The sequence below is a fragment of the Frieseomelitta varia genome, unplaced genomic scaffold (genome assembly GCF_011392965.1).
Source record: "Frieseomelitta varia isolate USP_RPSP 00005682 unplaced genomic scaffold, Fvar_1.2 scaffold_912, whole genome shotgun sequence".
NCBI classification, from domain to species: Eukaryota; Metazoa; Arthropoda; class Insecta; order Hymenoptera; family Apidae; genus Frieseomelitta; species Frieseomelitta varia.
In genome coordinates, this window is record NW_025110715.1 from 1 (window position 1) to 439,944 (window position 439,944).

Below are 439,944 nucleotides of genomic sequence, written 5' to 3' on the forward strand. Positions count from 1 at the left end.
GTGTGTGTGTGTGTGTGTGTGTGTGTGTGTGTGTGTGTGTGTGTGTGTGTGTGTGTGTGTGTGTGTGTGTGTGTGTGTGTGCGTGTGCGTGTGTGTGTGTGTGTGTGTGTGTGTGTGTGTGTGTGTGTGTGTGTGTGTGTGTGTGTGTTAAAAGTGTAAAACATGCAATAAACAATTAGAAATGAAAAATTTTTTTTTAAGTTTCAAACTTTGCGAGAGTAAGATAATGTTAGACTAGCTCAGAGCTAGAAATATTTAAATTCTTCAAAATATGGCTGACTGTCAAGGTACTCGTATAAAAAGGAACAACTATTATTATTGTTAAATAACTTATTTCAACTTATTCTAGAATATTCTAGAAGCTCCGATTTTATGAGATATTGTTCATTAAACCTAATTTGTTAGTTTAAAAATATATCTGAAGACATAGAAAAATATGGAAAGTATTATAATCTGTAGTAAGTTAGTATCATTAAATTCAATTCTTAAAGAAACTTTGTAAATTCCAATAAAAAAAAAACTAGAAATAAAACCAAGATTGACAGAGCGATTGCTTTTGCTAAAGATATATATATATATTTAGTAATTATAAAAATATACAAGGTATTGTAATCCATAATGGATTATAGTACTATTATTAAGCTTTCTCGAAGAAAACTTCCCAAATTTCTTCCAGCAAAAGTATCTTAGAAATATATTTTAAATAAATAATAGAAAATTAATAAATTTAATATAGTAAATATTATTATAAAATATTGAAAAATATAATAATATTTCAATCTCTAATCGATTAATCGATTTTCGATTCTAAAAAGAGAGATTTTTACCTGAACAGGTACGGTTCGACGAACTTTACGGCAACTTCCGGTGTAATATAACCTCCTGACAAACGCCCAGAGGAACTTGATGCCACGTGTAAACAATTTGCCAAAATCAGCCAATATTATCAGAAACATTGGAATACCGAAGATAGCGTACACTATAGTAATGGCTCTTCCGGTGTTTGTACTCGGTGAAATGTGCCCGTATCCTAAAATAAGAGATGGAAAGACTTGAGCGATCGTAGTAAATTGGAATTGTACGATTCACTCATTCGGTAATGAGAATCGATATTTTCGAAAGGATCAAATCTCTCATTACACGCGTCCATATATATATATATATATATACATATATATATTTCTATGGGACAAAAATAAATCTGGGAGATACTAAATACGTGGTAGCATTCGATCTAACTTTAGCAATTTTAGTTGTACAATTTGGCGGTCGTTTGCTCGTAAACTAGTCGCATTCTTTAATAATAACTTTTCTTTTAAGTATGCATAAGCCTTTTACATAAGCAGACTATTATTTGTCGCAAAATTTTGAGACTGTTTGTTTCGACGTTTAAGAAATTAAATGTTTTGCTTATTTTGTATTCGAATATATACTCTTGACGAAAATTTTAAAGCATTATTCACTTTTTCAATGAAACGAACCCTTTCCTATGATGTTTTAGGAAATAAGAATCTTATAATTATAATTTTTTCATATTTAAATGTAATTAATTACAGTTTGTATAGCTATTGTATTTCGATTAAAAGAAAGTTCAAAGAGTAAGAAAGGGAAAACATTTTAATTTTACAAAACTAAATTATAATTGAGACGGTAAATGAATGACTTAAAGTAGACAAATGTTTAATAGGAAAAAAATACTCAATATAAATTTTATTTCATACGGATGTCAAATTTGTCGGATTTCAAAATGTCAAATTTATATTTTCGTTTATCTATCATTGTATATAAGAAAATCATAAGTATTATAAAATATTTATTTAATCAAAAAATTAGCATATCTTTTAAAATTCTAACATACTTTAAATTTTTGAGAGACAATGTACCTTTATCATAATTTAAAATGTGATTTTAAAATTGTTTTAATATTTGAGCAATTTAACATTTCACTTATTAAATTTGAATATGTCTTCAACATAATAATTATGATTTGAAATTTTGGAATTATTTGCTCCAATATAATTCTCTGCTTATTAAATTTGAATCGATATAATCGAGGTGTATAACTTGTATTTCATCCAACATATGTATAATTGTCACATGTATAATTGCAATCGCCTCATTAGCATAGATCAAAATAATTATGTTCAAAGTTACTCGGGCTTACAAAATTAAATTTTGATATAATAATCTATTTGTTTTGGATTATTAATAATGTTGATAGGTTTGTTTTTTTTTTTTTTTTTTAATACTAGAGCTAGCACAGTAATTGAAATGATTATAATTCATAATTTTTATATTTTTTCAAAACATGTGAATTGTTCTTTACTGTTCAATATATTTTATCGTATACCTTTTATCTTGATTTTTTAAATGCAAACTGTATATTATCGATATTATTAATTTAAATTAATAACATTTACTTTTGTCCCATTGATAATTCTTTTATTATTATGAAATTCGTTATTAAGTTAGACTAAAGAATACACGAATTCAAGTTTCTAAATTACATACAGTTTTTAAATTAAATTCCCCTCAATTTTCATAATTATTACCTATTATCATAAAATTACAAATTTCTAATTAGACATCCAACTTACTAGATCATGCAAATTTAAAATCTCTCGTATTTAAGAATTAAATATCTTCTAAATTTTAGTATCACTATCAATCTAAATGTGTCCTGAAATACGGGTCTTGAATTACTTTTGTTTTTTATAATTATTATCAATTTAAACATAAAATCTGAATTATAAATTTCTATTCTCAATACCAATAATATCAATATTGTAAATAGTAATAAATTGTCAATCAAATTAATACATTACTAATATTAATACTCTTAATCTTTTTACAAAGACAAAAAAAATATCCAAAATATCCTAAGACTCGTCTTTTAAATATTCACGCCGCTAGCACAAAACGCGTGCGCAATCAGATTTTGACAACCAATCATACCCATAATCAGTCAGTACAACTATATCAGCCAGTTTGGAAAATCAATACAGAACTAGTAAAACCTTTCACGACAACTATATCGCTTCACATCCTCACATATCGAGCTTCCATTTTCCCTCCACGTTTTTCCTTATTTCCAAGCTATTCCCGATTTCCTCTCACCGATAGTGGTTATAACTGTCAGACAGTAAACGACCGCATTGAGAAAGCTCCAACTTCTTTGCCCGCTGTATGTATGAACGCCTGCTTCGTGAGCGGTGTGCAACTGCTCTTCAAACTCCATCAGCTTCCGGCGAGCCATGCTCTTCCAATCATCCTCCCTCAAATTGTGACTGTAATTCCACAAACTATCGAGGAAATCTCGTTTCACGCGCTTCACGCCGCATTTGTAGAACGTCTCGAATGCGCCCTCCGTGAACCGGAAGATAAAAGCACCCAGGCCGCAGTAGATCATCACCAACATCAATTCCGTCATGCAACGATTTCTCAATTCTCTTACAATATCTGCCTCCTTAGGATTCTGCGCAACAAAAGCCTTGAACTCTTGAACCACGTCTTTCATCGCCCTTAAAAAGTCCATGAAAGTAACTTTTCCTGGTTGGTCCAATCTTACTTGCAAGAATTTAGCTGCTGCTTCAGCTTCGGTTGTTTCTTCTTGTTTCGGTGGTTCGATCTCTTCTGGTTGTTCTTGCTCGTTTTCCTTCTCTCGTTCGCCGCCTTCTTTATCTTGTTTCTTCTTACCGAAAAATGGCAGCCAAGAGAACCAGCTCTTTCTACTCTCAGACTCTTTCAATCGTTCGATAGATTTTTCGATGGATTCTTGCTCGCTTTCCGTCAGTGGCACACTGAACTTCCTTCTTCTCAGTATCGTTTCTTCTTGAGCATCCTCGAACATGTCTGGAGTATCTGGATCGAGAATGCTCTTCTCTCTTTTTAGATATTCCTCTTGAGCCCTGGCGAAGTCTTGGATGAGGCTGTCATCGCTCAGAAGAATTATCTGTTTCTTCACGTCCGACGGGGATCGTTTCATCACGATTTCTTCCGTTTGCCGAGGGAATGATTCGCTTTTTTTAACTTTGGGATCTTCGTCGGTATCGTCAGTTTGACTGTGAACCCTAGAACGTCTTCTTTCAGGTTTCACTGGATCATCCCCCTCGAGTTTCTGTTTACTAGACTTCTCCCTTGACTTCTCCACCACCTCTTTCGTCCCAACTTCGGTGTTACTACTTATTCTTTTCGAGGAACTTTTCTTCACCCTGACCTTTCCTGTCTCCGGTGATTTTGTTCTCCTCGGATGCTTCTCTATCTCCTCCATGTCGCTAGAATCCGACGACTGGCCATGCCTCTCTATTCTCTCCCTCGATTTTTTCTTCAAACGTCTCTCCACCTTTCTCGGCTCAACCGGTTGATCCGTATCACCGTCGATGTCCTTCGACCTCGGTATAGCATCCTGATACTTCGTAACAGCCTCCCCACTCTTCGTTGGACTTCCGTTATCCAATTCCTTCTTTACCAACCGTGCGATGGTCTCATCTTTCGCGTCACTTTCACGTGCTTGCGATTCCTTTTGAGGGGAACTCTTCTTCTCGTTCATCGCCTTTCTGTCCACAGCGTCGTCAACCTTAACTGGATTTCTCTTCTTTCTTTCTTCGACCTTTGGTTGCGAATCTTCTTGGTTTTTGCTTCTTCTCTCTCGTTCCTGTAACTCGGCTCGCTCAGCATCCTCCGCCATTTGCTCCATTTTGGCGCGTCTCGCCTGCTCCTCGTCATCGGAAGTCTCCACCAACTGTTGGTTCCTCGAGGAAGGGTCCGGCGTTTTTTCGCGCTTCCTGGCCGCAGCCTTGCGCCGCCTGTGCACCGTGTAGCTGTCCTCCATGTCTCAGGACACGGAGAATACAGAGAAGATACAGGTCGAACGCTCGAGCGAAACTCGAACTACGATTTCTGACGCGAAAACAGGAAAACTGCACGACTGCGTCTTGGCTGGTTCCCAGTGCAGACGGACACCGGGACAGAAATAAAACAGAGGCTGCTCCCACCACGCTGCCAGCTACCAGTGGAACCAGATGGTTTTGCCGCAGCGGGTATCGAGCGAAGGCGCCACGCGAATCGCGCGCAACCGGGAGGACAACTGCGATCGGGCGTCGCGGTGCCGGCTCCGCAGCCACTGCAGCTCGTTTAACACCAGCCGAACCTGCAATCGGTTACTACCACCACCCACCCCTTCTATTCAACTGCCATGCGGTTCTTTGTTTTAGACTGTTACGCTACGCTTTCTCTATTGTCCAACGAACACGATTTGTGTCATCGAGTATTTTTTTTAGGAGTTCGATGCAACACAATGTCGTAGTTTAAACACATTGGGAAATAAAGATAACAGACTCCAAATCGAATAATAGATTCTAAAATCTACTCCACAGTAAGAGTCAATAGTTAGAAATAATAGGAGTTGTTCAAATATGAGTCCGTATGTCCAACGAGATTGATTTGATCTTTTTAAATTTCGCGAAATATAAATATTACATTGCTTACTCTAGAGCTTCATTTTCCCAGTTTTTACCGCATTTTAATTTCCACTCGCTTTTTACGAAAAGCACTATGTGTACTATGTCATTCAAGTTACAATGAAAAAGAGAACGAAGAATTATGAAGATGAAAGTTTCAAAAGAAAAGAAAAAAAAAACGAAAAGGGAAGAGAAAGAAATAAAACGAGGCGTTAACGAAGCTGAGAGCTTTTCACGAGTAGTTAAAGTGCACGAGAAAAATTGGTTCGATAAAGAGCATTCGGTGAAGCATTAAATCGATTTCAATCCTCCCCTGTTTTAACTGGTAAATTCGCTAGCTTTTAAGGTGGTGCGATTTATATATATATATAGAATTAAGAATGACTGATAGATTAAACACCTGCTGCGCTAATTTCTGAACAACAGAACACACGTCATTCCCCTTGTTCTTTTTTCAGCCAAACAGAACTCTTATTTCATTTTCTTAATACCACAATTACCAGAGTGGTTACAATTTCCTATTACTACTTTATACATATAATAAAGATTATATTTGTAATAAAAGACAATTCTTCTATTCTTTCATGGAAATAATTATAACTAAACCTAAACTTCTACATTGTAATTAGAGATTACAAATAGTGATATAATAATATAATTCAGAATGTATTCTATATAAATATTATTTATAATAAAAAAATTGCATTTCGCTTATGGAAATATTATATGAAATTTCCTGTTGTATGAAAGCTTAGTCTTTAAACTAAAACTTTATCAGGTTTTTTGGTTTTGAAATCCATTTATGAGTAATGAAGTAAAACTTCATTACTCATAAATGGATTTCATATATTTGAAAATATTTATCCATAACAATATTCATTGTACTTTTTACGATGCTTGAATGGCTTTTCAAAGACCTGTTGTTAAAGATTAAAATGTTCATCATCTGACATTTCATACATCAGATATCACATATTGTACACTCAGAGAAAATATTCATACACTCGATGAAAAATTGTCGATATTTTAAGCTCTTATAATTCCGTGAAAAAAATTACACGACAAACTTTAAAGAATAATAATAAAATGAAAATTGTAGATGGAGATCGTAGATTGAAAAATTTTATAAGACTAACAATAGGGAAAGAAAAGGTCGTTCAAGATGAAATCGTTCCGTAAAACAGTTTAATAAGACATACCACTGGCCGCAACAATAAAGATCAATTTAAGTGGATTCTAAAGTATACAAAAATAAAGATGATATGCGCAAACAGATCTTTTTGGAAAGTTACCAACACGAACACAACGAAACGTCGCTTAGGCACACGCAGCGCTACCTAAAATAAAATGTCCGATCGATGCTGTGGCTTCTTTGTGTAAAGTTAAATAAACCATGATTAATTACCGTCCGTCTTGATAACCGATTCATCATTTCGAGAAATTTGAAGACATGGTTCGATGACATGTGACTTTATATAATTATTTGTTTCAATATTTACTAATTAGAGTATAAATACACTCATTTATATATTTTTAGTGAAATTATGTGATTTTGGATAAATAATTTTTAGTTTTGTTTTTATAGAAGTATAACGCGAATTTTATTCAAAATTGTAAATAGACAATGGAAGTATTTTTAGATCGAGAAATTCTAATCTTAAAATTCTATTTAAAACAGAATGGAAACAGTACAATGTGCCAGAAATATAATAAATTAATGGGAATACATGTTTTTACGAAAATGATTTTAAAAATGGAACAGTTAGATAATTAAAGTATATGGAATAGTTAAAGACTTGTTCTACTGACTAAATATTGCGATGAGACAACATTGTCAAGTATAAATAACACATAAAATGCATTATCATGTATTAATAAAGTTAATTGACTTAATTAAATTATATTAATAAATATATATTGATTATTTATCTGCAGTCTAATCATAGAACACATATATTTTTGATACTTTCAATTTTCAATTAATTTTTAATGAAATCATACGATATATTGAAATTATGGATATAAAAGGAAAATTTGTCATCTTTCTTCTGTTCAATAGTAATCTTTGATACTAAAATTGATATTTCTTATCAAGATTTATATTACACTTATTCATATGTACAACTTCAAAGGAATTAAAATGATGAATAAAAGTTAATTAAAAAAAAAAGCTTATATAAAGCTTAGAAAACATAAAGTGAAACATAAAGTTCAAAACGAAATATGAAACTGAGGATGATAAAACATTTTCTATTTTTTACAAGTCCTACTAATTGTAAGCTTAACTTAAGCAATACCCATATGCTAACAGAATCTCTAGATTTTGCTTTATATGCATGTTCATACAAATTTATGGAAAGCATAAAATTTTTGGGTTGGAACTCTGAGCGAAGATTAAGTAAAACTGGAGTTGTTTTCTTTTAAATGAACAATGATGTTAAAATTTAAAATAGTATATAAACGTATATACATAAAAATTGACAATCCTTTTTCTTTTAATTTTAGCGACAGAAATATTCACAATTTTTCTCGGTATTCTTTTTTGACGCCATTCGGATGTATTTATTTCTATTCTGTATAAAACGCGACATTCGAAGATCGCCGGCGTGTTATAAATCGCTTCGAACGCGTTCGAAATAGAATTGAAACGCGAAACAACGAACAACGAAGTTTCGCGGACTACTAGACAATTTAATTCACCACTGATTTTATCGTGTGATTCCTTCCGCAACGATACCTTGAATATTTTTTTACTCATTTTACTCACATTCGCTAGAATGTGAATTAAATGATACAAATTTACTGCCTTTGTGTTCAACGAATTATCACCTCGTATTTTGTAGTAATAATATAATTCGAAAATAAATATATTTTCTAACATCTTTCTAGAGTAATTTCCAATATCTTTCTAGAAATATTATTCTGATATTTTTCTACTTTTCTGATTCTAATTAAAATTTGTTTCACACTTTAATTTCGTTTTCTATAATTTTTATTTATTATACTAATTAAAGTATTGGTTTATGTACCCTTGTATATGTTTGTCTATAATTTGCTTGCTTTAGAAAATGATTTGTGCTGTTTTGATGTTTGCTTGAATAGTATTGATTCTGAAAGCTCGATATTTTCGTTATGGAGAATAGTGGATCAAAGAACGATGCTCTTAAAGACTCAGATTCCTTGTTTTATTGAACCATTAAGCTCTTTATCTAATAAATCTAAGGTTATCTAATAAACAAGTAGAAAATCAAGAATAAGCAATGAAATTCTGTACATTCCAATATTTAGAAGATCAAAGAAATTTCGAAAAATCTAAAAAAGTTAGTTTTTGTTAGAGATAAAGAAAAAGTAGGAAGAGTGGAATTTTTAGATTTTCCAAAAAGTTTTGACAAGACGACACTACCAATCAAATGACTAAAATTTCGAAGAAAGATATTTCTAAATTTCAAGTTTCAAATTCGTCACATTGTTAAAATTAATTTGCTGTTTTGTTACAGAAGAATTTAGATATTATTTACGAATCTTCTAAAATATAATTTATAGAAGAATTGCAAAAGCAATTTAATATTTATTGAAATATTGATATAACTTTAAGATAACAAAACTGAAATATAAATATATGTATAATTATAAATTATATAAAAATACATTTACATATTTTTATATAGGAAAGAAACTTAGAAGTCTTTTAGATTTTTAAAGAAACTTCTATAAAACCTCGCGTTAGATTCAAACAGATCTCAAGAACTCTACTCAAGAACTTTATAAAAACTCTCAGAAAAAAAAAATTCAGCTCAATAGATCATATCGAAATTAATTGAAACTTTCTCCTGAAAAAAAAACGATAGTAGATGAAAAAAAAGATAGTAGAATATTGAAGTTTATTAGTTTAATTCTCCGCTAAGGATTGGTTTTGTCAGATTTGTGGTTCCTCGTTGGATTTTTCAAAAGACAGTTTCTCTAGTGAGAAGTTTATACAAAAAAAAAAATCCGATCTTTCGACAAGAATTTAGAAAACGACAACAAGCGCCACATATTTTCATGTCACCCACGTCTCCTCTTCCACCCTTACATAACTTGTAAGTCGTTTTCGTCTCGAAATAGTACGCGTGGGCACATTTTGTCGACGCGAAAGAACATTTTGTTCTTATGATCGCGGTCGTCATCCTGAACTTGTCTTCTTTGTGAAGACGATGCGACTCTTCAACCCTGTTTTGCGTGGAGACAAAATGATGCACGAGCAAACAATACGCGCTTGGAAAACAAGCGTCCGCGACTAATAACTGAGGTCCGTTGGGAAAAAACGAGGTCGTGCACGGTGCATTATTAATTTCAGTACAGTACACTACTCGACGCGTACATATATTTCACAGAAGAATCGGCATGTTCAGTGCATTAGACAGGTACATATTTTGAATTTTCAATGGAGCACTTTGTTTCATGAAGAAAGTCGTATCTACTTTTCCGAGATAATACATCAAGATATAGAACCTTCTTTTGTAAACTTTTGTAAACTTTAGACAAAATATTTATTCCATTTCACGTCGACTTGTGACGAAATATTTGCAACCTACACTAAAACAATTTACAGAGACTGCATAATCGTAATACTGTTCATTTAATTTTGAACAAAATTTAACGTAGAAGTTTCTGTTTTTAGTCAGAATATTCTGCAGAATAACTTTTAAATTATGAAAGACAGTTTTCGCTGTATAAGTTGAAGAAGATAATAAAATATTTATATTAAAATATATATATATATATAAAGAAGACACATCATTAGAGCGTTTGGTAGATTTCTGTCACTTAATTTTTTTATTTTTCGAGTTTTTAAATACTTAAAAATTTATTTCTGTAACTCAAAAGCTAAGTAATAAAGGAATTATCTAATTATCTAATTGCTTTCTTAAGTTTCTAATTATAATTAGATTATGGATGTTTGTGCAAATAATTATGTATATTTTATACATCTCATATGTTTCTACATGTTATATATATGCGTATAATAATTTAATTTAAATTTTAAATTTTGCACAAAAGCATAAAAATTCATATTGATCAATTTGCTTTTTAAAAAGGTCAACTGCAATATAGATTTCTGAAAAGCTCGATGCAACGAAGGTTTTTGAAAGGTTTTGAAAAGGTTTCAATTACAAGATTGGAAAATTCAGTTACACTATAGATAGCATATTTTGCACTTTGCCAAATGCTAATAATTAGATTGCATTTTATTATTTTCATAAAAATATAAATTGGCAAAATCTGCGATTTACTAATAATTGTTTGATAATTATTATTCTTTATAACACGAACCCGAGAAACTAAATGTTACTTATAGCTAATTTAAAAAGTTATATGAATTTACAATCTAATAATTTTAAAAACTATTCATGCACGTTATTTGAAAAATTTGAAAATATTTTGAACAAAAATAGCAATAGAAATTCACAATGAAATATTTCATAATATAAAGGACTAAAATGCACGATTTATTCTGATCTTTTTGCTGTGTTTAAAGAAGAAATCTAAAGGAATTATACATTTTATGACGTAATGCATGCGATGTAATTATACGATTACATGAGAAAAAAATTAATGAATGAATAAGAATTTAAATAGTTGATAAGTTAAACAGCATATTATGGTCACTTAAAGAAGAGAAACTGAAGGATGGAAAGTATATTTATTGTTACTTAAACTAAGACAGTAAAAGAGTTCATAAAGGATAATGATTCTATTAAACTCGTAAAATGCTTTTAATTTTATATATTAAGATTGGTAAAAGAAAGAAGAAACTTTAAAATAGAACTCTGTTAACGTTCTTGATGCTGAATGAGATAAAAGTGTTAATTAAATGGACACGACCATAAATAAGAAGTGAAATATTTCAATGTAAAAAGGTTTTTACTTCAGTGGAAAAATATGCAAGCATAATGTTAAATATATTGTTATATTATACTTTTCTACATTATAAAAAGAAATTGATGCTCTAGTTAGAGGCAACTCGAAAGAATAAATCGGCTGTATATATACAGTCAGGATTATTTTGTCTCTTTAATATTCTACATAGTAACTTTTAAATTAAGAAAGACAGTTTTCACTGTATAAGTTGAAGAAGATAATATCATATTTATATTAAAATATATATATATAAAGAAGTTATACGTCATACAGTAATGGACAAAATTATAGAACAGATTTTTATATGTTGCATCTTCAGAGTGAACATGCAAAATCTTATGTTCATATGATATACAGAAAAAAAATTAAAAAAAGAAATATAAGTAAATTAGACCAAACTATAGCAATTTCAGTCAAGTCCATATGTTGTATATGCAATATATGCAATATCTAGTAGTATGTATAAATTCTTTTTCTTTTAATTACAAGAAATTTACAAATATGTAAACTGTGTTATAATCTTGTCTACTAATGTACAGATATTTATTGTATTTTAATTTAAAAGATAGTCAAACAAATATGCTCCAACTACAAGAAAATAGAAAATCACAAATCACATTGGAGATATTGATTTTAGAACGAATATTGATTAAATTTTTTACTTTTACTTGTAACTACTCAGACCTCTTAAAGTTTTAACTTGTTCTCCTTAATACCTTACCCTCAAATTCATTTCAACGTGAACAAAGATAACTTTCACTGTATAAAAAAAGAAAAAACGAATAACGACATATTCCTCCCCGAAAAAAGAATAAAAATATATGAATTCTACATATGTACAACTATAACTTCACAGTTGTAAGAATTTTCGATTAACGCTTTACGATTAACCCACAATTGATACCATCAAAAACACATACGTTATACTAAACTCGTGTCACTGTAAATAATGCTGTCTTACAGTCAGTCAATTTGAACGAAAAACTGCATTGTTCGGGTTCCACTGTTTATTCCTTCAGCGTTGTTTTATTAACATCGGCTTCCACTTGTACGTCGGCCAACGAGCCAAAGACCTCGGATCTCAGTTTACTATCTCGAAAGCTCGTGTGTATAAATCAATTTAATGGATATCGGAGACAGCAGATTCGTGGAGAATCGTGGAAGAACAGGATAAAAAAGATAATCGTCACTTTATCGAAAATGATCGGGATATGTAGGTCACGAGGGAGTATCAGAATCTGTATCAGAACATATCATCTCGCATGGAAACTGGAAAAAATCGCGGTCAAGCTCATTTCTTCGTACATATATATATGCGCTACTATTTGAAAATTTACGCATATTTGGTTATCTTCGGGAGAATTTAATTTAATTGGGAAATTGTAGATGAAAAGGTCAAGTTTTTTTATTGTATAGAATATTAGGAATTTTTATTTATATAGAATATTAGACATATTAGCAAGATCAATGAACATTGGGGATATTAGAAAAATCTGATATTTTTGTATATATTTGCGTCAAAAGTTTGTTATTGAAATTAAAATTACGGAATGATCTTCACAATCGCAAATGGCCAGGTCATTCCTATTCCGATTTATGGACAAGAGTGTGCATAGCACAAAATGGAAATTGTTTTAGATTAAATAAATTTAGACAAAAAATCGTACAGATAAATTTCCGGAAATATTTTCGAATGTTAGTTTAACAATCGTGACTCACCTATAGTGGTGTAAATGGTGCCGCAGTAAAATACAGCGTTCCAAAAGGTCCATACTTTTTGTCCACGGTCTGTCAGTCCACGCTTGTAGAACTCGTACAAATGCTCCTCGTATTCCATCAATTCTTTTCTCGCCCGTCCACTCCAAAGCTCTGAATTCGAAGCCAGTACTTTGTCGTCACACAATTGTTGGATTGCAGTCAGTGTCTTATTTCTGTGACATTTAAACATTTACAAAATTTTTCGATATTCGATTCTATTCTCTCTCGTTTCTTTGTTCCTTTTACTTGAACCAATAAAAAAAATACTATGGAAGATATTATGTAGAAAAAATTATGCACACTTAGTGAAAGTTTAAATATCAATAGATTCAGATTACAATAAATTCAAAGTTCGAAAAAAGTTTTAAAAATTCAAGAGTAGGCTGGTGACCGTCAGAGAAATTTCATTTTCTTTTTTTCGTATTTTAATTTTGGAACACAATTCAGTATTATTAAATGATGGTAGAATTTGTAATATTAGATCTTATAGATTAGATATTAATAAAATATAGCTATTATAGGAAATTATAGGAAATTATAAAATTAATTTATCAACTAATCCTGTTAATTAATTTATCTTATTTTTCAGAAACAAATAAATAATCAATAACTCTGTAATTCTTGTCCTGCATTATTTAAATGTTATTCAAATCTAAGAAGATGCAGGACAGACAATAAAATGGGGAAAAAAATATAATAAAGAAATATAGAAGAAAGAAAATATAGAAAAAAAATATAGAAGAAAAATATAGAAGAAAGAAAATATAGAAGAAAAATATAAAAGAAGACATGTTTTTCAAAAAAATAGGAAATTTTGTAAGGACTATAATATGTTTGATAATTTTATCGTGGAAATTCAAGTTTGAAAGATTTAATTATACGAGAAAAGAAATTCTCCAAATGATCAAACAAATCAATCAAAAGTGCTCTTAGTGAGACAAAAAACAAAACTTAAAATCTATCTAAAAAACTGTATCTAAAACTGTAATTTGCTAGAGTGTAATATTTTTATATCTCGAATAATTTAAAACGTTACATCTAAAAACGTGCTTTTTTTAATTATTCAAAACCATGACCTGATTATTTTAAGCAGCTTACCACACTATATTATACCGTGTGCCTTGAAACATATTTCATATTATTTACAATCCCTTTTCTCTCCAGTTTTCTTTCAATTAACACCGCGTGGCTCTAATAAAAGTTCGCATGTTCACGAAGGACCACAGATATTTGCGTACCAATAAAAAAGAAAAAGGTTACAGAGAAAGATTATGGTTACATTGAGTGAGTACTTGACTGGAGACACGTGCTTCATTTTCCTTCTTTTTATCGAATCGGTCACGCCATCGGCGATTTTTCTACAAATAAAAAAGAGGTCAAACGCGAATTCTAAGGTAAACCTGACCTTCATCTTAAGGTCGATCGATCCTCCACTGTAAAAGTATCGTCGAAAAATCAATGTACCTTCAAACCAGACGAAATTGCTACTGATAAGTGGAATAAGTCAAGAAAAGCGTCAACGTTATTATGAATTCTATGTACAGTGGCTCATAAAATTACTTGACACACGCACATTTTATCGAACACATTTTTACGTTTATATTATATATGTTTTGACATTTTATTGACATTGTAATATTAACATGTAATAAAACGCGACTGATATTGAAGATTAAAACTTATTGAAAATTAAAACGATTTTACATTGAAAACTAATGAGGCTTTAAAGTTTGAAACTGATCTGCAAATATACGTATAAGATATTATAAAATAGGTTTATTATAAACATCTGAAGCATAATCTAATTGCAACTGTTTTTCTAAATATTCTGAAATTTCTTTTTCATTCATTTCTGAAGTTTCAAAATTCATTTCATCACTGAATACAGATAAAATATAATATAAATCCACAGGTTCTACAGATAATAAATCTACCTAGTTATAAAAAATCATCGATATTATTCTACGACTAAATAATCTCCTTAAAAAATTCTAATAATAGTATATAAAAGATATACTCTGCATATATTTGAAAACAAATTAAAGTTAGAACCAATTTCGGTAACAAATATCATTACCAAGTTGAAGCTTTAAACTTCCTTCGTTTTTACCAATATATGTATAATCGAATTGCATTTCTCTCAATAAAAATAGAATTTTCATTGGACAAGATATTTGGCTGCATTCGCTATTATCTGCTTTTTCTTATAATAAATTAGCTGAAAATGTTTCAATATTGTTTGTATTATAGCCAAACTCGCAATCGTAAGAAGAAATATGATTGAAAAGATTAAAGTAGAATTTATAAGGAATAGCGGCAATTTGTAAGGAAACATGATTTATACGCGGACACCATTTGATATCGTATAGAAGAACACTTTTCTAGGACTACGAAGAGTATTGCCTTGCGATTCTAAAGAGATGAAAAATGTAAGGGATACGTACTCTGTATAAACGTTATCATGATAATTTGAAATACGCTTGCGTGACAGAAAGCTTCAGTATCATCAGCTTAGGATTCAAATATAGTTAGCGATTCAAATATACACGTCATTGCCGTAAACATCGCAATTTTCACTGCAATCGACCAAAATAAATTAATTTTAGTTGTTTTCTTTTATCTATTTTAAAAGTTTATTAAATTATTAAACAAAATAATTAATATCAAGTATTGAAACAAAATTTTGTATTATTACATTACTAATAAATCGAAAGTTTTTATTAACAAGACGGTTGTATTTTAAAGGAAAATTTGATTAATATTTTTGAAATTCTTCTTTTAAAGTTGAAAATACCTATTGTTACTCTTATAACAAACACTTATTTTTTATTAGATTTATTTATTTATTTATAAAGACTTCATTACCTAAGTAATGATAAAAAAAATATCTAAACAAAGATAAAAAATGTTTCAGAGTATACTTAATATTTGGTCCTAACTATGAGGTATGCAACAGAATGGAAATTATAATAGTTTTAATGTTAATTGTTCGATCGTCCTATATTTTCCACTGGTGTTGTAGATCTGGTGTTTCACGATTAGAAACCGATAGAATATATCATCAATGTACATGCATGTACATGGAACTTATATTAATTATAGAGATTATCGCAGTTCCTTGAATTAAAAACATAAACTAATATTCTACGTGATAAATGGAAAGTAAAATCGCTAGTGGACTATATGCAGAAAATTTTGTACTTCTTCTACATTGGAAATAATAAATCATAATCTCCATTGTATAATTAACAAGAAAAATTCGTAAAAAATTAAAAAAATTGAAATTTTGCACAAATTATTTATTTAATTCTTTTTATCTTATAATGCAATTTCATAAATATTCACAATAATATAAAAAAATTAAAATTTTTTTGAGGAGAGTGTTATCACTTCTAAGATTGTTTTTCAGCAGATCAAAAAAATGGTTCCATTATTAACAAGGCGTTTGTGCAAAATTTTCAGTTTTTTTTTTTAATTTTTCAGCTTGGAACTAGCATCTCGAATAAAAAGGAAAAAAGAAATAATAGAAGAACGAAAAACGCGTTCTATCTTAGCCTCTCATTCTGTATAAAATATTAAAGAGATGCACTTTTTAAATCCATCCACTTTTCTAAACAGAAATTCTGCTGGGATATAAACTACAGATATGAATCAAAGATCTAGGTTAGACTAAAATAATACATTTAAGTTTACTGCGAATTCAGAGTTGAATTCCATTTCTATTTCGTCCGACAATTAAAGTTTGTTCGAACGTGTTAATGAATTTCAATACATTCTTTCATCTCGAAAATTAGAAATTTAAAATTAGCGAATTTTTTAATACGTTAATTGCTTTCCTACTGTCAAATTTTTTTAGCAATATTCTAATATACTTTTATAATTATTTAAAGTTTTTCAATTTTGAAGTAAACTCAAGTATTCTGAAGCTTTTGAATTGTTCTAAGATTTTTGTACATGTATTTGCCTTAGATCTTTAGAAAATACGGATGTACTTTATTCTATGCATCATTCTCCTGATTCAAAAAATAGAAAGACGTTTGACTCAAAAAATCGAAAAATTAGAATGCAAAATTTACCTCTCTTTTCGAATGTTTCCGTGCATCATGTCCTCGTTGGTTCCCTCGATCGTGACAAATATCATCGCGCCTCCGATACTGTACAAAAGCACGATAACAAATAAGAAAATGTGCGTGAACCATCGTTTGCTCCAGGAACTGACCTGTGCAGAAATTCATAATACTCTTGTATTCATAACACAAGTATACAAGACACATATATACGCGAAGTCAATTAACACGGACCTTTTCGTAAAGCCAGAACGCGCTCTTCTCACCGACGCTCAACCCGGATTTGGTCAGATCCTTGATACCCTTGAACTGGCTGAAGACAAACTCGCTGGCCTTATTCGAATAGATCACCTGTGGTTGACCGGAAACAGGAGTCATCGGCATGGGAGTTTGACCATAGGGGGTTGAAACGTACCCCATGCCTGATTGTGGATAAAATTGGCCTGGTAACGGAAGTTGAATTTTCAATCTTGGGGGCGGCGCCTTCCGCCCATTTGGTGAACCTGACATTCTTTTAAAGTGTATTTTCTCGTTGTTGAAAAGAAAACAAATAAAAGTTCGTAATTTATAATATAATCTCGATTAAAATTTCTTTAATCTCTGCAGTATCTAATTTGATGTATTTTTAATTTGATTTTTACGATTTTGATTCCTCGCCTTTGGAATCAACTATCACAGTGCCATCACTCTTTCTTCTCTTTGTGCTTTAACACAATATAGTTTCTACTTTATCTTATGTATCACCAAAGATCGAGTGAGTTATTAGCATGTATTTGTACTTCAAACAACATTAAGACTTTCTTCTTGACGTTTCCAATGGTATTTGATACGAGAACACGCGTATAAATAAATGCTGATGTAGATCCGAGGTAAACTCGGTTGTCAGATCTTAACCAGGATTCCACGAAAAATTTACTAAGAGAATCGGATCGTCGGACAATTGGACACACTTTGCGAATTTACAACCGGATGTATACTCGGTGATAAGAAAATGTTCGAACTCTCCTCTAAAACACGTCTTCAATCATTACAGAATCACGGTATACCACACGCTTGTGCAATTGCTATGTTACTAAATCAAACTACGATTCTTCCAAATCTCGAAATATAGTCACTGTAGAAATCAATTAACATTAAAATCTTTTTTTTTTATTTTGGTATGAATCTTTCTACGTTCCTTGGAATTATCTCAGAAACAATGTAGTCAATATTCACTCGGTAATTTTCGTTCTTCACTTTAATATTTCAAGGGTCAAAGAGAAAGAAAGATTTTCAAGTTTACAAAAGAAAAACACGAAGAAAAGTTGAAGACAGAAGTCTGAGGTAATTAGAAAGAAGTCATGATTACGTATGTACTCATTGATCTTGACCGTTCTTCCCTTTCAAATTCGAACTTGGTGGCCCACTTAATTTCCAATTTCGTTGTTGCCTAAAATTATTCGAGCGACATACCGTGAGTCAATGACCCCGGATAAGATGCATCTTAGCAATAAATAGATTGACTGTTCGCGAACGTGTCGACGAATTTAGGCAACAGGTATACGAATAGTTTCTACTCCTTTTCTATTAATTGATTTATCAGATTCACGCCTTTTCTAAAAGAGAGAACGAAGAAATATGTAATAACGAAGTGTAGGCGATCGAAAAGCAGACTGTTATCTAATAATAAAGATGTTGAAAAAAGGATAGAATTTGTTGAATTCCAAAGATATGCGACGTGCTTGAAAATATTGCGGGAATACTTTCGATGATCGAGTGAAGGATCAAAACGAAAGCTTCAGTCAAGAGAATCTCTTTTCTAGTTGGAAAAATCGTCAGTTAGCTAACCGTCGGGAAAGAAATAAGCTTCTTCACTTAACGATGCAGTACGACGCTTTCTTGAGAATTTCTCTCGTTTTTTTCCTCTTCTTTTCTCTCTTTCTGCACGTGCAGCTTTTTAAGATTGATGCATTGTTCACGTAAAATTCAGCCTTTCCAAGATCTCTCGGGGATGAAATCTCAAATTTATCTCCTTTTTAATTAGTTACTCATCTAATTAAGTCGTTGAATGAATGTTACACTTGTTTAAGTGTAGAATCGCAGAATCACGCGTTTTATTGCTTTACTGAAATTTTCTGTGTTCGCTGAATTCGTTCAAAATTCGTTACAATCTACTCGCCAGAAATTTTATCAAATGGAATATTTAATATTTGTTGCTTCGTTTAATATCAGGGTGATTGCAATGTAAAATCGACTCGATTAATTTCATCGATGAAATATACGTGTCTAATAAATCCAACAGTTGTCTCTTTCCACTCATCTCCAGGAAATCTTGCGGCAGGAAGAATCCTTTCATTCACTTTCTGATCTCTCTTATTCCTTCGTTTCTCACTGATCGAAGAAATCACGAAGTTTGTTCGTCATTTCATTCTAATCGGAAACATGATCGTGTCAGTCTTTATTATCTTAATGCGCATCATTTGTATCAAGGACAGCTGATCCTTAATGAAAGACAATTGCGTTTAGCCCTCCTCCTCCTGAAGACAATTTGTACAAAGCTAGAAAGCTCGAGTCTCATCGATACTGCACTACCAACACAATTTACATTTTTACATAGCACATTTCGTTTACATAGCTCAGTTCTTGATTTCCAAAGAAAATTTGTTATTTTGAAGGGATGTTGATTATTTCAATGCTCGAAGTTGTATCCAAAGATTAACAACAAAAATTTATCTTAGAAAAGAATTTGTTATTTCCATCCTCTTGGAAGCTACATACATCCAAAGATTCACATCGATTCGGAGCATTTATTTCACAATATTATCTCACGTTACGTTGATTTCTTTTTTTCGAATATTTAACAATTTGTCAGCATTTTATTAATTTTATAAATTTGATATTTTATCAGAAAAAACTAATTGTTAAAGATTAACTGGCTACGAGAATGAAATCGCGGTGTTCACTGATCGCGTGCACTGTGTGAACTTTTCGATAATTGTCCCCGCTTGTGTTAGGAACGGAGAAAATCCGGGAATTGTATCGTACGTGACTTTCAGATACCTCTAGCGACGGCGTCGCGACGCCAACTGACTAAGTGAGACTGGTGTCGAGCGTCGAGACGTTTTGAAACGGGCGCTACAATTTACAGGGCCGTATTGACCATTTAAAAATTTATTCAGCTTGTGTGATTGCAACATGATGTCACAAGTCTCGTTTATCTTGAATGTATTAAGAATTAAACGTGTGAAAACATGAACGAGATAAATTTTTATATACTAAGAGATAAATTGTGCTTTTTGATATTTTAGATTAAACTTTTTAAAATATTTGATATGTATCAAAGAATTTTTTTATTTCAAATTGTAAATTAGTTGTAAAAAATCTATGAATAAATAGTTACTCTATCGTTATCACTAAATTTCCATGTACAATTGAATTTAGTAAAGTGAAAAAGTATAATGAAACAATATCTGTGTCAGTATTCTCGACAACGACAAAAATCATTGGAATATTTTTTAAACACAATTGCAAATATCGTAAACGCAATTTCAATTCGCATAGCGATTTGTGAAATCGTATAAAATATTTGATAATTCAACATTAGTCTTTTCATCATACAGAATCTTTTTTTATTTCAGAAAGAAGAAGTTATCTTTACTGAAAATAAAATGTTCCAACACAGAGCAATCTCAAAGTGGGTCACCTATATCGATTACGCATGTCTGAGAGAACTTTTAAAAACACATCAAACACTCGAAACGAAAATCTATACCGAAGCTGTAAACATACACTGAATCGTATCTGAATCATTTATATCCATTATTTGTTAAATGAATCCAATTCCTAATCTATATAGAGTAGTCTATTCTTAATAGAATATAAGATATATATAAAATAGTTCCTATTCTCTAAGAACTATTCCTCTGATCGATTTCTCAAAATCATCGCGCCGTCATGATGCTGTGTAAGAAAGATAATGACACGACAAATTTCAATACGATATCCTGAGAAACTGTTAACAGATGACCGAAGTATAACCTCCCACGCCTCACTGCGTATTTAGATAAGCTGAAAGGCAATGAAGAAAATGATCAGTTTGTTAAGTTGAATACAATTTCGCGGATATATGGCACAACATCGATCAAAATGATGTAAAATCAGATACAGAATATTATATGTAATTTTGAAAGCGAAACTTCGAATCTTTCAAAATTGCAGAGATCAAGACTATTAGAAATTAAATTTTAAAAGATTTTTACATAAATTGTTAGTGGAATTCCAGTTCTAATGAAATTTTAGACTTTTCAAATTACTAAAATTAAAATTATTGAAAATTAAATTTTTTAAAATCTCTATTGAACGACATTGAAGTTATGTTAATGGAGCTTTAAATCTTTTTAAAATTATGAAAATCGAAGCTATTAAAAGTAAATTCTATTCCAATCAGAATCAAAATTCCAAAAATAAGATTAAAAAATAGTTTGATATATCCATAAAATGACATCATAACTACAATGATATATTTTGTTTAACTTTTAATGTAAACTTAATCCACATATCCGTTGAGGTAAAAACGGAAAGGTTTCTTTCTGTATCGTACGATACCATTTCAAAAGAATGAACCATGGAAAAAACCAGTGACGATGCTGACTATATTTAGAGAATATAAATCGAAATGGTATTTTCACAAAACTTATAGAAGAAGAAAGATTATAATCTTTGCGTCAAGAGTAATTTTAAATTGTAATTTGATGAATGTTTCTGAATGATATTCCAAATGGAAGAATATTCCAAATTCCGTAATAAGTAAAATGATTATTATGAATATGTATTATGAATATTAGAATCACTACCATGAGACATTGAATACAGAAAATCATTTTTTGTATTCAATCATTCATTCAAGCATTTTTCAAGTATATAGAAATTATTATACAATATGAGAATTTATATAAGATTTCGGGAAAATTTCTAATTTTTGATAACTTCCATCTTTGTAACTTTGAAAAATTTGAAATGCATAATTTTAAAATTCTATAACGCTAAACTTATTGCTTACTATGCGGTTACTTATTTAGATTTTGTACTGCGGATTTACTATTCAGTATCTAGTAGAATTAGTATATTCTGCATAAACACATACCTATACATATTCATTGTCAAAAGTTTCAAAAGTTAAATATTTTTAAATATTTATGGCTAGAAAATAAAAGCGTTAAAACTTTTACATGAACTTAATTGCAGCAATAACTGAATAGACTGTCATGAAATAAGCGTGAATAACTTGATAGATAGAAAAAGAATTTAATTTTTGAAAGAGGGAAATAAAAGTTTTAAATTCTATCGAAAATTGGGGTTACACATCATCCTTGATGAGTACAAAATTCACGATGTTCCCGCGTATCTGTGTGCATAGTATACAGTTATGTACACACATGATTCTAATCCCTCGTCCTTTAGAGGGCTGACCTACTTAACTTGCCAATGTTTCTTTGATAGCCAAGTCTTTATCAACGAAAAGTTTAATCAAAGATTATTTTCTGACATTAATAGCCAATTTGTTAAATATTATTAATATAATATTCTTTCGCAATAAAATATATCTGAGGAAGAGATATTACCTTAAAAATGGACATTACAAACTTAAAAATGGATATTACATGAATTCCGAATTCATTTTGATTTTATAATAATTCAATAAAATTTAAACGCTTATCAGGCAACATTTAAGTTTTATTTTACATATGTAGGTACTATTCACTATTTATAAATAATATTGTAGAATAGTGAAATTATATGAAACATTGTTGCTATAATATAATTATATGAAACGTTGTTTGGCAAACGTTTTTTGTCATGGCATTTATATGAAACATTAACTACTTACTAAATAACTTGCAATAGTATTTTGAAATCAATTCTCTTACTACAGATTCACGACGTTTCCATGAATTACTGAAAATTGAAAGTTATTATAATAGATATCATAAAGTTTATTTCAAATTAATTGCGAATGAGCGATTATTTTTTCGATAATGTACAAAAGATTTTACACACAACAGGTAAAAATTTCAAATATTTCTGTTTCAAGAACACGTCATCTTGCGTTAAATCGCCGAATTATTCACGAATGTAAACTCTTAAGGTAGATTTCCATGTAAAATACATTCTTCATAGATACAAGAATCACTTATATTTAGATTCTTACATGTACTAAAGACAACATCATGAATGCTTAATATTTCAATATTATTTTTTACTTTTATCCATTCTAGTATACAATATTCAACTGAAAATACCATATTTGTTCTCACAAAAACACCAGCCAACTAAAGATTATTCCAAATGAGAACAAAGCATCTAGAAATATTGAAAAAGGGATACTAAAAGATTTCTCCGGAGTTCACGAAAACGCTATAATATTAATAAGAAAAGATAAATGAATTGTCTTTTATACTATTTTATAATTTCACACGTAAAAAACGTAGACCAATGTGACGAAGCAACAACAGATCATGGACCAATGAAATCGCTCAATGTACGGATATTAGCGTCTGTCAGCGTCACCGGGACCTGACCTTGGCGGCGCTTGGCTGCATTCACGGAAGGCGCCCGAAAACGCTTCGGAAAAAGGCATCGGGGGCAGCGCGCGTTCGTGTCGCCCATTGTTATCCTCGTCGCGTGTAATGGCTACCGTAGAGTTTGTTGATGGTGCTCGGTCTGCTTGTACGCGCAACGGCCTATCCTGAGCCACGGTACGCGGCAACGTGGCCCAATCTGACGGAAATAAAATCGAGACGATCTCTACCGCTGAAGTACCGCCAATTTTATGCAACCGAGAAACCCGCGCTTCGTATACCAGTCGCCGCAACCGCCACCGCGCTTGGACGACATGATCTGCGCGGGTCAACGTTGCTCATTAACAAGCGTGTAACTCAAAACTGATTTCGCGGCATCCACGGTTGGCAAATTCTCGTCGGCGTTGTGTTTGGTGTTAATTTTAACGGGATCTAACGTATCGAGAGGCTATATCAAAGCACTAAATTGATCGCCATTGATTTTTCCACCGCGACCACGGCCCTACCGACACGAGGAACTTGTTTCTCGTATGTTGTATTGGACGAAATACGTAAATCAAGTACCACGATTGTCAGAATTAGTGTGACCAGCTGCGCGGTATTCCGCGCCGCAGTCATGGCAACTAGAAGATCATCCGTTTGGCACTCAGACATGTAACCCGCGGCGCCTGTGTAGACTATCACATGTGAGTATCGTATGTCGCGGTTATACTTTGAGCCTTCGTTTCCTACCTGTCTTCTATCAACTTTTCCTTCCATACCTGTGTATGAAAGTCGCCCCTACATACATTTGATATGACTCCGTCACTTATCTAGACATGTATATTAAACAGTACCTGTTTTGTTTTCATTTAATGAATGCCTACTGATTGTGCAGGGTCAAAGGCAACACATCAATGGCCCTAGAATCAAATGGCAACAACGTGGTGTGGTTGAACACAACCCGTCCTGATCAGATACAACAGGTATGCAGCTTGTGTAGCATGATGTAAAAAAGGAACGAGTTTCTTCATTGATATCTATTAACTTCTCATTGATGCTTAATACACATAACGTATATTAGTGTATGTAGCACGTTGATTGAAACAAAGTATTTTAGAATATTGTTTTTTTTAAAGATGCAATGTGAGATTTATGATATCTAATAACAGTTACTGTTTAACAGAGCCAACCTATCGAGCAACCAGTGAAGTGTTCCATGTTTACTCAAACTGAACAAACTAACAGTTTTACTCAGACGGAGCAGAGTAATTCTAGTTACGGCGATCAGAGACAGGTTATTAATTGTAAAAATATATACAAAATAGATTTTTACATTTCATTTAAAAGGAACAATAAATAATCTTACATTTAATAATTTATAATACTTTTCTTTAAATATAAGTTTTTTTATATTTTATTGTTGTTTCTGTATAGATCTATTATATGAATTTTCAGTTAATAATATATTTTCCTGTATCTATATTCATTATATTAAATTAAATTAAATTAAATTAAATTAAAAATTGTCATTTAATATTAATTTACAGCAGCAAGCAGCTATGTTTGATCCACAACAAATACAGCAGCAGCAAGCTGCTCAAGGTCAACAATCGCAGCAACAGCAATCTCAACAAATGTATGTTACAACAGATAAAAAAGAGGATAAGTCTCAGCAGCAATCAGCAACTGCTGACTTCCCTTTCTACTACAATGTCAACATGCTTCAAAAGGTTCAAACAAACGCGGTGAGCACGATTGGTGCGATCACAACCGACGACAAGGGTTGTTATCGTTTTGATGTGCAACCTGTCGGTTATAACACATTATTGAATCAGATGAGTATTGCGGCTGCTACCAATGCGACCTTCAAATGTGACATTTGTGGGTTGGTCTTTGGGCATATGAGTTTGCTGAATCATCACAAACGGATTCATAATACAACACCTAGTAATCTTCAGCAACAACCACAGCAAGTTGTTGTGCAAACACCGACAACGGTTACTGTTGCAACTACACCAGAAAGACCATATACCTGTGATGTGTGTGGAGCTTGTTTTGCATTACCAGGAGAATTAAAAAGCCATAAAACAAATATGCACCAGAAACCAAAAGTGCAAATTTGTGAAGATTGTGGCAGTGAAGATCCTTGTGAACATCATCCTACGAAAATTAAAAAGAGTATGTTTTATCAATAAGAATAAGATAAATTAGTTATTGGTTTCAATCTTTATAGAAATTTTAAATAATATAAAATAACTTTGCTTTATAGAATATATAGTATTTGTTTAATAAATATTTTTATTAATACTCTTTGTTTAATAAATATTTTAAATATACTTCTGTTTTTACAGCTATCAAACCTGGTCATCATCCTGTGAAACGAAGGGGTGTCACTAGTGTCACTAAGTGCCACAAGTGTAATGGGACAGGAATAATTTTTATTGGTAAGTAGAAATTGTCACTGCCATGCTTTGTACAGAATTGAAGAAAAATGTTTGCTATAAAAGACAAAATTACATTTTGTGATACATCAAAATAATATATATTAACTGTCATAAAAATTATGAGAAAAAAACAACATTTTTCTTCCTAAACAATGATCATCTTTCCTGTACTACTATCATTTCATTACTATCATGATCGTACATCGGGTGGTGTATGGTAGGTAAACACGACGAAAAACTAGATTCTGGAATCAGTTCCCTCGCAAAGTGTGGCGGCTGCAAGGCAACAGGCCGCATCATCATAGGAAGTAAGTCGGAAAAATACAGCCAAAAAAATAAGAGATTTATATTTCATAGTATATTTTAGAATCGTCTATTGATGATTGGGTGACATCAATTAAGCTTTCCTAACAATTATGAAAATTTTAAAAGTCATTATATCTTCTTATACTTTATTTAAGAAAAAATTAAATGCCATATTACCGTTTCATAAAAATATTTGGGATCACTTTCGTCATTTGTTTTACCTATTCGAATATATATTTACCTATCCCGAATTTGTGGCAAAAAAATAAATGTTTTAATACTGCGAAAATTTAATATTATAAGCTTCTTTTATTCTTTATAGTATCATTATTTTATTTGCATGCATTTGTTGTAGATAGACAGAAATCTTCAGCACTTGCTGGTTTCTTATAATATTAAAAATTTTTAATTTTAATTGCATCAATTCTGTTTTCTTTATGGTAGCATTGTCAATATTTATATTTAAGAATCATTGCACGGAATAAAATCTCCCCTAAGGGACAGTTTTATAAATTTGATTCACTAATCTTTGGTATTGTTATAATGGAGAAATTATTTTAGATTTCAGTTCATATAGTTCATTCTTTCTTTATTTCAAGACATAGGTAATTAGGAGCTCATTTTAATACTTTCAATATATCTAATTATTCTATACATACATATAATAATACAAAAATCAGATTTCAAACATCTGATGCCATACCTCATTTCTTATTTTCTGCACTAACTTCCATAACCCGCATGTTCAGATTTCTACATAATATTGTTACATTTGATCAAAAGCATTAGTTTGGCATCATAAAATGATTTCTATAATGTAGAATTTCTCTTTTATACATTGAAGTCCTCTTTTAGATATATGAGGAAAAAGAGTATATTTTTCAAAAAACCATACACAATCCAGTGTCTCGAATTCTTCAAAGCATTTACTCGATCATCTCAAAGCATATCTTTTTGTAGAACTGGCCCTTTGAGGAAAACTAAGAATTTGGGTGTTTCTTTATTTACAGGCGGTAAACAGAACAGTCAAAATCAGGCAGAGAAGCCGTTTCATTGCAACGTATGTGATGGAACATTCTCCAGATATTCGTCACTTTGGTCCCATAAGAGACTTCATTCTGGAGACAAACCTTTCAAGTGTGAAGTTTGTGGCTTAGCTTTTGCAAAAGGTGAATAAAATAGAATCATGTAAATTAACCTGTTGTTAACTTGTTTCAAAAAAGTAAATCATATTGTACACTGACGATGTTTATTTTTTCACTTATAGCTGCTTATCTAAAAAATCATGGACGAGTGCATACTGGTGAAAAACCATTTAAATGTAGTGTTTGTGGTATGCAGTTCTCACAAAGTCCTCATTTAAAGAATCACGAAAGAATTCATTCTGGTGAACGTCCTTATCAGTGTGAAGTATGCGAAAAAACATTCGCTAGACATTCAACACTTTGGAATCACAGAAGAATTCATACCGGTGAAAAACCGTATAGATGTAATATATGCGGTTCGGCCTTTAACCAAGCTACACATCTGAAAAATCACGCGAAAGTTCATACCGGTGAAAAACCACATAGGTAATATACAGCATGTATTTTTATTGTTTCATTATTTCTTTCTTAATTTACGCATTTAATCAATATCGTTTGTCCCCTAGATGTGATATATGTGAGATCGGATTTTCCGATCGCTTTGCATTAAAGCGTCATCGTGCAATCCATGAAAAATACGGTCAAACTGCCCGAAATCAGAATGCAAATAATCCAAGTAACGCACAGCAAGCGAATGCGAGTAATCAGCAGCAACAACAGCAGCAACAGCAGCAACAACCTCAGCAAGCACAGCAAGGTCAACAGGTTGTTGTAGTGAATGCTACGACTCCTGTTACTGTAAGTCAAGGTCAAGGACAAGCAGTAATGCTTGAAGAAGTCTACAAGTGCCAGGTGACCTTCCCTGAGCCTAAATGATTCAGCTAGAGAATACCTTTCAGAAGCTGGTAAAGGGGTTAATTTTTTAACCTTTTTTAAACAAACAAACAAAAAATATTAATTAACACTGACAATGCGATATACGTATGTGTAAACGTATACAAAAAAAAAAAAAAATGCAAACAGATATGTGGATGACATCGATGAAGAAGCAAGTCTCCAGAGTGACTGGCAGCATGCTTTCTGTGCAGATTTTGTGAGAGGATTATTTGGTGACAGAGGGTATATCTTAAATAAATACGCATGAAAAAAAAAGGGTACCACTAAAAAAGAAAAAGAAAAAAAGAATAAGAAAGACTCAGCGATAGTTTGCGCGAGTGAGTAATTTTCATAGAACGTGATTCGGAAGAGTAACGGCTCGTATAAAATCGAAACATTCTCCCGACCATCAGTGGTGTGAAAAAAATTTTTTGTGAATGAATATGAAACGATATTAAAAGGGAAAAATTGAAGAAACGAAAGGAAAAACAGTAATAAATCTATTTTATATTTTGTCACTTGAAATAGACGTATTACTTAGAAACATTGACATTGGATCAAATAACAAACTCGTTGATAATGACATTGTTCTATTGATTTACGCATGTTGAATTACAAATTAATTTTTGTTTATTTTTCTTGTATTTTCGTGGATCCCTCGCTCTGAACAAAATTGAATGGAAAAAAAAGTTATAGTGACCGTAATTATATTTAAGTTTCATGACTCACTGAACGATTAAAAAAAAATACATGTGATAGCTTTGAGTGGATCTTGGCTAGGCGGGAAGCGGCAGTAATCTGATCGCTATAATACTAACGAATTGTGCATGTTATATATATTTGACAGTGGCGTAAGTAAACGTTTCAAAAACGGATCTAAAATTATATACAAATATTATTAAGTTTAAAAGAGAACGAAAAAAAACTATTTTAAAAGCCTGAACCTCGGCCCTTGTTTATTATAATTTAAGTGAAAGGATAATTATGATTATTGATTTATATTGATCATCTTGTTTCTTTTTAACAATTAAATTAAATTAAGCAAAAGAAGTAAAAGAGGAATTAAAATTTAAAAATGAAGAACATAAACATAAATCGTCATCGAGAACTATTGTCATCTTTGCATGCGTCTTTATGTTATGAAACGGAAGTCGTGGTACGGAACGATATCGCGATTTGAGCGAGCCTTCTTCCGTCCAGTCATTCGGGATCACAATAAAAAAAAAATTAATTATTGCGTTATTGCAATGACAACGACCACGATTTAAGAAAATAAAAGAAGGAATATCAAGATGACAAAAGTAACATACCACAAAAGAAGATTTCTATCTCACACGGAGCTGCAATAAATAGTGAATATCGACGGGCAGACTAATCTGTTTTATAATTTTAAGGCCGTGAACTATAATGGATATCAGTTATTAAAATAGTTACTAGTTTGTAACGGCAAAATAGCTGGCTAGGTTATCTATACAATATATACATAATTAATTTTTATATCCCCATTTGTTAAAAGCGATGGCCAAACACCGTCGCTGCGAACTCTTAAAATAGCAGTGAATCAGAAATCGATTTGGTTGTAATTCAGAAAAGAAGTAAAAAAGGAGCTCCGACTAATCGGTAACTTGTGATACTGGCGATGATTAGGATACCACATATGCCATTTTGAAGTAAAAAAATACACTGTTCTTCGGACATCTTCATCGATTGCATCTTTTTTTTTCACAATATAATATATGTATATATACATATGTTTGTGTATGTGTGTGTGTGTGTATATATATATATATACACACACACACACACACACACATTTCTTTTCTTAATATTCCTTAATCGGTTCGAATAAAATTTATATTATTTTCTTATCTTGCTTCTGATGAAAATAATTAATAAAATCAAAAATATTTTTTCTTTTCTTTTTGGATTCACTGAACGAATTACCAAATGAAATTTAACTTTTCGACATCTAAACTGTTTTTGTACTAAATTGAAATTAAGTGAATAAAATAAATGATTACTGTAATAAATAAACCCTAAGAGATACATATGCAGGACAAACGACGATATGGCTCAGTCATGTCCCAAGAATCGTTCTTTTTATACAATGTTATAACTGATTATTAAAATATTAACGAAGAAGAAATGCCATCGAAACAAAGTGATCGACTCTGCAATCAAATCGTTAATCAGTAATAGAAGATCTTTGCTAGGAAAATCTAGGATTGGGGATTACTTTGTTTTTATCGCTATAACTTGTAAAATAAAGATAATGCTATTACGTTTAATTTACTTTTAATGTGGTCATAATACCTGTTACAGTATTTTCGATTAGATTAGAAAAACTTTTATCTTCGATATTTTCTGAATTTTTCATTCATCTGACGCTCTTTAATTATACATACATGCACACACACACATACACACATGATTTTTTTCTTTTTTTTTAATCACATCCTTTTTAAACGCAAATTTTAACACTTTTCGTTATTACTAAGTAGTAGTAAAAAACTTTCTTCCTGAGCTTACCAATGCAATGGTAATTTCTTCTTAAATTATCGTATTCATCAAATAGTAATCGCAGATATGCTTGAATTTTTTTATCACTCCTTTATTCGAAACTTTAGTCACATTATTTTGAAGATAATAAAAACTTGTAAATGGTCACCCAAGCTAGTATGTTCGAAATATGTGCTGTTTCTCTCTATTATTTTGCTGTGTAACAGCATTCTCGAAGAAAGCAGAGTTTGTAAATATATGTATTAATAATTATAATAGATATCGCCGGGTCGAAGAGGAGGGCTCTAATATATAATCTTAGTGTTTTACTAAACGACTCATTTTCATTTGAAAGCACAAAAACAGTTGAAAGAAAAATAAAAGCGATCCTTAGACTGTTAAGTCTTAAGATGAAAATTTAAAATTGTTATTTGAGAATTGAAACACGATAAAATATATTTGATATTTAAAACAGCTGCTCAAAATAATTACAGAATTAAACTCCGGTTCAAGGAATTTTGGTAATGTATTTAATTTTTCTAAAGTTCCAATTGGAAACTTAATATTTTAAATGCTTTCTATTTGTTTTTGTTGTTGTTATTTTTTGTTATTGTTATTTCTAAATTTCGACTAATTTTTTCAGAATCAAATTCATATACAGTGATTCTTATAATTGTTTTGAACAGTTTTGGTTTGCTGATTGACCATTAGCAAAACTTGTGTCGAAAAAGATCATCGGGCCCTGTTTTTCGAGCGAACTAACGTACGTTTTATAATATTGTACCTACATTAAATAAGAGACCTATCGCTGAGAAAGGTCTATAAGGATTGTAAGTAATGAAGTCTAGGTGAATAAGTAATTTTAGGAATCGTGTCGTAGAAATTATCGAAGGAGATACGGAACTGTTTATAAAGCAACCCCATAGATCATTGTATTCAATAAATTACTAATCAGTGCCATTTGTAAATCAATAATTCTATCAATTTTTTTCTCTTTTTTCAAATTATTTATTCATTATAACAGAAGAACCGACTTGTCCTTTTCACATTCTTGTAAAATTTCATTAGACTCCTTAGATAATATTCTGCGAACAAAACGGAAATTCGGAGCTTCCATTTTAATCAAAACGTCTGGAAGCGTCTTCCTGAGCCTAGCGGGAATATATCCTAAACTACCCGATTCTTCGGTTGTACATAAGCTCGTGAAATCAAGTGGATTTAAAAGAAAGAAAGAAACGAAATTATTTTTATTTTTCTGCGTTACGATATGTATCGATCAATTTGATTAATCATCGAATCCTTTCTTGATCATTCTAGAAACTAAGGGTCGAGGTTTCAGGGTCATCGTGAAAGCCAAGAAATTCTTTTTTGTAATCGCATCAAGAAGAATCATTGAAACGCCGGATAAGAAAATGTACAAATTCTTTTCGACGATATAAAAATCATCGAAGACGATCAGTGTCCTTAAAACATTCGACCCTTTTACAATCGAGTTGATTTCGAAGGACTGACGGCTTAATGAATTTGCGCATGCCATTCACTCAATGATTAATCTTTATCTGGCTTTTAAAAGAAAAAGAAAGAAGTACGAACGGCTCTCCTTGCAACAGTATTTTATAATATAAACGGTAACGCAGTGAAGTCGATATCCAGATAAGGATTAAACAGGCGAATATACGTAAAAAAAACTTTATATAAGTATATATTGTATAAGTCTTGTAACGTGTACAGATTTTTCGTCCGTGCTCGAAGGAAAGACGAAGGGTTTTTGTACAAAACTATCTTCGTGAAAACACTGCAGATAACGTGCAAAGAGAAAACAAACTTTTTGCGATTCTCTTCTTTTTTTCCGGTTCGTATTCTTTTCATTTTTCTCTCTCCTTTTGATAACAATATTCGTCGTCTAGCCAAAAGAAAAAGAACAAGTAAGAAAAAAAACAAGAAATAGAAAAAGGGGGAAACATTACGAGTATAGAATATACGGTACTGATTATACTGCAATTATTCGTAAAAATTTAAAACGATGGAAAATGGTGGAAGAGAGAAGAAAGGAAATCATGAATAAAACTAAAATATAGCGTGAAATTTTCAGATTTCATAATTTAAAAAAAGGAAAAAGAAGAGGAAGGATAAACAGAAGGAAAAACAAGGAAATATGCAGTCCTATCGCGATGTAGATTAATTTTTACATGACACCACGTTGTATGGGCAATAATGCTGATCATACGAATTTTTGATAATAAAACACGTTCCTATTAAATTATCTGTTCATTGTCGTATTGTTAAGTCTTCTAAAGCGGGCCGAGTGGTAGAAAAAGAGAGAAAGAAGAAGAAAGGAGACGGGAGTTCTAAGGAAGATAGACTGGGTGAAAAGAAGGGAAGAGTCGAAAATGGCCTCTTTGTAAAATAATAAGGAAACATCCTACTTTTCGAAGGAAAAAAAGAACATAATAATAAATAATAATACAAGAAACAAGAAGATAGGAGAAAAAATAAAATAAAGGAATCTTGTAATTTTCTATCGTGACGACAAGAAAATTAAAAAAAGAAAGGAACATTGGTAAACACGACATGAGACTGTATATTTAACGTAATAATTTATTTTCTGGGTATCTATCGAGATATTTTTTCATTTGCCATTGTAAAAAAAATTTTTGAAAATCTACGCACTTTCTAATAAGCTAAACTATAGTAGGAGTGTAAAGTTATATATAAAATTGTAAGATGATGATAATGATACTGATGATGATGCTGATGAGAATGATAATGAGGATGGTGATAACGATATGATTACGATGATCAAGAAAGATGAATTATTTTGGTCTTTTTCACAAAGGATCTTAATGATTCGTCGGTATACTCATCGTCGAATTCGTAAGAATATCGGGAATATTTTGTTCCATGAATATTGTAAATGACGAACGATCAATCTCGGTATTTTTGCCATCCGCCACGTGAGAATGCCGGATAAAGAGAATTGTAATTAAAAAAGAAAAAAGATTTTACTTTTATCATGTAACATGTTATAGATGAAGCGAATTGTATTCCACGATGCGCTCTTTTAAAACTAAGTTTCAATCTTTCGTTTTCCTTTGGCTTCGATTTCTATACGAGTTTTTGTTTTTAAAACTGTCTGATATTGTGAGAAAAAAGAACTTAAACATTCTTTATTCTTCTTTAATTTTGAACGATATTGAAAGGAAAAAAAAAGGATCATTTATAAAATGAAACTAAACAATATACGATAAAAATATTGTGCGGTGGATAAAGCCACTATGAAAAAACTTGTGAAATGCGCGTGTACGCAATAATTACGTGTACACGCTTGAACACCGTTTTGTATGAAAAAAACAGTCATAAAGGAAAAAAAGATTGTCACTTTAGATTAGTCTGCTGTCAATATAACTAGAATTATAATTTTGAATGTAACATGTATCATATTGATTATTGCCTAGATAAGAACCGTACCGATTAAAAAGTTAGCGCACGATTATATCAGACTTTAGGTATAATAATAAATGATGTCCACGGGACATTTTCATTTTTGAAGATTTACGTCAATTTTATTCAGTAGATGGCGTGTGCAAAGTTTAATACGCCTGGATTACAATAATTTTAATAATCGATTGCTTTTATTCAACCAAGAAAATTTTTATATATTCTTGAAAATTTTATTTTTATTCATTGCAATGTTCATTTATTTTTTCAGATTATAATTTCACACACACGCACGCACGCACACACACTTTTAATGTTGAACTTCGGGAGATTTTATAATATTTTATGTTTACTAATAATTAAATTCAGTAAAATCGACAATTGAATGAAGATAAATAATTTGAAAAATGGGGAAGTTTGAAAGTTCGCGCGGATCGTAACGCTCATGCGCAAACAGTTCGATGAACGACGTGACACTAGCTATGACGGTGAGTGAATTTAGTCACGCCCGTGTCGTAGTTGAATAAACATGGCGTCGTGGAGAATATCGAGTTCTGTTTAGTGATTAAGTGTTCGAGATTTGTGCAGTGCAACCACTTTCGAATTACCATAGCATCTTGTCATCACGTTAACATATTCCCGAGGATGTTACCCGACTACGGTTAAAATTTCATTGAGAGTCTAACGCCAAAGGTAAGTTATTTCACAAGATATCTATCTTTCGAAATAACATTGCTATGATTTTCTAAACTCAATAGTAAATAATTTAGAAAAGTGACAATTAACTTTATACTGTTATAAGTAAGTAAAAATCTGATATTTTTAATTTGTTACGTGTTTTAATTATTATATTGCGATGACAAGTTGTAATTGTTTATAACACAGTATGGTAGTTACCTCGTGTGGCATATATGTACAATGTCGCGAAGGTATTTATAAAATGACTAGATCAATTATAGTGAAGCTCATGCAACATAATTATCTTTATTGCTCTTTTTATTCTATTATAAAAGTTTAATATAAAACTCAACACATACAAAGTACTGTTTACTTTAAACACACTATGATTAATAGTGGTTATTTACACTAATAACATAAAGCTAGAAATTATTGTTACCGAAGTTAGAATCACTTTCATATATAATTTCAAAATTTAATTTGAAATTAAGATATAAACGTGTATGTATATATTTACGAATTATCGTAACGTGTACGAACCAATTCATATACATATATCTCGCCAATTCACATATAAACACATAAGAAAACTGGTAAATACTTATGAAAGCATTTGTAAACACAGCTGTAAATATTTTTTTTTCAAATTCATCAAAATTTTGTAATGATTAATATGTTATATGTATTTATACATATCATTCTTCAATATGAATTTATAACATAATTATAAATGTATATGAATATACATGTTTCAGAAATTATATTAATAAATTATTTAGTTTGTTATATTAGTAACATCTTATGCATTTTATATATTTACTAGAGGAAGAGAAATTTTATATTATATTCAACCCATTTTGTCTACAAAATTAAGTTATATTAATATAATTCCTGAAAATTTTAGATAATTTGATATATAATTTGATATACAATTGAAATATAATTTGAAATCTATTAAATTATTTTAGTGTATTGGAAAATTAAGAATTATATTTATAATCTTATTTGTGTGAAACATTACTTCAGTTAGTTATTAATTCGTACTACATATGGAACAATAGAAATCTTGAATAATGATGAAACAATGCAATTGGATACGTCAGTTATGAGAATCACATTATATATTTAAATATATTCTTTGCAAGTACATTTTTAGAAATTCATCATACAAGTTATGTAATATCGTGTATTTTTCATGAATCAAACATGCATCTACACACTAATGACAATAATCTTTTTTTTTTCAAAATAAAAGAGTCGAAGTAAGTCATTGTACAAAAGGGTAAACGAGGTTAGTACTCGAATCGAATGGTTGCACGTGAAGAATATTGTCACGAGGAGCGTGCCTGCTTTTGTACACGCGACACCAAAGCCGTAATGTCACGAAATACACAATTTCCACCAAAGAGAGGAAACTAAAGCCCATGAAGAGGCCCAACAAGCCACCGGTGCTAGCTGTGCACAAATGATTGTTTAAATTAGATCCTTGAGCTTTTCAATAGTTTCTTACAATTATGAATTATATGCTTTTGTCACATTTCGCTACTTCGTAGTACTTAACAACTTCATTAGAGTTCTGAACGACTGAAGAACATTTTATGTATGCCACATCTGTTCAACCGCAACTTTTAAACATTCTGTCGAATTTAAGATTATGAAAAGCAAATTCGTTCAAATTATAATTAGTATTTTTTTTTAATATAGCTGAAAATTTAAAAAATATTAAATATTATTTTTATATTATTCCATTTTCATTGCTTTTCGTTTTCGATTTTTTAATTGATTCGTATTACTCTATGAAGCGCATGATTGACGTGGCAGTTCTATTTTAGTGTCACTATATTATTCTATTTTAATACCTTCAAACATTAATGAAGTTTTTTGCTAAAGCTTGAATATATTATAATAATCATGTTGTGTTAAATATTAAATATTGCTAAAGCGATAGAGAACAAAATGGAACAAATGCGAAGAAAATATTTGAAAGGCATCATTTTGCACGGTTATATTATTTGTTGTCTTTCATTTATAACAGTTGACAATATAAAAAACATTTATTAATTATTTTGTTTATTCTCTTTGTTAATTATATTTTTATATTGTTAAATTGCTATTATCATAACAAATTTCTAATATTACAAAGTTTATACAGTACGATCGATACTGGAACTAAACCCAAGAGATTCACGTGAACTAACGAGAGAGGATTAGATAGAAACATGCGAATAGATAACGCTGGAAAGCCCTCTAGTGTTTAGACCCAGTCAGCATTTTGATCGTCAGTTTAATTAAAAGCTTCACTATTATGAATGACATATAAGTCTATCTGACAAGAACATACTGGTATATTTGCAAGAAATACACCAATTTTTTCAGAGATATCGCCAGTACGTTCTTGTAAGACAGACTATATTACACTAAAAAAAAAAAAAAAAGATTGAAACATACTTACATAGAAATTCTGTGAAACCAAACAATTCGTTTTTCATATACTTCGTGAATTGAGAATCGACGAAAAACAGGTGAACCACCGCCATGTTTTTACTAGTGAAAAGAAAAGTCATTTCAATCATTATCATTGATTAATTAACAATATGAATTGTCTTAAATCAAAGGAACAAATAGAATTACGCGAAATAGTCTTTATTTTTCTTCACGTAGACGTCAGGAATGATGAAAGTAGGCACCAATTTGCTTTGTGAGATTTCTACGTTGTAACCGATCTCGAAGCATCCCGGATAACAATTACAACTGGGTCTGTGAAAGATAGAAGTTGATTTCGATTTTTGTTTCAATAAAATCTTCTGGTTAAAGAATCTATGTAATCACTCACGTTTCAGAGACATTTAAGTTGCCTACTACTATATTGTCATCGTAAAGTTTCATTTCCATTGCTCTGCGAGCTTTTGTTGCGCAGTTGTCATCTTTCTTCTCACAGATTTGTGTGTTGGAAGATTCTAGGAACAAACAATAAATCCATTTGATGGCTAAAATCTAGATATAGGATTAACTTTGTTTGCCTTTTTAAAGTAGTGAAAAAAATTGCTAGAATAAGATCAAGGGGATTATTAATATTCAATTTTGGTAGAGAGTAATTTAGAAGCTCATTAAAATCTGACATAGTAAAGAAACATTCTGAGAAATAATCCTTAATTATTTAGCTTCGAAGGTAGAATAATAATTAAGTAACTATAAAATTGAATAGTAAACAAATGTTTGGCGATTGATCATCATTTCAATTACTAGAAAAGATTCATAAAAAAAATTACTGGGCATGTAATACTGGACACAATGACAGTTCTTCTGTGTGAAGTTCGCTTCGCACTCGAGGACGCAGTTCCTTTGTGTATAGGTCCTGTAGTAACGTAACTTCCTCTCAGAAGTGAAGAAGCACTTCCTCTTTTTCAGAGGGATGTTAATTATTGACTTGCTGGCGGCTGATATTCTGGGCGCTACGATTACTCTAGTCTCTTCACCCGGAGTGAGAGTGAACGCAAATTCGGCGATCTTTGGTGTTTCCACCGGATTATGCAGCAACATCTGTAAAAACATTACTGAGGTGAACTTCATCGTTGCTTCCATCAATCTTACATAGCACGTATGATACATCATTCTATTCGTTTTGACGTGTTGAATGCGAATATCATATCCATTTTTGACGGAAATCACAAAAACTTGCCGAAAATGCAAAAAAGTCACCAAAACGAAAAAGACAACTGAATATACTTCAAAAAAAAAATTCCAAAAAATTTATTTTATCAACAAATATTTGTTTTCAAGATATTCTTATTTTTATCTTTATTATACATTTCACATATACATTTGTTATATATAATGTCAAAATAGTAGAAATTTTTAAACGTTACATTAGTTATGATATAGTTTTAGATCATAGTAATTGTTGAGCAACTAGTAGCAATTAGTAGCAGATAATGACAAATTGATCAACTATAACAATTGGTAAATTAGTATAATGGATAGTATTTATAAGACTAAAATATCCAGATCAATTTCATGATTTGAGATATAGTATACCTTGAAACCAACGCTAGCGGTGGACGAACAGTAGTATTCATCCATATCTACATCAAGAACCAGAGTCAGACCATAGAATTGTCCAGCACCATACGGTCTCCATGGAAGGGAATCTGGCGGTACGTCTTCGTCGTATCCGGTTTCGGGATTCCAGTCGATGCTATTATTGAATGGAAACGTCATATTGATGTCAGACCAGTCACGTCTGCAAATTCAGTTTATTGGGAATGGAGGGAACATCATCAAACACAAATATGCAATCTAAATTTATAAAAGGATCCTTAAAAAAATCGGTATAACAGAAGAGTTTTAAAAATTATAGAAGATCATAAAGGATTTGATTAAATTATTGGAATGAAATGATCAAATGCAAAGAAAAATTTTAATTTTGAATGAAAATTATTATTTCTGCAATTTACTTACGGGTTGTAAAACAAGTATTTCCTCTCAACGGAGTTGAAATTACAACACATTCCTTCGTCTGTCAGAGTGGGATTAAAAATTTTCTCGCAATCAGTAACATTCCCATTCCATTTACACAAATGTAGCATCTCTGTGCAAGATTGTGACACCTATTGTAAATATGTAATGAGGTAAATATCTTGAATAAGTGCTTAATTTATATATATATATATATGTATGTATAATTCGCAAAATGAAATCAAAACACTTCGAAATCACAAAACAAATAAATTTGAGGAATAAGATCTATCATTACTATCATGAGATTCTTATAAACCATATGTGCAATTCACTGTATGTTACATACATTGACCATGAAATGAAGGATGTTGTCCCAAGTTATCGTGTTTTCATTGACTCGATTGAGAGTCGAGCTATTCTCAATACTGCACATATCGTCCAATAATAGTTTCTTTCGTGTATCGTTCCTGTTATTAAATATTATTCATTGCAATAAATCTTCCTTCTAATTTATATCTTTCAACGATATTTCAATAGAATACAAAATCGAAAATTCATTATTTAAATCTTAATTAAAATGTACAAATTTTATTATCAAAAAATTTTAGTAAAATATGGATTTTTTTTTAAATTTATTTTTTTTATCTTTATTTTTTCTTTTATCTTTTATACATATCTTTTTTTTATATATCTTTTCTTTTATTTTTATTTTCTGTTAGAATTTTATAAAACAACGTTGCTCGAAAACAACTCACCCAGCATTTATGCGAGTTGCCTCGCTCTTTTTCACATTATTCATGTTACAAATGGTAACCGAAGGGAACGGAAACTGATCCAGGGATACTGATTCTGGACTGAGAGCGATAATAATGGGTGTCGAGACCCACCTTTGATATAGAAACCATATATAATAAGCGGCTGTTAAGACCGCTAATGTAAAGGAAATTATCCAGAAGATTCTGTAAAGAGGTATTAATTAATTTTTCAATTGTGTAATCTAATAAATATTTGAATCTTCTCAACATTCGAAAAATTGTGACATTTTAATGAATAATGGACAAAACAAGTTGGACAAAATACTTAAATAATCATATTTAAAATTAAAAATTAAATTATTGTAGAATATTTCAAAATCCAATATTTAACTAGAAAATACAAATTTTTCTTTTTATTTCGATTTTAAAAATTTGTTCGCGTATTAAATAACATGGTTAACAATTAATTCAAATGCAAAAAGTTACCTTTCGACAATAGATAAGCTCGAGTCTCCCACATAACGCAAACCATGAAGAGTACTATTCATACAGTATTGTTTCATAATATTCGTAAGCTTCGTCCATCGTTGATTTTCATTTTTACTAAATCGGAAAAATATTAAAATATTTTCATTTCTGAGATATATTATAACATCATAATGTACTATTATTACCTTATACCCTTATCATCATCATAATCGTAATGTTGCGTCAAAGGGCTTTCTTTTTTGATAAATTTGTTCTTATTGTATCTGGACCTCAACGTTGTATCCTTCGAGCGGTACATAATCTTTAATTTGCACAAAAGAGAAGATTTATAGAAAATTCTTACTTCACACAAAAGAACAACTGTTGTGCATTAAGGAAAAATATCAATTCCTCGTTAATAAAATAATCCACAAAACAATACAGAAACATATACATATAAATTTTTAACAAATTTTAAAATTTATAAATATAATTATAATATTAAAAAACAGGATTTTAACAAAATTCTAATCGATTTTATTTCTCGTAAATAATAGAAATTGATGTTCCAGATAAATAGAATCGGTCTCCCAATAAGAAGTTCAATTAACTAAAATTTTACTCTAGTGAAGTTCCACTGTGATTACATTACCTTGAACGAAGCTGGTCGAACTTTGAAAATCTCTCCAGTAGCGTATCCTTCGAATTTTAGAGGATGTTTGTACGGGTTCTGCAGATGTACAGTGTTAATTGGGTAAGGTATATTGGGATCGTGATTCTTCAAATAATTCAACGTCGCCGTGTCGATTGTCCTGTAAGCGGTTTCGATCGGTTCTACCTTGTCCTCATCCTCTGATTTCGAATATTGCCGATAGTACAGCTTTATCGGCATTGCATCGATAGTCTGGATTGTCCGATTACTATCCATATTGCTTTATGCTTCGTTATTACAAAAAATTCACATTCTCAACAATTTATCATCAATTCTCAACTTTTGAGTATAAATTCCTTCAATTTTTGGCATAATTTCTTCGTCTGATAATGTAATAAAACCGTTTCAAAAAAGATATGAAACTGGATTATCGTTACTTAATATCTGAATTTAATCAGTAGTCTTTAACATGTTCGCGATAAAGAATGTGAGGTTTTTATTAATAGAATACGTTTCTATTTAAAAAGAAATGCTAGTAATTTTAAAAATCATAAAAAATGTCAATTGAGAAAAGGGTAGAACTTTTTATGAAAATATTTTTTTTTTGTATGTTGTTTTGTATTTTGTATGTAGTATTTTTTTAAACAAAGAATTATATTAATATTATATTGATTCATAAGAAACATTTAAACAATTGCATCAGTCCCTTAAAAAAACAAAGCATAATGACTCACCCTGTTCTCACTTCATAAAAATGATATAACATACACTCTAATAAAGCATGACTAAGACATGATATTTCAAAAGATTTTTCACATTTTACTTTTCGACCAACACCTTCTAAATAAATACGAATACACAAGAGTATCAGTATTATTTACCTAAAAATACAAAAGGAGAAGTTAAACTTTATTTCCAAGAGAAAAATAAGATCTCCACTTTTTTGAATTTAGAAAAAAAGATGACAAATCTACGAAAAAGACACAAGAGCCGTTTACAAGCGCTATGAGTGTGATACTAAAAATGTAATTTTTAATTCGTGATGAAGAGCTTTTTGTCTTGTCAGACGATGTTTTCGCGCAATTAGACCGACTGACGGAAAGTGTGTCAACTTGACGATGTTGGTCCTTCCAAGTATCGATGAAAGATGTCTGTCAACCTACTGGGGGTGGACACCAACATGGACATCCTTTTAACTCGCTTGGACAGGATCTTTACGTGTCAATGGCTGTCTGTTGTCTTTAGTGAATACCAACGCGATGACACAGATAATTGTAAATGACTTTTTTATCGTGCTCTAAGAAAGATCTAAATCGTATAATTTGGTTGAAGAGTGATGGAGAATATGATTCGTGGAAATTTTTACTCGCTTTCTTTTTTAACATTATGGGTGGTTTTTCTCCTTTTTACTTGTCTTAATTTCATAGCATCGTTTATTCTTTCATTCGTGGAAATTTCCTTTTATTGATTTTCAAACTTTAACGAACTACTTCTTATATTAGGAACATGTTATATGTTAATTAAAAGTTTAAAAGAAAAAGTTATCAATTGATGGGTTAAATTCAAAATTCCTAGATAAAAGAAAGTTTGAACACTTTGAAAATTTGAATTTTTAAAAAAGCTTAGTAAAAGCAAAAGTTTTATTCACTAGTATAGACTGTACATTTAGTCTTTAGTTTTTATAATTAGTAGACTGCGGACTTCTATGCAAATTTATAAATATGATTTAAAAAATAAAGCTATTAAATGTAAAGCATTATACTTCAAATATTTTATAGAACACTACGTGCATTCGTGCACCTTGTAAATTTCCTATAAATGCATAAAAATCCGCAATGTAACAATTAGTTACATCTTTTTATTTGAAATGATGAATCAACATTATGATATACTACATATATTATAATTATGTTATAATACATATAATATTCATTTGCTTAATTTTTTTCAGTTTATTATTATTAAAAATAACAAGAATGATAAATTCTATGTCATACTGAACATGTTATTCTAAACGTTTCCTGAAAAGAGAAGTCTTACGTCTTACACAATGATGGAAACGAGACACAAGGCCATTCGAAGAACATATTTATCAATGTTATCAATTCTGCGTAGATCAAATCGCAAAGATGACCTTGATGGAGTATGATTTTTTAGCAAGATAGAAGGAAGTCACAAGCGCATCGGTGATCCTTTCACGCGAGTGAAAATTACATTTACTAGCTATTGAGAGTAAAATAATTATAAGAAGAGTATCGACTAATTAATATTAAACAACTATGCACGCGACCATTTATTGTATAAGTTATAACTTATAACTTCTAGATATAAGAATGAAAGGAGCGATAAGAAATTACTATACATATATGCGGACTTGAAAAAAGACTTTGTTAAAGATTAACGTGAATTTTAAATAGAATCCATCAGAAATATAAATTATTTTTCTTCTTTTTTTTCTTTATTTTTTACTTTCTGTTTCGTTTTCTTTTTTAAAATGACTGAATATTTATGAGTATTTATAGGAAATTTACATACGTAAAAATTTGAAAGATGCCTATAACATTTTCAAACTAAGCGTTTCATGTTTTTAGAATGTATTTTTCTAAACACATTAAAAACTATTTTTAAAAATATAACTTTGCATAAATATCTAACTAATAATAATAACAGTTTATTTGAATTTTCTGTTTATAAACATCAGGCATAATCATCATTTATAAAATATCCTGTAGATTGAAATTGAATTGTCAAATGAAATTTTCGTATATTCTATGCAATAGTTTCTGGCGTTTACGTAGTTGCAGCACAAACGAATAAAATATTTATACTTAAACAATTACCTTGCATATAATTATGATAATCGATAATCGCATCTTATAGTAATCATTCGACTGCGTACTTGAAAAATGTATACAGCAATTATCTATACGATGGAACGTTCTGTTGTTGATTGCGAAGTGCAAATGTTTGCGGAACTAGCGTACTCACGGTTAAGCAACATTTATTCGCGTTATCGTGCAAATATTACCTTCGACATTCAAGCACGAAAAACGAGCATCATGAAACTTTTATGGGGTGTATGAAAGAGACCTAATCTAAAGGATAGATAATGTAATACACAACGTTGAGAAGTGTACTTACACTTGTATGTAAAATTACATTGACATTCATTGGTCGGTAGTAGGTCATCGTTGTTTGCTTTGTGTTAAAAAACGTTGTAAGAGATGACAGTGATTGCGAAATGGTAGCAGTTTTTCAAATTGCATACGATTCTATCTAATTAATGGTGCATCTACGATAATAAGACACAAATAGTTTTGAATATGCAATATTATATAATTGTAAAATAAGAACAGCGTCATTTTACAATTAGCATAGAAATCCTGATTATATTTATTTTTCCATCTTCCTTCCTTTTTCTTTCTCTAATACATGGTCAAAACGTTTGTGAATTCTTCTTTTCTTACAAATAATGCCGTTTAAAAATATTTTAAAATTTAATTAATAAGAATGTTAAGGCCAACGATTTATAACATGGACGATTCAGAGATTTATACATCTTTCGCATCCCTTACGTATAAACAATTTAGAAAATTTACAACTGACAATGAGTTAGTTTTGAGTGCGAGGAATTTTTTTCGTATAATAGTTGCCGTGTCTTGAAAGTATTGTGCAGGCAACTGGATAGTTTCCAGAAGATAATGGGATCTACATTTTCCAATGTCAACCCATGCAAGTCAATCTTACTCTCAGTAATGAGAAATTTTAGAAACCTCTCCCGTATTTCTTGATTGGTCTTGATATGTCCATGACATAATTTTTCAGTCCTTTAGCAAATGACTCCTTAAAAGATCTTATATAAGAGGACTTTGGGCAAGTCGCAATCAATGACTTGTAATTCAGTGATCAAGTTGACTCATTCATCAGTTCAATCAGCCAATACAATTAGTAATTAGTCCAGTCAGGGATTTTAGTCAGGGATCCACAGTAAGTCATGTTAGTGATTATTCAATTAAATCAATTGGACAGTCAGTATTCAGCTAAGCGAACTCAGCCGTCGTTAGCTTACAATTAGTTATTCAGACAAAATTACCTGTCTGAATCAAGCAGAAACAGTTAAATTTCTTGAATAATAAATCCATCAACAAGTCAAGTTAGTGAGTGACTTTGGCACCAAGTGATATAAACAAAGACACGCGATCGACTCCAATAATTTGCGTATTCAACTATATTAAGAAAATAGATATTATTATATTATATTATATTATTTTTATATTATTCTTATTTTAAGAAAATATATTTATTTTGTTAAAGTAAATTTTTTGCAGAAATTTAGATATTTTTCAAGAGTTATTTAGTTATATTTGTAAAAGTTAGGTTCAAATGTCGTTTTTCTTAATTTAAGTTACAGAAATGTCGAAGAAGAATAAGAAACGGAAGTTGGAGGAAGAGGAACAGTCGATGGTTGACTGGGAACAGGAGAATATTTTTCCAGAGGAAATAAGAAACGAAATGGAATCCATGTGGGAGGTACATATTTCTATTGCTTATATTCTAATTATAAATTCTCTTTTGTAACGTTTAATCGTTTCAGATTCCGCAGATATTCCATTTCCTTCATCTAGCAAAAGAAGCTCTGAACATACCTCACTTGTCCATGTACGAGATGGAACGTATGCTTTTGATACCTAGAGCTTCCAAACAGCTAGCAAACATCATGACATCATTGTTGAGGTAAAATAATGTGTAACTAAACTCGTAGATACTTGCAAAAGATACTAAAAAAGAAAAATCGAAACGTGTTTAGTATTTCTTTTCTATATAAAATTGTATTAGATAAAATAAATAAGATATCAAATATTCCAAGTATTTTTATCAAGCTGATCACTTTCACTTTCGTGAAATTAAGAAAGTTTTTAATTAATATAACAGTTCTCCTATGACCAAAGCAAAGTTAAGGAAAATACCACCGATGCCATATGAATTCTGGACAAACATTCTTGCGTACAAGATGAAGAGCTGGTTCAAAATGTACGAAGCTAAACATCAGAATGCGGTAAAGGTAAGTGTATGTCGTCTGTGTGCTTCGTGATAATGATGTCACTTCTGTGTCATCACTTATTACAAAATAATACAAATCATCTGTATAAATATTATCATTTATTTAAATTACATACACGGATGTTTTATATTACAGCGATCAGAAATGTAATGAAAGTTTTTAGATTCTAGAAACTATCGGTGTGGAGCCGGAATTCTGGAATATCTTCCCTGACGCTCCTCTGCTAAATGGCAAGGATTTTGAGGAGTTAACTTTCAAACAGAAAGTTTGGCTTTTAAAAACCGTCTGTGATACAGTCATGGTATGCAAAAATACAGAAAAAGAAGCAGTTTTACGTATGATGAAAAAAATCAAATCCCAAAGATTAAAAATTTCAGAGTTTTGCACTATTACTTAAGATACATGAAACCGTTGCGATAAACTCGAATTTAATTTAATTAGTAAATATTTTAACAGTGAAAAATATAAAATACAATTTTTAGCACTCTAGAAAAACTGTGCAAGAAGAGGTAGCTAAACAACCAATGGAAGATCAGTTTGAAACCGTTCTAGGTACCGATCGTTATGGTGCAAGATATATTTACTTTCCACAATTTCTTAAAAGTGATCTGAGAGTTTATAGACATTGTCTCGATAATAAAATATTATCCACAGTGAAGGTAAGGTTATCCACTGAGAATTTTTACTTCAATTTTGTCTGTGTTACTTATGTTTCTTATGTATCCTTTTATACTATTTTTCTTTTAGCCAATCAAACCAAAACAAAAGACGGAATTAGAAAACAAAGTATTAGTTTCAAATGAATTAATAAAAAAGAAGACCAAACATAGAAAAAGAAAATCCCGATGGAGTAACGGATTGCCTCCGAAATCGAGGAGAAAGACAAGTAAATCTGATGAAAAACATCTGAACGACTGCAAGTGCAGTAGCGATAGTGCAATAGGCTCGTTGACAAACGAAGACACGAATTTTAGTAGTACAAGCACCTGTAGTAATAACAATAATAGCAATAGTAATAATAATAACAGTAATAACACTAATAGTAGTAGTAGTAATAATAATAATAGTAGTAGTAGTAGTAGTAGTAGTAGTAATAATAATAATAAAAATAATAATAATAATAATATTAACTTAGATCTAACTATCAACATGGAGAGATCGAGAAGTTCGTCGAAATGTTCGGAAATAAGCACTGCATCTGATAAAACATGTTGTAAAAGTACAAACTCGAATGGTTATGATACGAATAATTCTATTCGGGGTCTTCCCGGTAAGAGATCATCCCAAAAAATGTTTAAGGGATTTTCTAATAATAGTAATAACATTAAATATAATATAGACATAATCAACGGACTTTTGAACGACCTAAAATCGGGAACTAGCGAAGAGAAAAGCGCAGAAGACAACGGCATGTCTTTGACACACGTTTCGCAAGATAAATTGAAGTTAAATTCAACGAAGCAGCAATATTTAGATGCAATGGATCTACATATAAATAGGAACGATTCTGTTGAAAGAACTATTGACAACTTATCTAGTATCTCCAAAACAGATGATGAAAAGCTAAATGAAATTATCAGTGGAGAAAACTTGAAACTAAATGATAAAAGTTCAAACAACATTTGTGATGTTAGAGAGACGCGTCGAATATCTATTACGTCGAAATCCGACGATGAAAAATTAAGTGAGACGAGAACACACGTTTTTAAGCAAGAAGATGATGCTAGCCTTTCCGAAGAAAAAATGGAAACTAGAATTACTAGACGGAATGGAAGATTTATTAAAGAACAAAAATTGAGTAACGAACAGTTGGACCAGACATGTAAAGATGAAACAGTATCTAACGATAAAGATCTTTCTCTGAGCGAATTAAGAAGTATGTTACAAAAGGAAGCGATGGACGATGATTTCTCTTTTGACGAGAACAGCGAGGTTAAATACAATCTTAGGAAATCGAGGCATTCAAAATTAGAAAGATGGAAACAAAGAACAGAGAATTTCAATGCGATGCTTTCGGAACTTAGCGTTTCAAAATTTCAACTAGTAGCTGACAGTGTTAGTTCATTAAGAGACCTTATTTCTACGTTTTCAAAAAATAGCAATCCAAGTATTGATACTGACGGCGAAGTATGTAATCATTTTACTTAAAATCATTTTCTTATAATTTCTTTCTTGACTGACCTTTTATGTCTTTAGACTGAACTAATACCACCATGTGAAATAAAATTAGTCAAAAGAATGACAGAGTTATTATCTTCTTTGGAAGAAATTGAACCAGCTTTGCGAGACTCGACGAAGAGAGCTAGAGGAAAGCTTCAAAAGGAATGGACTAACTTTAAAGAAGGGTATATATGCTTTGTATTAAATTAAACAATATCATTTACATTCATTACATCTCAACAAATTTAATCTGGGAATTAACAGTAATAATTTTGAAAGATAGAAAAATATATATGTGTGCTGGATTTGCACAATCTTTCATATTCCCAGATTAAAAGGTTCATTTTGCCTGAAACCTCTTGAACTTGCTACAATCTGTATCTGATCCGTAAAGTGGAACTCATCCACATTCTTTCAGTAACGTTGCTTTTATTGTCGAGCGTATATGATAGATAAGTTGTTGTATGTTGTAGCAGTGCGGAGGATCAGGACTCATCTGGGGAGGGTCTCGGCTCTAATTGGTGGGTTGTTGGATCGCAGGGCTGTCAGTTGCCAAATTCCGGAGACGCAACGTTACAAACGTTACCGCAATCTACCATATCCTCAGCTAGCTTCCAAAACGTCCCCAACGAAGAGGAAAGCATTAGTAACGCAGAACGTAGTAAAAACGTCGATCCAGAGTGCAAAGAATCTCAATATGAAAGTTCACAAAACCAAACACAAAGAGAACAGTCTGAAAGAAACAAAAGCAACGGTCAAGAAAACGCAGGAACTGAGGAAGAGACGAAGGAAGATTCAAGCGAAGAAGGTAGAGATATAAAAGCAATTAACAAAATAATTTAGTTTTAATATGATAATTGATTAATTTTTTATTATGAAAGCAGAACAACAAACGCGAAGAGTATTGCGAGCCCGAGGCATTTCATCATACACAGAACAACTTTATTCAGATGACGACATCGAGGAGAACGAGCTGGAAGAATGGACCGACGTTGAGGCCGTGTATGCGGCTCCCAGCGCACAGACAGGTTCATCCACTTCATACCTTACTCCGAAAGTCAGACACGCTAATGATCGGGCGAACGAAGAGGAGGACTCAGACCAAGATTGGATTCTACCAAGCTCTCGCAAACGGAAAAATAAACGTCCGTGTAAGCATTCCAACATAAATAATTATTATGATTAACATTTTAATGATAGTTCAGTAAATACTTGAAAATTGAACCGATTTTGAAAAACATTATAAAACAATCATAATGAAAATTATACTATTACAGCTGCCAATCGAAGATTGAAGTCTTTTCAACACAAATTACAAAGTATCAAAATTGATGCTCTCCAAGACGCGGCAGAATCAAAATTAACTCCTCCTCACAAGATTAGTAATGAAAAGGAAAGTCCTAAAATCAAAGAAATCCAAATATGCAAACCAAAGATACCGACGAACTCAGAACCTTCTAACAGCAACAGTACGATAGAGAACCAGGAGGCTGTAGTAGTAAATAATTCTAAAGAACCAGTGCTTTTCACGGGAGTAAATTGCAAAGTAGAAAATGTCGTGAGCGTGCATTCTGAACTGGACATCAAAGACGAAGGCCCTATTTACGATTCTGCGCCGAGCTTTGATAGCAGTTACACGGTTAATTCTAACTATGTAATGCTGAAGACTGAGCCGAATCCAATGAATTATTATGTGATGCAACCAAATTCTGCAACCGTCGTTCCACAAAATGCGATCGTGCAGTCTGGTCCGATGGTCTCGAGTATCATACCTCCAATTCAGCAAGGTTATTACGTACAAGGGGCACAAAATTATATTATCCAGAATCCACAGAATAATTTCGTACCTTCTCATCCATTTCAACCCCAAGGACCGCAAATGATAGCACCGCAGCAGTTTATCAATCATTCCAGTTATGTACCTTACATGGTAACGACAACTCAACCTCAATCTCAATATATAGCTACAACAAATCAACAGATTATTTCGCAGAATGTTCCTGAGAATCCTACGTTTCCAGTTCATTCTAATTCCACTTCAGTAACTAAGTCTTCGCAAAATAGGTATCTTGCATCGAAACAGAATTATCCACATCTTAATGGAGCTGTTACGAAAAGTAATACACCTGTAAGAGGAAACGCGGCTCGACCCAGGGTCGTGAAAAACGTTCAGCGCACTCCTAACACATCTGTTAAAATGTTGAAACCGAGAAAATCAAACACACCTCCGGTAAACACCGGTCAAAAAACCACTTCTTTAATCGTTCTTAGCGACAGCGACGATGAAATTGAGATGATCATTACAGAAAAAACCAGTCCTGAGACTGAAGCGGAAAAGGCAAAGACTATACCTAAGAAAAACACCGTGCAGACTAGGCAAAAGCCAACAGTTACATCGGACGTCACAGTAATGAAAAGCAGAATTCCTCCACAAATACTTCAACGTATGAATCAAGGAGGGATCTCTATAACACCTGTCAAATCTACACCACCAGCTCAGAATACCAATACGCAGTTGGTAGTAGTCGTGAACGAAACTGGAAGCCATTATGCCTTAGCACTACCAAACGGAAGCAAATTAATTTTGACTCCTGAGCAGGTCGCACAGATTCGAGCTTCAAATGGTGGAAAGCTAATTTTATAAAATATAATTCTAACTGAATTGAAGATAATGAAGAACTTAAAACGGAACTTTAAAAACGGATAGAATTGAAATATATTGAAGTATATTGCGATCTCTGGTTCACGTACCATATGTATTTGAAGTTAATGTTCCTACAATATACAACAGAGATTTGTACGATAATTCTTGGAACATTCGGAATCGATTTGTACAATTTGTAGAACGACGTACTATTTTAAGTAACATAACAAAACTGCGTTTGAAATGTTGCGTTGAATGAATTTATTCTTGAATCATTTGATCTTGTGTTTGTTAAGATTCTCTGCATAAGTAATTTTCTGCATTTGTCTATTTAAATGAAAACGAAGAAAATTCATACATTAAATGTTTGAAGAAAAGAGAAAATTTACCCCAGTAAATTTAATGTTAATAACTCTAAACTTTTTTGATATTTTTCTTCCCACTTGCAACATTAGAGCGATACTTGGGACCTGTGATGTCTATAACAATTTTTATATATTTTTGTTAACATTAATAGTGTTTAAATTATATGAATAGATCAGATATTCTAATGAGATATTAATTTTTCTCGAGCTTAAAACAAGCTTACATATTTAACATAAGTATCATATAAGTATTATAAAATGAGTTTACTTTGTATAATTTATGATGTATCTCATTTAAATGTCTTACTTATAAATTACACTTATAAATTGTTAATTTTCGTTATATAAGTCGAATTTTAAACTGGCTATTACATTACGATGAACGTAAGATTATAATATAAAGTTATTATTTATACATTGAATCGGAGAGATATTTTGTATACTGTCCAATTTCGAAATTGATGCCGTAAATATGTATTATTACGGAGTAGCACACATCTTTCAGATCAGTAACATAATGTATAAATAACAAATAAAATTATTGTTAATGCTGTCACTTATCCGTAACTTCAGTTATAAGAAACTTTGGTTAGATATCTAATATATATATAATAAATCCTAGTGTATAAAATTTTTATATCGTGGCTCATGGATAGTCAGTAAATTCGAATATATAAAATGTGTAAAATTAAAAGTCTAGTAAATGTTGTAAAAATTATTAAAAATATAAGTCATTTGCAATAGATAAATAATTGAAATAATTACATTATTTATTTTTAAACATTTCTTAAAGTATCAATAGTATAATACTATTGTTTATTCAATGTATAAATTATTAATATTGTATAATATATAATTTATACATTTTAATACATATTTATTATGTAATAAGCAAATGAAAGATTTACTGCACGAGAATTTGTTTGTTACCATTCAAGATAAGTTTTTATAAAACACATAAAATGCAGCTTTTAACTGCATAAAACGTTATGTCTTATTTTTAATTAATTATCAAGTTAATGAAAACGATAAATCATATATTTAATATATTGTACAAATTAAATTATGTACCTCAAATCAAGTATAAAAAGGATAAAAACCTAAAGAAAAATTTAGCAATGAAATTGTTTTTTATTTTACACATAATAATACTAATTACAAAGTCGAGAATAGTATTTATTAGCATATATTTTCTCATTGTTGCACATATGATATATATATATATTACAAAAATATGTTAAAAAAGCTTTGTACACTTTACAGTGAATAGGAACGTTAAACATTTTAATTAATAATAAGCTTTCTTTAACTATCAATCATAAAGTAACTGGAATTATTTACAATCGAGATTACTAAATATTATATGAAATTTTATCACTGTGACAAAATCAACTGAAAAAGACATTTCACGAAAATTGAAAAATTATTAATAAATTTAAAAAATAGTGATTAGAATATAAAAAAAATTATTATATTATTCGAGTATTCGCCAATAATAACCCTGAAAGAATGTCAATGTATATGATCAATTTTTTTTATCAAACATCATCTTCAATCTGATTCCTTTTCTTATAGATATCTTTATCAAAAGTTAAAAATTTTGATAAACGTGAACCATTATATGGTGCTTCGCTTCCCGGTGGATGTAGTCGCATCTAGAACAAATATGCATTTATGAAACTAATATATGTATGAAAGAAATGTACTAAATTTTTAAACTAGTAATGATCTTTTAATTTAATCAAACATCATGAACGAAATATTACCTACCACAATGTATATGTTTGACGAAGTCTTCAGGTTCATTTTATGATTGATGAAGATCAAGAATGAATCAATACTTTGATAGATAACTTTAGTTAAACAACAAGTTATATTTAGTAAATAAAGATAAACACATAATTTTAAGATATAAAAAACGTAATTGAGTTATTAAAAGAGACGTTCCAAATTTTTGTCACAATTCTAATTTACATTTTGTCATAGAATATTCATCTAGTATTTTAGACGTGCACAAATGAAGTAAACAGAACAAAATAATGCAGAGTTAGTGTGCAATCGATTACCAAGTATCAGCTGTTGAAGCTATATTCGGAAAATTAATGATCAATTTGCCCAACTCCATTATTTGTTAGTTTTATTAATGTTATTGCGAAAATGAAATTTCATAATTCTGGTCACCAAGCTCGAAAATTACAAAATAGCACCAGTAGGTCAGATAATACAACAAATAGAAAAAAATGAAGAATCGAATACTTTATATCACTTACAATGAAAATTAAAAAAAGAAAAAATTATAAAAGAAAATCAATTATCTATACATATCCTAATAATGTCACATGCTATAATAAAATGCTTTTAAACGTTAACGCGTAAACTTTCTTGTCAAATTAATTGTATCTATAAATTATTTAATTGGACATTTGAATTTGGGGAATAAAAATGCTTTGAATTATAAGGCTGGAAGTTGTAAGCTTGAGCATTAGTGAAGGGACCCATTTGCAAAATTGCACGCATTGCTCGGTTGTGCAGCATCAATTTCTCATCTATTTCTCGACGTAGTCATCCACAATGTTCTCATTTCCCTCTGCTTTGGTTCTGAATCGCTTCTGCAAGAAAACAAAACCGACACCAGTCGTGTTACACGTGATGAACATGATGTTATGTTGATAATGGTCGGATGATGTGTGCATCACTAGTAAAATTTTGCTTTTAAGCTCTTTTAAGCAATTAAAGCCATTAATAAAACTTCTTTGACATATATGATATATTAAATTAAAGATTTAATGAAATTAACTTGAACACTAAAACAGATATAAATCAGACTACATTTGAAACTTTTTTGATATGCAGAAGTTTTCAGTCAAGTAAATTTTTTACTTTATTTCCAGATCAATGAATTTAAAGAATTTACAATATTATATAATTATATAACAGTGTTTGTTGAACTGTTTTCTTTTATATATATATATATTAAATATTGTTTTGGAAAAATAAAACGAAAAATCTACCTGAAAATTTTTGATGAAAACATCACTGTGAATAATTACTTTCGTTTTAGGGCATTCAATTAAACCTCAATTATAGAGAGGTTTAATCATATTAATACGGAACGCGTGTAGCCAAAGCGTATAGCTCCTTTTTAACAATTCAATCAGAAGATTGCGTTTCTATGTTATTCATCTGATCTCTCCCAGCTGATTGTAACCGAATACACCTTGTTTTTTATGTGTACGCGATCTAGAGATTCGAGATCGTACACTTTCGAGGTGAGAAATTTCGAGGCCCATGACCTCGACGATGACTCACCATAATCCTGTACTTTTCTTTGCACGCATACTCGGTCTCGTCCACGTCGTTATAACAGTCACTTTTGTAATCAGGTGGAATCGGTTTCCCCTCGAATTGGCAGAGCCTTGACAACGGTTTCGCGTTCACGATCATCTTCTCGAAGCCAGTCGGTTTCTGTTGCGGACAGTAGAATACATCCGGGGTATTTTTATCGAAAACAATGCTCTTCCGCATCATATCACCAGCCTCCACGGTTACAAAGAATACCTGTTAAAAAAACTTTATTATTCTATTTTTAATTAGAGAATCTTTACTGTCTTTTAAAGTTTTAGGTAGTTGTTTTAATTAGTGAAATCGCAATCATTCTTTGTAATTATCCAACAACAATATTGATATGTTAGATAAAGATCAAGGAAGTCAGTGAAAGTGGTATTGTTTCTAGCATTAGTAATATTAGTTTTAATAACATGAGTACTTCGTTTTGGAATTTATAGAAGCATAATCAGTGTTAGAATCATAGTAAAGTGAAATACAATAGTTCTTAAACGATTAAATTATGCTTATACATCTAAATATATTAAATCATGCTTTTCCAAATTTTAAAAATATATTTCAAAATTCGAAAACAGAAAATTACGTACACCTTCTGTAGTAACTAGTTTCTTAAGCATTTTTTACCAAATATCCATTATATTTACTTATATTACAAGCGAAAGAATAGATTTCTATCTTAAAAATTCGATACAGTCAATCGTTCTTTCATTTAACATGATTCATACATCATTAACTACACTTTCCATTTGTGAAAGGATCGATATTCTTCAACTCGGAGTTCGCGGGTTTTACGCAAGAAAGCAGTGTGTAATTTGCGTGCAATTTCTTTTAGAATTCAAATAGAAACATATAGAATTAGTGAAAAAAAAGAGTACCAAACTAATTAGAGAGAGCTTAGCTGATGGATTTGGATATGAAATTGTAATTGTAATAATCGATCTTTGCTTCCCTGATTCATTGATTCAGCGGGAACAAATTATAATGCATCTGTGATCACTTGCGGAAGTATGAAAAGCAGGAAGCTATCTAGCAGGAATACTTACGGTAAGCATAACCACCATACTGCAAGCATATGCGGTCCCTGAAAAAAAGGAAAAGGATGAGTGTATATGATTCTTAAAAAATGAAGAAAACATGCAAAATAGCAAAAACAACGAAAAGGCGAAAAATGAAAAAATAAAAATAATCATGGAACGAGAAAAGATGAACAAATATGGTGTTCTTGAAAATATAATCAATTTTGCGAAAGAATAAGGAAAGCCTAAAAAAATGATTAACACATAAAATAAATCAATAAATGATAATTAATATTAAGAAGTATAAATTAATGAAATTAATGATGAAAATAATTATATAAAGCTAACAAATATATATAATTTTCAGAAAAGAGTGAGAAGGAGAGAAAGAAAAAACATATAACTCGTAATCGAAACAAAAATCACTGAGCACTGTTCAGACAAAGCAAAAAGATTCATTCTAAATGATAAAAGCTTATACAAGTTGTCTCGTAGACATGAGCCATTATTAAATAAACGTAAAACGATAAAACTGGATCGCTAAGAGAAGAAGTCAATGCCACGTTTTTATTACAAACCGCTTTACGATTTCTCCGTTTTTAAATCGATTTTGCTTATAGTATCGCTATTCAATTTTATTGAACTTTAGACTGATCTATTGTAATTAATAGTTATAGAAAGAAACAAAGACATAAATATCTTCTGTCAATGGAAAGATCAATCGATAAAAATAATAATTTAGTATCAACAATTCTTGTTGAATTGTCATATAATAAAAAATATAAAAGAATAAATAAATTACCAATAAAAGGAAATAGTAGTACAGAAACAAACGTAAGAAGTAAAAAAAAAAAGATAACCGGTTTGTTACATAAACATCAAAAGATCAATGTGAAAAAAATTTCTCCCAATTTTTCAAAATTCCACTATTCCGAAATTCGAAACAGAAATTTCCTGCTTATTTTTTAAGAATTTGAAAAAGTAGGCAAACGAAGATACTTTTAAAGGATGAATAAAAAGATCAAACGAGAAGATCGATATCTGCATTTGCATAGGAAGCATGATAATATGAGTCATGAGAAATTATAAGCATTCCCTTAAACTGATCTTTGCTTTGACTTTATCTTTAATTGTACATGGCGAATGGGAGGATATCCATTATTTTTATCCGTCGGATCTACTATCGATCTTTGCGCTTAAGTGCGCTTCTGCAAGGACAACGAGATCAGTATGGTTTCGCGTGGTGGATTCGATTGGACTGCTCCTGTTTTAAAATACCGATCTTATTGAACTGATATCTTTCTAACATTTCGTTGACACCACGCGACACTTTTGCGCCGTTATGGATACTTACAACCAAGTTATTTCCATTTTCTTCAAATTAATCTCATAAATTATGATATATTTGTAAAAGTATTCACATCTGGATTATGTAAGTCCATAAAATTAATCTTAAGCAAGTTTCTAAGCATTATGCTACAAATAAAATACAATTACATATAGAAAAATTAATGGTATAAAAATTATTCGTTACAAAATAATATCTATAAAGTAATATTAATATAATATAGTAGGATACATTGATTATTTAATAACTGATAATGAGAAAAAGTTACTATGTAAAAATTAATATTCAATTGAAAAAAATTAGATAGATTTTTTACATATGAAGATCTAAGAATTAGAATTGAATAAGGATCACGTAGATTAACTATGAAATAGCTGATTCCTATTCTCTAATCATGATGTTATTCTTTTCTGGGTCACTGTTTAACAAGATGTAAAAGGAATTATGAAAATAACAGCTGATTCATCATTCATATCAAAAATTGAAGATGATTATTGTACTTATTTGAATAAAATGATCCAGACAATCTGGAATTTTCCAAACGTACAATAAGATGCATTTTAACATGACATTTGCTCCTCGACATTTGTCTATGACATTTAAAGTATAGTTCATTCACTAGTAAACATAAAGTTATTGCAAAATCATTCTTTACTCTTACTCTTGATTGATTTTCATTACTCCAAATATCGCTGATGATTAAAAAAAAAAATGATATTTTATTTCAGAATTAATTCTAGAAGACAATAATAATAAAAATTTTACTACAGTAATATCTTTACTATAGTAAACGTAGGATTTAAATGAATCATATTTAAAGACATATCAAAGTCTTTTAAGTAGAGAAATCCCATATCGATCAATTACCTAAGTAATTCCTTTTAAATCCAACTATACAATCATAGATATCTGCAGCTTCATTTTAATTACTACCTAAACCCATTGGAATGTTTTGTATAATTAAAAGAAACAGATACAATATTCAATTAAAAGAAACAGATACTTAATATTCAAATCCAATATGAATAATTTAATTATTATAATTATTATAAAATTTATTGTTAGTTATATTAATATGCCGAAAAAATAAAACATTATTGTTATTTCAGCAAAGAAATAGCATAAGTTCAGCGTCCAACGTATTAGTGTCTCATCCTGCATACTTGAATGAAGACGCAAGGCACTGTCACATTTTCACGCTTTGATTTATTACTTTCGCTACAGAAAAGAACTTGGATACGTTGCAGCATTTCATTATGAAACGCGACGAACAACGTGAACAGCGTTTCAAATTAATGTGAACAAAAATGAAACTTACCCATGCTGGTGAATATGTTCTGCGCGGGCAAGAGCACCTGTTGATCCACACGAGACGCCGTCTCTTCGTTGACTGAGATTGAAGCGGATTCGCGCTCCCCGCAAGGCCTGAAAATGAATACCGTAACATTATACAGGATGTATCAAAATCAGAGAACAGAATCTACGCAACTATGGAACTAATAAGTTTTTCACAGGAATGACCAAAAAAGCAAAAGAAGCAAGATATTTTGAATGAAATGTTGAAAAGAAACATATTCTGAAAAAGAAGTAGTATTTAGTTTTGACTTTTCTTTCACAGCAGAGGTTTAAAATGCAATGATCCATAATGTGTGGCAAGTATTCATTTTTAGAAATATCTTATTGATAAATTTTATAACAAATGAAATGCATAGAAATATACAATCCTGTGGTATTGTTGTATTTATGTAGGTGAGAGAATTTCGGAGAATTTGAAGAGAAATGGAGTGGGTATTAAGTAGGCAGACGGTTTAATCATTTCCATATTTAGATACTACAATGTCATCAATTTGTGGCAAGCTTCATTCCGAGGCTTCATTCTTCATTAGAAATACGCAAGAAGTTCGTTGTCATCACACAATATTTTATTTTACGATCTTTTCTAAATAATGTTTGCTATTTGTACGAATTGTATGTATACAAAATAAATCTTATATTTTTCTTTTACATGTTGCTTGAAAATACAAAATATCACATACAAAAAGTAAAATTATTATTTAAAATATAATCTTACAAAACTTTATTAGAAAGAATATTTAAAATACTGTAAACAAGTTGAAAAAATTAAAAATTATATATTAGCAATCTGAAATAAAAATGGAATATGTTAAATAGATATTCAAAAATGTATATATGTACATATAGTAACATATTTCTTGTTTTTTACCATTTCATCAAAATCAATATCTGAGGTGTCCAAAGACAGAACTTCTAATTCTTTATACGAATTACTTTCAACATCAGCTATATCTTCTATTTTATTAGATTCTTCGGTATCGATATTATTATCGAGCTGTATATTATCTTGTTCCTTAATTTCATTTCTAAATAAAATGCACATTCATATTTTTACTGTCACAAACAATTTTTTATACTTTTAATATAAAAAATTCTTACTTTTCTTTTTTTGGATCTATACTCTCTAATCGAAATAGTTTTACAATTTTTTGCAGATGGGATTTACTTCTTTCTTTTACCGATGGAACTTCCAAAATTTCTTTTAAATAATTTTCCATAGGCGGTAATGGTTTATCCGGATTAATAACACGATGCGATAATATGTGCCATTTGTGTTGTATTTCAGGATTTGGCACATATCCCGGTAAAAAATACTGACTTCCATCTATCTCACAACTATCCCTGTTTAAAAATATATAACTACATGGAAGATGCTTAACTAAGTGTACTAAAGTACTAATATTCTTACTGTGTATCAGATAACATCAGAGAATTTATTAAACTATCTACAGCTTCATTTTGTTCTTCCAATAATTGTTTCATCACTGACTTCATGGATCTTGTTTCCATAACTCTTCTGTCTTCTGCAAATACTAATTCTATTTCTACTAAGCACTGTGTGTAAATATAAATAACATATTAAACAATATATTGGAACATAATATAATTAAAAAAATATATTTTACAGTACCCATGGTTCATCAGGAATATCAATACAAGGAAACAACGCAACCATTCTAGGTGAACTATTATTTCCAAGAACTTTTCTCACAATAGCCACTGAATTTGTTTTTTGCATTGCAAGCACCAAACTATAAAATGGCTTTGTTATATTCTAAAAAAATCAGGATAAATACATATATTAATTTGAAATTTATAAATAAAATAATAAAATATACCTCTGATTCCTTGGCTGGTAAAAGAATATGAGGGGCACTTTTATACAAATATTCCAAATCAATATTGTTTCTGTTTGTAAAGCCATAAATTTTATAACTTTTCCCACCACTTTTATAACTCATACACTCCTCTAGATTCTCTAAATTTAAAATAAAATATATATATTTTTCTAAATATAAATATATTTATGGCAACAAAAACAAATTGATATATACTTTCTACTGGAATAAAAGTTTCTCCATATTTGTATCCTTTTACAATTTCATCCTTCGAATAAGAAACTCTCTGCCTATTTAAGTATTCTGTTTTTTTCTCAAACTTTTCATTGTTTCTGCTTTCTGTTTTCCAGGATGGAAATTTTTCAATGTCTATCTAATAGAAATAGAAATGTTAAACTATTATAGTTATGGATTACATAAATAATTCCTTGGTTCATAATTTCTCCTTACTTTAATATAAGAAGTAATATGTATTTTTTTATCAAGCAATTCTAAAGTATAATAATATGGACATGGTTTTTTTGATGCTGGTGTATAAAATTTTAAATCTGATAAAACCTTATCAAATGTTGTATGCTGACCATTAATCTAGGAAATAAAATAAATTTAATAATAATCTACAATAATATGTTGTAAAAGTAAATTATAGTAGATGAAACCTTCTCATAAACATCTTTAAGAAACTTTCGACTAATTGTAAGACTAGTTGAAGGCTCTGATCTAAAATGATAAAATTATAAAATTAAATTATATATAATAATTTACATAATAAAATTAAAATAAATTACATTGTGATTAATTTAATATTTCCTTTAGATAATCTATCTGCAATTGCATCTGCTTGAAATTGTGAAATGATATCTGCGTCTTCATTAAAATCAGAAATCAGAATGATTTTCCTTGTAGAAACATCAACACTAAAATAAGAAATATATCATAGTTAATATAATATAAATTTGAATGCAGTTTCACTTTTTCTACAAATACAATTATGTTTAAACATACACATTTTTTTCCATAAATTCCACTGCAGCTATAAGTGCTTCAACCCAATTTGAACAATGATTTGTCCTTTCTAAAGCCATACATTTTTTTACAAAATCCCAATTTGGTATCTGAAAATCTGTAAATTCTTCTACGTGTTGTGTATTTAAATCATTTTTTGTAACAGAGGAACCCATTAACATTATTGCAATTTCATCTTTTGGACTTAAGAAAATCTATAAAATAGCAAATATTAGTAACTCAAAGTAAATATTATTAAATTTCATTTCTATAATACCATTTTTTCTATTTTTCGCTTGGCAATTTCTTTTGCTTTTTCCAATGCGGAATGATTATTTTCTATATTTGGATTTGTTACTCCAATATTTATTAATAATATTAACGATTCCTGAAAACAATATCAACTTACGTTATATTATATATAAATGGTTCGCGCATTTAAATATAAATTAGAAGATACAAATATTGTATTAACGTTTAAATATATAATTAAAAGATACAAAAGTATAAAAGAAATTAATTAAAAAAATATAATTAGAGAATAATATAATGAGAAAATATAACCTTCATTGTTTTTGACATTTTGCACGATTTCGTTTGCGATTAATATGTATAACATCCAATATGTGTATATGTATAACTTTGCGTGACTAAGCTAGATAAATAAAAAAATGGTTGCTCATTAAAAAAGAAAGAATAACTATGATTCAAAAAAAATTTCTTAACCATCGTAGAAAGATAATATTTATGACATGATTTTCGCAATATACAATATATATAATGTATTTATATATATTATATTATAATTTAATATCTTTTCATTATCTTGACAAGAAACTTCTTTCATACGTCATATTAAAAAACCGAATTAATGACAAATGTAATCAACAAAATGTATGATGATCACGAAATATAATGCAATTATTATAAAATAAATTTTACAGAATTATAATAAAGTAAATTACGACAACACGATCATTGTAAAATAAATAAGTAGTGCATTAATCAACGATTTATATTTCAGTTTTAGTATATGCTTGTAAACTTCTGAAATCTGAATCACCGTTTGAAAGATTCTTAAATAAAGTCAGAATATTAGATTACAAGAAGAAAACTGCTTGTTATTTTGAAATCGACCGATAGGGGATGCGAACTTGTCAAACAAAAAGCGCTAGATTACCGCGGACATTTTGTATTATTCAATTTTGCGAAAAGGATAGAGATCACGTTAATAGAATCCTAAGTGCGATACACGTGGAAAAATGATTGAGAGATGAAATTTTGGGCAATCGTTGCTGTTGTACTCGTAGTATACATGTTCTACAAAGATCAACAACGAAAGAAAGTTTCAAAACCCTTAACCTAGTTTGAACTTCAACTGATATTGCTCTACGGGCTGCGCGAATATTAGATTATAAGAAAAGGCGCGCACTGCAGAATTTGTAACACTTCCAAGAATGAATTTATTCTGCATGTTTATTTGAAATTAAGTGCAATTTCATCGCGTTTTTAAAGCCTTGGCATTTCATGGTCATAAAATAATAATTCTATTTTATTCGAGTTCTCCTATTTATTACGAAAACACGGAATTAGCAGCTTTTTTTATGTTCTAATAACAAAAGTTATTCCATTTGTTTAGGTTATTCTTATTAGGTGAGAGACTGTTTATTTATCGGTTTCTCTCGTTGATTGAACCATGCAGTTCGTTTTTATGTTAATTTTCTCTCGTAGAGACTTGTGTAACGAAGTTCTTTCAACGATCGAAATAAAATGGAATTAGATACGCATACTTCATGGACACAACTAACAGAGGAAGATGATGCTCTTCTTAATGAAGCCATTTGTATGAGTTCAAATGAACTGAACAAAATTATAGACTCTAACAAAGAGGATGTACTAAAAGAAAGTAATCTAGAAACTAAATCTTGTGCAGCTAAGACGCATGTTAATAGTGAACAGGAGAAGAAGGATGATCTCAGTTCAAATGTAGAAATTGATAACATATCTAAATTGAGAGGAAATCAGACAAACAATGCAACCAGTATAAATTACGAAGATAATGTAAAGAACAAACAGCATGATGATGGTTTACGTAAACGAACTAGAGAAAATCAAATAAATAACGAGGATGCAAAAGTTTCTCGAACTAGACATAATAGTGATTCAAGCTCCACTACTAATTCTTCTGATAGTGGTAAAAGACGGGTAGAATATGAAACAGATCCTAGAGTTTTAGCTCGTAGACAAAAAGAAATAGATTATGGGAAAAATACTGTTGGATATGATAGATATATTCAAGCTGTGCCTAAGTAAGAAGAATTTTGTTCATTAAGATACAGTTCAAATTATTTTGTTGAAAACTATTATATTGGTTGTACATATTTTAGAGAGAAACGAACAAGAGAGCATCCGAGAACACCACCAAAATATATTAAATATAGTAGAAGAGGATGGGATAGCATGGTAAGATTGTGGAGGAAACAACTTCATCAATGGGATCCTCCACAAGATAGCAATAGTGATTGAAATAACTTTACGTTTTGCTCCTTTAAACTTTACCTTATTTACTAATATATCTTTATGCACATTTAGTTCCATGATTTTTATATTTGTATGAAATTTCATAAACATAACAGAATTAGACGAAATATAACATAATTCTTGATATATTCTTAAATGTGAATACTTGTATTTAAAAGGTTCAATTGCATTGCAAAAGTGAGAAATAAAGAGTAAATGATACTCAAAATAAATAAGACTTTACATTATTAAGTGAAAGTTTTAGAAGTGTAAATAGATAATTTAAGCACTTAGGAATAAAACACTAGGAAAAAGTATTATTTTCAAAATTTTTTACATACATAGAATTGCATACAGAATTAAATACATATTGTCGTTATTTACAAATATATTCTTAAATTGTTTAAATTGAAGGTCACTTGACATTACATTGATTTTCTAATTGCCTTAAAATAATATCAAGTTTTTCATTTGTTCTTTGTTCCATTTCATTAATCTTTTTCATTAATCTTCCTTCCATATCTTCGAATTTCTTATCAATATATGTCATGATATCTACATTATTTAATACAGTATTTTCAATTGTAGATTGTGCCACTTCTTCCCCATTGCTTTTCTGAACACTTTTGTTTTTTGACGTATTCAAAATATTCATGTAACATGATTGAACATCATTCGTGGTATTGTTCCCTTCGTTATTAAAACTAAATTTAGTTAGGAAATTTCTTATTATTTCAGGATTAAAGATTTCTGTGGAAAGAGTCTTAGGTTCATTAATTAATTCTGTTAGGTAGAGTTTTATACCATATATCCACATAATTGAATTTTTACTTTTTGTTTTTGTAAACTAAAATAGAAATTTCAAAATAAATAAATAAAGTAGATTTTTTGTAAATTAGATGCATATATACACACATAGATGTATTTTCTTTATACCTTAATACTAGCTTCTGTAGCATGTGGAAAAATTGCTGTCTCTGCAAAGTAGACTGAATTGTCTTCAAATTCATCTACAAATTCTGCAAACTTTGTTGTCTCATACTCTCCAAATTGTTTGAAAAATTCTAATACATAAGCCTCGGAAACTACAGCTATTTGAGAAATTTTTTGACCATTGTTTAATCTTATATCTAACATACATGGTTCATTGTTGGATTCAGTTGATTGTAAAGATATACATGTATTCAAAGAAACTATATCTTCAAAATTAGTTCTGTAAAAGAGTTATATTTATTTAAAGAAAAAGTGAATATATAATAATAATCTATAATAAGGCAAAATAACAATGAAATATAATACAATTGGACAATAAATTGAGATATTTATATTATTTTATATTTCTCAAACTTTATATTGTTTTAAACATATAAACCTAATGTATGAATAATATATACGTGTACAATGTACGTGAAAAAATAAGTACATTTATACACAGTTATTATATGAAGAATTAATATATTTTTAATATATAAATATCTGTATTACTTCTTAAATTCTAAGGACGAAACTCCCAATGTGAAAGCATCGCAAAACTGTTTGTTATTGCTAATTTTCCAGTTACACGAAATTTGTAAACAGTTTGTATCTAATAATAAGGAAGAATCAGCCTGCTGATCTGAAAGTTCCATTATATGTAATTTTTTAAATAAAATACAAATTCTTTAAACAGATGAACATGTGCTATTAACTCAGCGGTAAGAACTCGTGTTCGTTGTTTTCATAATATCATTTTAAGTTAGATCAAATTTGTATTAATACACTTCATTTTTATGAAGGTTATATTCATCTCTCACTTCATTCAAACGAAAAGCATTTCTTTTAGAAATTATGCAATCAATTATTAACGTATATAAAAATCTGTAAAGTTTCAGTCAGAAATATTTATTTATTTCATATATTTCAATTTTTATCAATTAAACACTCAAATTGATCCGAGCTTTCATATGTATTTCAGTAAATGTGACGTACAGTAAGAACTAACAATTTACAATGGCGCGAAACATTTCATTGCATGAATAAACGAGTAAGGAACAATACCAAAATACCAACATTTGTAAATGCATGTCGCTAGATTAACAATATTTTCAAATAAATAAAATTTCTCAGCTGTATAGTGAAAATAAATAGGTGTACGGACAATAAATGTACAATGTATTCGTACAAAATTTTGAACAGAATGCTCGTACTAAAAAGCATGACAGGTGGTGGGGGCTTTCAGTTGAAGCAGTTGTGCAGAGATATTGAGCAGAGATCCTTGCTTCCGAATCGTTTTTCGTCTTTACGTGCACTTAGTTCTTGTAATAAAAAAATGTCGAAATACACGATTGTTATGGTACGTCATGGAGAGAGCGAGTGGAATCAATTGAATCTGTTTTGCGGATGGTATGATGCCAATTTATCTGACAAAGGTAAGTCATTTTAAGGTTTGTTCAAGAATAAATTGTGAGAATAAATCTCAAGGACGAAAGGTCAAACAGTTTCGAATGTTATGTTAACCATGTTTCGATGGTTAGATTTTCTCATTTTAAAGATACGTACAGAAAGAAATATAAATTAATAAATGAATGTCATAGTAATATTATCATGTTGATTATAACCATTCATGATATTAATTACTTCACCAACACATATTTTATATAGTTAAAAAAACACTGTGTAATAATATAAAATTTATTTATCCAAAATTATGTTATTATTATTTAACATATATGTTTAGGTAAAACTGAAGCAACTCAAGCTGGAAAAGCAGTTAAAGACGCAGGTCTCAAGTTTGATGTTGCTCATACATCATTGTTGACAAGAGCTCAAGAAACTTTGAAAGCTATTCTTAAAGAAATCGGTCAAGAAGATATTCCCATTCAAAAAACATGGCGCTTAAATGAACGTCATTATGGTGGTTTGACTGGTATGAATAAAGCAGAAACTGCTGCTAAGTATGGTGAAGAACAAGTTCAAATATGGAGAAGATCCTTTGATGTACCGCCTCCAGCTATGGAGCCGGATCACAAATATCATGATACAATAGTAAAAGACCCAAGATATGCAGATGGACCGAAACCGGAGGAATTTCCTAAATTTGAGTCTTTAAAATTGACAATTGATAGAACATTGCCATATTGGAATGATACTATTATTCCACAATTGAAGGAAGGGAAAAAGATCATTATTGCTGCTCATGGAAACAGTTTGCGTGGCATAGTTAAACACTTAGATCGTTAGTTTCTTTCTTTTCATAGCATAATAAATTTTATTTATTACATTAACAACTGTTTTTTTTTTTTTTTTTTTAGAAATGAGCAATGATCAAATCATGGGATTAAATTTACCAACTGGTATTCCATTCATCTATGAGTTGGATGAAAACTTTAAACCTGTTGTATCAATGAAATTCTTAGGTGATGAAGAAACAGTGAAAGCTGCAATGGCTGCGGTTGCTGCCCAAGGAAAAGCTAAGTAAAATTAAAGACATTAATTACAATCTATATTATGTATGTACAAACAAAAAGTACTGATGTCTAGTTTTGTTAAAAAATGATTTAAATTATTGAAAGACACACTTAAATATATGTGTAAAAAATGTTTACAACAAAAGAAAAATAGAAAAATAACAGAAGTTATTATACATTATTTTCAGTGATGTTACAAGTTTCTATATATATGTTGTAATTTATTCAAACAAAAATATTTATTGAAAATCATAAAATATGAAACAAATATAAAATTATTAAAACATATTAAATGTAATTATTTTTCCTTGAGCTAATTAATATAAATGTATGAATGTATAAAATAAAAATTAAATTTAAAATAAGCGTATATACATATAATAAAATCATGAAGACGTAAAAGCGCCACCTGTGACATAAATGCATGGCAGTACTTAATTACGTGTTTATGTGCAAATTTATTATTTAGCTCGGATACATCGAATAAATATCATATTGAATTCTTGATAGTATTTTTCGTACCAAATGACGTAATTTTTGTCTTTCACAAATATTAGTGATCACTCCTCGATATAAGAAAACAAACGATAACCTAAATGTTACAAGAAAGGCTGATAGTTGTTTTATAATTGTTGCACTCAGAAAGCTTCATCATCTAAGGATGAATCGCGTTGATTTGAAAGTGGTTTTACTGGGTAACGCAGCTGTAGGAAAAACAAGTCTCGTAGAACGTTTCGTAAATGAAAGGTTTAATGAAAGTCTGTCTTATCAAAACGTAAGTGCATATGCAACAGAGTTTATTATTATTTATTAATTTGTTTTTATTGATATTTGCACAATGCAATAGTTCGAGATTATTTTTTTAAAATTATTTCTTTTATCATTTAATATAATATGTAAAACAAATGAAAAGTTTAATTACATATCGAATTTCTCTAAAAGTATGAAATTACAGAAACCTGTTACTTACGTTATTTTGTCAATTGTATGATTCAGATTGGGGTGATTTAGGGATAATACTGATTTAGGCTGTCATATTTCTCTTAGTCCGCGAAGTGGAAGGAATATTGTAAAATAAAGTTATTAAGATTTACACTGAGAATCATCTAAGAGATGCATCATAAAACAAATTAACCCAGTTCCACTTTCCTTAGACTATAGGCGCTGCGTTTGCAGCTAAGCAAATGCAAGTCAATGGGAAAAGGCTTATCATGGGGATATGGGACACAGCAGGCAGTGAAAAGTAAGTGATCTTAAAAAATAAAGAGTTTAAGAACATCAATAATCATAAATGTACTTTCAGATATGATGCCATGAGTAGGATATATTATCGTGGTGCAAAGGCTGCTATTATCTGTTATGATATTATAAAATCGAATACATTTCAAAGAGCAAAATTCTGGATAACAGAACTTAGAACAGTTGAAGAAGGATGTAAAATATACATTTGTGCAACAAAAAACGATATTTTAGAGCACGGTGCAGTTCCATCTCCTGATATAAATGTTGTAGAAACATATGCTGCTGGCATTCAAGCTAAATTTTTTATAACATCAAGTAAAACTGGAGAAAATGTTGGTAAGGATCAATGTTATACATTCTCATTAATATCATAACATTCAATATTTATTAAGTTAATTTTATAGCTGAGTTGTTTAATGAAATTGCACAAGATTTTATGTCTGATCCAAATAATGTACAAAAAGTCGAAGAGGTAACTGAGTTAAGTAATGAGTCCAAAGGAACATATTGTTGTCAATAAATATAACAATGTCAGTATTAAAAATTATCATATTTTTCTTGTCTGTTATATTTTATATTATTTTGTACAAGTTAATATCACAAATGTAAATTGATATGTAGCATGCTATAACTTGACATATTATCTGTAAATGCAAAGAAAATTTTCATGTTTAAAGATTATTTTTAAATATATTTCATATTTTATATTTCTTTGTGCTCGTTATTTCTTTTTTTGAAATGTGTGTACCAACATTTATTTAAATATATTATAGCATGGATTAATTTAATTATTTCAATTCAAATACAAAATTTATGAATTAGAGTCTATCTTTCTATTAATAGTAATTATAACATAAATGCAATTATTTTTTCATTTTGTACTTTTTCGCGACATAAACAAAAGTCAATGTGAAAAATCCTTATTTTCTTTAAAATCTGTAATAAAATTTTTTTTTAATTTTTTTATATTGTAGTATCAATGAAAGATTAACATGGAATAAAATTACTATCTAAATAAAATTACCTTCTGTCTCAATTTTCTTACTATTTTAACCATATGATAATATCAGTTGACGAGATATTAACCGTGACTTATATTTATAAATCTATCTTTTGTGAAATTATGGAGAAAAAACTATAGTACAAATTTCTTTAACTTTTTCATAAACACCAAAAAATACGAATCCACTAATTGTGAAACCACCGACTCTTGGTATAAATCCTGCAAAAAGTCTAAAAATATTTATTAATTATTGTTTGTAAGATAAAAAAAAAATTGATAATGAAAAAACATATTTGTTACAGTACCCTTTAAAACCATGATCGTGGTAAACTTTATTTAACATCACGGATATTTTTATTTCATCTTTCCCTGCCGTCACATTTGACAGCATTATTCTAGTTTTTGCAACGTCTAAAGGTGTTGTAAGAGCCGCAGATATAGCAACTATAATAATAAAGATATTTAAAGTATAATGTTTATGCATATTGGTAATTTAATAAACTTTTTTATTTTTTTTTTTTACCTGACGCCGATCCGCAGATAGCGCTCTCTACGGACGTGCATTCACGTTTTACGTTTTTTTTCCAATAAAGTTTAAAATACTCCCAGAGTGGCATCTGTATTAAACCGAACGGCAAATCTCTTATAACAGTACTTCCATAGCCACGATATAGAGCACTCAACGGTAATTTATGGGCATCACTTAAAAGCGCCTGTCTTCTTTGTTTCACTACTTCTACTGGGACTCGAATAAGACATGCAACCTATTAGTAACAACTCAACATTTTTAAGTAATACAAAGTAATTGTTAATACATTTAATACATTTAAAAGTAGAAAAGAGAGAAAATAATTATTTATATAGTATGGTTGCCCGATTAATCCAAAAATATATAAAAAAAAAAGAATACACATGTAATAGTATGGTTGTAAAATTATTAAATTATTGAACAAATGTATTTTGATCTAATTCTCGGATAATGCAAATGAAATTTACTTGTATCTATAACTAATTAATTGGAATCTAATTGTATGTACATACATATACACTATATATCTTATACAAAGAAGATATATATTGTATAGAGGTTTACATACATATATGTATGTATATATGAGAAAAGATACATTTAGTAAAAAATGAATGGTCATGGAAAATATCAATAAATTTTCTACTCGTCAATTAATTTCATCTTAACAAAAACATAAATGATTAAAGCAAGACTGCATACCGGAAGTCTACTGTACGATGCAAGAATAATAATAGTTTATGTTTCGAACTAATGCTAAGGTGCAAAAGTATATTGATTGTTATTAGATTATATTGTTGTCGTTCTATTTACACATATAACCATTAACAAAATATAAATTACCATTTCTCCCAATGACGCAGCAGTCATATGTATAAACGCGTGATACTGTTCAGGTATTTGAGGTTGAAACATTACTTTTATACTTTCATAACTTATAAAAAATAGGGAAGCTGCAAAAAAAAATATTTTTATCAGTGTAACGTTATTTTTACTTTTAAAATGTGTGTTTACCTGATGGTGCAGATCCTATCATTACGGGACCTAAACCTTTATATAATTGTTTAAAACCGCCAGATTTAAAAAAACCATGTTGACTTTGTAATCGTGTTTTAAGCGTATCCAAAGGGTATGATATGAAATCGCACATAGTCCCCGCAAAGGCACCTGACTATCGTGAAATAAATATTATTTTTCTTAAAAATATATGCAATAGATATTTGTTTAAAAAACTGGTTATCTTAATAAATGTATAATAAATTGTATCAAAAATAAATACAATTCTTATTTACAAAAATGCAATAATAATAATAATAATAATAATAATAATAATAATAATAATAATTTCTAAATTATAATATTTATTTCTTTGTTATAAATATTTATTTTTTAAATAATGAAAATTATATTTATATAATTATAAATTATTTTTAATATATTTATATGTTATTTTTAAATAAATAAATAACAAAAGTCAGTGAAAAAGATTGAAAGAATAATTTTAATATGTAAAATGATTATAGATAAAGTTTTATCATTTTATATCAGAATGTGACGAATTTTTACATAGAATTGATAATCGAGACATGCATGCTTGATTATTCATTGATTATATAGAAGTTTACTTACAATTAACGAAGTAATGAAAACATTTCTCGTGACTGCAGTAGTTGCTGAATTACTTTCTTGTAACATTTTAATTCTTTTTTTTTTTACAATATTAACATTGTCAAGTAGAGATGGTAAAATTTTGAAAATAATTAAGAGCTAAATGAAACATTTGATTTAACTGATAAATAAAAAATCATCGTTTCTGTGATAGTTTAATCATTGTAAAATGTTAATGTTAGAGTGAAGGAGAACGATCAGAGATAATATCTATTTTACAGTTTTATCATTTTGTGTATGTTGAAATGAAGTGATGGTATTAAATGGAAAAAATACACGGATATTATTATATAACGACATCACTTCACAAGTTAATTATCATTTACTTTCTCAACGTTTTAATTCTATCGTGGTAGTCTGCTAGATAAGACCTAACCTTATCTCACATATGCCGAGATTCTATTGTTAAAGTTAGGAAGAAGCTTTTGTTTTGGAAACAGTTTTCCACTAGGAGAGATAGACGAAGATGCTTGACACAAAATTACTAGATACAATATATATATAGAAAATTGATGTAATTACGTCATGAAATCCGTTTCATGCAGTATGAGGAAATTCTTGGCTTTTATATTTGCTATGTTCCGATTAGTCAGGATCGCGAATGAAATTACTGAAAAATGATCGACTTGATGTTTTAGGTACTGTTAAAGTGTTCACATAACCTTGAATTTCATTGATCATCTCTTTGGGCGGGAATCTCGAAACATTTATATCTTCATTTGATCTTTTATGAAAATGTCACAGAATATTTTGAAAAGCAGCTTGGAAAATGCTTCGTTCAATATTATATTTCAGGTATATACACTAACATAACAGCTACATTAAAACTTATGTATTTCATGACAAGAAATACTCTGTCTGTGAGAAAACTTACATCATATTTATAAATACCAAATGTATAGCTATTACTGATAATTGTATGTATATATTTAAGATATTGTATCTATATATATTTAAAAAACTTTGATTATTTTTATTAATATTTAATAATTTCTAACATGTAAAAAAATAATTCATCATAATCAATAATTTTTTAATTAATATATCCCAAAAATCAAGATTATTGTGTAAAAAATAATTACAATAATTACTTTTTTTTAGATATTATGCAGAGGAGTTACTTTCGTTTTAAATGCCTTTGTTGTTCGGCATGTGGGTCAAGCTGTTTTAGGAGTCATAAATGTGAGGCTACTATTATTGGAATCAATGATTTTGTTTCTATCTCGTGAGCCATTTATGAAAGCGTGTTTAACTAATACAGCAGAACACAATTGGGCTCAAGTTGTAAATTTATTATGGATGACGTTAGTTTTTGAAATTAATTAATCACAGTATAAGTGAAACTTTTATAAATATATATATAGTAGATTTTTTTTTCAGGGTTCCTATATGTTTTCTAATGTCTCTAATGTTTGGATATATTTGGCTTTCTGTTTTATCAGCATCTGAAGAATTACCATCATATTATACATTTGCAGTTTGGGCAGTTGCTTTGTCTTGTATTATTGAATTATCATCCTTAATCGTTCAACTGGTTGCTAGTGCATTTTTATTTGTTAGATTGAAAGTAAGATTTTGAATTAAAAATACTGTGAGAAATTATATATTTATGGTTAATTATTAAATTTTTTCAGATTATACTTGATACTATCATGATTGCTATTCGCACTATAACATTTGTTCCATTGATACTACATAATCCAGAGAATGCATTGTTAGCATTTGGTGTAGCTCAACTAGTTGCAGCAATATTTTATACTACTAGTCATTATTTATACTTTCATTATTACATTAAGAAACTTAATAAGTGTAAGCTCAAAAGACGAATGTCGTTGAAAGATAGTAGTGACGAATATGTTGTGAGGGAATTTCCATTCAAAACAGTAAAGGATTTTTTGCCTGGACAATTGGCAAATAAAGTATGTATTAAAACAAATCTACAGTGTATTATGTATACAGACTGTCATATTTTAGGAATCATATTTAGATAAAAAGTTGACTGTTCTTACATGGAGTTTCTTTAGACAAGGAATTCTAAAACAAGTTTTAACAGAAGGAGAAAGATTAATTATGACAGTAATGCCAGTATTAACATTTACTGAACAGGTATTTGGTCAGTGATACATATTCAATTCACTGAATTTATTTTTTTATTTGATTGTATTTTCATATGTTTAAAGGGAACATACGAAATTATAAATAATTTAGGTTCTTTAGCAGCAAGATTTATTTTCCGTCCAATAGAAGAAAGTGGGTATTTTTATTTTACCCAAATGATAAAACGAGACAAATCAATTAATGACCAGAATCCTGTAAGTATTAAATAAAAAGCTTGTAAATTCAATTATTACAATTTATTAAAACAAAATCTCTTTTAGGTGAAAATACAAGAAAGTGTAAACGTGCTTACACATTTATGTTCAGCTGTAATGTCAATTGGTTTAGTTGTTTTAGTATTTGGACAATCATATTCAAGCACACTTTTATGGTTGTATGGCGGTGCTAAATTAACTTCACATTTACCGGTACTTTTAATGCGAGCACATTGTTTAGCTATACTTCTTTTGGGAATAAATGGAGTAACAGAATGTTACACTAATGCAACGGCTGATAGTGTGACTATAAACAAGAGCAATTTGATTATGATTTACGAATCAATCGCTTTTCTATGTGCATCCTATTTATTTGCTATTTGGTTTGGACCAGTTGGTTTCATTCTTGGAAATTGTGTAAACATGAGTTTAAGAATTGTCCACTCTACTATATTTATCAATAAAAGATACAAAGATACAATGTACCGTCCATTACGTGGATTAGTGCCAAAGCCTATGTTTTCTGCTTCTCTTCTCATAGCAGCATTGACCACTAATATCTCTCATGTAATGGAGTAATATTTTTCTTTTTTCCATGTATAGATGATGCAGCATTACAGTTTGAAATTTTTATGTTTCAGGCTTACTTTTTCCCAGATGAAAAAGTATTGCATTTAATTATTGGAGTCATAATGTTTATGATAGTAATTGTATCTTGGATATATGAACATCATGATCTAATTAGACTTGGTACAAATAAATGGTATGAAAGAAGAAGTAGACAAAAAAAAAGTGACTGACCTTAGATATGTTTCTAACGATGGTTTATTAATATTCATCTGTAAATTATCTACAAAGGTGCTATAACGAACTCTTGTAAAATTTTATGATCGTGTATTTTCTATACTGTTGTGATCAAAATCAAGTACAAGTTTTCCTATCTCAACGAAGAATATAAAAAATTATTTATTTCAAGTTTACATATAATTAACAAAATTAGTTAATTAATTTACATATAACCAGTAGTATTCATTTAAATAACAAAATTATTTTACATAGAAATATCCTTATAAATGGCACCTACTACTGCACCTTGACGTTGTATGAGGCATTTCCTAAAAATAATTTATAATATTTTTAATATTAATTAAATTAGATTAACATTTAATGCAAGTTTAAAGACATGTTGAGTTTCAGAGTTGTTTAATAAATTTGCTGATTAACAATTTTGTATGTTGATCTAATTCCAACAAAAGTAACAACAAAATAAATTTTTTAAATATTACCTGCTATCATTTTGAAGAGAAATGACCGGTGGTGGTGATTTGGGCTCTAATTTTGTAACTTGATCTGCAATAGCTGCAATTATTCCTGCACTGTCGGTAGATGCATTTCCTTTAGCTGAAAATATTTTTTCTTTATTTTTATCTTTTTGGGCTGTGCAAGCATTAAACGTAAAGATAATTAGAAAAAAGTACCTCCTAAGCATAGTCCAGCATGATCAGCCAAAATACAACCAATAATACCTTCTGTGTTATTTCTATTAAAAAAAAAAATATCAAATTCTAAGTAATTTTTTTAATTCTTACATTTTACATGTATTTTGAAATGAATTTTTAAAACCTGTTACTTTGTTAATGGAAATAGAAATTAACAGAATGTCTCATATTTAGACTAAGGATTTTAATGCATTTGTAAAAAATTCGAAGTGCAAAATTGCACAAAATGCACACAGTATGGAAAAATATATAAAATAGCATAGTACTTTCTGTGATATTTGTATATAAAATGATTTTCTGAAGAATCCAGGTTCTATTTTTCATATAATTAGTCTCGAAAATGTGAATTTGCATAAAAATCCGCAGTCTATTCATATTGAACGTCTGAATTTGAATTATAAAAATTTGAGGGTTAAATTCAGTTGTACAACTATTGTATTTTTTGAACAATGGACTAAACTTGCGTAAATGTTGAATGTTAATGAAAATCTTACGTTTTGTAGAAAAATTTGCATCAACAGCACCAACCTAAATACCAACACAGACAAAATACTTTTGTCGTAAAGACATATGAAAAAGATAGTTGTAATAAACTTACATATCATCCAACGTTTTCTCTAAATTTTTTTCCATTTTGAAGCTCCAATCTGCTTTACGTACTTTGTAATGATTAATTGCATTAGTTGTCCATTCGTTAAAAAAATTCGATTTGACATTTATCGTCTCGCGGCTTTATGTACATTCGTGACTCGGGATATTTCTTACAATTAGCAACAAGTTCAGTCGAACCATTCGATATATCATAATCGCTACACATTCTCTATCGATTATCGTTTCTACATGGTGTCACAAAAAAAGTATTCTCGTTGTATTTATATATATATTTACTATTAAGTAAATATATACATAAATCAAAATGAAATTTTACGATACAACGAATTTACTAAGTGAAACAGCAACATATAAAAATTCTATTAACCTAATATCTCGTTTCGTTACAGTTACATAAAAATTGCTATTCATTGAATGTAAATCATACTCGTCTACTAATGAATAGATAATTTCAGATTTACATGAGATGACATCATACAATTTTCTGATTTTGTTAAATAAAAATGATAAATAAATTTTACCATTTCTACCATTTCTATCATTTTCTAATATTTAATTCGTTATAATCGTTATTTTATTCTTATTAACATGATATTAAATTACAAACAACTTTTTTTATAGAAGGAACGTGCATACATATTCGTCACCCTGTATAGATAACATCGCATCGTAAGCGACCTGGACGACGTGACTGGTATAGTGACAATCATGGCTGGTAAGTGTGAGGGTCTGTTTTGTCTACTCTCGTTTATTTCCAAGATAGAATTATCAAACTTGGAATAAAATAAGAAACGTGCTTGCACCATGACTTATTGTTTCAATTTCGTTTCTTTTTTATTTTACAAAAGTAGAACGTAAGGCACTTAATTTGTTGTAAAGTAAATATTTGCATAATATTATGCACCTATTAGCCTAATTTAAGAATTTATCAGAGATCATTGTTTTTAAATTTCTATTTTTTTATATCATTTTTCCGTAACAACGCACAGCAATCTCGAATCAGACGTTATTTCCATATGCAAATTAAAAAAAAATTCGATTTACGTCAGAAGTACAATGTGACACTGCTTATAATACTATTATGACACCTGTTAGATTTGACAATTACATCACATGTAATATTTCTTATGGCATTTGTTTGTTTAAAATGCCATAACAATTGAAGAAACTTGAAACAGTGCAGCACAATTTCCGTGAATAAATTAAATTAAGCGATCTAAAATAAATTAAGCCTGATTCAAACAATTGTTACGAACGAAAAATTAATTATTTGAAAAAATTTTGGTGTGTGTGTATGATATGGAACATTCTGTAGGAAATACAATTTATTTGTTCCATAATTTGCATTTCAATATTTAAAATTATTACATTATTATTATATTATATCTTATTATTTCCTATTTTAGCAAATAAACGATATTTTTATTTAATACATTTTTAATGTGAGCAATTATTTTCAGAACAAAATCCATACAACCACTTAATGAAGTCCATTAAAATAGGACTTAAAGACTATAAATATTTTGATATTACGAATATTGGAAAAAAATATGGTATGTATCAATAAATAAATGTTACATTTAATCTGAGAGAATTGCAATTTTTAACATAAATGAATATTTGTAGACAGACTACCTTTCTCAATCAGAGTGCTTTTGGAAAGTGCAGTTAGGAGTTGTGATAGTTTCCAGGTAAAAAAATCTGATGTTGAAAAGATCTCAGATTGGGAACACAGTCAGACTATTGAGGGAGGAGTGGAGGTAGCATTTAAACCAGCTAGGGTAATATTACAGGTAAGTTTTTTTGTCAAAAGAACAACTTTTGCAAGTTCACTATTTTGTTGAATGTCAGTTTTATTTTAAATAGGATTTTACTGGAGTACCAGCAGTTGTGGATTTCGCAGCTATGAGAGATGCTGTAAAAAGACTAGGATCTGATCCGGACAAAATAAATCCTATTTGTCCTTCAGATCTTGTTATTGATCACTCAATACAAGTTGACTTTATCAGAAGGTAAATTGAGTTATTTTTCTGTTTGATCAGGATATAGATGCAAATGCATCTAATTCTGTTGAAAAATAAAATAGTGGAGTACTTATCAAATTAAAAAGATAATTCTGTAGCGCGATTATATAAGACCAGCTCTAAATCTATTTTTGTTTCCTTTAGAATTAAAATGAACGATAACGAATATTTAAAACAGCGATAATAGTTCCACATTGAGTAATAGATAACTTAGCCTTGATAAGAACACGATCTTTTTCCAGCAAAGATGCTTTGAAAAAAAATGAAGAGATGGAATACGAAAGAAATAAGGAACGATTCATGTTCTTAAAATGGGGTGCCAAAGCATTTCAAAATATGTTGATTGTACCTCCAGGAAGTGGAATAATACATCAAGTAAATTTGGAATACCTAGCCAGAGTTGTATTTGACATGAACGGCTTGTTGTACCCTGATAGCGTAGTTGGAACAGATTCCCACACAACTATGATTAATGGTCTTGGTGTACTTGGTTGGGGTGTTGGAGGAATTGAAGCCGAGGCTGTTATGTTAGGTCAAGCAATGTCGATGTTAGTACCGAAAGTAGTAGGATATAGATTAGATGGAGTCTTGAGTCAATATGCAACTTCAACAGATCTTGTTCTTACAATTACTAAGGTAAAAGAAAACACCATTTAAAGGAATATTTGTAAATTCAGTTACATACTATTATATTTGTTTAATTTACTTGTAGCACCTTCGTCAAGTTGGAGTTGTTGGAAAATTCGTAGAATTCTTTGGTCCAGGAGTTTCTCAATTGAGCATTGCAGATCGCGCAACAATATCGAACATGTGTCCGGAATATGGTGCAACAGTTGGATTCTTTCCTGTTGATCAGCAGAGTTTAGCATATTTAAAGCAAACAGGTATACAAACTCTAAAAGAAAAAATCAAACTTGGCAAAATAATACTTTTATAATTCGATTTTATCTATGAAATGTTTTTGTAGGACGGTCTGACGAACATATTAATGTAATAGAGAAGTATCTTACTACTGTACGTATGTTAAGAAACTATGACGATGAAAGTCAAGATCCTGTCTTCTCAGAAGTAGTCTCTTTAGATTTAGGAACTATTGTATCTAGCGTTAGTGGTCCAAAGAGGCCTCATGATCGTGTGTCCATCATAGATATGAAAGCGGACTTCAGGAAGTGCCTTACTAATAAGGTAAGAGCTACTTCAAGTTATTATAAAATTCTTAATGTACAATGTTCTCGTGTCAATCTATTAACATTCATTGTGCAGGGCATTTGATCATGAAGTAACATGTAATAATGATGATCAGTCAGTACTCGTATGGGACAAACGTAACCCAGTGACGACCAATTATTACCGTCAAACAGGATCACGTTCATCCCATGCTGTACTTTTAATGATTAATACGCGCCGTTCTATGTGCTTCTAAGATTTCTCAGTGAAGATGAAGAAAGACGAAAGAATTTCAGATAACTACTGCTGTGATATGAATCTCTTACGGCGACACATCACAGCAAAAGTTCCTCCGGATTCTTTCATCTAGAAAAAACGATTGTCTACTATGGCACAACGCAATATTCTGAAATATTTGAAAACATGATTACCTTTTATGTTGTCACAGTGGCCAGTTACCTTTCACGAGGATATGTCTCGTATATTTTGCTTTACTGATCTAGCTTTATGGTTTTTCAATTCGTCATACAGCTAGATCACCAAAGAAAAATTAACAAGACGGTTTGAAATGTTGAAATTTGAACGGACATATTTGTTGATAATTAATCTCGATATTAGAGACGTCGATGTCGATATTAAGGATGCGAATGTCGGTATTAGGAACGAGTATTTCGATCTAGTCACGATTTCTTTACAACGTAGCACTAGATGAATACTTCGTCCCCAACAACGAGAGTGTACGTTTCAGAAATATCTCTTGGTAATCGTTGAATATCGGAGACGGACATTGGATAAATTCTACCCGGTGAGGTTCTTTTTGCAACCACACCGGACAAGATTTCATCCGAGAACAGCCTCCACTATTATTCATCAAGCATATAGAATGCTTCTTCTGTCTAATTCCTTCAGTTGGTTGTTATACGAGTAACATATGAGATGAGCATGAGTAAAATACCAGTAGAAATTAAAGATTAAAATATTAACGACAAATCACTAATAGATCCAGAACAATTTATCGCAAAAAAGAAACGATTTCAACTTTCACAGTAATATCTATTTTACGAAAATTAACTTTTTTTTTGGTATGTTGAAATTGAAATCACTGTCTAATTTGACTCACTACGATGACTGTCTACACTTGTATTGTACACTAATGACCTTTTCTGCTTGAATCGCGCTTATATATCCTCTAAAGGTATCCCCTCTCCTGTCTTCCTTGATCAAGCAACGCCGGTCATCCGCACAAACCTGGTGAACATTCCATGAACTTTTCCTATACCTCCCTTGACAAGTCAGGTAGACTTTAGATTTTAGTAGTACTCACTGTGTACACATTGCTTATCCAGGATAAAATCTCATTATTTTCAGGAATAGGCTTGAAACATCTGTTAAAACAAATTTATGACAAATCTCTGTGTACAATGCAAGGCTTCTTGAAAGGTTTCGTCTTTACTAGGATTCAATTTTGAATTATTTTGTACGTTTCCAAGAAAATTTCATTGTACAAAATAACGGACAAATGTTTATTTTTGAATAGAGCTCAGATGATATACGAGTCCTTGAAAATGAACGAATTTCTTAAATTTGTGAAATTGAACTGACTTATGAATATGAATTGTGCATTTAGAACCACGTTGAACATATTTTTTTCTTTTTTTCTATTTTCTTTTGTGAATGTGTCTATTTTGTACGTGTAAACTATTACATTTTTTTTAAGCAGGTGTAAAAATTAGAGTATAGAATAATAGTGGTCAATTTCGATTCAATTATCGACAATCCTGGAGTTTGTTGAAGAAATAAGGATATAAAATATCTATACTAAGTCTGGAATTAAATTAAGGCAATGAGCCTTCTTGGTAAACTTGTTGAACACATTAATTTAATCGTTATTACTTACAATTAGTTGCTCATTTATAGTTCTACGATTATTGTTTAGCATAAATTGAATATAAATATACTTAAACTATTATAATATTAATTGGATCATCATTGCGCAACAAGTAGAAAAATATTTAATAATAAAACGAACAATCTACTTTAATAAACTTTTTAAGATATTATTATAATATTTTTTCTAAATCGAGTAATATTTAGTAATGTGTTGCTAGTTTCAAACGACGAGTCACGTCCATCTATATTTATGAATCAATTGTATTATATATGTTTGTTAATTATTACATATATTAATGGTTGAGCAACCATCAAATTATAAATATTGGTTAAAAGTGGTAACGATATAAAGCATATAATCGTGCGAACGTGATAAAGCAACATTGGACGTGCGTGATTTTAAAAACAAGGGACCGATCGATTTCTATTGAAAGATGTTCAACATCGGGATCGCATTACTATGTATGCTACCGCAATAAGGACATTTGCTGAAAACGCATCCACGTGAATCATAGAGAGCTGACTGTTCCCCTGTGTCATGAAATTCAACCTTTTGCTGTCAGTTTTTCGGCTCAACTCACGATGAACGCGGCTCAAGAACCGTACCACTTCTTTCTCAATAGAATTCTATGAAATATGAATACCAATTGATGACTTTGATTCATTAGTATCAGTATCAAAAATGAAAAGAGAGAAGTTCTTAAAGTCTTTAGAGAAATCCAACTCACAAATGAAGTTAATAACTAATATTTACTTAAAAAGCAGAAGTCGATTTATTTGAAGACATTACATTAGAATCTCAATCGAGTAATATTATAGAATTTTCATTGAATTTAATCTTACATAAATTATTCTTAGAAGAAAAGAATCATTTATCAGATTAGAATTGTCTTTGTAATTGAAAATATTGCAAAGAACGTTTTCATATGGTTGATGATAATAATAATAACTGCACGCGCAACCAAGATTTCCAAATAAAAGAAAATATTTTATACGTACCGATGATCGATCGATCTTGAATTTCGTGGAGAGCACGAGCAACTGTTTTCGATGAGGCTATGAACGACGTGCAACCTCATTGAAATTGCTGATACAACATCCATTCATTTTGCAAAGCTCACGCATTTTGTTGCATACCATCGTCTTATGTACAGATATTCGCCGTATCTTATATTGCAAACGATTGGTCTTATTCTCTCTACTGAAATTATTTCTGTGAATTTGTCTTCTATTCACGTGCACAGAAATTGAAAGGTTTGCAGAAGAGGGCAATCCCAATATTTAAATTGTATTTGAAGAGAGAGATATATTCAAATCTCATAAATTAATTTAATATCCATCATTTTATATCCAAAAATTATTACCTAATTGCGAATTTATTGTATAGTTTAAAAAGTGATTTAATTTTTATTAACTTTGATTTGATTGGTTTTTGTTGATATAAAATGAAGTAATTTTCTTATTGTGGCAATTTCTTCAAGTCTAACAATAAATAGCTCTCAATAAATATTTTCGGTTTTGTTAAACTTTATTCTTCGGTTCTGTTAAATATTATATTTTTATACCTCTTTCTGAAATTAAGAGAGCGAGTATAGAAATTGCTTGTATAGAATTTGTAAAAATAACTTCTAAATGCAAGGAGAAGCTCAGATAATTACAGAAGTGGTCAGTCGACACTGAAGGTTCCTGGAAGGTTCCCTGAACAAATTTAGGTATCGGCTTCGCAATGCGTTTATCGTCCCAAAAGTAATTATAAAGATCTTAACAGCCTCAGTAAACGGGACATGTCATTAAGGAAATATTCAAATAGCCGTATTTTCAAAAGAAAAAGGGACATAATTTATTGACCTTCAGTTTATTATCCAGTAAACTTGTGAAATCTTATTATCCCGATAGAAATATCCCCATAATAGTATATAGAGTATTAAAAAAAAAAATGTTTATTAAAAATTTGGTTATAATTTCTTTTGGTGTTAAAAAAAAAGAAAGATTTATGTAGACATACATATATTCTAATGAGTAGTTTAGTAAGATATATGTATGTTGATGAACTTTTTACCCAATGTTTTTGAATATTAAAATCTATCTATATATTTCTATATCTTCTATAAAAAGAAAATATTATACAGAATGAAGTTCGACATTAAACAATGAATGTCGAAAGAATTGCAAAAAGATCTGCCGTTTTGCGATATAAGAGTGCTCCTTCAGCAAATCATTGGTCGGACAATGAATTCTGAATGCAATCATTCTCACGGGTCATCAAACCTTTCATGTGTCTGTATACGAAAGGCTTCAGATTTCCATTCCGTCCAAATTTAAAATTAGAATTTAATATGTAACACACAAAAATATTTTTGATATCTATTAATAAAAAATTACTTATTTATGAATGTTATAATTTTACATTTAAATAAGTTTAGTTTTTACGTTTTATTAAATAGTAGGAAAATATTATTAATAAATAATTTTTATTTTTAGATAGGTTTCAAAGGATATGGTTTAAGCCCTGAGACAGTGGATGCTGTCGGTATGTTTGAACATGAAGGAAAGGATTACAAATTAAGACATGGTTCAGTGGTCATAGCTGCAATTACTAGTTGTACTAATACTAGCAACCCTAGTGTTATGCTTGGAGCAGGTAACTTTTTTGTAAAATGTTCAAATCTCGTTTATTGTGCACTGAAATATTTTTATTTTTGATATAATTTTAAAAAAGTTATAAAAGATTTAAACATTAAATATTTTTGATATAATATTCTTTATAATGCCTTTAGGTCTTCTTGCGAAGAACGCTGTTGAAGCTGGTTTGAGTGTAGCACCTTATATTAAAACATCATTGTCTCCAGGATCTGGAGTTGTTACTTATTACCTAGAAGAAAGCGGAGTCATTCCATATTTAACAAAATTAGGATTTGATGTCGTTGGTTACGGTTGTATGACTTGTATTGGTAATAGTGGTTCTCTTCCAGATGTTATTGTTGAGACCATTGAAAAGGTAATAATATATTTAGTGTTTTCAATTTCTATATTATGATAATAATTTCTACCAGTTTTAATTGTTTGTTTCACCTAAGTAGAACAATCTTATATGTTGTGGCGTGTTGTCTGGAAATCGAAATTTCGAAGGCAGAATTCATCCACACACGCGAGCAAATTATCTAGCGTCACCGCTTTTGGTAATTGCGTACGCTATTGCTGGAACTGTAGATATAGATTTTGAAAAAGAACCACTTGGTAAATTATATCTTAGTTATATTTTATGATTTACGATTTTTGAGAACCTTCATAATATTGTTAATGATATGCAGGTCGTCGATTAGATGGCACTCCGGTATACCTTCAAGATATTTGGCCTACTAGATCAAAAATTCAAGCCGTTGAGCAAAAATATGTAATTCCGGCAATGTTTACAGAAGTTTACAGCAAAATTGAGAAAGGTAGCCCCAGTTGGATAAATTTGGCTGCTCCAAATACTACATTATATCCATGGGATGCAAATTCCACTTATATAAAGAATCCACCATTCTTTGACGATTTGCAAAGGGTAAACCATATTCTATTCGTTTAATTTATTAATTTTATTATAAATTTATTATTTTTACATTAGTAACTTAGTATTGACTGAGATTATTCTGATTGCAATTAGGAATTACCAAAATTCAAACCAATTACCAAAGCACGTATTCTTCTGAATCTTGGTGATTCTGTTACGACAGATCATATTAGTCCAGCTGGCAGTATTGCGCGTAATTCCCCGGCGGCACGATACCTCGCAAGCCGCGGGTACGTTTAAAGTATAAATAAAAAAAAAAGAAAAAGATAAACAGGATAAATAAATATTTAATTAATTATTTTATCTTGACTTCTAGATTGACACCAAAAGAATTCAATTCTTACGGTGCACGAAGAGGTAACGACGCTGTAATGGTACGAGGCACGTTCGCTAACATTCGTTTAGTAAATAAATTCCTCACAAAACCTGGACCACGTACAATTTACATTCCTACTAAGGAAGAGGTTTGTGATTAAAATAATATTTCCGTAATATTGTTTGAGACATTTTCTAATGCGTTGCAAGATGGTCGCATACTTAAATTATGTACACAGTTTCTTCTAAAATTTTCTAGATGAATGATTTTTATCAGCATGAAAAAATTTATTGTCTTATTTTTTGCTGCTCTTGCAAAAGATCTTAACGTCTACGCGAATATTGTGTCATGATGACTTATTATTCTTAATCGCTGATCTGCGGGCTTGTTTTGCTTTGTGTCCTCTAGAGACTATTGGCATCGATCGTTCAATCGATGTTCCAATTACAGCATTTTTATTTGACCTACGTCAGGATGATCAAATGAACCATACTTTAAATGATGGCTATAACTCTCTTGTATAAAACAATGCCAATGCCAATTGGCTATAACTCTCTTGTATAAAACAATGCCAATTTGTATAAAACATATGAATATTTGTAAATCATAATGTAATCATTTGTTTTTAGATGGATATTTTTGACGCAGCTGAAAAATACGCGAAGGATCAAACACCCTTAATAATTCTTGTCGGCAAAGAATACGGATCTGGATCATCAAGAGATTGGGCTGCGAAAGGGCCGTATCTTCTTGGAGTTCGAGCGGTTATAGCCGAGTCGTATGAAAGAATACACAGGTAAAGGTTAAGAAATAAACCGAAAAAAATTTATAGGAAAGTTTTAAAATATGGAATACAGAATATTTGATGAGAGTACTTTGTGTGTATTATATTTATCACTATTGTCGATATTTTCTAGGTCAAATTTGGTAGGTATGGGCATTATACCCTTAGAATATCTACCTGGGCAAACTGCAGAGTCCCTAGGACTAACCGGTCATGAAGCGTACGATATAGCAATCCCTGAAAATTGTCAACCTGGTCAAAATATTACTGTCACTACGGACGATGGTAAAAAGTTCGAAGTGATCCTACGATTTGATACTGAAGTTGATTTAACATATTATAAACATGGTGGTATCCTAAACTACATGATCAGGAAAATGCTTTGATTTAATTAAGGATCGGTGAGGTATAAATTATCATAAAAAGTTACTTAACGCAATACTTAATTTTAGGTTTGGATTTGCAGTATGTAATATCTGAATAGGTCCACATGCTTGTTTATAGCAGAAAAAGTTAATTATAAAGAATATTGTTTTTCTCTTGTGAAAACGCAATGTTAAATTAGTTCGAACAAATATATTTTTTTGCATATCACAAATTTGTCTTCAGAATTGCGAAGTTTCTTATACAATTCAAGTTACAAGCTAAAAATTCAAGTAGTGCAATATTTTATGAATTTACAAATAAATTGTACAATATTCATTGCATTAAATCAAATTTCTTACATTTTATAATAATTATTTTTTTAAAAAAGAGCCTTGCAGAAAATGGATACTTGTTGATATAAATAAAATGTTAATAATTATTGCAGTCGTGACGTATTTCTTAATCTACAATTAAATTTTCCAATATTTCAAAAGTACCTTAGTCTGTATCAGTCACATATTGTTTCTTATTTTATATACTTAATAATATTATGCGTTCATTATACATCTAATTCGGATCTATTCGCGTCAACTTATTCATACTTAAGAATTTCTTTATAATTGGATTCTTTGTACGAGTACCCTGAGAAGTTTAATTCGACTAAATGTTGATCTGTTGCGCCGTATAAATGTGTACTGTCAAAGCTTAAAGAATAAATAGGACTTGACATTCTACGAAGGTTCATGAAGTAAAACTGTAAAAACATATTATGAATATAATATAATGTTACATTCGATATATGATATACGAAGATCATTTAAAAAATACATTAGTACTAACCTGTATGTAATTTTTCTGTCTTTGATCCCAAAGGACAGCTTTGCAGTTAAATTTAGTTCCAGTAATCATAGTGTGCTGGTAGTCTGATGATAAACAATACACAGTTGCATCCGTTGGATCTGGCCACGAATATACACACGTTCCAGTTCTAGAATAATAATTTTTAATAATATTTTTAATAATTTATAACAATAATTTTTTTGATAAATATAATATTATTAATTTAATTATATTATTCTAACATGTACGTGTGAAATATTTACCTCAAGTCCCATTTACGAATACAAGTATCATATCCGCAGGTAAGTAAGATTTGTGGGCTATTCCAAACCATATCTAAAGTTCCTGCGCATCTTGTTTTATCTGGCTTTAGTATATCAGAATCCTTGTAACTAAAATTGTTACGAAACATATTAACATGCACAGTTTCCGAAATTTTAATTTTCGTTTCTCGATTTAAATAGCTTACTATTCAAGATCAAATATATGAAGGTGGGGCGTATCAATTTCGCCAGCAGAGCCTACAGCAACATTTTTACTCGTTGGATCAATTGAAAGAGAACACACCCACTCTGTAATGTTTATTGTTGCTAAAGGTACATTTAACATGCCTTGTCCAAGGGGTCCCCAAACCTAAATATTGTTATGACATTACTTGAATGTTAATTTCACGAAACTTATTATTTAAGTAACATTTAAAATTTTTACTTTTACAGTTCCATCATTGGAACCTGATACAATAGTGCTACATGTTTCATCCAGTGCATTTACGTTCCTAGAATGAGCTCCGTCTATACTGAAGTAAAAATTTATATTCTGGTTACATTCTGGTTTTGTCCAAAATTGTAGACTTCCATCTCTGTAAAATAAAAAACGATGTTCGTGTGAAATATTATAAAACTTTATAAAATATTAGCTTCATTGTTATTTTGATCAATTAGTCTATGGCCAAGTACCTGTGACCTGTAACGATACAATCATTTCTAATAACGAATTTGCAAATATCACTCCTAACATAATCATCAATAAACATTCTGTTATTTGCCTGAAATGGTTCAGTGCGTCTAAAACCATACAATTGATTTCCGCCACTCCACCATAAAACGTCTTTGGTTAGTTGAATTTTTGGTATAAGTTTGATATTTTGAGAAAAAATAATCTTTCTCTCGTATTTGCCGTATTGCCAATTGTTTGAAACGTGCCATTTTGTACGCAAACATAGTAATGAATTGCACCTGTTACATTAAAATATTGAAACTTTAGTAAAATTCTGCTAGTACATACATAAAATATTTCATCATATTCATATTCATATATATCATTAATATCTTAAATATATAGATCTTAAGATTTATAACTGATAATAATAATAATGTAATTTGTTTAATTAAAAAAACAAATAATCCTTCATTCTATCTATCATATGAATTGTCGACAATATATAATTAATTGTTAGTATCATGGAATCTGGAACCATCTGGAATTTTCTGGATCTTTGGTACATAGTTTCGTCTGTCGTGTCAACACGTACTATGAACTTTGTAACGTATAAAATTACGTAAACAAAGTCACGTTACTAAGAATAATCAAAAATAACGGTCAAAAATGACATTACACACCGAGAAATCGTTCGAACATAACCTGTTATACCTTTCGCGAAATTTTCTCGAAGTTTGATTCGTCGCGATCGGCTGTTTGCTTTTCTTGATCCAAAGTGTTTCTTCTCGTATGATATCGTAGAACCGTTTACAAACTTCGCTGAGTCGCACCAAGTCGAACGCATGGCAATAATCGAATATTAAAATCAAAACGTCAGATGGCAAAGTATCCAAACGCCATACATCTGTCATGTTTGTCAACCCAATCACGTGGTGACTGACTGAGGACGCGCAGCAACAGCTGTTGAACTTCAGCATTATGAACTGTCACGTCATTTTTTTCACTATTTGCCATCTCCCAAACGATGAACACACGAAAGGTTACACCAATAATAAGAATATATTAAACTTTATTTATAATTTGTAAACTGTAATAAAATAATCTGTTGATAAAACATTATGTTATATATCAATAACAAATTAGCAATAACAATATTCACTTGTATTAAAAGTATCTTTTGATTCATATCTTTATATCAGCTCTCTGTACATTTCCTTTGAGCTTCCTCGGGTGTTTTCCATTCTATATTATTCTTTGTATCTGTAATGGGAAATAGTTTCAATAATAAAAGGGTACAGAAAATGAAAATGTCCATGGGCATTAAATTTACTTAGTAAGACTGTCAATTTTATTACCTGGTGTCACATCTTTTAAGTATGTAAGATATAAAATGAGGTATATAAATGCTGTTGTAGCGGCAATTGATGAAAATATTCGTAACGTTATTATGCCTCCGTATAATTTGTATAGGATACCGCCTATCAAGCTACCAATTGCAAAACCTAATGTAATAAACAATACTATAAAAATATCACATAATATAAATATACATTGTAGGATTACAATGTTATTTGAGTAGCATTATTTTGATAAATATCGATTGAAATAGTACAAATGTTGGAATACATATCTAAATAATATATCATAAATTTTTATTACCAAAACCATCATCCATGCCAGCTACGATTCCTTGAACAGTGGCTGATGTACCAGGTGGTGCCACTTTACTTGCATAGGCGACTATTGTTGTGTAACAAAGTGCATAAGTAGGCCCTTGCATAAACAATTCTATTGGTATTACCCACCATGGAGTCGATGCTAAAGAAATCAGTCCAAGTCGTAAAGCATAACATATGAAACAGAATGTAAAAGTATATCCGAATCCTAGTTTCTTTAAGATTTTACCTATTGGAAAGATTTTACTTATTACTGATAAAAAGAGAGAAATAAAAAATAAATTTAAATAAATGAATAGCATACCAGACAAGGAAAAGAAAATTACTTCACCGCCCAAAGTTTCCGCGGCAACGATTAAACCTTCTATTAATTTAATTTCTCTCATACAGCCAGTTATCATAGCAAGATCTTCCAAATACCTATTTGAGATATATCATTTTCATGCGAATTTCATTTTGTTCCTATCTATATTTATCGTATTGTAATATTTTGAAAAATATTTTTGTATTATATTTAAATAAATATTTACCAAAATAAAAAGTAAATTATAAAGCTGTCAAGAATACCGGCAATTGTTGCGAAAAAGAGAAATATCATTATAGGCTTCAATTTTAAAAGTTTCACAACATCTTTCAATATATTTGTTGATTCTGTCATTTTTGGCAGCTGCAAAATGTAATAAACTACTTGCAATTAAGAATATTAAAGAAAAATTTTTTGGTATATAATGGATACTTACATCTAATTTTTTACAACAAAATAGATCAATGATTGTGAATATAAAAACAAGTAAAAATGCTGGTGTATATGTTTTAATAATTTCTCCTTTAGACCAGTAATCTACTGCATAACCAGCTAAAAAGGCAGAAATTCCAAAACCTATAGTTCCCCAAACACGTTGTCTACCATACCCCATTTGACCACCCTCACCTGAAAAGATAAATGAACTAAAAGATATAATACTTGCTTCCATTATTGATAAATTGAAATAAAAAGAAAAAAAAATTACATAATACCTAATATATCAAAACAAATTGCATCACTCATGCAATTGCTTACATTAAAACCAATATTACCAAGAGACATTAACAGAACGAAGCCCCAAAAAGTAATTGATGTATACAGACAATAGCTATCATTTGAATTATCACAAGTAACAGTGCAGTTATTATGTCTAGAGCAATATAAGGTACTATTTTTATCAATTAAGCACGTGGAATTTGAGGAAAAACTTATTTCCTCATTGATTACTTGAAATTGTATTTGTAAAGAGAAATTTTTATTTGTACAAAACCAATGGCACATAGTATTCTTTACTCCAGTACAGGGATCATGTGCCTTAGACACATCCTAAAATAGAAAACAAAAATTAATATTTTAAAAGTTTAAGAATGTTTAAATTACATAATTAGATTTCAGTAAATTTCAGTACCTCTGGTTTACAATAGGATAACAAATCACAGGATACATTATTAAAGCTATGGTCTGAAAAAATAGGACTTGAAAGTATTGGTAAGAAGTACATACAAATAAAGCAACTACTTGTTGTTGCTAATAATATAATAAAGATTATTTTTCTCCAAGCATAAAAATAATCCACAAGAAAGCCAAAACTTGGTTTAGCAACTAAGAATAAGATTGGTAAGACAGCTGTGATGCTGCCCATAATTAATGCAGAAACACCAAGTTGTTTACCATAAACTGGTAAAAATGGAAGAATTGGACCCATTGCTGCAATTATGAATAATATAAAAGAATTATATAATAAAAAGATGTATTTTAACTTCATTAATTGCACTTGCCTGCCAAAAAGAAGAAATAATGTGCCTTAATAGGCAATTGCTTGTAATTCAGCTTCATTTATTGTGATGTTGTAGTAACCAAAATATCAGAGAAACATTTTCTTAAATATATCACTCTAAGGAACAATGCTTAAATTCAGCATTGTTTTCTGAAATCAAAATTATATTTATAATATAATTATATTTATATGTATAAAAACATTTGAAATACGTACATATAATTACTAAAAGAGAGAAAATAAAAGAGAAAACGCAAGTGTGAGATAAGACAATATATTACATGTAGATATAATTTAAAAATACTATTTGTTATTGTTTAATAGACAATATGTAGTATATAATAAACATTTAAAGAATGACATTCTGAAAATTCATTGTATCGAATTAAGTGTTCAATGAATTTGTCACTACGTGATTTCTCTACATTTGTGTTTTAAATATATAATAGTAATAATGTATAAATTATTTAAATATATAAAGTAATAATGTAATAAGTCATCTGTATTTTATTTTTATCTTGAAGAATATTAATATGACTTATTTTTCTACAATAAAAAGAATTATTATTGTTAAAAGAATTACATTATATTGTATTGTATTGCATAAAATTAATAATGTAATGCACACAACAGTTACCTAAAGTTTCTCCCAACTGTTTATTTCCCTCAAATGATTTCGACATTATTAATATCACGCAGGCAAAATACATACTGATATGTATACAGCTATTATGTTAACATTTTGGCACGGCACTAAATTACATAGGTCTGATACCTCTCTCATGTACAGCGCTACTGAAAGTTGAGGTTTCCCTCAATTGAAATATGTATCTATACATATATAAAATGCGTGTTCGACTATTCGTATATGCATGTAAACGCATGTAATAGCTCGTATTTGGTTATATATTTGATTATATGATAGAATTTTTATATATATAAAGAAAAGTAAGTACATATACATGATCTATTTTAATTCATATTATAAAGTTATTTAAAAAATTTTATTGCAAAGAAATTAGTTTTAATATTGCTGGATTATTGTGTATAAATCTTTCCTTTTCCAGGAAAGAATCATATTTCAATTTTTTCAGTTAGGAAAAAATAACTTTGTAAAAAATCTTAGAAAGATATAAAAATATTACGTTGAAAAAAAAATTGCAGTATTCGCACATTAATCGGTTAATAGTAGGCAGAGCAGTTTCATCATTGCTGATTAGTTATCTTACTTGAATAACTCATCATTAAACATGCGCACATCATAATTTTTAATATAAGTAGTACATATATGTAGTGAATATTATAGTTTTAAATCAAATAAAATTTCTTTGTTCAGTTGTATTGAATATTTGATTATTTGGGTAGTTTAACAGTTATTGGGTAGTTTGTTATTCTCAAATTTGATAGTTTTTCTAACTATTAAAAAAACATGAAATGATTTTTTATAAAAATTTTGTATGATGACGATGGTGTGTCTGCCTTAAGAAAACCGATACTGCATAACGATAATAATAATTTGCTAGCAATCTTCGTTCCTGATACTTTTGGCATTAACAAAGTAATTCAGTAGCAATTGTAGCATGACTCAGATCTCTGCGTGAGGAGACATGAATAGACATGAATAGCGCAATCACAGTAAAGTTAAATATACGAATCAATTAATTAATTAATTAAATTATGATGGTAATTAATAAAAAACATAGAATATAATTTGTTTTCTATAAATAAATACTAGTTTTGTATATAGTATTTACTTGTATTTATGATATTCTTTAATCTTTTATAGTCAATAAAGTGATAACATTCTCAAAATTCCAAATAAAAAATTTGTAGAATTAATTATATGATTAATCGAATGTTTGTTTTGATTAAAATGATAAGAATGTTAAAATGTATTATATATCCCTTTCTTTCTTCAAAATATAATTGAACACAAAAGTAAACTTTAAGATTCCAAAGGAAAAGCTGCAATGATTATCAAGAAGTTGATTCGCTTATTTAATTCATAATTAAATGTTAATATTCTCATAATTTATAATCTCTGGATTTCTCATCTATATTACAATAGAAATTCATCAAGAAAATATACGGAAAATATATCTAGTAGAAGCACATAGCAGCTACTGTGTAGGAGGATATACATAAATTATCGTCAATGAGAAATATCAGTCCTGTTTCTTTTCTTTCAGAGTGTATGTCAAACACAATATTACCTTTCAATTAGAATTCATAGCTTTCATCGTTTAGATAAAATGGTAACGTGTTGCATAAAAATTCATTTGTGTAAAGTATTGCTTAAATTCGTTCGGAATTATTTACGGACGTTAACGTCATTCGCTGTACCAACATGTTATATTACGCACGGGCCCCCACCAGTCTCAATAATTCCAGTTCCCTACTGGACTTTTGGTCGGATCACCAGCCAGTTTCAATTTAATCCAGTCTGCGTGGAGTTATATGTAAACGTAGACGCATCGAACGCGAAGAAATCCTCCTCTTTGTATTTCGGGTACCATATGGTAAATTCGCCGACTATTGGTCATTTCTTACGTCTTCTCAGAGTGACTGTTCAAAGGAGTTATCCACGCTGATTTTTTTCACATAAATCATACTCATTTTTCTTGAAAGCTTGCGGTAGCATACCTGCTACTGTTTTCTGTTACAATCGCCGGGTATCCATTTTTAGCACTCTGACGAAAAAAAATAGATAGTAAGTATTTCGTTGCGTACAAAAAAGTTCGGTGCACCGGTTGAAAGTTGAAGATACATGTTGCTAAAAGATAATGCTGCTTTTCGAAATACTCAAAGATCCAACCGATGATGTTGTTTCATTTTCCATTGACAAATGATTATAAGAGTATTCTTGCGTTGGCCAGTCAAGTTGCTGTTATTGTGATTTGATTATTGTTGTTGCTTTGATTATTGTTTGTGATTGTCGAACAGATCATTACTGTGTCCTCGTTTTATGTTGATTGGTTCTCGGTGATCTCTTTCGATTTACATTTGATTTTTGATTTGCAAATGGGAAGACAAATGGAGAGTGCAATGTTACGCATCGATTTCAATGAAACTTCGAATAGAATTGTTTACGATAACAACGATGATAGTAACGATGCGTGAATGAAGAAAAGTAGATAGTATCGAGATAGTATCAGAAGATATGTAACAGGAAAACCTGATTGATCGTACTAGTAGATGAGACATGATTTTTGTTGCTAAATGTCTTCTAAATTACTTTTTTTACTTAAATTTCTTCTAAGTTAATTGTTTGTTTGCGCTTAAAGTTCCATTGAAATTGATGCGTAACTCTTTTATAGTTTCGTTTTTAATTATGATGTTTGTATATTCACTAAATTAGTGTTTACCTCAACTATACATAACGGCAGGATAAGTATAATTATCCTTAGAACAATGAAACCGTTGTATACTCTGTTCCTGCATATTGCCGTGTTTTTAGTATGAAATGTTACATAGAAAAATATCGTGTTAGTTTTTTGACAATTAATTCAAAGAATTTTGTGGAAAAAGTGAAAATCAAAGACTTACGATTGGTCCTTGAGGAAGATGCCGGTGGGAGGATCGTTGAAGATGAAACCTCGATTATTTGTTTTACTCTCCTTTTTCGCGTTTTTTCATCAAAGTATCAACGCTGAAAATTGTAAGTAACTTTGATTAATATCCGCGATATTCCTTGTTATGAATATTCTATAAAATATATAAGTTAAAAGTAAAAAAAAATTGGAAAATTCTTTTTCGAATGTATGCTTTTAATAATTCATCTGTTAAAAATAAAAAGATAGACAAAGATAAAGATGAGCAGAATGAACGTTAACACGATGCCTTCAGTTACTTTGAGTGGGGAGCAATTTGTTTGTCATTGATAACAAATTAGTCATCATTCCCCTTTGCTCGATCGTGATGAGGAAAAAAAGTTGCGAGAGAGAGAGAGAGAGAGAGAGAGAGAGAGAGAGAGAGAGAGAGAGAGAGAGAGAGAGAGAGAGAGAAGAAATATCGTCGTTTCAGTAAAACTATGCGTGGTCGAGAGTGTTCACACGACGAAAAGGATCCGTGGACTTTGCAAGCAGTTGGTAATTTCAGGGAGCCCAATAGAGTGTATCATAGGAAATGATAGGCGAGTATAACAAATAAGAATCGATAAATCTTATGCTTTTTAAGATTGACATCTTATTTCGTGTTTCGTCGTTTCGACGTATTTTAATGAGACACCGATTACACAGATTCAACTGCCTGCGGCGATTAACCATGGGCAAAGCTGACTTTACCGTACTGGAACCGGAAGATCTGGTTGCAGCATCCGCGTACAACGAATACAACATTCTAGTCACGAACGAACTAAGAGCATTTCCAGATGGTAATTACAAAGTAAATCGGACAACAATTAAAGTTACTTTATCGATTGCCAGCATGCGAGGTGATTATTTTTTCGTAGAAAAGCAACGTTATGAGATGGTAGTCATAGTCTCTAAGGAGGTAAGAAATATATGGGATGTAAAAGGTAAAAGATTCTGTCATCCTGGACTGGATACAACTGATGATTGGACCAATGCATTTTCTACGGTTTATTTTCTTATAATTACTTCTTGCTTATCGTATGTCCTGCAAAAGATTATTTTTCTCAGATAGTAGCTGATTGTATTTTCAAATATTAAAGTTCGATTTTTATCGAACTGTTTAAAGTATTGGAGTGTCAAAGAAGATAATTTAGTTTTTACTTACTTTCTCTACTTACTTTCTATGAGAACAATTTTGTTGAAAATGATCAATTAATTGGTGCAAAATACAATAAGCTTACTTTTTAATAATTGAGCGAGTAATTGTATTTTTGGATGCAAAAATTAAGATACTCAGGAGTCTTCTTTGTTCATAAAATGCTTCAAAACTTTGTTCATAAAATGTTCAAAAACTTAGATTAATTATTTTTTTACGCATTTCAAATAGAAAATTTTGAAGATCAATGTCGACAAAGTCATGTTAACAGACTAAACTCAATTCGTATCTAAAGACCTTTATATAACGCGATATCATTATTGACGATCATAATTTTTCCAAGTATTACATAAATATTGTTGCTTATTATTTTTTTTTTTTTTTTTACCTTATGAAAATCAAATTTCAAAAAAGAAATATTTTAACTACCACAGAGGTTAAACATTACTTGCAGATATTTAACTATCAATGTTTTGACATTAAGATATTTTTAGCATCCAATAATAGAATTGAGCTCAAACATAAAAAAACATTGGACATACAAAATAGCAAAAATATAAATGCATCATCAACATTAACATGCTTGTATTACGATTATAGTACTTTGAAGAATGGGTGATATTGAAAGAATGTGATCCAAATAAAACATTGTTGGAGAATCGAATGAACGGTTTGTCGAACTTCTTCGAGACAGCCTGTATAGCTGGTCCCTGGACTGCTGATACCACGTACGATAGTAAATTAAGTAGGTATTCAAATAATCGAAGCAAATCGAAAATATAATACAAAATGTAATTACTTTATTTCAATCTTCTTCCTCGTAGAATCCAAGTACAGGAATCTTTGCGCTGCATGTGACAATCCAGTTGGTTGTTATACGACTGATACATATCACGGTCGCGAAGGCGCTTTGTTGTGCCTCACTGATAATGCAGGCGATATTGCCTGGGTTAGATTAAATGATACCTTGGAACATTTTAAGGTAGAGAGATTAATTTCTGTACAGATAAATACTCAAGATAATTAATGACCGAAGAAGAATGAAAAAGTCAATATTCTATAAAACTATTCTATAAAATATAGACATATTTTAGTACGTGTGGTGTTCAATGTATAGTAATCGCTTCATCACTTGATTTTAAAGTTTAGAATAACATCTAACTGTAAAGTAGAATATTAAACATAAAAGAAACGATTAGCTGAACTTTAAATTGGAGTAAAATATTTAATTCGTTCATTTTGACGTCTTTTCACAGTAAATTAAAAAATGTTTTTATTCGCTTAACACGATTATTCGCCAATTCTTGTCTGCCATGGTGTTAATTATTTTGAGTAGCATGATGTAATATTAAAATTTGTTAAAATGATGTAGCAAAAGTTTGTTAACGAAATTATATCTGGAATAAGGATGAACGGATTAACAAGGAAGATTACAAGTACCTTTGTCCGGACGGTACGACGAGACCGGTGAAATTTGATAAACCATGCGTATGGATCACAAAACCATGGCCGGTGATCATCGCTAGATCGTTAGTAAAAGAAAAAAAAGAAACTTTAAAAATAACTCGATCGAATGATGTATACTCTAAGTGATGTTTGCGTTTTACCAGAGAGATAGCGGAAAAAGTAGAGATGATGATGCGTTCTTCGAATATGGACAAGTTTAGCCAATTACTGGAGAATTATCATCCGACGCCGGTGAGCACAGATACTCTGGAAACGCCGGAAGACTTCCTAATAAGATGTAATTAGCAAAGATTAATTAAAACAGCCCGATCTTTTCCAAAGAAAATTGTTTAAAGATTAAAAATAATTTAAAGATATATCGAAGGCTCGGATATCTTTTATATTTTATACACTGTTAAATTATAAAATTTTTCTTTTCTCTAATCATAGTTCCTCGTTTCATGAGTGCCAATAATCGCGCAACGTGTCACCCATCGAGAAGAGTAAGATGGTGCGTCGCGTCGAATTTGGAAGAAAATAAGTGTCGATGGCTCAGAGAAGCTTCGATCGTGTATGGTGTGGAGCCAGCAATTTCCTGCATCCAGGAATTGACCAGAGCAGGTTGTTTGAAAGCTGTTAAAACCGAACGAGCGGATATATTTGTTGCAAGGCCGGAAGAGCTGTTTGAAGCTAGAAAGTGAGCAAAGATCTAACCTGTATAAATTCGTGGATAGAAAAAGTAGTGGCTATAGAATGTTTCAGAATGAATCTAAAAACGATGGTGCAGGTGATACCTAAAAGAAACAACGAATTTGTTAGGATTGCGGCAGTCGTGAAAAGGGATTCATGGATCAAGAATTTAAAAGACCTGAAGGGGGCCAAAGCATGTTTCACGGGATATCGAGACGTTGGTGAGTATATTCCCATTTTTTGAATAGTTATTTTTGATAGTAATCTATAGATAAAATTGTAGAACAAAGTTTTCGTCATTTCTGTGAATCAATAAATGGAAATTTTTTCAATAAATGGTAATTGGAATTACTGTGTATTGCTATAAAATAAAGAATAAAATATAACCAACAATTATAAATATCATCTGTTCTTTGTCCCAATCTGACATTATGTCAATCAATATCTTTCTTTGAATATTTTCACTTTTTTTAAAAAATATTCCTTAATGACGGACATTTCCGCAGGATGGAATGCTTTTGTGACTACTTTGAAGAATATATCAGCTACAGATTACTGCCCAGATACAGAAGCAGTTTCTAAGTTCTTCACAGAGAGTTCTATTGTTGGTTTGAGCGACAGTGACGGCCAAATGCCGTATAATTTACATGCCTTGAATAAACAAGGTGCGTACACGTGGCGTGATAATCGAATTAAACGAAACGGCGCGATTTGTGTACTAATTAAACAAGAAAACAATGCGATTTATAGCGAACGGAATTGATAAAGACTTGATTGCTTTTGACTGTATGATGTCTAATGTCGGAGATGTGGCTTTTGTTAATTTGAAGAGTATCGAAGGAAAAATTGGTAAACTATTTTACTACACAAAAGTATATTTACTTTATTTTAAATTTATTATTTCTTAAATTTATTATTTAGGTAATTTAGTACAAAAACGTGGTAATCAGGCAAGAAATACCAAGTACCGAACTCTATGCCTCAATCAGATCGATTCGGATGAAATGTGTTTGCTTACGTGGGCTCCGTTGGGCATGGTAAGCTCCTTTGTGATAAAAACAATTCTACAGCACGAATATTAAAAGTAACGATATTGAATATTATTTTCAGGTGGTAACGCATGAAAATATAACAGACTTAAGACGAGAAGAAATTTACTCAATGCTGTTGGAAATGGACAAACTTTTCGGAAGCAGTTTCAAGGGCCCAACGCCTGCTTTTTCCATGTACGGAATATACGATTCAAATCATAGTATTATATTTCCGGTACGTAAAAATATCAAGATAGTAATATATTATAAATATAAATATTGACATTATAAAAAATAGGCATTTAACTAAACTTGTAAACTAGTATGATGCATATAAAATTATAACATTTCTCTAGTCTTCCTCGTCGGAGCTTATGCACATGCAATCTAAAGGTCGTTCGAGTATAGTTATTTTTTCTCTATACTTCTCGTTTTGAACCATCCCGTAATAAACATAACTCTTCTCGCAGAAAGCCCATGGAAATTGTGGGCATTTGAAAGAAATGTAAGGTTTACCTTTCGCGTCCAACGCAACAACGCCTATGTCACGGCTTCCAGTTTCGCTTTCGAAGTTTTGCAAAACTGTATTTACCGCAGTGCTAATTGATATATCTTCAGATAATATTTTAACTATCCTCCGTGCTGGTGCGTAACAATAGATACTTGTATCATTACCAGAAACAGAGGTGCAGCCATGTTCATCTGTATAAATGCCACAGCCGATTATCGTACCGATTGCGCTTAAAGAGCCAACCGGTTTCCCGGGGTCACCAGCTGTCGATGTTCCGCTTGCAAGTCGCTTTTTACGATCGTATGCAACTACTCCAACCGCACTAACCTGATATTCATATTCTCCAATTATATTTTATAAAACCTGAGGGCTTACAAAATTTTAAAAACTAAGATTATACATATATAATTTTCTAACCGGCCTAATATTACCTGTAAAATCATTGGATCATCCCAATCTGTTAAATCGCTTGATAATACACAGTACTCTTCTCCGTCTAAAGATCGATTTATAAAGCAATCCGAATCACATTCTTTTTTCCTATTCTCGTCATCATCATTCCATTTATTTTCTTCATTTTCTTCTTCATTCATACAGTATGTCAAAGATTCGAAGCTTGATGAATTGGCTGTGTTTAAACTTCCTGGCGGTAAAATTGGAATTCCGTTGTCCAAAGCAAACTTTTGAGCTCCATTTTCAACGATTAGAACATGTCCCGTTTTCTCTAATACTTTTCGTGCTATCGTTAGAAATTGAAATCGGAAGTTACAACGAATCGTTAAATATTGATGTTAAATGGAAATTACAACGGATCATCAAATATTGACTCGTCAGTCAAAATGTACCCAAAGAAATAGGATGTTCTATGTCACGAACAGCGCCTACACATCCAGCATCGCGTGTTGTCATTATAGCAGCATCTGTGACAATTTCATCGTTAACGTTCAAGGAACCTCCTTTCGCGCAATTAAAAAGCGGCCTGCTTTCCATATAAGCAACTGCTTTTTCTACTGCATCTGTCGCTGATTCGCCGTTAATAAGATCGCAGTATGCCTCAATGGCGGCATTTTTAACCTATTTGAACGAACAAAAATCTTCATTTATCATGATTTATTAAATGAAGTCGTTGTATAGAAATGATGATCGTTTTATCAACGCTCACGTATATTTTATAAATAATTACTTTTTCTTTTTATAAAAAAATGATATATATATATATATAAATATCATTTGGAAAGTAATATTTTTCAAACCTCGAAGAGCATGCGTTTATGTTTCGCCCGAGGAATTTTTCCAGCGCCCCCATGAACTACTATAACTGGATCAGTGTAGATACGACGTTTCTTTTTGTCTAATTTTGACTCGTATTTGATTCTCGCTAAAATCTGATTGATCCAAGAGCAATAATCGCACATTGTGAATGAATAACATAAAATTTTACGGCGGGGAATAAGTTTATTAAAACAGGTTTATGTTATTTAAAAACAAATGCAAATGCCCTTTTTTTCTTGCAGGAGGAAACGCAACATCTACAATTAGAAGTTCATCAAATTCAACAAGTACCGAGTTATTCGGATATCGTTAACGATCTTGTAAAACGAGTTCATTGCAGCGGTGCACGAAATTTGAATTTCTTTTATAGTTATATGATCTTTATATATATTTTTATCGTTGCGTTAAGTAAATTACAAATTACCTAAATATGAATGTTTTTTTTACACCACTGTATAAGTCTATGTTTAGAATAATAAAGAATTTATTGCAGAAGAAGGTTTTCATTACGAGCATATTATTTAAATACATTTTTATAATATAAAATTATGAATTGTATTCAATTCATGGACGGCATCGATTTTGTGCATTACGGTGAATAACGTGCATAATAAATAATAACAGTTTTATACAAATTGCTAGCTTTGCTTGTTAAAGTGATGTAGTTTAAAAAATTTTTACTGGACACATATATTATAATCATATAATTGTCCTTAAATACTATTTAAATATGTACCATCTACTTTGAAGATACAAACGTATATCTAAGGGATATAAAAATCGTTTCAATTTACTGGAAGTATAAAAAAAATTTCAATTCCTTTGAACAGTTTCTATCATCTTATAAAGTTGCTACGTATCCCATGAAAGTATTTAATTCTTGTAAATAATCTTCTTCTTTTGAATGATAAAAATTCGCCTTTAATTTGTGTATTTCTACATGCCCAGATTCTGTACCAAACGCCTGGAGAAAATGAGATATTGAATTTTGATATATCTCATGTATAAATCATGTATAACCAAGTATTGATACATACCAAGTATTGATGAGACATATCGCGTTTTGTTTTGCAGTATGATAATTGCATACTTTTTATATATCCACCATTTTGTACATTTATTTTATATGTAGGATATATATCACTATTATTTAAATCCCATATATGTATACTGAAATATACAAAAGTTATTTAAATTGTTTATACTGTCTAAATCGATGTTTACTTTTCGTTTACCATGATTTATCGTCTAGTACAAAAAATGTAAATGGTTTCGATCTTGACCAATGTATCGATTTAATAACATAAGTATTATCTTCATCTTTTAATTGTAAAATTGGTTTTTCAATACTTAAAGAGTGCAATCGAATTGTTCCATCATCGCAGCCAACCTATAATAAGAAAAAAAAAAGAGAAAACTGCTATAGAAACAACAAAAGAATATAAAACAGTGAATGTAGGTAAAAATATTACCAGAAAAAACGAATATTCAAATGGACAGGTATCTATACAAGTTACATTTCCATATGAATCTGAAATATAAAAAAAAAAATAAATTTACAATGAACAAATTAAAATTGATGTGTTATTAATAACTTACAAGTATCCAATTTCGTATATACAGCAGGATTAGCTTTGTTACCAATACAAGTACCATGCAAAATATTATTACTGTTAGTTATAATATAAAAATTGTTACTATCAATACAATCCACATGTATATCAACGAAGGTAGCAGTATTGGTTTTTCTAAAGAGTTAAAAGAATTTCATAAAACTGATGCTTGTTAAATAATAAATATATATTGTTAGGGAATAATTACTTTTTTTTATGATGAGATTGTAAAAAGATTTCTTGATTTTTAACAAGTTTTATACTACCCCAAAATGATAGTCCTATATCATCAACATTTTTGCCCATCTTATGTAAAACACTCCATATAACAAGCAAACCATTTTCATTCAAACTACATATCTATATATATTAATATAAGTATATATTAATATAAGTAACGTTGATAATTAATGCGAAATAATGAATACAGATAACGTCAATAAAGTTAGTAATTAAAGCATTGTACACATCACAAAATCTAATATGTACAATTTTAACAAACCTGTATTGGTACAAATTTAGTATTATGTCGTTCTATTGACTTTTCTTCAATTTTAGATAATATACGTATTGCAACAATTTCTGCTGTATAATTTATTTCTATTGGTGCGGTAGTATATGTAGGCATTCGTATTGTCCAATCTAAATTGTTGGCTTTATCTGTTACTTTCTCATGCCACATTTCATCTTCCTTTAAATCCCAAAGGCTTATCGACCTATTGTTCAAGATGTTTGTTTATTTTTAAGCAGTACAACAATCATTATAACAATATCGGTAATAATGATATACCCATCCTGAAGTCCAGCAAATACGACGTTGTAATTAGTTGAATGAAAACAGCACGATGTAATAGGACAAGTAGAATACAATAATTTAATTGGCATTGATGGTTCAGAAATGTTCCAAACGCATCCGATACAACAATCGGTTATATAATCTTGTTTGCTGGATGTCTCAATTTCCTATATAAAATATTACACATTTTATCGCTATAGATCTTGATAATGCAATAAATAATTCTTACTTCTTCAGCTGGAGAATGAATAGTGAGTAGAATTTTATTTAAGACTTCTGAATAATGAATTATCGTTACCGCTCTACCAGCCAGAAATGTTATGGAATTTATAGAAAGTTTAACAACACCGTCACTGAACGATATCTCTTCCTCGTTTTTAAATACATTACCACCAGATCGTCTTTCCTCCAGTAATGATAACATTACTTTGCCTGCGCGGTTCATAAAGTCATTTAATCGCAATACATCAAAGGATTGTGATAACAAAGAGTTCATAGTTTCTATATTATTATCACTACCAACTCCAATTTGATCCTTAAAAATGTGATATTTAAAGTTTTGATATTGATATTTAAAATAATATATTGATAAGTAAGTGATAAATTTATGTACCATACGAAATAAGTCTAAATCTTCCTTGGTTTGTAAATTTTTTTTACAAGTTATTGGAAATTGAGTCCATTTGTTTCTAAATATTATTTCCTCCGTTTGTGTTTCTATATCAATATTATCTTCACCAGTTTGCATGGATATCTAAAAATTAAACGCATTAATTTTTCAATTGATAAAAATTTAGTATCGTTGCCATATTCGCCAATAATCATACTTGTTGGGTATTTAATTTTCCATAATTTCTAATAAATTCTTCATATGGTATAGGTGAACATTCCAAAAGAGACCACTCCATAACATCTAATTTTATCATTTCTAATAACCTTTCACCTCTATTTAAGCTTTTCTTGGATTTCTGAAAGCAATAATAAATAAAATTATTAATGTAAAATTTCACTAATTCGTGTCGATTTATCACCTTTTTGTCCTTCTTTGGTTTTTGTTCTTCCTTAGCTCGACGAAAATCGATAAACGAAATTTGCGAGAGTGGTGGTGATTTTGCGAAATCACCAGAACGACTATCTTCGAATCCTTCATCAGTAGATAATGGCAATGATTTATTTTCTGATCTATCCTCGCTATATAAAAACGCGTACACACACATATATATATTAAATTTTTATTAAAATGAATATTATTTTAGCAATCATGTAATAAAAGTATAACTATTGAAAACAATACAATGCGTACAATGAACATCATTTAATCAGCTTGAAATTTGATTTTACTTAGAACAAACCTATATGATTTATTAACTGGTTGCTTTATCTCAAGAAGAGAAGATAGCTTTGGATCATTTGCAATTGATTCTATTCTTGCTGCTCTCTTCCTTGCTTCTGTAAGCTCATAATGACCAGAATCATACATATGTTCTTCCTCTTTCTGTTCACCACTATTCACAATTTTGCGCTATAGTACAGAGATAACTTAAAATGAAAATATCACTCTTATCGATACTATCCCATAATAAAATAAATATAAGTACTTGTTTTGCAGTATGCAATTCAATTGGATCCAATGGTACATTAGTATGAGTAACATTTGTTTCTTCACTAACTTCAGATGTTTCACTGTCTGTGCATTCTTGAAAATCAGATTCATAATCCTATGAAATAATTTAAATTAGGCTTAGATTACAAATTGTGTGTATATTATTTTATACATTATTTTACCTCAAAATCATCTTCGTAATTATATTTATCATCTGCCTGAACTTCTATTTTTTCTTTCTTACTTTGGTCTGTCTTCTGTATGGAATTTGATCTACTAGTAGCAGAATGTAATATTTTTACTTCATCTGGACTTAATATTCTAGACAATCTACGTTGTCTAGTCTTCAGTTTCGATTCAGTTGTTTCTGATGAATTTGAACGTGTTCTAACTTTTTCTTCTTCTTTTGATATTGAGTTAATACTTTTATTAGATGATTTGGTATTAATTTTACTTGTAAGTGACTGTGGTATGAATATTGTACTCAGTCCTCTCTTTTCTGAATAATTACTCTGTATTTTTCTAATACTACTTTTAGTATTTTTACTGCTTGATGGTTTTACAGGTTCAATTAATGATTTTGTTGTTAAAATACTTTTTGATGATATTTTAGAATTATTAACATTTGATTTGGATGTCGGGAAGAAACCTTCATTGGTTGGGACACTTTTAGAGGATTTAAGAGAATATCTTGTACTACTTTTACTTGACTGTAAATTTTGTGTCAGTCTTAGATGACTATTATTGTCTTTTCTTTTTTCAAGAGTTTGAGATGTCCTCATTAATTTCAAATCCATTTTTTCAGAGTCGTCCGAGTTTTTAAAAGATAATGAACTTTTTGATTTTGATTTAACATTTGATTGGTCTCCATTCTTGGCGGATGAATCTTTTTTAATTGCTCCCTAAAATATAATATATGCATCAAACTTCTCTCATAATTCTCTTACCTTCATTTGAAAATTGAAAAATCATATTATTTATATAATCGTCAAAATCCTACCAATAACATATACATTAATGAGATTAATACTGTTTTATGTACGTAGTGATTTTATACTGTCTAAAAGAAAAGTCGATAAACTCGAGGTTGTTAGTTAATATGTACTCTAAACTTGTCAGGATTATGAAATTATAATGACCGAATATGAGAATTGAAATAACATTCAAGTAGTGACAATGTGAGGCGTCCGGATGTGATCTACATAAAAATAAAATACTGAAGTTGATGTTTTAAAATACAATGAAATAATACCTTATGAGACATTCCTTCCGATTGATTGACGTTGACAGTTCTTACAAGATCACCATGATGTAAACTAAAACTGTCATCATCGTTGCAACAATGCTACGCATAGCTGTTTTACGAAACTATTACGAAAAGGTATTTGTACCATCTATTGGTAAAAAATGATAAACAAATTTATAGCACTACAGACGAAGTATATGAAATAATTTAATTTAATTGTTTAATTGTAATAGGAAACTTGTAAAAATTATTAAATAATGTTTACAAATGTTATAGAATAATAAAATCATTTAATTGTTTTAAATGAATTATTCAAACTATAAAATAATGCGTTTTTGTATATTATTTAACAATTTTAACTATTTACTTATAACAACTGACTCAGTGATTGAATTCTTTTATATTTTTATATTTTATATACTTCGTCTATGACCTCGTCTGTGACCAATACTGTTTTATCATTCGTTGATAAAAATTGGAAAATGAAAAGCAATTTGTTACTTGACCGCATTTGGCACGTACCACAGACAAATCAGTTCGTGTATGTATCAAATATAACGAACAAAATGGTTTTCCATTTACAAAAACGATGCTAAATTAAATAACTATGCGTTATCGACTGCATGAAAATTTTCACATTCACAAATTTTTCTTTCGTATAATTTCTTTTCTTTTGTAATGTTATAAAGTGATCAAAATGGCATTAGGACGCAAAGGTTATCAATGTGAAATAATAGGAAAAAACGAAACGAGGGGACAAGAAATTAGGTAAAGAAGATTAATATAACGATTAATTAATTTTAAATACTTTATCTTTTTAAACTCTACTCTTTTTTCTCGTAATTCTTTTTAACGATTCGTAATCATGGTATACATAGATTATTCAGAAATAGGAATAATAGAAACAGCGAGCAAAGTTTTCTACGATGCTGTGAACAGAAATCAACGGTGTCCGATTTGGTGTATAATTATTTAAGAAAGGTCGCGTATACCGATAGCGTTCGAAAACATCGCAACAATGCGTGCAATAAGTTTCGAAGAAATACGAGAAAAACGATCGTCCATCCGTCGCGCAGATATTCAAATGCAGGTATAAACGTAGAATGAGTCGCGCTTTTGATGTAATTTATTAATTTATATAAATCATATGAAATTATTTCTCTTATGCATAACATGTTTTTGGTCTTTTAGATGGTAACGGATTAAAATCTTATATAAGTAAAGCACTTTCTTTCGCGGTGCATTCAGGTTATTTAATTCCTACCGATGGAACCGGAAGGTTCCTTGCACTTTCTCCGTGTTTGATGTTACATCATACGCTGACAGATACAAATGATACACATAAATCAAGAGATAAATAATTCGTGAAAGTTAAATGATACTGACAATGAAAAAAAAAAGGCAAGACAATGATTGAACAAAAGGTATGAAGAACACCTTCGTTTATTGTACGTCTGACAAAATTTATATACTATAAAAATATGTTGTACAAAAAAATTACATGTGAAAACATTTCATTCAAAAATGATTTCTAATTATTCAGTAGATATTTTAGCTTAAATCATTATTTGTTAACAATTTAGATCAATGTCGCGTTTACCAGAGTCACAAGCTCTAAACTAAGGATTTACTTAATTATGTCTGCCTCTTCGTTTCTCTTGTCGCTTACACTCTTCCTGACAACGTTTAAGCCACGCTTTTAACTCTTTCTCGCGCTTTTTCGCTTCTGAAGGTGTCATCCTGTCTCGCAATTCATTATAAATATCGTCCATGTTTAATCTATCATTCTCCATCGTTACTCTATCGTCAGTTTCCACTGTTCTTCTCCTTTCTCGATCAGTCTCTTCTCTTCTTGACTCGACCAGGGAATCCCGTGTTATTCTTGTTTGTCTTTCTTCATTTGTCCTCCTGTCACTATTTTCTTGCAAAGTTTCTCTTTCTTCTTGCACTCTTGAATCATCTTTCGTGCTTCTCTGCACTTGATCCTCGCATACACATTCGTCTTCGTCTACGCGTTCGTTGCAAGAGCATTCTGGTATTTCTTCACGTTCTTCGTGCTGTCTTCGAGAACCTCTTTTTGTTTTATTGATCGATACTTTTCGACTTTTACTTGTAGGTTCTGGTTCTTCGTCAGTTGTAGTTTCACACTCGCAATAGTCACCTTTATCAATGCGTTTTCTGCGACGTTTCGGTGTTCTAACTGGTGAAGACATCGTGCAATCTCTTCTACCTCTCGCGCAAGTGGTCTGATTCATCGAGATCGCATTTGGTCCGATCAAGTGATACTCATTTTCTAGCAGCTTCATGACGAATCTAGGATGAAATTTTATCGATAAATTATTTCGATCTAATAAATGAAAGAGGAGAGTAATAGTCAATATAAAAGCATTAGAATAATTACTTAAAAAATTTTAAGATTTTCTTAAAATATGTGTCTATTTAAGTAATGTTGGTAATATAAATAATAATAGGATATAAAATAAATAAAAAATATGGAGAACAAAATATTTTGTTAATAATTTCAATAATAAGTATTTTTAAATAAAAAATATCATTTTATATAAAATATATCATCACAGCTATTTACAGCGTATCTTAGTGTAGTTTGTAGTTTCACATAGAAAAACATATAATTGCATTTTCTTTACAGATTCCAGTGACCAAAAGATCCTTCTTTTAAGGTTTTAACCTTTTAAATTTCATCTATAGATAAAAAAATGATGTTTCATCGAGTGAAACGAGCCGATGGAAGCGTTACAGCTGAACTGCAAACGAAACTGGTCGATAGATGCACGGTCTACGAGCGAGATAAACGGTTTTGCAGTTGCCTTGAAACGCGATCGTGTCTCACGCGAGACACAATTTTCGCCTACACCGGCTGTTTCGCTCTATTTGACGCAGAACTAACCCTTGGGAACAGACCTGTTTCAGAGCGGTTCGCACCTGAGCGTAAAGGTCACCGTCGTCGCGATAATTTGTTTGAATATAGTCAACAATATTCTCAACGGTGGAAGTTGGTAGCAATCGGTCCTCTTTGAGCTGCAATAACCTCATTGCCTCCATTACGCGCAGAGAGAACCTCGAAGAGTTCTCTGCGAAATGCATGCATTCACAGATTTTCTGCAGCCAATGAGAAAACAGTTTTATTAAGATGAACAGCATTATGATCGTTGTTATTTTTGTTGAATATTCTAATAATAAATCAGGAATGAGAAGTTGAAACTGTCAAAGAATGACTGATAAAGAATGATGAAAAATTTTATAATAACTGTATTTTGATTTATAACCTAAGTTGAATATATTGAGAGAGAATTTGTGACGATAGAATATATTATGATGAAGTTAGAAATGAAAATGATTTGAGTTAAAATTAATAAAGATTTAAAAAGATGGACTTTATTGAACTTTAAAAAAAGTAATTTTTTTGTTAATGTTCCTTTATAATATGTATCTTGGACCTTTTTGGTAGCAGGATTTTCTTTTGCACAAGCTATACACTCTGATTCATCATCTTCATTGCCATCATTGTTATCACTGTTTAAATTCTCTTTCTTATCTTCTTCAAGGATTTCATTTAACATTTTATTTGCTTCTTCGTCTGATAATATTCTTCGTTCTGAATTTTCCATATTCGATGTAAATAATTAGAAAAGAAAACATATAAAATTTAGGGAAAGAACACCACGTACTTGTATCAAGCGCGTGAATTTGAAGATTATCATTTATTGAGATGTTTATCGGAGTGGATTATCTTGAAGGGAGTTGTATAACCATAACATTATATTTAGAATAATTATTTTACACATGTTCAGATACATATTTAACATATTTAAATTCACTATAATTTTGAAATGAAGACAAAGAGGTACTTCAAAATATTTATTTGTAATATTATAGTCTTCTAAAAATAACACTGTTTTTCCAAAAAGAATTTTATTTTTATTACATTATTTATTAATTTCTTACGGGATTTATTAATGTTTAAATAATGATAGGAACTTACATATTTTACAGCGTAGAATCAAGCAGTGAAATCAAATGAAAGAACCCTACGTTCCATTTTTTAAGACAGATATCAGATCCATCTCGCCTGAAGTTACATGAGTCCATGAGTTACCTTTGTGTTTGCCACGCGTCAGTATTGATTTGCAATTGAAATAACACTACATGAACATGCTATATAGTCAGGAGGCGGTGTGTTGGTCTCAGGAGGAAAAAATAGGAGGAGTTTGATCGTTGGAGGGAGAACTGTATGAGTAAAATATTAATGAGAGGCACTTTTTGTTCGTATACGGAAATAATACGCTTTCATTTCGATAGTAACTAACTGTATTGCAAATCATCAAATTATCATCTTCATAATGTCTTGTATACAATGAAACTACATATTGCTCTCTTTTCCTTATGGAAATTTTTATTTTAAATTTTATTTTAAGAATAAGTTTATTCAATCAGATCATTGGAGAATTATTGAATAGAATGTAAGATTTAAGATTCTAAAGACTTAAGAAATAATGATTAGAAAAAGAAGAATATCGAGAATGGTGTTTAGATTACTTTAGAAGACTTAAGAAATAATGATTAGAAAAAGAAGAATATCGAGAATGGTGTTTAGATTACTTTGGAATTTTACAAAGGTGTTGATGGTTGTTTCATATCTGATAAAGACGAGCCTGCTAGCCAAGAATTACTTGGACGAATGTGGATAAGAACCGTGCCAGTGCGGTAGGCCACAATTTGCCAACAGCCTGGGAACCAAAGGGCTGTATGCTCTTTTTATAGCTTCAAATTCTGACCATCGAAGAATACTATTATATTTTCTAGTCTTTCTTAATGGAGCAGAAGGTATTTTTAAGTGAAAACACTGAAATAAGGATGAAATACTATAAAAGGAAGATACGTAATAACAATCAAACAATTATGGACTAAAGAATTATTCGATACAGGGCATAAGATTTTAAAGTTAAGTTAAATTTTAGAATTAATAGGATAGAATATGAAATTATACTTCTATTTTTTATATATTTTTGTATAATGTATGTGCTTCAGATGAATTTTATCATAAAAATTTACTTTTCAAATTATTGTGATTTTTAGGTATATATATAGTGAACACATTTTTATGTATAATCTGCTTCTGAATTCTCCAAGGATCAAATATAAATCTAGAAATCAAACGAACTCGCAAGTTGCGATGCACGTTGAAGAAAATCAGGTAATCTAAAAGGAGGAAAGCGAAATGCTGGCACGTTAATCTTTCATCGCAGGCGATACTTCCCGCACCAAGGAAGCGTAAACGAAGCAACGAAAACAGAAACTTGTTAATCAGCACACACCTGACACGGAACACGTAGAAGAAACACAGAACGTGGTCGGGAATCAGTGGTAAATAGGCGAACCGAGCAAAGTAAGAAAAGTTTAATCGCGTCTTTTGGCAAAGAGGAGGGGCGTCCTCGTGACGACTTGATGAGATAACTTTGCTCAGGTTGTGAAACAATGGGCGTCACGAATACGTGACTTCGTGCAGGGGTGAAAGAGGAATCCGTGCTTCCTACGCGAAGATGGTAAACGATGGATGAAATTAAGGGTTAAACACGCGACCCGTTTGCCATGATGTCGCTCTAGATGTACATACGTACGGAATCGTGCGTGATCTTCCTCCGTATTCATCACTTGCGAACAAGGAGAACACACATTTTGCTCGTGAAACAACGAAAAATACTTGTTGAAGCTTCTTCAAGTGAATCATTTATACGCGGTTTGAACTTTAGAGAACTTGGAAATTTAGGATCCATTTGATTTTTTTTATTACTAGTATCATTGAATTACAACAGGTGAATTAGTTAAATATTAAGATAAAAATTGATTATGTATAAATAATTACGTAAAAATATATTGTATTAGCTCTTTTTCTAAATGGATTCTAATGGATTTGAGACACTCATTTTGAAGTTTCTTAAATCTTGTGAAGTTTCATGAAGTTTTTATGGAGATATAATATAATCATCCAATACAGTCAATATAGTCAAACTTGATTCAATTATTTTAATAAAATATCAGAATATTTTAAGTACTGTATGTTCTAACAAAACTTGCTATTCCAATTAAGATTCTTATCACTAAATGAATGTTATGTTGCTATTGTTTGCTATATTTTCATTTTAAAATCATGAAATATTAATCTTTAGTAATTCTTTTTCGGATAAAATAAAAGTATGCTTAAAGAAATTAAGCAAATACATATTAGTAGATTAATTTTTAATAATTGCTTTTATGTATAAGGCAAATATACTTGAAAGAATTTAGGGGAAACTCTGGTACTTTAAAAGTAGCATAAAAAAAAAAAGGGAAAGAGAGTACGATAAGTAAAATGCGATGGCGGCAAGATACGATCCGAGTGTGTAATCCGTCGTTTCCAGGACTGCGATTACGCGGATTAGCCAGAGGTCGCGCAGTGTCATGGGAGATCTAAGGGGTGCGTCCGGGGCTCAGGAGGTCACATGACATGATGTCACGTTACTCGTTGGTCGCGGACAGGTGTTTGGGTTCGCACGAGCGGAGACCAAGCGAGCAAAAGCTGTGGGGGCGTTTGCTATCGCGAATTCAGCCGCATAATGATAACGAGCGGTCGACAGAGCGACGAGAAAGCAATTCGTAATGTCAGGACAAGTCTCATTGATTATTTTTGTTTTTCTAGAAAATAGAAATCGATTAATAGAATCGATTAACAGGCATAGCTTTTATTGGTATCTTTATATGATTACTATGAATTTCCTGTTTCTAAAAAGGAAAATATCCATTATCTATATGTTTCAGATAAATTATCTTGTTGTCAGTTATAATAATTTTATTTGTAGTATTTTTGAATTTCAAAATCACATCTAAGAAAGTCGAATGAACAAAGTCCGGAATTGTTAGAATTTATTGAAGAATGCGATGGCGTAGTTTTCGGAAACAATATACTTTTCGAATGATGATTTACACTGATGATTGTACAAAGAATATCGGAATATCTTATGCATCGCAAAACTGTTGGATCTTCTGATCTACACATAGCGTGGGAGGAGATCTAATTTATCGCATTTTCAGGTAGTTTTGTTTTTTCTTAAATTAATTGACCTTAATTAACGGAAACATTTACACATTTTCATAAAATCAGTGGCGGAACTTTTTTTAAAAAGTATTATAAAAAATAAAAAAGAATGAGATTTTTTAGCTCTCTGTATGTATTTGATCTTTCAATAAACGATTTTAAAAGATAAAGAAAATCATGCATAAATATGGATTAAATATTAGAAATAATAGTATGTTTAAAAGTGGGTCTGGAAATGAATCATTTTGTTTCTTGCAGGTACACCTGGTGAACTTAGGTATTGAAGCTAAACTGTTATTCCTAAGACACCTGTACCGTGGCCTCGTGAGATCACGACCACATGGTTCGTGGGCGCATCACCCTTCAACGCCAAATTAGATATTACGATAACAAATAGCGTTATTTAACCCGCGGTTCGCCCTCCCCCGAGTTAAATTTGGACAGGCAATATAATCCATGCTGTTCATCCCCTTTTTTCGCGTACGAAAACAACACGCTATCCCGTAAATCACCGTCGCACCTCTAACCTTCTTTCGCGCAATTACGTTTGCCGCTAGTATTCAACTTTCGTCAAAGAAAAGAACAAAGCTTAATGTTGCAAACTTACACGTAGATATGACGAACTTGTTAAAATTAGAGATTTTAAATTATTTACTTAAGAATCTCATTTGATGTGGAAATTAAGCGTTCTTTGTGAATTTCTTTCAAAAAAATTGCCAAAGATAGCTGAATAATTTTTGGAAATATTAAAAATCTTTTTTTTAAAAAAATAATTATTTCTTGAGTGGCTATACATACATATTGTGTAATAAATTGACTGTCCATATTTTAAAACTTTTAAATATTTTTGGATTAATATTTCTTGAAGTTCTTACTCATATTGTAAATGGAAAGTGTATTCAGCGCATGACCAGTTAACAATTTATATACTATTTGTTGATCGAATTATTGATGTTATACATATTTCCTGATTATTTTATGCCAATTAAGCTTCGCAGTACTCAGTGACAGACACGCGAAGGTCAAAGGACATGCTTGTTCTGTTGCAGTATAGCTACAGCTCTTGTGAAAAGCAATCGACCATTAATTGCCATCCATGTTGTACGAACGGCGGGGATTGCAACATTGATGAGGTCGAATAGAAACAATTTTGAACCCCGAGTCGGTCTCATCAATGTTGCAGCCCTCCATACTCTGTTGCTTAGCTGGTCGTGTAATTTACTTGATAATAATTACCAACGCATTAAACATTCGTAAGTAACATGAAAGTGTCAGCTGTCAATTGTCCCAGAGACATTAAAAACACGTAGCTTGCAACAATTCTTGTCTGCGTGAGCAAGATAAATATAGCAAGATAAATGCTGTGAAATAATGCCAAAAGATAAGGAAGATTTAAAATTTTCAAAAGCACGATAGTAAAACCTAAGAACTTCCAACAGTGAAGATTGGAAGAAGAAATTAAATTTACCTTACTTTACAATGATTTTCAAGATGTTTTGAAAAATGATGATTAGTAATATGAAGTCACATAGCCATGTTATACCAGATGTTATATCATTATTTGTGAAATGTAAAAAAATTGCAAACAACAAAGCAATACGCCAGAATTTTAAAGAAAATATGTGTATATGTGTATAATCTTCTATTCTGTTTTACATGCATATGGTGAGTCGTAAGTAGCAGTATAACTAAAATGGATTTTATATGAAAAAAATGAACAAAAAATTAAAATACTTGAGGATGCCATAAATTAGGTCCTCTCCTACACTGCGTGCGATTGCAACAAATAGAAAACATCCTTGCAAATGAAGCAAGGACGTTTCTTGCATTTCATATTGCTCTTACAATATCAAAAATATCTTCTTTAAGAAGACAATAATTCTTTGACATATTTATAACGTACACTGACATGAAATAATTATACATTTTTTTTTACAGGGAAAATCGTCGTGCCAACGTTAGTTTGAAGTACGCATCAGTGAACCAATGATATAACCAAAAGAAAAAGAGCATAAAAACATGTTTCATAAACAGTATCGTACGTCAGTAACAACTTTCAACGCGATGCCGATTCTAATCTCCGTCATTCAATCATGCAAAATAGAAAAAGCCCAGCGACCTATTATAACAACAGATCTAGAGATTAGGATCGTGCGTAAGGCTAGGCGATTATTGCTCGCGGGCTCATCAACCAGGGATTGGCCGGTCAGAGTTAGGCTTTTGTGTTGCTTGACCACTCAAAATATCAGCCGAGTGCTTACCCCTAACGATTCAGGGGCGGAACAATCGTTCTTTTGCGCGTTGCGCATGTTCATAGGGGCGGAACTACCCCCGATGGCAACGAATTGCGGATTCTCTGAGTAGGAAGTTATGCGGTAGCGAAGCACGTGACGAGAAACATCAACAGACTCAACGAGAAGTCGAGGTCGTGATGAGGAAGAAGTTACACCACGGAAGAAGTCGAGTCTCTTCTAAAAACTTAATGTCGTCCTTAAACGTCTGAATAACGGCTTTCGATATCTTTTAATTGTTATTAAATTTACTTTCAGTAAATATAAAAAATTAAATTATATAAAAAAATCAGATTATGTTAAAGTATTATTAAAATTTTCAAAATTCTTTTGTTAAATTTTTAGTGAATAAGTCAGGGACAATTCATTTATGAAACAAGAGGAAAAAGATTGTGATTTTTATTTTGTAATGAATGGGAGATATCAAGATCGAAGAGTTTAACTTATGGATGATAAAGTGAACTTTTGTGGATGATAAAGAAAGAAGTTCAAATAAACATGATAAATTACGAGTTTAAAATTAATTGAAGATTAAGATTAAGAATTCGTTGAAGTATTCTACGACACCTTGAAAAAAAACATTTTTAGAGTAGAGATATCGATGATTGATATGATTCATTGATGAATTTGAAAAATGATTTGATCGTACTTGTTGCTGCACGTGATTTCATCGCTGTTTATAATTTCTGAAGTATCTGTTTTAGAGGAATGAGCTCTCACGCGCATGCAAGAACGATTTGTAGCGGAAGCGCAGTGTCAGGTGCTGTTTCTGCGTTGCATTTTTTGAGAAGCTATAGTCTATTCACGCCGAATTCAGGTATTTCTCGTTGATCGTCACTTTGTTCATTTTTAGCTAGAAATCTGTATGTTTTCTTTTTTCTATCGATTTTCGCAATACGATTTCCTTTTTTAATAAAATCGCTTATTTTCTGACTATAAGTACTCATCTTCTTTATATTTTATAGATATATAACAGCATAGTAATGAAGAAATATACTTTGATATCTTTGTTGTTAATATTAAATCATTCCATAAGCAAGCACCCGGATTAGCGATTGATTGATGGTGAAATTTTTGATATTTTTTATAATTCATTGTCTTTCCTCAAATTTCCTATTCCATTTTCTAAAATGGAATTTTAACTGCTCAGAAAAATTGTATTATTATCTTATGGAATCATTCAATATATGCCTTTTTGTATATTATTATGTTCATTTATTATTTAAATTAGTATGTATAAATTTCATCATTATTTTATACATTTCTTTTTCAGTTGTGCAGTTTGATATTTTGTTTAGTTACAGAGGATGTAATGATAATCAATTCATGGATAAATGAACATGTTGATTAATAAGAAATTTGAATTTGAGTAATTCCCAAGCGATTTGTAAATCCTCCAATAGCCGTGATCGTCTAGTGGTTAGGACCCTACGTTGTGGCCGTAGTAACCCAGGTTCGAATCCTGGTCACGGCAATGTGCTTATGACACATTTGTCACGGTAGAGGTTTATATTTTTTCCAATTTTTATTTATTTTTTATATTTATTCATTTGTCTAAAATTATTCGATACTTTATTCTTATATTAATATCATTGGAATAATCAAAGAGATATTACAGAAGGTAAAATCAGATTGAACAAATATATATTTGAAAAATATAACACAGTCACTTACTTTAAAGTCGATCGTGTACGAAAATTTGTCGAATATTATTAAAATTTTATATCTAGTAACGTATTTCTTTTTCTTTTAATTCATCAGCTTGGCGTTGAACTTGTATTAATTTTTTAATCTTAAGATTAATTGCAGAGTTTTGCTTCTTTTTTAAATGCAATTATAAGGACAAAAAAGAAGTAATTGATCTATGGATTGACAAAAAATTACTTGTTATTATAATTACCCCTGGTGGGACTCGAACCCACAATCCCCGGTTTAGGAGACCGATGCCTTATCCATTAGGCCACAGGGGCTGTTAGTACTTCGTTTCTTTAAACTAAATACTCCTCAGCCATTGTATAAAAAAATTTATATATGTTAATAAATTTATTACTTCAAGAACATTGCTTTTCAAAGTAATTGAATTAAATAAATCAGAATTCATGAATATATATTGCACGGTTTGGCAACATATATTCTCAAAATAAAATTCGAAACTAGTTTGCAACATGTTCTCCTTATTAATAATGATAATCGAAATTATACCAATATAGTAAAATTATACCAATTTTATAGATCTATGCAGATACAAGCCATACAATTCTAAAGACTACAACTTTGGAAATATCGACATTTTAGAAAATTCAAATATATCAGATACAGCGATCGGTCGAACGCCATCGCCATTAACACCCCCGTCTTTGTCGGCAACATTTTCAATTCCGGGATCTTTACTTCAACCACCATTCGTAACTACTATGCCACCTTTAATGCAGTCTATAAGTGTACCTCCGGCGTTTTCAAATAGCAATGCAAGTAAGTTAATGTTTATTTCAGTTATTTAACTTATAAAAATATAAATGTTTATATAAATTATGTAGAGCTATTTATTATTATCTGAGGGTATTATTACATGCCTCGGTAGCGCAGTAGGCAGCGCGTAAGTCTCATAATCTTAAGGTCGTGAGTTCGATCCTCACCCGGGGCAATTAGTTTTTGTTTTCTTTAGTTACTTTGTTTTTTAGGTTCTTTTAGATACTTTAATTAAACACATTAAAGAGAATAATTTTATATTTGGTATTGATCGTTTGCACTTGACACATTATTTGATACTATCGATTAACAACTCTGGCAGTGTTATGAAATAAATTATAGCCTGTAGCGAAGTGCAAAGGATTAAAGTACAGTGACCAGAGTTGAGATCAGTAATCTGATTAGATTATAATTAACGAAATCAAGCATGATTACTGATTTATCTTGGCGTTGATTAATCGATCAGTAACTACTAATAAGTATGATTATATTCAGCAATTGATAATAAAAATCATTACAAAAGAAATCAATTACTGTTCAACCATCTGTCAGTAATCAATGATCAATGAAATATTTAATCTGTCGATATAAAACAGGTACAATGATAAGTCGTCACTTTTTGGGTGCGAATAATATTACAAGCATGCATAGACGACCAAGAAGCGAAAAAAAACCAATTCCTGACGATCAGAAAGATGAGAAATATTATGAAAGGCGTAAACGTAATAACCAAGCTGCGAAAAAATCTCGTGACGCTCGTAAAATACGAGAAGATAACGTGAGTACAAGTAAATTATACCTAAACTACAAAAAAAAAAGAAATAATAATAATAAAATAAAATATTTGCAATAGATTGCATTGCGAGCAACAATGTTGGAACATGAAAATGCAATTTTAAGAGCACAAGTGATAACACTTCGAGAGGAAGCACAATGTCTAAGACACATGTTAATTAAACAACAAGCACCATCATTGCATTCCATCGATCGTTCGATTTCTTCTATGACACCAGTTACATTATCGCCTCCTCATTCGACAGCAACTTTGGATTGCCAGACTTGAAGTACGTCATTAACAAAAATGAAATTTTTAACAATCAAGTGAATAATTTGGGAGAATCATACTGGAGAACACATCGTACTCGTAAAGTGATATTAAATTACTCAGTTAAGTCTGTTATATTTAGTGTAAGAATTTTTAAATTTTATTAATGTCTTTCATGTTATTTATATCTAGAGTTAAAAAACACATGAAAAAAATTTACTCCTCGTCAACTACATTAGATGTAAAACTGTTTTAGAACAGAAGCATTATTGAAAGAAATTTTGAGAATCAAACATAGACAAACCGTTAACGTTAAAATTATCTTGACGCTACTTTCAAGTTAAAAAAGATGATGTAAAATGGTTTTGTCGTTTCTTCAATTAAATAGGAATATTAATGTAAATAACAATACATGTATCATTTTATAATTGTTGAAAAATAAAATTCTATCCATTACAAACAAAATGGATTTAAAATAGCATTCTAGTTCTATCGTATAGATAAATATTTTATTAAGTAGGCAATTTATATATTACATAACTGATATAAATATAAAAATTTTAACTGTGATAGAATATTTAATTCCAATAATCGTTCAGCGCTGACGTAATAAGAAATTCAAATGAAAAATTGGTATCGCAAGTAACTGAATATTCAAGCAAAATTTGAATATATTTTTAACAAATGTAATGAAAAATTTCGGTATTACATTGATTAATTTTTTTAGAAATGATCAAGAGAATAAACTAAAGCAAAACTATTATATTGTCATGATATTATATCTATGTACATTAAAATAAAGTTTATAAAAAATTCATTAAATCCACATGTAATATAATAATAATCTTGTAACATTCGAAAACTGTTTGCGAAGTATTGTATAACAAAAACTATCTGTATATTACTAATTTAGTTTCATGGTAATAATAATTGGTAATAATAATTTTGTAATTTGGCAATGCATATACTGAAGTAAACACTGTATCAGTTTAACTGTGTTGCATGTTCACTGGGGAATTTAAGCTTGATTGTGCGTGGAATATTAAAATGTGCTGTTTCTGATAATTAATACTTAATTAATAATTAATATTTAATTAATACTATTGATTTTAATTCTTTAAATGAACAAAGCACAAAAACAGTTTTGAATGTAAACAATAGACAAATTTCAAGCGCAGCGACGAATCTGAATCTGGTCTTTGCTATTTGTTATTTATATCTTCGATTTCAAATTAACAAAATAATTAATTTAATTGGAATATTAAATTGGAAAGATCATTAACGATTAATATTAATTAATATTACTTTAATTTATAAATTAATGATTGATATTAATTGATGTCTAATTTCAAAAAAGTATTTTGTATCATCAATGTTGTTACTTACAACTCAAAAATCAATATAGAACAGCGAGCGATTAAAATGATTATCAATGATGAAAATAATAATCGACATCATCAATAAATTCGTTATCAGAATCTTTTTGTTTATTGCCTCGGCTATGCTAATGCATAATTTGTATTTATCGCGCCAAGTATTTCTTGATACTTCTTGAACTTAACACTGTGAGGTGTTACAAGGCTGCACAATAGTTCACGATTGCAGCAAATAGACGTTTGTATAAGAAAAAACGACAGATGCTTTGATCATTAATTTAATTATTGATTGTAGCTTTGTTATGTAAGTTGCATTAATTTTTTTAATGACATATATTTCACGAAATAATCATTTCTTTTATATCATATTATATACATTTATACGTTTTTGATCACCTAAAAGACACTAAACATCACTATATTAGATAATTGCAATTGCACCGCCGTTAATAACAATACGAACAATATAATTATTACTGAATTTCCTCTCATATTGATCACTTAATGACAATTTTGGCAAAAACAAAATATATATTATTTTTAACGATTACGTTTGATGCAGATGGCGAAATTTCTATTGGCTAACCTGTTTACTATATACAAACTTACTAGCAGTGTTTTGTTCTGTCTAGACACGTTCCAGACGAGGATGAGATTTTGTTGAAATAACCGATCTTTTTATTGTTTATGCCGCGGGGATTTCGCGGTTTTCTTCCTACTTTTTTTCGTGTCGTAGTTGTAGACGACGATTAGTTTTATAAGTTGAGCGAATGAGATATGTTAGTTCACTGAATCTGTTAATTGTTGTCGCTTGAACTGTCAACACCAGAAAAATGCCAAATGTAACTTTTGTGACTGTACTCATCGGGGTCACCGTAGCTACGGTTCTCTATTTTATATTTGGAACTAATAAGCAGAGAACTCAGCAACAATATTATCAGTACCCAGCAGAACGCTACTCAGAGTAAGTGTTTCAAACAAGAGTCAAATGTAAATACGTAATAAAAGTTTTGTACGAAAATATAATAAACAACTGTTCCTTTTTTCCAGTGATAATAGACCAGACAACACGTCTAAAGAATGTTCAATATGTTTAGTTCCATTGAAACGTAAAGATTTGTATATCTTACCTTGTGAACATGAGTTTCACAAAGTGTGCATCGAAGAGTGGAAAAATCAATCTCCTGGGGTAAGTGATACAAGCAAAACAGTATTACAGTGACCTCACGATTATAGATTTAATAGGTTTTTTAAATTTTATCAAAACGCAATTCAATGAATTTAAATCACACTTGATGTCGTCTTACAGCATCGAGCGTTGTGTCCACTGTGCAGATCACCATTTACATAACTTGTAATGTACTTTCAAATGAATATACAAATTTAATTTAAAACCATGCTATTTGAAACTTAAGCAATCAATAAAAAAACGAAATATTTTTAATTTAGCTTTCGATTTTAAAACTTGCGCATATGAGCATTCTGTTAAATGCATCTTCCCTTTTGTGAGTAATATAGAACAGTGTTTATAAAATCATGTCATAAATAAAAATGTAAGAAGATTTTTACAGAAAGTTTATAATATTTCTCACAAAATGCAAAATTTATGACTTTGTGAAAAGATATATTATTAGTTTTCATTATATGAGAAATTATAAATGATCAAACTTTGAAGCTTTTTTTATATGTAGTAATTAATATTTTAAATGGTGATATACTGTTTAAATTTGATATGACATCAGTATATAAAATTTTTAATAATTTAATAGTAGTTACATTTGATACTTTTAATTACAAGTGTGCAAATATCGGAAAGAGTACAAATTTAGATTGGGTCTAGAATTCTTGGTATTGGGTTGAAATTCTGAAAGCTTGTATAAATATAATTTTACACACACACAATTATATATAATTATATAAATATGTTTGAATATATATGAATACTCATATATTACAATTTGAGAATATATGAATACTCATATTACAATTTTCAGAATTTTAATCCAATTTTACTTAATCTGGTCGAATATTAGACTTGAACTAAGACTCAGGCACCATTTTTAATATTATATGTGCAGCTACTCTATTTTGTAATTTATCACTCTCTATACTACTGCAAACAATATTATACACTCTTTAATTAATTAAAATTGTTATGTTCAACGTTGCAATTGAAAGCAATTAGTGAAATGAGTTTCAGTTCCTATATTTATTTTTTGTCATAAATTATAAGTTTGAAAAATAATGATGGATTCTTTTATCATATTGTGAATTTTTTTAATAATACATAATATAAAATTATTGTTTTACTCTTATAAATTTGATATCAGAATGTATTATTTCTCATTCAACTAAAACAATAAACATTTTGAAATAAAAAGCTTTTAAATCATGATTATATTTAATGAATCAATAATTTTCATGTTGTTTAATCAACTTAATATATAGATGAAATTGTGTAACAAATTTTGTAGAATGCGATATTGTTGTTAAGTTATATATAACGAATAATTGTTTATAAAGCATGTTGCGAAAAATATGAAGTGTAAAATACCATTTCTGTGTGTGAGAAATGAATAAAGTAAATCTAATTTTTAAATAAATATTATGAAACATTGATTCTCATCTGCCTTATTATTTCATTAATATGTAAATTCATTGATAGTTTTATCATTTTTGTGTGCATAACGATCGTCCTAGATAGTGTACGTTTTATTGAAGTGAAAGCAACAGCATGATAATTTTAATGAAGTGTTATAGCAATTTTGCAACATTGTTGAAACGTTTCATTATTTCGACACTATTTCGAAAAAAAAGAAAAGTGAAATTAAAAGAATTACTGAAAATGTGAAAGAAATTAGTTACGGAAACATTCGAGATATTGTATATGCGAGCCACAACATTGGAAATATACCATTTACAAGTGTAATTCTTATGATTATATCGCACGCAGAGCGCTTTTCTTTTCACTAATCATAAATGGCTTCTGTAGTTTCCAGTTCGCTCGATTTGTATCCCTTTCGCAATTGCACACGTAATTTATGATTACTTTCTATTCTTTTTATTTTCATTTCAATAATTTTTTTATTCTTAGTAACGAATCTTTTACTAGGGAATTATATTTATGTACTCTCGCAATAAAATCTGGCGTACGACGGTTATTTAAGAATTATTTTTACAACAAAATTATGCGAGAAAAAATTTCATCAAATAGTATTTTGTAATATAACGATGTAGCGAGTTGTTTTTTATATGGTAGATAATTTTGTTCTTAAACCAATTTACACACACACACACACACACACATATAATTGAATTTCATATAATACAATGAATGAATTTCATATATTTTATATTATTGATTTTCATATATATTATTCATATATTTATATTATTATAATGTTGAATAGTTCACAAAACACTGACACTCGAACTAATCATGTACCTAATTATTAGTGATAGTGATAAACCAACGTAGTGACCAAACAAATCTAGCTGCTAAAAAAAATTCAGCTCTCCAGCTAAAAAAAAAGCAATTTCTTCGTATCCTTGCGTGTACGCACATGCGCGCGAGTTGTGTTTAAAATGAAAAGCGCGTAATTTATACTTTCAACTCGATAGAAGGGTTAACTCGTTACGTTTACAGTTTCCCTCCGCATCCTCGTAACACAGCGTGCACAATGGCTGTGAGCGAAGGTAATATTTGTCCAGTGAGCGGCACGGGGAACGAAGAGAACCGGTCAGTTACCTGAGAAACACTCTAACTGGTAGCAGGACGATCGGCGTTGTCGATCGTTAACCTCAGAAGTTCTTCAGTGACACGGTACATGTATCTGGTGGGTCCACAGCGACTGCAGCACGTGGAGATATAAAGGCGGCGGGAAACGGCGTATCGACGATGACCAACACTTAAAAAATTTCGAGTTTCGCGGCTTTTCTGGCACTCGATTATCAAAATGCGTGAACAAGTCGAACAATACGATGCAGTATCTGCTGTTGATTCTGTGTGTCATTCATATGATCGTGACTTTGGAAACCACCGACGAAGAACGAGGTAAGAAACATTACGTTCAAGCAATCGTCATTTGCAATTATTATCCATTTGTACTTGATAATTCGCGATCTATAGTCCTTTCATTCCTTTGAATTTCCCTAAAATAATATATTGAAAGATTTATAAATACATATTCATACCAATTGTCATAAATTTTCAATGGCTGACTTTTGAAAAATTTAAAGGGATGATCGATATAATTCTCTGATACTAACGAATTGAATTGTTTAAATTTATGTTTGTACACCGTAGTTCCGAGTTGGAAAAATCAAGCAACTCAAGATTAAGTATAAACGCGATGAATAAATTTTATTTTCTTGCATCTTCTTTGTGCTTTTCGTAATCGTAATTGTGTCTCGAAGTGTGGCGTGAATAAACTACAACAAGACCGTACACTATAATTTAATGGTGCATAAAGTGAACTTTATAACAATTTTCCACGTTTCGATCATTCGTGTTGTAATTTCAGTATCTAATGGCAATTATGTAATTATGGCGAACATACGTATTTGGTTATTGTACGAATGACCGTCGAAGGAACGTTTACTGTAAAGGCGACAAGTTCGTAAAAGTAGCACCAACGCGTGGTGAATCAGGACACAGTCTTCGTGGTAACCAGTCAGAGCCTTGGTTATTGGATTAACGGTGAAATTGTCTCGTTCGACGACCACACGAATTATCGCGACGTAGTTAGTACAAACGTGTTAACGCACGTCACAATGCCCGTGCTCCTTTGAGATTGACCGATTTATTTTCTGAGGGCCGAAGCTTATGACTACGAATTGCTGGCTCAGGTTGAAAATCGATCGTCCCATTTCTCTGGACCGGTTTCACGATTGTCAAGCAGGCCGAAACAAGTTTTCATTAATCTTCGATTTCGCCTGTTATTATATGCAGGCTATAATTAAACGAATTCCATTACGATACTTAGCACCTCCGTGTGTTGCTCTTCCTTTTCTAGGAAAATTCGTTTCCATGGTGAAATTCACTTTCTTCATCGCGAACGTGTTACTCCGTGTTAAGGACTCGAGAATATTTGTAATCGATGACGATCTTGCGTTACCCAAGGATCATGAACGTTGTAGGATCTAATGTAAGGAGAGATCCAATCACGAATGATTCTACTTTCTTTGTAGTACATTAGCACGGGCACAGGTATCAGGAAGAAATATAAATTATTGATATATACACGTCACGGTAAATTATCCTGGAATGTCGTAACAAGATTGTGCATGATCTTTCGTAACTAGATGAAGCCATAGTTCTAAAACACAGTAGAAGCCGAACGAAAATATTATTAGACAAAATTAAATGGCTTCGAGCAGTGCATTTACTAATATTTACTAGTAAACAACGGTAAATCTGAAATCTTTGAAATAACATTGCCTCCACTAGCAAAATAGTAATATAAATGTATACATATATGCGTGTACTACATGAAGTAATCCATTTAAAATCTATGAACCGTAAGAATCTTAGACATATGATAATAATAATAATAATAATAATAAAATAATTTTCATTTATTCCCTACAGTTCTAACGTTCTTATGGTTTGATTCGATTGTATACAGAAAAAATCCTTTATACTTATCATGGTATATCCTCTCGTTAGAGAGGACTGTCGTCCTAAATAAATAGTAATTAAATTATCTCGGACTAATCTAAGCAACGGAGGTAATTATCTCGGCAATAACGTGTGTACCTAAGTGCCGCGTTCAAGTAAAAAAAACAAGACAGATACTTATTCTCGTTCGTGGCGCCCGTTCTTTAATTGCGGAAGTATAATGAGAAACACGCCGTAAAACCAAACATGGTAATGCTATATATCGGTTCTACATGATAATTATGGGCACCGATAAATTGACACGTGGAAAGCTTTTCCTGCCAGTAACGACAAAATGAAAATCCTTTCCGAGTCCTACTCGTTACTCTTCAAGCTCGATAAATATTTCTTTTCTTCTCGGGGGAAACGAACGATTCGAAGAAAATCCGTCGTGATAGAATTTTATGTTTTCCGAAGGAGCAAAAAGGTAAGAATGGAAAGAAAAAAGAAATTGATCAAAAAATTGATTCATAAAAATTTGCGAATTATTACAACTCGTATCGTAACGAGGTTTCGAGTTCCTCGGCGAGTTATACGCCACGTTAGACGATGGTAACTGTTTGATGAAAGTTCAAGTGTGGGAGTGCATCAAAACGAAGATGCATACATTCGCAATCCTGCTCACTTGAAATGAAATGAAAGCAGAATCCCCGTAGGCTTTTCATTTTTTCTACCTAAATATATGTAGCTCACACTGAAACTATCAGCTTGAAGAAATTGACTTTCTAATAAACATATTATGTTATCATCGGTAACGTTATTAACACGAATAATTGTCATCGATGCGTGGGTACTATGTACATTCGTTTGCGTTTCTCTTCTATTAAATTGCGCGTTTAAATGGTTTCGTAGGGACAATAATTTATCTTTTACTTTCAATCTTGTTTCAAACTTATAGATACGTACACGTCGTTCGACATCATTTATTGTGCCGGGTCTATAATTTTCCGCGATAGGACAATTGTCATTACGAGTTTAGAAATAATCATTTAGTTCCATTTCCTGTAATTTTAATTAAAGTTGCAGTATTAAAGTATTGACATCAGATTGAAAAGTGTTCGATATTTTCGATATTTATATTCAAGAAAATATTCTTCATTTATGTATTTCTGAAACTTATTAATATTAATAATCTAAATATACTCGATATCAGTGAAATTATCAACAAGATTTTGCAATTAATTTTATTTAGTTTTATAAAATATATTCCTTCATCTTCATTACAATCTAACGTTATTTTTCTTTTTTTCTTTTTTCTTTTTTACTAAATTAAATTGCAGTAAAAGGATTGGTGCAAGACTGGGCGCCTTTGGTATGGCTTGCACCTGGTGAACTCTTTTTACCTCTTGGGGTACCCGAGTTCCTCGACAATATGCAATTCGACGACGACTATCTTCGCACCAAAATCGACGTAGGTAAATGACAAATGACAAAAAACCTATACGATTATGTTCCAAGAAATCCACAAGTTGCACAACCGATTTCGATGAATTTATAACAAAATTCATGGAAGCCAAGTTTATAGAACGATTTTATATTGGCAGAAGTACTGTTAAGGAATCGATCGTCGTTTCTATATGGCCGGAAACCAGCGGGGACGGTGCCGGTTTATGCTGTGATCAAGAACTGCGTTGCTCCGGACGTCTCTGCGCACATGATAAATTTGAAGACTGTCAGGGACGAAAAAAAGTCGCGAAAAAAGGCGGACGAGACATTGATAGCATCGAGGAACGTGCAAATCGACGATTTCGGGTCGTCCATGATCCTCACCAACGATCTCCCAGGACAAACTCGGAAGAGCGATATTGAACAGAGTCTAGAGGTAAACGGAACAGGAATTTTATGAAAAATATTATACAATAAGAGAAGTATAGTGGGAAGAGAAATAGAAATGTTAAAAGAAAAATATTTAAAAAAAATTTTAAATAGTAGCTATTAAAATAAAGATTAAGGAATCTTAAAATATTTTGAGAATAATGTGTACAATTCTTGGAAATTATTCTGTCGATTGATTTATTCAACGGTTATTTGTGGAATTGTTTATAGAAGCATGGCAATTTTGAGAAAAAGAAGAAAAAAGAAAACAAGTCTTGGAAGCTGCACTTTCACGTGACCTATTGGATGTTCTATCCGTTCAGCGAGGGAAAGGCAGTCTGTGTTCTAGATCTTGGATTTTTTGGTAGCTGGCCGATACCCACGGTGGGTGGGATGTGTCTCGGAATACTCAAGGAATATGGCAATCACGTGGGTGATTGGGAACACATGAGTCTTTACTTCAAGGTACACGAACTGATATTTGCTCGATAAATGACACTAATCTGTATATCCTATGCTACTGTTTCTTTTGTTAATTTATTTTCATTTGTATTAATAAAGAAATTCTGTGGAAATCTCAGTATTGGTTAGCGTATTTTATATCTTTTCATATAAAACTATTTTTCTTTTAAATTCAGGATGCAAATTACCCATCAGCCATGTACGTGTCCGCTCACGATGCCGGCGCGTTTTATCGATACGATCTGCGAAGCGGAACTTTCGTTTACGACAGTCAAGAAACGCGAAAAGGCATCTTCCAGAAACCTATATTTCCCGAAAGAGTTTTCACTGCTGGCGGCTCTCATCCGATATTATTCAGTGCGCGAGGATCTCACGGACTCTGGACAGCGCCAGGGAAGCACAAATTTGTCAGATTACCCCGTCTCTATGACGAGAGTGGCTTTGGTACTGCTTGGCCTACGTGGAAGAAGATGGAATTGCTTCTAAAGGAGGATAATAGCATTTTACCCAGTTGGATGACTTTTAGAGGCAAGTGGGGCAATCCTAGAAGTAATTGTCATCCTCTGGCCAAACTTGGTTTCAACATTTGCGAATTCGTTGATGGACCAACTGGTATTCCTATGAAACAGTCAAGCTTCCGATGCTAGCTATATTTTTGAGAATTTTTCAACATGCTATTCTGATAAATTATCAGCAAGTATTAAAAACAATAAAATATTACATGTTACGCATGTTAAGCGGATGCGAACATAAAAAGTTGAAAAGTTATTTGTAATAATTAAAAAGCAAATATTTATGATTAGTAAAATACTGGCGCATGACACGGCGTACAAAAATTATAGTTTATTCAAAATTAATTTATTACTAAAACACGAATTTGTACATGTAATACGAATTGTTGCTAAATGGTAAAATTTGCTTTTTGATTAGCAAATTAATTTTGAATAAATTATAACTTTAATCTCCGAGTAAGGGAACAAATAGCAGGGTTTAACACGAATGAATGTTAATAAAAAAAAAAAGATACTTCCATTCAAATCGTCCATTTTAATAATTCGTATCAACTTAGCAAGGAATTAGAAAACAGCATCGTCATTCATCGCGAACAGCTTTTGATTAGTGATATATCCTTATCGGTTAAAATCTATGCTCCATGTAAAACGATAATAAAATACAATTTTGTTATTACGGATAGATCGTCGATAGATATTAAAAGATGTAATAGATTTTTATATATATGTAGGCATTGTGTGATACGTATTCGTTTGAGAAGGAACAGTAGGCAAATGCGGTACTTAGCGATAACTTATAATTACACATATCTCGATGTGATCCTCTAAAGAAAGGCCGATTAAAGGAACACTTTATCTTTTTTTTTTTTTTTTGCGTCGAAATTATCGTTATAATAATCCTCGACGCAGAAAGGGAAAAAAGTCTCGCGGTTGTGATACAGATCTGTACAGTCAGACCGATTATAATAAATTCGAAGAGAAGTTCTTTCATTTTCGCTGAACATCGCATATTTCGAAAGTTTCATCGTGCAGCTTAAAATACTGTGTGGTTAAATTGATCTCGACAGACATTTTTTATGCTATGCTTGAGATTGAACACAGTGTACATGTGATTTCTTTACAATTGAAACAACGATCATTAATAACTAACCGCAACAACTAAATTCATTGCAACGCGATCCAGTGCACGATTAAAGTTCGAAATAAGGAATGTTCTCGTCATCAAATTTTATCCCCTGTTACATTACATACGTCTTCGAATAGATACATACGCTCCTTGGTGTGTCCCAATCTGAGAATATTCTTCAGAGACTCTGTTGGTTTTGCATGCTCAAAGATGCCCTCAATTTCGTACCCAGCACCTGTGAAAAAAACACTCGACTCTTAGATATTCGAGTAATAATGTTTTATTATCAACGAGATCTACTCGGAGACCTCATCTTCGTTTGATTGCTCCACGCCGATACTGCGTATCCCATTCCTCAGCAATGGTCTGCCTTTATCTTTTCCCAAGACGCGTGTATTCAACTGGATTTTCAATGGTGTTCCATTCTTGCAGCACATTATTTGCACCTCTTCCTTCAAGATTTTCTCCTTATATGCTAGCAGTTCTATTTTTAACCTGTTGTGAAAAAAAAAACAGCTTATGAAATGTAACCAAAATTAGAGAATTTACAAAAAAAAAGTGTGTGTACAAAAAATAAAATTTTAAATATGTTCATGCGAAAATTTACTTTAGGCCTTCCTTTTCATGTATCATGTCTAAAACATGGCAATTGGGATTATGAGGTCCCGTGACCACTGCTGGTGCGGAACTTCTTCGCTCTCTGTGTGTACACAAGTTCCAAGGAATTGAGAATTCCACGTGATATCTATCCACATGATAAATTTAATAAGTAAATTATTCATTAATTTAAATGCGTAAAACTAAAATCTAACCTGTGATAAAGTTGTAAAAATCCGAGATGAGCGTCTATCTGTCCATGTCGTTGCGGTTGTACCATAATATTGTTGTCTTTTCCGAGGCTACTTCCCCCACTGAAGTGCACATGATGCTCTAAAGATTCAAGAAACAAAGAAAAAATATCATATCATACACATTTATCATACATTTTATATAAATTGTAGATAAACTCCTACAAATTAGCTACCGAAACAATTCTCAGATCTCTTTGTTATCTTAATACAATTAATAAATTAATACTTATTTAATTTATAGTAAGGTAAAGTATATATAATGTAATATTAATAATAGATACTACATATTAATGTACGTAATAATTAGAAAAAAAAAGATACTTATTTATAATATTTAGCAACTCTGTTATTTTTATATCATATATTGTTAGTACATCTTCCGAGATCGCAAGATCTTGATACTTTTTTTGAACAAAATTCTATTATTTAATTCGATTATCAATATTATTAATTTTGTTATCTTTAACTTATTAACTTATTAACTTTGTTATCTTTATTGATTTTATTTTTTGTTTATTTTGTAATTTTCGACGTCTTATTTAATTTTGTCTAGTGATACTTGGATAATTAGAACAGAAATATGTATGTTATTATGAAATTAGTGTAATAATGTAATTAAGCAATTAGATAAATATCAAAGTACATAATATAAATAAAAGAAATGTGTTAGTTGAAATCGTATCTTCCCGAAGAAACTATAGTTTCAAATTTTCTTACATATTTCTTCTACAAATATATAGTTCAGTAGAGCAAACTTTAACATTTACATTTTATCAAAATTTAAACTATTAGGATAAAATTTTAACCCATGCAAATTTATCTTTAATTTTATTAATTTAATTTTCGCAATTTTATTAGTAAGCACAATCGGTAATTTTTCTATTATTAATAATAAAACATTTAATTACATTTGTTTCCCTATAATCGAATTCTGAAATAAAACAATGGAAAAATGTATCGAGATGATTTTGTATAATGATAGTTTTTAAGTGCTAATATAATGTAAATTTACGTACTATGGACTTTTATAATTTAACATTGTCCACTATTATTAATTTATAACAAAAATTTTGAAGTGTTTAAAAAAAATGAAAATAAATATTATTATTTATAAATATGAAAATAAATATTATTATTTGAAGAACAGTACACAGAAGATTGCTACGAAATGCATGTAAGAAACAATGGAAGTCTGTGTTAATAACGTATGATTTCGAAGTACATGTGGGAAAAGAAAATATAAGGTTATGAATAATCCTATTTTGGTACCTTAATTTCAAGGAATTAATGGCACTAACAGTATGTAGAAGGCAATATTACATGTAATTTTTTTAACACCAAAATTATATCTAAGATTGTATGAATGAATACATATAATTATTAATTTACGTATACATATATATTGTATATATATATAAATTTACGATATCATTTATGCTTGGATGGAGAAATGTCACGAAATGTACAAATATTTATTCTCTATTCAACACTATATTATATTCATGACTTCATAAATTGTTATATCAATTTTTCAATTTATGAAGTGTTAAAAGTTGGTAGTTCGTTAGATATCAGCTGTTGACCATGGTGTAATAGATCCATGTAGAATTATGTAATAAAAAGAATCGTTATAACCTTGACAGCTATATAAAGTAAACGCGAGTAAACTAAAAAGGAGAGACATTAAAACGCTACGAGTATATATTTATGGCATAAAGTTTTATCAATAACAAGAAGCATCGTACTTTCGAAGTGGCGCGCTTTCAAATGACCCAATTACGAACATGTCCTAACCTCATACATTAATTACTGACCGGCTTTGGACAAATTACTAAGACAAAAAATTTTCTATAAAAATGTTCACTTCGCATTAATAATTCGTTCGTTCGAAAGATTAGTTAATGACTAACATTCTATCAGGTTTCGTCAATATACGTTCCTACTGTGAAATATAAAAGGGTGAATCTTAATCGTAATAAAAATGACTGTACAAAGAAAAATATGGTCACGTATCAAAGTAGTAATTTTTTTTTTTTACCTTTATCTCCCATATTTTATAAGGCAATGTGGCAGTTGTACTTTCATACTACACACGACTAATTTAATATTCCGTAATGCAACGACTAAGCTACTCTTTGATGTATTGGTGCGTGTATGAGCACAGAGCACGTTCTAACGCATCGAATAGTTAAAAGCTTCCATACTGGTGGCAGCACAGTTTCTCTCCGTCATTTAAGCATCCCATTTTTCACGTTTTTCCACAATCTATTTTCTAAATAATTTTAAATAGCAGAAAATTCTGAAAAGATCTCTAGAGAAATAATGATTTTAACGTTGTCAGTGATTCATATTTTAATTGTGATATTAATGTAACGCTCAGACGAGAGCGGTTCTATTTATCGACAGAAAAAAAGAACCGCTCTCACAAGATATTAAAAAATTTGGAAATGAAAACAATGATAATTAAAATAATAACTTTGATCTGCGTTCATTTTAATACTTATATAAAACATAGATACGATAACCTCGGTCGTGTCATTAGATAAAATACTTTATTTATTGGAAACTTTGCTATAAAAAATTAAACCAAAAACAAATACATATTGGTTTTAAAAAAACTGGTTTAAAACTAGAAAAAATGAAATTTTTTGTTTCTGTATTAAATTTATACAAATATTCTTACAATAAATTAAAAATAACTTACAATAAATTTCATTAGCTCAATTAAAGTATATACAATTAAGTGTATACAACGCAGTTACATGTAATATATTATTATTGAATTAAAATATTTTTTTGTCATGATATTTAAATAAAATAATTAATTTTTTATATCACATAATTATTAACATTTATATTTTGATGTATTTAATGCAGAAACAGAAATAACATTTTGCTTCACAAAATAGTATTTTATGTCCCTAATTTCCTAGAATAATTATCAGTTTCTAATTTTCTAAACTAAAGTTTTGCTTTTCTTACAACATAATTATTTTTTGAATTATTAAAATAAATGTAATCTAGTTCATTCTAGTTCACTCTAAATTCACTCTAGATGACTTAGACAACTATTCAAAATAGAATTTTTTTAATGTACATTCATATAATTGCAATTTGATAATTTCATTGTATTGGTTATTGATTATTCATTATTTTTTTGATATCTATACATCTATACAACGTTAGAAACAAACGTGAAGCTAGCCAGATCATGCTACCAGAAATTTACAAATAGTAAAACTATATATGTATAAGTTTTATTATTACCGTACGTAATTGTGGTTCAATGTTGTGACGAAAATGATAAAAGTAATTATTGTCTTTTCCAATTGGAGAGAACGAATTCGTTCACGTTATATTATTACATTTATCACTTTTTCTGACAACTGACCTTCCAGGAATCATCTCGAACTTGTCTTATCGTTCCTTTGTTTACAATATGAGTGCATAAAAATAATGTATTATTATTCTAAAATAAAGAAAATTATTTTAGTCTCATAAATTTAATAAATTTAATGCTACATAACAACGAAAGCATTCAATTACATGTCAGTGTATTAACATTGATAAATCAATTTAAGATATTCTCTCTAATATTGATTAGATTAGATTCTCCCATTTTGTTTCAAATTATAAAATCATGCATATACTTATATTTTTTAGAGATTACATATATTTATATTTGCGACAGATTATGATAGATTACAAAAATTAATATAGCTCTTATATTTTTATCATTGTTCTATTTAAATATTTTTAATCGAGTTTTTGTAATTTAAATGTTGCATTACACGAGAAAAATTAATCAATGGTCATACATGATTAATTAAGGTATATTGTTCAAAGCTACCAGCAAATCCTATATAGGTGTAGCATTACAAAATCAACAGTACGACGTTCACGCTGCCTAAAGATAAAAATTTTCTGAGAGACTGATTTATGTTAATCCATAATCGTGAACATTAACTATTTTTGTTTTTTTTATTTTGAAAATAGAATATTTTTTTCGAATTGATTGATTAATGATATTATATTTTCGGCTAAATCATTTTTTTTTTGGGGTGAAAAATAAATTTTTAACGACTTATTATTCCTTAATATACATATTAAGTACTGATATTTTTAATATTTTTTGCTAATGCTGTGTAATATATACATGAGAAATATTTCTAAGAAAGTATAAACTTATAATACAATTTGAAGTTAATAGTATACTCATTAACTTGACGTTCCATCGGACTCAAATTTTAATAATATTTCAAATGGGAGTTTCTATATCGAACATTAGCATTCATAAATTTTTAAAAAACAAAGATCTACCGATTTATCTCTTTCTAAGAATGAAAACGGAACCGATAATTGCTCGATCTATAAATTATTTTATATAAATTTTCACAAGGTCAAGTGAAAAAAAAAGAACATAATTATTTAAATGAAACCCAGTTTCGTCCATGTATTTTTTGTTCTTAAATAAATAGTATAAAAATGGAATAAATTACTTAAATATACTGTATTGTTATCAAGTTAAATAATAGTTTAATAGTTTAATTGTCCAGAGACCTTCCATTTAAGAAATACAATACTGTTTATCGGCTCCCAATGGAGAGAGGAATTGTGGGATGTTTCATCGTTAATGATTGTATATATAAAACTATAAAAACTCGTGGAACATTCAATATGCATTCAGTTCTCATTGAACATTCATACAGATCTTGCTTGATCTCGACTTCTCTACAACTTCAAAAAAGAAACATGAAGACCCTCGCTGTAATCTTCATCTTCTGCCTCGTCGGTGTTTTGGTAAATTTTGAATATGGTTACAAAATAATAATAAAAGAAATCTATTTAATTAATATTTTTAATTGAATTGGACGATAATGTTGGAGCTTGTTATTGTATGATTAAAATGAAATATAAAGAAGAATTTATTGATTGTAAATAAAATTAAGGTTATTTTTAATGTTGAAAGAAATATCACAATTAAAATTTAGAACTTCTTTTTTTTGAATCTTTTGAAACAACTAGGTGTCATATTGAAAAAAAGTTATTTATACTTTTACTTTGATTATTTAAACTGTTAGTAACATTTTGCTAACTATTAACTTGTATTTTAATACTTTTTAATTTTTTAATTTAATGCCTTTAGGCATTCACGGAAGAACAAAAGGCCAAACTGTTAGCGCACAAGACAGCTTGTATCGCAGAAACTGGTATCGACCAACGTAAGTTGCAAACAATAAAATAAATTGGAAACAATCATATCTTAATCAATATTATTCGGTCTTCAGAGTTGATAGAAAATGCGAAGAAGGGCATTGTTGCTGACGACGACAAATTGTCTTGTTTCTCTTTCTGTATGCTGAAGAAGATCGGAGCTGTAAGTAACAAAATTATTTAAATCAAATCATACGAAAACTTTTTATATTAACTAATTATAAATAAGTTAATTTTGAAACTTTATAAATTTATAACACCTACCTTTAGATTGATTTCAGGAAACATCTACTTTAATTAGACATCGTTTATTTTTCTCTTAAATAATATCTGTAGAAGAGAATAAGAAACAATTATTTTTATTTCTGCGACAGATGACCGACGATGGAACCATCAACGTAGAACTTGTCAGACAAAAACTGTCACATGGTGGAATTGCTGTGGAAAAGATTGATAACATACTCAACAACTGTGTAGATATAGGTAAGTAAAAGATTGTTGCTAAAAAAAATCAACTCTATTTTAAATATAAAATGAAATTTTTAGTAAATTGTTTATCACTAAAAAAAATAAAAAAAAATAAAATTTCGGTAAAAAATAAAATTTTGTATCATTGAAACGATTTCTGACATTAATTACGTTGACGCATATTGTCACTAGAATAAAAAAATTAATTATTAATAACAAGTAAAAAGTTTGATTTTTCATTTTAAATATAGAATAAAATTTTTAGTAGATTATTTACCATTTAAGACGGATGATAATGATTCTTATTTGATGTCATTATAGTTGGTTCCACCCCATGCAAAAAGGCTGGTAACATAATAAAGTATTTGACGAACAATGGCCTCAATTTACTTAATTGAAAAAAATTGTGCAAAGGAAATGATTTGATTTGTGATTTAATGTATTTCGTATTTTTTTAAATTAATAAACTAATATTTCATCAATCTTTGTTCATATTTATTCAAAGAAGAAATTCTATTCTCATGTCTCTAGACATGTTCAGTGTAAAAAGTGAAATAATATCCTTGTAACAATTTAAAGGCGAGTGATCGATAACTTAAATATCGATCGATAACTTAAATATCGATAATTCTCTTATTTGTAGTATTAAATTGTAAAGGGCGCAGGGAACGGTTTACTTGAAGGGATTGAAAGTATCGATGATAATGCGAGGATAACGTAGGAAGTGATGATGTGGGTAAGGTGAGGAAAGGTTGTGCGTTTCGTCTGAGTCGCTGCCTAGACTCATCAGTGGGGTTGATGGCAGCGACTCCTCCTTACCCCAGACGCTTGTTGTTGTAACTACTCGCTAGGCTGGATAGTCACCCATCCTAGCGGTTCCGCATTCTGTTTGCTTCGAATATCGATTGACTTCGACGCTAGGCGCACAGCCACTTGCGGCTTGTACAAGTTGGTGTTCGAAACTCGTACTCAAGGGACTATAGGTCGCTACATACTTGTAGCGGCTATGTTGGTTAAAATGGATGGATTTAGGAAAGAGAATGAGATAGGGTTATAAGATGGAATGTGTTTCGTCTTATTGTCAGAGTCGCTGCCAGATCAGTGGAGCTGATGGCGGCGACTCCTACCTCAAACGCTCGGTTTATTAGGAATTTCTAAGGCTGGGCATGACACTCTCTTAGAACTTCGCATGCTGCGCGCTTAACTTGAAGATCGCACTCGATCTGTAGGTAAGCGGCATCCACTTGCGATTGGTAATGTTCGTATCTCTGGAACTGGTATACTAAGAAAAGACTGGATGTGATAGTTGCTACGTACTTGTCTTTTAAAATGAATATTTCCAATTTTAAAACAAACAACACAAGAACTTGATACATTTATAGAATAAAAATTCTTAAACTCCGAAAATCTAAAATCTAAAATCACATCTACTACGTTTCTGCAAATGATATCCTCAAATTTTAATCACGCTTAAGTATTTCGTTTATGGTACATAGAGTACATATACACTTGGAAATATTTTTAGTTGAAAATTCTTTGTAAATCATAATTCTAACACACAGATATTTTTAACGATACGGAAGATTTATTCGAATAACATAGAATAAAAATTTAACTTATTGTTTCCTTTTCCCTCATATTGTTATATTTGAATGAAAATTTAAATGAAAGTTTCTATAATTACATATAATTCAAATATGATTTTAGCTCTTTAATATCAAAGTATTAAGTTATACACAAAAACTTTGAGTAAAATTAGGTATTATCTTATCTTTGGATGCTTTCCAAGACAATTTAATTAATATATATTGCTATAAATTTGAACTTGGATAACATTTTCAGAAATAATACTTAAAATAATATCCAAACAAGTAGATAAGCTATACCTCATACGCAGTAACTTTTATTAAACAGGTTTTTTGTATGTTACATCGTGTTTGATAGTTGTAATACGCATTAGTTCCACGTTGGATATGAGTGCAAAGTGAGCAACATGGCTACAAAGGAAAACAATCTTCCCATATTATACGGGGAATTAAATAAATTAGGTCAAAATGGTGAATACGAGCGGGCTATAAAGGTTGCCAATAAAAGTGAGTTTCCGCAAGTTTGCGATTTTCCATTCAATTGTAAAAGTTTGCTACCAACATAACCTATACTCTACTTACACACTCAAAATAAAAAAAAATTTTTACAGTCTTAGATACCTTCCAGGATGAAGAAGCAGCTTTTCATTGTAAAGTTATTTGCTACATTCAATTATCGAAATTCAATGATGCACTCCAGTTTATTACTAGGAATCCAAAACTGGCAGTGTATGCTATTCACTTATGTTAAAGTTATATTTGTTTAATTAATACATTGCATAATTCTGATAATGTATGTTTTCCTCACAGCAATTTAGATTTTGAGAAAGCATATTGTTTATATAGATTGAATCAAGTGCTTGATGCTTTGAAAGTAGTTGAAAATGTTTCAAATCCCTCGCTGAAGCTCAAAGAACTGAAAGCTCAAATACTATACAGGCTAGAAAAATATGAAGAATGTTTCTCAGTGTACAGAGACATTATAAAGAACTCTCACGATGAATATGAAGACGAAAGAGAAGCTAATCTTGCAGCAGTGATTGTAAATTTAACAGTTGAGGATTCTGTAAGTTCTTAACAGTCACAACTTCATTCAAATATATTGCAATTTATGTTTACTTGAATTCACATTTTTTTCAAATATAGAACTTGGAAGTTCCTGCATTACGCGAAGATACATATGAATTAACGTACAATGCAGCCTGTCGTTTAATTGCACAAGGTAGCAAAGGTGACAAGACTACTTTGATTGAGGCGGAAAAGAAACTTAGAGTAGCTGAGAAAATGTGTAAAGAAGCTTTAGAAGAAGATGGGGTTGCCGAGGAAGAAATAGAAGATGAATTGGGAATTATTAGAGTTCAACTCGGATGTTGTCTTCAGCTTCAAGGTCGTGAAAAAGAAGCTCAAACGTTGTACCTCTCTGCTTTAAAAGCAAAACCCGATGACATAGCTCTAGTAGCAGTTGCAAGCAATAACCTTGTGTGCCTCAATAAAGATCAAAATGTATTTGATAGTAAAAAGAGAATGAAAAGTGCTACCCATGATAGTTTAGAGCATAAACTAACTTCTAGACAGAGAAGAAATATTGCATACAATCAGTGTTTGCTGGCTTTATACACTGATCAGGTATCTTGATTAGCAATGCAACGTTTTATTGTATATATATTATTTATGTCGTTAGTCTATGTTCCATGTTTTTACAGGCAGAACAATGTCAACAACTTTGTAATAAACTAGCTAAGGATTATCCTGCACTGACTGTAGATGCAATGTTTGTTAAGGCAGCACAGCTTGGTAAAGAAGGTAAAGCAAAGGAAGCAGCAAAATTATTAATTCAGTATGCAGTTGGCGACAAAGAATTACAAATGAAATTGGTTTGCGTGCAACTTTTATTGAGTCAGGATGAGAGGCAAGAGGCAATCGATACTCTTGAAAACTTGAATGAAAGAGACAGGTCATTACCTGGTATAGTTAGTGCACTTGTAACACTTCACATGGCTGACAATAATCGTGAAAAGGCGTCAGCTGTCCTTAAAAATGCAGTCAATTATTACAAGAAAAATAAAGTAGGCACATTTAATTTTTCTTTTCCTTTTCTTCAATTTTATTTAGTAATTTCTTTGTTTAATATTTATTTTCAGGAAGCTACTGCCAATTTAGGAGAATTATGGCGGCAGGCTGCTGACTTTTATCTACGCGGAGGAGACATTAAAATGGCTGCTGATATTTTACAAGAAATGGTAGACGCTTCCCCTTGCGATATCAAGACGCTAGCGCAATTAGTGGTGGCTTATGTGCAGTTTTGTCCAGAAAAGGCACAATTACTATCAAAACGTTTGCCGCCATTACATGATCTCTCTGAAACAACCGATGTTGATGCTTTGGAAAGCAGTAATTGGGTAATTGGTAGCAAAATGATCAAGAAAAAGATAGAACCATCTCCCGGGTGAGTATTCTTTTTTAAATATAATTTTGATAGTGAAACTAATAAATATTACTCAATAAACTATAATTCATTTCACAGTAAACCTGTTGTCGATATAACACAAAAGAAAAAGAAAAAACGTAAACGCAAAGGAAAGTTGCCCAAAAATTACGATCCAAATGTTCCACCGGATCCTGAACGATGGTTACCTAGACACGAACGTAGTGGATTTAGGAAAAAACGAGATAGAAGAAATCGAGATGCTGCAATGAAGGGTACACAAGGTGCTGCAGCTGGAGCTAGTGATATGTAGTATGTATTAAAATTACGTTTATTTTTTAATAAAAAAGAAAGATACCATTGGTAATTTTTATTACCATTTATTGTTACAGCGACATAACGAAAATGCCTACAAACGCAAAACCTTCTCCTAATCCTCGACATAGTCCAGCGGTAGAAAGTTCCGGTCCACGACAACAACAACGTAAGGTTCAGCAGAAGAAGAAAAAGAAAGGTGGAAAGTGGTAAAAAGTGGTCGTTTGTGTTTGCGTTGCATTTGTTCAAAATATGTATAACACTTCTATATTGTTAAAACGACGATTGATATGTCTCTTTAACAAGTTGAATAATTTTTTCGAGTATACACATATTTTTTTATCACTGTACATATGTACAGTAAGAATACTGCCATTTTTAAATGAATGTACTACTTTATATCAGTATCACTTGATCACTGTAAATTTTTAACTTCTGAACTCGATGCCATTAAATTAAAATGTAATTAAATTCTGTGTGAATTAAAAATGAACACGAAAAATATATGATATATAAAATATTTTTATTCCTTTTTTTTTAATCCTTTGTCAACCTTTGACAAAATTCGGCAATATAATATACAATATAGGTAACATATTTCTTGCATACATTGACTAGGATTTGGCGATACATATTTTTATTTCTCTGTTGGTAACAATTGTATATAAAAATACAATCTGTTTCGAATTCATATTTTTCTCTTAGTAAATCTGTAATTCATGTCATAGATAGATCGTGATTGTGCGTCAAATTTTTAACATTTATGTAACAGATTTATATATGTATATGTAATATAATAAGTGGCATAATTCGTAACTACATATTCGTAACTATAAGTTGCGTATAATAATAAAATGCCACACAGTGTAATGTCAGTATAATTTCATCATCGTAAAATCATAACTCTTTGAAGATACACTTTGATTATATATCATTGTAGCATATCGATGTACGCGCGCGTACTTATGTAAAAGGATATCTTCGTTTTCTACCATTCTAACTTATTGTCTCGTACCATTGCACAACACAGTATTATTTATCATGTATATATAAATTTATAACAGAGGCAACTGCTGAGGTAAGAATAACCGTATATATCGTAAAACGCTTCTACATCTGTTTTTTTTTTCCTTTTATAAAATTTCCTAATATAACAAGGCTGTAAATCACCCTTTAGACGTTTACTTAAAATACTTAATACCCTTCTGTTAGAAAATAGTACAACAGGCACGCTCATTCAACTGGTCTGAATATTGTGATATGCATAATACGTAGAAAATAAACAAGCACTGGAAAATTCACTTTACCAGTCCTAAGCAAATAGATCTGTTACTTGATAGTTTTGTCATGCCACACTCATCTATTGGCAAGCAATCATCCCATGTTCCCAAAACCAATCGCCCAATCAGTTCGACAAAAATGAGTTTGTCAAAGATGAGAATAGATGAGTAAGGCACAAATGCATGTAAATGTCGTAAAACACTTACACAACGATGTAAATAATTCTCAATGTGTGAACATTATATTTTCAACAAATAATGCTACTTCTCGGGTATAATGCCCTCCCAGGCATCTTCTCGCTGTTTGTTGGCTAATCTACGTTTTTCTAGAAACAAAAAAGGACACATCCCTTTTTCGTATTTTACGTCGTAAGAAACTTGCTGCGTAAATGACACTTACCTTTAGCCTCACGCAATATGTTCTTTTCATGTTCGCGTTCTTGTCTAGCAGTAGCTAATTTTACACCCAGAGCACCCGTAACCAATCGTCTCGCTAATGCCGCGCACGTTTCTGGACGACTTCTGTATGGCTGTAAAAATTCCGCGCTTCGTTTTGCCTTCGTTTTACTTAAGGCTGTGGCCTCACTTAGAGGTCGTGTTTTAACAAACGGATGGTCCGAAGCCAATACTTCGGCAGCTGAAACCGATTTAGCGAATGAGTGCTTGTTAGTCGTGATGTTAGTGTAAGTTTGACTCGTTTCTAATTACCAACAAGAGGACTACTGAAGACTCCGAGACAGTGAGTGTCATCTACCCACTTCAGTTCAAAGCCACCGTTCTTGAAAGGACTAAAAACAGCTGCCAAGTCACTGGTTTTAAATTCTGATGGGAAATTGTAAATTTCAACAACGTGAGCAAATTCGTCGCTAGATACTTCGATGTGTTTGGTGTATGGTTTATAATCGCTTTTCGGTTGTTCTATCATAACATCACCAACAGCCGATGTTAACTAAAATAAAAAATGACTTAATAAAACAATTTCATTCTTTTATGTTGATAAAAGATAAAATAACTTTGTGAATACTTGCCTCCTCGATAAGAGTTGGATCGAGACAATCACCATTGTCATCGAACAAACTGTCCCAGTCACATTCGTCCCTATTCATTTTTTTAACTGGCGGAGAAGGTGGCGGTGCAGGTTTACTTTTCTGCCGTATAACTTTTTTCACTTTCTTTTCTGGTGATGTTAGAGGAACTGGAATAACCTCCTTAACAGGTTCTGGTTCTTTCTGTACAGTATCTGATATAATCAGCACGTTTGACACCATATTGCGACGCATCATTTGCACGTTCTTTTGATTCGTTATTTCGTCCTTATTTGAGATCTCTGCGTGTTTTTTATTATTTGCATCTGAGTTAATCATGATAATATCGTCCTTATATTTATCAGATCTGTCTATTTCTTCATTAACATTAATCTCACTATATATACATGTTTCAACCGAGTCTAAGTTATTCTTAATTTCACTAGAATTACTAGAAATTTCTTGCTCTCCGAGAGTTTCTGTCTGAAATTCTGTATCAGTTATCTCACATTTATCTTCAGAAGCAGGAGCACTATTCGAATTATTTGGCACATCTTCATTTAAATTAAATAATTGCTCAATTGCTATTTCATTACTGGCTTCCATTGTAGGTTCTTCTGGAACAATCGAAGAAGTTGTTTCCTTTGGATCTTCTTGACAGACTTCGGTGTCACCATTGCTTTGATTATTATCGAAGTACGTATTTGATCTCGTTTTTTCACATTCCATACTTTGCTGTGCATCAGTTTCGCTGTCCATTTCTTTGACATTCGAACTTGATCTTGATTGTCCACAAAAAGCAGAGGGCAAGCTGTCCTTAACTATACGATTCACACGAGCAGATTCTGATTGAGGTTGAGGACTTCCTTCCGTTTCCAAACTTCTACGATGCCTTGGTATGTAAACTGCACGATCTGGCCTTCTTTGACGAGAAGTTCTTAATAAAAAAAAAAAAAATATATATATATATATAATTTATTCCTTGAATTATGAGAAACAGAAGAAAATATAGATTTTTGCAATTTCTTACTTTGTAGTAAATGAATCGGCAGATGTTTGTATCTGAACTTGGTCCACGCTTGTTTGAAGTTCATTTCTGACTCTCCTAGCAGCTGGTGGCCTATAGATCTCAACTGTTGGCGTTGATTTGACTAAAAATTCAAATGATAATTTCAATTAATTTTGTACAATGTTTCTTTTAATAAAAACTCATTATATTATTTCTTGATTACTTTGTCTTTGAACTCGTACGTGTTCTGGAGATGCGGAAGGCGATCGTTGTCCTTCAACACCCATCTCGAACAACGTATCAATACCTTTTGTTGTTGGTTTACACTGTTCACCATTCAATTTCGGATCCCTTAAATTGAGAAATAAGAAATTACAACGGATAATCACTTACAATTTCATTTTTAAATTGTACAATTCTCTGATACGTTTGAGTACTATGGCCACGCGACCTTGAGCCGGTCAGTTTCACTTTCGTTTATTGCTGCTACGTCGTAAGAATTTCATTCTTGTAGACGTATTTCGTAACGGTATTAGACTTGTTTGTGAATTTTGCATAAATATGATTCAATTTAGAACTCGTTCTACTTTCGAACGAACCAAGAATTAAAAATTAAATTTTAAACAGAAATGAATATTAATCATATTAGTTACGTTAAAGTGATGATAAAATAGGAATATTCTTTGACCTAAAACAATTAAATTTGATGATCTATTTCATCGATATTGTAACAATTAACAAATATTCTACATAAAAATTATTCTGTAAAGGTATAGTAACAATTTCTTCTTTAATTTGACACAAACACGTGTGTTTAGTCACAATTTTTACAGAAATCACTGAACTGTAATTGTTATCAGAGATTTTATCAATAGATTATCAATGGAAAAACGTAGTCTATTCACAGCGGAAAACAATGAAATCCTACACTTCGTGGTTTGATCATATCATATATCAGTAAAAGAATATAATAACGCTTTGCTAACTGACCACAGGACTATATTTAGTGACTTATTAGGAAATATATACTTGTTTATTTTACATGGACAGTTACAAAAGTCTATACAAATGATAAAAGCTTTTGGCGACTATGTGGTAATTTTATTACTGTCAAAAGAAAAAAATTGCAAATTCTTTTATTGATACCTATAAGATATTAATGCAATATTAAATCTATCTTTTCTTAAGAATTCCCGTGTAGTTCAGTTATTTATTATCTAAAAATGTAAGAAATTGTGATACATATGTTTAACTTCAATTATATTAATTTGTATGTGAATTGAAACCTGTATTTGAATCTGAATTTTGATCTGAGTATGGGTATGAAATTGAATGTAAATTTGAATTTAAGTTTGAACGTAAATTTGTATCTTAATTTACATAGAATCTGGATTTAAAACTGAATTTGCATGTGAATTTGAGTATAAAATTGAATATGAATCAAAACTTGAATCTGAATCTGAATTTGATTGTCACATTAAATGCTAAAAATCAGATGCTAAAAAGATTGTCGATGCTAACATTTTTGTCATGACATTTCTTTAAAGGAAGACTTGAATGAGGATTTTTGTGACAGATTGTACACACAAGAGGCTCTCTTCACGAAACCAGTTCCAAGGCGAGGATAGCAACAGCCATTTAATGAAACCATTTTATCATCATAGAACAGTTAAAACGACACAATAATAGGTCTTTTCGATACCTTATCACGTCACTCTTGTAACAGACGACGGTTCGTCTGGCAGAACTTTGGCCGATCGAGAATGTGTGCAGATCGGCAAAACGGTCCTGCACCAACTGGTGTATGATGTATCTCCGATAGTTGTTTACAGGTGGAAAGACGAGTACCCTGTAAAAGCGAAAAGAACGTGTTACGATCGTGGCTGAAAGTGAGACTGGATTGAGTATGGCCAACGGGTGAACGTAACCGCTTTGCCCCAGGCCACTTTGTTCGTATCCTGTCAAATGAACACATGCCGGCTAACTTTTACATAACGTTTCACTTTCTCCTTCGTTGGTTTCCTTAAAATCAGAGTCATCCTCGAGTCTGAATAATCGCACGTCATTCCACAGGCGTGAAATGAGACACTTGCATCAGAAACTCGTGAAATTATTTTTTTACGCATCACAGGGGATTTTAGTAAGAAATAATTTTTAAAAAATTTTTGTTCGAATTATACAAAAGTCAAATTGATTAGATTTATGTACTGTGATATTAAGATTAAGAAAATGGATGTTTAAAAAATAGAAACTGGTAATTAATTAATGCTGATTTTTGAATTAAAAAATATGCACCTGTAGTTTGTTTGGGAATACGTGGTGATGGTAACGATGAACGTGAAAAGATAATATTGAAGCGACTGCGATAGCCAAGTAGGCTAGCAGCGAGTACTGAGTTTTTTTACAATGTCAGCCTTATATACATAAGGGGAGGTAGGTCATTTTCGGTCGAAATGTGTTGTTGGTCAAAGGTCAGTTTCATAAAATAATTTTTGCAATTACCTAATAATTTCCAATTATTTGGGCCTAGCTGTAGAACCAAGGCCAGAGGAACGCGTCCTCTACAGCTTGCACAATTACCTATGTTTAAAATATCCAAATTCTTCTACCGAATACTATTTGATTTAGAATACTATTTCCTTAAAATTTTCCAAATTTGCAGTATTTCAAAGAGCAGTTATGTATATGTGGGGAATTCTAGGAAAGGGCCCGCAACTTCTTCTAGTACCCAACAATTGACGCCAAAAGTCTCCAGTGGAGTGTCAAATATTATAGCGAAAGCTAGGCCTGAGACCTGGAAATGTTTGTTTTGGCCATTCTAGAACTTAAAATATTAAGGGTATGATTGTGTTTGTGTACGTGAGTGTACGCGTGACGAATGTTTCGAGCAGAAAAGGATTTTAGTTAGAGAATAGCGAGTCGTGAGGGTGTACAGATTTAGAGTATCGAGACGTTTGAGAGTTCTAGTTTCTTTCCTGTTACTGTAATATTAAGGGCTTCTATTTCTGTCTATTCCATTTAATAAATATTCTAGTTATTCTTTTTATTATATTCTAATTATTCTTTTTATTTTACTTAAAATAAAATATTCTTTATTTCATTTCTACATATGACTCAACTGCTGACTTTCAAAGTATTTCTCAAGATCATACAAATAAAGAGCTCCTTAATAGTTATTTCTTATATATTATTTGTGAGAATAAGAATTGTGCAAGCAAAGTAAAATTTTTAAAACCGACTTTTAATCAACTTTCTGACTTGACTGTCGCACCAGTGTTACAACTTCGTTAACATTTCACATAATCAATTTCCATGAAGACCGGCTGTTACGTTCGACCGGTATAAAACAGTCGGATAAAAGAATTTATTATGTGCAACGTCGTAATCAGGTGTTTTTAGAAAGCATTGGGAACATTGAAACAGACGTAATCCAGAAAAGTAGAAAACAAAAAATGCACTCTCACGATTTAGGAGGGTGGTGATCTTGGTAGAGATAAATAAAGCAATCGAATTCAGAATGGATGCTGAGGAAAATAAGATAAAATTTTCAGCTCAACGTCGCTCCACGATAGTTATTAAATTACATGCCATCTGTTCGAGTGGAACGAACCGTGTAGCATGGTAATCGCAGTTCTCGATGTTTCTTTTTCCTTTGTAGTCAGATATGAAAGCCGAAAAGAAAAAGAAATCGACTCTAACAGGCCGAGCAAAACAATCGTTTCATCCGATCCGGTTGTTGAAATCGTTGTTTCAAGAGTAAAATCCGTTTAATTACGTTTCAAAGAACGACTAAATCGACGAGCCTTGAACTACAAAGGAGAAACAGAGTCGCGTGTGACCCGTAAGTGTTGCGTGGTTCATGTAATCACGCGTATACGTGAGCGACATAATGCTGAGCAACCGATTGCACTCTGTGGATTAACAATTATTTGTACGGAGGACATCCAAAATCGGTCAGCTGTTCCCCCTGTTCGTAGCTTCAATAATCGACGAGACTAAGTGGTAAATGATGTAAGTGTCAGTGAGGATTTTCTGGATAAACAGACATGCGGTATGGTAATTTTGGCACTGTATCGTCACTATCGAACTTCTGTTTACTATATTTATGCATTTAGGAAAACAATAGTAATAATGAAAAATATATAGACTGTTGGTACTTTCATTTTTTAAAAATTATTCTATTCTACCGAAGAAAATTATTATAGTGTTAATTACCATAAAAAACATGAAATTTACATTCTTTTTCCATTAAAAAAAACTATTTACCATTTGAATTCTGCAATTATCAAATATGACGGACAATCATTTTTTAAACAAAATAAAATCGTCATATCAGAGAATGTTTACGAAGTTTGTAAATTTTATTATTAAATTTTGATAGCTTTGGAAACATAATGTCAATGAGATATTTATGAAATATTATACGGCATCCTTATATATTTGCAGTTAATCTTGTATTTATTATTTTCATTATTTTCTTATCCTCTTCCTTATTACGTTTTATATTATTATTCGAGTTATTTTCTTCGTTATTTTCGTTGATAAAAATAATGCATTCCATTAAACTTCACGTTTCGTATAAATTTTATTTAACGAGGTACGCGCAAGTTCCGCCATCTATAAAGGGCTAGTTAACCAATATCCGCAACTTATAAACCCATTAACTTTTTATCAAAATATTGTAACTGAAATGCAAAAAACAATGGAATGTTAATTAAAAGCAAAAAAGAAAAGAAACGAAAAAAAAAAAGGGAAAAAAGAGATTGCCACTTACAAAACCCATTCTGATTTTCTTTGGGCATTAAGCCAATGAGTCACACTTTTTTTGTGTTTCTTAAAACAATGTGTAGTTTGCTAAAAATATAAATGTCTAAATAAAACACGCAAGTGTTTGAAATGTGCAGAGAAATTGTGTAGAAAGAAAAAGCGGATCAATGTAATGATTTGGAAATGCACGACCAGTTACAAGACAATTGACTGTGTTCCCATTTAATTTTTCATATTACGTAATTATACCAAGTTAATCGAATATTTGTAACTTTGTTTTTTACATTTTCATTTGTAACTTCGTAATTCGATAATTGAAGAGTCGAAATGGTAAATGATGCAAGTGTTAGACAAAGAATTTCAAATATGAACAAGAAATATTCGAAGTTACATTTATGATAGTCTTAAATGTAAACTCAAATAAATTATTCTAGGATTTACATTATTCAAATATAAAATTTTTCTATTAAAAAGATAATTTTTTTCAATATTTATATTACTCAAATTCTTCGACTAATACTGATACAGAGCGTCACTGTATACGAAACAATTAAGCATCTAACTCACAGTAGTGGCGATCGAAAAGCAGTTGCTTGAAAGATAAATGACATCAATCACCTTTAAACCGAGATATGTATAAATATTTCGTACGGAGGCCATAAAAGATACCAATAACACTTTTCAGCGGTTCTATGGTATCCTAATTTTTCAGATTCTAAGGTTAACTCTGATTATCTTTGAATTTCAATTGTATGTCAAGGATGCAAATAAATTTAACGCAATGCGTTTCTGCTATATAACGTTCGGCTAACAAATCGCTAACAAAAATTGCTATCAAGTTATCAAATCGACGTACATTATTTCATTTCCTTTACGTGATTGACAAACAGTCCAACTACATTCACGTTGCCGAGCTACATTCTTGAAAAGTTTAAAACTGATGATTTTTTGGAGAAAGCTTCATGACGCGATGTATCATAAACATTTGTAGAAATGGAAAGTGACAAATAATGTTGGAAGACACGTTGTAGAAACCGTAGTAGATCTAACCTTTAAAGGTGCGTTGTTGCACCAGGAAATGTGATCGTTTGGTTCTCCTACCTTTTCCGTTTCTTATCCCTTGAAAACAGAGTCACGTCGTGCTCCACGTCTTCGGCGAATAGGCTGTCTTGCAAGCTCATTTATCCGCGAAACTGTGTGCAGATTACGCGTACGAGGGAATTACTGACATTTGGAATCGAATTCATCGAAAATCAGTCAAATAAAATCACGTTCACCGTGCTGCCGGACAGCAGCAACGGTCTCTACCCAACGCACATTGACCATAAACTGTGAACTTCGGAACGCCTCACGCATGCGTCCGTTTGCTTCCCTCTATGTGATTACTGCGCATGCGTTCGTTTCCTTCCATCTACGCGACTATTGCGCATGCGTCCATTTGCTTCCATCTAAGCAAAATTACTAAGTTTTAAAAAATTAAAATTAAAATTAAGTTTAGCATCAAAGAATTGTTTTCGAATAAATTTTTCTTATGATTTATTATCAGCAAATGTTTTAATTCGTATTTTCTAGTTTATACTCGGACGCGCATGCGTCCGTTTATTTCCATCTATGTGACTACTATGCATGCGACTGAAAATTAATTTAAAACCAGTTTGGCACTAAAGAATTGTTTTCGAATAAATTTTTTTAATGATTTATTATCAGCAAATGTTTTAATTCGTATTCTTAGTTTATATACCTCTATTCTCAGGGTCGCGAAAATATTTGCTCAGGTAAAAGAGAAAAGTTTAAGCCCTGATCTACGCGACTACTGCGTATGCACGTTACTTCAAACCGCGTAGTTTCGTGCAAAATTTTCTCTGGAAGTATCGTCTCCTTTCCCGCGTTTCATTTGGGAAATTAACACAAGTTTTTCCATTCCAATTCATTAAGATTGTTTCGTGCACTGAATTGCAAGTGTTTATAATGAATTTTTTGACTGGGAAACATAAAACATGTGATTAATTGGAAAATCATTGGTTGTATGTAAGTCGTTATTGAGTAAGTACGTTATTCAAATTTTTTTCTTCTTTTAAAAACATTTTGCAAGATATATGTGTATATATATATATAATGTCATGGCATCAGTTTGATGATGTAGCGTCAGATCATTAGTCGCTATTTTATGTGCAATTCAATTAAAAAACGTTACGTCGACAGATTCATTAGTTAGATTAAGGTGTTTGAAAGGTACTTATACGTACATTATGGATGTTTATACACACGTTATGCAAATTTGAGGATGCAAAAATGTACAAAATACATAGATAACAGAAAAATATATAAAATATTCATAAATAAATATAAATTTGCCTGAATATCCGCAGTCTATTTATATGTTTCCTATACCTTTCAATGATATTTGAATTCTCGTTAACCGATCTAGTTGATACTGTACAAAACATATTTATTCAATAATTTATGGAAATACACACATAGTGTACAACATACAAGCTCTAGCATTCATAAAATGCTGCTACTTCGTAAAGTCGATTTCACTTCACTTATTCCTCCCCCTATATCCTCATCACTTCCTAGGGTATTTATATACAATCACACGATTTTTTCATTTTCCACTTTACAATGTTTGTCGAAAACAAGTTTATTTAACTACTAAGCGACAAGTGACCCCGGTCGTTTCGCTCAACGCATCGTTGTCCATGTCAAATTCCTCGAGAAAATATGTCGCATCTGATAAAATTCATTTGTACCCCGGCATTGAGCGAAAACCGGGGCTCGAATTAGAATGTGTACAGCGCATAAACATACAAAGTTAAAGGGGTCCAGATCTCCCATTGTCCGGACCCAGCTTCTTTTTTTCCCTATTTTCTTTTTTCCCCTTTTCCTAATACAAAGCTGCGTCTACACGCAATATTATCAGAATTCTGTCAAAAATATTCTATATACAATCAGGGTATATATAAAAAGAAATTCACGTCTTATGATTACGACAAGGGCGATCTTTTTGTCCCGTTGCTGTGCGCGAAAAAGCAACAAATTCTTATCCGTGGCGGGCACTGATTGCTCTTTTCGTATTACCGAACTAAAAGATATTATTCAAAGGGGGATCGATACGAGAACACACAAGGCGCGTCACGGTAATGTACAACTAAATATTTAGAATTACGTTCAGCGATACTGTCAGCGAACGAAAAAACTGTCTTCTCGTTGTTACAGTGTCGCTATGGTTTCTTGGTCTACTTATATTTATGCGTTACACAAGAATAGTAAATCATAACAAACGCGATAAAAAAAAAAAAAAAAAGAAAAAGAGGTGAGTTAATGTAACTCAGTTGAAAACAAATACACAAACGATCCTGAACTTTAACTAGAAAGAAATAAAATGATAATCGAATGTGCCGAATGATAATTACTATCCTTAAAATATGTTGTGCTGATTGCTATTGGAAATCTGACTAAAGCAATTCTTTCTATATGTATAAAAAGATATGGTCTAAAGCAAACTTTGCTCCGTCGCAAAAAACTATCTTTAAAATTGAATTTTTTTACCGTGTCCAAAAACACAGAGAAATAAGTACTATGACAGTCAATACAGATAGAACTAACAAACGTATAAAGTAGGTACAAGATTTTGTAAGATTTCCATCGCATATCGAACATAGAGATATTATTCTTAAATATCTATTCGTGGTCTATATTGTAGCCTTAAAGGTGGGTCCCGGAACCTCCATCTTGTTACATAAACAAATTTCAACGTGTGGTCCTTACCTAATAGTTCATCATTGCACAAAATATCAATCTGCAGAGAGAATTGTTAATTAGTAATTCTTAATAATCTAGTCTAAAATAATGTAAATTTCTTATAATATTTACTCACATCTCGATATTTCTCCATTCCATTTAACACTTTCTTGGCAATAAACTTTTTCAAGTGTGTAATAGTTGCTTGGGCAGAGCATCTGATAAATCTTCGTTTCAAAGTCTTTAAACTTGTGTTTACGCATTCCAGACATACATTAACCTGTGAAAATATCTACTTATTAGAATCGTGAGAAATTATTCCAAATACCAAGCAAATGATTTCTAGTTCTCTTTACCTGTTCATCAGTACGGTGATAGTCTGATTCCGCATGTGCATCGGCTGTTGCTTTTTCTTCTTCAATATCCCCAGCATTAGGTAAGACATCTTTTGGGCAAGGTAAACCTCTTGCTCTATAAAATTCCCTTTCCCTTTTAATTTCATCTAAAAGTTATGTCACAATTATATATCAAATATATGTCATATATATGTCAAATCACAATTATGCAATCAGTTATAGACAATTTTTTCTAGTTATTCGATCATTTTTATTAGTGGAGGAAACTAACTTTCTTGAAGATCAGGAACTAATTTATAGACAATATCTTGCATAGTTCTGTCAAAGCTTATGTATTGGAGGGGATGCGATTGATGTATGACGATTTGGCATGTTGGACAGGTATGCTTCTCTTCTAAATGCTTGACTAGACAACTTTTGCAAAATGTGTGTAAACATTCCGTAACAGTAGTGGCATCTATCAAATAACCCTTGCATATCTTGCACGTTATGTGGCTGTTCAGTGCTTTTAACTTGATTCTCCTCTCCATGGCACTGGTAATCACCATTTAATAAATATTACTACCTGCGACACCATACAAGTGCCATCAGATTGCAATGCCGTTAAATGGTTTCAAACTACTAGACTAAAATCACACATAATTCACGACATTATTATACGTCAAACACACATATGTACAATGGTATTCACAAGATAGTATAAAAATGATCAAAATTTAGTAATACATAAATTCCATAAAATTCGTTGTAGAAACACATGGCGTAACTCGTTTAAAATATGTTAGAAAATAAAATGAAGGTTAGTATGCAACAATCTGCAAGAGAATATAAATTTCGTGCTCTGCAGGGTTATAAACGTGGGTTATCTGATTCTAACCTGAATGTCGAGTGTTAGCACACAACGGCAACTTTTATTTCTGTTATTCGTTCGGAAGTTCCGTTCGTATGGTCCGTACCATCCTCGGCATCTTTCGTCGTTGAATCGAAGCTAAATCTAGGGATACAAAATTAAATATTACGACTAAAAATCTGGTGAAAACAACTTAGTGTAAATGTGGGTGATGACAACAAAACGAACCGATCTCAGCGCCATCACTTATCTCATGGTTTAACTTTTCTCTGGACACGCGGTTCTGTTTAATGGTGGGGGAAAGGTTCTGTTTCCCAATGTCCTCGATATGCTCGCGATCAATCATAAACTAATTTGTTTATTCGTTTAACCGTGTAGATGAGTACACATCTATTTTACGTGCCCGTAACTCGATCGATTTTAACCCACATTAATTAAGCTGGACGAATTATACCAGAAAATTGTAAACTTTGACGAAAGTTGAGCAGAGATCCGATTAGTTAATTTTATTAATAGAAATGATTTCGAAATTTATAAATATATAACATTTTAACACTTATGTAATTTATATAGCATGTTCTTCTATAATTTATATAATATTCAAACTTTGAACTGTGATACTTTTGCATGGGGTGAGAATCATATGGATGTAAGTCAAAATTTGAGGAACATGTTCAAGTTTTTAAAAGTATTATTGATGGTTAATTAAATAATAAGCAGTTTCATATAATAATTATTAATGCTTTTATTAATAATTTCATAATTATCATGTAATAGCAATAAGAAAAAGCATTAGGCTGACTTACAGCATTATGATTTTTAGCCCACTGATTAGAACAAAATAATTCTTGCAATTTCTTTTAAAAACAATAATTCAGCACTTTCAAATTCAACACCCTCGATTTAAAATAATAATTTTTATGTCTCGAAAATTCGTTTGATATTTCTCCATCCTTCTTAGAATCCTGATTTCATACGTTTAAAACAAATAAGATCCATGAAAATCGCACAAGTCATGCGAAAACATCTGGAAATAATAAACGTCGAATGATGTGGGTACAGTTTCCAGTAGTTTATTCGAGACGAAATTTACGTTACAATAATAATCCGATATTTACGCAGACTATACATACATAATCTACATCTACCTTAGTAAATGCTGATTCACTGGCTACCTTTAGGTGCTGGGTAACGAAACAAGAACGAAAAAGAAAATCGAGAAAACTTTTAAATAAACAGACTGATGCTATGTACAGAGAATTTTTCATCGCTTTTACATATGGTTTTTGTTGATCAACTGATAAATCCTTTTTATTTATTTTACACGTATCTCGCCTCATTTGTTCTGCAATTATACAAAAAGAAAATGTGTTAACGATATACTAGAATACAATCCTAAGTAACAATATACAGAGAAATAAATTATCTACTACTAAGCACCTTTCGCATGCACCATTTATACATCTTATGCATTTTACGTTCACGTAGACGATGCAACGAATTCTTTTTCCACCTCTTTTTTTTATATTTATCGCTAGACTGCGGATTTTTATATATTTATTAGGAGATTTTAGGATGCAAAAGTGCATAAAATGCAAAAAGTGTAACATGAAATGTATAACACAATGAAAATAGAATACTTATTACAGTATTTAGCATTGGAAATAATTTTCTGCTCAGGCTACATTTCTTTGATTATGTTCACAAAAATTGTATAAAGACCTGCAGTCTATTTATCATATATGTAGAGTTATCTTTCATCGCATTAACAAGAAAATATACATTATTCATTGAATAGTATGACTCTTTCGTATTCGTCTTTTCTCGACGACGACGCTGTGAATATATTTAACGTCAAAAATTCGTTGTTTTATTAAAAAACTGTATTCATTTATAATCTACAATCTTTTTACAAAAATTAGAAGATCCGCGCTTGTTACTTATTAACGTCCACAATTCACGTAGAAACGCTGGCATAATACATATACATATATATCATTATTCTTTAATAACTGAGCTATGTTACAGAGAAACGTACAGGTTTATTAATTGACTAGTTATAAACACTTTTCGAGATGATCCTCTGTGATTTAGGAATCTCTTCCGTGCAAACCTGATGTGCACCATATATATATTATACATATATACGTGTTTCTTTTCTTCTCTTCATATTAACGAATACAAGAAGCCCTGGTGGAACTTTTCTTCGGTCTCTTCTCTATCGTTTCTTTTTTCCAAGGCACTTATCAATGGCACGGTAATATAAGATGTACAAAATTGAACGTGAACATTTTGTAGTAAATTTCATTTTTTTTATTATATTTTATTTTTGTTGTTTTGGCTGCAAACCTGGTTCAGGTGTACAGTAAAGTCTTCGAAATACGAGTGTGTTACAATCGAGACCTGAGAAATGTGGAACAAATGCGTGTTCCATAATAGTAATCGATTTCCCAGGACACAAAGATAAGAGGAAAATAAATACAATATTTTTCGTAAGAAAATCAGTCTCTCCTCGAAGGCCAGAGTGTTCTTTCTCGATCGATATTTTCTTCTTTTTTCTTCTTCTTTCTTAATTCTACAGAATACGCACTAAACAATTCAATACTGATTTATATTATTTGGCGTGTTCGTTAGGTCAGTCGATCGATTTCCGTTTTTGCGTTCTTCGGCTGCAAAACAGTCTTTTCTTCCTCGTGATTTTCGTTCGTTTTGTTCTTCATTTCGTTTCCGCTTCTTCTTTCTCGTGCTTCATTCTTTCTCGATCTCTGTTTTCTTCCTTCTTCAGCTTTAAGAGAGTTTTACAAATTTTTCGGCGAAAACCGATCGTTCGTCAGGTTTATTCACAGTAAATAGGGGAATTTTTCTTCACCTTCGTCATCGTCAGCCTCGCTGGACTCTTGACTGGACGGTGGTGTGTCTAGTTGCGGCAGCCCAAGGTCCAAGTATTCCTGAAATGATATGTCAATGTATTTCTTTTTCTTTTCGATTTCCAGAAAGAATATTTATTTATGATAAGTACTCTTTGGTAAGGATTTCTAAAGGAAAATATTGCAAAAAAAGTTTAGTTGGTGAGACAAGAAATGAAATAAGCTTCGATTCTTTGGAACGTTGTTTAATGTTTAATATTTAATATTTATTTATGATAAGTATCTTTTGCTGCAAAATTCTTGTTTGATTTTAAAAGCAAAGTAGTTGCAAAAAATATCTAGAGAAAGTATTGGCACTTAAAAATTAAGTTGCGATAAAATTAATTACTGTGTAGAGATACGTGGAATCGCATAACTTCTGAGAGTTTTAAGTAAAATATTGAGCTTCATAAAGAAGAGGAGGATATTAGATTTGTATATATAACATTACTTACCTCGTTTGCAGTTATCGTCAATATCCTATCGAGATCCTCGACCAGTTCACCAAACATTGGTCGTTCGTTAGGTTGGTAACTCCAGCAATCTCTCATCAACATGTATCTGTTGTATAGTTAATAATTATAGTTAATAACAGTTAATAATTTTTTGTTGTTGTAGCAGGCAGTATTTTGTTGGTAGTATTACTATTAATGTAATAGTGTAGTATGTGTAATGTAGTTCTGAAAAGTTGTGCTTACATTTCGATGGAACAACATGGTGGTTTCTCCATTCGATGGCCAGTTCTTAGTAACTGGAACAATTTTTCTACAGATGGTACGGATGGATATGGGGTACCACCCAGTGTCATGATCTCCCACAACAGAATCCCGTACGACCATCTGTAACATTAACAACAAGCAACTTTGGTTACACTTTAGACAAATGTAAATAATTGTAGAAATTTCCTACAAGAAATTTCCTAATGATTAAATAATATCAGACATTCAAATGCGAATAACTGTAACTCCATATTTTGAAGATGATAAATTAGGTATTCGAATATTTTTTTAAACATCTCAATAATTAAACAATGTCGAACACTTGTGTGTTCGAATGGTAATATAAATACAATTCTAGTTTCTTGTATTTAAATTCTTTCAAATAATTTCAATATGTTTCACAACAACAAATTTCCTATTAATTAAATAATATCGAGTACTCACACGTCGGACTGAGTGGTATAAACTCGATGGAATAGGGCTTCAGGTGCCATCCACTTGACCGGAAGTCTACCGTCCGTGGTTTTCCTGTAGTAATCGTGACAGTGTATATCTCTGGCCAGACCAAAGTCAGCGATCTTCAATACGTATTCGTCGCTGACTAATACATTCCTAGCAGCTAGATCCCTGTGGATACACCTTCTGCTCGCTAAATATTCCATCCCTCTAGCTACTTGATAGGCAAACGATACTAGATCCTTTTGAGTGAGAGTCTTCTTCTCCTTTGGTTCTTGGCCAATGGTTGGTTCGTATCCAGAGGAAGGTCTATGGTCTCGTAGGAAATCGCGGAGATTACCATGTGGAGCGAACTCTACGACTACGTACAATGGTCCTCCTTGTGTACAAGCTCCTAGTAGATTGATTATATTCACATGTTTGCCGATCATCTTCATCATCTCCATTTCAGACACTAGATCCATCATTTCTGCGTCGGTATGACCCTCTGTGGAAGAATTCGTGATTAGGTTAAGTCTGTGGATTTTTACAGATTTTTATATTACGTAACATAACTACAGAACATAATTAAAGAAATTCGTTTCATTTACTATATTTAAATACATTATATTATATTGTATATTATAACAAATATATTTTATATTTTATATAACTTTTTGTCTATTATATGCATGAAAATTCATAATTTAATGATTGAATTAACTGGAGAATTATTTTATTCTAATGAAAGAATAAATTTATTAAATATTAAATATCAAAAATTAAATATTTATTAAATATTAAATACAAAGTACTGAATACATTCAGAAGAAACTTCAAACTATTAAAGTCACAATGTGAAGAAAGATTAAAAATCTTGCAAAGGAACTTTAAATTTTCAAAATCATAGTGTAAAGATAAATGAAAAATTTTACAAAGTAATTAATAGAACTACCAAAACCAGAGTATGATTTAAATAAATAATTAAAATTATAAAAATAATTGAAATTATTAAAACATGATGTGAAGAAGAATTTCACAAAGTACAAAAGACCCTACACAATGTCAAGAAAAGTGACAAACTTCATAAAATTTATTAAGGAATTTTCAAGCTGCTAATATGAAGATAAAGAAGAACCAAGAAACTAAAGAAGAACAATAAAACACTAAAGAAACTTCATTTAAATGGCAATATACCTTTCAACATCTTCACAGCTACGACACAAGGGATTCCAGGTTTCCCAGTATTCGTTTGCGCTCTGATAACTTTTCCAAACGCACCTTCGCCCAAGGTGTTGCCCAAGATCAAATGTTCCCTCGGCAATTCCCAAGCACTGTCCACCGGAAGCTCATACTCTGAGATGCTTCCCCCGTTACTATCCTCCGCAGCAACGGTCGACTTTTGCTTCTCGATCTTCACTACAGGCATCAGTAATGGTTCTTGGACGTTTTGCGCGTTCACCAAATTCTGCTTCTCCACGATCACTTTTTTCGTCCATTGAGTTACGACTGCGGCGCGTGCCGTTTCTATGGCCAGCAGTTTCTTCATTTTTTCACGTTTCAGACGATGGAAAATGTATATAACCACCACCACGCCTACGGCGAAGAATATGAAGAGGACCGCAGCGAGAACGTTCACGAGAATCTGTGGTTTCGCAGTCAGTGGTATTCCGGGATCCAGAGCTTTTTCATTGAGAAGGGACAAGATTGTTAGATTAGTATATTTATTGTTAAAATATTTTATGTAGACGTTGTTAAGTTGTTTTTATTACTATTATTTTTGGAAGGAAGGCAATCACTTTCAGAAAGTTAATTAAATTATATAGAAATCTGTACTATATTTGGAAATGTTAGAGAGATATTTTTTAAATTTTACATAAGTTTCATAATTTCTATTATTATTTCTGTGTGTGTCTGAGTTCTAATAGTTTTATAAGTAAGTAGTTAAAAGTAATAGTTTTTCTAGTAAATATAGAATGCTAATTAAACTGTTAATTCAAGAAAGTTTATTATATTATTGTTATAAGATAACAATTATTATTTTCTTCTGAAAATGATACCTAACTAGAGATTCTTGTGCTTTTGATAAATGCATAAATATTCGTGGTCCAATTGTTTCAACAATTTTTATCACTATATTGTTTTTTGTAATTGTTTCGTAAATTATTTTTATTACTGTTTTATTGTGCAATTTTAATTTTACAAACAATTTTAGATACTTACATTCTACTACTCGAAGATAGGCACTGCTAAACGTTTCGCCCAGTGCATTTTGCGCGATACAGCTGTACCAACCTTCGTCCTTCTCTGTCACGTTGTACAGCTTCAGTACTTCCGGATTTTCGGCGCCTTCCGCCTGTTAAAAATATTAAATTTTCGAAATGTTATTCAGGAAAATGAATGATTACATATTGGTTGTTGTTGAGCAGAGATAGTTTAAGAAGGGTATAATTCGGTAGGTGGTTATTTGCAAGATCTTCGATTTTATTTTACTTAGTGGTAGAATGCTGATGTGTAACTTTGATTTAATGCTGACATATAGCTTGGAAGATATTTAAAGAATTATGAAATATTATGCTTTAAAGCTAAATGAAAAATGTGCAATTTAAATTTTGGCCATTTGACATTTTGAAATATAGAGAGATAAAATTCCATTTTATAAATGGAATTTTTCTGATGAAAATAACATTCTATTATATAATTGTAAATTATACAAGAATCAGAAGGATAATACATTTACTATATTTTCGTGCAAGTATAAGTATAAATTTCTTTGAAGATTACACTCCGTTAATTTTTTCATACTCTTGAATAAATATTCGAGAAAATATTTTTAAAAATGCTTAAAAAATTACTCGTTTTTCATAATTGCAAAAGATTATGATGTCAATCTCGATATATTCAAGAAATTATACTTTTTAAAAATAGCAAGTTAAACTCATAATTAAATTCAGAATGTAGCAGCAGCGAATCAAATTCACCAGTGCAAAATCGAAGAACGTTGGACAAGAAAGTTAAAATTGGGGAAATATTAGTAGGATTACAAAACGGAGAGATATTAAAAGCATCTATATATATAGCTTTAGCGACATTTACATTTTATTAATAATCAGATTGCGGATTTGTGCACTTGTGAATTTTAAGAATCAGAAGAGTGCAAAATTGCACGCAGTATGCAAAAGTATGTGATATATAGAAAGCAGGCGATTTTTTATAACATTCAATAGGAAAATGAATTAAATTCCTGCTCAGTCGTGTCCATAAAAATATAAAATTGCATGAAGATCCGCAGTCTGTCGATAACTTTCTTTCGTTTGTCAATCTATCTTCAACGATAGAAGAAGCAGAAGCATGTAGTTCAGCGTGTGTTTCATGCAGTTTGAGATAGTTCTACATGCCCACCTTGACCTCCACCCGGAAACTTTGATTGGTTTTGTTGACAGTGTCGAAAGACGTGTGATAACCGTGATACCATTCGAGATGTCGATGCGCGGCTGATAGAACCTCGCAGGTCATAGTAACGTTGCTTCCTACCAGAACCGTCGTATTTCTCGGAGGCCTGGTCAGTATCGGCCGATGTTTCACGCTCTCTACAGGAAAAATAGACCCAACCACCATTTTTACGAAGCTCCAAGTGTATCAGAGGATAGAAGACGAATTGGAAGTCCTTTGAGATCAAACTTAAATCCAGTGCAAACCACAGATCTAGTGGTTGTTTAATCCTTTCAAGAATTCCACAAATTCATTGTCCGTTTCGTACTTTCAGAATTGAAGTTTTGGAATTTGCCTATGATTTTATAAGAATTAAAGGGGAAAAGATGAATGTTATTACAGTTAACGTTAGATTTTCAATATTTTACACCTTAAGAATTTATATTTATGTTTCAGTACTTTAAGAATTGGAATTTTTGAATTTATCCTTGGGTTAGAAAGAAGGAAAGGAGTAGAGGGGAGGAGAAATTTTGTGTACGGGGAATAATGTTAAAATTAATTATTGTTAGTTAATCGTTAGATGTTCGATATTTTATACTTGAATATTGAACTGAAGATTTAGAGTTTATTTTTGATTATCAAGAGAAGGAATTTTCTATGTAATTACAAAATCTAATCTAAGAAAAAGTAGGAACAGAATTTTCTTTACATCTACATCTTCATCTTAAAAAAATGGGATTCATTTGAAAAAATTGACCGAGGAAAGTTGAAATTTCGTTTCACGAACGGTTTTCATTTGGGTTTGGCGTACATTAGATTTTCATAAGATAAACTGTATTCGACATATATTTTGAAATCTATTTCTCTATACATCTTTAAATTTAATCTCAAAGAGGCTTCTCGTTCCCCGTGTATCAGAGAACAGGAAAATTCGAAAGAAGAGAGAAACTACAATAAAGGAACGTAACACAACGTTAAAAAAATATAACGTCGAAAACGAAATGATACAATCCACGTGGCAGCTCCTGAAATAGCAAATAGATACAAGTTTCCTTCACCCATCGTTAGTCACTGTGAGATATATCGTTTAAAAATCGTCGCAAACAAGTCGCCGATCACCAGAATCCCGTAGAATCTGTCTTATTTTATTTAAAACTATTTTATATATTATTATGTGTACACAAATACTATAGCTTTTAATTAGCAATTTAATTAAAAATCCATCGAGAAGAATCCTCCACCATCTAAACAATCCGGTATGTGTGTACCTGAAGAAGAATCCCAGTCGGTGAATTCTCCTGGTCACCAGGGTATTCGACTACTTTCAGCCATTGTATATATGGTTCAAGATCGGACACGATCGGACACTTGAACGTCACCGTGCTGTTCATCACCGCGGTTACGTTCTTCGGGAAATCCACGTTGATGTATGGTTTATGAGGGAAACGCTCTACAGATGTAACGAAAATTCACGACTTAACTTAACGTCGTGATAACTTTTCTTTTTCCGGAGAGGTTTGGTAGAAACGTTCGATCGATATTCGTTTTTCATTGAGGTGCAGCAAAAGAATATTACTATGGAATTTTGAAATTCCCTCAGTCATTAGGATCTTTTTTTTTTTTTTTCTCAAATAACAACGCGAGAGTAACAACGTAAAAAGAACACACAATATAATATGGAATTTAGAAATTTCTTTTTTAACTGAAAATGCTTGCAACTTGCTTCCACGTCTCATCAAAATTTAAAAGTTTCCCTTTTCACAAGCATTTTCTACTTTCAAGTTTTACGTTATAATATTTGTAATTATTTAACATCATGTAACTTCTTCCTTTTATGCTAATAAAATCGTTGTTCTAATCATTTAATCATCACCAGACTGCGGATTTTTATACAAATTCGTATTTTTGCAGAATTAATTAAAATTGTTCGAAGTACACAAACATGTATACGTGTACTGCACTACAGTATACTATAGTAGAATTCCATTTATTTGAACTCCAAATTTTAATCAATATTCGATAAAATGAACTCTTGTTGAACCTGAACGAAAAATCACTAATGGAGGAGAGAATCAGTGGATATCTAACATTATATTATATACGAATTCCAATTATAAATTCATATAAACGGAGTTCTATTGTGTGCGTATTCTGGGTAAATCTGTACTTTACAATACACATACAGGGTGTTTCGTAACTTGTGGGACCCACTTCGGGAGTTGATTGTACGCCTAAAAATAATGAAAAAAAAGTCATATAAATATATGTCCTATCTGTCTTCGTTTATGAGATACAATGAATTTTCTGTTTTACAATTACTTTTACAAAAGATGCTCGAAATGACCACCTTGCATTTGAAAACAAGCCTGCACGCGTCTTGTCATTCATCTGGTTACTCTTTCTATCATTCCTGGTTTCTCGAATTTGTCGGAAGCCTTGCTCTATTCTATTTTGTAGTATATCAGCATTTTCAATCGTTGTTGCGTATACAATAAATTTTAAATGTCCCCACAAATGAAAATCTAATGGTTTCAAATCCGGAGAACGAGCAGGCCATGCAATAGGACCTCCACGGCCAATCCATTTATTTGCAAAGTGTTGATTTAAGAATTGCCTAGTCACTCGACTAAAATGCGGCGGAGCTCCATCATGCATAAACCGCATATCGCATTTTAAATCAACACTTTGCAAATAAATGGATTGGCCGTGGAGGTCCTATTGCATCGCAACATCGATTGAAAATGCTGATATACTACAAAATAGAATAGAGCAACGCTTCCGACAAATTCGAGAAACACCAGGAATGATAGAGAGAGTAACCATATCAATGATAAAACGCGTGCAGGCTTGTTTTCAAATGCAAGGTGGTCATTTCGAACATCTCTCGTAAAAGTAATTAAAACAGAAAATTCATTATATCTCATAAACGAAGACAGATAGGACATATATTTATATGAGTTTTTTTCATTATTTTTCGACGTACAATCAGCTCCCGAAGTGGGTCCCACAAGTTACGAAACACCCTGTATATAAAAATCCGCAGTCTAAACATTGTACTACTACGTTACTCAATAAAGAGAGAGAGAGAGAGAGAAGGAAAAGGAAAGAAAAAGAGAGATACTCACCGACAATTTCAACTTTGGACGTGCGATTGATACATCCTAGCTCATTGCACACCACACAAGTGTAATTGCCACTGTCTTCAGGCACTAGATCCTCCAATCTGAACGTCCATTTGGACATGACCACCGTGCCGAGCGTTCGTTTCGGTTCTTCGTTGTTCTTGTACCACGTGATGTTCGGCCTTGGGTTGCCAAAACTTGGACACCGTAAACGTAACATGTTGCCAGCTGGTTTCACCACCACGTTTGGCATTTCCACGCTTTTGTTGAAGGACGGTGGTCGCGCCGGGGCGGTGTTGTTGTGCTCACCGGCGGTCTCGTTCTCTAGTTTTTCGTTATCCAGGTCGGCCTCCACGTTTTCGCTGTCGAGGTGCAACGATCGTGTTTCTGGCAGATCTGGAACAGTATATTTTATTAAATTTAGAACTAGGGAATGAACTTTTTTCAATTAACTCTAGATTTATTCGTGAATCGTGGACAGATTTAGAATTAATTGGAAGAAGAAAGAGAGGTTAGATTAAACTTGTAATGTTTAAAAGAGGATGATATTTTATTACTATATTGTTAGTATTCGTTTTAAGAACGAATTTTTTCAATTAATTTAAGGTATATTCACGGATTATGGAATGGTTTAAAATTAATTGAAGGAGGTTTTTAATATTTAAAAAAGGGGTTGTTCATTAATTGGAATTTTTTTTTTTACTAAAAGGAACTTCGATTAACTTTATAATGTTCAAGTTTTCGAAGAAGGAGGATATTTTCAGAAATCTTCTGTTCTCTAGTGATTTTCAAAGATATTGAAATTATTTAGAATCCACGCACGAAACTATAAGGAATATTATTATCGATGCTTGCAGCATCAATTTCGTATTGCGATTATTACCTATCCAGAATTTAAAAATTGAAAATTTTTAGGTAAATTTTATAAGTAAACTAAAAGCTCTGGAATTTAAAAATTGTAACTTTATATAAATAAATAACTAAAAACACTAGAGATTGAAAGTTTTTAGATCTATAAGTAAACTAAAAACTCTAATGCACTAACTTCTTGCTTCGATTTCCAATTCGTTCGTCTCTTCCTCGGTTCTCCCCGCTCTTTCGGCCTCGTGTTGGTATCCATCGTTCTGCAACGATTCGATTCGTATCGTCACGTTTCTCCATTCGAGCGTCGCGTTCGACTTAATCAGACAACTGTACGAATCGGCATCCTCGGGCTCGATGTACTTGAACCTCAACGATTGTTTCATTATTCGTATCCTTGGTGACGATGGTTCGAAGATCTCGTTGCTTTTGTACCAGGTGGTCTCCGCGTTCGAACTTGAAAGGCATCGTAGAGTTAATTTGTCACCGATCGACACTGTCACCGTGTCAAGATGATCTGGATCTGTAGATTCAAACAAACAATTTCCCTTTTACGAATTTAGTAAATATTTCAGATCGAGAGCAAAGAATTACGGAAGATTGTTTGGGAAATTATTTTGAGTAAAACAGATCTTATTTTTAATCAAGATTTTGTTTTCTTATTTTGTCAATAAGAATAAAATATTATAAAAGATATATATATATATGTTACATATGGTAGGTTATTTTGAATACAAAGTAGATATAATTTCATTTTTAGTGCTATATAACTAGAGTTATGCTATGAATATTTATTCATTTTTGGAAAATTTAACATTAAGAAGATCCATAAAACTATAAAATATTCAAAGTAGAGCACGTATTTTACACACAAATGTTTAACTTTTAAAGCATAATATTTAATATATGAAACAAATTTCTATTTAAATTCTGAACTCAGATTTTGATTTTTTTAGTTTTTTATTTACAAAAATATAAACATTCGTAATATACTGCAACGATTAGACGATCATTTTTTCTGATCTTATCTCTGTTACAGTATCGTAGAAATTATCAAAGATTTATAAGATTTTTATCACTTATACAAACTTATAAGATTTTATCATACTAGAATTATCAAACTAGAGGATCGTTTTGCAGTAAAATGTTCTTTCAACGATCGTTTGGTGCAGTGATTCCCTGATTATTTAAATTTTTCAAGTTCAATGTTTCATCAAGTCATGGTGAAATTGCAAGTTTACTGTACGATCATGCGGAGATTGTTAAATATCTATTTGGGGATAGATGTTTCAGTTTATCTATGGGATTCTGTTTCGATTCTGTTTAGTACTAGAGACGAGAAATATCTCTTACACGTACGCGTTCTCTGAGAGCAGCAAGTTCACCGAAAGATAAACCGACAGCTTTTGGCTGCTTGGCAGGCTAACCGCGCCTTCTAATTCGATTCTTCCACGAATTCTGCTTGCAATAAATACCGCTAAAATTGCACGGGGGAATCGCTGCACGCGATTCGATCATCCATGTCGATTCTTTTGGATTCAAATAGTGCGTGAAACCTTTCCAAAAATAGAAATCCACTTCGTCTAGCGATAGAATCGATTTCTACATATATTCAAGTTAATTCGAATGTAAAAGTTCCATTTTGCACGAATAATATTCTGAAGATTATTTGGGTATGAAGAAAATGTTATTAAATTTTTTTGGGGATTTTTCGGGATTCATGTTGAATTTTCAGTTAATCGTAATTAGCATTTTTAAGAGGGGTTTGTGTCGTTCATAAATGCAATTACGTGATAAAATTTAAAATCAGAACGTTTAATTTAAAGACAGAATTCAAGTCTACTTTTAAATATCAGTTCATTAGTTCTGTTTCCTTTCAGATTCATAAGATGTTTTTCAAAACTTTCCAATGTGACTGAAGCTTGATTAGAAGCTTCATTCTCCTTTTTCTTTTCTTCTTTTGCAATTCGAAACCAGTTCTTTTAAGAAGAAGTCGTTGCAACGTTGCCACGTTCTAAATATTCAAGTTCATTTAAGAAACACTACTTTTTTGGTCTCATCTTTTCTCGACGGATGTTATCGATCTATTTTTGAATTTTAATCGTTCTGTTTCATTTTATATGTCCTGACAACTGAAGGCAATTTTATTTTTATATTCTGGGATTTTTTTTATTATTAATTTCGAAAAATTAAAATATTCGTTCGAAACTTCTAGATTCTAAAGCTTGTTTACAATACGTTACACATGATCCTACCTGTACCGGTTGATCCATCAATTTCATCCTTTCTCCACCTCCAAGGAAATTCTCGACCATCGACCATCGATCGTAACCGCTTACCAGTTGTCACGAGAATCTTGTCTTGGCTATCGTCTACTCGTTAACCGTAGTTAATGGATATTAACCGTGTAATTTCAGAAATTTATTTTCTCCATCCTCTCTGGTAATATTTAATTACCAAAGCTTTGTTTTCTTTTACTAGACCGTCGATGGATCTTTTTTCTTTCTTTCTGCAACTAGCTGCAGCTGCCTCGGCCTTGTAATTATTATTTCTAAATTTTTTCTACGTTTATAATTACTAGATAAGGTAATTGCCGGCATCGTTGTACCACATGATTATTGCAATATCGTTTGTACTTTCTTATTTATTACTGATTAATTAATAGTTCGAATGGCGTGATAAATTTAATATCTCATATTAAAAATAATTAATCTTATAAATTGATTCACATTGAAAATGTTATAAATTGTCTCATATTGAAAATAATTAATTTTAGTCGACTAACAAGTTTTCAGGTTTAACAGTTTTATGTTAGAGTATTTCTGTATTGTAAATAGTAGGTCGTTTCTTTATTCTGGTCAGTCAAACGTTTCATTTTTAACGTAACGCACCTATACACACACGTGCTATTCTCAAGATATTTCCTCGATCGTTAAAAATACTAGCTGTTCAGAGATTTGTAATTGAAAAATGATCTTTAGTGACGTTCCATTACTCAATTTCATGGATACCATTTGTCATGCGAGCTTTGATCTTTTTTTTTCCTCTCTTCACGACCTATGCATCGTGCTGCTTCATTTAATTGTAGGAATTTTTTTTTGTTATTATCAAATACTCCCCGTCTATCTAACATTCTATATAATTTTTACTTAATTGTGAACATACTGTAGTAGAGATTCAGAAAGATTACAAGATAATCAGAAAGAAAAAATAATCTTCGAACCTAAATGAAACTGCATTACAAATGAAATGCAAGAAACTGAGAATTAGGATTTCTTGAATCTTTGAATATTCAAAGTTTAATGTAGCAAGCTTTAAGCGTTCGTTGCGAACAGGAAACTTCAATCTTCAAGATCATGGTGAGTCTGCTTGCAAAAAGAATCCTCCAATATCAGTAACTTCAACAACTTTCGAAAACAAAAGTATCCTCACTTTCTCACTCGCTACACAATGTAGAAACATCACTGGATAAAAAGAAAACGAATTCAGAAGCGTCAAAGTATTTAAATGTTGCTTTTTAAAATGACACCAGGTCACGATTTTTTCTTTTCTTCTACGAAGTTACAACAGATTAAAATATCGACGATTTTTTGGACACGCTGAAAAGTACGCAGATCGTTAAAATAACCGCGTGATCAGAAAGTCGGCATTATTCCACGATTTCTCGACCTTGAGCGTCGGTTAGGCTTCGCCGCAGGTGCAAAAGCCGTGGGGGGACTTGGCTCGATTCTCGCTCTTTCACGAGAATCAAACCAGGGGAGTAGGACGTTTACCAGGTCCTCCCATTCATGATCTCCGATCGAGGTGTCGCCAATTTGGACGTCGGCCAGGCGAAAATCGCGACACTGTCCCTTCCGACACGTCGCGACGTTTCATCTGGAGCCACGTCCGATCCCCGTCTGTCCTCTTCCTCTCCGCTCGTTGTGCCGACGTCGATTCGTCCTCTTCTCCCCCGTCGGTAAAACGCGTCTGACTAAATTTAGAGATCTGTCGAGAGGGTGTCTCGAGCGATTCTCCTTTCTCCACCGCGTCTCGCCATCGTGCCATCATTTCGGCTATAATCTCCCCTTGCCTCCTTCAAGTTCGACGATCTTCACGGAATTATAGACAGATTTCGGATTTTCACGCGTTCACGAGGTGCAAAAAAATATAGAGTGCAAGTATTATAATATGCAGAAATAGAGTAAAAGCGCAACACTTCTTACAGTGTTTAATAAGTAGAATTAGAGATCTGAAATTGTAATATTCCATTTTTTGGAAAAAGTCATCGAGTAAATTAATTGATCAATTTTTGATTAAGTCTGACATTTGATCTAGTTGAAGGTGCAAAAAGATGCAGAATGCAAGTATTACAATATGCAGAAATAAAGCGCAACACTTCTTACAGTGTTTAATAAGTAGAATTAGAAATCTGAAATTGTAATATTCCATTTTTTGGAAAAAGTCATCGAGTAAATTAATTGATCAATTTTTGATTAATTCTGACATTTGATCTAGTTGAAGGTGCAAAAAGATACAGAATGCAAGTATTATAATATGCAGAAATAAAGCGCAACACTTCTTACAGTGTTTAATAAGTAGAATTAGAGATCTGAAATTGTAATATTCCATTTTTTGTAAAAAGTCATCGAGTAAATTAATTGATCAATTTTTGATTAGTTCTGACATTTGATCTAGTTGAAGGTGCAAAAAGATGCAGAATGCAAGTATTATAATATGCAGAAATAAAGCGCAACACTTCTTACAGTGTTTAATAAGTAGAATTAGAAATCTGAAATTGTAATATTCCATTTTTTGGATAAAGTCATCGAGTAAATTAATTGATCAATTTTTGATTAATTCTGACATTTGATCTAGTTGAAGGTGCAAAAAGATACAGAATGCAAGTATTATAATATGCAGAAATAAAGTGCAACACTTCTTACAGTGTTTAATAAGTAGAATTAGAAATCTGAAATTGTAATATTCCATTTTTTGTAAAAAGTCATCGAGTAAATTAATTGATCAATTTTTGATTAATTCTGACATTTGATCTAGTTGAAGGTGCAAAAAGATGCAGAATGCAAGTATTATAATATGCAGAAATAAAGCGCAACACTTCTTACAGTGTTTAATAAGTAAAATTAGAAATCTGAAATTGTAATATTCCATTTTTTAGAAAAAGTCATCGAGTAAATTAATTAATCAATTTTTGATTAATTCTGACATTTGATCTAGGTTCGGGGATCAATAAATTTCAAGTTTAATCCGGTAACCATCATCGACGACAGAAATTTAATTATGATTACAATGTAATCTACACAAATGATCTGAATTTCTTCCCGATTATCATTATCAATCACTCGGACTTTTTCCTGGTTATTGATTATCAACAGCTAAAAATTCGTTTGGTTACATTTGGCTGTCGTCAATTGTCATTAAAATTACTGATGACAATCGTAAATCCCAAAGTGCATGTTCTTAAAAGATATTCGTAACATCATCACGTTTCAATTAATAGAGTTAATCAATGTATTAGATTGGCCAACAAGTAACTGTGTTTTTATTGTGTGCAAAGTTTTTAAAGACGAATCTTTTATGAGAAACAAAAATTGTTGGACCATGTGACCATTTTGTTCAATTACCTTCTCCCATCTTCCAGGCAATTTCATGATTCAAAAAGATTCTGATCTCTTTCGACAAAAAAAAAAAGTTCCAAGAACAATTTATACGATATCCACATCAATCAGTGAAATTTAGCAAACCAATTCTGACACTGTCGTAGTTTGAACGCTTTTTTCGCCATATACGTCAGATGAATTTTCGGGGAAAATATTTTTCTTTGATCTTCTTGCATTTTCTTTTTTTAAAACAAGCTCGAACAATCAAACATCAGATTACAGAATGAATTTGCGATTTAAAATGAAGTTAGTTACATTTTAAGATATACATTATGTCCATCTATTAGCTAAAAATGCAATCACTTTTTGATTCAGCCCAATATTTCATTTCTGAAATGAATGGCTCTCATTGTCAGTGAAAAATATATGAAATTCGCACGCAGCAACGAACGTGTTGACGTAAAAAACGACAAACGGTGCAAGTACCCAAGTGACAAGTCGTCTGTTTGCCCTGTCTGTGTCTCGATCAAACAATTCGAAAACGTCGCAGAGAAAATCAAGCATAGAGAAGCACGTGGCGACGCGTGTCCGAAAGGGAAAAAAAAAAAAATGAAAAAAACAAGCGGGAACGGAACTGGTAAAGACAATAAACTCGATGAACTTCCGTTGAGAGAAAGAGAGCTCTCGGCGCGGACAATTAGTCGTTTGTACACGAATACTGAGGATGTTTGGATGACGGAGACAAAAGAAATGAAGAAACCAAGAGGAGACCGGGATGGAATTGAAGTAGCTCCAGTCTGAACTACTTGGAGGAACATCGACTCCAGGAAATGGTGGGCGAGATGGAATTCGCTGCTACGTTTCTAAAGATGAGATGATAAATAGACGTTTCAACGCGGCTAATTGCGGACACGTTTCAAGCGTTTTGCAAGGAATCCCTGACTTGTCGCGAATATATGATAAATTGTACTAACGACAATGAAAAATTTTTGATACTTTAAACTGATATAATTCCATAAAAAAAAAAAAATCATATAATTATCAATTTGATTTCATTTTAAAAAAGTGTGAAACCTACATACTTTAACAATAATGAGTTTGTTTCTTTTAAATGAATGCTTTTTTCTCGAAAATTGTGAAATTTTAAATGCGCGTAGAAGCATTAGAAAAATGTTCTTATGACTAGATCCATAATCGAGCCTTTAAAACTTGCTACACAATTTTTCTTTCACCATTTTATTGAACTTTGTATATTGGGATTAAATGTCAGAATTGCTTGAATTTTTGTCGTTTATTTCTATTATTCAACGTTCAATAAAATGATGAAAGAAAAGTCGTATAGTAAGTTCTGAGGGGTCATTGCAGAAACATGACTTCAATTTTCAAAATGACTACAGATTTAATCACGGAAGAAATTTTCTCACGTTTTTACAATTTTTGAGAAACAGGTATCCTTGCTTTTCTATCTTCTACGTAAGATCATTTTCGAAAAAAATTAACTTACGACTGTCAATGTACAGATTTCACGCTTCAAAATTATAATGATCTCTTTTTATGAATTATTCATTGGCAATTGGTACAATTATTACTGTAAATTGTGAAATTGATTGAAATGTATGGATAGACCTCCATGTTTTAAATTTTAAAATTATTTTACGCGTTTGAATGTTTTTAGAGAGCATTCTATGTATATTTTGGAATATTTCACATTTTTACGTGCAAATGGCACGTGAGCCATCTGTTTCGATACAAACGACGCCAGGAATAGCGATCAACATTTCGAGGGTCTTGCTTCTTTGTCTTTTCTCTCGGCTCTCTCCTTTCTTCTTTCTAGATTCTCGTCGCGCGAAAGCCCCGCTGCTTCTGGCAAGTTTACTCAGACAAAAGGCTATCCGCGTAAGCAATTTCTAGCGAGGGATCTGATCCCTGTCTGACATCGTCGCGTCACGGCCGATCACAACAGTGCTGATTGTGAGCTTACGTTTCGAAATAGACCGCTTAATTCTGATTTGTATCTTTTCCTGCACTTTATACTCTGAAAATTATCAGTTAAAAATTTATTAAATGTACAATGAAATGCTGATATCGAATGTTAAGTAAAATTCAGCAGCTTGAGCTAACTGCAGTTTGAATTTTACTTTTTTCGTGTAAAAGATACCATTAACTCATCAATGTTATCAATGTTGATGCAACATTTTTTTTGCAATTTCTTTTTCAATCGACATAAATTGCGAAATCCGGTTTTCTCATATTGTGACTATTATTATATGTGAGGATTATTGTCACTTGTTTCATTTGGATTCTATGAAATTAATACTAGAATTATCAACGATTAAGGTATAAAGCATCTTGTATTTGGAAAATTCAAGTGCAAAGAATAGTACAATAAAAAAACGAGCTTTCAATTATATATTCAAAATCATTCAAATTTTCATAAAACTCCGAGGGAAAATTACAAAGTGACTAATCCTAGTGTTCAAAGAAATTAAAGAATTTATGGTATCATGATAAATTATCGCTGATATTCTACGATGTAATACAAATTAAATACGTAAACACGAATAAGGATTAATTATTTTAAAACGAACTTGATGTCGTACGATTTACACGATTTGTCTGTCGATCACCTTTCTTTGTTACATAGCACAAGCTAAAATTATTTATTATTTCAAATTGATTATTTCGATCCAATTTTACAATCTCTTCACTAATAAATATACCTCATCCTATCAATCTCCTCAATTTTCAAGATAATTTGAAATAATTCTTGCTCAACGTTTGAATTAACAATTACTAAAGAACAAATTCGATGATTGATCGCGTGCATGATCTAGATAGCTAGAATGGGACGTGAGAAATCATAGTGGCTTCGTTTGGGGGGAGGCATTAGCCATTTAGTTAATGGCAGGGACCTAAATATCCCTCGTTTGTCTACGCGGATGAGCTTCCACGTTTATTTATTCGTGACTAGGGTGGGATGTGCATCTCTTTATGGTGTCGTTACACGGTTGATTTTCTTTCGTTTTTTCTCCTTTTGCCTCTGCCGTGAAAAGATTTTTACAGGAGAGAAAATAGCGTTTAATTTCAAGTTTTCAAAGTATTTACGTTATGATTAAAGTGTTTTTTAAATATTAATAGTGACTCTTTAAATTCCACTTTCGTAGAGTTGCGCAACGTGACAAATCTTTTTCAAAAAATAGTACGTCATATAAAATTTCATATGGTTATAACATAATATGATAATAGTCATTTTAGAATATTAATCCATATTAATACTTATTAATATCAGTTAATAATAAAATATATTAAAGTGTATTACTAAAGTATACAAACTTTTTTAATTCCATTAAAAATAAATAATATCACAATTATTTACATTTGCATGGACTAAAATTGATCAAATTCGAATTAATAATTCGTTAAATTTTTAAATTTGAAATTACACGCGAAAGTTGTTTATTGTAGGTAACAATTTGAAGATATTTTTATAATTCTACAAAAATCTATAAAATTATAAATCGTCGCTACGTAAACGTTCCAGATATAGCAGGTTCGAGAAGATAAAAACGAAACGCCGATACGAAAATAATCACTGAACACTTCGATCTCTCAAACTTCCACGAATTTCGCGCTTAATAAACTACGCGATCTGCGCAAGCAACGGAATTAGATGATAAGAAAACATGGTTTTCGATCTGGAGCTCTGGCCAGAGCTGTGAGATTTGCGCCGGAAGCGATGCGATACGTGCAATAATAATATCGTTGGTTACCAACCAGGTTGGCTCAGGTAATTTACGACCGTTAGTTTCAATCTCTATGTATGCTGTAGTGTTCTCCGTTCGTTCCGCTAAATTAACCGGCGCGGGATTGTTGGAAATAATTATCGGTCAAGGCACCGTTTTGACAACGATCGAACGATGTAACGATCGCACGGGGCATTAATTCCGTCCAATAAATCTCTGAATTGTTTGAAAAAGCCTTCTTTACATAGCTTTCGCTCGTGCAGCTTGTAAACAAGTACTTGCTGGCTCGGGAATAGCGCGCGTCGCTCGTAAATTAATTTGAAAGTTTCGCGCGGCTGGCGGCGACTGCGCGTTGATCCGCTTCCGCGATGCGACTATAACTTTTTAAGTGTTTAATACTTATTAGAATATTAGAATATTCTATGGATAATGATGCGATGTTCAAAATAAGTCATTTACTTATTATAAATTCGAAGAAGGTGATATATCACAATATATTGAATAAATATCTATATCAAAAGTTAGATTATGCATTTAAAGATGAATGGATTCTTGGTCTGTTACATATTTCTTATTCACAACGTTTAGGCTTTTTGTAATTTTTAACGAGTACTCAAAAGTTCGATGTTATACAAAATTAATTGTATTATTGTCGAAAATTTAAATCGACTATTAAGAATGGTATTTTTGACTAGACATTTTTATATTAACAATTTAGTAACAATTCTGAGATGTATATTATACCTATGTATCTATATATATTTTATCTCAGCACTGATAATATTTATTTATTGCCCTTTTTGAATACATATTTCATTCATTTTATAGAATTATGTTTCATTTCGTATTATTTCTCTTTTAAACTCTTTTTTCCCCAGAAATACATAACAATATTTGCTCCTTAAATCAATATTTGAACTGAAATTTATTGTTAGCAGTATTATTTGTAACTCACATGTACAATTTTGATTTTATTTATTTATAAAATTGTCTCTTCATAATGTTTAAAATGTACCTATTACATATATGTAAAATAATCTTCAAATTTTTGTTTCGAATAAAAATTTTTCATTATCTTTTATTTTTATTATTATCTGTTCTTCTCGCTTGTATTAATTGTTCTAATTGTTCATTCATAGTATACTGTACTTTTCCAATAAAAATATGAGATCAAATTAAAAAAATTATTTTTCTAAAATACGTTGGTGTTTTTTTTTGTTAATTTTGACTGATTAAAAGCTCCGATTATTATACACATTATTGCAAAATATTTCTAAATCCGAAAAAACTGACGCTAATAATTTATTCAAATTTTTGTTTATAAAAAAAGCCTTTCATATTAATGTATAATAACATTCCACCATTTCTGTATGATTAATATTTTAAAAAATGAATATTAATTAACAAATGTATCAACATGCTACGAATTTGATTCGGTATTAATTTTGGAACGAATTCTACAAGAAACTAATCTACTACCAGAGAACACCATAGAGAGAGAGATAGAGAGAGCGCTTGACCGAACATCGTAAAAGAAACAATCAAAATCGATAGTTTACGCCGTAGCTTACAATTTCCAGACACACTAGCGTCTGTTTAGAATCGGCATGGCATTTCGTTACAGCCGGCCCTCGGTCAATATACTCTTACAACTATGTTAATGAACTCAAAACAACTCTTCTTCTTATTTATACGAACGAGCTATTTTCGACTATCCTCACCTTTAAAAAAAAAGCTACGTTCACTACGGCTACTTGAACTAATTTAACACACTGTATCAATGTTCCAGATACCACTCGCAAATAGTTATAATGGCCTGGCTCCAAGAAATCTAAGAAATCTGTGTGTACTTCAATTTCAATTTACTTGGATCCCATGGTTCTATTTACTTCTTATATGGTGAGTCAGCTTATTGAATGTTGAATATACAATTTGATCGTTAACTGTGATAATTAAACTGTGGATTTTTATGTTTTCAGAAATATGAATTCATATTTTTGAGAGCATAATTAAAAATCTAGAATTTTTGTAAACTCTAGAGAGATCATTCATGAAAGATAGGATTACAATAAAATTTTCGCAATTATTCCTTTTTTTATTTTTCAAATACTCATAAATTAAGAGATAATAACTAATTCTAATTAACTAAGAGATAATAAATTGAGATGCCGGAATTAATAAAAAATTTCATTTTTCAATATTTTGCAGTACAGTTCCTTCTTGCATCGAACCTTGCAATTATTTTATACTCCAAATTGTAATTACAGAAAGCACCTATTATTGTGAATTTTACATTGTATGTGCATTTAAAATTTCTCAGAAATAACTGCTTGTTAGAAATTACACAATAGAGAGATGATATCAATAAATAAAAAAGCAGTTATCCTATTTTTAGATTGTCAATACAGATATTTTAATTTATACCTATAAATGCATAAAAATCCACAGTCCAATGATTATTATTTTCTAACGTAATTGTGCGGCTAGAATGTTCATTAAATGTTTGCTAAAGTCAAATGGTGACACACAATCGAGAATTGTAGATACTTGTTAGAAATTACATAATGCAGGAATAATATTTTATTGATGATTAGATTTTCATAAAAGATTGACGACTCGGTATGATAATTTTAAATACGACAACACAGGTAATTAATTTTTATAAATTCTTGTTATTAGTCAATATTAAACAAACATTATTTGTTATTAGTCAATATTAAACAAGTTATGTTTATAGTATAATTAAATTAAGTTTATAGTATAATTAAATACATTATTATGTTTATAGTATAATTAAAAAACCCATTAAGAAACGTTTCTATATTTCATTTGCAAATTTTATTTAACTTGTAATTAATTTATTTAATTTATTTAATTTTAATTAATTTGTATCATGGTATACAATTTTCCAATATTATAATTATGAAATATAATTTCAGGATTTTCCACAATATTCTTTTCGTAACTCTTTCTACCATCTAGATTTTACAATTTTATGAGATTTAGAATTGAAATATTTATAATAATAAATCATTGCCTGATCTTTAACGGGTTAATATTTTTGGACTGATTAAATTTTTCTTTAAAAATCAATGGAATTAAATAAGAATAATATTTTAAATTAACTAATATAGCTGGTTTACGTAATTTTTTATACAAGGTGATTCACATAATTTGCACACCTGAAATAATTTTCAAATTATTATGAATTACCTTGTATATTTGTATTTCATTATCATCCAATCTTATAAATAATAAATTTAATATCATTTAAATGACAGTCGATAAAATATAACTAAACAACTATAGTATAAGTAAAACATAATTTAATTAATTAAAACATAATTTGTACAATTATGGGAAATCGAAAGATACAGAAACATACTACATATAGATATATAAAATTATTAATGAAATACGTAATATAATATGTATCTAAAATATCCACAAGACCTATCATATTAAATATTTTTGGACAATAAATAGAGGAAACAGACACTTCTCATAAATATTCTATCTTTTAAATTATTTCCAGAAAAATAGAAATTCGCATCAATCTCAGTAGTATATAATTATCCGAATTAAAAATGTATCTTTCAATTGAAAGTCCCACATTTTCGCACCTGAATGGAACTTTCGTGACGAAAGTAATTTTCTCTCCCTGTATCGGCTCGAGTACAGGCCCGTGACGAACAGTTCGTAGTGCCGCGCCGCGCCGAGTCGCGCGTTAATCTCCTCAAATACACCGTGAAACGCGTGGCACCACGCTGGCGGAAACGCGCGTGCACGTGATCCAACATGCAACAGCATTAACAGCAACGTGGAAACAAAATCCGTGCACGTTCACCAGACACGCGTCTATTTCTGAAACGGGCCGCCCTTCTTCGTGCTTCCCGCTGATTTTCTATCTAGCGTTAGCGTTTTAGCGTTTCGAATTCGTCGACGATTTCACTAGGAGAAAGGTATGTAATTGGCTGACTGCTCAAATGTTCGCCCGTAGTTTTTGTTTTCGCGTGCAAACGATCGGAAATACGAAAAAGCTGAATTTTTCGAACGAAATTCTTCGCTGTTTATACATGTATAGTGAAAGCTATCGTAGGACGATACGATACACACCCTTCTCGTGATACTCTAAAAGATACGTTAATTGAACATTTGTGAATTTTTGGATGATTGTATGATACAAGCAAAGCTTCCTTTTTGCGAATCTCTATTTTCCATGTATCTTAATATTCGAATATTATGTCATCAGAAGGAAATGTTAGTAACTGGAAGCTCATCTGTCACTAACAGACATTCTATTCTAGTGCATTGAGTAGATGTTCAAATTTCTCATAAATGCTTGGATTTTTAAATGAATTTTTATGCGCAGTCTGGTGATGAATGTTCTTTTATCTCTTAATTAATAGAAAAATAAATGAACGGCCACAGAAATATGATTGTTCTCAAATTTATTAGAAAATTAAGTAATTATTCAGATGATATTAAAAAATAATTTGGCTTCCGAATAAAAACTATGAACTAGAATTTCACAATTACTTGAATCTCTGACAGAAACCCACTGGCAGAATCTTTAAAATTGCAACATTTTAGTTAATAAAATTTGAAGGTAAGTTATATAGAAATGAAACGCATGTATTTTAGAAAACACTTGGAAATAACTCTGTTCAGGGATACAGTAGAAACGCGCGTATCCAACCGCGTAAACAACACTCCAAAAATATTCAGAAGTTCTCGTGTAACCGTGCTCTTTCATCTGTCTGAGAACGTCAACAAGCAACAAATCTATTTCGTTTCGTTGCTTCGTCAATTTTGAGAGGAATTTTGACGAAGTAAATGATTCTTTTGCTCTTATTCTTTTGGAGTTCGTTCACTCCAAGATGAATACACTTTGTTAAGACTGGATTGATCAGAACGAGCAGTTTTTCGTAATTTTTCATTGAAATTTCCTAGTATTGTTAGATCGATATGAAATATAATATTTCTATATATTATTATAATATATATTGAAAAATATATATTTTATTAAATTTTACAAAAATATTCTGTTATATATTCTGCATTTTATGTTACATTTGTTTGTAATACAAATTAAACTTCATTCTGTAATTTCATTCGTCATAAATCATCTTCAGATCATTTCTTATCTCGACTATTTAAATGAAATGTCAACAGTGTTGTAGAAAGTATATTAAAAAATTACTCGAATAAATCAAAGAAACAATTCTGAACAGTTAACAAGCCCAGGTTGAAGTTCCAAGATTGGATCCTTTGGTAGAAGTTAATTTTTAGTAGTTTCAACTTACTTCGAAAGTAGCTAAGAGTCGAGCTATAATAAGAGACAATTACTGTAAGGCTAGCTAGAGGACAGCTCGGTGATTTATGTTTCTTTAATTACACGTCCCTTTAGCACCTTCCAGGCAGAAGCTGTTCCCTGTTATCTCGTTCTCCGTGTTCTTTGAAAGCTGCTACGCGGTCGGTTAAAGTACTTCAGTACGAGGAGAGGCTCGTTTGTTTGTTGGTATCGAGAAAAGCAGCGGATTCAATCGCGAAGATTTATGTCTGCCGCGATAATTAAATTGCTTAGAATGGTAGCAGATTGTCAGGTAGAAAGATTTACCGGCTTCACGTTGAATAATGTTAACCTAACGAGCATCATTAGCACAGGGTTGAGAACTGTTTGAAATGGAAATTATCATTAACTAAAGCAAACTCTCTTCGGAGGATCGCATCCCCACATCCGATAAAAGAACGGGGGATTGAATTTCAATTTTTCTGCGATTAAATTTCAACATAGTAGCCTACATCTACAATTTCGAATGTTTAAAGGAGAAATAGAAAGGTTTCGGTTAGCTTTTAATTCACTTGTTATGTAAAATAGCGACTAACATTCGTTTGAAACATAAAAATATGGACACAAATAATTCGGGAAATTCGTATTGTGAGAATTTATTTACGTAATTATACACGTGAATTTAAATTTGAATTGAATTTTTATATTTTATCGTGTATCGTAGAATCACGTGATTCACAAAATTCTACATACATTTGTCAGATATTTCGGATATTGAAAACAGGAAAAGAAAAGTGACATCACTCTCGATAGCTACGGCGACTGTAAAGGCTTCCTTAGTAAGTAATCCAGAATTGTTTTACACTTTTTGCTTGCCCACGAAAGGTTAATGCACGAACGCGTCATAAACGGTGTCGAAACTAAAGAAGACTGAATTTCGTCAGATGAGACTTCAACAAGAAGCTGCTCGAGAAGATCGATCCTCCGGTTCCGCGAGAAAAAGTGATAAAAAAAAAGGACGTGGGGAAGGGAGAAAAAGGGATCTCAAGAAGAAGTATCGTGTTGCCGCTTTGTAGAATTAATATCGTACACCGCGTCAGCCGAACGCGAAAAAGACCGCGTTCTCTGGATCAGATCGTCGGATTAAGACGATTGAGATACGATCTGACCGCGTGGAATCACCGTAACCCGATACCGTAGTAGCAGGCCATCAAATCCTCTGTTACCTCCCCTTTTTGTACGAGTTCTTTGTTCCACGCGAGTCGAGGTGAAAAATTAGAACGTTCCGAGGCGAATTAATCTGGCCACTTGAACGATACACGAGTCGATAAACTCGGGGAATTTGTCTCTCTCGGGGTTGAGAACCAGGGGATGAAAACGGATCGTGGGGCATGCGATGAGAAATTAGCTATCGAGCGCTGTACAACGTGTATTTATATGGAGGTAAAGGGTTTCAGAGAGAGTTAATTAACACATCCAAAACGCGTGGAAATTCTCGTGTTTAAAAACGATAAATTGTTTTAAATTCGTATTTTCGAAACGTATATCTTTCACATTGAAATAAATATGAAATAATATTGAACACAATTAAATAAATAATAAATACATAAGTATCAAATAAAATGAATAAAAATAAAGTTATTGATATAGCAAGGAAATACTGTGTCAATTACGAATCGAAAGATTACAAATATCGATAACGCCAGAAAAATCCTATATTAATTTTAAGTCGTAGCAATCGAGCGAAACAATAGAATTAGTTACACCTTTCAATGAAATAATTTTCTTTCTGGTTTCGACACTGGAAAAGGCTAAAACCAGATGAAATTTAAACCTAAGAAGGATTAATTGTGTCAGGCAGATTATAAGGATCGTATTAATACTAGATAAGAGGAAATCGATCGTATAATTCTTTTACGAGTTTGCCTTTCTTCACTACGAGATTAACACGATACGTATGTATGTCTTCGCCATTCTGACGAAATAATATTCTGCGTTTCAACTCAGTAATATATGACTCTAAAATTCTCAAAGATCAAACGCGATTACGGTGCATCATTGTTCTCGTTTAAATAATCCAGGGACTTTGGTATTATCATCGATAAAAAGTAAATTGCTGATAATGTCTCAGAGAAATGGAGTATCGGAGAAAATCGACGTCTCTTTGTTTATTTTTATGTTTTTATTTTTTCTGCAATATCTGTTTTGCAATGATCTCTTCCAAAGAAGTGTCACACATTCCTGATCAAAAATTCAGAGTATTTTAGGATTTCGAAAAAAAAATGAAGATTTCTTTAAGTAAATATAAGTATTTCATTCATGATATTGACAATAAAGATTGAAATTGTAATTAATTATATTTAGAAATGAAATTTATAGTTTATGTATAATTATGTTTATTCACATCTTAGAAAATTCAATATCTAAAATTCTTCATTAATAATTCCTCTATTTAGTTAAACATTTTTCATCGTTTGTTGATTGTGCCTAGAAATAAAATATTTCGGTAAATTTATTCGAATAATTCGAAAGAAAATTATAATAAGAATTCAATTCAACTCAGACATCTGAAATCTTTGAGATTTAATCTAAAATAATTTCGTTCTCCAAGAAATCTGATAAATCTGTAAAATGTATTATATAAAATGGATCTTCTCAAAATTCAAATGTCTATTTAACATTCTTATTCAACGATGAAATAATCAACAATCGTCATCGACATTTCAATTTTTACTCCAATTGTGTGTCACACAACGTCTTTATTCAATATGTTTGTGTCATTTTATTTTATTTACATATATACACTGTACATTCGAATACTACCATTTCCATTTCAATTTCATCGGGGGTCTCGAATCTCGAATTTCGACTTAATCCCTATTTATATAATTTACATATTTTCTGGAGTGTGGAGTTCACTTGCTTGACAACCAATTACCATTAGCTTCAAGTCGACATAACGTTAGTTAGTTTACACGTTTCACCATTAATTTCACCTTATCTTTTTAATTATTGTCTCAACGAACCATTCTGTAATAAAATAGACGCGTTGGTGAGCATTTCAGAACTTTTTCAGATTTTTTTATCCTTTTCTTCGAGCAACAACATTTTTTACCGTAACAACGAGTATACTCTAAGAAGTAATAAATATCTAAAGTAGCAGAAATGCATCTAACCTTATGAATCTCAACATCCTTTCCTTCGAACGACATTTTCAATCATAACAAATATAGTCTGAAAAGAGATAAAGATATCGATCCTCCAAACGCAACAAGTGTACCCTTATACTAAACTCCTTTGACGTGATCCTGTCGCATCACGTGAAAGGAGTTCTAAAGAAGGGGCAGGCAGATTGAGACGTTCCGAAAGACTGGGTGCATCTATTTAGGAGGCGAGTTGGACCAGATAGTCGAACTCGCGTCCCGTTTCCAGACGAGTTGGACGTTCTAATTAAGATTCCACGCTAGTCTTCGGGGATCTCCCTCTTGTCCGTTTGATATAAAACAACAGCCACGGATGAGACGAAACTTGGAAAAGAAAAAAGGAAGGAAAGAAGAAGAAGAAGAAGAAGACGAAGAAGAGAAAGAGAAGCACAGATAAGGTCTGACAGATGGAAACGTTGAACGGTTTGACGGCGGGAGATTCAACTGCCTTCTGGGGCTTCTGGTCAGGTACAAAACGAACAGTCCGGGCAGCACTATAGGTCTATCCCGGCTGCATAATTATACCTTAAAAAGGATGATCCCTTTCGAGAGATTAAGGGACACTGCGCTCAAGACCGGCTGCTATCTTAATGAGCGTACGCAGCCCTTCGATGCCAGACAATCGTAATTAAGCTGCAGTGGCTTTGGCCGAGGTCAAGTATGCTTTCGTTGCTTTTGCCTAGCTTGTTCTTCCGAGAGCGACGAGTTTCTACGTTAGGCGTTGCGTCTGTTCATTGGCTCGTATGGATTATATTTGGATGGAGCAGGGAGCGAGTGATTAAATGCTGTGTAGTCGAGTGCCGGCTAAAATAACCGAACGTGAAGACTATATGTATGTTGATGTATTGGACTGTGTGTAGGAGTGACCGATTCTTCAGACGATGTGCGAAGATCGATGGTTTCTTTTCTTGTATTACATTTGTATGATATTTGATTTTTTTTTTTTTTTTAGTTGTATTATTGGTGAAATAACTAAATTTGTAATCGTATTGCACAAAAATATTTTTTGAAAGTATTGGTAAAGTAACCAAACGTGAAGACCAGTGTATTTCTTACAATGTACAAGAGTACTTGATTTTTTTCAAATATACTATCGAGACTAAGGAACTTTTAGATGGTTCATTATCCTCCTTTTGCAAAAATGTTGAAACACTGAAAGAAGGCGAAGAGAACATTCTTAAATTTATGTTAAGCAACGAAATTTCTTAGATAAACCTCCCAGGATGCAAATAATCGACACTAGAACAACCAGCAAAATATACTCCGAGCACAAATCATTCTAATCCTAAACGACAACAATAATTGAAATAAATAACGCCCCTGTCCAAACAGAAATTTTGACAAAATATATTGACCTCGACGAAAGTACCCGTATGTTCCAAGTCGGAGCCGCGAAGGGAGGAAATCCGGGGAGAGGAAGGAGAAAACATCGGCAACAGGTTTTTCGTTTGTTCCGGCTGTTGTTGAAGTCACAAACGGGGACGGACGATCTTCTGTTTCGCGAGAGAGGTTTCGGCTCCTGACGAAAAATCCTCGGTGGCGTTCAGCCACCGGGTTCTCCCCCTTTAGAAATCGCGCTCCATTGCAGCCATCTCTTTCATTGTCCAATTGGTAATGTCAGCCGCTATTACCCTGTTGAATGCATTTAATAGGCAAAGGATTGGCAGAGGCTCTCATTTTCGCGGCGCGGGAGGAGTACGCGGCGGCGCACGGCCCTCGCCGGGGGCCCGTGGAAACGCGGTCGACACCGGGTTGAGAATTATTATTCCATGTGTAGACGACCGGCCCCGCTAATAACGGGCCGAGCCTGGCCCGCGCATATGGCATTCAATGACCGGCCAATTGGACAATTGAGCTCAATCATAATAATACACACACACACACACACATACACACGTATAATATATATATTTTATATATATATGTATATATATATATGTATATACGTATATGGATATATATGGATCGTTGCAACGATCGAGCGTTTCGGCCTGTTATCAATAAATTCACTTGCCGGAAAGTAAATTCATCGGTCGCGTCCTGATTTCGCCCGTTTCCATTCGTTCCTCCTCTTCCTCTTTTCCTTCGTGTCGCCGCATTTCGCTTGTATTAAATATTAAATTGGGTAAACGACGATCACTATTTCATCTTCATGATATAGTAATATGAAAGAACATACACACGAATGCGAAATAAATCTGTACAGATCCAAAAAGAATAAAAATATATATCGTGAATGTGGTGGCAAATGTGCACGTTCCAAACATTTTTATATTTTCTAGAAAATATTATAAATTATTAAAAATATTATAAATTATTCTCGTTTCAATTGCTTATTACTTATTAACGATCGCACGTGTGCAATTGCCGGAAATTCCAAGGAAACGACGGCTCCCAGTTTGAAGAAGAAAGCATTTAATAGGACGCGTAGGGCCCGCATCGGGATCTGTTCACCAGATGTTGACCGTGTTTTCCATCGGCCGGCCAGTGAAATTCGACTTTGACCAGCTTCTTAGAAACTGATGTTTCCATTGTTGCGTGGAAACCTTAATGGAACTTTGGTAATGGAGGCGCAGGCTTACGAAACGTGTTCATTAGGATTTCACTACGTCCACGCGTTCTGGAATTTATCATTTTAATATTTTTATTGTCGACATTTTACATATTTAATCTTATGGTTTGCTGCTGTGGAAAAGATATGAAATTGATTTGTGTGTTGCTGTTACTGTCGGTTAAAACTGTTCAAAATGAAATTACTAGAACTACTGGCAACAAATTTTAGATCAAGAGTATTTAAAAACATTGAAGAAACTCTTTAGGTATTAACTTGTTGCATTTATTTAAAATACATGGAAAACCAGAATTGGTAATTTCAATTGGATTCTTTTGGACGAAAAATCTCAGTGATTTTTAAATTGTATTTGATCGAGAACTTTTGAACTCTTGAACGGTACTACAACTTGAGTAGAGTATATGAATGATCAATTTTTCATATCTTTTTTAAATTTATTTTACTTAATTATTAAATTAAATTTGTAATATAGAACCAAGATTTCTTAATCTTGATTGGATTCGAGAATAAAAACTCATTTTCATAAATTAGGAGAATTAAGAAAGAGATTAGAGATGCGCATGCAGGTATTTTGCGTTGTCATTTTATTTAAAAACATTCCGTGAAAAATATTTACGATTTTTTGATGAATTTTAAATGTACGTGACGAGTTTTCTGTAGCTTTTGTTAATGTCTGTGACGTTATCAAACAGACAGTGGATTTCGAATAAGCTGATTTCTTGAAAATAAGACTACAACTATATTTAAGTAGTTCAAACAATTTTCGAACAAGATCTGATAATATTGATAATTGAAAATTGATCCTGTACAACTATAACATATAAAAAACATAAAATTAAATTATAATTATAATTTATAAATTATTACATAATTATTATATAGATTATAGAATGTTTTAAATTTCTGATTTTAATTTTAAGTTAAAAACTTTATTGATTCTATTTTCTGAAATTGTGAGACGTTGTTAATTAAAAATTTTTACTCGGGTTCAAAAAAATTCCAAATTAATTTGGAATTAGATATATCTAGATTGAAATTGAAAGTTTTCAATTTTCTGAAAAACTCAAATCCGTGAAATGGTTTTTAAATCGAAAAAAGAAACCCAAGTCCACAAAGTCGAATCCAAAGTTCTAAGCTCAAAAATTGGAAATTTTTGATGCGAAGCACGAACGAAATCAGTGAAATGATTCGTAAAAGAACGTAATACGATATCTTGTCGAAACGCATTGAGATACGAGAAATTCAGATTTCAAATTGATTGAAAACAGCGGAACAAACATGAAAACGTGTAATTTTGCGCAACGATTTTTTCTTAGTAAAATGAGTTTCCGTTTTCGACGAGTTCACTTTGGTACTACGTGTAATTTCCCATCAATCAAGATACTACACACGTACGATATTACGATAAAATCGTCGACTAGATTAAATGTCGTTTAATCGATCGATTCCGAGATGTTGTTTATTTTTAATATTGTTTATTCTTCTCTCGAATAGATATATCGTGGAATATTGAAACGATTGAAAAATTCAAAGGAAAAAGAGGGAGAAGGAATTTCGTTGACTATGTCACGTTGCAAATTAAAATTTTCCGAATTTTACATTTATTTTCATACATGAAAAAATGTGATGTTACATGTTGAAAAGCAAATTTTCGTTTTCTAAGAAACGTTAAAACTTGACGTCCCCTCCTCAAATAAGAATTCAATAATTCTCACAGCTACATCTATTTGGAATAAATATAATCTGAAGATTTCAAATTGAATTTGGTTTAATTTAGAACAATTTATAATATTATTTATTTGTAATTTCTCTTACGTGTTTTGTAAACATAAGAATGAATGTAATTTGTCTTTGATTATGCAAGTTTCCAATTAATGATTCTCGTTAAGCATTTGGTTAATAATACTTCGATTATTGGAATAAATATAATGATAATTTTGATTAGAGATTTTAGATTAAATTTCAATCAGGATAATCTATAATTTTGTTCATTTGTACCTTTTTTTTTTAAAGCGAGAAAGTACTGTTTTGCTAGAAAATTCTTGACCGACGACAATTTTAGATTCAATTAATAATTCTTTGATTACTACACATAGATATAGATATGATTTACGATTCTGAATATTTCAAATTGAATTTTATTTATTTATACCTTCCTGCATTACTTGTGTATTATTTTGTTAAAAAGTTTTTACTCTAGTTACCATAGTTTTATATTAGTTACAAAATTTATTATATTATATTCATTTATTATATTAGTTTTATATAGTTTTAATATTAGTTACAAAATTTCCCATTAAATTCTGTATTAATTGAACAACTGTTCATAAAAAAACAGTATTTCAAAATATTTTTAAAGGTGTCAAATCTTCGTAGCTCACGAATGAAATTTTTCGCCGCACACCTAAAAGAGATGTTCTCTTTTATTTCCGTCTGCCCTCTAACTGCCTTGTACGCTTTAAAAATACGATTCGTTCATAAATCCGTCTGTCTAGTCGTCACCAGGTCAGTTGATTCTTAGGAGCTTCAATGACTTCGAACCGTTCGATTTCCAATCTTTTGTTCTTTATTCTTTTCACTTGACTCTCAAATATCATCGGTTCACAGGCGAATAGAAGAAATTTACGTTAAATAACTAAAATTCAGGCTATCTGATCTTGTATTTTACATTCTTTCGTAAAATTAAGTAATTTAATCTCAAATCGTTAGTCGAAATTAGGAGGATATCTAGAATAACATTAGTAAATCGATACTTCAGATCGAGAACGGTTTAGAGTTAAATCGCTTATTATAATATCACGAAGAATATAAAGATCCAAGAATTAAATATTCCAAATTTCAGTCATCTAACAAATTGAACAATTTGGTACAATTTGGAACGATTTTATTTATATATACTTTCCTATATTGCGTATTATTGTATTAAAAAAATTTGTAAAAAATATTTCACACATTGTTAAGAATCTCAATTATTTATTAATTGTACTACCAATGCTCAATTGCAAAGAAGAATAAATTTTCATAGAACGCAACTGAAACGTTGGCTAACTGAATCGTAGGCGTTAAATCTAGAATCTAGAATCTAGAAACCAGCGTCCAAAAATCTAGATACCAGTATCTAACAATCTAGAAACTAGCTACTAAAATCTAGAAACCAGCGACTAAGAATTTAGAATCTAGATTCTTAGATAAACTTTCTATGATGGGGAAGAAGAAGAAGAAGAGAGAGAGAGAAAGAGAGAGAGAGAGAGAGAGAGTACTAATTCTTGCAAGTACAAGGGCGGGAATAGGTTTGTAGCGTATGATCGAGCGGGAGTGGAGGGAGAAATTAAAAGATTGGGAAATAGATTTGGCATGAACGTACACAGAAGATAATCGAAATTACGTGACTGAATAAAGGCCAAGTTTCAAGATCAACGAACAAAGAGGTACCACACGCACGATTACAAGTTCGGTTTCGACATGTTGATTTCTCAAAATTCCGTCACGTCGCGTGTGCCAGTTTTCTTTCACTGTATTTTAACGAGCGAAAAAAAGTTCGACGATAGAAGAATGAGCAGCTAAAGAGCTGTTGAAAGAGAAGCTTCCAATAATGACTCTCTTTTGTTCTTCTCTTCTTTCTTTTTCTTTTTTTTTTGGAGAGGGGAGGGGGGTAATTAAAGGAAGGGAGTTATTTTGGAAATTTGTTCCTGTTTTGTTTTTGTTAATTTTCTAAACTTAAATAATTAATCAGTACGGGTTAGAAATTAGTATCTTTCTGGAATCTTACTTCCACATGCAACAGATTACAACAGAAACACCATAAATCGTGTTAAATATTCTATCCCATTAAATATTAATTTTTAATTATATTGATAATAGTAATTTATTCTACGATAAATACAAGGAATGAATTTTTTAGTCTACGATAAAAATGTGACATGCAAAACGAAAAAATTATTCGAGATTCAATCATTTGGCCAAAAATCAAAACTGGAGGTGTCGAAGAAAGCAGGGAAAGCTACGTTGAAAAATTTATTTTTCGCGTGTATTTTTGCGTGGACGAAAAAAATATTGAAAATGGAGAAGAGACAAGGGAGAGGTGGAAACGCTATATTTAATCGCGTTCACCACTGAAAACATTCTTCGTTATGGTACTCGTGTATTTTTAGCGTTTTTCGCTTTCATCCTCCGTGGTATCGCGACGACGATCGCCATCCACGCGATTCTAACAATTTTTCACTTCGTGCTTTGCTCTTAACGCTTTTTCCTTCCTTTATGGGGTTATTCTCGAAATAGAAATTCTTCTCGAGGTTGTTGTACCATGCGAAGAATGTGCTTTCCCCACGGTTTTTCACACGCTTTGCGATGAATCGAATCACCCAATTTCTTTACGAATTTTTCTTTATGATGAAGAGACTGTCGTCGAAATTTCTCGTTGGTCGATATTCCAGCGATCGGTTGTTGTTATTAATCGATACGATTGATACGACTGAACTGAAACTGCTTACAATTTTCAACATTTTGCAAGGTGTCTGAATTTTTCTCAATTTAATGATAAATTTTATTAGCTAATAAAATATATATAGAGAAAGCTTTGAAGCCAATCAATGTAAATCATGTTTTATTGCCAGATTTTTATGCAATTTTAAAGTTTTATGGATATAGTCGAAGAAATATAGCCTGAGCAAAAATTTGTTTTCAATACTGATTATAAGTAAGTGTTCTGTTTTGCGCGATATTTTACGTGTCGAATAAATTTGCGATTTTATTCATTAAAAATGACATTACTCTACAAACATTTCCTTGTTAAAATCATCAGTGAATAGAATCGTAATAATTAAATTACAATTGTTTTATAACAATAATTAAACTGTTCTGTTGTTGGATGACCAACCAATATTGAATCTATGCAAATACTGACAATGAGTTAGCAACAGTCCACATAAAAGTGGATTGTGAATAGTTAATCACAAGGGCAAGATCCAGTACTTGGTCATCTATGTTCCTTTCCCTTCCACTTGACGATGATAACCAAATATAAGGACATTCTTTAGAGACATTCGATAGCATTAGACATTCATCATGTTCTAAGACATTCTAAATTATTGTAAATCATTCTATATCATTCTATTTCATACATGACCACGACTGTAAGGAAATAAACTCTTCTAAATTATAAGCGTGTTGACTCCATTACACGGAATCCAACACTGTTAACTGACGGTTTTAACAACAAAAAGAGCATTAGAAGTTAGCATTAGGTTCTACATTGATCAATTTTGGAATTTTTAATTCTGGAGTTTTTTTATTTGATTTAGTACCAACCTTTATCTGTGAGAATACTGTAAAATACCAAATACTAAATACTTTCAATTTTTGTAATATAGTACACATATACAAATATATTATACAAATATAAATAATTACCAAAGTCATTGTCTATGATGAACGTAAATTTCGTTAAATTCCAATTTTATTAAAAACAGTTCAATTTTACAAAAAATAAATTTGAAAATTTTACGTGATTCTAATTCAATGACCAAGGATCCAGTATGAGTCAATCAGTACAAGTCATTTTTCATTAGAAACAATTTGTCCTGTGCAAACACCTCCTGATTGTCAAAATCATCCTCACGAAAGAATTTAGTCACTACAATACAATCATTATAATATCATAATTAAACTGTCTCCCCAACTATCAATTTTGACAATGAAAGCATGTTTGCACGGGACAAGTCATTCTCCTGATGGAAAATGATTTATGCTGCACACTAAAGGTTCCGGTGTAAATAACTAGGTAAATGAAATACGGATCACGGAGTATAGTGTTAGATAGAATCTGTATGAAGCTATTAGAAAAATCCGCTCGTGCCGTGTTACACACGGTTTAAATCGTGTAAGAGTCAACGTGATTATAAATTCTCACCTAGTCGAACCTGCTGTCCTTGGATTGCCCGATCGATCTCCAGCATCAGGAGTATCCCAACGATAAGACGTTTCACGACCGCCATCCTGAGTTCCTCGACGACAGGCACGGATATTTATTGGTGCGGCATCGGTGACTTTCTGAAAAAAAGGAAAAGAAAAAGATGTGCGTTTTATTAGATAGTTTAGTAAGCAATATTTCTATCTTTTAAAATGGATCATTCCAATTTATTAATTTTTCAACTTAATTTACTTAGTTTAATAAATAAGGATATTTTTCATCATTTAATCGAAGATTATTTCAATTTATTAATCGTTCTATCAGGTATATAACGAACGTTTAATTAGTTTAATAAATAAAAATATTCTTCGTCTTTTAATCGAAGATTATTTCAATTTATTAATTCATTAAGTTACATGTTTAAAGATTTCAATTTGTTAATTTTTAAACGTTAAACAACGTTTATACAGGAGTACAATAATATCTTATAATAAAATATATTATAATACAATTTACAATAATATTATTCTTTCATTCTAAAAGGTATAATAATATAAAAATAATTTCAAAAATAATCCGTGACAAACAGCAACAACAAACAAAAGAAGAACGACAAAAGTACGTTTGTAAATGTAATTTCAAATATTTATTTAAAAAATATTTCGTTGAAAAGATTCGAAACGTACGAAAACAAACGTTTGAAAATGAAATTAAAAATCATCCTTCTCTTCGAAAGGTCCACGCCATTACACGTTCCTTCGGGCCTAATCTGAGACACTAAAGAAACAGATCCTGCGAGGGATCTCCGGAGAGAGCGAGTAGGTTATGGCGCAACGGTTGCTGATCTATGGGGTTGAGTGCAAGGATGCACGCCGGACGTGTTCTGGCGTTCGAAATCCTCTGACAATAAGGTGGCCATGTGTTTCTTTTCTAGTCCGACACTCTTGCAATAGTCTACAGTCTATTACAGGGTTTCTCAAATTTTTCCACTTGGCGACCTTTTTTACCCAGGCAAATATTTTTGCGACCTCTGTGTATAGACGTACATCATAAATCATAAAGAAAATTTATTCGAAAACAATTCTTTTAACATACATATAAATATAATTTTACCATATATTAAAGACAAAGCCAAATATTCATACTAATCTTTTAGTTTTGTTAAAATTTCTGCGACCCCTGTATTTAGTTACACGACCCCATACTTTGAGAAACCCTGGTCTATTATACTTTACAAGATAGAAAACGTTGCACCCTATAATACCCTGCGAAGCGTCTCGTCGTTTCTGATCGGATTTATGACGATTCGCCACACGCGCCGCTTTGTCGAGAAAGATAACAAAAAANAAAAAAAAAAAAAAAAACAAAGAAAGAAAGAAAAAAGAAAAAAAGAAAAGAAGACTGTTACTTTACCAGGGGACCCTTGTAAACCGGTCCGATGGTTACTCTTAAACGCCTCTATTTATAAAGAACCAGGCTGGTTAACGATTTTTGCCGATCGTTTTCCAAGGATTTCGCCGGCGTAGGCGTTACGTGTTTTTCATTTGATTTTGTTTGACGGTGTTTAATGCAACGGGGCGCTTGATTTGGGTTGAAAGATTTCAGGAGGACGTGGTGGTTTGACACCCTGAGCATTAGGAGTTTGTAGTCTGATAGTGGGTTATTAATTGTCCGCGTGGGTTATTAATTGTAAATAGGAATGTTGTTAGATAAGAGGTATTGGGAATTTTAGGAGAGCGTCGGAAGTTTCGTTTCAATGCTCGTACTCGGATATTTGAATTTGAATTTGGGAATTTAAATATGACAATTTAATAATCAAATTCATATACGAGATGTATTACAAAAAAAATAAACAATAAATATATAAAATACATTATACTGTAAAATATATTTTATAATATAAAAAATATATATATATATATATATAACCATTATTGAAATAATAATAATTAATATAACTTTCGAATCGAATTTAATATCGAAATATACTACATTGTATATAATATAAGAAATATGATAATGATTATGTATGTATATTAATTTGTATCATGTTCATACTACGTTGCACATATTTGTGAATTTATAAAAGATATGTTTTATTAAAATGAATCGTAACACATACATAATTCACCAATCGTAACAAGTAACACACAGACACAGTATATGTCTATAATAATTCAGTTTCATTTCCAATTTTATCACAGCCTAACTCACAATCATAATACACAATTGCAATAAGCGTTGAACATTTACGACCCTGACGAAACAAGTGCATAAATCAGTCAGTGAGTATTCCAAGCTGATTGAGAATTATACGAAAATTCAGACGCAGCCTCCAGCGAAGAAAAATCACTCTCGTTCACCAGGCTTATTACAAAAGACCAGTCCGAGGAGGTTCGTAAGGAACCGCGTTAATGATCGTGCGGAAACGCATAAAACACCATTTTCAACCGTTAAATTTAACCGAAAGCAGATTTACTCGCGCGATTCGTTCTTTCGTGCTCGTTAAAAGTCGCGTTGAAAATGTTCAAAGTGTCTATTCTTCGAAGTCTGGAACTGTCCGCCAACAAGTATTTACACTTGCTCGTTGCAAATTGAGCACGATGGACTGCTCTCGCGTGATGGTTGCGCGTTAACGTGCACCGTGACGCGAGCCGTGTGATAACGTTCCATGTGTCAATAGTTTCTGCGTGATTTTTACATTCCGATTTACGAGGGAGGGCGTAAAAATATGTAACGCGTTCCGTATTTCTCAGAAGTCGAAAATGATCCACTCCGCTCTTTTCATAAATGTCATTTTCTTATTTAGATGTACCATTAATCCGTTTACCTTTACGTGAGGTCATTGGAACTATTTAATTTTAAATCAGTGAGTGTATTATATGCTCACGTTATTATTTGAAGATGTATTATTATTATTATTATTATATAAAGATTATTTTTATGCAAATTTATGCTTTTATACGAAATAATATTATCGAAAGTATTATACTGACGATGTTTTATATATTTTTTCATATTACGTGTATTTTGTGCAAATTTAGTCTGAAAATCATATTTCAATCGCATAACATTCAAAAATAATTAGAAATAAAGTGGAACTTGATTAGAAATTTGTGTCGTCTATTAGCTGTTATAATAATTGTTCTAATTTAAATATTTTGGATAGCTAGTTGTATTGATATATTTTATAATTTAAACAGTTTATGACATTGCGATATATTACATTGTATATAATGTATTATAATACACTAATGTATATTATTATTATTTATTGAAAATCAATACGCTTCATCATTTATATTCCACAGTTGTAATAAAGTTATATGAAAGTATTTATTTCCATTTATCATAAAAAATCAAGATGGAACAACTCACAATTTGCAAAGAAGCGAACTACAATTCTATAGAATCTAATTCTCCGCGAGTTTAATCTAACTGCACTCCGAGCCACTTTGTGAAAGCTTAATATCCAACAATCGACTTACTCCATTATCCCAAATAGGCGACACAAGGAAGAGGAATACGTAGGCAATCCAATTTTCCAATATTCTCCGCTTACTCGATTACTTTCATTACACCAACGTATTCTTCCACCAATCTTCGGGTCCCATTCACATTTCAAACCAAATCTGACGTTTTTCTCCTCTCACACCGCTCTCTTCGCTTTAATCGTCTTCGCTTTCCATTCGATCTCCGCGAGAAAAAAGAAAAAGTGAAAGAAGAAAAAAAGAATAAAAGAAAAGAAGAAAAATATTCGTTCGAGCAAAATTTACATATTGAATTTACATAAGTAAATTAACGCGCTGGCACATTGGAGATGAATTAAAAGGGAAAACTCGTGCGACCAAGCCCGGAGATTAAAGTTCTGTTTTCACGTGGCGAGTCACTCGAGTTTGATAATGGCGTCACGGAAGCCGAACATTTTGTCCGCTTATTTATGCGTTCACGCTTTATCGGGCGTTTAATTCTCCAAAGCTGCCCGGTAAATAAGATAATGTATTCGATCCTGTTTGCATATTCTCCGTCTCTCTGTCTGTCTCTTTCTCCGTCTGTCGTTTCTACTATCTGATAAGATTAAAACCACCGTTTTCACTGTCTCATTCACGATTTCGAATTGTCATTTGTGTTGGAGAATAAACGCACCCCCAATTGGAAAGTCTTGGGACAAATTTAGAACTGTGTAATACAAAATTGTTTAGTTAATAGAATTTTCAGGCGACAGAACGATCAGTTTTCTCATATTAAATTTCGTGTGTCGTTTGTTAAATATTTATTTTAACACGAGACATGAGAAGATAAGAATGTTACATTCTTTTTCAATATTGAAATACTCGTTTGTATTATTTTAGAGTAGCAAGCAATCTTTTGTTGCACAACCAATATAAAAATATACGTCCTCATCACTTTTGTTTACTTGTTCGTCCATAACATCTGCGACGTTGTCAAACGTTTCTTTCAAAATACATTATTTACACTTTATATTGCAATAACTATTATACATATTGTAATAACTGTTGTATTATTATATCATTCATTTAATAATATCGTTACAACAATTCAGATTGAATACAGTTATTGTCTACAATTTTAAAAATCATTTAACATGACCCTCAACCAACAATCACACCTCTTCGAATTCTCAACTCCCTGAGAAACCCTAAATCCCCGTTTTTCTCACGTTTCACCCGCCATTTCGCCTTCTCTAAATTCAAGAGAACATCATAAGACACTTTCAATTTGTCCTCACGCGCTGCTAAAGAATCGAATCACGTTTTCCACGTGATAAATCACCGTTAGTTGTTGCACCAAGGGTGGAATATATTTTCTTAGGCCCGGTGAGTCGGGGCTTTGATGTGGCTGCATGCGTAAATCAGCCGATTTCCTTCGACAAATCTCGAGGAAAGAGTGGGGCGAAGGGGTGGGGGCAGGAAGGACCTGCCCATCCCCGAAATTTATGCTAAGCGAACCCCTCGGGTGGTCTCCTCTTAAGATCCGGCTGCCAGTAAATTTGAATTCCTCCAGGGATGACCGTGACTTTCGTCCTGTCATATTATCCTATCGTTCCTGGCGCGATGCGTCGCTGCTTCAGGAAGTATAAAGCAACCTTTATTGCGTCTTCTATCATAGCCTCAAGTGGCTGTCTCTCTTCCGCCAAATCCTTTTCTCGATTCGGTTAGAGTTTCTCGGTAATGGCGAGGAGAGATAGCTGATGGTGAGTTGGATTTTTATTTTTGGGCGACATTATCCTTCCTTTGCGAAATCGTCTTGATTCGATTAGCAAGGTTCTCTGTTTCTTGGTAAAAAGAAATAAAGTGAGACGAGGGAGTTCCTTCTTCTCCTTCTTTTTTTTTTCTTTGATAGATTTCTTTTTGGTCTCTAACTCAGTTCTGCGACGCAAATAATCGTGAAAAATTTGATTTGTTGGTTTCTATTAGTTTAATGTTACTAGACTGCCGATTTTTATGCAAATTCGTGTTTTTGAGAACGTAATTATTTTATCGAAACCATTATTCGTTGTTTTTTCATATTCTTGACAGTCTGTGCAATTTGTTAAATTTCTCATAAATACATTACAATCCGCCCTTTAATCATTATATTTTCATATTGTGTTTTTTTCGAATAATGTTAGTTTACAGATAATATACAAAAAATATTCTATACTTGGGTTGCAAATATGATAATTTCGAACATTCTATTTTATTCTGGACCTTTATTTGTGATACAGATTAGGAGTAGAATTAAATAAAATTAAAAGTTTCAAAATTAAATAACTGATCTTTAACTTATTATGAAATAATAAATTTAAATTATAATTAGTAGGATTTCGCTGGTAGAAAACGAAATAAATGTTCACTTTTAAAATCTCAAACCCTAAATTTCTCAATCCTTCAAGAGAACAAAGAAGTCTGAGTCACGTTTCGACTCAATGTGGCCACCAGATTTTTGTTACCAGCAACAAAGAATCTCTACAGACCTACAAAAATTTCGAAATCTGACTCTTTTTTTTACTCTCTGTTTCTTTCGAATTCAAAACACTTTGGCAATTTTCTCACATCGAAAATAGACGTGTAGTTTTCTTCCCATAGAAAGTTGAACAAGTGTGACAGGATTTGAACGATGCTCACGAAATGTTGATCCCCTGTGGACTCATAATTCTTCTTTTTTCTTTTTCTCCTTTCCTCGCCCCCTATTTGCCATGTTTTCTTAGGTCAAAATGTCTGTCCTCGGTCATAAAGGAAATTCAATTTGTTACGTATGTCTTTTTTCCTCCATTTCCTTAGTATAATATTTACTCTAAAGTGTCTAATCTGATTTTTCATATCTTTCATCAAGTGATCTAGAATAATTGATGACGTAGATTTCAGTGCATACTTTACGTTTTATTCTAAATACAGGCAAAGAATAATTAGATTTTTTATCAAATAATTGGGCTTTCGAAAAATTTCCATTCTATGACTATTAAATCCTACATTTCTAAGAAATTATATTTTAATTGCTAAATATTTAAGAATGATACAGAAGAAAAAATATTTTTATAATAAACAGTGTTATACTATATTCGAATATCTGCCATTTCTTAACATGCCATTTTGTATAAAAACCAAAAAATAAAAAAAAAGACATCGCATTTTCCCAAATTTTCTGAAATGTTGTATCTTTAATTACATTCTTAAATAAAATCCTGGATTTTATGTTGCAATTTTTAATAAAAATATAAATTTTAATGGGGAAAATTGATGTATCAATCGTCATCTATAGAGTCACAATTGAGTCACAATTGAGTTCGTTGTGTTTTCTTGAAACATTGTTAGTTCGCTTGAAAAAAGACAAAGAGAATCCTCAGAGAGATCGTTAACGACAAATATAATATATATATGTATATATGTTCTCGAGAGACATGTCTTAGGTATCGCATTTATGGTGATTTTATTGCAATCACTTCGCATAAGGCTGGAATGGCCATTAAGATAATTGGTCAAGTTACGTTTGATTGATTAATCGTGGATTCAATTTTCTACGATCGTTTTTTTACATTTACGATCAATTGTTTGATAATGAGATGCGCGAGCAATCAGCATGATAATTATCGATTATCGACGATTATTGTTTACTTGAGTTGTCAAAAAGGAATGATAGCGTGTCCGGTATTTGTGAGCTGACAAGTTAATGTTAATAGCGAGAAATGAAATATATGTTAGGAATGTTTGTTTAAACGAGTCAACATCTGTTAACAAATTGGCTAATATAAATATTTCTACAAAAAATGTTTTTCTTTATTATATATATATATATATATATATATATCACTGTATATAAGTTATGTATATTATTAGGTGTAGAAATTAATTCATCGTTTTTTATATCTTATCATTCACTTATCGGTAATAAATAGGTAAATAATTCTTATTGATAGAGACTTTTATACTAAATATCAAAATGATAAAATACTTGAGTTTAGAAATTTATAATTGATTTAATTGATTTAATGTACACCATAAAAATATAAAATTAATTTGAGGATAAATTGATTAATAAATTGATGACCGAAATAATTCGTACTAGTAACTAGAAGTCTTTCTTTTTATCCTGTATTTTCAAATTTCAAAATACGTAGTAACAAAATGTTAGTAGTTAGAAGGGATTCACAAAATTAACTTCTACATTTAATATTATATTTTTCAAAAGGACACAGTGGTTTTGTTTAAAATAACAACAAATTATATTTAAATATGAAAAATGTTTCTTGAGTAATTACTTTACAAAGAAATTTACTCTTTCACTTTTCTAGCCAAATTTTACTCGTTTCTTCTTCACGATAACTCAACCAAAAGAACGTGTGTGTATTTTCAAATCTTTACAACCACAATTTCTAGATATTCTGATTTTCTTGGCAAGCAGTGTGTATTAATATTGAGGTGACGACCAAGGCCTACAAAAATTCAGGACGTGCTCGTCTCTTCGCGACGCTTTAAACTTTAAATGTTGCTCTCGTTTGTAAAGCACGCGCTAGAAATTATGTCAATTTGGCACGAACGAAACCGTTTCTTGTCCTCGGCGGACACGTTTTTTTCGAGAGTCCGAGGGTCTGGCCGATCGCCAGGATCACCGTTGAAGATCGACGTTCTCCAGAGACGGGGGCGATGGAGAAAATACAAGTAGCGAGTCGAACACATTTTCCCACCGGTTAACGGTGTTTGTTTTTCTTTTCATTCTATTCTCTATCCTGTTTTCACGTTTCTCTTAGGATATTTTTGACGATGGCGGTGCAATACTTTTTATTTCAATTTTTTACTGCACGTGTTCGTTCTGTTTCTCATTTTTTCTCTTTTTTTTTTAATCTCAGTCTTATTCTTTTCTTTCCTTGGCATTTTACGTCAGTATTCTATTATTTGCTTTGTTTGGCACGTTGTAAGTCAATTTGTCAATTCGTAGATCTAAGAAATTTATTTTCTATAAAATATAAAACCTATTATATTATTTTCTTATAAGTTTCCTGAGAAATTTATTTCCTATAAAAACCTAAAACTTAACGATAGATTTTTCATATTTTTTGAGATATCATTAAGAAAGTAACATCTCGGTAAAAAAATTGAGGAATTTTCGTAATTACCAAATAACAAATTTTTTAGGAGGAAAAAAATATTACCAAAATTAGATTTAAACAAGTTTAAATCATTTATCAGTGATTTTAGTACAATTGATAATTAATTATAAAAAGAAAATTTTACCTGAATTGCATATCACAGTATTTCCATCAGCACATGGAACATATTTCGATAAAAAAACAAGACTTTTGCCACTTAGAATATTTTTTACAAATCATGTCCTTTGTGCTTTGTTATCAAAAGATTTACGTGATTTCTTATTATCGATCGAAAAGTGTTGTTTTCAAGGGAGATCCCCTTAGCCCGGAAACCACAAACGTTTGGGGGGAGGAGGATATACATGTGGTTTATTGGTTGAGACAAGGCGTGTATTTCGAGGCTGGACAAATTGAATGAAATCGCTTGAACCTGTTCCTTGGCCTCCAGGGACCACCTGTAATTATCGTAACGTAGGTCAGGATTTTGATGGCGTCCAGCAAGGTAGTAATTTGAAGGTCGACGCCGACACATTCTCGTCTCTTCCGTCGAGTATTTATTAGCTGCGCGCTTTCGAATTAATTTTCAAGACAAAGTATAGGAGAGAGATTCCGAGAGAGTTTGGAAGCTGTGATTTCAGATGATTTATATGGGGAAATGGGTACGAGTGGCTTTCTTTGTTTCTTTTGGAAAAAAAGATGGCAGATTTAATGCTAGAAATATTACGCAAGTGTATCTAACGAACTCATACCCCTTTTTTTTAAAGTTGAAGTTAGAGAAAAAGATTAAAACTACGATATTAATATAAAAAGATTAACAAATAATGATAATGACAATTTCAATTATAATAAGGATTAATTGCTGCATATGAATAATTTAGTTATAACAAAAATTATAAAAAGAAATTTTAATAATAATCTCAGGAAAAAGAATAGGCTCAAAGAGCCAATGGAGCATAAATCACTGATTTTTTCACCACATAATCGCGCAAAGTCAGTTTTATGGGCGTAGACCATGGTAGAAAATTCGAGTTTTCTGTTCTTCCATTAGTTCTTCCCCCTACTAGACTGTTGGCCTTTTGAATTTACGCGCGCTATGGTTATCGTGAAAGGTTAGTTTACATGGAAACGTCATTAGTATCATTGTCAGACCAGGTAGCAAAGTTCTTTTCGGCTAATTGCGTTCAGTTCCATGGAAATTCGTGTTTCAAATCGAATTTCATGGACTCAATGGCGACCGAAGGGGAAGTTGGCGCCTGCATCTAAGTTATGTTTATGGATTGGAGTTGGTTCGAGGGGAATTCTTGGATTTTATGGGACGCCTGGGGAAAACTTGTTTTGATAATTAAAAGGAGTATTTTGTGGAGCAAAGTTGAAACGTTGAACTTTTACTACTGTTTCTTTTAATATTTTTTCTTTTCCTTTCTCTCGCGTGAACTCAAATCTTGTGTCAGAAGAATAAAGAATTTTTTTAGTCTCTTCTTTCGTTCTCATGGTGAAAATCGTATCTGCGTTTGACATTTAAAATATTTTTTAAAATTAATAGAAATGTTTGTTTTTAACGGACATATTAGAAATTTTCATTTTCAAATGATAAAAATCATTTTGTTCTTAGTAGGAAGTTTTTGTTTCTACAAATATTTTACTGTGAGTTAACAATTTCGAGGATTTTTTAGAAACGACTTGAAACATTCGGGAACATGTATTCTTCGAGTTTAATATGCAGTTTCATATGGCAGATAAATATGTTACTTTATTTTACATACGATTATACATGATTTAAGTAAATCATATAATGACACGGCACAACACAATTTGAGTAAACTGTATTACTTTGATTTGAGAAGAAATCGAGTTTAAAAATACGTATGAAAATTTCTCGTCGACGTTCTCGTTATTATATAGGTATATAAATTTAACTATCCATCATCCGTAATGAATATAATTTCAATAAACTGTACCTACTTATTTCGTATTTTTAAAAAAGAAATGGAGAGAAAAGAAAGCAGACTAACGTACTCAGAACCAATTTTAAAATATAATCCGAGTGTCAAGACCCTTAATTATCGATTCTCGTAGGCGCAACGTTTGACCAGCAGTTTTGCGATGAAAAAATTGAAATCCTTTGAAATTACAGTCATCGCGCGGTCTCTCTGTTCTTTTATTTGTATGTTATTTAAATGAAGCGCGGGAAGAAATTGATAGGTCGAAGCTTCCACTCTGGCATTACTTCTCATCTTGCACCACGCGCGTCGTAATGTCTATTTTCTACTGTCGGAGTGACAAATTGAAATTCTAACGCTAGTGCTTGACCATGTCCTTGTTCTCTAATTGAAAGTGGAAAACGATGATCGTACGCGGGACGATGAATATGCTTTAGAAATGTGTCAACACTCATCCATTAAAGACTAAGTAATAATTTGTCATGATACTATAAATACTTTTAATCTCTCCAAGTTACAGACAAAATGTCTACATAAAAGACATAATAATAAAAAAAATATTAGACGAATTCTCGTAATTTTGTAATCATAATGTTAAAAGACAGAGTTGCAGTAACATATTTATAACAAATTAATTAATTAGAAGCAATATAATTTATGAAAAAAGTGTTTTATACTCTCAAGTGTTTGAGAGATTTGCTTCAAAGCAAGAGTAGCTCTAAACAAGTAAACTTGTTGCGACAGTATTTGAATTTATTAATTATTTGAATCAATGATGAATTAGGAAGAAATCTTCTTGTGAAAAAAAACTGTGTTAATAAAATACTTGGATCTCTTTGAACATCAGAATAAATGCACTAACTGGATAATTTTTTTTGAAATGATCCTTTGTTTCAAGAGTCACGAATAAATATAATAAACATGTGTATATCTCAGAATATACGGTTAATTTTGATAAAAATTTTTCAAATTTTACCCCTTACGCTGGAATGACGTGCCACGTTGAGAATTTTTTTGTCTTAAATTGCAACATTTCCTCAGTTTTAAGTATATTTAAATGTAACCCAGGTAAATTTATTACTATTATTAATTATTACTTCTTAATAATTTCTATCCAGTGATATCATACCGAACGAATTCAAAAGAAAAAGAAAGCGACAAATTGTTGTATATGGTTCGGTTACTCGTTATGGTCCGCAAACCAGTTGCCAGCACAAGAGGTTAATAATTACATCTACATATACGCACCAATATTATATATATTAATTTTAAACTTTTTATCATCTAGAAAACTTGTAAAAATAAATAAATAAATGCACATTCTTTGCCAGACTTATCGAGAAAACATTTAAAAAAAAGGTGTCAAGTCGTAAAGAATAGGATCGACTTTCCCTGCACGAAAGAGTGGCTCGTCTTCGGTAGAATTTACGAACCGATTCGAAGACGGGGGTGGAGCATCGTCTTTTTCCCTCGGAAGTCTAATCGAAGTCGTTTCTCGCGCTCGAGGAATCTCATCCACCCACCGCGTGTGCCTGCGCTTGTCGGCGTTGGATCAAAAGAGGGAAACCACGCAGCAAGAAAACAAGAAATGAAGAAGAAGAAGAAGAAGAAGAAGAAGAAGACGACGACGAAAAAAGGAAAACGAGAAAGAAGAGAAAAGGGATCGGTTAGAAGGTGCAGCCTGGTTTTCTGGAAGGCAACGCTCCCGTGAACAGTGTCTTAGCCCATAAATCCTCCACCGTAAACCGTAAAACTGGGTGAGCCGTAAACCGGAAGCACGTGGCTCCACCAGAGCCCAACACCACGTCCATCGACGTCACTATTTCACGCCAACGCGCGCCACCGGCGAATCTCTCCTTTCGATTGTGTTCCGAACTTTGTTCTGATTTCACACTCCCTCTTGTAACGTGCATATATTGTACAATACTTGCGCGACAATTCGCTTTTGTACGTTCTCAGTCCTTTTCAGAGCAACTTTTCATACGGTCTTGACGTTGCTTTGCTGTGATTTTTCTTCTTTTTTCTTTTTTTGGTTTTTTGATTTCTCTTTTTACGTAAGAAAAGTCGCGGTACGTGGTTTGTTAAATGAGGTTGTGTGCTCTAGTGTCTGGTGTTGAGACTTAAGTGAATTTTAATAGTAGGTTATTTTGTATTTAATAGTAGGTTTTGTCTCTTTCTTCTTGCATGTAATTTTTCTTTTCTAAGGTGTTGATTATTACTGATTTTTAATGAGATTTTAAAACATTGTCGAGTCAACTTCAAATCTGAAAGTTCAGATATACTTAATATACGAAATACATGGAAATTAACAAGGATACTTTCAATATTAATCATATCTTTCATACCTAGAGTATTTTATTGGACTTTCATACCTCAGAGTATATTATTATTGGACTTTAATACATTATATTGGAATTTTCATGCACTTGTTTGGAAAATTTAAAAGTGTAAAAATGTATAGAATGCACGTAATTACGCAAAAATGTATAAAATGCTCAAATTATAATTCCCTTTGTAAAATAATTATAGATTCCATTTCTCTGCTTGTTTTTCCAGAAATATAAAATCCCGTAGAAAATTAACATATCTGCAATTATATAATATGCATGGTACAACCAAAATCACAATTTAATTTATGTAATTATTACTTGAAAGTAATATCAAAAGTAAAAATCTGAGAATCTTTTTGTATTTACGGAGCTTCGAAGGCTTGTCAAAAAGAAACGGAAATCGATTGTACCGACGAATGTATGTTAGGAACAGGTTGTGTCAGGTTATTGTTATCTTAAAATATCCGGAAGGATGTCGATCTTTGCAGTAAGCCGCTTACTGGAGATATATCCGTTCTAACTCTATGGGATTCCGCTCGTATGGGGAAAGTTGCGAGCGTTCGTGGGTGGTCTGAATATTTTTCTTTCACGATTTCACCGAGCGAAAAATAAATATTTCTCTCGGTTTGTTATCTTCTGTCTATCCGACTTTTGAATTTTTTATCAGGGAAAAGGATAAAGGAATTGTGGAAAGAAATAACTAAAAATAACAGAAAGGTTGAAAAGTAGTAACTAACAACAATATAGTTGAAATATAATTTTAGAGTGATAAAACTCGGTATAAGAAGTGGTAGAAAGGATAGAAATATAAAGTATATAATAAAATAAATTCAATACTTGATTTTTCCACTTGGTGAAATACTATCAAAAAGAACTGAAATATTCCCCAATGCCCAATTCTCTGTTATCTCAATCAAGAACCAATCTGCTATAAAATTCTAATTTCAATCTATCATTCTACCGCAAAATTTTGATATAGAAGTTAATTAACTTTTACTTAACAGCTCGATTATAAGACTTTAATTTTAACCTTCACAAAATCCCCAAAACGCAACCGAAATTCCCAAAATCAACTTTTTCAATTGTCGTTCCGTAGTTTGCGGTTGCAAACACAAGTTAAACAAAATCAGCAGTCCCATTGACCCTATCCTTTCATCGACACCATATTTGCAGTAGTTCGTTCTCGTATTTGCTGTGCACTCGGCTACGGAATGCACCTTTCGATCTCCTGTCAGCATCCAGATCCAGCGAACGACAGTCACTGGCGCGAAGGAATCGAATTTTTGACTTCGGGCGTAGACGAGAAGCTTGAACGCGTTCTCTCGATCAATATTTGAGCTGTGCTACCGGTCACCGACGAGCACAGAGAGCGAACAACAACCTTTCGGGCGAAGCCTTTCACAGCCGGGTACCGCAAGAATTTCACGCCACGCGCGTTTCGCTTCTCGCGGTAGTTTTACGATTTTTGTCAGACGAGATGCTCGTAAGAATTGTGGAAAGAAGGGGGAATAGAGAAAGAGAGAGAGAGAGAGAGAGAGAGAGCAAATGGATTGGAAGGATTAAGGAAGAAGGTAAGAGCTGCGCGCTTATATATTTCTATAAGGATAATTAGACGGGAAATTATTTTCAACGCACAGTCAGTATAATATAGTATTGCAACGAGTATTACAGCTAGTATTCCAAGAAATGGGAATTTTGTCCTGTTCGAGTAAAAGTTGTATAGTATAATGTAAGTATGATATTGTAAGGTATAAGATTTTGTAAAAATTTGTATAGTATAACATTAAAATATTGTGTAAAATTGTATAGTATAATATGAAAATATTATGTAAAATTGTATAGTATAATATTTAACCACCTGCACTGACAACTGATTGCGGATCATAACGAGTGACCAAACCGTATACAATAATTCGTCGCTTTCTTTTTGAACTTGATGGTATGATATCACTGGATAGAAATTATTGAGAAGTAATAAATTTATTACTTGTTTTGCCTATTTTGTTTTACTTAAATATACTTAACACCGAAAAAATATTACAATTTTGAAACAAAAAATTCTCGACGTTCGTGGCACGTCATTCCAACGTAAGAGGTTAATTATACCCGTACAATATACGTAACAGTATTGAAACGTAGAAATTCACCATGAAACAAAGCTCCTCGCATCGAGGAAACTGACGTTGAAACAAGAGCTCGTTGGCAGGCACGTTTTCGGTGATTTCACGTCCACTTTTGATTTTTGGGACTCACGGTTCTGTTCAGCGCGTGCTCCGGTACCGTAGACTAAATACCGGCATTAAATTAGGGAGAGGTCGACTCTGAACAAGGCGCCCCGGTGTGTAATATACGCGGCCGAAATGGTGTAATGAATTATGACCGGCGAGGATGAAGTCAGTGTGTGCCGGCTTTAACGCGAACGTTGCTCGAGAAGTGGTCTTTACCACTTCTGACTCTCTCTCGATCCGGCCATTCCCATTTATTTCCAGACAATTTTGCGATTTCTCGAGGGCTTGATGAACTACGTACATTGTCGCGAAGGAATTGCTCGTTATTCTGAAGTGCGAAGAGTCGAGAGAAATATTTTAACTGATTTCTTTTTTCGAGAAATCTCACGTTACATAAATTTATACGTATTACACGTATTATTAATTATAACAGAGTTTCAGAATTAAAAGATTTCTCTTCCTTTTTCTTTTTTTTTTTTTTTTTTTAATTTGAAAGCTTGGAAAAAATTAATTTTGAAAGTTGATTAGTCTTTTTATATATTGTTACTTCTTCTCGGTGATCAGATAGAAAATAATGAGAATTAGGATTTAAAGAGACGAGCTCTATTTTATGCGCGTAGTTATTATAGTATAAATATTCCAAGTAAGGAGAGACCTGTATAAAAATGTGTGTTTCGCGTAGCTTAAGACAAGTAAGTTAAGTCATTGTAAGTAGCATGTGTTAAGAGTCAAGAGTTTTGCATATAGAGAGAGGGTAATGTGCATTTTACGAGCATGTAAAAATCCAAGTGCGACCGCAATGTAAACACAATTCCTACAAAATGATACGGCAACAATTATGTTTGTCAATATCTTTATCATTTTTATAATAATATTTATTATACTATTGATGTATACTACGTACTAGAATGTTAAACGTATGAAATATTTGCCACTGATTGATAATAACGGAGAAGAATATTGGAAACAATAACTCTAGTATGACTTCTCATTCACAGTAGTGCTAAAATACCGAGTATTATGGTATGAATATTATCTAATTTTTATATTAAAATCTAAAGCAAACTGATCCTTCGATTCTCAATGTACGGTATTGTCCGCTAAAATCAACAAACAAAAGCCAAAACTTTCAAGAGAATATTGAATTATACATGCTAGCGCCACGCAACGTAACGCAACGCTCATACAGATCGCAGCCGAGATATTATCATTATTCTCTTCACGGATCCTCGATGTTTACCTAGAAAATGGCGTTACAGGCGACAAAATGGGCTGGCATTAACGCGCGAATAGTCGCGGCTCGACTGCAATCCGAAACGTTCGTTCGCGATTAAAATATTCTAGGGACGTGCGCGCGTTCTCCCACTCCGCCTCCATCTGTACCTCCACCGCTCGGCTAAAGCTCGCGAGGCGCAGCACGTTCTCAAAACGTATCGCTATGCGCATCACGGGGTTCTTCATCGTCGCTGGACGATCGCGGGAACCTCCGAACAAGGCAATCGTCGACCGAACTTGGCGAATCCGTTTCAAACCGAATAGGTCTCGTCTAGTTGTTAACGAGTCGTTTCAGTGCCATTTCAGACAATAGAGATCCGTTACACAAGAATGATTTCGTTGAACCTTGAAATCCTTCCCTTATGTTTGAGTTTTATAGAAAATCTAGAGATTGAACGAGATATTTCATATATCATATATCACCAAGAGAAAGAAATAAAAAATTCTTTATTAATTCTCAGCCTGAGTTCTTCTGAAAGTAGAATTATACAAGTAGTGAATCATGTTTAGTATGATAGACGTTTGAATTTTATTGTTCTTCCAAAGATCGGGTGACTGTATTGGCCAAATAATAAATTTGTATTGTTGGAAATGAGGCAAGAAAGGCTTTTAATTTTTTAATATTAACATTCATATTCATCATATTATAATATCATAATAACTTCGCCGCATATAGGAGATATTTAACTTCTAAATGTAATCGACTTTTGTCACTAAAGTCCTGTTTACATCCAACAGTATACTTTTACCTAAATTCTATCTGTTTAATTAAATTTCCTTTACCTAATTCCTGTTTGTTTAATTTATAAAAATCCATAGTCCTACTAATAAGCAATGTTTTCATTGTTTTATTCAACCACACGTTTGATGTGTAATCGCGCACATATTTAGGCGAGTGGTTAGAATTTCTACGAATTTTTTTCATCTTTTTTCCCTTGTAAGAATCTGTTAAATTTCTTGGTTTCTTGCGTCGACTTTACGTGGAATGGTATATCGACATTGAAATATTTTCAGGCTGAAAAGAATTGTAAGGCGTGCGCTTGACTCGTTTTTTATGGGGAACCGTAAGGAGGCGGCCTTTTGTGAACTGTGAACTTACTTCGGCAAAGACGACGCTCGATTCTATCGGAAACGATCGTGTGTAGAATAATAGTATAGTTTTGGTGAAAGAAAGGAGATTTTTGGAGGTTTTTGTTTTACATGATTCTACGCGTGGCGAATGTTGAACACTTTCGTTGAAGTTTTATGATTCTAACGCTGTACTTTCGTATCGTATTATTTGGTTTGTTAATTTAGTTTAAGATTGTTACAAACTATAAATATTTTTAATATTAATTACGCGATCAAAATTTGACGAATCTCGAGTGATGATAATAAATCTGACAGATTTTTTATTGATTTAATTCGTATAGATCTATTCCAAAACTCCAATCTGTGTAATCAGCTAGAGATTTTACATTCTTATAATAAAAACAAATATAATCAAAGCCTCCAGTTTCCATAAACTCAATCCACGAAAATATCTTTCTCATTCCTATTTGATTTTATCTCAACAAACAATTAAATTAAAAATCCCTATTTGATTTTATCTCAACAAACAATTGAATTAAAAATCCCTATTTGATTTTATCTCAACAAACAATTAAATTAAAAATCTTTCACCATGTAATTTTTCCAAATATTCAGAAACCTCCAGTTTCCATAAACCCACGAAAATGTGCAAAACTAGCTTCTCTCATCTTTATTTGATTTGATCTCACTTCTATAGTTTCTAAATCCACGCAAAAACTTACCCCATTTCTAAACCTAACCTTACCAGATTCAATAAAATACCTTGTACACTTAACGTAACACAATGCAATTCAAATAAACTCCACAAACCCAATCCGTAAAAAATACTTGAATACCGTACCTATTCACAAGTCCAATTACGAAATCCCCCAAATAAAAAACTAAGTAACGACGACGAAGAGAAGATGGAAAATCTCGTTTCGTTTCGACGTCTTGTTCGACGATGCAGGGAAAGAAGAAGTAGAAGAAAAGAAAAGGAAAAAAAAAAAGAAAAGGAGAAGAAGAAAAAGGACGCATTGGTGATAGTTCAGTTGACTTGGGTAGCTAAAAAGGGACACTCCAGCGCACGGTCGTGTGAATAACAAAAGGCTGATGGAACGTGCGCCGCGTCCAGACGAGATGCACAGCGAAGGGGTACGGTGAACAGGGAAGTGCGCCGCGTGATAGTAGAATATTCATTCTGTGCCCACACGATCGTCAGCCCGTGCGATCGCGCGGTGAATTCACCGGTGAATTAAGCGGAAAGCAAACGTTTCACAAACTCCTTTAACGCCTCTCCTCTCCAACCGCTTACAACCAACGATATGTACCTTTTTCTTCTTCTTCTTCTTCTTCTTCTTCTTTTTTTTCTTATTCTTCTTTTCTCGGATAATTGATCAACGACTGCTCGTTTGTACGTGTATTTACTTCCACGCAATTGATGTTTGGCGTTGTCGTAAAATTAATAATCGTCGAAGAGTGGTTTGTCATTCAATTATGATTTACGCGGAGTTACGTAATGGATCTCTGAAAGCATTCGCCTAGTTGATTTATGGTAATTGATTTGTGCTTGTCACGTAGCTGGAATTGCGATGATTAATACCAATTGTTGAGATGGAGATATCGATGTATGGAAAATTGTTTTGGATATTTTTGATATCGATAATGGGAGAAACAGGGATTTTTTCGAGGTATGAAAATATGATTTTTATGTTTATAGGATTGTTATTCTAAATAATTGATGGTATTTTGACAAATTATTTTGTTTGCAATTATTATATTTCTAGGATCAATAATAGAAGAAAGAAAAATTTCGAATCTTGTTTAAGATTTTTACGGTAAACAATGGTAACTGAATTTGGGATATTTGAAACTATAATTCGAAATATTTTGATAAGTAATTTTTATTTTTTAATTTTTATTTCATGATTTTGGTCAACGAATAATGAAAATTTGTCCTAACTATATTTCCTCGTACGGAATTTGAAAGTGTGATCACGTAGGAAATCAGTTAGTCAGTGAAATGTCAGATTTTCACCTTCGGACGATAACGAGACGAAATTTTATCTGTATTTTCATTATCAAATTTTCTACCTTCAGTTTGCTCAGGTACGTTTTATCTTTGATCTTTTTTTTTTTTTTATCAGAAACGAGGGACTCCTCACAGGTACAGGTATCTTTTGGTTGGATAATATTCGATAACATTATCAGCCTAACACAAGAATTTTCGTGTAAATCTTCCCGAATGAATGTTTCCAAAAATTTATAACGATTATATCATACATAGATATTACATAAAAATTGTATAAATGGTAATTATAATTGAATAATACAAAGTTTTAAGTTCTAATTCTTCAATTTATGCCCAATAGCTACAAATATATTAAATCGGATCGTAAGCTTTTTACGAAATATTTGATTATTTTTAAAATATGCCTAATAATTTGAATTATTTTGTAAAATTCGAATATAAATTTTTTTTTAGCAAAGTTAATTTTTTTAATTTCTCAATCAAAATGATGATTATCGCTCTTATAATTAATTTATACTCAATATTTAAAACAATTTGAAACTTAAATGAATATAATAAAAAGTCAACAGTATGGTATTCATGCATTTTTCAGAAATTTAACAAAATCCCCAAAGTAGAATATCTGTTATAAATATAATATCTTGCAAATAAGACGCAGGTTTGTTTCGTAAAAATATAAAAATGTACGAATATCCACAGCTTAGTTACAAAAATATCCAACGTACATGTAATTTTCCCACGGAATTTCCGTCGAATCTGAACTTTCCTATCTCGAAAGTGGCTTCTTCTCGTTCGTCGAGACATCCTGTATTAGATACTTAAAAATCGAGCTGCTCGAGGCCATCTGACTCGTGAGTGGGTCCTTACGAGTGCGGAAGCGGAATATCTTTTTGCGAAAGTATTTACTCGGCCGAAATTCATTTTACGCGCTACGGCGCCTCGCGCCCCGTTTCAGGGAAGTGCCTTTGTGACCTGGCTCCCCTTCCCTCTCCTCTTTTTCAATCCTGTCACCCGAAACATCTGCTCGACGCTCAGCACTAGAAACATTTTTCCTTTCTTTTTTTTTCTTCTTCTTCTTCTTCTCGTCAACGCACAGCAGTCTGCGTTCGAGAGAAAACAGAGCGCGCCTTATGTCTCCCCGTGAATTCCCGTGGAAAAAATACAAATCACTTTCGTTAACCGACGAAAATTTATACTCCTCATTAACGAACACGTGAAAACGAGGAAACACGCGTGAGCGTTCTTTCATGTTGATTAGGTTGAATAAGAAAAATTTTCGGCAAAGATTCAGTCGGTACTCTGAGAAGGAATTGAGTGTTTCTCCCCCCTTTTTTCTTTTTACATGAAATGAGACTGAACTAGACTGAGAAAATAATAGATGGGAGTTTCTCTATAGCACGCGATCATTCTCGTCTCACAGTCTGATATTCAAACTTTCATTGTAATGTATATTTCATTAAATATATAAATAAATTAATATCATATATTTTAAATTATTTTTAAAGAAATTATGATTAGAAGAATAATACAAGATGAATTACCAAAATGATTGAAATAAAACAGAAATTGTGTACAGACAGTCTGATATTCAAAATTCTTGATATCACTCAAATAGCATGATATCACTCAAATAGACGAAAAATTATAATCAAATTTTGATTTAAATGCATCAATGAAATGCCGAAGATTAAAAATAATAATACGAATTATCAAAACGAAATTAATCATTTGCACGCGATATAAAAATGATGATGTCGTAACTGTAGGAGAAATTGCGGCACAATCACAATCAACATACGAAAACGATACATAACTCGCGTTCGACAGGCAATCGAGTCGTTTTTCACAGGTTTGCGCTGGCCTGTAAATTTGCAACAACAAATCTCGCGCCGGTGCAGAGAGTATATAAATACAAAACGATAATAGAACCATGTCCCGAGATCAAATACGATCGTTCGAAGTTGTATACAGTTAGGCGGAGAGAGCAAGTACATAGAAAACACACACCGGTGGAAAAGTGCGACTTAATTTAACGGCACTCCCAGCTTTTTCCCAGACCACTTGATACTTTCTTATCGGCTGACTCGCAAGAAGCGAGCAATATGCCCGCTTAATAAAACACTCGCTACCAAACGGACGAAGATATCCAGACTTATTCGAGGGGATTTCACCATTGCGACTTGCCCCAGCCGAGTAAATCATCGACTTACTGTCAATTAAATGTAAATACCGGTGCTTCGACTCCTCGTTCGTTTTTCTTTTCTTTTCGTCAACCATCGATGGATACATAAATCTGATCGAATACGATGCACGAAGTTCGTATTTTTTACTCGTCGAGGAGGAACTTTGCGCGTCCTGCTGAGTCGAACGAGGGTGTAGAGGAAAAAATGATAAAAGTGGAGGACGTTTCGTTCGCGGAAGTTTGTGGAATTTTTACATTGAGACATATTCAGTCGAGTTCAGTAATATTTTTTATCTCGTTGCAAAAATTTATTTTATTATCGTTCCGTGTATATCAATATAAAAATTAGATATAATTACAATTAAGTGTAAGTAATTAAATATGATAAAAGTTTACAATTGAATGTCATTAAGTTGATCGATTTTATTGAAATTAGACAGTGGAAGAAGGTGGTGACGTTACGAAGATCATTTTGTAAAGTTTAATTTTTGTCTTTTCCATTATTTATTAAAAATTATTATTATTATTATTGTATTATTATTGTTATTCACGACTCATTAAAAAAAAGTATTTTTTACTATTTTTCATTACATAAGAAAGGTCAACTTATGGAAATAACTTGTTTGTTTCCTGAGAGTTGAATGTTAATCGTGTACTCGAGTAATACTAATCAGAAGAGCAAAAGGTAGTCGTTTCAGAAACAAAACTACTCTCGTTTTGCGCATTTCTATAACGAATGTTTTCTAACTTATAAATATTACCCAATTAACTTCAAATTTTATCTTTGTATTTGTATCGTTCTATGGATATAACCTTGAAAAATCAAGTGTAACACAAGTATTTTTATCGTTCGGATACTTTCACGAGTCACTGCCTGATAAATTTTCGTTCTCGAAAAAATTCTATATCTATTTTCTACTTACGATTTTATTGTCATAAACTTTTATTGAAACTTCGGAAAATTCAACACAGAACGCATATTCTGAATTTTCACGAAGAGTCAAAAAATATCGAAAATTCGAGATTTCTCTAAGTAAAAAATTTCTCTACTCACCAACGAACAACAATCAGCAACAAAGCCGACTCCCAACACGCCCACTTTCCACTTCGGCGAGTCTCACTAATTAGAAACAAGCTCACGTAATCCAGATCATGTCGAACCAACGAGAAGAAAAGAACTGTCACCTAGTAATCTCCTCGCTTCTTCGATTCGCGTGCACACTCGCTAGACGCGTCCTCCGTTTCCCGTAATGGACAGTTTCCTGGGCAGACGTTGCCCCTGCGAGCGATCAGGGCGGACGTGCGAACCGCGCACCCATTGACGGGCAAATCGTGCAAGCGCGACGAAGACGGAGTTGCAAGAAGCGACACGAGACAGACAGACGGATAGACAGACGCGACACGGTCTCTTGACCCCGTGTAGTCGGGGTCTCTCGTCTTTCGTTCAGCCGTCGGCCGAGAAACAGCGAACAGAAACGCGCCAGTGACGCGCGATGCTCGTATGCCGGTGGCACGTTTTCGTCTGACAGCCAGTATCCCGCGCCGCGTGTCGCGCCTGCCGCTACGCATGCGTGCCCCGACGTTCGTGCGCCGCTCCATCTGATTGGCTGCCCATTGATCGGGTTTTGCACGTGGTTCGAGTCACGTGCGCGGGCTCCCGTGCGCTTCACGAGGGTGGGTGGCGAGTGGGGATAGAGATTCGTGCGCCAGTTCGGTTCACGTGCCGGGTGATCGACTTCTCGGAGATTTGCGAGGGTGGCCGCGAGTGGGTGCAGGGTTGGGTTATTTTCGAGTTAATTTGCGGAAACTTTTTGCGGATATCTGCGCGTTGACATCGCCGGAGTTGTTGACCTTTCTGAGGAGCAACGAAATTGTGGAAAACTTGGAACGAATCGGGTTGGAAAATAACCATTTTTTGGTGTTAAATGCGAAGACGCGTAGTTTCAATTTCTCGATATGGCAATCGATTTTTATCGTAATTAAAGTGTAGATTTTCATGCACGTAAAATTTGTAAATATGCACGAAAAAGGTGCTTGTACATACAGTATATGAAAAATATGAATTACTGTTTTAACTTGTTTAGTTTTAATTTAATCAACAGTTTATTTATAGTGAGATATTGTAATTAGCATTGCAATAAACGTTACATTTATTGTCATTTTTTTTTTGTATTATTCCTTGGTAACAAATATAAAACTTTTGGAACTTTTCCTGTGTCGATTTCTACAAACATTGAAATAAAATTTCATAATTTCAGTTTCTACGTTTCTAAATTTTCTACATTAGAGAAATTTCTACCTTCTTACACGAAAGAATGATCATCTTTCGACTATTTCAAAGTAAAATTACCACTTAATTTTTTTCAACTTTTGATTGCTTTGAAAACATCAACGAATCCAAAAATTAACTCTCTCGATTCTGTTGTCAAAATAAAATTAGCGATTTGTTTTAAATAAACATTTCAAGTAGTCTTCTCACACGCATGTAGCATCATCATGTTAAATAAGTTTCACCAGAAATAAGATAAAGAGATCTTGATTACAATATCTCGATCGGAACACTTTTGTTCGTACATACGAATTATTAATCGATTCTATAATTCGTACCGTTGATACTCGAAACGACTGTCACCTGTATTGGCATTAACATATGTTCGGTTATTCAGTTATGTCATATTCAGTTACACTTGAGCAGAGTTCGGTTGATCCGAGTCAACCAGCAAGAGATTTATATCGTTCATCTGGAACGAGTTTCTAGCGTTTCGCCACCGGTATAATTATCTCCATTCATATTGAAATACATAAGTCGATCAATTAAAGCCACGCGATCTCGTGGTCGCTAATGTATGCAAGTTGACGAGTACAAATCAACGATTTCCAATAAAGTTACAAGCACCGATAATGAGTTTGATCTTTGACGAGTTAACACTGATTGAACACAAGTTAGAAGAAACTTGCCTCTAAAATAATGTTATACGTTATATTTTGTTATTATAATATTATATTATAACATAATAATATATCTTCTTCATCATTGATTTCTGATTTTTCATTTTTCATTTAATTATTAATTTTTGGTTTTAAGAATATTTTTATTAACAACAATCTAGAAAATATATATTATAAATTTTTTGATCAAGTATTAAATAGCTTAAACGAACTTCAACTCCATTCTATATGTATATTTTTTATTTCACGATCATCCTTGCGACTATTTGCCTAGCAATGTGTTCTTAGAAATAAATTCCTTGATGATTAAGCGAACATCATTCGTTTAATATTTTTCATGTTCTTTGCTGAAAAGTGATTTCAAGTGATTTTAATATACTCGTTTTTAATTAGAATAAAATGAAATGAAAAGTGATTTTATAAATTATTTAAAAATAATTCTTGATTTAAAAACGATTCGTAGTAATTACTATAAATCTGACAACATAACAACGTAATAGTCTTTTCTTTACTGATTTTCAATCTTTAATTTTTAATTTTTATTCGACTTAGTTATTGATAACAATTAATCTGTACAACATGACAACAAATATGTTATAAGTCACTATAATAATAAGAGATGTTTCTATTCTAAATAAAAGTTTCTGCATGTGAATAAATTAATTATAACACTGTTCTTTATTCTAGATTTTTCGTCTAAGAATAGTTTTCACCGTTGGTAGTCATTATCCCCGTTACTTGAGATTCAAGAATGATCTTTGACAAACATCGCGATCAAATAACGCTGGAGTCGAGATACATATATGGACATAAATGGGAATACCGAGTGCGATTCGTTTTGTAACAAGAGTTACACACGTCACTTTTAGTCACTCCTTGCCATGTTTGCGCGCCGCGATTACACCGCGTCGAACGACCACTTTTATTGCCAGCTTGCGAAAGGTGCGAACTGTCAATTCCTTCAGCCATTGAACGGCGTTGGCGTTCCTCTTGACCTAGCTGAACAATGCAAAGAATCGATGTGAACGACCTTTCATATTTTTTACCACGCAGTTGCTGGTTTGCTCAGAATCTATTTTTATTCTTTTTCTTGCTCAATTTTCCGATCGGAGAGTCGTTGGATAATAATCATCTTCCTCCATAAACTCGATCCCGATTAGAAATGATGACCATATGAAAATTCATCTATAAGAAATTATAGTTTCTATAATTTTTAAAATTCAAGCATTAGAAACTATTCTTTTAATAATTTTAAGATTCAGGCCCGAGGAGCTGCAGTTTTAATAACTTTAAAATTCTAAGTATTGAGAACTATATTTTTAATTTTAAAATTTAATCGGTGGAAGCATATTACTTTTCGATTTTCAAAATCGACGCCAACCAAAAAATTGTTAATGAGATCGTGCATTCTCTTTTTCTAAAACAAGATTAAACAATCAGATATCAGATTATACAATGAATTTGCAATTTAAAATAAAGTTAGCTACATACGTGTCCATCTATTAGAAAAATATCCAGTTACTTTTTGGCTAACGTAAAATAAAATATTTGAATATCAGAGTACACAGACTATACCTGTAAGTGAATTGAAAAATAGCGTCATAAAATCATTAAAAAAATTGAAAAAGTCAATCAAACTCCGAATATTTATTTCAAGAAATAAATACTAAGAAAAGACACGTAATATCATACATTGTATATAACATGATACAACATAAACATAATATTATATATATAATAATATAAACATAACATTATAACATATAATGTACAGACATAACTTTGAAGAAGCTATATACCAGTAAAGAAAGAAAAAACAGCAACTTAACACTGTCGTCACCAGTACCAATATTCCCACCACGAAAACGGAATGGCTTCCGTTTCCCTTTCACCTATCGCGCGAACCACGCGACAGACATTACGCGTCCCAAATTTCTTTCTTCCCTTTTTCGTCGTCTACCTCGGTTCCCAATTATCCACTTGGGGAGGACAATTTTTCGGGGAGGCGTTTATTGTCCGTTGAAAAAATGAACAGCATCCCCGAACGGGTTCCCGGAACCCGGTGTCGGTCGAATGAATTACAAAAAACGACGGCGCACGTGCGCCGTTTCCGGCGCTGCGGCAAATCACGACGTACTTCCGCTGCGGTGCATCTCTGGCCCCCGGGGGACGCGAACGAAGAGGAGGAACGCCTCCTCCCTGGCTGGCGAAGAAGGGCGTCTGCCGACGCAGACGATATGCCCGACGCGGAACGGGCACGTACACGTTTTCTGAATTACGTGAACGCATTCAACAATGGCCGTTTCAACGAGATCGAGCGGCGATAACCGTTGCCGCCACCCGGGTTTCATTGAAGTCTCGTTGAAAATGCTGCTCGTTGGGTTCCGTTTGAAGATCGATCGGATGGGTTGGGAGGGGGGGCTTTCAGCGGTTGTAATTGATCGTCGAGCGTTTTCTGGAAGTCGATTCCTTTCTTCGGGGAATAATTTTTATGTGACCGGGGGGAGGAAGAAAGGGGATGGTTGCTGAGTTTGTGTATGTTAGGTGAAAGAGGGATGGATTGGGTGGAGAGAGCTCTTGCGATCTTCTTTGTTTTCTTTGTGGCTCGTATGTAGATTTTTGTTCTTAACCTGTGACTTAGTTTTCTAGGACTGCAGATTTTGATGCATTCGCGCGAAATTGTATTTTACAAGTGCAAAATTGTACAAAAATGTATAACTATATAATATATAAATACCTATCCTCCGATTTACACTGAAGGCTCCTCAGGAAACCGTGTAAATCGAAATCGTGGATTTTGATACGTAAAACCGTGTAAATCGAAAACAAACTAAAATGTGCATTTAGTCATTTATTTCAACGTAAAATAAAAGTAATATATCTTGAAAAAGCATAAAAATAACAGTCCGTTCATAAAATGACAAATATATAAAAGTATAAGTATATAATTCAATTTACATATAGAAACAGGAAATATAAGATCCTTAAAAAATTTAATTACTCAAATCACAGAGGTATGATGCCTAAATATGTATGCAGCTAAAATGTTCACTTTTATCAATTTTTTTTAAAAATCCGTTATTTTAAAAACCGTGTAAAAGCGAAATTGTGTAAATAAAGTACCGTGTAAATCGGGGGATAGGTGTATAAATATTACAGTAATTTATACATTATTATTAACGTTAGTATTAACGTATAATATAATATTTGAAGCTTGTCGACTCGGTTTTCCTCGCAGAATCACTTCCAATCACTCGGGGAATGTACCACCAATTATACAGGGGAACATTCCTTGTACTTTATTGAGTCTGCAGTGTATTTCAAAGTACTTTAAATGTTACACAAGAAACATGGTTGCGCAAGCGAATCACTGTGATAGAAGCTGGTCTGTCACTAATCTGTAACTAATCATTTTCTCCGACAATGTTCGAGCGTGCCTCCTCCCGGGGGACACCCACTTTCCCCTGCTCGTAAAACAAACCCGCGCGCACGGTGTTCGCGTTTTTTCGCCGACGAAGGAGATAGATAATCGACGTGGTTGGCCGGTTGTCTAGTGAATTTAGCGTAATCGGGCCGTGACTTCGTGAACTGAACTACGATAAGACGTATCGGGGCTAGGGGGGAGGGTGGGCGTTCTATGCTAATCAAGCGTAACGTTTTCGCTAAGGACCACCGACGTCACGGGAAAAAGTTTCTCGCTACAATGGGCCGAGAACACGGCCGAGCTTTCACCCGGCTGATGCATTATCGGCCAGACAAGATGGAACCCTCTGTTCGTTTCGCTGCTATCGCCTCGGACGTGTTCTCTTTATACATGGTGTTTTTGTTGTCTCTGACCATCTCAAGCGAATCGATTGCACTTATCTACCTGAACAATAAAATCATTTAGTAACCCTTAGTAAGTTAGTTAACGCTTCGAGCGTTTAGTATCGTACGGATAATCTGGTATGGTACGGAAATATAATTAGTTTGCTCATTAGAGGATTGTAATACGTATTGTAATATATTAAAAAGTATGTATTTGATTAATTGACTGCTGCAGAGACTGTTTAAGTTTATTCGGGTCAAAGTTCAATCGACGAGAGCCATAGGTGTTCATCTAATTTTTCAATAATTAACCGACGAATGTCTTCGATAAAGTAATAAAAATAGTGTCAAAATACACTGCCACCTAAATTTCTAAAATTTCTATTTCTATTTCTATTGCTAAAATTTCTATTTCTGTTGCGCGATCTTGTTTTAAGATGATTCAGTTACAAGTGAAATAATTCTAAATTTCAATAACAATTGATAATTATTATGAAACATGTAAAACTCTTACCAGAGTAAAATTGCCAGATCACGAATGGAAGACGTGCAATTCCGAGGTGGTTATCACATTGTATTATATGTTGATGTTTTTCTTTGAAGGTCTATGTAATTCTTCAATGTCTGCAGGGGAAAATTTCCATTACCAATTTGATACGAATTAAATATAAACTCCAATTATTAAACTATAATTGAAAGTCCACTAGGGGGTTAAAGATGAAATCGTTTTTAATTTGTTACACGTTCGATATTAAACTTTCAATTTCTTGGTATAGTTTTACGTTTTTAAGTTTAAAGAATTAAGAGAACAACGTTGCTATACACCCCGGAACAAAAAACTAGCACGCTCTGTATTCTCTTATACATATTATGTATCATAAACGGTAGAGAGAATGCATAGATCCTTGGAATTCAGTGTTTTTGGAATATTGAGCGTGGATGATATGCGTAGTATGTTGAATGTTATTACCGAGAGGATTAGCGAGAATTTCTAAGGATTTCAAAGAGATACAAAAATGAAAATGTAAATACTGTCCGTGGCCTCGAAGCAGACAGGATCGAACAAATCCAAATGTTTACGCTCCTCAGTCGTACTACGAAGCTATCGAAAGCGTAACATTCGTGTGAAACACGGTAGGTTAAATGCGTAATACGTGAATAAATTTGTAAAACTTGGTCGCGGAAGAAAGTGAAATCCAGCTGAAATACACGCGATATTGAAATTAAACGAAGAACATTATCACGTGACAAATAATAGACAAAACAGTTAACAGAAGTCATAAAGTGATAGTGAATTTACTAAAAGATCCCGATAATTATAGAGAAAAAAAAAAGCTGTGGACGATCGTAATGTCTAACAGCTCGAGATAAACGTGTTGTGATACGTGTAATGTCGAATTCAAACTCGATTGCAAGACAAATTGCAGAAATAGCTGGAATTGCGACAAATGTTAAGAACGTTCGATATCTTTTAAAGATTTGTAAACATCTAATACTACGAAAATTGCAACAAAAACCTTAATTAAAGCGAGAGCGTAAGCTGAATCGTTTGCAATTTGTAGAGAAACGTGTTTAGATGAATAAGAAGAGCCATATTCAACGATGAAAAGAGGTTCAATTTAAACAGACCTGACGGCCTCCATTACTGTTACCATGTTCTATGAAAAGGGCAACAACTTCTGAGTCGTCGACTCACGGGATGCAGCGGTATAATGACTGGGGGAGGTATTGGTTACTAAGATAAGATGGAAATAAAATTTATTACCATTTTACGAATTTGTATTAAATAGTAAAAAATATATATTGCTGCAAATAAGTACATTTTTATATTACAAAATTAAAATTAAACTGTGTCCTGAGAATTAAAATGTTTATTTTTTTGTTAAATAAAGAGATTTACTATCTTTTGTGAGACAATGTCACAAACAATCGATACTTAATTTAGCAGCATTGTAAGCGATTACCTCGAGCTTTCCTTTAGAGGCGTGCAAAACTCTTCCTGGTAGAGTAATTCATTTGCCATTGTGCGTCACGTACTCGTCACATCCTTCGACTAACGTTATATACATATTGTAATATTAATTTCCATAAATTTAACCCTCGTGCCAGGTCTATTCGATTATATTTTTTTTTGATTCACTTGTATTTACGTTGCCTATATTAATTATATTTAACTACTATAAAAATCACATAAATGACAAATAATAAAAGACTCATCTACCATAAAATATCTAATTATATTTATTATTTATTATAATTATACATTATAATATTTATTTTAATAATACTTGAGTAATAACAAAGGACTATTATCTATTATAATAAGACAGATTCTTGTTGCTCGATTGATAAAAGAAGCACCGTGTACAGGGTGCTCCATTAATGAAGATACAATCAAGAAGGGGATGATATTACACGAAAGAATAAGTCGAAAATAAAAAATAAATACTTTTTGTTTAAGGCTTTGTTTAAAAAGATATCGAGTTTGAAAATTTATCAATTTATCTTGAACTGTAGCTATTTCTGAATGAATAAACAATGAACATAAAATTATCCTCTATTTGTAAAAATAATAGAGAAAAGTGAAAAGTGTAGAATACGCTTTCCCCATAAGACGCTTTGTTTTCGAGAAAACTCAGTTTGAAACTTTGTCAATTAAACCAATTTTTAATTAACCACATTATTTTAATACAGGATAATAGCATCCCCAAAATTGACCATTGTTCTACACTTGCTAATAGAATGTAAATATTTTACACGTACAAAATAAATACATTTGCAAAGAAAACTTTAATTGGGTGGTTAATTAAAAAAAATTTCATTTATCACTTATTTTTACAGGTAGAATAACCCTCTCTTACTCTTGTTCAGTTCAGAATTGATAAAATTCAAGTATACCTGGCCAATTTTCAAGCTTGAGATTCTCAACCAAAAAAATTGAGTTTCTCGATTTAAAAAAAAAAAAAAAAATGTATTCTTCACTTCCGATATATTAATTTGCAGAATCACTCCCTTTCTTCTCGGTCGTAGCTTCGATATCGAGACACCCTGTATAATGGAGCTCAGTCTTCCCGACAAGTATAAATCTCCTCGATCGGGAGACTGCGGAGACAAATACTGTTGTCAGTGGACGACAAGCCGTTTACAAGCAGGGGAAACGAACGTTGGTAGCCTCGGTACCGAGGCGAGATAGCCGCTCTTTTGCGAGACGGGGATCATTTGTCGCGGCGATCTTTCTAACGCTGTCAAACGCTCTCCTTCACGCTCGCCTGGAGCTCTTTCACCGTGTTTCACGCGCCGTTCCACGCCTATGATTTAACACCACGTGCAACTTCGCGACCGATCTCCTTCGGCTTGTAATGGGCTTTTGTTCTTGCCCTCGAACGTTGTGTTCGCCGTCGTAGGAAGTCGAGTTTTCACGTCTCTCTCGCGGATAAGCGTTCGACCAGCGTTGCGTTCGAGAGGCGCAGAGTTTACGAGGAGGTATTTCGCTGGACGTGTTCCAAGTTCTTGGAGAGGGAGAGAGGACGTATTGTATGTAGATGCTTGTTTCTCCGAGACTTCGCGAAATTTCGAAGTGGAAGGAAGAGAAGGGCAAAAGATATATCGATGCATTAATTTCAAATTACATTATTAGTATCTGTATCTTTACTCCTATTTTTTTTGTGATTGTTGGTGTGTGTATTGATGATATTTGTAGTGTGCATACATGTATGTGTATCTATATGCACGCACACGCACGCGCACGCACACACACACACACACACACACACACACACACACACACACACACACACACTGTAGACACATATTTATGATATTTATAGTGAGTATATAAGTATACACTGTAGACACATATTTATGATATTTATAGTGCATATGTACACACAGACACACAGACACACACACGCGCGCGCGCAGTGTACACACATATTGTAGGTAATTAATTTAAAATTATATTATTAGTGAATAGCATATGAATGAATGCATGTATGTAAATTAAAATCAATTCACATACAATGTGAATCAAGATCAAGCTAATATTCCAATTCCAAAATAATCATTTACAATTTCCAATTACACTCTTTCTAAATTTAAGTCAGATTAAAAATAAAAAAAGAAAATCAAGTCAAAAATGAATTTTTCAAAAATAAAATGTAAAAACAGGAAGGAACAGAATTGATCTCGAGAGAACAGAGTCTAATTGTAAGCATAGTGTGCATCTAACACGTGGCTGGAAGGGGTCGATCTCTTGGTTTAATCGACGCAGCGCGCAGAATGGCTGATTTCTCATCGCGCGACAATGAACCGTAAAATCGGGCTTTTACATTAGAATGAGCCCACATGGGACACAAGCCAGCCCTCGCGTTCCGCGCGCGGCGTAATGTCCTACAATGACACAATTCACGGTCGCGGGCCCGATGTGACAATACGCGCTTGTTTGCGGTGGCACAATGAACAAACCGCCGATTCAACCACCACACACAGCTACGTGAGAAAATATTTTGGAACCTGTTAGTTAGTGTCTCGCGAGCATCGCGATTTTCCGACGGAGTTTCAAACGACGATGGATCTGGATCAAGGATGTACATTTACGAAAGTACTCGAACGCCCGTACGCATGATCTCGTCCTTGTTGCAGAATAGAACATTTTGTAGTTTTGTTAATATCGTAATGAAACTCGATTATTATGATCATATTAATCAACTTTGGAGTGAGTCTAGAAATTTATATAAAAGGTACAAGATGTTCGATATAAGTATGGTTATCCACGAAAGTATTTGAAGAATAATTGTACTAATAATATATTAATATATTAATGTTTGACATTTGAAATTTCATTAACAAACAATCGCCTGTCAGTACAGTGTTAACAATTTCAAAATGTTTTATACAAAGCACATAACATACACGTGAAAAATTTGTCCACGTGATGTCCAAACATTTTCACAAAACCACTATAATAAAAATTACTACTGTAATAAAAATTATCGTCACCGTACAAACATTGAGTCATCAAACAAAATCATACGATCTTCCAACCCTCTCACTCTACTCTCAACCCTCGCGTGTTTTACATTCTACGAATCAGGATAAACTTGAAACGTGACCAGGTTACCCAACGAAAAGCAGGCTAGAGAGTGGTTATGGTTTTCGTAATGGAATCTGGACGGAACCGGTGCACCGATCGCGGCGCGTGTATCTTCTTCGTTCATTCATCGAGAAACCAGTTTTCGTCGCGGTGGTCCAACAGATCGCGAGTCGGATAAATAAGCGCTCGTTACCACGAGGTGACGCGTCTCAACGTTGTCGCCCGAGCCACCAGGAAACCTCCGTGAAACTGTAATAACATCGTGGTCCCTGGTCTGAGATTGAATGAGAATAATCTTTCTTTTTCTCTCTTTTCTTCGGTTTAACGAATTAAAAGAAAAAGTGAAAGAGAATCACGATGTAACAATATGTAGAAATATTGTGGTTTGGGTTTGGGATTAACCCCTAGATTTTAATGTGTGCCATTTCAGGTTCATTATTGGACACTGTAGTATTTGTGTAAATTAATAATAGTATTATAGCAAAAATTAGAAAGCGTATTGATTATTAGTAATATATTATTATTGTTACTAATCTGTTAGTAATGATTAGCGACAGTAATAATATAATTATATAATTAATTATTTATAGTAATATAATTATATAGATATAATAATAGTAGTAGTATTATTGATAACGATATTATTAGAAAAGAAGATATTCTGAAGGATATTAATATCATTCACTGCTTTAACTATTATAATAATAATATATATAATATATTATAATTCATGTATTATAGTGTTATAATTATATAATATATTATATTATATACAACAATTAATATATATGATAATATATATTACTAAATTATAATTATAATATGTTGTTACATATTATTATTGATAAATAATGATTATCATTAATGTCTAAAATAATATTTGTTCGATATTAAATAATTAAATAACCAGTACATAATTATCATTGAGATTAGAAACTAGCTGATATTATCACTATATATAAAGTTTTATTTAATTTTTCGAAATCTTCTTTCCTCAATATTTTTATATTCATCTTTTCATATGTTTCATATGTTGTTCGTTACGTTTTAATATATTTTATAGTGCGTACATGGCATGTTATTCGATATATCACGTTCTTTATCTTTTAATAATGTATTTACGTTGTGTCAAAATGCAATCGAGTTCGATTGTTGTCAAAAGTATATTATATATTCAAAGAAAGATCAGTCGAATCACGGTGAGCTCTTCAACGAGAGTAGAAACGTAACGTCATGCTGTAATATCTGGGACACCGAAAACGCCGATCGGTATGAATCGTCCGATTTGCATAGAATCGACAGACAGCGTTTGTATCGGTCACACCGCCACGAATTACGAGCAACGAAACACGACCGACTCAGGGAGTGGAACATTAAACAGACGTGTTCACGACACGGTTTTGTCATTTGTCGTCTCGTGATCTCTGAACGCAGAAGAATGTTTCTGATTCTTTTTCACTTTGTATTCCGTCGCTCGTGTTCTCTGCTTTGATCGATGGTGATATTTACAGCAGACAAAATCGGCCCCCCGAATATATAATTAGATGCTGATTGATCTGGACCATTTTTATCACCTTTAAGTTTCCAAATTTTCAATTATGATATTTTGCTAACTTACTAAGAATATTTTACTATTCTGAGTATATGTAATTAGAAGAAAGAAACACCATAATAATAATTATATTAATTATATTAATAATATATTCTATTCTATTCTATTAAAATATATATAATATATTATATTATATAAATTATTATAATAACATATAATGTTAATTATTAATTGTGTACATTAATATATTAAATTTTCTTCTAATATTTTCTAAAAATTCCTGGTTTCTCTAAGGAAACAGTAAAATATCTTATAACCATTTAGTTTTGACATCTTCATTTCGACGTAGTTTCGAACAAGTTATTAAACCATTCCGTAGAATCAACGGTATATATTTATCATTTTCTATCATTTTTGCTTTAAAATTTAAAAATCCAGTTAATACCACTGGAGCAATCGTAAGAAGGTACTCATTAACATAAAATTCGAATATATATCTAACCTTTAATTTTCCTTGAAACACGCTCGATTTCTTCGTAGCCCAGTCACGTACGTTTCACACGCAAGTTATAACAAATTGCCAACCATTCACTGCGTCGAACAATCACCGAAGGAAAGATGCGGAGGTTAAAGAGATGCCGAGGAAACTCCGAGGACTCATGAAAAATCCGTCATGTTTCGCCGTCTAATTACACGTTCGGTTGGAACAAACGTTTATATACGTCGATTCGTTTCCTCCCATTGCGTCTTTCATTTTTTCTCAATTTCCACCCTGACGGGTCCCCGCTGCAACTAATTACCATCTGTACGTTCAGCCATAAAGCTACAGTGGGCGCAGGACCATGCTCGATTCTTCCCCCCTCCCCTCGATTGAATTTCAAATCAGTCTCAAGCCACTTTGCCAATGAAAAAAAAAAAAAGAAAAAACCAGACGGAAGAAAAAATAAGAGAAAAGAACGGGTGATCCGAAGTGAATGAAACGTCAAGTGAAAAAAAAAGGAGAAGAGAAAAATAAAAACGAACGATATATATATATATATATATATATATATATATATATATATATAGAGAGAGAGAGAGAGAGAGAGAGAGAGAACGAGAAAATGGAGAAGGGAAAGAAAACGGGCGAGTAGTAAGTAGATCGTATCGCGTTCGAGGCAATTATTCTGAAAGTCAGGTGCAATTGCTTGGCTTGCGTACGGGCGAGTTCAGCTACATAGAGCAATCGGTCTCGATCGGGAACATAGGCCTCTGGCACAATATAATCGCGGAGAAAAGTGCAGTTCGTGTAATGGCGATAACGGGGGGAAAGGGGAAGAGGGAGAGAACACGACCGAGAAATCTCGAAAGTCTTCGTCGTTCTAAGTACTTACATGGGAGAATCTTATCAATGGTAGCTGGTACACGGTGGATGGTTGCGAGAGTACATTGTCGATATGGAACGAAGAAGACGCACGGTTTGATTCGAATTTGTCAATGGTGATTCAGCTGAAACAGAACATTGGACATTGTTGAAACGAATATTTCTTTGAGAGGATTATATTCGTTATTGCGTATTGTATCATTATTATTATAGAAAGTTTATTTCTCTGAGAGGATTATTTTCGTTATTGCGTACTGTATCATTATTATTATAGAAAGTTTATTTTTATTCGTTATTATTTATTGTTATTAATAATATATCGTTATTACGATTGTTTAATATGATCTGATACAATTTAATAATGAAAATGATAAAAATGATAATGTCCAAGGAATTATCATGTTGTACGATAAAGGGTTTATTTTTATTTATTAATTTTTATTACAAATGTATCATATCAGATCAAAGAAAAAGAACAAGAATTAGAGTATTGAATTTTCACTAATCAATGACTATCGCACCAATGGTCATTACTATATATAGTTAAGAGGCTAATGTTTATTAACTGGTGGAGAGACTTATAGAAAATTCTATCAGTCAATTCAGAAGCTCAACAGCTGCAAACTCGACATCAGTAGACGTGCATCAGCAAATACATTTTATCTTAATTCGATCTCGCTGATGCCAGATGTAACTGCTGCGGTGTACACAAACATAATCGGAAAACAAGATAAGAAAGTGATCCTATTTAAAAAATGATTTGATATTACATACAGTACGTGCGCGCAGTAATGACCATAATGAATGTATAATGCATTTCAACGTATCCACGCATTATGCATATTATTAACATTATACAATGCAATATGCAAGACCTCAGAACTGATTACGTTGGTTAAAAATACACTCGCTTGTGAATTATGCGTTGTAATTAAATTACGTACTGCGATTTGAGATAGTTTTTTTAATTGAAAGTGTGGCACTCATTGTATTGATTGGAATTATAAATCCTGGAATCAGTACTTTTGATGAAATCAATTATTTTATTCATGCACTTTACATTCATCTTACTAACCTTGTAAATAAATCTCTTTCTCGATATATTGTAATTATTTTATTATTTTATTCATGCACTTTACATTCATTTTACTAACCTTGTAAATAAATCTTTTTCTCAATATATTGTACTATATAGAGGATGTGGCACGTAACTGTTGCCACGATTTTTCAGGCACTTCTGGTTGTGTGACAAAAAATGTTTTGAACAAAAATTAATCAGTTTCTAGTTGGCTACAAAGTACAACATAAAAAATTTCAAAAACTTTTTTTTTCGTAAAAAAATTGATTTCTTTAAATGGCACTGTGTATTTTTGACTTTGAAGGATTGTTGCTTCTGAAAAAACGAATTCAACGACCTGCTGTACTATGACCTTCAGATGTCTTCAGAAATTTAAGTTTAATCAACAGAAACGTTAATATTGAAAATTATTTTGTATCAATCATGTACTCTTGCACACTTTTGCAATGTTATAAAACATTTATGGACACGGGTGGCGTCTCTCTGGATATTTTATAGCGTACATATTTACAGCTCTACATGCATTTCTATTACATTTACCGAGCATGAGCAAGCATATCTACCTTTTCACTATTAGAGTACATGCTTAGTTTTGTACTGACAGATTAAGACTGAATGTCAGAATTGTCTTAGCAGAATGAACGATTGTAACTTGGTAGGATGAAAATCATGTTGATATTAACGTTATGAAAAAATATTAATATAACTTGTACTGTAAAGTCAGACCGTTAAACTGACAAAAGTATCCAAATAATGCGTAATTAATCGTCACAGATACCATTTCTGGTTCAGAGTTGATCCTCACTGGTTCAGAGAACATTTTCATAAAAAATTTACAATGAATAATTTCTGTTGATTAAATCTAAATTTCTAAAGTCAAAGACATCTGAAGGTCATAGTGTAGTAGGTCGTTTAATTCGTTTTTTCAGAAGAATAATCCTGCAAAGTCAAAAATACACGGTGCCATTTAAAAAAGTCAATGTGACCATGATTTTTTTATCGAAAAAGAAAAGTTTTTGGAATTTTTTATATTGTACTTTGTAGCCAATTAGAAACTGATTAATTTTTGTTCAAAACATTTTTTGTCACACAATCAGAAGTGCCTAAAAAATCGTGGCGACAATTACGTACCACATCCTGTATATGTTATAAATATTACTAGTATTGCACTATATACGAATATATTGTACAATATACATATGTTACAAGTATTTTATTTTATTTTACAGAAAATAATTTTTTCGTGAATTGTTATTCTCAAAATATAATCTAATCCTCCGAAGATCTTTAACCTAAAAGATTATCTTTTTCTTTTATGATTATTCCAATTGTCCTAAGACATGGTCTTTCTATTCGAGAAGTTACTCCAATATTTCAGTTATCCTTAGTGCCTTCGTCAAAATTGAATAAATCTCCTACTTATGATATAATATAAAGAAAAAAAAATTTCTTCTTTCTTCATGTTCAAGACTCGATCTGCTGAGATTTCCTACACTATGTACATATGTAGTATTTGGTTGTGTAATAAATTTGTTCACCTCTTTTTGAGGATATACATTATAGTATGCATTATAAAAATTCTAGCGTTAATGCTTATAATTATAAAAAGAAGTAGAAAGAAACCAACGCTATTATATATTTCAAATATAATATAACATAAAATTGAAAATACAATGTACAATATTTAAAATATAGAAAAAAATCATTTATTATGAGATTTATTGAAATATTTATTACTAGCATTGATATGTCAATCATTTCAGTATTCAGAAAGATGTTCCTTATAGATAATAATTGTATAATTCAAAGAGCATAGACATACGCATATGCATATGTAAAAATATTTTAATAAAAAAACGAGACTTTCGAAGTTATTCGATTCGCTTTTAAAAAAATAGTCAATCATATAACACGCATTAATTTAATCACTATTGGTGGAAACGAATTTATTACGCAATCCAATACTCTCTTTCTTCTATAGAAATTCTATAGGACAAACTACATGAGACACATTGTATATATACGGGGGTGGAAGTGATGGCAGGGCTCAGGGTGTACCGGGCGACATAAAAAGATAGGCAACACCGTTGCGTTTTCCTGTTGCTCATTAGCATATCCGATTATGGGCCGCAATGCGCACTGGAACGAGATAATTAGAAAAGATTGCGTCGAGGGGCCGTTTCGTGGTGCGCAAACATTTCGACCGCGTGTATGTGTGTGTGTGTGTGTTCCTCCTCTCCCTTCTGTCTTTCAATTTTATTATTCCCCTTTCTTTCTTTCTTTCTTTTTCTCTTTTTTCTCCTTCTCTGTTTCTTCAACCCTCGAACAAACAACGAGGAAGTGAATTACGATCGACAGACGCGCCTGTCCGCGCCAACGAAAAGAAAACATTTCACTCGTCGTTCTTCACATCGCACGTCCGCGTGCATTTTGACTCAAGTGAGAGATTCAATTTACTCTCTGCCACGTGCGGGCCAACCTCTCGATCCCTCGATCTTGCGTTGATTTTATTGCCGATCGGGATTTCATTGCCGGTGATTTATGAAATTCGATCAACGAAATTCAATGCTCGTACGGATCGATGAAATTGGAAAAATCGCTAGGTTAATGTCTGTATTTCACTCGCGGTTTTTGTTTATGAATTAGTTGCTTGGTTAGAGTTAGAGAACATAAGAAAATGTAAGAAAACTGTAATAAATAAAAATTTTAAAGTGATATAAATTTTCTTAGAAGGAAGACGTAAACATTTTAGAAGAAAAACATAAGAAGCATTATATTCAATTATTAATAGAAAAAATTAACATATCGAAGCGTTGTATCGATTCTTTCTGATAGTAATCATAATTTTCTATTTAGCTTCTTTTTGATAATCAGATTTTTGTACTACACGAAGCAATAATTTAGGATAACAACAGTTATGAAATTTCATTACCCCCCCAGAATCAACGAATATTAAGTTTGAACCCTCGAGATCACAAACTTCAAAGAACAAAGAACGTGTCTGAAGAAGAAGGCCTCCAAGAAAAGATGTACGTAGTAGATGAAAGAAGCTCATCAGTCATTTTCAAAGACGAGGAAAGAATGGGAGACACAGAGTGAAGAATTGACCAGATCTCTCCCTGAAGAATCGCGATGGTATCGAGGTGCGTGGTTTCACGAACGATGCCGCGCATTCCTCGCTGTCCTCCGATTGTTTCCTCTAAAACGACGGAACGAGTAACGAGTGGCTTGCATTAATCATCATTAAACTCTGGCTGGCATCGGTGGTAGTCACTGGCCACGAAATAATGAGACCGTTCTACGTCGTAGATCGTGCGCCCCCTTTAATCTCGATTGGCATCGAGTAACACCGGCACCGGGGCCCACCACAAACACATATTCTCTCTCCTCTTCTTTATCTTTCTTCCCTTTTTCCCCTTTTCGTTTCATTCATTTTTCATTTTCTTTTATTTTCTCCTTTTCCTCTTTCTTTTTCTCTCCCCCTCCCCTCTCGCTGTTTACTTCCCTTTTATGTCGAGTGAAAGACTCTCGCTTAGAGCGAGATTTTATCTGACAATGAGAAACGGAACACACCGTGGCAGAGGGATCCTTCCGAGAGACATCATCAACCGATAATTGTCGCAGATTTTCAATAACTCGAGACCAAGTTGATGAAAGTTTTATTTGTTTTAATGGAGGTATTTAGGTTTGGTTATTTTCCTTTGTAACGAGACGAAATTCTCTTGGGTTCACTGGGAGACATGAGATGAGAAGCAAAACCGTAGGATTGCTCGTAGTTTAATTTTTTAACGGAATAATCGAGGATCAATGACTGTTGCAAAGAGATTCTTTAGAGTAAGAGAGATTCTTTTGTTTCAATGTGGTAATGGAACAATGATGAAACGAAGTATTGTAATATAGATAGTATTGTGATAGACCAGTGACAGACGGAGGCGCAAAAGGGAAATGAAAGTAGTTGTTGAGGAGTCATCAGGGCATCTCTCTTATTTGCGGTTAGCAGCTGTGGTTAGCATTATTATGCAATCAGACGATTAGGAGGCCGTACTATCGGTCTCCGCAAATAGCTTCATAAGGCGTTGCCACGTGGCCACCGACTATAAATATTGATGATCTATCGTCAGAGAAAATTGCCGGCTTCATACTCCACCATACAAATTCTTTTCTTTTACACACACGTATACATACTAGTTTGTAACAATATCGCAACACATATATTGCACAGTCAATCACACAAGCTTACATACGTATAGCACGTCAAATTTTAAATTTTTAAAATAGGAAAGGAAGGATTTTAGACGTTTTATGGATCTTAATTATTTCCTAAGTTAATACTATTTCTAAAATAAAAATTGATAATATTTCTTGCATTTGTTTAAAAGAACGTGTAAATAAATCGAAATCACGATCTTAATTGCGAGTTACCATATACTACAGAGAAGCAAATAAAGTTTATTCTGATTAGAATTACAATGGTTTGTAATTTAATAATTTCTTAAATATTTTTCAAATTCGCAGTAAACATGATTATGTTACTTGTTTATTATTAGAATTTTATACAATACAACGAGACATGATTATATACGTAAACTTATAGGTGACAAAATGAATTTTTTTTTTATTTACAACGAATGTATATAGAAAGTACATCTGTATTTATTTAGAGTGTATTTTTAGTTCGTTTAGCGTATACGTTGATTAAGCTAGGTAACAGAACACACGACGGAATAGATCGTGTGTTTGTATGTTTGTTTGGTCAAAGTCGACTAGGAAGTCGATTAATTGCGATTGATACGTGGCACGCTTGAGTAAACGTGGATAGCGTTCGTTGCCGTGCTTTGTTTCGTGGAATCTGTTTCTCGGGTGAAATTCTCTAGTACGTAATTGGAACAATTTCTTCAGGAACGAATTCTACGAATGTTTAAATCACATTTCTCTCGAGTATTAATACTATACTGTATCACATTATATTAAAGTACTATATTCTTGCAATATAGTATTTTTTTATTCCATTTTATATTTGTCTTATTTCAAATGTTAAAAAGAGTATTTCAAATCAATATTTGAATAAACTATTATACTATTACCAGCTTATTGTATTAAATACTGTTCAAATCTGTTACCGTTAATTTCACATATTACATACAGTTTAAAACGTTTCACTCGACATTTTATTCGATCCGTTTTATCGAAAATGTTCATGACAATCATATTTGAAATTGTAAACGAAGAAATGCCCATATTTTTGTTTATCTTATTATTAAACTATTTTATTATGTTTGTGTTCTGCTAGTACTACAGCATATCGTATCACATACTGCTATACTACTATCTATACAACTAATTGAGCTATACTACTGGCTATTACCTACATTATTGCTGCATATACAATTATCACAAGGCTATTCTTTCCTCTACTCTGAAATTATTTATTAAATTCCAAGGTATCTTCATCGATTTGATTTTCGTATTATTTATATTCTGTAAAATAAAATTTTCTATAAACGTTTCTACAAACATTCGTAATCAAGTCGTTAACGTCAAAATAAGTCCGCTATTAGAAAAGCTACTTGCACCTACATAGTAATGTAACTTATCGTAAGAAAAATTTCTCAAGTCGAGAACACGAGAGACGAATCGATCGTTAAAAATACACCGTAACAAGAGAAAAATGGCCCTAGATTTCATCTCTCTTTTTTAACATTTTATCACGCGCGTAACGTCTCGCGAGAAACGAGATCACTTCGTTCCTCGAAATAAGAACAAGGGAAAAAGTCGCGAGAAGCAATAAACCGCTGTAACTTAGTTTACGTTGATTCCCTCGAAAATACACGTCTTGTTCCCAATGCACTTCGACGAACGATAATCCTTGTCCAAACAAATTCTTTCGAGTAATCGCGAAACACTCGGTGTTCCGACCCGGAGGGAGTTCGTTTGTTTCACTGGAGGTTCATAAAATCACTGTTGGACGGCCGGGGGACGAAGAGTTCAACACGGGAAAAGGAGGGATCGGTTCTCGCTCGTGGCACGCGTCGCCGTTTTTTTCTCGATGGCGTTGAAAAGGCAGCGTGATGGGGTCCACCTGGCAGAGAGAAATGTAGCGAGATTCTTCGTGGAGATGTGGTGCGAGACGTTGTGTATTGATTCAAGGATGGTTACTGGTTGTTTTAGCTAATTTCTGGTTTGTATTCTTAACTAATTGCCGCGTGAAATTTATACGTCTTATCTGTAATATTTCGCTAAATAATACTATTATAATAATAAAATGTAATAATATAATAATATATAACATATAGTACATTATATATATAAAAAGATAATATAATAATATATAATATTATTATATTATTTAATAAAATGAAAATTATAAAAACGTTATAATACATATAATTATAAAATAAAAATTATAAAAATATCATTTATGATAAAAATGTAAATGAGGGTTCATTTTTCATTTCGTAGTATTGACGTAGCTATTTGTAATATTTAATATTTTCTCATCGGTGGTATTTATTTTAGTTTAGCCATTCGTTTAATTTAGTTATCAGTTTAATCAGTCGGCGCGGATTTTTATGCGTTTATGAGAAATTTGAAGACAGTACGTAATGTGTAAAAGTATCTAAAATATATTTACTGAAGTACAGTAAAGTACCTTTTATAGTATCAATATTTTACAATATATTATTTTGGTGGTACATATATTATTTTGTGGTACGTTATATTATTTTGGTATATATTAGTTTGGCGTAGTCACGATGCAAGTTTTTATTTGTTTCACAACAGCGACAAGAAAAGGTAATCATTCAGTTCAAGTTTTATTACTGTGAGAGAATATTTAAGTTTTGTGTACTTTAATTACCGGCGACGAAATTATCGATTTTAATTGCTAATTACGAAATCGTTGCGCGTGATGAATAACATACAAGGTTGAAATATTCTGGCTTGCATCTCTCAGAAATAAGAAAAGAAATAAAAATCCGAAATTCTGTAACATGATACTTCAACTTCACCGTTGCTGTATAATTACCCAAATGTTAATGTAATTTAGATCTTGCAAACGATTTTTGTTTCTAAATAATTGCTCATACATCACACATTCAAAAGTATGAAAGAGAGAGAGAAAAAAAAAAACGGTATTCATCCTTCTATAAAAATCTATGAAAATATTGCAATCAAACATCAGACGCATCATCATATTATTTTTTTCCTTTTTTTTAATTTAACGCTATGTATGTATTTAGTACAATCAGCTTGCAGAGTTGGCGTTTCGCAAAAAAGAATAGTTGCTCTTACCGTGGTATTCTTTTTCTTGTTCATCGTCTCGAGAGTCTGCCCCGATCCCCGTATTGTCTCGCACGCACGGCTGCCGTGCGCATCGAGCGCGGTAATTAGCGAGTCCAGATTTCAACTGATAAATTAAACTGCGAACGTGCGTGCGCATATGCTCGCATGGCTGCACGTGCATGCGCATGCACGTGCAACCGCACGCTAGAACGACGCTCTATCATGCGTACCAACATTCCGCGGAATGAATCGTGTCACGCTGACACTCTATTTATTTTTGCTTACTCGATGGATCATTCCTCGTTTCAATTGTATCTAATTGTTTAATTTAACCCCTTGCATTTTTTCAATTTTCCATCTATATCTGATTGTTCGTTTAATCCCTTTTCTTTCCAATTTTCTTGGACCTGAGCATTGTTTGCCAGATACCTAGATTTAGTTGTTAGATATATCATACTAATTGTAACGTTGAATTTTAGATTGAAACGTTACTGTTAATTTGTGTTTATTAACGTTCAACAGCAAATTGCAAATTGCTTTTTCTTTTAAGAGCCAATTCAAAACCCTAACTTACACCGCTTATAATAAGCTCGATATTATTATTAAGATAAGAGATTGAAGTATTGCATATCTCGTCATTGCATCTCAATAAATATCTCTCTGCAGTTGTGGATAATTAGCTCGATTGCAGAAATAACAAATCAACGTTTTTTCGAATATCTTGGTTGCTTTTGTAATTTGTTTTTAGATGAACTCGATTGCAGCAGAGCCTCTCTTATTCAAACTGCCGCTGTTTGGAATATTTAAATTTAAATTTAAATGTTGCATTATCAGAGTAAAATGTCTGTCAAGAGCTACCAGCAGACACTCTATTTCGGGCATTAAGAGACATTCGTATAATAAAATTTCGACTGTAAATCATTCGTTGATCCCAAGACAAATCTGAAATTTCCAATTTCAAAGAACAATTTCCGCTCGTTCAAATCAAATTTCGCAATCCATCCGACATTTGCAATTTACTCGTCACGATCCAAATGTTCTCATCTCTCGAAACGAGTTCGTTTCATTATTTCCTCAATACGTACGAACGAAACGAGGCGTAATAACTAGGCGAATTCTATAGAGCCGTGAACTCGAGCCGTGTTCTTCGCTTTTGGCAGCGAGCGAAGCTCGATGACGTCAATTCGCTATTCGCAATTTCGAAATAGCATTTTCGATCGCGCGGCCAACTTGGCTTTCTTTTTCTCCCGCCCTGTTCCTCCGTTCGATATCGAGAATAGCCTCGTATTCGATCCGTGTGACACCACGGGGAGATTGCCTGTCCGTTTATTACAATTTCTAGCTTGCGGCCATTTCGCCTTAGGCGATCAGCTTCATGCCGGATGACGCAAATATTCTGAAGAATCTGAATTTCCGCGAGATTTTTGCCTGCTGGCGAATCGAATGCCGCTTCTGTTCAGGTGGCAGGCATCGCTGCCAAACTGGTTCCCGGTGATTCGCGCCTATGATTGCTTGGAATTTGGAGTGTCGAGGCTGATTGCAACTGAGAAATGGGGGATTTTTGTATTGTTTGTGTTCGTTTGCGATTTCGTTTTGTGTCAAACTATCGACACTATTATAAAATATTAAATCATCGAGGATTGTGCAATTCTTGTGTTTCAATCAATTTGTACAATTAAAATCTATTTTTTAATGTTCATTTACTCGCACATCCTCTTCAATCAATTTATATTATCAAACTTTGTTTCTTAATATAGGGGTTGCACCGTTTCATTTGCACCGTTTTTCAATCTATTCGTATTATCAGTCTCTATCTTTTTTAACGTTGGAATTACATTTGCGACTTGCGATCCTTCTCAACCAATTTATATCATCAAGCTCTATCTTTTAACATTGAGGATCATGAAACAAAATTCCAAGGATTCGTTTTCACTATGCCTTCTGTCTATGCAATTTTATGAAATTTAAATAAACTGAACTAATATCTTGATAAATTATCAGAGTTAATATTATCAAATTTAAATATTATTAATATTTTTAGTGGACTGTAATGCCAAAGGTTATTAGATCTGTTTAATACTACATAGTAAATGAGAAATAAATTTTCTCGCAAATTTTAAAAACTCACCCCTCTGGCAAACTCTAAAATTTCTATATTCATTACTTCATTTCGAAGCTCGTCCTTCGCGACTATCAAAGAAGCATCACAAAAGGATTTTTTCTCCACAAACGAAAACAGAAATGTGCACGATCATGGCTGTCGGAATCGGTCGTAGCGGCTCTCGTTTATACAGCGCAAGCCTGTCCGGTAATAAAATGCGATATGAGCGAAGACAGATGACTTCTGATTTAACCGTCACGTCCGCGAAACATTTTAATTCCCCGACAAACGACTGTCCGTCATCCTGTTGACCGATTAATAGACTCGTTGCGTGAAAACGTGCAGCTGCATTTATTCGATCCAGCCCCCAAGGCTCTTTCTCTCTCTCTCTCTCTCTCTTTCTGCATCCGTGATTAACAGCATTGATCGATAATCACACTTTTCTTTTTCTTTTTTTCCTTCTTTTTTTTGTTATTTTACTCTCGTGAAAACCACACGAACGTTTTGCTGCATCATTTATGACATGTTGCTTGATAAGCAAAAGATGGAAAGATAGGGAGCGAAATCAAAGCGTGAATATCGGTGAGAATGCCAACAGGAATTTTGTTCGATGGCTGATACTTGATGGATGCTGCTGATAGTAATTGAGAGACAATCATTTCCTTCTGTATTCACTGGAGAATGCTCGTTAGCTTCTTTGTTTTATTTGACTCTGCATATTTAAATACACAGACACGTTATTTTTAATTAATATTCAGCATTGTTAAAACGATACTTATAATTAGCAAACGACGAGTCAATGAAAACAAAAATGTATTAAAAAAAAAAAAATGTATTAATATCTCTTGAAATTCCAACAATGTTTATAATGATGATTACTTGTTCGATTTACCTAATGTTTTTGTTTCCAGCTGCAACGAGAATCATTCGTTATAGAATTTTATTATTCATTTTATATGAACGAAGTGTGAACAAAAATGCAAATGATAGAGATTCTTGTGGGTAAGATAAAAAAAAATCGGATATATACATATATAAAGGACCATAATATCGTTTTAATTGAATAAGAGAAAAAAGTTGAACGCAACGTTAAAAAATTCAACATTACACGGAAAAATCGATAGCGACGTGGTTGAGGATCGAGAAGGTTCATTCGTCTTGGTAGCACCTCGTTAGGTATCAATTAAGACCGGCTTTTAACGCGTTGGCTCTTTTTAATTGGCCACATCGGGCCGCAAGATTTGTGGCGTCGAGAATAAACCGCGCGCCGCCGTGAAATTTATTAATAACCGTGTCTGTTAACCGTGGCCACCGTGGATTTACCGGGTCGATGGATTCCCAGAAGAAAAACCGACGACTCTGCCTATGCGCGTTTCCATTAGGCTGAGGACGCGATCGACCTCGGTGTCCCTCCTGCGTGTCGTTACACAGAATCCACGCGATTCGTTCTTTATCAACCCAGATCTCCCGTTAAATTGCTTCGAAGAATCTTGTTTACTCGCTGGCTTTTCTCTGGAAGTAATTCCCCCAGTTTCATAGAGTACATTTCAGTACATTATATATACTTGTTTACGTTTTCATTTATTTAGGTTTACTTTTATGGTAGTCGCATTGACATTGTCAGTGGAATCGCCAATGACGACTGATAATTACGTGATTAATTAATTAATTAAAAGTACATAATTTAATTAATTTACAAGAGTAAATAATAATTAATTACAAGGAATTGAGTGAGTTTATCTTTTTTAGGAAACACTCTGATTTGTGAATTGCAGATTATTATGCAATTTGATTGTTTCATAATGTTTTAAATTCAAAGAATGCATACGATATGCAAATATATATATATATATGTAGATAAAATATAGAAATTCAATATAATATATACTATACTGTATAGATGTACAATATACTTGATATAAATATTTAGTATCTGAAATAAATATACTGTATTTCTTTAATGCATATATGATTATTACATATATTTTGTTAGAAATTACTATATTGTTTTATTATTTCAGTAGAAATTATCGTATTATTTCATTCATATATTAAATAAACATTGGATTGTTTTATTTCTATTTCAATTATTGATTACAAACTTTATCGATCATACAATTTTCCAACAAAATTTCGTATCTTTGACAACGTAGTTCATTTTATTTCGTTTTAATTAATGTTTCTTATTATACTTTGTAACATACATTCGATTAGTACATCTTTTGTTTTTAACGAAAATCTGAAACGCGAGAAAAAGGGGGAAATAGGAAAAGAAGAAACTAAGAATTTAACTGAAACAATGAATTGTCAAGAAAGGAAGATAAAAATTATTCAGATTTTCCATTGAAACGCTTTCGAGCGTTCGTTTCGCGTTTCTCGCGCTCAGGCAGGCGTAAATCTCTCGGCGTGCAACCATGTTTCAACACATTTCCACGAGACGAGGATTTTTTTCCAGGGGACATCCGCGTGTTCGAGTCCTCCTCCTCGCGAGAGAGAAGGTGCACGGATGCGTTTGCACGGATGCTATATCTTTTCACGCTGTCTCCTCGTTCATGTTTCACGGTTTCTCGAGGTTAAGACGACTTCGAGGAAGCTGATTTATGGGGTGAATCGTACCAGGTGTTTCTTGCTTTCGGTATGCGATAGAGCGGTATTTTAGGACGTACTCGAATTGCTTTGAAGTCGCGTTCCTCGCGATATGAATCGTTAAACGATGGTTCAACATTCCTTTCGGCAATCGGGAATTTCATTTTTTTTTCAAAAGATCCTTTTTCAAGTCTTTAAGTCTTTAGGAAGAAATCTTTCGTAGAAGACGATATCGCGTGGTGATATCAGCGAATCGAAATTCTTTTGCGTTTGGGATCTTCGATGAATTTTAATTGAATATTAAAGTTAAAAATTCGGAAGCGAATTCTATCTAGCTTTTCCGATTACTTGATTGGCAATGTAATACGAACTATAATCGTAATAATGAATATATGAATCGTAATCGTAATAATGAATAATTATGAATCACGCGTATGAATTTATTTGATATTTAAGCGTCAAGTTTCTGATCTTTTCGAGGATCTCTTAAATGTTATATTGCCATGTGTCTTAGTTTTATATTTTTGTAGAACGTAAAGCAAAAGTTACATCGATCAGTGTAAAATTATCTACGTAACTTACATAAATAAATAAAAATGGATCAAGTCAATTTCAACATTCTACAATCAGAATTTCATTTATTTAATATAAGAAAAAAAAGATCAATTAATTGATCGTAGTGAATTTACGCCAATTAAACGTCTAGGAATTATAATGAAGAAAATCATTTGGCTTTTTTGCAATGGTATATTAACGAAATATACATGCGATAGTTTGGCTAGGAGTTCAATTAAAAAAACTCATATAAAAGCATAGCATGAAAAAGTCAGGCTACCTGAATTATTCTTCCAGGCAGGTGAATCGAATGAGCTACTTCAGCAAAGCATAAACCATGACCTACTACATCGGTCCCCACGATAACGGTCAATTAACTCGTCGAACGCACGAGCTCCTCATTTCCTCCCGTGCAACCTGTCTCGTGCTCGTCTCACCGAGACTGGTCACCGACTCACAGTTCCCCTTATTATCGATATTATTATTATCGATTTTTCATTCTCAAACGCGTCGTAAAATCCAATCTAAACGGGGCTAACAATTAACAGTTTTCAAGCGGCGTAGAAGAAAATGAAAATGAAAAATCGGCGTAGACAAAAAGTTGACGTAAGAGAAATTTATAAAACCGCCGATGAAAAATTAAAAAATGTAAAATTGATCTGGGCAAGAAATTAACAGATTTAAAATTGACGTAGGCAAGAAATGAAAAATCTAAAGTCGACGTAAGAGAGATTTACAAAGGTTTAAAACGTGTAATGAAAGAAGTTGACGCGGATGAAACATTTATTTAAAAAGCGAAATAAAAGAATCGCGTATATAAATAATAGCGAGTTAAATTCTCCAGTGGACTTTTATCGACGATCATCGCGTCTAGACGCTCGATCTCTTTGCTGTTCCTCTAGTGATCGGCGTGAGATTATGCTGAGCATCGCTCGGCACCGAGAAAAACTCATGTACTTATTCGTGATACGAACAGCAATTAACTCGGCTACTAACGGCGCCGATTAATTTCCAGCGTAAATTCGACCTGTCGATCGGCAGCCTATTATTTGTGGTAATCGTCGTTCGAAACGTTCGATCATCGAATTCATCTCCAACAAATCTCCTTGTTTAACCAACTGTATACCAATTTCCCTGTGATTCTTGCAAAATTCTTTTTATTGCACACCTCCTTCGATTATCGTGAAATTCTCGCGAGTATTATGAAGAACATCATTTATTGTGAAATTTTTAATTGCGAAAAGATTCTAATAAATCGTAGAATTTTTCTAGCAACGTTCTTCACGAGCATAGAATTAATTTAGGTTATCCTAAGTTAAATTCCTCATAAAATTCCTCCAGAATTAAATGATCAATTGTCAATTAAAATTATCAATTCTTTTGTTGGATGATCAATCCGGACAATATTGAATCTGTGTAAACACTGACAATGCTAGTAACAGTCCACATAAAAGTGGACTGTGAATAGTTAGTCATAAAGGCAAGATTCAGTAGTTGGTTATCTATGCTCCTTCCCCTTCCACTTGACGATGATAACCAAATATATACAAGGACATGCTTAGAAGAGACATTAGACATATTATTTCATCATATTCTAAGACATTCTAAATCATTGTAAATCATTCTATATCATTCTATTTCATACACGACCACGACTGTAAGCGTGTTGACTCTATTACACGGAATCCAACACCTTTAAAATTAAATTATCTCTAAAAATTCTTTTGAAAAATCCTCAATCATTACAAAATTCTAGCTATTAATTACTGCAAAATTCTTCTGAATCTCTCCTCAATCAAAAAATTCGCAAAACTCCTCGACTCTCCCTTTGAAAATTGCTTCGAAACAAATTCTCCAAGTAAATCCTTCTTCGTCGTCTTAAAAATTCCCATTCGTCGACCTCTGTCCCAAAGCACAGAGAGATCTTCCCACGAATGGCAAGTGACAACGTTCGTGTACCTCAGCGCAAAAGAGTTTCGGGGGCTCGGTCCCTCCCGAATCTGAACACCAACCATCGTCTCTTCTCCTGGGTCCAGAGAGAGCGTGTCGGACGAAAAGTGGTCCTTAACTGCACTTGACTTTCGAGACGAAGGCCAGAAAGAATGAAAGGAGGAGCAGGAGGAGGCAAGGGGTCACCGCGGGGTGGAGGTCGGTCGTACAAACGGTGCAGGAGGGGGGGGGGGGATAGAAACGTCCATTATTCTATTCCGACGAAGTGAGGCCGGCAATCTGGCCTTATAAAATAAACCACTCTAACGCTCGCGGTCGGTGCGATCTGTCAAATAAATCGTGCCTCGTTTCTTACCAGCTTACTTACTGTCTGAGAGACCGTTCCTTTTCTCCCTGTCTCGCTCTTCTCCTCCTTTTCTCTCCCAACGAAGCTACGACGATGTCGTCTCTTTCTACGCGTGCTAGAGAGCCTTCTACTACTCTTCTAGCTAGAGAGTTCGTGAAATGAAACATGGTTCTGTTAAGAGCCATGCGAGAATTTTGTCTTATAATATAATATATACGTATATATATATATATTATACACGTATATATGTAGCGCTGTGGTAGCAAAGATGGAGGATTTAAAGGGAGACACGCTGATTGTGAGTGGAAGTCACACAATGCGCACCACTGTGTCTTTACATCGATCATTTTTCTTTGGCTCGAAGGCGCCCGATTTGTGTTATGTCGCGCACTTGTATCGGATAAATTGGCTCTTTGGCAGTGGAAGGCAAAAGGGATTAGAAGGTGGTTCTTTGAAGGAGTAACTTCAGTTTGGAATTTACATTTTTACATTTACATTTTTATCCGCGATAGTTTTACAGGATATCGTGTAATGGTTGTTATCAAATAATTTTTATAATTCAACACGTTATTTCTTTGGATTAATGAAAGCAAGTAAAGTAATGAAAACTGTGAATTCATATCAGAATATTTGTTGTACCTACTAAAAAATTGATATTCGGGTACTTTAGACTACTTAAAAATGCTTATGAGACAATAACAAAAATATAAATGTTTTGTAATGTTATGTTACTTTATATTACATAATAATTTTAATCATAATTGTTTGAGATGAAATTCAAAGATCTTTTTCTTGGTTCTATTTTTTTTATTTCACTATATTTTAAAATGAATCTTTTGACGAAAAAAAAATTTTTTTAAAAATATTTTGTATGTTATATTACATATAAGTAAAATTTATATTAAACATTTAAAATACATATATTACATTATAAACTAATTTGATTCGATTAATTTATCTCTTACTGTAAAAAAAGTTGTCTTTCTTATATTTTATTTATATATGGTTTTCTCTACATTTTTCCAGTCCTTCTCAAAAACAGTTCAATTTTCTAAACGTCCAATTAGTCGCAACTTTCCTGCACGTAATTAAAGCCTCTAATTAAATGTAGCTTGTGGTAATGATTCGTTTAATGATTGTAGTAAACAGTTCCACTAAAAATTCTTTTGAAAGAAACTTGTATAATTACAAAATCTAAGAGGCAGCAAAGAGAAATAGAGGAACTTATTAATTATCAAGAACTTATCAAGTTGTCAATTATCCAAGAACGAAAGCGTTATTTAAGCGTCTCATCAAGTTGTTTAAATTCAGTGTATTTTTACGTTATACATACTTGTCCTCTATTTTATGTAATAGAGACTGTTGCGCGCAAAAATTGCTTACAGGATGTGGAATATTTTATTTAAATGATATTTAAAATTGAATACACGTATATTTTACGATATATATTTACGAGTTACGTATCTCTGTTTAATCGTAATTATGTATTAATTACTCAATTATTGGACTCGCTCAATCTCTATTGATCGAAGCTTCGTTTTAGTTGCAACTATGATAATTTATCTGTGATCATTTCAACTTCACAATACTTGCGTTATTTTATATTATACGTACTCCCCGTGAGATGAACTAATTGTAAGTTAAATTAAAAATTACAAAATCGGATAATCTATATTAACTCCGTTACCAATGATACCATAATAACTACGGCATTAAAATATTCGACGTCATTTCATACTTTGCATTTTCATCCTCGATTAAATTAAGTAAAAAAATTTTAATACTAAATATAATCCAACTATAAATTCTTATTTCTCAATAACATATCTAATTGCCGATACGGAAAAAAAGAAACTCGATACAGCTTAGAGAAAGAAGCTCGATACGAAACCCCATGAACGTAAACACTTCGTTCTCACGATTTCCTTGTTCGTCGAATCCTCTTGTCTAATTTTCTCCTCCATGCTTTTAATTCCCTCGGTTCCATTAAATTTCTTTTCTTGGACACGCTGGGACACGGCGAGGCCATCTCCCCTTAATAGTGTCATTAATTACTCTTGAAGCACAGGTTTTTCTTCACTCGAATTTATTATCTGTTTAGAGGAACAATAATTATCTGTTCGATTGGCACGCGACTTTTTTTCTTTTTTTTCTTTCTTTGTTCAGTGTCTGGAGTTGCACTTTCATCGACATTAAATTCCCTCGGCGTGGCGCGAGCTCCGTGCAATCTCGCGCGGAGAAAAATTACGGTAAACTGCAAATGGTTGTAGTTTACCACCGGAAGCGGTCGCGAGTGGGATTGGGGAGGCTCTGTAACGAGCCGCGCATTACGGATCGCGTTTATCTTTTTTTTTTTTTCTTTGTTTCTTTATGCTGGCAAGTGGAGGCTCGAACAGTTGCTAATTGCGATTGCGTGTGTAAAATTGTGCGTTACGTAATTTCACTTGCTGTTAACTAAAGGCAAGCTTAGGGTATTATTCAGATATGAGTTCAATACTATTCGATACTATTCAGATTTGAATTTAAATATTGTTACTTTATTTAAATACGTATTACCAGGTAGGTATCGAAATTTTGTTTGAAGAATAATTTTTATATTATATATATTATTATTTTATATTTATATATATTATATATTATATATTATTATTTTATATTTATATATTTTTATATTATATATTATTATTTATTATATATTTTTTAAATATATTTAAAAAAAAAGAAGAAAAGAAATAGATGTCACGGAACTTTACTTTTGTATTTGTACTTCTGTGTTGCAAAATATAATATTCTTTCGGAAAAATGTGTCGAATTGACGATATGGACGATCGATAATGATTATTAATGATTATTAAAACTAACTAAACTCGGACTAAGACTAAATTTGGCCTTTCAAAAGATGAGCGATTAATGAAATTTTTAATTACATTCATTCGAATTCTAAAAGCTATAAGAGGCTTTCTCTTAGCAAGAATGAAAATTTGAAATTCACAAATGTGAAAATAAATTTAAACGATCCAAATTGCCTTATTTAACGGAATCAATATTTATTAAATATCGGTGTGTCAATGTCGACGTTGAAGATCATTCTCGTAATTATAGCTTATTCGCTATTCGTTCAATATTATAAATAATATGATAAATTTATTAATATTGACGCGTCAATGTAAATTTCAAAGTTTCCGCGCGATTATTATTTCGCTATTTGCTTGTTGAAAATTTATTAGCATCATTGAAGTATTAATGTCGAGTTTAAAAAGTACTCCTGCGCGATTATAATTTTGGAATATTATTATTATTTATATAATATTGGCGCACCAGCGTGAATTTTAAAGACTGTTCTCGTAATTATAGCTTTCGAGCGTTATTTATTTATCATGCGTTATTATTGGCGCGTCAATATCAATTTTGAAGACTATTCCGGCGATTATGGCTTTGGGAGATGGTTTATTTAGTATTTATTATTATTGAAGCGCCAATATAAATTTGAAAAATCACTTTTGACCGATTATTATTTTGAAGTATATTTACTTAATGCATATCAATATAAGGTGCGTCAGTGTCAATTTTAAAAATTTCCTCCCGAGCGATTATAATTTTGTTTTATAATTATCGTTTATTCAACGTTTGTCAATATTTTCGCGATCATATCTTCGGAATGTTACTTATTTAACATATATATTATTATCAACATGTATCGGCGCAAATTTCAAGGAACGATATTATGCGATTATCATTTTGGAAAATTATTTATTCATTATTTATTATTATCGACGTATCAGTAACGATGTAAAAGTAAAGTGTATCAGTTAAAGTATAAATTAACACGTTAATTATCTATTAATAGGAATGAAAGAAATTTAATTTTATTCATACATTTAAATCACTCTGACTCATGACTTTGTTCTTTTCTTTTTATTTGTACATATTCACAACAGTGGTCGCAAAGAATACTTTCATTACATTAAAAAATTCACATTCGATATTCCAATGAATTTACACATATTGCGACGAAAGAAGTTCTAGAAAAATTACGCCGCATTGAAACGAACTCGAACAATTTATCCCGGCGCAGGTTATATTATCGCGATCGTGACTTTGCATTGACGAACGGCCGTATTTTTTAAATTCATCGTCGTGCAACGCTTCTTGAAAAACGAATACTAGAACACGTTTCCCGTTGGTTGATTTTTATCACTTAATTGAAGTTTCCGAGTGTATGGAAGTAAACGAGAAACGGGATAGGAAGTGGGAAGAAATTAAAAAGGAAAGAGAGAAGGAGAGAGTATCTTTACCTTGTCATTAGCATTAACCTTTCAACACCGGATGCATCGGAATTTTAATTTGCAAAAAGGGAGCTGTGCAACTGAATTCCATATTACTGTTATCTCAAGGTATTTTCTATCTTTCTGTATCCGCCGGTTAAATCGCACGAGCCTCCCGCCTCTTCCCTCTCTAATCATCAATAATTACACGTCGTTCTTAAGTTAATCAAAATGCTTTGAAATTCATAAAAGCAGAATTGATAAACCGACAATCCTTTAATCCTCGACCATGAAATATTTCGTACTAACGTTCTTACGTTATCTTATGAATAATTATCACAGCGGTGAAATATTGAAATAAAATGATATATTTTCTTAACTGTCTTCTGTCGCACGAATTTTTGGAAGAGGAAAACAAGAGGATAAATAAGTAGGTTCTAGTAATAATAATGTATTCTAATGTTATTACAAAAAATAATAATGATACCGTTATTGGAATTGAAACTCAACTTCTAATAATAATAATAAGTTCTAATGTAAATCTAATTTTATTAGTAAGTAATAATTATTAATTATTAGATATATCATCTAGTGTTCAGATTTTAAACGAGAACCACTTAGAAATTATTTAAAATTCCAAGGCAATGATCGATGATTTTTTCCCCCAAAATTTATTCCTTATTTAGTCTCTTTGTCTATTATACATTTTTAACAGAGTTGGCTAATTTTATTTTGAGCCATTTCCACCCGATTGATCATTCTCATTTGTAAAAATTTGAAAGTGATCTCAACGATCTCTTACTTATTCGAGGAATATTTGTTAATTTATTGAAAATAAATAATCCCGTCATTAAGTGAAGGCTCAGTGTAAATGAAAAACGATTTGTAAAAACAAATTAAACAACAAATGAACGAAAGAAAAAGAAAAAGATCTTCTCGCTCGAGTAAATTAACGCGAGATTATTTCAAGGCAACATCAAGAGTCAAGATGAGACACGATGTATTATTCAAATAATCAATCTCCAAGCACTTTGCTCGAATAATTCTCCAAGCCTGATCCCCAAATTAGATATCGTTAACCGAATGTTAAAAATAAAAGTCGTGTTAATAAACGTGAAAAGAAGGAAAAAAGAGAAAGTTAATAAACGTGAAAAATAATCGAGCTTGACGCACGCTAGATTTAGAACAAACAGATTATACACACGCGCGCAAATGCGTCTTGCCTCCTTTTTTCCTCGTTGTCGATCTGGAATCTGGATTAAAGAAACTTAGCAAGTCGCGTCGCGCCGAGACGCGAGGGAAGAGATTAAATAAAGCCGGAATAAATTATCCTCCCGCCATTTCTTCTCTCTGTCTACGGCGCGTTGCTCGTTCCTCGTCGCACTGGCGGAACGTTCGGAGGCAGTAGCCCGGTTAAACGACGAGAATTGGGGTAATTTGGCCGTACACTTTCCATGCAAACGATTGGCATCGAAATCATGCTGGACGTGCGCGCATCGTTCGCGAACCGACAGAATCACACAGGGAATTAATCGTAAGAAAATTAATCACGTCTGCATATAAACTGACAATTAGCCGGAGTTTCGTGCGTTTCTGTAAAAATTGTTGCGTTGGGGATATTACAGTAATGAGTTTCCAATTTTGCAACCATTTTATGTATCTATAAAAATATGAATCTTGAATTTTTAAGTCTCTCGCACATTGACGGGGTAAAGAATTTCTATTATTAATTTCCATAATCTTAACTGTAATTGTAAAATTATAGATTTGACAAATTTTAAATATCGAGAATTGCAGATTTTACAATATTTTGATTAATTTTCACTATCTTGAAATTTTAGAATCTCGGTATCTTTGAACTTTAAGATTTCAGAATTTCAGAATTTTAGCGTTCGGATATCTCAAAATTTAGGATTTTTCTAGAATTCTAGAATTTTAGAATCTTTGAATTTTGGAAATATTCTAGAATTTCAGAAATTTTTGAATTTTGGAAATATTGCTTAGGAAATTTTAGTATCTTGATAAAATGTTCACTCACGTTAGGCTTTAATTTTTTGAACAATTTACATAAGTTCCAATTAAACAAATCATTATTTACAACAGGTACAGGTTTCTATTTCTTTTTTCAAAAAATTCCTTTCTTGGATTTTTCGATTTTTTAATTTAATATTCTATTCAGATTTAATTTAAAATCTTATTCAAAAACGAATTTGTTGAAGTTTATCAAAATTCTCGAACGAAAGAAATATTTTCATTTATGACAGAAATCAGTGGAAGAAAAAGATGAACAAAATTCCATAATAAATCGTAGCCAATTATATAATAGTAACGTTCATCCGTGATGATTTAAGCATGAAATATTCTAATTATAGCCTAAGTATACGTTCGAGTACAAATTTCACAATAATTATACTTATTCCTCGTTTAATTGCTGCCTTATGATAGAGTGTATTAGTCAATACTTATATAATTTACGTCCAATTAATCGATTAAATAGATTTACATAGGCATGTCCTTGTTGATGACATCTCACATGATTATATTTTTATACTGTAGTATTGTTTGATTGATTACTCGATATTATAATAATCTTCCTTGCGAGATTTATTATAAAACCTCATTTATCAATCAGTATTACGATGTTCGATATTCATTTTTTTAAATATACCAAAAAATAATCTGTTTAGATATGTTATTAAAATATTAATATCAGGTATTTAAATATTAAAAATATATATATATTACAATATAAAATATTAATAGAATATTAACAGAAAATGCTGACCAGAATATAAAATGCAATATTATAATAAAATACTAATTTAAATCAAAATTGCGTTAACTTTCATACTGTTTTCGAATATATATTTAAAAAAAAAGTTATTCAGTTTAGTAATTGATTAAAAATTAAATTAATATTTATAGAACAAATATTTATAGAACAAAAATTTTTCTAAACAAATATTGCAACGCTGTTTTTTCAAAGTAAATGCAAATTACATAATCACTTTATTATTTTAACACTTGACATTTACTCATTTACTTATTTAACATCAAGTCCATAGAATGAGTCAAATTCAAAATAAAAAAATACTTCCTAAAAAAAAATACACTAACATCTATCCCTATTTCTCTAATTTATTAAGAAAGTAGATACGTAATAAAAGTCAATGAAGAATCCAATTAATTATTCAAATTTACTAATTTATCTCGAAGCTTAGAGGATCTCAGAGCGTACAGTATCTACTATTCACAATAAAAGTTATCAAGCCTGCGTAGAGAATCGTGAATCGATGACGATGCAGCGTCGTTTTGACTGGATCATCGATCGTAGATCCGCGAGCGCGATAGATGACGGCCTGAATCCAACCGACAGACACGGAGCATTACATCGAGAAATGACGAACGTGTTGTATTCACGAAGAGGCCATTGTACGAGCTCTGCGGACACATGTATTCGTGTTTTTCCTCTCCGATTGTCTTCGTCGTTTTCTTTCTTTTCAACATTCGTCCGTGGAACGCGATTCCGTGCCCTTTCCTCGCGTATGATCGGCATTTGAATCGATAGGAAATGGTGATACGATTGTTTCGTTGAAACAAACGCTGACATCGTCTGGTGTCACAGAACGATAAACAAGAGAAAATTGCAAGCAGGAAGCTGAAAGGAGACTTTTAACTATAAAATTAAACGAGTCGGTTAAAATTTCGACCGAAGGTGAATTTTTATATAAATTTATATATAAATTATATAAATTTTTATATAAATTATCAGAGTTGTTAAATACAATTAGAAAATTATTTTATTTTTCTATTATTTTCTATTGTGCCTTCTTTAATTTTTCGATGAAGGATCTTCTTCTTTGACCTTCTGTAAATAAACTGGGTCGTCGAGAACTTCAGTTTCCGATCTTTTTTTTTTTTTTTAAGAATTTCTATTTTCATTGAGAAAGATTTATATCGTTCCTGACGTTCCACGTTAAATTAGAATTAAGTACTGATTTATGGGTAGATTATAAATACGAAATAAAAATAGAATAGTGTACGATTCCACAACTACAATTTTATTTTTATCCGCGCTGTTTATTAAAAAAAAAATATATATATAAATTAAATATAAAAATATATTATATATATATATTTTTATTGCTATTTATGTATTTGTGGAATCGAAAGTAGGAATTTGTAAATTCGTTCAGTATGTTCGAACAAATTCGCTAGGATATAATTTTAGTAATAAATTTCAGAATGATAAACTCTAACTTTCAGGTCAGAATTAACAAAGTCAAAATGATCAATTTACAATTTTTCATAGAACATGAGATCACAGAATATAATTGTAGCGTCGAAGAATAACTATACATTGATAACGTAACTTATGTTACGGATAATCAATAAATATTTATGTTATTCTAACTATCAAGCGCTAGAATATATATATAGTATTAATATTAATATTATATAATATAATTAACATTATAGACTTTAATAGTTTTTTTGTAAAAATAGAGTAATTAAATAAAAAAGGAAAAGAAATAATAAATAGAAATAAAATAAAAGATATAACGATACTGTAACAGTATAAAAAATTAAAAAAAAAAAAAAAAAACAGAAATAGAATGTATGCAAATACATGTACAGTAAAAAAATTTAAAAAATTTGCAAAGTGAAAAAATATTTCAGTTCACGTCACAGACGATTATGATTTATACGAAGAGAAACTTCGAATTCCATCGTTGATATCACGTTGAATACCACGTAATTCAGTAGCCGATAGCCAGACACGTGATTCGTGTTGTACGTATTACACGCGTCTCGACTGATCAATCAACAACGTCAAGGATCATTCCATCCGATCTATAAATCGTTAGCCAGAGTGACGCACGAAATTTTCGTCCCATACCCATGCGTTTCGATCGAGAAATTGCTCGCTGGCTGACCGGAAATACGCATTCGCCGCCGGAAACGCACTTTTCGCGCGTCCATCTATCTCTCTTTCTCTTTCGACAGTCTGCTCAGACATTTGCATTTGTGTCCACTTTTAATAAATCGTGGTTCAAGCTTTTTTAAAACTAAGAATGGCTTAATTAATTAACCGATTAATTAACTCAATGTGGTTACTTAATTTTATTTATTTCTTTATAATATTCTGTTGCCATTAACTCTACAGCCAAAAATATTCTTCATCCTTAACAATCAGACAATTCTTCACTTTATTCTATAATTATTTTTCTTAAGAATTTCAATTTTCATATAAAATCTCAACCTCTAGAATTTTATTTTCCATATCAATTCTCGCGCTTCTTAATAACCCCCCCCCCCCTCCCTCTTTATTCTACAATTTTTTTCTCAAGAATTCCAATTTTCACAGATTCAACCAAAACATCTGCTCAATAAAACTCAACAATCAAACACGCTTCTCAGTATCTAATTCTAAAACTTCTGTTCAGCAATTTTTCCTTCCCGAGGAATCGCGAGTTTTCCGGGAATTAGCGTCCCGTCGGAAATTACGTGAAACTAGTACTCACCAGTCAGCGACTTCTTTCCAAGAAAAACCGTTGTCTATTCGCGACTCCCGTCCCGGTCCTCTTCTCTCGTTCCCCTCGCTGAGCTTCTGGCGTTTCTGGCTTTTCTCAAGGTATACACGCGCGCGCGTCCCTACACACACACATTATGTACACGCACGCACACTCGAACGCACGATCCAGCAGATCCTGCAGCAGTCTCTCTCTCGGTTCCGATCCTGGATCGCGTGGCCGCTGTCAGGAAATTCGCACTCTCGCGGAGGAAGCTGATTCACCATGCGCGCATTCCTCCTGTTATTTCAGGCGAGCCGAGTTATAAATCCTCCTTCTCTTCTTTCCACCACGGTTCCATCTTCATCCGCGATCGCCCGACTCGCGGTCTCCAACTTCTCTTTCTTTTTTCTTCTGTTTCTAATCGAGGAGAAAAAGGTGCGTGCACAGTTCGAGAAGAATTTTGTTTACTGTTTGAGGATTCCTTTTCTTTTTTTCTTTCTTTTGATTTCCTTTTATTTACGCGTTGCTGGTGCGCTGTGTGTCGGATTGAAAGCTAAACCGAGTCGATAGAAGGCACTAGCGTGTTTGGCGAACACACCGTTCCACACGTTCACTGGTCACTTCCGGTCAACTTTACGCGCGAATCCTTCGAAACGTTGAAAAGTTCACTGATTCCCAAATAGCCAGAGGATCTCTCGTTCCCTCTCAGTTTCTTAAAACTGAGAATTTTACGCGGTGCCGAATTTGAATTCTCCTTTAAAATTTTTCTCTTATTCGAAATTTAAATCTTGGAGTCTTCCACGACTGATTCCACTGTTTTAGAATTGTTTAGAGATCTTTCGATTAAATTCGTTTGTCAAGGTCCGTTTTTGAAAATTTCTCAAGGTTGCCAATTTCCTTTGGAAAATTTCCCCATAAATTTCCCAACGTTAGTCCCAGGATTGCTTCACCAAACTGAAACTTCTGTCAAACAACTGTCCACCATTAACTGACTGTTAACACTCTCTATCAAATTTCAAAATTAAAATCCTTCAATATCCAAAGTGTCCAAACTTAATTAGTAAGTTTCCAAAATTACAACTGTCCACTGACAACGTCCACTCTCTACCAAACTGCAATCTATCAAAATTCCTTCGATTCCCAAAGTGTTCAACGATTGTTAATTTTTATCGTTTTCATCAACTGGTCCACTGCTTTCATCAACTGTCAACAAACCACCGATCATATCAACCATCAAAAAAAAAAAAAAAAAATAAGTAGTATGGAAAAACGTCGAAACGTTACGGAAATCTCGGCCGAATCTCTGCGATCGTTTTTTGAAATTTTCAGATCCAGTCAGTCAGAGTCGATTGCCGAGACTGTGCTCGATCGAGTTGAAGTCGATTGTGTCTCCACTGACTGGGTGAGTGAGTGAGTGACTCGATTGTAGCTGGCTTCGCGGCGACACTGACACGAGAACGCGGTCCGAGGCGAGAGGATGCGCTCGAGGAAAGCTCGGGGCGAAGTGCCAGAAGAGTCGTCGCTTGAAATAACCGCTCGTCCACGAGCTCTCCCTCCGCCAACCCCCGTGGCCGCTCACGTAGTTCCTCTCCCCACTCTTTCTCTCTCTCTCTCTCTCTCTCTCTCTCTCTCTCTCTCTTTCTCTCTCGCGATTCAGCGAGGCTAGGCCGCACCGGCTAAACTCTCTCGTCACACGGCTAGCGATGGGATCTGAGACACTTCGAATCGCTTCGAACCGCTCCGAAACACGCAAACTCCACGCTTGAAAGCGAATTCGTATCACTTTGAATTGTGCGTTCGTAGATTACTGTACTGTTGGAAGTCTCTTGAGTTTCTGGTAGTTTTGGTGAATGTGTTGAGTCTTGGAAAGTCTTAGAAAGTCTTTGTATTTGAAGGTGTTTCTCGATGCTTGGAACGGTTGAAAGTCTCGAGTTTTTTACAGTTTCTTCAGTCTGGTGAGTTTCGAGTCTTGAAAATCTTAAAATCTTCGAATTTGTACTTGAAAATAAATTTCCTTTTTTCATTCAACGTGATGAACTTTATCCTAGCAAGTCTGTTATGAAAATAAATACGGACGTAGTACCGGACGACGGCTTGAAAATAATTAACGAAATAATAGCTTAATAACTTGATAGTAGCTTGATCATTGAAATAATTGATGAAAGTAACAAGGAGTAGAGACCCTTTGAAAATCTTGGTAAGTCCCAAGTCTTGGTAAGTTCTGATTTTTAAAATTTCCGCTAAGCCTCGAACCTTGAAAGCTTTCGAACCTGTGTTTGAAATTCGAATCGCTTGGCACACGGATAATTCGGACGCTTCAAAGCTCATTAAAAGTCTTGGCAAATCCAAGGATGCTTGAATGCCTTGGAAAATTTAAAAGTTGGAAATTTTGACATCCTTAGTCCTTCTAGCCTTAAAAATTTTCGGAGTTGTGACAGAATTTGGCAGCGTTACGAGTATCTAATAATATGACCATTCTGGATTTTCTTTAATATCTATAATTTATAACTTTATATTATATTAACTTGAATATTCATCTGATATTAAGATACTAAATGCTCGTTACCACACTCGATTTTTGTCCGTTTATAGAAAATTCGAAAGCTCATCCAAGACGAGCCGATTTCAAGCTTCAAATCTTGCTTGATGTTATTCGAATTTGTTACTACGTACAAATTCGAAGTGTCATCGTAGCTCCACTATGCTTTCCCCATCTTTCTCTGTCGGTTTTGAGCACTATCTTCGACTTCTTGCTTGCTAACGTTGATGTCGTTGCTGCTTCTTCGTTTTCTTATTCTCCACCTTCTTCTTTTTCTTCTTCTTCTTCTTCTCCGCGCTTGAGGATGATTCTTCTGATTCTTCGTTTTCGTCGAGGATGGAACGTGCTTGTGCGCGCACGTGCGTCAAGGAGTTTTCGCGCCACTAGAAAAGAGACGTTGAGAAAAAGAGAAAGAGAGAGGAAGAGAGTGGAATTTATTACGGTTCTAATAGGGAAGTAAAATGGAGAGTGCAAAGAGTTGCAAGATTTCAGTAGCGATTTGCTCAGTATAGTGTTGACGATGCATATATTGCACACAATCAACTCTTTGGACATTGAAATTCTTAGTCTAGGGCAATTAAAAGCAATTAATAATTGCCAAGTAATAATTAATTAATATCATTAATATTTAATAATTAATTGATCGTCATTTTGAGCATAAGTTTCTAGGCTAGAGTATAATTCTGACTATGATTAATTAATCTGTGTTAGGTTTAGATTAGAAATTAAGAATTAATAATTAATTATTTGTTAATATTAAATAATTAGTAATTGCCACTTTGAGCATAGGTTTCTGCTGCTAGAGTATAATTCTGACTATGATTAATTAATCTGTGTTAGGTTTAGATTAGAAATTAAGAATTAATAATTAGTAATTAATTATTTGTTAATATTTAATAATTAAGTAACTGCCACTTTGAGCATAAGTTTCTGCCGCTAGAGTATAATACTGATTGTAATTAATTATTCTAGGTTAAGTTTAGGTCAAATTTAAATTAGACTAGGTTAGGTTTAATTAATTAACTATAATTAATTAATTAGTATAATTATGTATTTGATTGTACTTTAATTAGTATATACTCCAGCAACCGAAACCTACACTCAAAATTCAAATTAATCAGTTGTAATTAAAGTACTATAGCATTATACTCTAGCAGTAGAAACTTACACTCAAAAATTATACCGAATGATTCTAACGAGAGTATAGTTTGGATTGCGATAATTCTTACAGTCAGTTAAAATGATGGTTTCGAAAGATTAGATACTTGCCAAAGTTCTTATAATTTTACTATACGTTAGAAATATTGTACTTCCGATTTCGCTCGATCAAGCAGTGGCGATTATACCGATTACGTGAATTACCGTGGAATTCGGATTGTAGGTTGCCAAACACGGTTATTCAATCTATCGCCGTGATGATCGGATTGGAAAACAACGATCCGCTATCGGCACGGTTGCTGGCTACGCGTAATAATCGAGCGATCGAATCACGTTTCGGATCGTCGCTACTGGCGGCCAAGTACATAATTCCGCGTCCGTTCGATCGATCGAAGATTCTCTGTTCTTCTTGTTCTTTCTTGCATCACTTTCTATCTCTGATTGCGATGGAAAAAGAGCATTCTGAAACGTGATTTTAAAGTTTCTGATTGCTCATGAATATTTGTGATATTTACGAGTATGATCTTGGACTAAAATTTTTCTGAAAATGCGATGAATCTTATGAAGAGAAAAGGAGAGGAGGTTTCTTGAGAAAGAAAAGAAAACACACACACACACACACACACACGCATTATTTATTTTGTCTGTGATTTAATGCAAGTCTTTCATACTTGAATTAAATTAAAAAAAAAAAAAAAAAAAAAAAACCCAAAAAAAAAAAAAAAAAAAAAAAAAAAAAAAAAAAAAAAAAAAAAAAAAAAAAAAGAAAATTAAAAGGAAAGCCACGTTTCAAGCACTTTACTATCCGTTTATCACATCACTGAAATTGAACTCACTAATCAATCTGTTAGGTATTACAAGGATATAAATCTTGTATAAACGACTCTATAAATACACGGCTATATCTGTAAATTTTAAGCAATTCTATTTCCTTAAATATTCCTATCTCATCGTTTAATTCAGAGTCGGCTAAGGCACTGGCGGCCTGCGAGACCTTGCCCCTACTTTCCTGCTCCCTCCATTGCATCGATACTCCCACTACATTGAAATCTCTCCTCACCGTGCACGAGAGAGTGGGGCTCATGCGTAGCGACGAAAGTGGAAGGGGTAAAGATCAGGAAAGTAGGGGCAAGGGCTGACCGCCAGTTAGCCAACTTCTGTTTGATTAATACTGAAATTATTAAGCTACAACGTGTATCTTGGATGCACGACGACGACGAATTCCAAAAGTTTGCTCGACAAATAAATGTTACATGTTCGAGAGCCTGTAATTTTTGGGAGACGATTTGGAATAAGAAATTTATTTCAGACTTGATACTGAATTCGACACGATTTCTTCTATCGCAAATTTTTCAAAGATCTTCCATGTCTTGTAATTTTTGAGAATAAACGTATCCTTACTTTAAGAAAAAACGAACTCGAAGTTAAAAGTATCGACAACTTTCCATTTTTATTGCATCTTTATAACAATTTATAATGATTCAGGTTTTTAGAAAGAACTTTAGAATTTAAGAATTCGTAAAGTGGTAAAGTACCACGTCGTTAACGCCAAAGGGTTGAAAACGAAGATGTTAGTTACCATTTAAAATCACGTGCAATCTGCCAACAAAAGCTCGTCGCGACGGCGACGTAAGTTTCTTGTTTCTGTAACGTGTTATTTTTTTCTCCTTTCGTCCTCTTCTTTTCCCATATAATTTATAATTTTGTCGCCACGACGATCAATCAATTTATTCCTTCTGATTTCGTATGTACAAACCTACAAATGGGCCGTTTAAAGCACGCTGTTACTCAATTTATTCAATTTTAAAATTCATTTAATTTCTAAAAATTATAATTAAACAAATTCGTTTCATCAAATCAATAATCACATTATAAATTAAATTCATTTACTTTCGAACTGATAATTGTATTATACGTTGATTTTCATCGTTATTCGAAAATTTATACGATCCTCTATACTACCTCATTGCGTTTCTAATATCGTAGTGGACGATTAAATTCTATTGTAAATCAAACGAGTAAATTGAAAGAGAAAAAAAACACGAACGGGATACGGTTCACGTAATTTTTATGACGGAGCTTATCACAATATATAATGGGCAGTATTGCTGTTTTTTTTTTTTTTTTTTTTTGTAAAGAATATACGATATTTTCGTTAAGGAGATCCATTACCCTAATGAAGATCCATTATCTTATTTAAGATATTTTACGTGATGGTAATTTGGTCGCTAATCCTTCGAAGATTGTTTCTGTTTGTGGATTTATTACACGTATAATGATTATTCAACACGATTGTAAGAATAATACGTTCGCGAAGAGTGACGATTCTATTCAACCCTTTGTTCTCGAATTATTTGAAATCGGCACTGTCGACTTTGATTTTATTATACGCGAGTAATGATAAATGGCGGTGAAAATTATTGGAATTTATTAAATTGATTAATGTACATAGCAAATAAATTATTTAATGTACTAAATACTTGGCGAAATATCGAATTTATTGGTTGAGAAATATTAACCCTTTGCGTTCACTAACAACTTGGATTCTCAGTTGTGCTGGCATAAATATTCTATCCTCCGATTTTCCTCCACTATTCGAGGGCAACGTGCTATATAATTCTGCTACTGATCAATAATTGTAACATATATCAAACTTTGAATGTTTTTCGTAATTATTTTGCACATTATGTCCGTTTTATTTTGCACCTTCAGAAATGCAAAAGATGAAATGAAACACCGCAAAATATAAATATAAATGTGCACACGAACGATGATGACACGATAAACAAATAATCGAATAAATAACGCCTTCAATTATCGAGTTGTCGCGCGAGAAAGATTTAGAAGATAATCCCAGAGCGCAAAGGGTTAATAATGTATGATCAACAACAGCGAAATATATAAGAAAAATAGAGAATCGAATGTTGACGTGGTATATTTTTTTAAAAACATCGAATAACAAATTCACAAACTGATGGATATCAGTAAGATCGAGTACAAAGGGTCCGAAACCGTGAATTTTTACACCGGAACTCTCTCTCTCTCTCTCTCTCTCTCTCTCTCTCTCGAAAATGGAAGGAAGAGGGTTAATTTACAATTGAACACACAACATTCTCGCAGTGGTCGTGAATTTCACTAACTTCCACTTACAATATAAATCCTCTTTCCATTCGCACCGGGGCACTTTTGAGATACTCCACAGTTCTACAATGAACTCCTCCAGTCACGACCAATTCATCATTATCATTTCATTCGTTCTCGTCGATAATTTCAAAAATCACGCAACAGAACTGGCGACGGGGCCAAATTAATCGTTGGCTCCTCGTTCCTCTAATTCCTCTCTATATTTCTTCAACCCCTCGTCCTATGATTTTCTTCTCAATCTGCCATTTATCTCAATTTATCGTAATCTGTGTCGGACGTGAACTACCGAAACGTCGTGCATGTGTATACGATTTGTACTTATTGATTTTCAATTTCCAATTCGAATTCGAGCGGCGCGAGATCGCGATCTTTCTTTTGAAAATCGAAACAGCGAGGACGTTGTAAGACAAGGGGTTAATCGTTCTAAACGCGTATTAATTGATATAACAAGTGTTTTGCCAGAATTCTCACTGGTTCGCATCGTTGCATTTGGAATTGCTCTTGTTTCATTGAAAAAAAAAAAAAAAAAAAAAAACAGGGACAAAGTGTATATGTATATCGGTGTTGGAAAAGTTCGAATAGCATGCGATTCCAAATACGCGATCAGAACGTCTCACTTTTACCAACTGTGTGATTACGATTGTATTGCAATTAATAATCGGGTCGACACCGATGCTGCTGATAATAATTCGAACAATTAAAATCAAAGTAAGGAATATCGACGAGTAAGTTTCAGATGTTTGACAACGATTTTGAGCGTTTGAACTGATATCAAAGGTTGCAGTCTCAACTCTTGAAACTCGCTGCGCAATCTTTTCCCGCTATTTTCTTAGAAAAGTTTAAGAACGTTAGAGGGTTTCTTAAATTTTTGTCGCGTGGTGCAAATGTTCAATAAGACGACAAAAAAAAAAAAATTGTATAGCGAGTTTTAAGGGATTGGTGTAAAGGGAAGACTTCAATCTTCAACATCATGGTACATCTAGTCGCGAGAAAATAATTTCCAGTCATCTTCGAGGCGTTATTTTTGACAGTTCTCGACGACGAAAGTGTCCTCGCTTTCTCTCAACTTTAGAAAAAAACGAGTTCAAGGACGACGAAGCAGAGGTTTCGCGCTTTAACCTCTTGCGCTGAAGTGACGTGCCACGCACGTCGAGAACTTTTTATCCCAAAGTTGCAATATTTCCTCAGTTTTAAATATATATTGAAGTATAACCGGAGCAAAACAAATAAATAAATTTATTACTTCGCAATAATTTCTATCCATTGATGTCATACCGACGAGTTGGAAAAGAAAGCGACGAATTATTGTGTACGGTTTGGTCACTCGTTACGGTCCGCAATCAGTTGCCAGCGCAAGTAGTTAAAGCGTTGGGCCAGTCGTTTAGATCACGAGGTTGCAATAGTTTGTCGATAATTTTTCATCAAATGTGCGAATGTATTCGACTATACACTCTGTAGATATCAAACAAGCATCGATATATTTTCTATTTTTGACATTGTATTTGCCAGTATTTGTGGAAATACTCTTATCGATAATATTGACTCGATATCGATCCGATTACTAATTAATTAATCATACTCTCTCTTTCTTTCTTTCATGCTCTCTGTTCACGTAAATTCGTTTCATTCCAGTCACACAGAATTTCTTCACACGGTGAATCACTGCAACACTCGTTGATAACAGGATCGACGATCATACAAAAATGGAACATACGACGATTAAATTTCATCCGCGATTGTTTCCCCGTTTCTGTCGTGAACTGTCCTCCGTGCCGAGTCGTAATATCTTTGTACAACAGACGAGAAATTACATCTACTATTACTCGGAAAGTTTCTCTCTTTCTCTTTTCTTTCCTCTCCCTCCTTTCGCCCTCTCTTTTACTTTCCCTTCTCTTCTTCGGTACACCCCACGGATTGAACGTCGTTTTAAGAAACTCGTGACTGAAATTCGATATCCACGTTTGAATGGCATAGACGGCTTGGCTAAATGCGCTCGCACACTCGTCACTTTTATCTTTTACACGTATGTATAAACTCATAGGGTAGATTGGTTGAATATTAAGTATGGTTAATTGGTTACAGTGAGCTAGCTCTAAAACAAAAAGAAAAAAAAAAACAAAAAAAGAGACAGAGGATAAAAAGAAATATCACGTAATTGTAAGACGATCCTGCTTTCGAGGTCCGCGATGAGTAATCGTCGCGGAAATCTAGGCTGCTCGTTACTCTTTACAATGGCGGAATAACATAAATACAGTACTAGGAATAATAGTAAGAAAACGTAAATATATTTCACTTTGAACGTTGATCGATTTCACTGCCTTGATGCTGCGTTAAAAACGAAGTGAAAGATTTAATTTAATTTTCTTTTTTTTTTCAAAATTAAAAACAAGAAATTTTCCTTCGACTTTAATCCTCTTACAATTTTATGCTTTTATTTTGACCCGAAAGCTGATATATCATTAGTCAGTCGATCAATTAATTATACGCCTTATTTTTAGATAATATAAGATGTTTTTATTGAAAACATGAACACAGAAAAATTGTAAGAGTTAATTTTAATCTTGCACAACTTTCAAATCTTTTCATTTTCATTTTTTTATAACTTAAACGTAATACGAGTAATTTTTTTTCTCTCTTTATATATATATATATATATATAATTCTGTATAATTTTAGAATTTTAAATCTTAAATTTTAAATGATCGAATTAATTATTAATATTATATTGTACAATTCCATAAAATTACGTTTAAATCTTTATCAATTAATGTTCCATAAAATTGCAATAACATCTTTCGTATCAAGGGAGATAAATCGAATTATGCAACCGATTGTTCAAAGGATATTCGACGCTAATAAGATACTACTTAGCCATAAGTCACGTTGATCCGACTGTTTTAAAACACAAGGGTGCTCCTATTTGTCGAACGTAAGGAACTCCCATAGTTTCAGGAAAATTGCTTGAGTGGTCCATGTTTCTTCCACGATAAAAAAAAAAACCCTGTTCCCTGTCTTCTTATCCTTAAATCTTCTCATTTCAACAAAATGAACACCATAATGAATATTCATACATTTACACGTCTAGATTTTGGCACCTGTTATCTTTGAAAAATGTTGCAACACTGAATTAATGATACCGAATAATTCCATTTTTCTTTTAACAGAAATTTATCACCTTCAGTAGATTTCTATTTGTCTTTTAATGAAAAACTACTCTACCTCGAGATTATTTTCTTTCTTATTTTTGTAGAATTACTGTGAGCTTAATTTTCTGCTTCAATGCCTGCCGTTCTTCTTATCTATTAATGAATGTATATGTATGTGTCAATGTGTAAAATATAGTAATGTTAAATTATTAATTAATTAATATAAAATGTATATATGTTAATAGTAATTTTCTTTCTTAGAATATTTCAGTACAAATAAGCATGTCTATCGTTGCATTAACATACAACATAAATATCAAACTAAGTGTGAAATATAAATAGAGCAAAGTATCATACATACTTTTCTGTCCAGTACTATACACTTCTGTTAAATTCAGAGCACATTAAAATTTCATATCAAAAGAAACAGTCACTTTCTTCAGTAAATAAATATTTTATTCGTAACATAATTTTAATATAGTACTGAAATTCTAGTTAATTACACTCAAAATTATAATTACGTCAAAATTATAATTACAATATATTTCTCAGAAGAACGTACAATGAAGTGCGTCTGCACTTGAAGAAGTAAAGTTTATTTCAAAACTCTGTTTGTTTGTAGCCAGTGTAATTTTACAATGCTTGGTGTGTTCCACGCGTTTTATTGCAGAAAGAAAGAAAGAAAGATAAAATGTGAAGTGAGAAGAAGAACGGCAGAATTATACGCAGAGACTTTTTATTGTAACTCGTACTTCAAAAATTACCATTTTTCCCTCGAGTTAAGTAAAAAATTTCATCCCCAAGATTACCATTCCATTCATCATGATATTCAACTTGTTAGACGTTCCTTTTCTTCTTTTTTTTTTTTTTTTAATCCAACAAGAACCCTGCACGACTCTACACGTGTGTACAAGGTTCTCCCTTCTTCCTTTGTCTCGCGAGATCATTTTCTCAGGCGAGAAAGGGAAGATGAGAAGAACCGCGTAATTTCCATACTTAGATTTTTCTTTTTTCTCGTTTTTTTTTTTTTTTTACCACTTGTCCCGAACGCAACGCGCAACTTTTATATTAATTTTCACTTTGCAATAATTATAATAATTATAATAATATATATATATAATTAATTACAAATAATTATTCATAATATTTATTTGAATATTTTCACTAGATTTGCATAGAACATGTCCATTTTACCCTTGTTTTAGGCTCGACAACGCCACAGTGTGACTGGCGGCCAATGTTACTTGTTTATTTTTTTTTTTCTAACATTTTTTATTACACATTTATTTTGCCATTTTTTTTTTCACTTAATTTTATCACAGGATCCCATTTTCGACCACTTGTTCTACATCTTGACATGTTCCGATTGCCAGAACGATTTCACTTGAATGACGAATGATAAAACATTATCTCAGAAGAAATGAGAATGAAAATCTAAGATCCCAGGTAAAAGAAAATTGAGAAATAAATCTATTTTATCGATTCGTACGATTTGAAAATCGAGTTTAACCCTTAAGTGGATCACGAACACTTTCGACTAAGTCTAAATTAAGATTTATTACGTATTGATGTATCAAATTTATTACGTATTGATGTATCATTATTTGATAATTTACGCAATCCTTCATTATTATAATCTTAAATTTGCAAGTGAATAATTAAAAACTAATAATTTTATTTATTATATAATTTATAATAAATAATGGTTCCTATATAATATAAATATTAAATATAACGTTTAAAATGAACAATTAAAAATTCGAAATTAAACTAATAAATCTACTTAATGATGATATTAGATTCGCGTGATCTTCTATTGTCACGTTATAATTTTTCGAAAAGATTGATTTTCGATCTACCAATTTGATAAAAATACCAATTTGAAAAATATACTCCGGAAATCAGAAAACTCCACGTAAGAATTAAATTCGTCGAAAGTTCGATGTTATTTAACAATGGTGCAACAATTTGATCGAAACAAACGAGAGTTTCTTTCTTTTTTTCTTTTTTTTTTATCACACGTCATTCATCGTCGTACTTTCATAATTTTTTTTATTCACCACGAAAACTCACTTTCCTACTCGCAACTGTTCAAACAACACTGATCAACAAGAGACGGTTCTCGTGTTAAAAAATAATTAATTAATATTATTTCCTCGTGAAAACCGAAATGGTTTAATCGTCTCTCTTTCTTTCTTTTCTCTCTCTCTCTCTCTCTCTCTCTCTCTCATTCTCCATCTTTTTATTAATATACACAAGCATGTTATCAATGTCTCGCCAAATGTGTCACCCCAAAAACCTAAGCATTCTGATCGATCCATCCGAGCTACGACGCGATCGAACCACTCTCGCCCTTCGAGCCATGAATCTTTCAAAACGTTTTCAGGGAAGGGAAAGGAAATACGACGCCCGACAGTCGCTATTCTTCGTATACTCGCTTTCACATGTTTTTCCATGCACGTTCAAGGCCATTTAGGTCCTCGACGCAGCCCCTGCACTTCCTACGCCGCTGCGTTTCAAAATTTTGTATCGAAAATATTAATTAGAAACTCGGTTCGACTTTTGTACAAACGTCTCCTCCTCAATTTTGAATTACAATTAAAAAGGCATGGCGAAAGGAATTGATAACTTTGTAAAGAGAGAATCATGTAAATTGATCTCATCTTACAGCGTAGAGTCAATATTTCGATAAGTGTTAGGGTTTTCTTGAATTTTGGTCGTTTAATTCTATAATATTCAAAGTTAATTCTGACATTCGTAGAATAAAATTCTTTTCTTCTTCAACGATACCGTATCAAACGAACCGAGAAACATACTTAAAATCATCCCAATCACCATCGATCGTCGTAAGTAATTATCGTATCCTACATTTTCCATCGTCATACAAACACACTTTCTTGTCATTTTCCTCGAAAAGTTGAACAGTGGCGTAGGAACGTGGAAAAAGGGAAATCTCGTCGTCCGTAACCCTGCTAGAGCCGACCATGCCACTCGTCCTGAAGGCACGCTCTCGTCAGTCGTGAAATATTTCGTCGTTCAGACATCCAGACCCAGGTCATTTTACAATCCTTTCGTCAACGGAGTCCAGTCTCCTCTTCCCTTTAAACTCCTCGGAGCAAGATGAAACTTCGTTAGTTCCATCGGCGAATATCTGGACACGATGCACGCTGTCGAGACAACGTGTGCAAAAAAAAAAAAAAAAAAAGAAAAAGAAAAAGAAAAAGAAAAAGAACGCGTTTCCCTCAACGGATGAAGATCTTCATCGCGTCGTGGAGAAAGCGATTTATCATCGTCCTCTCAGCTCCTTGCTCTCCTCGACTGGCTGTTGGCCTCGCAGCTTGGCTCGCAGTCGACTCGAGGCCAGGAGCCACGCGCGTTATTGTTAAATGGAACATTTATTTACATCGTCTTGCATCGTCCTTCCCCGGGAACCACATGATCACAGCCACTCGGTGAGGCAGCCACCGAACCACATCACCACTATGGGCACGAGATACGTTGTCAAAGCACGCGACAATGATATTTTCTGTCTGCTCGCGCCATTGTCCACGCTGGACGTCTTGTTGTTGCTGTTGATACTCGTCTTCTGCTCGACGTCCACTCTCGGTGGCACCACTTCCGGATGATCGATCGGAGAAGACGGTTTCGGCACGTCTGGCGGCGAGGACTTGGGCTCGTAGCCGGAACCTTCCTTGAAACCGTCCTCGTCGTCGGTGATCGGATCTTGATCGGTGCCGTCGCCGGATCCGCTCCCGGAACCGTTCCACTCGGTGTCCTCTGAAAATTAAAGTGCCACCCGGTGACGGTGAGTTGAGCAGTAAATCCAAAAGGTGGTAGTAATGGAGAGGAGAGGATCTCTTCTTGGAAGTGTCTTTGGAAGGCCAGTCTAGACGATGGTTTAGGTTTGATTGGTAGACAAACTTTAAATTTGATCAGGTGAGTAATTAATGGATGGATCTTTGGAAAATGTGGTTGAATTAGAAGAGTTTTATTATCTATATTACAGGAGTTGAAATTCTTCCTGGAAGTATATCATGTGGATTTCCTCAAGATTTCAATCGTATTGTTTAGTAGATATCTTTCTAAGTGATGATTGAAGATTGAGTTGTTGTTATACCACTTTGAATATGTAAAATTAATATTTACTTCGTTTTCATATTTACTCAAATATAGTAATTCTTTTTCTTGCAAAAAATGGAATTAGCAGAAAGCCAGAGTATCACTCGGTTGGGATAAATTAAACAGTAAATCCTGGAGATGGTACAACGATGGTGATGATGATGGAGAGGATCTCTTCTTGGAAATCTGGTCGATCTGACTGATGGTTAGATTAATATGATCATATTAATTGGCTTGGAACTTGGAAGATGTTGTTGAATTGATGGATTTGGAATACGTGGTTCAATTGATGGAAGAGTTTTATTTTTACTAGACTTGAAGGAGTTATGTTCTGCTTGGAGGTGTTATGTGGATTTTCTCGAGCTTTCGATCATATTGTTTAGTAAATATCTTTCTGACTGAAGATAGACTTAGGGATTAGGTCATTTTGAATTCTTCTTTCATATTCGTATTTATTCAAATATAGTGTACCCATTTTTCTTTTTTGTAAAAAAATTGAATTAGAGGAAAATTAGACGATGAATTGAGTAGTAAATCCTGGAGGTGTTCAATGATAGTGATGGAGAGGAGAGAATTTCTTCTTGGAAATGTCCTTTAGTTCGATTTGGATCCTGGATTTGTATCATTAGGTTTGATGGTTGAATTGATGGAAGAGTTTTAGTTTTAGTGAAGGACTTGAAATTCTTCTTGGAAGTTGTCATATGGATTTCCTTACTCTTTTGATCATGTTGTTTAGCAAATATTTTTACGATTATTTTTCTAAATACTTTTCTTCTACAAACGATCCACTTTTACTCGATGATGAGAAAGAAAATTCGAAGAAAATTATATAGTTTGTGATCGACGTTCACCGAAATAGTAAGTTTGTGACCGAAGTTTCGATAAATTAAACATCTTAATCATAATTTATTACTCATAAGAAAAAACGATCTCTCATTAACTGGAGATCTTTATCAAAGTCAAACCCGTTTAAATAAATTAGTTTTATATCAAATACTTCAGTTAATAAAACAAATATATACTGATATCCTAAAATAAAAGAATCTTTGATCGTTCATTTCAAATGCAACCTCTAAATTTTGAAATGGCCAAAGAGAAGACAGCATTATTATATATTACAAAGCTAAAGAATTTTGGAAATTATTGTAATATATCGTACCTCTAATAAATAATAAAAAAATAATGAAAACTGTTGATGAATAATGATGCAATAAATTAATAGAACAGATCAATGATGAGCGAAACGACTCCTGTTTGAAAGAGGTATTTCAACTAATCGCTTAAATTCAATTAGCTTTCTGCATATACTGATATTGATTCTCCTATTAATCAAACCTATCGCTTTACCACTTACGCGTTTGCTACTATGGTTCCATCGAACGTTAATTACATATCTATTCCACGAAATTGAATAGTAATTTGATATTAACGATATTCTTCGTTTCAGGATATTCTAATTGTTTCGTGACTTTCATCTCATTGATGATAATTGGATTTAACGATATGGCGGATGAGATGTTAGCAGAGCAAACCTGTGTCTATCCAGTCGACATCCTGTCCGTTGTACGCGGATTTCAGTCTGTTCGTGATGGTGGTCAATGCGAATATCTGGTCCCTGACTATCGTCGGCCTTGTCCCGGTGACTCGTACCTCTGGATTCAATTTTTGCTCCTCCCCGTTCGAGGACACTGGGTAAATGTACCTGAAACACAGAGCAAATGTAAGAGCTAAGGATCTAAATCAAAACATCAACTTGAACTAGCGTGCAAGTCGAAAATTGAAGTTTCAATCAATTTACAAATAGTTGTAAATATGTTTTATAAAGGCAGCGTTTGCGATTACTTTTTAGAAAGGAGGAACAAGCATACAAGTTAATGATTTCGTTCCAAGTATCGATAGAGCTCATTGTACGTAATTCTAATCTAGAAAGTGGCATACGTGAATCAAACATTTAAATTTGAATGTTAATTGGGTACTTTGACGCACTAGGCTGTGCAAATTGAAATTTTGTAATACCGAGTTTTAATGTTTTGTAAACACCTTTTAACAGTGCTTCCTCTTGTAAACACCCTAAACAGTGCTTCCTTTTCTTTTGAAAGAAGAGGAACGAACGTATGAATTGTAGATTCAAACTTGAGTATCATTTATTAATAAATCTGTGTACGTGAAATTACTATGGCGAAATTTTAATTTAAAAAGTAGTACGTCGAGAAACATGGAACGAACGTATGAAGCAGAGATTTAAAAAATTATACGCCTGAGATCATTATGCAAATTTTAATTCAAAAGGTAGTGCATGCGAATTTTTAAAAAACATGGAAACAGAATAAATATATAAATTAAAAATTTAAATTGAAACATCGATGAAATATTATTTTGAGAATTTTTACTCTATGCAAATTATAAAGCAATCGTCGATGCAAAAATTAAAAAAATGTTGAATTATTAATCAATTCAGAAGTTAATTAATTCAGATATTTTCAATATCTGAAATAAGTAATATAAAATGGAAACAATTCCATAAATTATAATCCTTCAAATGAAATTACCATTTCTGTGCTATTGAAATATTAAATGTTGAAAGCTGAAATTTTAAAGACTTATTTTGTTAACACACAAAATATTGTATTTTTCAAGCTGTACGCAATTTAAAATAAAATAAATCATTTACTATTACTGCTTGTACAATAGAGTGCTTACTTATTTACTGTTTAAAACAACTGTTTTACCCAGTCTCTGCCAGCTGCTAAATTTTCATAAGGAAATACAATGAAAGATAACGACAAGGTATGAAAATCTTCAAGATACTCACTTATCTACGTGCGTGCCGTTCCAACATTCCTTTGTATTGCTAGGAGGAACCACAAGGCCGTCGTTGCAAAGCTTATAGGGCAAGTAAACCCAGAATTGCCTCGAATCCCTTACCCTCTGCCGTGTCTCTTTCACCAATTTGTCCAAAAGTGCGGCACGATCGTCCGTCAGTGTTTCCTGGTCGAAATTCAACGATTCGAGCTCCAATTCCCGATTGTCTCGACGTCTACGCCTGCCTAACACAGGCCGGCCACAACCAGTGAACACTCTTTGCGAGACGTCGTTGCTGTTCTCTTGAAAGTTCATGATCGCCTCCGAGATTTTCAGATTGATCGGTCGTACTAACATCTCGATGTTGAACGGGCCCAACAGGCGATCGGCCACCTTGTCTACGGCCTCTGAAATTTGGAGAGAGATGCAAGTTACATCGGTCATAGAAATTATTACACTGGAAATATGTTGTTGTTTTTTTTTAACAATTTTGTAAATTGTACAATATATTTGAAAATACATAAAATTTCTGCAATTAGAAATTTAATTATTTTTTTTTTTTTAACCAGGAATTCCATGCCCTCTTGCACATTGCAAATCCTTTCTTAAAAATTCTCGAAACGTCGAGACGAGGGGGAAAAAAATACTATCCAAGATTAATAGAAATTTTCTAAACTTATTTTCATTCAAATCGCGTGATATGCGCCAGTGGTCCAGCCTTCGTCGCTAGCTACGTCGTACTGCGAATTAAAATTTATTTCACATTTATTTCGACACACTTACGAGAATTAACACGAGATTGTCAAGCAAATTTTCGTTTTTTCGAACCTGACGTTTCTACCTTCTCCCCTGCGGAGCCTTCGTGCATAGTCTTGAATGAATCTCGCAGCAAGCGTCACTGTCTAAGACGTTTCCTCATTTCACGCGCGACTGTTAATATAAATAAAATATTCACGCGTGCGTGATTCGAGGTCAATGGACGAATTACATCCGCCGAGCCTGTAATTACCAATGGAACAATACACGTGGAAATTACTCACCGACGAAGTGATTCCATTCAGCGTCCAGGGCCGCGTGCTGAGCCAGGCAACCCTTCATCACGTTGGCACACATGTCGCCGCACGCTAACACGTTGCCGGTGATCCCGCTGCACGCCGGGCACACCGTCATCCTTGTGAGTGCAGCTGCACAATCCGCCGATGGTTTCAACTGTGAAAAACCAAACCGATTTTCCAGCTTCTTACCACGTTTTATCGTTGTTAACAGTTTTCCTTTGGGAGGGGAGGGAGAGGTGGTATCAAGGATGGATACTTTGGAAGATTCTTCTATCGTTTTTTTTTTTTTTTTTTTTTGAATTCGTCGGTGTGTTATCGCTGGATATCGACAAGTTTAATAATATAATAATTAATAAATTTATTATTTGTTATTTATTAATTAAATAATAATAATTAATAAATTCATTATTTGTTTTGCCTATACTCTAAATTTTAAAGTATGTTGGGGTTCATACCGGTATGAAATATTGCAATTTTGGGACAAAAAAAATTCTCGACACGTCATTCCGGCGCAAGAGCTCGTGAAAGCTCGTGAAAGCTCTAACCTTGACAGTCCCGAGTTGGTTCTTTTCGAGGATCTTTACGTCGTGCAACACAGTGCACGGGGAGTGAAAGTAAAAATACTTTCATTCTCGAAAATTTCCTGAAGATTGAAATTTTCTCCTTACAAACTTTTCGTGAAGTTTGCCGATTTCTCTTTTAATCATTGATCACGTGTTCCAAGATTTTCGAGCAACAGTGTAAATTATGTAATACACCTTGCATATCAAACTTCCTCTCTTATACCAACCACTATAATTTTCCACGGAGTTTACTTTATTGTAACAATTAAGGAAGAATCTCTTACCGATTGCATGTCCTTCAAGACATCCGCGGCCACGGTTAAAGCCTGGCTAAAGGTTCTCGTCGCAACGAAGGACCTCTTGATTTGCACCCCTAATTTCTGAGGCACGTCGCCGAACGGTCTAATCTCCTTCATATGCTCTCCCACGCACTCCAGGTACTTGCTGTCGAAGTTGTACTGACTGTTCAGCACCGTGAACATTTTCTGATAGAGCGTATTGAAGAAATTGTCCATGATGTCGTCGAGATCGACCTGCAGCAACAGAAAACAATCAACGTTAGTAACTAATAGTGTACAAATGTTTTCAAGCCTCAAGTTTCAGCCTTAATATACGTTAACAAGCCTAATAACTTATTTAATGCATAAGGTGGCTATTGGTATTGCAATAAATATCTTTCAATTTCTACGAGCATTTTCACGATTGTTTTCAATCGTAATATAATCAATAATGTAATTTGTCTTTCATTCGCAGTTAGTTGATAAAAATTTCAGAATGTTTTATACAAACGCGTGATGCACGACAGTTTTTCACGACAGTGACAATTGTTCGAATATCTTTCGTGAATCACTGCCCTTTGCTTTTCGAACAAAACAAATTTCTCCCTAAGTATCTCCCTTAATATATGTTAACAAGCCTAATACTTATTTAATGCATAAAGTGGCTATTGGTATTGCAATAAATATCTTTCAATTTCTACGAGCATTTTCACGATTGTTTTCAATCGTAATATAATCAACAATGTAATTTGTCTTTCATTCGCAGTTAGTTGATAAAAATTTCAGAATGTTTTATACAAACGCGTGATACACGACAGTTTTTCACGACAGTGACAATTGTTCGAATATCTTTCGTGAATCACTGCACATCAACTGCCCTTTCTCCCTAAATATCTCCGAGAAACAAAAATGTCACAACGGGTAACGCTGATCGACCGAGTACAAATAAAAATTTCAGGAAAATAATAGCGAGCAATATATTTATTCGCTGGAAAGAAGAAAATTGAAGAACAATGAAGATCGAGTCTTCTACTAAATCTCATATTCTAAATTTCTGAACTGACCTCCCCCAAGAGCAACAATCTAGCCCGAGAATAAAGAAGCAGAAATCCCTCTAAAAATACCTGCTCGCAAAGAGGCCAGGTAATCGAACGAAACCTATGAAACAAAGAGCTACCCTCCTCGCCCCTACGAGAGGGTGTACAGTGAGCTCGTCGATCAGCCATTCACGGGGATGCTCCTTTTTAATTTCTATCCATCCCCGATATATCCGAGAGCATCGTCTCGTTCGAAAGAATAATCCTGCGGCTCGACGGAACGTATTATCGAGCCGTGTGGACGTGCGAGCGGAAAAAGAAAAAGGGAAACACAAATAAAGGGATGGAAGATAGGAGAAAGGAAACGTAAAAAAAAGGGTGAAGGAAATCTTAAGTGGAAAAAGAATGTTGTTCTTACTTTTTGACTCGCTTTTGCAGAGAAGAATCAAGAATTCTCTTCTTCACTGCGCTGTGAAAACTGGGACTTTCTGTATATAATGAATTTTTTTTTTTTGACCACCTTAAGGTCTTTGTGTATTACGTTTGTTAATATAGCAATACATAATTATATGTTATTACTGTATACTATATGCTATATATTAATATATAATTAATATACTATATATTATATATTAATATACTGTATACCATATATTAATATACTGTATACTATATACCATATATTAATATATAATTATACTATATACTATATTTATGTATAATTAATTTAGTATAAATATTGATAAAATTGTAGCACGTGCAATGTAAAATTGATTTATATTACATTATATTATATATAATTATAATTTGCAATTTAGGCACATATACAGAAACAGAAGTTGTCTTTCGAAAAAATACCGTTTTGCACAAATTCGAAAACGTTTTGAAGAAATAAAAATAAAATGAGTATAATAAAAGAATGAGTAATGATCAGAGAAAATAAATAAAATAATAAAACAAATACTATTATTGTATACTATATATTTATAAAAAAAACATATAGTGTAACAAAATTAAAAAATTCTTGACAATTCTTGAAAATTTCTGCAAATTCAGCGATCATTCAAACGTTAAATGTCTCTAGATTCAGACTACACGTTTTACAAGTGGCGAATAATTTTTTCCTTTCAGAACCGACGAGAAACAAAGACGAAAGAACGAAGAAATCTCTGTCTACCGGGAGAATCCGGCGTTAGTTATTGGCCAATCGAACATATACGGAAATGCAGAAAGATAGAAACGAGAGGTGCCCGATAAATTCGAATCCTCGGCGCGACGCGATATATCACCGTCGTATAAATTCGTTACTCGGCAGCGACGCGTGCGATTGCAATAATAATATATTCATGCGGGGCCATTTTCGAGCGTGCACGAGAGTCGAGGCCCCGGCGCTTCAAGTGGCGCCGCTGAATAATTCCAGCCGATTTGAATGACAATCGAGCCCTCGAAATACGTCGTCTCACGTTATAGACCCTTTCGATTCCGTCTCTTCTCGCTCTGTTCCTTTTCGTTTTATCCGGCGCACCACCTTGCATCCCACGTTTCGCTGTGTGTGTGATCGATCCGATCCACCTGATCTCGAACCCGTGCCACGTATGGCGAACGGAAACGGCCATTAGATTACCTGGACGCGACAGATTCCGCGGATACGTATAATACTTAGATATGGTAAAGGTGGAGAGGGCAATGTCTTGTGAATCGGTGGAGAGTGTTGAAGAGGAGACACTGGACGAAGGAAAAAGTTTTGAAGTTGAAGAGAAAAATATCCGAGCTTTTCAGAAATATATAATTAATCTTCGAAGAGTGGCAACATTTTGTGAATCAGTGGAGGAAGTTGAAGAGGAAACATTGGACGAAGGAGAAAGTTTTAAGGTTGAAGAGAAAAATATCTGAGCTTTTCAGAAATATATAATTAATCTTCGAAGGGTGGCAACATTTTGTGAATCAGTGGAGGATGTTGAAGAGGAGACATTGGACGAAGGAAAAAGTTTTAAGGTTGAAGAGAAAAATATCTGAGCTTTTCAGAAATATATAATTAATTTTCGAAGGGTGGTAAAATTTTGTGAATCAATGGAGGATGTTGAAGAGGAGACATTGGACGAAGGAAAAAGTTTTGAAGTTGAAGAGAAAAATATCCGAACTTTTCAGAAATATATAATTAATCTTCGAAGGGTGGTAAAATTTTGTGAATCAATGGAGGATGTTGAAGAGGAGACATTGGACGAAGGAAAAAGTTTTGAGGTTGAAGAGAAAAATATCTGAGCTTTTCAGAAATATATAATTAACCTTCGAAGAGTGGCAACATTTTGTGAATCAGTGGAGGAAGTTGAAGAGGAGATAGTGGACGAAGGAAAAAGTTTTAAGGTTGAAGAGAAAAATATCTGAGCTTTTCAGAAATATATAATTAACCTTCGAAGGGTGGTAAAATTTTGTGAATCAGTGGAGGATGTTGAAGAAGAGACATTGGATGAAGGGAAAGGTTCAAGAGAACAATTTCAAAAATATAAGAGATATAAGTAAAAGAGAATTAAGTCCCGAATGAGGGTTATAGAATCTAAATTTTAACATCATCTATTTAGAGTCTAAACCCACAGCTTTTAACGTCATTATATCAATACGAGGTATACATTAGAATTTTACTGTATCACAATGATAAAAATATATTATTTATCATTACCACGAATTATTAATTACCATTATCAGACGAATTATAGAATCGACGAAACTTCTGTCTGGGCCGAAAGTTAATAAATAATTGAACGATTTCGAGAAACGAAAAATTTCTGAATCATCTACCGAGAAGAAAAGAAAAAAATCCTCAAATGAGAGAGAAGACGACGAAAAAATTTCAGAGGAAATAATAAATACTGCAGTCATCTACGATCCAACGATATACCATTCAAGGAATAAAGAGAAAGGGGCCAATAAAGAAACGAAAAGGAATTGAACCTAAATACGCGGAAAGCCCCTGGATATTTCTTTGCTGAAACGAAATGGGTAACCTCCACTTCTCCAGAAACAACCTCCCCGTCCGGATATCAATTCCAATACAACAGACAACTGCCGACAGATAAAGTGAAACCGTCCGGTAATTGCAGCTTCCCGGCAACAGGGCCATTTTATCTTCGTTCGTGGAGGGGCACGAATTTAGGAAAATATAAGATAGAAGGAGGGAGGGAGAGAGAGAACAAGGAATCTAAAGAAAGAAACGTGGATATATATATATATATATATATATATATATATATATATATTTTTTCTGAATCTCCCTTTATCGGTCAAACGCTCGCGATCCCCGAAACGTCAAAAGCATTGATTAAACTCGCCTTCGCACGAGAGCCGTTCTGCCGTCCCTGTCACGAAGTCTCGTTACTCGCGGTTAAACGTTCGCTGGACGAGGGTCGAGGTTTCAGACCGATTCACCCGAAAGTTTTCACCCCCTCGACGAACCTTCCACCCCCGCGACAACTTTGCCGGGTGTGTGCGAAGTGCAACATTAAAAAAGGGGCGTAACGGGGAACGAACAAATTCTTCGGCCTTTGAAAATCGAGATCCTGTCCCCCCCCTCCTCGTCTTCCCCCATCCCCATCCCCTATCGATTTTATCGTGGAATTTGATTTGTCGCGTCGCAAACGAAATTGGATAGTCGTGGCCCGGCGATAGCTTCGATGCGAGCGGAGAAGTTTCGAAAATGGACGCGGTGGTCTAAGTAAGGGTCGAAACCGCCGGGGGGGGGTGGAAAAAAAAAACAAAAGTGGATTACACCACTGGGACGCGCACAGTTCGAACGGAAGGAAATCGAAAAGTTGAATTCACTTGTTTGCAAGGGATTAAAAATTGTGTTTTGGAGACTAATAATTTCGTACGTAATATACACGGGTTTTTCCCGGGTTTTTCCCCGACAAACTGCGAGAGCTTGTTTCAGGGGCCAAAAGAAGAAGAAAAATGTTATACGAAGTAAGCAAATTAACGCTTTGTTAAGGAGGTATAAATAATGATAAATGGTTACTTACTATTTTTAAAGTCACATATAAAATACTTGACATCGATGAAAACCTGAATTTATTGCTCTATGAAGTGTCTTAGTATATTGTTGCATTTCAATAAACACATTTTTAATACAGTGCCCCCCATAGGTTTATTATTGTTAATTTTATTATTATTATATATATAATATATATATTTAATACAAATAAATTATATATAAAATATTAATTTAATTAACAATTCAACCATAATTGTATTTTATTTATATTATTAATATTATCAATTCATTTAAAATCGAAATTTAATATGCAATTTATATTAAATATAATAATATAATAATTATAATAACTTTTATTTATATTATTTATATAATAAAATTTTGTATAATTTATATATAATTAATGTATATTGCATACTTGTAATAAGTAGCATTTTTATTTTTATTTTTTCTTTAAATAAAAACACTACTTATTATAAGTATGAATATATATTAATTATATTAATTATATTTATAAATATAAAATATAAATATAAAAGTATAAAAATATAAATATATTAATATGTATATATATAAATAAATAATCTAATATATATATATATTTGTATATAAATTAGTTAATAATATATTATGATACAGCGTTAATTCGCAAACTTCACATAACATTTTTCTCCTCTTTTTGACCCCTAGAACAAGCTCTCGCAGTTCGGCGAGAAAAAAACCCCTGTATATAAAATATGTGCTGCATTTATTACAAGCTTGAAATTAAAAAGAACTCACCGTTCCCTTGGTGTAATAGTTCTCCAGTTCCTTGAACAAATCCGTGAATACGAACGAATTCTGCTCGTAGAGGATCCCGTAGGTCTTCTTAAACATCTCGTGGAAAACCTTTTTACTGTTGGCAAGAAGATCCCTGAAGAAACCTGCAAAAAAGACCGAAACAAACCAAACGGTTTATCAAACAGCTCTCTTACGTAACAATCGAGTTTGCTTGAATCCGGAGTCTGCTTGAAATAAAAGATAAAGGACCACGGGGATGGGAGGATGTGTTCACAAAGAAATCGCTTCCCCAACAACAAGTCTACGTATAAATAATTTATACGAATGCTGATTAATTGATACGGCCGAAAGGATAAAACGGAAAGCGCAATTTACTTAATTGCACGGATGCTTCATCTTCCTCTTTCGTTTTCTACTTGGTTTCAGCCGTAACTGGGAATAATCCGTAATTGCAGAGGGAATCGAGTCGAATCGAATCGAATCGAATCGATCTACCTGTTCGAGACAAGGGCGATGATCCCCCCCGCCCTGTTACACGAGATTTGCAAATCAATTACCAGCCATGATTTCAACTTTGCCAGATTGATCGCCCGTTAACAATGTTTGCCCCCCCCCCCTCCCTCTTCTTGTCGAATGATAGCGCGTAACACTCTACACTGCTATCTAATTTGCAAGCGTTAATTAACTACTTCCCTCTCTGGCCCGTGGTAACGTGTTAACGAAGTTTGTGTAGCGCCGCGTCTGAACTTTGAGAATGATTTCTGTCGCCAATTTGTCTTCGCCCTGTACTCCCATTCATCTCGCATGAGAAACAGATAACAGAAGCGGATGTTAACGTTTGTTGCAAATAAATCGTCGACGGAGACTTTCTTTCAAATTAAAATATAAACTATAAACTACGTCGGTGGTCATTGTAAAGGTGTCATTACATTATTATATAAATTAATAAATTACCAGGAAGGATTGTTAAAAATCGTTCGTTTTCTTCGTCGTAATCACTCTTAAACATCTATATGATGAATCTGCATGAAAGTCCATATCGAACCATAGTTTGCATTCAACGTTAATTTCCAGTTGACCACCATAGAGAAAGAAGTAGAGTAAGAAAGAAAGAAAGAAAGAAGAAGAAAAGAAAAAAATACCAAAGGAGCAGAAAAGTTTATCCCTCGATTGAACACGGACCCGCGAAATCTCCCGAGTAAGACCAGCCATCAAATAGCCATTATCGGCGAGAGGAACCGTGGCTTCTCCTACGAAAAATTCGCTTTTCAAAGAAAGCGAAAGCTTTCGGAGAAAAGAGTGGAAAGTCCTCGAGAGAGTTTCCAAGCAACAATGACGCCCACCGTCCAGCCCGACAAAGGGTGGGTGAGGCTCGAGCCACCCTCTACACGCGTAACCTCACGAACCTCGTCACAGGCCTGAACCCGTTCTTATCGTCACTTCAGTCGCGAAGAATGTGATTAAAATTCCTTTTAACGACGCCGGTTCCTAGCGAAAGAGGGAGAAAGAGGGTGAAAGAGGAACAAAGAAAGGGAGAGAGAGAGAGAGCGAGAGAGAGCAGTGTGTAACGAATCGTCGTAGACGAATATAGGTAGACGACGACGACGATGACGACGACGACGGTGGTGGTGGTGAACGCTTCGGCAAAAAGCTTCGGGGCTCCGGACCGCGTGAAAGGGGAAGGAAGCACTTAGCGCCGCGACGACTGGCTAGGAACTTCGTCGGGCTTTTAATTCGCGACATGCTCTCACGTTCGCGACTAATTCCCCCTGTTTCTCGTCGAAAAGTCGCCTCGTGTCGCAGCTACATTTTGATTTCCCTATTAAACGAGTCAAGGTGAAGAAGAGGGAGTTCAGGGGTGAAAATATCAGACGAACATCAACGGGAGATTGGAACGTAGACTGTTTTATTAGCTCTGGTCTAGACTCGTCGGTAAATGAGACTTAAGTACTTCAATCGTTCTTCGATCGTTCTCGCGGTATTTTTCTTCCTATTCTTCTCTAGAGAAGAAACCTTGAGTAACTGCTACATTTCTTCATCTTCGCGAGGGTGCGAAAATTGATTCAAATTATCCAGACACGTTAAGCAAACCTTCACAATTATCAGTTGACAATTTCAAAGTTATCGAATATGTGTTGTGTAATAATAATAACTCTTGGTCAAACTGTTGGTCACAAGTTCTCAACGAACAAAGTTCCGTCAGTTGATAATTTTGAAATTATCTTCACTGAGAGTTGTATCACTTTGTTCGCAAGAGTGCAATATTCACTGATGAAAATAATTGAATTAAATTACTCAGACACGTTAAACAAACCTCCAAAATTATCAGTTGACAATTTTTAAGTTGTCGAACATGTGTTATATAATAATTTTCGGTCAAATGTGTTTGTATAATAATTCTTGGTCAAATCGGACAAGTTCTCAATGAACAAAGTTCCATCAGTTGATAATTTTGAAATTATCTTCACTGAGAGTTGTATCACTTTCTTCGCAAGAGTGCAATATTCACTATATGAAAATAATTGAATTAAATTACTCAGACACGTTAAACAAACCTAAAAAATTATCAATTGACAATTTTCAAGTTGTCGAACATGTGTTATATAATAATTTTTGGTCAAATGTGTTTGTATAATAATTCTTGGTCAAATCGGACAAGTTCTCAACGAACAAAGTTCCATCAGTTGATAATTTTGAAATTATCTTCACTGAGAGTTGTATCACTTTCTTCGCAAGAGAACAATATTCACTGATGAAAATAATTGTATTAAATTACTCAAACACGTTAAACAAACCTCCAAAATTATCAATTGACAATTTTCAAGTTGTCGAACGTGTGTTATATAATAATTTTCAGTCAAATGTGTTTGTATAATAATTCTTGGTCAACTCGGACAAGTTTTCAACGAATAAAGTTCCATCGCCGAGCTTTAAATCACTTTCTTCGCAAGAGAGCAATATTCACTGATGAAAATAATTGGATTAAATTACTCAAACACGTTAAACAAACCTCCAAAATTATCAATTGACAATTTTCAAGTTGTCGAACGTGTGTTATATAATAATTTTCGGTCAAATGTGTTTGTATAATAATTCTTGGTCAACCCGGACAAGTTTTCAACGAATAAAGTTCCATCGCCGAGCTTTAAATCACTTTCTTCGCAAGAGAGCAATATTCACTGATGAAAATAATTGGATTAAATTACTCAGACACGTTAAACAAACCTCCAAAATTATCAATTGACAGTGTCAAAGTCATCGAACGTGCGTTATTTAATAATTCCTTCCCTGATCGTGAGTGCGACGTGAGTGGCTCTCGAACGTTAATCAACCTCCGCGAAACTTTCTCGAACACCTTGTTAAAAAGTCGAAAACAGTACAGTAATCTATCACGCGAAACTTTCAAGACTCCCTCCATCCTTCGTCTACCCTCCTCACTTTGTGTTTCACACTATCTCTCTCCCCTGCATCGCGGCTGTTGCACTCTTTCCTCCCTGTTTCTCTACCTCTTGGCCACCCTTCTCTCTGTCAGCGCACTTCTGTCGCGGCGAGTGGCAGGCAAAGTGGGTACGTAGCTAGATATGCGGCTAGGTGTAGTGGCGCCTCAAAGGGAAACGCACGACGACGACGACGACGACGAAGACCGCGCCGCGGTCGGACGGAAAGGGCCATGGGGGTTGAGATTGAAGCTGGAAGAGCAAGAGGCTAGGTCGGGCCACCGTGGCGCGAAACTCGCGTCCCCGTCACCGTTAATTTCGTTAATGAGTATCGTTAAGGCGCCTCAGAGGTCTTCCACGTGGCGCCGTCTAATTTCCATCACGATCGCGTGGTCAAAGTCAGCTATAGTTCGTCCAACGAGACGAGACGAGGCAGCAGAGTGCTAAACGAGTGCGTCGAGTCCCAGAGAGTCAATTTTTATAGAAACGTGATAATTGACGTGACTCGTCGATATAGATTTCCACCCTCTCGCAGATATCATATTCATCTTCTTGCCTTTCACTCTTTTGTGAATCAAGCTCCTTATCTACATGATAATCGATCGTAATAAAAATAAATTTTGTTAAAGATTTGCTTGCACGTGACAGTACTTAAACATGTTCTATCATTTGAGAAAAATTGATCTTGAAAACGTCTAACTTTTATATAGCAAATATTTCTTGTCGAAAATGATCGTTTCGTTGGGAAATTTTCATACGAACGCGCTGTGTGTACAAACTTCTGTTAACCGCTGTTAAAATGGTGATAAAAGTTCATCGCCGAGGATTTACTATATTGACGACGACACGAGACGTGAATTTTGAATGCGAAAGAAACGAACGTGAGAAAAACGCCGGCAGAAAAGTTGCCAGGTAACGAGTACGAGAAATGGTGGCCGCGACATCAAACGGGGATTTACGTGGTTGGAAAACGGGGGCAGGGATTAAAAGATTAGCAAAATTACCGTACCGCCAGTCTGAACGAGTCGTTATATTTTCTACCTGAAGCCCGAGAACGCATAATCGTTTGCTTTCGCTTTACCGAATCTGGTAATCACTTCGCGAAACTTTTGTTCGTTCAACAGTCTCGTATTATATTCATTTTTCGAATACGTACAGAATTAATTTAAAACATCCTCTCGAGTTTTTTTCAATTAATCTGTTAAGAAAATCACCTATCACATTTGGAGAAGTTTTGTTGTGCAGTCCTGTGTTTTTTAACGTTAAATTTTTTTTTTTTCTTTAGTAACTAATTTAGAGCAATTGTTTCATATGTATACATATGTATGTCCATCTAAGTGTTGACATTCGAATGTTATAAAATAAGATTTCCAAAAAATAAAATAAGATTTCTTTTTATATTGTAAAAAATAATGTTTCATGAAGAGTGAATTGAATTTAATATATATTAAACACAATATTACTGTAATACAGTATAGTAAGATATGACTATTGTATCAGATAAAATTTCGTAAATATACTGTACCAAATTTAATATATTAAAATAATATTTAATTAATTTAATATATTAAATAATATTTACTAAATTATATTATATGATTATTATTTTATTTTAATTTCTATATCATTTTCACGAATCGAAAATCAGAATTCCAATAATTATCGATCATAATTCATTCTCACGGAGAATGAGAAGGAAATTTGCAATTCAAGAAGAACAATAAAGATCTATCTATCTGTAACTATATCTATCTATAGCTATCATTATCCTCCACGCCATGGCACTATGACTATAACTATAAACTTTTTACTTCGAAATTTGCTAAAAATCCAGCACAACACTCCAGTAATAAAACGAGCAAACTTCGGGAGGAGGTTTACGCTGCAAATGGAAAACAAAAAAAAAAAAAAGAGTTTCACGAAAAATCACATTAAAAAGTTCTCCCTGGTTACACGACGCGTTCTACGTTTCATCCTTCGACAAGCGCAAGGAAACTCAAAGAGGCGCGACTACAGTCGACTACTCGTACTCGAAACACTCGACGCGCGTTTTTAAGGAGAGAAACGCGCGTCTGGCTCGCGCGCGACATTCGGGTTTAAAGGTAACTGATCAAACGGGAATTGCACACAGGCAGCCTCTCTCTCTCTCTCTCTCTCTCTCTCTCTCGGAGGGTAATCGCTCGACCGTTTTGCCAGCGTGAATGTTCGTCGAGTGAAACTTCACCCACCTCCTACGTACTTGCATAAACAGACGAGGAGGAAACCATCTAGAAACCATCGATTAAGAATCAAGAGAGAGAGAGAGAGAGAGAGAGAGAGAGAGAGAGAGAAACGATGAAGTGATTAAAATGGTGAAGGAACGTTAGATGAAGGTACTCACCGTGGAACCTGGTACCTCTCGTAGACAGGACCTGGTGCAACCGTTGAAGCGTTTCTTTGGTGGCTTTCTCATGTTTGTCACGTGCCCTCGCCTGCAGTCTCACCTCCATGTCCGCGGAGCAGCACACCTCGCCGCCGCTTCTCACGCTGCCGCATACCTTCAGCTCCTTTGCTGGAAAAACGGAACGGAAAACGAGATTAGAAAAAAAAAAAAAAAACATTTTCATGCGTCCTCCGTTCGGACACGTTGCGGAGGAGGGAACTCGTTACTCGGAGTCCTTCAGAGTACTTCAACCAAGAGGATGGGTTCGAGGGGTCGGAACAGTCGGTCCAAGCATCGGACAATGGAATCCTCCATTATCTCTCTCGCTTTTTCTTCCCCCTTTCGCCTTATTTGCCAACTTTATCGCCCTTCCGGCACTCGGCGATTTCTTTCGTTTCGATTAAGTTTGGTTTCAACGCAACTGCGTTCTTCCGTTTTTTTCTCAAAAATTAAAAGATACCTCTGTCTATTTGAACGAAGTATTAAAAAAAAAAAAAGAAAAGAAATGATTCTTCGATGGAATATAAAAAGAAGGCTGGCATTTAGGACACGGTGGAAAGTAGAGAAATTTTTTGTCATTAAGAATACAAATAACTTTTAGCGTATGGTGACACTTGCCATTATTCGTTCTGTTATAATACTAACGTTTGCATCAACTTGTAGCACTACATCGAGCTTTATGACATTTATGCAGACACCGGATGCAGAAATTGTTCTTTTATAATGAAACTGACGCACGTACGTGAATATTGGATTTCTGCGAGTTGGCTGCGCGTTTCCTTTGGCATAGTTTTTCGAAACAGAAAACTACGCAATATCTTTTGATGATCGATGTTAAAGCGATAAATGCTCCGACGCGAGGCACTGTCAATGAGCTGTTGTAATTAATAATTCGGATTGATGTACGTCTGCTTTGAAATTGATTGGGATGTGCCGTACGCAAGTGCGCGATTGGAAATAATCATTTACAATTTTCGATAGGCAAATGTAATTAATAAATCTAATTATTCTCTTTCCGTCAGTTGGGGACCGATGATTACGTTAATTATGAATACGCGCGTGACAGAAGTAATGGAACAATGATCAGAAGCTTCTCTGTAGCAGCACGAGTAATAAATATAAAATCCGTGATACGATTTCTGGCACGAAAAGTGAATGTTTCATTTATTGTCTGTACAACGTATCCACTCAGCTCGTTTCTCTCTTCTTTGGAATCCTTCCAATTCCTCTGAGATTTAAAGAGAACCTTCCCCTCCGAAAACAATTACAACAATCTCGAGAAACCAAATATCGATGAATCAATTATTATAATCGAAGAGACTAACAGAAAGTGGAAGATGCGATTAATTCGTATTATTTTTTTTATAAAAGGCGTGCTTAAACACTTTCTTAACGAATATTTACAATTATATACAGAATTTTATAAAATATCCACTTTGTCTAAAAATGATAAGGATAATATTTTAACATCGAAAGATTTTTATATTAAATTTTGGGTATAGATATTTTTCCTCGTAACGGATACAGTTAAATAGTTGCACGCGTGTAATGTAGTTTCGTCAAACAGAAAAAAAATAAAAAAGATCTAGAAAACTTCGAAAACCTCGTACAGTTCATTTAATGTTAGAGTGCACACAAATAGAGACGCTGACAGTTGCTCCGATAGCTCCTTTCAGCAGCTACGCGAGACACCACTCTACACACCAGCAAACATGAGCCAATGAACAACCTACATTGCCATTCCTGTGTGGTATCAGTCTGTAACAATTTTCCAAAGCCCAGGAACACATCCATTCCTCGAAACGTCCCAATAAACCATCCAACGACACCGGGGGATCGAGCCAGCATCAGAGACCCAACCCCTCTCTCTCGGCGATTAGTTCGTCGATCTAAATAGTTGCACGCGTGTAATTTAGTTTCGTCAAACAGAAAAAAAAATAAAAAAGACCTAGAAAACTTCGAAAAAAATAAAAAAGACCTAGAAAACTTCGAAAACCTCGTACAGTTCATTTAATGTTAGAGTGCACACAAATAGAGACGCTGACAGTTGCTCCGAGAGATCCTTTCAGCAGCTACGCGAGACACCACTCTACACACCAGCAAACATGAACCAGTGAACAACCTACATTGCCATTCCTGTGTGTTATCAGTCTGTAACAATTTTCCAACGGCCAGGAACACGTCCATTCCTCGAAACGTCCCAATAAACCATCCAACGACACCGGGGGATCGAGCCCCAGCATCCGAGACCCAACCCCCCTCCCCCCGTCGAGCGGCGTGACAATAAGCCGCGTTTCCATCGAGGGTCGTAGAACAGGGGCGACCCTACTGGCTGTACCCTTATCGGTCGCTCGCCAGGCTATATCGCTTATCTGCCAATATTTCCAGTCTGCCGTCTAAGTAAGCTAATTTCCAGCCACTCGGAACTCCGGGAGTCGAACTTCAACCCCCTCTGAGTCTGCTCTCCCCCTCCCCCCCCATCTCCCCACCTCGCCCACATTTCGTCGTGTTCCTACGTCTCACACCCTCTGTCTGATTCAAGCACGGAAACTTTCGAACACGACCGTAAAAATAATCTCGATTCATTTCCAAGGGAATTCCGGTCGCCGCGGTCGCGCTTTTCACCCTCGTTTCCACGCCGTTCGTTACGTTCGCGCGAACGAGCGAGGTAATTTGTTGTGATTATTCTAGTTTGCGAGAGGAGAGGAGTAATGGGTGGAGGGGGGGGGGAGAGGAGGAATAGAAAAATATGGAGATCCTTGTTTCCGCGTGTAGATGGGCAGATGGAAGAAGCTGTACGAGTCTAAGCGATTGATATCTACGGGGCCGGGAAGTGTGAAATTAAAATTGAACGGCATTCGATGGAGCGTGATCTGGTAGTAATTTTATGTATTTCTTGGGCATTGGGTACATACACGTATTCTTATATATTATTATACAGGGTGTTTCGTAACTTGTAGAGCTGACTGTACGTTTAAAAGTAATGAAAAAACGTCAGATAAATATATGCCCTGTCTGTCTTCGTTTATGAGATATAATGAATTTTATAAACAGAGCAAACTCTCTTTCCATAGACCGCAATACTCATGAAGCTAGTTTTACCAGGAATGATACATTCAATTTTCATAATAATCATAATTGGGATTGTGCATTCGAGAGCACATCAACACCAGTTTAGTTTAAACGTATGGGCAGGAATAATTGATAAATTTTTAATTGGACCCTTTTTGAACTAGCAGGCACAAAGTACGTTGATTTTTTTAAACACGCGTTTACACGAAATATTAGAGGAAGTTACAGTCGATATTAGACTTCGTATGAGTGTTTAGAACGATTAATCCCTTGTCTTACAACGTCCTCGCGGTTTCGATTTTCAAAAGAAAAGTCGCGTCACTCGAATTCGAATTCAAAATTGAGAATCAATAAGTACAAATCGTATATAACTGCGCAACGTTTCGGTAGCTCACGTCCGACACAGATTACAATAAATTTGGATAAATGGCAGATTGAGAAGAAAATCATAGGACAAGGGGTTGGAGAAATATAGAAAGGAATTCGAACTTTTCCTTTGGAAGAGGGACCAACTCACTCTCGGTGCATCTTTTACGCCGCGTAAACACTCCACCAGTGTGGTACCATAAACGCGGCATGCCGTTTGTTAGCGTTCTGACGTCGCGAAGACGCCAGGATTTCCGTCGCGACGTGCTTCCGTATCGCAGCCGACGACTTTGTACGATATACCGGGCTGCTTTTTCCGGCGGAGGAACACTGAAAATCAAGCGGAGGGGGTTGATTCGTAGCCAAGGAAATTATGAAACAACACAGAATCGATAGAAAGGGAGTGGACGATATACCCGTGGGGCAGTTGGGGGTGGATTCCGTGAATGATAGGCAGGGAAGAAGAAATTGGACAAAGGGGAGATCCTCCGTTAGGCGGATTCTCAAGCGGCTTGCCTTTGCTCGGAGAGAAATTAATTTCTGCTTAGAGTTTTCGCGGATCGAGAGTGGGATGTCTGTGGATAAAGTGCCAGGATATACACGAAAAGTTTTGCTGTAAGACAAATATATTATGTAGATTTTGTTATCATAGGAATGATTGTGTTGGTCCACAACATGATACATTTAAAAATTTTATTTAAACTACGATCATGTGGATCATCGCTATTTTATCTGCCAATTTAATGGTGCAGTGATTAAAACAAACTCACCGTAGTAATACATAATACAGGAAATAAAATGTAATATATAATGTATTAGTATTTATTATTATTATATAATACATTATATAATACATTAATAAATAAATTAATTTATAAAATAATATATTAATATATATATAATGATATATATAATAAATAAATTAATTTATAAATTAAATAAATATTACAAGTAATACATAATACGTCGAAAATTTTTTATTAAAACTGCAGTGAATAGATTGTGGATATTAATGCAGGTTATTTTACTACTAATTAATTAATATTGTAATGACGAAAAGAAGTTTCAGCATAAGCAATAAATCTTTAAAAATTTTACTATGACCGTAGACCACGAGCATTAATGCAAGTTGTATTACCTATTAAATATTACATACTTGGTCGAGAACCAAAAACGATTTACAATTCTTGGACTGACGTAATTATTCATTTTATGAACGATTCTGAAATTCAAAGTACCATTGAAACTCCATTTTCTTGTGGAATCACTTACTCCTCGTCAATCGAGATAACTGAGAGATTAATTTGAACTTCAATTAATTTAAACGAAAATTTTGACGAAAGACACAGTTGTAGATCGTCCAAATTCAGTGTTTCTGTGTCTATATCCGTTTCATCAGCGATAAAATCCAGGCTCAAAATACGTACGCAGATTCCGCGGACGAATAAACGGCTCGCCAACACCAAACTTAATCCGCAAGCCTGCACGCTCGTCATCGTGCAACTCTCTAAACATAGATCAACCCTCTCTCGAGGGATCGATTCGACACGTGTCACCACTGTCGTCCGGTGTCCAACTTTAGCACAGTCGATTGATTTCAGCTTAATCGAGCCGTGGGAACCGCCCGTAACTTTCATCTCCTCTTTTTATAAACGGAAAGGTCAGCTCTCAGCCCTGCGATTTCTTAAAAAAAAAAAAAAAAAAAAAAAAAAAAAGAAAAGAAAAACGTCGCCGTTAATGGCAAAACAGAGAGCATCGCGTGCGTATCAGTCGAACGATGTGATGGAAATCTATTGAGGAATTCGGATGTTAATAATGCAAAAAATAAGCGTTTGTAGAAGTGGATCGATGATCAATGGTCGATGATCTTTTGTTCTAAAGACGAACAACGTGTGAGCGACAACATGATTGACAAAGATCACGCGTTTCGGCGTATGTATAAACATGCTGTATGTAGTTTTTACTTAAATATTAGTTATTCCGCGTGATACGTGGTTATTCTTCAAGATCGATGAAAACGGCGCAAGGAACGTAGTAGGGGGCGCAATCGAAAAATAGCAATCGGTCGACTATAATGAGATTTAAGGGGACGCGACGGTTTGGTCACGCTCGAATTTCATTTCCATCGCGACCGGATGTCACGGGAATAATTCCCCGTTTGTAATGAATCAGCCAGATATCGCCGCGAATTAGCAGAAATTCTCTGCTGGACGAGAGGTATCGATCGGACGAGGAATGCGGTACCATACGAGAAGGGCGAAAATTTTTCGCGTGATCTTTACTTGAGATGGTAAAACGTCGCAGATAGTTTCGGCAAGGCGAATTTTTTTGTTTGATTGGTAATTACCGAATGAAAAGTCTCGATGTATATTTGTGGCACAGAAGTATCACGTTCAGCTTTACTTGTTGTTTTGGAATATTTTTGATCGAAATTTTGCAAGACGACGAGGTTATTCGAGTTATTATGCGTGCACAGTCGCTCACGGAAGTGTTCGAAGAACTTTCGATATATTTGAACTATTATAGTTATATGTGATAAAAGCTTGAAACTTTTGCCTTTGAAATAAATCGTTTACATCATTATATATATGTTTTTACATCACTTTTCTTCTCGAAAGTGTTATTGCAGAAGCATTGAAAAATTTGTCCCTTGGTGTCAGACTGACACGGTGATAAAAAATTAATACTCACAATGGAATAAAAAAGCGAATAGCTAAATTTGCAAATTCTTTTGTGAAAAGTAAATAAACTCAATTTCTATTCAATTACATATAAGGTATCTTCACATCAGATTTAATTTTACATTGTCATCTTACACATTTCATGAAAGAAATATATCAAATTAAATGGACGACTGTTGATTTAAAAAGAAGAAAGTTTATAGAAAAAAGGTTTTTCTATTTCAAACTGTTATCGTCTCTGTAATAATTTGAATTTTTATTAGTTTTTTACAGCAGCCGACAGCCAGCAATCGATGTTCTAGCAAATGAGATTCTGAAAGTGGTGAATAACTTTCTAACATTTGCATGTAAACATTTGCATGTAAAAAAAAAAAAAAAAAAAAGAGAATTAAAATGTAAAGCTGAAAGTAACATTTACACATCCTAAAGTTATTGGAACTTTTCATTTAGTAATTATCAATGGACAAACTATTTACAAACAACCCGGAATGGTTTATTCCTTTAAGAAATGTAAGATTATTATTGACAATTTCTGTTTTACCAAAGAATGAAATTAAGAGATAATTTGGGAACAAGAATTTATAACATATATATATATATATATATATATATATATACAAATTTAGTGGAATATTCGTGTACTTTTTCCTTTTCTTGTTTCAAGAAATTGGAAGTGCACGTCACCATTTCGTGCAATATAAATATAACATTAAAATATAATATTAATATTAGTATAATATAAATATTAACAAATATTCATATTTTTTTTAAAAATTGAAAGTGCTCGCACCTCGCCGTTTCGAGCAACATAAATATTAACACAAATATCCCCCTAAATCTTCCCGTTCAAATCTTTCAGTTCAACATCTTCAATCACGTTCCTAAGGAATAAAATTAATAAAACCATTATATGACAATATTCCAAATTCCGCAACTGAGAATAACTTAGAATTCAAAATTTTTATAATCGTCACTGATCCAACAACACTCAAAAATCAATCCAACCAGTATCAAGTATTAATCAAAACAATCGTTCAAACGCAACGCGACTCCTTATACAAAACAAAATACAACTAGCAATTCCATTTTATACAATTCTTTTATATAATTCTGATTAATAAACACGCGTGAAAAGTTTCAAGCTTGAGTTAGCTCCGTTAACTCGTTCGATTAATTCAATCTTGACGTAAAAATTGGCAAGCAACGACTTCTCTCGAGATGGGAATAGACCTCTCGAAGGGTTGGAGACGTTCGAATCTTGGGACGAAGGGGCTGAGTTCTATTTTGTACGGTGAGTACCGTATGGGGGGATACGGTTAGAAGGGTTACTATTCGATTAGAAATCACCCTACGTCGAGAAGACTGCCAGTGATACGCAGATGTAGCAATTTTCCAGGGGGAGGAACGAGAATTGGAAGACGCCTCGCGGAGGATACTGTCTCTTTGATCTTCGGGGATAAGACGAGCTCGTGACACGACGGCAATTTTCACGTGGTTGATTTCACGAAATTCTGTTACGGTGGAGCAGCGCGACAAAAGAAATTCTAATTCCACAGGGCTAAATGAAAGCAGCATTGCTCGGTCATTGCAAAATTGATTGTACTAATCGAGAAGATAGTATAAAATTGAATGATAAGACGTAATAAGATATATTAATATAAGATATTTATATAACTAATATATTAATATAAGATATTTATATAACTAATATATCAATATAAGATATTTATATAACTAATATATTAATATAAGATATTTATATAATTAATATAATAATATAAGATATATAAGATATATAATAAAATATAAATTGATACGGTTATGGACAAAATGAGTGAAAAAAGGGTGTGCATTGCGTGAGTTTCATAAAATTTACGAGAAAACGTGGAAACAGTTCATCATTCACAGTAACAATCAAAGAACTTCTTATTCACTTTGAAGAATTTACTTTCTTTGAACAACGTAATTTTAAAAAAGAAAAAGAAATTGTTTATTTAATTGGGTAATGATTTCCTTGAAAATCTTATGAAATGTAACGTACGTTCCTCGTTCGATTATCGTATTGTGTATCTTTTTGATCAAGTTGGTCAATGTAGTAATCAATTTGCAATTTCATTGGGTATTTAGTTAGGACGTTAAAATAATTAAGAGCATTATATTTGAGTGTCAGTTGTAAAGGACAAACGACGGAGAGAATGTCCCATTTGGATCTTTAATTCTTCTCGGCGGAAGACGACGAGTTAACTTAAATTGGAAAATTTTTAAAACACCACGTAATTTTGAAATTAAGTTGTCTACGCGTTAGTGAAGAATTGCTTCGTCATCCACCATTAAAGAGTTAAAAAAGCGTCACTGCGAAAAGAAAAATCTAAAAGAAAAAAAGCAGGCATGACAGAATGTATACACACACACACACACACACGAATTATGTCAGGAGGTAATATATGTTATAACGAAGACAAAAGAAAGGAGAATAAAAACAATCAACGTGCACGTGTGCAATATTTTCATAGTCGATGAAATTCAATATCCAATCTGCTCGTTCAATTTTATTTAACAAAATATTAAAAATTCTGACTCAATAGTCGGAGGTCGTGATAGTCAGCAAAGTTGTAGAATCGTTAGGAAGTACCTATGTTACACCACCGAGGCAATTTACAATGCTGTGCATTTACGTTACAAAGCACAAAGCTGCTGGAAAGCCGAGCACAGTTAAGGAAAATCACAGAAATCCTTGCGACAAAGCGCAATGGATAAAGCCAGCTTAATTGCTTTGTTGCGCAACGTTCTAACGTAACTTGTTACCACGAAAGATTAAAAAAAAAACTCTGCTCGCGCTTTGCTCATGTACATTCTTCAAGATTGCCCCTTCCTTCCACATAATAAACAATTTTCCTCGTACATTTCCTTGAAACACGAAATACCTTTGATCGAGTTTGTTTGTTTGCTTTTTGTAATACGTTTCTCTCTTTTTCCTTTTCGTGAAAATAGTGAACGAATCGCTCAAAACGGCCAATTTCTAATTTCTGTCGCATATTTTATAGATGTCCTTAGAGATATCAAGGATGATTTTTCATAAAATATACAAATAAAAGCTTGCGTGCTCTGTATCGTGTATTTTATGGAAAGTACAACTATACAAATAAAAGCTTGCGTACTCTATATCGTGTATTTATGCATTTCAATGGAAAAGATGATTTTTCATAAAATATACAAATAAAAGCTTGCGTGCTCTATATCGTGTATTTTATGGAAAGTACAACTATATAAATAAAAGCTTGGGTACTCTATATCGTGTATTTATATATTTTAATGGAAAGGATGATTTTTCATAAAATACACAAATAAAAGTTTGCGTACTCTATATCGTGTATTTTATGGAAAGTACAACTATATAAATAAAAGCTTGAGTACTCTATATCGTGTATTTATATATTTTAATGGAAATGATGATTTTTCATAAAATACACAAATAAAAGCGTGCTCTATATTGTGTATTTTATGGAAAGTACAACTATACAAATAAAAACTTGCGTACTCTATATCGTGTATTTATGTATTTTAATGGAAAGGATGATTTTTCATAAAATATACAAAAAAAGCTTGCGTACTCTATATCGTGTATTTTATGGAAAGTACAACTATACAAATAAGAGCTTGCGTACTCTATATCGTGTATTTATATATTTTAATGGAAAAGATGATTTTTCATAAAATATACAAATAAAAGCTTGCGTACTCTATGTCGTATATTTATGTATTTTAATGGAAAGTCTATTGGTAGTTAAAAGAATTCCTTCATTCCCAACGGTGGTCTGAAACTTCTCAAAACGGCAACGTGGCAGACGGTCAAAGAACTAACCCAAACCTAACCCAAACCGAAAGTGCATACTTTTATTACGGCTGTGATATTTATATTATTTTATTTTTGCACATCGCAGCGACAACACGTTTGTTTTGAAACAATTATTCCGAACCGCGTAAAATCGCGAGAACTGCACGAGGCGAGAGGAAACCGTTCAATTGGACGAGAAACCGCGAAAAACGCAACAGGGCATGTCGTTATCCTCCCTTTTATTTTTTTCATTTATTTTCTATCGTTTTCCCTTCTTTCTTTCTCTCTCTCTCTCTCTCTCTCTCTCTCTCTCTCTCTCGTCGCTTCCATACTCACGCTCGAACGGACCTTCACCCTTTAACGAAACTCCAGTTTGCCGGCTCTTTCGTTGCCGATTCGTTATTATGCCGGGCGAAATCGACGACGAGCAGATGTACGCGCGATGAAGCAGGCTCATTCACGCGCATTCGAAATAATTACTTTCGTCCCGTTTGACGCGGGCACGAAAAGAAGAGCGGAGAAGCTGTCGATGCTTGACTGAACATGCCTAAAATGCCCCCACGCTCGAGGAAATCGCTGATTTTTTTCCTCTCTGTCCTTCCTTCCGACGTAATATTTTATTCTGCACTTTCATATCGAAAGCGCTCGCGAAAACGCAGGGTGTTTCCTGATTATGATACCGTTCGTTTCCTCGTGAAGCAAACTGATTAGAACTTGGCATGTTTATAAAGGAGAGATAAGCCAGCGAGTAGACTGCTCACGCCACAGTTGGGCATTATTTGAATAAAATTTTACTCGAAATATTTGGAAAGAAGAGTCGCGTGTCCCTCCTTCACAATTTTGGTCCATTTAATAAATTTGCTTTCAGTACAAATCTTTTGCTCGAACATTTCGCTTTAGACGAGTTGTTGCCTTTTGCAAATGAAAAAAAAAAAAAAAAAAAACAACCGAAATAATCAACTCGATATACATTTACTCATCGTTGCAACTCCGTGCAACGAATAAAGTCATGTTCGAATGAGCTTTGCTCGAATAAAATCGTTATTCGTAAATAACGAATAATTTTTCCTCGAATAAAAATCGTTATTCGTTGTTTACGAATGAATTTGATTTATTATCGTCATTCGTTGTTGGAATACTGGACTCACGCAGAGTGTCTCAGGCTCTTTTCGTTCTCGATTTACCGACGTAGTGGCGCTTGTTGTTTTTCAACCGATTCTCGAACGACTCTATTTCGAATACTTTACACTTTTACACGGTCCGCGTCTTCGGAATGAACGTTGCACTGGAGAAAAGAAAGAGAACGTTGAAATTAAAAAATCGTTGCCATCTCTCTTCTTTCGCTGTCCAATCAACAACCTTTTTGTTGATTGTCGCGCGCACTTTGGCGGTCGGGGGCGCAACGACGGATAGAAAGAGAGAGAAAGAGAGCGTCGAACTGACTTCTTTTGACTGCCATTTAAAAGGGCGTTACACGCGGAAATTGGGAAATTTCCATTGTAAGTGGATTTTCGCGAATAGCGTCGTTGGATGCCAATCTCCACCGGGGCAAAGGGTGGAGAGAGCTCGCGCCGCCGCTATCGCAAAACATGAAAAACCGTAGAAAAACACAGCCATCCCCCTGAGGGGATGTTACCACCAGCGAAATTCTCTCTCTCTCTCTTTGAAGATTTGTCATTTTTACGATTAACGAGCGAATGATGTCCTATTGTTGTTCGCCTCGTTTTTTTCCCCTTCTTCTCTTTTCTTCACATTTGCATAAAACACTCTTAGACATTAGGGTTAAACCTTTAACGCTTCGACGAATTTTTATGAAAACTGACGACGATTTGAAACGTAAATTCCGAGGCTACAGAACGAACACATTTCACAGATTACCACTTTGTACATGTGATTTGGCACTTCAAAATTTTCCACAGGTACGTAAAAATCCGCAGTCTGAGTTGAATTTGAAGAATTATTATTCATGTACGTTTATTTATTTACAGTTACAAGTAACTGTATGAAGTGATTGATACAATATAAATTAATTGTAATTATAATATTAATTTCAACGTAATCGTCATTTGCCTGAGAACAATCGTAATCAAATTCCGATTTTGTAACTGTTATTTTATAATTCTACGAATATTACCATGACCTGTTGCAATTAAATTTCTCAACTTATCACTTTTGATCATTTCTCGTCCGTCGTTCGGTACTTGTATTGTTTTGTATATAAATTTCTCAGAAAAATGGCAACTTTGACAACAAAGAACAGCGACTTCTCGGTTCTATCTTTCGAGAATCTGTTTGTGATTAAGAAGAAAATGGAAATGGAACGCGGGAAAGAGAGCTCGAAAGTTGAAGGTATAGACAAGCTTGTCTCTTCAGCGACAAAGATACAGAAAGATAAATACACGATGCAAGAAACAAAGTGGAAACAGATTAAAGCAAACCAAGGGAGCAGGATGTTCCAGCTGATTTCGTATTCAAGAGCACAGTACACCACTATAGTATTCTTAAACGACTCAAAGAATTCTAACGAAAAGAAGCGTCATACTTGTGTGTATTTGGTCGAGTTTGAACTAACTAGAAACTGAAGTAACTAAACTTGGAAATTATTGTAATCACGGATGAAAGACAAGGAAAATGAGCAAAGTTTAAACGCTTGTGCCATTCCTGTTATATGGCATGTTACAAAAATGTACAAAAATGTACAAAATACAATTTTAAAAAAAACCAAAGTTGTCCACTCACGAAGAAACAAATAACATCGGGATGTACGTTCGAAACGAGCAACAATAGTTACACAAATCAAGTGAGGCCACCCTTTAGGAAGTTTAACCTCTTGCGATCGAGAATTTTCTTTTGGTCCCAAATTGCCACATTTTTCTTAGTTTCAAGTATATTTGAACGTAACCCAGGCAAAGCGAATGATAAGTTTATTGCTTCTTGATCGTTTCTATCCAGTGATACATCGCGCCGACGAGTTCGAAAGGAAAAGAAAGCGACGAATTATCAAATACCGGTTCGGCCACTCGTTATGGTCCGCGAACCAGCTGCCAGCGCAAGAGGTTAATGTCTGCTCGTATCATTTCAAAAGATTGTAAAGAGTCAAGCAATCACCTCGTCTCTTGCCTTCGGGGTCAAACACCACGAAATCTCCCGCCCTTCCGCGAAAATATAATAGAAATTCGAAATTCAAACACCGTACAGTCATCCGATTTTCCGCGTTGCCGTTCCCAGTTCAAAGAGGGGGCGGAAGGGAGGAAGTGAGGACGAAAATTACAGTTATTGGCAGCGATACGTCGTTCGTTCCGATTCCCACGGAATACAAATGACATCGAAGATCGTAGGTTCCCGTGAACAACCCGGGACGAAACTATCTCCCCAAGGGGGAGTGGGAGGCGGAAGCTCGTAAGTTGAAAGTGTTTGCGCCCCCTTCGTTGGAAAGAGAGGATCGTTGTTCGAAAGGGGGTAGGGGGCGGAAGGAGGAAACGAGCGAGGCGATCGGTGGGCTGATGTTCCCCGTCTTGGCGAAATTGAAAACAGGCTGGAAATTAATGGAAGTTCGGACGTGGTTGCCAAATATTTGCTGTTGGCGGGCCTGGCATTTCCATAAAGGTGAATCCCGAGGAGACTCGGCTTCACCTACCCGTGGAAATCATCCCACTTGCCTTCGATTCGAAAAGGGAATTTTCTTCGCGGATAACTCGAATGGGGCGAGGGGGAGAGAAATGTGCAAGATTCAATCGAGAGAGAGAGAGAGAGAAAGAGAGAGAGAGAGAGAGAGAGAGGGGGGGCAGCAATCGAATTTTCGCCCGCGTTATCGAGATTGAGGATTCGTTTGCGTACGTAAGCATACAGAGCTGGTGGATCTAATCATTTGAAAGCCCGGGGGGGCTAACGATCATCATTTCGCCACTGACGATCAGAAGCAATTTTATGAAAGATATGTCGTATTTAATTTTACGTGCTGCAGAAGTACTGCATCGACCTTCTTCGCTTTACGAGTAATGTACGAAATGCACTTGATCTAAAATCTTTATTCTACATATACTATGATATTTATAGTATATATATATAGAATGAAGATTATATATACTATATTTATGTTTATAGTATATACAGGATAAAGATTATATATACTATATTTATATTTCTAGTATAGGATAAAGATTGTATATTTATATTTATAGTATATATTATATACTATATACTATATTTATATTTCTAGTATAGGATAAAGATTATATATACTATATTTATATTTTTAGTATATACAGGATAAAGATTATATACTATACTATCCTGTATATACTATATTCATATTTATAGTATATACAGGATAAAGATTATATATACTATATTTATATTTCTAGTATAGGATAAAGATTGTATATACTATATTTATATTTTGTAGTATATACAAGACAAAGATTATATGTACTATATTCATAGTTATAGTATATATAGGATAAAGATTATATATACTATATTTATATTTATAGTATATACAGGATAAAGATTATATATACTACATTTACATTTATAGTATGTATATAGGATAAAGATTATTCATACTATATATTTAAATTTTTAGTATATACAGAATAAAGATTATATATACTATATTTATATTTGTAGTATATACAGGATAAAGATTGTTTATGCTATATTTACATTTATAGTATATACAGGATAAAGACTATATATTCTATATTTATATTTATAGTATATATAGGATAAAGATTATATATACTATAATATTTATAAATATACCATAATATTTATAATTATATAATTTTTTATAATATTCTATAATTATATATTATACAATATATTACATATATTACATATATGTATACAATATATTACATATTTATATAATTGTATGATACAATTACTGTATCAATATTGATAATTACAACTATGTATCATTACAAGTCAACACCATCGTCTGTTAGCTGGTCAAGAGTACCATAATTAATTCCCTGAATTTCAATAGAAAAGTACAACAATCCCGTTGTCAATCTTTTCGTATCGGATCTGATATTTTCTACAATCGTAACAATCAGACGGCCGGTTTATATGGAAACTCGAAAGTGCAAAACTACACAAAAATATAAACCCCAAGTGTAAAATATGGCACTTACTTTGCAACGTTCGACAGGGTAAAGCAACTCTGTATCGAGGTTCTTTCTCCTCTCAGCAATACAGTATGAATTTGCATAGAAATCCGCGGTCCGCTGATGATTTACTATCACGCTGTTAATTTATTTGGGGCACCAGCAATTTTCGAAGCTCTGTGGCTCACAGTGTCATTAGCGTCAAGGTAAATTCGCCCCTGTATGCATTCGTATACACGCAGTGTGGAATAGCAGCGAGTGTTCGAGATATGCGTGTGTTTAATGGACGCTTCCGGTCGCGTGAGCGTTTTGTTCGGGCGCGACCAGATCCAAATCTCGATGGCGTGACTTCGAATTTTTTTTTCTTTTTCTTCTCTCTCTCTCTCTCTTTCTTTTTTTTTTCTTTCGTTGCTCCCGCTGGCTGTTTATCGTGGTTGTTAGTTCAATTGCACGATACAGCTTGATATTTATGACACACCATGAACGTGATGCCGAATATTCACTCTCGAGATTTTCTTGGCGGTCGTTAGGTTTTTCGATCTGATCGGTGCAATTACCGGGTGAATCTGACGTTCTAATGTCCCTACGAACAAGCTAATCACCGGTGAAAGATGGTTAACATGGAACTGGTCGTATTTTTGCCTGGGATCTTGCCTTTTTTTTTTTTTTCTTCTTATTTTTGAGAGAAACAACGTGCTTCCTCGCTGGACGATTTTGATTGATTGGCGAACGCGCAAGGATTGTAGTCAAGTAAATGTATTCGCTGTGAGTTGTTTCAATCGAAAGAGGAACAACAACTTTCTCAAACTTTCTTCGAATTGAAGATAATCCTGAGAGAAGCAACAAACCTAAGATTGATTGATTCTAAAATAAGGAAATAAGAAAAATGTTTATGATTCGTGAGAAATGGACAGTGTCAATAAATTCGAACAATGAGATTGTGAATTCTTCAGAGAAACCGATTCTTACATTACGACTATGTACATATGATATAATTTTACAGCAGACACATTTACTCATTTATGATATTTATTTCAACAGAGTTAGTTTTCCAACTATTTTTATTGCAAATTCATCTATAAATCCTTCCCTGTTACTAAACTGCGAATTTTTATTTAAAATTTACATTTTTTTTAAATATAATTGAAATGTAATAACACAACTGAATGGATATAATTGAAATGTAAAAAAATGAAATATCAGGAGAAAATTAATCCATAAACGAGATATTACGGAACGCAATATATTTTGAATACCGCATACACATTTTCACATTATTCCTGTATTTTTTTTTTTTTTTTGCAATCTCACACTTGCTTAAAACATTCAAAAATCTAAAATTTTGACGTCGAACGAGGAGCATACAGCAAATTAAGGATGTAATCATTTTCAAACATATATATATATATCGAATCTCCAATAAGTGAACCAATTATTTTATTACCGATTACAAGAGCCAAACAAACTTATTGAATTATACTGATTCTAAGAACTAGACAAATTATAAAAACTAACCAAAGGATTACAATTTCCAAACAAACCCGAAATACGTAGCGTACTGTAATCAGCAAATCATTTGAATTCCTTGAGAACATCTACCGACCATCTCTATTTCAATCTGCCAACAGGATCTCCGCTCTCCGAATTCGTCGCAAACACGCTTGCGACCAGCAGCCACCCTTCATCCACCTTCTCATCGAAAGCGGTATATCTCCCAACCCTCCATCAACGCCGAAGGATAGAGAAAAGAAGACAAACAGGCAAGGGGTTACTCGCGACGAGCTCACGGTATCGCGGTTAAATCGCACAGAGAAAGAAAGACCAGTGGTTTTCGTCCATTCATCGACCGCCCGCTGCCAAATATTCGCAGACAGAAAAGAAGTAACAGCGAACGAGCCCGGGGGTGAGGGAAAAAGAACAAACCGGGAAAAGAGAAACATAGAGGAAGAGAGAGATAAAGAGAGAGAGAAAGAGAGAGAGATCCGTACCTCTGCTTTGCGCAAACGTGTTCTTCTGTGTTTCTCACAGGCAACGATCAACCTAACCCTCGGGAAGCACAAAGTCAATGATCATTTCGGAATCTCTGAGCTAAAGCAAACGACGATTAATTTTACGAGAATTTTTTTTATTATATGTCTGTTATTATTATGTATTATATATTAATATAATATAATATAATATAATATAATATGTTATATTATACTATACTATTATATTATAGTATACTATTATATTATAGTATAGTATAGTATAATATAATATAGTATAAACTATTATATTATAGTATAGTATAATATAATATAGTACAAACTATTATATTATAGTATAGTATAATATAATATAGTACAAACTATTATATTATAGTATACTATAGTATAGTATAATATAATATAGTACAAACTATTATATTATAGTATACTATAGTATAGTATAATATAATATTAGTAATATTAGTACACTATAGTATAATATTATATTATACCATAGTTATAATATTATATTATATATAATATTATATTATACTATTATACTATATCATAGTTATAATATTATATTATATATAATATTATATCATAGTATAGTGTAGTATAGTATAATAGTATAATATTATATTATAGTATAGTATAGTATAATATAATATAATATAAACTATTATATTATACTATACAATACTATACTATTATTATATTTTATATATATATATATATGTTGTTGCACAAAAGAACATTTATGGAACATTTTTATGAATATTTTATATATATTGAAAAATATATTTTGATTAATTTTATTCGCGGATAATACCACCAAGTGCAAAGAATACATCGTATAATACCTTGAATTTTTTTTTGCAAAGTCAACTCGCTAGACAATCGACCTGAAATGTATTGGATCTCATTCATTCGACATTTGACTCTCTGTAATTCATAAATTTTAACCCGACAGCACTTTAATCCCGACTCTTTTTTGATAGAACTGCAATCTGAGACTCGGAATTTTCCATTGTTTGAATTCTAAACATTCACACCGGATTCCTTGAGATTTTCAGAACAGATTTATATTTTCAGAACAGATTATATAAGATCCCAAACGTAGTAAATCTCAATCAAACGTCGCCAAAGGAAATTTTATATATTGAATTCTCTTTTGTAAAACTAATTGTCCACTCGACATTTGATTGTCAATCCTGACTTTTTGACAAAGTTACAATCTCAGACTCATAACTTTCCATCGTCTGAATTCTAAATTTCCACTCCCCCAATTTTTTTTTTTGATAAAATTTCAATCTGAAACTCGCAATTTCCACAAATTCTCACTTCGAATTCCTCCGTGTTTTCAGAACAGATTTATCAAAAATTCCAAGCTACAACTCCCAATCAAACGTCGCCAAAATCCAAAGGAGATCTCGCGCGCCTTGAATCTCGCTTTTGTAAAATCAACCACCAACGCAATCGAGCTGAAACTCATTGTCCTGTCCCTCTTTCTCTCTTTCTCTCGTCCATTCGACGATCGATCGGTAAGAGTCGCCGGGTGTCCAGCCTGTAACTCGGCTTTGGTGTAAGTGGATTGAAATCTCGACGAGCGTTCTCCTGCTCGGCGACGCCAGACGCCGTGGACGACGACGACGACGACGACGACGACGCCGCTTTTCGTCTGGACGCCGGCTGGTCCCCCCTGTCTGCCACATCGACGCCGGATTGATCGCGTAGTACACGGAAACGCGAAACGAGAAAGAAGCCCGCCGCGTTTGCCAGCGCGCGAACAGAGGCCGATTTGGAACGCTCGTAAATATTTAATGGAGATCCGCCGCGGGAATCCTATGATGGTAGATGAAACAGCCACGTGTCTACGCGCAGGGTCGGATTTATCTTGACGGTGCTAATGACTGTGAAACGTTTTACCGAGTACAGCCACAGATGCTGCCGAATGTCGAAACGCGCTTGCAAAATACGTCCGTGTACATTATTTTTATTTTCATTGTATAATTTTTATTTTCATTTTTATTATATTGATATTTATATTAAAATAAATAAAATATTTATATTAATTTATAGTTATATTAATATAATATACAACATAATATTTATGTTAATATAAATAAAATGTTTATATTAATTTATACTTATATTAATTTATATTTATATTAATATAATACACAATATAAATATAATATTTATATTTATATTAATTTATATTAATTTTAATTTGTATACAATTATACTATATTATACATTTATTATATATATATGTAGGTACTATATATGTACTATACAACATACTATATTACAATAGTACTACACTACATACTATACTATAATATGTAGGTATACTACATATACAACATACTGTACAATAATATGCGTAGTTTTATATATAAATATTGTAGTTTTATATATATACACAAAGGACTTTTATATATAAATACGTTGTAAAATGCGTTTAACGATAATTTAACAGTTCACGTGCCTTTTCATTATATTATTGAAAACCGGTGATAGAACATAACTTTAATATTGTAATATTATTTTGATTTTATTAAAATTGTTATTAATAAAATATTAGAGCGTCTATAAATAAAATATTTATATTAATTTATATTTATATTTATATTAATATAACATAATATACAAGATAAATATAATATTTATATTTATATTAATTTTAATTTGTATACTATATTATACATTTATTATATATATATATATATATATATTGTACATTTGTAAAGATTGTAAAACGGAGTGTGTTTACTGGATGTTCGAAAAGATCGAGATTATCTCGCATATATTCACATAAAATACGAAACTATCATACACATGTATAACAAATTTTTGTTTTCTACGAAACTGACTACAATAAAATAAATTCTTTCCATTCAAGAACTAACACAAGAATTACAGTCATCTAGATCATCCAGTTCATCAAGGAATAGAAGGAAATGAAAAAGCCGACGAGGCAGCGAAAGAAGTTACAGTTTCCTCATTTACTAACAATCGAAACCACCTTCCAATCCTTAGTAAAGATCAAATCCGTTGCAAAAATGTAATAAAAAATGAATGGAACAGTACTTAAATCGCAAGCAAAAGCACTCAACTGCACAAAAGTATCCGAGACTTTCGCCAACAAACGCCAAACATTAGCAACAGGAAAGAAGGAATAATTATCACATGCTTAATAACTGGTCATACCAAGCTGACACACGGACAGAAAATTAAAAGAACTATAACCTGCACCTGCAGCCATTGCAATAACCACCCATTAATGTCGCGTCACAGAGGCCCAAAGACAGAGACACGGAATTTAACTCAAAGATAAACCTGACTTCTCAGATAAAATGAACACGCAAAGAGTTTTTAAAATACCTGAAAAACACAAGCGTACATATCTAATTCCACCGACCTCGCTGTCGATGCGACAAAAAAAAAAGGGGAAACGAAACGAAGAACGAAGAAGAAAAAAAAATTCTTCGTACGTTTAGTAAAAAAAAAAAATGTTAACCTACACACCGCGTGAGTAGTTAACCTGAGGCCTAAGAAGAAAGGATCTAACAACAGAAAGACTCGTCGACGCTATAAAGAAAGTGAAGGCAGCTGGCTTGATTCAGGGCGTAAAAGTGTTAACTCCAAAAACGTATCGTTCGGGCGAGCGAATGTGCGAAAATGAGAAGCCGGGAGCGTTTCGGCGTTATTTGTCGTCCTCCTGGCGTCGTTGTCCTGTTTAACAAAGCGAGCGTCGACGTAGCCGGATGCACAGGGAGGACACAACAACGAAACGCACGATTTTATCGATCGTTCGAGACCATATAAAAGGCAACGCGTATCCACGCGACAAAGGCAGAGCCGCCTAAAGTGGGACTACCGGTGTGTAACAATGTAACAGGCGCGTTCGTTTCGTTTATAACTGGGAACACCTATGTGAAATGTCTCGCAGTGTGTTTGCAGGACCGTACAAATACGTATATGTGCGTGTGTGTGTCGTGTATGAAAGAGAGAAAGAGAGAGAGAGAGAGAGAGAGAGAGAGAGTGAGAGAAGGGGATGAGGGAGAGAAATGGAGAGACAGAGAGGTAAAGAGCACATGAAATTAACGATCATGATAATTGTGCCAGCGTGAAGAAAGGGGAAATCCTGACACGCTCGCGTTCTTCACTCCCCCCCCTCCCCTACGTGCAAACATCAACCCCCTTGGTGAATGCCGCTGTATGGACAATGCACGGGGTGTTCTATTGCACGAGACCGACGATTGATTCTCTAGTTATTCCACGGAAATGAAAGAATCGAGAGAAAGATTCAAGAACAAAGGGTTGAGTTGTAGATATTATGCGATGCGCACGACGTGATCTTAGTTCGAGGTTTTTATTGATCCTATTGATTGAGGACGTTTTGTTGTATTGTTCTGCGTGCAAATAGTACGTACAGTACGTACAACATACTATATTACAATAGTACTACACTACATACTATACTATAATATGTAGGTACTATATATGTACTATATAACATACTATATTACAATAGTACTACATTACATGCTATACTATAATGTAGGTATACTATATATGTACTATACAATATACTATATTACAATAGTACTACACTACATACTATACTATAATATGTAGGTACTATATATGTACTATACAACATACTATACTGTAATATGTAGGTACTATATACGTACTATACAACATACTATACTATAATATGTAGGTACTATATATGTACTATACAACATACTATACTGTAATATGTAGGTACTATATATGTACTATACAACATACTATACTGTAATATGTAGGTATTATATATGTACTATACAACATACTATACTATAATATACTATAATATGTAGGTACTATATATGTACTATACAACATACTATATTATAATATGTAGGTACTATATATGTACTATACAACATACTATATTACAATAGTACTACACTACATACTATAATATGTAGGTATACTACATATACAACATACTGTCCAATAATATGCGTAGTTTTATATATAAATATTGTTGTTTTATATACATACACAAAGAACTTTTATATATAAATACATTGTAAAATGCGTTTAACGATAATTTGTCAGTTCATGTGCCTTTTCATTATTTTATTGAAAACCGGTGGTGGAACATAACTTTAATATTGTAATATTACTTTGATTTTATTAAAACTGTTATTAATAAAATATTAGAGCGTCTCATATGAAATTATGTAGATTCTGTCGTATCAACCAAGTGAATGAAAGTTCGACGACACGTTTCTCCCATGCGATATTAAAGTATACAGATAGTTTTTACAATAACGACAAAAAAGGACAAAGACAAGTGCGTATAGGAACCAAATTAAGACAAGAAATAATTTTGAGTGTGTAGAACAATCTCGAAATATAATTGTACGTGGATATGCGCTATAACTTTAAAATTAATGCGACATTGCAGAAAGAATAGACAAAAAACTGAACAAGTATAATAAGTATATTAAAATAAATATAATAAATATAATAAAAAATATATATAATAAAATAAAATAAGTATAATAAAAAATATATATAATAAAGTAAAATAAGTATTATAAAAAATATATATAATGAAATAAAATAAGTATAATAAAAAAGATATATAATAAAGTAAAATAAAAAATATATAATAAAGTAAATACAATATAATAAATATAATAAAGTAAAATAAGTATAACAGAAAATATAACAGAATAAAGTAAATAAAGTAAATATAATAAATATAAAGTAAAATAAGTATAAAAAATATATATATATAATAAAGTAAAATAAGTATAATAAAAAACATACATAACAAAGTAAAATAAATATAATGAAAAATACACACAACAAAGTAAAATAGGTATAATAAAAAATATACATAATAAAGTAAAATAAGTACAATAAAAAAAGTATACATGACAAAGTAGAATAAGTATAATAAAATTAAATAACAAGCAACTTAGACTTCGCAATCCTTTCCCCTTTCGAGTTACAAATTCCCTTGGCTATTTGGCTTCCATCGATTCCGCATTCTCATGAAAACGCGTTTCTTGATTGAACTGCGTTGCGACTGCACGGCTTCGCCGACCTTCACCCTCTTCATCCGGAGCATTTACACCCGATCCGTCGTCGATTACGCCGCGATAGACGTAAGGTCGATCGACGTAAAGAGACCAAGGAGCGGGAGGAGACGCGAAAATGGGAAAGAACGAAAAGAAAGAAGAAAAACGGAGGGAGGAAGGGGGGGGGGACAAAGAGGGGTGAAAGAGAGTGCAAGCTGTTTCGAGTAGAGATTAAATAAAATCTACCGGCAAACGAAGTCGTGCCGAGAGCTGAAAGCTGCTCTGGGCGAGAGGAATCATCGAGCAGACGCATACGCGCACGGCCCGTATATAAACGGAGTATGTTTGCGCGTGTGAAACACACACGGGCGCGGCTGTGTGTTCGTTGGTCGAACGAGAGAGAGTCGAAAGAAAAGCATTTGTGCAGTTTCACAGCTCCCCTAGCTTGAAAATCGAAACTCGTTTGCGCTCGATAATCGAAGAAAAGCCCCGGCGAAACCGGGAGGAGGGGAGGGGGGGGCAGGAGGGAGGGAAACAATCGTTGCGCGAACGCCGCGAACAACATCAACCCCCTCAAGGGGGTGTCGACACGCTTCCACTTTTCCAATCTTCTCGCGTAAGTTGGCCCGTCGACTGTGGCTACCGTGGCGAATGAAACAGGAAGAGGAGAGGAGAGCGAAAGTGAAGAAGACTCGACTTGTTTGCTCGATCTCGAACGGAAGGAAAAAAAAAAAGGAACGACACGGAGGGGGGGGGCATCGATGTTTATAACGTGAACTCTAACTCTGATATGTTTTATTTACTCTTCCACGCTGTGCGCATTCCCTAAATTTCTCGCGTGAGAATAATTGAGGTTGCGGAAGTGTGGACGTTGTGTACAACGAGATGTATCAGAAGAAGGATATTTATTATAATATATTATATTATATTTATATTTATATTATATGTAAATTATTATATCATTATTAATAATTATATATATATATATTTATTATAATATATTACATAATATTATAATATACAGGATACTCTACCTAAGATTTGAATGATTTCAGAACAGGAGTATCGTGCCGCTATGTTTTTCTAAACACTATATACTTTTTTTTTACCGTATCGTACATCCTAAGTTATAATTTTCGGATGGTCTTGAACCTATCTCTTATTTCATTTATTTAATTTAGATTAATATATGTTACACGATAAAATAAAAAAAAAAAAAAAACGTACATATCCAATTCAGGATTGACCAAATTCAAGTACGTCTAACAAATATTCAAAGTCAGTTTTTTTCCAAAAAAAAAAAAAAAAAAAAAAAAAAAACGAGCGTTTATTCGTAATTACCGCCATTGTGATGACCGCCAATCTTGATCGACTCTCGTAGATTCGTCATAGTTTCGTACAGAAGTTTCGTAGCAAATATGTATGAACATTCAATGAAATCGCTCGATAAGTTTCGGACAATAGTTATAAACCGTGAATTAGAATCGGTGTGCCCGGTTGTCTTACATTTTCTTTTTTTTCATGCTCATATTCTTCTATCTCTATCATCGCTCGTTCGAAAGAAATTAAAAAAAAAAAAAAGAAAAAAAAAAGAGAGAACAAAATACGAAAGAAAGAAAGAAAAAGAGATGACACTAACAGTAGTATTATATCATAACACAAACTTCGAGGTTCGACCACTTAAATCCGATATTGATTGTTTGAAAGTAATCAAGTTATTGTATATCATACAAGACATGTTACGCTTATTCTTTTAGCGATACAATTAAATATTAAATAATTATAGACTACATTCTCTCCGTTAACAAAAAAATTGAACTTAGCATACAGTCTGTGTACAAAAACCAGGATTTACAATAGCGTACTAACCTCAATGTATAATAGGAATATAATAATTTTTATCACATATAAAAAGCAGTTTGCATATGTACATATCTGAGTAAGATTAGGTACCATTATTATTATTATTATTATTATTATTATTATTATTATTATTATTTTAATCGATAGTAGCTATTATATAATTTGGTACACTGTTTAACGTGGATATTTGATAAATACGAACAGTATAATCAATATGTCGTTATTTCCTGGTGTCTTGACATAGTCGTTGATTTTTCTCATCGCACGAATTCCTATGTATACACACGGCTTGCTTACATCCTCATTACACATGATTTTATTATTTTCTCTTTTCTCCTCCTCCTTAGTATTATCTATATAATATCTATATAACATATACATGTTATTCAATAAGTCAGAGCTATGGCCAGTTCATACGTGTTAAAGAATCGCAGTCATCCTTTATTATCCTCCCTACCCCCCCGCCCCCAAGTTTCGTCGTTTTATACGTCTTACGCCCGATAAAATGCCGAACAGTATACATAAGCAGTATAATATTTAACACATCTGCCTATTTCCTCATCGATTGAAAACTAAGAGTTCACAATACTGCGAAAAGACCACAGCTCTTTTTTTTTTTTTTCTTTCAACGATGGGTCGTACCTTAGAACGATACAAATTAGTGTTTCTTTTTTATACTTGTTCCATACCCTTTTGTGTTGCTACCGTCACGCTTTCTTCAATTCCTTCTCTCTCTCTCTCTCTCTCTTTTTTTATTCATTTTTCATTTTGTAAAAATTTGGACTTCGAACAAGGCTTAGTTTTCTTTCTTGCGGCATTGCGACTCCTTTTTATTGAACAGAAACTAACTCGTCCATTTTGCCGCGTTTCTTCCACCATCATTTTTAATGTCCATCTATTTAAATTAGAAATATCCCGTCGTAATTTTCGCTCCTCGCTCGAATAATTTCCTCAACTGGCATCGTTCACTTGTATATCGCCTGATCAAAATTTTTTTCCTCGTATTTCTTCGTAAATAGTTGAAAAAACATAACAGACGAAATATAAGCAATTAAAATTTTCAGCAACAACTCGTTTCTTAAACGACTACCTAAAAATACAAAATGGAGTCGCACGATATCGAAGGCACAACTCTTTTTCTCAAATTGGATGAACTGAAAGAAAGCACAATGGGAGGCATCTCATTGGTGTATGTATAAATTTTCATACAGCACAAACAGCTGTACTAGAGGAGTGGCTTTCTTTTCTTTTATTTTTCTTCTTTTTTTTCGATTTTTTATTTTTTTCTTCTTTTTTTTTTTTTTTTTTTATTTTTTTTGATACTCGAGATTAAGTACAAGGAAATTTTTGTTTAATTCGTCTTGAAAGACTAAAATAGTGAAATATCGATAGATGTGTAATTTTTCTTTTTTCTTGATTTGTTAACTCTGCTCTTTTCAATTAAATCGGAAACTATTATTATTTTTTTTTTAGCCTTATTCTTCGGTTGTTAGAAAGTTTCATTTTTTAACTTTTTATTAGTAACAAATTTACATAGACATACGGAAAGTTAGGTTCTTTTTTTTTTATACCTTTGTTTTCTATTCGGCAGAGACGGGTTTTCATAACACTATTCGCTATACATTTATACAATCTTATCGTATTCCTACACTTGAATTCATATGCATTAATCGAGGCAATATATAGTTCTTATCAAAATCGTTCTTTTTTTTCTCTACGTTTCAATTTCTTCTCGGAAGATTTTTTCCTAGCAAAACGTCCATTTTTTTTTTTTTTATGGAAATTCAAAAGTTTAAATGATTATATAAAGACAAAAAAAACAAAAAATGAACGAACGTTGAGAATAAGAAAAAGTCACGATAAGAACTCGTTGCCTCAATCAAAGCGTAGAAATTCTGTTCTTATTTAATAATCGCCTGCTGTTTCTAGCGTTCTTTTTTTTTCTCAATAGTGCAAATATCTATGCCACGTATCATTTATGAAAGTAACTGCCCACAGTAAAACTGTCAGGTTACAAATGCAAGTTCGTGAATACCAGCAAAAGAGAATAAATCTGCGAGTTATATCTGTACAGGTGCCTCCATTGTTCGGCACCAAGCTGCTGGCGTAGTAATGTCTAAATATCTTGAAACGGTTTCACCGAGGCAGCAACTTGGTAGAACGTCAACGTGTAGCGTTCATTATGGATCCTGGCTGGTATTTTGTGATGACTCACAATTCTGTGGACTATGTAACTGATGAGCTGGCGGTGTGAGTATGACCGGGGATTGAGACCAAAGAGGAGTATGAACTGGAGATGGTCTAGGTTGAGATTGTTGTTCTTCTTGCATTTGTTGTATTACCGTGACGTCAGAATAACTGGAAAACGAAAAGAATGATTTACAGTTTATATAACAATAAATGAAGTCGAATAAAATTGTTTTATAAAATCTTACCCTATACATCCCCACACTAAACTACGTCTCGATCGCATTAAGTCTCTATTCTGTGGTTGGTATTTTTCTGTTTCCTCTGTGCAATCTTCGCTTGTGTCTTCTACCTCCTGTTCTTCGTCCGGACAAAGTTCACATGCTCTTTCCAATGTTTTCTTCGCGCTATTGCTACGCTCCAAAACATAGCCATTCGCAGAATCATTAGATTGAGCTGGTGGAGACCAATTGCTATATGCATGGGTATACGGTGCCGCAGAAGCGTATGGTCTCTGAAAATAGAATCAATATTGTTTGATACACAAGTGTCTTTTTGATGCCACTAACTATTATTATTTGTTCAATACTTTATCGAGTTCCTCATGAAGCCAATCGGTAGCGTGTATCCACTTCCTCTTCAACTCGGAACTATGATGTAGAAGCTGGTGTGCAGGTCTGCACTTACTAAAAAGCTGCACCATACACTTAATGCATTGATAACCTCTCTTCTGATAATGATGTTTACTTCTTTGTATTATTTCAAATAAACCTTCTCTTTCATCTGGTACACCTAATGATAATTACGTTTTACGATCTCAAGTTTTAACATTTTTTAACCCCTTCGGTACTAATCATCGACTTAAGTCAACAATCGGCGAATGTTTATATACAGCAGACTGTCGACCATTTATGCTTTTCATTTTATCCGCCTTTTTTATCTTTCTTTTTTTTCACGATTAAAGTCGATTAACTCTGTCAACTTTCGTGCAATTTCTCAGTTCAAGTAATTACAGTTTTACAGCATATTAGTAATACATAATATAATTATTTACGGTTATTTTTCTGGACTTTACGGAATATATCTGCGCTATACTTGCTCTCAGTAAGTCAGATGAATCCCGTACCGAAGAGGTTAAATTAAACTTACATCTGCAACGGTTGTACCTTTAAGAGCATTATGAACACGATGGGTTTGCCATGAATCCTCCATAAGAAGTACTGCAAGTAATAGGTCAGTATGATGTTTTATTTCATGTGCAAAAGAAAATCCAATTTGCCATAGTAATTCACTGAGAACGGTTCGTGATACATGAGGATTTTCCCAGCAGCAATATTGCAATAATTTCACTGTATCCTCAGTCACATTAACATCAGCATCTTCGATCAATTTTTTCATATAACTAGATAAGAAAATTTACATAAATATATTAAGTATAAATATATTAAGACACTTCACACATTTATCTGGACTTTAAGTGCATATTATTTAAGGAAAATCTACCTGTTTTTAACGAAGAGAATATCTGCTGCCTGTGGCTGAATAGGCATCAAATATTCATTTTGACATGCCGGATCGCCATATGGATTTGGTAAAGGTGCTACTCCTGACTGTGCAAGACTTGAATGTGCTTTCGATGATACATCGCAACAGCGTATCAACATACTAACTACTTGATGCAATTTAGTTAATTCAGGATACTGATATTTTATCGTAGGACCGGGTCCTTCGTCGATTGCAACCAACATAAACGTAACCGGCACATTTAACTACAATAAAAAAAAATTATCTATATAAGTAACATAGTCTTAATAAATGATTAAGTATTTTACAGTAAAAGAACAAATAAGTTACCTTAAGCAATTGAGCCTTTTCAGCGATACCAAGAGACGCATACGTGTGAAACAGAGAGAAATAATGTGGTAAATGACGCCCATGATCTGAGATTTCACGGTGAAGTAACGAAAGTACTGCATGCAATAAGTGATCACTAAGTGTCGCTGTTGGATCCAAAAGTATAGCTAAAAATATATAAAGCATTTGTTAATAAATTATTTTATTAGAAATAAAAATCTATCTAAAAACCTTACTTGGTGCGTTTAAACTAGGTGGCACGCATGGGCCATCCAGAAGGGAAATATGTGCGAGAAATACCAAAATTTTGAGAAATGCTGTTCGGACTTCTGTACTAGGACAGCTTAACAAGTATTCACAAAATCTAAAAATGAATTAATTTTATTAAAAAAAATATATATATATATTCAGTTTTCTTAGCTTGATAGATGTATACTCAAGAAAACTTATAGTAATACCTATGTGGGTGATTAAATAGGACATTATGAGCAAACCACGATCGCACTGCTTTGCTACTGCGTAAATGATGACAAACGATATCATACCAATCCGTTGCGTTACCGCGTAAAGTTTTCTTAGTATGAAAACCTGTATAAAACAAGAATCTGGATGCCAATTGTACGGATAGCATTGCAAGTTCTTCCTGCTCTGGACTCTACAAACATAATTTTAGGAAATTACACATGTTTAATATGTAATATTAAAAAAAAGTTATTCAAATCAACTTACAAGTTTTTCATTCATATTTTGTCTATTGATGTTATGGGGATTACAAGATACAAGTTTTTTAATAAATTGGAAATATTCTGCGCTAAACTGATTTCGATTATGCATGAATTTGATATTTTGTTTTCTGACGCTATATTCAATAGCTGGGGGCATTTTCATAACTCCTAGTTTTGTATCTAAAAGTTACAACATGAATAAATAAATACAACTTTCTGATAAATATGAATTTCAAACAATACTTACATAACGATAATTCATTAACGCTTTTCATTAAAGAATTTTCCTCTACATCTAATCTGGTATAAAATAACATATAGGCATTCCACCATCGTTTTTGTTTTCGGTAACTCATTCTTTTAAGCATGTGATCAAACACTTCTCCCAAATAATCACCGCCGAAACATTGAGATTTCATTTCTTCCTCTTCCTCCATTTTACATTCCGTGACATCACCGTCATCAAACTTATACCACTTTGCAACACCATCGTTTTGCCTAATAGACAAATACAACAATAAAATTAAGCTATGTGTATTAAAGACAATGCGTAAATATCAATATATGCATACGTGAATATTTTAGTACCTATGTAAAATATACGAATAATAATGTCCACCGCTAGCCTGGCCACTATGTACTACGATGCCAGTTAATTGATATTTAGTGCAAGTCCCTTTCACTGATTCTTCATAATCACAGTCTATAACTTCTCCCTCCAGTTTAGCGAGTCCAGAAACAGTATAAGGTTCCATATCCAAATCTCTTGGAAATTCAAAATAATCGTTAAATTTTATAGCGCAAACCCTTTCATAATCATATTCAAATCTTTTTAACTGTATCGCTAAAACAGGTGGCAACTTCTTTACACATAATCGTTTCACTGTTACGACCTAAAAATATAATTTATTAATCAAATAAGTAACAAATGAATATTTTGTAAGTATTTAAAATCTATACCTTTTTATTACATTTGTCGCAATGATAAGCGTCTGCACCTTCCAATAATTCTCCTTTCACATACTGTTCAAGAGAGTCCAGTAAATTACTATGATTCCTGATATCGACACTTATCAAACTAAACGGCTCCTCCTTGGAATATCTGAAGATAATGTAATGCGGTATTGCAGTTTATCGAAAAAAGTAAAATTTAAGAATTAAGAAGGTACCTATGAGGGCAACCTTTGCAGATTTTTTGGTCACTGTATGAACCACCAAGAATCTTGCTCATTATCTGTTCATGTCCTAAGGCTTTCAATGCCTCATCTAAGCTTTCCACCAAACTCATAAAAAATTCTACAGCATCTTGTTGTTCTCTAAGATTTACAGGCTCACCTTGAAGTCTAAAAATGATATTAATAAAAGCATCGTTGAATATTTCCATAATTATATTTTCATAATCATACATCTAAATATGGATGCTTACTTGAAGTGTTTCCAAAGTCCTCTAGGTATATAATATTGTAATTTGCTATATGCTAAATGACCAAAGATTGCTTGAACTTGCTTTAAGATGCCAATATTATATTCCTTTCGGGATTCGTCCGCCCCGCATTTTTCTTCATTTGTATCATTATCGTTTGCTTCTATCGTTTGTTCTCCTTCAATTCTTTCTTCTCCCGAAAAATCTTCATTCAAATCTGTCGCTGCACCTTCCGCAGCCAAAAGTCCAACTCTTATACTTTCAACCATGTACAATTGTTGTAATACTGAGTTCATATAACAAGTTGCACCTGCGTTTTTTAGACCTACAAAGCCCTTCAGTGGCCTAAGCCCAACCGGTGGTAAATAATCCCATTCTACTAGCGGTTCATCTCTCTCGGAGTAGAACATATCAGTAAGCATTGTGACTAGAAGTTTCATGTTAGGTACACAGCCTACACAAAGACCTACAAGTAAATCAAATGCTGCGCTAGTCGATTGAGGAGTCGTGCATACTGGGCTCGCTTGTGAAGCACTTAGCTCTCCAGTGCTACGAAGTTGCAGCATAAGACGTGATGCAGGAAATACGAAGTCTTCGACCAATTCTTTGATCAAATTCACTCCATGTTTTTCATCGGAGCCAAGTTCGAATTTTTTACTCGGAGGTAGAAACGCTAGTAATTCTTTAGTAAGACCAAGATGACCCTCGAGGACAGCTTCGTCAATTTGACTTTCACCAGTTTCTTTAACATTGTCTCGCACTTTCTTTAACCATGCTATTTCAATGTTCAATAATGTTTCAGCAGTCAGAAGAGGGCATCCCGACATGTGTGCAAAGTTTAACAGTCTACATAAAAGCTGAAAGTACTCGTGACTCTGTTTTGCATGTTCCATAACCGTAGTGTTCAAAACGGTGAAAAGTAGTGTTATTGCAAAAAGTAATGGTTGATGACCACTACTGTACCACGTCGATATAAGAAAAAACTGTTCAGCCGCAGCCATTCTAACCACTCTCGATGTACTCAAAAGCACAAGGTCTATTAAAAAGGTATGCCACATTTTATCCCTTGATAATGATTCCAACGCAGTTGGATTTAATACCAAAGCGATTGTCAAAACTTCTAATGCTTCTTTACATACTAACACATCGTTATTGTCAGGATTATTTGACGTTTCCTTTTCGTTTATTTCGTGAAGTGTATGAAGCATCTCAGTAGATGCATTTATATTGTTTAGATTGCCTGTAGATGCTGCCCATGCTAGCCTAATTATGGCACGAATAGTAGCTACGTCTGGTAGCTCCCAGGAAAGGGCTTGCATAAAAAGCTGCCGACATTTGTCAGATTCTGCTGCTCCACACAACATTCGAAGCGCTAAATGCTGCGCCAAGTTCGTTGCTACACTCCTCAACATATATTCAGTATTCTGATTAGGTACACTTTGTAAGGCTTGTTTCAAAACCGCTACTGGGCCTCGATTGTTATGAACATGATTATCGTGATTTTCCGAAATTCCAGCTTGCTGCACTTCATCCATTACACAGGCCATCACATTACCCACTGTCGTTAATAAAAGTTTACATAATTTTAACACTGTTAAATATGCTGCTCGTTTAGTAGTTTCGTCTGCATTTGGTAAAAATTTATTTTTGGTTAACATTTCAAGAATAACACCAGCTTCGCCACTTTTTATGAAATTGCACTGAAACTCAAATGCTCTATCTGACATTGGATCTAAAACTGGCATTAATAAACTATATAAAACCTGAAATAAATAATTTATTATGAATTATCCGATATATATATAACCATGTAAATATCAGAAAAATCTCACCTCTAAATTGTATAAAACTTGGCTAGAACTTGCAGTAAAAAATAAAGAATCTACTGTAGTATTTTGTTCATTACAAAGAGCATTATCTAAATTATCGTCATCTTTACAGTGACCAAATAACGACTGCAATCGTGATACAGTAAGTGTATCTGGTGGCACCAGTTGTAAAAGATTTCTTGCACCATCACGCAATTGCGCATGTTGAAGACTACATCCAAGATCTGCTAACTGAAAGAAGAATGTAGCATACTGCGATCTTTGCGATATGACCTGTAATAAAAACACAAAATTTTTAAGTTTTCAAGGATAAATATCAAAGTAATAATGAATTTTATAACAAAAAATTTTTTTATATAAACAGAAATTGACATACCACGCCGGGTAAACTATTCTCTGCTTCTACATCTGGGCCGTCGTATGGATGGTGTGGAGAACTAGTAGAACTATCTGAACTACTATCTGGCGAACTCGGCAAATTACTATTTACTTGGCTCAGTTTTGCAGATAATAGCTGTATAACAAATATTTCATTCTTTAATTATTCTGTCATTGTTATGTTTTAAAGAAAATAAATAATATATACCATTTTATCTCTCAATGGAGTTTGGGAGAGTAGTTTTCTATCATCTGTTGACTCCAAAGGTTCTCCATTAAGAAATAAATCAAGTTTCACATTCGATCCATTTGCTTTAATTCTGCGTAATATTTGTCGTCTTAATGATCCCAAAGTATCATTACTATGTGTAAATATTTCTATATCATCCACATTGCGTCCAGGATTTGCAAAACGAATGATAAGAGATAGATGCTTCCCTCGAACTGCTCTGTAATTAAATAAGATAGAATATTAATATTATTCTAGAAAGTTCAGCATTTTTTCAAGTAAATACAAATATAAATACCTATGTAATGGCAATATTTTTCGTTCTCCCGGAAATGTTGTATCACACTCATTTATATATTCCTGTAACACCTTCATAACACGGCACATCTTCATAGCTTCTATTTTAATTTTATTTGACATTTGTTGTTCGCGTTCTTCTTTTCCTTCGAGGTACACTTTACTCAAAACAGATACAGTGTCATAATGAGCTTTCAATCTATCCATACACTCTCCTATATATGTCACGTGAAACGCCAAAACTGACGACTGAAGTCGTGGTCCTAAATTAGTATTCACTTCTTTTAATAATTCTATAGCCCGATTTGCAATTTCTTCAGGACTATTAGTTACAACCTGAATAAGTAAGTGTATGAAAATATATGATTCAATATATTATTAGCACAGAAAATGATTAATATTAAGTTTTACTTACACGCCACAAATAATCTGTACCAATTAGATCAACGTCATCCATAAGAAAAGTTCTTCTTTTCAATTTTAATTTTCCTTCTTTAGAATTGACAGCCTTGAAAAATCTTTCATAACATTTGATACCACTTTCAGTGAGTAACGTCGGATCTAACTGTAATATATTATTTTGGAAAAAGTCCTTATTTATTGCTGGATCAAGATCTGGCTCATCTCCCATTAATTTTGAAAACCATTTGAAACATGCTTCACGATCGGATACAAATACACCTTGTTCCGCTAAACATTGCCAGATTTGTTCAGCTTGATCTGCACATAACCATAGTTGTCCATCCTATAAAAATATAAATATGAACTATAACGATCTGCAACGAACTGTTGTTACAAAATAGATATAAATATTACCTTTAATAAGAAACGAAGGAAATTGAGTCTTTCCTGCACTTGCATAATGTGATTGTAACGACCGTCATGCATGTAAGTATTTGCGTCCAAATCTGGATTTTCCTTAACTAATTGCCGTACTTTATCCATGTATTTAGTTAAACTATTTGTTACGAGAATTACTGCAGTATGTTCTGCTTGAAGTCGTTCTATAACATCTTGCCTGCATGATGAAATATTACAAATATCAACTGTCATCATATCAATTACTTTGAGTTGATTATTAACTTTTACATCACTGTAAATAAATGTACCTGTAATGATGGTTCCGTTGACCATGACACGCTATATTAGGATTTGGTTCGTAAAGGCAACATATTTCTCGAATTTGTTTTAATGCAGGCAAAGCCCATTTGTCACTATTCTTTAATTCTTCCACGCATTTATCTAGCCAAATTGTCTTTTGAGCATCTCTTTCTTGTGAACACGAATAATCAAGAATTTTTACATGAGCACTTAATGCTTGATCCATTATTTCTGTAGGCACCTCGTCAGAATGAGCCAAATTCCAAAAAAGAGTTAATACCTGATATTAACAGAAAAATACAGAAAATACAATTAAACTTAAACAAAATCAATAATATATTTTATATAAGCTATAATGCAAAATTTTAATACCTTATGCGCCATTACACCATCCTTATCATCCTCTGCTAATCTTCGAATTAATTCTAACAATTTTTCTCCTTGTTTCTTATTAGCAGTCTTCCAACTCATCTAGAATAAAAAAAAAGAATTTAATTAAATTATAATACAGTCGATAGAATAAAAAATATTATGATTTCACAATAATAAACACCTGAAAACATTCAAATAAATGGTCAAGTTGCTCAGGACTAAAATCCCAAGCAAGTTTGGCTAACAAATCATGAACATTTTTCACAATAGCTTCGTGTTTCCCAGCTTGTGCTGCCCAAACGGCGTCTAAATCTTCTAAAGTTAATGCTCGTTCTTTTATAATAAAGCGTAAAATTTTTTCCAACTTTTCAACATATTGAGGTTGATGTAAAGAATCTCTTAAAACGATTTCTAATACTCCATTTTCCTTTATCCATTTCTATATAAACAGAATAATATTATTTATAATATTTATCGATAAATTACACGATATTTAAAGTGGAATAAATTTCAATTAAACTTACAGCCATACATTCTGCGGTAAGCCATTCTTCTTCCTCAACAATTGCATTTCGATGTTGATAAAAACTAACAGTGGCTATTACTTTATTTACTTCATTTAAAGCATTCATTTTTCCATTAAATGAAGAAATTTGTAAGAGTCTCAATATCATTTTCAGTCTCAGAATCCCCAAATTTTTAATCATTTCCTCTTGATGTGGTACTCGCGACACTAAACATTTGGCGGCTTTGATTATGGCTGATATTGCATCATTTTTTGATTCGTTTTTCGCTTCTTTCTTTAACTCTTCATCAGTTAAATTATTCAAAATTACAGGCACCATTTCCTATATACATGAAAATATACAACAGATATAGATTCAAATTAAATTTTTTAATACTTTCCACAAGATACTTACCACAATAGGCATTAAATATTTGACTATTGTGTGAACAGTAAGTAGTTCATAACATAAACCAAAAGGTCTGATTAAAGCATAAATAACTGGTACTGTTAAATTTCGGCCGCTCTGAAATCTAGAGAGCAAAATTTCAAATCCATTAAGGCTTCCAAACCTGTAAAAAAGAAAATTGAATATATTGTATGTAAAGTGCAAACTGTAAAAAAAAGGATTGTTAGTATTTTATTTATTATCAACCTATTTATAAGATCCACTAGCCAACCACGAGGACTTCTCGAGTCAGGAGGTGGCCGTGCATAAAGCTGTTCATCAGGAATATCACTGCCTGGAGGGACAGTTTCTGAGACCCTTGCAGCATTAAATGTATGAAATCTAAAACAAAATTTGTAAATATAATATTGATAAAACATGTATTAAAAATGTAATATCTTTGGTTACGTAAGAAAAAATGCAACTCACTTATTACTAGGATTAAAAACCATTGCCAGCAAGTCAAGAAGAGGAAACCAGTCCTCATCTAATTTCAGAATACATAGATCCACCAATCTCTCACAGTTCGCGTTAATACAATTTTGAATATTCATTTTCCAACTACTTACTGCATCATCAGTCAATATTTTGGTAAAAGAAATAGTGAGTCCTTCTCGAAAAAAGCGCTGACACGCTTCACTTTGTACATCAATTCCTGAGTACAAATTTGTGTTTATTATTAGATAAAGATAGTCGAATTTAAATATTTAATTAAATAATTAATGATAAAATAATTTATTCAATTAAATAATTTTTAAATTGCTCGTTATAGCTAACCTTTTTTACAAAGATCAATACTGGCTTGTAACAGGCATTCTAACTCTTGTTCTGGCAAAACAGGTACAACCCATCGTGGACTAGATATTTTTTCATGAAGCATATTGAGTTTTGCAACAGGAAAATCTGGCTCACCATGGAGCTGATTACTATCCTCTACTGAAGCTAAAGTATCATTGGTGCATTCTGTTTGTACCACATTCTCCGTGAGTTGAAGTCCTGACATTGTGTCAGCTAATTGTTGAGGACCCGATGGACTGTGCATCTGCATTATATATCCAACATTAATTCAATAACATGAATATAAAAGATGTATGTAAATTATGTTATAACACTTATATATGAAACAATACAATCTTATAAATAAAGTTTGAAACATAGAACATAGATGTATAGTATAAATAAACAAAATATAATTAGCTAATATAAAAATAACTTATATACCTGTGTACTTTGCTGGCTGTCAGGAGGGTCTATGCCTACTCCTTGGCCTCTTGTGGCAATCGTCATTTTATGTGCTCTTTGCTATATTCCAATTGTCTCAATATCTCTTGGTCCAATAATCGCACCACCAATAACAACCATCCAACTCATTCACTGACATTAAATATAATTATACCCTAAAGGCCTTGGTTGAATAAACTATACCTACATTATCTGAAACAAAGTAACCAAAATTCTATTAGAAAGAAAATTGAAAATCTTGAAGTACGATCTCTCAATTGAATGAATAAAATGCTAATCTAATAATTAAGAGGCTACAACATACTAAGGCTAGATATTACTCAGAAGCTCAGTAAAGCTTTTTTATAACAGCTTTATATCCATCAAATATTCATCTTTTCATTACTCTACACATTATTAATAAACCTACTATTATTTATGATTTAATAAATATTAATTTTGCGAAGAACATGACCAACTGGAAAAAAAACGTAAGACAGGAAAACATTCAGAAACGTCGAAAAAGTGAATCAAATGGAGAATTAGCGAGCCGAATGGACGAAAAGTTTGCAAGATGAGAATCGTGTAATTCAAGTTCCCCTTAAGGGACACCGGTAAACTGTCGATATTTCATAGTCAAGCGGCAGGAAAAGAAACTGTGGAGAAAGAGAGAAAAAAAACCATAACGAAGAACGTTTCGCACATATTCTATAAATCGCATGATAGCATGATCTTTTTAAGGTTTCAGCCAACCAAATTCCAATTATTCGTCTTGATCTGAACGAAGGAACGATCCTTTTATAGATATTAACAATCACTCGGAATCGCGTGTAAACCAATAACGAAACTAATAATCATGTCCAAGGGTCTCTATATTTCTTTGGAATTTCGCAATTCATGAAAGGTACGATGTCATGTCGTGAATTTCTCTATCTCTTCCTCTCTCCCTCTCTGTCTCTCTCTCTCTCTTTCTCACACACACACTCTCTCTCTCTCTCTCTCTCTCTCTCTCTCTCTCTCTCTCTCTCTTTCTCTCCTCTCGATCTCTTTCTCTCGCTACTTCTTTTTATTTTTCGGGTGTAATCGTCAAACGTACCGAACTGTCAACCGTCAAAAATTAGAATCAGGAAATGAGGGACCCGTCGTCTGCTTTTTGTCGATCAAGGATCATCGTCGGGCCAAAGGATCTCACGAACGATCGTCGCTAAATTAGCTGAGAATTACGCGAAATACGTATACAGCGTGCTCACAAAGGACTTAACGTCGAGCGGCGACGAGAAAAGGAATCTCCGATGTTTCTCATGTATGCGCCACTTCTTTCCACGAGGCGTGCGATTTCTTTTGTTAATTAGAGATAAGTGAACAGATACCCACGTAACCGGTACCTATGCAATTTCTACAATCCTCGGTGTCCAGGGAGCAACTATTTTCGCCCCGTTCACTCAACCGGGCCACCTCCGGACAAAATGGCGGCCATTCTAACGATTAGCATTCCCGTATTAAAGAAAATCTTTCTGAAATTCCCTTCCCCAAAAATAATCCCCGATCGTATTAACAACGTGACGTGACATACAGAACGTTTCTATTATCACCGATTAACGCACCATACTTCTATCGATTGGACGCACCTTTACATAGTAAATGGTGGTAGAAATTTGTTGCACTTTTTGACGTGACGTTGTAGAACTCACTGGCGAATCTGTAAACATGACTATCTTACGGCGCTACCGTCGTCCTCGAGTTAAAACGACCACTGACACCACATTCACGATGCTTCTCGTGCACTTCCTTGCTCGCTCAATTTTGATTGGACCACGTTTTTCAACCCTCCTTTTTATTTTATTTTTTTTTTCTTTCTTTCTTTTCCTTTTCTTTTTTTTTTTTAATCGAAACGTTTTTTTCCAAAAACTTTTCTTACTATAGATAGTTTGTTTTATGCAAGTCGTTTCTCCGATACGTAGAATTTCAATGATACATATGCGTACGCATGCACAGATTTTTCAACCCCCTATTGTCCTACCGCCTTTGTGTTACTCTTACTTTAAAAAATGTAATAGTACATATTATATTTTAATCTTAACAAATCTTTCTTTTTTTTTGTTAAATATTATCGAATCAAATGATAATTTATATAATGTAAATATGTAATAATTTAAACGAATTGATAAACGTGAAAATTACATGCATATATACATATGTTGTAATACAGGAAAAATACAATTTTATAAAAATATTTTATATATCATTGACATTAGTTGTTTTCAACCATTTATTTTCATAAATTTCACGTAAGTATACACAACATTGGCGATTGTGACTTTTCTTTTGATGTCATTCATTTTATGATATATCCATCACTCGTTATTAATCCGTAATTTATATGTATATAATTGAATGTACATGTCAGGAATAATGATACATAATTTCTACAATTATAATTTCACGAATTTTATAAAAATTCGACGTAATCATACCTTGTACTATAGATTCTTTCAATTATATTTAACTTTTGTCAATCATTTTATCAAAAAAGGTAGAATAAGGTAAAAAAAAAAATGCTTTTCTTTCTATTGATTTGCACAATGTTACATTGGACAAATTCGAATGTTCAAATAAACCTAGAAATTTCAATATTAGTAAATATTAAATTAAAACAGTAATTCAACAATTATTATATTGTTACAGAACATAGATTGCTATTGAATGTTTATACAACAATCTGAAAAATAAGCAAGGGTAACTCTGAACATCATTGAAGAACAGTATTTTAAAAAATCAACTAATTCAAAAAGCTAAATTTTCTTTATTACTTAAAAATGTTTCTTTAGTCGTGGAATATAGTTGGTAATTTTTTGGCAGTTTTCTTCCATTTATTTGTTACACTGTGCCATGTACTTTTAATCTGACCAGTCTTATAATCCTTGACAGCAACAAAAATATAAAATCTGAATCTTAAACGTATAATGCAAGACACAAACGAGAAATATGTATAAGAACGAAAAGTTCTCAAAAATACTAGTACAAGAGTCACGAAATGACTGTATTAATTGAAATAATGAAATCATATGATTGAAATGATATGTTTATATCTAACCTTCAACATTCAATTTTTATAAAGAGATTAATGAAACAGAAATGGAATAGTACACAATTTAGAAATATAAAAGTTGAAATGACAGCACCTATGTCCAGGAACGAATTTTATGTGCACTCGATTTTATAATTACATTATTTTTTCATCTTGCACTTTCCATCACGGGATAAATCGTTACGTGTCGACATTTCAAAGCAATTGCAAGATAATACGATTCACCCTGTACAATTATTTATTTATCAAATGTAATACCAGAAAGATTACTTAAATGTTCTATAATGCAACATTGTTATACAGGGCTATATGATAAGGAAGCTTGGTCGTTATTGGACTGTTGTTCAATCTTCAATGCCCATTCTTCAATGTTATTTTGAAATACTTAGAATACTAAACTTATCAAGAAAAAAAATATATTTTCATTGTCAAGTATCAAAGGAAAGATTTAGCGATGGACCATTTTAATTTTATTACCATCGCTAAAAAAAGAAATTTATATTTTTAGATTTTAATACCAATGAGAAATGTGAAAACCTATTTCATTCACTTTCAAAATTTGATTTGTTTTCACTATCTCTTCAGAGAATGAAAATTTTATGTACAGTCAAACGTAACTTCTGTACGTGTAATATCGTACGTGAGAGACCGAGATCATTTTCCATTTTTAAAAGAAATGCTTAGACTTTTTTCAAAAACCATAGATATCCACAATTTGAAATGTTCATCATAAAGCGAGCTCTTCAAGTTCCTTCATTAAGTCAGCTTCTTTCTTGATCTTGTCCAACTGATTGATTTCTAATTGTTTCCCAGCTACTTGCAGCTCTTTTAATTTTGAAATCTGCTCTAGTTTCTGTAAAAAATGAGAAATAATAAAAAATCAAAATAATTTATTTTATTTTATTTAGCATTAATAACAAAAAGTCTTACACTTTTAATTTTTTTAATTTTCTTACTCCTGTCCAAATTATCACATTCAGGAACATTTGTAGTTAGATTCTGAGTTTCTGTACTTGTAGTAACTTGTCCATTTGTACTTGGATTACTTGATTGAGAAGATTCCGATTCCTTTGTACCTTTCTTCGTTTTTTTCTTTGCTTTTGTTGCAGCTACAACATTGGATACATGAAAAATAAAGTACTTACTTTGTATCTATAATTCAACATTTCCAAATTTATCTTACACTTTGGGGGTTTTTTTATTCCAGCTTTGTGCAATTCATCATCGCGTAATTTAAAACAAATAGTTTCCCCTCTGGCAGAAGGTGGTCGATACACTTGTTTTGATGCTAAAAATAAAAAAAAATCTCAAATATTAAAAACTTAATACAATAGTTCTATTTTTCTAAAAAAGACTGTAACAAACTTTTACCTTGTGGTTGACTAGGAGCAATGCCTTCAACAGCTTTGTAACTAATTGGTTTTTCTGGAAATGTTTCTGGTGGGAAGGTTTGCCATAAAACTTCCCAAAGTTCTTCTTGTTCGTTCCATGGCCGTTCATATAATAAAGTTCCAGTATAATGCCAAATCTTAAATCTAAATATGAAATATTTATCAGACATGAATTAACACCCCAATTGTCGATATAATAGACAAATATAATATATTTACCCATTGCTCATTCGAAGTCTAGGTGCTGTAGTTGCAGTCATAAAATGTTCTCCATCTGGTGACCACTGAAGAAGCGTCGTATCAGGAGCTTCAGTTTTAGCAATTAGTTTTCTGTTAGCAACATCCCATAATTCAATACCACCACGAAGATTGCCAAATCCAGTCAAAATTAGAAGTGCAAAGTGGTTAAGGAAATATATTTGTTAATAAAAAGAATTCTTATTAAATAAAAAAATAATATAAAATCAGTTAAATGAAGTAATTAAAGGATATTATTCCCTTGAGGATTATAATAAATGCTATTTCGATGCAAAGCACCAAATTCAAATATTGGTTCACACTTAAGATTAAATAATGTAGCTTTAGCTGGCATAAAATCATATATGACACAGAATTCATTATTTTTCGGAGACCACTGAACAGCATGTATAGGACCCTTATTACCTAATTAAGAAAAATAAGAAATGATTTGCAGACAGTCAAAAGTGTTATTTCATAAACAAAAACAATAATTGTGAATTATAACATACTAAGCATGACCATAGAAGTTTCTCCTTTTGTACTAAGATAATGTAAAGTCTGTTTTCCATAATACGAAGCGCCTGTTTTGTCAACCTCTGTGCTCGTCATTAATAAAACACTTGTTCCATTATTATTCCAATAAACGTTTACTCTATCCGCCTGAAAATAAAAATTGTAGAATTTTATGTATCTAAATATATATAAGTATAATGTATATAAATATATAATCTTTATATATAAAGATATGTATAAATTTCATAATAATATAATACCTGGAAGAAACTTTTGTATGCTAAAGCTTGGGTGAATTCAAACTTTGGATATTGAAATAGCCTAGCAAATGAAGGCTGGTCTGACTTTCCTGTAAGATAATAATATTAGTTATAAAAAATAATTAATTGTCCAATATCTAGATTATATTAATGGTATTTTACAATTTAATAATTTGGTATTTAATGTGGAGAGTATTTATTCGTCTTACAAAAAGATATTAAATTCATTGTAATTTCGAATTTCATTTATAGATATTTAAGAATCGCAAGTATTGAAACAAAAAAATAATTACCTGTTAAATATACATTATGTTTCCCTAAAACTTTATGAAAGTACTTACATATAAAAATGAGCATGCAATAATCAGGAATATTTCCCATTACTGTTGATCCTGATTATATATTCATATTTGTATATTTTGCAAAATACCATTACGTATTAATATTCTGCTGTACTTCTTTAAAATATTAAAGTATTCTATACAGATACAATTATCTTATAATCTTCATTCCATTTGTGTATTACATGCTTGCCACACATATTTGCTTCATAATGAGAGAAACTGAAATAAAAAAGTATTTCATAAAATACGCCAATTTTTTATATGACTTATGCTTGAACTATATTACTAATAAACAGTGTATATATTTCAATCAACTAAATAGAATTGCTAATTATGCTTTTTAAATCATTTTGTTTCTTATATTGAAATTTGTATCATTTCTCATGGTTTTTATGAAGCACTGAAGTTTATCATATTTATTTTATTAAATATCAGCTAAGAAAATGATATACTCTCCACATATAAGTACCTTGATATAATATGCATGCATTTGTTCAATTTAAAATTAAATAAATACACAACAAAATTTAATTACCCGGCATATAACAGAGAATATAGTATGGAGTATTACTTGGTGAAATACTAAACCTAGCAACTTTGGCTACATTTATTCTGTACATAATTTTGTTAAAATTGACATCCTCATATAGAATGACATCTGCACCAACTAAAATCCCACAGATCTTTTCATCACTTGTCCATTGAGGTTCCCTAAATAGATATAATAGAAATAAGTTCTACCTATTGTTTATGTTTATTTTAAAGAAATATAAAATTTTTGGATGATAATAAATATTATATACAATTCTTTTTCTAAAATTTAAACATTGAAATATAAAATATTTATAAAAATTATATTTTTTTAATTACACAGATCACACAATGTTAGAAGAAAAAAACAAATAATATTCCATAAAAGTAATTTTATATAATTTAATATAAATTTTAGTTAAAAGTAAAATAGCTATATAATACATTACCAATCTGATTGTTTTTTCTGTATAAAACTCTTCACCAGTTCTCCAGTCTCTGATTTCCATATGTTAAGATTTGGTGTTCCTTGAGGATTTGATGATGTCGCTGTAATATACAAATTAATAATAAGTATAATTTTTTAGTCAAAAAATTGAAATATGATACAAATAAAATAAACATTAAGCATTCTTATTAATTCATTTAATATATTTAATATATTATAAAACAATAAAATCAATGAAAAAGAAATAAAAGACACATTAGGTAAATAATTGAAAGCAAATAATTTAAATGTAAATAATATAGAATTAATATAATACCAATGAATGGTTCCCATGTCATAAAATATGTGCTTCGAGTGGAGAACTGAATTGCAGAAATTTTAGGTCTTTTGATTTCTGTAATTATTTTCCACGTAGAACAATGTAAAATCTTGGCAGTCATTCCATTGATCCATGCAAAATAACGTCCCTCTGGACTAAAAACCATTGCTTTGCATGTCTTACTATCATCTTTAGGAAATGACTTCACTGGTTCGTACGACGGAGGGCCTTGTCCTAAGCTGATTCCAATTGAACCTCTCACTGAAGAAAATCAGTTGTACACATTTAGATACATGTATGTATAATTAATTTCAATAGTTACACGAAACAAACAGTAAAATAAAAAATATACATATCTTAAAATAAAAATATTATTAAAATACACACTTGACAAGATAAATTTAAGTATCCATGAGTTATTTACAGAATTAAATGAAATTGTCGAAAAATTGCCAAACATAGCATGTAAATGCATTTGATAGTAAATACATTTTCGTAACGAGGTGCTATATGACGCATTTTTTAAACCAGAAATGTGTTTCAGTAATACAATGCCACATGACGCATTTTTGTGCAATCAATCGTGGTGTAACACGAAACTTGTAAAACATATCACGGACAGACGTACATTCCGTGCATGTTAATGTTTAAAAAAATACCAATAAAAATTTGATCGTAAAGTAAGAAAATTATTAATAAAAACAACACAAAAATTCTTACCAGCGACACAAGGAACAGTTAACGCCATTTTACTTCCGTTACCATGTGGTACCGTAATATCGAGTATCGACCACTCTTGCCAGACTGAGGAATTTGTCTCTTGAAAAGGATTTCTTGCACATGCGTCGCCAACATCGTATGCAAGAAACACGTGCGCTTAGTATCGTAGAAACTAATATATATGTTCATCAAATTTTCCCTATTATTTATTTATAAAAATGTTAATGTATTTATATGTAGCAGCTATAATTGTATATAAATAAGTATTTACTATCAGATATATTACAAAAAGTAAATAAAATATCATATGTATATATCATAACATCTAAGAACATTTGTATACCAATCTTTTAATTTGAATATTGAAGATAAATTTCTATGAAATAATTAATTTGCACGATCGTTTCTTGATTGTAAATAATTACCTATTGTTTGACAAATAGTACCTTTTTATTTTTTCAAAAATATTTTATCATTATTACTTTATCCTAAGTAATAAATTTATTCTAAAACTGTAAAGTTTACAGATTGATATTTGAACGTTGTCTCATCATAATCATGTATTCATTAAATTTAATTTAAACCTCTACTATACAATATATAAATCTTATGTAAAATTATATGTTTAACTATGTTTTAGAGATAAGATACATATCTGTATTTTTCTAAATAAAGATAAAAATGTATGTATTCTTATTACAAACTATTGAACTTTGAAGCTTCTAAAAATTAAAATATATATTTTAATCGCTGCACTTATGAATTAATTCCAAATAATTTTTTTTTATATAATTGACAAGAAATTTGTATAAAATTATAATTTAGTATAAAAAATTAGAACGAGAATAGATAAGAAAGAAACATATAATTGCTAATACGGTGTACCATTAATGCAAACATATTTTAATTATGTCATTGCACAATAAATTAAAAATTGAAAAATGTTTGTTGAACACCCTATATTTGGCAGAAATTATATGTCAGCATCGTTTTACGTGGGGTATGGCAAGTTCATGTTTTAGGTAAGAATTATAGATTTTTTATTATTTTTTGTAATAACATTGCCATACTTTCTTTATTATTTAATTATACATAACAATTATAGATGACACATAAATATAATATAGCTAATAATGACATATAATATTTTTGTTTCGACTTAAGTGAGGTTATATTTTTATAAGTATAATCTAATTTAATAAAGTAAAAAGAGTGAATAGCAACAATTCTTATAAAATCTTTTCATCTTATGTTTCAAAAACAAATCTGTTATTACACATACATAATATTTACTTTATGTTATTCATAAATTTCTTTTTAATTTTTGTAATTTATAAAAGCATGAAATAATTTGATATCAATAACTTTAATATGTCCTTAATATGTCCTTAATATGTTAGCAATGTGGATGAATATGGCTTTGAAAGACCTCAAGACTTTGACTATGAAACCTATGAAGATTTTATGTCAGAATATCTCAAAGTACTTACTAAAAGAGCAAAAAAATGGTCTGAAATCATGGGAGAAGGAAAATCATTACAACGTAATATTACGATAAAGAGATATGTTCGTAAAGGAATACCAGGAGAACATAGAGGATTAGTAAGTATGAAATTCATATTTTATTTTATCTTATAAATATACAAAGGAAAAATTTGATTCTCAAAGGTATGGCTTTCTGTCAGTGGAGGAGAAGATTTAAAGAATATAGAGCCCGATCTTTATCAAAAGTTATTACAACCTCCACATAATAAACAAATAGCAGATGTCATTAAAACTGATCTACCAAGAACTTTTCCCGATAATATATTTTTTAATAATACAGAAAATCAGCAATACCAGTTATACAACATTCTATTAGCATTTGCTCATCAGAATAAAACAGTAGGATATTGTCAAGTATGTTAAATTTATCATGGTAATAAGATATATTTTTAATATAATTTATACACAAGGTACTAAGGTTATATTTTTTTTAGGGTTTGAATTATATAGCAGGTTTATTATTGCTTGTTACAAAAAGTGAAGAAACAGCATTTTGGTTGTTAAAAGTCTTAATAGAAAAAATTTTACCCGATTATTATACACCAACAATGGATGGCCTCCTTACAGATATAGATGTGCTTGCAGAATTAGTCAAGTAAATTTTTTAAGTTTTTAATATAAATATACAAATTGTATATATGTACATGTATATATTGTTATCATTATAATTATTTTAGAATGAAAATGCCAGATATTTATCAACATGTAACGAATATAGGTTTACCTTGGGCAGTCATTACAACGAAGTGGTTTGTGTGCTTATTTGCAGAAGTATTACCAATTGAGGTAAAGTTGATTACATGTACTTTCTAAAGATAAAATTTACAAAATTGGTGTTTTGCTGTCTTTTAACATTATTATATGTGGTGTGTACACAGTTGATTCATTCATTAGTTTAACGTTTTGAATTAATTGGATTGCCATATACTATAGAAGTATTGAATAAAATATTTACAACTTGGCAGACTACGCTGCGTATATGGGATTGTCTTTTTTATGAAGGCAGTAAAATTATATTTCGTGTTGCATTAACTCTGATAAAAAGGAACAAATGCAACCTGCTTGCTTGTCAAGATTTTACAACATTAGCAGAATGCTTTAAAGAAATAACAAAAGACAGTATTGTTTTAAAATGTCATGATTTTATGCAGGTAAATATAATTTTTTTTATTTTTTGTTTTAATATATCGAAAACAAGCGATTTTTAACAAATTTTATCAAATATTTTATTTCCTTTAACTAGAGTATATTTAAAGTACCTGGATCACTGCCTGGTAGCACAATTATTAAACTAAGAACAAAAATATCACGACAACGTGCGGAACAAAAAGAGAACAAATTAGGACGATAGTACTAGTAATCAGATTTTATCTACTGAAAAGTTTCTAGTCAATATATTATTTTATTGTAATTCCTAAAAAAACGAATATATTATACAATATTATTATAATATTACATCTACAGTATTTCTGTAAATTTAAGAGTAAAGAATAGCATACCAATTTATTATTACATTGATTTATATTAATTTATAAGATTCTTTATACATTTTTATTTATAAAACTGAACGAAGTAGAATACTATAATTTTATTATATACATTGTAAGATTGTAATATATTAATTGTACAAAGATCATGTGTTAAATACTTTTATCGATATAAGTTCAATCGTCAAAATTGAAGGAAGTATTATAATGTATAAATAATTTTATTATAAGTTAAATAAAATATAGAATCATTATCTTATTAAATATTTACATAGAGATTTACTTGTGGGAATTAGATTTACAAAACTATTAGTAAACAAATTTCATATACATTATTTATACTTATACATTTAGCTATATATAAATCATTTTTCTAATAAATCTTTTGCTTCATTAATTTTTGCAGCAACATATGGAGATCCACCTTTATCTGGATGATTTACAGCCATAATTTTTTTAAATTGTTGTTTCACTTTCACTTTACTTGCAGTTGGTGATACATCCAATATTAAACTAGCTTCTCGTCTAGTCATTTTAGATTCAAAACCTCCTTTATAATATTTACTATTTGCTAATGTCTACAATGATATATTTCATTAAATCCATTCAACCTACTTATATAACCTAATATTTAAAAATCTACCTGTGAATTTAGTTTTGGTACATTTTTATAAGCTTCTGCCATTCTTTGAGATAAATGTGGCATTCTTTTAAGTATATAACGCCCAGTAAAACCTACTACAGCAAGGCCAACGCCTGCTGCAATAAGTGTGGAAGCCTGCAAATATCACTTATTATTAAAAACATATTTTACAAATTCCAGTTTATCGAATAAAAATATTTATTAAAAATTTTCTATTAACTTCCATGTAATTCTTTAAATACACGTATCCACATAACCACAAATGTATTGAAAAAAATGTTAAATATTGGAACAAAGATAATTAAATTTTTTTTCTTTTCACAAATAACAATATTTGTAAAGTTACGATTATTTATTTCACTGCTGATGAAATTTTGACGAAATACGCATATATACGCACATTCTTGGCATATAATTATATGTACAATTATAACTTACAACACAATATTAATTCAGCGAAAACTGAAGAAATATTAGGAATATATTGTTATACAGTTCGATATCAATAATAAAATGATTTCATAATATGTCACTGCCTTTTAATCTTACCATTCTTGTAAAATCGTCAAAATAACACGACGCTTATTCAAAACAACATAAAATAAAATAATCCTCTTTAACCATTGAAAAGATATTAAAAGAGATGATCAACAATGATTGAAAATAATAAGGGAAAAAATAATTGATTCAGTTGTGAATTCAACTTTATATTTATTCTATGTACTTTCATGTATGTCTGCCCATATTATATATAATTATTCGAATGAGAAAATATAAAATAAATGAAAAAGGAATAATACATTATATAAAGTATAAAACGGAGTATAAATTTTAATATCGTCATTAAAAAGTTGAAATTGTTCTCCATACAAGAATAGCAATATTGCCAGCGTTATACATGTATAATAATGACTTTGCTTGATACGTGACTGCGCAAGCATATGATTCTCCAATAACTACATGAAATGGACCACCAAATCTTTTATCTAAACTGTCTTTAATATTTCGAGCAGCTAGTTCATGATTATCAGTATATTTTTCTGTAGCTGTAACACATATTTCCATTACTTCCTGTTTCATTTCTTCCTTCATATCACTGTACTAAAAAAGGCTTTTTAATTAATCATAATATCATTGTAATTTTAAATCTTACAAAATCAAGCCCAAACTCTTACTTTGCATAGAGGATACGTATGAAATATTAAAGGTTCTTCTATCTTCTTTACCTCACCTGCAGACATTTTTAATCATTAAAGAAATTTATTCCAAATTAAAGAAACATTATGATGCAGGATTCCAGCAATACATTGAAATATTTAATGTATCTCAAAAATTAACTTTTTTAGGTTCAAAATAAAAGATTCAGCACAAATGTAAAATCAATATTTTTCATTTGTTATTTCTAAGTATGACAAGATATAGTATGCACAAGGAACAGAATAAAATTTGAGTATAAAGCGGAATCCAGTTTCGCAGATTATTATTTATGTCAATTAATTTATTAATTATATTAATCTTCATTTGTGAGAAATAAATTTACATATTTTCTGAAGATGATTAAAATCAATTGATATCAATATAACGTTAAATATTTCAAATTTAAAATAGCTGATCTATAAACTGAACGTAAGATAGAGCAACCAATGACATACAAGAATTAAAATCCAGTCAATTCTTAATCTTTGAATAGGGTTGTAACTAGCTTAAATAACCGCTTTATTTTTGGCGCGAAGTTGTTTTATAGTTATGTTTAAGTAATAAAAAGTGGTGATTTATTGAAAACTTATACACAATTATCAAAAGGAGGTATAATGTTGTGATAATGTTACATGTAATGTCATAAAATTTCGATAATTTTTTAAATCGTAGAATCAGAAAAACATTTACAAATAAATACAAGTGTGAGAAATTATTCGATAAACTTTAATTCAACTTTATATCTGAAAATAACATTTTTGTATTCTATTTTGTAGTAATAAACAAATTTTAACTGCTGATCTATTAAATTCTGAAGCATATACTATATAACCTATGAATATTATTCAGCGGTAACTTCTTAATTAAGGTTAAATTTATGTATATACATATACATATATATATACATATCTCTAAAATTAAATTTAATTAAAATTAAATAAGCATGAAAATATTTATATAAAATAATTTTGCTTAAATACTTTTATTCATAATTTATAGTCTTATTGGTAAGATTCATCACTGATATAATCTTAATTATTTCTTACAGATTAATTCGTATTATTTATTTTATTGTTAATATAATATGGAAGATCCAGCTACCGCACGTTTAAAGTATTTAATAGTAAGCAGTAATGAAGCTTTAGAATTTAAATTAGTACGCTCTGTTGATGATTTAGAGAATGATGAAACCATATTTAAACCAGAAATGTCCCATCAAGTATTTGGAGATAGGTTTGTTCTTAAAATATGCATTACTAAAAATCTGTATAAACATTACAGATTTATAATCAAATATATTTATCAATTTGTTCATTCATTGTTTTTTCTTAATTATTAATTTTATTTACCAGTGAAACTATATTTGGCTACCGAGATCTTAGAGTAAAGTTATATTACTCAGCAGGTTGTTTAGAAACTTATTTAGGTATGACTTATTCAGAAAAAATAAACAAACTACTTTATGAAGGAGTTGAAGCTGATGAAATATTGCCCAAAATTGCTGAGAAATTAGCTCCACAAGTGCATACTAATATAGATGCATTTATTGAATCTTTAAAAAAGGATGACACATTTAAACCTCATGGTGTACTGCTTCATTCATTTTCTATTAATGGTAATGTTATATATTTTTTCTTCATGATGTGTATTTTTATATATAAGAAAGATTATAAAAAACCTGAATAATTAATCAAAATTTACAAATGATACAGATGAAGGTTGCACAAGAAAATTTGAAGTTTATAAAGCAGATATGACGTATAAAGGTTTTAAAGAATATCATCAACGTCTCCAAACATTTGTATTGTGGTACATAGATGCAGCTAATTTTATAGACATTGATGATGATCGGTGGCATTACTTTAATATGTAAGCTTGACTGTGATTTTACATTAAGTTTCTTATTGATTACATAACAAATCATTTTTTTAAACAACAACTTTTTTTGGAATAGGTTTGAAAAATATCAAACAGCAGATGGTATTATTCGTTATGCAACTATTGGTTTTGCTACTGTATATCAATACTACGCATATCCACGTCATACTAGACCTCGTATAGCTCAAGTCTTAATTTTACCACCATTTCAAAATATGGGTCTTGGTACACATTTGTTGCATGCTATTTATTGCGAATACATTGGAAGAAACCAGGTCAAAGATATAACAGGTAAATAAAACGTATAGAAACACGCGATTATTAAAAAATCAATTCTATATTGAGAAGAATAAAACAAAAGTAAGGCCTGATTAAACACTTTCATTTCAGTAAATCTAGTACATTTTGGTAAGGCATTGTCATCATTGTTGTAGTTGAGGACCCTTCTGTGACCTTTCAACGGTTAAGAGATTATGTGGATGCAATAAATTGCAGTGCATTGCCTAGTTTTTCACGAGACTGTCTACATCAGGGTTTTAATAAAACAATGGCTGCAGAGGCTAAAGAGAAATTCAAGATTAATAAGGTATTTCTTATATTTACACTTGCTGTAAAAAACATTTTAACTTGAAATATATAAATTTTTAGAAACAAGCTCGCAGAGTATACGAAATTTTAAGACTACGGGCGACAGATTTAACAAATGAGCAAGAGTATCGTGAATATAGATTAGATGTGAAAAGGAGATTGAATATTCCATACAGACGCGAACAAAATGATTTAAAAAAGTTGGAATGTGCATTAAAGAATATTGATAAACGTGCGAGCATTACTTTACCTACACTGGATCAACGTATGCAAACTCTTGAGAAAGAATACAGAAGCTTAGAAGAAGAATATAAGAAAGTAATTAAACGTTTGGAGGACGCAGAAGAACTTTGAAATTTAATATTTTTTTCTGTTTCTTATTTTTATTAAGTTGCCTGTGTACGAAACGATTAATACTGTTTGAACATGAATTATTAGTCAAAACATTTTTTGTTGGCTCAATTTTCTATTGGCTTAATAAAGTTTCTTTTTATTAAATAATTTATTATGCAGTCATATTTAAATATATTTATTTACTCCTATTTTGTCAAAATGCAAGTGGTGGACTACAGTCTTAGCTATTAAAATAAAAGTTGGATCCCATTGATTCATTAGTTTTTTTTTCTAAATTTGATGAATTCATAGATGAAATTAACAGTACGTAGTGATAAAATTGGGATTTAAATGTATTGCTGTCCTTGTCGTACACTGTCGCTCTCCTTGTCTACCGCGCATGTATGTCTATCCTTGTCACATGTTACTACCCTCCTTGTCTAATCACGATAGACAAGGAAAACAATAGTGTGCGACGAGGACATTCGATTTGTTGCAAAAGAAAATTAAATTTTTACACATACATTTTTTTGGGGCAAAACACACATAGACAGAAAGTTGGGAGTCTACTTTTGAGAAAGATATATAAAGATCGCAAATCATTCCTTTTAACTAGTTTTTTTTTGTAATTAGTGCGTCACATTTTGGACATGGTGGCGCCATCTACTGGTAACTTATAGATACTAATTAATTTTAAAACTGCTTATTTCTGCATTTTACAATTCAAATGGGGTATGAAAAGAAAGCTAAAGATCTAATAAGGGTAATGCAATCACAGAAGTTCACAATTCATCTCGTTAAATTAGTTTTTTTGCAAATGAAAATTTCTGTTTTACGGGATAAGAAATATTAGCGTCACGTTGTGGCAGAACAGTGGAACTAAAATGCAGAAATATAAGTTTAAAATTAATTAATACCATCGTGTTACCAATAGATGGCGACACCACTTCAAAATGTGACAGATGACGGTTTTTACACTAATTACGAGAAATTCATTAAGAGGAATCATTTGTGAACTGTTATGGTTACGTCTTCAGTTTTAAACCCTTAGCTTTCGGTCGATGTTCTGTTTAAGTATTGTTACGTATATAAAAAAATTTTTTAATTTCGCTTACATTGGCAGTCCCACCGGTAGTACGAGTAGTGAGTGTTTAATTTTTCGCAAACTATATTAGATTATATGAATATTAGATTCAAATTTATTTGTGAACGTAATTGATAGCATTATCTTTGAAATATATACTCATGGAATGCAAATTATTGGCGTGAAAAATTAAAATTAACCCGGGATTACCCACGTGAGGGTCTAGTCGCCGGGATGTACCTGCGCTAGACCCCCAGGTGGGTAATCCCGGGTTAATTATTCTTCTTATATGATAGAGAGCGTTTATTTCCGTTTTGCCACAACGTGGCGCTAGTGTTTCTTACCCTATCGGTACTATGATGATAATTAATTTCAATTTAAATAATAGCTCTATATTTAATTTTGATAATTTATATAAAAATATTATCAATATAACAAAATATATATTAAAAATGAATAACTAATGATGAATAGTAAATAATAAATGAATGATTTCTTTGATGGCTTACTATATATATAAACATCTCCATGGTAATAATTAATGCACTAACAATTTTTAAATTTTCTATTGTTTATTGTTTATGAGTTTAATAAAGTTGGCAGTGTTAATTTATCGGAAACGCACCTTTCGGCGGAACGATTTAGTGACCATAGATGGCGCTGATCTAAATTCTGTGGAGTTAGCGGTCGCTACATGTCCATTAATAAATTTTCATTTCCAAGAGAAACTAATAAAGATTAAATTATGAATTTTTACAGTTACATCTCTTTAATTAGACTCTCACCTTTCTTTCTTCACATCATTTGATCTATAAAATGCATATGTAAAGACTTGGAAATTTTTTCCAACAGATCAAAGCATTTGCTTGAATTTAATTTCTTGCAAATTTCTCATAAATTTTTTTATTATTGACCAGCTGATATTACGTTTAAAAATCTGAAAAGATATCATTATATTTCTGTAAATTGTAAACAGCGCATCAAGTATCAATTTTTTTCGATGAATTTCATTTTAAAATTATTGTATTGTTTTCTGTGTCACGGCTATGTTGAATTGGTAACGTTATGCGTGCATGTGACACGCATGTGATATGAATAGTTTTATCAGTGATATAAAAGCATACAGTTGATTGACGTTAGATTCCCTTTATACTCCGTTTGTATAAAATAGTATCTTATAGTATCTATAAGTAGTTGGATGACAACTAGACCTCATAATACTAGCTCAGTGTTAATACTGACAATGAGTCAGTAATAGTCCTCCGAAAGTACCTTACGAACATTTATTCTAAGAACAAATTTCAGGAGTTGGTCATCCACGCTTCCCCCCATCCCCCTCGATTTATCATAAACAAATTATAAAAGTGGTGTTAAGAAGAGAAGAGCACACTCTGAATAGTTTTCCATCAGGAAGACTTTGACTACGTAGAATAGACCCTTCCGAAAGTATAACTATTGTTCCTTTACGCGGAATCCAACATAGTAAATTAAATTTGAAAAAACTTCTCAAACAACATTATACAAAGTTAGAAATGACTAAGTATAAAGTAAAGGTAAGATAATTCGTATCAAAAGAGTTGAGAAATCATATATATTAATTTATATTAATATTATGTTTAGCAAACAAATTATTATCAGTCTTTCATTATATCAATCAGTATTATAATTTTTATATTATTATATACTTATAATTTATATTACGTTTTCAAATATCTGTGTAATTAATAAAATATAGTTTAATTTGTACTTGAGAACATAATTTCACACATTGTTCTGGAACTTATCATGTGACAAACAGGTGGTTTTTTTTTTATTTGAAGTAATACTATATCTGTAATATGTAATAAGTAAATTTACAGGTTGGAATAATTGGTGGTTCAGGCCTAGATGATCCTCAAAATCAAATATTACGTTGTCAAAATATAATTACGCGAGAAAAGGCTAAAAACGAGTTTGGATTACCGTCGAGCGATCTTTATCACGGAAGTCTTAATGGTACAGACGTAGTGTTATTATCAAGGTAATTTTTCAAAGAAATGAATCTTTTGCATAAGATGAATAAATCACTTAAAAAATTAATGATAAGTTTTATTCTGGAATGAAAGTTTAAAGAAAACTTTATTTATCTAAATGCAGACATGGACCAGGTCATAAAACAAGTCCCACTGCAGTAAATTATCGTGCGAACATTGAAGCTCTACGCTTAGCTGGATGTACTCATTTACTTGCTTCAACAGCATGTGGCTCTTTGCAAGAATCTATTTGTAGGGGACAGTTAGTTATTCCAGACAGTTTCTTAGATAGAACTATAAAAAGAAACACAACATTTTATGATGGCACTTCACCTAAATATTTTGGTAAATTATATTTTAATATTACATTAATATAATGTCGATTCTGTCTGTTGATATTGCGGTGTAAAATTTTAGGGGTGTGTCATATGCCGATGGAGCCAGCTTTTGACCCAACTACATCTCAAATATTGTTCGAAGTTGGTAAGGAAATAGGATATGACATAAAAAAAGGAGGAACGATCGTGACTATAGAAGGACCAAGGTTTTCCTCAAAAGCTGAAAGTAATGCAATGCGTTTATGGGGTGGACATTTAGTTAATATGACTACATGTCCTGAGGTATTACATTTCTCATTAATCAACTTCCACCAACCTCTGTACCAATTTGTCAATTTATATAAAAATAATATATTTTAAAATAAGGTATATTTGGCAAAAGAAGCAAGACTTTTATACGCAGCTGTAGCAATGGCAACTGATTATGATTGTTGGAGGGAGTGTGAAGATAATGTTCATGCAGCTGATGTAATAAAAGTATTTAAACAAAATATCAACAAAATAAAAGATATACTTACAAAGGCAGTTAAACTTATTGGCGAAAGAAATTGGGACAAGGAAATTGATGCTTTACAAGTAATAATCATAAAGTACTTAAGAAAAATATAAATTAATAATATTACATTATAGAAAAATAAGTACATTTTTTTTTCTTTTCAGGAGTTACGTCAGAGTAGTAATGTTTCTTCTCATACTTTATAAATTTGAGTGTGTGTATTGTGACAATAAGAATCTAATTCATATTTTAGGTTTATACTAACCTTGATATATATATATATATATAATAATAAAAAATAAAATTTATATATTTCTTGCAAAGATTTTGAGAATATATATTATTTTAATAAATGATATAGAAAAAATAAAATACAATATTTATATATATTATTTTAATAAATGATATAGAAAAATAAAATACAATATTTATTATTTAGTATTATTTAATTTATATAATCAATAAAAGCAAAATGATTAAATGGTAACAATGTAATTTCTTGATCACATGAGAATTCATTTATTTTCTGGTTTAACATACAGTTACTATTCAGCTAATATTGTCGTTACTATGACTGAAATGTTTTTACAATTGAAACTATAAAATTATACATTATAAATATAATATTGTAATTGATTTTGGGATATATAAAATAATACATTTTCAGAATAATCAGTACAATATATGTAACATTTTTAATATATAGAATATTTTCATTATTTAACGCATAGGAAATCTTTTTTTTATAAAATTTAATTGGTGACAGTAACATTTTATTTATTTTTAACATCTTATCATCAATTATATAATAATTTACAGTTTGAAATACAGATGCGTTTTAAAATACAGATATATTAATGATTAATTTTTCGAAGAGAAACTAAATTATCTTCCCATAGATTAACATATGTTGCTCAAATCAGAAACAATATTATACCTGTAACTTATTCTATTTTAAAAATGTATGTACAGAATAAAATTGAACATACAGTTTAGTTTATGTCGTTGTATTAAAAATACAATTTCAAAGAAAATAAGATTTAAGCAGCATATTAAAATAATATTGCAAAGCACAGTTTCTATACACAAAGTATTTATAATACAATCTGCTTAAAGAATATGCACCATAGCGATTTCTTACATAATTTTTCACTTTTGTGCAGCCTTCAATTCAATATTTAATACTTAAATTGAAAATTGTTATACTGAATTTATCATAAAATTGAATTAATTGAATTTATCATTAAATTATTAAAACTTGAAACATAATATTAATGATAATACTTTAAGAATTCAACTAATGTTTCGATGTTTTTTAGTTTTTAATAAGTAGTAACACTGATACATTAGCACGTATCTAGTATACTCTGTAAAACATTGTTAAAACATTAGTTTTTAATATATTTAATGAAATAAATTTACAATATCTTAACGTTTGAATAATATAATAATATAATATTTTACTAAATGTCACATACTACATGCATTATGAAGACCTATTGAATGTATGTGGTAAAAGCATTTGAATCAAAACAAATATTATGACAAGTTAATGTTTTTATAACAAGGTGAACTTTCTTGTTCATAACAATATTCACAATGATCTTAATTTTAAACAATACATAACATAATACAGCTCTATATTGCAGAATTTCTGTTCTGACACGATACTTTTGCTCTTTATATAGTACTATGTAAAATAGGTTGTGCTATGTTTAATTGTGAAAATTTTGATACATTTATACAGGCATTTTAAGCAACACGTGATTATTATAATTCTTATAATAATCTTTCATTTTTTCTTAAAGCTATAATTTCAAAGAAATAATTATTTTATGAGTCTGATTTGTCTCTTGTTCAATCAAATATAGCCTGTTTAAAAAGAAAAGAAAATTTGCAACATGTATTCAAATGTATCTGTTAACATTTATACAAATCATTGTACATTCTATTATGCATAGTTAATATTGAGCTAATATCAAAGTACATACATCTTTCCAGGTATTTTGATGTACTATAAAAATATCATTTTTGAGTAAATATTTGGATTACTCCTGGAAGTGAATCGACGATAATTATATTTACATCAACAATCAAAATCAATAAAGTTTTAGAAAATGCAAAATAACAAAGTTTATGCAAATACACAATATTACTTTGTACGCACCTGTTTTAAGTACCTGGAGTTACAGAAGTATGTTTTATGTAAATGAAATGATATTTAAAATATAAGAAAATAGACTCAGCTTCAATAGTTAGACCTTACTGTCGACCATATCTACGTTGATTTTATAATACACGTAAGGAAAATAATCATTTTGGCCAAAACCTAATCCTGGTATATCCACATTCTGTTTAAGTAAACAGATATAAAAAAAATATTAAGTAATACATCACAAAATTTTTTATACAGAAATTAAATTGCTTTAAAATAATTTATTGTCAAAACATTACAACTTACATCTTGATTTCCCTGCGTAGCAGATGATGCCGTAGCAGAGGAATCTAAATGAGCATAATGTTGATTCAGAACATCACGTAGTCGTCTTGCACATCTTTTATGAGGATGTAACAATATTGCTTGGAAATTTACAGGTAATCCATACCTATTAAGATAGTAGTTTAATGAATGTATGTATTAAATTTTATAATATCAAATGATTCATGATTGTTACCTTAGGACAGATTCTACAAATACGCGTAAAGCTTTAACATGAATCCATGCACAGAAACACTCACTAAAGTTAACTTTTAACCAACGTACAAGAGGTCCAAATTGTTTCTTTTTATCAGTTACCAATTTTGTTATCTCATTCTTTCCTATAATGTATATTAATAAATTTTACAATTAAAAATAATATTAATGCATGTAATTGGAAACAAAGTAATTATTATAAATAGAGAGATAATAAAGAAATAGAATTTTTTAACAAAATATTAGATACCTGCGGCTAGTTCTTCTTCATTGTATGTAAAATCGCGAACAATGAATTTTTTTTCACGTGCATGTAATTTAAATTCATCAATAACTTTTTTAAACAAAGTAACAGTGAATAATCCATACTCAGAATCTTGAGCAATAAGTTGTGTAGTACGTGGAACTATCATTTTTGTTAATTTTTCATATCCACTGTACCACTCCTGGAAATATGCTCTAAAAATTTCATAGAAGAAATTTTGTATAATTAAATGAATAGCAGTAATCACAAAACTGTTAAACAAATTTACCTTGGGACAATTACAAGTAAAGTAGTCAAATACTCGCTATCCAAAATAAAATGTTCTTTCTTCACTAAATCTGCCAAATTTCTTGTTAATAAGCTTCCTCTATGTAACAATTATTTATAATTATTACAATAACTTTCAAAGTATAAAAACCTTTATAGGTGAACTTGATAAAAATTTAAACGTGTACAACAAAAAATCATAACTTACGTTTGTTTCTTTTCAAGATTTTGTAAACTTCCCTTCAAATTATTATATGTTGTAGATTTAGTTTTAAGATCTGCATCAATTTGGCCCACTTGTTTACTGATAATGTCAGCAATATTTCTCAATGATTGCTTGATAGGATATTTTGCCATATCCCACTGGAATCGAGTTATATATGATGGTAGATCACCTAGTAAATTCAAAATGTTAGTATAGTCGTTCTGTGAAATAACCATCTTCATTTTCTACATAAATATTCAAACAGAGCTCAATACAATTTTGAAAGTATGGTTTCATAAATAACATGCATTGTTTAAATTAAATGTAGTATACTAAGTGCTTAAGTGTGCTTATAAATGGAATACTGAATATATTTTTAATGATTTGATAAAGTTTATAAGCTGGAAATGATAAAGCTCTGTTGAATTGTAGATGTATTGTACAAATGCAGAAATGTAATATATTTGTAATATTTACATTTTTCATTTTCACAGTATATTCTTATGTTCATTAATAGGTGATAAATATTACAGTTTTTTTTTTTTTTTTTTAAGAAAAGAAAGAATAATCATGTTACTTTTACTGTTATATCATATTTCTATTATGTTAGTCATAAAAAAGAAATATAGGTCTGCATGTGTACAACAAAATTATGCATATGAGTACATATCTAATTAAATTAATTTTAGCTGAACCACAATTAAAATAACTTTTAGATTGACTCTGTGATAAGGAGAGTATTGATAATAATAAGATAACAGAGAAAGACTGTTTCTACTAAACTTATTGTTTGATTCTAGTACGCTCCTTACGTATTATTAGCGTTACAAGAATAAGCGAGACATTAACAAAAATATAGCATGCAAACATTAATGTATAGAAGCATTTTATATTATCAATTCTTTCTTATTGTAAAACTCATTTCATATAACAAAAATTGTTTGTAAAATTTCTTTGTAACACATAACATATTTAAATAGACATTAGCTCAAATTAATTAATTTATATATCTGTAATAAAAAAGAATTACTCGTAAATCACGTTTGAATGAATTAAGTAGTTCCAGCTAGTCCCTTTAATTTAAATATTATAAGATTTGTTTCTCCGCCTTTTCTTTTTTGTTGTCCATAAAAAAATTTTTAACAAAATATTCATTCAAACAAAATTTATGATATAACTCTGTACTACTAATGAATTTTGAACTACGTTAACATTCTTCCATGAAATTGTTAATGAGTAATTTTTGATGAATAAGCTCACACGCACGCATGCACGCATACGCATGTCACTTGTTTCATTAGAATATGAATGTAATGAAAACTATTGAAATATTAAAGTGATTATTGATGCCATATAATACAAATTATTTGTTTATTATTTTAAAAATATCATATTTAACTCGTGTATATTAGAAACCTAAATGGTGTAGCATGAACAGTAGTAACATAGACACAGTATACAGCTAAACTAAGATATTTAAGCATTTCATGCTGTTTATGAGGTATTTTATAAAAGTTGATCAATAGGATGTTTTTTGTGATATGGATAACTTGTAGTGTTGAAGGGTACTGAGCACCATACTGTCATTAAAATTTATATCATGCGCAACAGTATGTTGTAAGTCCATGTACCGATCGATAAGTGTTTTAAAAACGTTAATTATGTAAAAATGTTAATTGTGTCTTATCTGTAGTCTGTGCTAACGTCCATAATACATATGTGTACATGTATTATAGTTTGTGCGGTAGTCTTTCTATGAAAATTATAGAAAGTAATGGTTTGAAAGCATGTAGAAGCTAGGTATAGGATAAATGCTAAAAAATATATTAAAAGAAATAAAGTTATTAACAAGATAGTGTTGCTGTATTTTAAATGTAGTATACTTTTTACAATTATTTTTAAACCATACTTTAGACTGTATTTATAGACATGAATTTTAAATTCACAAATATTACTGACTTGCAATCATAGATTTATTTTAATAACATGATATTTAAATTATTTAAATAACTTAATGTAATGATGATACAATTACACCAGACTAATTTATTATATTAACATATTTTAATTTTTCTTTTTTTTATATATGAGTAAATTTATTACTCGTTTAAACATGTATCTTTTAAAAATAACACAAAAAATTTATATAGGAGATTTGAAGAAAAGTATGATATAAAAGAACATGAAATTAAAAAATTATAAAAAGAAGCAGTTAAAATGTAAGAAAAATAAGGTTGATAATGATCGAGGTAATACACTATGTATTCATTCATTCGTCCACAGCACCTGGAACAATTGATCGAATGATATCCAAAAAATATTAAATAGAACATTCTCATATCACTAAAAAATGAACTTTTTCCAAAAATTCCTTGATGTATCTTGTATTCAATCTAGGACGCAGGAGTGAAAAAGAACTAGCTAAGAACTTAAAATAAACTAGAGTATTTCCCGAAAAATAAACTTCAAGAATGTACGCACATTTGCTGCAATTAAAATGTGCTAGAACATGGGCAGCTGTCTTTGTTATCTTCCAATTTTTAAATTCCTGCGTGCACAAGAAATCAAATATTGTTGTAGTATCACTGAGGAAATTACTGTGGTACAACATAAAATATTTGATACACTAGGCTTTTTTATTTTGAATCGCAAGCTAAGTACTAGGCCAAATATTTTTCCTTTTGGTACTGTCTCACTTGGTGTATGCTGTAAGCATTCGAGAGAGATTGTCATGACTTTTATACTGTGCTTTATTCTTTTTTGAAAATCGTTAAAGTATATACAAATATGTAACGCATATTTAAATATTTATTAATACAAAGGAAATTGTGTCTTTTGAATAATGCAAATTCAATTATAACAAAGTGTAGGAAATTTATTACAGTGACAAAAAATAAAAAAATAAAATATGTAATAAGCAATGCTTTCTCATTTGACATAGCACATTAACATTTAAGAAGATTTGAAATAATTTATTACATTAGAGGCAAGATTTGGCATAAAATATTTCAGCATTACAAACATTGCATATATAGTGCAGAGTTGTGCAAAATTGACACTGAAGGAAATGCGCACTAGGATCATAAAGACGCTTTCAATATATAGTGTCTGAGAAAAATTGAAACAACGTGAGTTTTAATTATTTTTGTTTCTTTTTCCTCTAAGCAAAAGCTGCATGCGAAAATCATTTTTTCAATACTTTCAACAATACTATGAAATGACAACCTCTCTCTCTTTCTCTCTTTCTCTCACTTTCTTTCTCTCCTATATCTACCTCCAAAGGAGATAAGACAAGACAAGAATCGGTCGCTAAAACGGGCGAATCACGAGGTGCACAGGAAAAAGTAGGTTTGAACAAGTCTCGCAGCTATGTTGGGAAAAAAGGGTCGACGGGTTGACCTGGCGGTGATAGGACGGGTACCTGGATTGGGCAAATTGCCGCTATGGTCTTGGTCTTGGTCTTGGTCGTTGTTTTGGTCCGCATCGTCTTCGTCGTCGTCATTGCCAAGCGATTTGCGATTGGAGGTAGATCGATCTGCTTTCTCAGTAGTCCGATGACGTGTTGCCGACTGCCATCTGGTTTCTCCTTCACTGCTACAGTTTGATGAAAGGGAAAGACTTGGACTCGTGGGAGTAGGACTAGGAATAGGTGTGGAAGAGGTAGAAGCAGCGCACCAATGCGCATGGTAGCATGAATATGCTGATAAAGGATCACTTGATGATTTGACATCACAGATGCCTTGAGGACTATGTGATTTCTTTTCCATATCAGAAGGATGACTATGATGTTTATGACTATGATGATGCTCATGATGATGACGCTGGTGATGATGCTGACCTAAACAGGCGGCTGGTTCTGGATCACATTTCTCCGATTCCTTCCACTGCTTGTGATGCTCCTTTGAAGACTTGTGTGATGGGGTGACGGGGGTGTTTGGCGGGGTGTCCGGACCCCCTTCGGGGCTCGAGCTCTCCCCATCCACTGACGTTTGACCTATCCATTACAGCCCAGTCCCAATCTCCGCGCGAATTTTTCTTACGTCTCGTTCAACTATTATTGCGTCCTACGCAAATGCCTAACGACAATGCTGTCGAAACTCAATAAAAATAACTTAAAAAAAAAAAAAAAATAAAAAATAAAAAAAAAAGAAATCATGGAGTATTTAGCGCTCTGTCCCATTAAAAATTGAATCATAATACAAGTTTCATATATGGATAGTTTTACATATGTATCATAAATAAATGTCTGTTCTATTACATCATTCTAATAAGTATTAAGGGTATTGCATTTAAAATATTTGCAATTTTTTTTATTAAAAAAAGTAAAAAACATAGCTCCAAATAATTGTATTTATAATAACTATGCACCTCATGATTACAATATTAAATTATTAATAACATCGCTCTTGTAAAAAATTTAATACCACCACTATTGTAAAAAATTATTGATTTTCATTTTTTTTTGTTACTATATTTTGCGAATAAAATAATTACCATGTAGACCTTGAAGTAAATTTTTCGTTAAATACTCCGAAATGGCAGAAGCAATAAAAGAATGAAAGAAAAAGAAACAAAAACAAAAGTAAAACAAAACATAATTAAAATGAATAAAAAAAACTGAAAACAGTATGAGCAAATGATATGCAATGATATAAACTTAAATAGCAAATGATTAATAATGCCAAAGATATAAAATAACTTAAGAAAAAAGGAAAAAGATCCTTGTAATAACTAATTCGAGCTTGGTGACCACAGTAACCCAAGCAACTCCTTGCGTCCTTTGTAAATTTTTAATAAAAAATGTGGTCCATATCTTTAAATCTTTATACATTTGAAATTTTTCTTCTACATATATTTCAATATATGATGATACTGCATGTTTGTGTATTAAAATTTCTTGTAGCTTTATACATCTTTAATGGTGCACATGTATGAGCATTTGTTAATAAAATAATAAGGTAGGGAAATAGGGTTAATGTGGTCCAAATTAAATAAAGCAAGCCAAGCAACACCATAAATATGAGAAATTATTTGTAGTAAATAATAAATTAAATGAATTCTAACTCAATTATAGTAATAAGCATTCTACAGATATATAAATTGTATGCCAAAATATGATGCGTACCATCGTATTTTAAATATCAAATAAAATTAATTGTTTAATAAAGTAAAGAATTGAAAAAGAAATAAAACATTAATTTTATGCATTTCATATTATCAAAAATCATATTATATCGACTACAATAAATTTTTATATTATTTATAAAATTAAATATATACATAATTTTTAATCTTTTTTAAAGATAATTGTACAAATTATATACTTAACACATAATTGTTAAAGAATATTTTATATTCAAATAAATGTTCTATTATACAAAAAACGTTTTAATATAATAATACAAACGTTTTAATATAATAATACAAATTCACTCAATTAAATGTTGAAATGATATTTAATAGAGAAAAATGTATGGTACACATCATATTTAAAAATGTTAATTACTATGTGCTATAGCCACAAGTATTTTGCCTGCATATTATCCTCAATAAAAAAAAATATGTCTATTAAGACAATTTGTAAAAAAATAATATTGTTGTTATTTTATTATTAGCGTACACAGACAAAATTTTGTTTTTATCTATCAATCTATTAATAGGGTACTGAGGAAAAGAAGGATCAAAGACTCTAATCATGTTATTATTATTATTATCAATGAATAAATTAAAATTTTTAGAAAATCAACTGATACATGTTTAAGATTATTATTAAAGAAAAATTCTAAGTTGTGTGCATGTTTTGTGTTGTGTATAGTATTCATTGATGTCTTTGCCAACCAATATTATTTTATTGTTAAAACATCATACACAAAAAATCGATCGATACTTGTCTGCAAGGATCCAAAACAATATAATATTATCAAATAATATAATATAATATTTTAATACATATTTAATTTCAAAGCTTTTCATCTAATATAACAATGAATATGATTATTACACAATTTTGAACCCTTGCCTTTTTCAATAATCTGTTCTCTTGTATAAGAGAATAGATACAAATTTAAATTATAGAGCAAATTCTAAGAACATAAACACACCAATATTTATACTCACTATTGTTAGCCAAAAGATTTTCATGGAGCTTATCTCTCTGATCTTCTAAAACTTCTCCCAGATATGTTGCCACCTTACGTGTTACTTGTTCAACATAAGCATCGAGTTTTCCTAGATCATCTGATAAACCAACCAATTGGTCCAATGTTCCCACCTTTAAGTCTGGGATATGAAACTTATAGTTGACAGATAAAGAATGTTGTTTTGATGTCAAATTATTCATGGTTTCCCATGTCTGTTGACATGTTTTATCTCCTGGTGCAGATATTAACCAATATTCTGTCATTTTGGATAATATTTCAAATTAGATGATTTAGGATATCTGAAAAATTATAATATATTGTACCTATTTATTTGTATTATATTTTGCACAATAAATTTTATTCATACTGAATAAATATTACATTTTTTATATAACAAATTGAACGTATAATAAATATTGAATAACTTTCTGTGTACACATCTATTCAATTTGGAAATATTGCAGAAATATTGATCAGTTTTTATATGATTCAAGTTTAATGACATATCTATTTTCTTATTTTATGGTATTTATTAAAATAATTACACAACTTATTTCTAATAAATAAAATTTTCAAATTGAAAATTAAGCTGTAGGAAAAGAATGGTTTCATCAACAACCACCTGCTTCGCTATCAAACGTTGCTAATCTATTGAATTAGTATTATAATTCTACAAATATCATTCGTATATTCGTTGCTCATTGTTGCATAAATAGATGGTGGTACAGAATTCAAAATTCTAAACAATTTAGAAATTCATAAAGCTTAAGAAAAACGAAATAAAAGAAGGGGGTGTGGCACGACGTACTTCTTTGAATATGGCATTATGTAATTAGGCGCGCTTTCCACGTGACATTGTAAGTGCAAGAATGGCGCGCCGAACTTACAGAACGATCAATATAGGGAAATGACAAGTGTTCGTAAAATTACGCACGAAAAGCTATGGCCTTGAATTGATGCTAGATGATGCGAAATATCGAGTAAAGTCGAATTTATCATTGAAATGACTTAATGGCGCCTACTCATTACACTAATCAGCATAAAATCGATAATACAATGGATCTAATCGTTTTCATCAAGAATACGTCATATATTAGTTTCGAATTATTTGGAAGCCTAATATCAACCAATGTAATAAATGCACAATGTATCATGTTAAACGATTCGAAACTTACTATTACGACTATTTGACAGTGATTTTTCAATATCCTTTTAGTCGTAAAACACGGGTTAAAAACACTCTCTGTTTAGCCGTAATTTGTCAGTTATTGATTTATTACAAACAAGAGACGAGTTGTTTCTACTTACCCCAGATACGTTGAATTGTACCTTTGTTTGCAGAACACTGCAGATGCTTGAATTTCTTGAGAAATTCAAAACATTCGCTGTTCTAATCACTTAGACGTCGAAACCATCAGAAACCATTGTGACCTCACGTGATGACAATTGTGTGCTGCTGTCTTGCGACCCGCCCTGCAACTAAAGCATAAACTAAAAGAATTATCAGCTGATTTAGAACTGTTCGTAATGACCAATACTATTGCCAATTGAACCAAAAAATTCACACGTTGAAACTCCGATTTAAGTGTCAAGTCAACATTGGTTCCCCTTTCTTAAATATCTTGTTACAAGGAATTTCTTTATATGACATAAAAGTTAATGACCAAGAATTTATATTTTTCAGAGTTTGATGAAATCATACTTATTGCTCACACCAAATCACATTCATCGTATAAAGAAAGTTGGTAGTACTGTAACATACACCACGCATATCCACTTATTGTCTTTCATGAGTGATATAGTATAATCCATAATATTTGACACAGATCTCCTAAGGATTAAAGATTGTAATAGTTTTCAACTTATTCTATATCGATATATCATGGGTTGTGATGGTGGAACTATTCCTCGTAGGGATGAACTCGTAAGAGTCAAAAAGAAACCAGAACAGGTGATTTTTTATTCGATTATACATAAGATTTATTTATTACATATCAATTCCCTAGTGAAACATATGAAAAACTTTGTTTATTGTAAAACGTATACAAAAATCAACTTTTTATCACGCTGTATGTCTATGTATAATTATATACAATTAATTACAGAAAGATAAAGAAGCAGAATTAGCATTTAAATGGAGACACTGCACAATTAAACAATTACCATTACAACCACCAGTAGTTGGGTGTGTATTAGGTCGTCTCTACAGTAAAGAGTCTGTATTAGAGGGTCTTCTTGACCGAAGCACACTTCCAGAATCTGCACAACATATTAAGACTTTGAAAGATGTGAAGAACTTAAATTTGACACCAAATCCAGCATTTGATGGCAATAAAGCAAAAAAAGGAGACTGTTATACTGATGAAGGAAAAAGTCCATACATTTGTCCACTTATTGGACTAGAAATGAATGGAAAATATAAATTCTGCTTTTTATGGTCGTGTGGTTGTGTAATGAGTGAAAGAGCACTTAAAGAAGTCAAAAGTAAAGTAGGTATTTGTATCACAAGTATAATAATGAAAAGGTATATACAAACACTCTTATGTTATATTTCAGATATGTCATCAATGTCAACAGCCTTTCAGTGAAACAGATATTGTTATTATAAATGCGGAAGGTGATGATCTTAAACTAATGGAAGAAAATGTGGCATTACGTAAGACAGCCCAAAAAAAAAATAAGAAACAGAAACATAATGAGGATAATCAAACGCAAGATGTTAAACAAGAGGAAGTACCCAAGAAAAAATTGAAAAAAGAAGATAGAAACGGTACTATTAAGGTTAATAGTAATAGAACTGAAGCTGAAGATCCAGCTTATAAAAAGGTTAAAGACAATTACAGTGTTGCTAAAGATCCTAAAGCATCAGAAGTATTTAAAAGTATTTTTACTACTCATAAATCTGCAGCAGAACAAGATAGGGCACATTGGATCACATACAATCCATTTTACAACTAAAGTGTGATTTCAATATGAATATTCTAAAAGTAATTAATTATTAACATGTGAAAATATTATACTTAAAAATAGTTATACATTGTAAACACTGAAATCGTGTCTATATCATTAAATAAATAGTTTTATATATAAAAACAATTTTATTTATGGAATATTTCATAGTCTATATTACAAAGTAGCAACATTTTTGGGCTAATAATATTACTACTTGTTCGTAACAAAAATGGATGATGATGTCATACAAAATCTAATAATTATTACAATCACAAGTTACTAGTAAGATAATATATTTTTTATATGTATATTTGTTTATCTAAAGCAACTGAATCTTCTATTAATTAAAATATTAAAATGTTTGGAAAAATACAAACATATAAAATATTGTCAATATTGAATCTAAAATGATTTTTTTGTAATTTACCGTGCAAATTTATATATACTTTGTTCCATGCATTTTACTAATATAGCTTAATATACATACGTTTTTATTTGTATTTATGTGTATTTATGTTTTACTTCATTTTTATTTTTTATTTATATCATTTATATGAAAGAAATAATAAAGGAATCCTCTATCTTATGTTCGTATACCAACAGAAATTTACGCTATTCAAAATTAATCAACAACAGATAAAATTTATCAAAATAATTTATATAACTTTTAAATTTATATCGAGTACTATATATTTAAAGGCACATAATATAGTTTGTTATATCTTAAGCGTTTACCACAGATAATTGAATATTATCTCGCATTAGTTGAAGGTTTGTCACATTTGAGGCACTCTGCGTAGAGAAATTGTTTGAATAACTCTGCGTAATCTACCGACTGTTCGTTTTCTTCGAGAATGCCTTTTTGTTATTAAGCAATTCCATCGATTTAATAAGTAGAAAAAAATACTTCCTACAATTATTATTCCTGCCATGTAACTCCACTTACTTGTAAGTATTATACTATTATCTTGATCATTTTGTTTTAATTCATCAATATTATTTCGCTCTGCGTTATGTACTGTAGGAATATTTGCACCTCCAACACGTCTTCTGAGCCACAATGGACTTGAATCTTGTAAAACTGGATTTATAGCAACTATTGTGTCTCCAACAGATAATAGTTTTTGAGGTTTATAGAGATTTCTGAAATAGAATCAAAATTATAATGTAATATATTTGTTTATCGAATGAAATTAATAAAATATATTATTAACTTACATGGGAACAGATTCATTTAAAGGTTTTGGAATAGCAGGAGTAATAGTAGGACAAGATGAAAGTGGTCTAATATGACCAGCATTAGTATTTTCAGGCAGTAACACTTTACTATGACGCTTTAAGTAACTTCCTTCCATACGTTGTGGTAATTCATTACTGTCTAAAATACTAGATTTCTCAAGAAGTTTCGTCTTAGTTTGACTTTCGTCTGTAAAAACAGCTGCGATATGTCCCGTTGTTGTATATTCCAATATAGCATCGAGCATCCAGAAACAAGCTAAAAATACATTGTTCTTTTCTTTCATTGTTCTTTAAGTTAAAGAATAAAAAATAATATAATTATTAAATTAAAAATTTTATTCAACATACGTTTCTGTAAATGACTGTCATCAATGCAATTTGAATCACCATATACTACAACTCTGCCTGATATAACATTTGATTGATCTTTCATATTATTTTTTTCTATATTTTCTTTCTCCATTATCTCGTTTTTATTGTAATTGTCATTATACATTTCCCTATTTACATGACCATTGGTTTGGAAAAGTCCAAGAATTGGCACAGCCATCGTAGATCTTGATTCCGATTCAAGCAAAAGTTCTTGCCCTTGATCATGTAATTCTGCATAAAGAATAACTCCATCTTTTGGAAATCTTGATAAATATAAAAATTTTAATTTCATACCGATATAAAATAATTTAAACTTTTATTTATATATTTATATAAATTTATTATATTACATACCGAGTAATTGTAGTACCAGAAGCAAAAGTTACAGGTGGATGTTGACCAAGAATAAATTGACCATTGCGTACTTGATCACCAAATGCAATCCCCCAATTAGAATATAATAAATCATTCAAAGCTGGTACATTTGCACCTCCTGTATCTGGTATCCACCATTGCCGAGTATTCTCATCATAAAATTTTACTTTCCTCATAACAGTAACGTTGTACCAATCTGCAAATATGACTACAGAGAGACCTTCTTCTTCTACATCTTTCCTTAATTTAGTTATCTGAAATATAATTTATTGTAAATTTGAAGTTAATTAGATTACGAGAAAATGTTATTGAATGTCACATAATATTACCTCTTCAGGAAAGAATTCTTCTTCACTATCAACAATGAGTAAGGTACCATAATTTTTGGCATTAAAACAAGTGAATGGAGCACCAAGTACTTCTAAATAGTAACCAGCATTACGTAAATGCTGATACATATCTTTGAAATTAGTATGAATATGATCGCCATTCCAATCAAGTGGATCATTTTTCACACGTAAATCGTCTCGTGGGAAGTATCCCGGGGGATAACGCAAATTGTGAAATTGATCCCATAAAATACGTTTACTATTAAACAAAAATCATTCGATTCAATTACATCATAGAATTGTATACTACTAATTCTTCTTTTCTTATAGTTTTTTTATACTCACTGACGAGGAGGCGTAGGAATAACTTTTGCTTTCAAAGGCAATTCTATCTTAGATTGTCTTACTTTTTCTTCTCCATTACTCGGTGGTGATTCAATTGTAATAGATATATGACCTGTATATAAAATTAAATTTTAATATAATAATTTTATAGACTATCTAATATATTAGAAATGAAATTAAATAAAATAATTTAAACCTTGTGCTATGCCTTGCCAACTACGAGCTGATGATGGAACTGTTATAGCAACTGCTAACCATCCAGACCATGGCCAAAGAACATCACTATAAGTTACTGATACATCAATCCGCTCACCGTTACCATTACCGGTATACGGATGCCATACAAGATCTGTTACATGACCAGATACTCCCAAGCCATTTATTATAGTTATATTTACAATTGTAGGCATACCAGTATGATATACAGCTTGTGTACAGTATGGCCACATATACTGACATTCAGTCAAGTCTATATAGCTAATGATATATCACATTATATTACAAATCATAATTAATTAAGGTAATAAATTGTACCCCGAGTAATTACCTCGGGCTTAATGTAGCGATCGGTGTATATGATCGTAGGAAATGAAATGCTCGTAAAAGATCTAACTTTCCAGCACCTTGTTCAAACATTCCAACTCCTGATAAACGACGTGCAGAAATAAGTAATGCTTGTTTCATACTTGCTGGAGTTATCTGAAATAATAATTTTGTTATAAAATTTTTTATTTATATATAATCAAGAAATAAATATAATTACTTTTTGTTTAACAGATTGAGATCCATCTGCTTTTACAAATCCACTGGCTAAAAGAGCCACAGCTCCAGCAACAACAGGACTAGCAACTGAAGTTCCAGATAAAGTTCTACAACCTGTTTGCAATGCAGAACCTCGCACACCTGAGCCATATGTGACTAAATCAGGTTTTACTCTTCCATATCCTGATGGTAACTCCCATGTTGTCATACCACGTGATGAAAATCTTGCTATTTGATCCTCCCAATTAATTCCACCTACCCCAATGACATCCATTTGATCCGCAGGATTATTTAAGGTACTATATTGAGTACGAAATTAGATTTATTGATGTATTATAAAATTAAGAAAATTAAATATGAAGAAAATATTTAATTCCTTACCCATATAAAGGTCCATCATTACCAATTGCAGAAACCATAATTACACCGTTTGCTGTTAATTCCCACACTTTATCAACAAATGGATGGTCCATAAAGTCTGGTCCTCCAATACTAAGATTCAATACTGTAACTTTTGTAAGAATAGCATAGTTGAATGCATCCAGAAACCATGATGTATATGATACCTATAAAAAACAAGAAATTTTTTGATGTTTCAAATTAAGTAAAAAATAGATGTACTAAATATAATAATAAACGTACCTGGGTATTAGTAAAAACACGAAATATATGAAGTTCAGCATCTGGTGCAAAACCAAGACAATCTATACAAGATGATGCAATAACTCCAGCTACAAATGTGCCATGACCTAGACCATCTTCTAGCGTCTTTTCATTTGTCCAATTTGAACGTTCTTTAATTTTTTTAAAATGTGGATGACTAGCTGCTAGTCCTGTATCGAATATTGCTACCTGCCATTAATTATTATATATACAATATTACTTCAATATACATATTTATCTTATTTTAATTTAATATTTATTTATTTATTTATTTATTTATTTCATTTCAATCTTCTAAACATATGTATATCTCAAATGAAACTACCTTGACTCCATTTCCAGTAACACCCATACCCCATAGAGCATCAGCTTGGAGTATACTTGTAATTTGTCTTGGTATAGCTCTTAATAATCTACGTGATGTATGACGATTAGTTGACTGCCAAAACTGATTGTTCTAAAATTCAATTTCAGCCATGATAAATAAAATCACTACATTGTTAACCTTAACAAAATAAAATGTTTAGTAACTTACATAATTATTGATTTTTCTTTTGAAATTTTTATATTCTAGAAAATCTGCATCTTCTGATGCGTTGACAAACTTTAAACTTCTTTGTACAAGCCTCTGAGGAGTTACTCTTCTAATGAGAGGATGATCAGTTAAAGCATCAAGACCATTATATTTGTCTGTTTCTTCCAATAGGACAACATCAAAGTCACTTGGATAGTTGCTAGCTAAGTTGTCACGAAATAAAATTTTCCACTTATGGATACCAGATGAATTTAATGCAGCTTTTATGTAATTCTCACGTGTATGTGGTTTATAATAGCCTTTAAATGCAACAATGTACTCATTTTCAACAATTCTGCTAACAAAATGGACCTTTACTTGTGCAAGGCCATTGTCATGACTTGATAATTTAGGTATATTATTGAGTTCAGAGTTTATAGAATTATTGTTTTCTAATGAGTTTACTTGATTATGGGATGATTCAATCACAATATTAAGTAGTAATAACAAAGAGACATATAGCCAACATGTATGTGGCTTCATACTATTAATATCAGCTGAAAAATAAGCAAGAAAATTAATATAATTAAAATAATTGTTAAATAAATGAATATCCAAAAACGCAGAATAATTTATTTGTATTATAACACAATATAATTTAAAATAAATAATTTTAAAATAATATTGTAAAGGATAACAGAAGAAAATATTTTTGTAATTTATATTATATTTATTATATTTATTTATACTATACTATACTATACTATACTATACTATATACTTTATACTATATTTTTATTTATATTTGTACATTATATCAAAGACTAAAATAACTTATAATTATTTCTGTTTATATGCTTTTAACTGGAATTCATGCATATTATACTTTGTAAAACTTACACGTAGTAGAAAGACATAATTTATTAAATTGTATTTTCCTTGTCCATACTTTTTTTTTGTAAATGTTTCAAACAATAACAAGGTAATATAGCAATTTCTTATTTAATATTTAAGAAATCGAAAAGTGACATAAAGACGTCTTTTTTATTGTTAAAATCTTGTTTTGATGTCATAACCTCAACGTTCTTAAAATAAAAATCCACTCCAAATGAAAAATCAAAGTTTTCACAGCATGCATTTTCGTTTAATGTTTTCACGTTCCTTACTTCTCTGTGTTACATCTTATGTACTTTATTATATATAAATCGTATTAATGAACAACGAACAAACAAATCATAACAAGTTTACTGTCGTATTGTTTACAGAATACTTCACACTATAGAGTGATGATGTCAATATTGTAAAAATAAATTGTTATCTTGCATGGATATAAAAATAAAAGTGTATTAATTGTTATTCGAGATAAATGTATATTTATAAAGTTACATCTGTGCAAGGAATGTAATATTTATCGCTTCGCGCAAACTTGAATAAAAGGTAAACAGCTTATGCGGTAACTTAACCTATAATATATATTTACTCTTTACAAATTAATTATAAGTATATTATATGATATAAGTACATGAATACTAATACGTATTAGTATAGAATAGATTACTGATATAGATTATACACGAATAGATTACTGATAATATTATTTAAATAGTGTTTTAATGACGTGACACTAGAATATGTGTATTGTATATTTTATTTATAATACATGTATAATTATACATACATTATAGATACATAATGTACATATTTTATATTTATATAAAATTAACATATTTTATGTAAATATACAGCTACGTTAGTTTAGTTTTTCATTTATTTTAGTGTTGTCTGTGGCGTGATTGAAAAGTGAATCATTTAATAATACTGTTTAGTGCATATAATAACACAGATTAAAAGTAGCCAAAAACATGTCGTTCAGTGACAAAAGTGCAATAGTACCTGTGATTATAGAAGAACTAGATGAAAATGCATTAAGCAACATGAATGTCGATATGACAGAATTTATTGAAGCAAAAGCTTTGGAAATAAAAGATGTATCAGAAAATGTTATATCAGATGTTTATTCCAACCAAAGCAATTCTGCTGTGGATATTAACCCAGAAGCAGAAGATCATGATATATTAATAACTGTAGATGAACAAGACCAATTGACAAAGCAGTTTTTAAATGGAGAGTTAACATTCTCTGAGTATTCTTCTAGAATGGATGAAGATGGGGATTTAGAAATTGCAGAATTTGACATTTCTAGGTAGCAGCTTAATATGGACTTTTATTTTTTCATAAAATGAACTCTGTTTTCTGATAAATGAACTGTTTTACTTTTAGAAATGATTTAGAAAATGAAGAAGCAGAAACAAATAAAACAGTTCAGTCCAAAACATTAAAGTCACAAAGTGGAGGACAAGTACGTTATAAACGGAAAAAGAGAACACTTCCTCCTGCTCTGCAAGGTCTTATGGGTGAAGCAAATTTAAGATATGCTAGAGGAGATACAGAATTAGCTGCACAGATATGTATGGAAATAATTAGGCAGGTGTATTTTTCTCAAATGATGACATATCACTTCTAATTAATAATAAATGAAGCAACATAAATTCTTCAATTTTCCTACAGACAAGTGCCAAGTGCTCCAGAACCATTTCATACATTAGCAATGATATATGAAATTGATCAACCAGAAAAGTCACTACAGTTTGCTTTGATAGCGGCACATCTTAGTCCAAAGGATGCAGATCAGTGGGTGAGATTGGCTAATATGTCCTTGGAAAGTGGAAACATAAAACAAGCTATAACATGTTTTAACAAAGCAATTCAGGCAAATCCAAAAGATATAACTTTATATGAAACACGAGCACGACTTTTAGACCGTAATGGAGATAAAAGAGCGTATTTAAAAGGATTTTTAAAGTTAGTTCATCAATTGGATCCCGAAGATGGCCAAAACATAATTAAATATGCTAAAATGTTAGCCAAACGATATATGGAAGAGAACAATAGTGAACAAGCACTAGAGGCAATGGAAAATATTTTTTCAAAATGTCCTGGTTTCATTACCTTAGAAGAAGTCAATATTATGACTGAGATATTAATAGCATTGAAAAAATTTAAAAGATGTTTAAATATTTTAACCACATATACCAGTATTTGGGTAAAATATAAAACTGATGATACACAAGAATCTGATTTAATAACAAAAAAATCTGGAAATGAGAAGAAAGAAGAATCAAAAGATCAGAATATATGTGAAATAGACTCTTGTGGAATACCAGATGATGTAGTTGTTGATTTGAAGGCAAAATTTCTTATAACACTTATTGAATTGAATCAGATGAAATTAGCTGAGAATCTTTTGCCGAAATTTTACTTTAATGAAAATCCAGAAATTTCTGGTGATCTTTTTTTGGATATAGCAGAAGCTTTAATGGGAAAGAAAGAATTTAAACAAGCTTTAATGTTATTAGAACCTTTAGTCAATAGTAATAATTATAGCTTAGCTGCAGTATGGCTACGACACGCAGAATGCTGGGTCGGTTGTAAAGATCTACAAAAAGCAATAAAATCGTATGAAGTCGTTAAACAATTATCACCTCAACATTTAGGTGCAAGAACAGCATTAGCTAAGCTGTATCAGTTGAAAGGGCAATACAATAAAGCAATAGAAGTTCTTTATCAAGATCCAGAATCAGACACTTTAGATCCGCAAGTAATATATCAGAGGACGTTACTCCTTTTCAAAGTAAAGAGATACGATGAATATTTTCAATCTGGCCTGTTACTCTTCTCTAGACATTGTGCAAATATAAGAAATAAAGTTGAATTAAATGCATTAACTAGAGCATACGTAGTACGACAACGTTTGGAAACATTGCAACTTCATCGATTATCCCGCGGCGAAAAACTTGAAGAAGAAAATGCACCATCGTTTTTGAATAATACAGAATTAAATGAGAAGAAAGAATTTCTCTTACTTTTGCAAATGTGTAAACTAGCCTGTACATTAAAGAAGTATGGGTTCCTACAAAGAATCTGTTTTAGTGCTTTAACATCAAAAAGATTTGAAAAAAGAAATTCCCATATCATGTTTTTATGTTTACTTTCGTGTATCTACAATAATGATTCTTATCACGGATTTAATATTGTACGGCAATTAATACGTGTTTGTCAGAAACCAAATTCGTGGAATCTATTAAATATTATTGTACAAAAAGCAGAAGATTGCAGACACAATAGGTTCATAATGCGTCTTCTTGGAAGGGAAGATGTGTTTTCATATTTAAATATAATGCATGCAAATAATTGTCTTATTTCGGGAACATATAAATATGCTCTTAATGATTATATTTCACTTTTCAAAGTAGTACCTAGTGCCTTATTAGCGTTACTTATTGGTGTAACTTTATTACAAATGGCATGCCAGAAATTGTCTGCTAAAAAAAATCAACTAGTAATTCAAGGTAATTACAATCTAAAAATCGTAATTATATTCGTTAATCAAAGATTTGATTTTATTCAAAATTTTTTCCCAGGGAATAAAAACCTGAATATTTGTTATATTTTATTTCAGCTATTGCGTTTCTAAAGAAATATTCTCAACTCCGAAACGAAGATGGTGAACAAGAGGCATGTTATAATATGGGCCGTGCTTTTCATCAAATTGGTTTATTACCAGCAGCCGTACATTTTTATAAACTAGTACTTAATAAAGATCCTGGAGGTTTGATTAAAAAGAATTCATATCTATTAGATTTAAGAAAAGAAGCTGCCTTTAATTTACATCTCATTTATCTGCAATCGGAAAATTATTTATTAGCAAGAATGTACCTTGAAAATTATATTACAATTTAGTTTATAATATTAGTTGTATGTAATTTGTACAATAAAGACTTAATTATAAATATTGTTGTAAGTAAATCAGCTGTAAATAATATTAGTTATATGTAATTTGTACAATAAAGACTTAATTATAAATATTGTTGTAAGTAAATTAGCTGTAAATAAAGATATAAATAATATTTTTTATAAATTTTTATAAATGAACTTTAAATTATATTAATGAATTTTAAATTATACTAGTTTTATAGTTCAAGTGATTAATGGTTTTTATTCTTCTTTTTTACAGAAGTAAAATGAGTAGAACATTAGCTAGCGAAATTGAATTTAAAAATTTATGTGATGTATTGGAGAAAATCTCAGAAGCACATCTTTCTAGAAAAGCTGATATTTTGAAGCGGTTTATTCAAAAATGTCGTCTTATGAGTCACAAATTAAAAACGGAATTTGCAACTATGGTATAATTTTGAATTTTTTAATTAAAATTGTTCATGATTATATATACTTTAGATCTCTAAGTATTAAATATATTAAAATTATTAATATTTCATTAAATTTCTTTTATAGAATGTTTCACTTTATCCTATATTAAGATTAATTTTACCGGATCTTGAACGAGAACGTGATGCCTATAATTTAAAAGAAAAATCTCTTGCTGATCTTTATATTCGTGTATTTTGTTTGGGAAAAGACAGTAAGGATGCAAATAAACTGAAACAGTACAAGTAAGATTATTCTTTTTCTGATATTAGTACTGTACTATAATCGTAAGTCTTTTGAAATATTTTAGAATTCCCACTGCAAAAAATATTGCAGGACGTGATTTTGCAGAAAAAGCTTATTGGATTTTGCAGAATCGTTTTCCACGTGAAAGTTCTAATTTTACAATAGAACGAATCAATTTATTTCTCGATGATTTATCGTCAAAAAACAAAACTAGTCTGTCAAAGAATGAAACATTTAAAGTTTTGTTTGGAAAAATTAATGCGTTAGAATTTAAATGGATAACACGAATTATTTTAAAAAATTTGAAACTTGGTATTGGCACGAAAAAGATATTGCAAGGTTTATTATTTGTATATTATTTCGTAAAAATATAAAAATATCTACTTAAAAACAATATAATTTGACAATAATATGCTCTTTTAGTTTTTCATCGTGATGCAAACTCACTGTTCAATGTATCATCTAATTTGCAACATGTTTGTGATACATTATATGATCCTCAAATGAGATATCATCATGATATTCAAGTTTTTTCTCACTTTAAACCTATGTTATTAGAACGATGCCAGATTGAGGATATAGAAAAGCTTTTTAATGGCAACAAAGAATATAATGTGCAATGCAAATATGATGGTGAACGATTTCAAATGCATATGAAAGATGGAAAATATAAATATTTTACAAGACAAGGATATGATTTTACAAATAAGTCTGGTTTTGGGGAAACTAGTTCTTCAGGTTTATACCTCATAATTTGATTAGAATATATTATATATAAATTAAACTAGTTTTATATTTTTTGAAAAGTATCTATGATGCTATCAAAAGAATGTATTTCAGGTTTTATGAGCAGTGTATTTGGTCAGTTATTAAATCCACAAGTAAAATCAGTAATTTTAGATGGTGAATTAATGGGTTGGCATAAAGAAAAGAAATCGTTAGGTTCAAAAGCAATGAGCTATGATGTTAAAAGACTCTCAAACAATAGTCATTATCAGCAGTGTTTTGTTGCATTTGATATTATTATGTATAATGATAATTTACTTATTAATGAACCTTACGAGAAAAGATTTGAAATTTTAAAAGATACATTTACGGAAAAAGAAGGTTGTCTTCTATTATGTAAATCTACTAAAATTTCTAAAAGGTAATTAGTTTTAATAGATAATTAATGAAGTATTTATATACTTATGTTATTAACTAATATTTATATATTTATTTATATATAATTTATATATAATTTTTTGTTTTTAAGTGAGGAATTATGTAAGATATTCAATGAAAGTATTAAAAATAAAGAAGAAGGTGTTGTAGTAAAGGAGTGTAATAGTAAATATAAACCAAATATAAGAGATGGAACTGGTTGCTATAAAATAAAAGCTGAAGTAATATGTTGTAAAATGATTGCTTACATTGTTATACTTTTTCTTGTGTTACTATAAATAATAATATTTCAGTATTCCGATAATTTGGTACAAGATGTAGATTTAATTATTCTTGGTGGTTATTATGGTGATGGAAAATTTATGGGTTTAATAAAAAGTTTCTTAATGGGAGTAGTTTCTTCATCAAAAACTCCTGATGAGAATACCAAAAAATTTTCATCTGTAGTCTCAGTCAGCAGTGGTTTATCCATGGATAAATTGAAAGAATTTGACGAGATGTTTAAAGATAAGTGGCAAAAAGATCGACCTGAAAATGTGATTCCTCCTAGGGTGAGTTGCAAAAATAAATATTTATGTTCTAATATTTTAATACTATTCGTAATATAGACTGAGCCGCCAGATTTATGGATTCGCCCTGAAAATTCCATTATTTTGACTATAAAAGCAACAGAAATGATACGAAGTAATGATTATCCAATTGGATACAGTTTACGGTTTCCTAGAGTTACAAGTGTTAGAACTGATAAACCGTGGTATGATGCTTGTACAATTAACGATTTATTATCATTAATCAAGGTATATGATTGAATGTTTTGTTATATATTATATCATTGCAACATAAATAACATAAATACTAAAATGTTATTGTTAAGGATACGGGACCAGTTCAGAAATTGACGAAACGAGAAACAGATTATGAAGATATAGAAGAAATACCTAAAACTAAAATATGTAAAACAGCAAAACAACAAGAGTCTGTAAAACAATGTTCAACAAAGTATAAAGAAATACTAGTGAAACCAAACATTTTTGACAATACGCCGGTTCATCTTACTCGACTTTTTGAAGATAAAGAAATTTGTGTGATAAATGGCAATGATGAGTTATCTAAAGAACAGATTGAAAACATTCTTTTGCAACACAAGGCAAAAGTTGTACAAAATCCTTTAAAGGAAAATTACTGTATTATTGTTGGTAATGCTAAAACGGTAAATATTCTACTTATTATTAACTTTGTATCTTCATTTTATAATTCAGTGTGTTGAATAAAATTCTTTAGGCAAAAGCAAATTATAATATACAAAGTAAAAAGTATGATATAGTAACATTGGATTGGTTCAAAAGAGTTACCAAAGAAGAAAATTGGTCGTCATTGCAAGACTTTTTACCATGGGATTTAATAAGTAGTCGCGAATCAACGAAACGACGATTAGCACAATATTACGACGATTATTACGATCACTATACTATAGATGCTAATGAAGAAAGTTTATTACGTTCGTTTAACAAAATCGAAGATATGGTATTGTTTTCATTCATTTATTTTACTACATCAAATTTCTATAGAAAATTTTAATTTCATATCAAATTATATTTTAGGGGCGAAATATTAAATTTGATTATGCAGAAATGAAAAAAGCAGATCAAGAATTATTTAATAGTGAAATATCTCCCTATTCCTTATTTCGAGGTATTGTGGGATACTTCAATGATCCATCAGATTTGTCAAAAATTGAATTTCGTTTTATGGCGGGAACCATTAGAGAAACTATCGATGATTCTGTAACGAATGTTTTTATCAACAATAATTCCGTGAATCCTGATTTGCAAAACTTAATTGGCAATAAATCGTTGCAAATTATTAAAAGCAAATGGATCGGGGAATGCTTCAAACACAGTGCAATTATTTCTTATTCTGAGTATCTGATTCAATAAAGAATAATAGATCAAGTGATTTTTAAATATCTATATCTATGTAAATGATAATTAACAATTCATTTGTAAATAAATGTATACATACATGCACATTTTATCAAAATTAAAGTGACAAATAAAAATGCAAACATAATTTTAGAATCGATTCTGTTTAACAATGAAAATTTAATGTACAAGTGTTACGCGTATATTTGTAACATGAATACCGAAAATATATAGATTCATTCTGGCTCATATTTTCGTTAAGTGCTAAAGAAACTGGGTACTAGGTGGAGTGACAGTTGGACAGTTCGCTCATTTAACATCCCGTTTCGAAATATTTCTTCTTGGTTGAAGTCGGCACCCTTACTGTTCTCGTTTTATTTCATTGGAATGCGTGCAAAATATGAGGCGAAAGGGACGCAGCTGCGACGTTTCCTTTACAAAGCCTGCCATTCAGAGAGATTCTCGAGATTAAGACGAGAGAACTTTGGAAAAAGAGACTTTATACGCGCAGACACATCAATACGATGACAAGAATCATCAGATTCTGGAAATTCCCTTTAATCTAAACAATCATTCAATTCGTGTCACTAATTTTTAAAAGAACTTCAATTTATATTACACTAGTAGATGTTAGTAGCAATGTTATGAAAATACATTTTTTTTATCAAATAGCAGATGCGCAATAGAGATGTTATTTATGAATAACAAAATGAAAAGAAGAATTCTTCATTAAAAAGTCTACGATTACGCACAACAAAGTAAAAGGATCCTTCAGTCTCTTTTTCATAACAACTAAATTGCAATTGAGATTTTTGGCAAAGATGTATAACGTGACATCGCTTGATGCACGTATAATGTTAACCATTGTGGATATCTCGTTAGCGTAAAGGAAGGTTTCGTCTACCAGGTCAGAACATAATATATGAATATGACTGACATTCGTGTTCGTAGAAGATCTACTTATAGACTCTTCACCTTCGGATACGACGCATATTAATCGAGTTTCAGATTTTCCAAGCGTCCAACGGGACGCGTCACTCCTTTGCACCACGTCCAATTTATTCACGGAGTTTCAGTGCTAACTCGGTACCTGCCAATTATGTATACTCGTTACTGTTGTTGCTTACGTTTCATCGTTACAGGATAAATTTATGATTTAACCAAGTTCACACTTGAATTATGCGTTTATCGATGGTTCTGGTAAAAAAAAAAAGTAGTTTATGTCTCAAATGCCTGTATGGATTTTCTCTTTAAATAATAAGTAAGTTACTTCTCTCTGAGAAGTAAATTGTAATTGATTTTTTTTTTTTTTTTTTACGTATTTTCCTACGATTAATATATATTTCTTACTTCAATAATTCAGATTTCTTTTTTTGTTCCTGTAACTATTCACTTTCTTAGTTCTAATACGTATTCTTAACATTCCATCTAACGTGACGTTCATCCGTATATATTATCTTTTTCTTCTGTGGGCGAAATTTTGGTTTCCCCCATGATTTCTGAATCTGTCTTGTTTCCTTCTCTGTTTCATCTAAATAGTAGTCTCTGAATGTTGATAAAGATGACAACGAACAGGAAGTGGAAGAAAGATAGGTGCTCGTTCTTTTTTCATTTACCGGGTATCTTCGTTTCCACCTGTGAATGTTTGTACACGAAGAAGAAGAAATCGGTTCTCGTTTATGGTAAATAGGGTATTGCGGCAATAACGTCCAAGAGTAACATCGTCTGGATGATGATAAACTCGATGACGAAGATAACAGACAAGTAGAATCTATTTCCGTGCTGTTCTTATTACTTTTATATTGATCATTTGAAGGCATCGTATAACGTGATGATTTATAGGTTGAATGTTGATACGTACTTAAATTGTCACGAATAGGTTTTTCACCTGTGGTAGTAGAGGTAATCGACGAACTATATAACGAATTCGTCGAATTCCTTGATCTATTAGACCTTCTGTTTTTGAAAATGAAGTCCAAAGTCGGTTTCTCGGCATGTTGCTTGGACTTCAACGAATCGATATCACGAGACAATAAAAATTTACGATTAATTATCGAATCGAATTTCTTCTTCGTTTTCAAACATTCACATTGATAGTTACTCTTTTGTGACTGTAAATTCCTAGATATATCATGTCGTGGTTGAGTCGAAGGATAGGGATGCAAATGCGGTAATGATTGTTTTTTATTGCTCTTCCATTGGCAATCATAATTACGTCCTCTGGAAAGTAAAAAATGTATTTCATAATATTAAGATAAAATTTTATTATATTACAATAAATTGACTAAGTAACTAAAGTAACTAACTTTGTATCGTAATAACAATTCTGACAAGGGAGTTCTAGCAGCTTTCTTTGATACATTGTATTTTTATATGAAGAAACAGGATAAATGTTTTTCTGCTTGCCTGAGTTATCGATATTACGAAATTTGTTTTGCAATCTTGTAATCGATTTATTTACGGGACGTTTCAAATTATGTTTTTGTTTTTGTTTCAAAGAATGCATCCGCATGTTACCCAGAAAATTATTCTCGAGTCTATCAACGTCTGACTCTTGATACGAATTAAGTTTCCCTCTAGTCCCCATTTCTGATTTAGGAGTCAGCTTTAATTCGATAGATTTTTCAATCTCCAAATAATTTTTTGACGATTTTTTTTTAACAGTAGAAGCATATTTTTTCTGTATATCGTGATACAAAATTGAATTCACATGGTCATCTGCATTAATAGTTTTACCGAAGTTGCTTATACTAGTTTTGCACAAACCTTTCTTCTTTTCCAAAGCATTAGAAGTATTTTCGTTGAAATACTTCGGTGAAATTCTTGTGTCTGTGTCACCGATGTTTATGAAATTATTGAATTTTTTACTATTTTCATTCTCTTCATATTTAGTTTTAACAATTTGTAAAGACAATGAAGAGATGTCGCAATTATTGCAGGGGTTATTAGCACAAACGCATGGAGATTTATGTGCCGACTCTAATTTTACACCTACTTCATTGGTATTTCGTTTCAAAGGAATTTTTTCCGCCGTATATTTATCATTCTTCTTCAGAATTTCTCCTTTATGTTCATGTATCTCTTTTATAATCTTTTCTTTTGTGTCTGCATTTTCTTGGTACATTTTTACATTGTCGATGTCATTTTCATCGCGTATCGATTTATTTTCACACATTTTCCAATAATCAGAAATTGCTTCTTGAGAAACACGTAGGTGAAGACAATGTTGCCTGTTTCTTCTTCTTTTCATAAATTTTCGCGGGCATACGAGGCCACTGCAATGGCGAAAAAGACAGCGTCTACCCAATCGTTTCTTTCGTATGCTCGTAGCCGATTCTGCAAGCTAATTCACGAAGGAAATTCTTGTCGTTAATACGATTACATTTCACTCAAATAATACACTTTAGATTACCTTGGTTTTCTGGTTGAACATTGTCACACAGCACGTACAATTTACCGATGTTACGTCTGCAATCGAAGCAACCACGAGATTACTGATTTGTTGAACCGCGAAAATCATTCACGATGGTAAGACTTACAGCGATTTGCTGGGGAAGTCGAAATTACCATTGTCATTTTTAGGAAGGCTCTTTCCCAACGCAAATGCAGTCTCCGATGCGATCGATGGATCGTTTTCGTGGAACCATTCCCGAATCTTCGTACACCCTAAACGTCAAATGTAATTTTCTCTTTTAGATAAATTATATAAAGGAAAATCGAGTGTCTTGCAATGAAATCGAGTGTCTTACATGTCCAAACGTTTTCTACAGCCGCAATCATAGACTTTGGTCCGAACTCTATTTTAAAAAACAACAAAATTCATATTGAATTTTTGATACTTTAATTTTTTAACGAATGCTATTGCTAATTTTATGCTTACCCTTTTTTGCATCCACATCTGCCTGGTTGTCTAAGGGGCAGGTGTTAGTACTAAGTATTAGAACTTATGATTATGCTATGCACATGATATTGCTGGTCATACGATGCGTGATATTCTTTTAGATGTTATAATTAGTCTTAATTATAATTAATAGATACGTATAGAGTAAACAATTTTTTGAAAAGGCAATAGGAAAAAATCTCGGGAGGAAAAATCTCGCACGTATGACCAACGTGACTCACTTTTCCCCTCTGCGCCGTAAGAATTCTCTCATTCTTGCTTTGCATAGGCAAGTCTGTTCTCTGCAACACAAGTATTTTTACGGTCGCTACGTTTGCTCTTTCGAGTCGCTCTTGTTATTGAAAGTTACCTCTCTTTCAGGAAAACTACGTAAAAGAAGAGCATTCCCGTGAAGCCCGCGATAAACTTGCTTAAGTACCAAACGAAATTGTCTGTACAGTGGGGCATCGCAATTGAGTTGGATCACTGGTTGTTCAACAGCGTTAGAACTATGTCAGAAAAATATAGTATTAATGATAAACTACAACTGTTCCATTACTGCATGATATATCTTGTAAGAATTGTACATTTGAGTGTTATACTTCAAAATTATTTTCGTTGGAATATTTTTAATCCCTTAACTGGGAAGAAGCCTCTCTAGAGCACAAGATGAGTAAACTTGTGATAAAATTTTAAAGATTTTCTAGCGTTTCAGTGACGAATTAAATCGTTAAAGGATTACAATACTTTTCGACTGTGCGAGATTAATTTATATCTCACCTGGCATGAATGAAATGATACGTGTAATCGAAGAATTATATATTTCCTTCTCGTGAACGATTGCATTACAAATATCGCGGCATCATCGCTTACGTAAATTTCACTGTGTATTTTGAACTTTTTAGGAAGGTTAGCCGCTTATTGTCGCGATGTTTTCTTCGTTTGATCTATCGTTTTAATTTTGAATTGCATAACATGTTTGTAACTTCGAGGCCCACACGTTTCGTGCCACTTCCGGCGCGCGCGCATTTGAGAGACACGCGCAAGAATTTCAATCGCGACGAGCTTTTGCAACTGTCAAATTGATGGATTTATTAATTTTCGTATACCAAGATTTCGAGTAACCGTGTTGCGCGTGCAGCCCCCAGAACGCGAACAAATGCAAAGTGTGTCGATTTGCAAATGTCAAAATTATCGGACGTTGCCTACTTTAAATACTCGAGTTTAATCAGTTTCTCTTTTTTTTTTATATATGATTCTAAAGTAACGCTTAGGATTATTTTCAATTCTGAATTAAGACAAAAAAAAAAAAAAAAAAAAACGTTCCATTTATATACTTTCTCTGTTTTTACTTTTTCATCGCTGATAATTCTCTTGTTAAGATTCTTAATTCAGGATACAGTTGTTTTCACAGAGAGGGAAAGTGAGAGTGTCTCGAAAAGAGCCAATCTTAGCTATGGATATTCTGAGGTGCAACATCTCTTCGGTCACGCATCTTCACCGAGGATCTGCCACGGGCAAACGTTGGAAAGATGTTGAATGACCTGTCAACATATTTGCCGCAGTGACAACACCCTCAAGCGAAGCTGTCCATGTCCGATGGGAAAAAGGGAGGAACGTCTAAAGTGACACCCCTTCGTTCCACGCTCATTAGGGCAAATTCCTTGGTGCGTTTCACGCGTGCTTACCGGCGTCGATGTAAATTTAAACTTGTCTGATCGATCGTCCCTTTCATCGTCTACGAGGAAAAGAGATGTTTCTTCAATAAAGGAGTTTCTTGCTCTCTTGAAACAATATTCTCTTCATTGATATTCGACTTACATGCGTGTAAGCGTTTCGCTTAAAATTACTCGAGTACGATATTTCAGTGTTATACGTGGAAAATGGCTACTAAAGTTCGCCTGTGGAAACGTCGTCGGATATCCAAGAAGACAAGATCGCTTTCGGTTACAACTAAAAATATAATATCGTTCAAGTATCGGAAAGCGAAGGATAGTGCAATCTTCCTGCCCCTTTTCGTCCTATTCCACACTGCAAAAATAGAAGAGAGAGAATCACGTTCGACTAACAACGGTAACGGTACACACCGCCAGCTGCGGCCACATGGCATTCTTTCTGTGATCTTGCTTTAAGAGCTCGTTAATACGATCCTCTCGGATGTTGCCAACGCACAGTTAATATTAGTTTCGAGTATGTTTTCTTAACGTATGAGTGTTCTTTAGCCTCCGGCAGAGTGAAGAAATCCGAATGTTATGTTCTCCTCTTGTTTTTGGATAAAAATCTACGTATATCTATACTCTGGCGAGAGAGCAGAAAGAAAGCGTCAGATTTAGATTTCAAAGGGAAACCAAATAGAACTCTATGTGCCCATTTCTTCTTTTCTACAGGTTAATATTAACAAATTACAATACTGAGATGGAATACTTATCAATCATTATATTTTAATTTTCAAATCCAATATACTTGGAACATAAAGAAGAAACAATCCAGGAATAATTTCGTTAATTTAATCTGAGCGATGATGAATCGAGGCATCTCATTCAAATTGTTTTTATGGATAGAAGCGAGCATACTTCTATTACTCGCGAGGAGTCATGCTCGATAAATCTCAGTAGTTTTTCACAAAATCACTCTCTGTGCCTGATTGCTCACGGAAGATTCGTCACGGTGGCTGTAATCAAAGAGGTTGTACGAGTTTAACGAAGATTTTTGTCTTTTTCTCGAGGTGATACAAGTTGACAGTAATAAGAAGAACGAGAGTCAAGCTGGCCTCGATTGGCTCATGGTCCACAAAAGTGGCGGAGTTTCATCGTGTTTCGAGCCAATCCCAACATGTTTCTTCTCTAAAAATACATTTTGAATTGGTAGGAGGAGATGCGAAGACACCTCCTTCGACAGAGGGAAAAGATTCCTCTATGTATATGACTCATATAACAGTGTAAACTGACTGTTTCATCGGGTAGTAGCTTACAGGAAGCTGGAAACGGAGGAACAATTTGATTGATGTTTCGCATGATAGTCGACGAACGAGTTTAAGTTCATGAAATACTTTTGAATTTTCTCTACATTTGTTCGATTGTGTTGAAGAATCAGCAATTTATCAATGTAGTGATTATTAAAACCTGTAACTTACAAATATGAAATGCTGTATTAACATATTCTGTGCAACGTACGAACCGACGACAATTTTTATAATGTTTCAAAAATAAATTTCACACGATAGAAACAATCGTTACTCGTGGAAATTTTGAAGAAGAAATACTCTTTATACGGAATATTGCAGGAATTTAAAATGAAGACTGAAAGTGGTAATTCGAGTCAAATTAACTCCGGAATCGAGCAACGTTTGAGAAGTCCAAAGTGTGCTAGATGTAGGAACCACGGTGTGATTTCCGGATTGAAGGGTCACAAAAGATCGTGTGCGTGGAAGGATTGTCGTTGTCCTTGCTGTTTGCTGGTGGTCGAGAGACAACGGGTGATGGCAGCTCAAGTTGCACTCAGAAGACAACAGCAGGCTCAAGGAAATTTCTTCGGCGAAAACGTCTCGACTGTTTGTCACACACCAATTGATACAGCTGGTTCGTCATACTTACTAAAAACAGATCAACCACCAATTTGTCGAAGAGGGAAAAATATTCAGCGTCATCAATTACACTTTACGCAAACCAGCATTAGTGTGACCCAGGGATTCTATGGATTGAAGACGATTCACGGTTTACCTGCAGCATGTTAGTACTTGTACAGTAAATCAATGGAAAGAAAGTGTTTTGAATTTAATTTAAAATTATTTCACTTTTGAATTGTTATCCTTTTCCTTATTATTATTATTTGTAATGATACTAACATTTTGTATCATATTTTTATACGTTGATAGCATACTTTTATTACAGTTACCACGGATGCTCCATTGAATGGTTTATCACAAAATCAAGAATATAAACAAGAATCTGACGGTTCGAAAAAAATACAGCCTTTCCCAAGTATGTATTCCACAATTCCGTGGTTCGAACAGGTTGCGGAACCTCGTAAAATGAAGAAAAATTTTAATAATTTTAAGTCTACTGCAAATAATCAAAACGATATTTCTGCGGCTAAGAATGGATCTTGTTTGGAGAAGAAATCGACGATCTCTTTTAGTGTAGAATCTATCATTGGAACAAAGTGATGAATGATTATTTTATACGAAATTGCATTTCATTGTAAATAGGAATTATTTTTATGAATTGTTAAATCTTATTAACTTATAAGTAATAATTGGGATGTATATGAAAAGTTTTCAAAAATTCAAGTTATTTTCTTATGAAATGCAATCCATAAAGTATATATCTAAAGTAGAATATATACAAATATACAATTTCAAGTAGACATTTTTCTAATTAACAGATTTTTAATTTGTTGTATGTATTTGAGATACATTATTGTATATTAACATTATAATAAACTTGCATAAAATCGGATTTATTATATAAAAGTTGAATATTGTTTCATTTTTATTTATTATCGCAAATATTTTAAACATATCAGATGTAATAACAAATGAATAAATATGATGTGCTCTAAGATTATAGATCTATGTGAATACATAAGAATATATTTTCTAAATTCACATAAATTTAAGTAATCTTGTAAGCTTGTTTAACAAAATTAATTTTACGGAAAATGTATAAATTAATTTTATCAATTCTCTTTCATATTCTATATACAATAAATGATGCAATAACATACTTATTATTTGTCAGTTTCGAGTGTTTTGCTACAACGTTTCATATATGCATCCATTTCAGAAAAATCAAACAAGGTAGTGTGAATTATTTCATATAAAATACTTGGCCATATACTTTCGAGTAAGTGTAACTTTTGTATTGCATCTACAGTAAGATTGATTAAATTTAGTAAATGTATTTTTCCTCTGTGTCTCCAAATAAGGTCTTCCTACAATTAAGTTGAATTGAATTAAAATCTTTTTATTAGTATTCAAGAAGTATTTATTAAACAACTTATTACTTGTGTTATATTTCCTTTTCTCCATTGCAATGCTTCCTTAGCAACAACACTTCTAAGAGCTGGATCACTGTTAAGTAAAAATTGTTTGGCAGTAATTTCTCCAGTTTGTTTTTGCACTTTCTCTAAATGAAGTCTTTGTAGTAAAGGTTGTAATAAAGACTCGGGCAGTGAACACATCACAATATCAACAAGACCAGCATATTCTTCATTTGCTAAATCAATTTCTTCATTTGTGATCTGTAAGAAAAAATTATTAATTCTATAAATATGAATTAGTAATTCTTGATTTTTTTATATTGTTGTATAAAATTACAGAAAAAATTAAGAAATAATTACTTCATTTCCATTAATAATTTTTAAACCCCAGTGAGCTAAACGAAATATGGCATAAACTTTCCAATCCTTTGATATAATTGGATTTCCAGTTTCTATATGAATACTTGTTAATCCTTGCACTTCAGCTAATGCATTGAGTTGTCCAAGATAGCTAATATTAGTTTCTTTAAACATAAAATGCTCTAAGTTTGGAAATCTATTTTTTATTTTACATAACACTTTGGCCACATCATTAAACTGTACATAATTAAATTTAACTATATTAACGTCTTGAGCTTTTGAAGAGTCCCATAGTCGGTCGATAAAACGTAATGCACCTTGACCATAAATATTTAAGCAACGGCCGACTATTTCTATCAAATAATCTCCTCCTATAGATATAAGATATATAGATATAATATAGATAATATAGATATGAATAATAACATAACATAAATATTGTTATTATTTCGTACCTTGTTCCCTTTCTTTTGGTGGATTTTGTGATGGCACTGGATTTTGTGGCGTTGTAGCTTTATATTTAGCTCTAACAATTGCTGCTTTATTACTCTTATAACACACTATTTTTTTCCCTTGTGCACTTTTTATCTTGTTTTTGTCTTTTTCTATATTTTTATATTTTTGCAATGTATTTTTACTGGTAGATGATGTACTGAAATCACTCAATACTGACTTACAACTATCAATGCTATTTGTTTTAGAAACTAAAGAACAATATCCAGAAGAATCAATGCTTGATTTCGATTGGCAATCAGTTAGGCCATGTTGATTCTGAGACTTTATATTTTGAGATATTTTTGTTAAATCTTGTTTATCATTTATTGGTAGCTTACAAGAGTTGAATATTTCATAAGACTTATCATTTTGCTCATCAACAATTTCAAGTTGGGTTGAATTAAAAGTATTTATGGAATCAAATGTTTCATTAGTAATAATTTTACTAATATGGCACGGCGAAGCATAGTTATTAGAGTTTAATAAATGAGAATTTAAACAACTTTGCAAATTTTCAGGACTTTCCAGAATTTCTGAATCACTACTTGATGTACTCTCAGTGTCGCCTTTAATTTTTGCCTTTGTTAAGTTTTTCTTTATTTTTTCATCAAATTTATTGTTTATTAAACTATCTACAATAGAATCTAAAATTGGTGGCAATTTAAATTCTAATGGGTATGCCTTAATTGTATCTTTTAATCGAAATAAATTATCAATAGAATTACTTCTTTTTTTAATATTTATTTTTGTTGCTTCTATATTTTCATTTATAGATGTCAAACTTCCAAAACCCTTTGACTTTACATTTTCTAAACTTTTAGGTTTTAACATACTGAATTTACTTGATTTCTGAATTTGCATTGCATTAGTATTACTGTTTTTAATATTGTTTTTACTATTATCATTATTCATAGAGGATTTAGAATGACATCTGAGAAGTTCCCAATTTATTTTGGCATTTGATATAATTTCTTCTCGTCGAGCATTCATACAAACTTGTGTACTAAGATTTAAAAAAGTGGAATTACTTTGTTCTTTTGTTGTTCTCCATGCTATAGCAGCTCTTCGGACTTGTTCAGTAATTGGCATACTTGATAGAAATTGTAAATTTGGTAAATATGATACAAGGAAAGAAACATAATCTCTGTTCAATGTTACAGGATTTCCATCAATTGTTATTTCTCTAAGGTGTAATGCTTTAGTAAGACTTCCTATATCTTCAATTCTAAAATTTTAACATCAAACAAATAATGTTATCAAGTACATTACAATAACTAAATTATGCATCAAATTTTTATAAAATATATATTTGTAAAATACTTACTTAGAAATATCATTATTGCTTAAATACAATTTTTGTAATTGTGGGGTTTCATTAAAACCTAATAATTTTTTGATTTTATTGCGCTTAAGATTTAATTCTTTTAATGATGTTAAACCTTGGAAATCATGATAACCTATAGCTTTAATGTTATTTCCAGCTAAATTTAACACTTTTAAGGATACAAGATTATTCAAATCTGAAATCTGTACAATTTGATTGCCATGTAAATCTAAAACTTCCAATTTAGAAAGTTGCTTTAATCCTTCAATCTTTTTAATTCTATTCTTTCCAATTAATAGTACTCTTAAATTCTCTAATATTTCAAAATTGCATACTTTTTCAATTTGATTACCATATAGATCAAGAAATACCAATTTTGTTAACTGAGAGAAATTACAATTTTCAATCTTTGTAAGAAGATTACGTTGAAGTGACAATAAACGTAGACGTGGCTCTCCAATTATATTTGGAAAGGAAGTAAGACCTCGTCTATCCAGACATATTCTGTCAGGACTTTTCTCTTTTTCTGCAGCTGTTCTTGTTGCCACAACAGTTTTTCCTTCACTTGTCCATTGTAAAGTAACTGTATTAGAGCCATCGACTTTGTCATTTTCTACGTTAAATAGAGACTCTGTTGGACTATAAATTGTACCAAAAGCTTTAAATATTTTTAATAAATTATGAATAATTTTTAACTAAAAACTCAATACCTGAATAAATTATAACGGCGTTTAAATAACTTTGATGGTACAGGAGCTCCAGGTAAAATGGGTAAAGCAGGAGCAATTGTCAAGAAATTATTATTTTGTTGATTTCCTGTATGAATATCTAATGGTTCTCCTATAATTCCTTTTATAGCAAAACCTACTGTTTTTGGCTAAAATATTAAATAATATTATTTTAATTATTTCATGATACTACAAAAGATATAATAATATAAAGATATAATAATATAAGAAAGTTATATATAAAAATAAGAAAGTTAATATAAAAGTAAGAATATTATGAAATTTAAATTCTTCTTTGCGAAATATATGTATACTTTTATTTGTATTATATTTTTCACTTATACATATAACATAATATAAAGTATGCAACATTCTTTAACATTTTATTATAAAATCGAACCTACCCGCGTTACTCTATCGCTGCTTACTGGCATTACATAACCGAAACACAAAGAAATTGTCCCACAGCTTTATAAAATTAACTTTAATCATTTAATAGAATACTGATATGATCATAATCTATAGTCTGACATTAAGCTTTTTTTATTAAATTGTGATAAAAAGTAAGTCTAACATAAGTGTAACATTTATTGTTTGTCATTGCGCATTTGATTTACTACCGTTGTCAACATTTGAATGTTCCGCGTTATGATACAACTGTAGCAAAGAATAATTTCATTAATTGCAGTTTAATATTAAATTAAAATATTCTATATCTAAATATTTATAATTTAGACTGTAAATATGAAAGATTTTATATTAACAATCAAATTCATTTAAATTTATTAAGCTATTTACAATATGAAATAATTAGTGAAATTTTTTAATTTCAACTTTTTAAATTTATAGTTCTGATTAAGTTTAAGGCTGATTTAGTTTTTGTGTAAAAAATATAAAAATGCATTACATTTTTAATTACCATTAACAATAAACAATATGTACAGGTTATAGAAAAGCAAGGCTGAGAAATTTAGCACTCTAGAATTTGTTTATATTTGTCAGTGCAATGTCCCTTTTATCAATTTTACGATTACCTAGATTTGCAGAAAATATTATTGCAGTACAATATACGCTGCAAGTAAAAAACTATGCAGGTAAAAATTGTATTTTAATAAAATCATCTTATATAAATTGAAATACGTACTTCTATGTTTGAAATACAGGTTATGTCGCACATGTTTTATTTTTTAATTTACAGAATAGTTTCTTCTTGTGAAATTGATTTTAATAAAGAATAATACATTAATTCTTATTACGTACATTATTTTATCTTTCAGTTGAGAAAAAAAAGGTAATAAAAGCTCAAGAAAGAATAATACTACCAGTTGAAGAAGACGTCAATAAATTATTGAATTATGTATGTGGATCAAACATTTATAAAGAAGGAGAAGATGTAAAGTTAAAGCCAGACTCTGAATATCCTGAATGGCTATGGAACATCAGAACTGAGCCATTGAAATTAGAAGATTTAGATCCAAATACAAAACAATATTGGAGATACATTCGCAAACAAGCACTGATTAAAAATAATAAATTCAGGAAAACTCAACGATTCTAAAAAATTAATTTAGTAGCAGATAATTAATTTTATTAAAATATTGTTGAAAACTTATAAAGTATATGTATATATATAAATAAAGCAAATACCTGAGTTTTGAATTATTGAGTCTTTATACAAAAAAATATATTTATAATCTCTCTTTCACTAATCCTAAGAAAATTTTAAAGCAAATATTTGTATTTCTTATTGTCTTCCAAATAAAACATTCGATTATATGTGCAATTTTTTAATTAAATATTTTTGCACATGAAATTCGCGGGAAAAGTATCACCCTACAGTAAAATCATGATTCATATTTGATTTAGGAACAGTTAAAGATTTGCAAGTTCTTTGGAAACAATTGATAAGTAAGTAATGCAAAGAAATATATGCGAAATGATTTGTTTTCAAATTATTTGTTTTTTGTATCATTTTATATTGCACATCTTTGAATGTAATATTTAAAATTTTCACATTTTTGTTATGCACTATCAATGATTTCGTAATTATTGCATACGTAATTTTTGCCAATTTTATCATAATCTTATTCGTACAGAAAAACTAATATTTAGCATAGTCAAACATCTGTTGGCCATTTGTAACGATTGATAAACTGCAGATTGAGTGGATACTAAGAAAAAAACGTGAACGGTGATAATGATTCATTTTGATAACACATACTGATTGCAATCAGAATCTAGTATATAAAGGCTTGGGTTGAACAAGTCTGATAAAAAAATTCTATTCGATATCTGATACACGATAAGTGTATTTAAGGTACTTGTTAAAAGTTAATAGACAATAAGTCGCCTAACATCTACGTAGATCCTAGTCAATAGTTGAAACAAGTGGAAATTGAACTTTGTAATTTTGACAGGTAATATTTTTATCAAACTTTATTTCACGTTTAATATCCCCATAGTGTTGTATTTGGCAGTAAATAAAAGTTCGATTTATTGTGTTAGTTTTGAAATCTTTTAGCAAAATGTATTAAAAATTCTTCATCTTCTTTCAGAAATAATCTTTGTTATTTGTCACAGAACTTTTATTTGATTTAGCATTATTTCAATTTACTTTTATGTCAAAAAAATAATGATACGATAAAAGTTCAATTTACTATGTTAGTTTTGAAAACTAGTGAAATATTTATATTGAAAATTTTTCGCTTTCTTTTAGAAATAATCTTTATTATTTGTTATATCTATTCATTATCCGGTTCAGCTTTATTTTTTTCCTTTTTTGTCGAAAAAGTAGCGATGTGATCTATCGCAATTTTTAATACATACACACCTGTGTCAATTTAAAGACCAAAAGTATATTCGAGAAACAAACGTGATGTTTAACTTCCAGATTTTCTTTCAAAAAAGTTTTTTATGTATTTTATCTCCTCAATATCTATTTTATAGTCCTAAAGTTCAAATGAATCTTTATAACTGATCATAATTAATTCTCATTGAATGACGGACAGATATAAAAATTTTTAATGTGCATTAATAGATCAACATATTTATGTTCTTACTATAATCCATATTCATTTAAAACAAAAAATTAAAAATCAATATAAAAATAAAAAATTTTAATTTATATAAACAAAAGAACATGGTGAGAATTTTTAATACGTTTCATAGTAAGCTCACTTCAAATTAATATATTACTATCCGAAAACAGAAAAATATAATTTTTATCGATTGCTCATGAAATGTCGGAAACATAAATATTCATTTTAGAATGTATTGCAAACGAAAACCACAAAGTATGTTGGCTACACGCGTAAGTTTTCCCGAACTTGTTAGATTTTTCGTTCTTTAGATTTTCAGTGATGAAATTTTAATTATTAATATTTTTAAAAATTATTTCAGATGTCGAAGACAGTGTTCCTGTTTGTATTCTTATCCTTCGTCATTTCAATCACGAATGCCGATAGTAAATATCAAAAATTTCTGATAAAACTAACGTTATCCTTAATATGTTTATTTTTAAACTTTATTATCGATATTGTTAATTAATTTTGTAATCCTAAATATATTCTATTTTATTTAATTGCAATAATAGACAATTTAAGTTGTAATACTACCTGTTTTCACTATCCAGAGAGGATCGTTTGTTATTATGGTAGCTGGGCAGCTTATCGTCGAGGGCTTGGACAATTCGAAGCGACCGATATAGATCCAACTCTATGCACTCATATAATCTATACTTTTATTGGTATTTCTCAAGATGGTAATGTTAAAATATTGGATTCATGGCTGGACCTACCAAATGGTCGAGATGGTTACGGAAAATTTACCAGACTCCGCGAGCGAAGTCCAGAAACTAAGGCATTGATAGCAATAGGTGGTTGGAACGAGGGTTCCCAGACGTTTTCTGAGGTCGCGGCAAATGCTGATATACGTGCACAATTCGTCCAGAATGTGATTACCTTCCTGAAGGAATACAATTTTGACGGCTTTGATGTTGACTGGGAATATCCGAACCAGCGTGGTGGCAAACCAGCTGACAAAGAGAACTTTGTTATCCTGATGAAGGAATTAAGAGAGGAATTTAACAAACATGGTTACATCCTTAGCGTGGCGGTCGGCGCAGCCGAAACCTCTGCCTCCAAATCTTACCTTATTTCAGAAATGTCGCAATATCCTCACTTTATTAATTTAATGACCTATGACTTCCATGGATCGTGGGACAACTTCGCAGCAATTAACGCTCCGCTATACGCTTCTTCTAGGGAGTCTGGAGATGAAGTTAAACTCAACGTGGTAAAATCGCACTCTCGATTATTTTCAATTTTTATTGATTAAAGTTGATGACAAGGTATTATTGATTTGAATGTATGAAACATTTACGTTTTAGAATTCGGCTGTTAAATATTGGCTTGAACAAGGCGCACCAGCTAACAAACTTGTTGTTGGTATTCCCGCTTATGGTAGATCATTTACTTTGTCGAATCCTTCGTATAATACAGTAGGTTCTTCAACAAATGGTCCTGGGCGACCTGGTCCTTACACACAAGAAAGTGGCATGCTCGGTTACAACGAAATCTGCGAGTATGTTAAACAAGGATGGACCGTACGACGTGAACCTGAACAACATGTGCCTTATGCTTTCAAAGATAATCAATGGGTTGGATACGACGACACTATGTAAGTGTTTGCTTATGGAAATGTATGAGAATAAGAATAATAATATAAGAGAATAATATGTTTAAATTATAGATCTGTTGAAGAGAAGACTAAGTATGCTATGTCTATGGGCCTTGGTGGTATGATGATATGGAGCGTTGAAACCGACGACTTTCGTGGTACATGTGGTGAAAAGTATCCACTTCTGCTCACTATAAACAGGGTGTTAAGAGGATATAATCCTCCTCTAACTTCTACTACTACGAAACCTAATACTAGTGCAGCAACTACAACAAAACCATCAACTACAACACCGTCATCATCATCATCATCATCGCCGATTTTTGTATGCACGCATGAAGGCTATGTTCGAGATTTAAAAAATTGTTCAATATTTTATTATTGTCAAAAAGTAAACGACAAATATGTGGCGAATAAATTCTACTGTCCATATAGTCTTGTATTTGACACAACGATTAATGGTTGTAATTACAAATATAATGTTCCTGGTTGTTAGACCGATGCAAATAGATACGTGATAGAAACATGATATATTTCTATATAATTCTAAAAATATTTTAATAAATGATTATTTAAAAAAATCTTATTGTTATTCTATAAAACGAAACTAATATTATTACCTGTGGTTTTTCTTTCAACAGAACTATATATATATATACTCCTTTTATAAATAATAAGATCATCCGGAACGAAATTAAGAATTAGTAAAATATAGATATTTTTTTCTATACAAGTTTATTAATCATAAAATTTATTTATATAAACATTTATATGTATAAACCTTATGCAATATTAATCATAAATCTTATTTAATCAAATCTATCTCAAGACATTTGTATATTGCGCTTATAACCGGAAGTCGTTTAAAGCCTAAATTTGACTAGTGTAGTTTGTATCGAAAATATCGAGGTGTTACCCGATAACTTCCTTTCTAAGCGTGTCTACTAAAATGCAGAAGGTGGGTTTTTCATAGTGCAAATTCTATAAATTTTCCGTTTTTTATGCAAGGAAAATATTCATTTTCACGCCAAGTTAATATGTAATTTTGTTTTCAGAAACAAAAAGAACCAATTCAGTCCGTTCAGGTCTTCGGACGCAAAGTAAGTGTTAACTGCCAAAAAATAAGAAAGGTTATGTTCCGGCGTGTTCTTCTAAGTGTGTACATTTATATTTACAGAAAAGCGCAACTGCGGTCGCTTATTGCAAACGAGGCCGCGGCAATCTTCGAGTAAATGGGCGTCCGCTAGAATTGGTTGAACCTCGAGTATTACAGTACAAATTACAAGAACCCATTTTGTTGCTTGGCAAAGTAAGTATTCAATAGTACGTCAATTTTGTCGTCTTTCAAAAATATCTAAGAGAATAGTGTTTCGAATGACAAAAAAGAAGTTTTTTCCAAGTTTTCCTATGATGCTCTCTTATTCCGAAAATGATTATTTATGATTATCAAAATAACAGTACTGATGGGACACTTTGTATTTACTGCATCATATCTTTATTTAATTAGTATTATGTTTGTTATATTTCTTGTACAGGAAAAGTTCTCTGGAGTCGATATTAGAGTAAGAGTGAATGGTGGTGGTCATGTAGCACAAATTTATGCTATCCGTCAGGCTATTTCTAAGGCTCTTGTGGCATATTATCAGAAATGTAAGTATTAATGAAAGATTTAATATGAAAAATATTAATATTAATATTAAATATAAATGTATAAGATATTATGAACTATATGTATTCTTTTTTTTTAGATGTTGATGAAGCTAGTAAAAAGGAAGTAAAAGACATTCTTATCCAATATGACCGTACGCTTCTAGTTGCTGATCCAAGGAGGTGTGAACCAAAGAAATTTGGTGGTCCAGGTGCCAGAGCACGATACCAGAAATCTTATCGTTAACATCTGCGAATTTCACATTATATTTTATTCATGTTAATTGAATAATTGAATAAAAAATGTAAAAACAACTTCTTGCATTTATTTGTATATTTATCTCTTGTTTTGTCAAATATAGCATTTCATATAATAAAAATTTTATTTGTGAAATGTATATGTTATAAAATTTATTATTTTTATTATTTTATTATTTTATTATATTTGTAAAAAAATGAAAGTTGCACGTATTCATTTATGTACGCATGCGCATATGTATGTGTTCTATGTTTAGTAGACTACACGTAACTGAGTTGCACGCAACGTGAAAGTTGATCATGACGTGAAGATCATATTTTTTCAATAATTTAAGTAGAAAGGAATAATATATGCATAAAAATGAAAACAAGATTTAATTCTTATGACATCGTTTGTACGATAAGTGAGCTACAAAAGTGAGTAAATATTAAAAATGTTATTTTTCAGGCGAAAAGGTTAGGAGGTGCAATATTTTAAATATTTTCACGTCAATTTTAATATTTAGGCTCATTGGTATGCGTGTAAATCAAGTCTATGATATTGATCATCGGACATATCTTATACGTTTTCAACGCGGTGAAGAAAAATGTGTCCTACTGCTAGAATCTGGTAATAGGATTCATACAACGGCATTTGAATGGCCAAAAAATGTAACACCATCAGGATTTTCGATGAAAGTACGTTACAAGATTTGTACGATTTATTCAGGAAACTATTTATCTGTTATACATTACTATTATAGATGCGTAAACATCTTAAAAATAAACGACTTGAGAGTCTTAGTCAAATAGGTGTAGACCGAATGATTGATTTGCAATTTGGAAGTGGTGATGCAGCATATCATATAATTTTAGAATTATATGATCGTGGAAATATAGTATTAACAGATTATGAAATGACTATTTTAAATATTTTGAGGCCTCATACAGAAGGAGATAAGATTAGGTAAGTTATAATGCAAATTGGACTTGTGTAATTATGAATTATTAAAGAAACATGCAATGATCAGGTTTGCTGTTAAGGAAAAATATCCGATGGATCGTGCTCATCAAAATACAATGCCACCAATAGAAAATATACAGGAACATCTACAGAATGCTAAAATAGGAGAAAATTTGAAAAAAGTATTAAATCCACTTCTAGAATTTGGATCTGCTGTAATTGATCACGTTTTATTGAAAAGTGGATTCACATTGGGTTGTAAAATTGGCAAAGACTTCATTGTTGCAGAACATATGCCGAAATTAATTCTAGCATTAGAATATGCAAATGAAATGATGGACCTTGCCAGAAAAAATGTTTCTAAAGGATACATTATTCAAAAAAAAGAATTAAAACCAACTGCAGATAATAAAGAAGACTTTATCTATACTAATATTGAATTCCATCCATTTTTATTTGAACAGTATAAAAATTATCCATACAAGGAATTTGATTCTTTTGATGTTGCAGTAGATGAATATTTTTCCACAATGGAAGGTCAAAAATTAGATTTGAAAGCTTTGCAACAAGAACGGGAAGCTCTTAAAAAATTAGAAAATGTAAAAAAGGATCATGACCAAAGGTTGATGAATTTAGAAAAAACTCAAGAATTAGATAAACAAAAAGCAGAATTAATTTCTAGAAACCAAGTTTTGGTGGATAATGCCATATTAGCTATACAAAGTGCTCTTGCAAATCAAATGGCTTGGCCTGATATAAAAATGCTGTTGAAAGAAGCAGCGAGTAGAGGAGATCCTGTTGCATCTGCAATTAAATTATTAAAATTAGAAATAAATCATATTTCTTTATTGTTACACGATCCTTATCAAGACAGTGATGAGGAATCAGAATTAAAGCCTATGTTAATTGATATTGATTTAGCACATACAGCTTTTGGGAATGCTAGAAATTATTACAATCAAAAAAGATCGGCAGCTAAAAAGCAACAAAAAACAATAGAGTCACAAGATAAGGCTTTAAAATCGGCAGAGAAAAAGACAAAACAAACATTGAAAGAAGTACAGGCAATTCACAGCATTAATAAACTAAGAAAAATATATTGGTTTGAAAAATTTTATTGGTTTATTAGTTCTGAGAATTATCTTGGTAAGTTATTAAAAGGATGTATACTATTTGTGGTAATAGTCAGTAATTTTGTAACTTGTAACTATAGTTATTGGTGGAAGGGATCAGCAGCAAAATGAATTGATAGTAAAGAGATACCTTAAATCTGGAGATATATATGTTCATGCGGATTTAACTGGTGCTAGTTCTATAGTTATTAAGAACCCAAATAATGGCCCAGTACCTCCAAAAACGTTAGCTGAAGCAGGCACAATGGCTATTGCCTACAGGTATATATAAATACTTATATCTTAATAATATGCTTTTACTATAAAAACATTATAATTGTGATATTAGTATTGCGTGGGATGCTAAAGTAGTAGCAGGAGCATGGTGGGTAAATAACGATCAAGTATCTAAAACGGCTCCAACTGGTGAATATCTTACTACTGGATCCTTCATGATTCGGGGAAAAAAGAATTATTTACCACCTTGTCAATTAGTCATGGGATTAGGATTTTTATTTCGTTTAGAAGAAAGCTCAATTGAAAGACACAAAAACGAGAGAAAGGTCAAAATTGTTGATGACGAAAGTGAGCACACAGATTCTCTTATTGAAGAAGATAGAGAAATCGAATTAATAGAGGATTCTGAAGAAGGTAAAATATTATATGATACAACTGTGTAAGGCGTACAGTAATACTTTATATATAAATGCATAATGAAATAAATTTCACCATTATTAATTTATATTTTGTACTTAAATTTAAATTAAATAGATGAACAGTTTGAAAATAATTTAAATCCTATTCAAGAGGAGTCTAAAGCAGATTTAATTATGGAAGAAAATAAAGGAGAAAATCAGGACGTTAGTGATGAAGAAAATAATTTATCTCAGTTTCCTGACACACAAATTAGAATTGATGTTTCTGGTTCAAAGTAAGTTTTATGACTTATATGTTGTAATTTAACTATATTATTTATATAAATAATATATTGAAATAATATATTATAGAGTAAAATTACATATTGACAATAATCAATCAAGAGTAACATCAAAAGACGATTTAGATGTAATTTACTTAGGTGATGATAAACCCGTAATAATAAATGCTACAAATAAGCAAAAAAATACTGAAGTAAAACAGAAACCTCTTCCTAAAAAAGAAAATAAAGAAAAAACTGAGATAGAACCTAAAAAAAATGATCAGATTGTACTAAAACGAGGACAAAAAGGAAGATTAAAAAAAATGAAAGAAAAATATAAAGATCAAGACGAAGAAGACAGAAGATTATCTATGCAAGTTCTTCAAGTAAGTATTCTCTTTTAAAGATGAATGACATTTATATTACTAAAAAAATAGTTTATCATAATAATATAATGATTCTTAGTCAGCAGGTGCTGCAAAAGAAGATAAAAAGAAAAATAAAAATAAAGATCCATCTGGACCAAAGCAACAAACAAAAAAAAAAAATACGACAAAACCAGCTTCTCTACCAAAAAATACTCAAATTGTAGAAAATATTGAGGAAGATACAGGTCCAGGGCCTGAAGTAGATATGTTAGATCAATTAACAGGAAAACCTGTTGTAGAAGATGAATTACTATTTGCTGTGCCGGTGATAGCGCCCTATAGTACTGTATTGAATTATAAGTAAGTTAAATCATTTGTTTTTATACAATATGATATTAAAATTTTTTTTTATTATATATATATATATAATTTTTTTAGATTTAAAGTAAAACTAACGCCAGGTACAGGTAAGAGAGGAAAAGCAGCTAAAACTGCTATGGCTGTATTTATGAAAGATAAAGAAATCACTTCAAGAGAAAAAGACTTATTAAAAGCTGTGAAAGAGGAAACAATAGCTAGAAATATTCCTGGAAAAGTCAAAATAAGTGCACCACAGATACAGAAGCTTAAAAAATAAATAATAAATTTAAAAAAATACAATCTATAAACATCGTTAATGATAAACATGTATTTGTATGTATATAGAATAATTTACTTGTACAGAAATTACGCAATAAAATTTTTTAACTAATACTTCGTTTGTTAAAAATCTGAACATCGTCGTATTTTTTATTCTTACATAAGTATGCCAGATTAATACTATCAGTACATTTTACACATTTTGTACAATTCTTTATCATTCGGTTATATCAAAATAATATATATTGATTTCTTTGAGTAATACAAATTGATACAATACCTTATATAAATTATAAAATGCACTTGCAAATACTCCTTTTGCATAATCAACGTATCAAGTTTTACAAATTTTGCTATAAATACAGTAATGTACATTTATCTAAACCAGATTTCTATACGTATAAACGCATTTGAAATGCACATATTTATTTCACACTTATGTTAATTATGTATTAAACATATCTTCATCAGAGGTACTTTCATGGATTATTACATTTTTCGATTGAATTTTTGTACTTTTAAGCGCTGTATTTCGAATATTGATGGGCCGCGATTTAGTACCTTTTGATACAATCTATGCAAACAATATATATAATAATAATGGTGATAAGTTAAAAATAAAAATGGTAGTAAATTAAAAACATGCATACGTTACCTCTGGTTCAGAATCTGATTCACTGATGCGATTTTTATTAATTCTTTTCTTAGTTCTAATTGGACTCTTTCTAGTTGGACTCTTCTCGTCATATTTATTTACAGAACTGGTAACCTTTCGTGATTTTTTGACTATTTTTATATCATATTCTTCATCAGATTCAATTTCATTTAATGCTAGTTTAATATCGTTTACACCACCGCGTTTTTTGTCTATTACAACTCCTACAGTACTATCATCAAGACTACTTACAGGAGTTAAATTTTTTATAGATTTTATGCGAGGACTTTTCCTACTCTTTTCAGTTGTCTTTTTTACTTTTTGTGAGCTAGATTTTGGAATTATTTCCTTGTGAGAATTAACATCACTTTTAAATTCCAACTTTCCATCTGGTTTATGCGATAATTGTTTCAATCCTTCTATTAGTATCTTTTTAAATTTTTCATAGTCCGGTGTTTCATTAAACTTTATACTTGCTAGTAAAGTCATATATTTAAGTATGGTATTTGGAACTGACCCATGAAAAGACTTATTTAAAAATTCTGGAATATTATCAAATGCTTCTTCCTTTTTCTTTTGTACAGTAACTGGATCTGATAAGTTTTTTTCCCATAAAAGTGAACTACACAACCATTGAATCATATTATAACCCAAAATTTCGAAATCACCACGCATCGTTGGCACTGAAATGTAAAAATATATTACTAAAATTATATTATTTAATATATTAAATTTTACAGAATGATCATAATTACCTCCCATATGAGCATCTCTACTAGTATATTCAATGGTTCCATTATGTGCCTTCTTTGGGTCTAGTTTATATTCATTTTTAGTGGTATAATGAGAAGCCAATCCAAAATCTACTAGATAAACTTGATTTTGAGATTTTAGATCTAATAGTAAATTCGATCCTTTTATATCAGCATGCACGTATGTTTTATAATGAATATATTCTAATACATTTATCTAAAAATTTTTAGATATAATGTAGAATGTAATAGTTCAATTTAAAAAGTAATTGTTTAAATGTATTAATAAACTAATGAATTAAACTGTTTTTTGGATTGCCTCTTACTGTTTGTAAAGCTACTTTGTATACTGTGTGTTCTGGAAATCTTCTATTATTTGCTTCAAATAGCTTCCATAAATCTGTGCCATACCGATCCATTACTACAAATCGGTATTTTACTTTCTTATATTCATGACTACCAGAACCAATGTATCGAGGCATACCAAGTGATGTCAATTTCTTTTTGTTTTTCCAGCTATCAACTAAAAACAAATATTCTACATAATATTCTAATAATCTCACATAATATTCTTTCTTTTTCTGTATCAGTTTGTTACAAAATATAAAGTAAGATCAATGAAATAAATCTACATATAAAAATAATTTATATTTAAACATTAAAATTTAATTAGTCTAACTTAAATATTAAAATTTAACTAACTTACTTTCACTTGACTTGGCATTTCTCATATAAAAATGCATTTCTACAAATAATGGTCCATTTCCATGTGGTTCCTACAATTTTGAAAATGTGAAGAATTTCACATAGAAAATTCATATTTCTAAATAGTTAGAAATCACTAACAGAAACTTACAATTTTAATTACATTAATATATTCCTTTGGAGTTTTTCCATTATAAGGTGCAGCTATAATTGTCATTAAAAATTAAATGATTATTCTTATTGTATATGTTGTTTATTAATGTATAGTAAATAATGTAGATTATAAAAACTGTATTTATTATAAAAAATATAAAAATCTGTAGAAATAAAATGTTAGGAATGAAAATATACCAGAATAAATTTCACCAAATCCTCCGACACCGATCGACGTTCCAAGGATCCACTGTTGTTTTGCCAAATCTGTTAATATTTCACCGGCAGATATTGGATCTGGCAATTTATATGCATTTGCTGCCTTTTTCTTAGGTGCTCTTTTTACTACTTTATCAGTCATTATGAGGTTATCAAAAAGTGAATAGAAAATTACGTGATGTTCACAAAGGAAATAATACACAGCTAACAATAATTTTAGTACTATATAATAATATTTTAATAAACTGACAAATTAAATGTAAGTAAATATTTTGTATGCTAAACACAAAGCAACAGCTTCTCGCGCAGAGCTACTATGAATACAAAAAAATTTAAAGGCGGGAATCCGAGGACTTCAGTGCAACCGTTTCAAAGTCACGGAAGTTCCTATGAACTTCAGTGCATTACAAAAAAATTCATCGAATGTGAAGCGTAGTAAATTTAAAATCGGTATTTTCTTAAACTGTAGTGGAAATTCTGTTAGTTATTGAGTACGTTCGATTCAGATTGTATAACATTAATTAGTAAAAAAGAGTTATTGTTGGCGGTTCTGATTATCTCAAGCCTCTTGAAGTATGCAATGTATTTATCACGGATGTCCAATTTCAAATATGTCAGATGACCGTTAAAGTTAATTTGTGTATATAAGTGAAAAATAGAAAATGTAAGAGAGCAATGAATGAAACTTCATTTTTTTTGTGCTTCTGAACTATTTTATACGCCAAATATTCAATATTTTAAGCTTTATTTACGTAAGTTTGTAATTCCTTGGTTTTAAGTTAGGTTACTTTTTTAAATGGAAGAAGCGGCGATTGATCCGCCAAATTCACGTCTAAATAGTAATGACCAAATTAATGAAACGGACGACGAAAATTCTTGCACAAATTACAATGATTCAGAAAATGAACGTGAGATTTTATATGGGGAATGTACGCCACAACAAGCATCAACCAACAGACAGATCAATAATTCTATCTTTAACACCATATCTAAAATTGTTAATCCAACAGCAAAGGTAAATATATATATAAATATATTATTATTTAATTAGTATTATTTAAATATCAAATTTGACTTTGCTATTTATTATTATACTTATTGTTCAGGTACCAGAAATTCAAGATTTTAAAATTGTGAAACCAATAAGCCGAGGGGCTTTTGGCAAAGTCTTCCTTGGATATAAAAAATCAAATCCTGAGAAAGTATATGCCATCAAAGTAATGAAGAAAAATGAGATGATAAACAAGAATATGGCTTCACAAGTGATTATTGAGAGGAATGCATTAGCTTTAACGCATAGTCCATATTGTGTACAATTGTTTTATTCATTGCAATCTGTTAGTAGCATTTATTTAGTAATGGAATACATGGTGGGTGGAGATCTTAAAAGCTTGGTTGGTGTATATGGCTACATGGAAGAGTCCATGGCAGCTTTTTATACTGCAGAAGTATGCCTTGCTTTGGAATATCTTCATTCTCATGGAATTGTACATAGGGATTTGAAACCAGACAATATGCTTTTGTCAAAAGAAGGACATGTCAAGCTGACAGATTTTGGACTTAGTAAAATATCTTTGCACAGAGATCTTGAAATATCAGATTTAGTTAATTGTACGCCCAGTCTTTGCGCTAGAACTCCTGGACAACTTCTCTCATTGACATCGCATTTATCTTTTGGTTCTGGACAAAGATCCACCAGTGAATCAAATCTTAGTGATAAAAGTACACCTGGTGTTAATTTACTTTCTGCTTTGCAACAAAATTGTACTAGAATGCAATCATCACCAAATTCAGCGATTTCTTCCTTTGCTACATCAGGAGATTATTCCCGAGTATCTGGTGTTACTCCTTTCCAATCAGCAGAAGATCTTCATTTAACTGAACGTGTTGCCGCTAAGAATACCGACGAAGACCAAGAAAGTAGCTCTGGAAGTTATCATACATGCGAAGCGTCTTCAGCAAATGACCAACTTAATCAAAATTTGGAAGAGGAGGACGAATCGACGTTAGAAGCTGAACAGTCTCAACAACAGCTTCCTCATACTAGTCCGTTAAGTACATGTATGAGTACACTTACCAGAGGCGCGAAACGAAAAAGAGGTGCAACAGGAGCTACAACTGGTTTAACGTGTGAATTAAATGCATTGGATTTGCAATTTGACAAAACGCCAAAACGAAAGAATCGTGGTTGCATATTTTCTAGAAGTCCAATCAATTCTAATATCTCCGAATCGTTAAAACAACCGAATACTAGTACTGATATTACTAGGGTACAAGAAAGTGGAAGAGTTGCATTCAGTACACCAGTTTCGTTTACAAAACAGAAATGTTATAGTGAAGAGCATGAAGAGAAACGCGAGGAAGGAACCGCACATTTGGTTAAGACGACGCGATTTCAACTTCCACCAGCTCTCACGTCATATTCGGCTCCCGAGATATCTATAAACGATATTTCGGATAAACAGCGATCGCCGCAAGATATATCACCTATAAAAACACCAGCGAGTTCCAGTAATTGTTATACACCTTACAGAACTCCAAAATCGGTAAGAAGAACTGGTAATAATCGATCAGATGACCGCATACTTGGAACACCTGATTATCTCGCTCCAGAATTACTTTTGAAACAAGGTCATGGATGTGCGGTGGATTGGTGGGCATTAGGCGTATGCCTGTTCGAGTTTTGCACCGGTGTTCCTCCGTTCAATGATGAAACACCACAGGCTGTATTCTCCAATATTCTTGCCAGAGACATTCCTTGGCCAGAGGAAGAAGAAGCTTTGTCAATGACTGCTGTGGAAGCCATAGACGCGCTTCTCACTCTGGATCAATTCGAGCGACCTTCTGCGCAAGAAGTGCGTGCTATGAAACTTTTCCAGGATTTTCCCTGGGACGAACCACTGAAAGCAGTACCGCCTTTTATACCACAACCTGATGATAATTATGATACATGCTATTTTCAAGGTAATTTTAAATTGTACAGCTGATTACAATGAATAATAACGTTTGTTCAATATGTAAGTTATTTCTGTTTGTTTTTTAGTACGGAATATTATGCAACATTTAAATGTGAGCAGCTGTGACACATAATATTCGAAGTATCGCAACAATGGGAAGATCAATATGAGGCTCACTTTATGACAGGAATAACATAATGTAAAAGTTATTATAGTATTTTTTATATAGTTACATATGTATAGTACTACAAAATATTTTGTTACAATTTAGAATTTTTGTATAATTACTTATCTCCGGATAAATGTTATTCAATAATGGTTCATAAAACGAATTGTACAGAAATAAATTATTTTAGGTCGCTTTTATTTATGTAAAACATCTTCAGTACTCTACGAATCTCGTTATTTTACATGTTGCTATGCAGAGTTCGATGATGCGAGGGTGACAAATAACAAAATATTTTATTAAGTAGGACTAATGTATCTCCTAGCTTGAGTTTGATTTCAAATTTTTGTGAATCCAAGGCAGGAAATGCGTCACTCTGGTGTAAACACCGGGATATTGACCTTTGCCACATCCAATACCCCAACTGACGATACCCACTTGTGTCCAGCGGCCGTCGTTCACCATTAAAGGACCACCGCTATCACCCTGTTAAATGGAATATATGCCATGAAAAATTCAAGCTTGATAATATAAAAAAATAATTTTATAGTACAAACCGAACAAGAATCTTTTGCAGCTCGTCCCGCACACAAAAAACTGTCCACGATACCACCAGGTGCTGCTGCACCGTATTTTTGCCTGCATTCACTGTTATACCAAATAGGTATTGATACTTTTTGCAATACTGCTGGTTGTGGCCCACCTTGAAAATTAAAATGTATTAAAATTTTATTTTGCTAAAAATTATAATTTTTATGAATATAGTTTTAATCGTATAATTTGGTGTCTTACTTTCTCTCAAGGAGCCCCAGCCAATAACCGTACCAGTTCTTCCAGCGTACAGCTGCGAGCCACTCGGCAGGCAGATGGGTCGAATTTGTTGCGTGAATGGAACAGGTTCACTGAGGGTGAGAAGTGCGATATCGTTATATAGGGTACGTGAATTGAAACCCCTATGCCTGACCACTCGTCTCACCCGTCGTTCAATATGTGTGATCTCCGTATTCGTCTTGATATTGTAATCTCCCAGACGGACTGTTAATCTCGCTACGTCCCAAGAATTCATGCTGGAAGTATAGAAATTAAAATTTAATTGCATGTTTTATTATTAAAGAACTGCTTAATTCTCTAACTACTAATACACAAATGCGTTTTACAGATACTGAGCCAATAGACAAAAATACCAAATATTTATAAATTTTACTTATCGGTAAAATATATCTCTGGTTCCCTTTGAAGAGTTATCTGTTGTTGATTGTAAAGGAAGATTATCAAAGCAAGATCTTGATCTTAAATTATAAAACTTTCTATTAAATAATCCTACACTATATAAACAATCCTCTGCAGAAATAGGAACTATATAAATAAATATGAAATACGAAAATCAGATGATTTCGTAATAAGATTTCGAAATCTTTCAGGGTACTTACTTAGCAACGCAATGAGCAGCAGTGAGAATATGTTTATCGTCAATGAGCGAACCACCGCAAAATTGTCGTCCACCATTGAAGAGCGCGGCGATCCAAGGCCACTCGCCAAGGATAGCATTCTGACCGCCTACGATCCGCTCTTGATCCTGAATACCGTTCTTCGCCCCGCATTGAGACGTGTCGGTGTTTGAAAGAATATTCAAGGGTTTCTCGCTGGTGGTTGATACGATCAATGGCCACCTGGCAGGTTTCTTCGTTGGCCAGGTCGTCGCGACACCAGGTTTTTTCGATGTTGAAACTGGTTTTATGGTAGAGAATGTTGGTAATTGGAATGATGGATGAGTAGGTAGCGGTGGTATGGTGTGATCAGGTGGATGCGTTGGTATCGATGGTGGCCAGGAACTTGGTCCTTGTGGCCTTGGTTTCACGGTCGTATTTTCCTCTTTCTTGTCGACGCTCTCTTCCTGAAACATTGAATGAATCTTTATGAAACATTAACAAATAACCGGTTTAATGAGAGTAACGTAGTAGCGATGAAAGTTTATACAGGCTTCAAAGCGAGAAATGACTAGCTGTGAATTGTACGGTAATAAAGCAGAGTCGTAAAAATCCGTTTGCGAAACCGTATTGTGCGATAGATATACCTGAAATGTGACTTTCTACGTTAGATGGAACATTTTCGATTCGGGTCACGTATTATTTTTACGAGTTCCTGGTAACTAACTAGGATCTATAATTCCATTTGAGAAATCGTTCGAAGGTATCAACGTGGAGAAAAATTTGACCTCTACAATATATTTTGTGTATTAGACTGTCAATTTCTATGCATTTATGAGGAATTAATTATTCATTACTATTTAGAGAGTAAAATAAAATTTGATTTCCAGTCTCCTTAGTCTCCAGTTATTTTGTAGTCGTGTAAAAATATGAATTTGCATAAGCGTGGTCTATGGTCTATTATAAAATGATATTTGTAATTATGTATCAAATTATTTACCTGAGTATTTTCTATAGTAGGATCTTGAGTGTTATCTGGCAGTGGAGTAACGACTGGAAGTATATTGGAACAACAAATTCCAAAATTCATCTGCCCATTGTCTCGTACATAACTACAGGTGTCGTAAACACCAAGAACCCAGCCATCAAGCGCGCTTAGATCAGGAATTTTGAAATATGGATAGCACTCTTTGAAGCTTGTGCAACGACCAACTTCGCCTTTCGACGTCAGACAGGAATCGCTATTGGAAACTCCATTCCACAGGATACCACGACCGTCTCTCGCTTTGAATCGAACATCTGTATCACTGGCAGCTAAATAACGAAATGATACGTTTGAACTGACGAAATTACTCTGTCAGTCAGGCACTTCTTTTCTAATGGTAATTTCACTCGTCTTTTTTCAAGTCGTTCGTGATTGGCTTACGAACATGTTTAACAAAGAATCTACTTACATCAGGAATACAACAGCAGAACTGTGTTTACATGCGTGCACGAACAACGTGTCTGACAAAGAATGAGACATCGTCTACCGTTGTAATGAATGCAGATTGTTTGTGTCGTGTAATGCTACGTATGTATCTGCGTGACATGTCCGCAAGAAAACGATCTAATTGACACTTCATTGAAGTTTTCTATATTTTATTATGTTGTTTCTTTTTTTTTTCATTAACTTTCGTTTTACTGACATATATAAAAAAAAGTGTGTACCGTGTCATCAGACAGTCATACTAATTGCAAACGAGATAAGAAGAAAACTTATTTTATTCAAAATCAACATAAAATCAGTTTTTAAAGTGACCGATCGAGACAGTCGTATCACAATAGAATTCCATCCAGATTCTTGTCAGCGAGTTCGCTGACCCACAGGCTACACACAGGTGCGCACATACGACAATACGCACGCCTGGAAGACTTCCGTTCGCCGTGTATGGAACGCGCGCATGATCGATCACACATGTCGTTACTCGATCGTTCGCATGTATCGTTATCATTGCGAAGAGCAAATTTGAATGCCAGCCTGGTGTCGTGCAACGAACTCGAACAAGTTCCCTATCTCCGTTCTTTCACTCACAAGTCCTTCCAAGTGATTGATAGCCAGTCATCAATGAAGCGTTCAACAATGCCGTGAGAGATTAATTGACGTTAATTGCTGCTGTTCGTTACTCCATCTAAACGTCTTTATACAGCTATATTGTATACTTTATACAATGAACTGTTATTATTTTATTAAAATTGAAACAATCTCTTTTTCAGTTGGACGTTCTACGGTTCAAATTACAGTAAAAGACGACTGTGAACCAATTAAGAAAGAAAATGCATTTCTTTATTTTTTCAATCAGAAATTTAATAACGTGGAGCAATTCCTCTGAAATTATTGTCTATTCATTTTGTTCGAATTGCAGTGAGTCGAACTGTACAAATTCAAAAAATCATCCGTCACTCACCGTCGATGATCACCGCATTATCATCTTCCTCCCCTTGCTGGACCTCTTCGAACGATGACTCGAAAGCGGTAGATTTACTCTTCGGATTGGCTTCTATAGTACCAGAGATGGTTATAGCAGTCTGTATGACGAACAACAATAGCGTCGTTAGTGACGACGCTCGATGTCGTCGGTTCATTCCCAGAGAAACGGAAACAAGCGAAAAAAGAACGCGCAACGAGGAAGAGTACAAGTGTTCGAGGCCCTGTGTTATCGGTAGGGATCCAGAGACTGACACTAAGTTGCTAAGCTGCTGAATAGCCGGTGCTCGTGCTTATAACGGGCTCGTCCTCCCCTCTCGGTGGATCGGTGCTGTTCTTTGCCCCCGGTAGGTTCTTGATATGAGCCACGGGACACCATCGAGTTTTTCTTCTCTCCTTTTAACGAGCGTGTGAACACCTCGAGGCATCTGCGTGGAGCACATCGTGAAGAAAAAGGGTGGGCGAACCTCGCGATGCCAGAATCGGAGCTGAAGATATGTTAATTTTTGGCAGCTTGAAAGGCTTCGGTCCATCCTGATTCGGTCACGCGATGTTTGTCTTATGTGTTCGAGTACTTCTCCGGGACGCTTTTTTACGCTTCGTGATACAGTGGGAACCACGAATCCTCTTTGTAAAAATTCTTTCTTTTCCAATTTTTTATGAGATATTGTCTGTTGTATGTCAAAGTAATACAACATTCGTTTATAACGTTACACGATAAAAATTATCATTATTAATAATTTAACTTGTAATATCCCCAATATAAATAATATTTTATTTTTACGAACAGATTTCAACATCTACAACATATTGGGATAATACAAAGGATAGCTTTGTCGTCGTATCAAATTCATCAGATGGAGTAGTGGTTGGCCAACCAATCGTTCGATTAATGACAACGGAACAGCTGTCAATCGTCCACGAAGAGCTCATTTTACAAAATCAGACAACCATCTTTTCTTCCCGGTATAATGAATATTCCTACCGGTAATACGATTTATTGGTTCGGTTCGACGATTGTATCTAATTTCTATGTTCGGCAACGGGCAAACTATACTGTTAGAATGTACGATATGAATCAGGAATATATAATGGAATTTGAACGACAAAATTCGTTCTGGATCGCGGTCAAGGCGATTTCAATAGAAATTTGCTGATTATGTAAGTGGTGTGGCGGGATCGGCTCAACTTTGATTTGTGTCGTCGCATGAATCTTAGTGCTGATGGTGAAATGTCGAGTTCATAGGCATTTATATAGAGTACGATCTTTGTGTTGGCCTTGAAGAGGCCGAGGAGAAGGCTGCACGTAAGGGACGGCCGTGAACTTGCCAATCGTGTGTTCCTCGTGCACCATCGTGAATGCCAACCTATGCGTGCATTTCCCTCTGACCACAATGAATGGAATTTCTTCGAACTTCGCGTGTACCGCCTGCTTGATATCGGTCAGATATCTTTTTATGTTTTTTTTTTTTTTTTTAATCTTAATCTTAATGTTTGAACATCGCAGGATAAGAACATAATAAATTTCTTTCGCTTAAAAGATATCGACACTCTTAAGTCTGCGAGACTTTTTTAAAAACATATTTATAAAATGTTAAATTTAAAAGGATGCCTACAGGATCGACAATTGAGATTAATTGATCTTCGTTTTCAGATATCTTTTGTACGATCTTTTGTTAAATTTATCTGATATTAAATTTTTAAGGTTTTGGAACTGTCACGCTGTTTTATATTTGAACAATTAACATATTTCAGTTTGATGATTTTATTTAGCGAATGTTATCGTGGAATATTTGGAATATTGGAAGAAACAAATTTGTGCTAATTACGAAGTAATCTATCTGTGTACTTTATTAAACCTTTTATAAATCTTGATTATAAATTTTTTGCGCTGATTTTCTAAATTTTTAATTGTATTTAGGTTGCAAGCCGTAAGATGATGTTTTTGCACAAAAATGCAATACGAGGACAGTTATTCAGAAAAAAAGAAATGAAAGAAGATGATGCCAATCCTTAAGATGCTATAAACTTATTTGTATTTTTGCATTCCCGTTCCCCAATTTATAAACTTTGCATTCTCGTTCATCGGAGTGCCCCATAAAAAGGTAAGAGAAGAAAACAAGGTAAAGTTTTACTTTTTCTACTGTGAACTTCTCGTTCTTTCTTCGAATCCAGGCTATTAATAATTGACGACGCGTCACCGAGTCGTTCACCGTACTTAATCTGCGAGTCATCTTTGATTTTTAGCACTGTTTATAATACAAATGAAATTTGTAAAATAACTTTTGGCAATATTTTTAAAAGATATATTCTATGGCATATGTCAAAATGACATAGCTTTGAATTGAGTTAAAAATTCTTCATTTCTTTAACCAAATATTTTCTAATATTCAAATTTATTGACAACTATGCTAATGAATTGCAAGAAGAAAGTCTGAAAAAGTGATATCGAATCAGGCTATTCTCTAATATTTGAAACTATTGATGGAAAAACACTTCGCGCTATTGTCGTTAGTTGTTAGAATTTTAATAACATTATAATGATTCACACTTAATTGAGAACCGATGTAGTTTGAGGAAAAAAGGACAGAAAGGGTCTACTTGTTTCACGGTTACATGGAATTCGTTTCGACGTAACATTACATCGTTCCTTGTTCCTGACTTACAATATTATTCGAAGAACCTTGTTATTTCGAGAAATATTCGCTTTCCTTTAAACATCTAATTTAAATATTTAAAAGATTTAACAATTTTTATTAATTTGATCAGATTCCGGTATTAAGACGCAACAACATCCTTATTGAAATTGCTCCAATATTTGTGAAGGAAGTTAATGGAAGTTCATTGACCAACACACAAATGATAAACAAGTTTGTAAGATGTACATATATGCTTATCATCGCATACATAAAATTTGGTTCAAGATTTTACATTGACGCCACCATTGGATTACGGTGCCTCTCCTCTTGGAACATGGAAACCGGTTGCGTTAGGGCTACTTTTTATTATGTTCCCACAAAGTATTAAGACACGGCATTAAACCATCCTTTTCTTCCAATTCTCAAGCGGGTCCCGAGAGAATTAAAAAATCTGTTTGCAGTAAAAATGTTTGCAAAAAAATCCTACGTGAATTCAACAAGAAATGTTTCGAATGTTTCTTTGTGAATATTTTTACTATAATTTTGATTATATGAAATTGGAAGGAAGGGAAATAATTGTAGCAGATATGTAATTTCAATAATTGCATGAAATTGAGATCACTTAAAGGAGTTGTACAAATGAACAAGCGTCGTTAATTTACGTGAAGGCCAGTGTCCCATTACAAGGTCATGTATTCCCTGATAGACGATCATAGTGTCTACGCACACTGTAGTCTCACGACTATAACGTGTGTATTAGCGTATTAAATTTATGAATCGTATTTAAACTTATGTAAATTTTATAAATTCAATTACAGGTGGCTATTGAATGTTTGACTTATTGCTGTTTAAAGTGGCAATGACTAAAACGCGAGATTTTATTCGATAAAATCATGTTCATCAAGATGTAGAAACTTCTTTCAGGAGTTCCTACAACATGACGATTGACAAAAATTGTTGTCTCATACATTAAAGAAATTCCATCTTTGTGACTGAACGATGTAAAAATAACTTTTAGTTGCTTAAAATTCCGACACCAAAAGCGGGCAAATTACTTGGAAATTTTATTTGACCCTTTTTGTGCTGGTCCAAGTTTATGGCCACTGCTTTGTGTCTTTACAAATGGAGACGGACATCAATTTTTTTCTTTAGAACATTTCATAGCAGTTCTCTTTTTATATAGAACCGTGATATTTTAAGAGATTATAGAGGCAGGGGAGAAATATTTTGCTTATTGATAAGAATGTTTTTTATTTTTAAAATTAATACGTGGCACATATTTACTGCATACATAAACATTCAATCGATTTTCAAATGCTTTCAGATTCTTGACGATGATCCTGGCTTGAGAAAATTTGATGTTAATCTTGACTTTGAAGCTTGAGATGTCTTTTAAATGATTTTGACACGATCTTCTGGTGAACTTGAATTTTTAAGAATCTTCAGAAGACTCAAGGTAACTTTGGATAACGTTTAGATGATACTGCGAGACTGTAAACGAGTTTAAGATCTCAAAGTGCCCTTGTCTTGATTTTCAATGCAAGGGACAATAAAAAAACGCACAATTTATAAAACGTACTAATATAATATTTATTGTTTGCAATAAACAGCGTAATATAATATCACCTCTGGCACAATCTCACGATGGCAAGACAACGCGAAAACGGTATTATATTTCGATATTCTCGCATCATTATCTGTTCCGCAATTTGTCTGGCTTCACGATCCTCTAAAACAGTATACTGCGCGCGTTCAGCCTGAAATCGGCTGGTTTTCAACATTCTTCCTCTTACACCGGGTACATTTCTAACAAATAAGGCGAAGCCTGTGGATTCGTTTCGCATCATCGTTTATGTCGTTTAATTACGATATCGAGACGGCTGGGAAACGATCACGAGAGGATCACATGCTCGCTTTTTTATATCACCATGCACTGTTAACACGGACGACAAAAAAAAAAAGAAAAAAAAAAAAAGATTCTAAGAAAGAATTGCCGATTCAACAAACAATTTTACTACACTACTCCGACGCTTATTCACCGATCTTCATTGAGGTCTTCTCGTGATTGTAACACGGCTGCCTTTCTTGTTGTATCATTAATTAATAATATTAATAAAACGTAAGGGATTATAAGGGATGATACGGTAGCAATAAAAATCGTACATCGACGAAATCGTTCGGACGCACACACGACGAATCTCTCGCAAGATTCATCTGTACATAAATGACGGAAGTGATTATTTGGGCGATCGGAGGTTTATCAGGATGGATAATAAATTTATGGTGTGAGGTTCGATGTGGGCGTAGGGGATGGGCTAAGGAAGATATCGATTACGAATAAAAATGTCATGGAGCAACAACTAACAATCATCGTAGATCATATGATACGATTCTCTTCCTCTCTCTCTCCTCGCTCTTCTTCAGGCACACTGATCTCTTCCATTCATTCTCATCGTCACTTTCGCTCTCGTATTATTTTTCTCTCTTCCCTCTTTCGATCCGATCTACTCTGTTCTACTCTCATTCTCGCACCATGAATACACGCATCCCTTGTATAAAAATAATAATAATCATAATTATAATAATCATAATAATGTACGTATTACGTAGCTCTAGTCAATAGAATCAAATAATATTAATAATAACTATATGCTGTCTTGTAATAGATGTAACAAAATATAGTACTCGTATAATAATATGCATTTTACAAGCGTATTTTGATCCTTGCTTTGATATCGGTATCGTGATATATGTATAGACTGTGTATATGAATTAAGTATCTCTTCCTTTATTTTTGTGTCTTTTCACGCAAGAACAAAAATAGAGACAAGAGTGTCGTGATCACGATGCTTTCTAGTCCAGTCTAAATGAGAACTAATTGCTGATACTCTAATAGCTGATGAATGGTGTATATGTGCGCGTGTAGATGTGTACGTGTATTTATCAGCGTGAGCTGATTGATTTTACAGTAAAAATCACGCGACGTAAGTGACGACTAAGCGGTTCGCTTTCACCAGTGGCACGTTAATGTTGTTTCACGTTAAAAAACAAAAAAANAAAAAAAAAAAAAAAGAACGATATATAACCACAGGCTATTGACAACTTTTATATCTTCGTTCGTTTCAGATCTACGACAATGACGTTGCACTGATTAGAGTCAATGATTATATTCATTACGTATATTCTGTCTTTTTTTTTTGCCATAATCAAGATAAACTTGGGTTTCATGGGGCTTACGTGATAATTGAACCCTTTGAGAACGAGATATATAAACAATTTTGAATTGAAGTTAAAAGTAATATATTTCGTGTTACATGAATTTTAAGAATCTTTTTTACAGTTCTTTATCGCTATTTTATTAATATGTTCTTTTCTTTTTCAGTTTTATACATCAAAACAAAGAGCTGTTCTCAAAAAGTTGCTTAACGTTCGAGGAAGGAATGTTTTCCTAAGAAACTTATTACAGATAACCAATATAGCGTAATTATCTGTATTAGTCTATCCTAAATATTGCAATGTTCGTTGCAATGACGTTTAACGTGACGACTCTATCGGATATTTAACGTACCTACTAATCTTCTAAACGTGCATTTACTTTTCTCTCTTCGTGATCGATCTCGGCGAAAAATAAAGAAAAACAAAAAAGAAGAAACATTACGTATTTCAGTGAGAGTAATACTTGCTCTTTGTATAATATCAAAGGATCCTGGGATATTCAGAAGGATTCTGGAATAATAGCAAAGTACCTAAGGGACACTTAATCGATGTGTTACACAGTTTTACTCGGATTCTCGGTTGGCTCGGTATAAATAACACACGAGATACAAAAAGTGGATAGTTGATGGAAGAGGTTGAGCTCTTTGGATCAACCTGACGTGCTGGGAATGTAAAGGGAGAGTGACCTTCGAATGTGATATGACACTATCGCCTCTGCTCGAGAATCCTAGTCAAGAATCAGACAGAACTTACAATATCGCTGAACGTTGTATGAGCGTAAAAACTACAAAGAGATTAAAATGCTCGATGGCACCCGTCTATCTTGTAATGGCGACGTTCAAAGTTACGTCTTTAGCTCTACGTAAGTACAAGTCTCATGGTATAAAATAAGCTTGTTTCGTGCACGTCGACCGACCGAAACACCGATCATCGGTTCATTTAAAAACGTATAAACAAGAATTTAAACTTTAAAACCGACGATACGATAGAGTGGCATTTGTTTTCCATATACATTTACACGTCATACGTATATATGTATATATATATATAAAACATATATATATAAATCTATAACTTAATCTTTAACGGGGGACAGGGCGGGAATTCCTTAAATCAATTTTGATTGATTTACATGTAGCCATGGCGTTTTAATTACGACGCCAACGGTACTCTATAATCTAACAACCATCGATATAAATCGTTCACAAGTGAAAACAAACAAGAAAAAATATATATAAAATAACGAATCGCCTTGTATGGCTAAAGATATATTTCCTCGTAGTCTTGTGCTTCGTACTGAAGACATTTACATCAATACAGGTTTGTCTGATGATATATTTCATGGACACAAGCTACGCTTTGTTTATAGATTATCTCTGACCAAGAATCTTGATACTCTTTTTTTAGAAGTACTTCTACGAAGAATTTGAAAGATACAAAGCGAAAAATGAAAACTATGGTAAAACTTTGTCTATCTCTTCGAGATCAAGTTCGATCGATCGATTATCACCTCGTATCCACGAAATTCTTTACATCAGTGAAACTTGTTTGTCGTTATAAAAACAGATCATTCAAGACGTTGCACAAGACAGGACAATCACTATCAACTAACAATCGTTTCTTCCTATTTGTTGTACAGTACAAAGAACAATTCCGAGTATCTTTCTAATATCTCTCAGTTCGATTACACGGCCAAAATTGTTTCTCCTCTCCTTTCCTCTCTTCTTCCAACTTCTTTATGAACGTATCCCTTAAATCCAAGCAGGAGTGAATTAGTCACTAAATCGAAACATCTTCTTCCACTTCTTTCTCTTCTTCTTCTTCTTCTTTTCTTCTTCTTCTTCTTCTTCTTCTTCTTAACCAGCACTCGAGTTTTTTTCCTTCGAACGGCTTCTTGAACGCAGGTCCCTGAAGAGCTTCCTCCGGTCAAACTGTTCTCTAATCAATTATTCTTTCACATTGCACCGTGTCGCTGATTCCTCGCGACTATCAACGGCTGCTTTTGTCCCTCTCAGGCTTATTTATACAAAACGGTGAGAGCCACGTACGGTAATTGTATTTGTTTCGTTTTATTATTTCTTCGTTTTTTCTCGCGACACGGACGGTTCACGTGTTGCCGGTTTCGTGAACGTGCGTGTGGCCGTGCGCGGAATTCGTAAGTGGTGAATGAGCTATATGAGCCGGCGACGAGGGTAGTTCGATCAAAGTGACGTCGTATCCCGCTGTGGCAGGTGGATCTCCTGGATCACCAGGATCACCTGGCGATCCAGGATTGGCTGGATTACGCTCGTTGCTCGGGTCTGGGTTTACTCTGGAGTGGGTTACCTCTAGAAGGAACAGGTCCTCGTCCACGTAATATCGGATCATGTCGTCGTCAATTTTCGCTGTAATTCTGCAACAGGAGGAGAAAACCATGATTAAACATTGGAAATGATGGGGCAAGAGTGACTCGAGGTTACCCTGCTTAAAATCGAGGGACGGAGTTTCGACGAGACACGATAAATAAGCAGCGAAACAGAGAAACACAGTATTTTTTGGAAAAAAGAATTCAATGATTCAATATAAAATTATTGAGCGGTACAAAATGATACGAGAGGCTTGGATTTTTTTTCTTTTTTTTTTTTTTTTGGTGTTTCGTGTTAAGGGGCAGGAAGCAATTATGTCGCATTCTGTTTGGGCTTGTTTTCGTTTCGTGTGACGATTGCCATTTTAAGCAGAGTACAGTTAATGGGTCGCGTTCGTGATACAACAGCTTTGATATTTTTTTTTACAGGGAGAAGAACTTGGAGTATCTGCAAGTCTGTCGACCGCGTCAACACAGTAGTTCCAAAGCCACCAAAATGAGCTAAGAGCGAACCAAAGTAAACGGCAAGCAAGGCAATATAAAAAGGAAAGAGAGAGAGAGAGAGAGAGAAAGAGGAGAATGAAATAAGAGCACACAAAAAGCATAGCTCAAGCGAATGGAGTACATGATGGGTTTGAGAGGTATATAGGCATGCATTGGTATACTAGACAAGGCGAGGTGTATACTTAAAGAAACGAGTAAACAAGCATGCGTGAGCGATCGTGACAGAAGAAAAATAAAGGACATGGGAGAGATTAGTGGATTAACCTAGTGGAGAGTCGAAGGAGACACACGATTTGCTCTGATATTAAGTCGGTGTGGCCGACGAGGAAGGATTCTGCAGGATAAACGAATGACAACGTTAAAACAGATAAAATAACAAGTGGCGACCAGAGATCAGCAGTATGTCACTAACCAAGAAAAAAAGCGATTGCAGGAAAAGAGAGAGACAGAGAAAGAGAGAGAGAGAGAGAGAGAGAGAGAGAAATATTATCGAATCAAAGGTATAAAGGGTGATCCCGGAAGTTAGGGAGAGACTAGCAAACCAGGCAAACGGAGAGAGTCAGGCAATGTCACCGTTATGGCATGCACTACTGTGTGGGCGGTGCATGCAAGTAAAGATGACACTCTACTAAACTTACCCCTTTGTGTTTTTGCGATAGAGGTTATTAATACTCGAGGATGCAATTTTGTACTTTGACTCAATCTGTAAAATAGAAAAAAGTAGAACATTAGAATTTTGACAGTGCTTGCGGACCATCGGTCTGGGTACTCGTGCTCGATAACTGAGGAGGTTTTTTTTTTCTTTTAAATCTTTTCTCTTTCCTTATAGCATGACGTGACACGCGGCGCTCAATGAAAACGAACAGACAAACAGATGTCAATTGACTGATAAGAGAAAGGGAGAAAGAAGCGAAGACAAAATAATGAAAAAAAAAAAACAGATGAAAGGAAGAGAAATATGAGAGAAGTGGGAGATCATAGAGATTTCCCGTTGCCTGCAGATCGAAAGCTTCATCGAACGATAATTCCAACGGAAATTGGCTAGCGTGAATCGCTTCTGTAGAAGCAACAACAAATGCACGGAGAGAAAGGAGGACGCGGTAAAAGATGAATAGAACGAGAGGTTGATAGATAGATAAATAGAGAAAGAAAGAGAGGGAGAGAAATCACGGTTCTCTTTTCCACTTTTTTCTTCTGCCACTTCTGATCGTTATTACAACAATACGAATTTGCATACGTGTACTTTGGACGATAGTGTCCAAAGTTAAAAAGACAAGAAAAAGAAAGTATAAAAAATGGCACCTCTAACGTCGAAACCATCGATCGTTTCTCGCGATCACAGGGGTTAATGATCCGTGCGCGCGATTCATCGCGCTCCGATCCGTATTAATTATTGTGAGGATTTTGGAGGAGTGATGCATGCGCGTTAATATTAATGTCAGCGAAATGGAACGGTGCAACAGGTATTAATTAAATGGTGTAATATGCCCTCACATGCATAGCTAATATTTATGTCCATATATTATATATAATATAATGAGTGTTTCTTGTATATCTCGTGTTATTCTCGCGCATCACTCATTAGTTATACAGGCGTCAAATCGAACGTGGAAAAGTGATAAATCGACCACGTCAAGACATCGTCACGAACGTTGAATTCTACGTGTCGCTTTCTAACCGAAGATTTGTTACCGTGCCGGTTTCAAAATGTTTCCGTACATTCGTCGGTATAAAACGTCGAATACGAGCGATATCGCCCGCTCACGAACGCACCCGGGTTTAACGTGACTGTACTTATACAACTATGTATGTATGTATATTTCTGCGAGTACGCAACGTACCAATTTCAGCGTGATTTCATCGTTATTATTTTCCTGCCTTTTAGGAACCGACCCGGGTGTCAATCCCAAGACCTTCGACGCCGATTGACACGATTACAATCCATCAGTCATTCCACTGTGTCCGCGACAAATACTGAAAAATCCTGGTCGAACAAGTGTGCCGAGAACAAAGTAGAACAAAGCGACCTCGATTGAAGTTTCATTTTCGAGGAAATCGAGCCTTCCTCAATTTCCACCAAAGAGAAACCTTCGTCGAGCGACAACTTTCATTCGACATTCTCGAGGTGTCTCTGTAACGTGAGAGATCACCCATTCATCACGACCTTTAATATGTCCCGATAGTACAATTAATCAAACGCAACCCCCGTTCAAGATGAATCTTTTTGATTCGTGGAATGGCTGACAAACGATGTACGTGTGAGTATGACTGACAGTGTCGATGCTATTTGGCTAATGTAATGTGTGTTTGATACAAAAATCCTTGACATTTCTTACAGCGTTCAACAGTCCCTGAATGGTTGGCGGTGTGACGTGCAACGGTGTGTATACGTCCTCGGATTCCTGGCGAACGTAGAGCATCACCCGTTCCTCGGCGTCTGCCGGACGTAAATGGGGTGGCTGTTGTTGCAGATGTAATCTGTTCCCGACTCCGGATACCACTGTCCCGGTGAGACCTGCTTGCTGCACTCCCTGCAGCACCGAGCCTTGGAGTTCCTGCACCTGCATCAGCAAGGAGTCCTTCTTGTCGTGCAGGCTAGTCAAATTGTCGGGCGGAAAGTGGTTGTGGAACTTGAGGGCTGGCAAGCTGGGTCTGCCGCAGGCAGGATAAGGGCTGCTGCCCCCCGCCTTCAATCCTCCGCCCTCGCCATTACTTAGGGACGATGTGTCTGTATCGCCACCGCCCCCGCCGCCACCTCCGTAGAAGCCCGACAACTCCATCGTCGAGAACTGTCGTGGAACAAGAAACATACATTTTTCCATCTCTTTTCGAACGAGCTACTTTCTGTGGTACGAACTACTGTGACAGACGATATTCACAGAGTTGGAATGTGGAAATAAAAAGAGAAATTTTTTCTATATTATTAAATACATTGAAATATACGTAACTGTATATATATATATTACGCACAGGCATTATATAAAAAATATACATGTAATATTTGTGGACAAACTTCTGTTTGTGTGTGTTTATTATTGTAAGCGTTTCTATTGAATAATGTAGAAAATATTTCTCTTTTCGTCTCTACATTCCAACGAATAATTGTCTCTCACTGTAGGTTGCAATTTTTGTCACATCCTATATGGTACCCAACGTTTTTTACAAAGTTTTTTTAGCCACTTTTTATAAAAATAGTCGGTAAAACACTGATTCTGAATTTTAAGTTTAGAGAATTTTGTATTTGTTGTACAGAGTATATATTTCTGAGGTGCGGACTAGTTTCTCGATTGGGTACTGCTCGTTCCCGGAAATCACTACGGTTTTTGTTATGGCGATGTAAGAGTTGCGGTTAGTGGAGAGTTTTGGCGGTGTTGAGAGCAGAGAATTGAGGTGGACAGACATATCGGGGACTATTTTTCATTAAGTAATTTGGTTAGTTTCGTTTTCGTTCGCGTCTAAGTCTATTGCAATTCTTGCCAGTTTTCGAGGCCTCAGACACGAACGACTAACACGTTCACGGCTTCCGTTGATGTAGTGAGCTCGGTTCGCGAGTCGAATTGTGTGTGGGTGTCCGTGAAGGTGTTAATGTTCGAGAAGTCAGAGTAATATTTTACTTTGGAGTAAACTGAAAAAGTGTTCTGAAGCATACAATACAATGGATACGATATTCTCTTAACAAACTACTAATATTTTTATCGTCATGATCGTATCTATGTAATTACAGATACAAAAAGAAAAAAAAAAAAGAGAAGAAAAGAAAGCAGAAACAAAGAGTTTCTTCAGCTTCTATTCAATCAGAAGTCTCGAGAAGTACCTTGTCTATGGTGTGCTCCGCCGGTGGTGAGAAGAGGACGGGAGGTTTATGAAGATCGACCATGGAATAGAATTCGCTGCGTTCCGTGACGGAATGGTAGAGCTCGTCGAGCTTTTTTCTACCGGTAGCCGTCATCTTTCTCTTTGCTGCTCTCCTCTCTTCGTCCCGAGTCTTTCTTTCAGCTCCCTATGCGTAAATAACACCAGAATGATTCATGAGTTCGGTTGGTTTTCGATTTGATTTTGTTCGAATCGCCGGTTGAACGACGTAACGAGGCTTAGAACAACAAGAAAAAGACCAGGCACCTTATCGCAGAACACTTTGATCTGGCAATAGCCACGATGCGAAGGTGGTGTGTATGTGTGGGTGTGCGGTGGCGGTTCCTCGTACGTGTCCACCTGGATGTGCAGAGGCAAACCTTTCACGCCTTTTTGACTGGAGAAATCGGTACTGAGACACTGCACCGCCACGTTTATCTGCAACGTAGAGGATACATGAAAATCATTCAGATAAAATACAGAGACCTTTATCATACGATTGTTGCAGCGTATGAATAAGCACAGTTCCATTTAAGTCTCCCATAGATCGTTAAATGCAAATGGAATCTCTTTAATGAACGATGAAGGATTCTCTCGTACCTTAGCCGAGGATTCGAGTGGGTTCCAATAAACGGCGATCGCATTGTGTGCAACTTCCTCTATGCAGCCTACCAGTCCCACGCTGTTCTTCGTGTCTGTAATGGTGTAGATTGTTGTCAGAGTTGCAAATCATTCTACGATGCGCCTCGAAAGGGCACGTTCTTTTCGTTTTCTTTTCGATTCTACATACTACACACTACATGGATATGACCAACGATACGGTTCTGTAATTTAATCTTACCAAATTCACGGCCGTCCCTTTATCGAGCGGCTTGCGCAAAAAAATATCAACCATACACATGTAGAATATGTGCGATACAACAACGTTATTATAGCGTGAGATTTATTTTTCGTTTGATGAATGCGTGAACTGATTAGGAGGTAATTGGAATGGCCGGTACGGTGCCGGGTTATTTGTTCGTGAGGTTGGTTTTAATGGTGGCAGAAAACTCGGTGATTCTGCACGCTTTACTTACCAGCATCGAGAATACGTTGCTTGACAGAATGTTGCCTTCCGTGCCAGAACTGCCACGCCTTAATCTCGTCTTCTGGGCTCTTCTCTTCTCGGAACATCAACATTACCACGCTCTGCGCGACAAAACATCAAGAAAACACCGTAAGTACTTTATTAAGCGTGATACTGTAAGGGCAGATGAATGGTTTCCGCTGACGCGTTTACTTCTGTCTTTTTTCATCTTTTTTTCAGCAACGGATTAAACAACTTTTTCGCCGCTACATTTTGCTAACACCAGCCTGTTGCTTTATTACAGGTACGCATAATGCACGCGTTTTTTTCAATGATTATTGTCACTTGTTCTTTTCTTCTTTTTATTGTAGACAAATTTTGCCTGTTTGAATGTTTTAGCCAGTAATTTCATATAGCAAACTCAGGTGGGCAAACGAGGCAAAACCACTGGTCTATTTGCAACAAACACTTGATATTCAGAGATCTAAATAAGTGTGGAGCTGATGGTAATGATGATCAGGTGGACTTGTATTGAGATAGAAAGTGACAATTATAAACGATCGGAGAAATAAATATGTAGAAAACATTCGAGCGAAATTCTACGATAAAGATATGTATTTATTCCATTCTTTTTTTATCGGTTCGATTTGTAAAGATGAAGAAAAACTGTCACGCAATATATAAAAGAAAGATGCATATGAAAGAATATGTACAGCACGAAGGAAATAATTTAGGAAAAAGCCAATCGCCGCGATTGAGTCAAGAATTTGGAATTTTAAATCGTGCTCGATTTGAACGATTACACGGATCATAAATTAGCGTAGCGTGTAATTATGTAACGTAGATTATAGATTCTAACATCGATAAGCTGCAATGACCGGTTGTGGCTGATCGCGGGAGATTTTTCAAATTTTATGCATAATGACGAGCATGACGCATCCGTCGGTATCATTTGCTCACAATGATCCGTTGGGACAATGCTCGGTCGGTAACGGAACACCGTCGCGGAATCTGCTGATGCATCGGTCGCGCGGCACGCGAAACACGAAATTCGCGTGAGCGTGGCATCGTTCGCGCGACACGAGGACACGCTCGAGCGAATGACGGTGCTCACAAACACACACACACACAGAGAAACGTTTAATAAATCACGGCGTACCGTATAATCCAGTAGTATAAATTACAACATTCGACACTGTTAATTCCCAATAAACGACCATATATTCAAAGATAACCGTGTTTTCAACGTTTTTCCGCCGGTAATCTATCCAGTCGAGCAATCCGGATACATTAATAAAACTGTCGCAAATGGGTAAGGCGCAATTATATTGATTAATCGGGAAAGAGGCAGAGGCGACAATTTTTCTGTACGTTTCGCGCCCAATATCGAACGACTAATCGAACGACGTCATCGACGTTCGATTAATATGGCGGTCCTAGGTCGTTTGTAACCGTCGTTTGTAGCGTCGCGTCACTGTAATTACGGGATATAACGTTTCGGTGCACTGGATCGCGGCTCAAGAAAAGTTTTATGGAGTGTTAAAGATTGCGTGGTAAACTAAGACAGAAGGTATTTAAGCAAGTTCATCGTGATCAATTCGAAGTAGAGGTATGCGTGACCGTTAATACCTTTCTTGGCTGTTAGACTAAATAGAGAAATGATCCTTTATGTAGTCGTTCTTATCGTGGAATTAATTAACGAGTGACCGTCATAAATGTCCAAGCGAGATTTCAGGTTCGTAGACTATCTATTCAAACGATTTGTAAATATCGATATGACGGTAGAATGACAACGATCAGTAGAATACGAGAAAAAAAAATCTAGATTTTTAATACTGAGAGTGTACTAGAAAAATATGTCTAACAGAAGAATGTCGTCTTTATAATAAAAGATAATATAGAGTGTGCGTGACCAGCCTCGTCAAATAGAGACTTCTATCCCGTGTCTATCTAGTTCCTTACTGTCGCGTCGTTTAAACTACGAGATCAGATAGCGTTAACCTTCGCGGACCAGTTTGCAACACGTGTCTCCGGGTGGTTTTCGCGGGTTAACGTTTCTACCGTGAGCCGCGTGCAGATTGCTGACAAATAATTCAGAATCAGGCAACCGGTGTGTCTGTCAGAAGGTTGCTAATGAAAAGTCAGCGTTGCTCAGCCACCAACGATAACTGTGGGCTTCATGCGAGCGTGACATCGGTTGCAACGACAGAAGCACGCTTCGCTGCGCAGACCGGTGCGCAGTCATGTTCCCTACCGACGTTGCTAGGGAATTTTTCGTGATTCGGGTGAATGGACGAAGAATTACGCGCGCCGAGGAAATACGAGTTTATTCAAGAGCTGAGATGTAAGAAAGACGGAGAAAGTGTTCGACGCAGAGGGAATTATTCTGCGATAACGAGACGAGGAATGTCTTAATATAATGAACTCTGAAAATTTTTCCACAGTTTCGAATACGTACATTACGTGATGAACAGTTCGAATCGCTTTGGCCGTGGTTGGCTGTTTGAAACTTTTGAAAATCTACGTGTCACTTGGTGCTATTTTTTCAAAGAAGATTCGCGCGAGCTTAGTGTCGAATTGAAACTTTCGAAGTTGAAATTGAGTTTCGAATGCTCTTTATTAATTATATTATCGAACGTAACGAGTAGTGTAGTGAGGTGAATGTGCAAGAGCAAGAGGGACAGAGCTATAGGGGAAACAGTGGAAGATAAAGAAGGCAGGCTAAATACCGACAGAGACGGAAGAAAGGAAGAATAACGGTGCAGAGGTAGATTGGAGTGTAGTAGCAGTAGAAAAGGACAGCGGTCGCAGCTAAACGTAAGTGCGAATAAAGTAAAATAGAGTAACAGTAGAGAGAGTGGAAGCACACGGATAAGAGGTGAATTTCTACTCGCGGTTGCCTGTATCGCGTGCATTCATGTCCGTGTATATGTAGCTAGTCTCTTCGACTTACTACTAACGGCTAGATTAGCAATTAACGAGGAAGTCGTAACTCCTTCCAGTGAAGGAGGTAAAAGAAGGGGGAAGAAAAGAATCGGCAGCTTTATCAGAATGGAAATTGCTAACGGTGCGCCATACTGCCAATTAGAGTCGCGAGAACAAACGACCTCGTCCGACTTCTTCTTTCGATTCTCGACGAGCTGCGCGAATTCTATTGCTCGTAGGAGGAGAGCGAGCACTGCTAGAGGAATACCATTGCCTTTTACGCGGCAATATTATAGATCGCGGCCTATTACTATACTTTATTTATAGCCGTGTGTTTTTTGGCGCCAAGTTGCGCGACGTTTCCTGCGCGCCGCCATTATGGCGAACGCTAGAGAGCATTTGTCAAATTCGAAGCGCGTATCAAAGACGCTTGCGTTTTGTTGTTAGTCGTTATTATTTTCGTTGAACAACAATGTGAAATATTATCGCTGCTCTAATTCGTTTCGTCGCTCGCCAGGCATATTTTATTTTTCCCTTTCGCCTTCCGAATAAGCAATCCATCTACCCATTATATGGCGTGCAACATCGCCGCATTTACGATACGATCATAATTTATCGCTAAACGAAAGCATTACGTTACTCGTAATTATTAGCTGCACCGTTTGTATTTTTATTTCATTCGTAAGAGGTTACCGATTAATTGATTGAGAACTGAAGTTTTCAAACTAGACTCAGAGGTAACGAATGATGTTGATCGTGATAGACATTTGCATAATTATGATTACGTGATTGATGATTGATTTATGGTGAATATCAGAGTTGGGAAAGATCGTTTTTAAACAGATAGTTTTTAATTTACCTTAACAGTCTGTCCAGCCTTTAGAGTTGGCTTGTCCGGATCAGGGACGTAATCCAGCGTGATCCCATAGAATTGTCCCTTGTTGATATACGTGATTCTGTCGTCCTCGCGACGCTGCGACGTGCTAATTGGCGACTCCAAATGATACTTGAACCCATAGGCAGAGAATCTACGTTTCAAACCATATATTATTAGAAATCATTCTTTTGTCCGCTTGAATAATTTGACGTATACTGACAGTATTGATTTATTTAAGAAGTCGGTATCAGAATCCGATCATGGCTAAGTTTTTCCGTCCGTTAATCACAAAAAGCCTTTAATTTCCATATGTTATATATGTCCATATATTTTCATGTAATTATGTTGTGATCGGCGTACGATTTTTTTCCATCTTTTTTTCCTACTTAGCATACGGGGAAATATAATGAGTTCATAATTGCACGACGTTGACACTTCTATGTATTTTAACTTATTATTTATAATTCCGTTTTCATTGGATCTTATTTGCGATTTTCGTCGCAAATATTCCGCAAGAATGGCGTTAGTCATCGTGACGCAACCAAGGTGCCATTTCATTGTCTTCGAATCTTTTGTATTGAATAGCGTGTACACGTTGCCAGGAAAATCGTAGTTTCCATTACAATCAGTATTTTGAAACATTCACTCAGTATCGTTAAAAAAGAAAGAAAAAGAAGAAAACACAAGAGTTCTTTACATCCGACAGATTGGAAATCTGCGTGACTAGTTACCAGATCGGGGATCAAATTCTGATTATTAAATTAAACGAAGTTAGAAAATTAGGAAGTACCGAGCGTAAATTGTACGTAATATTCCTCGAGTACTTTCGAGCAAAGTAGGCAAATAACCGACCGTGTATGCGTGTCCGCGGAAAATAATCGCGATGTTAAAAACAAGTTAAAAACGAAAATCATTATCTTAAACTTTCACGACTGAAATGTCCAAGCTATTTTCTAACACCGATTACCGACGTTCCATTACGCGAATTTGCGCCCAACTACCAGTTTCTCTCGAGAGACGACGACGCGATTAACCCAGGCCAGTCATTCTAAATATAGTGCCGCGAAAAGCGAAATAAAAGGCACGATTATCCTTATCCGAGGGAAGCTTTTCCCCAGTGGCGGAACGATGGCGTATCGCGGCCATAGGTACGTACACACAACCGACGAACTTTCCGCCGCCGACCTATTATCTTTATCTTGCGCGACGACACGCGTCGCGCTTTTGTATTCGCCGCGTTTTTTTCTGTCACCGGCCGGAGAACAACCGGGGCAGCGTGGTGCGTGCGAGCCGATAACCCCAGCCTGGCCAGGGTGAATGGCCTACGAGCCTCCTGTTCTCCACACCGACGCCTACCTTGCAAGCCTCATTACAACGTATCTTTGTCAGTTTTTTTGCTTACCGCAAAGACTCTCCCTGTTTATTTTCACTCGGATGCAGAGGATGATGCCGCTCTTTTCAAGCACAGGGGAAAGAATTTTAAATCAATGTCCAAAATTGAGAACACTGAATCCTTCAGATTAGATGAACAAACGAAAGAGAAAGAAAATTTTCAAACAATGATAAGAACAGCGTGTAAATGGATACTTACATTTTTGGTATCTGGATTTTGTCCGCGTCGTTCTGCCTGCCGAAATCGTGCCAAGGTCGCGACCTCGGAGGATTCGGGTTAGGGTTCGGGTTGGTCGCCGCCGAGGAAACCAAAGCACCGCGTTGCACTTGCGCTTGAGCGTGGCTTTGCTGCAGCTGCAGCTGCAACGGTTGATGGTGTATCACTGCGCCACTTTCGAGGACAACGGCGGCTCCAGCGGCCGTTCCACCGGGACATAATTCCGTGTAGTCGAAGGAGGACTGCACGAAAAAAGAAACCACGTTTCCCTCCGTTAGTAATTCGTTAACGTACAATCAAACGAGAGACAGTGAAATTTCCGATAAACTGGGTAATTGGATAACAGATTTACCTAGCCTGACCCTCGTACATTTCCTATTCCCCTTCTAGCCAGTGTGTACTCGATAATTATCGGTCTCCGAATAGAAATTATACATCTCAGAAATCTGCCGCGAAATGCTGACAAGCGTTCACGCTCGTTTCCTCAATTATTAATCCTTAACCGATTGGGATTCGAACGACTGCCGATTGCATAACGACCAGCAGCGTCTTACCAACAGCCACGCTCTGACGAAATTTCACTAACAACTTTACACGAGTCGAGTTTGTCAATTTGAACGGTTTGGTTGGTTTCGACATTTATTAATAAAACGAACAAGCCCTACAAATTTTCACATATATTTTTCTCACGTGTGTTAACAAACTTCTCCAAAAGTTCCATTCCTCTCTCCCTCTTATCTTTCGATAAGATGATCAATGAAAATTATCGATCAGAAGGACCAACCACCAGCTTTCGCATATTTTGCAATCAGTGCAGCGCGCAAGATGCAATCAGTCGTTCGCCTTTGCTCAAAGCGAAGGATAAAGGACAGGAGTAGCAGAATACGCGATTGCGGTCTCGTAAAATTGAGCAGCGTCGGCCGCACGCGCTCCCACCGGTACCGGTGGTTTGTTAATAAGCGGTCCACCAAACGGTTTATTCCCTCGTACGTCTTCATGGGAGGGTTCTCGACGAATGTTGGCTGAAGGAACGTAACGCGGTTACCGCAGCTCGTTACTCGACCTGATGAACGGCATCGCGGAAGCTATCCATTCAGCCGGGGGAAGCAACCGAGAGGCAGCAACGAGATCGCGTTTGTCGCGGTTTTTCCACAACTGGCAGCAATACTCGACTACCTCCCCCATCGTTTCGCGGTTATCCTGCCGAATGAACAACGCGGTTGCCCGCCATCCGTAATTAGGAATAATAACATCCTCGCTTTTCCATTCTCATTTCATTCGTTCTTCGTCGACTAATTACGCCTGGGAAACGTGTGCGGCTCGGACGTGGTTTTCTCTGGTTTAATTGAATTTACAACAGTCGCCTCGATCGAGCGAACGATGGAAAAACGAAACGCACGATCGTCCGAAGGTTAAACGCGATCAAGAATTTTAAATATCGACGATATCTAACTTCCTCTCTTTTTTTCCTTTTTATCCCGCGTTTTTCGTTCGATCGCTCCGTTTAATTACGTTCTAAGGTGGAATGTTATTTATTATCGATCGTTTTCCCATTCTTTGCATAATCGCTTGGTAGTTGACGATAATTATTCCTCTGTGCGCGACGCTGAAACATGCGTAACGTGCACGTGTCGTCGCGTGTTTTTTTCTTTCTTTTTTTGCGCGCGCGTGATGTCGATTTTTGCGTGATCACGACGTGGACAAAACCTTAACACGTTATGTTAATAATAGATCGCCGATGTTTAGCTTGTAAAGAAATTTAAAGAAAATGGGAGGATTGAAAATTATAGCGTCGAATTGGTCTATTTCTATTTGATACAATTTCCTTCGCGAATTTGCATAAATATTACGCTCGTAACCGTTGATACAGTTTATAATATATTGTCTTTGTCGTCGGGCAGCGATTTTTTTCGTTTCTTGTTCCATTTCTCGTCGCAATTGATCCACGACTTTTGTTCTCCGACAAACTTTGTGTCAAATTAAATGGACAGGAGAGATTCTTTCGAGCAAAATTGATACAGTCGCGAAATTTATAGGATCGTCAAGTATTTCCACTTGTAACAGAAAATTGCGAAACGCAGAAAAATTCTTGCCACGTTTCTAAATAATCTCAACGATCGGTTTAGCCACAACGATCATTCCACTATACGAGATCGACTTTTTCTACTTTCATTTCCCTGTTTTCGGTTTTCTTTTGCCATCGATTTAATAAGCAGCCTTAGTTTACCATCGAACGACGAAATAGGCCAATCAAATTTACAGCGCTTTCTATTATCCGATGTATTAAAACTTTCGATTACGATGAATAGAAACATGTCACTCAAAAATTGAAGTCATGTTCATTTTTACATAAACGCACGATCCAAAGAAGAAAATTTGCTTTGGTCGTTTCTTGAAAGCGGCGTAGGTTTTACCTCGTTTTCAAATTTAGAGCCTAGAAAAATTGATGCTAACTTTCGTGAAGATTTACTCGTATCATATCATCTTCGGATACTTGTATCTTCCTGAGTGTAAATAATTTCGCGCTGGACGTTGACGAACCGGCATTTTTTTCATTGCTGTAAGGTGACTTGTGTCACTTTCAAAGTAAACGTGACTGGTACACGTGTAGAGAGCGCGACGATTAAATTGATGTGGATTTTGAAACGAAGCTATTTAATCTTTCGTTTTGTCAGAGGTGTTTTTCGTTCGGTATTTCCGCAACCCGTAGCGAATATTACACGGTGTACATGTACACATGTACGTAAACACGTTGGAACGCCACGTGCAGCGTAACCTGCTAGCATACAAGCTCATACAAAACTCTCGGAGATTTAATCCGTAATTACAAGCCTCGCGACGTGCCTGTGCTCTAATGTAACTTGTTCTCTCCGCTTTGCCAGCTGGCTCCTATCGAGGAAGTCATCGATCCACGGATCGGCCTTTGCTTATCCGAAATCACGTTATCCGCGAAGCGAGACTAGAACCATTCGAACTATCGAAAGTAGCAGAAATAGAGAAACGGCGAGGAATCAACAAAAAAAAGTAACAAAGAGCTTAATATAGTCGCTGGTATTCTGAGTTCGTGGGTTTTATATAACAGTTACGAAACATAGTTGCCTGTACACGTCTCGATGTATCAACAAATTTACAACCGTAATCACGTAGCGCGTTACGAAATTTCGTTAATTATCTTATCCGAAATTACGGTTGTCCACTGAACTACCGAAATTGGCAAAAATAGAGAAACGAAGAGGAATCGACAAAAGAAAGTGACAAATAAGGTATCTATAGTTACGAAACATGTTTCAAATTTACAAAGGTGACCGCGTGTGTTACCAAAAACGGGGTGCCAAATGCGTTAATTATCTGAAATTATGCTATCCAAGGGAGACTGAACGAACGAATCGAAAATCGCAGAAACAGAGAAACGAAGAAGGATCGACAAAAGAAAGCAACATAGAATTTAAACGTTTCAACGTATTGACAAATACGACACGTACGAGGAAAAGCAATCGAGAGCGTTTACTTTGGATAAACGAAACGAAAAAACGGCACGGGGGAATGCCGACGACGCGACGATATAAAAAATCGAATAAAAGCGAGAAAGGAAAAGAGGGAAGAGAAGGAGAGACAGAAATGAGCGCGTAAAATATTTTAATTAGTAGCTCGGCGATAGATAACGAGCGACGCTGACGGACGAACGATCCGCTTTTATTTTCAGCAACGAGCTGTGCAAGCAGAGCAGAACGGAACGCGCGTGTGCTTTCTAATTCGTAATGTCAACCGCCATGCTAATGACTTACTCGCGCGGACAAGCCGCCCGTTGCCCCCCGTCCGACGATTAATGTTTCCGGAAGCGGCCGATTACGCGTGACAACCGAGAATACGTGGGAGTGATGAATCGCTTATGGCCACGGCGCGGCTTCGACGGCCGCGAAAATTATGCGCCGGGATCCGCGAGAAACTAGCCCCCCGGAGGCCAAATAGGCGTCCAATTTGCCGACCGATGTCGACCACTCGACTCGCCGCTCGATTCATTGTTTCCGCGCGCGATTTTCCTTTCCACGCGCCGCGAGTCTTCTCGCGATTCATCGTAAGTTTCTCCGACGATTTTCTCTCGAACTACTCGAGGGATTTATCCAGTCGGTTTCCGTCTCGAAGCATTGGTTTCTTTTTTTTAACTCTTTGACTTCGCGGCGCACCGAAATCATCGACATACACGGCGTGATATTTCGCGTGTCACTAGTGTTTATCATATTCACTTTCTTTTCTTCTGGCCAAATGTTTCTCGGGTATATATTTAGAAAAACAACGAATTATAAAACTGATCACAAATATATATATATATATATATATATATATAAATTATAAATATATTTATATAATTATATATAAATATGTAATAATTATAATAATTATATATAAATATATATTATATAAATATAATAATTATAATAATTATATATAAATATAATAATATAATAATTATATAATAATTATAATAATTATAAATATATTTATATAATTATATATAATATTTTATAATAATATAATATAATATAATATAATAATATAATAATTATATAATAATTATAATAATTATAAATATATTTATATAATTATATATAAATAATATATATATAAATTATTTAATAATAAACTTATAAAATAAATAAACACTTGCGTATGCAATAAGTGCGAAGAAATAAGTTTATAGTGTACGTGAGGGTGTACATTTCGTAGTCAAAGAGTCAAAATTTACGAGAAGCGTCGCGACAAGCGAGTTGACGTCAGAGAGGATTGGCTTCGAAACAAACGTTCGCGATATCAGCGCGAACCATTTAAAATTATCGAGCAGGTGGTAAATGGGGCCGTAATAAAGCGATAAATAGAAGTAATTCGCCGTCGATAATTTCCACTGATAGACGGTGGTGAAATTTCAATTTCGAGTCTCTTGATATTCGAACCGAATTAAAACTGACGTCAAAGTGAATATCTCCGTCGCTTGTAATAATCGCTGCCAATTCGAGTTCGTTCCGATTGCGTTTTCTCTCAACGATTTCCGGCCAAAGGCGGGGGAGAGAAACGTGGCAGTTATTACAAGATTCCTGTCGATTACGAGACAAACGCGACGATATTCCTGATGGATATGCGTTGTTGATTATGCAAATCGTGGTATCGCTGTATCGTTGCCAGGCCGTGTACGTTCTGCTTCAGAGAGTACGCAGAAGATTATCGTACATGGAGGAACTTATATCTGCGGCGATACGGGCGCGATAAACGTTCAACGTTCGTTGTTTGATCAAATGGCGTCCTTCCACTTAACAACTAGACACAAAAGGGAATGGAATAATTGAAAGGAAAGGGATGTCTCTTCCTGGAGGAGGACAGGAAGAAAGAGAAGGGGAGGGATCTTTGTCTAGCGTCCAATAATAGAAACGAACTACCTGACGCGCAATATTTGAAAGATTAAAATTTCCAGCCTCGTTCGAGCTGTAACGACGATTTTGTCCATCTGAATTATTCAAACTAATTAACATTCGAGTGTCTGAAGACAGACCTTGCCCTGTCGTGGAATTAATGATCGATCGGCATATTAGATTTTAATGGAAACGTGGTGATAACATTCCTCGAGATCGAGCGCCGTGATCGAGGAACACATATCGAGGATCACATATATATATATATACAAGATTGATCTCCTTTGTGTCCGTAAATCGCGTACGTTCCACGCACGGGACAAATAGAATTGAATTTCAACGCTTGCAATCCTTATCTCGCGATCGTGATTAAATTATTAAAAATTGCGCGTTACGTTACGCGTGATATTGCGTACGAATAAACAGAGAGAGAGAGAGAGAGAAAGAGTATAGTATTCACTATAGTCTGGGAAGCGAACGAAAGTGGAATGATTATCGAATTAGGACACAACTAACCTGATGGAGCGCCGTGGGTGGATGATGATCTTGCCTGGGCGTGACCGCGTCCGCGCCGATGCCGGAGTCAGGGCTGGGAAGATCAACGGTCAGGACTTTGCTGCTGCTCGAGGACGAGCGTATCGCGTGTGTCGTCGTGTAAGAGCTTGGCACAACCTCGTACCTCGTGTACGAAGCGGTCGTGGTGGACAACGAGGACGAACTCGAGGACGCCAACGGTGGTAGAGCGTCGCCGGTTACGTAGACCGCTGTCGCCTCCTGGTGCAATCCGCTCGGGTTCCCAGCATTCGCCGCGCCCGTCGCCGAGGTCGACGTGTACGCCGCCGACTGCAATCGTGGACTGCACGAGCTGTAGGGATCGTAGGGGCTGCCGTACTGTTGTACCTGAAATTTTTTATTTCGTTTATTTCGCTTCGTTCGTTTGTAAACCGGAGATTTTGGTTTCTTTTATTTCTCTTGTTCGTTCATCCTTTAACCTCTTGCGCTGGGAATGACGTGTCACGCACTTTGAGAATTTTTTCTCAGTTCTAAGTATATTTAAGTATAATCCAGGCAAAACAAATAATAAATTTGTTAAATTACTTATCAATAATTTCTATCGGGTGATATCGTACCGACGAGTTCGAAAAGAAAGCGGCGAATTATTGTATACGGTTTTGGTCGTTCGTTATGGTCCGCAATCAGTCGCCAGTGCAAAGAGCTAAACCTCTTGCGCTGAAATGACGTGCCACGCACGTCGAGAATTTTTCGTCCCAAAATTGCAACATTTTCTCAGTTTTAAGTATATTTAAGTGTAACCCAGGCAAAACAAATGACAAGTCTATTACTTCTTAATAATTTCAATCCAGCGATATCATACCGACGAGTTCAATAGAAAAAGAAAGCGACGAAATAATTGTATGACGGTTCGGTCACTCGTTACGGTCCGCGAATCAGTTGCCAGCGCAAGAAGTTAAATTGATATCCCTGAAATTCTCTATTATTTTTATTTCTTTCATTTATTTACAAACCTGGAATTTTTGCATCTGAAATTTTCATTTCTTTCGTTTCTTTTCTATTCATTCACAAATAAATCGCGCGAAATCGTATTTGGAATCAACGAATTGCAAGAATTTGATTTCTTTTTATCGTCACGAACTGAATTTGCGAATCAAGTAGTCTAGCTAACCGCGACCGATCAGGATTTCCATAGAAATGTATAGGGCGCCGTGAGGTATTCGTTTCGAGGTCGCGTGCTTGAATATCCAGAAACTTTTATCTAGATCTAGAATTAGATAGCGTCAAGTGGGTTTGTCATAATGGATTGGAGATAATGAAGCTTATTTGTATCGGGCGCGTATATCTAGATCGGAGCAGGCAATGTCATGTTTTTCTTCTTATTGGTTTCGATCTGCTGGTCAGGTATTTTAATCGTAATGGAGCGCAGACGGATTTGATGGAGTCCGGTGTTGGATAGTGTCACACGCATTTATTTATCGAGGCAGGCCGAGTGCATGTGTGTGTGTCTGCCGAGACACGCACGTTTTACTAAAAGATCGGATTGAAATCCTGAAAGTTACTGTGGCACGGATTTGCCACGATAATGTCAATAATCTCTGTCAGATTTCTTTCGGATTTCGACTCGTTTCTTTGTCAGAGAAACGAAAAATCGAAGCTTCAAATATATTTATTAATTTCCAGCCATCGTTTCCTTTTAACGTAACTCAACGTAATTTAGTGCGCCTATTTAAGAATTTCCTCCATCACGCAGAGATGGGAAGTAATACTTGATTTGACAACTTGGCTTATACAGCTTTTACTTGTTGTCGTATCGTTATATGTATACGTTGTAATAACTCTGGAGATGCTAATAGCTCTGCTTGTGATTCTCGAATTTTCACAAATGAGATCGATTTCAACAAACAAGACTCTGAAGGGATATTTAAATCCGAAGGAATATTTAAAAGAAAATCCGAACCAGGAAACAATTTTTAAAACGCGCACTCTCTTTCTTTACCTTTTTCTACAAGCACTCAGTTTCAATAGCAGAGTGAATAAAAAATCTTATACCGTTCCATCATACTTCGTCTGTTCCAAAATAATTAAGCGTCCACATTATTACGTACTTTTATTTATATCAAGGTTAGAAGATCGATCGATTATTAAATGCAAATACAAATGGAGACATTCGAGAAGGTCAGAATGTATGGAATTTACAAAGGAGGAAGTGATTGCAAGCTACCGCATTTCGCCAAACGGTAGATCACGCTCTAACGTTAACGGATATTAGCAAGAAACATGTAAATTCGTGATAAGTTTGTTTTCAAATTCCTTTAAAAAGGACTACGTTTGTAAATGAAAAGTTGAAGAAGCATGAAGTAGAAAGCACGGTCGCAAATATTGCGAGAGAATAAGTAGTCTCACCTGTAGCTGATGCTGATGATGATGGTACATCCCCGGTGGCGTGGGGCTGTCCGGTTGCGCCTGTTTGTGCCTCTTGCTGGATTGTTGCGCCCCTCTCGACGAGCTCAAGTCCTCCGGTTCCCTCTTGACTCCGGTGATGCCGGTGCTCGAGGAACCGTCGTGTCTGAGGGACTGCGGGCTGAGCGGAAGCGGAAGGCCACCCTGTAGGCTCTGGCCAGGACTGTGCGACTGCTGATTGTACTGATGAAGGAAGTGGTGTAGTTCCCCTCCTCCAGCGCCTTCGCCACCTTCCATGCGATTCGTCGAACCGGAACCGGAGCCAGGCGCCTCCTGCACCAGCAGCTTCTGGCCCATCACACCCCTTCAACAGTCCGTGGAGAATCGACCTTTAACTACGGTTCGCTTTGTGCCTCGACATTATCAATTCGAATCGAGATCGACACCGATCGATTGCCAAGCGCGCACGTCGAATTATTTCCTAGCTCTGTTTGCGCATCTTTGGGAACTTCTCGAAGTTGGAAACGGGTGCAAGCCAGTGCCTTTCGACTCTTTGTTGTTTTTTTTTTTTTTTTTTTTTACAAGAGACAGCAACTTTCGATCGCTTGGAAAATCATTTATCCTGTTTCCGAGTCGAGGATAATGTCGCAGTTATCAAACAAAATTTACCACGGCTACAATGTCGGATCCTCCGATTGTCTCGAGCGACATTTGAAAGTTTTCCAATTTCGAAAGACAATTCCACCCGCTCCCCTTTGATACATCAAGTTGAATTATCTAAAAGGATCTCACGCGAGTCGGGCATGAGCTCGACGAAACCGATTATGTAAATTGTGTTCATAAAAAAAAAAAGGGGGGAAAAAAGAAAGAAAAGAAAGGAGAATGTAATAAACGAGACAGCACGCTTCCGTTGCCAGTGAGGTTAAATAGGTGCGATATAAACCACGCTGGACGACGTTGTTTTTATTATAACGCGCTCTCGTCGATAAGTTAATCACAGGCGAGCTTTCTTTTTCTCTGGTCTCCTTCGCGAATGGATAGATTTTAACGTTCCGCTGATACGATAATGATAGGTTTTTCAAGGAGATCGTTCTCTTCTCTCTCCCTTTTTCGATCGCGCTCGGAATCGTTTGCTCGTTGAATCTTTATCCACGCGGTGGGAAGTTGCAATAATGTTAATACGGCATTAACGTTAACGAGCACAACGATTTATTGTACAACGCCGTGTTTTACGACGGAGGCAGGCATCGGGATGCTGGATCGACGTCCACAACGTCGACGTCCGCGGTACATTTGTCATTTCTCGCGTCCCGATGACGATATCATCGGCCACCTCGCCGCCTAACGTTCCTGCGCGAATGAATATAATTAATTCATAGATTTTCAAGGTCCGTCACGGCGGCTAAACGGCGTAATGTGTCTCATCAATAACGGTTATGGCGCGGCTGTTTCGCAATAGTGGCTTTTCTCGGTAAAAAGCGGATATAAAGGCGAATAAATATCTGCGTCTTCCAATCATTACTAAATATAAAACGACGATGGACGTCGACGCGTTACTTTCTATCGTTTATCAGTTACACGCAGATTCGTTGTTTGCGAGCATTGTTTTATTAGTCGTGCTGCTTGCCCGGTGAATTTGAGGGAAAGTTTCACGTTCGCGCGAGCCGGTGGTGGCGAATATCTGTCGATGAAGACTGCAACACGAAGACGTTACAGTTCGTTGCAAATCTTCATGAAGAATCGAAAGACGTTTCAAGCAAAGACTGAAAACTAAAATAATTTGAGGTTTAGGTATTACACCCAGAGACTGAAACTGAAATATTGTGAGGTTTAGGTATTATACTGGTATTTGCTCCCATATTATCGTAATATATTTGGGAAATCGGTATAAGACGGTCGTACCGGTATTTGATGTCCACAACGGTAAAAATACCGAAATATATATCGGTACGGTATCGTTTTACTGACGAAAACACATTTTTCATTCTCTATGTACAGTGACTCTTATTAATATTCGGACATCATGCTATTCAAAATATTGTTGTGGATTTCGATTGTTTATAATAGTAAATTTGGATTAATTTTTTAATGATATAATAGAACATTCATTATAGTTTATAGTAACACAAATTTTATTTATTTATTGCACATACTTTCCTTAATATCAAACAATAAACTGAACTATGTCGAAACGTAGCGTGGCAAAAATATTCGGACATTTGGAGAACTACAATAATTGAACCTGAAAATTGTTATATACATAAACGATAATTGATATTTTGTTAGGTAGCCCTTAACATCTGCTAGCCGCTAATATAAATAAAATAAAAAAAACTAATAAAAAAGCTAATAAAAATAAGCAAAGTGTACGTGTATAAGCGTCATCAAATTTACTATCGACAGCTTTATGGAAACATTTAATGATTGTCTCCTTTTCTTTTTCTAATATATTAATATTTTATTTACCGGTATCGTACCGAAATACATCTACCGACCTAACATCGTTTTGATAGCATCATACCGGTATTCGCACCATTTCAGTTTCATCAAACGTAATCGAATAGTAACCTAAAAGTACCGATATCCGTAATACCGATTCGGTCTCTGGTCTCCTTTTTCTTTTCTAATATATTAATATTTTATTTACCGGTATCATACCGAAATAGAGCTATCGATCTAACATCGTTTTGATAGCGTCATACCGGTATTCGCACCATTTCGGTTTCATCAAACGTAATCGAATAATAACCTAAAAATACCGATATTTTATCGGTATCTGTAATAACGATTACGGTCTCTGGTCTCCTTTTCTTTTTCTAATATATTAATATTTTATTTACCGGTATTATATCGGTATTATACCGAAATACATCTATCGACCTAACATCGTTTTGATAACATCATACCGGTATTCGCACCATTTCGATTTCATCAAACGTAATCGAATAATAACCTAAAAATACCGATATTTCACCGGTTTCTCTGGTTTCAAGTGTTCGAAATTGATCGAGGTGATTTCGGCTTGATTCCAACGAAGTTCCAAAAAGAACGGAGAAAGGCTATCGAAATCATTGACACCGTCGTCGAATTGGTGAACACGGAATATTCCAGCCCACTTCCGCGCCTAATTACCATAAATCCTCACGACACGAGAGTTTTGCATGAGAAAGCTACTGTTCATAAATAACGAATCGTACGGTGTAGCTTCCTGGTTGTAGCACGCCGAAGGAGGTTCTCCGTTTCCAGAAGCCCGGGGCTCTGGGAACGGGCGGGAGAAGCGAGCGCCTTTCGAGCCTTTGGCACGAAACCGCGCCGCATCTGCCGAACCGCATCGGCAATAAAATTTTCTGGGCGCGGAAACGCGATTCGTCGAACGGTCGTATGTACGTAGCGCAGGGAAAGAGAATCGAGAGGATCGCGGGCCGACATTATGCGAAGTAGTTAACATGTTATATTTAGCATGATAATACGTATCCACAATACGGGGGACCCTTATAAACTGCCAACGCTCTCAGTGCGTACGAGAGCCTCCTTCCCCTTCTCCCTCTCTCTCTCTCTCTCTCTCTCGGTTTGCTCGCGCATTCTTTTTTTTTTTCCTTTTTATTCCTTCCCTTTTCTTCCTTTCCCTCCGCCAGGTTCACCGGTCTCTCTGACCTTCTCTCTCTTCTCTGTTTCTTTTCATCCAACGAACGAAGACAGGAGGCCGCGTGTCTCTTTCGTTCTCGTTTCTACCGCGTTGAACATCGCCACTGTGGTACCTACCCTACGGTCAGATGCTCCCGTACAATGGCTCTTTTTTTACACTTGATACCTGATCTCACTCGTCTAACCCTCTCTTCTCGGCTCTTTTTTTCCCCCACGTCTGCCCCTTGCAGAAAGCGCGTCGTGCTTTCTGTCTGCCGCCTTTCTGGCATCGTCTAGTGCTCCGTGCTCTCGAGGTCGACAGAGAACGAGACAGAGAAAGAGACACACGGGACAGCCAAATAAGAGAACAAATGAGAGAGAGAGAGAGAGAGAGAGAGACAACGGCTCGCTACGAAAGCGTGGAAGATTGGTAGAGAAAGATGGCGGGAACGCGACACGTCGTCGCCCTCGGCACACTTGTGCCTGAAGAGGTGCGGATAGGAGAACGATGGAAAAACGGCGAGGAGGAGACGGGACGCGTTTTTCTCTGTCGTACCTTCCGCGCTTCCTGCTCGTCTCATAGCCGGAGGCCTAAACGCCTGAATTGCACGCCGCCTCATGAATTCGGCTTACGTGAAACGGATCCAAGGATTCGGATTCGTCGTTGCGTCGTGACGCAAGGCGTTTGCCCCGCGCACATTTAATGCCACGCCGCGGTAATGCGATGCTAATCCTTGATGTAGGATCGCCGAGGATTCATGGTGATCGCGAATCCGCCCGGGGAGCTCACGTCTGCCGACGTGATCAGTTTAAGTCCGCTCTGCTTTGAATATTTTTCTTTTTTTTGGGGGGGCGATGTTCCGACATGAGACGAGGGGCCGATCGTTGACGCGTTAATCCTTCGAGGACGAGTTACTCCTGCATTTTGTCGGAAAATTCTCCTCGATGAATGAAATATGACTGACGTTTCATTTCTTTCTCTCAATTTCAATCGCGTTACTGTTCACCGACGATGAACGTAAGGAAACCGCGAGGCGGAAATTTCGAGTTGCTAAGCGAAGATTCTCCGACTCGAGAAAAAGAATACGATGTCGATGTCTCTCCGAGAGAGTTGAGCAAAGTGATACTCAAACAGGTTGACGATTGAGTCTCAGTGTCAGGACATTTCAATTTCCCCCTTTTCGTTCCGATAATTTACTAAACGCCGCAAAATCTCGACGCTTGGAGACTGGTCCGAGGCGATCCGTTATAACGTGGCTCCGATAATTGCGCCGATTTCCTGTTAGGAATCCACGCGACGTTTCTTCCACGAGAATTTTACAAATTCTCAAGCTCCTTTCTCGATATATGTATATACTGTCCAGTTGATCAATTTATGACTCATAACGTACATACGTTCTGGAACTTTCAAAATTTCTATACCTATACGAGAGTGTTGACGCAGAGCCATGGTCGCCTCGCGAAACAGAGGTAAATCACAGGTCGCGAGGAAGGGAAGAAGGGAGGGAAGAAATCGACGGCTGCGGCGGCACAGTTTAATCACCTCCCGATGCGGTAATTCTCAAGCCGGTTTCCACGAATTCATGAATTCGACCCGCGTGTTTCCCCCCGTACACGGACGAGCAAATTATTCCACGTAACGTTACACGACCGCGCGCCGTTTTTGCCGCGTCGCCGCGCAACCAGCGCGCCGTGTTTGCGTTTGCGTTCGCGCGCAAGAGGCAATTATGCACTTACGGTGTGGCACTATCGACAAGACAGACGTACCGTACGAGCTTTCAGGTCGCCGGGTCACCGTTGGAGGGTCACCGTCTGCGAGCACGTACGTACATTCGAACGCTACAGTCGATTCCGGGGAATCGAAACTGTAGAAACTCAGCGAGATTCTTAAATAGAATCCTCCTATCCAAACTCTATTTACGTGGATCTAGATCAGTGACTTTCAATCTTTTTGAAAGACCATGCCTCGCCTGAGCATCTCTGAAATTCTGATAGTAACAAAACAGGCTCGCGTCAGAATCACGAAAACAGCGAGTTCACCGAGTGACATCGTTACAGCTTTCGACGAGGGAAATCTCTGAAAATTTCAACAAGCGTACCATCTACGTGAACGTAACAAGTAGTCTCAACGAGCAGTCTAAATTAGCCTAACCTTGAAATTTTCACCACGATTAGACGAAGACTAGTCTACAAGAAGATAAATCTCACCACGGAATACCAATCAAGGTTCAAAGCTTGTACAAGCAGTACAGCCACGGTGAAGCAATTACGAACAAACTCCTGAGTGTCTGCTCCTGACGCGATCATCTCGAAGGGTCAGACACACGGTGGCGTGTGAGTGTACCTGGAACTGGAATCGTCGTTTCTGAAACCGGAAGTCGGGCGTATCGGAAGGGAGCGTGCCGGAGACCTGCCCGTGAACTCGAAAGACAGGTCCCGCGACTGCGTGGCTACTACTCGGGTCACTCGTTTTGATTATTATTGTCAGGACCAGCCGGTTCCGTTCTTCTTCCTCTCTTTCTGCCTTTCTGCTCTTTCCAACATGAACGCGAACAAAATGAAGAGCACGCACGCACGCACGCACGCACGCACGCACGCACGCACGCACGCACGCACGCACGCACGCACGCACGCACGTCACCTGTGCGCGCAGCACGCGCCACTCCCGTATGTGGCATGCATATGTACGCTGGCTTTTCGACGAATGTAATTCGTCGCGTCGGCGAATTTAAATGCGGGCAACGTGGACCAGGTCCCCTTGGCTTCTGCCACTTCTCCCCGTCTCATCGCGCCTCTTCCGAAGCTTCCCTTCGCGCGTACCTACCGAGCAGAGTCGCCCGACTATTCCCGGAAGAGTTTACAATTCTGTCAAGTTTCGTATGGCGGACACGTGGCGGTGGAACGTTTGGAGATCTTCATCTCGCTCTCCCCTGTTTCTCGGACTCGAGTCATTTCATTGATAGCGAGTGAGCTTCTTCTGGTTATCTCGGATTGCGCAATTTAGACATTTTTTTTTTTCTTTTAAGTGAAATAAGGATATCTACGTAGGATATCTTTATAAGGTAAGGATCGTTTATAGACGGTGAAGAGGAATTTCACTTTTATTTATAGCGAAGCGAAATAAGTTTCGTATCTTTATGGAACTCTGCCGAATAGGAGTATTGATTTATACGATTTATACGAGGAGAAATCTGATTTGAACTTTCGAACACGCGTGGAATTAGGATGGATTTCTTCCCTTTCCTCTCTCTTTCCTCAGTGGACTGTCTTCTATCTCGGTGAAGTTTTTGAGAATTACCGAAACTCTTCGAGAAACTTCACGGGGGACTCGGGTATGTCGGGCACGTGTCTCCAGGATCTTGATTTGGAAGCGAATCGTTTTTTATTACAACGTTCCGTAGAACGTTGATCTTAATGGCACGCTTCTGAACTGCGTTTACAACGTTAAAATACCGCGTTTCCCCCGTTCCTGGAACAAGGCGAAGTTTGATACGTCGGACATGCCTAGATCGTGATCTCTAGACGCGTGACTTTTGCTTCGTCTTAATTTTCTTTTTTTTTTTCCTTTGCTTTGTTCCCTCAAGAACTTTCTAGGATCGTTAACGATCAAACGATGGATCGTACAAATCTCGGGAACCTGCAATATTTCACAAAGATAATGAAAGTAAAAGAAATAAAAGTTCTTTATTTTGTCTGTCAAACATTTTAGTTAACTTCCCCTTGGATATTTTACGTATTTTCACATATCATGTATATGTATTTACAGCAATGTTTGGCACATTTAAGTTCTATTTAATTCCAATTTATTTATCACTGATATTCAATTAACAATCGTTGGATTAAAATTACGCTCGTTCTTCCATTTACGCGGGGTATGTATCCGTTCCACGTGGATTCGTCTTACGCGAATGAAAATCGTTGTACAAAAGAAAACCAATATTGGAAAAAAGATATTATAGGTGGTGTAAGTTACAGAAATGCATATTTATTTCATATAGACAAAGTAACAAAAATAATAATAATAATGAAATTTCAGAAAACAGAAGTAAATTTTACTCGTTTATTAAAAACACTCAATCGTTTCTTTTTAATTGGCACTCGTTAGCCTCGTCGCTTGAAATATTTGCAAGTTCGACTTCATTTTCACTGTTCAATCAAACTTATCTTTTGCCAAATTTTTTTACAAATTTGACGTACTTGAAAATTCATAACCGGCCTCTCGACAAACAGAAACTATGAGTTTTCTCACCGGTCATGCTGTTATCGTTATTACTTTAAAAAATTCTAGGAAAATACATTTTCTGAGCGTAAATTGATATCGCGTGTAAAATGTGCCGCGTGAGTAGCGTTATAATTTACCGTCACTTTGAAAAATTCTAGGAAAATACATTGTTCTGACCACGTGAATAGCGTTGCTTCTAAAAATTCTAGGAAAATACATTTTCTGGCCGCGTAAAGAAAAAAAAAAAAAAAGAAACTCCGCCGCGTATAAATGGAAATACGCGAGTGCGTTCAAAATCTAACGACATTCTTCGACGAAACGAAATTTCACCGTCTGCACACGTATTCTTTCCAGCGCGTTTAACACCAGAGTCGTGAAATGTCAGGAATGCACGTTTTCAGCTGCGCGTGTCCGTAGAAATCAGTCGAATGACCGCGAAAACTTGTCTCGGTCTAGCAACGCCCGGCTCCGGAGGGGACCGGTTGGTAGGATCGCGGGGTCAAAAGCGCACTTGACACATTGTCGAGGCTGTTGTCGCGATCTCGCGGCAAGTCGTGTAGCACGATACAGTCGCGTTTTTCGCCGGGGTTGCCCAGTGGACACGGCCACGAGAAACCGGACTTTCCGTTGCGAAACAGGAAGACAGTTAACCTCGAAAATGGCCTTAGAACCGGAATTATTATATATGTACCTTCCACGGTTCTCGTTTTTACGAGAAAGAAATCGGTGATTCGCAAGTGACACGGCTTCTCGCTGATTTGGAAATCCGATTCCAGATTTCTAGGAAATTACAACACTGTACGGGTTAGACGGTGCTAGGTACGATTCTTCGAAGAATTCTTCGTCTGAAGAAACGAATTTCCGCCAATTGAAGAGTGTCCATAATAATGGCACTATGAAACAATATTTTTATCATTGATTCTACTTGTGTTATCATAACTATGTTTATCCTTTCGATGAAAATTGAAAAAAAAGAAAAAATGAAACAAAAAGTATATATATATATATATATATATATATACTATTCAAGTTTTACAAAATTTTATAATTTTTATATAATAAAAATAATTTATGTAATTCACTTTTATGTAATAAAGTTTTACAAAAAAAAAAAAAAAAACGATATCAAACAGCTGTTTCTTCACGACGTCAAAGGAAAAGCACACAGCTCCGTGATACAGATCCGACGAGCTTTGCCGTCAATTAAGCTAATCGGGACCAACCTACTGTATTTGCTCCGTCCTTGCGTGTCTAAGAACATTCACCCGGACGAAGCTTAAGCTTCAAACGGAACGCTTTTATCTCTCGGATCTCACGTCTTATCGTAACAGCCTCTCTCTCTCTCTCTCAGTCGGCGAGGTCTTCTTTAGCCAGTCTCCCCCCTGGGCGATTGCGCCGTGTTGCCGGTAGGCAATTCCCCTAGGACCCATAAAACTTAACCCAAGCCTAGTCCGGTTTCCTAGCCCGGCGAAAACCGAAAGACGTTGGCACGAGCTGGAAAGAAAGTCGATGGATGCTCGGTAACGGGAGGCAAAGAGAAACGAGAAGGAACGCGCGGGCGTGTACGTCGGTTCGTCGTCGAGGAAAGAAGGAGGAAACGTTTACGGCGTTTTGTGATCATAAATTCAAATAAAGGGGAACGCGCTCGCGTTACGTGTCGGGCATAAAGCACCGGCGGACAGCGAGAACGGGCCGTGGCACTCGTCGCCGCGGCCGATTCTGGCTCGTCCGGGGCCCCGTTTCGTTTTACGACGTGACACGGGGCCCCCTCGTCAAGTGGGTCAGAGGCCAGCCTTGTAGCAGGCACGCCAGGTTCCTCGTAGTCGACAGATCTCCGCGTAACGATAAACCGGACAACGAGACGCGTAATAAGGAGTTAAGGCCGCGCTACACGTCCCCTCGGATACCTGGAAGGGGTAGCTTTTTAGAAGTTCCACAGTTGCGCGGTGTTTCCTAGCTTCTTACTGTACTGTGTATGTGTGTGTGTCTTTTTTTCTTTTTCTGTTAGTATCCTTCTTCTCGGTGATTCCAAGCTTATTCTCCTTTGTTGTGTCCTCTGGTTTTTTATTAAATTCCTAGCGTTCTAAATTTATTCTTTCTGTCCTTTGATTTTTAGCAGTATCTTTCAAACTTGAGAAATTCATGTTTCGATTTTTTTCACCGTGTTTCTTTTTTTTTTTTTTGTGCACCTGCAATTGGTAAGTTTGCGGCGGGGCGAGTATTTTTAAACATGAGTTCAGCAGCAGTGGTTTCATTTGGTTGCAAATGAAGAACGAGGAAAATAAGATAGCGGAAAATATATTGTACTCTCAGCTGTTAAGAATCAACCAGAGCAAACGAGATCATACAGATCTTTGTTATACATAAATCAATCTCTTGCGCTGAAACTGAGAATATTTTCTCGGTTTTAAGTATAACCCAGGCAAAACAAATAATAAATTTATTACTTCTCAACAATTTCCAGTGATATCGTACCGACGAGTTCAAAAAGAAAGCGACGAACTGTTGTACACGGTTTGGTCACTCGTTATGGTCCGCAATCAGTTGCCAGCGCAAGTGGTTAAAATAAATAGTTTCTTGTTAAATCTTGTAATATATTTATCTAAAGGAGTAATGTATTAATTTAAACGAGTCTGTTATAGTTTACTTATCCTTGTTTTTAATGATTCCGAGTTTAACATTCCTGCGTTTTCTCTCGGAGAAACTGCCGAGTCCCTCATTCTCATTTCGTGCATATCTTCGAATCACCTCACCGAGATTTATTCAAACTCGCCACGCCGTGTCTTCAATTTTCTCAAAGATTTCATTACACCCGTGATTTTCAAGTTGACTAAAGTAGCTAATTGTCCCTTCACACCGAACGAGTTTCGATGATGGCGCATTTCAAAATGACAAAATTGTAATATGCCTTTGTAATATGTCGGACGAGATTGGTGCGCTACTGAGAATAGAAATTTCGTCCTACACGGTGTAACAAAGGTTTCGTTTCTTTTTTTTTTCACAAGATTCTCGTGCAATGATAACCGAGGTAGTATCATAAAAAGCAACATCGTGGTCAACCGCTGCGAGTGTCTGTCGACCGTCTTTTGTCAAAAGTCGACCTTTTAATGGCTCTGGTAACGCGACCGTTCCGCTATCTCTTTCACACGGTAACGAGACGATGAAACAGGTCTCGTTTTAACGCCACGTTCGTGACGCACATTTCAAATGCACGTTAAACGGCGAATACGTTTCTAATTAGGTAATAAAAGTATGTGGAGAGGCAAATTCATGTGAATTTTGTACGTGTATAATATCCCAAAAGTTTCTTTCGCGTACGCGCGTTATATTGTGTTTCACATCGTATTATTCAGTTATACACACGCTTTACTCTGATTCATTTCGGAAACTTCGAAGAATTGTGTCATCTTTCTAATATTTCCGAACCTGTTTACCAACAAAATGTGTGAACGAGCACTTATCGTGCCATTTATCAAGTCAAATCTTTTGCTGCAGGGATTTTAATCTTTAAACGAAAGGAACAGATCATATCCGACTGTTGTCCATTTCTTTTACTAAAAAGATTCCCTTCGTGATTCAGTAGAGGCCACAAAAATGGACCTCGAAGCAATATTTCCCTAGAAAATCCCAGAAATTTTGGAAATGGCTTCCAGAGAGACAGAGAAAGATCAGAATGGATGAATCACGTGTGAATTCAATAACATAAAATACGTGCGTGCAGTATCCATTAATAAAACGAGAGAAACGTTTTTGGGACAAGTTAACGCGACATAAAAACAATACCAAAAAAAAAAAAGAAATCTTCGAAAGCTCCGATAATACCCGAGACAAATTTCAACACAATTACGTCTGAATTATCGTTCATTGAAAATCACCAAGCGAACGTACTCGCCGACAACTCGAAATAACAGTGATTTTCTAGCAGCCGAGCAAGAAACTTGATCGGGGGAACTTCCATCAGTCGTTTTCACCATCGTTGATTGTTTGAATTCAGAAGGAACGAGTGAGGAAGGGAGGGAGAAACAGATTCTGGAGACGATGAGGATCGATGAGGATCGAGCGGATACAATGTTATTATCGAGGGGAACGAAGGCAGGAAACGCAACTGCGGCGAAATGAAATCCACCGCGAGCGATCGCGATCGGTTCGAATTCCATTTCTCAACGCGTAATGCATCCCTCTGCTACTATTGTAAGTCGTACGATGTAATGACACGCTATCGCGTATCGTGTCGAAGGAGAAAGAACCGGCAAAAACACGGCGAAGTCACTCCACCCGGCCGAGTTGCGAGAACCGTCATTAAAAACAGCGTCGATTAGAAGAGCGTCGTCGTAGACAGAAATATCAACGCCCGATACGTCAATCCTCGGCGCTCTGATCCTTGGAAATATGAACTTTCCATCGTAAATATTGCGCAAGTAGCTGAAAAGAAACTCTTCTCGCGCAGTGTCGTGTTCGTTCGGTTACGTAAGGTCAGATGCACCTTTGGGTCAACGTTTGCTAGGCAAATCAAACGAGAGTTCCAACGAATTAATTAATTGTTCATCGTTAGGCGAAATTGCTTTTGTACAGTTCGTGGATGGGTTATTTAACGCTGCGATGTAACGTTAAATTATCGTCCGGCTTGTAACTCCTCTGGGTTACGAACTTTCTCTATCGAGCGTTACTATACCTTTGTCGGCGGTGAGAGTTTTATTTATTGGAATCGAGTCTGTTTAACTGTTGTGAATTATGCATTTGTACGAGATGTTACTGTTTCGTCGATGAATAATTCGAACTTTCTAGTGCTACCCCTGGCAGAAATTTCCGATCAAATATAATTACGTATGTACTTGTGAATTAAATTACGGGATTTACTTGAGTCTTTACTTCCGTCATTAAATGACGGGACTTGAGAATTAAATTATATTCATACTTAAGCATTCAGATATCTTTGACATGTAAAATCTTGTTGAAATATATGAAAAAACTAAAATTAACGACGTTGAATTGAATTCTTCTACATCCAATGAAGAATTCCAATGTTTTTAAATACTTTCGTTTGACCGAAAACTCACGATACGTTCAGTAAGCAACGAATCCCAACGAGAAATTATAGACAATAAATAGAACCAGTGGAATTTTGTTGCACGAGTCACGCCGTAATCGATAAAATGAAATTAACAACGTTAAATTCATAATAAATTTATAATAACGTTAAATCTACAATAAATTTATAATAGCGTGAAATTCATAATAAATTTACGATGACGTTAAATTTATAAAAATTAATAACGAATTCTAACGAAAAATTACATTAAGTAGAACCAGTGGAATTTTGTTGCACGAGTTACGCTGTAATCGATAAAATGAAATTAACAACGTTAAATTCATAACAAATTTATAGTAACGTTAAGTCTACAATAAATTTATAATATCGTTAAATTTATAATAAATTTACGATAATGTTAAATTTATAAAAATTAATAA

At 32.8% G+C, this 439,944-nt stretch overlaps 54 protein-coding genes, 8 long non-coding RNA genes and 3 other non-coding genes across 134 annotated transcripts in view; 34 read left to right on the top strand and 31 right to left on the bottom strand.

Annotated features, from left to right (window-relative positions):
* Positions 1-782: 782 nt before the first annotated feature.
* On the bottom strand, positions 783-5,093 carry LOC122537543 (trichohyalin-like). The gene is made up of 2 exons (XM_043670782.1): positions 3,118-5,093; positions 783-1,030 (listed from the first exon to the last, which is right to left on the bottom strand). The coding sequence occupies exons 1-2, from the start codon at positions 4,829-4,831 to the stop codon at positions 783-785; spliced, it is 1,962 nt and encodes a 653-aa protein (XP_043526717.1). The 5' UTR covers positions 4,832-5,093.
* An 8,160-nt stretch (positions 5,094-13,253) lies between these two features.
* Positions 13,254-20,255, bottom strand: LOC122537511. The gene is made up of 3 exons (XM_043670717.1): positions 17,420-20,255; positions 17,195-17,272; positions 13,254-13,291 (listed from the first exon to the last, which is right to left on the bottom strand). Exons 1-3 carry the CDS (start codon positions 17,693-17,695, stop codon positions 13,286-13,288), a joined length of 360 nt encoding a protein of 119 aa, XP_043526652.1. The 5' UTR covers positions 17,696-20,255; the 3' UTR covers positions 13,254-13,285.
* A 3,515-nt stretch (positions 20,256-23,770) lies between these two features.
* LOC122537537 (zinc finger protein 2 homolog) lies at positions 23,771-30,155 on the top strand. Of its 5 annotated transcripts, XM_043670774.1 has the most exons (10): positions 23,772-24,428; positions 24,620-24,707; positions 24,908-25,018; positions 25,272-25,469; positions 25,560-25,902; positions 26,076-26,168; positions 26,390-26,476; positions 27,485-27,643; positions 27,742-28,045; positions 28,126-30,155. In XM_043670774.1, coding segments are annotated over exons 1-10 (1,695 nt in total). In that variant the 5' UTR covers positions 23,772-24,426; the 3' UTR covers positions 28,436-30,155. The 5 variants fall into 5 exon arrangements, with proteins under 5 accessions (XP_043526707.1, XP_043526710.1, XP_043526709.1 ...); XM_043670772.1 differs by having other exon boundaries at positions 23,771-24,428; positions 25,275-25,902; XM_043670771.1 differs by having other exon boundaries at positions 25,272-25,902.
* Positions 30,156-34,752: 4,597 nt separating this feature from the next.
* LOC122537532 (putative uncharacterized protein DDB_G0282133) lies at positions 34,753-51,591 on the top strand. 10 transcript variants are annotated; one of them, XM_043670766.1, is made up of 13 exons: positions 34,754-35,065; positions 45,789-45,913; positions 45,978-46,117; positions 46,316-46,445; positions 46,609-46,746; positions 46,928-47,104; positions 47,193-47,457; positions 47,581-47,715; positions 47,785-48,572; positions 48,642-48,790; positions 49,079-49,413; positions 49,487-49,756; positions 49,883-51,591. In XM_043670766.1, the coding sequence occupies exons 2-13, from the start codon at positions 45,797-45,799 to the stop codon at positions 51,247-51,249; spliced, it is 4,011 nt and encodes a 1,336-aa protein (XP_043526701.1). In that variant the 5' UTR covers positions 34,754-35,065; positions 45,789-45,796; the 3' UTR covers positions 51,250-51,591. The 10 variants fall into 10 exon arrangements, with proteins under 10 accessions (XP_043526697.1, XP_043526698.1, XP_043526699.1 ...); XM_043670767.1 differs by having other exon boundaries at positions 47,193-47,436; XM_043670762.1 differs by having other exon boundaries at positions 34,753-35,065; positions 47,581-48,572.
* LOC122537535 (pickpocket protein 28-like) lies at positions 36,155-41,770 on the bottom strand. Its single transcript, XM_043670770.1, has 12 exons — positions 41,384-41,770; positions 40,938-41,053; positions 40,750-40,866; positions 40,264-40,467; positions 39,855-39,975; positions 39,509-39,657; positions 39,086-39,290; positions 38,320-38,590; positions 37,884-38,007; positions 37,682-37,807; positions 37,503-37,594; positions 36,155-36,505 (listed from the first exon to the last, which is right to left on the bottom strand). The coding sequence occupies exons 1-12, from the start codon at positions 41,657-41,659 to the stop codon at positions 36,318-36,320; spliced, it is 1,989 nt and encodes a 662-aa protein (XP_043526705.1). The 5' UTR covers positions 41,660-41,770; the 3' UTR covers positions 36,155-36,317.
* Positions 51,592-52,918: 1,327 nt separating the features above from the next.
* LOC122537534 (X-ray repair cross-complementing protein 5-like) lies at positions 52,919-62,602 on the bottom strand. The gene is made up of 17 exons (XM_043670769.1): positions 62,586-62,602; positions 62,087-62,177; positions 61,800-61,910; positions 61,523-61,737; positions 61,306-61,434; positions 61,177-61,237; positions 60,968-61,105; positions 60,734-60,890; positions 60,518-60,657; positions 60,310-60,453; positions 60,088-60,233; positions 59,778-60,020; positions 59,547-59,704; positions 58,642-58,746; positions 56,003-56,040; positions 54,924-55,172; positions 52,919-53,269 (listed from the first exon to the last, which is right to left on the bottom strand). Exons 2-17 carry the CDS (start codon positions 62,102-62,104, stop codon positions 53,153-53,155), a joined length of 2,169 nt encoding a protein of 722 aa, XP_043526704.1. The 5' UTR covers positions 62,105-62,177; positions 62,586-62,602; the 3' UTR covers positions 52,919-53,152.
* LOC122537542 lies at positions 56,893-58,894 on the top strand. The gene is made up of 2 exons (XR_006308639.1): positions 56,893-57,407; positions 58,433-58,894. It is a non-coding gene; the product is annotated as an uncharacterized LOC122537542 (long non-coding RNA).
* On the top strand, positions 59,182-60,543 carry LOC122537541. The gene is made up of 3 exons (XR_006308638.1): positions 59,182-59,291; positions 59,834-60,235; positions 60,307-60,543. It is a non-coding gene; the product is annotated as an uncharacterized LOC122537541 (long non-coding RNA).
* A 122-nt stretch (positions 62,603-62,724) lies between the features above and the next one.
* LOC122537540 (histone RNA hairpin-binding protein) lies at positions 62,725-64,335 on the top strand. Its single transcript, XM_043670781.1, has 3 exons — positions 62,725-63,175; positions 63,254-63,831; positions 63,910-64,335. The coding sequence occupies exons 2-3, from the start codon at positions 63,293-63,295 to the stop codon at positions 64,046-64,048; spliced, it is 678 nt and encodes a 225-aa protein (XP_043526716.1). The 5' UTR covers positions 62,725-63,175; positions 63,254-63,292; the 3' UTR covers positions 64,049-64,335.
* A 24-nt stretch (positions 64,336-64,359) lies between these two features.
* On the bottom strand, positions 64,360-66,328 carry LOC122537539. 3 transcript variants are annotated; one of them, XM_043670779.1, is made up of 3 exons: positions 66,219-66,328; positions 64,979-65,255; positions 64,360-64,889 (listed from the first exon to the last, which is right to left on the bottom strand). In XM_043670779.1, exons 1-3 carry the CDS (start codon positions 66,236-66,238, stop codon positions 64,458-64,460), a joined length of 729 nt encoding a protein of 242 aa, XP_043526714.1. In that variant the 5' UTR covers positions 66,239-66,328; the 3' UTR covers positions 64,360-64,457. The 3 variants fall into 3 exon arrangements, with proteins under 3 accessions (XP_043526714.1, XP_043526715.1, XP_043526713.1); XM_043670780.1 differs by lacking the exon at positions 66,219-66,328 and adding an exon at positions 66,092-66,173; XM_043670778.1 differs by lacking the exon at positions 66,219-66,328 and adding an exon at positions 65,528-66,038.
* Positions 66,236-67,611, top strand: LOC122537538 (phosphoglycerate mutase 2). Its single transcript, XM_043670777.1, has 3 exons — positions 66,236-66,450; positions 66,759-67,256; positions 67,333-67,611. The coding sequence occupies exons 1-3, from the start codon at positions 66,237-66,239 to the stop codon at positions 67,497-67,499; spliced, it is 879 nt and encodes a 292-aa protein (XP_043526712.1). The 5' UTR covers position 66,236; the 3' UTR covers positions 67,500-67,611.
* A 221-nt stretch (positions 67,612-67,832) lies between these two features.
* LOC122537527 (ras-related protein Rab-24-like) lies at positions 67,833-69,437 on the top strand. Its single transcript, XM_043670755.1, has 4 exons — positions 67,833-68,263; positions 68,643-68,731; positions 68,792-69,066; positions 69,135-69,437. Exons 1-4 carry the CDS (start codon positions 68,150-68,152, stop codon positions 69,248-69,250), a joined length of 594 nt encoding a protein of 197 aa, XP_043526690.1. The 5' UTR covers positions 67,833-68,149; the 3' UTR covers positions 69,251-69,437.
* On the bottom strand, positions 69,268-72,723 carry LOC122537525 (S-adenosylmethionine mitochondrial carrier protein-like). Of its 8 annotated transcripts, none has more exons than XM_043670748.1 (7): positions 72,593-72,723; positions 71,277-71,429; positions 71,106-71,215; positions 70,257-70,497; positions 70,039-70,177; positions 69,755-69,963; positions 69,268-69,666 (listed from the first exon to the last, which is right to left on the bottom strand). In XM_043670748.1, the coding sequence occupies exons 1-6, from the start codon at positions 72,609-72,611 to the stop codon at positions 69,852-69,854; spliced, it is 774 nt and encodes a 257-aa protein (XP_043526683.1). In that variant the 5' UTR covers positions 72,612-72,723; the 3' UTR covers positions 69,268-69,666; positions 69,755-69,851. The 8 variants fall into 8 exon arrangements, with proteins under 8 accessions (XP_043526683.1, XP_043526684.1, XP_043526686.1 ...); XM_043670749.1 differs by having other exon boundaries at positions 71,277-71,433; positions 72,593-72,672; XM_043670751.1 differs by lacking the exon at positions 72,593-72,723 and adding an exon at positions 72,453-72,586.
* LOC122537522 (protein RFT1 homolog) lies at positions 72,458-75,524 on the top strand. 3 transcript variants are annotated; one of them, XM_043670740.1, is made up of 8 exons: positions 72,458-72,568; positions 73,032-73,234; positions 73,311-73,497; positions 73,565-73,849; positions 73,905-74,036; positions 74,111-74,242; positions 74,309-74,809; positions 74,884-75,524. In XM_043670740.1, exons 2-8 carry the CDS (start codon positions 73,137-73,139, stop codon positions 75,040-75,042), a joined length of 1,494 nt encoding a protein of 497 aa, XP_043526675.1. In that variant the 5' UTR covers positions 72,458-72,568; positions 73,032-73,136; the 3' UTR covers positions 75,043-75,524. The 3 variants fall into 3 exon arrangements, with proteins under 3 accessions (XP_043526675.1, XP_043526673.1, XP_043526674.1); XM_043670738.1 differs by lacking the exon at positions 72,458-72,568 and adding an exon at positions 72,586-72,725; XM_043670739.1 differs by lacking the exon at positions 72,458-72,568 and adding an exon at positions 72,761-72,847.
* LOC122537529 lies at positions 75,193-76,591 on the bottom strand. The gene is made up of 4 exons (XM_043670757.1): positions 76,340-76,591; positions 75,721-75,782; positions 75,529-75,643; positions 75,193-75,357 (listed from the first exon to the last, which is right to left on the bottom strand). The coding sequence occupies exons 1-4, from the start codon at positions 76,372-76,374 to the stop codon at positions 75,294-75,296; spliced, it is 276 nt and encodes a 91-aa protein (XP_043526692.1). The 5' UTR covers positions 76,375-76,591; the 3' UTR covers positions 75,193-75,293.
* Positions 76,592-76,974: 383 nt separating this feature from the next.
* LOC122537520 (cytoplasmic aconitate hydratase-like) lies at positions 76,975-86,688 on the top strand. The gene is made up of 15 exons (XM_043670731.1): positions 76,975-77,068; positions 77,814-77,906; positions 77,980-78,146; positions 78,220-78,365; positions 78,620-79,013; positions 79,090-79,261; positions 79,345-79,562; positions 83,916-84,075; positions 84,212-84,432; positions 84,515-84,671; positions 84,746-84,981; positions 85,084-85,220; positions 85,307-85,454; positions 85,936-86,102; positions 86,224-86,688. The coding sequence occupies exons 1-15, from the start codon at positions 77,062-77,064 to the stop codon at positions 86,474-86,476; spliced, it is 2,676 nt and encodes an 891-aa protein (XP_043526666.1). The 5' UTR covers positions 76,975-77,061; the 3' UTR covers positions 86,477-86,688.
* LOC122537531 lies at positions 85,260-85,936 on the bottom strand. The gene is made up of 2 exons (XR_006308637.1): positions 85,874-85,936; positions 85,260-85,798 (listed from the first exon to the last, which is right to left on the bottom strand). It is a non-coding gene; the product is annotated as an uncharacterized LOC122537531 (long non-coding RNA).
* LOC122537524 (F-box/WD repeat-containing protein 4) lies at positions 86,647-89,219 on the bottom strand. The gene is made up of 7 exons (XM_043670745.1): positions 88,947-89,219; positions 88,253-88,531; positions 88,005-88,155; positions 87,766-87,929; positions 87,560-87,688; positions 87,297-87,444; positions 86,647-87,210 (listed from the first exon to the last, which is right to left on the bottom strand). Exons 1-7 carry the CDS (start codon positions 89,210-89,212, stop codon positions 87,049-87,051), a joined length of 1,299 nt encoding a protein of 432 aa, XP_043526680.1. The 5' UTR covers positions 89,213-89,219; the 3' UTR covers positions 86,647-87,048.
* Positions 87,720-88,211, top strand: LOC122537530. Its single transcript, XR_006308636.1, has 2 exons — positions 87,720-87,892; positions 88,013-88,211. It is a non-coding gene; the product is annotated as an uncharacterized LOC122537530 (long non-coding RNA).
* Positions 89,220-89,287: 68 nt separating the features above from the next.
* LOC122537523 (major facilitator superfamily domain-containing protein 6) lies at positions 89,288-97,354 on the bottom strand. 4 transcript variants are annotated; one of them, XM_043670744.1, is made up of 10 exons: positions 97,241-97,354; positions 91,715-91,863; positions 91,345-91,643; positions 90,929-91,262; positions 90,652-90,842; positions 90,442-90,578; positions 90,216-90,331; positions 89,895-90,140; positions 89,591-89,737; positions 89,288-89,495 (listed from the first exon to the last, which is right to left on the bottom strand). In XM_043670744.1, exons 2-10 carry the CDS (start codon positions 91,770-91,772, stop codon positions 89,431-89,433), a joined length of 1,593 nt encoding a protein of 530 aa, XP_043526679.1. In that variant the 5' UTR covers positions 91,773-91,863; positions 97,241-97,354; the 3' UTR covers positions 89,288-89,430. The 4 variants fall into 4 exon arrangements, with proteins under 4 accessions (XP_043526679.1, XP_043526676.1, XP_043526677.1 ...); XM_043670741.1 differs by lacking the exon at positions 97,241-97,354 and adding an exon at positions 95,260-95,362; XM_043670742.1 differs by lacking the exon at positions 97,241-97,354 and adding an exon at positions 93,927-94,015.
* On the top strand, positions 94,164-101,820 carry LOC122537521 (transferrin). Of its 5 annotated transcripts, none has more exons than XM_043670736.1 (15): positions 94,164-94,423; positions 95,737-95,845; positions 95,952-96,085; positions 96,164-96,291; positions 97,042-97,186; positions 97,266-97,423; positions 97,849-97,970; positions 98,052-98,185; positions 98,338-98,584; positions 98,650-98,798; positions 99,084-99,242; positions 99,328-99,426; positions 99,499-99,614; positions 99,688-99,843; positions 101,634-101,820. In XM_043670736.1, exons 3-15 carry the CDS (start codon positions 95,977-95,979, stop codon positions 101,817-101,819), a joined length of 1,908 nt encoding a protein of 635 aa, XP_043526671.1. In that variant the 5' UTR covers positions 94,164-94,423; positions 95,737-95,845; positions 95,952-95,976; the 3' UTR covers position 101,820. The 5 variants fall into 5 exon arrangements, with proteins under 5 accessions (XP_043526671.1, XP_043526667.1, XP_043526669.1 ...); XM_043670732.1 differs by lacking the exon at positions 94,164-94,423 and adding an exon at positions 95,248-95,371; XM_043670734.1 differs by lacking the exons at positions 94,164-94,423; positions 101,634-101,820 and adding exons at positions 95,248-95,371; positions 100,287-101,608.
* On the bottom strand, positions 100,491-101,109 carry LOC122537528 (isoaspartyl peptidase/L-asparaginase-like). The gene is made up of 2 exons (XM_043670756.1): positions 100,965-101,109; positions 100,491-100,858 (listed from the first exon to the last, which is right to left on the bottom strand). The coding sequence occupies exons 1-2, from the start codon at positions 101,107-101,109 to the stop codon at positions 100,491-100,493; spliced, it is 513 nt and encodes a 170-aa protein (XP_043526691.1).
* Positions 101,821-101,887: 67 nt separating the features above from the next.
* On the bottom strand, positions 101,888-106,772 carry LOC122537518 (cytoplasmic dynein 2 intermediate chain 1). Its single transcript, XM_043670730.1, has 16 exons — positions 106,656-106,772; positions 105,586-106,305; positions 105,399-105,518; positions 105,153-105,322; positions 104,832-104,991; positions 104,628-104,768; positions 104,414-104,554; positions 104,030-104,335; positions 103,795-103,967; positions 103,507-103,720; positions 103,213-103,364; positions 102,991-103,139; positions 102,864-102,922; positions 102,627-102,781; positions 102,429-102,561; positions 101,888-102,355 (listed from the first exon to the last, which is right to left on the bottom strand). Exons 1-16 carry the CDS (start codon positions 106,665-106,667, stop codon positions 102,233-102,235), a joined length of 2,928 nt encoding a protein of 975 aa, XP_043526665.1. The 5' UTR covers positions 106,668-106,772; the 3' UTR covers positions 101,888-102,232.
* Positions 106,773-107,346: 574 nt separating this feature from the next.
* LOC122537500 lies at positions 107,347-108,865 on the top strand. The gene is made up of 4 exons (XM_043670705.1): positions 107,347-107,417; positions 107,528-107,739; positions 107,841-108,073; positions 108,766-108,865. Exons 1-3 carry the CDS (start codon positions 107,347-107,349, stop codon positions 108,008-108,010), a joined length of 453 nt encoding a protein of 150 aa, XP_043526640.1. The 3' UTR covers positions 108,011-108,073; positions 108,766-108,865.
* Positions 108,281-110,278, bottom strand: LOC122537491. The gene is made up of 2 exons (XM_043670685.1): positions 110,146-110,278; positions 108,281-108,996 (listed from the first exon to the last, which is right to left on the bottom strand). Exons 1-2 carry the CDS (start codon positions 110,276-110,278, stop codon positions 108,281-108,283), a joined length of 849 nt encoding a protein of 282 aa, XP_043526620.1.
* A 6,138-nt stretch (positions 110,279-116,416) lies between these two features.
* Positions 116,417-119,778, top strand: LOC122537501 (cell death specification protein 2). Of its 2 annotated transcripts, XM_043670707.1 has the most exons (6): positions 116,417-116,490; positions 116,738-116,850; positions 118,266-118,505; positions 119,099-119,280; positions 119,356-119,603; positions 119,740-119,778. In XM_043670707.1, the coding sequence occupies exons 1-5, from the start codon at positions 116,447-116,449 to the stop codon at positions 119,563-119,565; spliced, it is 789 nt and encodes a 262-aa protein (XP_043526642.1). In that variant the 5' UTR covers positions 116,417-116,446; the 3' UTR covers positions 119,566-119,603; positions 119,740-119,778. The 2 variants fall into 2 exon arrangements, with proteins under 2 accessions (XP_043526642.1, XP_043526643.1); XM_043670708.1 differs by lacking the exons at positions 116,417-116,490; positions 116,738-116,850; positions 119,740-119,778 and adding an exon at positions 117,941-118,004 and having other exon boundaries at positions 119,356-119,730.
* On the top strand, positions 117,436-117,507 carry Trnah-gug. The gene has a single exon. It is a non-coding gene; the product is annotated as a tRNA-His (tRNA).
* Positions 117,931-118,003, bottom strand: Trnar-ccu. The gene has a single exon. It is a non-coding gene; the product is annotated as a tRNA-Arg (tRNA).
* On the top strand, positions 118,605-118,677 carry Trnam-cau. Its single transcript has one exon. It is a non-coding gene; the product is annotated as a tRNA-Met (tRNA).
* Positions 119,779-121,078: 1,300 nt separating the features above from the next.
* LOC122537514 (RING finger protein 122-like) lies at positions 121,079-123,548 on the top strand. 5 transcript variants are annotated; one of them, XM_043670722.1, is made up of 5 exons: positions 121,098-121,227; positions 121,486-121,680; positions 121,753-121,887; positions 121,974-122,112; positions 122,233-123,548. In XM_043670722.1, the coding sequence occupies exons 3-5, from the start codon at positions 121,757-121,759 to the stop codon at positions 122,272-122,274; spliced, it is 312 nt and encodes a 103-aa protein (XP_043526657.1). In that variant the 5' UTR covers positions 121,098-121,227; positions 121,486-121,680; positions 121,753-121,756; the 3' UTR covers positions 122,275-123,548. The 5 variants fall into 5 exon arrangements, with proteins under 5 accessions (XP_043526655.1, XP_043526660.1, XP_043526657.1 ...); XM_043670720.1 differs by having other exon boundaries at positions 121,079-121,227; positions 121,556-121,887; XM_043670725.1 differs by having other exon boundaries at positions 121,079-121,227; positions 121,556-121,887; positions 121,983-122,112.
* An 881-nt stretch (positions 123,549-124,429) lies between these two features.
* Positions 124,430-129,764, top strand: LOC122537508. The gene is made up of 5 exons (XM_043670712.1): positions 124,430-124,977; positions 127,863-127,997; positions 128,127-128,404; positions 128,629-128,862; positions 129,036-129,764. Exons 1-5 carry the CDS (start codon positions 124,905-124,907, stop codon positions 129,504-129,506), a joined length of 1,191 nt encoding a protein of 396 aa, XP_043526647.1. The 5' UTR covers positions 124,430-124,904; the 3' UTR covers positions 129,507-129,764.
* A 122-nt stretch (positions 129,765-129,886) lies between these two features.
* Positions 129,887-133,534, bottom strand: LOC122537509 (UPF0687 protein C20orf27 homolog). Its single transcript, XM_043670713.1, has 5 exons — positions 133,387-133,534; positions 131,310-131,427; positions 131,105-131,242; positions 130,806-130,992; positions 129,887-130,732 (listed from the first exon to the last, which is right to left on the bottom strand). Exons 1-5 carry the CDS (start codon positions 133,397-133,399, stop codon positions 130,676-130,678), a joined length of 513 nt encoding a protein of 170 aa, XP_043526648.1. The 5' UTR covers positions 133,400-133,534; the 3' UTR covers positions 129,887-130,675.
* A 2,467-nt stretch (positions 133,535-136,001) lies between these two features.
* LOC122537484 (general odorant-binding protein 83a-like) lies at positions 136,002-137,512 on the top strand. Its single transcript, XM_043670675.1, has 5 exons — positions 136,002-136,148; positions 136,495-136,570; positions 136,637-136,725; positions 136,937-137,045; positions 137,352-137,512. Exons 1-5 carry the CDS (start codon positions 136,026-136,028, stop codon positions 137,426-137,428), a joined length of 474 nt encoding a protein of 157 aa, XP_043526610.1. The 5' UTR covers positions 136,002-136,025; the 3' UTR covers positions 137,429-137,512.
* A 1,442-nt stretch (positions 137,513-138,954) lies between these two features.
* On the top strand, positions 138,955-142,324 carry LOC122537482 (signal recognition particle subunit SRP72). Its single transcript, XM_043670670.1, has 8 exons — positions 138,955-139,123; positions 139,228-139,345; positions 139,427-139,682; positions 139,763-140,242; positions 140,320-140,682; positions 140,758-141,062; positions 141,141-141,353; positions 141,434-142,324. Exons 1-8 carry the CDS (start codon positions 139,024-139,026, stop codon positions 141,567-141,569), a joined length of 1,971 nt encoding a protein of 656 aa, XP_043526605.1. The 5' UTR covers positions 138,955-139,023; the 3' UTR covers positions 141,570-142,324.
* Positions 142,325-142,486: 162 nt separating this feature from the next.
* LOC122537481 (coiled-coil domain-containing protein R3HCC1L) lies at positions 142,487-150,778 on the bottom strand. Of its 3 annotated transcripts, none has more exons than XM_043670667.1 (8): positions 150,539-150,778; positions 146,373-146,519; positions 144,894-145,021; positions 144,692-144,812; positions 143,665-144,598; positions 143,345-143,585; positions 143,037-143,273; positions 142,487-142,986 (listed from the first exon to the last, which is right to left on the bottom strand). In XM_043670667.1, exons 1-8 carry the CDS (start codon positions 150,616-150,618, stop codon positions 142,898-142,900), a joined length of 1,977 nt encoding a protein of 658 aa, XP_043526602.1. In that variant the 5' UTR covers positions 150,619-150,778; the 3' UTR covers positions 142,487-142,897. The 3 variants fall into 3 exon arrangements, with proteins under 3 accessions (XP_043526602.1, XP_043526603.1, XP_043526604.1); XM_043670668.1 differs by having other exon boundaries at positions 142,487-142,962; positions 150,539-150,775; XM_043670669.1 differs by having other exon boundaries at positions 150,488-150,594.
* Positions 149,250-150,481, bottom strand: LOC122537486. Its single transcript, XR_006308631.1, has 2 exons — positions 149,445-150,481; positions 149,250-149,355 (listed from the first exon to the last, which is right to left on the bottom strand). It is a non-coding gene; the product is annotated as an uncharacterized LOC122537486 (long non-coding RNA).
* A 1,084-nt stretch (positions 150,779-151,862) lies between the features above and the next one.
* On the bottom strand, positions 151,863-154,640 carry LOC122537483 (polycomb group RING finger protein 3). Of its 4 annotated transcripts, none has more exons than XM_043670674.1 (5): positions 154,415-154,640; positions 153,809-154,071; positions 153,538-153,683; positions 153,318-153,461; positions 151,863-153,239 (listed from the first exon to the last, which is right to left on the bottom strand). In XM_043670674.1, the coding sequence occupies exons 2-5, from the start codon at positions 154,065-154,067 to the stop codon at positions 153,114-153,116; spliced, it is 675 nt and encodes a 224-aa protein (XP_043526609.1). In that variant the 5' UTR covers positions 154,068-154,071; positions 154,415-154,640; the 3' UTR covers positions 151,863-153,113. The 4 variants fall into 4 exon arrangements, with proteins under 4 accessions (XP_043526609.1, XP_043526608.1, XP_043526607.1 ...); XM_043670673.1 differs by having other exon boundaries at positions 153,809-154,102; XM_043670672.1 differs by having other exon boundaries at positions 153,809-154,155.
* A 795-nt stretch (positions 154,641-155,435) lies between these two features.
* On the bottom strand, positions 155,436-255,744 carry LOC122537499 (fibroblast growth factor receptor homolog 1-like). 5 transcript variants are annotated; one of them, XM_043670701.1, is made up of 13 exons: positions 255,531-255,744; positions 254,256-255,449; positions 228,579-228,693; positions 192,182-192,321; positions 166,047-166,385; positions 165,005-165,397; positions 161,850-162,037; positions 160,671-160,803; positions 159,645-160,130; positions 158,457-158,955; positions 157,992-158,132; positions 157,749-157,854; positions 155,436-157,335 (listed from the first exon to the last, which is right to left on the bottom strand). In XM_043670701.1, exons 4-13 carry the CDS (start codon positions 192,264-192,266, stop codon positions 157,228-157,230), a joined length of 2,478 nt encoding a protein of 825 aa, XP_043526636.1. In that variant the 5' UTR covers positions 192,267-192,321; positions 228,579-228,693; positions 254,256-255,449; positions 255,531-255,744; the 3' UTR covers positions 155,436-157,227. The 5 variants fall into 5 exon arrangements, with proteins under 5 accessions (XP_043526636.1, XP_043526635.1, XP_043526639.1 ...); XM_043670700.1 differs by having other exon boundaries at positions 254,256-255,744; XM_043670704.1 differs by lacking the exon at positions 161,850-162,037 and adding an exon at positions 163,148-163,329 and having other exon boundaries at positions 254,256-255,744.
* A 210-nt stretch (positions 255,745-255,954) lies between these two features.
* Positions 255,955-257,352, top strand: LOC122537507. Its single transcript, XR_006308633.1, has 3 exons — positions 255,955-256,201; positions 256,295-256,460; positions 257,121-257,352. It is a non-coding gene; the product is annotated as an uncharacterized LOC122537507 (long non-coding RNA).
* Positions 257,353-266,473: 9,121 nt separating this feature from the next.
* On the bottom strand, positions 266,474-284,849 carry LOC122537502 (glypican-6). The gene is made up of 7 exons (XM_043670709.1): positions 284,670-284,849; positions 278,853-278,995; positions 273,057-273,305; positions 272,195-272,363; positions 271,165-271,561; positions 269,885-270,054; positions 266,474-268,010 (listed from the first exon to the last, which is right to left on the bottom strand). Exons 1-7 carry the CDS (start codon positions 284,776-284,778, stop codon positions 267,673-267,675), a joined length of 1,575 nt encoding a protein of 524 aa, XP_043526644.1. The 5' UTR covers positions 284,779-284,849; the 3' UTR covers positions 266,474-267,672.
* A 25,153-nt stretch (positions 284,850-310,002) lies between these two features.
* Positions 310,003-324,073, bottom strand: LOC122537480 (probable ubiquitin carboxyl-terminal hydrolase FAF-X). 7 transcript variants are annotated; one of them, XM_043670665.1, is made up of 30 exons: positions 323,902-324,066; positions 322,274-322,486; positions 321,830-322,094; positions 321,482-321,707; positions 321,260-321,394; positions 321,020-321,176; positions 320,624-320,947; positions 320,281-320,538; positions 320,100-320,198; positions 319,736-320,007; positions 319,443-319,644; positions 319,042-319,371; positions 318,628-318,962; positions 318,309-318,549; positions 318,099-318,236; positions 317,726-317,995; positions 315,897-317,656; positions 315,640-315,813; positions 315,431-315,572; positions 315,059-315,363; positions 314,718-314,968; positions 314,475-314,650; positions 314,204-314,400; positions 313,982-314,109; positions 313,746-313,912; positions 313,395-313,660; positions 313,058-313,293; positions 312,481-312,674; positions 312,140-312,405; positions 310,003-312,062 (listed from the first exon to the last, which is right to left on the bottom strand). In XM_043670665.1, the coding sequence occupies exons 2-30, from the start codon at positions 322,337-322,339 to the stop codon at positions 311,885-311,887; spliced, it is 7,758 nt and encodes a 2,585-aa protein (XP_043526600.1). In that variant the 5' UTR covers positions 322,340-322,486; positions 323,902-324,066; the 3' UTR covers positions 310,003-311,884. The 7 variants fall into 7 exon arrangements, with proteins under 7 accessions (XP_043526600.1, XP_043526595.1, XP_043526596.1 ...); XM_043670660.1 differs by having other exon boundaries at positions 312,481-312,683; positions 323,902-324,065; XM_043670661.1 differs by lacking the exon at positions 323,902-324,066 and adding an exon at positions 323,659-323,871 and having other exon boundaries at positions 312,481-312,683.
* Positions 324,074-325,056: 983 nt separating this feature from the next.
* Positions 325,057-330,254, bottom strand: LOC122537510 (eukaryotic translation initiation factor 2A). 2 transcript variants are annotated; one of them, XM_043670716.1, is made up of 12 exons: positions 330,128-330,254; positions 329,405-329,668; positions 329,090-329,189; positions 328,645-328,820; positions 327,766-327,854; positions 327,502-327,652; positions 327,245-327,415; positions 326,972-327,146; positions 326,733-326,896; positions 326,545-326,649; positions 326,292-326,458; positions 325,057-326,214 (listed from the first exon to the last, which is right to left on the bottom strand). In XM_043670716.1, exons 1-12 carry the CDS (start codon positions 330,153-330,155, stop codon positions 326,089-326,091), a joined length of 1,716 nt encoding a protein of 571 aa, XP_043526651.1. In that variant the 5' UTR covers positions 330,156-330,254; the 3' UTR covers positions 325,057-326,088. The 2 variants fall into 2 exon arrangements, with proteins under 2 accessions (XP_043526651.1, XP_043526650.1); XM_043670715.1 differs by having other exon boundaries at positions 326,292-326,470.
* Positions 330,255-330,993: 739 nt separating this feature from the next.
* LOC122537512 (growth hormone-regulated TBC protein 1) lies at positions 330,994-333,178 on the top strand. The gene is made up of 7 exons (XM_043670718.1): positions 330,994-331,149; positions 331,528-331,729; positions 331,796-332,026; positions 332,107-332,267; positions 332,350-332,458; positions 332,638-332,823; positions 332,916-333,178. Exons 1-7 carry the CDS (start codon positions 331,037-331,039, stop codon positions 333,021-333,023), a joined length of 1,110 nt encoding a protein of 369 aa, XP_043526653.1. The 5' UTR covers positions 330,994-331,036; the 3' UTR covers positions 333,024-333,178.
* A 217-nt stretch (positions 333,179-333,395) lies between these two features.
* On the bottom strand, positions 333,396-334,458 carry LOC122537513 (mitochondrial import inner membrane translocase subunit TIM14). Its single transcript, XM_043670719.1, has 3 exons — positions 334,352-334,458; positions 333,803-333,937; positions 333,396-333,737 (listed from the first exon to the last, which is right to left on the bottom strand). Exons 1-3 carry the CDS (start codon positions 334,352-334,354, stop codon positions 333,525-333,527), a joined length of 351 nt encoding a protein of 116 aa, XP_043526654.1. The 5' UTR covers positions 334,355-334,458; the 3' UTR covers positions 333,396-333,524.
* Positions 334,459-334,491: 33 nt separating this feature from the next.
* Positions 334,492-335,043, bottom strand: LOC122537516 (dynein axonemal light chain 4-like). The gene is made up of 2 exons (XM_043670729.1): positions 334,978-335,043; positions 334,492-334,903 (listed from the first exon to the last, which is right to left on the bottom strand). Exons 1-2 carry the CDS (start codon positions 335,041-335,043, stop codon positions 334,646-334,648), a joined length of 324 nt encoding a protein of 107 aa, XP_043526664.1. The 3' UTR covers positions 334,492-334,645.
* Positions 335,044-335,463: 420 nt separating this feature from the next.
* LOC122537515 (histone acetyltransferase type B catalytic subunit) lies at positions 335,464-337,966 on the top strand. 3 transcript variants are annotated; one of them, XM_043670726.1, is made up of 7 exons: positions 335,464-335,608; positions 336,048-336,232; positions 336,352-336,614; positions 336,712-336,868; positions 336,954-337,168; positions 337,312-337,463; positions 337,526-337,966. In XM_043670726.1, the coding sequence occupies exons 2-7, from the start codon at positions 336,084-336,086 to the stop codon at positions 337,817-337,819; spliced, it is 1,230 nt and encodes a 409-aa protein (XP_043526661.1). In that variant the 5' UTR covers positions 335,464-335,608; positions 336,048-336,083; the 3' UTR covers positions 337,820-337,966. The 3 variants fall into 3 exon arrangements, with proteins under 3 accessions (XP_043526661.1, XP_043526662.1, XP_043526663.1); XM_043670727.1 differs by lacking the exon at positions 335,464-335,608 and adding an exon at positions 335,688-335,703; XM_043670728.1 differs by lacking the exon at positions 335,464-335,608 and adding an exon at positions 335,776-335,850.
* A 1,990-nt stretch (positions 337,967-339,956) lies between these two features.
* Positions 339,957-342,105, top strand: LOC122537555 (S-methyl-5'-thioadenosine phosphorylase-like). Its single transcript, XM_043670802.1, has 6 exons — positions 339,957-340,435; positions 340,742-340,902; positions 341,019-341,239; positions 341,312-341,514; positions 341,599-341,808; positions 341,893-342,105. The coding sequence occupies exons 1-6, from the start codon at positions 340,415-340,417 to the stop codon at positions 341,932-341,934; spliced, it is 858 nt and encodes a 285-aa protein (XP_043526737.1). The 5' UTR covers positions 339,957-340,414; the 3' UTR covers positions 341,935-342,105.
* A 118-nt stretch (positions 342,106-342,223) lies between these two features.
* On the bottom strand, positions 342,224-352,763 carry LOC122537554 (V-type proton ATPase subunit C). 4 transcript variants are annotated; one of them, XR_006308642.1, is made up of 10 exons: positions 352,609-352,763; positions 351,278-351,599; positions 348,582-349,154; positions 345,164-345,350; positions 344,957-345,055; positions 344,674-344,882; positions 344,404-344,548; positions 344,190-344,334; positions 343,896-344,079; positions 342,224-343,782 (listed from the first exon to the last, which is right to left on the bottom strand). XR_006308642.1 is itself a non-coding variant. In XM_043670799.1 (9 exons), the coding sequence occupies exons 2-9, from the start codon at positions 351,561-351,563 to the stop codon at positions 343,984-343,986; spliced, it is 1,740 nt and encodes a 579-aa protein (XP_043526734.1). In that variant the 5' UTR covers positions 351,564-351,599; positions 352,609-352,763; the 3' UTR covers positions 342,224-343,983. The 4 variants fall into 4 exon arrangements, 3 of the variants coding, with proteins under 3 accessions (XP_043526734.1, XP_043526735.1, XP_043526736.1); XM_043670799.1 differs by having other exon boundaries at positions 342,224-344,079; XM_043670800.1 differs by having other exon boundaries at positions 342,224-344,079; positions 348,999-349,154; positions 352,609-352,762.
* Positions 352,764-352,916: 153 nt separating this feature from the next.
* Positions 352,917-354,396, top strand: LOC122537556 (replication termination factor 2). The gene is made up of 3 exons (XM_043670804.1): positions 352,917-353,251; positions 353,406-353,789; positions 353,857-354,396. The coding sequence occupies exons 1-3, from the start codon at positions 353,183-353,185 to the stop codon at positions 354,256-354,258; spliced, it is 855 nt and encodes a 284-aa protein (XP_043526739.1). The 5' UTR covers positions 352,917-353,182; the 3' UTR covers positions 354,259-354,396.
* Positions 354,397-354,907: 511 nt separating this feature from the next.
* Positions 354,908-359,947, bottom strand: LOC122537551 (membrane-bound transcription factor site-1 protease). The gene is made up of 14 exons (XM_043670795.1): positions 359,752-359,947; positions 358,873-359,408; positions 358,663-358,794; positions 358,317-358,526; positions 358,056-358,240; positions 357,676-357,973; positions 357,460-357,611; positions 357,109-357,389; positions 356,913-357,024; positions 356,568-356,826; positions 356,218-356,492; positions 355,840-356,126; positions 355,471-355,747; positions 354,908-355,395 (listed from the first exon to the last, which is right to left on the bottom strand). The coding sequence occupies exons 2-14, from the start codon at positions 359,392-359,394 to the stop codon at positions 355,029-355,031; spliced, it is 3,357 nt and encodes a 1,118-aa protein (XP_043526730.1). The 5' UTR covers positions 359,395-359,408; positions 359,752-359,947; the 3' UTR covers positions 354,908-355,028.
* Positions 359,948-360,126: 179 nt separating this feature from the next.
* On the top strand, positions 360,127-363,666 carry LOC122537553 (general transcription factor 3C polypeptide 3). The gene is made up of 5 exons (XM_043670797.1): positions 360,127-360,288; positions 360,628-361,054; positions 361,132-361,335; positions 361,420-363,260; positions 363,371-363,666. Exons 2-5 carry the CDS (start codon positions 360,714-360,716, stop codon positions 363,649-363,651), a joined length of 2,667 nt encoding a protein of 888 aa, XP_043526732.1. The 5' UTR covers positions 360,127-360,288; positions 360,628-360,713; the 3' UTR covers positions 363,652-363,666.
* On the top strand, positions 363,433-368,648 carry LOC122537552 (DNA ligase 4). The gene is made up of 12 exons (XM_043670796.1): positions 363,433-363,520; positions 363,926-364,094; positions 364,204-364,361; positions 364,427-364,701; positions 364,786-365,100; positions 365,203-365,509; positions 365,618-365,747; positions 365,820-366,077; positions 366,135-366,323; positions 366,401-366,736; positions 366,808-367,050; positions 367,128-368,648. The coding sequence occupies exons 2-12, from the start codon at positions 363,933-363,935 to the stop codon at positions 367,461-367,463; spliced, it is 2,709 nt and encodes a 902-aa protein (XP_043526731.1). The 5' UTR covers positions 363,433-363,520; positions 363,926-363,932; the 3' UTR covers positions 367,464-368,648.
* Positions 368,649-368,763: 115 nt separating this feature from the next.
* Positions 368,764-372,570, bottom strand: LOC122537557. 3 transcript variants are annotated; one of them, XM_043670805.1, is made up of 9 exons: positions 372,109-372,570; positions 371,699-371,837; positions 371,571-371,630; positions 371,329-371,378; positions 371,198-371,245; positions 371,016-371,114; positions 370,861-370,916; positions 369,755-370,791; positions 368,764-369,668 (listed from the first exon to the last, which is right to left on the bottom strand). In XM_043670805.1, exons 2-9 carry the CDS (start codon positions 371,794-371,796, stop codon positions 368,852-368,854), a joined length of 2,265 nt encoding a protein of 754 aa, XP_043526740.1. In that variant the 5' UTR covers positions 371,797-371,837; positions 372,109-372,570; the 3' UTR covers positions 368,764-368,851. The 3 variants fall into 3 exon arrangements, with proteins under 3 accessions (XP_043526740.1, XP_043526741.1, XP_043526742.1); XM_043670806.1 differs by lacking the exon at positions 372,109-372,570 and having other exon boundaries at positions 371,699-371,895; XM_043670807.1 differs by lacking the exons at positions 371,329-371,378; positions 371,571-371,630; positions 371,699-371,837; positions 372,109-372,570 and having other exon boundaries at positions 370,988-371,114; positions 371,198-371,237.
* A 2,050-nt stretch (positions 372,571-374,620) lies between these two features.
* Positions 374,621-375,659, top strand: LOC122537496. Its single transcript, XM_043670696.1, has 2 exons — positions 374,621-375,056; positions 375,219-375,659. The coding sequence occupies exons 1-2, from the start codon at positions 374,621-374,623 to the stop codon at positions 375,491-375,493; spliced, it is 711 nt and encodes a 236-aa protein (XP_043526631.1). The 3' UTR covers positions 375,494-375,659.
* On the bottom strand, positions 374,782-380,494 carry LOC122537494 (leucine-rich repeat-containing protein 49). Of its 5 annotated transcripts, none has more exons than XM_043670690.1 (8): positions 380,360-380,494; positions 379,198-379,364; positions 378,488-379,126; positions 377,124-378,388; positions 376,669-377,039; positions 376,333-376,569; positions 376,054-376,260; positions 374,782-374,920 (listed from the first exon to the last, which is right to left on the bottom strand). In XM_043670690.1, exons 1-7 carry the CDS (start codon positions 380,390-380,392, stop codon positions 376,057-376,059), a joined length of 2,916 nt encoding a protein of 971 aa, XP_043526625.1. In that variant the 5' UTR covers positions 380,393-380,494; the 3' UTR covers positions 374,782-374,920; positions 376,054-376,056. The 5 variants fall into 5 exon arrangements, with proteins under 5 accessions (XP_043526625.1, XP_043526626.1, XP_043526624.1 ...); XM_043670691.1 differs by lacking the exons at positions 374,782-374,920; positions 380,360-380,494 and adding exons at positions 379,620-379,872; positions 380,135-380,218 and having other exon boundaries at positions 375,816-376,260; XM_043670689.1 differs by lacking the exon at positions 374,782-374,920 and having other exon boundaries at positions 375,816-376,260.
* Positions 380,066-380,809, top strand: LOC122537498 (39S ribosomal protein L54, mitochondrial). The gene is made up of 2 exons (XM_043670699.1): positions 380,066-380,309; positions 380,493-380,809. The coding sequence occupies exons 1-2, from the start codon at positions 380,222-380,224 to the stop codon at positions 380,771-380,773; spliced, it is 369 nt and encodes a 122-aa protein (XP_043526634.1). The 5' UTR covers positions 380,066-380,221; the 3' UTR covers positions 380,774-380,809.
* Positions 380,810-381,487: 678 nt separating this feature from the next.
* LOC122537495 (chitinase-3-like protein 1) lies at positions 381,488-384,465 on the top strand. 2 transcript variants are annotated; one of them, XM_043670695.1, is made up of 5 exons: positions 381,488-381,632; positions 382,615-382,678; positions 382,847-383,508; positions 383,603-383,892; positions 383,965-384,465. In XM_043670695.1, the coding sequence occupies exons 2-5, from the start codon at positions 382,615-382,617 to the stop codon at positions 384,386-384,388; spliced, it is 1,440 nt and encodes a 479-aa protein (XP_043526630.1). In that variant the 5' UTR covers positions 381,488-381,632; the 3' UTR covers positions 384,389-384,465. The 2 variants fall into 2 exon arrangements, with proteins under 2 accessions (XP_043526630.1, XP_043526629.1); XM_043670694.1 differs by having other exon boundaries at positions 381,490-381,631; positions 382,612-382,678.
* A 317-nt stretch (positions 384,466-384,782) lies between these two features.
* LOC122537497 (40S ribosomal protein S16) lies at positions 384,783-385,854 on the top strand. The gene is made up of 5 exons (XM_043670698.1): positions 384,783-384,850; positions 384,948-384,992; positions 385,070-385,201; positions 385,428-385,542; positions 385,641-385,854. The coding sequence occupies exons 1-5, from the start codon at positions 384,842-384,844 to the stop codon at positions 385,784-385,786; spliced, it is 447 nt and encodes a 148-aa protein (XP_043526633.1). The 5' UTR covers positions 384,783-384,841; the 3' UTR covers positions 385,787-385,854.
* A 210-nt stretch (positions 385,855-386,064) lies between these two features.
* On the top strand, positions 386,065-389,892 carry LOC122537545 (nuclear export mediator factor NEMF homolog). Of its 2 annotated transcripts, XM_043670788.1 has the most exons (10): positions 386,065-386,214; positions 386,304-386,475; positions 386,541-386,743; positions 386,808-387,886; positions 387,954-388,134; positions 388,202-388,503; positions 388,624-388,783; positions 388,860-389,157; positions 389,237-389,499; positions 389,578-389,892. In XM_043670788.1, the coding sequence occupies exons 1-10, from the start codon at positions 386,159-386,161 to the stop codon at positions 389,774-389,776; spliced, it is 2,913 nt and encodes a 970-aa protein (XP_043526723.1). In that variant the 5' UTR covers positions 386,065-386,158; the 3' UTR covers positions 389,777-389,892. The 2 variants fall into 2 exon arrangements, with proteins under 2 accessions (XP_043526723.1, XP_043526724.1); XM_043670789.1 differs by lacking the exon at positions 389,578-389,892 and having other exon boundaries at positions 389,241-389,484.
* On the bottom strand, positions 389,868-392,588 carry LOC122537548 (serine/threonine-protein kinase VRK1-like). The gene is made up of 7 exons (XM_043670794.1): positions 392,242-392,588; positions 392,042-392,094; positions 391,892-391,961; positions 391,512-391,708; positions 391,189-391,402; positions 390,434-391,116; positions 389,868-390,352 (listed from the first exon to the last, which is right to left on the bottom strand). The coding sequence occupies exons 1-7, from the start codon at positions 392,402-392,404 to the stop codon at positions 390,224-390,226; spliced, it is 1,509 nt and encodes a 502-aa protein (XP_043526729.1). The 5' UTR covers positions 392,405-392,588; the 3' UTR covers positions 389,868-390,223.
* Positions 392,589-392,833: 245 nt separating this feature from the next.
* Positions 392,834-396,117, top strand: LOC122537546 (serine/threonine-protein kinase greatwall). Of its 2 annotated transcripts, none has more exons than XM_043670790.1 (5): positions 392,834-392,926; positions 393,046-393,277; positions 393,369-395,226; positions 395,306-395,418; positions 395,745-396,117. In XM_043670790.1, exons 2-4 carry the CDS (start codon positions 393,059-393,061, stop codon positions 395,350-395,352), a joined length of 2,124 nt encoding a protein of 707 aa, XP_043526725.1. In that variant the 5' UTR covers positions 392,834-392,926; positions 393,046-393,058; the 3' UTR covers positions 395,353-395,418; positions 395,745-396,117. The 2 variants fall into 2 exon arrangements, with proteins under 2 accessions (XP_043526725.1, XP_043526726.1); XM_043670791.1 differs by having other exon boundaries at positions 392,862-392,926; positions 393,042-393,277.
* Positions 395,464-399,574, bottom strand: LOC122537547 (proclotting enzyme-like). The gene is made up of 6 exons (XM_043670793.1): positions 399,260-399,574; positions 397,813-398,126; positions 396,816-397,279; positions 396,178-396,452; positions 395,943-396,088; positions 395,464-395,871 (listed from the first exon to the last, which is right to left on the bottom strand). Exons 1-6 carry the CDS (start codon positions 399,435-399,437, stop codon positions 395,707-395,709), a joined length of 1,542 nt encoding a protein of 513 aa, XP_043526728.1. The 5' UTR covers positions 399,438-399,574; the 3' UTR covers positions 395,464-395,706.
* A 3,909-nt stretch (positions 399,575-403,483) lies between these two features.
* The window catches only part of LOC122537544 (protein grainyhead-like), a 195,060-nt gene continuing 158,599 nt past the window's right edge, over positions 403,484-439,944 (bottom strand). For 2 of the 4 annotated variants that reach the window (XM_043670785.1, XM_043670784.1), the window contains exons 5-15: positions 426,633-426,993; positions 424,230-424,613; positions 418,294-418,553; positions 416,685-416,853; positions 412,911-413,022; positions 412,435-412,529; positions 412,102-412,272; positions 411,797-411,982; positions 410,319-410,771; positions 408,621-408,685; positions 403,484-407,526 (exon numbers count right to left, since the gene is read on the bottom strand). In XM_043670785.1, the coding sequence (XP_043526720.1) occupies positions 407,241-407,526; positions 408,621-408,685; positions 410,319-410,771; positions 411,797-411,982; positions 412,102-412,272; positions 412,435-412,529; positions 412,911-413,022; positions 416,685-416,853; positions 418,294-418,553; positions 424,230-424,613; positions 426,633-426,993 (2,542 nt within the window). In that variant the 3' untranslated portion in view covers positions 403,484-407,240. The remainder of the gene's footprint in view (positions 407,527-408,620; positions 408,686-410,318; positions 410,772-411,796; positions 411,983-412,101; positions 412,273-412,434; positions 412,530-412,910; positions 413,023-416,684; positions 416,854-418,293; positions 418,554-424,229; positions 424,614-426,632; positions 426,994-439,944) is intronic. The other 2 variants (XM_043670786.1, XM_043670787.1) reach the window with 2 other exon arrangements.
* LOC122537550 lies at positions 410,729-411,405 on the top strand. The gene is made up of 2 exons (XR_006308641.1): positions 410,729-410,831; positions 411,235-411,405. It is a non-coding gene; the product is annotated as an uncharacterized LOC122537550 (long non-coding RNA).
* On the top strand, positions 412,920-413,531 carry LOC122537549. The gene is made up of 3 exons (XR_006308640.1): positions 412,920-413,050; positions 413,141-413,204; positions 413,300-413,531. It is a non-coding gene; the product is annotated as an uncharacterized LOC122537549 (long non-coding RNA).

Bases quoted from the DNA above. Each gene is read 5' to 3' on its own strand.
- LOC122537540 (XM_043670781.1), top strand. From the start codon at position 63,293: ATGGAATTAGATACGCATACTTCATGGACACAACTAACAGAGGAAGAT. The intron at 63,832-63,909 runs GTAAGAAGAATT...TACATATTTTAG, and splicing joins TATATTCAAGCTGTGCCTAA to AGAGAAACGAACAAGAGAGC.
- LOC122537484 (XM_043670675.1), top strand. From the start codon at position 136,026: ATGCATTCAGTTCTCATTGAACATTCATACAGATCTTGCTTGATCTCG. The intron at 136,571-136,636 runs GTAAGTTGCAAA...TTCGGTCTTCAG, and splicing joins AGAAACTGGTATCGACCAAC to AGTTGATAGAAAATGCGAAG. The intron at 137,046-137,351 runs GTAAGTAAAAGA...ATGTCATTATAG, and splicing joins CAACAACTGTGTAGATATAG to TTGGTTCCACCCCATGCAAA.
- LOC122537491 (XM_043670685.1), bottom strand. From the start codon at position 110,278: ATGGAAAATTCAGAACGAAGAATATTATCAGACGAAGAAGCAAATAAA. The intron at 108,997-110,145 runs GTATAGCTTGTG...TTCATTTATTAG, and splicing joins TGAAGATGATGAATCAGAGT to ATCGAAATAATTTATCGATA.
- LOC122537543 (XM_043670782.1), bottom strand. From the start codon at position 4,831: ATGGAGGACAGCTACACGGTGCACAGGCGGCGCAAGGCTGCGGCCAGG. The intron at 1,031-3,117 runs GTGAGAGGAAAT...CTCTTATTTTAG, and splicing joins GACAGTTATAACCACTATCG to GATACGGGCACATTTCACCG.
- LOC122537523 (XM_043670744.1), bottom strand. From the start codon at position 91,772: ATGAAGCTGAATTACAAGCAATTGCCTATTAAGGCACATTATTTCTTC. The intron at 90,843-90,928 runs GTATTATGTAAT...TTATCTTTTCAG, and splicing joins AATTTGTTTTGATATATTAG to GTGAGGGTGGTCAAATGGGG. The intron at 89,738-89,894 runs GTAATAAAAATT...TTATTACATTAG, and splicing joins TGGCATGGATGATGGTTTTG to GTTTTGCAATTGGTAGCTTG.
- LOC122537495 (XM_043670695.1), top strand. From the start codon at position 382,615: ATGTCGAAGACAGTGTTCCTGTTTGTATTCTTATCCTTCGTCATTTCA. The intron at 382,679-382,846 runs GTAAATATCAAA...TTCACTATCCAG, and splicing joins TTCAATCACGAATGCCGATA to AGAGGATCGTTTGTTATTAT. The intron at 383,509-383,602 runs GTAAAATCGCAC...TTTACGTTTTAG, and splicing joins ATGAAGTTAAACTCAACGTG to AATTCGGCTGTTAAATATTG.
- LOC122537555 (XM_043670802.1), top strand. From the start codon at position 340,415: ATGACTAAGTATAAAGTAAAG. The intron at 341,240-341,311 runs GTAAATTATATT...GTAAAATTTTAG, and splicing joins CACTTCACCTAAATATTTTG to GGGTGTGTCATATGCCGATG. The intron at 341,515-341,598 runs GTATTACATTTC...TTTTAAAATAAG, and splicing joins ATATGACTACATGTCCTGAG to GTATATTTGGCAAAAGAAGC.
- LOC122537483 (XM_043670673.1), bottom strand. From the start codon at position 154,085: ATGGTGATTACCAGTGCCATGGAGAGGAGAATCAAGTTAAAAGCACTG. The intron at 153,684-153,808 runs GTTAGTTTCCTC...CATAACTTTTAG, and splicing joins AGTTCCTGATCTTCAAGAAA to ATGAAATTAAAAGGGAAAGG. The intron at 153,462-153,537 runs GTAAAGAGAACT...ATATTTTCACAG, and splicing joins ATCACCGTACTGATGAACAG to GTTAATGTATGTCTGGAATG.
- LOC122537551 (XM_043670795.1), bottom strand. From the start codon at position 359,394: ATGAAGCCACATACATGTTGGCTATATGTCTCTTTGTTATTACTACTT. The intron at 358,795-358,872 runs GTAAGTTACTAA...ATTGAATTTTAG, and splicing joins AAAGAAAAATCAATAATTAT to AACAATCAGTTTTGGCAGTC. The intron at 356,127-356,217 runs GTATGTAATATA...ATATTTATCAAG, and splicing joins TCTGGTACTACAATTACTCG to ATTTCCAAAAGATGGAGTTA.
- LOC122537539 (XM_043670778.1), bottom strand. From the start codon at position 65,670: ATGGAACTTTCAGATCAGCAGGCTGATTCTTCCTTATTATTAGATACA. The intron at 65,256-65,527 runs GTAATACAGATA...ACTCTTTTACAG, and splicing joins TCGTCCTTAGAATTTAAGAA to AACTAATTTTGAAGATATAG. The intron at 64,890-64,978 runs GTATAAAGAAAA...TTTCTATTTTAG, and splicing joins CTACAGAAGCTAGTATTAAG to TTTACAAAAACAAAAAGTAA.
- LOC122537500 (XM_043670705.1), top strand. From the start codon at position 107,347: ATGGCATTAGGACGCAAAGGTTATCAATGTGAAATAATAGGAAAAAAC. The intron at 107,418-107,527 runs GTAAAGAAGATT...TGGTATACATAG, and splicing joins ACGAGGGGACAAGAAATTAG to ATTATTCAGAAATAGGAATA. The intron at 107,740-107,840 runs GTATAAACGTAG...TTGGTCTTTTAG, and splicing joins GCGCAGATATTCAAATGCAG to ATGGTAACGGATTAAAATCT.
- LOC122537557 (XM_043670805.1), bottom strand. From the start codon at position 371,796: ATGCCCCACTGTACAGACAATTTCGTTTGGTACTTAAGCAAGTTTATC. The intron at 371,379-371,570 runs GTGAGTCACGTT...TCTAATACTTAG, and splicing joins TTACGGCGCAGAGGGGAAAA to TACTAACACCTGCCCCTTAG. The intron at 370,792-370,860 runs GTAATCTAAAGT...TTCGTGAATTAG, and splicing joins TGTTCAACCAGAAAACCAAG to CTTGCAGAATCGGCTACGAG.
- LOC122537514 (XM_043670720.1), top strand. From the start codon at position 121,757: ATGCCAAATGTAACTTTTGTGACTGTACTCATCGGGGTCACCGTAGCT. The intron at 121,888-121,973 runs GTAAGTGTTTCA...CCTTTTTTCCAG, and splicing joins CCAGCAGAACGCTACTCAGA to TGATAATAGACCAGACAACA. The intron at 122,113-122,232 runs GTAAGTGATACA...GTCGTCTTACAG, and splicing joins GGAAAAATCAATCTCCTGGG to CATCGAGCGTTGTGTCCACT.
- LOC122537524 (XM_043670745.1), bottom strand. From the start codon at position 89,212: ATGCTGAAGTTCAACAGCTGTTGCTGCGCGTCCTCAGTCAGTCACCAC. The intron at 88,532-88,946 runs GTATAACAGGTT...TTAATGTAACAG, and splicing joins TCGAGAAAATTTCGCGAAAG to GTGCAATTCATTACTATGTT. The intron at 87,211-87,296 runs GTTAGTACTAAT...ATGTTTTTACAG, and splicing joins GACAGAAAAATTACATACAG to TTTTACTTCATGAACCTTCG.
- LOC122537511 (XM_043670717.1), bottom strand. From the start codon at position 17,695: ATGTCAGGTTCACCAAATGGGCGGAAGGCGCCGCCCCCAAGATTGAAA. The intron at 17,273-17,419 runs GTCCGTGTTAAT...GCTTTTGTACAG, and splicing joins CGTTCTGGCTTTACGAAAAG to TATCGGAGGCGCGATGATAT.
- LOC122537527 (XM_043670755.1), top strand. From the start codon at position 68,150: ATGAATCGCGTTGATTTGAAAGTGGTTTTACTGGGTAACGCAGCTGTA. The intron at 68,264-68,642 runs GTAAGTGCATAT...CACTTTCCTTAG, and splicing joins AAAGTCTGTCTTATCAAAAC to ACTATAGGCGCTGCGTTTGC. The intron at 69,067-69,134 runs GTAAGGATCAAT...TTAATTTTATAG, and splicing joins TAAAACTGGAGAAAATGTTG to CTGAGTTGTTTAATGAAATT.
- LOC122537534 (XM_043670769.1), bottom strand. The intron at 55,173-56,002 runs GTAAGTATTCCT...TTTTTTTAACAG, and splicing joins GTATGGTGGTTATGCTTACC to GTATTCTTTGTAACCGTGGA. The intron at 53,270-54,923 runs GTGAGTCATCGT...TATTTGTTCTAG, and splicing joins AAGAAAAGTACAGGATTATG to ATGCGACTACATCCACCGGG.
- LOC122537501 (XM_043670707.1), top strand. From the start codon at position 116,447: ATGGGAGATATCAAGATCGAAGAGTTTAACTTATGGATGATAAA. The intron at 116,491-116,737 runs GTGAACTTTTGT...TATCTGTTTTAG, and splicing joins TTTAACTTATGGATGATAAA to AGGAATGAGCTCTCACGCGC. The intron at 119,281-119,355 runs GTGAGTACAAGT...TATTTGCAATAG, and splicing joins GTAAAATACGAGAAGATAAC to ATTGCATTGCGAGCAACAAT.
- LOC122537525 (XM_043670747.1), bottom strand. From the start codon at position 71,957: ATGTTACAAGAAAGTAATTCAGCAACTACTGCAGTCACGAGAAATGTT. The intron at 71,434-71,891 runs GTAAGTAAACTT...ATTTCACGATAG, and splicing joins TTTTCATTACTTCGTTAATT to TCAGGTGCCTTTGCGGGGAC. The intron at 70,498-71,105 runs GTAATTTATATT...TGTTACTAATAG, and splicing joins CTGCGTCATTGGGAGAAATG to GTTGCATGTCTTATTCGAGT.
- LOC122537556 (XM_043670804.1), top strand. From the start codon at position 353,183: ATGGGTTGTGATGGTGGAACTATTCCTCGTAGGGATGAACTCGTAAGA. The intron at 353,252-353,405 runs GTGATTTTTTAT...AATTAATTACAG, and splicing joins TCAAAAAGAAACCAGAACAG to AAAGATAAAGAAGCAGAATT. The intron at 353,790-353,856 runs GTAGGTATTTGT...GTTATATTTCAG, and splicing joins TTAAAGAAGTCAAAAGTAAA to ATATGTCATCAATGTCAACA.
- LOC122537522 (XM_043670738.1), top strand. From the start codon at position 72,660: ATGAAAATGTCACAGAATATTTTGAAAAGCAGCTTGGAAAATGCTTCG. The intron at 72,726-73,031 runs GTATATACACTA...ACTTTTTTTTAG, and splicing joins CGTTCAATATTATATTTCAG to ATATTATGCAGAGGAGTTAC. The intron at 73,498-73,564 runs GTAAGATTTTGA...AAATTTTTTCAG, and splicing joins TTTTATTTGTTAGATTGAAA to ATTATACTTGATACTATCAT.
- LOC122537509 (XM_043670713.1), bottom strand. The intron at 130,993-131,104 runs GTAAATTTTCGC...TTTTCACAACAG, and splicing joins CATGAAAAGGAAGGCCTAAA to GTTAAAAATAGAACTGCTAG. The intron at 130,733-130,805 runs GTCTCCGAGTAG...TTTTTTTCACAG, and splicing joins AGCAATCAAACGAAGATGAG to GTGCTGGGTACGAAATTGAG.
- LOC122537547 (XM_043670793.1), bottom strand. From the start codon at position 399,437: ATGAACCGACGACATCGAGCGTCGTCACTAACGACGCTATTGTTGTTC. The intron at 398,127-399,259 runs GTGAGTGACGGA...TTCGTTATTTAG, and splicing joins TAATGCGGTGATCATCGACG to CTGCCAGTGATACAGATGTT. The intron at 396,089-396,177 runs GTAAGACACCAA...TTAATTTTCAAG, and splicing joins CTGGGGCTCCTTGAGAGAAA to GTGGGCCACAACCAGCAGTA.
- LOC122537518 (XM_043670730.1), bottom strand. The intron at 105,323-105,398 runs GTACTTATATTT...TCTGTACTATAG, and splicing joins AATTGCATACTGCAAAACAA to CGCAAAATTGTGAATAGTGG. The intron at 103,140-103,212 runs GTAATTATTCCC...TTAACTCTTTAG, and splicing joins CAATCTCATCATAAAAAAAA to AAAAACCAATACTGCTACCT.
- LOC122537482 (XM_043670670.1), top strand. From the start codon at position 139,024: ATGGCTACAAAGGAAAACAATCTTCCCATATTATACGGGGAATTAAAT. The intron at 139,346-139,426 runs GTATGCTATTCA...TTTTCCTCACAG, and splicing joins AGGAATCCAAAACTGGCAGT to CAATTTAGATTTTGAGAAAG. The intron at 140,683-140,757 runs GTAGGCACATTT...ATTTATTTTCAG, and splicing joins ATTATTACAAGAAAAATAAA to GAAGCTACTGCCAATTTAGG.
- LOC122537494 (XM_043670690.1), bottom strand. From the start codon at position 380,392: ATGTGCGACATAACCTGTATTTCAAACATAGAA. The intron at 379,127-379,197 runs GTATTGAGTTTT...TACAATTTATAG, and splicing joins CGCCGTTATAATTTATTCAG to TCCAACAGAGTCTCTATTTA. The intron at 377,040-377,123 runs GTACGAAATAAT...TTATATCTATAG, and splicing joins ACCAAAAGAAAGGGAACAAG to GAGGAGATTATTTGATAGAA.
- LOC122537552 (XM_043670796.1), top strand. From the start codon at position 363,933: ATGAGTAGAACATTAGCTAGCGAAATTGAATTTAAAAATTTATGTGAT. The intron at 364,702-364,785 runs GTTTATTATTTG...ATGCTCTTTTAG, and splicing joins CACGAAAAAGATATTGCAAG to TTTTTCATCGTGATGCAAAC. The intron at 366,737-366,807 runs GTAAATATTCTA...AAAATTCTTTAG, and splicing joins TTGTTGGTAATGCTAAAACG to GCAAAAGCAAATTATAATAT.
- LOC122537546 (XM_043670790.1), top strand. From the start codon at position 393,059: ATGGAAGAAGCGGCGATTGATCCGCCAAATTCACGTCTAAATAGTAAT. The intron at 393,278-393,368 runs GTAAATATATAT...CTTATTGTTCAG, and splicing joins TTGTTAATCCAACAGCAAAG to GTACCAGAAATTCAAGATTT. The intron at 395,227-395,305 runs GTAATTTTAAAT...TTTGTTTTTTAG, and splicing joins TGATACATGCTATTTTCAAG to TACGGAATATTATGCAACAT.
- LOC122537499 (XM_043670701.1), bottom strand. From the start codon at position 192,266: ATGGCGGTCGTGAAACGTCTTATCGTTGGGATACTCCTGATGCTGGAG. The intron at 160,804-161,849 runs GTGGGCATGTAG...TATTTTTAACAG, and splicing joins GTTTCCGGGTGGAGGTCAAG to GCGGAAGGCGCCGAAAATCC. The intron at 157,855-157,991 runs GTAAGCACAACT...ACTATACAACAG, and splicing joins CCATGTTGTTCCATCGAAAT to ATACATGTTGATGAGAGATT.
- LOC122537532 (XM_043670758.1), top strand. From the start codon at position 45,797: ATGTCGAAGAAGAATAAGAAACGGAAGTTGGAGGAAGAGGAACAGTCG. The intron at 45,914-45,977 runs GTACATATTTCT...TAATCGTTTCAG, and splicing joins AAATGGAATCCATGTGGGAG to ATTCCGCAGATATTCCATTT. The intron at 46,118-46,315 runs GTAAAATAATGT...TTAATATAACAG, and splicing joins ATCATGACATCATTGTTGAG to TTCTCCTATGACCAAAGCAA.
- LOC122537520 (XM_043670731.1), top strand. The intron at 78,366-78,619 runs GTAAATTGAGTT...ATCTTTTTCCAG, and splicing joins CAAGTTGACTTTATCAGAAG to CAAAGATGCTTTGAAAAAAA. The intron at 84,076-84,211 runs GTAACTTTTTTG...TAATGCCTTTAG, and splicing joins TAGTGTTATGCTTGGAGCAG to GTCTTCTTGCGAAGAACGCT.
- LOC122537516 (XM_043670729.1), bottom strand. From the start codon at position 335,043: ATGTCTGCAGGTGAGGTAAAGAAGATAGAAGAACCTTTAATATTTCAT. The intron at 334,904-334,977 runs GTAAGAGTTTGG...AGCCTTTTTTAG, and splicing joins ATACGTATCCTCTATGCAAA to TACAGTGATATGAAGGAAGA.
- LOC122537521 (XM_043670732.1), top strand. From the start codon at position 95,278: ATGCCGGTGGGAGGATCGTTGAAGATGAAACCTCGATTATTTGTTTTA. The intron at 98,799-99,083 runs GTGAGTATATTC...ACATTTCCGCAG, and splicing joins CACGGGATATCGAGACGTTG to GATGGAATGCTTTTGTGACT. The intron at 99,243-99,327 runs GTGCGTACACGT...TGCGATTTATAG, and splicing joins ACATGCCTTGAATAAACAAG to CGAACGGAATTGATAAAGAC.
- LOC122537481 (XM_043670667.1), bottom strand. From the start codon at position 150,618: ATGAGCTTGCAAGACAGCCTATTCGCCGAAGACGTGGAGCACGACGTG. The intron at 143,586-143,664 runs GCAAGTATTCAC...TTTTTATTTTAG, and splicing joins ATCCAACTCTTATCGAGGAG to TTAACATCGGCTGTTGGTGA. The intron at 143,274-143,344 runs GTAATTAGAAAC...AATCGGTTTCAG, and splicing joins CTTCAGTAGTCCTCTTGTTG to CTGCCGAAGTATTGGCTTCG.
- LOC122537515 (XM_043670726.1), top strand. From the start codon at position 336,084: ATGGAAGATCCAGCTACCGCACGTTTAAAGTATTTAATAGTAAGCAGT. The intron at 336,615-336,711 runs GTAATGTTATAT...CAAATGATACAG, and splicing joins TCATTCATTTTCTATTAATG to ATGAAGGTTGCACAAGAAAA. The intron at 337,169-337,311 runs GTAAATAAAACG...TCATTGTTGTAG, and splicing joins CCAGGTCAAAGATATAACAG to TTGAGGACCCTTCTGTGACC.
- LOC122537545 (XM_043670788.1), top strand. From the start codon at position 386,159: ATGAAAACAAGATTTAATTCTTATGACATCGTTTGTACGATAAGTGAG. The intron at 387,887-387,953 runs GTAAGTTATTAA...TTGTAACTATAG, and splicing joins TAGTTCTGAGAATTATCTTG to TTATTGGTGGAAGGGATCAG. The intron at 388,135-388,201 runs GTATATATAAAT...TTGTGATATTAG, and splicing joins ACAATGGCTATTGCCTACAG to TATTGCGTGGGATGCTAAAG.
- LOC122537528 (XM_043670756.1), bottom strand. From the start codon at position 101,109: ATGGAAAGCAGGCCGCTTTTTAATTGCGCGAAAGGAGGTTCCTTGAAC. The intron at 100,859-100,964 runs GTACATTTTGAC...TTCTAACGATAG, and splicing joins AGAACATCCTATTTCTTTGG to CACGAAAAGTATTAGAGAAA.
- LOC122537538 (XM_043670777.1), top strand. From the start codon at position 66,237: ATGACAGGTGGTGGGGGCTTTCAGTTGAAGCAGTTGTGCAGAGATATT. The intron at 66,451-66,758 runs GTAAGTCATTTT...ATATATGTTTAG, and splicing joins TGCCAATTTATCTGACAAAG to GTAAAACTGAAGCAACTCAA. The intron at 67,257-67,332 runs GTTAGTTTCTTT...TTTTTTTTTTAG, and splicing joins CATAGTTAAACACTTAGATC to AAATGAGCAATGATCAAATC.
- LOC122537498 (XM_043670699.1), top strand. From the start codon at position 380,222: ATGTCCCTTTTATCAATTTTACGATTACCTAGATTTGCAGAAAATATT. The intron at 380,310-380,492 runs GTAAAAATTGTA...TTTATCTTTCAG, and splicing joins GCAAGTAAAAAACTATGCAG to TTGAGAAAAAAAAGGTAATA.
- LOC122537548 (XM_043670794.1), bottom strand. From the start codon at position 392,404: ATGACTGATAAAGTAGTAAAAAGAGCACCTAAGAAAAAGGCAGCAAAT. The intron at 391,709-391,891 runs GTAAGTTAGTTA...ATTTGTTTTTAG, and splicing joins AAATGCCAAGTCAAGTGAAA to TTGATAGCTGGAAAAACAAA. The intron at 391,403-391,511 runs GTAAGAGGCAAT...AAAAATTTTTAG, and splicing joins ACAAAGTAGCTTTACAAACA to ATAAATGTATTAGAATATAT.
- LOC122537537 (XM_043670771.1), top strand. The intron at 26,477-27,484 runs GTAAGTCGGAAA...CTTTATTTACAG, and splicing joins AGGCCGCATCATCATAGGAA to GCGGTAAACAGAACAGTCAA. The intron at 28,046-28,125 runs GTAATATACAGC...TTTGTCCCCTAG, and splicing joins ACCGGTGAAAAACCACATAG to ATGTGATATATGTGAGATCG.
- LOC122537480 (XM_043670660.1), bottom strand. From the start codon at position 322,339: ATGACGATTGCCACAAGAGGCCAAGGAGTAGGCATAGACCCTCCTGAC. The intron at 320,199-320,280 runs GTGTTTATTATT...TTTTTATTCTAG, and splicing joins ATTTATTTGAATGTTTTCAG to ATGAGTTGGAAGACTGCTAA. The intron at 314,651-314,717 runs GTAAGTATTGTT...TGTAACTTTTAG, and splicing joins CGTTAATGAATTATCGTTAT to ATACAAAACTAGGAGTTATG.
- LOC122537513 (XM_043670719.1), bottom strand. The intron at 333,738-333,802 runs GTAGATTTTTAA...ATATCATTGTAG, and splicing joins TACCAAAACTAAATTCACAG to ACATTAGCAAATAGTAAATA.
- LOC122537497 (XM_043670698.1), top strand. The intron at 385,202-385,427 runs GTAAGTATTCAA...TTTCTTGTACAG, and splicing joins CCATTTTGTTGCTTGGCAAA to GAAAAGTTCTCTGGAGTCGA. The intron at 385,543-385,640 runs GTAAGTATTAAT...CTTTTTTTTTAG, and splicing joins TGTGGCATATTATCAGAAAT to ATGTTGATGAAGCTAGTAAA.
- LOC122537508 (XM_043670712.1), top strand. From the start codon at position 124,905: ATGCAGTATCTGCTGTTGATTCTGTGTGTCATTCATATGATCGTGACT. The intron at 124,978-127,862 runs GTAAGAAACATT...ATTAAATTGCAG, and splicing joins AACCACCGACGAAGAACGAG to TAAAAGGATTGGTGCAAGAC. The intron at 128,405-128,628 runs GTAAACGGAACA...AATTGTTTATAG, and splicing joins ATATTGAACAGAGTCTAGAG to AAGCATGGCAATTTTGAGAA.
- LOC122537553 (XM_043670797.1), top strand. From the start codon at position 360,714: ATGTCGTTCAGTGACAAAAGTGCAATAGTACCTGTGATTATAGAAGAA. The intron at 361,055-361,131 runs GTAGCAGCTTAA...TTTTACTTTTAG, and splicing joins GCAGAATTTGACATTTCTAG to AAATGATTTAGAAAATGAAG. The intron at 363,261-363,370 runs GTAATTACAATC...ATTTTATTTCAG, and splicing joins AAATCAACTAGTAATTCAAG to CTATTGCGTTTCTAAAGAAA.
- LOC122537535 (XM_043670770.1), bottom strand. From the start codon at position 41,659: ATGGATAGTAATCGGACAATCCAGACTATCGATGCAATGCCGATAAAG. The intron at 38,591-39,085 runs GTATACTATATC...ATGTTTTTACAG, and splicing joins CCGCTAGCGTTGGTTTCAAG to ATGTTGCTGCATAATCCGGT. The intron at 37,808-37,883 runs GTGAGTGATTAC...TATCTTTCACAG, and splicing joins AACTTAAATGTCTCTGAAAC to ACCCAGTTGTAATTGTTATC.
- LOC122537512 (XM_043670718.1), top strand. From the start codon at position 331,037: ATGTCATTGCACAATAAATTAAAAATTGAAAAATGTTTGTTGAACACC. The intron at 331,150-331,527 runs GTAAGAATTATA...TTAATATGTTAG, and splicing joins ATGGCAAGTTCATGTTTTAG to CAATGTGGATGAATATGGCT. The intron at 332,824-332,915 runs GTAAATATAATT...TCCTTTAACTAG, and splicing joins AATGTCATGATTTTATGCAG to AGTATATTTAAAGTACCTGG.
- LOC122537554 (XM_043670799.1), bottom strand. From the start codon at position 351,563: ATGACAGAATATTGGTTAATATCTGCACCAGGAGATAAAACATGTCAA. The intron at 345,351-348,581 runs GTACCCGTCCTA...TGAATTTACTAG, and splicing joins CGGCAATTTGCCCAATCCAG to GTGATCTACCATCATATATA. The intron at 344,883-344,956 runs GTAAATTTGTTT...TGAAATTTTTAG, and splicing joins TTACTTGTAATTGTCCCAAG to AGCATATTTCCAGGAGTGGT.
- LOC122537502 (XM_043670709.1), bottom strand. From the start codon at position 284,778: ATGGAGGTGAGACTGCAGGCGAGGGCACGTGACAAACATGAGAAAGCC. The intron at 278,996-284,669 runs GTGAGTACCTTC...TCTTTTTTGCAG, and splicing joins GAGAGGTACCAGGTTCCACG to GTTTCTTCAGGGATCTTCTT. The intron at 272,364-273,056 runs GTAAGAGATTCT...GGTTTTTCACAG, and splicing joins TCTTGAAGGACATGCAATCG to TTGAAACCATCGGCGGATTG.
- LOC122537529 (XM_043670757.1), bottom strand. From the start codon at position 76,374: ATGGAAAAAAATTTAGAGAAAACGTTGGATGATAT. The intron at 75,783-76,339 runs GTAAGTTTATTA...TTTTTTTAATAG, and splicing joins GAGAAAACGTTGGATGATAT to AAATAACACAGAAGGTATTA. The intron at 75,358-75,528 runs GTAATATTTAAA...AATTATTTTTAG, and splicing joins TCTCTTCAAAATGATAGCAG to GAAATGCCTCATACAACGTC.
- LOC122537496 (XM_043670696.1), top strand. From the start codon at position 374,621: ATGAAGACTGAAAGTGGTAATTCGAGTCAAATTAACTCCGGAATCGAG. The intron at 375,057-375,218 runs GTTAGTACTTGT...CTTTTATTACAG, and splicing joins TCACGGTTTACCTGCAGCAT to TTACCACGGATGCTCCATTG.
- LOC122537510 (XM_043670715.1), bottom strand. From the start codon at position 330,155: ATGGCGTTAACTGTTCCTTGTGTCGCTG. The intron at 327,416-327,501 runs GTATGTTATAAT...TTTCTTAATTAG, and splicing joins AACTTCTATGGTCATGCTTA to GTAATAAGGGTCCTATACAT. The intron at 327,147-327,244 runs ATATCCTTTAAT...ACCACTTTGCAC, and splicing joins TTATAATCCTCAAGGGAATA to TTCTAATTTTGACTGGATTT.